General features: G+C 44.6%; 2 protein-coding genes across 3 annotated transcripts; both read left to right on the forward strand.

The window, feature by feature from the left end:
- The first annotated feature begins 45837 nt into the window (after positions 1–45837).
- PIP5K1B (phosphatidylinositol-4-phosphate 5-kinase type 1 beta) lies at positions 45838–458324 on the forward strand. 2 transcript variants are annotated; one of them, XM_086961234.1, is made up of 15 exons: positions 45838–46281; positions 202178–202252; positions 222841–222909; positions 258301–258431; positions 296476–296593; positions 306179–306331; positions 308957–309256; positions 346025–346230; positions 351196–351279; positions 373442–373490; positions 388781–388865; positions 400314–400469; positions 407288–407426; positions 439371–439488; positions 457549–458324. In XM_086961234.1, exons 3-15 carry the CDS (start codon positions 222841–222843, stop codon positions 457549–457551), a joined length of 1611 nt encoding a protein of 536 aa, XP_086817360.1. In that variant the 5' UTR covers positions 45838–46281; positions 202178–202252; the 3' UTR covers positions 457552–458324. The 2 variants fall into 2 exon arrangements, with proteins under 2 accessions (XP_086817360.1, XP_086817361.1); XM_086961235.1 differs by lacking the exon at positions 457549–458324 and adding an exon at positions 443427–443462.
- LOC147727189 (uncharacterized) lies at positions 134246–135091 on the forward strand. Its single transcript, XM_086963069.1, has one exon. The coding sequence runs from the start codon at positions 134246–134248 to the stop codon at positions 135089–135091; it is 846 nt and encodes a 281-aa protein (XP_086819195.1).
- Positions 458325–546474: the final 88150 nt, after the last annotated feature.

The following is a 546474-nucleotide window of genomic DNA, read 5'->3' on the forward strand; positions in this document are numbered from 1 at the left end:
GAAACGCAGGGAATAAGGTAACACACCAGGTGTGACAAAGACGATAGAAAACAATTAGAGAAGATAGACTCTTAGAGCAAAGACGTAGGGGACAGACAACAGATCTAGGTTAGAAGATAGAGACTGAGGCAGTGAGAGTGTTGAAAGTGGGGCTCACCGGAGGAAGAAGTGACCTGTGGCCTCTTTGGCAACATTTTCAGCACCTGCACTTCTTTTTTTTTACAAATGAAGAACTGCATGTAGTATAGCACAACACTCCCTCTTGGTGATAATAACAGGCATTACTATGTGCCAGTTATGGGGAATTACTCATTCTGACATTAGAAAGATTTGTGGCTTAGAGAACGTGCTCTGGTTGACCAAAGACCGCTAAAACAGGTATATTAGCCCAGTAGGCTATCAAATCAAGCTCCATCACGCTCCGCTGTCTGATATCCCAACTGCAGAGAAGGACCTCTCTCGTCATTTCACATATTTGTAAACAGGAACTTGCAAGAAAACCGCAAGAAAACCAAAAAGATTAACTGGCTACCACAAAACACTGCATTGTTCTCAAGTTCTGACTTTGAACCTAGAGACATCTTCAGAGTACCTGAAACTACACCCAGACAAGCATGTGAGGGTGCAGGGGGGGAAGACGAGCCAAGAGGCGCGTACAGTGCCGCCCATGGAGGGGTACTGCCGCCGCAGCAGGCTGCGGAGAAGGAAGATATGCCAGGAAGGAGACTGGCATCCCGGGAGATTGGCATGCCGCTGCAAGGACCACACAGAGATAGGAGGAGGCCGGGCACTAAATTGTTCTCGCGGGAGGTGGCACGTTCACAGTTGTTCTAAAATGAAGGCGTGACCAAGCTGCATGGAGACCTACATAAAAATCCTGAATAGAATTAAAAACAAGCATTTGTAATTTCAAACGGTCTGGTGATGGCTCTCAGCTCTTCAGCCCTATGACAAAGCTTGTTTTGTTGCGTCATTGGTTTGGTAAACCTTAATTGTAGAGGAAGCTGCTGGGCCCAAGCGAATAATAAAAAAAATATATATATATATATATTGCCAAGAAATGTAAAAAAAAATCAAAAATCTTTTTGGGAGTCCCAGAAGCACACATTGACATACTAGCCCACTACATTAATAGGACCACTTGCTCTGCTGATGTGCTTCTTGTGAAATGGCAGAATGCCTTCACTCACAAAGAAGTTAGCCAATAGTTGAGGTGAGCTAATCAATTGCCCTATGCTGTAGTGGACAAAGAAACATGGGAATGACACAACAACCATAACTTCTGCGGTAGTTCTGTTGTTTAATGTGACCATGGCACTGTTTCACACTATTTTAATGTAATACTGCCCTCTTCTGGCTAGACCCAGCGTGATAACACGTTTGTTACTAGAACAAGTCTATCTCACTTTGCAGGTCATAGACGGTGCTACGTACACGCTACAGTAATTGTAAGCAGCATATATGTGTGCGTGCATGGTGGCGCAAGCGTGGGCATATATCAAGCTGGCAGGATTTTTTGGGGGTAGATTTTTTTGCCAATGTTGTCCATATAGGTACACATTCTTTTATTTTTTGCATTATTTGCTAACGGCATTTATAGGTCTCGCCTATGCAGCGTGCATGCGCTGCATGGGAGAGACCTAATGCCATCGGCACAGCTTTTTCATCAAAGACGTGCACATGTTGCATTGCTTGCAATGCCACGCGTGCACATCTGGAGATTTCCTTGCGGGAGCGCACAGCGCCATCTGGTGACACCATATGGTCTCACACTCCCGCGAGGACATCGCACATGCTCCCTCCCCTGCTGCCGGGCTGGTGCTTGAACACGCATCCATGTGTGTTTACATTTTGACAATTATTGGATTAAAGGCAAAGCTGCAAACCCGGACTGATGTTTCTTTCCATGTCCAATCACTTAATCTCGCCGTGCCTAAAAACATGAATGTCGCGTACTGGTTTTACTGTCGTTCACGTAAGTGGCTCCAGTAGCTTCGGGTAGAGTTTGCGCTATATAAAACTGCATAGATAGATGTTTGTGCATGGGAGCACGACTTTGATGTTTCAACTAACAAAGAGCGTTAATATGTTTTCGTTTGGGTACGCGAGTGTGCATGGCAATATGTGAATTTATGGAAGTGTATTTACATACATAATCTCCCACTTTCACCCTCAAAGCACTATACCAGCAAACTGAGGCGGCGATGGGCTCCACCCCCTCCCCTGCACCCAGTTTTATTATTCTAATGCTTTAAGACTCTTCTCTGCTGGGAGGTGTAGGGCGACAGATTACAATCTTGAGCAAATACAGTCACATTTGCAAATGTCGCATCACTGAGGGCACAAGTGTGTCAACTTTTACATGGGGTTCAATGAACTGCGTTTTAACCCACGGGGAGCACTGAGGGCAGTGCCTTGGTGCACTGATGGTCTGTGCGCTGCGTGTTTAACCACGAGGTGCACTGAGCGCAAACACTGGGTGTATTCTAGTGAGGTGTGAGTGACAAATGGGGTGCACTGAGCACTGCCTGTTGGACACAGGGAATGCACTGAACGCAGCGTATTTAACACACGGCGTGCACCGAGCGCTGTGTGTTTGACACAGGGAGCTCTGGGCGCTGTGTCTTGAACTCACGAGGTGCACTGAAAGCAAGAGTTTAACACACTGAATGGTGCATGGTTAACACAAGGGTGCACGGAGCGTGGCTTGTTAAAAATACGGGTGCACTGCGTGGTTAACACACAGCGTGCACCAACCTCTGCGTGTTTGACAAGGGGATCTCTGGGTGCTATGTGTTGAACGTCACAAACTACATTGAGGGGAATGTGCTTATGTATCCAGAAATGCATGTCTCAAGACAAAAAGTGGGGGTTGTGGGTAACTGCATTTTTTATCTAGCGGTAATGCAAGTGATATAGAACGTATACATCTATTTTAGAGATTGGTGTAATTGACAGGGTGTTTATTATGGTAGATGTATTTTAATGCCCATTGACGGTACTGCTTTGGTAAAAGCGCAGTAAAACATACTAGAATAATTATAATAACTGGTATTTATTCCAACGAACCCGCTCCTACAAAGAATAAATATGGGCACACAACGATAACTACTATTAGACACACGTTAAACGGGGCTTCTGGGTACAGGCCAGCTTCTTTCTTCTGAGGTAAAGTGAGCGTAACCAGAAAACTGAAAGGCAGCAAGGAGCGATTTCTCAAATGAACCTGTACTATGATGAGATATGGAATTCGTGTTTTGTGCCGCAGTCTCAAATTGGGTAACGTCAAATTGCACTGGCTTTGCTAGGCACGCACAGATGTGAATTGTGTTGATATCGCAAACACAAGGACACACAGTTGTGTGTGTAGAACCTTACTGGTTCAGCATGTTATTGTTCTAATGCTATATTTCGCCTACACAAGTTTAGGATATATGTACACACACACGTACTAACACATTCCTCATGACAGATGCAGCATCCGCCAATGCAGGAGGCCCCGGTTCAGCACTGCCTTTCTTCCTATGTCTTAGCCCCCCGCCATTCTCCCATGGGAACCTTTCTCATGTTTTCGGACACACAGATAAGGTCTGGGAGAGCGTCAGATGGGGGGTGGTCTTTGATGGCAATGTGGACACAGGGCAGGCCTTCCTCTGTCTGGCAAACACTTCCATGCATAGGGCCCGGGGGATGCCTGTGCCTGCACCCCTGCAGCCAACGAGACCCCCACTAGGGCCCCTCACAGCAGGCATCTCAGATGTCAGGGTTACGGCACCGTCGGACCCTCCGGGGCCACACCGGTCCTCAAACACCAGGATCCATCTTAAAATACCCATGGGGCGCAGACTCATTTCACCCAATGGCCTGTTAGCAACCCCACTGTGCACTCAAGGCGGCCGCCTTACAGCACTCAGCTTGGTCTCAGGACTGGCATCGGACCTAAATACACACTTATTCATTCATTACATAATGAAGTGCGCCATCCACAGGGCGGATGACACCTCTAGGGGTACGCAAACTTGGAACTTTGGACAACTCCGAACGTCACTTGACTTCTTTAAAGTTGAGTAATAAACAGCTAACCCGTAAACCTTACTACCCCGCCGGCACGACCTCCAGTCCTTGCCTCTCACCCCCAGTGAAAGGCCCCCTGCCCAGCTCCCCTCACACACAGCAACCCCCTGGTGGCCGTTTCCTGTAGCCTGGTATTGCACAAGACCGTCTAGGTAGACTGGCCCCCTTCCAACTGTGGTTTGAGCACAGCGTGCATTGTCGGTGTTTAGTCACCCCTTCACGGTTATGGGACACAGGTGCTCCTGCACCTGATGCACTAATAGTTTCTAGGATGATGCTATGCTTGGCAGACATTCCTTACCTTTTGTAACGGCAAGGACAGTATATATTTAGCAAATGTTTTGTGGCAGCGGCAGCCATTTTTAGATTGCAGTTAGTCCCTTAACATTAGCACGTTTAATGGTGTCAAGTGTACAAACCTTCTAACACAACCATATAATTGCTTAACACATATTAATACAACAATAAATAACACAAACACAAGACTTAATACAACTCACTACGCACAAAAACATTAAAAAAAACCTTACATCCAAAAAAGCGAGACCTTGCTATGCCAATGCTTGCTTTTTTTGCCAAAGCTAGAAATTCGGGTAACACCATCGAAAGGTGAGATTTACTGGCTTTTCCAGTGTTTGTCCAGGGGGCCTGAAAATTCTCGAACCAACCGAAATGCAAGTAACACACTCGCCCCTCCTTTGTTTGAAAGTTTGTAGTGGTCTGCATCACAATATGCAGCTTCAGGAAAAAGAAAATACAGCAACATGCATCACATATTTTTACAGCAATTTTGTCTGATTAAAACAAATCGAAAGTTGATATAAATACAGAACTGCATTGCTGTTGCTTTCGCTGTGAGATAATGATGAAAAACGCGTTCTCACCAAGTATTTTACCTGGGTGCAATGGGTGACCATTCTTGGCTTTTTAAAATGCCAGCGTTTTGCATCTTACAAACTGTAGGCCCACAATACTAATGGAAAATCCTAAAGTGTAAGTCCAAAAACGTACAGCGCAGCTAGCTGAGAGGCAGGATTGTCTGAAAGTGTGACAGGGCTGTGCTGTGGGGACAAGTGCCAGTTATGGAGCTGTAGAAACTGAATGTGCCATAAGGACACTGTCTGGTGCTGCGGTGATGTCATCAAAGATCCAATGTTGTCACTGGTATGTCCTTCAGACTCAACAAAAACTAGGGAGAGCAGAGGAGAAGCACACAAGGGAAACAAGGACTGGGCGAGAAGGGAGGGGGAATGCCAGCAGGGAAAGTGATGGGGGGGAGCACGCGAGTGGTGCGCGCGCAAATGATGATCACTTTTGTGGCTGCTTGGATGTTCTCAGTGGCCGTGCGGCTCACTGAGAACATCAAAGCGGCCGCGAAAGTGATCATGCAGGCTGACAATTGGTGCGCGCGCCCGGCGCACATGCACTGTTCCCGATCCGCCTGCAGCCTTTGGGAGCACTTTTAAAAGCCCCTTACTTAATATCTCGCATAGCATCGCTTACGCAATAGCTAGGCGAGACCTAAAAGTAAACACGTGATTCACTCAGCCTTTGGGGGCGGGGGGCACAGAGACGTTTTAAGGCATTGGCAAAGCAGGCCTTGGCCCAGGGCCACAACATTTTAAGGGGCCCCCTGATAAAGCCAGCTCTGTTCTGCAGAGTCTGCCCTAATGACCTCGATCGAATATGTCTTAAACTGATTTTTTAAAATACTATTTTCCTTTATTTCACTTTTAATGTGGGTGATGTACGAGTCCAGTACAGACATTTTGCAGAGAATTACTGTGTTTATGTTTCATGCAACATCCATAAAAAAAGTTTCTTTTACAACAAAACAGGGCCTCACATATGAGAAATGGGAGGGCGTTGCATAGATTATTTGCAGTAAGATTAGAGAGCTATTCCTGTGCTACAATATTGGAAACACATGTCACTATTCCTGAAAATGACTTGTAAACACATTTAGAATTTGAAAAAGTGTTCTGTCAGGGACCTAGTCAAAGAAGGCATGAAAGAGCTGAAATTGGACCATGAACTCAAAAATGTCCTGAACTGGGTCCCCCAAAATACGCTCGGCCCAGGGCCCCCAAAATCCTTAAGATGTCCCTGAGGGTAGGGGGGGGGGGGGGGGGCATCGCCATTACTGACTCATAAACTCTAAACTTAACGGAGCCGTGCTCTGAGAATCCAGATCCACACATGCAGGAATGGACAAAAGAAATGCGTGCGGAAGCAATACTTAGATGAGGCTGGGACGGCTGCCGCAAGGACTATAATTAAAATGTTACCTACAGGCATGGGGCCTCCTGAAGCGAACACCATGGTTAAAGTTGAAATAAGGTGCAGCGAAGAGCTGGTCAAAACAAGGAAACAGAAAAAGAAGTGCAAGGACGTGATCAAAGAAAACAGAAGGGCAAATAACAGGGCCAGTCTCTAGGGACGGGAACCAACCACCTTAAGGTCGGGCAAAGGTGACAAACAGCCATTAAAATGAAGGGAAGGTCTATAAGCACACAAAGGAGCCAACAGGAAGACAGGGGCATTATTAAAGCCCCTAGAGGAGATACTCCATGTCTTGCAGAGCAGGGCATGCATGCTGACTCTAGGCTCGACCTAAAAAGCAGCAGAGTAGCCACCTGGGCCTGGAGCCTTAAGAGGCTTTAGTTTCATGATGGCCGAGGTAACGTCTTCTACCACCATTGGTTCATCTAAAGATTGCTGCCACGAATGAGGAATGGTGTCTCTGCAGTGAGTCATCAAGTAGAGTGCAATCCATTCTGGGCATGTTGGTTGCTTAGTGTATAGATGTTGGTAGAAAAGCCTAAAGAAGTCTGCAATCGCCGTCTCATCCCATATCCCCAGTCCCTCAGAAGACGTTACTGTTTGAACCCCGTCATAATGAGTGCAAGAGAGCAACTGGGACATCAGTAGTTTACTTGCCATGGTAGAGGCAGAGTAATACTTTTGTTTAGTGTGAAGGAAAGCGTACTTCGTCTTGTCCCAATTTAATGCCCAAAGTTGGGCCCTAGTTGCGGTCACTTCACACCAATTATTCTGTGGGATTGATGGTGGTATTCCACTGTCTGCAAGGTCTGTTCTCTGTTTCACTCTTTTTTTTATGTATTTATTGGCATTTCAAAACATACAATCAAGGGTCAAAGAGCTGGCACGCACAGTAAAATAGCAACACAATTACTTTTAAGCATGGACATATTGATCAAAGAATAGGACTTTGTCCCCCACACAGTCAACATTACTGACAGGTAAAAAGTACCCCCCCCGCAGACCCCCACCGCCCTCACAGCACCAGCCCTATACATGGAGTTAGGAACCCCAGCTAGTGCCCCCCTAAACAAGTGTCTCCTTGTCAGTGTGCTGTGATGTGTCCTCCCGTAGCCCCCCATCTCCAGAGCTAAGTGTGACTCGCTCAGGTCAGGAGTCTCCTGTGCAGCCCTCTTCTCCAAATACAGTGCCCAGTTGTTCTTGGGTCGGCTGCAGGGTGGAAGCAGGTCACTATACAGCTCCGTTTGCGTGCTGCAGTATAGCATGTCACTAGACCATTTAGCCAGCGTCGGGGTCGGCCCGCGAATCCAGGTGAGCGCAACACATCTCTTGGCGATCAAAAAGGACATGTCGACAAGCCTTCTATTTTCAGGCAAGATATCTTTAGAAAACCCCAGGAGGGCCAATAGAGGAGTCGGGGTTAGCGCCATCCCAGTAACTCTGTTCACTTCACCGTAGATTGCGCACCAAAAATCTGAGATTTTCGGGCATAACCAGGTTGGATGCAAAAAGTCAGCAGTCTGCTCCCTGCATCTCTCACAGCTGAAACTCTCCCTCAGCCCGTATCGGAACAACCGCTCGGGGGTGTGATATACCCTATTCAGGAATTTAAAGTGCATCAACCGATGGCGACCGTTCAGAGACACTCTCTTAACATTAGGGCAGCAATATCTCCACTTTTCCTCAGGGCGGTCAACTGCCAGGTCAGCCTGCCATGCCATGCGAGGCTTAGTATAGTTCGCTGTCCGCTCTGTAAGTGTAAAGTGGTAGAAGTTTGTAATTAATTTAGCCGGCGCCTTAGCGCTTACAATAAAATCATATGTCAAAACCGCCTGGGGCTCAGCCATATCCTCACCTAGGAGTTCCTTCAAAGCGTGACGAACTCTGTGGAACTGGAATCGTGGAAGAAGTAGAGCACCAGGAGCGCCCTCCGGGTCTATCTCCTCCCAGGTGCGAGCCCTACCTTCCGCGAATAGGTCGCCCATGTGGGCAATATCCATTTTGGCTAGGGCAGACACCACTCCTCTATCTTTGCAAGGGTCGAGCCACGAACACCAGGCCAGTAGTGCCCCTGGAGCATATAGCAGCGAGCAGGCCTGAGCATCCATCAGGTGGTGCCATGCATGCGTCACGGCATTCAAAGAATCTAGGATGCCCGTCCGTCGGTCCCTAGGGCGGGACATCAGCGCCGGTAGTGGGGTCGGGTCAGCGACAATCGCTTCTATGCGCAAGTGCGGTGCATCAGCTGGGCCATGGATCCAGCCATACGCATGTGCGCTCTGTGCTGCGCAATAGTATAGCTCCAAGTGCGGAGCGTTCAGGCCTCCCTCCTCAAAGGAACAGATAAGTAGGTCTCACGCCACTCTAGGCTGCTTCCCAGCCCATGTCAGCCGCAGCACCAGGGAGTGGAGCTGCCAAAAGAATGCCCCCGATAAGATCATGGGTATATTACTGAATAAGAATAAGAAGCGAGGAAGTACGGTCCTTTTCAGTAAGGATATGCGGCCCATTAATGACAAGGGAAGATTTATCCATTTGTTCACATCATCTTCCAACTTAGAAATTGCCACCCCGTAGTTCTCCCTGAGGACCACCTCCGAGTCCGTGTGCAGCCTAATTCTTAAGTAGCGAACCGAATCTGTTGTCCACTGAATAGGATAGTCCGAGTCGAATCTCTTGGTGGCAGGCGTAAGCGGAAACATTAGTGTCTTGTTCCAGTTCACGGGTACCCCCGATAGCGAACTAAACAGTACCACCTCACGCAGCACTGTCGAGAGGTTGTCCTCTGGGTTTCGCACATATAGATGTGTCGTCCACGTACGTAGACACTATCAAGTTGTACGTGGGGAATTGTATACCATGGTGGCCATGATATTCGCGCAAAGCGCAAGCTAGGGGCTCCGCGACTATGGCGTACAGGATGGGGAAAGGGGGCAACCCTGCCTGGTGCCGCGGCCTATGTTGAAAGGCTCAGTCGTAAGCGAGCCTATGCAGACCCGGGCCGAGGGGAAAGCATAGAGCGTATTCAGCAGTTAGAGGAAAAGGTCGCCCACCCCCATGCGAGTCAGTACCAGTCTAAGGAAAGGCCACTCGACAGAATCAAAGGCCTTTTCCATATCCAGGAAAAACGCTACTTGCAGGGACATCTTGGCGTGTGTGCTGAAATGCCGCAAACACAGTCCTCAAGTTGTAGGTGAGGTTGCGGTTAGGGACAAAGCCCGCCTGTTCAGGGGCAACAAGCTTGGGGACTACCGGACTAAGACGGTTGGCAATAATTTTCGCAAAAATCTACGCATCGACATTAAGCATCGATAGCGGTCGATACGAAGCGCAGTCCTCTGGGGGCTTCCCGGGCTTAAGAATAGCAACTATAATTGCTTCCCACATCGTGGGGGGCATTTTGCCTGCCTCTGCCATCTGCTCAACGAGTGTCAGTAATCTAGGGATCAGCAAATCAGAGTACATTTTGTAGAATGATACCGTTAAGCCGTCACAGCCCAGTGCACTCCCAGCCCTCATTGACGACAGCGCCCAAACTACTTCCTCCCTTTCAAATGGTGGTACCAAGAACTCGCGATGTGTGTTGGTCAGCCATGGTAGCTGGATATGTGTCACATAATCTAGTATACGTTCCTCTGGGGTCGGCCCCCTGGAGGCGTACAGTGAAGCGTAAAAGTCCCGAAAACGGGCAGCCACCTGCTCGTCAGATAACTGTTCCCCAGTCTGAGGGGATCTCAGCTCAGGTGTCGTCGCGCAGTGCCTGCGCTGCTTCGCCATCCGCGCTAGTACCGCTCCCGGGCGCTCTCCTTCGCCATATGATCTCGCAATGGCATACTTCCCCAAATGTTTCACCTCGGAGTCTGCCTCCTCGTGATATTCACGGATCATTTGAGCCAAGTCACGGAGCAGCTCTGCACTAGAGTCATGTAGGCGTCGCGCCTCAATGTCCCTGAGCTTGTTTTCTAGCAGTGACAGACGGCCCCTAATTGATTTGAGAACACCCGCATGCTTAGATATGGCCACTCCGCGTATATAGGCCTTGAAGGCCTCCCAGACTGTCAAGAAGGAGTCCACCGAGCCAACGTTCTTGTCAAAGAATTCCTCTATGGCAGCAGCTAACTCTTCCCAGAAGACGTCGTCCAACAACGAGTAAGGAGGGAGACGCCAGGAAAAAAGAGGGGGTCGTCTCGCCGGAGCTCTAAGGGCAATCAGGACTGGGGAGTGGTCAGAATAGGTACGTGGCAGCGTTGTACACGACTGTACCAAAGAGAGGAGGTGCGAGGTGGCCAACCAATAATCGATGCGGGTATGGATATCATGCGGAGCTGAATAATGCGTGTATCCCCCCTGAGTCTGGTGCCTAGCTCGCCACATGTCCTGCAATCCCAGGCGCGTCATCTCAGCCTCCAGAACTCTGGCAGAGGTCGAAGGGCGTCGGTCAGGGCCATCCGACCTATCAAGCGCAGGCTGTCGGGCCATGTTAAAATCGCCCCCCCAAAAAAATATGTTCTCCTCAGAGGTCGCGCACCCTAGAAGTCAACATCAAATAGAAGGTAGGGCAGTCAAAGTTAGGGCCATAAGTGTTTACTATGTGTAAAGTAATTCCCTTTCCAACGCATTTCGTGACGACTTAACGTCCCTCCCCGTCAGTGTCCACCGGGGTCAATGTCAATGAGGCCTTAGGGTTCACCCAGGTCAGAACGCCCCTGGCATGAGAGGTAAAACCAGCAGCATGTATGTTGTTAGACAAACCCCTGTGGCTTAGTGTCGGGCTATCGGGCGCAAGTGGGTCTCCTGACGTAGTGCTATATCTATTGCATGTCTAGAGAGGTATTGAAGCACTCGCCTGACCTTTCGGTGGTTGTTCAGGCCTCTAACGTTCCAAGTCAGCAATGTAATCGTGTCAGTGTCGTGTTTCTGCTGTGTCATAACAGGGGAAATGATGTATGTGAATGACCAGGTTTCGCTGTCCAGGCCTGTGTCCAGTGTATCTGCTGTTTCATGCCCGCGCCAGCAAGACTCCCATCCGAACTAAAAACTAACAAACAATCCCCCCTCCCACACTCAGCTCTAGAAGAAAACCATGTAGATCTCCCCCTTGTCCCTCCCACGCCTGCCTAACCCCAACTCGGCAGCGACCCTCCTTCCCACCCGCCTAGAACCCCGCAACAACCCCCTTCATAGCTCCAAATCCCCCCTCCCTCTCCCCTCCCCCACCAACCTAGGGACCAAAACAAAGGGAAAAGTGAAAAAGAGAGAGGATCCCCAAGTAGAGGAGCCTCACTTAGAAAGGTGTGCAACACGCTGGGGTGTAGGTAGTCCGCTAACAGCAAATCTAAAACAATTCCTCACTGAATGGCTCGCTACAGCGTCCCGCTCCCCCGCCTCTGAAATAAAAGAAAAGGTGATAGCAAGTGGTCACAGACAACATAGAAATGCTCCTTAAACAATAGAGAATGCCAATACACTATATCTAACTATGCCGCCCCCCTCTCAATCAACTGTCCAGCGCCCAAATCAAGCCCCATGCAACCAGTCTCAAGTAAGGATCCTGTTGCTCTACATGTCGTCTGGAGCGGGCGCGTCGTCGCAGGGCCTGTAGTCTCTCTTAAGCACTTTGTTTACATCATCTCTGAGGTCTTAAAGGTGAATAATGCAACTCTAGTGACATACCCATCGTCAAAATCATCCCCCCGCCTCCCCGCCCGTCCCGCAAGGCCACAAGCCCAAAGCGCCATAGCGGCACAGAGGGAAAAGGGCCATCAGAAACAGCAGTCGAGACCAAGAATACCAACATCAGGTTCTATAGACTATGCATCACTCATTCACAGCGTCATAGGACGAATTGGGTACCCCTTCTAGTCGCAGTCCATAACCTCAGTCCTGTTCGTCCAGGGAGCCATCTACAGAGTCTTCAGGACGTCCGCTCTCCGATGAATGCCGCACTACCCTGCGCCATTCCTTCGGGGCCTTCTGAAGCGCCCTCGGGTCCGTGAATATCATGGACTTCCCCTGTCGATTGACTCGTAACTTGGCAGGGTACAGCATAGCATAATCGGCACCCAGTTCGCGAAGTTGGCGTTTCATTGGCACAAACTGTCGCCTCGACTCCTGCACCCTGGCAGTGAAGTCAGGAAAGAGAGAGAGCATGGAGCCCACATAGGTCAGCGGCTGCTTCTCTCTGGCAAGCTTCAGCGCCATGTCGCAGTTCCTGTAGTTAAGTAGTTTGGCTATAATGGGATGCGGGGGGATGCTCCCGGTTTAGGTCTCGGGCCCAGGGTACGGTGTGCCCTCTTGAGAACGAACATCTCCGAGAAGGCCGTCTCCCCCAGCAATTTTTTCAAAAGGGCTTAGACAAACAGTTCAATGTTTCCTGTCTGCGTGCTTTCCGGCAAACCTGTAATGCGTATATTGCATCTGCGAGACCGCGCCTCTAAATCTTTGGCCTTGTCCTGCAGGAGTTGGATCACTCTGCCGAGCTGCTTATGTTCGGAGTCCAGAGCGGTCTGCGCCTCACCTATGCGGCGCTCTGACATATCGAGGCATTCAGCGTGTTTGTCCAGCCGCTCCGCCATCCGATCCATGCGGTACGTGAGGGCGTCCATCTTTGTACCTAATGAGGTGATCCCGCCCTGCAGGTTCTTCTCCATGGCCAGTAAGATACTGCAAATGTCTGGTTCCGTCGGGTCTCTCTCGGCAGCTGACTCAGCTCTGCTTTTCTCCATTCCCGAGGGGGGGGGGGTCGCTGGATTTGGACCTTTTGTTGTCAAAGTTCGGTTTAGGCTGGGTCCTGTCCGGGCGTCCCATGGCGGCACGATGGCTCTCGACCCCCACCAAGCGAGAGTCACAGAAAGCTCAGAGGCCTCCCGTGACCAGGTACGATGTACTCCACACGCCAGCCGGCGGTGCAGCCCAGGCAACAAAGTGAGGCCCTGTCGCAGCCGGGGACCGGGGCTAGTCTGTCGAGACGGCACCGTAGCTCTCTCGTTCAGGGAAGCAGAGGGGTCCTACTCCGCCTCCAGTCACCTCCCTCTTCAGTCCGTAGCAAGGCAGCAGCACAGGATGGCAATGTTCGCAATGTCAAGAGTTCGCAAGCCTCGGAGAAGCTCAGAAGCGAGAGATCAGGCCCCACTCCACGACCAGGGCGCAGTGAGCAGGCAGTCAAGCCAGAGTCTCAGGTACCCGCGATGTTTTTTTCGCGCTTCATCAGCGTTCACGTTGTGCCCACAGGATCTGGCACCTCACCGTACCATTGTCAACGACGCCTTCAGGCCCAATCGTGCTCCTCAAGGCTCGTAGGTTCACCCGCGACCTGGCGCGTTTTAGCAGAGCTGTAGCGCTCCAGGGCAGGGAGGGCCCAGTCGGTCTCAATAAGCGGTTTCTCTCCTCGCAGCGTCCCAGCAGCAAGACACTGCCAGCCCCGGGCCCCCTCCTCTCCGCCAGCAGGGGGCTCCCCTGCGTCTGAGGGCCAACAGATCAATCCGCCTGGCCGAATCTGCAGGAAGCAGCCGTCAGCCTCCCGGGTGCCCAGGGGATGGGAGATAGCTGCCGGGGGGCCCACGCCGCACACCAGAACCAGCTGTGCCGGCTGCAGAACTCCTCTCCAAATCAGTAGACTCGCAGGCCCAATCGAAGCCGGGAGCTTGCGTAGAGTATCGTGGCCACAGTCAGAGGCTCCGAGCAGCACGCCTCACTCCCCCAGTCTTCCCGCTCACCTCTGTATTCAGCCCAGGTGTTGCCTGGCCCATACGGCAGTCGCGGTCTTTCGTCTCTTCACTCCGGGAGATCTAGGTCTTGGCGGAGGCGCAGCGCCGCCCAGGGGGTCAGCAGATCGTCTCACAGCTCACAGCAGGCCCCACCACCCGCAACGCGTCCAGGCCCAGCAGACCGCCGCATCGCTTCCAGGCGGAGTAAGAGGCTGAAAATCGCCTGTCAGCAGCCCCAGGCATTCTGGAGCACGGATCCAGGTAAACAGATCTCGCAGACCACTGCTACAAAGAGGATAAGTTACAGGATGGTAATGGAAGCGAGGGAGCTCTCGGCTCAAGCAGCCATCTTGGTTGCGAGCTAGCTCCGCCCCTCCTCTGTTTCACTCTTTATCGTTTATATCTAGCCGCAAAGGAACTGAAAATGCCTCTAAGAAAAGCCTTTAGTGAGTTCCACAGTACTGTAGGGGCCACATCAGTAGATTATTGTTTTGCGGGTACAAATGGATTTCCTTATGCTCTGTTGGCTGGACTGTAAGAGATATTCGTTCATTTGACAACTGGGGGCCTGGGGCTATGCTTTGTGAAGCCATGAGTGGCATAATAGGCGCATGATGGGTAAGACTATTTGTCCTATTTCCGTGTGTACAAGGGATATTGTCAATCTGTCACCTAGCAGGAAGTGGTTGAGGAGGGGCGTAAGATTTATGTATAGCTGATTAAAAGCATATTATTTGAAACCCTTGTGTATATCTCTCCACTCATGTCTTAAACCTATATCTTGTAACCAATCTTTAAGGGGATTAGTAGCTCTGCCCAGAGTGTTATACGGCATTGTGTTCCTATGAATGAATGAATGAATGATTGTTGGATTTATAGAGCGTGTGGTTACCCGTAAGCGTCCCAGCGCTGTACCACTGGGGAACCCGTCCTGGCTTTCCCTGTGAGATGGTCCCTTTACAGGACATCCCCAAGGTGCAGCCAGGCATCCCCGGCGGTGATGGGGCCGGAGTGGAGATTAAGCAAGCTATTGCCCAGAGTTGCAGCGTGGGACCCCATGGTTAGAGTGGCACTGAGGCGAGATTTATGGGCCCGCTGACATTGGTCCTGCATCCGGCCGCGTCGGGAATTGAACCCTGGTCCCGGCCGACCTCTGCCTCCGGGTCTGCTGCCTCTAACCATTGAGCCACACTTCTCTATCGACTGAGGTATTTATAACTATGTGTAAATCGCCACTCAACAAAACAGATGAGATAGTTGTTTTGATGAAGGATTCCTGCTGTGTGTTAGGTGCATAGACCTTTAAGATTGTGCACAAGTGATTTCCCAAACGGATCTCGATGCCTAGCAATCATCTAATTTTGCTGGTGTCACCTCTAAGCTTTCCCCGGGAAAGTTCTACTGCAATGGATCACCACCCCTGTTCACTTTTGCTGGGAAAAGCGAAGAATTTTTGGGGGAGGAAATTAGAGTGGAGCCTGTGTGTATCAGTTGATAAAAAGTGAATTTCTTGGAGGAGACAGATGTCTGTCCCGGAGTGTTTCAGTAGGTTAAGAAGGCTAATATCGTACCAGGAGTGTTGGCAACTCTTACATTCAAGCTTATGATTTTGACCATGAGTGCCCAATTCTATGATTATTAGCTGAGACTCCGTAGGTGATAAGTGTCCCTGTGTGTACCCCCTCTTCCCTCACCAACCAGGGTGGTTTTGGCCCCAGCAACCTCATCTTTAATAATATTGCAAAATATATGAGTAACAACATAAAACAACAAAGCATGGTAACAACCCATCGCCATTGTGGGTGATCATCTTCAATCAGGAATCTGGATCCTTGTTCCCCACTGAAACCCAAACTGCTATTGCACTACAGCTTTCTCATTGTAATGGCAACCTGGACCTTGGGAGGTGGTCGATCAGCACAAGGTACTAGGTGATTGGGACTGCGCGGAGTCGTTAAGGTGTCCATTTCCTCCGTCACTGTTATGGCAGCTTGTGTTGCGTGAGCTATTTCTGCCAGAGGAGATGGAGTATGTTTGGGGTATTTTTTGGCCAATTGCCAGGAGCGGTCTGTGTCTCTTGGAGGTTTAAGTCAGGAACCATCTGGTACTATCTGGTACAGGTGGGTCATCCATGGGAAGTTTTAGGATCTCCAAGGCTTCAGCTGTGGTTTTAATCATATGTTTTTGACTCTATCAGACAAAAATTAAATGGAAAGTGTGGCCACATTGGTAGGCAGCATCATGAAGGTGAAGGAGATCTGTGACTGTCTTCACAGTTCTAGATCTTTGCAGTGTGGCAGGTGCAATGTCGTTAAATAAGAATAATGTTTGACATTTAAAAGAGACATGAGGCAAACAACATACAGAGGCCATGATGCTCTCCTTTTCATCAAAGAAAAAAACCCTTGTTAGAATGTCAGGAGGAGCATCTCTGTGCGAGCCGTAGGGTTTAGTCCTGTGCATGTGGTCTAACCAATTGGAGGGTCGTGTGGGAGATTGAGTACATGGTGGAGAAGAGTTTGAATAAAGGCATGAAAGGCCTGCACTCTGCACCCCACAGAAAGCCCCGGATACTAATGTTATTATGATTGGATCTGTTTTCCTAGTCCTCCTGCTTGAGGGTGATGTACTTGTAGTGTTCTTCGAGGGCAAAAAGTCATTATCATGAAGTTCTTCTACGCATTTGTCCACTGTGTGTTCCAAGTCATCCATCCTAGATCCAAGTGTGACCAGGTCCTGCTGTATTTATTTCAAATAGTATTTCAGATGTGTGAGGAGTATCCCCCCCCCCGGCCCCCAAAAAACAAATCAAGAGTTTGGGAGTCTGGCTTGACCCCTCTCTTGGATTTCAAGTGCAGGCAAGGAAGGTTGCCGCAACTTGTTTTGGTCTCATTAAGGTACTAAGGAAGGTTTTGAACCTCCTCCCACCGGATACCAGATGGCTCTTGGTCCAGTCCTTGATCATCTCTCGACTGGACTACTCCAATGCACTCTATCTTGGAGCTCCCATGGGCACTATCAAAATTCTGCAGTCAGTTCAGATCTGCGCTGCCCGACTATTAGTTAAAGTACCTAGACACAGCTCGACTAAGCCTGTTCTGCGTGCTCTACACTGGCTTCCGATCCAGGAGAGGATAGGATTCAAGGCCATGTGCTTGGCCAACAAATCTATCACAAACAACGGTCCTGCTATTTTGCGCCCACTCTTCTGCCCTTATCGACCTTCTAGAACCCTTAGGTCAAGTGAACTTAATCTTTTGACAGTTCCAAGGATCAAAAGATCCCGAATGGGGGGACGGTTGTTTTCCCTGCAATCTGCTAAACTCTGGAACAATCTACCTGAGAGTATCCGACTTCAACCAAACCATCTTATGTTTCGGAAACAACTCAAGACCTTCCTTTTCCGATGAGTGGTGGTGACGTGCCCTGGGTCAAAGCGCTGGGATGCCTTAGGGTAGCCATGCGCTATACCAAGTGTATTATTCATTCATTCATTATTCATTCTTTGATTTCTTTCCCCAAAGTGTGGTAGAAATGGTTCCGAGATTGGTACACCTGAATCCGTAACAAAACCCTTGCTGCACGATTGGGTGAGGCTCATGCGATTTTTGTCTTCCTTGTCGACTTCAAAGCCCTGCTGAGATAACATATCTTTGATGAAGGCATCCAATCACTGTCTGTTGGAGGTCATATTGCCACGTAGAAGCCGCCCCAGTAATTGAGATGAAGACGAGGTGTGCTGCTTTAGTGGAGATTGAGCAACTCTCAAGATGAGTATCCCTTACCTTCCTGAAGATCGCTTTCTGCACCTTCGGCAGAGGCAGAAATAGCGGAGTGGGAGCCACCAGGTACAGTCCCGTCTCCATCTCCAGACCGTCTAGGCAAATTATTATGAATGCAACATAAGAAGCTGTTCCTGTGTGGGATATCTGGGTCATAAATTGCCTGTTCATATAATTAACCTCCCATGAGGTGGTTTCCTGTTCCGGCGTAAGAGGAGGACGGATGTTTCCTGCTCTATGACCTGACACTGAGGTGAGAGAGGGGGGTGATGGCATAACGCAGCTACCAGAGCGGCCAGCGAATTGTAGCAGAGCCACAACAGCCACCAAAGGCTACTTCACCCTCGTCCTCTCCAGGGGTTGGCCATAAGATAGCACGAGTGCTTCAGCCATAGTCGGCTGTAGAGCCCTGTGACCCCCACGGAGGCAGCTTGGTCAGTACCGGGCGCTGCTTGTGGGGGTGTATCAGTGTGCCCTGCTCATGCCCCTACCTGGAGACACCGCCATCCCTGTGGCACATCTGAGGTAGCGTGGTGCGTTGTGTTGAGACTGAAGCTGCCAGAGCTTCATTGGCGGACGAAGCCACCAGCCCTCCGGACCACCATGGGCCTGCCCAATACTCAATTGAAGGCGAGGTGAGTTGCACCCCACTCCTGCTTTTCACTTTGACCTCCTGCTTGCCTATCTGTTAATCTGGAGGACGCTCCCGCTAATCAAATTGCTTTCACTATTAAAAAGGCCTTACAAAATTGGAATTTACTTGAGGTTCCCCAAGATGGTGGTGGGAGATACTAGACTAGAGGCAGAAGTTTGTCTGAAGCCAGTAAAACCTGAAACAAACACAAGGCTGTGTTCTGAACATTGCACGGAGGTGGTTGGCATTTGGCCGGCACAACTTTGCAAGCATTAGAGCCTATTTTGACAAATCATCCCTATATCATTATGAGCCATCTGATTCAATTTTATAATAGTATTTTAAAGTCTCTTCATCAGGGCGGTCGTTATGGCTTTCAAAAAATTAAGAAATCGTACAATTTTTATGAAAAGACTGGGTACAGCACAATCACTAAGAAAGACTAACATGGGATCCGCACATATTGGTGCTCTGCCAGGGATACCCACAATGACTGAGTTCTTCCTGGCCTCCCCACCATCTGCAAACAGAAGACTAAGATACCAACCCAAAAGGAACATCCGAGCAACTCAGGAGAAAAATTAATAACATTGAGAAAATAGATGTTTTTAGTCAAGAGCGCCATGATGAAGTAAACACAGGACACAATCCGTTAGATCTTTCAACAATAATGGATCCGCAACAGCCTTCCCTCAAGTAGCTTCTACCTATATCCCTATAAAGGATTTTACACTTCCGGACAGGTTTCTCACTCATTAGCTCCCAAACTACTGAAGGAGACTCTTCAATTATTCAACAGTACCATGAGTAATCCAGTATGTCTCAAATAGAAACTTATCTCAATCCCCAGATTTCCTATTACTCTTATCTCCTCACTCCATAAACAAGCAAGCAATGCACTCAGAATCGCTCATTTCCATATAGAGGGTATTGGAATCTATAACTGGATTTCTTGAAAAATTCACATTAAACTCAGATAGCACACTGGAAATACAAACTCTTGTATCGCAAAATCTGGTGGACCAGGAAAATAAGCAAACCATACCATGTCCATTGCCTAGAAAAGAAGAGAAAAATAGAGAGGAGGCTGACCAAATACAGGTCAAAAATGTATCGGACAGGAGCATACAATTACAGAAACAAAAACAACAAGAGCTACCCAACCTATCAGAACAAGCAAGAGAGAAGCAGAAAAGATAAGAAGAAAAGGCGACACAATCTACTCACTTCGAAAAATCTTTATGGATTCAGCGGTAGACTGTGAGTCAAACACAACCCCTCCTTGTTATCCATTATTCATCCAAAGAGAAGCATCTGGGTCCTTACAGCAACCCACCATCTACTACAGCACTAAATATTACAGGAATAAAGTCAACTAACAAAACAACATTTAAAAAAAATTCCTAGCTCAAAAAAGAGAACACAAATAAAAACAACAATGAAGAAAAGGAATAGAAAGAACTGCAAAATTTAAAAACGGAAAACCAGCAAAATAAAGCTTGCACAACATGCCTTCTTGCGAATCGAAAAAAAGGTAGGTGCCTGAAAAACAATTAAATCTTGACCGCACACAAGACAAAGGAATATTTACTACATCACCCAGGAGGGAAGTATACTCACAACTGAATCATCAAGTTCTAAATTTTATAAGTCAAAATCCTCTACAGGTCTACAACTCTCCCACACAATTCACACCGGTAACCAATTATGTTGTTCCAAACAGAGTAAAGAGGCATTTTCAGAACCAATTCTGCACTTTAGAGATAGACGACCTTTTCGCTACAGGAAATGATCTTCCAAATCATCAAAGGCTCCTAAATCTCTTACATAATCGTCATCCTCTTCAGTCACTGACATCTCCTGAAATAAAATTTGTATCTTTACCAGCAAAGCTCGATATAGCTATGGCAAGAGTGGAATTCTGGTCATGTGTGATCCCATCAATAGTATTAAATGAAAGCGAAACTGCATAAAAACGGATGAGATGTAATTGGAGTCAAACCAAAAGCAACTTCCACGGTCTCTGCATTACTCATGGACCTTACTAGGTAAAAGGAACCACACTCTCTAATTAATCATCATAAAGACTATCCACGTCATGTACCAGTAGATACACTTTAAATCTGTATTGGAGTCAGAGACAGAGAGACAGATCTGGAACCATACTCTACCTAATTCAGTAAAAACACCAAAAGACAACACTTGGTCCTGGCTCTCTGGCAATCTAACTGGCATTAGACAGGAAAGAGGATCTAAACTCCCTTTTTAGCAAGAACATTGATGTTGTCTCTTGGAACACAGCAGGGCTGGAACCTATAAAATTATCTCGCTTATTAGAAACTTCTCTTGAAATTGCCTGTATCCAAGAGACTTGGACTCAAAATAAATTCAACCAAAAGGATTAATTTGTTTTCAAAATTACTGCTATAAAGGTTAGGCAAGGCCATGCAAAGTGCAGATTAGCAATTCTCCTATCGGAAGAAATTAAGTGGGACTTTGAAATAATCCACTTACCCTGGGAAAATGTCCAATGCATTAAGTTAAACACTACACATGAAAGATTCTCCTCTGTAGATTCATTATTCCTGTTTATTATCTACGTTAGACCTGGCTCCTAATTTAACATGCTGCTGGCAAAAAAATTCGACCTGCTAGAATCAACTCCTGCAACACGTAGAAACTCGTAATCTCTATTTATGGGAGATTTAAACGCAGAAATCTCCAAGGCTCTTATAACAGTGGAGTTGGTCTTTACCAACTCCACTAGACCCTGATTCCATAAAAGCTAACAAACGCGGAAAGATGTTACTAGAACTATCTAACAGAATCAATGGAGTGATCTCGAGTGGTAGAACAGAAGGTGATGTTCCAGCAGCTTTTACAAGAATGGGAGTTTACTTTCTTTCTATACTAGATTATATTATTGGCAGTTACGATTTCAGAAATTTCTGTATGTTAGCACTCAGTTCACACAAGGCAGCGACCATGCAATATTGCACCTAAAAATAGCATTAAATCTTTAGCCACCATCTTCCTGGTCCCTATGTGAGAGGTGATACTTTTATAGCACATAAACAGGGTAGAATCATATGGAATATCAACATTATGAACAATATGAACGCAGCAATAATTTTACAGCAGTTGTCTCAACCCAATAAAGAAACTAATCCAGGCTCAAACTGTGAACAAACTTTCTCTTCAGTACTTCATACACTTCATAAGCTGGAAGTCCCCAATAATAATTCTTCAATACCAAGAAAATTGAATAGCCCAGCGGACGTCCTCTCAGGAAGGCTGAACAAGCTAATTAGACAGCAGTTTATAGGCTTTTCAGCCTTCAGGAAGAAAGAAATGTCTATCTTACAAAAAAGCAGAAGAGAATCAAGAAGATCAGAAACAGAGAAACAATGGACAAAAAATGGGTTATTTTCTGCAGATGGCAGTCTTGCAAAATAATAATCAGCTATTCTGGCGCCTAATTGCTAAAGTAATCGTAAGCAAAAAATCCCTAAATGCCTCTATGGTTCCCCAAAACGAATGAGAAAAGTATATTCTTGAGCTGTACAAAGCAAATCTGGTTGAATCTTGCTACAGAGAACATTTCAATCTAAATTCTTTGAATGAAAATGATAAACAGATAGCTGCACCTACTGAGGAACAAATAGAATTATATATAAGGAGGGCTAGAGCCTCAGTAGCGAAGGGTCCAGATACGATTCCTGTAAAAGTACTCCAAAGTAGTCCAGTGTTTCTAGCTCCTCTTTTTATCTAGAGCTATGCTACTGGCCATATTCCAAAATCATAGACAGGAAGCATTATTATTCCACTTTTAAAGAAAGGCTCCCGTCTCTACCCCAACAATTTTAGACAAATTGCTCTCCTGGATGCAACTTGCTGCAATTATTTTAGACCATCTGAAAGACTGGGCTTTCTCCAGGGGAGAGATTCAGACGTATCAAGCAGGCTTTCATCCTAAGTATTCCATTACCGACAATACTGGACTTTTACAACAATAATTGATATGTATGTAACAACTTAGTCGCAGGTAGAATGTAGTCTTTTTGTAGACTTTTTCAACATCTTTTGATAGGGTTGATAGATATAAACTATTGAGGAAATTAAGGAAAATGGGCATTCAGGAAGCTCTCTTAAGGTTAATTGTTGCCCTACACTCGTCAACGTGGTGCAGAGTCTCGATGAGGGGAGGGGGGTCAAGGGCTTTGGCCCATAAGATCCCTACCTCAAATGGACAGAAGCAGTGCTGTTTAATAGCCCCTCCATTCCTCAAATCCATAGGTTTACAATGTAACTTAGACTCTCTCCTCAGGTACACCGAAGCAAAACATTTTAAAGTAAATATCTCCAAAACAAAAGTGGTACCATTCAGGGGGAGGAAACATCATATCCACTTTGACTGTAAATTGGTTGGAAAAGCTGTAGAGGTAGTAAAAGCGTATACCTACCTGAGGAGAGTATTTGCACAGACATTCGAAAACAATTCCCATCTCCAGCACTTGGAACAAAAGGCTGCAGCCCACATAAGTGCCTTAAACAGATGTTATTCCTCACTCCAGCCAAAATCTACCATTGCTGTGAAAGATTGCCCAGAGAGATTTCAGAGAGTGCCCTTTCTTCTGCAGTTTGTTGCCTAGTTATGGAGTAGGACTGTCTACCTATGAAATTCAACAGCTTGATAAACTACTGCAGAAAATAGCAAACTCTACTACAATTGCCCGTAGGTTGATCTTTGACTAATCAAAAGCACAACGAACTGTAATTTTACATAATAGAATGGCGCTTGATTTAGTCTTGGCTGCCAAAGTTAGTGTCTGTGCATATGTAAGTTCAGAATGATGCACTTTATACTAAATGGAATACATGATCAGATTGTTCAAATATGTGAAACTGTAAAGAATGGATGAGTGAGTAAGTGGGTGTGTAAGTGGTAAATGAGGGACAGATGAGTGGGCATATAAACTAATGGTGATTGAGTATATTTGTTTATTTATTTAGTTATATGTTAAGCACAACATTCATCCCAAGGGATATCACGGCGCTTTGAGTGTGTTATCCTGAAGAAAGGAATGGCGGATGCTTGAACATCTGAAGACAAACAGATTGGAGTTGGAAGGCTGCACGTGCCACTACTTATATCCTGGGGAACAACCATGCTTTCAGCTTTTTTCTAAAGGACCGATAGTCACTTGTAAGGCAAAGATCTAAGGGACGTTCATTCCAGTGATAAGCTGCCAAGTTGGAGAAAGAGTGGCCCCCTGCTCTAACTTTGTTAATATGTTTAGTTTTGGCAAGGGCTTGGTTGTCATGTGGGGATGTAAAATTCAAGTTTGTCCTGCAAACTTTTGGGGCCGTAACTTATGTAGTGCTCTGTGTGCATAACACAGTAGCTTGAATTTGGCCCTTTGGTGCACCGGTAGCCAGTGGAGATCACTCAGGCATTCCGATGCTGAGCTGTATTTTCTTTTGTTACGGATCAGTTTGGTGGCAGCATTCAGGATCACCTGCAGTCGGGAAAAAATATGCTCAGGCATGCCCACATAGAGAGCATTTCCATAATCCAGCTTTCATGAGAGTAGTGCATGTGTAAATAGTCTTTCTGCAATTCAAGGGGATCCATGAAAAGAGTTTTCTTAGTAGTTTTAGTGTGGCAAAGCTCTTTCCGCACAGGGCTCGGACTTGGTCTTGCATAGTTAAATCACTGTCAATTAGTATGCCGAGTTTTTTTTTAACTCGTTTGGGTTCTGGGGCAGTTACTAGTGACTGGTGCCACCAGGTGTCATCCCAGATTAGGTGAGCCCCTCCGAAGAGCAGAATTTTACGCTTCTTAGTGTTTTGCTTCAGACAGTGGTCTGTCATCCAGGCTGCCATTGAGAAACAGTTGACTATGTTGACTATGTTTTTTTCTGGTATCCTAATGATTTTCTTCGAAGGCAACAAATAACTGTGTATTGTCTGCATAGGAGCAGATGTTAAAGCCCCATTTAATGACGATGTTGTCCAAGGAGGAGACATAAGCATTAAAAATGGTTGGATTTGAGGATTCTCCCTGTGGAAAACCATAGTTGATGTTTTTTTAACTGGAGGGAAGGGGCCCATTAGGATTTTTTGCGATCTGTTGCATAGAAAGGAATTGAGCCTTTGAAGGGCTTTTGAATGTAATCCCTTTTCATGCAGAGGTCTTGAGATACAGTATAAAATGCTGCTGTCAAGTCCAAGAGGATCAAGGCGGCGGCTTTGTCCTGATCAACTAGGGACTAGATGTTATCTGTTACTGCAAATAGGCAGCCTCTGTTTTGTTGGAGGCTCTGAAACCAGTTTGGGACGGATCCAAAAGTTCACTGGTTTCCAAAATATTAACCAGTTGTTTGTTGACTAGTTTCTCCAAAACCTTAGATAGGTATGGTAGTTGGGAGATTGGTCGGTAGATAGTGGGATTATGTATTTCCAAGCCGGCTTTTTTTAACAATGAGAATACAGTGGTTTCCTTCCAAATGTCCAGGGAAACTGCAGAATCAAGGTATTTTTTAAAAATATGAGTGACTTGCGGGCTGAGGACTGATGCGAGCTGAGAGAAAAATAAAAAGTTAGGGCAAGGATCAAGCGGGGATCCTGCCTTGACCTCCGGTCCAGGCAGCACTCTCCCTGGCAGCTCCGCCAATGGTTGCACTCCCACAGTACTTCTCCAGCAGAGTTTGAGCCTCACGCCCGACTCTGCTTCAGGTGTTTTTTGGTGATTTTCAGTTGTGATATTTTGCACTATCTGCATTACCATGTTATTAGGGCTCCTAACGCTCCTGCCATTGTGAGCCTTATCTGTGTTTTTGGTCAATCTGTGTTACTGTGTTAAGCGCTCTTAGTGCTTCTGCCTTGGAATCCCTTTCCTGCCACCGCTCCTGTTCAGTTCACCACCCCCGCCCCCTGACCCAGCCTCACTCTCGCCTCCAGCTCTACTCCCGCCCCCCTCCCCTACTTAATGGCGACCGCAGCGCGATCAACGCATAACACAAGCCTGTCTGCGTCCGTCCTCGACCCAACCGCGACCAGTGCCTGGAACCCTGGTTCTCCTGGTCCCCACCGCTACTACTCAGCCACCCTCCACGATCACAACCCCGGGGGCCACGCGTCGCCCAACACGACCCAGGGGCAGTTCTCGTACGGACACTGTCGAAGAACTTTCACTGCCAACAAGATGCTCGCTGACGCCAGAGGGCCACCGACTGAACAAGCCACTGACCCAGACTCCTTCTCAACGAGCGCTCCCTACACCAACACTCCATGGAGATCTGGGACCAGATTGACACACCCTCTTGCCCGACGTTGCATTCTTCAAGGAAACGTGGACCAAAGCCACCCCTGCCCCCGACATCACCACAGCAATACCCGACGGCTACAAAATACAGAGAAAGGACCGCCCACACCGCCCGGGAGGAGGACTCGCCATCGCGCACAAGACCTCCTCCGACTCTCCACATCCAGCACGAGCGACCCCCACTCCAACACAAAACACCTCCACTTCCAGATACAGACCAACCCCAGAACCACACTACGCAGCACCCTCAACTGCAGACCGCCTGGTCCCTGCGCCCATCCCGCAACTATAATCGCCGAGCTCGCCGCACCCTACGCCATCGCCTCCACTCACTACATCCTGCTTGGGAACCTGAACTTCCACCTTGAAAACAGCCAGGAACCCAACTCCACCACACTCCTCAAGAATCTTGCCATCCTAGGACTGAAACAGCTCGTCAGTACCCCCACCCACAGAGCGGGCCACCCCCTCGAACCCATCTTTGCGGGAGGATCCAACATCTGCTTCAGCCACACCACCCAGCCACCCTGGACGGACCACCACTGCATTAATTTCACTTTCAACACCACCACCACACCAAAGACCCCCTCACGCCCGGTGCGACGGAACTGGAGTAAGGTCACCGAGGAGCACCTGAACTCCGCCCTCCTCCTAGACCCCCCAAAGGCCACGACCGACACCAACTCCACAGCCAGGGAATTCCACCGCTGTGTCTCCTGCTACGCCGACAAGTTGGCACCACTCCACCCCACAGCCAATCAACTCCTGCTGAGGGCCGCCTGGTTCACCACCGAACTCCAAGAAGCCAGACGCTCCTGCAGGCGCTTGGAGAAAACCTGGAGAAACCAAAAGACCACGGAAGCGTGGAACAACCACAAGAGTGCCCTCACTACCAGCGTATAAGAGACACCAAAAGGACCTTCATCAGAGACAAAGTCAGGACCAACGCATCCAACGTCAAGGAACTGTTCAACGTCATTCAGCAGTTCGCAAAGCCAACCTACGAATCATCCGACATCACACCCTGCCAGGAACTCTGCAACAAACTCAGCTCCTACTTCCACCTGAAGATCAAAGACCTCAACTGCAACTTCAGCAAGCCAGCAGAAAACAGCACCACACCTCCCACCACCGCCGAGAAGCCGACCCTCACCTCCAGGGCCCCTGCCTCCGTCAAACTCATCTCCTCCACCATGAAGAAGACGCACTCAGGAGCCCCAACCGACCCCTGCTCCCCTCACATCTTCCATAGGGCCGCCACTGTCATCGCACCCGAACTAGGATGAACAATCAACTCCTCCTTCCGCCCAGATGACTGGAAGCGCGCAGAGGTGAAAACCCTCCTCAAGAAGCCAACGGCCGACCAAACCGAACTGAAGAACTACTGGCCCATCTCTCTCCTCCCCTTCGCAGCCAAAGTCACTGAAAAACTCATGAACGCCCAGCTGACCTCCTTCATCAAAGAAAACTGCATCCTAATCGCTTCCCAGTCTGGCTCCCGCAGAAACCACAGCACCGAGACCGCCCTCCTCGCAGCCACCAACGACATCCGAATGCTGCTAGACCAGGGACACACCGCGGCCCTCATCCTCCTAGACCTCTCCGCAGCCTTCAACACCGTCTCACATCGCACGCTAGCCGCCAGACTCCACAACGCAGGAATACAGGGATCTGCCCTCGACTGGATCCAATCCTTCCTCTCCGGCAGAACCCCAAGGATCAGACTCCCCCCTTCCTCTCCGACCCCACGGACATCATCTGTGGAGTACCCCAAGGCTTTTCACTAAGCCCAACGCTCTTCAACATCTACATGGCCCCGATCGCTGCCATCATCAGACAGCATGGGCTTAGAATCGTATCTTACGCCGCCGACACCCAACTCATGCTCTCCCTCACCAAGAACCCAGAAATCACCAGACTCAGCTTCCAAGATGGAATGAGAAACATAGCAACCTGGATGAAGGACAGCTGTCTGAAGCTCAACTCAGAGAAAACCGAGGTCCTCATCCTCAGGCCCTGCCCCTCTGCCTGGGACAACATCTGGTGGCCCTCCGCCCTCGGGAGCCTGCCCACCCCAGCTGACCATGCTCGGAACCTCGGCAAAATCCTCGACTCCTCCCTCTCCGTGAACCGCCAGATCAACGCCATTGCCTCCACCAGTTTCAACTGCCTCCGCATCCACCATAAAACCTTCAAAAGGATCCCCCACGACTGCAGAAAGATTGTCACCCACACACTCATTACCAGCAGATTCGACTATGGCAACACCCTCTATGCTGTAATCAACAAGACTCTTCGACGCAAGCTCCAAACCATCCAGAAAGCCGCAGCCAGGCTCGTCCTTGGGACACCGCACCACGAACATATGACCCAACACCTACGAAGCCTCCACTGGCTCCCCGTCGAGAAGAGGGTCACCTTCAAACTCCTCACCCACGCCTAGAAATCCCTCAACAACATCGGACCCAAATTCCTCAACGACCGAGTTTGTCTCCACGTACCCACGAAAAACCTCCGCTCCGTTGACCTCGCCCTGGCAGAGGTACCCCGCATCCGCAGAAGTAGAGCTGGCGGGAGAGCTTTCTCCTACATCGCAGCGAAAACCTAGAACAAGCTCCTGATTATCATCAGACGCTCCCCAACTCTCCACACGTTCAGGAAGGACCTCAAGACCTACCTCTTCGACTGACCTGGAGCTGTTTCACCCCCCCCACCCCCAGAACCTTGAGACCCTGCTCACGCTACTCACCAAGGGTGAGTAGCGTGCGCTACAAGTCACTAAATGATTGATTGATTAACTTGACCTCGATCATAGCTTTTCTAACCTGCTCATCAGTGAGAGGGGCCAAGTTGATTAGGTGAGCCTGTGCTTCGTGTGTGGTGCTAGGTTTTCCCAGTCTGGCTTGTCAGAAGAGGGTTGGCTTTTAAAAGAGGAGTAAATTTTAAAGATTTTGTCAGTGAAGAAGTTATTATCTCACAATTGTCATGTGAAGGGGTCATAGTGTGGATAACAACAAAAATGGTTCTGTCGGGTGGTAGCAAGAATTACTTTAAAGGAAGGCTGTAACAGCTCAGAACACAAAAGCAAACCTCTCTGAGAACAAAGTTTTTTATAATAAAAACAAATAACACAATACACAGGAATTACTTCATTCCGTTTTGGTTATGATAGCTGCTTAAAACATGTGATTAGTGACTGTGGTGAACAAAGTGACTAGGGAGGCGCAGCGTGAGCACAGAGAAGTGCACAGAGAAGCCCGGACATACCTGGAGGCTGCGGGAGGACTCGGGAGGTGGCGGTCACACCCCCTTGCTACCGGGGGATTGAAATCAGACCTCGCGTCTCCCGCTTCACGGGAGGCGCAGTGAGCACAGAGAAGTGCACAGAGAAGCCCGGACATACCTGGAGGCTGCGGGAGGACTCAGGAGGCGGCGGCCACACCCACTTGCTACCGGAGCCTATTTCAGTCAACCTTCACTTCCGGCCCCGCAGGACACGCGCGCGGGCGGGCGCCGGGCTAAGCCCGGGCAAAGGGCGGGCCCTCTGTGGCTCTCAGAGGCCGCAAGAGGCAGGGCAGGGCCACCCCATTTGCATCTCGCCTGATTTCCACTGGATAAAGGAGGTAACACTTTTAGACTCATAAAAGTGACTGCCTTGACTCACACTTGGGCTAACAGAAAAGGACTATTGACATTATACATTGGCCCAGCACTGGTGTTTGTTGTTGCTTCCATATTTCTCTCATATTTAAAAGCAACCCACATAATGGTTGGTAAAGGGGCCACAAATAATACTAACTCCCATGGGGGGCCTGGGAAGGGGACTTTGGACAATTTAAAACCAGTCGTGAATCCCCTTTGGTGACAGCTAACTACTGCCAATCACTATCCTTATTGGAAGAACTTAACGCGCTTTGTAAAACTAATCACACCTGGATTGAAGAGGGAAATAAACAAACAGGTGCCCCAATAATTATAAGTCCTAAGCAAAACACACCACCCAATCCGGAAATAATCTACCTGGGAACCCCCTCTTTAACCTCAGTTAAAGATAGCACTCTTTTAATAACTAACCCTCAGACTCCCCCTACTAAAAGAAAGCGGTATGCAAGTTCCCCCTCAGCCACTAGCAATACCCCGAAATCATTCAGGGCATGCTCAACTTCAGATTCTCCCCTATCTATCATACCAACTGACCCATTGGCCTTGATTGAACTTATTGTCAAATCTTTAATATCCCCATTGGTTAAAAGAATTATGGTAATAGGGGAAAAAGTAACATCTATAGAAGAGTCAATGAAGGCAAACGCAATCCTTTTAGAAAATCTGGTAGGAGCTAACAAGGTAGAACCCCCAGCCACTGCCGATCTCCCAATAACTTTGACACAAAGCAGTACCCCCCCAACCCAGTCAACTGCCCCTAAAAAACCTAAAAAGCCACTAATATCCAATACTCGGCAGACAACACCAAAAATTGTGATACCACAGAGCTCTGATAACAGAGTAGGGTCGACCAATGATCCAACGCCCTTAGCGGGGACTCTCTCCAACATTGGCTATAGGCAAAGAAAAATCCACCAAATTGATCTACCGCCGGAGGCCGCTCCATTTGTATGCATTCTTTCAGGTGTGCCTGAATTAAGTAATGGTAAGATCGAGGGACAAGTGGAATTGGCAAATAAGGTATCTTTCTGGCTAACAAAGAACAGGCCCCTCCCACCAAACATCGTCGGGAAAATTTTGAACGTCAGAAGGGTGAAATGGTTGGGTCCTCTAACTAAAGATATAGCGGGTGATCTGATCCTCGTAAATTTTAGGGATCCCCGTGTCGTCCCTTATCTGCAAGGCTGGCAGCCTCAAAGGGGTGACGGCCCAATAGTTACAAGGGAATTGAGAGACTTTTACCCCAGAACTGCATACATGCCCCCAGTAAGATTAAAGACAGAAAAGAATCACTGTAGGGGCAATAAAGGCCATACACCCAGCAATTATAATTTACCCACTCTGAATCGTTTTTCTGCACTCTCCGATACAGATTGGGTGTATTGACCTGATAAACTGATCCTTGAATGGTCTGATAATAAAATCCTGATGCCTAGGGTTGTCTATTACCATAGTTAGTGCTACACCGGAGAACTGCAGGGGAGGCGGTATTAAGTGTGGGAATGTTGCTACGATTAGACTGTTTACATCTAGATTGAGCGAGGGTTGTATCCCCCTTTTTTTAAACGAATGAAATTTCTTGCTAATGCACTTTGCACTTTTGCATAATTTAAAACCCTTTTGTAATACTGTGGTGAATTTATTGTATGTATGAACTCATCTATCCTTTGGTATGGTATCTCTTTTTATCATGTATTGTTATGAATGTATTTTAAAAATTGTATTGTGCTTTTATGGTTGCTTTGTTTCAACCGAATAAAGCTTATTGACTGACTGACTGACTGGTGCATTGCATATAGTGACACTTATATACAAATTTATACAGTTGAACCGGGGGGGGGCAGGGGTGTTTTCTTTTGTTGGAAGGCCAGTATTACAAAGTTAGTGTTCCAAGGAAATAGATGGTTAATGTCCAAGTTCCTGGAGGTATCTTGGCCAAGTATGAGCGTCGACGTTTCGACCCTGAAGCGCCCCAATTGGTGGTCGCGGCGGGTCTTTATCAAGACAAGGAGTGGGAAGGGCCTAGAAGGGAAGGGAAAGAGGTATCAGAGAGGTGTGGATAATCATCGTCACAAATGACAGGGGTAAGTAGAAGTTACTTAAGTGCCTAGGTGATTTACGCGGAGTGCTAAAAAGCAATTAAGGTTACGCGATGCTGGATGTGCCTAGGTGATTTACAAGGAGTGCCCAGCATTAACCTGTGGGGGCAGGCAATCTAAGTACTCAAAGTAGTTACGCTGGTGAGTAATCTGCGGAGCAGTGGGACCGGCAGGAGGCTAGCTTACCCTCGGTACTGCGAACTACGGTAGTAACGCTGGCGGTCAAAGCGATGTCAGAGTGCCATCCGAGCTGTTAGGGTAGTGCTCGAGCAGAAAGAATGAGCCCGGGAAACTCAGGGGCGTTAAGTATGCTCGTTGCTAGGCAACGCAGGTCGGTGGTTCTGACGCGCCACGGCTGGGCCAATCAAACTGGGGGCGTAGGACTGGGAGACGTGAGGCTCATCTCTTCGAGGACGCATGATACGTTGGTTGCCAAGCAACTCAGGAGCGTTAATATGATGCGCCATGACTGGCCCATGTTATGGACCGTGCCATACGTCACGGGGTAATGGTAGAGGGGACCAATTTAAAACACGATTTCAAGGTTAGCAATTGCCGCAATTCAAGGAATACAAATTTTCATTCGCAAGAACCAACATACAGGAATACATCGTTCAAGGGAGATTTGAAAGTTCGAAAAAGAGTTCATGTTAAATCCAAATGAACAGTTATGCAGGAGATTCATATACCAAGGTTACAGTAAGCCCATTTGTTTGGAAATCTCCTCGTGTTCATTCAATCCATGACTCACAGAGTTAAGGGTGTGGATCCATTTACACTCCTTTCGATTTAATGCAGTGGACAAAGAGCCCCCTCTTGGGTTTGCATTAATTTTCTCCAAGATGCGCCAGCGCATACTGTCAGGATCATGGTTTTGAGTGACAAAGTGGTCCACCATGGGTGCCCCTTGGACCTCGCAACGAATCCTACTCATATGCTGCAGTATGCGAGCCTTCACCTTCTGTGTCGTCTGTCCCACGTAGGGTTTATTACATGGACATAGAATGATGTATATGACATTGGAAGTGTTGCAGTTTGTCAGGGAAGGCAATGTATATGTCTTGGTATTGTGGGAGAAGGAGGGTCCAGCATTGCATTCTTTGACCTTTTGTTCAAAACAGAAGACGGACTTATATTATGTGATCTCTACAGGAAACCCATGGAGAGAAATACCTTACTGAAATACGACTCTCACCACCCACGTAATCTACATGACAATCTGCCATTCCGTCAATATCTACGGATGAGGCGTAACTGCACCAAAAAAACAGACTTCTTTAAGGAGTAAAACAGGGGTCATAGTGTGGGTCATGCTGGTGAATTTACATAGTTCCTTCACTATTTTGTATAGTTCTTTTGGCGAATTGCAGTTACCACCTAAACGTTTTGCATAGTACTGTTTCTTGGCACTTTTGAGGGCATTGTGATAGATCTTAAGCTCCCCTTTGAAATTCAGTCGTTCGTTGCTTTCTTTGGACAATCTCCATTTATGTTCTAAGAATTTGCATTTCCTTTTTATCAGTTTCAATTCTGATAAATACCATTTCTCCAATGGTGTTTTCCTATTAGGTTTTCTTTCTCACCTGGGAGGACACTGGTTCATTGTGTAGGTGATCTCAGAGTATAACAATTCGACCTCTGTCTGGACAGGGAGTGCCTTTGCAGTATTTGCCAAAGCCAACCTCCCCCAAGGAATGAAGGCCTTCGCCGAATGGATGAGGAACAGCCGACTGAAGTTGAACTTGGACAAGACGGAGGTACTCATCCACGGATCCACCCCCTCGGCCTGGGAAGACTCCTGGTGGCCAACCGCACTGGTAACAGCTCCAACACCCACCGACCACACACGCAACCTAGGGGGCATCCACAACTCCACCCTCTCCATGACAAACCAGGTCAATGCTGGCTCTTCCGCCTGCTTCAACACCATCCGCATGCTCCACAAGATCTAAAAGTGGACCCCCACCGAAACGAGAAGAACGGTCACCCAGGCCCTCGTCAGCAGCAGGTTGGACTACAGAAATGCCCTCTATGCTGGAGCCTCGGACAAACTCCTGAAACTGCTTCAACGCATCCAGAACGCCTCTGCACGCCTGATCCTGGACATCCCTCGCCGCAGCCACATCACACCCCACCTGAGAGACCAGCACTGGCTCCCCGTTAACAAGAGGATGCGCCGGACTCGAGAGTGTTGGTACATGGCCCGGCACACCTTCTCCCACCTCTTCCGGCGCTCCTGGATCCCGTACCCGTTAGCGATCTTGCCGCCTGCCATGATGGTCCTGGGGAGGCGGCGCCCACCCACGCACACAAGGCTCCCGACATTACCGGACTAGCATACCTCAAGAGACAACTCAGCTTTTACAACCCCACCCGCCAGCTCCGCTCTGCCAACTTCGCCCTCGCCACAGTCCCCCCCCATCTGAAGAGCGACATCCGGCAGCAGATTGTTCTCCAAACTCACCACCAAGACCTGGAACACCCTCCCCATCCACCTACGGCAGACCCAAGACCTGCTGACTTTCCGAAGACTCAAGACCTGGCTCTTCGGGCAGTAGCAGCAGTAGCAGCACTCCATCAGAAATACTAGTTTGAGAGAAGCATCTTTCTAAACCAGTAGTTCCCAAACTGTGCGTCGCGGCACCGCAGTGGGCAATCAGAAGTCACCAGGGGCGCCGGGCACTTCTTGGGAATGTGGGAAAGGTACTGCTTTAGTACCGTAACTTTAACCTAATGCATTTCTTTCATTGGTGATGCAGACTGCCTTGCGTTTGTTTTCCCTGCGATGAATTCTTTTTCATACTTTAGCCCCCTTATAGAGTCATGCACTTACCTTTTTTAGGTCTCGCCTGAGCCAATGCGCTTGCGCATTGCTCCGGCGAGATTATAGTAAGGGGAAAAGAGCATTCTACCAAAACGGCGGTTTAGACACAGTTCATGTGATCTATGCGCGTGCACAACGCCAGCCACGTCACACACCACCATTTGTCTGTGCCTCGCATCAGACTTCAAAGGCTGCTGCTCCCCCAATCAGATTTCAAAGGCTGCCGCTCCCCCGCCCCCGCATCAGACTTCAAAGAAATGTGCTCCCGCTCGCCCGCCACAGCAATGCCGAGAGCTTGTCTCCGCCTGCTGTCCCGTGTGCTTGCATCTTCCTTCCTTGGCCCTGGGTGTTTTCCGTGTTCTCCCATTCAGTGCCTTCTCCACCCCGTACTTGATTGCTGTCCAAGCCCCATCCGCCTGCTCTCCCATGTGCTTGCATCTTCCTTCCTTGGCCATGGGTGTTTTCTGCGTTCTCCCATTCAGTGCCTTCTCGGCCCCGTACTTGATTGCTGTCCAAGCCCAAGCCCTTGCTGCCTCTATCATTATACACTCTCCCTGTGTTTTCCTGTTTCCCCTTGCTTTTTCCCGGCTCCATCATTCTGTGATTTGATAAACTGAATGTGCTTTGTAGCACTCAACCCTGCGTGTTCTTAGCTTCAGTCTCTGTGCTGCTGCACCACATCACTCAGGGACACCACCACATCACTCAGGGGCACCACCACATCACTCAGGGACACCACCACATCACTCAGGGGCACCACTCAGGGGCACCATCACATCACTCAGGGACACCACCACATCACTCAGGGACACCACCACATCACTCGGGCACACCACCACATCACTCGGGCACACCACCACATCACTCGGGGACACCACCACATCACTCGGGGACACCACCACATCACTCGGGGACACCACCACATCACTCGGGACACCACCACATCACTAAGGAACATCACCACATTACTCAGGGGCACCACTCAGGGACACTACCACATCACTCAGGGACACCACCACATCACTCGGGGACACCACCACATCACTCGGGGACACCACCACATCACTCGGGGACACCACCACATCACTCGGGACACCACCACATCACTAAGGAACATCACCACATTACTCAGGGGCACCACTCAGGGACACTACCACATCACTCAGGGACACCACCACATCACTCGGGGACACCACCACATCACTCGGGGACACCACCACATCACTCTGGGACACCACCACATCACTCTGGGACACCACCACATCACTCTAATACATCACCAAATCACTCTAATACACCACCACATCACTCAGCCCAACCACATCATCACTCAGCACCAGGCAGCCAGACTTATCTGGAAACAACCAAAATGGCCATCTATTAGACCTGGCCTGGAAAAGCTACACTGGCTTCCGGTAGCTCAAAGAGTGGCCTTTAAAACCGGATGCATCACCTTCAAAGCTCTACAGAACAAAGGCCCCAATTTTATCAGGGAGCTAGTGTCAAAATATGTCCCCACACGGAACCTCCGTTCCGCTCACAAGGCACTAGTAACTGTATCTTGGTTTAAAAGGAAACGAGAGGGCGGCAGCTGCTTTCACCACCTAGTGGCTTCCCTCTGGAACTCCCTACCACTGTCAATCAGACAGAGCCAGGATCTCCTGATATTCAGACAGACCCTAAAGACCTGGCTTATCAAACAGGCCTACCATTAGAGTATTATGTTGTGTTTATTCTTCCCTCTTCGATAGCGCCATGAAGCCCACGGGCAAAGAGCGCTTTAAAAATATATATTAACATAACATAACAACAGCACTGCCCTTGCTTGCTATCAATAAGCATTGCCATAGCCAATAGGAGTTGCATTAGAAAAGTGTAAGCTATTGGCTTTGTGAATAACAATGCTCTTAATTTATATATTTTCAAAGCCAACACATATTTAAAAAAATTGCCATTTACAATACCAATAGCTCACACTTTCCTAATGCGAGACCTATTGCATTGCAAATGCTTGTTGTAAATGCATTTGCAGGCCCCGAGTAAACAATGTGTGAATGCCAGGTGGGGGAGTTACGGAAGCCGCACTGATCAGCGTGTGGATTGGTTTTGATGAGGTGTGAAGCAGGGGCGTAACACAGGCCCCTGCAGCCCTCTCGGTGCTGGGAGTCCCTAAGCTCCAGGGGGCCCTCTCGACACTAAACTCTGGACAGAGAGCTCCTGATAGAGCCTGGAGGGGGCCCTCTTCACACCGTGCAGGGAGGCCCCCTCAATCTTCGGTACGCCAGTGTTGTGAAGTGTGACAACAAGTGCGTGGGCTTAGGAGGGGCCAGGCACAATCAGGACAGTGATGCCGAGAAAGTTTATTTCTGCCGTCAGCCACTATTGTGATTCGAAAATTGGGTAAACATGATCATATGAAGCGAAGGCGTCAAATTATGATTAGCTGCAAGTGTTTCTGCAGTTTTGGACGGGTGTTTGAGATTCCTGGTTAACTGTGCTATGTACTTTGTATGCTTTCCTGCCACTGAAAATACCATGTTCTCAGTTGCCTTTCCTTATTTTTCAAAGTTAAAAATCCAAACTGCTTATGCTCTATTTGTTCAAAATGTTCACCATGCTGTGTGTAGTGTAAAACGAAGCACAGCAATGCAGTGGCACACTCACGTTAGAAAACACCCACACATTCATTAAAATGGACTTATCTAAACACATGTGTTTTTCAATGTGAGTTTGGAGTAGCTAAAAAACTATGAATTGTGTTTATTACAGTCCGGTTTCTCATTTATTACATCTCCTTATTAAGCACTGTACATTCCAGTGCCTGTGGCCAGGCTTACATCACCCCACCTAAAAAATAAATTGTCATGATGGGAGCCGCGGCCAATTATGTCAAGGGAGCCACAGGTTGAACAAGCACTGGCGTTGCCAATAGGTCTCGCAGTAGGAAAGTTGGAGCTATTGATTTTGTAAATGACAAAGCCCTTTATGTTTTTAAAATGAAAACAAAAAAAAAAAGGCATTGTTATTTGCAATTGTAATAGCTCCAACTTTCCTACTGCGAGACCTATTGGCAACGCCAGTGCTTGTTTAAATCCTCACTGCTCTCTCTCCTTCTTATTCAGGTCGAATAGCAGACCTACCTCCATAGTAAACAATGTACACATGAGCATCCTCATGAATCGCCATGGTGAAGTGGACACTGTGTCAAAGTATGCTTCACTTTGAGGAAGCGGATTAAAAGACTACCAGCCTTGGTATTCAGCTTGCCGACATTTAGTAGCACGGGCCGCCGTCTTTTCAGCAGAGCTGCGGGCACCGGTACACTATCTTTCACAAATTAAGGACTGGGGTCTACAAATGTTTTACTTGTTATGCCCCCATCCATGACTTTCTGAACCATGACAGCTGGTTTCAAATCAGCACGTCAAATATATGCTATTTCAGATACAAAATTGTATCATGGTCTTAACAGTGCTTCATTCTGACTTCGCTGGCCTTGCCTGTCTAATATGCTGCAGTTTATTTTACTTGCAAAAAACACAGTTGATGGACAGAATGTAGAACAATGTCATACATTCACCCCAGTACAAGGATTTGGGCCTAAATCCATCGTTTTTTTGCACTCCACACCACCCTGGGTTAGACACTGGCTATATGCAAATCAAGCTCTGACCCTGTGCCCCATGGGAACAGTCCAGTCCGAACTACCAAGCCATGTCTTTCCCAGACCGGAATCAAGCATCCAAGGACCGGTTTCTGGCTATCAGCCTTCATTCAGCCTGGATAGCTTGACTCCAGTGGTGTGGAGAGCCTGGGACTCACGTCTGAGTATACCCAGCACACTCGGGGTGAAAATTGCAAAAAACACAGTTGATGGACAGAATGTAGAACAATGTCATACATTCACCCCAGTACAAGGATCTGGGCCTAAATCCATCGTTTTTTTGCACTCCATACCACCCTGGGTTAGACACTGGCTATATGCAAATCAGCTCTGACCCTGTGCCCCATGGGAACAGTCCAGTCCGAACTACCAAGCCATGTCTTTCCCAGACTGGAATAAAGCATCCAAGGACCGGTTTCTGGCTATCAGCCTTCATTCAGCCTGGATAGCTTGACTCCAGTGGTGTGGAGAGCCTGGGACTCACGTCTGAGTATACCCAGCACACTCGGGTGAAAATTGCAAAAAACACAGTTGATGGACAGAATGTAGAACAATGTCATACATTCACCCCAGTACAAGGATCTGGGCCTAAATCCATCGTTTTTTTGCACTCCACACCACCCTGGGTTAGACACTGGCTATATGCAAATCAGCTCTGACCCTGTGCCCCATGGGAACAGTCCAGTCCGAACTACCAAGCCATGTCTTTCCCAGACCGGAATCAAGCATCCAAGGACTGGTTTCTCGCTATCAGCCTTCATTCAGCCTGGATAGCTTGACTCCAGTGGTGTGGAGAGCCTGGGACTCACGTCTGAGTATACCCAGCACACTCGGGGTGAAAATTGCAAAAAACACAGTTGATGGACAGAATGTAGAACAATGTCATACATTCACCCCAGTACAAGGATCTGGGCCTAAATCCATCGTTTTTTTGCACTCCACACCACCCTGGGTTAGACACCGGCTATATGCAAATCAGCTCTGACCCTGTGCCCCATGGGAACAGTCCAGTCCGAACTACCAAGCCATGTCTTTCCCAGACCGGAATCAAGCATCCAAGGACCGGTTTCTGGCTATCAGCCTTCATTCAGCCTGGATAGCTTGACTCCAGTGGTGTGGAGAGCCTGGGACTCACGTCTGAGTATACCCAGCACACTCGGGGTGAAAATTGCAAAAAATACAGTTGATGGACAGAATGTAGAACAATGTCATACATTCAACCCAGTACAAGGATCTGGGCCTAAAGCCATCGTTTTTTTGCACTCCACACCACCCTGGGTTAGACACTGGCTATATGCAAATCAGCTCTGACCCCGTGCCCCATGGGAACAGTACAGTCCGAACTACCAAGCCATGTCTTTCCCAGACCGGAATCAAGCATCCAAGGACCGGTTTCTGGCTATCAGCCTTCATTCAGCCTGGATAGCTTGACTCCAGTGGTGTGGAGAGCAGTTTATTTTACTGGCACTAAGGAAAACGTACTTGGACCATTGGAAAGAATGTGTAGTTTGAAACTGGATACAAACTGCATATGCATGTGTTAGCATTAGCTCAGAGTAGAACGCTAATTGACTGCCTTGGTTTACATGGTGTTTACCTTCACATCCTGGGAGAGGGCCTCCCCCACTCCTCAAGGAGAGATTACACTATCAGCAGCACCATGCCTCAAAGCCTTGGATGTCAGTGAGTCTTGGAATGGTAGCTGGCAAGGTCTGCATAGCGCCAACCGTGATGTCTGCAGGGAGGTGGCTCTTTTGGTGGATTTGTTAAGAGCCATGATCGGCCCTAAGGGCTTTGTGACGCTGAAACCGCATATGTTTATTGTTATCGACCTTGCGAGGATGGAGGCCTGAGTTGATTAGCTAGGATTTGATCCCATGATGGTGTCAAATACAGACGCTTGCTGTACGTGTTTTAAGCCATCACTCTTCTCTTCCCCCTCCCAACTCCGTGCTGAAAGGGTTGCGATGGTTTAATTTTAGGTACTAAACATGTGCACATTAAACCACCTGGTACGGCACTTACCCCAAGGCGTCTGTTCAAATTCATTCATCCGTTTCCTTGTTATGCGTAAGAACTCAATGAAAAAAAACACATTTTGATATGCCTTTCTATGTAAGGAAAAATATCACCGTCCGGCGTGAAAAATTAAATGAGTGTTTTCTATGGCGAGCTAAGCAAGAGGTCCCAGAAGAGAAAACGCGGCAGAAGCAACGGGATAAACAAGCATTGACAAGGTATAATGCCAATGGCATTATGCACACAGCATTGTGGCGGGATTTCAAAATGACATTTAATCCAGAATGTCAGTGATAAGAGTCAGGCAGAGACAAGTTAGACTGAACTGTCTGTTCAGAGAGTGGGTTGGTGGGTAGGTAAACAAGACGGAGGGAAGGCAGAGAAGGGGAGGGGGGAGGAGAAATGCTACACGGTATGAAGCAGCAGGGGCCTTTGAAGTGAAGCTAAGCTTCACTTCAAAGGTGTGGGAGGAGTGCTGCTACGGCCTGGGGGAAGCTGGCTGGGGAGGGGGAGGGGGAGGAGAAATGCAAGTTTATGGCCCAAAAGCGCGTGCCTGTGGCCACGTGAACTTAATGAAAACCGCAGCAAAAAGCCCGTGGTTTCACGAGGATTTTGAGCACTTGAATTCTCGCTGCCTCAATGCGCTTGCGCGCATTGTAGGTCACGAGACCTAAAAAGTTTGGGAACCACTGTTATAAACCCTTCTCTCTCCAGCAAATCACGTAGACCTCATTGTAGCATGACATCATTGATTTGATTAAAATAGGATCATTAAGCCATGTTAGCATGGACCGTATCTATTTAAACAACAAGGGGACCCCAATTAGTATCAGTGAGGGACCTCGGGGAGCTCAATTATAAGAAAACAACAGTGGTCCCTGGCAGGGAAGCACATGAGAGCAGAATAAATATAGACTCAGTCAGCTCTATATTGTAGAAGACATGCCCAGCCGGACAGTGGTCCTCTAAATTTATATTTAGATCAAGGTATATACAAAACAGTAAAACCTTCACCAAATCACACACGGGGGGCACAAGCCTGTACCCAGCCACACAAATATACAGACAAGGACATACATAAAGGGCTTTCAAGGCAAAAACAATCTCTGAAAATTTCAATTTTACACAGAGAATTTCTTATAGGTACCATCACACAGTATTGTATAAGCAATCATTTCCACAGGTATATGGTACACAGTAGGTCGACGACGTTTCGGACCCCCTTATTAAATGATGGGGTCCATCATCAGGACAAACAAATAATTGCCTTTAAAGATTATAAGCCTCTTTTAGCCTACAAGGAGAAGGGGGGGGGGGGGGGGGGGAAAGGGGAACAATTAAGTTTTTTACATATAAAAGATCGTGACTTTGTGCAGTAGTTACTAATAAGGTCAAACCTCTGACCAAGTGAGAGCGGCGAGTGAGGTTGCGTGCATGTGTCCAGGCACGTGTCATACATGTGATTTATGACTGAGCAATTGTGGTAGGTGGAACAGTGCTGGCTAGGGTAGAAAAATAGGCGATTGAGGAACGGCGCAATGGTGCGAGTGAACCCCACGTTTCACATTCCATCTCATGCTCCAAAGGTAGGTAAGTTTATCATGGAAGAACATCAATTTAAACGAAATTGTTGAGCAATAGTGACAAGATGAAATGAATTCCACACTGCATGCTGGCCTTGGTGGTGTATCAGCGCAAAAGTGACTGGTTGTCCATGAGATAAGGAGTAGTGCCACATACGGTACAGTGATTGCAGGGCATTTCAAAGAAAAAAAATACTCAAGTGAAAAAATTCGGCGCAATCGTGCAAAGTGGTTATCATGCACTGTACTGCAGCAGTGAAAGTGAGGCTTACCTATGGGCATATAGTTGCGTGCTTATATCAGATCGCGCAAGTAAGTAAATGAGACAGGACCGGGTTGGACCACGTTTCCCAATTGGTTTGGTCTAGAGGGGGCGGAATAACAATGAATAAGTAAATAGCCATGCAGGGAGTTGGTCAAGCGTGGCCAGTGGGTTGATATCAGGAAGCTTACCGGTTATTCAGAAAGTTTTGAATCCAAAGGCGAGGGGGAAATTAGTTTCCGTTTCCGCAGTACCTATATTTAGGGTACATGTTTTACGAGCGGAAAACAAGAGGGAATTAGCATAATTAGATAAACAATCCGCGTGGGGCTTACCTTGTTTTCCGGAAAATGCCGGAGGGCGCAGGGGCGCTTTGGGGTCCTGGAACCAGGATAGCCTGGGGGTGGAGGGAAAGATTTTCAGCCACGCAGTTTGTCTTACAGCATCGTAAGAACGGGGCCATTGCTGCGAGCGCGACTTACCGGGTCAGTCGGCACCACGCGATTTCCTGGTTAGTGGAAGTCGAATCAGCACGTACTATATGAAGTGCTCAGCTATTGGTTGAGCACGGGGCACAAAAATGGAGAAAGGACCAAAACTGGGCATCCATGTTGGGAGGAGCGCTTTTAAGCATTAAGAATGAGACGGCGCAGTGAGAGACAAATGAGTTACGTGAATAGTGATTGTGATACACTTAGTGACAAGTGATTATAAGTGAAGACCCTACCAGTGAATATACTAAAAGGTTAAAATGAACATACTTATAACCAGAAAATTAAAACTTAGAGTACATTGGTACTACATTGGTAGTACATGAAGGTTTTTTTGAAAACCCAATTGTCTTTGTGGGTCCACTTATAGTTTTTATAGAGGAAGTCCATAATCAAATTAGTGTGGTCCAGTCCTCCTGTTGGTTTAGGCCAGAGTTCAGGCTATCTGTCTTGATTATCCATTTCAACTCCTCCTTGTTAAGAAGTAGACTCAGGTCACCTCCTCTTGGTGGTATTATAACTTGGCTTATCACAGTCCAGCGGATGTCATTTTCAGAGTGTTCCATGGAAGTAAAATGTTCAACCAACGGAGCGTTGGGGGTCTTACACCGTATTCTGCTCCGGTGTTGTGAGATCCGTAATTTTGCTTTTTGCTTAGTTTGTCCAACATAAATGAGGTTACATGGGCAAAAAATTTGCATTGTCGTATATGCAACGCTCCGTTGGTTGAACATTTTACTTCCATGGAACACTCTGAAAATGACATCCGCTGGACTGTGATAAGCCAAGTTATAATACCACCAAGAGGAGGTGACCTGAGTCTACTTCTTAACAAGGAGGAGTTGAAATGGATAATCAAGACAGATAGCCTGAACTCTGGCCTAAACCAACAGGAGGACTGGACCACACTAATTTGATTATGGACTTCCTCTATAAAAACTATAAGTGGACCCACAAAGACAATTGGGTTTTCAAAAAAACCTTCATGTACTACCAATGTAGTACCAATGTACTCTAAGTTTTAATTTTCTGGTTATAAGTATGTTCATTTTAACCTTTTAGTATATTCACTGGTAGGGTCTTCACTTATAATCACTTGTCACTAAGTGTATCACAATCACTATTCACGTAACTCATTTGTCTCTCACTGCGCCGTCTCATTCTTAATGCTTAAAAGCGCTCCTCCCAACATGGATGCCCAGTTTTGGTCCTTTCTCCATTTTTGTGCCCCGTGCTCAACCAATAGCTGAGCACTTCATATAGTACGTGCTGATTCGACTTCCACTAACCAGGAAATCGCGTGGTGCCGACTGACCCGGTAAGTCGCGCTCGCAGCAATGGCCCCGTTCTTACGATGCTGTAAGACAAACTGCGTGGCTGAAAATCTTTCCCTCCACCCCCAGGCTATCCTGGTTCCAGGACCCCAAAGCGCCCCTGCGCCCTCCGGCATTTTCCGGAAAACAAAGTAAGCCCCACGCGGATTGTTTATCTAATTATGCTAATTCCCTCTTGTTTTCCGCTCGTAAAACATGTACCCTAAATACAGGTACTGCGGAAACGGAAACTAATTTCCCCCTCGCCTTTGGATTCAAAACTTTCTGAATAACCGGTAAGCTTCCTGATATCAACCCACTGGCCACGCTTGACCAACTCCCTGCATGGCTATTTACTTATTCATTGTTATTCCGCCCCCTCTAGACCAAACCAATTGGGAAACGTGGTCCAACCCGGTCCTGTCTCATTTACTTACTTGCGCGATCTGATATAAGCACGCAATCTATATGCCCATAGGTAAGCCTCACTTTCACTGCTGCAGTACAGTGCATGATAACCACTTTGCACGATTGCGCCGAATTTTTTCACTTGAGTATTTTTTTTCTTTGAAATGCCCTGCAATCACTGTACCGTATGTGGCACTACTCCTTATCTCATGGACAACCAGTCACTTTTGCGCTGATACACCACCAAGGCCAGCATGCAATGTGGAATTCATTTCATCTTGTCACTATTGCGCAACAATTTCGTTTAAATTGATGTTCTTCCATGATAAACTTACCTACCTTTGGAGCATGAGATGGAATGTGAAACGTGGGGTTCACTCGCACCATTGCGCCGTTCCTCAATCGCCTATTTTTCTACCCTAGCCAGCACTGTTCCACCTACCACAATTGCTCAGTCATAAATCACATGTATGACACGTGCCTGGACACATGCACGCAACCTCACTCGCCGCTCTCACTTGGTCAGAGGTTTGACCTTATTAGTAACTACTGCACAAAGTCACGATCTTTTATATGTAAAAAACGTAATTGTTCCCCTTTCCCCCCCCCCCCCCCCCCTTCTCCTTGTAGGCTAAAAGAGGCTTATAATCTTTAAAGGCAATTATTTGTTTGTCCTGATGATGGACCCCATCATTTAATAAGGGGGTCCGAAACGTCGTCGACCTACTGTGTACCATATACCTGTGGAAATGATTGCTTATACAATACTGTGTGATGGTACCTATAAGAAATTCTCTGTGTAAAATTGAAATTTTCAGAGATTGTTTTTGCCTTGAAAGCCCTTTATGTATGTCCTTGTCTGTATATTTGTGTGGCTGGGTACAGGCTTGTGCCCCCCGTGTGTGATTTGGTGAAGGTTTTACTGTTTTGTATATACCTTGATCTAAATATAAATTTAGAGGACCACTGTCCGGCTGGGCATGTCTTCTACAATATAGAGCTGACTGAGTCTATATTTATTCTGCTCTCATGTGCTTCCCTGCCAGGGACCACTGTTGTTTTCTTATAGCATGGACCGTATGGCATGATGCATAGAAAAGGAAGCATTCCATTGCGGTATACGAGATTCTGAACATTGGAGAGCATATGGTTAAAAATTAGAATTATACTGATTAAATACAAATACACCTAAAACCAATATATAGCATCAAACAACAACAAAAACAATTACTGCCATTACAACATTTTTCCCTATATGCAGCTTGTATTTGGAATTTTCTCCCAGAATTGCTTATAGAAAACCATGAAGTATGTTTTACGTTGCACAAACTATTTCTGACAAATAACTATTTACTAATTGCCCTATCTTCACTTAAACAATAAATGCATTACCTGCCACAAATGGAAATACGGAATTTATTTTCTTGTTACGTAGCTTTTGGGAGGGGGGGTCGATCCACAGAAGGGGGTGCACTAAATATACATACTGCAGATATCTCTCTCACATCAATGAATATACGCTTCAGTTGTATACATTTTACATAGATGTCTGTTAACTTTCTGGCACAGAGAATAATGACAGGTAAAAATTACAACTCCAGTTTGCTAAATTGCAATTCTTTCAAGGCAGATGTATGTTTACGAGCCTGTCGTGTACATGACGTGCATGAAAGGACAAATAGGGGCGTGGCCGATGCATCCTAACGCGTGCGTGGCGCTTGCCACAACATAGACGTGCCCTCCGTCTGCGTCGTGCGGTCCTAGGCAGGTAAGCGGCCTGCCGGAGCTGCTGCCTCTCCTGCCACGCAGCGTGTGAACGCACCGCACAGTATGTCTCTGTCGTCCGCGCATTGCCTCGGGGGTGGGAGCCTGGTGACGACAAATTACCATTCAGTTTAACCCCCGCCCCTCCCCGCAGGCCACGGGGAGGAGGCAGTGTGTGTACAGTAGGTGTTGCGTTGAGATACCGGCGCCCCTTGGCTCAAGGAGAACAGGAGGGAGGAATCTTCCGCAGCCGCCAGGGAGGGCGAAGCGCGAGACCGGGCGCGCGGTGGATGTGGTGGTGCCTGCGGTCAGGCTGCGTCGCTCCCAGCAGCAGGGCTCCAGACCGGCCCGGAAAGGACAGGAAGGATACATCCCCCGTGGACAGGTAAGATCCAACTTAGCTCCGCTGCGGCGACTCTCGCTGTGGTCCGAGATCACTGGCTCGGCACTCGGCAACCCCAGTCGAAGATGTGCTCTGATGTTGCACTGCAGGGTCATTCCTTGGTGCAGGTGGCGAGAGATGCCACGGGGCTTTGGGGGCTGACACCACTGGCCATCGACTACTGCATTGGATACTGCCAGCGCTGTTTGCAGCCCCATCCTCCCTGCAAGGGGGGGCTGCCACCACCACTGTCCATATGTCACCTCTACACTGAGTGGCAATGCCACCTACAGCCGGCAACCCTACTAACTCCCTTCCCTCGCCCTGAGTGATTACACTGCTCATTATGCCAAACGTGTTCCCTGGGTGCAGGCACCACTGCCCATCTTCTACCCCCTGCACTGAATGCCTTCACTGGTGCACACCTACCATGAACGCTGCGATCTTTACTTATCTTCTACCCCTCACCTGTACACTGTCACCACTGCCCAGATCCTGTCCAGCAACCCCCTGTGCATCACCTGCACCTTGCCTCGGGAGCTGCCACCCCTCCCCAACTCCCGTCCAGGCCCCATCCCTCACCCAGTGCACAGCCTCCGCTGTCCACCTCTTGACCCTACGTTCCCACTGATACCTTGACTGCTGACTTCTGTACTTGCCCCTGCTAGCCAGTCCTTACCCCCACCGTGGGGGCTGCCCCATTGCCCGTCGCCTACACCGACGCTGGGCAGTCACTTAAGCCCATTTTTATCCCCACGCCCCCGGGTCCAGCCGCCACCCTTGCTCACCCCTCCTCTCACCTCCCTGCCTTGAGTGCATCCACAGCGCCCGTCTTCTGACCCTGCTCTCAGTAACGTCCTTCTGCCCTGCTCCCCCCGCTGCGCGCGTCCTGCCGCCCCATATATCATCTGAAGGAGGAGTCACGTATTCACTGCAAGAGGGTCCTGCAGGTAGACGGCAGTGCTTGCCCCCCGCCAGGCCCATTCTTTCCCGGCTTCCGGGCATCCGTCAGATAATCAGTGGGGCAGCTGCGGGCAGGGTCCGGGCGTCGGGGTTATTAGATCACACATATGTATCGGATCATCTGTGCCAGTCGCAGAGCCGAAGCGGATTTATTTCTCAATGAGCAGAGTTTAAAACTGCGATGTTTCGCTTGGTAACTGTGGCCAGCGGTGGGAACGGACAGACCGGAAGCCCGTCAAGTCCCGCCTCTCTCGCTGGGTCCTTTTGACTTGCTCCATCCCTCGATTTGTGTTTCTCTGTGGTATGTTTCTGTTTCTCTGTGGTACGCTGTTTTGGGAATGGACTAGTGCCTGGTTAGTTCTCCACGTTAAATAGAGGAATATATGGGTAAAGAATTTTAACCGAGGAAGACCTAACTTCCACCTCTAAAGTTCCCATGTACCCACCTATAACCCCGGTGGATCCATGGGAAATTCCCCAAACGCCAGAAGACTCCTCATTCAAATTACGAAACACGCCCTTCTTCAGTATTCAGATGAAGCATGTTTTCACACTGGTTGTTTTGCTGTGTATCTATCTACTGCACGGCTGTTTGTGTCTATCTGTTTATTGCACTCCGTGCACCACCCACCTTCTTCCCCATCAATAATTCTGTCAGCCATGACAATCGTCTGAGTATGGGCAATAGTAATTTTTATTATCTCTAATGATTGGCGGGTGCAGGGTCCGAGGAAGCTCTCCCCAACTAAGGGAATCACTAGCTACCCTTGGGTGGTCTCTGAGAGGCCAGGGGCACGCGGACTAGACAAGACACGCCCAGCAGAAATAAGCTCCCCCAAAAGCACTGTCTCGTGGCATGTGGATTCGCACAGCGAGCATAGCAACGGCGTCCCCTTCTCGCCTGTTGGCTGAGAGAGAATGTGTGTATTGCTGTTGTCTCGGAGACCCAGCGCCAACAGCTGTCTTAATCGGCTCCCAGACCTTCTATTTCCCCTCCCACCCAGGAGAAGGACGTTCAAATGTACGTCTACTAAAAGGACTGGTTTAAAAGGGGGGTCAAAATACAGATTTCTTCAGCAATCACCCAAAATACACACCGTTTAGTTTGTGCCGGTGTTTTCAGGTGGTGGGCACCGATACTCACTTTTAAGGAGTGGCTGAGGCATATTTTTCATCATCGTACTTTGAGCAAGAGAAAGGCAGTAAATGTGGAAAGAAGGAGGGAGAGAAATATAGGAAAACAGTGGATGAGGATGGGAGCAGGGAAGAAAAAGAACACAGAGTGATATAAACAGACAAGAAGTGCAGGCTACTGCAAGAGAGCGACACAAGGTTAAGTTAAGACTACGCAGCCTTGGTATTTGTCAATCCTGGCAGTCGACAGTGCCAGTGGCGGGCACTTTAAACACTTTGTTCACATGCACTTCTATATTTTTTTGTCAAATTAAGCACTGGATGCACACTGGCTACCACTGATTTCATTCATATTCATTCCATATCAACTAGAAGGATGGGCAAGCTTAGTTGGACTAACTTCTCAGGGGCACAGCTATTGTTAGAGCTGCCAGTGCAGGGGCACCGGTGGCTAGGGCTTTATGGGAAGGGACAAGCTGCAACCCAATTTTGGCTGCCTCACACTATTCACACAGAGGAGAGCACCCACTTTCCTTGCATCCATTAGGACCCATGGCACCCTGTCTGCATGACTAGGAACACCTCCCGAGAATGGGAACATGAGTGAATCGTACCAGTGTATACGAGGCACAGGTACCAATAGCAGCAGATAGATAGATATATAATATATATGTGTCAGATGAACTGCCCCATCAGCTTCTACAGGGACAACTTTCAGATAATGGTATTCATACAGTGGTAGGAGCATCCTTTGTAGCGAAGTGAGCGCTCAGTGCCCCTGCTGTGTATGTCTTTGAGTTATTTGGAATAGTGATTGCCACTTAAGCACGAGTCTGACTCATATGTTTAGTATTTGTGACCACATATAGTTTTTTTAGGTCGAGCCTAAGCAGGGCATGCACGGTCTTTCCACATGCTGTATTCAGTCTAGGGCTTACAGCCTGCCTCCAGCTTCTGACTGGCTGTTGTCATTGTCCTTTAGAAAACATTGCTTCTAATTGTATATTGGTTCTTGCTTGTACCACATTTTTTCTAATTTTTTGACTCCCATGGATCTCTCCCAGGACTTGCCCTCTTCCACTTGTTTATTTTTTGAATGGTTCAGTCTCTCTTTCTCTTCATGTGCGGGACAATTTCCCACCAGTAAATAGGAATCGCTGCAAAGGTGGGACCAGCGAGGCATGCCCAGACTCACTTTATAAAGTCATCACGTGGTTTCTGGAGGTAGATGTATGTGAAATAAATGCAGAGACATCAGGGAATGATTCTGATTTAGGAGGAATGTGTGTTTTTAATATTTGTATGTTGCATTTAATTTACACCTTTGCTACACTGCCGTTGTTGTACCTCCATATGCCAACAATGACAAAACAGTTTTCGTACGACAACAGAAACAAAAATAACAGCAGCATCAGGTACCAAACATGCTCATGATACTGTGCTGCATATTTAGAAATACCGACAGAAAAGGGATTGCTCCACTCATGCTGCATTGGATGTAGAGCAACTGGTAGTGCTTAAATGCCTGTGCACCTTGTATACAGAGTAATCAATCCATTCTTATATGTTAAGCACCTTGGGGGCCTCCTGTTCACCTGGCCTTTCTCTCTGGGCGCCCGCTTCACCTGCACACTCACCCTGCACATATGAGCAGCCTGGCTCTAGCAGCACGCGGCCACCTCTTTTTTGGGTGATGTGTGGTTTTGATGCTACTGCACCATATAGCCTCGGCCCTCGCAGGTGTCCTCTGCCACAGTGACTCTTTGAAGTTGTCTTATTCTTGGCATCCCTGTCAAAATGCTTGAAATCATATAGTTAGCTGCAGATTTGGACTGAACACATCTGACCGCATGAAGCACATTTTTACTTGCTCTTATTATCTACTAGTCTGCGATGAGAACCTTTCAATGAATGAGCTTGTCAATTCTCTCTGGGACATGTTTTGATGTGATGTGCATGCTCAGAAAAACCTTTGATTGGATTCTCTTGCAAACCAGTAACACCCTGGTCCAGGCAGTGATAGTGAGTCACCTGGACTATGGGAACTCCCTCTTGGTCGCAATGAACAAAGGCCTTTTCTCCAGATGCCAGGTGGTGCAGAAAATGGCGGCCCACCTTCTCAGCAACCTTCGTCCTCTGTCTTCTTCTGAACCTTTATTACACTCCCTTCATTGGCTGCCTATAAAAAAGCCTGCTCTTTTTTTAAACTTCTTTGTTTGGTTTTCAAATCTTTCCATGGGAATGGTCCATGTTGTCTCAAAAACAAGCCGCAGCCATAAATCGTGGCTCGCCAATTTAGATCTAGCAAGCTACTCCCGTTATGTGCTAGTCGTGTTCGTACAGCTAGGTATGGGGGGGGGGGGGCGTTCCTTTTCTTTTTTTAACCCCCAAGCACTGTAACCAGTTACCCCTACAGCTACGTTATTGTTCAGACCTTCCTTCATTTACGAAATCTCTGAAAACATGGTTGTTTGTTCTTTATTAGAACATTGGAATGTTGGGAGCTCCATTGTAGACAATGGAGTGCTCCCTGCTTCTATGGACTGGTAAAGGCCCGCAGAGGAACATTCCAATGTTTTACGAAGGCCTCTCGGAGTTCGAGGGGATTTAAATCCCTTTGAGCTTCGAGAGGCATTGTTTTATTTGTTAGAACATTCTGCCCTCTAGTGGCAGAATGTTCTAATGGCCTTATAGCCCTTCGTGGCAGGGCTATACCAGCTATTAAAGTCCTAGTCCCTTGTTAAAGTCCCTCTCCTTCGGCTCGGGGCCTTTAACGCTGGAGAGGGCCTGCAATAGCTGGTATAGCCTGCTACGGCGGGCTATAAGGCTATAATATTATCATCAAACTCTGACCAGTGTGGACTGCTCAAGTATCGAGAGGTACCCTAGAGGATGATTCGTGCATTCAGCAAATCTATAAATAAATAAAAGGGTGAAGAGCAAAAACCTGTGTCTTCCATGACAGCACTCCTGTCCTTGAAGCAACTGTCTGCTGGCCCACAAACCAGACTCGCTGTCATTTCACTAACAAGGCTCATCCCTGTAGAACTTCCTCATTCTGGCCCTGCCCTTCAAGGCAGACTTTGGTCTGGATTATGAGTGCTCTGGTTGTTCACAATCCCTTCCCACATGCCTGTTTTTTATGAAGGGGTCGTAATGGCAAGTGAGTTACAGTTTACAGTAAGCAGTAATTACCAGGTGCAATAAAGTCCACACCCCATGCCCCTTAATAAATCTCAGCAGGTCAGACCCGCTGGAATTTAACAGAAGAAAATGTCTGGTAACACCGGGACCTGCTGAGTTTCTGGTGGAAAGCATCAAAATCCACGTTGGTCCCCTTGTGAACAAGCAAAAGTTGTAATAGGCAACATTTATGACACCCATTTCATCCATAGCCCTGGAACATTTGATTTTAGTAGTTGTGATAAATATTGCAGTCCCCACAAGGCCACTCCTAACCAAAGCCTTTATACAGTTTTAAAAAACTGAACACCCACCACTTCTACCAAGCAATAAGCACAATCAGTACATCATTTGCCTTTATATTCTGACTTTTGTCCTGCCCACCAGTCTGCATATCACCCTCCCATTGTAAGCTCTGAGATGGAGCCAATAGGGAGCGTGGGCACTATACAAATGCAGATAAACTAACACGGCAAGCATTAAATGAACAAATGTTATTCAACATTCTTTTAAAAAATACAATGCTGCTTGTCAGGTTGCTCTTAAAAGTTCCAATGAGAAATGATGTATGTAGTGTTAATCCTGCACAACACAATTTAGACTAATTTAATGTGCGGGCCACAAAACTGTATTTGTACCTCCAAAAGGCCCCCACACCTGTATGTCGTCACTCCTTCATAACAAGCAGTGACGCCTGAACAGACCGGATGTGCACTTAGCAAAACCTCCCAACAAAAGAACAAACCAATACATTGTTCCTTTTCACCATGCCAACCTCTATAAACACGACATTGCAAAAGTACAATCAGACTTAAATCAATAGCCACCAGCGGTGACCCACACAAACAGCATGTTCCAGCCAAGGTATATAAATTGTACAATATACAAAGCACATGTAAACATTGTGAACCGAAACCCCACTCCTGCTAATTGAACCTCCTTAGGTGCGATGCTATTAGGATATGAATATGAGCACTCTTTTTATTGCTAGTGTTCTTTTCCAGTTATTTTTCAGAGCATTGTTGACTTCTTTTTCTTTTGTTTTTATAATTCAGCATAACATAAGAGTGCTGCTTTGGTGCACCTGTTCTCGTGTTTGAGGTAGCAACATGTTCAATATCAAGCCAGACTTCGACCTGTTTTAAGGTTGAAGCCTTTGGGTAACTTCTGGAGCAAACACTGGTGGTGTGGCCGGCATGTAATATCCGTCTCCATCTATTTGTTAAAATCAAGAATTTATTTGCACTTCCTTCCATTGTTTTTTAAATAATATGTTGATTTTCTCTGCATAGGTTAGTACAATCTCCGTTATTGTATAGTGAATTAGTCAACTACACGTGGCTATTAATGTAGGCACCAACCTCAAATTCAAGCTCTTTAGGTTTTACGCCAAGAAACATGGTCCGGTCAAGAAAATTGAGGCAGAACATCGATCACTGGTCTCTTCTGTCAGGAGAGTTAATCTGACCTACCCTCCGATGTAGGCAAATTGATACTGTGAACCATGAAACCTCATCTCTATTTCTGGTTTCACCCCTGGAAATTTAAATTTCCTGGCAAAAATCACTTAGTTTCCCCAGCCTCGCTATGCTTAACTGCCAAACCAGATTGACAATCTCTTAGTTCCATCCCTTCTTTCTAACAAGCAATGCGTAAATCTGGGCATTGACCTTTCATATACTGAGGAGACTCTCAAAGGGAACTGAGCCATTGGTGACAAACGTGTGTACATTATCTAAATTAATTGCAGATATGTTTGCTTATTTACAGTCCACTGAGATAATATTCGCCACTGCCAACGATATTGAGAGTAAAACTTATCTCATAATGTCATGTTGAGGCATTGTAAATGTAACATACCACCAAGTGACTAGGTGGTACACAGTACCCGAACAACCTCAGGCTTTAAATAATACCCTGGCACCTGCTGCCGGTCTCTCTGGCCCTTCATCCATCGTACTGGAGCCGGAGGTTGCTCTTTTTCCCACCCCGCTGGCAAGGAATGGAACGACCTCCCCATCCCTCTACGAATCTCTACCTCCCTTGTCGAATTAAGGAGTGGCCCCAAGACCTGGCTGTTCATTTACCCTCTCCCCATCACTGCCTGGAGACCCCGCCAGGTGATTAGCGCGCTCTACAAATACGGATTGATTAATACCACCCGATTACTAACCTGCAAGAACCTCGACTGGCTGTTTCATTCAGGGAACTATAAAGCACCAGTGCAGCAGTACACATAACCAGACACTCCGAAACAAAGCTCAGATACACTGTTCAGTACACACAGTGTCACATGCTATTCATGCATGCATGCCCGCCCACTCTGATTGCATGCATGCTTCTAGCCCAACCCTGGGCTATCTGATTGAATGCGCATGCAACCCCCGAAGTCATCGCAATGCTGGCACGTTAAATAATTCCTATTTAGCACAGTAAAAGAACCATCTTAGTTTCTCTCACAAAACAAGCACAAGCTTCTCACTCTTCAGTGTAGTCCTGGTGTGTTAGTCATTTGTCTGTACAAAAATTGAACTACCTATGTGTTTACTAAACCATATAAGCACCTTTGCATGCAGACTGGCGGAAATCCGCTTGCACTGTTCCACACTTTCAGCACCTGCACTGGTGCATAAAAAGCGCTTCGAAACTGAGATTATTAAAGTCGGGCTTCCTCCTGATTTACTTAATTTCCCTCCACAGAGGACTGATGAATTAAACGTTTTGACTTTTCTTAAAAACTGGAGCCAGCCTTACGCGTGTCATTTTGCTTAGTTGTCTTGTTGCCCCCTAGCGCAGTGCCCTGCAGACATCTGTCGTTCAGCTCGGGCTCCCAGGGCAACCTGTACTCCCACACCCTGGCCTGCTGATAGAGATAAGACGAAGGCCTGTTTATCTTCCCTTTCTTGGAAAGCACGCCCAGGCCTCTGTGACTGAACCTTCTGTCTGCAGCTGCAGAGGGTTTTTCCCATGGGGTACAGAACTGGAACTGGAGATTGTGCCCCCCTCGTCCTCTTTTTTTTTTTTTTTTTTTTTTTTTTTAAAAATTTTTTTTTACAAGCAGAGCCATTTCGGTATGAACAGGGGTTTCTTGTTTCTCAGAATATTTCATGCAGAGTCCATGAGGGCTTGCCTCGAGGTAAAAGGACGGTCTGCTCCTAACAACGTCAGTTATTTTGTTACCCTGGATGAAACCCAAAATGTTCGTGCTTTAGACAAGCCCAAGTCGTGAAGGGGGGCCTTTATTCTTTAACATTGATTCATGTTTGCAAGATTTCTTTTTAATAAGCAGCATATTTTGAACGGTTTTAAAAACCACACTTTACTCGCGCAAAATGTCTGCTGATCCAATATATTAAGTTTGTTAAGCTATCATACATGTCTTGCACATCACAGTTTTAGCCAACTTCTGGCCTGGTCCCTTGGGGCTGGCTGCAGCCTCTCTGTGGATCACCTCATCTCCAGGTTGTTTGTATTTAACCATAATGGGGCTTCATTGGGTAAGCAAGATTTTTCCACTTCCTGATTCTTCTGTCAGTGTGATCAGTGTCCATTGAGTCCAGTAACAGTTGCCAGTCACTGTCTTTTAGGTCGTCGTAGGTATCCAGACTTTGTTTTGTTGGATTTTCCCAGGGGGGATCTACCGGGGACCGGATGAGCGTTATTGTGCTCTTCCTTTTCACCCTGATGCTTGTGATCAATTCATTTTGCAATCAGTGTTGTCGCTCTTTAATTCCGCCTACAGCATGCATGAGCTGTCAGTAAAAGCTATTTAAAAAAACTTAAAAGTGGGGTAAGAGCCGCCCTATTACTTACTAATGCTTATCATTGGTTGGCTTTCACATCACTCTTGTATCCTTGCTTCTTACTGGTCACACCTCCATCTCTCTGCTGACTGCTCACCTCCTCCTGCATTCTTCCTGGGGCTTGTCCCACGCCATGGAGCATGGACCTGTCACTGCTTCCTATTTCCAGCCAGTGCCCTTCCACTGGCCGCGTACTGTTCCAGGTACGTTTTTTTACATGATGCAATGCACTCTGTAAGAGTGCTTGGTACTATACAGTTTCCTACCCCCACCCTCTCCCATGACACACTTGTGTTGCTTCCCCATGCCTCCTCCCGCTATTTGTTTTGTTCCCCTGCCCCATTTGGCCCCCATGTTGCTTGAACCACCACCACCCCAACCCTTTTTTTACACATATTGCACAGCAGTGCGGGCTACTGTGCAACATGGCATAAAGGGGGAAAAACACTATTACATGGCCAATGCTGGCCCGGTCATAGCCTTTTTCTTTTCCAAAAAACATTGAAAAGACCAATAGATCTTGCATAGACCAAACCTAATGGCTTTGCCAGTGCTTGTTTAGAGCCTACCATGCCTTGTGACAGAGGATGTTCACCATCAATTGTCATCGGGCATCGTTTCTAGTGACCTTCCACTGTGAAGTTGATCAATAAGTCATTGGTTTCAGTGGAGATGTGACAGTGTCCCCCTGTCCAACATCACTGTACCTCCTGACTCAGTGCTGGCCTGGTAACCTGTTCCAAAACCTTCCAGTCTTGAGTATGCAGACCACTGTCTGGTAGATGTTGTATTTTTCTAGAAAAAGGGAATTTTGGGAGGGATTTTAGTCATTTTGTGGACCTTGCATCCAATTCAAATGCTTTTGAAGAGAGTCTTATATACTAGGTACTGTGTGCCAATCAACATCTTTTGATACTTGGTGTGCAAACTGCAGGTTGCAGCCTTTTTCCCAGTGGGTATTAAATATGATTCAGGAGGCCGGGTCTTGCAACTTCAAACCAAATACTGTGCGAAAGTAATTAGTGTGTCTTGTGTTTCAGAGCAGGCATAAGCATCCTTGTTGTGTATCTCGTGACTCATACCAGTTGGACTGTCACTTTAAATATTCTTGTGTGCTATTGCTACTGTGTTCTTTGTTCCCATATGTGTGCCTATTCTTTCTTGATTTTGGATTCTCCATGAAATGCACTCACTATTCCGAGCACGTGTGTTTCCCTTTACCAGTGTTTGTGTTTTCCTGTTCCAGGATTGGTGTCGCCTATTCCCAGTGTCAATATGGTTCCTGTCCCCATGTCACCTCCTGGATCCATTTTTAAGTCTCCTCTTTTCCACTATTTGTTACTGTTAAAATATTTTCTGTCCTGGCATCAGTCCCAGCATCCCACTGTGTGTGCCCCCTGTTACAGTATCTGTGTGTTTCCTTTCCTGGTCAACATGATTTTCTACCAGTGTGTGCTTTCCTGCTTTGTGGCATCTATCATCGAACAATTTGAAGGGATTCCAGTCAGTGTATGGATTCTCTAATATTGAGGTACAAATATTGTGTGAAGAATATTGAGGACACAAATATTGCAAAATTAATTTTCTATGGGTTACTATACTTAATGGCAAATATATGTACCATGGCGATATGTTTAAGGTGTGGAGTTAAGAATAGTAAATCTGGTGACCCCAGCCTGACTACAATGGCACATCTTCAAAGTCATTCCCTTGGCTCCAGGAGGTAACAGGAGTCCTGGGCCAAGGGACAAAGCAATGAGGCAGACTATGTGGGGACACATTCAACACAGGTGAGCAGTGGCATCCGTTGACAGGTCTCCATCTTCAGTATGACCCGTTCTTGACCACTGCCCTCCTGGCCAGGGCAAGTGATTTGGAAGGGGCTGCCCCGGGACATGGGGAAGTGTAGGAAGGTTCAAGGTAATTTGGCAAGTGGGAGAGATGAGTCGGATATCTGGCCATATTCAGATCTACACCTACACACCTTGCAGATGCTCGCTACTGATACCCATTATCTACAACCCTGGGGAGTGGCAATTGGCAACAAGCTAATAGTTTGGCATTCCTTTTGACGTGCAAGTGTAGTCAATGGAACATGAAGTGGGGAAGGATGTTTGAACATTGGGCAAGTAGGCAGTGGAATGACTGTTGCAATGCTGTACAATCAGATTTAATTTAGTCAATTCAGAGAACCCTTCATGCAGTGCTTCCTCTCACTCTGGAGAAGAGGCCTCTTGTGGTGCAATGATAAACAAGGCTACTTGAGAATTGGGGCATCTGTTTCACTCCAAATACACACCTGCCATAATCTCACCTTGTTTGAATCAGACAGCCACCTAAATGATTTCCAGTGAAGCTTTAGACCGTGCGGAAGTACCAAAAGCATCCTCATGATTAGGAGGGGAGGGGCTGCTTTCAATGAAGGACCATGATTGTTTATTGAACCTCTTTAACTTATTCTCAGTGGACCAGTGGACCATTGGACCGTGATCTCATGATCAACTAGCTATAGTTATTGATCGGAATGAATGAACCTGCACTTCAGTGGATTACCTTGTGCTACCAAATTGCATTCAATAACTGAAATCTGCATCAGAATAATGAGGTATATGAAAATTTACTGAAGACTGCCACACACTTGTACAACAATGTATGAACCAAAATGGACCTTCCCCGAAATGCTCCTGCCATCTTCAACTCAAATCTTTCATTCATTCAACAAATAAACAGTGTAACTAAAAACATATTTCATCACAATCAACTTTTCTGAGGAGTTCTCCTTCTACAGCCTCCCCTGGGACTGTAAACTCGCAGAAGTCAACTCCTTACTAAAGAACCCATCGGCAGACCCCAGCGACCTCAACAACAACTGACCGATCTCCCTGCTCCCATTTCCAGATAAAATATTAGAAAACGCCATCAACTCACAGCTCCCCTCACAACTGGAACAAAACCTCCTAATAGACTCCTCCCAAACCAGTTTCCGTAGCAAACACAGCACAGAGACAGCCCTCATCGCAGCTAATGGCGAAATCCGAGCCCTACTTGACTGAGGGCAAGACTGCAGCTCTGATCCTCCCAGGCCTCTCAGCAGCCTTTGATATTGTTCCCCACCACACACTCATCACAAGGCTGCACAACATAGGCCTCCCAGGAGCCGATCTCAGATGGATGGACTCTTTCCTCACCGAAGAACACAAGAAATGGGCCTTCCCCTATCATCTCCAAAGGAAATAATCTTAATATATTATCTTCCATAAACACGTATAGCCTTTCTATTCAGTCATGTATCTATATATTCTTTACTTTACTCCAACTGTAGAAGAAAGAGAGAAAACTTTCACTATCTCCAATGCACAACTCTGTCTCACCCTATACCTCTCTCAATATATCCTCTACCTCCTCTCTCTGACTCATCACAAACGTCATTCTACTACTGTGATCTCCAAAGTAAAATGTTCTTTGCTCTTCCCTCCTCTTTCCTCCCTGGTTCACCCCAAACCTCATTTTACTACTATGATCTCTCAAACAACCCTTTCTTTATTCTTCCCTCATGTATCCATCCCTTGACTCATCCCAAACCTCATTCACTACTTTGCAGAGACTCTTCCATCTCTCCTTTTTACTCATCCCAAACCTCATCTTACTACTATGATCTCCTAAATTACACTTTCTAGATTCTTCCCTCTTCTATCCCTCCATTATCTTATTCAATCCAACTAACAGACTCATTTGATGTCCACCACTCAAATTAACTCCTATTTCCCTCTACTAATCCTCCACTAATCCTTTTGGGTTCTGGAGTAGCATGCTATTCACAGAAAAGTGCTTTAACAGGTAAACATCCTTTACAAATACTGCGTTACAATGCAGTCCATTACCCCACATTTTTTACTCCACAAAAACCTTTTCACCGCAGGGCTTTACACAGCAAACCATTACAACGCGTTCCTCATTACAATGCCCCGGCGGAGTTAGAATAGTAAATTGCGGTGTAATGGACAATGCATTGTAACGAAATGTGTTTTAAAGCCCTGCGTTGTAAAAGATTTTGTGCAGTAAAAAATGCAGGGTAGTGGCACGCGTTATAAACATGTGCGGGTCAAGAGACATATTCAATTCAACACTTTATATGGGGTAGTAGGTGCTATATAAATACAATTACAATCTGTGGAGTACTACAAGGATCCTTGCTCAGCCCCATCCGCCTTCAACACTCATATGACACCTCTGGCCTGCATCACTAAAATCCACGGACTGAACATCATATCCTACGCTGATGACACACAAACCATCCTCTCCCTCTCAGAAGACGCCACCAACACCAACTTCAACAACTGCATGACAGATGTCTCCTACTCGATGAAGGACAACTGACTGAAGCACAACACAAACAAGACAAAGTTACGGATTTTCGGAAACAAAAGCTCCCTGTGGGACGCATTCTGGTGGCCCTCAGAACTCGGAGCTTTCCTATCCCTACTGACCAGCTAGGAACCTAGGCATCTTTCTGGAAAGCAAGCTAGCAATGACAACTCAGGTAAACTCCGCCTCCTCCTTCTGCTTCTTCATCCTTCGTAAGATATTCAAATGGCTACCCCAAAGCTCAAGATGCGCTATCACCCAGGCTCTCCATTCTAGCTGACTGGACTACAGCAACGCTCTCTATGCAGGGATCCCAGCTCACCTCCTCCGGTGACTAAATACCATATAGAACGCCGCAGACAGACTTGTTCTGGATCCCCCTAGACTAACCCACATCACCACCTACCTCTGGGACCTCTACTGTTTTCCTTTACAGAAAAGATGCAAGTTCAAGCTCCTGACTCATGCACACAAGGCCCTACACAGCTGCACACCTGCCTAATTGAACTATCGCCTGAACTTCCATCAGACACCTCTGCTCGACGTCCCTTCCTGTAACCCTTACCCCTGCATCTGACATAGCAGATGCAGAGGTCGCTCCTTCTCTTACCTAGCAGCGAAGACATGGAACGGGCTACCTTTTCATCTACTGACCTATCAGATCTCTTCCAAAGATCTGAAAGTCCATACAAGCCTGGCTATTCGGCTAATCAACTGGACCCTGCCAGTGTTTTAATACCCTCACCGATGACAAATAGCACTCTACAAATCTACTGATTGGTTGATTACAGCTCACACCACCAAATCTCGCCCATTTCTGCCTCACTCGCTTTGATTGAACTCTAGTAAACTTGGGGCACCACTCCAAAATGGTGGACAATTTCCAAAGAGTGCAAGGTTTGCTGTCCACCTTCTCTAATATTATGAAAGAATGACATCTTGCCTCCATTCTTGCTGTTTCACTAGTTTCTTGTTATAAACGGTGTGATCTCAGAATCGTTTTCCTTGCCCACAAGATTCTGCCCAATACTGCATTTCAACACCGACCTGAGCTGGTCCTCCCTTTGAAACCAGCAGAATGTGAAAGGTCAGCTTCCCTTCACTATCTTTTCCTGCTTTAAGCAAAATACACTCCGGGCCAGATTTATCATAGTGTTGAGTCGCGGAAGGTAATGCAACGGGAGCACAACACTACAGCCGGATTCACCAAGCAACGTAAGGCCACAAGTCATGGCCTTGCAGTGCTTGGGAAATCTGGAGTAATGCAGGGCAGTGCAAGTTGCTACCTTGCATTACTCTGCCCTAGGAACGAGTTCCATGGTTGTAGTGTGGGTGTTCCCACGTATCCATCCAAGGATTTTGGCGCATTTTCAGATTGGTGGTAGATCTACCATTGGTGGTAGATCTGGGAATGTGTCGGAATGCTATGCTTTCCCAGGGAGGCATAAACAAGGAGAAATATCTTTATTTCTCCTTGTTTTTTCTCGTTCTATGGGTGCAGCATTCTGCAGCATACGTAGAAAGAGGAAAAGGCTTCAGAGCATTGGAGGTGGCCCGCATTGGCTCAAGGCAGCGCATTGTGCGCCAGTGCAAAGAAAGGACCGGAATCTCACCAAATAATGATGATCATGGTGCATTCCTGCCCTCTCCCTTTCACGCAGCGCAACAAGGTGTCTCGTTGCGTTGCATGACATTTTGATAAATTGGGCACTGGGCAGTCTGGGGAAATGCCCTGCACTCTCAGGGCTCTCCTCTTTCGAATTTCACGCCCTTTCCTCTTCGCCGTTAGTCAAACTGTAGCAAACACCCGAGCACCCACCCATTTCATCAAACTTGTGGTCTGAGCTCAGTTTAATTACGACTGTACATTGTTTTCCTCCTAACCCTAATAAGGCAACTGTTTGCTAGTGTAAATGCTGAAAGCAGCTTAATAACATAATCTACAAAGTCTGTTGTTTCCTAGCAATGTTTTGGATCTAAAGGCAGCTATTTTGGCTTACAGATCTGTGTATGGTTTACGGTTATGCGAATTACAGAATCAAGTAGCCATTTATCTTTCAGGCCAGTATGCAAGGATGCATACAAAGTATCATAAGCTGTGGAACACCATGATATGTTTACCTCAGTCAATCATTCTCTTGAAATGGTCTCCATCCGAAAGATGCTTTGAGTCAGTTTTAAATCTGGTGAATATCATGAAATCCATATAACACTCGTTCAGAAAGTAGTTAAGTCCTTTATTCGTTGACAAAGTGCATAGTGCTCCTGAAAAGGGGTGCATAAAGTGCCTCCTGGCCCATTTGGGCAAGGTCCCTGGAATTTTTCAATGCAAATGACCAAATGGCTCACAGATGTGTGCATAGTCGAAGGTCATGGTAGTTACAGTATCAAGTAACCGTTTATCTTTTGGGCGACTAAATCAACAGTATTACATTGTGGCGTTCCTTACTCAGTTCTGGATTTGTAAGTGAAATGTTTTGAAAGGCTCATTCAGTCACTGGAATTTGTATTTTACAATGTGTTTTATTGGCCATTCATATACTTCTCCTACAACAAGCTGACATTTATTTCTCTTAGGAATTTGATAATAGGGACTATTTTGCATTATATTGGTATTTTATTCATTTATAAAGTGTTAACCGTGATAAAGGGTAGAACATCAAAGCAGCAAGAAGGCTAGACAAGAGTGAGCAAATGGGGGATGGTTGGGAGGGGTGAACAGAGTAATCATGCAAAAAGAGTGGGGGGAAACTGATTAGTTTATAAGGAGCTGAATTAAGATGAGGATAATTTAGCGAGGCTATGCTGGTTGAGTGAGAAGTTGTTTTTCAGTATTGTTCTGAAGTTTGGAGGTATCTATGCAAGACTTCCCTGATTCCATATTTAGAAAGCAGGAAGTCAGTAGTCGGGTATATTGGTGCTTGATGGTGTATTAATTGCTAAATGATTTTTAATTGTTGATATGAAGTTATGGTTGGATAACCAATTCAATGTGTGGAGCAAAAGTGCTAACAAAATATCACATTTTAAATATTGTCCTCCATAACTATCATATCAAAATGATCAGCAAGCACAGTATTACGAAGGTATGTATCTATAGCTAAAGTATATGTTGGAAAATGTAGATGTACTAACCTTAACGCCACATCTACGTACACTGAAAATATAATATTTTCAAGGAACATAGAAGTGGAATTGAATAGTAAATCTAAACTTACCTTTGAATTGTTACCTTAATTATGTTGTGGTTCTCATTATTCTGCATACAATATTTTCGCAGGATAATATTTTCATTGTCAGTATTCTGACATACAATAGTCGAGCGTGCTCTGGAGAGTTGCTCATGTTGTTTTTCAGTACGAAGACATTTCTGTTCTGTTTTGAACTACACCTTGTTTGGACATAAGCTGCTGTGGTGCATTGTGGTAAATTTTGGAACAGTATGAGTCTGAAGAGCATAGTAGCTAGAATGGGCAGGATTCTTTGATGGATTAAAACATGATTTAAAAGTGCATTACATATAAAGGTCTGTTGAATCCCCATAATGGTTGTGGCAGCAAATATCAAAGCCAGAATATCAACGGGTCACAATATCAAGACCAGAGTGTGGAGGAATAAAATATCGAAGAAGTAAATCCACATAGGAAAGTATGTATTTACTGTTCTTAGCTCCACATCTATGTACCATGAACTTTATATATCTATATATACACACATACACACACACACACGCTTGCCTGTCAATCCCCTTTCCGCTTGAAAAGGCACGTGCGGACCCGATTCTTTTCAAGTGATTTTTATTATGCTATCACCTTGTCGCCATGACGCGTTTTGGCCAGAAACAAATGGCCTTGTTCTTATTTATATATATATTCACTGAAAAAACCATAGGTTTCACACCAGTTATAGTTAGGAATTAGCATTTAAAAAACCTATGAAATTCACTGAAAAAAACATAGGTTTCACACCGGTTATAGTTAGGAATTAGCATTTAAAAAACCTATTAAATTCACTGAAAAAACCATAGGTTTCACACCAGTTATAGTTAGCTGGAAATTTTACTGGTATAAAACCATTGAAATTCCCACGTTATAGTTAGTCGGACTCACTATAACTTGCGCGTGCAATGCACTGCTGATGACATCACATATTACATCACTCATGACATGGTCAGTGACATCACTCATGACATCACTGATGACACCATCCAGTGAATATGTGTCTTTCTGAAAAATAAATATTAGTGAGTTATGTTTAAATATTTAAATACATATATTAGTGTTTCACTTTGTGTATAAGTGGCTACATGTGTTGATAAGTAGCTACATGCGTATGTATATGGGTTATTTGATATTTTTAGTAGTATCAGTATGAGTGTCTATATGGTTTGGTGGAGGTATTACTTAGCACATAGATGCATGAGTGACTGACTCTTTGTTTGTATGTGTTTTGAAGACAGCATATGTACAGGACTGTATGGGTGGATGAGTGTCTATATGTGTTTGTTAGTGAGTGAATGACTGTCTCACTAGTGTCTTTATCAGTAACTACATATGTTTTAATCTAGTATATATGAATATTGATGTATATAAGTGAGTATATGTGAGAGTAAGAGATTGTAAGATTTCCTGTTTAAATAAGTATGTGTTTCTATAAGTGATTGTTTAAGAGAATAAATATGTGTAATTTTCAGTAGAAGTAAGGTGGAAGTGTGTGTATAACTCTATATTCAAATAAATGGTTGTTCAATAGTTTATTTGCACGTGTGAATATGTGTGTGAGTAACTTTTGGATGAATCTCGGTGTGTAACAGGATGTATAGGTGTATCTCTTCATATGATGAGTGAGTATATGTATGAGTGACTATATAGAACTGTTGGTGAATGAGTGGATGTGTATATAGATAGTGGAAGTACAGAATTGCTTGTTGTAACTGATATAGGTATGTCCATTTTTTAAAAATTTCAGTTTCTATTTTTGAATATGTGTCTCAAGGGTTACTTTACACTGAGAGGAGGTCTGTGACTGTGTCACAAGGATGGTGTCATCAGTGATGTCATGAGTGATGTCACTGACCATGTCATGAGTGATGTAATATGTGATGTCATCAGCAGTGCATTGCACGCGCAAGTTATAGTGAGTCCGACTAACTATAACGTGGGAATTTCAATGGTTTTATATCAGTAAATTTTCCAGCTAACTATAACTGGTGTGAAACCTATGGTTTTTTCAGTGAATTTAATAGGTTTTTTAAATGCTAATTCCTAACTATAACCGGTGTGAAACCTATGGTTTTTTCAGTGAATTTCATAGGTTTTTTAAATGCTAATTCCTAACTATAACTGGTGTGAAACCTATGGTTTTTTCAGTGAATTTCATAGGTTTTTTTAATGCTAATTCCTAACTTTTTATACAGACTCATACCTATGTGTTTTTTAGTGAATTGCTAAAGTATGTTTTTGTAAAAATGAACACTATAATGTATATTGAGATAATATTTTTAATTTAAAATATTTTTTTTTTTATATTTCACTCTGGTGCGCTTCCGGTGCGCGCACCGGTGCGCGTACCGTCAGCGCACTAACAAAAAAAAAAGAAAAAAAAAATAATGAAGGAGGGACTGTGTAATAGATAGTAAGACAGATAAAAAGTGTAAAAGGAAGTAACTGAGAAAAGAAAAATGAATAAGGGAGCAAAAGAAAGAAGAAATAGGAAGAAGACTAAAGCAGAGGTTAAGGGAGAATGTAAATGGATGTTGAAAGTAAAAAGAAGGACAGTTAAGTATGAGAATGACAGGTAGTGACGGAATCAGAGGAAAAGAATAGCAGTGATTGAGGGAAAGTAAATATCAGTGAATATAAGTAAAGAGGGGTGAAAGAGGGTACATGTAAGTGAATAAGGGAAACACATGGGGAGTAATAGAGAGAAAGAAGAGAGAGAGTAAAAGAAAGACAAAAGGAAGAACTAACTGAACTACAGTACAATGAGTGTGAAAGAAAAAAAAATGGAGAAAGAGAAAGAGGGTTAGGAAACTAAAGCAGTGGTACTAAGAGAATATGAAAAAGATAAAGAGTGGTGGAAGGAACAGAGGAAATGCAGATAGTTCCTATTAGATTAAGAAGTTGTGAATGAAGTGCAGTAAAGAAACAGCGATGAAAAAAGAGTGTAAATTAGTAAAGAGAGGTAAATAAGGGTGAAAAAGAAAATGAGTGTATAACAATGTGAACACAATATAAATTACACAATGCAAACTACACAATAACTTCTACAATATGTTACATTATTTATTTTTGCTGTTCTCAGAATATATTGAATTCCACTTAAATTAGTGAGTTCAAAGTCTTCATCATATAACAGTGGGAAAAAAAAAACACAATCTAAAAGATTGTGTTTAAAAAAACCCATTCAAACATACATCTCATATATGTACACTAATCTTTGATTCACTTACTTTTCCATGAGGCCAAATAGAAGATAGTGAAGGTCCTTTTGGTGGAAAAAAAGTCTGCTGTTCCTTATAAGTTCCATTTCATCGACTTCCTATGAAAAAAGATCTAAAAACATCATACCATACACAATCCTCACGGCCAATTTGTGTCTGATATATCGGTATTTTTTACTTTGAGATCCACTTAAAGTATCTACATGAGATAAATAATTAAAAAAATTATATTAACTAACTAACTAACTAACTAACTTTTATTAACTAATCCCGTCTTCAAAGGCCAATTCCCTTTACTAAAACTTTGGTTTTAAAAACACTAGATAAGAATTTGTAGAGTCATAAGGCAAACGTTGTTTATAAGTTAAATGAGAATCATTGCAGTAACTCCATCCATTTTCAGATTTTAAGTAGCATGTATAATGTCCTGAGGTGGTCGAAGATCCATCATGATAAATAATAGCTTCAGTTGTAAAGGTCCTTCCAGAAATTGATAACTGAGAAGCCACAAAATTTTTGATAGAAGTTGTCAATTTAGTTCCATCAGGTCTACATCGTTGGAAAACTAAAATGATATACTGCCCATACCTTTGTATAAATAATGTGGACAGCATTGTACAGTTACATTGGGTACACACCATATTATGATCTGCTGCTTTAACTAGATTTTTAAAAGACACTGATTTACAGTCTGGTAAAGTCAAATATATAAATCTTTCAGTGTCTATTCTAGTAGTACTTGATAAACTACAATTGTGGCAGTCATGCTGCCATTGATAAGAAAGACTGAAAAGATTATCTACATCTACACCTTCATCTTCCAAAACACCAAACATATACATTAAAAATTCCTGACAATCCTGCTGAATGTTCTGTGAAAATTTATCTTGACCAGAACACAAATCTAAAACATTTCGAATTTCTGTTACACTTTCTATTTGTGGTGTACCACTGCTACATTTCTGAAACACAGAATTCAATAAACCACACAATCTTTGATCCCGATTTTCAACAATCTGTTCTTGTAAACTTTTAAGAAAAAAAACAACATTAACCACTACATTAGCATAGCAGTTGACACCAGAACTATTTTCAAACTGAAATCCAACAACATTTTCTCCACAATTCTTTTTCTTCCTGTTTTCAATTACAGTTTTCTCTACTTTTTGTCTTTTTGCAACTACCTCACTACAATTATCCTCATTTCTTCTTTTTCGGCCTACCACACGTTTTTCAAACAGAGGATATTGAGGCAAATGTGGAGCATACTCTCTTCTTAACCTATTGTATTCTTTAACACAATCTAGATCTGCACAAATCTTTGTCTCATCACACGCAATCAAGTACAATCCTGATAAAGTTCTGACTCGAGATAATGCCACATATGCCATACCCTCTTTAAACACAGATCTTCCAATGTTCACCAAAGCACTATCTACACTTAAACCTTGAGATTTATGAATTGTCACCGCATACGCCAAACAAACAGGAAACTGTTTTCGGCGAACATATAAGTCTTTTACAAGTAAAAATCTAGCAGAACAACGACTTATTTGTTGTACTTGTTCAATGCCATCAAATTTTATTTTTATAAATTCAATTCCATCTCTATTTCTGTAATTCACAAAATCAACAACATAACCCATTGCTCCATTTACCAGACCGCTTTCAACATTTAAATTCCTTCTCAAAATGATACGACAATTTAAACACACATTCAAAGTCTTTTCAAAACCAGCTGTTTTTGAAATACTTTTCTCCAATGAATGCAATTTAGTTTTCAAATTTTCTGACAAAACAATTGTTGCACCCATATGCTCTATTTTATCTATTGCTTCCAGTTTCACAATCTCTTCATTTTCTAAGTCTAACATTTTTTGGTTGAAGATGGAACATTCTTGCAGAGTTGGCATCAAACATATCCCAGATTTCTTCTCAGTCATTTTTTTAAAAATATTCTCTGGAAGAATGTTTTCATTTGGATACAAATTTGAAATTAATCGACTATGCAAAGCTTTTTTCCCTTTCTCAGTCATTTTTCCAATTCTTACATCTTGTAGAATATTTTTATAATCTTCATCCTTGGCCTGTCGCATATTTTGAAGCAGTTCGGCATATTTAAAATTTAGCCATATATTAACATTTCCAATGCTTCTAAGGGACTTCCTGGTATCTTCAGGTGTGAGCATTTTAAACACTGGTTGTCCTTTTACTGGAGTCAACTGCAATAGATCTCCAAAAACAATAATGTGTTTTCCTCCAAATAACACATCATAGTCTGTTTTAAGAATTTCTTGCATTCTCAAATGCACAAAAGCAAGCATTAGATTTGAGACCATGCTTACTTCATCTATGATAAGAAGTTTCATTTTCTTCAAGACTCTTGAAACTTCAGAACACGCATCTCCAGATAGCTTGTTGTAATGCAATTTATTATCATGTTCAACTGGCAGCATCAATAAACGATGTAGAGTAATCCCTTTAATGTTATGTGCTGCCAGACCAGTTGGAGCAGTTACAACACAAGACAGTGGTGAATCAGTCCTTTTCTGCAGATAACTTGCAACGGCTTTAATTAGAAAACTTTTTCCTGTCCCCGCTTCTCCACTTACGTACAATCGGACAGGGTCAAATAATATACATGAGCACTCTTTTTTCTCATGTCTGAATCCATGTTCAATCTGCTCTGTGACTTCATCATATATCTTTTTCTGCTCAATGTTTAGTTGCTTTACCAAATCTTCTAAGTTAACTCCATCCTCTTGAGCTTGTTCCATAGCTCTTTCCACCTCATCCATGGCAGTGGCAGCTTCATTTTGGATAATTGGTCCTCCTAGTGGATCCTGGCTCAATGAAGTAGAACTCTGACTATCTTGAGAACTGTTTCTAGCTATCTCTTCAGCAATTGTAGTTTCTTGCTCCATTTCTTCATTCAACATTTGCAGATAATTTAGAAAAATAGGACATTCTATGGTATCCTTAGTTGCATTAAAAGAGTCTTCATAACAGACAAAATCTCCAAGTAGTTCCTCTTCTGTACGCCATGGCTTAAAGAGTTGCAAAAGAGCTAAATAGTAAAATTCTCTTTTGTCTGGAACTTCACAACTCAATTTTCGATGATTAATCAAATGGCCTTTTTTCTGCTTCACTAGACATCCTTCATAGCCAATGAGTGCATATTTTCCATTATTGATATCTTCTGTGATGTTCCTCTTATAACTGTAGTTTTGAAGAACTTCATACAAACATGTGTTCTCAAGGTGAGTACTTCTATTTGGATAGTATGTATCCAACATATTAGTCTTCAAAATATCTGTACTGTTTGGTTCTTTTTCCGCCAAATATTCAATTTCTTGTACAGATTTCAAAACTCTGTTTCGTGTTTCAGCAAGACCAAGACTCACCCAAATGATTGTTCTTGATTTGGCATAGAGACTTTCTGATGATAACCGATCAGAACATTCATATGCTCCAATTTCTCGATGCGACAACATCTTCAGACTGAAACTGTATAATTTCTTGCTTAGACTCTTTTCATGTGAAATGTCCTCCCACATTTCCTTCAGTTCTGTCTTTTCTTTTTTGGTGATGTAAGATGTCACATATCGAGCCACAGCAATAGAGTTGTCAGCAACGAACTGAATATCCATGTTAGCATTCCACATGGACAAAATCACTGGGTTGTAATCGTTGATGTACTTAGATTCTTCATTTCTTTTCAAATTATATGTATTTTTGGGAGATTTCCTCGTCACAGTATGTCGTAGAGATGACATCAAATTATTTACTCTTCCCTTAGAAATCACTGGTCGAGGAAATGCAAAACGACATTTCGTGTAGTACTTTTCCTTGTTTTTAAATTTTCGACGACAGTACTTTCCACAACGATGAGATTGAAAACGTAAAACTTGTTGCCTTAAATTGTTTTCTTCAGTAGATTTTGGAACAGCACATGTTGAATACTCTTCAATGAAACTCATCACTGTTTCATCTGAATCTGATCCAAATTTGGGTGCATCTTTAATCCACAACAACATATGTATATGAGGAGCACCTCTCGCTTGATATTCCTTCCTCCAAAAGAAATCCAAAACCTCTCCAAGGGGAGGATTTTTTTTGTTGGTAATAAAAGACATCATAGCTTCAAATCTATGATTAAAATATCTGCAAACATTCACTGGATCTAAAGAACACAGTTCTCCTGGTGTTTTCAATTCTATATTTGGTATGTTTTCATTTGCCTCTCGTAGAAATTGAAGTAAATCGTCCCATGCATACTCAGCACAGCTAAGAGTGAGGAACCAGGTAGGAGTTCCTAAGTTTCTTAGCATACATTTCAATTCTCCATGACGACGAAACCAATACTCGTTGGTTCCACGTTGACATGCCATGAGATTGATTAGCTGAGATTCCAAAATACTGTCTTGCAGATTAACTTTCTCCATAAAGTCCCTTGCACAAACATTCTGCAAATGAGGTCCACTTTTTAATATATGATTAACTGCATAAGAAAGCCCAGACAAATCACTTTCAAATAGTAGATGAAATAAATATGGAATGCATTGACGAAACCTTGGATCTTCTGCATATAATCTTAGAGTCCGGTATTCAGCTGCAGGAATTTGAACTGGTCGATCATCATATCGTCCACCACAACCTGTTGGAAATAATTGTGGAAAACAACGAGCTTCCAAACTTTCTTCCCATACACTAATGGGACTTCCTTTTGCTGCTTTCATTTGAAACAAGTCAATTGCATTTCCCATTACTTCTTTGGAATGCAAAGGATGAACAGTATAATGTTCATATATTTCTTCAGTTCTAGACACATCAACTTTTTCAATTTGACCAACTGAAGAATCACTATCTTCTTCTATAGCTGTTTCCTCTGCTCCAACACTTACATCTTTGTAGTACTCATTGTTTTTGACCAAATACAACGTTGCCTTCTTGACTTTTTTAACATCCACTAAATCTTGCCAAATTTTCTTACTCTTTGTTGGAACCCCATTAACTAGAATAACTAAAGGATCTTCTTCTACTCTTTCTACACCAATTGTATTAATATTTTTCTTTACATCTAGAGGCAAATAAACAACTCTTCCCTTTAATCCTCTCAGTAAATCTGATGGAGGCAATTTCCCTGTCTTAGGCTCCATGCGTACAATAGCCTGAAAAGGATGGACACATTGAATCAAAATAGATTCATAAGTATTTAGATCCATCAATTCAGAAGGAATATCTATCAACTGAAGATTATTATAAACTGCTCTAGCAGGCATTCTATTTTCATTTAATTTTTTCAAACAATAATTACAAATACGCTGATCCAAACTCAAATCAAAAGAATTCTCCACCAACAAATAACTTACAAAATCCTCCCATTGACTATTATTTTCCAATTCACTTTTTGCATATAAATCAACTAACCTGGTCTGAATTTTATAATGAGTCCGTCGACAACACACACAAGTTAAATTAGGCCTCTCACTTGATTTCACCTTAAACTTGATAATTTCCTCATCAAACTTTTCAATACTTGAAATTTGTCCATTATCTTCTGCATTACCATCCATTACTATATCTATTTCTACACTGTCCTCTTTGTTCCCAAAATAACAAAACTCAATTTCTTCACAAATAGTCTTCACATCCACTTCAGATCCATGCAAAAGAGCACTATTTAACTGTTTAAGCTTAAGTGCAGGACTTTTTGCATAATACAACTTCCTCACTAATTTCCTTACGTTATATGATGCACTGCTAACATCCTAAAATGATGAAAAACACTCCGACAAACTTTTCTAGAAAGACAAGCTAGTGAATGCCCTTGCAAACCTGTGCTTTCTCTCACTCTGCAAGGATCTAACTCTTGCAGGATCTTCATTTTTTGTTTGAGACTTTTTTTACTATATGTACGTAAGAAATTTCGAAGCAAATCGATTGATTCCTGTCGCACACTACAAATACTACTGCATTTCCATGTGTACACTGGACCCTTAGTACGTCTCCCTAAAACTTCATCAGCTAACACCTCTTCTGCATCTCTAGATACAAGTTTCTCTTTTTCCATCACACAACTATCTTTCACCTCATATGCACGACCACTGGTGTCAACTGCATGCACCAAATCATTTTCCTGAAAGTAACTCTCCTCATTGAAAAAAGGCTCAGAACTTGAACTATGCATCCATTCACCAGAAAATACTTGACAAAAATTACTCCGATTAATAATTCTTTTCCATCTACTGTTCGATTTGAAAACATCAATTGCCTTATTAAGTATCCTAATTCTATTGATTATTAAAATAAATAATTTTTTCTTAACTTCAAAAGCCTCATCAACAATCTTTTCTACACTTTTCTTTTTCTTGTAAAAAGCAGCTTTTAGTTTACTTTTCTTATCATTTTTTAGCAAATTTAAAACTACCCTATTGCGAAACATTCGCCTACGAATGTCCCTAAAAACATTTACCCTTCTATTGCTATCCATTCTCTTCTCTCCTGCTCCAATGGAAACATTTTTTGTGGGCTTCTCTTTCCTTTTTAGATTTGTTGACTTTTTCTGTATATTCACATTAGCAATATCATTTTTTTTTCTACGACATATGTTGCGAAGAAAAGACTTAATTGGCTTACCAGAAGCGTTTCTGGTGTTTTTTGAAGTACTTGTTGAAGAGGATTCCATAAACTCTGTTGTTGATGTTCTCCTTTTCCGTATGTTATTATTGATATTTCTTTGCTTTGAAGGCATTTTTGCTTCCTTTTCAGAAGTTGATTTGAATCTGTTGCACTGTTAAAAAAACACATGAAAGACCACTATTAGCAAACAACAAAGTAATGTTAAAAAGCAAACAATATATACAATAAATTGCAACATATTTAAGTTTATACAATAGCAACTCATGGCTTTATTTTTAAAGGCCTTGCGACACCAGTGCGTCACTTTTTACCCATGTTTAAAGTCATGCATCAGCTGCACATGGCAATCATAAATAAGGGCCAAATGCAAATACCAATCATTTGCACCCACAAATCGATTTTTGAATAACATGTAAGAAACACTGCGCAGAACCTAAGTACAACCACTCAATATCATCAAACAAAGTCAGGGTCTGATTTATAAAGGCCTTGCGCCACCAGTGCGTCACTTATTACCCATGTTTAAAGTCATGCATCAGCTGCACATGGCAATCATAAATAAGGGCCAAATACATATACCAATCAATTGCACCCAAAAATCGATTTTTCAATAACATGTAAGAAACACTGCGCAGAACCTATGTACAACCACTCAATATCATCAAACAAAGTCAGGGCCTGATTTATAAAGGCCTTGCGACACCAGTGCATCACTTATTACCCATGTTTAACCCCTTAACTGCTGCCTCGGTGCATTGGCCGACGGCAGCACTACCTCCCCAGTGCTGCGCACGACCATTGAATGTCCATTCAGCACTAGTTCTAATGGACAGCGCAGCACTGGGGAGGAATGTGTAATAGCAGCTATGAGGTTAAAGTGATGCATCAGCTGCACATGGCATTCATAACTAAGGGCCAAATGCAAATACCAATCAATTACACCCTAAAATCGATTTTTGAATAACATGTAAGAAACACTGCGCAGAACCTATGTACAACCACTCAATATCATCAAACAAAGTCAGGGCCTTATTTATGAAAGCCTTGCGCCACCAGTGCGTCACTTATTACCCATGTTTAAAGTCATGCATCTGCTGCACATGGCAATCATAAATAAGGGCCAAATACATATACCAATCAATTGCACCCAAAAATCGATTTTTCAATAACATGTAAGAAACACTGCGCAGATCCTATGTACAACCACTCAATATCATCAAACCAAGTCAGTGCCTCATCTATAAAGGCCTTGCGCCACCAGTGCATCACTTATTACCCATGTTTAAAGTGATGCATCAGCTGCACATGGCATTCATAACTAAGGGCCAAATGCAAATACCAATCAATTGCACCCAAAAATCGATTTTTGAATAACATGTAAGGAACACTGCGCAGAACCTATGTACAACCACTCAATATCATCAAACAAAGTCAGGGCCTTATTTATGAAAGCCTTGCGCCACCAGTGCGTTACTTATTACCCATGTTTAAAGTCATGCATCAGCTGCACATGGCAATCATAAATAAGGGCCAAATACATATACCAATCAATTGCATCCAAAAATCGATTTTTGAATAACATGTAAGAAACACTGCGCAGAACCTAAGTACAACCCCTCAATATCATCAAACAAAGTCAGGGTCTCATTTATAAAGGCCTTGCGCCACCAGTGCATCACTTATTACCCATGTTTAAAGTGATGCATCAGCTGCACATGGCATTCATAAATAAGGGCCAAATGCAAATACCAATCAATTGCACCCAAAAATCGATTTTTGAATAACATGTAACAACCACTCAATATCATCAAACAAAGTCAGGGCCTTATTTATGAAAGCCTTGCGCCACCAGTGCGTCACTTATTACCCATGTTTAAAGTCATGCATCAGCTGCACATGGCATTCATAACTAAGGGCCAAATGCAAATACCAATCAATTACACCCAAAAATCGATTTTTGAATAACATGTAAGAAACACTGCGCAGAACCTATGTACAACCACTCAATATCATCAAACAAAGTCAGGGCCTTATTTATGAAAGCCTTGCGCCACCAGTGCGTTACTTATTACCCATGTTTAAAGTCATGCATCAGCTGCACATGGCAATCATAAATAAGGGCCAAATACATATACCAATCAATTGCATCCAAAAATCGATTTTTGAATAACATGTAAGAAACACTGCGCAGAACCTAAGTACAACCACTCAATATCATCAAACAAAGTCAGGGTCTCATTTATAAAGGCCTTGCGCCACCAGTGCATCACTTATTACCCATGTTTAAAGTGATGCATCAGCTGCACATGGCATTCATAAATAAGGGCCAAATGCAAATACCAATCAATTGCACCCAAAAATCGATTTTTGAATAACATGTAACAACCACTCAATATCATCAAACAAAGTCAGGGCCTTATTTATGAAAGCCTTGCGCCACCAGTGCGTCACTTATTACCCATGTTTAAAGTCATGCATCAGCTGCACATGGCATTCATAACTAAGGGCCAAATGCAAATACCAATCAATTACACCCAAAAATCGATTTTTGAATAACATGTAAGAAACACTGCGCAGAACCTATGTACAACCACTCAATATCATCAAACAAAGTCAGGGCCTTATTTATGAAAGCCTTGCGCCACCAGTGTGTCACTTATTACCCATGTTTAAAGTCATGCATCAGCTGCACAAGGCAATCATAAAAAAGGGCCAAATGAAAATACCAATCAATTGCACCCAAAAATCGATTTTTGAATAACATGTAAGAAACACTGCGCAGAACCTAAGTACAACCACTCAATATCATCAAACAAAGTCAGGGCCTTATTTATGAAAGCCTTGCGCCACCAGTGCGTCACTTATTACCCATGTTGAAAGTCATGCATCAGCTGCACATGGCAATCATAAATAAGGGCCAAATACATATACCAATCAATTGCACCCAAAAATCGATTTTTGAATAACATGTAAGAAACACTGCGCAGAACCTATGTACAACCACTCAATATCATAAAACAAAGTCAGAGCCTTATTTATGAAAGCCTTGCGCCACCACTCCATCACTTATTACCCATGTTTAAAGTGATGCATCAACTGCACATGGCAATCATAAAAAAAGGCCAAATAAAAATACCATTCATTTGCACCCAAAATCGATTTTTAAATAACATGTAAGAAACACTGCGCAGGACTTATATACTAACATACAATTTCACTTCTAAAACATAACTATCTGCTTCCAAATATTCTCCATAGAGCAAATAAATCTCTATCTAAATTAAATGAATCATTACTTACCTTTACAAATGCTTTTGGAGATTGAAAACAGTGTCAGACACACACACCAATTTTTCTTTAGCAGAGGAAAAGGTGTGCTCTCAATACACTGAAACCAAGACTGGCATAGAAAATCTCTATCTTTGTACACATATGCCTTAATTCAACCAATGAAAACTCTTCCCTCACTATTTTCAAACCAACACCCATCCCCCTCTCAAACCTTTCTATCTGTTACCATAGCAACTCCCTCCTAACTGAACTGTAAGGTTCAAAAGTTTATCTTACAATGTTGCAAATTAACTCAGCAAGGATGTTTGACCTCTCAATACAGCAGCCTATACAGGGTATTTTTGCTTTTGGTGACTTTTTTTAAACCATTCAAATTGCTTCTTTCACACAACATAACCATGCACCCTAACTTTCAGTTTTTAACTATCTGAATCCACCAATCATTGCTTGTGATTCAAGAGCAGAGAAACTCCACAATTATTTTTTTGTAAACTCCTACTGTTCCAACTGCCATTTCATTCCCACACTTCATCTGACTGGACCAGAACCTTCTCACATCATGTACTCTGTTTGGATTATTGGACATAGCTACATCCACTGGGCTCAAAGGTATGCAGCTAGCAGACATTTTCATAACCTTGATTTATCAAATGTGGAAATCAAGTGGATTGGCCACAGAGGATTAAAATGTCACCAATTGATACCATTGGTGAAAACCTTTTTGCATCTGCCAGAACCTGACCTTATAATTGTGCACTGTGGTGGAAACGATCTAGGCACATTAACTGGGGTAGGTCTGGAAATGCTTTTAAAGGACACCTTTCATCAATTGATGATACTTTTTCCCCACACTGCCTTGGTATATTCCAATATATGCCAAAGACAGAAATGGAACTGGTCCAACCAATTTGGTCCACAATTTGAGAAAGCACGGAAACATGTAAATAAATCTGTTTCTGCTTACATGAGAGACTATGGAATGGGTTCAATATACAATAATAACTTGCGTTACAACATTCAAGACATCTACAGAGGAGATGGAGTGCACTTCTCAGATGAGGGGAATAGAGTATTCCTCTTGAATTTAAGAATGTGTATTGGAACCTACTTGTAGGTACCTAAATCAACCACAGAACCCAAAAGCTCTTCTCAGAGCTACCCTACCTCTGATCATTCAAAGCGTTTATTTTTTTCTAACTTTTTTCACTATTTTTCACCAAAGTACGCTTTCGGGTACGCTTAAAGGTGCGCGCACCGGGCGCTCCCCCCGTGGAAAATTAATTTTTTTTTTTTTTTTTTTTACGTTTATGAGCCTCCTAAGCCCCCCTCAGAAAACCTAGAGGGTCAAGAAGTCTCTACAGTGCCCCCTTCTACCCATACCGAACATTGTTTACCCTCCATCTTGTGTCTCGATTGTACCGAAACACAAAATGGAGGACTCCCGTAACGCTGCCGGTGCGCGTAAAGGAGCGCGCACCAGTAAGCGCTCGATTAAAAAAAGGTGGGAAAGCAATTTACAAAAAAACCACTGGAGACACTTTCAACAAATATAGAATAGGCCCTACTACATAGCAGTCCCTACCATTTGCCCAAATTTGATGAAATTCCATTGAGACATTTAGGCTACAGGCCTGTCTAAATATCCTGAGGTAAATTACATGACAAAAACACACTTGTAATGTTAGAATTTACAACCAATTAAAAAGTATCTTTCATTTTCTACGATTATTTCCTGACGTTTGATTGGTTAAGTACAAGAATATATATAAAAGAAGAGAGGGAAACACAGCCATTTTGACTACTGCTTCCAGAAGTACATTTGAAAACAAATTTCACTGACAACTTCAACTGATTTCTCTAAGGTAAGTTCTAATTATGGAAGTATATTGTACACTTTAAGTTAATTTCTGAAAAAATATTCTGTTAGTGATATGCTATCCCTCTTTAATAGTTAGAGATAGAGATAGACTTCTCTGTAATAGTTATGGATTGAGTTAGGCTTCTCTGGTATACAGTACCCTAACTCTACTAATATAGTTAATTTGTATGCAATTTTCAGAAAGAAAATGGAAGGAGAAAATCAGGCAAATGATACTTCTATCAAAGTAAAGGTGGAAAAACCAGAAGATCAAAAAAAAGAAGTTGATTTCATGGATGACTCTTTGGATGAACAGTTTATAGAATGTTTGGAAGAAATGGAATCATGTACATATAATTATGAGGAAATTCCGGACAATATTATGTTAGAAATTTTATTAAATTATGAAAAAGAATCAGAGGAATAAATTAATCTTTAATAATTTCAAATTGTTTCAGACAATATTCTTTTTTATATGTAATTCATAAAGTATTACCAAAAATGTTTAAAATATAAAGTGAGACTTATAGTATACTGTTCAACTATTTTTCTGTTACATAGTAAGTTTACTCATAGTTACTACCTTTCTCCCACTATATTATCTCATATGAATATTTTACACCTCATTTTCATAAGTGAGCAGGATAGACTACTCATGATCCCCTAGAAATTCTCAGGGAGTGCTTAAAAGATCTGTTTCTCCTTTCCAGACAGACTATGTTATGAATTCCATATACCACAAAAACATACAATAACAACATGCAAGATATCTACAGAGGAGATGGTGTACATTAAATGAAAGTCTCTGCATTGGTACCTACATGTAGGTACTTACATAAAATAAAAAAAAACAATTAATAAACATACAATTTTTTAAAGTGATTATTTTTCCATAGTACCCTCCTTGGAGCGCTTCCCGGTGCGCGCACCGGGCGCTTCCCCCGCGAAAAACGCAAAAAAAAATTTTTTTTTTGAGGCCCCGCGGGGCCCTTTAATGGCCCCCATATCAAACCTAGGGGGTCAGGGGGGATCTACCCTGCCCCCTTATGGTCAATTCCACCCTTTGTTTTTGCCACCTCTTATGACTAGATTTTACCGATAGACAAGATGGCGGCCGCTCCGGACTGTTTAGAATGTTTACAGACAACTGAGAGCCAATCAGCTATCTGCGCGCAAGTCGCGTGTCGCGCCTGGAGCGCTCACTGGTGCGCGTACCGGAGCGCGGCTACAGATATATATATTTTTTTGAACGTTAATTTCTCAAAATCCACTGAAGCACATATCTTGAGACATAGCAAAGGCACATCGGGCTACCAGTCCCTACAATTTTGCCAAGTTTGGTGGAAATCCATTCAGCCGTTCGGGCTAAAAGTGAAATCGACCGCCCTATGGAAATTAACATGGGGAAAACGCGTTTTGGGACCCCCCTTTTATCTCGGCCCCCGCTTAACGTATCCCCCCCAAACTTTCAGGGAAGGACCGGAACCCCGCGAGGCCATTTTCAGGAAATTTTCAGGCAGATTCGTCAACCGGCGCCAAAGTTATTCCAAATAGAATTTTGAGATTTAACATTGAAAAAAATCCTAACTATAACTACCTACTGGCGACCGCCAGTAGGTAATATATATATATATATATATATATATATATATAATCAAGGTCCGTGTATGCAGAGTTAGGTATAGGAAATCTATAAAAACACCTTTACCTTTCGATATCCGGCTTCGATATTCTTGACCCACACCCGCCATTATTGTGCTTCTAAGCCCGCAGCCTGCACTGCATTTAGCATTTAACTTGCCGAGCATAAAACCTGTTTCATAAAATGACACTGCTACATGATTACCTTTTTCTGGAATAGCAGGTGTTTTTGGAGTGGGTCAGAGCTGTGGAAAATTTTCACTATTCCCTTTAGAATTTTTTTTAAACAATGAATATGAATGAGATAAAATGTGCCTATTTCGTAGTAGCTAGACATTTTGACAATTGCTCTGGTGTGGTAGACCATGGGCAAGACAGACTTAAAAATCAGCTTTGCTTTTTCTGAGAACTGACAACTCCAGTGCAGGCAACTTCTTAGTATTCGTTCACTTGATGATATGGGAAGCTGAGTCTTAGCCTCTACAATGTACAATGCATACAATTCGAGCTCTCGTTCTGTAATGCATTTTTCAGAGATAAATGGAATTCGTATCTGCCTGTAGATGCCCTAAAGTGACATATGGACTCTCAGTAAACTTGTTTTATTTATGTTTTTTTTGCATGAGCTGTACAGGAAATGAATATTATTTTAATGTGGCTGTGGTCTGCGCCTGCGAGGAGGGCCGATACTGTGGACAGAGGGTGTATCCTATAAACAAAGAGCAAAAGAAACAAAATAGGTACACTGCTCAGTCAAAGCTGATCGAGCTGGCAAGTGCTTCCAAGTAAATTATCTGCAAAACCACACTCTTGCTGTTCTTAGGTTTCCGGTGGGTGACAACTGCTTATTAACTTAATTACAGCAAAATCAGCTAGAACAACCGATCAAGTTACTGCAGTTTGTGCTTCATTAGCACCAGTTCATCTTAGGTTTCAGAAATGTCAGGTCCCTTGCTTTGAATGCCTGCCCCAGTTTCCGTTAGGCATTGGTAACACTAACACAACATTAGTGAAGATAAAAAAAACAATGGCTTCCCAAACAGAACACAATCGTTTGTAGTATAAAAGGATAAAGGTCAGCGTGGTGGAGTAGGCCCACGACGACTGCACAGGTGAGAGAGTCTGCAAATACCCACACCAGACACAGAAACAAGCATTGGCAAGGTCAGTATGCCTGCTGTTGTCTGTCTGCCTGCCTTTTGGCTGTGTCACTATTTGTTTTGTCGTGGTTTTTGAACAAACATAATTGCTAGGGGCGCTGCAGGACCCACGCCTATTCAAAAGACTTGCCAAAAAAAGTATTTTGGAGGTATCAAAAATTAGACATTGTAGTATGAGTTTCTGAAACTGAAGGGAACGGCTTTGAAAGAGCAGAGAGTGTCATGTATAGTGATGTTATCCAATGGCTGAAGTGGGTTGTCCTACAGCCCCAGGCTGTAGTAGATGGAAGAAATGTCTGAATGACAACAGACTAGTAGATGAATTCAGTGAAGAAAAAACGTTATACTTAGGTGAAAATGTCAGTCAAAACGTCACATTTTAAAGACAAAAAAATTACTGAAATTCACCAGTTTTAGTTTACTGAGCTAACTATAATGTGCGCCCCTGCTGTGTCCAGTATGACCTCGCATATCACAGGGCACAGATTGTCTGCAGCATGAGCTTTGTTAATTGTCACAAGAGTTTGGCTGTCTACAAACTGCTCGGTACAGGGGAACCTTGATTCACCTAATGGAGCCTGTGCGTGAACGTTAATCTACGGTTTACATGTTGCTGCACCATTTAGTATTTAATTTCATATCAGCAATCTTGTACTGTCATAAACAGGACATCACAGGGTGCATATGACTGATAATTGTAATGTCACTTTAATCTTTCTTTTTTATTTAATTTCAAGTTCTTTTTATGTAAAGTTAGATATTATTACCATACCTAACTATAACATCACTTTAACCTTTCTTTTAACAGTGAATCTCCTGGGGGTATTTTAATGAAAACTAAATCTTTATTACTTCACCTAACTAACCTCCATGGGTGGCCAACCTTCTGCTGCACAGTACCTTCAGCCCCAGCCCTTATTTTATTTTCCTTTTTTTCTAACATTCTTTTTTTTGGGACCCATGGAACTCCTGCAGGTCTATGACAAATCCCCTAATTTGGGTTGTGGGTAGTCCCTCAGGGACCACCCACACAAGGGGTCGGGGTTCAGGCTATATCTTCCCAGACCTTTTCTATAGGCTTTTCACAACATTTTCTGGGACTGTTGTTGCGGCCTTTAGGCACATCACGCAATCCTCCGGGACTCTTTCGAACAAATTCAGAATTCATTTTCTGTTGTCATTTTCTCACAGGAGTCCTACGAAAGCACTGCGGCCACAGATATCAGGACATTTTGAACTTTAATTTCTCTAAAACCGCTGAATAAAATAAGACCAAATCCCAAAAAATCATGTTTTCTGAGTAAGCATCTCTCTTTCTGCCAAATGCGGTATAATTCTGTTCAGCTGTGTTTTTTACATCGTTGTCTAATATGCCTGATGGAAATTGCATGGGAAAAAGCATTTTCGGATCCCTCTTTTTCTCGGCCCCCACTAGACGGATCACCCTGAAACTTTTTACAAAGGAGCTGAGAGGGAGAAACTTTTTTTTGTGCACAGTTTCATAAAGATTCGCCAAACAGTTCCAAAGTTATAAGCAAAACAAAAAAACTATTTTCCTACGGAAAGCTTGACCAAACTGTAAGTACACAGTGGTACAGCCACTGTGTTCGTATAAAAGTGTAACCAAGATGATGTTTTTCTTTTTACTTAAGGGCGTGCAAAATTTTTAAGCAGTTTTTCCTGCTCAGTAATAGTTTTAAAATCAAATTATTTTTCTAATTCCACCCATTGGTGTGAGAGAGAAACTCTTCTCAGGACCGTATTAAGTCTTTCGCACTTTTCTGCCCTTCGTTAAGTTTAAATCTTGCCAGGATTAATCTGAATATGCAACTTGTGATGCATATGTGTCTCTATCACTACCACTAATAGCTGGTGCTTGGATCGGCCTGATTGACAGTTCAAGTTGCATAGTGAAGGTGCGAGGGTGTCTGATGCAAGCATGGACAATAGGCTCCACACTTGCTGGGTAGTAAAATACAGCCTTAATTTGAGGTTATTGGGCCTCTTATAACATTTGGCTCCAGTGCCGTTGCACCTTATGCACGATTGATGGCTTTGCCCCACAATAGCACATTAACCACATGGCTGCTGCGGGGATTTTTGCGCTGTGCTGCAAATTGCTCTTTTGCTGCAGATATGATGAGCTCAGCTCGTCATCAGCACACGACACCCGTGGGTGATGACGAGCTGAGCTCGTCATCAGCATCGAAAGGGTTAAGGTCATAGCGGGCCAACCATCACACGGTCCTAGGCTAATTTTTTATCATATTTTCTACTAGTTTAAGGTGACAAGGGATGCTAACACAGATCTTCATGTGGGCTCACACACAGGTGATGTGAGCCAGTCCCTGATGAACGTTGTATGAGCAGCACTGAGCAGCAGGTCAGAAACTGAGAATATGCTGCTGGAAGGGAAACATGTTATTTTTAAAGCAATACTAGATTGTAAAATATTAACTGTAGTGTTAATGTTTTAGAGGAAATGTTTTGACCAGAATCATACTGTCCATCACATTGGGTAAGGGGTGACTTACATTTGTCTACGTAAGGAAGGATTACGCTGAAGAATGTGCTTGAATTTATTGACACCACCATTGCACGCACCCTTGCAACAAGTCACCTGTGAAATACTTGAAAGGGTGATCAACCAGGAAACTTGCTCTCCTATCCCTCCAAGAGGGTTCACATCTTGCAGGCGGAAGCTTAGATTTTGATCTCTGGCGTCTGCCACTAGTCTCTTGCTCAATGGCTGACCTGAAGAATATTAACTTTCTGATCTCACAGGAGGTGAAACTAATGTCACATCGTCTATGTCAGTGTGACTAGTCAAGTTACCACTGCACCTTTCCCTAACAGAGGCTTATCTTCAAACCAGGATGGTGGCAGGGTGCATTGCAAAAGCTCATTCCACTTCCTGCAGGCAGGTACGGGTTAGGGATGAGAGCCAAAATTGTCTTTAAAAAGCATTGGTAAATCCATTAGGTTTCACCTATGTGATTTAAAATAATTTTTTGGGGTACGTTTTAATTTGGTGAGCAGTTGTGCAATACAAGTTAAAAGAACTCCATAAAAGGGTTCTGACTTGATTTTTAAGAAAGGCAATAATATATTGTACAGTATCTCTTGGGACAGAGGGGGAGAGATGAGTGTTAGAATGAGAGGTGGTAAGGGACAGTTTAGAGATTGAGAGAGCTGGAAACAAGTGTATGGAAGTGGAAAAGAAGAGGCAATTGAGAGAGATATAGGTGAGTACAGCTCCGAGAGATGGGAAGGTAACTAAGTGATTTAGAGATGCAAAAGAAAGAGTTTATACCAGGTGAATGGCTCTTGACAGCAAATGGGCAGCAAGTACCACCTTATTTCTGGGAGAAGACCAGAAGATAGGAATTGAAGATTAACAGTAAGTAACTGAGCCAGTCCCAGGAGCATAACAAAGACTTACAATGAGTGAGATTTATAACTGAAGATGGCTAGCTTGCGAAACAACCCTTGCCACAGGTTTTAGATTAAGCAAATTCCATTTCTATACCAATTTATGGAAATACTTGAATGTTTTTTGTTTTCTTCATGTACTGTTACTGAACATATAATTCAGAATCTTTTGGCTTCACGAGAGTTTGAATGAGCGGGATTTTAATAATAAATTAAAAGTGTATAAAGTGTAAGGGAGGGGCAAAATATGTCTTGACAGAATTTTAAAATACCATAGGGGTCGGTGTGTCTGACCTGGTTGAGTGCTTCAAGGCGCTGCGATATACTGTCTCACTCGACTCTGAAAGTGGCGTTTGGCGAAACCCAAGCAACCGCCAGGGTAAACAGAGTAGTCATTATTGGAGACATGAATTTTCCCTCTGATTCGTCTCCGATGGAAAGGGAAAAGAACCGTTCAAGAAAAAGCTCTTAGCAACCCACGCCTCACTGCGAGGAGCGTCCTTGGATCACTTTCGTGTAGGCGCTATTGTTAAAATACCGGGCATTTGTGCATTTTTTGGGGTTCCCGAAGGGCCTGGCGATACTACTCGAATACGTTTTTCTTTAAAGCTATTTGCTTTAAGAGGTATTTAGGAATAGCCTAGACAGCACTAATATTCTTTTGACTTGTTTTCCTTACTTTTTCGGTTTACATGTTTTCAGGGATAAAAACGTATTTTAATGATTTTCCAGCTGTTTGAATCTGTCTTGGCTTGGAAATACAAGCCGGACCCTGTGACACCAACGTCACTCTTCCCGCTGGGTAAACAGTAACTTCTTGAAGTCACTTCCTGGTAGCTGGTCTGAGATCAAGGCTTATATCCAGAATGGCAAAAAAGTATGCAATACCTAATAACGTACAACAGAGCAAATCCAGGTGTAGTACTCAAGTAGGTATCTTTGTGCGAGCTGCTAAATTATAAATTTTCCTGCCAAATTTTCTTAATCTTGAATGGCCGATTTCCTACATGCATAGTGAAAAGATTTTTCAACGTTTGTACAGTCTGATACTGAAAAGGCAGAAGCTGTGGGTAAACTACAATTGACAGCATGCAGGCACTAGGGAGGAGGGCAAGCGTGTAAAATGAAGGCGGGATGTAAGTCTCTTTTAAGATATATTAAATACAATAGATTTCACAGGGAAAGCACAAGCCCTGTGCAGATGAAACCTAAATATCTTGTAACAAAGCCTCTAATTTCAGCATTAAAGCAGTGTGGCCGACACTAGCCAGCAATACATGGGTAATGGGATTCCTCCCACAAGGTATTTTGGTAAAATAGGGTCCAAAAGTTTATAATGAAAAGTGTGACTTTTTGCTCAGGAGCTTCATTCCTCTGTGTCGTTGCATCCGACTGGGAAATTCCCTGCTTTCCCAGAGCCTGACTTTTACTAACGCCCCAAAGGAGGAGAGGATGTAGCCTGACGGCTAGGGCAGTTGACCTCAAATCTGGGGAACCAGGTAAAGTCTCGGCTAGGAGGCACAGCATCCTGTGATTCTGGGCAAATAACGTAATCTCCCTGTGCCTAACCGAAAATGAATGCGTCCTCGTGTAACGCAACTGGTGCTCGTATAAAGCGCTCTGATACCCGATGCCTTCGGGTCACGTTCACTCTATATAAAACTCAGTGGGGAAAAAAACAACGTTGGAAGGGATGGATTAACTGGATATGCAGGAATGGTTGCAATTGATGTCACGGCTCAATCAAAGTTTCAAAAAATGTAATAACATAATAATCCAATTTCCCTGCAATTGCCAATGTTGACCAATGTTAATAATTGGCTAACTTTAGCCCTGGATCGCATTGCTCTTCTAAAAGCGGTATCCCAATAGAGATCAACTCCGTCTGACCCCTGGTTTTCTGCTGCGCTAAAAAACAAGAGATGCATCTGTAAATTCCTTGAACACAGGTGGAGGAAATCCTACCACCCGGATGCAAAATCAACCAACAAAAATCGCTAAATACTTTGAGGAATGCAGTGTACAAGGCACATAAAAAATAAATGTTATCTTTTATCAACAACGCCGCTAATTACCCTTGTCAACTTTTCAAAGTTTGTGCCACCTAGTGTATCGCAAAACACATTGATTCCATTGCCCACATTGTGTGAAGAACTCTGGGACTTGTTTTATAACAAAATCCAGATGATTTATGACGCTTTTCCCCCGCCACTGCCAGGTTTTTGCTAGACAATCTAGATACCCTCAAGCATATGCACTCTTCCACCCTATTGGCCAGCTGTAAGTCCGAGTCCTAGGGCTGGGCAGAGCTCGTGGAGTTGCAGAGAAACTTCGCCAAATTCTACGGAGTTCCGCAAGCAGGCGGAGTATTGCTCAGCCAGTGCTGTTTGGTTTATTTTACACATTTACTTTAATTTTTTAACAATATGCTGCTACTTTATTTGAGAATCATGTGTTCCTGTCGATCTTAGTAAGCGGTGTTTGCCAGTTTGGATTTTATTAATTAATGATGGTGGTTATTTATAAGAAGTGGTTCATATCGTGATTGAATTGTTTCTTTCTTTTCAAGATCTATGCAGATTATGTTTAGCACTTTACATCATCAGTTTGAAGAAGGAATGTTAATTGCAGAGTTATACGGATCTCAAAATCCGCACTGATTATGTGTAATACAATACAGCAGGAAGGGCAACTGCAGAATTAAATTGTTATTTTATGCAACAAAGTTCTTGAAAATATCAATGAGCATGACATGTTTTTTACACTTACTTTAATCACCCATCTCACTAATGCGTTTATATAATCTTTCTCTTGCTGGTTTGAGCCACACGCTGTATAATTTTGTTTTACATGAAAACTGGGACATTGCATTTTTTCTATGTATGTTAAGATACGATGTGCCACCCGTGGTTGGAAATTGGAATGCGGCAGGCTGCATGTAGGACACTGTAAAGTGCAGGACTGTGGAAGGAGGTACCAACGAGACTCACACACCGAACTTAGTGTTGGGGCAATGGGTGAAATGGCGTCTGCTGCCCACTTTACGTACAACGTCCTCCAGAGAGGGAGAGCGGGGCCAGGGCAGGACTGGCCATAGCGGGCACTGGGCATTTCCCCGGTGGGCCGGTAGGGTGAGGGCTGCTTTTGGAGCCCCTGGGAAGCCGATTTTGTTACTGGGGGTCGGCAATATCGGCCCTCTGTAACAGAATCGGCCAAAACAGGCCCTCGCAAACAGCTCGGCTGCACTCCTCCTCACCCTGGGGGGTGGGGTGGTAGGGGGGGGGGGCAGCTGAGCAGTTTGCCAGGGCTGGTTTCTGTTCCCAGTCCGGCCCTGAGTAGGGCATGCACAGTGCCCAACATTAGTTGCTGGAACATTTGGAGCATGCACGGTGCAGGGCAGGTGCCTCTCACTGGCTCGTGCCGGGGCACTCTTCGGAGTAGCTATGTGCTCTATAAGATTATATAACATAACGTAGTGCCACAGTCCACCACAGTGTGCATGAGGGGGCAGCATCTGGATAATGAGTGCGGTGGAGTGGCATTGCTGACCCACACCCCAGTCCATTGTCCCCTCCCAGACATACCTGCAATATGGTGATCACCCCCAGCGGCCAGCCTCCACATCTGCATTGAGAAGAGTAGAAAAAGACCAGAACTCAGCATCAGCGCTCCTATGCCACAGCAGCACCGCGACACCCCGCGCAGGCAGAGCAGCAGTGGGAACGCCTAGCCTAACCACGGCCCCCGGCCCATCATGTCTCCTACTGCTCCAAACTTTCCCGACACTTCCTAAGCCCTGCAGCGGTTGTTAGAAACCTTGGGGTCAAATTTGACTCCAATTTATCCTTTGAACCTCAGGAAGAGGATTAACCTGATCCCAGAGGAGAGCCGTAAATCTATCATTCATGGTCTGTTAACATCAAAACTAGACTTTGCGAATAGGGTTTACTTAGGATGGTTAACCTATCTGCTCCACCTCCTGCTGATCATTCAGAATGCAGCAGTCTGGCTGATATTGAAGTTACCCACTAGTGCCTCTGTCACGGCTTGCTTGCGGAGCCTTCATTGGCTGCCCATTGTTAGCCCCATCAAATTTAAAGCCCTAATGCTCGCCTATAGAGCATGCAAGAATAAAGGCTCCGGCTATCTGAGAATATGATTGCTCCCACACCATCAGGTGAGAGCACTATTCTTCTCCAATGGACACAAATTCCTATATTTCCCGAGGCTCAGTAAGGCTCTACCGCTGTTTGGCTTTTTCCTGTGGGACTTGGTGAACCTCTTGAAATGTGTCGACCATGGTATTGATGGGAATCTTCTGGAACAAGCATTGGCAAAGACAAAGATCTCATTTTTGAGTTTTTCCAATCCAAACCTGTTGGGCTTGTTAGTGTTTTTTGTTGATGCATGTTCAGCAATCGCAAAACCAGAAAAAGAAGCTTTTTTGCCGATGCTGTGCAGCATCATCAAAAAAGCACAGTGATGCATATACATGTGTGTCTCATCTTGGAACAGTAAATTAAACACTAAAAAAAAAAAGTGTGCCAAAACGCACTCTTTATAGAAAGAAACAGCTCAGTACAAGAAGGAAGTGGAGCAACGATGGGGCGGGAGGGTGTGGGAGTTTTTATAAAGTGCCAGTGTGCACAAATAAATTGTGGGGAGGGGTTTGAGCTTGTAAGCAGCATATGAGAGATAGAGCACGGAAACACATGCACACACCTAGAGTGCTCACAGGAAAAAGAAAAAAATACTTCCATGAATATAAACAGTGGAAGGATACAAATTACCCAATGAAAAGCATGGTATTGAAGTTTTGTTCTTGGAAAGGGACAAACGCAAGAAGAGGAGAAAGAACCACTAAATAAGAAGTAAGCAAATAAGATTGACAAGGATACCCAGCAAGTGGTAAGCAATGGTCTGTCCCAAAGCCCACTGTAAGTATTGTCCACAGTAGGTATTTAATAACCCACAGCTAAGAGCTGTCTGTAGGCCAGATCTAAAACTGTGCCCGGCAGCACCATCAAGTCTTGTGGTTCTTTATACATTCAACATATTGGGCATTTTTCCTGTTCTGGGGAAATGTCAGTGGTCCAGTGCATTTTCACCTCCATACACAGGTGTTGATGAGTTGAATCTTGGTAGGGCTTGACTGCCAGTCATTTTAATTCCTGTGATGTAAAGTGTAAATGTTTTCGTTTAAGAGATAGATCAGGATGGTATGGGTTTTTAGGGTGATTCATTAATCTCCAGATTGCACTGACAGTTTTGGCACAGAATTAACGTGGTGAAATCCAGACATACCTCATTTTATTTTAGAATGGGTTTGATTGTGAATTCGAGGCGATGGGAGGTACATGATCTCCACAAAAAATATATATTCTGCCCCCAGGGTGCCTTCAAGTGAGGGTCCGTCCTTCTACCCTCTAGGACAGCTGTTCTTAAACTTTTGATATCTGTGGACACCGACTGAATCATTACTGGATTTTGAAGACCCCTCCTCCCAATGGGTCGTTATTAGAAGCAGAGGACCCCTGGCCGAAGCCATTTTAACGATGTGGGCCTCAAAACAAAACACAAAAACAAGCACACACCAAACGCATGTTCAAATATTTTGTGTACTTCAAAATCAAATATAGATTATTTTTTTAATTCTCAATGTTGATTACCTATATGTATATCGTTTATTCATTTCAATTGATTACTTGTAATATGATTTAATTTGGTAAAACAGCCTCTCCTCTCCTCCCCCCTCCCCCCCCCCCACCCCCACCCGAGTAGGCCCTGTGGACCTGCAGGGGTCCTCGGACCACAGGTTGAGAACCACTTCTCTAGGTGACAGGGAGTGGTGCTGCCTTTTCTTAGACAAGGACAGATGTGTGGTGTGTCTGAACGAATTGCTGCCTGATGTTTCCTCAGTCTAAAGGCACCCGTTCCAGGAACAGGAGTTGGCTATAACAACTGCTGGGGAGTCAGCCCAACACCTGCATAAGGCACCAGAGAATCGTCAATACCAGAACAGCAGCTCAAAGCAATGCTACTGAGCCTTGAAGCTGACGTCGGTGATGCTGGATTTGCCAACATATTATTTACTCACGTGCACAATGCAGTGTATGGCTTTATGATGCCAGCCAGCAGCAATTGTGATTTATCACTGAGGTCATGAGCACAATTTAAACAGAACTGCAAATAAAAACAAGAAGGCTTGCTTAGGTGTATATTAGAGTTCCCTCTTCCTGTCCTGCACTTAGACTCGTGTGTGAAAGGTCAGGTACGTCGCTCGTTTTACAGGATATTTTTTTTTACTAGGAATAAACCAGTTTGGCAAGCTCACATGGTGGGGCAGACATTTCCTTTTCGACATATGCAAAACTGCCGTGCGTTGGGCGAACTTCTCTTTCCCCGAGGCATTTGCATGAGGAGAGTTGTCGCGTGAGCAGTTTGTCAACAACAGTTGGCTTGACATCACTGACAGTGCGGTGTCAATAAGCTCTCTATTCAGTAGAGCAGAATTATGCAATTGTTTTTTAGTTTTTTTGCAGTTTTATAGAGCGTGAACTCGACCCGAAGGCATCGGAGTGCTTTACATGAGCACCAGTTGCATTACAGACGGACACATTCATTTTTAGACACGGGGAGATTAGGGGATTTGTCCAGAATCACAGGATGTTTGAGCCTCCCACCAGGCTCGAACCTGGTTTACCAGCTTCAAAGTCGACCGCTCTAGCCGTTTAGCCACCTCCTCTCCGTTTGGGAACATTACATGAGCAAGCTGGGCTGCGCAAGAGCACCAGCCACATTCCACACTTAAAACACGACTTTATGAAAAGCAATTTGTATTCCCAAGTGTTTGAGTGAGAGGCAGAGATGTTTTAAGGCATGGCCAAAGTGGGCTCTGGCCCAGGGCCCCAGCCTTTCTGGGGGCCCTCTGATAGACCCATCTCGGTTATGCAAAGAGTCTTGTCCAGATGACCTTAAAACATTCTTAAACAGATTGTTTTGAAAGGATGTTCTGTTCATTCATTTTTCATGTGGATGGTGTGTGAGAGTCTATTGCAGACATTTTTCAGATATATTTTGTGTTTGTATCAAGCAACATCCATAAAAAAGTTTCTTTTACCTCAAAACAGGACCTGACATATGAGAAATGAGAGTGTGTCACAGAGATAATTTGCTGTAAGGAATTTATATGTGAGGTTAACAATAGTAAATCAATTTTTACTTATATACACATACCATTGTGTTTGATATTTTGGCAGCAGGGTCAGACTGGTCAACAAGGCAAGCAGGCAAAGCCCGAACAGTTGGTCTGACAGGTCAATTTGTGGGCTGGGTTTTTGGCTGCTTATGTCCAGTTTTATTGTCTACTCAGATGGCTTTTATTATTCATTTCCCTGATATTAAAACTAACATTTTTGAAGCAAGCTCAAAACCATGCAGCCTTCCATACCCTGAAAACACTTATACAGTGTGTCCATACAAGTTCAAGACTGCCCCAATTCTAGCTTTTTAGCTCTCTAATTCACCAATGGGGGGCACTTTTAATTTGGCGCCTAGGCTTATTTTCTGTCCCATTTCGACCCTGTTTGGCAGGAGTATATGATTTTTTCTCAGAATCCTGAGACAAAGTTCCTTCCCTTTATCTGTCACTTTTTCGACTGACAAGAGAATCTCATAATGTACTATGGGATCTAATAATTTGATAATACAGTGTTAACAATTACATTAAAGAATTTTATAGAGGTACTTAAAAGGGCCACTGAATTCATTTAAAGGAAATATGTTTTTTATAGGACTGGGTATTTTGATTTTGGTTGTTTTCTTTTGGTGGTATAATAATAATACTGACATATATAAAGTGCGAACAGCTACCTCCAACGGAGGTGTCCCAGCGCTGTAGCAACAGGTGGCCAACACAGATGGCACAGCAATATAACCCTCAAGAATTAGTAAAGACTGAAGATCCACATTTTTGCAGTTTTCCTGAATACTGGTTCAGAGTCAATGTGACGCATGTGGTTCGGCAGAGAGTTCCATAATTTGGCTACCTCTGCCGTGAAAGATTTGCTGCAGAGCTGAGTTTTCCTAACTCGAGGAATGCAAAGCAGGTTTTGAGTATTCTACCTCAGTAGGCGATTTTGCTTATAAGTCCGAAGCCGTTGTTTCAGGTAAGTAGGGCAGTTACAGCGGATTGTCCGGAAGGCTAGAGTGGGGGGCTTAAACTCAATTCTTTTTTTCACTGGCAGCCAGTGCAGTTCTTTAATGTGCGGAGAGATATGGTGACGAAATGGAACATGTCTAATTAATCTCGCAACCGCATTGTGTACCATCTGTAGTTTTCTGACAAGGTACGCTGGCAGGCCTAAATTAAGGCCATTGGCATAGTCCAGCCTATATGTCACAGTGGCATGGACTATGACCCGTCTGCATTTCTCCGGCAGAAGATTTCCGGCACATATTTGATGTACAAGAAGGAAAAGTGATTTGTATGCTTCAGTTTTATGAATTAAACTGTGCTTAATTTGAAAAAAAAATAATTAAGTGCCAGTGCCCTTTTTGGAAGGCTACTGCAGCCTGCACCTCCCATACCCTGCCAGTGCTGCCACTGACAATACCAACAAAAAACCTTAGCATCGACATCCTACTAGTTTGATAATTTCCTGCCACACAAAGCTATAATATTACCATAAGAGACTGACACTATTCGATTTCAGTGTATATTGACTTAATAAACACAGTTGCTGTGCTCATCTCAAAATAAAAAAAGACAACGCTACCATGTGGTAGGCTGTCACTAGAGCTGGTGCTTACAATTAAGTGCTGGTGCCAAGCACCAGAAACCACTGGCACAAATTAAGTCCTAGAATTAAAGTATTCTCAAGAAGCTTGTCCTCTACATCTGTAGAGGTTCTGTCATATGGACACAGTAGTCCCTAGCAATGCCTCCAATGCAAGAGGACCCTGTATTTTGGTTGTGCTTGCTGATTCGCCCAAGACCTTTCCATTTCTCTGAGTGGACCTCATAGTAGGCCAATTGTGAGACCCATCGATGAATTGTGCAGACGACCTCATAATTTTGTGTTGCGTTACTTTGTTTTGTATTTGAAAACAGTAAGGTTAGACATCTTCTTTCAAGTGAATACTGGTACCGAAAGACCCTATAATCATGCTTTATCTCTCTGAAATGCCTCAACCTCCACCCAGAATCGTCCCTCAAAGAGTATGGCACCTATAAAAACCTATTTCGTTGTCAGGTCCTTCCACTAAGCTATTGATAAAACACACTACAGTAAATAACCTCCAACTGAAGGTTAGTCTGATTAGGAAGTATGTGTTTTGGAAATTCTGTTCAGATCTGTATCGCTGGTCCAAGTCATTTTATAGTCTGTGTGAAGAAAAGTGGGATATCCATGGTAACGTTTAAGAAACTGTAGGCTATGCTGTGGCTAAATGTAACAAACAAGATGTTATACTATGACTCAACCAGTTGTCCTATTATTGGAAGCCGACATGCAGCACTTTAGATACATGGAGAGATGTAAGACTGAGTAAATAAGTAGTACTGCCTTTCCTTTCAATTAAGATGTTCTGCGGCCCCTAAGATATCCCTGTGTCGTCTTCAGATCACCATTAAATACACGGAGCGTTAAGGACATGAAACAGTGTTCAACTCAAAGAATCATAAAGAGTTATCGACCAATGGCAGAGCAAGTAGGCAAAAATAACCATGAAACTAATCTCCATTGAACAGTCTTGAGTGCACACTTACATAACCATCTTCAAGTAAAGAGGTGTCCTTGTCAGTGGAGCATAACAGGATCCATGTAAACTTAATCTCTGTGTGAAACCGTTTGAAACAGCAAGTGGTGCCCAAGTCAAACTCCTCATGTTGTTCTTATGTTGCTTGCGCAACTTGATCCATGTGCGTTTCATGGGAGGAGGTCTCCCATAAAGCATTGGTGTGGGTATGCCCAATGTCAAACAATTGTTTGTGTATAGTGGCACTTACGTACGTGGTCTTGAAAGAGCTAGAGGACATATTAAAAGGTATGGCCCCTTTATATAAGTATGTCTAATACAAGGACTGATCACATCGGTGCACCTACAGAGAGCTACAGAATCTCTTCTTAAGATCTCACCCTACCATTCCCAGAACTGATCTCCTGCATATCGACATCCCGGGTCCTGTTTGTATCAGGCACTGAACGCAGATGAGACAGTCAAATGTGGCTTGTCAAATCTAGAAATCGACATTTGGCAAAAATGTCGAAACGGGAGCCATTTTTCGAGGCAGGGTTATTTTCCTGATCACTCCATTAGAAAGAAGGGGTGTGTCTTTATCACATCACCATGTTACCATCAGCTGTGTAGCAAGGATGACACCGGACCTGGTGCAAGCAAGGAAATGACCACACTCCCCATACTCCTTTCGTTGGATAGTAAAAAACAGCTATTGTTAGGGTTCCTGAGACCCATGGGCCTCTTTGCCACTGCAACTGGCTCACTATTGATATCTACGCCCCTGATAAGCGTTGTTGTTTTCTTCATACAGAGATATTGCACAGATGGGTATAAAGAGCACAGCTGGCAGCAGTATGAATCAACTCCGCAACAGAAATACTCTGCTTCCCACCCACATCACTTAACAGAACCCTTATTCCATTTACATCAATGCATGAGTGTATTTCAATTATAGTGCATCATTCATCTGGGGAGTGTGATGTAAAGTTCATCCCTTGTATTCCCTCAAGAATGGTCTTAAAGGGAAACGTCAACCATTAAAATAGTAATTTCATAGCTTCACAAAGAGGGAGTCTGCTACCGACAAAAAGTGTGAGGGTGCTGGGAAGCTGTGCTCTCCGTTCCACGTTAGTCTGAATCAATTTGTTCTTGTACAATCTTTGTCTTCGTTTTGATTTGGAGCAATGTTCAAATGGTGATGGAGAACACACTCCTAACTTGGAGTGGTGAGTTATTTATTCATTTTGGAAATTGGGGCACATGAGAGTGCATTACGCATCGACAGATAGAGCAAAGGCAGAGCATGTAAATAATTTCGGAAAACGGATAGGATGGAGGAAACCAGATTATGCACTCAGTTGTAACCAGCAATAAATCACCAAAAATGTGTTATCTCTAAAACACTGTCAGAAAACAATCGGCTTTAAGGGGAAGAGGAGTTGACCTAACTGCAGAGGCTGTCGACCCCGAATCTGGGGATCCGGGTTCGAGTCTCAGCAATGACACTGAACATCCTGTGATTCTGGGAAAATCACTAAATCTTCCTGTGCCTAACAAAAATGAATGTGTCCTCATGCACCAAAACTTGGTGCTCATGTAAAGCCCTCTGATACCTGATACCGGGTCAAGTTCGCGCTATATATAGAACTGCGGGGGAAAAAAAGTTCCTGCATGAGATCATTATATGTGTTATGGGGATTCTCAGGCTATGTTTTAGAAAATACAGGCTGCGTCACCCACAGAGACCTGCTTGAAGAAGTCCCATCATACATCAAACCCAGGATTACCAAACACACTGTCCAGATCACTCAGTACCCCAGGATTCTGATGGCAGAGGAGGGGTGTTGGAAAATTCACATTCCAGGTTCATGTGCATGCTCACGCTGCTTAAATCCTTCTGAAATAAACATTATCCGGTCAGGTTCAGAGTCTCATGATTTTCGGTTCAATCCCCAGCTGCTTCTCTACATCTGTATCGCTGCCCCCTCTGCACCACGCTTTACAGCAGGCATCTTCAACTCGATCCTCAGACCCCCACCTTGTTCCGCCCACATACTCAAGACTGCAGCTTCTAACTAGACGAGTGTCCTATAAAAGACCGATAAACAAATGCATACCTAATAAAATGTCTGTTGTTGGGAAGGAATTCCTTTAGATTCTGTAGAAAGTGACTAAAAGGAAATTCAAGTGAAGATATCGGCTTCCAAAAGATAGTGACTGATCGTGTTACAGGAAAAGGGGTTACATGAAGCCTTGCTTGGGCAATCTTGTTTGCACATGTTAATGATCCTAAACTCCGAAGAAGGGCTAATCCGGAAAGACAGACTTCCTCTTCAAAGTCTTGCTGACATCTGAAAACAAAGGTGTCCTTGAAAGGACTCTTGGGAGATGCCGTCCTCAGCAGGGACGCACTAGGAGGAAAAAGAAACCCAGGCAACAAAATAAAAGTGGCCACCATTTGTGAAGCGGACAGCTGATAAATTGGTAATATCAGGGAAATCAACAGTAAAAACCGCCCCACAACTGCTAAAAAACAGGCCCACACTCTGATCTGTCAGACCAGCCCATCGGGCACTGCTTTATTGCCTATAGACTAGTCCAAACTTCCCTGCTCTCTTGAGGTCTCCTGTTATAGCTTGTGTACTTTTTAACAAAATCCAGTTCATTAGATATATTCCGTCTGTTTACAGAGCTTTGCAAGTACAGCACCTGTCACTCCAGGGCGGGGTGGGGCGATGGAGCCAAAAGTTCCAAAAGTGCACTGAGATCCTTTAACCATTTCTATTCTTTTTCAATTTCCCTTCAAAGAGACCCAGCCCTCGGGGGTGTGTGTGTGAGAGAAGAACTATGGGGCCGATTAGGATTGCGGTGATTCCGCATCCTCCGGGCCGGCGGAAGCCACCGCCGGCCCGGAGGATGCGGAATCACCGCAGCAGTGCCTCCAAAGACCCCCCCCGCCAGATTAGGATGGCTGGGGGGGTCATCGGCGGACGGGAAAACCGTCTGCCGCTTTTCCGCTGCGGGCGCCTTCTGACCGTGGCGGAAAAGCTCTAATATGGTGGCGGTGTCTATCAGACACCGCCAGCCATATTAGGATGGGGCAGGAAACATGCATTTCCACGGCAGGTTTTCCGCCGTGGAAAAGCATGTGGTCTTTTGAGTTTGGGGGCCTGTTGCTGGCCTCAGGGTGTCAGGGGGTGGGGGGTGCACATGGGGGTACCTATGGTACTCCCCTGCATTTACATGAACAAAGCGGCAGGCACCGCGTGGTGACTTCCGCTTTGTGCATGTAAATGCAATACATGCATTTTTAATCTTGCGGCGGGTGCTGCTTCAAGCAGCACCCGCCGCAAGGTTAAAGATACAGGATGTGACCGCCAGGGTGGCGGTCACATCCTAAATGCACCGGAGGGACCGCCGCTGCCCCTGCGGACGGTCCCTCCACCTCGGGGGTGGCAGACGGACGCAGGTCCGTCCGCCATCCTAATAGACCCCTATGTTAGGTTAGGTTGTATTACACATATTTAAAATGGCGTCATTCTGTAATGGGTTTTCTGCACTAATGGAGTCTGGTCAGTCATACTTTTGAGGATTCCATCACAGTCTGGTTTCTGCTTTTGAGTTCTAGATTGCAAGCATCAGTGTATACTGCGGTTCTGTTATTGTTCATCTTTGATTTATTTTATCATTGATAATTAGATGGGTTATAAAGTTTAGTGGGTGTGGCCGAAGTTCTTACCAAGGTGTTAGGTGTGTGAGTTATTTGGCCTGACGTTGCCCAGCATGTAGGCATGTGAGTGCTTAAACTGGAAGTAGAGGTTGAAGTTGACTAGTCGTGATCTCGGTCTTCTGACCTACCTAGACCGTGTTCGGTGGATATCATGTGTTCTGCTGAAAATCATATGTCCTTCCTTTTCCTGTAGGCCAGATAAAGCGATGCATGTGGAAGAGTGGCCATTTCCACATCATTAGTCAATGGTTAAGGGCAGACCATTTTTTACATGCCATAGTCTGATTCAAACACTTTCAAGCTTTGGTTGAGTGTGTGCAGTGGAATGCAGGAATAGAGGAAGAACAAACAGGCACTTGTACAGCACACTGAGGCCTTTCTAGAGCAGTTGCACTAAGCGCGCTATTTCTCATTCAATAGGGAAAAGACCTCAAAGAGTGTCAACTTCTCAGAGAAAAGAATGGCACAAAAAATATAAACAAATTCATCTTGTGATTTACACTAGAACATTCTCATTTTGCAAATTTCCTTCATACGCCTGCCGTTCTTTGAATATGTCTGTGTCTCGTTAGACAATTTGCAGGGCTGCTAGGCACTGCCATTTAAATGTGTCAATTTTCACTGTTCTTCATGCAGCTTCCACCATAAGGTATGCTTCTGCCTACAAAATCAGTGCCCTGTGGATAAGTTTACAGAAGAGTGTGTTGGGGATGTGTCTTTAAAGCAACAGCCATCTTGCTTTTTTGTGACCGTTATAGTGTGCAACATGGACGTGTTTAGGAGACAACACAGATCACAGTGAAATCCCTTTCATTCCTTACCAAAGACTGCTATGCTCGGGAGTCTCTCAGCTTTCAGATGGACTGCCGTTGGAGTCTCCACCACCGATACCTGTGAACCTCTCAGCTTAAAGATGAGAAGCCTCACAAGTCTCTTTCACCCATGCTCACAGACTTCTCAGGTTTCTGATGAGCTGCCTCCTGAGCCTCTTTCACACATGCTCTTGTTTTGAACACATTTTTTGCCATTTTATCAAGCCGGGGTGACAAGAAATTTTTCGCACCGGGTACCACCTGACCTTGCTACCCCACTGTGCTTGTGAACATTTCAGGTTTCAGATGAGCTGCTGCAACACACACAGAAGAGGAGAGAGGTACATCTCCTTTTCCATCCTCCCTATATATGAACACTTTTATTCAGAAGAAGAGGAAAAGGAGGAAATGTGAATGAATGTTCTCTAGAAACAGAATCATCACATAGGAAAATTGCAAGGTTTCTTAAAAATGCCCTCACCCACTGATAGTAGCATGCTTCATCAAAGGGCTGCTACAACATCCCTGCTCAGACCAACGTCTGGGATGGGGCAAAGGATTATGGGGAAGTAAATACAAACATGTATATTGGGATCTACTCAGCAGAACAAAAGACAACTAAGATATGGTATAAAACAAAACTATCTCCGGGATGGCATAAGCTGTCTTTATTCCTGAACTCACTGGATAGGTTAAAAAATATTCAAAATGGGGGATGACCCGATATTAATTAGTGCCCCTTCATCCCTTCTTATTGCTCATTTTGCCGACCTGTTTCGGCCATTACCAATCGCCCTCACAGGGTCATTCAGCCTTCATCAAGACTGGAGATCCCACCTACTTACGTACTCTTAAAGACTAAATGAAATTTAAGGGAATGGGGATATATTTATCTGTCTTAAATGACTTTACTTGTCACTTTCTATGTCCACACACACACGGATTTCCAAGATTCACCAAGCATGTCCCTGAACCGGGAGTGCAGCTGCCCCATGGGATGCCTCTTAATAGTGCCTCTCGGGGCAGTGATAGGCATTATTAAGTGGCGCCCTTCCCTTGAAGAAAGTGTGACTACAGGGAGACGCTCCCGCTTGCACTCTAGTTTCAGAGATACGCTTGATAAAACTTGGAAATCTGGATCTAAGCACTGCAGCTGAAGTGTGGAGTACCATAGAGGTTTATTCTACCTCGAACACGTTTTTTATGTATAGGTGGAGTGGGTGGGTTCCCCAATATTGGGTAATCGAGGAGTTACTAAACATCAGCATGCTGACAGATGGCAATGAGCCATACCTCAGAGTTTACTCAATTATATCAGACAGCTGCAAATCTTCTTTGACATCAAACAGAGGGAGGCAGCATTTGCTCTTAAACTGAACTCAAAGCAAAAATCAATTTATTCTCCTGCACCAATAGACTCCCAACCTGCACATCCTGACATGGCTGGAGTTAAAAAATGTTCTTGAAATCACAGCAAACCTCATCACGGCTGCGCAATCCTTGAAATTCTTCATTGTCAGCAACCTACAAAAGCAAACACATATCAGATAGCAGAATTTCACCTACTTTGAAAGATGAAACCATTCATCTTTAAAAACATTTCCAACACCTAGTTCAATCCTTTGTACTATCAAACCAGGGTGTAGGTAATACCTTGGATGTTGGTAGGCCCTCTAGAGAGGCAACACCTCTCAAGGAGACCCTATAGTAGGCAAGGAAAACTAGTCATTAGATAAAAAAACACCCATGATATTCCTATCATCTTTCTGATAAGCGTGGCTCAAATCCACCCGAGTGACTTACAGCACTCACCTATAATTACCTTATAGGAAGTCAGCCGGACAGTGGAGAAGTATAACAAAAGTCTTTTATTAGGCCAAATAACACTCATATGAGAGGGCCCTGTCCGACCTCACTCCTAAGAGTGCGAACGAGAGGACTGACTCTCTGCATCACAGCAATACATTATAATGCAACACAGTAAATAGGGTACGCCCCTTGTGGAAAACTACTGAGCCCCAGACCAGTGAACAATGCTCTCATACAGCAGGCATCTGCACCTGCGAGGGATACATTATTATCTCTGCTCAAGGCCATGGAGCTAGGCTTCAGCGCCTCTGGGCATGAGAACATTGCAGATAGCGGAACTTGTTACTTTCGGCCACAGTAAGCCGAGAAACGAAAACTGCTGTCTTAGTATATTTCTGTATTCCTGCGGGAGGGGCATGAGCGAGCAGAACCCGCAGGCACAGAGAGTTACACAAAATGGTGGCACACAGGCTAAGCTAAGAAACTAATATGGTCACGCATACATTTGGATATAAGCATAAGTGCGTTTACGTAAATGCCTTAGTTAGTCATATGATGCTAACTCACACGTCATCATAGGGTAATTAGAGCCTCGAAAACTGAATTCTATCAGACCCTCCTTTTAGCATCATTGGCTAACTATAGCCTCATTTATTTGCCAAAGGTAGTGCCGACATCCATTCTAGGGGCAGAACTGTACCACCTCAGTCGAGAACATCTTCTGCAATAAACATTAAAAAACTTGCATCAGCAGGAATTTCAGTAATCATAGAAGTGGCATATTGACCATGTAACTTCTTTTTCGGACGTATATTTGCAGCACACATTGAACAACATGGAGGAAGGCAATATATGCAAAGGCAACATGACAGAATTACACTCACTACTCCAACCAATCCCATCAGTATTTTCCAGCCCCAGGAAGAAAAGGCACCCCAGAGCCACCCTTGGAGAGACCATGTTCCATTATCTTGGTGTAGTTCAGTCGCTAATCTATGCAATTTTTGTACTGCCAAGTTAACAGTCGGGGCGGAGTCAGGGATATACACACAGCAAGAGGTCCCGATGACGCGGCAGGCCCCGCCCCTATCAGCTAGTATGACGTCAAGGACCATCCTATTCTGGATCGTAAATAATCTCATAGCCTGAACCTCAACAGAGATGTTAGTGGTAATGTCAGCCTCAACCAGAACCACCTTCTCCATTACCCTAGAGAGTCGTCTGATAGCTCTACTGTTGAATATAGGACCCCAGAAAGGAAGCAGACCCTTAGAAAAATCAGTCCACTGCTGATACGAGGTATCTGTCTGATCAACGTCCTCTACCTGAAGGTCCCTCCTTTTACGCTGCCTCTGCGGCTGCTCTGGAGTATTGGGGAATCGTCGATGAGTTCTGTGGTAATCAGAGGGAGCCACATATACGGGAGGAATCAGATAAGCCAGGTAGCACACCCCACCCCAACCCTCGGGCAACCATAAGTACCCATTTTCACCGCAAACAAAATAGACACTGGGTGGGGCAATCAAGGAAGGGCTAACGGGCAGGCGTATTGAAGCAGTCACGTTACAAGAGCTATTTCCAACCTTGATGGGACCCCTTCCCTCTATACAGAAAAATGGAGGAGGACCCACCACAGCCAAGGGTATCAAACTTTTGGAGCTGTCGTTACTCCTAGGGGGATGCCTATAAGACAAAGTGGCGTTCAATTTCATGAAACTATCCCTTAGTCGATCAGTATCATTAGGTGTCAGGAAGCGACCCAACTTTTTCTCACATGTCTGTATAAAAGTCTGGTCAAAACGTCCATCAGTGTATATTCGTCCAAGGGAAGCTGAAGGCAAGGGCCGCACTCGCATTGTCATTGTCCACCCCCTATTCTGCAGGAGTGGAGTCAAGGAATCTGGCTGCTGGAAATATTTAACAAGACCTATAAGAGTATACCACCCCACACAGCTATTCACTGGCGTTAAAGGGAGAGCGAGGAACCTATCTTTTTTATAGGCAGCAGAAGGCAAAAGCCCACATACCCAGCAATCTGTCATGTTGGTAGTGGCATGTGCATGATGCAAAGTTTTAATAAAAACATTATCCCTATAATTCTTACGTATCATTCTCTCACCATATTCAACAGTTAACATTTTATGTTCTGGAACAGCAGTAGGTGTGGGTGCAAATGTATGAACGGGATAATGTTTATCTACGAAAAACAGTATTCCAAGAGTCACCAGAAAGGCAATTAAAACAATTATTATTACAACAATCTTTCCCTTTCGGGGAAGGGCCAACCAGGGGGAATCGGGCTCACGTCTCGGGGGAGCTGCGAAAGGCTGCTCCTCATCAGGAATTGGCCGCCCAAAGGGATACATTTTTAATAATCGTTCAAAAATATCAAAAATCAAAGGAAAAAATAAAAATCACACTGCTACTAAAAAAATAGTCCCAGACAATCCTCCACCGGCCAGAGGGGTTCTTCAACCCTTAAAAAGGGATCTTCTCCCTGTGTCCTTCAAAGCCTCACAGGCAGGCTTTTACCGTCCATACCTATTCCCACGTCGCTTGGTCAATACTTAGAAATAAGGGAAGCACTTTATTTGGGCCCCGCACCACTCTATAGTCTCAAAGAACACAATCTTCGGCTAAACACCAGGGCTCTTACAAGTCCATCCCTACCACTAAATCTTCTTTTTCAGAATGTCCACTAAGCCCTTCTTCCAGTATTTAGTCCATCATATTCCAGCACTGCACTTATTTCTTTCGGGGCCTCAAATTGTAGCGAGTGCTCCCTGGCACTTCAGGGTCGGAGAACAAAGCAGGTGTCTCCGTGGCAGATGCTGAACTTTCCGGTATCTCTTTGCTAGCAACAAAGGGAGTTGTCGAGCTCACAGAATTTTCAATGCCGCTTCGCTCTTCTCCAATCAGTGAAGCATCCGAGAAAGGAACATACCTCGGAATATGTTCAAACTCCTGGTCAGCGATGCCATCTTGTACCCATTGATCATAGGGCAACGGGAGCGGGACCCTCTTCACATGAGAGGCATGGGTCCACGCCTTTCTGCCGTCAATTCGTAGTGCAGTGCGCGTTGTCAGGAGCACCTGACGAGGCTCCGACCACCTAGGCTCCAAACAGGACTTCCGCTGGTATCGTCGCACCACGACCCAGTCCCCTGGGTGGATGGTGTGTCCGGGCCCCTCCGGCAACGGCTTCAGAGTGTCTGCTACCTGCTGATGAATAGAACGAAGATCTTTAGTCAAAGCATACAGATAGTCTGTCAACAGAGGATAAGGAACTTCGGAAAAACATTTTGGTCGGGGCACTCCCCAGATATTGGCCGGGCGGCCAAATACCACCTCGTGCGGGGAGACGCCCATTTTTGCATTTACAGTGACTCTTGTGGATAGCAAGGCTAAGGGAAGTGCGTCTGGCCAACGGAGACCTGTACTCTCACATATTTTGGCCATTTTTAACTTGAGCGTCCCGTTAAAGCGTTCCACCAGTCCTGCTGCCTGAGGATGCAAGGCCGAGTGGAACTTCTGGGTGATGTGTAAACCTTTGCATATATTTTTCACTAATTCAGCATTAAAGGACGTGCCATTATCACTCCAGATCACCCTAGGTAATCCAAAGCGGGAGAAATACTCCTTTATCAACATTTTAGCAGTAGACATAGCCGTGCAGTCTTTCGTTGGGAACGCCTCCACCCACCTACTAAAGGCGCATACGACTACAAGGATGTACTTCAAGTTGTTGACTCTTTCCATTTCTATGTAATCCATCTGGATCACCTCAAAAGGGAAAGAGGGGGGTGCAAAATTTCCAGTTGGGACAGGGGTACCCTTTCCAGGATTGTGTCTCAAACACACCATACATTGACGAACCAAATTGGTGGCCATCTTAGAGATATTTTTATTGCTCCACACCGGGTCTAATAGTTTGCAGATACCCTTCGCACTCACATGGGCAGGCCCGTGTGCCATCGTCACTACTGGAAGGACATACGCATTCGGTAACATCCATCTTCTCTTGTCTGTTACATCTGTCCAACATTCATCCGCATCCAGTCGTCCCTGCCCATCCTTCCATGCTCTCAATTCCTCATCCGTCACCTTACTTTGTATGTTCTTGACACTCTGTACCGTGTCTGCGAACATATGAATATCTGGGACCCATTGTGCTGGCCCTGCCACAAACATTCGTGGTAATTTTTCTCTAGCAGTCTCTTTTGCTGTCTCGTCGGCAAAAGCATTGCCTCGCCCGACATCGTCCACTATTGTCTTGTGTGCGCTACATTTTATCACAGCCAATCGTTTGGGTAATGTCAATGCCGTTAACAGTCGTAATATCAGTGGACCATGTTGGATGCGCTGTCCATGGGAGGTCAAGAATCCCCGTTCTGCCCAAAGTCGCCCATAATTATGAACCACGCCAAAGGCGTATTGGCTATCAGTGTAAACGTTCACATCCAACCCCTCACTCAACTCACATGCCCTCAGTAAGGCAATAATCTCAGCAGCCTGAGCAGAATTGTAAGGTATTCTAGAAGTCTCTACCACCGTCTGTAATGTTGTTATTGCATATGCTGCTGTCGATGTCCCGTCTGGTAATTTAAAACAGGATCCATCAACATACAGTTCCCCGTCTGGTTCTTCCATGGGCCTGTCTGTCAGATCCACCCTCCCCTTTGTCTCCTCCTCAGTCCTATACACACAGTCATGTATGTCACCATTCGTGTCAGTGTCTGTGGGGATAGGTAACAAGGTGGCGGGGTTCAATGTGGCACACCTTTTTATTGTCACATGGGGTGCAAAAAGAGTCATCTCGTAACCCGTCAGACGAGCGCTTGTTAAATGCTGCGTCTGTGTCCTGTTTAGTAAGATATCCACAGCATGCGGTACCATTACTGTGAGATCTGTCCCCAGCACGAGCCCTGCCGATTGTCTTATAGAGACCGCAGCAGCCGCTGTGGCTCTCAGACAACTCGGCAGCGCTCTTGCCACATTATCGAGCATTGCAGAGAAATACGCACACGGTCTCTGCTTTCCCCCAAAACACTGAGTTAGGACAGACAACGCGCAACCTTCCGCCTCGTGCACGTAAAGGACAAAAGGCTTCTGGTAATCAGGTGTTCCAAGAACTGGCGCAGAACACAGAGACTCTTTTAGTAACTCAAACGCTTCCTGACATGCGGGGGTCCAGGGTAGGGGTTCGCGCACTTCTTTGGTAGTCAGATACAATAGGGGTTTTGTTAGTAACGCATAGTTAGGTATCCACTGACGACAATACGATGTTATGCCTAAGAACGCGCGCACCTCTCGCTGCGTGTTAGGTACTTGCATGTTAGTGATCGCTTTTATGCGCTCCGGCGTCAATCTCCTCCCCGCTTTCGAAAGGAGGTGACCGAGGTAGGTGACCTCCGTTCGACAGTATTGAAATTTCGGAAGGGACACTTTATGCCCCCTTTTAGCCAAATGGTGTAACAATTTCACAGTAGCATCCCGACAACCCTGTTCGTCATCCGATGCTATCAGGATATCATCCACGTACTGCAACATCACGTTGCCAGGTGGAAGTTCCAAATCATCCAATTGTGCCTTTAGAGCCTGACTATATATGCTAGGACTCTCAGTGTACCCCTGAGGAATTCTCTTGAAGCGGAAACTTCGGCCAGCCAATGAGAATCCGAAGAGATACCTGCTATCTTCATGTACTGGAATACTGAAGAAAGCGTTTTTCAAATCAAGGACAGAGAAATATTTTGCCGAAGGTGGAATCATTGTTAATATCGTAGTGATGTCCGAGACCACCGGATCCTGTGGCTCCACTACTCTATTCACCTGCCGCAAATCGATCACAAATCTATAGACATCAGGAGTATTATCTGTTGCATCAGGGGATCGTCTTTTAAGTACAGGCAAAATAGGACTGTTACATATATTCGAATCAGTCTCTTCTACAACTCCAGACTGTATCAATTCTTGAATTATCTGTAACAAGGCCTTCTCACCCTCTCTAGGTATTCTGTATTGTGGAATTCTGGGCAATTTGGCTCCCACCTTCACTCTAATTGACACCGGGGCAATGTCCATTCTTCCCACATCATTATCACTGACGGCCCACAAGCTGTCTGGTATGCCTCGAAACTCAGGTGGCAGCGGGTCGTCTTTTGAAAAGCACTGTAGTGGGCGGGCAACATTGGGGCCTAGAGTAAGGTACACGCCATCCGGGGAACAATAGATGGTAGCATGCAATCTCTTCAATAAGTCTAAACCCAACAAATTTTCACCACAATTTGATGTCAATAAAAACGGTGAATCAACAGTAAAAGGACCAATCGTTAACGTGAGAGGTTTAGAAATGGGGCTAATCACCGGAGTTCCTGCGAAACCCACGGATATGTTATTCTTGCCAGACAGAGCCGCCCCTGGGACCCGAGAACGAGCCACTGAACTTTTCATTGCACCCGTATCCACGAGAAATTTCTGTTGAGACCCTAGTAAGTCGGCTTCGACATAAGGTCCCCTCTGATCCACTTCCATAAGTACTGGTCCCATGCTCTGTCCTACGCTGTCCTAGTTGTGGGAAAACCCTGTCAAATCGTCCACTGAATAATCATCGTTATAATACTGGCCCCCGCTCCTCTGTGACTGTTGTCTATCTGTCCCGTTGTCAAAGTAATTGCCTCCCGGTCTCCCGCCTCCTTCAGATCGCGCAGCCTGTCTCCCAAAATCATCGCCACCTCTTCCTCGTCCGCGCCCTACACCAGCGCTTGCCTGCAGCAGCGGACAATCCCTCCACCAGTGCCCCTCCTGCTTGCACTTCGCGCACTGATTCGGTCCCAGCCTGTCCCTGCTCTCACCTCTTCCAAATCCACCTCCGCGGCTCAGCCCTGCACCCCTTCCTCTGCCTCTTGCCACCTGCTGCAACAAAACCCTCGTCTTCAAATCTTTAGCCTTCTTTTCCTGTTTGTCCTTATTTTCATTTTCCCTGTGCTCGTAATATTGCGCCATACTTAGTATTCCCGAAGGAGAGGACGTTGTCCACGTGCTCTCCGACGCTTGCAGTCTGGCCGATATCTCAGGCAATAAGTTTGTGACAAACCTGTTGACGAAGAGCCGTAACCCTCCATCCTGTGACACATCCTGCCCACTAAAATCCATATACGTTTCCTCAAACCTCGTAAAGAAATCAGAGACCGCCTCATCCTTTTTCTGCTTGCAAGCCGTCAATTTGTCCCAATCTACCTTTTTCGGGGGGATGAGGGAATGCATATATTTTATAATACGCCCTGGCAAAGCCAATATCTCAGCCTTCGGCTTCTCCCCTGGCTTACGCTCCTTGTCCCAATCTTGCAACTCCTGCCATGTACCTCCCAGCTCCTCCGTATGATCCGTACCTTTCACTTGTCGCCACACATCAACCGGGACCAAAAGCCCGAAAAACAATTCAACATCAGCCAACGTCATCACAGTAGAAGACGCCGCTTCCGTAAGCTCTTTGTAATAGGCGGTCGGATTCTTTCTAGAATCCGGCAGCTGAGCTTTCAATGACAACACCTCACTTCTCTTCCATGGCGTATACACCCATTGCTCCTGAAAATGCGCATCAATTCTGTTCCTTGTAACAGCCCTCGTCAGTGGGTCTAACAACTCGGGGACCTCAGGATGAAAAATAGGGTGCACCTCTCGCATCGGGTGGAGACCTGGAAAATGGGGTGTACCGGCAGAGGGCAATTCATTCCTGTATTGCAATAGCGCGCGCAGACTACTCATCACTTCCTTCACCCCTGTGTTCGTTCTGTACGCTCCAGCCTGTATATCCCGCAAAACCGCCGGAGCCACACCTCCATATCCCTGTTCCCATAGCGGTATCAATACACCAGCCATGTGCCACAAAGCGTGCTGCTGCATCAAGGGCTCAAAATCTTTCATGGTGGACCAAATGTCTTCGAACGAATAAATATTATTCCTGGCCCATTGACATGCCTGATTAGCCACCACACTTTTTTCATCTAAACCAACTGTAGAACGTGTAAGCAACTTCCGTACCTGTGAAAGCAATCCGCTACCTGCGCCGCGACTCGGTGTTAGCATCTCCTGACTGGGGGTGGTACTAGCTGAGACGGTAGGGAGTGCTAAGGAAAATGGTGAGGGGGCGGGTGAAGTGGGCTGAAGTAGAGAAACGAGGGGTGTCGAGGGCAGGGATTGTTGGGGGGCACTCGCTGAAGGACCTGGAATGGCGCTACTAGGGGCCGAAAGTGGCAAGGAGGGGTACAATGGCTGCGGGGCATAAGGGGGAGGGGGTCGGGCATTCAAAATGTCCTCCATCTCATCTGGGTCGTCCTCTCGTACTACGTAGCTTTTATTTTCTTTCAACCTACAAAGTCTATCAGCGCGCTCCATGCGTAATGCATTCTCATTCCCCACCTGTTCCCTCGCTTTCTGCGCCATAGTCTGGGTGGACTTTTTATACTCCTCTTTCTCCTCTCGCATCTTACGTTTCCTGACCTCTTTCTGCCATATTCGCAAAGAGTCAAACATACTCTGACGGCTACGCCTAGCAAACAGTTTATCTTGCAAATAATCCAACTTAGCTTCATCAAAAGAACCCGTCAAAGGCCATTGTAAATCCACATTATCAGCTGTGTATCGATGCCACAAAGTGCCGAACATAATCGGGACCAGTCCATGTTTAACATACATATCAAAACTCGGTGTCCCTTCAGGGGGTGCAGGTTGGCTCTCGGCCAGTCTAGTATCTGAGGGTCGACAACAACATCCAAAACATCGCAACTTGCTAAAACACGGCATCTTTACTTTATCTTGAATCTCAACTCGAGTTCATTCACACACAAACATATAGACGTACACCAAAGAACCACGTACACATATACAATATCTCCAAACACGTGTTACCAAATGGGACAAGGCCCGTCGACCAAGTCCTGGGGAACCTGGACTCCACCGCAGACCGAACAGTACACTAACTGTTCTGAGGAAGGGGAACGAATCCGCCACCCGTGCGGCACTGCGGATCACTGCGCACTTTACCGCGGGAAACCCAGATCACACCTCCACTGAATCACCACACTAGGAGTTCAGGGTAAGCGCACCAGAGTCTGCCCACAATGAGCCACGCCGTCACCACAGTACCATCCGGTCGGATCGCTACAAACAATTACCTCGAAATACGTCCCCCAACCCCGTCAAGTCTGTCAGAGCACCAACTCGTACTCTGAGTTCCCCGGAGCACACTAGCCCCAGGAGCACACCAGCTCCTCAAACCATCGGAGACACTCTAGTCTCCCGGAACACTCCTGTTCCTGCAGCAATCACAGGTGGACCACTCACCTTCCGTTGGCGGCACCGACCTCTACCGTTCTCCACCTCCGGCTGCCAGGACCAACACGGTCAGCTTCAAGTTCCGCCTTCTGGACCCCGGCGTAAGATCCGAACCGGGACCTCTCCCGATCAGCAGGGTGGGGCAGCGCTGCGAGAACCAAGCTCGGCATCAAATGGGATCCCGGACCCACCGTGCCGACCAGCGGGTCCCCGGTCTTCTGCTACCCACTTACGGGTGAGAAAGATCCTTATCGCGGGGTCCCTATTCGGGCGCCATCTGATAAGCGTGGCTCAAATCCACCCGAGTGACTTACAGCACTCACCTATAATTACCTTATAGGAAGTCAGCCGGACAGTGGAGAAGTATAACAAAAGTCTTTTATTAGGCCAAATAACACTCATATGAGAGGGCCCTGTCCGACCTCACTCCTAAGAGTGCGAACGAGAGGACTGACTCTCTGCATCACAGCAATACATTATAATGCAACACAGTAAATAGGGTACGCCCCTTGTGGAAAACTACTGAGCCCCAGACCAGTGAACAATGCTCTCATACAGCAGGCATCTGCACCTGCGAGGGATACATTATTATCTCTGCTCAAGGCCATGGAGCTAGGCTTCAGCGCCTCTGGGCATGAGAACATTGCAGATAGCGGAACTTGTTACTTTCGGCCACAGTAAGCCGAGAAACGAAAACTGCTGTCTTAGTATATTTCTGTATTCCTGCGGGAGGGGCATGAGCGAGCAGAACCCGCAGGCACAGAGAGTTACACAAAATGGTGGCACACAGGCTAAGCTAAGAAACTAATATGGTCACGCATACATTTGGATATAAGCATAAGTGCGTTTACGTAAATGCCTTAGTTAGTCATATGATGCTAACTCACACGTCATCATAGGGTAATTAGAGCCTCGAAAACTGAATTCTATCATTACGCTAGGCCCACAGAATCAATAATCTAACTTAAGGACCTCCACATCCAAGATGGATCAGTAAATAAAAAAATATGAAAATGAATAGCGCAAAAGCGTTTTTATTTATTAAGCCACAGTGCCTGCAGCAATTTGCTTCCTGGCCCTCCAAAAAACAACTAAGATAAAAAAAAGTTTTTAAAGTACCCCAAGTGGATGGAGAAGGGTCGAACAGACGAGTGGGTTGGGTGGCATGCAGGAAATGAAGGGAAAAGAAGTACATAAGGGAGGGAGCAAAAGAATGGTGGGGGAGATGCATGTGAAGGGGAAAACAACATGGAGAGAAAGAGAGAAGCAGTCGGGCGAGAGCAACTTTGACTGTTGGGGAGAAGCACTCTAGCGAAAGTGAGCAACATGAAGCATGAGGGGAAAGAACACAGGGACGAGAGAGAGCAACATGCAAGTCAAGGGAAGAAAAGCACACAAAGGAGACAACTGGAAAACAAATACTCTCTCACAGTCTGCTTAAGCAGAAGAAAGAAGTATATCCCTAAAGGTGAGTTCATGGCACAAGTAAAGAGGCTGTGCTCCAATGAAGGGACTAACGCAAGACGAACAAGGCAAGTCATTGGATAAGAAGCAAGCAAATAAGAGTGACAATACCGCAATGGGCAGGTTTAAGCCCACTCTAAATTCTTGGTAAGCTTACAGTAGGTATTTTGCAACCATACGGACTGGCGGCTTGGAGGCTTTGTCTAAGAAGCATCTGCAGTAAATTAGGTCTCACATATACGCAAGTTTGAGCTATTGGCTTTGTAAATGACATTACCTTTAATTTATGTTTGGTTTCTAAAGCATAAATAAAAGCCATTGTCGTTTACAATGCCAATAGCTTAAATTCTCGCGAATGCGAGACCTATTGCATTCCAAATGCTTGAAGGCATCGCTGAGTTGCCCCCTTCTGTCTCCTATGGCCCCTGAAGAGCTCCCCGTTTGCTATGAGTTAAATAAACAAGCTGGTGGTTACAACTGTGCACGAGAGATACTCATGCCTTCCTGCAGTAAGGGAAACTCATTCAAGAAAGTAGGAGTAGCAGCTATTATCCGCAACATCTATAAATTCTCATTATTACCATCTCTTGACCTTACAGGATCAGAGAACATTGTTCTTAAAATGGACACTGATAGTGGATCATTATTAATGATCCTCATCTACCGTCCCCCTCAAACCATGCCTACATTTGCTGTATCATTGGCAGAACAACTAGCTCCCCTCACTATCAACTATAAAAAAATTGTGCTGCTGGGCGACTTTAACCTTTGGTTGGATACCACCATGTTGGACACCCAGGCAGCCGCGCTGAAAGAGGCATTATTAGATTTGAACCTAACCCAACAGATTCACTCACCCACCCATGAAAAAGGGCATAGCCTTGATCAAATATGGTCTCAGAATATCCCCCTGGCTATTTGCTCCATTACTCCTTGTATTTGGACGGACCACTTTCTGATACACTTTACTCTCGCTATTGTGAAGAGTCGAAAGCAGCCTTTCCAGAAAGGTGGGAAAGTTAGAATATGGAAGAACACTGACATCCCAGCTTTTATGGAAACTTTGACGTCGTCTCCCCCCCCTCTGGCTCAGGACATTGATGGCATTGAAGAAGCCTATACCAACTGGCTACGTCAAGCAGCTGACATACATGCCCCTTGTTCTAATATTCCCCGCTCCCGCCCTAATGACGCTCATAAGTGATTTACACCTCACTTGAAGTCTCAAAACTTGAAGTTCGTCAAAAAGAGCGGAAGTGGCGAACTGATTATTCGGCACAAGATAAAGCCAACTACCGCAAGGCCCGTAAGGACTACCAGAAACTTGTCCTAAAACATAAAACTGATTATTTTTCGGAGAAAATTCTGAATTCCCACAATAAATCAAAAGAACTGTTTAATATTGTAGAAGGTCTTAGTGACAGTGACAGAATTACTCCATCTGTCGCTCCTACTCAGGACCTCTGCAACTCACTAAACTCTTTTTTCTTCGATAAAATCTGTATTATAAAACAAAGCATCTCCACTACTCTGCCCTCCCCTCTCCTGGTTGATGCATATTATAACTCTTTGACGTTGGAATCATTTCCCCTCATTGATGGTGATACCCTATCTAAGTTGTTCGCCAGGGTCAAATCGGGCTCACCCGATGATATCTGCCGCCCGTACATCTTGAGAGAGGTGGGAACAGCCATTCCCGAGGGCATCCTTTCTCTGTTGAACGGATCTCTTCTACAGGGTAAAGTCCCCAATAACCTCAAAAAGGCCCTACTCATCCCTTTGATAAAGAAGGTCGGAGCAAATCCGCTTGACCCGCTTAATTACAGGCCTATATCACTGTTGCCGTACTGTGCTAAGCTATTGGAGGCTCACGTTTGTGACAACATGTCCAAATTCATAGAAGAAACAGAATACCTAGAACCTAATCAAGCTGGTTTTCGCCCGTGTCACTCGACTGAGGCAGTCATCCTGGCGGTACAAAATGCCCTGAGGCGGAACGCGGACAACGGGATTCACCAGGCCCTGGTGTTATTGGACCTTTCGGCAGCGTTCGACACGGTTGAATATACCATCTTGGTCAACCGTGTCGAACAAGCTGGTCTTAGGGGACCTGCGTTGAGTTGGATCCGTTCATTCATCACTGGCCGCACTCAATCTGTAAGATTGGGCCCTTTTACAGCTCCCACTATTTCCACCACATGTGGAGTACCCCAGGGCTCATCCCTGTCACCTTTACTTTTTAATTTGTACCTACGCCCCCTATTGTACTCCCTAAGAAAAGCGAAAGTTACCATCTTCAATTACGCAGACGATCTGCAACTCATCTTCCCTTTGAACACCAAGGACTCAGTGGAGGAATTCCAAAACACCATGTCACACATTCAGGGTTGGATGAGTTGCAACCATCTGAAACTCAACCCAGGCAAGACTGAATTGGTCTTGCCTGGGCAGAGCGTACTAAGTTGGAGCCCATGCTTTTGGCCATCTGGCATGGGGACTCCACCTTCCAGGTCATCCTCAGTTAAAAGTCTGGGAGTACCAATTAGTGAGGATCTGTCCTTGAAAAGACAGGTAGGCGCGGTGGTGTCATCCAGCTTCTTTCAATTAAAGAAAATTTGGAAAATTGCTTGCTTTTTTTCACGGACTGCCCTCACCCAGATTGTAATTGCCTTGGTTTTGTCGCGACTAGACTTCTCCAACACTCTCTATTTGGGGCTCCAAATTGGAGAGTTAAAACGCCTTCAGCTAGTCCAAAACCAGGCTGCTAGACTTATTCTGAGCCTTCCTAAAAGGCAGTCTATTAGACCTGGGTTGAAACACTTACATTGGCTACCTGTTGCGCAACGAGTTGCATTTAAAACAGGGTGCATTTTATTTAAGTCCTTGCATGATTCTGGCCCAGAGTTCATAAGAGATCTGTTCCTCAGATACGATCCTTCCGGTAATCTTCGGTCCGCTCACAAATCCCTTTTGAGTGTCCCTTCTTACAAAAGGAAGCGTCTAGGCGGTTGCTGCTTTGATCTTCTTGCAACCACCTTCTGGAATTCCCTTCCTCTACAATTGAAACTGAGCGGTAACATTCTTAGCTTCAGACACTCCCTCAAAACCTGGCTATTCTCACTGGCTTACTGCTGAGTTGTAATATCACTATTTTTTTTAACTGTTGTGCTGTGTTCTCTCCTACAGCGCCATGAAGCCCTTGGGTGTACGAGCGCTTAATAAATACATATTAACATACATATTAACATTAACAGAAAATAGTGCTTACAGACTAAAGAAGACGTACTGTGTAACAATCGAAGTAAAAGGGCCATTCCTCATGGGAGGTTACAAATGAAGACAAGGCGGGACTAAGGAGGGACTAACAAGCTTATTAACAAATCAGAAGCCAGCATTTACAAAGGACAGAGACACAAGCCAATGACAAATATGGGCAGAGTGGGCGGGGCTTCAAGTGCATACCTCAATACAGCATGCCTTGCCGAGCAGCGCATACACTGCCCAGACTCGACCTAAAAACTATGGTGTAATTGTGTTTCAATGATGGGAAAGTGAAAGTAGGGTTGTAGGATACATAGATGCACCGTAGGGAGCACAATTTGCCCTATAGATCAAAACCAGAGAAAGATATCTCAGATCGAATGTACTCCATGTACTGGCACACCAGCGGCCATACATTTGTGAGTTTACATTACAGAACCCTAGGTTTTATATTTTACAGATGTGTTTGTTAAAGAAAAACATACAGAAATATGGAAGCGTAGAAAGGGGAGCGGCCGCGTGAGGTAGCCTTTAAATATAATCTTGGGATACAGGTTTCCCAGAATGACAACGGTACATTTCCATCAATGCCCAAAGAACACCATTTTTCAGAGTACCGATGCTTCGACCAGTTTTTTCCTTAAAACAAGGTCATTTGGCAGTCTAGTCGTTTCTCAGCTCCCCAATCGATGGTTCCGGCGCGCAGTTGGCAGAGTGTTTGTTGTTCTGCACTGAGATTCTACTGTGCGGAGAAAGACAAATTCAAATAAATGTTCCATGCCTCTTGTCTAGCAGCAAATGTAACAAAGACAAATGGTGCAACCACTGCCGACGGACAAGAGATTTCTTATTGAGTTTAGAAATGTTTCCAGTCAAGTCGTGCCTGAGGCCTGGACAATGATCATGTTGGTGGGATTTTTTTTTACCAGACTTTTTGTGTTTTTCTCTCACAAAGTAGGGCAGTCCAAGGCGGCGAATATGAACACAGCCCAATTGTGATCAAAACAAGCTTCTCACTAATTCTTTAATTGTAAATTAATACTACACTTCATTAGGTTTAACTGCACCCAGATAATGCTGTGAATTCTGTTTACACTCTGCGGGTACCCTCGCGCATCATTTCATTTTTTTATCAGAGGTAAAAATAGCTTTTAAAAAGGATTTTAAAAGCTTTACACACACTTGACTCCTTCAAGGGTGACAGGAAAACGGCCCCATCGAAATGGCTTTGGGAAGTGTTTCCGTGCAGTGCTGATCATGAGTTTTTGTGTGTCCTGGGAACTAAACATTTGTTTAAGAGTGTTCAACAGTGAGCAACCTTCAGAGTAAGAATTCCTCTAGAAAACCTTTGGTAACCTCGGGTGTACATGCATTATCATCCCATTCACTTCCGCCAGTGTCCACTGATCTCCTCTGCACCTGGGGATAATAATAATAACTATAGGGCAGATTTATTTCCCAAAAATTATTCCTCTATCAGGTTCTCTCTGACTATACTCATTGGTAAAGGATGCACACACAGTAAAAACAGAAAGCACTAGGATAGGAGAAGGATAAAGAGACCGGGATAATTTGTACATATACATGATGAGAAAATTTAGAGATCCCTCACACATAGTCAGTCGCTTGAAAACTGTGGATTGACAAGAACTGCCTTTACGTATTTGTATCCACACATATACATAAAGAGCCTCAGGCAAAGATCTCCCCTAAACACACACGCACGCACAGGGACACTCCAGAAAGCGAAAAAGCAAACAAAAATAGATCAACATCTATACATAGTCCTCAGCACACATGCATGTGCCCACACAAATACACACACAGACGCATAATAAATAAACACACAAAAATCAACATTGCAGCCCAGTGAAGGAAGTTAAAAAAATCATCTCAAATTCACATACATATATCATTAGAAAACACAACTATAGTGAACTCTCCTCTTATCCCCGGCATGTATGTTGTAGTAATTTATTTTTTCAGAAATACCTTTTCCTCACAGGCCCATGGTCTGTTTTGACTCGGATCACTGGGATGCCCCCAGGCACTTTGACTCGGGCATCAGTATCTAGTTCAGTCTCGTTTAAAAAATGGCACTGTTTTTGGATACTGTGTATCAGAAATTCCTATATACAGCGACAGCAGCACACATGATGCAGTTGCAGAGAAGTCTTTTCTTTTTTGTGTCCGGTTGAACAAAACAAATGTTTTTTTCTACATGTATAGGTATTATCATAAAACCGACACATGTTTTGTCCCCAAAACAATCAAGGAATCTTAAAGGCTTCCCTTACGGTTTACACAAACGTGATCTCGTTATACAACATCATCCACACACACTTCTCAAATTACAATTGGTTGTTACCAATACTAAAAGAAAGTGTTCCTTGGATGAAGGGACTCAAATAGTATAAAAACAAAAATGAAAGTAAAAATAAATTAAAAATATAAAGCGAAGACAACACAGTATGTGAGAAGTTCAGCTGATCACATATGGTAAAATAAGACTTTTAGAAACAAACATAGAAAGTTGTCTAACAAACGTGTGCACTGTGGAAAACATTGATAAGTGTGTAGCTTATGATATCCTGACACGTAGTTAAAGGATTATTTATAAACCCACCACCAATCTGGATAGCAGATCATGTTGTATACCCATAAGGTTTGGCTCCTATTTGCAGTTCACCCCTATAGTTTCCTTGTAGCAGGGAGTTCTGCTTTCAATAGGTTTGATCGATGTTTCAACCAAATTGATCACTTTTACATTTATATTTAATTAATGTGGTGTAAGAAATAATCTACCATAATTTTGTGCTTGATAAAGTTCAATTTATTATAAAAATAGTAAAATTGGTTGTTCCCAGAGGACCTCTACCAGATTTGGTAATATGGTTTGACCATAAACGTGAGATGGGGCCTGAATATACGACCCACATCCTGAGTCATTGTTTGGGTGGGGTGGGGAGGGAGGGAGTGTCCATGGGGGGTGGCCGGGCCTGAATACGAGTTGATGGCATTTGCATGACTATGTTCCTGCACTCTCTTACACACTTCAAACATTCGACCGTGATACTGGGTCAAAGACATTGATGTGGTACTAGGGCTGTGTGGAGGACTGGAGCAACTTTCTTTCGCCCTCACCGTTTAGGAATGGGAATGGGTATTAAGCACTCTGCTGTGTTGGGGTGGCGGGTAGTTCTCATACCGTCAAGCAGGGAGGCAGGGCGGGGGGAAAGGGGGAAAAGGGTATTTTGGAGTAATGTTCTAGGTTTTTTTGTTCCAACTTTAGGGCGCAAGCTGAAAACTAATGTACATGTTGCTTCGAGGTGGTACCACTGCTTTAGCTGTGGGTTACAAAGTTGTGTTGTCTATGGCAGTAGGGACGGTGTCGGCTAGTTCCCACAATGGTGCTGATGTTCCTACTATGACCCCAGTGCCCCCTTTCACGATACTTACCTGGAATGTACGCGGTCTGGGGATAAAATTAAGAGAGGCCTGGTGTTATAATATTTGAAGCGAACTGGGTCAGCAGTGGTACTGTTACAGGAAACACATCTGGTGGGTTCCGCATGCAAAGCTATGGACCGCTGGGGATTCAAAATGTTGGTGCACTCGGAGTTTATGTCAGGCTCCAGAGGGGTGGGCATTTTAATTCGGAAGCAATTCGCATTGATCATAACTCGCACCTGGTCTGATACTCATGGGCTGTTTGCAGCCATCTCTTGCCAGTGGGAGGGAAAAAAAATTCATTATAGTGTCTGTGTACATCCGCCCCGCCCTTCACTCTATTAGCTTTCCAGGGCTCAGCACCTTCCTATTAAACCTGGCTGAGGGAGAGCTACTTTTAGGGGGAGACTTTAATGCAGTAGTTGAAGGGACCAGGGACCGCTATCCTAGTAGACCCACGGGGACAGGTGGTACCCATATGGCTTGTTTTATTAACGCTTTAGGCCTCACAGACGTCTGGCGATACCGACACCCCACTGACCTCCACTACACGTATTAATCAGGGGCACATAACAGTCTCTCTCGTATTGACTACTTCCTCCTTTCTCCGGAGGGCCTTCCTCATGTCATCGACGTGGGGATACGCCCTCGCAGTATATCAGACCATTTGCACGTGTCTCTGACGTATACCGTACATGTCAAGACAAGGAAACTTATTTTCCCCATTTTCCCGGGTTATTTGCAAATCCCAAAGATCCGTAAAGACCTAGTGGGGGCTACCAAGAACTACTTTAGTGAAAACGAGACCTCCGTACAATCCCCATGTATTTTGTGGGAGGCATATAAGGCGGTGGTTCGAGGCCAGGCTATCGCTTCCATAACAGGTTACAAGCGACAGGCAAGGGGAGAGGTGGACACCTTAGAGGCTGAACTGGCACTCCTTCAGGAACGACATGAGCGAGATCCCTCCCCTGACACAGCGCAGGATTTGCGGCTTCAACAAAGTGCACTCAAAGAATATCAGAGGGAACAGGTTAAGCTACGCCTCCTAGCTACGAGACACAACATATATGAAACTGGGGACAAGACATACAGGCTCCTAGCATGGTTGGACAAGAGGGATAGAGCGCAAAGAACAATAGCACAACTTCACACGCTGACAGGTGCCGTCGTCACCACCCCAGAAGATATAGTAGGCACCCTGACTTACTATTTTGAGCAAGTCTACACCCCTAATTCCCCAATGACAATGAAAGAAGCTTATACATATATCCAAGATATTCAAATGCCGACTCTTACGGAGGAAGCAGCATCCTCTCTGGAGGCTGACCTCACGATTGATGAAGTGGCCATCCATTCTCTACAGTCCGGGAAAGCGGGGGGCCCAATGGCATCCCCATTGAACTGTACAAACGCATGTCTGATACCATTGCCCGATATCTCCTGAATATGTTCCTACATAGCTTGGAGAGCGGAGTCCTGCCGCGTGATTAATGTAGAGCCACTATAGTTGCAATGCCTGAACCAGGAAAGCCCCCAGATGAATGCTCATCTTACCGTCCGATATCTCTGCTTAATGCTGAAGCAAAGGTTTTAGCTAAGATAATTGCTGCCCGGCTTACCCCACACCCTGAGACACTCATCCACCCATATCAATCAGGGTTTATGCCCAACAGAAGCACTGCACTTAACCTGCGCAGAGTCCATGCGGCGGTGGCGCATATGCCCTGTCTTAGAGAGCCGGCAGTCATACTCTCCTTGGATGCTCGAATGGCATTTGACATGGTGGAGTGGGCTTATTTATTTGCATTTCTCGAGCATCTGGGCTTTGGTCCCAAGTTCTGTGCCTGGGTGCGCCTGTTGTATTCCCGTCCTCTGGCCCATGTGGTGGCCAACAGACATATGTCCAGGGACTTTGAGTTAGGTCGGGGCACGCTCCAGGGCTGCCCGTTGTCTCCTTTGCTTTTTGCTTTAGCGTTGGAACCATTGGCGGCCTGGATTCGATGGACGTGTGTGATTAGGGGGCTACATTGGACTGCAACGTGGGAAGACTGCATCTCCTTATATGCGGACGATATTCTTCTCTACTTAACTTCCCCTGGGCGGTCTATCTCGGAGCTATTAGACATTTGTGAAATTTTCGGAAGGGCATCTGGTTATATTATTAATTGGTCTAAGTCCACCCTATTTGTCCTCAAAGGCCCGCCTCCACAACTTCCTGAGGAATGCCCCGTTCGGGTTACAGAAGATTCCTTTTAAATACCTGGGGTGTGGATTACGCCAAATCTGAGTGTCTTACTACTTAAAAATTTAGAACCTCCCCTTGAGCTCTTCCGATCTGATGTAAAGCATTGGCATACTCTGCCCCTGACTCTTCTGGGTAAAGCAGCTCTTTACAAGATGATGACGCTCCCTCGGTTACTCTATATCTTGGAAAATACCCCGTTCCCTGTCCCGGTGAAGTATTTCAAGCAAATAGTGTTTATTTTGCTGCTACTTTATATTTTAAGAAATGATGAACGTCCTGACTTTCTACCATCCTTGCTCGAAATAACTACATTTAAAATGAAAAATGCATTTATCTTGACTTGATTGTAGCAGTGTTGGTACATTTTTTTTTAACTTATCTTTGTTGTTTAAAAGTGCAAACTTCTCAGTTTGCAGCCACGTGCCATACTTCTAGGAGAAAAATGGAAAATCTGTATCTGGATGTGCTGTGTAATTGGGTACCTGTAATTGGGTACCTTTAGGTATGGTTGGGATGAGGAGGGGATGGACGAACACCCATAAGAAGTTAATTGGATAGTTTAAGTCTTGCTTCAAGGTATTAGTAATCTCACCAAAAGGGCGTTTCGGATAACCTAAATAAAATAGGTTACCTATTGGGAATATATTGTTTGGGTGAACACAGGTGGTGCTCGGTGATCTTAGGTAACTGTTGCTGGCTTAAAGCATGGCTACAGACGAGATTTCATTGAACCTGTGTACAGTATGCCTTTCAGTCGCACAATGGTGACTTCTTTGCGCTGCAAAACTGAAAATTGCCATTTTGAAAAAAAGAGGCTTGCAATGGAGAGTAATTGAGATGAACTAATTCATGAAGTATACAACATGTTCTTTTTATTAAAAAAGGTCTTCAACTTGTATGTCAGAATAACACATTGTTGCTTCATGTTGTCACTGAATAGCTATAGTGACTGTGTATCACGAAGTATGGTGCAATTAACATTCTCTTACATGATGAGTTTAGAGCAGGCTCTCGGACTTTGGTCCAGTTAGAATGTCCTCTATGAACTGTCATACGTTCACATTTAAAGAAGGCAGAGTGGAACCTGTGAGGAATTATGCAAATTGAATATGATTTTATTCATATTGCATAGACAAGACTATGTGAGGATTCTCTGTCTCACATTCACATTTGCTTAAAAATGATTTTAAGACTATAATGAAAAGTTATTTTATAAAATGGAGAATGAGTGGTTAGTGTAGGCATTTGGATTAAGATATAATTGCTTTTAAATAAGTTACCATACATAAAAGTAATTTTAAATGAGTTAAATAGTTGGGGAAAAAAGTTTAATATAATTTTGACTTTTTGTCTATGACTTAAAAGTTTAGCATGTTTTAGATGTATGCGTTTCTCATTTCATCATTGTGTGCTATGTTCATTGCCACTGGGTCAGAAGTTAACTTGATACTCCGAGCGTATTTCGTACTAAATTCTTCTTGTCTGTACGTTTTAGAAATGTTTGCAAAAACAGTTTAAACAAAGCCAGCAGTCCTGTCAGGTAGTACCATAGAGAGTTGCCTTTATTTAAATGTGCAAGCGGCTAACGAATATTTGGTGGTGTGCCCATTCAGTGTGCAGTGTTCCCAGGGCCAATACATTTTGGAAGCATTTGCTTCCCAAATTTCAGGGTTTCCAACACAAGATATTTTGAGATGTGTGCATGCATAATTGCTGTAATTTAAGGGCTCTAATGATAGTAAATACCTTGGGGATATGCTTAAATCTAAGATGAGTAGAATTGTAAAGGTATTTATAGAGACATTTGCTGTGTGGCTAATAAACATTAAAATGGTGCAGGTATTAGCCATAGTGGTGTGTTTATTGACTATCTAGGTGAGGCACTGTGAGCACACTCATGGGGGCCGCATGTGGTGACCAAATTTCTATACTTTTGTTAACATATAAAGCACTAACATTGTAGGCACATTTGCAGAATAAGCTATTTCTGATGACTTCGCGGTGTCTATTTAGAGGGGTTTGAAACTTTAGAATCAAATCAAAGGGAGAAGGAGTTGCCGGAATCTATAATCATTAATCTTGAATCCGAGCAACTGAGCTATGCAAATGGCTTAGTTTACAAATCTGAATTTACATTAGGTAAACATGAAACGTGAATTGAAGCCTGCAAACTGTGTATGATATAATGTCATGCATAAACCAATCTCCGAGGGGGATAGGTAGGGAGGGTATGGATATTTACAACGCTTTGGTTGGAATATTCTCACTTGTAAGAGATCTGTCAAGGTTAAGGGTCATTCCCTATCCTGGGAGAGAATGTAGTACACTCAGAGTTGTCGAGGCAGAAGGGCAAGAGGTCTCGCCATGAGGAATACTATTTTTCCTGTTGAGAAAAAACAGGAAAAGTTCTAAATTAAAAATGCACTTTTTCTAATAATTTATGCATGTATAAATGCACACCTAATCCACTTAGTCATGCTTAAGTGCCTACACATGTGATTACTCCTGTTAAGTTGCCACAGGTGCTCATATCCATGAGTTCTAGATTAATTGAAGAATTTTAAAAAGCGTAAATCGACTTCAAACATAATAGTACACTGATGGAAGGAAAATGCAAATGTCATTTGTTTTTGAATGAGGTCGACCAGGATTTGTTGTTTGTATTTTGCTATTTTATCGGATATTTTTACTGCATGTCAAATTAACTCTTGATGGATATTGTGTCCTATACGTGTTTATGTTTTACAATTTATTATAACTGTAATTGTATTTATGTAGCTCTTTCTACCCCTGACGAGGCATCTAAACGCTTTTTGGCGAGTAGCACGCTACTCCGGAACCCAAAAGGATTAGTCGTAGATTAGTATTGAGAAATTTAAGTTGTTAATTTGAGCGGTGGACATGTGAGTCTGTTAGTTTGACTGAATAGGTTAATGGAGCGACAAAAGAGGGAAGAGTCTTGAAAGTGTTATTTGGGAAATCATAATAGTAAGAAAAGGTCTGAGATGAGACAAGGGGGAGAGGTGTGGCGCACCTACCAGAGGTGCTGACTCAGGAGCACGGTGCTTGCGGTTCGATCCCGGTGCCTGCGGCAGCTCAGCTCAGCACCATCTTACTCTGGACAATAGCTGACTTAATCTCCCCGACGGCCATCAGCGTCTTGAAACCTTCTGAAGGGTGATATGTTGGTACTTTACAAACACAGAATTATTTCGAAATTATTAATAATAGACATTTTGTTCCATTTTGCTACTGGATATTTATTTGCGGTTGGAAGACTCCGATAATTGCTTTGGGTCACTCTGCCACAGAGAAGGCTAAGGAAGATTCATAGTTATTAAACCAAAGAGCAAACGCTAATGACTTGAGGTCTCAAAAGCATGTTGGTCTTCTATCAAGACACGCCTCTCCCTGGAAAGCCATGTTAACTTTCCTCTAATAAAGGCAAGGTTTAGCTGTTGGATTCATCCTTTTGCTGGTGATACATTATGCTGTTACAAACAGTGCTCGAAGACTTCATTGGAAGTTAAACTAGAATATATCACTAATGTTTCTATATAAATGATATTTGTCTTAAGAGGGAGGTTTATTTTAGTTACGGATCAAGCATGTCATTTGATGTGTTCAGTACAGAGTATAATAAGAAGCACTTAATCATTTACCGCGTAGATTCCTGTATAGTAATAAGCAGCTGTGTGGTACATATTAAATATTACCTTTAATTATCTTCAATGTGAACTTATATCAGCCGCCAATCAGATGGTAACTGTAGCCTAAACATTTATGCCATGCAGAAGTGCAGCATGATGCGCCATCATACGGCTGGCAAGGCAGGCTGAATTGAACTCACTAGACCTCCCCATGTGAGATACAAGGCTGTTTGAAGGCCACTTAAGTCACTCAGTTCCTACCTTAGGCATTGCATCTTGCCCCTCTTTTCCTCTCTTCTGGTCCCCATTTCCATCTCTCATCTCCCTTACCACCACTTTGAGGAAACCCTAAGGGCCTCTTAAATGACTATACAAAAATCAACATGACATTGATCAACTTAACCTTGCACAGCTCAAGCCCTGATGGAAGATTAACTTGTTGCGCGTTGTACAAGATAAACCTTTTTAACAACACTATGCCATGAAAATAGTAACTACATCTTGGTGGTAAGGAATTGGCTTACTCGCCTGATCGTCACTATACATTGCTCAGGGTATCATTCTCTGTTTTTAATTGTGGATCAGTGAGTGGTAAAGAATGAGGTCACTTTGCCATAGCACCCCGTTTCCCATCTTTCAGAATATGTAGGACTGATATTGTAGCTTATGGGTCATATAGTTGCCTTAAAGGAAAGAAATGTGCTTAGATTCAAGTTTTGGTCAACTAGAGCAGAAAAAAGTTTTGCATAGCCTTATGCTTTGAAAGTCGATGTAAAGCATGTTTTCCTTGCAGCCTTTGTTAATTTCCAGTACAAACTTTGCAATGCAAATGAAGGTGCAAGGTTTGATGCTTTCACGTATCTATAGTAAAATGTGCATTTTTGCAACAACTAATGTACTAGGAGGTAAACTGTCCAGAAAAACAAAATCGGCATGCATTTTACACAATGGACAGAAAAACTCTGCAAAAGATAAAATTTGCAGAGTAATTGCCTGCATTTTTTTATCTGGCTGAGTTTTAGTACAATGGTAATTATCTGCAGTATTGTGAAAATTCTCATGCAATAAGCAGCACAAGTTTGCACAGGCAAAGAAAAACGAAAGTTGGGAAACTTCACAAACTTCAAAGAAACGGGCATTTGCAACCTTTGCTCAAAACAAATTTCCGCCCATCCCTATTTCGGTCTTGCTTTCGATTGAAGTATAAGATGCGTCATCTTTCATTCGCTCTGTCACTTTGGTTCTCGGCCTGACACGAGGGATAGGGAGCGGTGCGCGCGGAGGACTTTGAACCCAGAGCCCAGTTAGGCTGCCAGTCACCGCCTGGCACTGCACACCTTCTATGCCTTTGTTTCATTTCCTTCTGAAAGCGTTTTCTTGTGAAGTATGCACAGACACAGCTTAATCGGGTGAAGTATGCACATGTGCCCCAGATAATGTGTGGTTTGACCGCCCGGAGATTGGTACACCGCACTATCAACAAATTCTTATTAAAAGGGGAAATGCGTCCAAAAAGCAAAGTGTGTTATCTGCTGGAAGTAAATATCCTTGTAATGAAGTCGGGTTTAGAGCTGTACAAGAGAACAAAGCAAAGAGGCCGCTATATTCGGCCCCTGTCCCCACGGATTGTTTCTCTCACAGACAACACATACACCTTTGTTGTCTGTGTCTCTGCACGAGCAAGAGAAGGCAGGGGTGATTTCATAACCTGCACATAAGGCTTCAGTCTGACTGAGGAGGCTCCCATGATGGACGCCGTGACACAGACCCGGCAGCGTTCAAACCGCAGTTACTTCTTTTATGCCTCTACTTTGAATGTCATGTATGAGAGTTCTTTTCGGAGAATAGAAGAAATCTTGAAACTTGCAAGCAAGCCGAATGCCATCTTCTGGTGCAGCAGCAACGGTGAGGCCTACGTCTCGAGGCTAGTCAGTGCCCAGCAGGCGTATAGCAGCCACCCCTTTTCGGTCTTCTGAAGCATCAACAGCACTGAGGCCTACCACTTGCACCTTTATCAGTGACCGGTAGGCACTTGGAAAGTGCCTGTATATTTTATGTTACTCTTGTGTTTGTGTTGTGCATGAAGGTGGATGTTTTGACTTTGCGCTCATTGCTTCACTTATAGGTCCAGGAAATGCGTGAAATATGCCATGTTTTTTTGGGAAATTAATGTGATGAATGAGGTAGAAAAAGGAAATTGTCCAGGGATCGTCAAACTGATACTTTGCGAAGTGTGTTGGAATCACTGTCCAAGCCAATAAAAAGCAGATAAACATTGGTTACATGGCTCGAAAGCCCATATCCTGGGTCTGTGTAAACAAAATAACCAGAAAAGTAGGTCTGGGCATCACATTGGCAAGTTTTCTCCAAACCAGCATAGCCCATGCATGACCGCTTGGTCTGTTCACACAAACCTCTTCAATGTGAAGAACAAGCCCTCCTACCACATGGCGACCATTCCAGCTGCCAATTAAGCACATGGATTCACTAGTCATTTGGGTCATGCCATTAATGGCCTGCAAGACCACTGGCACTTCTGGCTCAGTAAACCAGCAGCAGTGTCATATATGGCACAGCAGACACGTCACTCACTAGAGCAACACCCAGGCTATCCTTGGTTCAACCAGTAGAATGGTTCATCCACTACCCAAACCCTATCTGCGCCGACAAAGTATGAAAAGTCAACAAAATAAAAGGGTTGGGCTGTTAGACCATATTTCAAAACAGGACAATCTCTACCACGCAAAAACCCAATTGATAGCTTCATCCCCCAGTCACCGTGCTCTTCCATAAACAACCATGCCACAGTTTGAAAAGGTAACTCCAGCCCTTGACTATGGGGTGCTCTAGCTAATTGCGCCATCACTATGGTGACAAAAAAATCTGCATTTTCATGGAGAACAGGTTAAGTCTCAAAGCACCACCTCAGTTTCCAGCATAGAACCAGAAATATAGGTCAACATTGCAAAGGTGTAAAAAACACAGCACAAAATCATCAGTATGGGTCGGCTACGAGCACCGCCTGGAGCCGGGGGGATCAAGCTGGCCTTGCAGTCATCAATTCAGTAAGGCATACCATAAATTAATAGCTGCCCCAATAATGCCAAGAAATACCCAAATGCTCAGAAAACTATTGGGTAGGTGGACTCTTTACATGATGTTCTCTTACAAATATAGGGGTATAGCAACTAATGGGTACATTGAAGGTAATGATGCAGGGTGCATACATGCATTCTGTGCATGTGCCCCGTGTTTCTTTGTGAATGTAATAAATATTTTATGATTCATTAATCAATTGTTTTTTAGTTAGCTTGATATGAATATTTTACATATACATTTTTACTACCTGTGATTTTTACATGTTTTTTTCTTTTCCATGATGTATAGTCTTCTAATGACCTTGACAGAATGATAACCACTCTGTTCTTTTCGTGTCTTATCTGGAACATATTAATGCTTCTTTATGGTAGCAATTCCTGGAATTCCCTATTCCCCATTCTTTCTTGAGCAAACAAGTGAACAAATGCAGTAGCTAGCAGGAAATCAAATGTAAGGTGAAACAGGTGCAGGAAGTCAGTTATGCATTTGCCCTCCCCTGGATCTCAGCGCTGTTCATTAACCCAACTGATCCGTTTCTGCCGCGTTGTACCACCAAAGGTGTGGCCAGTCTGTGTCAAAAGCGGAATGGAGTGCGTGCTTCGGCTGTGGATTTTATGTTTTAGTGCAGTTTTTATTAACCTTTTGACTTCTTTGGGCCCTCACCTAATCATTACTGGAGACGGAGACCACCACTGTATCATTATTAGAATCTGGGGACCCCAATGAGTCATTACTGGATGCCGGTGATACTGACCTAAGCATTTTCAATTATTTGAACCCTAAAATAATAAACAGAAAATACAGAAACAAGCAATCGTCAAACAAGTACACCAATGATTAAATATTTAATTCACAAACAAAAATTAAAAAATCAACATTTTAATTACCATAGGAAGGTTGGAGCTTCTTTGAATTCAATTGAGGCCTCTCATCACCCACACTATGTTATGTTTGATGCACTTGCACTGCTCCCACAAATCAATCTGAGGATTGTAACTTAAATGTTACCCTCTAGTTTCAAACTCCTTCATGTTTGCAGAACATTTTAAAAAGTTCACTTACAAATTTTGCTTCTTTATTTATATACACTTTATTCATTTGTTAATAGTATTCAATTTTCTAAGCAGTTACAAAACCCCCAAGTAGGATTTGCGAACCCCCAGTGTTTTTTTTCTTCAGTGAATGCAGTGGAAATGGATCAATATTGAAGTAATACATGAGGTGGTATCATCCTATGCCTACGTTAACAGCGAGTCTCTAATGAAACATGTGGATTCCCAACCCAACCCGTGGCAGTATATGTAACTAGGCAAACTTTTGTAAGGACCCAAATTTACCACGTACATCCCTCGTGGCACACCCATTTAGCCTCACCTGTTTGATAACTGTATCCAAATCCATAAGAGATTTTTCATAGATGCAGTATTTTCTGGGTATATGATAAGTGCACTTATTTCCATTGGATAACAGAAAGTACAAAGATGAATGAAATTTTAGATTTTGCAGAATTTTATTTTTTACATAGAACACATTGTTAATAACAAGGTCATACATAAGGAGACCCTTTTTATTTTGTCCCAGACCACTCTCCATTGGTTTTCGTTTTTTAGGATTTTGGGATTCAAAGTGTGGCAAATCAAGGTAACTAACTGTTGAAGGTAGAAATGATGGGATGGAAAATGTTATTTAAATTAGAGAATTTTTATACGAGGTTATGCTTTACTACTTCAGGAAATAGAACCATACAATTAAATTCTTGGTTCACGTAATGTGCCTGTTTCTGTTTTCTGCAGTAAAATGATTGTTGGACAAGAGCAGGGCAAACCAACTCTGAATCTAAATAGATACACTCGCAATATTGAAGCTTGATGTCGAAAGTATTTTTCTGGTTTAATGTTTACGATTGTGAGATTCAATATCTCAATCCCGAATCCTAAAATACCCACATGTTTCTCTCATATTCAACCTAGTGCTCTTTATCATAACATGAACTTTTGGGAAACTTCACTTGCTCTGGTGACCTCTCCAAACCTAGGCAGAGAACCATCCATTGGCACATAGTAGAAGTACTTACAAAACCTCAAGGTGTTGTAGCTGATCACAAAAGCTTTAGGCTTCTCCACTGAGGTTATGAAAATGCTGCTTCGTGTTCCTTGTTCTTGCTTCGGCCTTTCAAGGTGTCAGATGTGTGATGTTGTGAGATATTCTATCTATTTCATGAGTTTCGTCCTGATTTTAATGTAATATAGATTTTTGATAACGTTTGTGTGCTGTTGCGTGGCTAAATAGCTGCTGACCAATAGGCTCTGGAAATGGTATTTCTTTGCCGTTTGAGTATAAATTCTGTAACTCTAGGAGTGTCCTGGCTTATCATGGCACTAAGCTGAAACTGAGACATGATAACATAGTAATAACTTATTCCACATGCCACTAATATTAATACATTTCAGACTGACTTACTGCTGCTGATTCAGTGCAGGTGCAAGAGAATGTTTTTTTTTGGGTGCAATTTTATATAGTGCAAACTCGACCCAAAGGTATTGGATCGCTTTACCTGAACACGAGTTACATTACACAAGGACACAGTAATTTTTGGTGGGCATCGGTAGATTTCGTGATTTACCAAGAATCACAGGATGTTGAGCAGTGATATCCAAAGTTACTCCACTTTCGGTGAGCTTGTATCCTATACCAACCTTTGCAGTAATAGACCATGTTAAGCAACATAAACATGTTACTTCACTAATATTTCCCAGCTCCGGTTTGCTGAATGCAGATAACACCAAAAGTACATCTTGAGGGTAGTTTGGTCGCCAATACTAAATTCTGCATTCATTTTAGATCTAGGATATATAATGTTTAACCTAGCTATAGAGGCATAATGTAGATGGCTCTTAACAACTTGAGCAGCAGCAGCATCACCCGCATCTACCGAACAACCACAGCAAAAGAAACGCAACCACAAAACAACACAATAACAACATAACACAATCCAAATTAAGACAACTCAGTATAATACTGCCACCAAAAACACATGAACACACCACAAAAAATAAAGTCACATAGCACACCATTACAACCTAGCACACTACAATTGTGCTGATGAGCTGTGTCTACTCCTCTCATCCCCTTTCTGATTCGAGCGCCTGGCAGTCTAGAAAAGGCCTGGAAAAGATGTAACTCTTTAGGCATTATATTGCATAACATTTTTGTCAATGAGTGCAAAAGCATTAATTATGTTTTCTTTTGCTTATGTCTGGATCTCGAATGGTATAGAGAAAAATTTTTTTTGAAGCTATTGTGCTTTTCTTGTGCACAACATAGACGTCAAATCCCTTAAAATGGCGGCTACTACATTGGCTGGACTGACACCGAGAACATAGTTGAGTTTGAAACACATCTAAATGCCTAATCTAGTAACATGTTTTTTTACCATTGCGTGTTAAGAAAGCAACAGCTGTTTAGATCCAGCATTCATCACGTACTTCTCATCAGGGTTAAAACTAAGATTTATTTTAATCCATCCAAATAAAAACTTTTGGCAGACACAGCAGTGATTCTGAAGCAAAAAACATGTATATTTGTAATTCGCCACCTTGGTGATATTGGATAATAGTCCTAGCAGCTTAACAGGTAAATTGAATCGGATCGGAGACCACATAGTCTTGAAGCATCTTAAAAGAGGTTTGGTCCAGAGGTGACAAAGGGGGACCAGTGATTTCCATTGGATTCCCATTCTTGAGGCATGGTGGCATCCGGGGAAAGAGAGAGCCCCGATTTGACTTTGATCAACAGCACAACCCACTTATTCATTTTTGATCCCGATGTGTGTAATGTCGCACACCTAGAAAAGTTAGCCTTATCCAAGGCTAGAACGCTGCTGCACTCATAACAAGGATGGAACAACCAATGAACACCACAAATTAGTGTTTGTTAACAAAGCGGCTTACCATTCCCTCACAGCCAAATGCTGGTCGCGCTTTTCTTTTGGATTTTATCTCACCTGGTACAATTTCAGCATCGGCAAACAACGTGTTTACTGTTTCATTGATAAGATAAGTTACGCAGTTACAAAATGTAAACCATATATAGTTTGCAAAAAGTAAAAATTTAATGGATTAGAAAGAAATTATGTTGAAGTTATGTTGACAAAACGTGCTAAAATCACATTAAGTTTTTTTTAAATTGGTTGTAATTTAGGATTTTTTGTTTTTTAACTAATTGGAAAAAAGGGGGTACTGGGGAATCTTCCAGCTGGTGTACATTGCATGACTATTAAGAGCAACATTGATAAATCAACTGCAAAATAAAAGATGGGATGATCCCCACAGTTTACATTTTTTAAACGTTATTAATGACTTGGATCACATTTGTTATGATAAGTGTCATACGTAGGTATCAGACTTTAGAAATATGTGTATTTGCTGCAACTAGCCATTCAAAAGTGAAACAAACCTAATTGTAGCCCTCCCAGGGTGTCCAAGCAATACCTCTCCACTATAAGTAGTTTATTGGAACCCTGCAGGCACATAACGTAAGAGCACTCTGATATGATCTCTGAGTCAAACAGGAATGCCCTGCAAGGTGCCCATGTATTGGGTGGCCTGACCAAAAATGATGCTACCTGTAGGCCATTGGATTGAGCCAGATCTAAAAACCTTCAGTAACAGTTGGCTTTGCGGACCTCAACCTGGGTTGTTTTTTGTTACTTAATAATGCTATCTTTCCAATCGTCTATGCGCTTTGGTAATATTTTATGTCATGTCTTCCAACACCAGGAGATCTTTAGGAATGCGGGTATAATGTTAATGGGATTTCCAACTTCACACCAGTACTGGAGTATTTTTGAACCTCCTCAAGCATGGTGTATAAAATCCTCCCCAGCAACACTATATCTGATACTCCCCCATATTTTTGGTATACATCTGGTTCAGTCTCTTGGAGGTACTGTACCTAGTGTAGGAGTTTAATAGTAGCCTTTAACCTCTTTCGTAATAGGAGTTCAGCCTCATCTGATAGCATATGCATGGCCAATCTTCATATATGTCTACTGCGGTTTCTTTACATGAGGTCTACTGAAGTATCATCTACCCGGGGACGTCTATCGAGATTTTGCAGGCCCAAAGCAAAACTTCTCATAAAGACCCCATCATACTTCCCAATTCCAGGAACTACATTTTCAAACATATGGGATGTTACCATGGTGATCACACATGAAACCCACAACTTTCACTGTCACTGAGTAAAGAAATATACTTCTTGTTTGTTTTAATAAAAACTTAATGATTTTGTGAGTTAAACTTAAGGGACGGCTCAGAAAACCATTACCCTTAAAAGATATATAAGCATTGCATTTCATTCGCGCAATTACACCACATTGAAGGTTGTTGTCGGGACTCGTACATGAGTCTCATTTGCAGCCTTTACATCTTGGTAATATAAAGTGGTGATGAAATAGTTTCCTTGGGTGAGATTTTACTCCTGCCTATATCCTGCTCTCCAGATAAATGTCTATGTATGGCAGGTTATGGAGTCAGTCCTCCTTCCACTCGGCTCTAAAATCTGCCTTGGCTATACGATTAATGGCTTCAGTGTAAAGTGATTAGAACAACCCATCCTTCGGATTCACATACATAACAGTATCTAACATCGAGAACATTTCAGTGTGACATGGGAACCCCGGTCCTATGTTAGCCATTTCAAGACTAATCCAATAGCAGAGACTCAACTCCCCAACTTTCAGCTCCACCCCATTCTTGCACTCCTCCAGGGTCAAAACATTTTTTGTCCAAGAAAAAGCCACCTTAGATGCTAATTCTCAATTTATTCAGAAGCCACTTGTAGCCTTTTTCAAAGGTAACAGAGTGTTCGAGGCATATGGGCTGCAGATGGTACATTTATGAATAGATCGCCATCTGGTGTTGGGCTCGGATGATTGCACTTTGTTTTTCTCCTGGAGAAGTCTTTGTCGTCATAGATGACTCCTCCTCTTGGTGTTAGTGCGCATGGGCATCGGCTCCATCCTTAGATTGTTTTTTTCCGCCATCGGGTTCGGATGAGGATCGAAGCGCTCCGGACCGACTTCGGTAAAAAACGGTATATTCGGCGCGTAAAACTTTCCAATTCGACGGTATTGTTACCGAACGCGACTTCACTTCCATCTCGACGCGTTTCGAAGAACGAAGACTACGAGAAGACCAACGCGACGTAGTCCAGCCCGGAGTCCATGGAAAGGACTCCATTCAAAAAATGTCCAACGTGTGGTGCTAAGTTTCCACACAAGGACCTACACGAGGTGTGCAACCTCTGCTTGTCCCCTGAACACGAATCCAGGGACTGTGAAGCCTGTGCAGCATTTTCTTCAAAATCGACGATTAGAAACCGTCGAGCCCGAAGACACGAGGTATCGAGAATGCAGTCACAAGCAATCCCGGAGCTGCTCGAGGACCAGCACCCAGAAGAGGAGGAAGAGGAGGCTGACGAGGCGGGGTCAGAAGCGGACGAGTCCGACGTCGACGAAATCGGCGTCCAACAAACCGTGAGTGACGACGTCCCTTTACCAAAGAACAGACCCCGCACGGTGTCGACCCCGCCCTCGAGCCCGGTCAGACAACCGAAAAAAGTTTCCGACGCCCCGCCTTCGGGCCCGGCAACGAAACCGAAACCGAAACACTCGGCCTCCCATCATGGTGGTTCCGATAAACGGACCACATCGACACCGAAGCTCCATGGCAAGGAAAGCTCGAAGTCGAAACAGTCCATGTCGACACCGAAACACGTTTCGACGTCGAAAACACCCTCGACACCGGGGACATCCTCGACACCGAAAACATCGGATCCGAATAAAATCTCGGTGCCGAAAATACAAATGGACAGTAATAAGAAAAAACACCTTTCGGACCCGAAAACTGTGGTACCGACACAGGAATATAAAACAGATCCTAAACAAAAGACTCTGTTTATAGATCCAAAAACTGGCAAGGTAATCACAGAACTACCTAAAAAGAGGAAGAATGAACAGTCGGACGACAAGACTCATCCGAAGAAGAGAACAATGGGGACAAATACAACTCCTCCCCCTTCTCCAAGACCTAGAGACACACCCTCTTCCCCTCTCCCTCACAATAGGCCAAATATTCCTCCCACACGACCATCTACACCTACAACAGATGTAGAGAGTGACACAGGGGAGGGAGAACATCCTAGGGATGATGAAGACACAATCCCAGAGGAGGCAGACCCATGGGAGGAGTACAATGTAGGGTCAGATAACGATGACGACCCTGAATTGTACCCTTCAAAACCCTCACCTCCTGATGATAATACTGGTTTTGCACAACTCATTAATAGAGCAGCAATATATCACAAGGTAGAACTACATGCAGAACCTCAAATAGAGGATTTCTTATTAGAAACACTACCTACTGCACAAAGAACATCAGGAACACTACCAATGCTTAAGGGCCTTCTCAGTCATACATCAGAGATATTCAAAGACCCAGTGAGGGCTAGGATACTGAACCCAAGCTTCGATAAGAAATATAGGGCAGCTCCAAAAGACCCAATATTCATTAAAGGGCAAATTCCTCTAGACTCACTAGTGGTCACAAACGCTCGTAAGAGAGCAAACTCTTTATCCACAGGAGAAGCTCCACCTCCTGACAAAGAGTCTAAGCTAATAGATGCCTCTGGCAAGAGAGTAGCATCTCAAGCGGCAAACAGCTGGCGCATAGCTAATACACAGGCACTACTGGCAAGGTATGACAGAGCGCATTATGATGAACTAGAAAAACTCATCACACATCTCCCTAAAGAACATCAAAAGAGGGCAGATCAACTCATACAAGAAGGGAAGTTAATTACTAACACTTCAATCAAGTGCGCCCTAGACGCGGCAGACACTGCAGCAAGATCTACAAACACAAGCATCATGTTAAGGAGACATGCATGGCTCAGGGTATCAGGGTTCAAACAAGAGGTACAAACATCATTACTGAACCAACCTTTTGATGGGAAAACACTTTTCGGCACAGGGACAGATGAGGCCTTAGAAAAGATGAAAAAAGATACCGAAACGGCTAAATCAATGGGAGCATTGCAACAGCCGACACAAAGAGGTTCCTTTCGTAGATCCGCCTATAGAGGAGGATCCAAAAATACAAGTACAAGCCAGCAACAAACCTCTTTTACACCTACATCACCCAGAGGTAATTCAAGAGGTGGCTACAGAGGTAGCAACAACAAGGGTAGAGGTCGCGGGAACAACAACAACCGCAACTCTCCAACCCCAAAACAGTGACTTCATACAGCTCCCCCCAGACCATATAACACCGGTCGGGGGACGCCTATCACAGTTCCTACCTGTCTGGGAGAACATCACATCAGACAGGTGGGTGCGACAAATTATCCAACATGGTTATTGCCTGGAACTCACATCTACCCCGCCAAACATCCCCCCCAGGCAGCGTCCAATGAAACAAGATCACCTGACACTGTTAAAGCAGGAAGTACTATCCCTGCTAGAAAAGCATGCCATAGAGAAAGTTCCACAGCACCAACAAGGAACAGGAGTATACTCCCTATACTTCCTAATTCCCAAAAAGGACGGGTCTCTAAGGCCAATACTGGACCTAAGACCTCTCAACGCATACATAAACTCGGAACATTTCCACATGGTCACGCTACAACAGGTACTTCCTTTACTGAAGAAAGGGGACTTTCTTTCTACACTGGATCTAAAAGACGCTTACTTTCATATTCCGATTCACAAGGCCCACAGGAAATACCTCAGGTTTGTGGTAGAAGGACAACATTATCAGTTCAAAGTCCTTCCGTTTGGTGTCACAACAGCACCAAGGGTGTTCACAAAATGTCTGGCCGTGGTGGCAGCTCACCTAAGAAGACAACAAATACATGTCTTCCCATACTTGGACGACTGGCTAATAAAGGCCAAGTCACAAGAGGAATGTCTTCAAAACACACAAAAGACAATTCAACTACTACACCAGCTAGGGTTCACGGTGAACTACACAAAGTCACACCTACAACCAAGCAAGGTTCAACAATATCTGGGGGCTACTATAGACACAGGAAAAGCCAAGGTATACCCCAATCCAGTCAGGATTCAAACAATGCTTACAATCATTCAAAGATTCCAGCCACAACACTCACTACCAGCAAGAGTGTTTATGCAGCTATTAGGGATGATGTCATCCTGCATACTGCTAATACCATATGCCAAACTACAAATGCGTCCGCTACAAGAATGCTTAGCGACACAGTGGAATCAGGCTCAAGGACAGATTACAGATCTGGTGTTGGTAGACGACCGCACACACCGCTCTCTGAAGTGGTGGAACACAACAAACATTGCCAAGGGGCGGTCGTTCCTAGAACCAATTCCACAGGTGACAATAACAGCAGACGCATCGCTCACAGGATGGGGAGCACATATGGAGAAATACACAGTACAAGGAAGGTGGAGTGTGCAGGAAAAAAGACTGCACATCAATCATCTAGAACTACTAGCAGTATTTCTAGCATTGAAAGCCTTCCAAATACATGTTACCAACAAAGCAGTCCTGATCAGAACAGACAACATGACAGCAATGTATTATATTCAAAAACAGGGGGGGACGCACTCTCTCCAACTATCCAGACTAGCACAGGAAATCTGGAGATGGGCCATTCCTCAAAACATCTATCTGTTAGCCGAACACCTACCAGGAGTTCAAAATCAGATAGCAGACATCTTAAGCAGACAGTCGGAACAAATACACGAATGGGAACTGCACCAACAAATACTGCAGCCATTCTTCCAAAGATGGGGACAACCAGAGATAGACCTCTTTGCCACCCATCAGAACGCAAAATGCCAAAGCTTCGCGTCCAGGTACCCACACCACCTGTCGCAGGGCAATGCGTTATGGATAAATTGGTCCAACAAATTTGCATACGCTTTTCCCCCTCTCCCACTAATCCCATTAGTGGTCAGAAAGCTGCAACAACACTCAATGACCATGATACTAGTGGCACCCACGTGGGCAAGACAACCGTGGTTCACCACGCTCCTGCAACTCTCACAAGTGCCACATCAAAAACTAAGAATTCTACCCATGCATCTTACACAGAACCATGGAGAAATAATGCACCCAGATCCCACACAACTGAACCTAGCGATCTGGCTCCTGAAATCCTAGAATTTGGGTACTTAGATCTACCACCAAATTGCATGGAGATAATTAAACAAGCGAGACGTCCCACCACCAGAGCATGCTATGCAGCTAAGTGGAAGAGGTTTGCTATACACTGTACTACTAATAATATCAACCCTCTAGACGTATCAACAAGGGAGATTATTTGCTACTTACTACACTTACAGCAATGTAATCTCGCATACACATCTATCAGGGTACATCTAGCAGCTATAGCAGCGTACCTACAAAACAGGCAGCACATATCACTGTTTAGAGTGCCAGCGATAAAAGCCTTCATGGAAGGCCTTAAAAGAGTCATTCCACCAAGATTGCCACCTTCCCCGGTCTGGAACCTCAATGTAGTACTCACCAGACTAATGGGACCACCTTTCGAACCTATGCATAGGTGCGAAATACAATTCCTTACATGGAAGGTGGCTTTCCTGATAGCCATTACCTCACTCAGGAGAGTAAGTGAATTACAGGCATTGACAATACAAGAACCATTCCTGCAGTTACACCAGAATAAAGTGGTTCTTAGAACAAACCCAAAGTTCTTGCCTAAAGTAATTTCGGCATTTCACATCAACCAACCAGTGGAACTGCCAGTCTTTTTTCCAAAACCACAGACAGTAGCAGAAAGGGCTCTACATACACTAGATGTCAAAAGAGCCATTTTGTACTACATAGAAAGGACACAAAATTTCAGCAAAACTAAACAACTATTTGTGGCATTTTCCCCAACACATAAGGGCAATCCTATCTCTAAAGCAGGCATAGCTAGATGGATTGTAAGATGTATACAAGTATGTTACATTAAAGCAAAGAGAACATTAACTGTTCCTCCTAGAGCTCATTCTACACGAAAGCTAGGAGCATCTATGGCATTCTTAGGGAACATTCCCCTAGATGACATATGAAGAGCAGCAACTTGGTCTACACCACATACATTCACAAAACACTACTGTGTTGATGTACAGGCTACACAACAAGCCAGAGTGGGCCAAGCTGTATTAAAAACTCTATTTCAAACAGTTGCGACAGACACTGGTGACCACCGCTAGGGAGGTAACTGCTGTACAATCTATTCATAAATGTACCATCTGCAGCCCATATGCCTCGAACGGAATATGCTACTTACCAGTATGCATCTGTTCTTGGCATAGAGGGCTGCAGAGTGGTACATGCCCTCCCTGCCTCCCCGGAAACCTGTGTCTGTCCCAACATTATCTTAGTTAGATACACTTACATGGGCATATCTTTATGTATTCTACTACACTACTCCATCTAACCCTACTATGGCAAAACAATCTAAGGATGGAGCCGATGCCCATGCGCACTAACACCAAGAGGAGGAGTCATCTATGACGACAAAGACTTCTCCAGGAGAAAAACAAAGTGCAATCATCCGAGCCCAACACCAGATGGCGATCTATTCATAAATGTACCACTCTGCAGCCCTCTATGCCAAGAACAGATGCATACTGGTAAGTAGCATATTCCTTCCTGGAATGGCTACACTTCATTCAGTCGAGGAGAATAAGCCAATGCCAACTCTCTCCAGGCCCAGCCAACTATGCCCAAAACATTAATCTTTGGTTGAGGCATAACAACTTTGTTAAGAGTACTCTTTCAAAAGTAATAGGAAATGGTAGAGCCCATTCTTTTCTAACATGTAGGGGAGGCTGTTCTTCAGTGAACCAAACAAAGACGTATTTTTGCCTGTGAGACAAGGTAATATGTCTTAAAATCAGAATCGAAGAGAACAAAATGTGGTGGGGTATCAGTTGAATTAATCTCAGCCACTGGTATTTAGTCTGAGACACCATCCAGTTAATTGGTTTTTAGCCCACCATGCCCCCTCAGACAGGAATCAGACACGCAAATCAGCCTTGGTCTTGGGCCTTTAGAACAATCCAGGCTGAACTGACGGCCCACATCCCGATTGAATGGGAACACAAGCAACCCCAAACTGAATATGCTTTTTTGTTTTCCTTGCAGTCAGAAGCAGCCAACTCTCCTTTTATATGGCTGCATAATGATTTCCCTCTGCCAAGACTAGTCTAACACATGCTGCTCTAATTCAGGTTATGAGTTGGGTGGGCATTGCATCAGTATGTTCATGTAGTAGTATAAAATATGGGCACTACCACTCTATCCCTCTTCAGGAGGGATCATATTGAGACCAGAGGTTCCACCTTTTTCAGTTTCTCAAACTGGTCCATTCCCACTCCAACGCTACTCTTAAACTGCATATGCATGTCTCTACTAATAACTATTACAAGACACAGACTATTTTCACTACTCCACTGAAATCCCATTTATTGTAATATGGCATCAGCTTATATGTTTAATGAGGTGGTGAGTCCATAGGGTGTGATATACCTGAGTAAATGTTTCTCTCGCAGCATACATGCCCAGAGACTCTGTTTACAAGATGTTCTTTTGGGACAGTGGCAATCCCCATCTAGGCAGAAGGAACAGCTCAAACATATCTGAGACAACAGTATTGGTCCACACTCTGGCTTTGGGTTCAGAATATAACAGCAAGACAATCATGTAAGAGTACCATTCCATGTCAATTGCCTCCAGCACCTCTCATTTATAACCACTCATGAGAGTCCAAAACCTTATCATCTGTCTCAGGTTTGAGCTCTTGGTTTACCTGGTGAAATGTGGCAAACTCTCTTTTCAAACGATTTGAAGTAGGAAACCAGAGACATATCCTGATTTATTGGGTATTATGAGCTGCAACACCATTGGGAACAATCTGTTGGCAAGGATTTTGGCAAATACCTTACAATTTAAATCAATCAGAGTTTGAGGTTCATATGAACTGAAGAGGTCCGGGGCTTGCTGGGTTATCAAAGTCTCTGATACTCTTTGGCAGTCGGTATGTCCTTAGTAATTGAGTTGCCAGCATTTTGAAGGTTTTATTTTTTTATTTTTTTTTAAACTGAAAGTTCTTTTTATTATACACAAAGTGGAAACTGGGTCCTTAGTTTTTGTATCCTCTGCTAGCTCTGCAACCTCGGGCACGTTCAAATTTCCTGCCCTTAGACTGGATATAAGGCTTGGTGTGGCTGTGCGGTGTACCCGGTGCTCTGCCAAAGTGCCTGTACACCTCACGGCCCTTGCGAGGACCTGAGAGTAGCACAGTGTTCTCCCCCCTTAGGTGATTGCATGGCCAGCTGATCAAATGTCATAATTTGGCCTCCAGCCTTCAGGATGCGGTCTTGGGCACCATTAAACTCATATGTAAGGCCATCTGTCCCAGTGCTTTACACTCTGCACAATATGACATAACTATACTTATCTCATCAGGGAACAGTGGCATATTCAAGGGTTATCAGTATTCTCCCTCTATCTAGGGAAACAACACACACTGCAAATAGTCCTACAAATGGTCCTGGTTAGATGGAATATAGCTCTTTATAATACCTGGCCAAAAAAAGATTTGATATCTGCCTCTTGTTCAAGTGACCTTCCTTTTTCATCTTTAAATGCAGTGATGTCAGTCAGGTGATGTTCCTTGTTCAAGAGCCCCGCAAGAGTCTACCATTATGTTGGGCAAGAGCCTGATGATGTAGTTAATGACCTTCTGGGTAACTACCCCCTAAACTCTGGGAGCCTGACTTTATATTCTCTCAGGATCTATTTTTCACTAGATCCCTCAATTTGGCAGTTTACGTCTTTGAGGTAAATCTCAAGTGTTGCTAGCTTGCCTTAAAGGGATGTAAGTTTGCCTTTCCCCTGGGACATGCATATGACCCTGATGTAGGCCTTAAATGTATATTTTATCTTTGCCTGTTCTTGGACATATTCACTTGAGCTATAACTGAACACACACACCAGTTCCATGGTAGAAAACCAATTATGCTATGGTCTCATTCATAAATCACCCAAACCATGGTCAATTAAAGCATGACTTATGCTCTGTTCTCAATATTACCCCTGAGTGATCAGACAACGTTCTAGTCTCTGTTTTTGGATGGCATTATCAAATCAAATAACACCAGTACTCAAAAACTTCATGAGGAAGCATTGTGCAGCATAGAATGTAATGTATAGTCTTTCTCCAACCAATGCATCAGTCATCAAACTTTTCTTAAATTGAACAGATCCTGGTATTTTAACACGAGTTTAGCAGCCATTGACGTACAACTAACTATAGTCCTTGCTAAATCTGTGACGGTATTGAACACAATGGGAGCCAAGGAACGCAAAGTATTTTCACAAAACTTCTTGGTAAAAGCTGGGATCATCATAATAATAATAGTGAGATTTCTAAAGCACTTGGTTACACCATATGGTGTGTCTATACACTAGGACCTTACCTACCTAAGCTGCATAGCAGAAACAATCTAAATCAGATGATCACCATCTGAAGCTAAGGTGAACTAAACAGTCAAGTTTGAAGTTTGTTCCTGAACATCAGTTCAGAAGATCCCACTTTCAACTGGGCCAGTAAGGAGTTCCAGGCCTTGGCTGCCAGAAAGGAGGAAGAGCGTGTCCCTAATCTGGCCTTAAAAACCTGGGGTACTAACACTAGGTTGGCCTTAGAGGATCTCAGATTGTGCAAGGGAAGATATGGTTGTATCATAGTGCACAGATGTTTGGGACCCTTCTGGGAAAGAATTGTGTGGCAGAAAACATGGCTTTCAAACAAATTATTTTCTCCAGTGGGAGCCAATGGAGGGTGGCGAGGACTGCCGATGCCATTCTCGGGAGATTGAGAACCAAGCAAGCTGCCATGTTCTGAACTCTTTGGAGTATTTTTCAGACTCCATTTGGCTGCTCCAAGGTAAAGGACATTACAGTAATCTGACTGTGAGGCTATGAGTGTGTATACAGTAGTTTTTTGTGACTCTGTCAGGAGATGGTCCAGGTTCTTTCTTAAAATGTTGAGGGTTCCAAACCCTTTCCTGGCCACCTTGCGGATCTGGTTGTCCAAAGACAGTTTGGAGTCAAACCATTCCCCTAAATTCTTGACTTTGGACTTGGGATCTGGAATTTGGGCTAGAGCATCAGGACACCAGGCTGATGTCCAGATGGAAGGGAACTTACCCAGAATAAGGATCTCTGTTTTATTGGCATTAAGCTTCAAACAGCTATTAGCCATCCACAAGGCCAGTTCCACCAAACAGGATTTAAACTGCTTCGCTGGCTCGCCCCCTGCCTGGGAGAGTGTCACAATAAGTTGAGTGCCATCGGTATATGGCACTAGTTTTACCTTGTGTCATTCAATGATCTCTTCTAGGGGGCGAATGTAAATGTTGAACAAGATAGGGATCAAAATATAGCCCTGCTGTACTCCTTGTGTTAAAGACCGGGTCTCCGACACAAAAGGTCTCTGGGCGACTTGGAAGGGGCAGTCTAGTAAGAAGGAGGCTAGCCAGCGTCGCCCACTGCCTCCGACACTGCACTCCTCCAGCCTCTGTAAGGCCATGGAATACTGTGTTGAAGGCAGCACTAAGATCTAGCAGGCTCAAAGCTGCGGTTTGACCTTCATCTGCACTTTGCCTCTCTGTTTCATTCGCAAGTAGTAATGCTGACTCAGTGGAGTTTGCTGTCCTAAATCCCGATTGGGAGGGCTGAAGCAAATCATTCAGTTCAATGAAGCACATTAGTTGTTTATTAACGTGATTTTACGAATTTTAGTAAAGAAAGGCAGGAGTGAGATGGGTCCCAGGTTTTTCAGGAGCATGGGATCTAGCGTAAGTTTTTGGGCTTCCAATTCTATGGAAATCGTCCTGAGTAAATTGACACTGTAATCAGCTGCCTAAGGTGGGCTAGGATAGAGTTCATGCCTAGCTGCAGTATTCTGGGTGGGGCTGGATCAAGAGGAGATCCTGATTTGATTTGCAAAAAGAGTCTTTGTAACTCATTAGTCATTGGCCATCAGTGTTCAGACCATACATAGATCATTAGGCAATCGGCTTTACTGCCATGCACAATGATATACCGCTCTTCTAATATCCCTTAGGGTTCAGTCAACTCTGAATCCCGCCATGTGACTTATCAATGTGGTGATTCCACTAGAGCGTGTGCTATACTAGGAGTAATACCTGTGGCTAGCCATTTACTGTCAAAAGCAACTTAATCTTGATGTGTCCTAAAAGTTCTTGGATCAGGTCATGGTTCATGTCATGCCTGTCTAAATATATAAATACCCTGGTTGTCTTAGTAGAGCCATTCAGACCTATCACATTCCAGGAGTAGTTTGAGTTTGTACTTAATTTTAAGCTCCATTTTCTGCTGTACACTTCAAAAAGTAGAGGTCCACACAGCATTATTAGAAAGCATCATTGACGTCTAAAGTCAATGTTCAATCAATCAAACAGAATTTGTAAAGCACAACTCTGTCACCCCTAGGACTATCTGGGTGCTGTGTCTCCATCGAAGAGCCAAGACTTGAGTCTCTTTCTGAAGCCTGCCAGCAAGGGGGCTGTATGGAGCTGGAGGGGAAGGTCCTTCGAGGTCTTGGTAGGAATGTAGGTGAAAGAGCGGCCACCAATGTGGCTGCCACACATGCAGGGGTTGTGTGCGAGGGGGAGTAAAGAGGAGCGCAAGTATCTAGAGGGTTGTTGGAAGTTCGGTCGATAGTTGATGTACACAGGTCCTAGGTCGTTGAGGGCTCTGTAGGCGTGCATGAGGATATTTGAAAAAAAAATACTAAATATTTGTTAGAGCTAGGGCTACCTTGAAGGGCAACTTCAGGGTCCCTTATTCAATTGGAAATAATTTATAGTAACTTAAAACAATGTACTAAATCAAAAATAATGTTCTTATTTTCAAACAATACATAGGTGCAAAGTCAGAACAATAGGGTTAGGTTCATGTTATAGACAAAAATGAGTAACCAATTTGAAATGTATTTAAACAAATTAAATAGCACAGTGTTTGCCCATATAAAAAGAAAGTATATGGTTACATTAAGGGTTATTATTAAAGGTTAAGTTCACATGACATTCATTTATCGCAACAACAAAAAAATATCCATTAAGATAAAGTTTAAGCATAGATTATGTGGAAATAGCTACATTGAGCAGAAGGTTTGACATGTAAGTAGTTAAATAATGGTTATCCGTGCTCTGAGGAGAAAATGGCAGAGAAGAAAAAATCGAGGACATGTTAGTAGAAAAAAAGGCATGCAATCTACCAGTATTTGTTCGTTAATTGAGCTAGAATATGTTACTGCTGGGCTCCTTGCCAACAATTAGTAAAACTGTACTCATATTATCAAGATACGTATAAGGAGTATGCATCATGAAAATATAATACAAAATAATTTAATTGGAGAATATTTGCTTATAGTTTGTTAACTGAGAAAACGCAACTGGGTTTTGCAATTTCATAGGTCGACTAAATCAACCTACACATGCAAATGTTTCTTCATGCCAGGTAGAGAAGCTAGCGGAGAGAAAACAAGAGCAAGCAACATTTTGCTTGCGTGAGTTGCTTTTGTAAATGTTTGTGTGCAGGTGGTAACCTGTCCCTTCTGGCTGCAGTAACCCTCTACAGGTTAATTGAAATATCCTATGGTGCAGCGAACCCTCTGCCATCTGTTTCTTTAATTGAGATGGGCAGGTTGTCATCTTCCCAGGGTGCTTGGCTACTCAGACGTGTTTTATATCGTTAATTAGTAATCATGTTCTATTAATAAAAGAGCTGTAGATGAGTTGCAAACGCCTGTCACCACCAGACGGGCTGCCAACTCCTGTTACTGGGCATGAACGTTTGGCTAAAAGAGCTTTCTAACGCCAGCCTCCTGGTTGTTAGCTGTGATTCTATAAAGGCATGCCAAGCATACATTTGTTTTTGTCAAATTAGTTGTGATCATAGGGACTGACGTCCTTTGTTACACTTCATTGTTACAGAAAATAAGTTTCCCCTTAGAATTAACACAAATAAAAAGCGTAAAGACTTTACGTCTATGACGCATTGTGTCACATAACTGTTCTGTTTGCTCAGTGCTGCCCCACACAATCTTTGCATCCGACTTTTGGGATTTTTAACATTATAGGACATGGCTGTGAGATTCCCAGCCTGTAAAAAAGCATTCCGTATATGGAATGATTCAATCCAAGCAGCAAAGGCTTTACTTGTGCTTGTTTTCGCAGGGTTGCTTACCTAGGTTGGTTCGTATTGCTTCCCGGGGAGGTGATCTGGTTTGGAGTGCAGGGAGTACTTGTGTAAACGTGAAATACCTGAAGGGTTCAAGCACCCGCAACACTAGTTAGACGTGAGTACCGCGAACGCCATTTCATCCTGTACCAAGAGTATAGCAAAACATCCATCAAGAAACTCGCACCGCGGGTGGCATTGAAGGTTTGACCCCTTGCCCCATCCGTAGTCTGTCAACAACTTCCTTCCTCTTTGGTACTGAGGGGCTCGAGGAATGGCAAAGAGGTGAGCAGGGCTCCTGTTTATGTTCTACCAGAGGTAAGAACGTCAGTGTCAGATGTACCAAAGGTTAAGAGCAGGGTCTCCGCTACCCTTGACTGGTCTAATTTATGTTCATGATCAACAAGGTGTGTCTGTTGCTCACCCTCACCGCCTCCTTTCAGTGGTAGATATAAAGCGACAGAACAGTTTGGGCTTATACTTACAGCCCTGCCAGTTTTTGCCGGTCCGTAACTGATGTGCCGCTCCATTTCAAGTTTTTTTCTTTGAATTCTGGGACTTGTAGTTTTATGTATTCTATTATAAAATAGATCTAGAAGTACCAGAATTCAAAGAAAAAATCCTGGTGTGGAGCAACGCGTCACGCATGGACTTGCATTTGGCCACCATTGAGCGGTGGGATGTTACAGGAAGTGAAAGTGGTAAGATCATGGAGGTCAGATCTTTTTTAAACCAAGAGGGAAGAGCAGTGGATAGGCGTGTGTCATTTGCCACCACTGCAACCATCTCTGCAGACTTTTCATGCCAAAACGATGGGGAAACTGCAGAGCGGTGATACCGACCCTGACATCGCATAGCTCAGTTTCCATCCCTTAAACTCTTTCCTGTCGATTCATCACAGAAACGTGATTCTGCTGGGTTTCGGTGACAAGTCTGTTTCCCCTCGAGAACCACTCTCAGCTTGCGTACAACTTCACATGATTATGCCGAGGGATTGCTATTTAATTCAGCTAGCACGCAGGGCATAGCTTCAGGAGGGGTGTTAGGGGTCTTACACCCCCTTAAGAAATGTATTCTCGTATAACTAGTTCGGTGCAGGTGCTTAAAGTCGGGTATGGTGAGCTGTTTGTCAGATTTCACTTCGGATTTTTACATACACATACAGGCACACTTTTTTGTGTCTGTTTTGGAGGACTTAAAAATGGTTATTTTACAAAATATTAAGTTTGAAGTGCCGCTAACAATAAACAATCCTCTTCATTTCCACCGCTCCTTTTGTGTTTTAAGAAGATTGTGATTGTTGAAAAACCTACGTCTCACACCCCCACAGTCTTACTGACCAGTAAAACAAGGGTAAATTGCCTGCTTACGTCTTTTACAGTAGGAGAGACCTGGTGTGTTCTATGTTTAGAAAGATCATTGTTTGTTTTAGGGAACAACTAGGGGTGATTAGAGGAGAAGGGGGAGTGTCTGCCACCTCTTGCGTCATCCTGAGCACAATTTGCATACACAGGACCCGTTTCCCACCGGTTGCAGAGAACATTACAGATGCAAAGCTTTTCTCAACATGTGGGCCCATTAATACACAGCGCGTTCCCTAGGCCTGAGTGACTCATCAGCCAATCACCGCCATTGTATGGGCATTAGAAGCGTGGCTCGCGCGAGCTGTTAGTTGACTCACTTTATTGACATACGTGAAGCAGGAGAGCAATTATTAACGCAGAAACTACAATTACCTCGTCAAAGCTGCCTGTGTGTGTGGCCCAGTGCATGCAGGTGCAGCGCTTGCAATGCAGGCCTTGGCGCTACAAATTAATGGCAGTCTGTTACACAGTGTTTAAATATCGCACTGCATGGGCTGGTAAAGCATCGCTGGGAGCTCCAGGGTGATAGTGAAGTGTTGTCAGTTTTGTGTATACATTTTAAAATTCTTTCTCTACAGTATGTTGTAATCTTCTCTTGCAGCCTGTCAGTCTATCTCGCCATATGTCCTAATGTTTATCGACTCACTCACTCACCCATCATATCTTTCACAAATATTTTGTACACAACTAATTTGTGTCGATTTTTACCTGATTAAAAGTAAGCAGGATAGATGCTCATAGACACAATGGCTGCAAGATACTTATGTTATATGGGTTCAAAAAATGCATAAGAAACTGCTAAGCAGGGTATGAAGTTGCGTTCCAAAGGCTTGCCAGTTACTTGCCCCTACTTACACTTTCGAAAGACAACTGTGTTGTGAGTGTGTAGCAGTACGGAAATTGAGAAACTCCATTAAATATGTGTGGGCCACTAATCGAGAACTCCGCGAGACTACCTTCGGCTATTTAAAGCCATTTATGTATTTGTATCAATGGTCGCTCTTTATTCGAAATCTGAAATAAAACTGATACATTAATAATCTTCCTAACTTGAAGTCAGAAACATGAAAGAACATTAATTTCAGAGCTTGCAGGACAACCAGCAGATGGCCTGTCTTTGTATACAAATTTAAGTGCCTAGAATAATCCACACGATTGCAAATCCCACATGCTTGGTGGCAAGAACCAGTCTAACTCTGGATTAGTGCATGGTTTTGGAGAGTGGGAGGGATTAGGGGAGCCTGTGTGAACAGTGAGCAGCAGCCTGGGGACAAACTCCTGAACAAGCCTTGACATCTCTGCAACCGGAAGTCAGAGTTGACAGCTTTGAAAATGGCGTGTTTTGCCTCCAGTTGACAGGTGTATATTTATCACAATGAAACATTCAGGAAGCTCAATCTGAATTGTAGAGCTGATAATATACGTTGTCATCATCTACTATACATTTTTTTTTTTTTATTTTTTTTTTTTTGTAAATTTTTTATTTTGAATTGCATAGGAGAATAAACAAAGGGCTGCGGGGGACCCGCACAGTACTCACAATCAAGGCAAAATCCTTGTACGCACATCAGCAGTGACCCAAACCATATCATAAGCGTATCCAGTCCCGGCTCGAGACAACATGTCTATTAGGACCACTGTACACAGTGTGCTACCAGCTTATCATGAGGTCGGTCCAGCAAAGATGACCAGCGCTGCAATGTGCCGGACCCCAGACCTCTAAGTTCATACAAGCGGTGCAGATAAACATTTCGTAGATCCTCCACAGCCCAAAAAACCAAAACAACCAACATTCCCGACCCACCCCCTCCCTACCCCCCGGTGGTGACGCCATTCACTCAATACTCAATCATATCCACATTACACCTGAAAGAGGTGCATCGACCTCAAAGAAGCCGGACATACGGCCGAGGGTAACCCCTTAGAAAGAAACGCAACCAGAGGACCCCACTGATATCGGAAATTCTTATACTGGCCTAGGAAGATGTCCGCCACTCTCTCCAGACTGAGCAACCTCCACAGTCGCGCATGCCACAATGAGACTGCCGGGGCCTCCTTCTTCTTCCAGGCCGCCGCCAGTGTGAGCTTCGCTGCGCCGAGGCAAAGCCACAAAATCTTTTTATCTGCCCTGGTCTGATAAACAAGGCCAGGGTCACGCAGCCCCAGCAGGACACAGGCCATAGATTCATCAATGGGGTAAGTCAATATGTCCTTCATGTGGGAGAGTATTTCCTCCCAGTACGGACGGATCACCGGGCAGTCCCACCAGATATGGCGGAAGTCCCCCAGAAGTCCGCAACCCCTCCAGCACTTATCTGAGGTCCCCGGAAAAATGCGGTGAAGCCTAGTCGGGCACATATACCATTGCATGACCGTTTTGAGGTGGGCTTCCCTCAAGTGCAGGGAGTGGTTAAAGGTCGTCAAGTCGCGCCATAGCGCCGACCATTCCGCGTCCGAGACATCTCGCCCCAGCATTTCTTCCCATTGCCCCATATAACGAGGTCGAGGAGCTATCGCCGATTGAAGCAACAGTTGGTAAATGAAGGAAATGGCCCCCTTCATGGCAGACGTCCGCAATATAAAGGCTTCAAACGGCGTCGGCGGTCTCGTAGCCGCCTCCACTACTCCAGGTGACGTAGCCCAGTGAAGCAGCTGAACATGCCGGAATTGTTCAGTCTGGGGGACCCCATAATCTCTCATACAGTTAGCGAAGGTGAGGGTGTCCAGACCGTGGAACAAATGGGTCAACGCCCGACACCCCCCCTCCCTCCACACCGCAAACGGCCCATCATGTAGCGCCGGTGGGAAAGCTGGGTTGTAATGCAAGGGCGTAAACGGTGAAGGGAACGTGGTCCAACGGTCATCTCCCGCTAGCGAGTCCCACACCTTCAACACCGTGCTGGTGGGAGTGCTGATATATGCATTGAGAGGGCGGTCCTTCTTCGGTTTCCAGGCTAGGTCCCAGATTGACCTACCGGCAACGCATCGGTCCATATGGAGCCAGTGTTTCTCGGAGGTCTGTTGCGACCACTCTACCAAGACTCTCAGTTGCGCCGCTTTGTAATATAACTGCAGGTCCGGGAGCCCAACCCCACCCTCTGATCTCGGTCGACGGAGAACTGCATAGGAGACCCGTGCCTGACCCCCCTGCCACACGAAACGCAATAAATAAGTCTTGAGCCGCCGAAAGAAATCGCTGCCCATGGGGATAGGCAAGGCTTGGAACAAATATAAGAATTTAGGGAGGAGGACCATCTTTATGGCATGGATTCTGCCCAGCCATGACAGAAATTTTGGCTTCCACCTGTCCAATTCCGCCCGGGATTTAGCCAGCAAAGATGGGAAATTGGCCTGGAACAGCCCGCCCACCGTCGGAGTCAGATGGACCCCCAGATAGACAAGTGAGCCCGCGGCCCAGGCCAACGGAGTCAGCGGCCGCACCCGGTCCCTCTCGACCTGCGACAGGGTAAGATTCAGGATGTGCGACTTGCTATAGTTGACCTTAAAGCCTGCCACTCCCTCAAATTCCAACAAGACCTCCCTGATGCAGGGTAGCGAGCTCTCCGGATCAGTAATAGAGAACAAGACATCGTCCGCGAAGAGCGAAATCTTATGCTGTTCCCCCGCGAATGGTAAACCTCGGATCCCGCCATGCTCCCGCACCGCCACCGCCAGCGGCTCGATGCTCAGCGCGAATAGCAGGGGGGACAGAGGACAACCCTGTCTAGTGCCTCGAGTGTGAGCAAAGAACGCTGACATATGACCATTCACCGCAACCCGGGACCGGGGGCAGCAGTAATTAGCCCTCACCATAGTGATGAAGGTCTCCGAAAAACCAAAGGCAGTCATGGTATTGAATAGGAACCCCCAATCCACCCTATCGAAGGCCTTCTCGGCGTCCAGGCCCACTAGGACCGCCGGTATACGAAACCGTTCCGCTTTTTCTATTAGATGCACCACCCGACGTGTGTTATCATGCGTCTGGCGCCCCTTGATAAAGCCAGACTGGTCCGGATGGATTAGCGCCGGCATAAGGTCTTGTAGCCTACGCGCCAGGATCGCCGAATATAGTTTGGCGTCCAAATTAAGAAGCGCTATCGGGCGAAAGGAGGCGCATTGTGCCGGATCTTTCCCCGGCTTTGGCAAGACCATAATCATCGCCTCCGCCAGGGAGCCAGTGGAGGAACCAGAGGTGGCTACGTCATTAAAAAGGGTGACCAAGAATTCGCAGAGCTCGGAAGCGTAGGATTTATAAAACACAGCAGTGTAACCGTCCGGGCCAGGCGCCTTGTGGAGCTTCAAGTTCTTAATAGCAGCTAGCACTTCCTCCCTGGTAATCGGTGCCCCTAAGAGCTCGTTCCATTCCTTAGACACCTGCGGAAGGGGCAGACGTCCCAGGTATTCTTTCTGGGCAGCCGCTTCCAGCTGTTCCCCCTTGTATAGGTCCGAGTAAAAGCGACCGAAGATGGCCGCCTTCGTCTCGTCCCGATGCTGCAGCTGTCCAGCTGAGTCGCGGATCCCTCCAATGTACTCACGTTCCCGCCTGTCACGAAGCTGTCAGGCCAGGTGCCTCCCCACCTTGTTACCACAAGAGTAGGACTGTCGGCCCAACCGCAGTAGGGTGAACTCCGCCCTGTTACTGTAATGGGCCCTCAGTTTCCCCCGTACCGCCGTGAGAGGCCGAAGAGTCACCCTCGAGGGGTTGAGTTTATGCGCCTGCTCGAGAGAAGCCAATTCAGCCTCCAGGGCCTCCCTCTCCTTGCGTCGCATCCTATTGAGTTGTGCGTTAAGGCCCAAGCAAGTGCCCCTGACGGACGCCTTAAAGGCATCCCACGTGTTGGTTACTGAGGTGTCAGACGGAGGATTGAGGGCAAAGAACTCCCTAATGGCCACCCGCAGCGCCTTGTCAGAAGCCTCGTCCCGAAGCACCGAAGCCGGGAAATACCATTTCCGTTGCCCGGTGCCTGCCGACGACCAGCGCAGAGTAAGTACCAGCATGCTGTGGTCCGAGACCGAGAGGGGCAGTATGGTGGAGTCAAGGACATCTCCTCTAAGAGCCTGGCTAATGAATATATGGTCCAATCGCGAATATGAGCGGTGTACATGAGAAAAAAACGTGTAATCCCTGGACGTTGGATGTAGAAACCGCCACCCGTCAACCAACCCCATTTCCGCAACTTTTTGTCGTGACATCTCTGAGAACACACCAGTATCCGCCCTGCGAGTGCCAGAACAGTCCAGCGCCCCGTCCCACACCAAATTACAGTCTCCCATGAGGAACAACTGCCCTTCAACAAAATCACCCACTTTATGCAATAAGCCTTGCAAAAACTTATTCTGGCCAGTATTAGGAACATACAGCACAACAAAAGTACAGAGCCTCCCCTGAACCAGCCCCTTCACCATCAACCAGCGGCCCTCCCTGTCCGTGCGTATCGCCACAGGCTGAAATCGCAGCGAAGCATGAAAGAGGAGGGCCACCCCCTTGTGCTTTGTGGACGCAGAGGACCTGTATATTAGGGGATACGCCTTATGCTTAAGACGCAGCTCATCTGTGCGCGTAAGGTGAGTTTCCTGCAAAGCCACTATATCTAACTGGTGGTCCGTTATATATTTCCACACCTTTTGCCTTTTCTGGGGAGAGTTCAGTCCCTTAACATTCCAGGTCCCTAGGCTAACAGGCATCGTGAGACAAAAAACAAGAATCCTCTACATCTCGGGGGCATGCCCTCCACCCCTGACGTGTTAAGATCAGGCTCCCGCCAACCCTCCGCCCCACTGTCGCAACCTCTAGTCCCATGCCTACCCTCCTCGCATCTCCCATACCAACAGCACCTCCCATCCACCCTTCCACCACCACACAACACTATCCACAACACGACCGCGTCACCACCAACACCCCCCCACACCCCCAACCCCAACACCCCAAACAGCCCCTCCAAGACCCTCCCCCCCCCCCGGAAATCCCCTCACAAACCATCGAAAGTCCAAAAGAGTCCTCCACGGGATGGCGAGGAGACATCGGCCGATGTCCCCCACAAATCTCGTACCTGGGCGTCTTCTCACAAAGTACTTACGAACCCACGATACCTGCAGGGGTGCGCCCCTCCGGCGCCAGCCAGATCCTTCTACAGAAATCACGCCGCCCCGGAACCAAGCTGAGAGGCAGACAGCGTGGCGGTGGCAACCGAGGCCACTGCGTCGTCCCGTTCTTGCATGCTGGTGGTCCTGTCAGGCACCCTCCTCCCCCCCTCCCCGCCCACCCTGTGCCAGGAGGGGGACCGTCGCCGGCCCCTTGCGGAGGGACTCCTATCGCCAGGCGAAGCATCCGGTCCGTCGATCCCCAGTAGATCCATTGCCACTTGAAGGGACCTGATCTGTTCAAGCCTGTTGTTCCAACGGAATATGATGCGAAACGGGTGGCCCCAGGAGTAAGCAATGTTGCGGTCCCGCAGAAATGCAGTCACTGGTCTAAACTCACGCCGCTTCCGTAGAGTAGAAGCTGCCAAATCCTGGTACAGCTGGGGGTGGTGCCCACGAAACTGGATAGACGTAGCCTCCCGGGCCTTCTTCAGAATGCGCTCTTTCAACTGAAAATCGTGGACGCAGACGAGGATGTCCGGCGGAGGGCCCCCCCCGCGCCTAGGAAGACCAACTCTGTGGGCCCTGTCCATCTTGACATCAGTAATTTCTTCGTCGCCCAAGATCTGCTGGAACAGCGCCAGGACATAGCCTCTCAGATCGCCGGACTCCCCGTCCCATGGTACCGACTTAATACGGACGTTGTTCCGCCTGGAGCGATTCTCCAGGTCCTCCGCATGGGACTGCAGGTCCAGGTTCTGTTCCCTAAGACGCAGCACATCCTGTTGCAGCTGATGGACATCGTTGGCCAGATTAAGATCATGGTCCTCTAGGGTGGCTACCCTCTCGCCAACCCCATCCAGGTCTCTCCTCACCTCCCTAAGGTCCGACGCGAGCTGGGACCGCAGCTCTGAGATGTCATCCTTAATGGAAGCAAACAGCTCAGTCATAAATGCTTTGGTGACCGGCGCCTCACCATCCCCCGACGTGGAGGAGGAGCTCGCCCCAGGCGATGGCGGAAGTTGGGAGCCCCTGGTCAGGCCATCCTTGTTGGTCTTCCCCCTCCTCTGGTTGTTCGCCATCACAAGGCCGGTCGTGTGCGTCTCCCCAGGCCGATCACAACCTGCCGGCTACCACAACCCACTGCGTCAATCGCCGTCTGCGAGGTGAGGTGACCGAGGCTGGCCCCCCCCCCCCGCTCCACACCGCGGGCCTCCCTGTGCCCTTCTTCGAGGCGCTAGGGCCGCTGTAGCAGGTCCGCTCCACTTCACGGCCAGCCCTTCAGATCTTGCGACAGCCCCCACCAGGTCACAGTTCAGCGGTGCGCGTGCCCCCAAAGACCAGAGAGCGCCTCACGTGTCCGGGCCACTGCTCCCCGATTTTATGGCGCTCAGGTTCGCTGCTCAGCACAGGCCCTCCAAGCCGAGCCTCACTCCGGTTGTAGGCCGCAGCTGCGGCTCCAGGTGCCTCGCCTCCCCCTCCACTATAGGCCGCCGCCGTCCAGGGTGCCCTGCATGCGTAGGCTACTTGTGGCTGCAATCCTCAGTTGACCCACTCAGGGGGGGCCGCCCAACCTGCACCAGGCCGTCCTTGCACTCGGCCAAAGCTCAATGCCACCCCTTCGCAGAGTCGCTAGTCCTGCCCAGCAGCCCGGCTCAGTCGGCGCCCTCCGTGCGCCAGATCGCGGCCCTGAGCCCCCTCCGGCTGCCTCCAGGCGCTCACCTCCTTCCGCTCCGCAGGGCCTCTGCTCCTCCGATCCGCACTCAGCCCCTGGCGGCAGCTCCACACACCTGACACACGTGGAGGGGGCAGCGGGGCAGATGCTGACCTCCGGGGATCCCGCCGGCTACTGAGGTCCCGCTCCCGGCATCGGGCCGACCTCCATTCCTTTGCGGCGTCCGCTCTGCCTGCACTTCCGGTCGGCGTTCCCTCTTACGCCAGTCCGGCGTCGGACAGGCCCTCCACCTCTTCCGCTCCAAGAGCGCGCCTCTCCTCGCGGGACGCTCCGAGGGACCAGCTCCGCCACCAGAACGTAGCCACTATGCTCCGGTGCCCCTGGGCAACAGAGCCACCCGTCAAAGCACGGTCCCGGGGGTGCTATTCGGTGCTTTGTTGAAGTCGGCGCCGGAGGGTACGCAGAGAGCAACTCACTCCGTCGCCATCTTGGCCACGCCCCCTACTATACATTTTAATCAGGGTAGTAACACCGGAACAGGAGAGAAATATTGCCCATGTGGAAAATGTCAGCCAGTCTACAACAACAATTACTCAGAATGCAAAATGTTTTCTTGAGTAAGTGTGGCAGATTCAGTGCTATGTTAAAAATACATACGAAGCGAAAAAGAAAACAAAAACATATTTTAACATCCTCAAAGTTTGAACTTGGCCAGGTCTGCCTAGTGAATATATTTGATATCTGGCTGCTTTCTCACCATCACATGAGCATGGCCTGTGCTTTTCTAGAGTTCTAGGCCTCCGAGTACTGATGGCACTTATAAAAGAAGTATGCCTTCATTTGGCGCACACAATCTGAGTGTAAGAACAAGAAGCATACATTCTGACCTTTATTGCGTTCCTTTTTCAGTCGTTTCCCCACCACACGTGCCAGTGAAGTACTGTGTAAATGGAAGCCTATCATTCCCTCAACCACCATGTCTTCTCAACAGAAAACTTAAAACACACATACTGGATACACCTCATGGGCTGGGAACCAACTTCTGCCTCATATCCCAGATCTCCACATGTCTTAGCTGCATGACCCATGTTTGGCAACTCCAGTGGGCCAACATCAACAACCCAGAACTTGCTCTTTCTTCCAGCTCTCCTCGCCTGGGTAAACCAACATATCTTTCTGCCCAGAGAGTCTCTGGGTGAAAGAGCCTTTAGTATCAGCCAGAAAAAAAACACCCATGAAAGCCCACTCAACATGCTGCTCAATTCTACACAGCAGCAACATACCTCCTCTTACAATGTCTTGGCTGTGACTCTTCAACACACACCTAATCCTCCAAGCGAGGAAGAATTCCAGTGGAACATTCAGATAGCCTAATTCTCTGTTTTACAAATTGTTGATCCCTGCAGCTGGCCTTATTTGCAGCAGGCTGTTTTCTAAATGCCACAGACTTAGAATATGAAGCCTCACTTCTGGGACAGGATGAGCTACTCCTGAGCAGATTCAATGTTTGACATGTGTTTCCTGCGGACACAGGAACCACTCCTTCCTTGCACTCCTTTATCTTTCATTCAACTATTACTCCATTTCGAACCGCTGTTTGTAAATTTTATTTACATTTCCAAACTTTACTTTGTAGCGAGTTTTTCAATCATTATATTTCATTTTCCCTTTTTTTGTACATTTCTTTTCATATTTATGCTAAGTCCCAATGCATTTCAAGCAATCTGCTCTTCATCAGGGGATTACTTTCTCTGAAAATATAATACGTCATGTTGCGTACTTGGTCATTTACCATATGCGTACATGATTTGGGAACATCTGCAGTTGAAAGCTTGCTCATACACGAAGACAAAACCGAGGACCTCAAAATATTTATCATGGAACTGTTACACTTTACGCTGTTTCACAGCTATTTCAAATGGGGAGAAAAGTTCTATATACAAGCGTCTGGAACTTCTATGGGCAATTGTGCCGCGCCTACCTATGCAAATATATTCATGCACAGATTTGAGGCTGATCACATACTGGAAAATGAAACGTGGAAAAAGAATTTAATTGTGTATAAAAGATACATTGACGATATTTTCGTTCTTTGGAGAGGGAGTGAAGAAAGTCTAAAACAAGCATTACATGAGTTGAACTCAATAAACAAGAGAATCCAGTTCACGTTCACCATGAGCAATAAAGAATTATCATTCTTGGATGTGTTATTGACGAACAAAGATGGAAAAATTACAACAAGTGTATACACAAAGAGTACGGACAGAAACAATTTACTTCATTACAACAGCTTCCACCAAACTCCGTTGAAACACCATTTACCATTTTCCCAATTACTCAGAATAAAGAGAATAGCATCAACCAACGAACTATACTCCAAAAACATAAACATGCCACATTACAAAAATTCAAGAAGAGAGGATATCCTGAACCCATTTTGGAATCTGCAGCGAACAGAGCAGACAAATTACAGCGTCAACATTTACTAAAACCTGTAAACAAGCAAGAAGACCAAAGAAGTGTATTTGTATCCAAATTCTCAACTCGAAGTGCTAAAATTAAGGGTACAATCAGAAAGCATTGGCCATTATTGGCATTAGAAGAAGATTTCAAGGGAATTTTTTCTAAACCACCAATTTTCGCGTATGAAAGGACAAGAAATCTGAAAGAATTACTCAAACAACCTAAAACGCAAGAAGTGATCAAACACAATGGAACATTACCATGTTATAATTGCGGCAACTGTTCAGCTATCATTAAAGGAAATACCATTATTCACCCAACACCTATAAACTTGAAAGTATCAGGCACATGCAATACAAGCAATGTTGTTTACATGTTACGATGTCCATGTGGTTTATCCTATGTGGGCAAAACTCAAAGAAAAATAAAAACGCGTATAATAGAGCATAAAAGCAACATTAGACTGAAAAATCAGAAATCAACTGTGGCAGTCCATTTTAATCAAGCCCACCATAATGCAAGCCAGTTGAAATTTTGTACACTTGAAACGGTTGCAACTACTCCAGGAAGAGACAACAACAGTTACTTGTTAAGAAGAGAAGTGTTTTGGATCAACTTCTTATGCACCATGGAGCCAAAAGGACTCAATAAGCGGATTGATTTAAATTGTTTTTTCTAAAGACACTTCAATGAGACTATTGATTTGCGCTCCGATTTTGATATGTAAACATGTACTTATCTTAATATGCAAACACGTACTCTGTTCACTTATTTTACACAGTTTAACAGTATGCCCTTGTATACATATTATACCATATGAATCGCAAACATGAAGTACATAGCATTTATAGATTCCTCATACACACAAGTATAACACCAGCGTAGTAAGCACAGTGATTACATTTACCAAAGAGGGGGTCACTTTAAATTATAAGTAAACAATACACGCACACCCACGTAGTCACATGAGCGGGAGTAAGACATAGAGCTGCAACCGGCATGAAGGGATAGAGCGACGAACGCCGAGGTAGCGAGGAGAGAACAAGCTTATCACGCACCGGGTAAGAACAGGATTCTTGAACACCGCGTATTAGTATTACTTATAGAGAGTAAGTGATTTACCTAGGTTTTCTGTCCCCCTTATGGCTTGACAGTTTGAAAGTAAAAGCGAAGTCTTCAAGGTTCGTGTAAACACGCGCGTTATCAAGTTAAAAGGGCTATAGGGTATAACACGCATGAGGTTCACAAATAGCGGTTTACTTCGCGTTTTTGACATTTTCAAAAGGCATACACTGTGAAAAGAGTGCGGCATAATAGGTATATGCACAAATGTTTAATTTAGTTTCAGTATGTAGGCATATGGTAAATGACCAAGTACTCAACATGACGTATTATATTTTTAGAGAAAGTAATCACCTGATGAAGAGCAGATTGCTTGAAATGCATTGGGACTTAGCATAAATATGAAAAGAAATGTACAAAACAAGGGAAAATGAAATATATTGATTGGAAAACTTGCTACAAAGTAAAGTTTGGAAATGTAAATAAAATTTACAAACAGCGGTTCGAAATTGAGTAATAATTGAATGAAAGATAAAGGAGTGGTTCCTGTGTCAGCAGGAAACACATGTCAAACATTGAATCTGTATACCCTAAAGGCTCAGTAGGGTACCTACCTATGCACCAACGACGTATATGAAAAATATAATAAAAAGAACTAAGATACACAACGAATTGAACTGAGAGTGCATTACCACGCCCCCAAAAACCAGAGATCTACTCCTGAACAGAAACATGAGCCTGCTGGACGTTCTCGACTGGAGTTGTGAACTTCCTGTTCCCTCCAGGGAAAGACCAAGTGTGAAGGGCTTACAGTGGCCCTGCTCTTGTCTGCCTGGGAATTCTCACAAATTGGTACCCGGAGGCTGCTGGCTTACCTCACCTTATCAAAGCACCTACTCTGGATATAAATATGTAACAGCTTCAATTCGAAGATGGCCTGTTTATTGAGGACCCTCAATTTGTACAAATGCATGCAGAAACATACCGTTGTTGCATAAGGTACTTTTTGTCTCATTTCCATACAAGTGAGTGCATCATATTTTTTACGTTTAGAAATAGCCAATTCCTTTTGATTTAATTAAAATTATCTGTATTGAATACTTACTGGGGCTCTCAGTTAACCCATTTTATCCATCAGCCTGTTATTGTGTCATTCACATTTTTTGCTTAACTATGACAGCATACAGCAGGAGGAGGTGGGGAAGCCCACTTCAGCAATTGGCTAACTTCCCTGACAGTGATGACATTCTGCCCTTTCACGATTGGCACATCCACTCACAAAGTAGTGTGCTTTGGGAAACCAAAAAGGTTTTTACATTTAGCCAATGTTATTTTTGTTCTTAGGCTAATGAGGGTCCACACGCTTCACCAACAAAATTTTTTGACAAAGACATGAGAAAACAAAGCAAGCACTGACCAAGACAAACGGATGGTGGCCAACGCCAGTCCGACGTTCTTTGCCAATGCTTGTATATACTGTTATTTGTTTTTTTCTACCTTTTTGTCTTTTGATTTGAATATCTTATTGTAAACTTTCTCTATACACCAATTGCACATGATTTTGTGTGTGGCGTGAGTGGCTGAGAACCACTAGTGGATCCATGATTATTCTCTATTATAGTGAGAGTTTCCGGAGCACAACTTCTGCCTGTGCCCTATCTATAGAGTGAGCCCCATCTCCGGGGCAGCTCCTTCGCAATGACGGATGAGTGTCACCCCACAACCCGCCCCAGCCGGTGATAAATAAAATGACAATAACGCAGTGATGGACAATTTATTTAGTTCGAGCCCTGCAATACAACAACTATAGGGCATTTAAGGGAGGAGGAACAAAGTGCACTCATAAGTGCGCATACGTGCTTGGCCGGCCGTCCTCAGATTGCCAAACACACATGCCCACTTATGTTTCTCCAACCGGACTGGTACACTTCAGGTTTGAACAAAAGGCACAGGCTCCAATGCACTGTGGGAGCTGCAAACTAGAAAGCTTAGACCGATCCTGGTGCTGCTCTCATGTGAGAGCAGCATTTGCATTGGGTGTGGAGCCTGTGCCCTGAGGGCCCGTCCTCTTCTGGCCGGATGGCAATGAGAAAAGCAGCGAGGCGGCGTCAGCGGAGAGGCAGGTAAGTTTTTTAAAATATTATGTTCTGTTTGTTTTTACTACTGCACCCATTGTAAGACCAGCTTAGATTGTTAGGCATGAGACTCGAAGTGGGCATATTTGAGGTGAGTAGATTCAAAGTGTCACTGGTCTTGTAGGGTGCTCTATGCAAAAACAACAGTTGATGGACAGAATGCAGAACAATCTCATACATTCACCACAGTACAGAGATCTGGGCCTAAATCCATCGTTTTTTGCACTCCACACCACCCCAGTTCAGACATGACCATATGCAAATCAGCCTTGACCCTGTGCCTCATGGGAACAGTCCAGCCTGAACTGCCAAGCCATGTCTTCCCTGGACCGAAATCAAGCATCCTAGGACCGATTTCTGGCTATCAGCCGTCTTCAGCCAGGATAGCTTGACTCCAGTGGTGTGGGGAGCACGGACTCACGTCTGAGCATACCCATCCCACATGGGGTGACAAATGCAAAAACAACAGTTTATGGAAAAAATGCAGAACAATGTCATACATTCACCCCAGTTTAGAGATCTGGGCCTAAATCCATCGTTGGATCGATACAGGAACTGCTCACCAGTGAAACATGGGAAATACTCTGAGTTCTCTGCTTTTGTTTTGTGTATATATGCGTGTGTCTGTGTGTAAATAAATAAATATATTTATAATGGCTTCACTTGCTGGAATTCTTTTTTCGGAGGCCCACCAGAGGGTAATACTTGTTATTTAATCACACAGCTGCACGGAACCTACTAAGGAAATACTTTTTTAAATTCAGGGGCATTCTCGAAAATAGTAGAGACTTGGTACTACACATCCCAGAATGCAATGACACTTACCTATGTGAGGGGCCCGATGAAGGGCAAACGAAATAAGAAATAAAAAGCAGACTGGGACATATGCCTCCTGATTGATACTGTGCACCTGATGTAATGCCTGTGAACAAGGAGTTCAAAAACTCCGAAACGCGTAAGGCTGAGAAAATAAAGCTCCGAATTTTGAAAGCTGGTAGCCTGCACTGAGTTTGTTTTCGAGTGATATATATATATAATAGTGTGTATCTTTTGGGCCTAGAACTGGTCGATATGCAGCACAAGCACCCCGTAAATGTGTAAGTGCTTAGAATAAATGTAAGGGGTATTAGACCATGGTTCACAAGTATTGCCTGTTTTTCTCCACATGAGCACCAGAATATATTGCAATATTTTTGAGGCTCAGGGAGATAAACTAATTTGCCTAGACCCACAAGATGTTGAGTCATGGCTGGGATTTGAACCTGGTTTCCCAGGTACAAAGGCGGCAGTGCTATCCAAAAAGCCACAGCACCTCCACATGTTCTCCCTCCTGCTTGTGACTTGGCATTACCACTACTACACTCTTAAAAACAATAGCACATAATGTACAACCCACCCCACTGGGAAGACGCAGTTGTATCCATGAGGGGATGAAGGGTCGCTGCCTGTTTTCTTCAGAGAAGGTACAGGCTTGGCTTGATTTGGGCTTTAAGATGCCAGGAATACCCTGAGCTGAGCCAGAGCCAGGCACCGCCCACTTTTAAGTTGTACACATTTAAAAACATAAAAACCAGTTTGTGAATCGGGCCAATAATGAGGCTCATGGGCTTCCTATAATTATTTCCCGCTGTGCAGTGCGCATGTGCGCACACTCAGCGTGCAGTTACATGTATATGCCTTTAACTGGTCTGCAGAAATATAGCTGTGAGAGGAGAGGGCCCGCGGGAAGAGTGCTGAAAACCAGATCTATAAACAAGCATTTACAATGCAATGGTTTTGCCTTTGTTAAAGTTAGAGCTATTGGCATTGCTCTTGACATTATTTTTATTTATGTTTTTTTTAACATAAATAAATGGCATTGTCATTTACAATGCCACTAGCTTTATCTATCGCAAATGACACACAAACACACACAGAGCCCCCCCACACACACCCCCACACAGAGCCCCCCACACACAGCCACTTAGAGCCCCCCACACACACAGAGCCCCCCACACACACAGCTACACAGAGCCCCCCACACACACAGCCACACAAAGCTTCCTACACACACAGCCACACAGAGCCCTCCACACACACCCACACAGCACAAGCAGGCAACAGGGGCACACGGAGGCACAAGCAGGCAACAGGGGCACACAGAGGCACAAGCAGGCAACAGGGGCACACAGAGGCACAAGCAGGCAACAGGGGCACACAGAGGCACAAGCAGGCAACAGGAGCACACAGGGGCACACGGAGGCACAAGCAGGCAACAGGGGCACACAGAGGCACAAGCAGGCAACAGGGGCACACAGGGGCACACGGAGGCACAAGCAGGCAACAGGGGCACGAAAACGGAGGCACAAGCAGGCAACAGGGGCACGAAAACGGAGGCACAAGCAGGCAACAGGGGCACGAAAACGGAGGCACAAGCAGGCAACAGGGGCACACGGAGGCACAAGCAGGCAACAGGGGCACACGGAGGCACAAGCAGGCAACAGGGGCACACGGAGGCACAAGCAGGCAATAGGGGCACACGGAGGCACAAGCAAGCAATAGGGGCACACGAAGGCACAAGCAGGCAACAGGGGCACACGGAAGCACAAGCAGGCAACAGGGGCACACGGAAGCACAAGCAGGCAACAGGGGCACGAAAAAAGGCACAAGCAGGCAACAGGGGCACGAAAACTGAGGCACAAGCAGGCGACAGGGGCACAAGGAGGCACCAGCAGGCGACAGGGGCACACGGAGGCACAAGCAGGCAACAGGGGCACACGGAGGCACAAGCAGGCAACAGTTTGAAGGGGAGTGGGTAGTGGGTGTTGTGTTTTTCTGGGGCAGAAAAAATGTCCTTGGGGCAAAAAGAGAACGAAGAAAGCACCTAGTTACTTTCTAAATTGCTATACATAGAGTGGAGCCTCTGCAAGACAAAGGGGCTCTTCCAGCGTCAGGGTGCCGGTGCATAAAGGGTTAAGGCTTGTTCTCCTGTTTGTTCCTTCTATACCTTCTTGTTCTACTCTTGCTGAGTTGTTTCACAAGTCTAGCTAATGGATTCTGCAGCTGTTTCATTTTCTGCATATCATAACATATCACATGCTGCATAATTTGAATATTTTAACTTTGTTTCTAGCTGAAACAAATCAAACGTTACTTTAAAAATTGCATCAACTGGTGCTGTAAAGTAGTAAACCCTTTGCAAAGTTTACCTTGTCACCTTTGAGATGGGGATTGCTGTAAACAGTTCTAAAAAGAATATTAAAGGGGTGAAACGTTTGTCCATACAACATTATTTTGTGTGTTAAATAGCGCAACGCTATTGGCAGAGAATTATGTTGCCTATTTTTTTGGTCAGCTTTAGTTAGGGCCCCTGAAAGACAGCACATCAGTTAACAAAGAGGATACATGCACTTAATGTTCCTCACATTTCTGAAGTGAGTGCTGTGATTTGAGTTATTTTGTGCCTCAGCGTGGATGCTAATAATAATCCGACTTCTATGTCTGTGGAACGTGCTGGTCTTTGGTTTTCAAAGATGTGGTGGTCGCCCTGCTCATTTATGTTGCCATTTTCTCTCTCTCGTTATCCTTTACTTCTCTCTCGTTCTTGTTGTCTCTCTGTTCTCCCAGGTCTACTTAGAGAGGCCCACTTCCAAACTCGATTCTTGTTCTTTCTCCCTTTCTTCTCCACAGCAGTTTTCCTTTCACAATGTTTAAGTATACCTCCCAGTCGCTACCCCCTCTCGCTGCCTCTCTTCTCTTCGCCTGGCCCTCCTGCCTCCCTGTGCCAGTCTGCGCTGCGTGACATACAGTGGACTGAGGTCCACACATACACGATCCATGCCTAGGCGACCCCTCTCGGAGTCCATCATCCCGCCCCGAGTCCCTTCAGCCTCCTTGTCACTCGTCCAACACTCACCCCAGCTCTGCGCCTCCTATTCACCCTCCTCTCCGCCTGCAGCACCCAGCCTATTACTCCCGGCTCGCAGCAATTCTCTTGCCCATCCCCGAATTACCATAATCCTTCACCCTATACATTTTCCCAAATCTCCACTTTAGCCACTTAACTTGGACATTCACTCCCTGCCTGCTCTTCAGCACACTCACTCACCCCTGTACCGTTCAGCACTCAACCCCTTTCCGCTGCCCCCATCCTTTCAAACTTTCCCTTCCCAGCCCCCAAACGCGGCCTCTCATCACCTCCACAGATGCCATCCCATACACTCACTCCGCGGCCCCCGGTGTCGGACACTCACTCCGTGCTTGGCCTCCTCCTCCGCCTTCTTCCTCTGCAGGCCCCGGTCCGCCAGGGTCATCAGGTAGGCCCACACCTCGCTCCTCGGCGGGGGGGCACGAGCGGGCCCTGAGGGGCCTGGAGCGGCCCGGGAGAGGTCCAGGCGGAGCCGCTGTGTCCCGCCCGCCTCCATGGAGCTGTGTCCAGGCTCAGCCTCCAGGAAAGAAGCGGGAGGGGGCGGGAAAGGGGGAGGAGAGAGCTGACGACGGCCGGCCGGAGCAGAAGGCGGGCACCAGGAAACAAGCGGGAGGGGGCGGGAAAGGAGAGGCCGGAGCAGGAAGGCGGGCATCAGAGAGAAGCGGGAGGGGGCGGGAAAGGGGGAGGAGAGAGCTGACGACGGCCGGCCGGAGCAGAAGACTGGCACCAGGAAACAAGCGGGAGGGGGCGGGAAAGGAGAGGCCGGAGCAGGAAGGCGGGCATCAGAGAGAAGCGGGAGGGGGCGGGAAAGGAGAGGCCGGAGCAGGAAGGCGGGCATCAGAGAGAAGCGGGAGGGGGCGGGAAAGGGGGAGGAGAGAGCTGACGACGGCCGGCCGGAGCACGAAGGCGGGCACCAGGAAACAAGCGGGAGGGGGCGGGAAAGGGGGAGGAGAGGCCGGAGCAGGAAGGCAGGCATCAGGAAACAAGCGGGAGGGGGCGGGAAACGGGGAGGAGAGACGCTGACGACGGCCGGAGCAGGAAGGCGGGTGCCGGCAATGCCGGACCAGAATCGGGGGCGTTCCCGGCGTCGCGTGACGTCGGCAAAAGCCAAAGAATCTCGGGAACGCCCCCGAGTCTGCTCCGGCATTGACGGACAGGCCCCTCGTCCAATGGCTAGGCTCCATTTATGGAGCCAGCCAATGAATGACGAGGGCCGACCCAAACCCACACTACAGTTCTCATTAGGTTTTCGCCTGCGCGAAAAAGCTGCGCAGAGCGCAGCTTTCGCCAGGCAAAACCTAATAATCACAGTGCGCGCGGGCTTTCACAGGAACGGCGAACAATTGAGCCTAGCCCACTGCAGGCATCTGCAGCGGCACAGTATGTTTGTACTTTGTTGTTACTTACTATGAAACCTTAGAGGAAGACTTCACACCCCTTTTAATTTTCTTTTACGAAACTTCTGTTGCACTGACCAGGACTCAACGCCTTAAACCTTCCTGTCTGACACAGCTTCACATATGAGTTTTCTGAAATATGTGACACCCCTTGAAACATCATAGCAAAGGCACCTGTTCCAATAGATACTATGCAAACTTCACTGTGACTCTTCCCAGAATGGGGAAGCTCACATTCAGGTCAGCACGGTCCAACGAATACACAAGTCTTCCATGCTCTAAGTGAGGGCACAAGCCAAGCCTGAAATTGGGGTGATCTTCACTCCTGGAAAGGGCACAGCAGAAGCTTCAGGCATCATACAACACCAAATACTTGATACAGACAGCTATAACAGCTATGCAATCTGTTTAATCAACTTCTTTGGATAATTTCCTCAAATCAGACCCAGTAGAAAACAGACATGGCTCCTTCTCTTGGACCTATCTTTCTACTAGCTTGACCAGTGCCTCCACTTTTGATTCTTGAAAAATTTGTATTGTTCGTCTAGGCATATGTTTGTAAGATTAAAGAAAGGAAAACGCTTTTAATATCTTTGTAGAGACCTGGAATGCGGTGTTTTTTTTTTTTTTTTTTAGAACTTGTGCACACCGAGGAATGAGGAAGCACCTCCCCACTAAGTCAAAGTACGTTTGGGGCTGTCATTCCTAAGTCATAATTGTAAGATTCCTTCAATGATTGATGTTCCCCCCCCTGGTGACAGCACAAGCATTTTGTGACCATTAAGGAATTTTAGAAATGACCTGTGTGCTGCTAGATTGGTCTGAAAAATGTAGAATCAGAGTGGGTCGGATTCCAACCAATCTCATGGATTTAAATGAGGCGAGTCACGATTTGCAATTCCAATTGGAGACCATCACAGGGATGGTGGCCTGCTAGGGTCAACAGACCACCATGTCTGTGATTGCTTTTCAATACAGTAAACAATTTTTTAGTGCAGTCCATTTTCCCTTTATTAATTGTAAGTTTGTTTGAGAGTTGGCAGTGATCACCTGGACCAATTACCCCATAAACGTTTATTGCTAGTCACAAAGGGGAAGTGTTCCTAAATGGACACACCCCCTTTTGGGAGTGAGTTACCACTCCAACTCGGTCTGTAATTTTTCACTGTTTTGCTACCTATTTTCGGTCGCTAAGCACTGTTACACTGCATACCGCATCAGTATTTAGGTGGGACGCCTACAACAATCCCTTTCCAAGTAGTGATTTGGAATGAGATATAAATCCATTTTTTAAAGGTCAGTAACAATATACTGAGTCCTTGACTTAATTTGCACATTCTAGAGAGCACTTTTGCTGTCTCAAACTCCGGATTAAAACGTTTGTGACCATAAAAATGCATCATGCATCTGGCCATTAGTTCTGTCAGTCGAAATATTAAGGATGTTGGAAATGATTGACTATTCGGTGGCAGAATGTTAGATTCCTGTAAGTGATGACAACCGTTCAAGAGGCAGAAATTCACTATCCATAGGACTCAGGGGTGGCCCCTCCATGTGGGCTGAGGAGCGTCGCCCCACTGCTTTCTCGCAGTGCGAGAAGCAGAAACAAAAAAAGGTATTTTAAATACCAATTTGTGTTTCTGCTCCTCGCACTGAGAGAAAACAGAAGGGTTTGGTTGGGGGAGGGCAGGAGGGGAGGAGTGGCTAGCCCAATGTTGAAGGCCCTGACTGTTGAAACCAGTCATGGACACTCTCCCTTTTCTCCAATGCAGCCTACATTGAGAAAATGGCCTCCCTATATAGGTGCCTGTGTGGTCAGCACCCCAATCAATCACAACGCTGCCATTGCAGCGTTGTGATTGGCTTAGGGGAGGGAGGCTGCCTGTTCCTGCGTAGGCAGGAAAGCATGAGCAGCCCCAGCAGTGAAGTCGCTGGACCTGTTAAGGTAAATTGTAAAAATATATATATATTATTATTTAAACATCCCCCTTCCCAGGCGACCCCACCCGTGAGCCATGCCGGCTGCGACTGATAGGACTGGGAGGGAAAAGCAGAGAGTAATCAGGCCGGATGCAACATTTCTCTTATATCACAGAGCTCAGCCTTAGCGCATATAGTAGATAATAGATTTAGCGTTCACTCAAAGTGGAAGCTCCTTAACACATCAGGCCCTCGCTGTGGTAGCTTTGAATGTTCAATGAAGCACAAGTGATCAGAAAGGGTCCAGCTCAGAATTCTGTAGTGATAAATCGCCTTATTCGCTACTGATCTTTGTTCTGATTTCCTGATAGGACAAGGCCATTGCAATTTCCAGCTAGTGTCCCACTTGCTTTTTCTTTCGCTAGCCAATTGTTACTTAAATCTAACATTTTCTTGGAAATATGACATAGACTTATGTGTTCTTTGATCTCTCCCCTGCTCGTCTCCAAAAAGATTACAGTTCAGTCTCCGTAGTGAAAGGTGTTATCTTCTCTCTCAAAATATCTCATAATCGTCTCTGGTTTCAAACATTCCTGTTGTGTAACCTCAGCTTGTTTTCTTCACATAACAATGAAAGGAAAAACACCAAATGCAAAACACGCCAAGCCCGCATTCTTGTTAATGCTGCCGCGAAATGAGCCGCGAACACTGGTCTTTCGCCCACAGGAAGGGCCTACAGGTGAACTCAATTCTGCTGAAGGCCTACTTTCCATAATCACGAGCAAGCGTTCCACACTATTTCTCTGATGGCCATCTTTAAACCCATTCATCAACTTCCGGCTGGCCTTCGACTTGCCGCGTCCTGGTCTTTTATGGGATAAACTTAGGTCCAGAATATCCCTGTGCAACCTGCTGGCTGTAGTCCACCGAGAGCTAGTAGAGTTGGATAAAAAAGGTAAACTAATGCAAGAAATCCATTCAGCTGTTTAATGGCCTCAGGCAGGGCTGTGTACTGGCCCCTTATTAGGGCTGTTCTTGGCAGACCTACCGCAAAAGTTAGAAACGCATTGTTCTTTTTCTCCAAAAGTGGTCAGAGTTCATATTCATATTCGTAACCTGCTCAATGCTGGCCACAGTTTAATGATAGTTTAAGCACCTATTGGTCTGCAGCATAAAAGAGGCGCGCTTCAAAGCTGCTATGGTTGCAACAGACTGACAGTTCACGTCTACAAAACAAAGTTTGGGTTTTTAATAGTGAAAAGATGAATTCCTCGTGGTGGCTATCCGGTAAGAAACTGCAGGTTGTACAAAACTATAAATATTTATGAATGATAATCACAAGTACATTGGTTTAAAATGAACCTTGGGATTATACTAAAACTAGATAGATTTGTATCAGCTTTGGGTGGTGTTATGAGATTTGATGTCCTTTATGGTGTTTTTTTTTTGTTCAACGTCTATTTAAGGTTTACCAGGGGAAACAGTTCCATGGTTTGCTATCTTAGGAAGAGAGAAGGAATTGTATTATACTAGAGGTGGAATGTTAAAAAATGATATTCCATCTTCGAACTAGTGCCAGGGCACAAGCTGTAAGATTCTAACTAGTAATTACACAAATCCTAGTCTAAATCTAGGCTACCGAAATATTTTAAGGTATGAAAAATAATACATCTGAGACCATTTCTTTCTTATGTTGGTGGGAAGAGTTTGAAACGAAAAAGAAAAAAAAATAATCAAAGTATTAGTGGGGGAGGGGGAGGCCACTGGCAATTATTTTGATAGCTTCCATTCTGCTGAAGGACGCTTGCAACAAAGAAATATACGCACAACGCAGTTAGATTGAACCACAAGCCTTATGAAAGATCATGGTAACTTTCAAACCAAGATATCTGACATTTTGACTAGAAACTCATTGTGACATCAAAATGCAGAGAGTGCACCTTTTATGGCTCGGATACAGAATGAATTGTTGATGTTTCTTATTGGTATTAATACAGGTTGGCAGATTGTATGCCTTATGACATTTATAAACAAGCACTGACAAAGACAATAGGTCCTGCCTTACCTGCCAGCCTTTTGGCTGTGTCAGTACTTGTTTTCTCAATATTTTTTGTAACAACGTTTTTGTCGTGGGGGAGCTGCCGGGCTTTCCCCAATATACAAAAAAAAGTAAATTAGCTAAAGGAAAAAATATTGTTGGTACCACAATTATACATTGCCATAGCAGTGTCTGGCGCTGAAGGGAACTAATTTGAGTGTGCTTGTGCTGCACGTGAAAGAGTGGGATGCCATTACTCACAGTGAAGTTAAACAACAGTTTTGGTATAGGCATGTATTTTATATGAATTACATTTTCAATAAAAACAAAAGGTCTTGGCTAATGCCAGAACTAAAACCAATAATGGGGAATGTATTTGTTCTATCAATATTGCTGTGAGATAGGTGGATTTTTCTCAAAACTAGTTGTATGCATATTTGACAGTTTTTCTTTTTAAAGGATTGCAACCAAGATTTACCACGGTCTGATCAATGCTTTGAAACCTGAAGCTTTGTGTTGCATGAATGGGACAAATAATGTAATTTGTCACACAAGCAGCAAATATGTTATACCTGGCAATAGCAGACATTATTTAACGTTGAACCATTGCGCAAAGGTGAACAAGCGGCGTCTTATTTATGCATATTAACTAGCTTACCCATCGCGCGTTGCTGCGATCTCAGAAGAAAGGAAATTCAAGGAAACTCGTTATGATAACATTAAATTTACATTGTGTCATTGTTATTGAAACGTATTCATTTTATTTTTTAAAACCTTTCTAAGTGTGGCTTGAGCAGTGCGTCCTCGATTGGCTTCCAATCTTGATTCTGGTTGCTCTCCTGTTTCATTTGAGCGGGCTTGAGCTGTACGTAATTGATCGTTTTCCAATCTTGATTCTCGTTGCTCTCCTGTTTTATTCGAGCAGGCTTGAGCAGTGCGTAATCGATCTTCTTCCAATCTTGATTCTCATTGCTTGTTCGTTTGAGAAGAACGGGATGAGCAGTGCGTACTCTGTCGGCTTCCAATCTTGATTCTCGTTGCTCGTTCGTTTGAGAATTATGGACTTGGCAGTTTGTATTCAAACAGCTTCTAATCTTGCTTCCCGTTGCTCGTCTGTTTCTGAAGCTCGTAATGCCTTTTTCTTTCGCACTTCTGATGTAGATAGACCAATCGATTTCCGTTTGGGGGTCATAACTGTCGACAATGCTCGCAAATTCGCCCTCTATTTCAGTATTCGAAAGATTATGAGGGCCCTTAGGGGGTTCATTTAAAAAAAAAAATAATAATTTGGGTCAGAAACCTTCGCGGGAGTGTACTCAACAACTTCCCAAAGTTTCATGGCGATCAGATAAATGGTGTAGTAATGCATAAAGGACAAACAGACAGACAGTCATACTTTCGTTTTTATATATATATAGACTAGCTTACCCGTCGCGCGTTGCTGCGATCTCAGAAGAAAGGAAATTTAAGGAAACTTGTTATGATAACATTCAATTTACATTGTGTCATTTTTATTGAAACTTATTCATTTTAATATGGAAAACATTTTAAAGTGTTTTAATTCTGTTTATTTATTCGAGTGCTTGTGGATACACAGTATTTTTTGTTTTTCCGTCTGGTGTGTACATGAATAAATCAGAAGGTTTTCCGACGCGTGAGCTGGCCACAGACAGTTGTCCATGTGAGAAGCACGGATTCTCCAAATCTAGTACACACACTTGCAGCGATTGTCCTTGTGCTTTGTTGATGGTCATTGCAAAAGCGAGTCGCACTGTAAACTGTAAATGTTCAGTATTGGAAAGATTATGAGGGCCCTGGCGGGTCCGGGGGGCCGATATTTAACAAATTCTTCTTTTTGCCAGAAACCTACGCGGAAGTGTACTCAACAACTTCCCAAAGTTTCATGGCGATCGCATGAATGGTGTAGTAATGCATAAAGGACAAACAGACATACTTTCGTTTTTATATATAGATAGATAGATAAGGGAACCTTGAAGTGAGCATCAGGCTGTCTCTTTAAGGAGCACATAATGTACAACCCATCAAACTGGGAAGACACCGTTGTATCCGGGAGGGGATGAAGGGTCACACCAGCAGCCTCCTTCCTTTAACCCTCTGTTCAGCGTAGGATGTTGTCCCCCATTAGGGAGACAAAAAATTTTTTTTAAAAGGCTGATATATGTATATGTGTATATATATATATATATATATATATATATATATATATATATATATATATATACACACACACACACAGACATACATATACACATATATATTTCTCCAAATGCACTTTTTCACAAAAAGCATGTCGCACATAACTCCAAAATTCATATTTGCTTTATTCCGCTCCCTCGGCAGACAAACTCGTTTCGGCCATGCTGGACTTTGTCAATTTTGTTTTCTTCAGTAGGGGAGGGGTTAAGGTTAGAGCAAGAAATAGCTTACAATCTGGCCTTGTAGGGGTCTGGGGGCCCGGAGTCCGGTCTGCTATGCCTTTGTGGCTTTTCTAGTCGTCCTGATTTCAGTAAAAGTATTTAATTTGTTTATTTTTTAGTTCAGGAACTTAAATATATATATTGTGACTGGTTTACCAAAAAAAGTAGTACATTTGCACCCATGAAATTACTCCTTGAATGTATGCAAATATACTACTTTTTAGAATTCACAAACTTTGGCAGTATTAGGCTTGGAAAGCTGTGCCAGTCTCAAGTTCCCAGGCATACTACTGGCAATCAAACACCCAAACATAGATGGTAGGAATTCTTACAAATACTCTAATCACTGGCAATTACTCGAGGTCGCATTCCAACCCATCGTTTTCCACCCACAGGGCCACTCTAGAGAGGGCCTGATTTAGTGTTTGGCAGACAAAGTGAAGACAAAGTGATGAAGGACTTTACATCTGCTATCCGGCCTTTACTCTGCCTGCCAAATTTAGAGATGTCAGCCAGCCCCACTGACATATGAATACATTGGCAGAACCAGTCGTCATGACCGTTCCCGTCAATGTAGGAAAAGTCTGATGGACCGCTCGATCAGAGCTGGCCATCAAGCTTTTGCAATTTTTTTATTTTTGAAAAAGTAAATCCTAAAACAGAATTTGTTTTTGAAAAAAAAAATAATGACCCCCCACGTCTCAGGAGTTTTTTCCCACTGCTTGAGGATAATTTTTTTTTTTTGTCCCTCACCTGGAGGTAACGAAGGTAAAAAAAAAAGTAATTTGACCATCCACTCTAAGGGTGGACAGTTGGGTGGCGTACCTCCAATGGCACAAACTCTGTTGGACTGTCGGTGGAAGTTTTATTTTGGTGCGAAAAAAGATACGGTCCGCCCGCACTTGTCTTTCGCAGACAGGGTACTCCGTCGCCGTTGCAATGGAGTAACGTTGAGCGAGTACCCTGTCGGCAAAATTCTAATTCAGCCCTAGAGTCCTATCTAATAGAAATCAGAACTGACCCTGCTCCTCATGAGAACAATGGATGCCAAACCTTGGTCATCTCACCCATTCACCCTGCGGCCCACTGCTTGTTTAATTGGAAAATTTGAGATTCACACCTCCGGAATTTCACTAACTAAGCCAGGCCCCTGAATGCCCTATCCCCTCTGCCCGACTGGTCACCTCTGGCCATAGACTTGAATACCTTTGTGCTTTTGCCGACCTGAACTGGGAGCGAACTGTTGACCCACGCAGACAAGTAAGCCCGTATTGATTTACATGGCCGTCCCAATGCTCCCTCCTTGTATACACATTTCTAGAACTCACCCTCATGCACTGTTTTTGTTTTCCAGTTTCTATTCATCAGCATTGCTTTGCAGCTGTATAATCCTCCCTGCTCATGCAGTGATGTGTAAAGCGCACCATTGTTCCATTCTAAGCTGCTTTGGTATTCAAATGCCTTGTCGCCAGAGCTGTAAAACAGGCCTCTCAGCTGTTGTGTGTGTGTGTGTGTACTCTCTGCTGTACAGCACAAAAGCTGGCTCGTGCTTATCAGTTTATGCCACAACACAAGCAACAGAACCACATGCCCTCACTTCCTACTAAGTGTATGCTTTTTATAACATCCGATATCTTCTGAATTGGTGGATTATGCAGAAACAGCAAACACCGTATCAGTATTTATTTATACTGTTATTTTATATAGCACCCACCCATGTCACTTCATGGGGACTTCCAAGCGCTTCTCTGGAAAACCAAGACAACCAAAGCCAAAAAAGCTCTATAATCGACCATAATGAACAGGGTATTTTCAGAGGTATATTTTTCATAGATCAAGGGAAATAAGTGAGTTATCAGCACTTACCAGCATTTACAGGCTTCAAATTTCAAGTTTCTACTAACTGAATACCTAGGAAAAATCTGAAATGTTGTTAGAAGACTGGCGAGGCAGCTGAAAAGATTTGTGTCTATCAGTCTTAACACAGTGACCCTAAGGTACATAGGGAAATGATTCCGATGCCAGCTCTGACCGTTTCATTAGTAGGTTAAGGTTTCCTTCTGGCCATGTCTTGTGTTTGCTTTGCAGTGGCCTTGAGGACGCAAAAGCGTGACTGTATATTTCCAATATTTGATTATGATTACAGCAGGGACACCTCTGTCGGGACGTAAGAAACGTTACTAGCATTTTTTTTCAAGTTAATAGCATTTTTTTCCTACTGCAACAGTGAAGGTTGGAAATGAACTCCCTGTTGTGTTTTTGATCTGTGACAATACAGTGTCCCAATTTCAGATTTGTTGGTTCTTCAGCTCCTGAAAGAGGGTACATGACGATGGGATATCCCCGTTGGCCTCCTCTTCGGCTAGATGGCTCACCTCATTGCTCCTGGCGGCACGCCTGGTGGCAGCCCATCACTGGCACTCACCATCCCCAGTCACTTTAGATATGTGGTGGTCAAAGGTTTGGGCTATCCATGCAATGGAGAATCTGACGGCAGTGGTGCGGGACACATTGCTGTGATATGAGAGGACATGGACCTTCTTCCATACCTACCTATGGGGGCTTCCCCGTACCCCTGAGCTGGTACGCTTGGTGGGGGAGTGGGCCACAGGTGTCCAACAGGAGGGTCTCTAGACCGTGAGATGTATTTAGACTCTGCCTTTACTATGAAGATTCAGCGCACAAGGGGTGCGTGACTACCCAATGGACCGGGACTGCAGGGGGGAAAGGAATGGGAACGGTTATTCTGCAGGGATAACATTGTGTTTATTCTTTTGTAGTTTCTTTAAAGAACTCAGTACATGGAGATTCAAAATGTTAAATAAAGTTGTAAAAAAAAAGGGGGGGGAACATGTCAGAGTCCCACTATAATGGCATCTGTTGAGTGCAGGGGCAGTGGCATTCTGCATCACTGTGTTTCCCCTGCAACAAATGTAGCCTTGGCTGCTTCTTATGAACAGGTGGAAAAATCAGCAAATTATTAGGGAGAAATGAGCCAAGGGCAGTAGCGGCTGCTATGGGGCAGTGGTGGTGAGGCAGGCGGGGAAGAAGACGGTCAGCCTGGGTGTGGGGAGGTTTTTTTTTTTTGTTTAAGAAATTTTTATTAAGCATTAAAGAGTGATACAAGAAATATGTCATGAAAAATTAGGAAAAAGTACATATGAGTATAATAATAATGAAAGACATCAATCTACAGTAATTTATATAGAGAGGAAGAAAAAAGAAAAAGGTATGGACAGATAGAAAGGAGAGAGGAAAGGATCAGAAAGGAGAGAGGAAAAGGGAGAAAGCAGAAGACAGGAAAAGAGGAGAGAGGAGAAAGATGAAAGAAGAAAAAGGAAGAGAAATGGAGGGATCATGAGGGATGAGAAGCACGCAGTAAGGGGGGAGGATTGGAAGAGAGGTATGAAGTAAAGGGAAGCCATAATAAGTCAGATTTAATTTTCAAAGGAACAGAGGTAGAAGAGGCAATAGAAATTCTATGTTCGTCACAAATATAATTCCACCAAGTGTGAACCGAGAGTTTCGAATTATCTTTCCAACACGATAAAACAACTTTAAATGCAAGAGCAATAAAAAGATCTAACAGTTTAGCAGAAGAAGGTGTAATAATATCAATATCATCAGCTAAGGAACCTAAAAATATGTGTATAAAGGACAATTGTGAAGAAAAAGATAACATTTTCATGCATATATTCCAAACATTAGTCCAGAAAGACAAAACTGGGGAACAATAGTAAAGTTGGTGTTGTAGAGTACCAGGAACTGAGGAACAGGACCAACACAAAGGAGAAGATGTTGGAGAAAATTTATGAATAGTAACCGGGGTAATAACAACTCTGTGATAAATAAAAAGTAAGGATTGGGTAATGCGTGCAGCAACAGAAACTTTGAAGAGTCGAGACCATAAACGATCCCATAGCGCAGTGTCAAAGGAGACATCCAAATCATTTTCCCAAGCAGTCTCCACTGTAGACTTAGTTCGGACAGAACAATTAGATAATAAGAGCGAGTATACAAGAGCAGCTTTAGGTTGTTGGGAAGAGAAGAGAGGGTAAAGTGGAGTGAGAGGAGTGAAAGAAGAAAAAGAATCGGAAGAAGAGGATAATGAGGATAGATGAGACTGAATAGCAGAGTTTATAATAGAGTATTCAGCAAGAAAAGAAGAAGGTAAGTTAAACTTATTTTGTAGATGAGAGGAGATTAGAATCAAGAAAAAATTGATGTACAAACATTATATCCTTTTCTTTCCAGTGTTTAAAATAGAATGATTTACCTTTATATCTGAGAAATTTGTTGTACCATACTACAGATGATAAAAAACATTGAAGAGGGGAAAGGGAGGAGGAAAAAACGTTTTGCAATGTAGATTGGCAATATTTCAAAATAGGATATTTGGATATAAAGGTACAATTTGACATGAAAGGAACATGTTGAAATGAGAAATCTTTCAGAAAGGAGCGTTCCAAGAGCACCCATTTAGGAACAGGAGTATCAAGGAAATCATAAGCAAAGGAGAAGGATTGTTTGATAAGGAAGGCAGAGTGGTAAGAGCAAAAATCAGGGAAACGAACACCACCCTCATTTTTAGGACGCACTAACTTATGTAATCCTATGCGGGGATGTTTATTGTTCCACAAAAATTTTGTACACAGTGAATTGATACGGGAAATATAGGTTTTAGGAATTTTGAAAGGGAGCATAGATACTGTATATAAAACATGAGGGGTAATCATCATTTTGATGGTGTCCAATCTGCCCCACCAAGAAAGAAATAAGGGAGACCAAATCTGTAGAAGTGATTGAATTTTGTTAAGTAACGAATCAAATGTAAATTTAAGGGTATCTTTTAGAGAGGAAGAAAACCATATACCGAGGTATTTGAGTTTAGATGGGCACCATGCAAAATCAGTGTTACTGAACATATATTGAAAACACAAAGAATTAAGGGGAAGCACTTCAGTTTTGGAGAGGTTGAGCTTATATCCCGATATAGAGGAATATAACTGAACTTCATCTAAAAAGGGCGGAAGGGAAGATTCAGGGTTAGACATGTATATGAGGACATCATCAGCATACGCTGAGAGTTTAGCTTCAATAGAAGAAAATTTTAAACCAGTTATATGAGGATTGGAACGAATACGTTGCAAAAAGGGTTCAAGGCAAAGGATAAATAATAAAAGGGAAAGGGGACATCCTTGTCTTGTGCCTCTTGTTAAAGAAAAAAATCTGGAAAATTGATTATTAACAAAAATACTGGCACGAGGGGAAGAGTAAAGGAGTTTGACCAATGCTATAAACTTTGGACCGAAACCAAACCAAGTAAGGGTTTGAAACATGTATTGCCAATTAATACGATCAAAAGCTTTTTCAGCATCTAGGGATAGGGCCGCCAATGGGATTTTGACATTTTTACTATAAGAGAGGACATTGGAAAAAAGACGTGCGTTATCAGCAGCAAGTCTGCCCTTAACAAACCCCACCTGGTCTGTGTTGATTAAGCGAGGTATAACAGAATCAAGGCGAGAGGAAAGAATTTTAGCAAAAATTTTACAATCATAATTAATTAAGGAAATGGGGCGGAAATTTTTACATTGGGTATGATCCTTATCAGGTTTCGGGATGATGACAATGAGGGCGTCTAAAAAGGATCCAGAGGCCTTAGTTTCAGAGATAAAGGAGTTAAATAATTGAAGGAGCTTGGGAGCAAAAAAAGAATGAAAAGCGGAATAAAATTCAATCGGTAGGCCATCAGGACCGGGGGCTTTTGATTTTTTAAGGGAATGAATGGCTGAGGTAATCTCTTGGAGGGTAATTTCACGTTCTAGGTGCGAAAATTCATCAGGAAGGGCTGGGGGAGTGGGAAGACCGTCAAAAAAAGTTGTTAGGTTGGCATCTGTAGGATGAGTATCATCTGTATATAAGGCTTGGTAGTAGTTGTGGAAAACTTCAGCAATATCTTCATCAGAGGTGACCAGCTTATTGAGTGCGTCATTAAAAATTGGGCCAATAGCTTTACGTTCCGATTTGATTTTCAAGTAGTTGGCCAGCATTTTACCTGCCTTGTTCTGACCCCCATGATATTTAGATTTTATTTTAAGAAGAGTATGACAAGCTTCATTAGTTATAATTTTATTGAGTTCAGTTTTGGCCTGAATCAGATCCTGAAGGGCAGATGGGGATTTGGAGGAGAAATATGTATGTTCAAGGGTTTTAATATGTTTAAGTTGGTCTTCATACTTTTGCTTGTTAAGCTTCTTTTTGGCAGAAACATAGGAAATCGTAAAAGCACGAAAAGAAGCCTTAAAAGCATCCCAAGTGTTAGGAATGGAAGTGTCAACGGGGTTATTAAGGGAAAAATATTCATTAAAAAACTCAGTACATTTTTTCATAAAAGTGGCATCTGATAAAAGAAAAGAGTTAAATTTCCATCGACTAAAAGTGGAGGGAGTAATGGATAAATCCAGGGTAGTATAGACCGGTGCATGGTCAGAAATAAAGATAGAGCCAATAACAGATTTTTGAAGGGAGGGAAGGAGAGACTTACTAATCATAATATAATCAATCCTTGAGCGTGTGTGGTGAACATTTGAAAAAAAAGTATATTCAAGTAAATCAGGGTTACACACTTTCCAAAAGTCATGCAAAGGTCGAGAGGCAATGGCAGATTGAAAAGCCTTATGGGTTTTATCAGGTTGGAATTTACTTGAAGACAATCGGTCTGAAAAAGGATCTAGCCATTGGTTAAAGTCACCAGCAACCATGAAATTAGGGCAGTCAATGGATGAAATAAGTAATTTAATGTCTTTCCAAAATTTGGGATCTGGACGAACAGGACCATAAATATTTAATAAGACCATCGTCTTGTTCTGAATAACAACCTTTGCCATTACCCAACGACCATCATCATCATTGTGAGAGGAAATAATTTGAGCATTCAAAGACTTATGAAATAATATAGCAACCCCCCCTTTTTTGTTGACCGCAGGAGAAAATACGACCTGACCCACCCATTGTCTTTTCAATTTAAGGGAATGAATGTCTGAGCAATGAGTTTCTTGAAGAAAGGCAACCTGTGAATGAAATTTGGTTAAGTGAGACAATACCTTCTGACGCTTGACAGGATGACCAAGACCACGAACATTCCAAGAGACAAAATTACACATGTCGGATGAAGGGAGGAATGGGCGAAGAGTGGATGCAACACACAGCAAGGAGATCACTACATAGAAGAAGACAAAAAATAACGGTTAAACGTCGGGGTAGGGTAACGCTCATTTCAAGAGGGGAAAGAAAAGTCAAGTAGCATGGGAAAAAGATATACAGAGGTAAAGAAAACAGCAGAGGTAGCTTGAGAAGAAGGAAGCAAGAAGAAAGAGAGAAGAGAAAAAAAGAGGGAAGAGACAGAAAGATGGAAAGATAATGAAGAAACAGACCAAGGCACAAGGGCTTGATCTGAGAAGAAAACAGTAACCAAAACATGCGAGACGCGGGTACACCAGGGAGAGGACATGACCCACAAGCAAACCAGATACGGACATATGAGAAAAGGATATACACAAGGATGTGAGAGAGAGGTTAATAGCAAGGTAGGAAGGAGATACACGTTAAGAGTGGATATATGAATTGGAGGAGTGAGTTTAGAAAAGGAGAAACATTGAAAAACGAAAAGGCATTAGCTGGCAGTTTCCATGGTAGAAGGAGTGATGCTCATCAAATAGTCTCGAAGTTTCTGGGGATCATCATACGACTTGGTACGCCCATTGTGTGTGATCTTGCAGAAACAGGGATGAAGAATTCCATATTGAATATTGAGTTGACGCATCGTGGGACGAAGGTTCAGGAATTCCTTACGACGAGCGTTGGTAGCAGAAGAGAGGTCTTGAGAAATGAAGATGTTGTGACCAGACCACTGAAGGCGACGTTTGGCCCTGGCAGCTTTTAGAACATTCATGAGTTCTGTGAACTCCAAGAATAGCATGATGATTCCACGTGGTTTGGTTGCGTTGGAATTGATACGGCCAAGACGATGTGCTCTCTGGATGTTGAGAGGATGAGTCGATGGGGAGAGTTCCAAAAGTTCCTGAAGAAGTTTTCGAATAAAAGAGACCATGTCGGACCCCTCCAAATTTTCCGGAACACCATAAACGCGTAGGTTGTTGCGTCTATTTCTATTTTCCAAATCCTCAGTGTGCAATTTGAGTTTGTGGATTTCCTGTTCCAAAAGTGGAATCCGGGTTGAGAGGTCTTGGACATCACTAACACGTTGCTCCAAGTTCAAAACCTTATTCTCCATGACGACCCACCGTTCCTCGATTTGTTGAAGCTTAGCGTTGGTAGCAGACATAAAAGGTTGAAGACCTCGCCCCTCCTCAAGGATTGAGTCAAGAACAGGATTGTTCGAAGTGTTAATGGGGGAGGGAGGATCATTCTTTTGCCTTTTAGGTTTTGTTCCTGTTTGCGACAATTTCGGCGAAGTAGAGAGATTCGCCATAATGCAGGATGATGGAAGGAAGCTGTGACCAATGCTGCTGTCGACAATAAAATATAATGTGAACGCCCAAATGTAATAGGTGCACACCTTGTGGCAGAAAAAAGAGGGCACTGAAAGGCACTGCTTATCAGTGCGCAGTTGAAAAAACGGCCACACGAGGACAAACAATAGGCATTCACTGATTTAAATAGTTGATATTATGACACACCTTCATGGCGTTATGGAGTGTTAGAATAAAAGAAATGTAGCGCCAAGACATTCACCAGGCAGCACGAACAACGCATTGAGGCAGTGGAAACAAACCGATGGACGTTGGAGAACAAAGGAACAAGAAGCGTGTAGTAACGCTGAGGTAAATGTCAAGTGTATGAGCAAAACATACATAGCACGTCAAATACGGCATGTGAAAAATGGCGGCGCCTTTTCCTGACAGAGAGCACAGAGTTATTCAAGAGCATAATTAGGAGGCAACCAAAAAGGCCAGGAACAGCAAAAAAGACGTCATGGTAGTGGAGAATATGGGCAAAGCTGAAGAATAATGCCCAGTATAAGGAAAGGAGATGCAGCAGATATCAAAAACGGCAACACGGGCGCAGCGCACAAAATGGCGGCCGCCCGCGTCGCGTCTGAAGGAAAGATTACCGCTGTGCATTTAAAGTCCTCCTTGCACGAAAATCACCTCCGACGGCTGCATCTGGGTCACGTTGCCTTCCGCTGTCAATGGAGCCGCTTCCGATGTCAAAAGAGCAGGATACAACGCTCTCACGGCATCATTGAAGAAAGTCCGTCACGGAGCTCACGGGAAGAGCGTCTTCTCCGTCCGGCGCGCAAGCCACGCCCCCGTGTGGGGAGGTTTTAAAAAAAGAAAAATGGACTTACCTGGCTGCACAGCCTCTCCTCAGGTCTTACTTCGACGAGCAGGTGCAGGAAGGAAGCACCCAGGCTCCCTATTCAATCACAAGGCTGCTGATTGAGGTGTTGTGATTGGTCTGAGCACTGTGGTCCGGCGCTCAGAGGGGAATTGGGAGTCTGGGCATGTTCTCCACTCAGGCTGTAATGCATCCTGCGTTGAGAACATGGAAAGTGTGCATGATCGTTTGGCCCGCACAAATCGTCATACGCACTTAAGTGCACATACCACTCTTCCCCCTGCTGGCTGACAGCCCAGGCCAGCCCTGCTCCTTAATCAAAACTGTGCCAGCCCAGTACCTTAAAAATAAAATGATAATAACGTAATGTTATTATTTTATTTTTTATGTGGGGCAAAGCTACTCTGCCTTAGCGGAGGAGCCGCCACCAGCCAAGGGTGTGGCTTGGCTCGAAAAGCCTTAACGCAGTCAGAGCCATCAACATATCAGCCATATAAATCGTGCAACAAATATAGTGTAAACGTATGATAAAGACTTCAAAGTCCAAACGTATATTTCTTTCACTTGATTACATTAGGGTGAAGGTTTGCATTGAGTTGCATTCGTTAGAAGTAATACTACTAGCAATGCTTTTTAAATTGAACGTACAACCATTTATGCCACCCCGATGACGCGAGTAAATCAAGAGGCAAGTCGAGTACAGATTCCACACACGGTCGATTAGATATGTGTCCAGTACCGTATTTATCCTGGAGTTTCCGCCTTCTAAGTGTTCCTGCTTAGTCAGGTTCAAGAACAACCTCAAAAAAGATAACATTATTCACCCCGGATCACTCGAATATGGCGAAAATCTAAATCAAGTGGAGAATTGCTCTCCTTGTTTCATAGTAAGCGTTGAACACGTCACGTTAGAGCAGGTGTGTACAGAATACACTATGCTACTGGAGGAATCTAGAACAGTAAAATTAAAGAAAATGTGATGCGCGTCGAGTGGGCTTTTTTATCCACGTTCCTTGTGAAAGCCCAGATAATTGCCCCCACCCCTCCGGCTTGCACAGCTGGAGGCGCACAAAGCCTGGTGTCCCTTCAGTTACTGAAGCGCTTTGCGGGCGCAGGCCAAGGTCGGGCGCTCTTTGTGGTGAAGTGAGGCGGAGGCTGACGCAATATGCGGGGGTGAGCACGGCTCTCTTTTCTCACTGCTCCAAGGACACTCGCCCGTCCTCACTTCAGGGCATTATCATTACAGATGACAAAGCAAGTATGGTACGTCAGCAGCCAAATAAAGAGAGAATTAAAGGTGCCTCGATGTACGTCACGGCCCAAGAGGAAGGGAGAGGAAAAAGCAGTGCAAACATATGTACTGTTGGGAGGGTGTTGGCGTTATCACATTAGTTCGAAGACCTGTTGCGTGTCATCACACACCTATACTGGGACAAAGTGCACATATATTAGTTACTTTCAGCATGAGACTAATTCTTTCAGTTCCTCCTTCCAGGCTCTGAGAACAGCATTTTTGGTCCCATGAGTCATTTTTTAAAAATCTCTTAATTTTTTCCTATACTGTGAAGTAAAATCTTTTCTTCAAAAAATATAATAAAACTTTTCTAAAAAGTTCTATTGCTGTAATAATGTATAAATGCTTTATGTTTGCAAATCTCTGGAACTAGTGTGTAGTTTCTGTGGAGTGTGTATCTTCAATGTCAAGTGAAAGCTCCGTTGTGGTCAACTTTGCCTTTGCACCCCTGTAGACATAGGATTTTTGTCTGCACTTTGAATTCACTAGGCCTGCTCGATACTGTACGACCGTCCCTGATACAAAACAGGCCCAGCATGCAGAATTCCGTAGTTATTACCTACTTCCCCTACAGTGTGCGTTTATTGTCGGATGTTTATTGTGCCCTGTAATGAAAGATTGTATTGTAATTGCATGTATATAGCGCTAACTACGCCGACGAGGCATCAAAGCACTTTTATGGCTTTTATGGCTAGTAGCACGCTGCTCTGGAACCCAAAAAGGTTTAGTGGTGAATTACTATAGTGAAAAACGAAAGTAATTTGGAATGAGAACGATAGTGGAGGGATAGAAGAGCTAAAAAGGTCTGCATTTATATAGCGTTTGCTGCCCCATATGAGGTGTTAAAGCGCTTTTTCGGCAAGTAGCACTCTACTCCGGAACCCATAAACGGTTAGTAGTGAATTAGTATACTGAAATATGAAATTAATTAGAGCGGTGGACATCTAAGTCTGTTATTTAGATTGAAAAGGATAGTGGAGGGATATTTTGGAGCTCATAGCAGTAGGAGGAGACTTGGGCTGAGTAAAAGGGAGGGGGAGGGGGAAGAGTCAGAGAGAAGGGTTTAGAAAGGCTTGTTTTGGGGGATTAGAATAATAAGAGGTATGAGATGATGCAAGGAGGGGTAGAGTAGGGATGAGTCTAAAAAAGGTTATTGAGGGGCTCATAGTAGTGGTATGGGGTTTGGGGTGAATGAGAGAGCAGAGGCAGAGGATATATTGATGGAAGTATAGGGTGTGGAATAGGGTAGTGTATTGGAAAGAGTAGTAGAAAGAGGTTTGAGATGAGTCAAAGTTGAGGTAGAAAATATCTTGAGAGCAGTATAGGGTGAGAAAGAGGGTAGTGCATCGAATATGCTGAATTAGAACAAAAGTTATTCATCCATATATGCATGGAAGGTATTTAGATGCATAAAGGAAGGTAGTAGATTAAAGATGCATTAAAAAAAACTCTGGCTTTCAAGTGTTGTACTTTAAATTAATTTATATTTTTTTGTAATTCAATAGTGAAGCAATTGTAGATAAATAGTTATGAAAAGATTTACTTATTTATTCTTTCACTTATATACATGCTAACAACATAGAATAATGTAACTATCAGTAATATGTACATTTGTTAAGCAGAACTAATAAACAGCTATAGTTTTTACAAACATAATTATTCTTCATGTTTATACAAAGAAATACACATATATAGGTACATATCTATAGTACAAATACATGCTTCTATACAGAGGGATGTGCTGTAAATTTCTGTTTGCATATGGTTGTTAAGTGGGGAAGAGCCAATTCTTGAGGAGTTTTCTGAAGAAAAGGTGGTTATCTGTGGATCTTCTGTTGGGGAGTAAGGAGTTCCATTGTTTTGCTGCTTGAGCAGAGCAGGATGTGCCAACCTTGAATTTTTTCTTGTATGTTGGGATTTTGAGTCAAGGTGACACTCTAGAGCGGAGGTTCCTTTGTTGAATGTGTTTGGTGATTTTATTCCTGATAAAGAGCGGTCCTGTTCCATGTATCACTTTGTGGGTGGTACAAAGTAGCTTGAACGTGGATCTTCGGGCAACCAGTAATCAATGCAGAGCTTTCAAGGCAGGGTAGATGTAGTCTTGCGGTTTTATATGTAAGAGTAATCTGGCAGCTGAGTCCTCAATCCGTTGTAGTCTTTTCATAGTTTTTAACGGTGATCCATGGTAGAGGCTATAATCAAGTTTGGACAGAACAAGGGAGATGGCAGCCTGGACCTTGTGTGGAAATCCCAAATGGAAGAAGGTTCTTCACAGAGTTTTTATAGTAACAAAGCTTGATCTTGTTAATTTGTTCACTTGGGCATTCATTGATAGTTTGGAGTCCTTGGTCTTTCTGAGGTTTCTTTCTTCCTTCAATACTTCAGGCGGTGTTCCCAGATCACCAGGCCACGTGGCAAGCGGGTCATAATGTTTCCAATCACCACACATGAGTTTTTCCGTTTTGGAAGCATTAATTTTGAGATAGCTCCACTTCATCCATTGATCCACGGGTCTGAGACAAGTGAAAATTGGCGAGTTTCCAATGTCTTTGCGGCATTCCAGTTGAAGGAGTATTTGCATGTCATCTGCATAGTTCTAGCACGTGAGGTGAAATGGATTGATCAGTGCCAGTAATTACTTTATGTAGATGTTGAAAAGCATGGGTGAGATGATAGAGCCTTTGGGTGCCCCTGCTTTTGTGAAGTACAGTTTGGACAAGAAAGGGGGGTATGTATGGCATTAGTCCTGTTGCGAAGCTAGGATGTGATCCAGTCTAGAGCAGTACCCTCTGTGCCTGCTTCGTAGTGTTTTTGTATTAGCGTGCCATGGTCAACAGTGTCAAAGGCAGCCGAGAGGTTCAAGAGAAGTAGCACAGCAACCTTGTTGTGGTCAACTTTGTTCTTCAGGTCATCCCAGATAGCAAGGAGGGCAAATTCTGAGCCTCTTCCTTGACAGAATCCTGTTTGGGAGTCTGAAAGTATGGCTTTATCTTCAATGATTCGTGACATCTGGGCGAACGCTGCTCTTTTCTATCAGTTCGCCCAGTAAAGGTCCATTTGTAATCAGTCTGTAGTTGTCAGGGTTTAGCAGGACCAATTTTGTTTTCTTCAGTAATGGGCGTATGTCTGACTTTTTGGGTTCTCCTGGAAATATTCCAGTAGTTAAGGAATTGTTGATGATTTGTCTTACTGGAGTGGCAGCAAATATTGTTAGAAGAATTGTCTTGAAGGTTTACAGTGGACACAGGACCAAAGGGCTGCCAGCAGGCTTGCTCTCTCCAGGTTCATAAATTAATTGTGTGAAATGTGTTGGAAGGAACGGAGAGCCTGGGGTTAGAATTTTCTTGGATTCTTGTTTTGGAAAAGGGTACGCACTGGTGCTTAGTCTTTGTTTTAAGTATGAGTCCAACATGTCTGCTTTGCCGTGTAATGATTTACCAGTTTGTCTGTGAAATCTCGAGTAACGGGGTGAGCTCTTTCTAGGCAATTTGGTTTATGAAATTCATTGAGAATTTTTTAGAATTCTTTATTTGCACATATAGCGTTTTGAATTCTGTCTGGATAGTATTTGTTCTTAACTTTCTTGATAACTGACTTGTATAATCTGTTAATTTTCTGTAGGCGAAGTTTGTCTTGATTGGTGTTTGTCTTGAGCCAGGCATGTTGCACCTTTCTAATTTGCTGTTTTATCTCTGTATTTCTCCAAGGTGCCTGTTTAGCAAGACTATATTATGTAAATAATGCATGTGTCTATAAATCCTGTGCAAACTGGAGTAGTGTTGAATTGAGTAGTCAAAGGGGTTCTGAGATTATGCCCGGCCTCTTTCTTAAATGGGGATTTAAGGTTATGCCAAAGGCGTGTTTTCAAAATGAAAATAAAAGTAACCTAATGGGAATGAAGGGGGAAGAATGGAAAAGGCCGCTGTCCTCCATTCCAAAAGCTCATATTGAGATACTTGGAAGATAAGCAAACAAAACGTTTTTTTTAGATTACTCTGGACACCAGAGAAAATGAATAGATTGAACGTACTTGAATGTGACATATCTGGATGTGTAAGAAGGAAATTGGTACTTGCTTATATAAATTTGACAATTGGCAGCCTGAGCAATAAACACTAAAGTATGAGCACATATAAAGATTCAATTCTTAGTCCGTAATAGTTTCTTCTTGTTTTATTCCAAGGTCATACATCCAAATCCCAATCTTCTTAACATTTGTTGTCCAAGCCACAAACCATGCCAACACGTGTTTCGTCTATACGGCAGTAAGCCATAGACTTCATCAGGGCACTTGGGAAAATTTAACATAGAAACTATAGTCTTAAAATCAAGATAAAGTCGCTATAATCCAATATCCCTTATATTCAAATTCCAATGTAGAAAATGGTAATAATCATAAAATGTTGTCGTCTTCAGTGGCGTGCGATATTTCTCTTTACAGCTTAGCTGGAATAAGGATACTTGGTCTACTCTGACCGTCTTTTATCATATGGCTCAACTTACGACGAAATTTGATGCTTGATACCATTTTCTATGTTGGAAGCGATTTAACAACCAGTATAGCCCAAGGCAGAAGGAATATAAGAACATTCCGCCTATTAAAGGTAGAATGTTCTAAATTAAAAAGAAAGAAACATGAAGACAAACATTGGAATGTTGGAGTTCCGGGCTTATACCAGCCATTAGAAGCCTGGAGCTACTCCATTGTCTTCAATGGAGCTCTCAACATTCCAATGTTCTAATCTCATTTATAAAGCAAATTATATTATATGTTAACTATTTAAATTATGTTTAATCTCTAAACTATGGTCTAAGGTTATTTTGGGTGACTGAAATGCATTCAATATTTAAGTTCTTTAAGTAATGTTTTGATTCTGGATTGTATTACAGAAATTAATAACTTGAATTAAAACACAATCATTAAACTCATTCAGTAACAGTGCTTGTATTGTAGGTGGAGCAAAAATGCCACTGGTATGATCATTGACTGCTGGGCTAGTGTGTCAGGAAATTGGAGTTGTGCCTTTTTGTTTATGGGCTCCGGTGGGCTAAGAAAGAGGAATGCAGTTCCCAGCATTTTCCCTTCCTTATATGGGGCAGATTTTACACAAAAAAATTAGAACCTCGTAAAGGGTGATGGTAATCTTTCAATAGAAAATGACATACAATCTGGTAGGGTAAAGAAGGGCTGATGGTAAGAAGAGTATGGGTGAATGTAGGATGTTGGTTAGGACAAAAGCACAGGCAGTGTAGCCTTAATCAACCACCAGTCTTTCCCAGACCCTTTATCTCAGTCTTGCATTTTTTTCTGTCTTTCTCTTCCTCCTTCTTTCCCCTTGTGTGAAAATCTGGTGAAAAATAAATGTAGATCCCAAAAAATGAGTGTCAGTGGACCCCCTTCTGCAACCACCAGCTCGAATTATGCACTGAGAACAGAAGTAAAGGGATAGGGGAAAGATTTAAAGGAAATTATGTGGAGTAAGAGAAAACAATTGAAAGCAATGGAGTGAGATTTATATGGACTCCGAGCTGCAACCAAACATAGGGCTTTCTTTAGGAGTCTTTCAATGATGGCATTGATGAGCTACATTTGTAGGTGCATAGCACTGGATAACATTCGTGTTTATCCTCTTTTTCTTTGTGCTGACAGCTGCTGTGATAATTCTGGAACCGTGGGCCTCCCATCCAATCAGAGCTCTGTTGGCTGCTGGCATCAGAAACAGTGTTACTCCCTGAGTATTTAAGGCGTTCTCTTCCTTGTGTCTAGAATACAGTAGCATTCTTCCTGAACCCAGTCTTTTCTGTCTGATCTGTGTTCATGTGGTCTCGCTTATGCCAAGCAGGCCAAGGTTGTATTTTTAAATCTCTGCTGCCACTTGGACTATCTTGCCTGTCTCGTACATGGTCCCGATGGTGATGTTCTCGGTCAAAAGCAGGTAGATCGGCTTCGTGGCTTCCAGGATGCTCTGGCTTTCACCGCAAGGCATCCATGCTCTCCGTGAAGGAGATTCCTTTTCCCCAAGACCGGGGCTCCTTTTGATCGACGTTTCAGTAGCTAGGGTTTTTTTACATGGTGGGGTAGCCCCTCCTTTCTCTGTGGGGCTTGGGACCGGCCATGGCAGGGTTAAAACTCCACAACGCTGTACTGACTCTCAGTGCACACTGCAGAAAGGAATTTATTTAGTACAGAACAAAGCTCCACACATTATTTTAATGGACCATGTGCATTTTACTTTTAGTGAAATAGATTCATGCATTGATTGCTTAACATACAGAAGAGCCACCGCTCTGTCCTGCACTTGAAAATGACCTGCAAGCTTGTCGTGTTAGTGATTCCTGAAACCAAGGTGCCGAGGTAGGAATTCAAAGTAAAACTCATTTTTCCCTCTCGGTGAACCCAAGGGTCATGTGTTTCAATGTCTTTCCAATTGTGAAGGCTTTGTTTTAAGTGGCAAGGAACTGCTGAGAGAAGAACAGGAAGTTTTATTTTTCATATGGTATAGATGTTGTGTTATCTAGAGTGCAGGTGGTGGTGTAGTAGCGGCTGGGTCTGGGGGCTCAGTAGACTAAGGTATTCACGCAAGGATTCAGTTTTTCACCTAGTTACAGGTTCAGATTCCTGTGGGTCGACGCAGACTTTCATTCTTCTGGAGTCAATAAAATGAGTACAATTGGTTTGGATAAAATTAAACATCTGTTATTCAGTGGCAAGATGTCCAAAGGGCTAACAAATACAAATCGTGAATGAACGGTAGGTTCCATTGGTAGTGATTTAGGGTAGAGATGCTGTAAAAGTGTTGGAGAATGTAGTTGGTAAGCATGATTGTGGGGCGTGTTGCATAAGGTTTGTAGGATTTAGGCGGCGTAGCGTGTTTTTCTGCGTAAGTGATGTTATTTAGTAGTATAAAATGTAGTGTATATCAACACATGGGTGTATCTGGTAGCATAGGTGGTGCACAGTGCAGGTGATGGAATACAATGGTGTTGGAGGGCCTAGTTTGTGGACTAAAGTCTAGGGTGCAGGTGGTGGTATTCACAGCAGAGGGTGTATACTGTGGAATAGGGTTTAGTAGGTGGTGGTTTAGTTGGTGAGTTGTGGACAGTACAAGATGTAGGTTGTCGTGTATAAAACAATAGTGTAATGTGTAGATTGTTTGTGGTTTAAGGTGTGGTAGTGTAGATTGTTGGTGGTTTAAGGTGTGGTAGTAGTGTACAAAGTGTCTGCCTGATTGAGTAAAGGGGAGACAGCAACATGGGCTCGGGTAGTAACTGCACATAGCTCTGGAAGGACTGCTGCCTGTTCCTAATGGGTTACAGCATCCTTGGTAATGAAGAGAAGGAAGTGAGATGTGTTAGGTTGTAAGAGGTGTAGGCTATGGTGTAGGGTATGATTAGTGCAGAGGGTAGATGGTGTATTGTTCAGGATTTAAGTGATAGGTGGGAGATTAGTGTGTTGGGGATGCATGGTGTAGATGATACAATGTGGTTGGTGATGTGGGTGTTGACTTGTGGAAATGAAGGGAAAAAATAAATATGTTCTGCATATAGGGTTACCAGGTGACTCCATGTCACTGAAACACCTACATTCCAGTAGTGGGCTTTCATTTAGCAAGTCAGTATAGTCTTTCTTCCCCTTAGCTGTACCAAGTGGTCTACCAGACCTGAAAACAAGGATTTACAAAAGGACCGGAGTCTTTGTGCCCTGGTCACATGGAGCTTTCTTGTAACCCTAGCTGCAGAAGTAACAGCATAGATGGCGTAGAAGTGCTTCTGCCAGCTCTTTTCCTGAAGAAATCTAGTAGCTTGAAGGAATGAAGTGGAGAAAGCAAAATGTGAAATGACACCCAGCTTGTGTTGGCGGTACACAAAAACGGTCCAGTGGTAGCAGCGAAGTTTCAGGACTGGTTACTGGATGTACAATCATGGATGCACAGTAACTGCCTGAAACTTAATGCAGAGAAAACCGAAGTCATGACCTTCGGAAAAATCTCTCCAGAATGGTCTTCAACTTGGTGGCCCAGTCAGATGGGCACCCCCCTGGTTCCAGCTGCTAAGGTCAGGAATTTGGGAGTGATTTTTGATAACCGGTTATCTTTTGGTTATCACGTCAATAAGGTGGTCTCAGCTGCATTCTTTGTGCTGAAGAAAATAAAAAAACTCATGCCATACCTACCTGCTTCGGCAGGAAAAACACTGATCACCACCCTAGTGTTTTCAAAACTGGATTATGGAAACGCCCTTTTCCTTGGTACACACAAATACATCCTGAATAAACTCCAGTCAGTACAAAACATGGCAGCACGGATCCTGCTTAATATTCCCTGGCGACACTCCACTTCAGTAGCCATACGCCATCTACACTGGCTAAGGGTGGAGAGCAGAATCAAATTTAAGGCTCTCTGCATCGCCTATAAGGCCATCCATCAGACCGGGCCGAAGTTCTTAAAGGAAGCCTTTCAGGTGTACATACCTGGAAAGAATCTAAGATCAGCAGCAAGTTGTCTACTGCACGTTCCCCGTACAAGAACGGCTACATGGGGAGACAGACGCTTCCTGGTAGCAACCCCCATACTATGGAACTCACTCCCCTTGCATATTAAAACTGCACCAACACTCATTGCCTTTCGTAAGGCCTTGAAGACCTGGCTATTTAATCAATAAGTTCTTGCCCCGAATCCTGTGTATCCCAGAGTATCTCACTGCGCCTAGACACCCCAGGGTATTAGCTGCGCATTAAAAATCCCATAAATAAATAAACAGTAGACTCTGCCCTCATACTATCCCTGCCCACCAGTGGAAGGCACCTTTTGAGCCTGACAGCTGAAGAAGAATACACCTGCTTTATTCTACAGACACCACTGTGATATCCACACAGTCAGATTCAACTACTGAGTTTGTGTGGTGACATCCCCTCTGAGCCGGAGCTACGCAAAAGCTGAGCACTTCTTTGTAATGCTTTTGAAAATGGCCTTACCTTTCTGTAATTGACAGGACGAAGAGGTGGAAGAATGTGAGTTAAATGTTGAGGATGCAGGGAAGCTTAATGGGCTGTATTTAGGAGTGGTGGCATTGAAAAAGAGTACAGGCATTAAGAAAGAGATTGTGTAACTAGGAAATAATCTCAACAGCAGGTGCAAACTTTTCACAGACAATTAGCACATCAAGGATATCAAAGTAGCAGCATGGTGTGATTTTCCCTATTGGGGGTCCAGTGGTTGTTTGTAATTGATCATTGTAGGTCTCTCCTAGGCAGAGCATGGGCTGTTTCTTCGAGACATGCTGTATCTACAATGTGTGCTTCGAGCACCTCCAATCTTTTTCATTGGTTCCTGTTATTGCCCTTCGTAATGCCTGCTTTTGGTTAATGTGCCTAATAGTCCCTCCTTTTGGTCTTTAACCCCCAAGAGGACGTTCCCTGTTACATGTGCTCTTACTCTTACTGATATTTATGATACTCAATGAAAACTTTTTTTTTTTGGGTGGCACGGCGCTGCTCGTTTCACACGCTTCGCAATTATCTTGTGTAGTATTTACGGCTGTATCTTGTGCTCTCGGCAAACTTGCGCAGCTGATGTTTGCAACCCGTGTTTCTGCTTTCCCCTCCTGCCCACCATTTCTGCATGTGCTGTCCCCTTGGTACTACCCCTACCCCGTGCTTGTTATTAAATAATAAATTAATAAATTGTCTCTGTTTTGTTATCGTGGTTGGGCTTCTTTTAGTAGAATATGACTATTTGGGCTTGGATTGTTCTCTCATTGATGTTGATTATCTTTAGAAGGAAGGGAGAGGTAGTCGGCTATTTGAGGTCTACTGCCCAGGGACAGAAGTTAAGGCTCATGTTTGGAATTCTTATAAGTTTAATTCAGGAGGTTTTGTAGGTAATCGTCCAAGGTGACTATAGTAATAAAGTACTCACAAGAAGTTGCATGTATGGGGAGCGGGTACTTAATCACAAGAACAGTGGTGTAGACTTTTTGCCGCCCGTGGCAGTCCCTGAGTTTGCCGTCCACAGCCGCATGTAAGAGCGGGGGGGGGGGGGGGGATTTATGCGATTTGGGAACTTGTGGTGCCTGGGGCAGACCCACCCACCCCTTGCTACGCTACTGCACAAGAAGCAGTGTCAGCACCCCTACTAACTGCCGTTAAATATTCAGTATTTTAAAAAAATCTTCTCCTGAAGACTATGATATCAAGGAGAAGGGCCATATTAAAGGTGTGCTGTTTTTATTTGTAATCGTTCTGAACACACAAGACCGTTATTTAAGGGCGGTGTGGGGTTAATGCAGCAGCCTCTGATGTCATTTTGTATGCGTCAAAGATCATGCTATAATATTGTGAAGATAGCTAAACTGGTTAAATACTTGCTACGGATGTTTGTGGGTAAATTGCTCACAGCTTAAAATCATAATGACCCAGAGTGTTTAAGTGTTGTCTGCAGCACATCGCTTGTGATGTGCAAATCTGTGTAAGATGGTTCAGTGGATTAATGTATTTATTTCGTGAAGGGCACACAATCATATGCTTGTAAAATAGCACAGTGTGTTATGTTCACACTGTAACCATCTGCATGATATATGTAAGGCATACGTTTGAAACCTTCTATGCGCACACATTCACACACACATGCTAACTCGCCCTCTTTCTCCTTGATTTGTTAAATTGCAGATTTGCTTTGACACATGTATTGGTCTGCTTATTTCAAATAAAATAGAATTCTGTGGCTAAGAAAATAGGTAATCTCCTTTTCTGTCCTTGAAGGAAGGGAATTATTACCAGATTTCACTGTATTACAATGCAAAGGAATGACATCTTTATCCATTTAACAGGTGAGTTTATTTTCTAAGCTGGATTACTGTCTTCGCATCGTATACGGATCTTCAAGTTATTTGTTTGCCGTTTATGTAGGTTTACATTGTTTGGCAGCAAATATTCAGGAATAGAAATGGCGTACTTAAAAGAATCCTCTCCTGGGGAAGTTGCACTGATACCGAGGAATGACCTGCATAGTTTCTGTGTAGAAAGTGAAAGGCGCATTCCTCGTTCATTCCCTAGACTCCATTGTCATGCCTGCTGTCCTTGAATGGTAAACCTTCAAGTGCCGATGGACACTGGGAATTTCCTGTCGTGTTCCATCTTTAGACTGTAACAGTCGGTGAGCAGGTAGTTGTAGAGATAAGAGGGATGGTAGAGATAACAGGACCTATGGTAACCTATTTATGTAACAGTTTTTATTAGAAACAAACTGCAGCAATAATGACATTAAATTGACATCTTTGTCCATCTACATAAGATTACAGCATTTCATTACCAGACACCAAACCAGCAGGAGCCAAGTGGAATACACTGAGGAAACATCTTAACATTCTTTATGATGGTTGCTTCTACGTCCCCAGGTCAGGACACCTCATTGGTCTACCCTAATCATTTATTGCCCATGTTATTCGCCATTATCTCTTCATCTTCCCCCTCGAACACCAAAAGCCTCTCCCTCCTCAGTTCCACCGTAGGAGAAACACATATATCCCCCCTATATTTATTCCATCGCCTCCACTTATATTTATGTAACCTTGGGCAATATCAGGTTAGAAATAAGTGCACAAATATCTTTGTAGATTAGATGTCAGTCAGCTGACAATGCCACTGTATCTTTCAAATATTCTGGAGCCGATTGCAGTCCAGTTAGCACTAAGTCCTCCACGCCAGGCAGACCTAATATCTCTATGCTGATCCTAATATCTCTATGCTGATCCTAATATCTCTATGCTGATCCAGATGATAAACACAGCAATGATGTACTATCTGCTTAGAATATAGAGAACGATATTCAAAACTCATATTAGAGGCTCAAAACGTCCTGGTATTATCACACCAATTCATCTGATGGTCTTGCAGAAGAGCATGACAGATGTTAAAGTAGGCATCTCCTTGTAGAGCACGAAGAAGTGGATGCTCGGCATTCTTCCCACTGCGCGAGTGATAAATGCTGAGAATGTGTGTCCAGGGTGAAGAGCCAACATCAAGGAGAATGGGTTATTTCATTGGCTGGTCAGGATCATATCTCTGCTTTTTCTCCATTCCTTTTCCTTCCTAAACTAATCGTCAAGTAGTTATAACCTAAAACCAGGATGATCCTTATTGCTCCTCACTAGCCAAACTATTGGTATTGTCCAAGTCTTGCACATTTCATTTGAAAACAGTTCCAGATATGTGAGTTCAGACTATAGGCTGTACAAAAATAACACTCTAAAAAATAACTTCTCAATGTGTTGCTTTAATGTGCCTATTAGTGTCAAAGCTTCCACGTTAAAGAATAGTAGATGATGTCGCAACCAGGATAGTGTGCTGTATGGCTAAATACTTATACGGTCCCAAAGGCGAGACTTATTGGCTATGCCAATGCCTGTTCTTTATCACAAGCACTAAGGGTCTTTTTGCGAGTGGCCATGGTTCCAAATGCCTTACTGTTGTTCGGTCTGGCTTGATAGTGTAGCTGTCTGCTGACCAATTCTTTAAAAAGGTTCATAGAGCTGGCTTTGGCATCACCCATACAATTATTTCTCTCTCACCTCACTTGGCTCTTTGGTTTTATCATTTCACCTTCTGTGGTGTGCTGGCATTGCAATGCACAAAGGACTATTTAATATCTGAACTGTACATTGAATAGTCAGACAAGAAATTCTTTATCTCTTAAATACATTGGTTAAAGTAAATATTTTTTGTTTGTTTTGTGTTTTCACAACAGCACACGTTTTAAAATATTTTAGTCTGACTTAAAATGCTAGCCAGGCCTATTAGCCTTATCAATGCTTCTTGTATCTGTACGCAGTGATAGAAGACACTCCCAAGAATTGATGCTACGCGTGTTAAAAAATATTTAAATACTTTCACATTCCACTCGGAGAGACTTTGAGAGTATGCCACCGAGATTTCATGTCCCAATATCATGCTTTGGGAGTCTTTTATGTTTATTCAGACAAAGTTAAAAAAAAAAACATTGGCAATGCTAATATGTCGGACATTGGCTGCCAGCTTTTCGACTTTGGATGTGTTTATTTTTGTTTTGTCAATATTTTTGTAAAACTTTATTGTTAGTGGAGTTGTCGAGTACTAAATCCCAAAATATTATTTGGGGCCTCAAAAAGTACACCTTGCCAAAGGAGTGTCAGGCACTGAAGGGAACTGTTTTGAGGGCAGATGTGCTTCTTGTGAAAGAACTGAAGGCCTATCACTCATGTGAAGTTAACCAGTGACTGAAGTGGTCTGACCCATTGCCCCATGCTGTATACTTCAGTGGATGGGAAAAAAATGTGTACGATGCAACAACACCACAATGGATGAAGAGGATGACTGAAAGTCACTATAAGTAAGCTCGTTATAAATATACATTTAGTCACATGAAAGGTCTTGGCTAACACCAGACCTAAAAATCATTTGACTTTGAAAAACTGTCAGGACTTCAACAATCAGCAGGCAAAGTTCATTTGCCATGACTGACAAATTGGCAGCTCTGATTTTCTGACCAAATTGCCGCATTTGATATATGAAGGCTGCTACCTCATACTGCACATTTCTACATGGGCATTACTGCCTTAAGTGGCTTGAAAAAAGTGGTGGCCAAGAATATTATCTAAGAAACATCCACAAGAGGTGTCGCTTGTTTAGATAAGGACACAGCCGAATTAAAACATTTGAATTAGAATGCTGTGTAAATTCGTAAGAGTCTTTCTGGACAAAGAGTAACTAGAATCAACTGGTAATAAGCTATTTGTTCAACAGTTTATGTAGCACTATCACCTTGGTCCATACACAAGTAGAACACTTGACAGGGTAAATTTAAATGTAAGTAGCAATGACTTGGTTATTCAATTAGAATATAATAGCATCTTATGCCCAAGGACAGCAATCAGGGCCGGACTGGGAACAGACCCCGGCCCTGGCACACTGCTCAGCTGGCCCCCCAGGGGTGAGGGGGAGTGCAGCCAAGCAGCTTGCGAGGGCCGAGTATGGCCGATTTTGTTACAGGGGGCAGATATTGCCGACCCCCGGTAACAAAAACGGCCCCCTAGAGGCCCAAAACTGCCCCCTACACCGGAGAAACCCCGGTGCCCGCTATGGCCAGTCCGGCCCTGACAGCAATGGTGTCAAAACTCAAGAACCACAATCGTCGGTCTACCCGTTTGCTCAAATGGTCATTTTCCTGTGGGACTGGAGCCACTGCTGCTTGTCTTTTTTGTAAGGCATAGTGCTGCTGGCACCTCTGCTACATTCTCCATCTCTGCAGGTTAATTACAGTGGGGGAGATGGGTGATGGGGGATGGGGAGAGAGAGAGAGAGAGAGACAGAGACAGACAGACAGACTCTGCTATCCATCGTGTCTGTCACCAAGGGACTTCTGTTGACATTGCTTTGCAGCTCCAGCATGTGACAGGCAGACAGGTGTAGGTATGGGTTTCCTGTCTGGTGTAATTTCGCTTCCTATGGAATTCTGCTTGTAATGTATGAGGGACGAATTTGCATATCAAAAATGCATCCTTTATCGCATAATTGCATTGTATACCAAAAACTATATAGATATATATACCTTTGCCTGTCGGAGGAGTTTGCTGTCATAAATATATATACATATATATGTTTTTTTTACTGCAGCAAGCTTTTTTAAAATAGTTTATTTTAGACTCAAATGCAAGCAAGACCTATTGGCTTTGCCTAGGCTTGTTAACTTCAACCAGTAGTGTACAGATAAAGAGGGCTCCCTATGGCCCTCATTTAATGTCCGCTTTTTGCTTTGCCAGAGCTCGGTCCTGGCCCACTTGGAGCATTCCTACTAACCAAGAGCATGCTCGCAGCACTCAGTCTTCTCTTTATACGAGTCTCTCTGACCACAGTCGTCAGGTGAGCTCCAAGCCTGCCATTTAGTGGCCTTGCTGTGTTGCACACCAACCAGGACACGTTCCTGAATAGACAAGGCGAGCACGAAGGACATTGCCTGTAGTCACGATACAAAAGAATAAACAAGAAAATATATGAATGGCTTAAAAAAAAAGATCGATAAACCAAAGAAATTTATTTTCTGGTAAGTCCTATATTTTAGAACACAAAGCACATGTAGAAATTTTGCCTGAAAAAACTATACTAATCTTCAATTACTTTTCAGTTTCTAATCACAAGAGCAATCAGTTTATTGTAAATACTTATGTATTGCTTCTGCTTACTGCAAAAAAGGAAAATTAACTGTGGTACGTTAATTAATTTTGAATCTGGTTTAAAAAAAAACTTATCATAATCATAAAAGAGGTTTTATGTTGGTTTTATATCACAGTTTCTGTTAGTGGTGGGAAGTGAAAAGCTGTGTTTACCATACTTGGAAGGCAACTATACTACAAAAAATGATCAGTAGAAAAAGATAAGCTCACAGCTCAGTGTCTGTGCTGTTGCAGTGATCTGCCTGCACTGAATTGAGTTAGATCCCTCCACCGCTGCAGGATGATGAAAAACCGCCACCTCAGCAGAGGTGTAAGGTATATGCATGGCAAGGGCATAACAGAAAGCTATTCTAAACTCAGCAGGAGGAAGGAAGTCTCGAATGTTCCTTGTTTGCAGTTCCGTCACACAATACCTGCACTATTGTTTTTCTCCTATTTTTCTTGCCTTTTTGCAGTCTCTAAATGTGTCTGAGAAGGGTGCCAATCAACGGTGTAGATTATTTCTTTATAGATCTTGTACAGTTAACCCCAATATTCAAACATGTTAACAATAGCACTACATACATATGATTGAGAAATATGCTTGTTTTTTCTTGAATTTATTAGCATTCCATAATTTGTTCATTATTATATATATATATATATATATATATATATATATATATATATAATAAAATGTATGAAATGCCAGGGATCTGCACACTCACAGGATCCGCAACAAGCTAACTGTGTGAAATGGTATGTTATAGTGTGACCAGTGTCGTAGCTAGGGTGGTTAATAGGGTGAGCACAAGGTAAGCCTTCTTTTTTTTTATTCTGACTTGTCGTCTGTCGTTTCCCCCCCTGCTCGTCTTCGTCTGATGCCAGCACTCCCGCTCGTCATCGGCATCTGTTAATAGCAGTTGACTTACCTGATCTGGATGTCACTGGGCGGTAAACATAGGGACTGCCCTGGGCTGCAAAGCTCTAGCTACGCCTCTGAGTTACATCTTTTTGTTCACTGGATCACAGAAGCATGTGGCTTCAATCAAAAAACAGTAGAACCTGACCCTTCGCTGCTGGCTGTTTGCCTCACGCAGTAGTGTAGGGAGGACCCCATGAGATTCCACCTGCCTACGCCAGCCCTACTTCATGTATAAGTCTATGCCGGTGCATCATCAGCCAAGCTAGTTTATGATCGTACACTCTATCTTTGGGGTGACTTGGCCTACCTGAAGGATCAATCTTTGAGAGCATGACCTGCTTAATATATTATATAATCAAAAGACTAGTTGGTTCCAATTATGGCCTATTTACACATTCTGATAATATGCTATATAATTGCTTATAGTACATGTGGCTTTTTTTTCTTCAAAAAGATGCAGTTACTTTCCCAAACTGGTTAATATATACTTTCTTGTTGCTCATCTTTGAAATGATGCAACCCAATGGAAGGGCTGTTAATCAGAGTCCACTCCATAAGGTGCCCCCTTCCCTTCTGTGAAACCGACCCAGGTACCCTTTACAGGGGAGTAACGATAAGTTGCCGTTCCCTCCAATGTCACCCAACGAGTGATATGACCTTTAGTCAACTCTTGAGACACCATGCTTCGCGGCGGAGAAGTCACCTTGCGGAATAATGGAGGATACATATTGTGCTATTCTGTATTACAGTCCTATGATGACTTTGTGGGGTCCTTCGAGACATAACAAACCCCAGGCTAAAAGTCAAGTGATTTCGACCAGAACCCTAAGCTGTCATCATGGGGCCGTCCTTCGTGACTTCTGTTTTGTACCTTTTATCCATCAAGAGGAGTTTCAGTCCACAATACTGTCTGACGTCATTCTGTTGACCTACGTCCTTTGAAACCGTTGTGAAATCAAAAACAATGACTTATTAATATTATCTCGTAGACATATAATCTGCATTACATCATGGAAATCATATATTACAGCAAAACATGCTGCCATATTATCTCTGTTCAAAGGTGCACATGTATTAAAAAGAAGGTAGAAAGACGTGTCTCTACGCTTTGCAAGAGAGCTTTTGAAAGGCTAATCTATAAAACAATTCTAACGTTTACCCTTGCTGACCTGCTTTTTAGGTACAAATCGAAAAAGACTTTGATTTTCACGATGGGAGCTTTTTATGTGTTTTTCTTTTTGTTGTCAAAACGATATTCACGTATAATTATATTTCACGTATGCTAATTAGTTTTCTTTTTTAATACCTTTTTGAAATAGTATTTGTTTTATAAGTCGTGTGGATTTTGTGAATTTTATAAAAATATCACCACAGCACTTAACAAAAAGCTTATTCTTGACAGATATTTTAAAGACCTCATTTATAACACTCTAATGTGAGAATCCTACAGTGCACAAATTGAACCTGTAAGTGGTTGTCTTGCATATGGTGATAAATTATGCAGCAGAAACACTGAATTGTGACAGCTTTAGTTGTCATCTGAGGGAGTCTCAGGTTTCATAGCCTGTTACCTTAATCAGTGTGAATAATTTACGCCGGCAGCTGAGTAAAGCCATTGCGCCGCGTTCAGTTGTGATGTGCTCACAACAATGCAGCATTTGTTCACAAATCATTTACACAATATGCCAGGGATTTAGAGTCAGTTACACGTGTGCATCTGTACTTCATCCCTGTGTGCGGCATTTCTCGTATCCTCATAATATTTCCACAGCCGACGTAGTGCGCCTTTCCTTCCAGTCTGTCGATTGTTCTCCATTTAAGACCTCCCAAGGATACATTGACATCTATCACTGTGTATTGTTCCACACGTTCAAAGCAAAGAGTACACTATGGAGCATGTAGGAAAACCTACGCTGATATGTTGCAAGTCCACATCTTAGTTTGCTCAACCTCTGAGGCACTCAAAGGATCCCTCTTCCAGCTCAGACATCCACAGTCTTGCCGCAATGTCACTGCATCATCCACAGTCCACCGTAGGCTCCATTTCTTCCCTCTGATATGGCTGGCATACACATGATCATTGGCTCCGTCCTTTATGACCGTAGCCTACGTCACTCTTGCATCAGTCTAATCCACTTTCCCTTATTCCAGGTTCTTGTCTGTCAACTTAGTCTGCTCACACACTCTACTGCCTGCTCACCTGAAAATATCTGTGTCAATTGAGAAGATCCTTCCCATCACCCCATATCATTGTATCATTCAGCCTGAATTTTAAGAAGTGCTTCAATCTTCAAACAGAGCCCTGCTGAAAAGCCATACAGGAAATGTAACATCTGGCATAGTGTTTCCAAAAGCTCATTACCAGTTCTGGGTCTTTCAAGTGACTGCCTCAAACCCCTCAAGCCATCTGACTGTTTCTTCCACACCCATATATTAATCGCTAGCCACCTCACATACTTACATAGTCCCCACTAGCTACATACAGATTGTCCTCCCTGTCCGTGTTCTAGCATCCTATTCATTATCCTAGTGCCTCTTAACTCTGGAGTGCCTGAGACTATCCTGCCTTTAACCAAGTCCCGCCACTCACTACTGGTATGTCACAACAAACCCAACCACGTCAGCAAATCTTCCTGCTCCCAAAATGTCCACAGCCAACAGACAGCTGTCATTCACTATACATTTGCTATAAGAGGACTTCACTTTTAACAATTAACGTTTGGATTTGTTATTTTCTTCTACTGCCTTTAAATTCTGAAGTTAATACAGAGAATGATTGCAGATGTGTAAGGGATCAGATGTAGAGCTTCAATCCTCATCACCTTCTCTATTCTCCTGTAAAATTAAACCTACACCCAAGGTGTATACATATTCCATTGTACCCTCTGCAGATATTAAGGCTGTAAGTTTAATTCAGGAAGGACTAGTTCAGCTTTTCATACTTCTGAGATCAATACATTGCCTACCTTTAACTTATGGAATGATAATAGCTGTTATTTACAGTACTATGGAATTGCAATATAAAAAATTTACATTTTTGTAAATATTAAATGTTACGTAGGTTGTTTTTTTTAAATTTGGACATACCCTTGCTATTCTAAAACACACACAGCTAATGTCAAGGCTCAATAACTATTGAGCGAATGAGTGACCTGATCAAAATGTGCATATTAAAGGCTCTTGGCGGTCTTAATGTGCTTCGAAGTGTGTGTCGATATTTTAAGTGCCTAGAGTCTTGCCTCATGAAGCTGATTTCTTTCACAGATTCTTCAAAACAATTTTAATCAAATATCTGCATCTAGAAAATAAGGAATATTCAATTTATTGTAATTTTCAAATGCAATTGATCTTATTCCATATGTACTGTCACACTGTAGCAAAGAAACTCCAGAAATAAAAAATCCTAAGCAATATAAATAGTAATCTAGGTTATTTAATTAGATGACTATGGGAAATCTTTAAAATATCTTTGTGAATTATTTCATCTTGGATGTACCCCTGGCTTACCCTTGCTTATACACCCAGCAGCAGGTTAAGAAAGTAAGCAGGAAGCAGACATAAGGCAATTGAATGGCAAAGGAAGGTACAAGAGGTCAGCCTTGTGTGTCTTCAGGGTCAAACAATGCATTGTATCTTTTCCATCACCTCTGGAATTCCAGAGAATCCGGTTCCATGCACAAGATATCTGTCTGAAATCAAAATATTATTGCATGGCCTACAATTTGGCCATTCATTGTAGAGGGTTTGAGTGAAAATGTGTTAGGTCTTTCCAAAATTGTCAGGAAATCTATTAACTATTCGTGTCTCTTTGTTTTAGGTCCTGATACCAGACCGCATCAATGAATGAGTTAAGTGTCGTCATTGGCGCCAGATGATTTCTGATTGAAGAAAGGTAATATATCTTCATATTTATTATGAGCTGATCATAGCCATTGAAGTTAAAAAAGGCATAAATAATAAATATATCCACACTAGTGGAAAAGATTGATTTGTATACACTTGTTGTACAGTTATATATTATCTCACCATCCAGTAAGGCCAAAATTCCTTACGGGTACCCTTAATGGGATCAGACATTATCCCCAGCGGTGGCATTAAAGCAAATCAAAGATTTACGTACGATCAATGGCGTGCCAGAAGCAACAAGTGTCTCAGTATCATGTTATGTTATGTTTTATTATGTTGTATTATGTTAAGTTGGCTTTGCTAGAGCATTTTTTCACCCAAGTTAATTTCTTGCTACTAGCTTAGTAAGAGATCCACATTTAAAGTCCTGGAATACATCTGATGACAGTCATTGTTGTACCTGACACCTCTCCAAAGCATGTAGTTATTGTTTTGCTCTAAGATCTACAGAGGGAGTTTCCAAGTGCACTTACCTATGTAACCTATGTGAATAACTCTTCACTATATAAATGTCAAAATGGTTGTCCCTTTTGGGTAATGGTGCCAAACAAGTGTGGTATTCAGGGAGGAAAGAGTGGTGCTGCAATCAAGAGAGGGCTGGAGCAACACAGGGTCATGTGTGCAGCGAGGGTTAAGGGATAGTAGCTCAAGGAACTTCACAAACAGCAACAATGCAATGCATCTGTCAATGTGGGTGCATACCACGGTTGGGGTGCGGGGGCGGCACTACTTCCATTCCAATAGATCTCTGCCTCATCCACCTTAGGTGATGGTTAAGCTACCATTATGGGGGGGAAAAAGACACAAAAGTCTCTGCACTCTAATATAGAGAGGGCAGACGTCTCACCACGGACCAAGTGTCTATGTAGGTATACAGATGATCTAATATGAGAAATATATAACAAAAACTTTCATCTTTAAGAGGGCAGACACCTCACTGTGAGCCAAGTGTCTATGTAAACCTACAGCCAGTCTAGCATGAGAAATATACAGCAAGAATTGTTTTAAAAAAAGACTTCTGAACATACAAATTTCATCATCTCTTAAAAACAGTCTCTTTTTAAAGTTTTTACTTAACTTTGTGAAGAATTTTGATTGTAACCTCTTTTGGGAGGAGTGTTATCATATCCATTGGATGAATAGATGATTACATTTGTAGATCAGCTGTATACCTACATAGACACTTGGTCCGTGGTGAGGTGTCTGCCTCTCTATATTAGAGTGTAGGGACTTATGTGTCTTTTTTTCTCCCTGTGTATACACCCTCCCTCTGCTTAGCATTTTGGTAACTCCCTCCTCTCTCAACCAGCTACCATTATACCATGGCAAAGGAGCCATTTGATAACGGGTAACAAACAACACACCACTATTCTCACTTTCTCGACTCCCAACAGGCCGGGTTCAGACCAGCCCACTCTACAGAGATGGTCATACTCTCTCTTATGGAAGAACTGCGCAGGGGAGACGACTCCAACACCAGTCAGGCTCTGGTGCTCCTGGATCTGTCGGCTGCCTTTGACACGGTCGACCATGTCATCTTTGTCGACCGTGTCATGAAAATGTGGCTGGTTAACAAGCAGTTAACACAGACTCAGTAGCGCACAACTAAATTAAAATCTATTGATCAAACCTTTTAAACCTTTTTTAAAAGAAACATATTTTTTATTCATATGTTTTTACTCATCAGTTGAACTTGTTTCAGCACAACATTTTGTATTTATACATAAACACTTGAATTTCCATTTGCTAAATCAAAATCATACAACTATATACATTGAGAATACATTAAATTTTCTTGTATGCATCATAATCCGCCCGCCCAATGCATTTCGGGACAAGTGTAGAGTCCCTTCGTCAGGGGCAATGCTGCAAAATAACATATACAGGCATCTACATCTACATCTACATCTTTGTCGACCGTGTCAGGCAGGCCGGGATTGGGGGCACTGCCCTTGACTGGGTCCGCTCGTTCCTCACCAGCCGCCAACAAGCGGTCCGGCTATCCCAGTTCTCCGCGGACAGGGTAGGGTTGACTTGCGGCGTGCCACAGGGCTCCTCTCGGTCCCCACTCCTTTTTAACATATACCTCACCCCTCTGATCAGTTCCCTCCGAGATAAGAATGTCACTGCGTTTAATTAAGCGGATGACATCCAGCTAGTCTTTAACATCGACTCCTCGGACCAGTCAGTCTTCGACTTTCAAGCCACCCTTTGCCACATCAGCAACTGGATGGGGGCAAATCACTTGAAACTCAACCCCGACAAGACCGAATTGGTTCTTGTCGAAGGGCCTACCAATCCTTGGAACTCCAACTTCTGGCCCGCTAGCCTGGGCCTTCCCCCCCCGCCCAGCTGACTCGGCCAAAAGTCTGGGGGTTATCATCAGCAAGGACCTCTCGATGAAACCCCAGATAAATGCCACTGTCTCTTCTTGCTTCTTCCAACTGCGCAAAATCCGGAAAATCGCGCGTTTTCTCACCACCGAAGCTCTTACCCTGGCCCTCTTGGCGTTAGTCGTCTCCAGAATTGACTACGCCAACTCCTTGTACGTAGGCATCCCTGACTACCAACTCAAACGTTTGCAGCTTATTCAGAACCAGGCGGCCTGCCTCATTTTCCACCAACCGAGGCACCATCACATCTGCCCTTTGCTAAAATCCCTGGACTGGCTCCCTGTCTCTGAACGCTGCAAATTCAAGCTAGGCTGCCTTGTCTTTAAATCTCTGGCCGGCCTAGGCCTTACGTTCATCTCCTCCCACATTCATCCCTATGTCCCCTCCCGCAATCTGCACTCAGCTCACCTGGCTCTACTCAAAGTCCCTAGAGTCAAGCGTAAGAAATGGGGAGGCTTAAGATTCTCGTTTCTAGCTCCATCTCTCTGGAACGCCCTTCCCTTGGACATAAGGTCGGCTTCAGATCCCTCCTTAAGACTCACCTATTTCGCTCCGCGTACAATTAAAAATAAAATTATTCTCCCCTCCCCAGCCCCTTTTACTCCTCTTCGTTTTCACCCTTACTATTGCTTTTCTCCCTCGCACTGCCCAGGAAGCTACCTACTGTCCTTTTGCCTTAGCGCCAAGAAACTGTATAGTGTATGCTGCACTTTATAAATGCCTTTCACATCACATCACATCACTATTTCCCCAACTGAACATTTTACCATCCATATATTGCAATTTGTTTGGCAGTGTAAGGAAATGTGAGGGAATAAATGTAAGGAAATGTGATGGAATCAATGTAAGGCATGTGATAGAATGAAGTGAGGGATGTGATGGAATGAATGTAAGGCATGTGATAGAATGAAGTAAGGGATGTGATGGAATGAATGTAAGGCATGTGGTAGAATGAAGTAAGGGATGTGATGGAATGAATGAAAGGCATGTGATAGAATGAAGTAAGGGATGAGATGGAATGAATGTAAGGCATGTGATAGAATGAAGTGAGGGATGTGATGAAATGAAGTGAGGGATGTGATGGAATGAATGTAAGGCATGTGATAGAATGAAGTAAGGGATGTGATAGAATGAATGTAGGGCATGTGATAGAATGAAGTAAGGGATGTGATAGAATGAAGTAAGGGATGTGATGGGATGAATGTGAGGCATGTTATGGAATGAAGTAAGGCATCTGATAGACTGAATTTAAGGTATGCGTTTTGAATACAACCACTACTGCCTGTCTGCCAGTGCATTTCTTAAAACAAACACTCCCAATAGTTAATACCACATGGCCCTTTGCTCCCATCTTTGTTGGCCACCCAGAGCAAACATGACTTTGGAACGCTGCAATGTTTTGATCTGTCTGCACTCAACAGCAACGATCATGCATACATCAGCTAGACATAGTAATGAATTATCACCCCTTGAGTGTTTTGATGCGGCCTGGGCTACCAAGCCCCTAATTTTGTTACCTGGTCGTCAAGGCTGAGAGATCCACCTTTGATAAAAGACAGAGTAACTTGCCCCCAGTAGCTACCACTCTTACAATGGAAAACCACATAGTGCTTGTTCACTTGTCCTTTTTCATTAAGATCCTGATCTGTAGTGTCAGTTTGCTCACTAGAGAAAGCGAATTTCCACCAAGGCCCCATACCTTTTTGCATCACTGCCAGCAGTATCCCGAAGTTCCTAGAGACACCGGACACAACATCAAGTGATCTCTGAGGCAGCAGAGATACCGATCTATTTAAGATAGCGGCAGCGAGTACCACCCATGAAGCCTGCCTCAACCAGGACTCCGTGCCCTCACCACATGGCGTTTCTTTGAGGGCCGGCCCAGCACCCTTTATTTTAACGGTCAAAGCAGTTTACATGTGACCCTGCCAAAGAAATACACGAATAGAAGTTTGAATAGACGTTATCCTTGTTAAAGCAGGAGTCTGAAAATTTCTCTGTAAAGCTGTTATGTTTTTCTTCTGAGCTGAATTTGTCCAAATAAATAGGCTAGATAGACAATAGGATACTTAACTACCTTCCGCAACACTCCTAGTTATAAGGTCGCCCCTACTCAACTATTGCACCATATGGTAGGTTCAGGTGCTCTTTGGTAAAAATACTCTTTGCATTCTGCTTGGTTTGGCCGGCCTCTTAAACCTTATCAAGGGGAATTCATTTGGAAGCAACAAACCTAGACCACTTCATTTCTGTAGGTTAAACCCACTTTAAATATTTGAGCGATAGTGCCCTCCGTGATAACCATCCATGGAGCTATTGGTAATGAACAACAATTCTACCCCAGTCCAGTCATGGACAAATTAGTCAACCTGTCTTGTCAAAAGGGGGGCCCGCTCAGCTGTTATCTATTCAGTGTCCGAGTCCTACAAGTAGTGGCCAACATGTCCCACATGCCCTTAACTAATACTTCAAGGGTATTCAAGATACTTCCTCAAAGGTCACCCTCCAAGAAGTAAGTCCAATGAAGTTTGTGAAATCTTACCTCACCTGCTATGCTGCATGGCCTAGTTGCGACTACATTTCCGGCAATACCTTGGCCATTTATTATGATTATTATTATTATTATTATTACTTTTGTATTACATGCTTTCCATTCCTTTAACACCATGCGCGCTAGCGGAATTCCGTCCTGTGCTGAGTTTTTTAAAACCGCACTTTACGTGACGAGCTGGGCTCGTCATCAGCGTGCGAGGAGGCAACGCCATGACGAGCCCAGCTCGTCATCAGCGTGGAAGGCGTTAAGTAATAAACATGTTGCCTGCTAACCAGCTCAGGTGACACATGGGTGTGCATGACCTTTAAACCTTTTTTTTTTTTTTAGGCACCTTGGTTAGCCACCACCCTGAAGATCACCTGACCACGTTCTAGCAGCTTTGTCACTATGTGAATATTCTTTTGTTTTGAAATGAATCTACCTTTTGGGATGAACAGTGCCATGCATCCTAAGCAAAAGTTGTAGGAGGAAAAGGAGGGGAGGATGGGTTCAGCCGTATAACTATCCTACCGGTCCTTGACATGACTTGTGCATCCTACAAGCCCCATCACCTCTATCTGCAAGTAGCCCGTAAAATTTGAATACAATTGGAGCAAACAAAGCTCAACCACCACATTTGTGAGTAAGCCTTACAATGTGGAGCATGGCTCTTTACAGAGATATTCTATTACAGGAAGCGTCTAAGAGTCTAACTTGCAAGGGCATGCCTATCTGTTCCTGTTGAAGTTTGCTTCCATACTGTGGACTCTCACCTCATTATTGCTAGTCAAGCATTTATTTTGAAAGTTTTATATAGCGCGGACAAGATCCTTGCAGATATCAGAGCGCTTTACAAAGAGAAGTTCATGAGGGAGCATGGTTAACAGATAAATCAATAGGTCAATTAGTACAAATAGGTGGCAACTAAGCCCAATAGCCCATAACATTAAAGCCCCATGCAAATGGTTGTTTGGCAGTGAACCCAGGGTTGTTTTTCATTGGCATGGTAAACCACCGCTAAGGTGCCGCCCAAACACTTGAGACGGTCAGCATTATTTGGTCAAATTACCACCTTATGCACCGATACGTTCCTGCAAATGATGCACCAACACTGGTTAGATACCACACCAGTGTAGTCTTTGTAATCCTTTGCCTGGACTATTGATTTGTCAGTAGATTGATAACACACAACACCTCAAAGCTTAGAGAAATAGCATAAACTATATGCATTTTCCTTTCGCAAGAGGCAATGGCAATGATCACAAATGAGAACTGGCCACGTTTTGGTGCAGAACTAGCAGAATTGATGGTGACCAGTTTCCACTTGAAATCTAGACCCACAAGTAAATGTCCTATAACTCCTTCTGTGCACTCAACCTTCCACTTTTTAGTACCCTTTTATCACGTCCTTGGCTGTGGGTGTCTCGTCACCGTCGCATACAATAAAGATTTGCGGACTCTGTAAGCTCTGCTTTAGTCCTTCCTTACTACATGGCCTCTATTCCGTGTCCACCATGTTTGAGTTTGTGAGATCAAATTTGTTCTCACACTAGGCCCGTTTGCCAGGGCAGCTCCTTTGAGTGTCTGTGGCGTGCAGACAGGGCAGGACGTTGCTATACCTTTCGAAGGGTTTCAGGAGCAGAGACAATATACCATCCGTCAAGCTATAGCATTTTAATCCACTCTCTAATAAAAGCAGCAGCTCTCAAAGTGGTTTACTAGGCGGTCTTGTTGCTTTGTTCTTGAAGAGGACACAGTGTACTCTATGTTCTCTTTAAAATGTACCCTGTATGATCCCATTGAGCCGCCCGCGCATTATCTCTTCCCAGAGACGTTGGCGCACTGCGGCGGGGGGATGTTTTCAATAGTCTCTCGTTCCACTTTATCTGTCCTGTGACTGAGCCACCAGGGTGAGATAAGGGTGAGTTTTACAGGCCTGCTTTTAGGGATTAGTTACTGCATGGAAGCCAAGTCCTGCACTATCGGGGAGACATGACTCTTCTCGCCTTTAAATGCACAGCTATTGAGTGTTTTTTATTCTACCCTTCACAGTATCATGCAGTCACTCCTATTGTAATTTAATGCGTTTTAATACTTGTTATTTGTCAATGTTATAATCCTCAGATACAAATGTACGACCATTGTGCTGAAAAACAAATTGGATACCATTTAGTGATAGGTCTCCCCATACGCAGGGCCCTTCACAAACCCACTCCTGAATGCGGCCCTCCAGGGCAGTATGCCCACACCATCTCATGCATGGTACTAATCATATAAAATGACGGACATCTCAAAGACAAGGCACCTTTGTCAGGTTGGACCTGTGTTGGGCACCTGCTTTTACTTTAGGGGAGAGGGAATAATTTTTCACCGTCATTCAGGGCTTTGAGTGGGATGAAAAAACTGGGGGGTCTCTCAAGGGGGCATGACCAATGTAATTAAGAACGTGGCTTAAAAACGTTAAAAATCTGTGCTTAGCATAGTGTGTCCCCTGACTGGTATTTTGCTGTTCCTGTCATTGCATCCAGATATGATACAACAAGTAACATCATATCTACAAGTCAGGACTATTGGCTTTGCCAATGGTTGTTAGTTGCATAAGATAAATAAGCAGCAATTATGGCTTGTATAGAATATTGAAAAAGCTTCCACTTACAGCCCTGGTGACATCAATACAATGTCGTTGCGCCTGAGTTTCAAAAAGAGAAGGGAAATCAGAGTGAAAATGACTCTTTAAAGGATTCCCCTTTCCCCTACAATGCTTACCTGGCATGACGTCATGCCGTAACTTCTCCACTTGTGAGTAGTGTGAGCAGGTTACATCGAAGTGCCTGCTGTCTCGAAATGGGTCTCTATCGTGCTCTGTTTTGTGCCCTGGCACTTTTTTTGGGACTGCAGTGACAGCAAACTGCTGTCACTGCAGTCCGGAAAAAAACGGACCGTCTGTTCCAGGGCACAAAACAGAGCCCGATAGAGACCCATTTTGAGGCCCCCTTAAACAAGCATTCGCATAGCCAATAGGTCTCGCTTTTGGGACCCTATTAGTGTTAAGTTATCCAGCACAATATCCTTAGTGCACAACATCAACTGTTGAAGGGCTAAACACTTATAAGGTCCCAAAGGCGAGACCTATTGGCTATGCCAATGCTTGTTCAAATAACGGTTGTTTGTTTTTTGCTTTATCCCACCCACAGAATCACTGAAATTATTGTTCTTTACTTTTGCAGCCCTCTACAGATCACATGCCTGTTTTCAACATTTCTGTCTAGAAGTAGTTTATACCATAGTTCATGCAATGCAAGTCAGCCAACAACACAGTCACTTTACTATAGAACGGAGATGTACACCATACTACTAGCCAAATAAGCCTACAGTCTGCAATAGAATCCTCAGAAACAATTGTGGAAGGCATGCAAATCCCTGATGGCAGTCAAGTCTCACTCCATAGCAATTCGGACAATAGTTCTAGCCCTATGCCCTCAGGTGACAATCTCAAACATGGTGGAGGTTGTAGTCTTGGTATGATGAGGGGGGCCTGCGTGTCCCTTATCTCTCAGGCAGTAATTGGTCTTGGACTCAATGGGGGGTCCGAAGGGATGGGGCCCCCTGCACAGCAAGGGCTTGCATTGTAATTTTGGGTGTCATTTCATTTACCACTGACCCAGAAGGCAGATTTTTTAAAGGTAAGAAATTGCCCGGAAGGGAGGGGAGGACGTCATTTCATGTACTCCATGGATTTACTTTTGCAGCAGGTGTCTGAGCTGTCATGCCGGAAGTGCTATGGATTGTTTATATGTTTGTATACCTGCTGGAGGGGTTTAAAGAGAAGGGATTATAAAGAGAGAGCTGGCAGAACTCCTTTCTATGCCTGCCTGAAGAAGATGGCGGCTGGCAGATAATCGGGAATAAACCAGGACATGAAGTAATTACAGCCAGCGAGAGACATAAATCAAGCAGGGTTCAGTGCGGGGAGCAAGGAGGTTGCAGGCCCTGGGAGCCGAACAGACTTGGGGAACAGGCTTCTTTCCAGGAAGGATTGGGGGGGAGACGCTCGCCCCCTGGCTCTCGGAAGGCTTTTGATGTCAGAAATGGTTTTAATTAGTGTTCACTTTGAGCTGCCGTGTTGAACCTGCATTTTGGGAAACAAAAACGGCATAGCAAGAAAATGTGTGGGAGTCAAGGGGAGGTTTAACAGAGGAGACCGGGATACGCTGCAGCCCGAGTTCATGGCCGGGGTCACAGGGAAGGACGAGTGCGCGAGCCGGGGGAGAATGAACAATCAGAGCTAGAGGAGGGGGGAGGAGACAGGCTTGTCAGTAGGTAAAGCTGGCTGAGAGGATCAAAGGCAGGCTCACGTGCAAAACGTTTGCAGTATTAGTACATCTGTTGAATACGCCAATTACCCATTACCTCCATCTTGTTACTGCGAGGCCTTGTGGTGATGTTTACTGTTGAGCTGCCGCGTTGAACCTGCATTTTGGGAAACAAAAATGTATAGCAGGAAAATGTGTGGGAGGTGAGGGGAGGTTTAACAGAGGACACTGGGATACGCGGCAGTGGGAGCTCAAGGACAGGGTGACAGGGAAAGATGAGAGCGAGAGCCGGGTGAGAATGAACAATCAGAGCTAGAGGAGGGGGGAGGAGACAGGCCTGTCAGTCGTGAAAGAAAGAGAAAAGTGAAAGTGATCGCAGGAAATGCTGCAGCGCGAGCTCATGGACGGGGTCACTGGGAAGGACGAGTGCGCGAGCCGGGGCAAGAATGAACAATTAGAGCTAGAGGAGGGGGGAGGAGACAGGCCTGTCAGTCGTGAAAGAAGGAGAAAAGTGAAAGTGATCGGGCATTGAAGCCCGAGCAAGACAGAGAGGCAGAGCACGCTTGGGAGAGCGAGAGGAAAGACAGATGGCGCCTCTGCTCGGACCTGTACGCGTAACCACATGCTTTTGTGCCACCCAAAAAGCTGTGGTCGGCTTTTTAAAGCCCACCAACTAAATGTCTCGTCAGAGCAGCGAATGCGCTGGCTCAGGCTTGAACTAAAAAACTGGTGGTGCTCAGACCTGGTGAGACCCGGCCCACTTAAAGCCATGCCGTCATACTTTGACCGTGAACAAGAGAGAGAAAAGCAGGAAAGTGAGACAGAAGGAGGTAAAGAAAGACATGAATTCAGTGAGAAAGGGACAAGATCCTGCAAATCTAAGGTGAAAAGGCGGAGGTTAAATCAACATTTGCCCGCCTTGGTATTCTGCACCCTCTGCATTACAAAGAACTGGAGCAGGATCCTAAGAAACTCAGTGGAGCCTTTCACTTATGTTTTTCAAATTAACCACTGTTTGGGGTGGGTAATTCGGATGTGTCAACTGAACATATAACTAACTCATGAACATAACTAGTGAAACAAGGTAAGTAACCGATTGATATGTGTTGAGTTGCTCTCTATGAACATTTTAAATAGTTTTCCATGCAGTACACACATCAAGATGGGTTATCTAGGAAAAACTACTTGCTGATAAATGAGGTTCTGAGTAGTTGCATGACCAAATGGGAATTATTAGCCTTGGGAACAAATGCCATGTAGTGGCATTGCCAACACCAAAGCACCTACAAAGAGATTTTTAAACCTAAGCAGGACTCTGGCGAGTTCTTGGAATTAGAGACTTTGTTTATGTAAAATCAAAACTCCAACTTGATTTATTATTTTAAAACAAAACTCCTACCTACTCTCTCGCCAAGGTTTCTGAATTCCTGTGGCATTGTGTGTCCCATGATTCCTGCTGAGGCCAGGAAGTCAGACTGCATCACAGGAAAGTACATGCAGAGCCAGGATTGGAACATTTTGACATTGCTTCGTTAAAAAAATAATTGAGGATGAGTCTACACTTTGATGAGGCCGAACAGGCAGGTACTTGCTTTTTAAAACAATATTGAATTGGTTACAGAGCGCTTTGAGTGTCAAGGTAATGATGTTAATAGAAAGTGTAAACCGAGGACTATAGGAATTATTTTGAGTTTGACAGACAAGATACTCCACCACAAATGTGGCACAATACCATCTCCGCCAAACTGAAGGCCCGTCCTACATATATGAAGTCGGGTGATCCAACATGGAGTAAAGGTTTCTGCCAGTGGTGCCCCTGCCGGTTCTGCCATCAAACCATGGACCAACGCCTGACAGAATTTGGGGCCAGATGTACGACCATTACATTTTGCGACTCGCAAAATTCAGTGTACAAGTGTGACTCGGACACTGTTTGTGATTCCCAATGGGGTCGCAAAATGATGCCTCATTAATATTAATGAGGCTGTCGCAATTTGCGACCCCTTCCAGATTGGCTAGCACTCCCAGGGAGGGTGTCCTACTGAGGTCAGCAGACCACCATGCCTGGGACTGCTTTGTCAATAAAGCTGTTTTAAAAAAAAAAGCAGCATGTTTCCCTTTAAGGAAAACGGAATGCATTAAAAAAAGAGAAATTAAACTTTTCAGTTTCATTTTTTAAGGGCAGGCAGTAGTCCCTGGGACCACTGCCTGCTCTTGAAAAATATTTGCGCACCCATTCACAAAGGGGAAGGGGCCCCCTGGGGACCCCCTTCACGTTTGCAAATGGTTTACCACCTGCTTGAAGTAGGTGGTAAACTGCGAGTATTTTCCCACTGCAAATACGGTTGCAAAACACTCATACATCTCATTTGCACTCGCTATTAGGAAGGGATGCCTTTGGGACACCCCGTCTTAATAGGGAGTCGCTAACCTTATTTTGGGAGTCCCTAAAAGATTAGTGATTCGCAAAATAGGGTTAGTACATTGTGCATCCGTTTTTTGCTGTCGCAAACCAACCAAATGCTCCTTTGCAACCGCAAAAAACGGTTGTACATCTGGCCCTTGGACTATCGGTCTAAGAATCTCAGCCCATCTTCCCTATTTAAAGCAGACAGTCTGATGCAATGTTTTACCTGCTTGGGACCATTGGAAAAAGCCTGGGGTAATGGCCAGACAAAAATAAAAAAATAACCGGGCAGAAAATTCCTGAGGATTCAGTCATTAGACTTTTATTTTTCAAAAACAAACTCCAGCTTTGGGAGTGTTTTTTTCTTTTTTAAATATATATATATATATTTTTTTTTTAAATACAAAAACCATGCAGCGAACTTACAATACCTTGAGGTCATCCACCTGATGGTGACTCCCCTGAAGGCATGTAGATCTCATCTAGGCAGTCAGGCGCAGGTGGGGAACTCTAAATATTGCAGACTGTAGTTCCCACTTTCCCTTGCGAAATTAAGTACACCCAACCGAGCTCTAAGCGAGGCCTCATGTTTCGTCTCTCCAGTGGGTCATATGCATCATAAATGCTACAGGAACAGCCGTGCTTCGAATAGGCTAAGTCCTTAGATAGGCTTTCTTGCCACATCATAACACCCGAGGTAGAGGCTTATAGCTCTGTGTCTGATTAACCCAGGCCACAAACCATGATTAAGTCCCCCTGAGAATTTCATTCTGATGTACAGTGTTAAAACCCTCTTGACATACAGCATTCACCTTAGTTTTGTAAGGGTTTGCACAATGCTTATGTAATTGGGCATGTGATACTAATTATAAGTACAAGCTTCAGGAGATGGAGATGATGTAGGAGTGATACAGTCCCAGGGACCGCCAATTTGTATAGCGCAATAGAGATTGGAACACATTTTTGCAGTTTGGCCCTCACCCTGAGTTCCACTTCAAGGAAGTAGAAATTGACAAAATCAAGTAATTACTAAAACGAATAAATCAACATGCTATGAGTATGACACTTTCCCTGGACTAGTAGCCAGTAAAATGGCGTCTTTTATAGCACCCTGCATCACAAAGATAGTGAATCGCTCATTACAGGTTGGTGAGTGTGTAGATAGCTTAAAGAACTCTGTATTGACTCCACTGCTATAAAAATGTTTATCCAGACATCCTGCAGGATTATCACCCTATCACAGCCTCGCTTTGGCTGTAGAAAAGTAGAGTGAGGATAGTTCCATCAACGTCAAGATTTTTTAAGTCCCCATCTGTGGCTAGATATCTATCAGTCTGGGACAGAGAAAGACAGTACCGGCAGCACAGCTCAGTGATGTACCTGCAACTGCAGATGAGGCTGGAATGTCCCTGCCCATTTAGTTCGATCTGTCAGCGGTGTTCAACTCATTAGACTTTGTCCCTATGCATCCAATGCAGGGATCCTAGGCTGCCTTGTCCAATGTGAAACTAAGATGGTTTAAATCACTTTTGTTTGGAAGCACACAGAGTCAAACTTTTCAGTTATCAGCATTATTCGGTGAAATGTAGTGTGCCTCAAGGTTCCAGAGTCATTATCGACATATTTTTCAATTTTATGTTTTTGACCATCAGGCTAAAGGGATGCTTCAAGACTACTGTGCAGATGATGTGCATCAACAGCGCTGATTTTGCTACATTATGTGGACAAAATACTGGCAGACATAGCCTTATGAAGTAAAAATAGGAGGATGACAAGTAAAGGGGCAAAAGCAGAGGTTCCGCTCATGGGCCGAAGTCATAATACGAAGGTTACAAGTAATGTTCCCCAACATCCGGAAGTATTTGGTCTTTCAACTATAAACAGGTGTTACTTCTGGATAATATACATCCATCATAGACTCCCTACAAACTCAAAACTGGACTAATACAATGCTATATTAGGAGGTCTACCCAAAAAAACAGATTGAATGATTACTATTAATTTATAACATGGCAGGCATGTTAATCCATATCATGGGCAAGTTTGATAGCATTAGGGATTGCCGTTCTCTTCATTGGCTACCAGTAGCCGAATGTATCCAGATTAAAACTAGCATGCATGATAGAAAAACACAGCACTCTGGACAGTCTATGAAGTCTAACATGCTTTAAATGCAAATTAGCCAGTAAGAAAGCACACATAAAGCAAGGGATTTGCTGTTTTAATGAACCAGAGCTTCACCCTTAATCAGTTGGAGCATTTAAACCTAAAATCTATATTTTGTTGTTGTTACATTCATACCGTTTTCTCCATACAAAAGAATGGAAGAAGAAACGTGTGACCTATATCAAACTAACTGATTCCTGCTAAGGACCAGTTGCCAGGATCTTTCTTGTTGGATGGACTATGGCAACCCGAGAAACACCGACAGGAGCTGTCTTGACCATTTTTTTAAATCCTAACTTTGTTCTACCAAACTTAGAGGGAAGGTACACTTTACTGCATATACAGTAAATGTCTAATTATACAGCTTAAAATTAAATACATTTAAAATGTGTGTAACTGAGCATGAATACTAAGATTTTAGTGGTCTTTCAGCTAGTATAAAAATCAAATAGTAATTCAGTAATAACATATAAAGATGCACAGATATAGGTAAATCCACTTTCTCAGGCTCGCTTTTTTGCTAGGAGGAATAACCTCTACAGCTCTTCATTTACAGTCTAACTATTTCAGTTTTCATTTCTTCATTGTCACTGTGTTCACCATTCTCAAGTGTATGAAGAAGATGGTTTGAGACTGAGCCTTTTATTAATGTTAGCATGTTGGATGATGCTCATCATTAGTTTAATCAGCACATGTAAGGACAGCACAATCAAAATAATTGCAATCGCGAGTTCAAAGATGTTCATTCCCCCATTCCTGAATATCCCTGACAACCAAGACAATGTCACTCAAGCTGAAATCAAGACCATTTTGGATTCCATGTAGTTTTTTACTATTATCCTAAATATAGTCTATCTGTCCTAAATATAGTCTATCTGTCCATGTCTGGCAAATGAGATGTTGGGGTGATCTGTCCAACACTCAGAACCTAGTATTACACAGACCACCCCTTTTGGTTGTCAGGAGATAATCGAAAGCCATTCTGTTCTATACGAGCATGGTTTTTAGGGTGTCTAACTGACCTGTAATCACCCTTAAAGATATGGCAGTCACGTTTTCTACTTCTTGAAATACTTCAGCATTTTGTCTCTTGAATAGCCTGCCCTACACAATACATGAGCAATAACACTGAAAAGATTCTGTTAGTTTCCAAGATCTCACAGCAGCCCCACCATCTTTGCAGAGGTTCAACAGCAGAATGTCTAGTAGCAGTGACAATTTAACTAGAGTGACAAACCTCAGCATAATCTTGTGGCAGCCAGCGACAGGTTTCTAGCTCTGCAGATAAAATGAGCATATCCTTCTTAATGATGATGTTTGTCAAATGCCAAAGCAGTGGGTAGGGTTGATTCAGAGCTTATAGTCTTAACAGCAGTGTCAAGTTTACTTGGGCCCACATATACACTTCGGTTGCCCGCTTTGTAAGGCCTGCAAACCTACTCCCTCTCTGAGTTGGTAAGTTGAGTACCATCGGGTCTGTAACAGCCAAAAGGGTGTTTACACTTTTTGAGTCCTTGGAAAAGCTGAGGGGCCGGAGGAAAATGGCACATTCCAATTGTCTGTGCCTGTTAAAGAACACATCAGGACAAGTTTCATTTTTTTTGCGGGGCACTCGGATGTCCACATTATTTACTGCTCATAAATCCTGTACGAACCTGTCCACGTTGGCGTAACCCAACTCTGTATCTGCAGGATCATGCTATACTTGCGCACAATAGGCACCAAGACCCCCTGCTTAAGCAAATCAGCTGTTATGAATGATTCCCTTCCTGTGATTTGAGAGCATTTTAGGTTGTTTCTTATTTGGGGCGACATTGATTTTAACAGGTTTGATTGAAGTTATGATTTTTCACATTATGTTGTAGTTTCTTAGGTGCACATTTTACTGTCACTAAAAGCAGATTGTTCCCAGAACCAACTGTTCTTTGAATGATAAACTTATATTGTATCATGAAGTAGACTTATACATCAACGGGACCAGTTGGGACCTGTCAATAGTTTAACGAGTTTGGGAGGACAGACATATTGGCTACCCTTTACAACCCGGCTTATGTAATTCTGCATTCCTGTAAGGGAAGCTTAATTATTAGAGAATTTAAAACCAGTATTTCTAAAACAATGGTTCTCTACTTTGAAAGGTGGCAACTGAACTTTTGGCTTTGCCACTGCTTGTTGAAGCAATTGCACAGCATCAGCAAAAAAACTTTAAAAGCTTCTTGCCAAAAGCTTCTTGCCAATGCTGGGAAAATACTAGTTGTTGATGCTGAACAATATCATCTGAAGAAAAGGCAAAAGTCAAGCCTCAACTTGATGTGTGCTTGCATATTCTTTAATACACGTGCCTGCCCATATGTCATGTCGTTCAGAACGGTAGTTGCTCATGATTGTCTTCTGGACGTAACACATGTGTTGTATGTGTTTTTCACATTTATATTACAAGACAGTAATAAAGAATATCACTCTGACTACGCAAGAGTACGTGTTAATTTGGAGTATTGACTAATTGTCTTGGACTTACTATATATGAAATATTTGATTTAATCTTGAACAGTTTGAGGGTTGAAAAGCCCTTTCTCTATTTATTCAGCTTGTGGTACAATGATGGACTCTAGTGCAAGGGCCACCTGGGTAACATTGTGGTCTCAAAGATTACTAATCAAGCAGTTAATCATATAAAACAAGCTATTATTGCTTTCATTAGCATAAGGGGATGCATCCACTCTCCTCTCTGTTGATAAAATTAGTAGCGGGTGACTATTCTTGGGATAAAAATCCTTTAGTCTTGGCACACATCACATGGGTCCGTTCACACTGTGCCACTGGAATCAAGCTAACCCTGGCTGATGAGCCCTAAGAAGGGCAAACCCAGTTCTGGGTTGCTCATGTTTCTTTTCAGGGAGGACCTGGCCTAGCAGTTCGGGCTGCACTGTTCCCATTGGAGCAGGGTCAGAGCTGATTTGCATATGGCTGGGTCCAAACTGAGGTGGTATGGTGTGCAAACCAACAATGAATGGACTGGGATGCAGCCCGACTAATTACGATTGGCTGAGGTTAATTCAAGTATTCCATCCGTCACTTTTTTGGATAATTCAACCTCCAAGTAAGTCACCCCAAAAGGAAGACTGAAATTGGGCATTTCTCAACATGTTGAGTGTAGGAGAGTAGGGTCTGCTATCCTATGGTCACCCCAAATTTTTGCTTTTTGCTTCACTGGTTTCTGACTTAATGTGGCTGTGGGCCTGCTAACCAGACCCACAGCCTGCTGTTCTCTCTCTAAATTACTGCCAATGCACTTTAGGTGCATTACGAATTGGAACTGGCTCACCTTATTGGCCCCTGTAACAGTGTACCCTAGGTACCCAGGGCATAGTTGTTTCCAAGGCCTACCAGGGGCTGCAGCATGTATTGTGCCACCCCTGGCCTGGCCTCCATATTTGACACAACTGGCTGATCACTCAGCTGGGGTAAGTTGGTGTAATCACCTCTTACTTAGGTATAGTATCCCTATATCTACCCTTAAACTGGACACATATGTTCCTATCAGCCACTCCTATGGAAGGCCTCATCAATCCTGGAGGCAGAGTGCTTGGAAATATGTGAGATGGTGCTCTAGCATGAGCTGAGCCTGTCTGCAGCTGTCGGGAACCACTCCCTAAGCTGTTCCGGGATATTGCCATACCATATACTCTTAAGTGCATTATAATCCTCGCAGTTAAATGCTATCTTTGGTTTGGCTTTATCAAAACATGTCGAGTAAGGTGTCATACGAATTGGAATACTATCCCCTCGACAGTTCTGTCGACGGGGATAGCATTCCACCCTTCTAGAGGGACACGACATGTGTGTAGCCTTAACCCCGGTTAAAGTTAACCAGAGCCTCAGCATCACAAAATGGATGCTGCCACCACAGACACGAGTCTGGCCTCCTGCTGCTGACCGAAACTTGGCAGATGGTGGCCCGGACAAAGGGTTTCGTGCCTTGGGAGGTGCGAGCACCACCCCAGACAGGGTTTTGTGTATTGGGTAGGACAGGGCTGAATAGAATCAGACATGCCCGGGGCACACAAGGTGTCCCCGTGCATAGGCCAGTCCAAACCGGTCCTGGGACTTTCCAGACCCAGGCCTGGCGAGGAGCTGGACAAAGGAAAGGGGGTGTAACCGCCCCCCTTCCTGGTTCCTCCCAGAGGAGGGACCTAGTAGGTGATCCACCCCTCAGATTGGGAATAAGAGTGGGAGCAGTGCCATTGCACAGCAGATCATCCTGAATCAACTTTAAACAAAGAAGAAGACTGGACTTCGACATTCTGCCGCTCAGAAGACTGAAGAGAATCTCCCTTGTGGTCTAGGAGTGGCCACCCTGTGAATACAGGCACCAACCAGCAACTCGACGTCTGCTTTGCCGCCGCCTCCCGCCGGAGCCCGAGCCCAGAGCCCGACAAGAACCAGACTCCCAGACCTCTCAGAGCCCGATCCACAGTCCCTGTAAAGAAGGGACCCGTGTTGGCACCGAGTGACGTGGGACCGGACCTCTTGGAAGACACTCGAAAAGCTGACTGCGCAGCATCTGAGGCATCCTCGACGTTGTGCTTTGGGGACTGAGAACCCCCACCACCGAGCAGCCCTTGCACCGAAGAAGAGCCCTCCAGCATCTCCACGATCTGCGTGGGGCCCTTTTGCATTGTGCCACTCGACGCGCCATCCCGGCCACTAGCCACGTGGTCAGCAGCCATCTTGGCGACGAAACCGACGAACTACACAGCGGGTCTGGTTGCTCCAGACTCACCCAAGCTCCTGTAAAAAGGAGCACTCGCTCTGACCTTGCTGGTCCGAGTGTTAAGCATCTTTCGATTCCTGCGTGGCTTGCATTTGCCAAGGCCTGTTTGCTCCGATCAGGTCGCCGACACAGCCAACAGCGAGAAGCCTGCGTGGGACAGCTCGTGTACCCAACAACGCCTGTTTGCACCCGACATCGCCTGGTTCCAATCTGGTTCCACGGTAGTCACTGGCTAGTGACTTTGAACATTGTCCCCTCTGCTTTCAGGTCTTCACAACTTCAGATCCACCCTGGGATCCACCGGAACTCTTCACATCGAGCCGCCTGCAGCATCTTCAGCTCCAAGCACCATCGACCAGCGTGACGAAACCCGACACTACTTCGACCCTGTGCACCCGCTTCCTGTGGGTGAGGTAACTCAGCTCCGCCGGTGTTCCTACACTGGTACACATCTCAAGGGCCTGTGTCTTAGGTTTCAGCTTTATAGGTCACTCGGAAGGTTCCTAACTTTCTAACTTTGTACTTTTTACGCACCATAGACTTTGCATTGGAAAGTGCGTGCACTTTGAACACTGCACCCGAGTCCCGCGGGCCTTTCCCGACTTAGTCACTGCTAGTCTCGAATAGCTCCAGCGATTCCCAAGGCCCTAGGCCTGTTCCCTTTCTATTTGGTACCTCTTATACCACTTTCTTAGTATATGGTTTAGGTGGCCCCTAGGGCTCATCCATATTGTGCAACTTTTGTGTATTTTAAACTGTCTTGTGATTTAACGCTTGTGCTTCTGTGCTCATAAAGAGTCCAGGGGATTTTATAGTTAATAAATCAATATATATTTTCAATATATATCTGTGTGGTGTCCTTTCATTTGGTATTCAAGGGGGTTGTGTATGGTAATACAGCTGGCTTCACATGCCTTTCAGAGTTTAGCCTAAGACTGCTTTGTCCACGTTACCACTAGGTTAACTGGTCTATAAGGTTGAATTACAACCAATCATCATAAGGGTTGCTTGGCATGGTACAAAGTGATCACTAAGAATTAGTGAGCATTATATACCAGGCCAACTTCTCACATTGAGTGTAGCGGACATTAAGAAAATCAAATCACTTTCAACTTCATTTAAAACATTTGCCTTCACTGAAGGCGCTGATGTCCAAGAAGTCTGTCTTGTGCCTCTATTTGTCGAATAGGGTTTCGTATAATATCAAAGAAAAAACACCCACATTTTGTCATTTCTTTGTAGCGAGGAGACAACTCATGATCGTAAAATACTTGTGCTTGCTTGATTACCTCAGTCTTTTAATGACATTACTTTGTACTGTATGTCAGGTGTAATGAAGTTTGCGCCTTAAAACTAGATCGAACGCCCTTACCTTAAAGCGTCATCGCTTTTATGACGCTCCAATTAAACTACAGACGAGGACTTGCTGTAAGTTTAATCAGCCCTCCATTAGCTTAAAATGTCTAGGGGATATCTCAGGCACCTTCCAGCACTGATCGTGGGTGGTTTACGGTAGTACGGATGCTGAGTGGCATCAAAAATCTTGGCGCATTCCCCATGGTTAAATATAATATGTACATGACACATGCACAAATGAATTTGTTTTCAATTAAAATGCCCTGCTATTTTTTTGGAATGCTTTTTACTAATTCTCCAGGCGTTCTCGCATAGATTGCAGCATCTCCGAGAGGTAAACAGAGTACATGATCATCTCTTCCCAAGAACAGGAAGTCTTTTTGTACAATAACATTAATTAAAACAATTACTCGCGCCAAGAACACGGGACCTGAGGGTCCAATAATCTCTTTAGGGCAATTTAATAAAACTATCGTAAACATGTCTAGTTCGAAACGTAAAAAAACACAAGCGCCTCACAGGGATTGCTTTAATTTCTTTCATTCTCGAGTACATGTGTTTGTTTCAAGTATCATGTCATGGAAAGCGAGCTAAAGACATGCTTTGTGTACCCTCCATGTCTCTTTCTGTAGATGTCTTCCTCGACTGAAAATGGAGATGCAACAGCTGTGAAACCAAATGGAGAGAAAACGTATAAAAAGGTAAGCCTAACCTGTTCTACTCCAGTTGGAGGCATTACTGTCTTAAACCATGACGTTAATGTTTCTAAACTAGTTCAGGTCTGAAACACAAAGTTGCACAAGGTGGAGCAAATCAAGATAGAAGATATCACCTCCTACTTACCCTGGGAACTGAAGCTAGTGAGAGGAGCAATAGGTTTGGTACCAGATAAATAACCTGTTCAGCAGCCTGTCGCATCCAGGCACCAGTCTAAGGAGTATATTATGTCAAAGGCATAGAAAGACAGCTGCTGATCCTTCTCCTGCACATCACCTACAGTTTCATTCTTCCAGTGCCACTTGTGGTCCTCCTGTGCTCACATCATCAAGCATCTTGCCTCTTTTTCGTCTCTCGTATATCTATTCACCCTCTCTTGTTTCCAGGATGTTACCACATTGCTTCATTTGAGCTTTTGTACTATTACTACTGACCTAAACAAAAGCTCCTTCATCCTCGCCATCTGCCAGCCCTTCTCTTTTCTTCTTAAAAGTTCTTGCAGGCCCTAACGAGTGTTTTTAAAACAAGTATATATCAAATTTAATATTCACTCTGCTCAGGACGCACGTTCCGTTCTCTGGTTTTGTCACCCCTGAATGAAATGGTTTGTTTTAAGATATACCAATTTTTTAGAACATTTTTGCCTATTTATTAGAATCTTGTCTAACAGTAGTACTCTGGTTTCGATTTAATATCAACTGGTTGGCTATTTAATTGTTCCATGTATTCATTGCATCGTTTGCACATTACTTAGTATGTATATAAAAAAATTTATTGGCCGGTTATGTGATTGTTTTACGTATTATAGCACTATTTGCACATTTCCATTACGTTTGATATCATGTTATAGTAATGTATAATGAAGGAATTTTGTACTGTATGCAATGTTTTTTTTGTTGTTTTTTCTAATTTGTTAGTGTGTTTTTGTGGACCCCTGTAGGAGTTCCAAAAAAAAAAAAAAAATTGTGAATTGCAGGCCCTAACGAGCTTGCCCATTACTTCTCCAACAACAACCTACTCGATGGCTTGGGTCTGGCTTCCAGATGCTCCACTCCGTGGTTCCTGACCTACTCCGAGTCTCTAGCCTTGTAACTCAGCTAAAACCTATTACCAGTCATCCATGTTTATTCTGCTAGATAAATCAGCTGAGTTTGATACTGTTTGCTACTCGAATCTGATGATTAACCGGCTTCTCTGAGTATTGCTAACACAAACCACTAAACTAAAAACTTGAATCCTACTCATTGTCCATCTATTTGTGTTCATTCCTGTGCTCAGCCACCCCACTCCAGGTTGATGTTCTCCAAGCATCAGTCCTGTGTGCCCTATTTTTCTCGAGTACTAATATTTCCTAGATGGCACTTTCATCCTACACTTCCAGAAGAGAAATAATCTAAATCCCTGCGTTGTCCTTGTTTACTTCCCTGCTGATCTTTTTTCCCACCCCTTTAGTTTAAGAAACCTCAGCACGCTCTTCCGATTGGACATGCAGCTATCACTAGAATGGCCTCAGTGATCAGATACCTTCTAATGAACATCAGTGGCTCCCCTCACGCGCCTTGCCCAATTCTTGTAAGTCCTTCATTGTTTCTGAGGCATGAGCAGACTCTTCCAGCAACTCTCTTCCAGTAGGACTTCAAAGGAACTGTTTTTCACCCACAGAAAAATGAATCCATTTTGCAGCTTTCATACTTTTCTGTCCCCTCCACTGGCAGAATGTCCCTTCTCCCTGTGCAGGCTGTCTGGCTAAATCTCCTATCAGCGGAGCATAGTTTGTTCTCCTCGCGTGCATTAGCGGCCGAGCCCTGTACATGGCCGTGATCTTACTGAGAGACACCTCCAAATGATCTCTAGGGTCTGCTCACCCTTTTCTAGTACATAAAGTCTAATTTCCCCAATGTCTGTAGATGAGCGCTTTGCTTATAGTATCTATGCTATTTGCGTTACCTGTGCTACCTCTGGGCGTTTGAATTTGTGCCATGGCACTTCTGGCAATAGACTCATATTTAAAGGTATATTGGTGGATAAGAGTGTTGTGCCTTGCCATGTGCAACTGTTCCTTGGCATGTCTGACTGTGACTTTAATGCTGGGCACAGTGATTTAAAGCTGTAAGTGGGCATTACATGGGTCTTTGAGCATGTGAGGAGTTAAATGAGCTGGCAATTTGGCATTTTAAGTAGTATTAGGACTTTTGAAGGTACACTTTGCCATTTGAAGATATTCTGTTTGTACTGTACTGGGTATTACATACATTACTTTGACATGTGGTTCTTGTGCTGGAGTATGACGTGATTGCTGCACCTGGGTATGGGGTCCTGTGGACCTAGCATATAATGGGTTCACCACGGTCATATCTGGCAGCGCACTAGCTATTATATGGTTGAGAATCCATATAGTTGTTTAGCACCTGCCGCAACAGTGATGTTATTTTGTGGTGCCACTTACTATCAACCCTTCTGAGTCAAAGGCCCTACTTTGTCTATCTCTCTAACCCTGTCCCTCTGAAGTATCGACGTCCTTGAATGACGAAAATGTGTGTTAACATTTTATGACTAGAGGAAATTTTATTTTAAATGCAAACCCCAACATACAAACTTTTTTTGTCTTCTTCCAGAGGGGGCTGAGGGCATTTTCCCCAGGGCCTAGACAATGGCTCAGTCCCTGTTGGCAACATATTAAATGAATAAAAAAAATCTCCTTAAGGTCTTTTCACTTAGCTGCTCTGTGTGGTAGAGAATCATCTGTGGAACTAATGTGGTGGGTGGAAAAGGGGCTGACTGCCTGTGCAATCAAGGGTCATCTTTCACAAGAATGATCTTTGCTACTAACTCCAAAGCAAGTCAATGCCCCCTGCACCCGCTCTCACCCCTGTAACGTGTATGCATTACAGACATGCACACTCCTTTTCGACGGGACCGGATTCCATGTCAGAAAAATATCAACGCTGGTAGAGAACAGTAGTTAAACTGGAAACCTCAGTTTGTACAATTAGCTTCTTAACGTCAAGGAAACGTGAGGTGTTGCAACAAAGAGCTTACAAAACATTAACCAAGACCTTTGACAAGCGAGTTTGACAGGACGATGGTGTCGTGTACGGCTGGTTTTAGATTTCTGAGATTTGTTCAGTTTTGTTTTTGTTTGCTGCTGGGGATGGGCGTCTTGGTTTTCTCAGCCTTCGGGTTCAGCAGATTGGAACTGATCCAAGTTGAAATGTCAGTGAGTCTGACATGAGTCAGGTTGAACAAGAACAGTAAGCGGGCGCTGTAAGCACAGTCAGCAGGCAGAGCTTGTAAGAAAGTGGAGCAGGTTCATGTGCTCACCGCAGTGAATTGCGCGCTGCCGGCAGGGCACAGACTGGAGTTCCGGCAGTCCTGCTTGGGCCTTCCATCTATGATAGTGGGAGTGCTGCAGTTTGGTAACAGTATTGATCAACTTTACACGAAACAGACGTTTCAAGGCTAAGGGCCTGATTTAGATCTTGGCGGACGGGTTACTCCATCAGCAACGGGGCCCGTCCGCCGAAATATGAATCCCATAGGATATAATGGGATGTATATTTCGGTGGACGGGGTATTCTTCACCGTTGTGATGGAGTAACCCGTCCGCCAAGATCCAAATCAGGCCGTAAGACAATTGATTAAAAAATTGGTCACTATTTTAACTGTAACTTCTGCCATCAGACATCAGTCTTCGTGAGGTTTGTAGCAGCAGACGACAGTAACATCAGTTTGTCAATGCATATAGTTAGATTAAGTAATTTGCCCAGAGTCACAACATCTTGAGCACACGTAAGGACTCTTAGCTGGTTCCCCAGTTCCAAAGCTGGCAGCGTGGCCAATAGGCCACCTCCCCTCCCCCCGCCTCCTTATTCATGGAATGTACCAAAACACTTCAAATCAATCCATTTCTCTGCTTCAAATTGAAGCAGAGCAACCTTTGCTTCAGGGACAAGGTCAGATTTCTTTAAACCTTTAACAATCCTGACTACAACATTCTGAGACATCTGAAGCGTGCAGAGCAGCTCCTTAGCAGTACCTTAGTGTAGGGAATTGCTGTTGTCTAAAAATGAGTTATGCTGTTTTGAATAACAAAAGTGTGTGCTCAATCCATGAATATGCTAGAAGACGTTTCACGTGACCCTGCCCATTGGAGCCCAGGTTCTTGGCTTATATTTTGTCTGATCTAAGTGGCACCTGGCTTTTTTGCCTGACCTAAGTGGCCCTATTAGATGAGGAGTGGATAGTTGCTCTTTTGTTGCTAATGGCATCACCTCTGTCGTATTGCCAATAGGCAGCAGCAAACTGTAATGCATACAAGCCTGAATCACCAACAAGCAAGCGTACACGCTTCCAAGGTGAGCAGTCGTTCCATCAATCCCTACAATAGGCTGAGCATCCGCAGTGCAGGTCTGCAAAGACACATCCCACCCTTGTATGATGGCGAGGAAAGGATGCAAATCGATATTTAAAAGATGGCAACCGAGATGGGCAATTCGAAGTTTAGATCATTGGATTCTGAAATAAGACTCCAATGCAACAGTAATGGAGGGTTGACACCTTCTCAGAGGGGCACCAATAACTGTTACGATAGTAAACCTCTGAAGCACAAGTTGTTGGTCCTCCAATTTGAGTGCTACTTATTGCACCAAAAATTAACATTATCTGATATATGGCAAAGCTAGCAGCCTATGTCTCATGACATGGATGGAAGATTGTCTTGCATGCAGGAGATTGTCATTGACCAAAGGTGACTGCAGTTGCTTGGAAGCCTCTTTTCTAGGAACTTGCTCAAATTGAGATGCCTGTGATTCAGTGGTTACAGATCATGGTCATCCGAATCAATACTGGGTTCAGGTAGCAATCGTGTCCAGGTGTTACAGTGAAACATGAGCATACATTTCTTCCAATACCACACTTATGATAGTTTGAATTGTCCCAGAGAATTTTTTTAAAAAAAGAGGAACACACCATCCTGGGGATCAAATCATTCATGCAATCAGTGAGTTTTAACTTCCTAAGGAGCTCTTGCTCTTCATCACTGGAGAGGAGTACATTTGTATTGTGGCAGAGTAGGATTATTCGAAAATGGCTCTGTATAACATCTTGTTTAGTAGTCACAGTTATGTTATCTTGAACAGCAGCAACTGGAGCATTATGAAGTTCTGTGATTTTAGATACCTTTAGGTTCCTAGTTTGGGGGATCAGTCGAGTTCTTAGAAAGCGAGGCCACAGCACATTGTTTCTGATTGCCCAAGCTGTGTATGAATGTTATCTAAAGTTGTGATGCGGCCCATTATTGATTTTGTTTATTTGTTTCTTTATTTTCCTGAATTGAGATGGAATATACTGATGATAGTAAACCTGCCATGTACATTAAAACAAAGTGGGTAGAAAAATAGAACAAACCATGATTTACCTGTTTGCCTACCTTGGGAAATCCCAAATATGAAGTTGTTTATTTAACATCTTGTGGAGGACTTTAGCTACTGTGTCTGTCTGTATTTCAATTAGGAATAAAAGTGGCGTTTGCATTACAGAAGAAGTTTTATATGTAATTGATGGTGGATGGTTCAGGACCCTGCAAATGTGGGAGGAGCTACAAAATCTGATTTGAAGATGTGATCTTTTTGTCAACGTAGCAATTCGAATTCTGCAAAGCAAATTATTTTTGCAAATCATTTAGTTTTGTCACAGTTCTTGATGCAAAACTTTTTTGCAAAACTGTAGTTGTGGTGTGGATTGTGAAATATGCCCAAATTTAACTATGTAGCTTTTGCCCACTCATTTTTGCATCTGTATAGTAAGGATTCGGCAGTTTTTCTGAGGATCATAAATGTATTTTGAGTTATCATTGGAATTCTTCTCTAGAACTCTCGGGAGCAGTCTACATCTGGTGGCTGGGTTGAGGAAAATTGCATTCCTTAAGAAATTGCAGAGTCTTAAGCAGAGTTTAAGGAAGGAAGGACAATCTTGTGCCTTGTGTGTAGTTGGTGTTAACTGTGATCATCTCAGAAGTTCATGTCTCTCTTCTGATTTTTTTTATTTGTATCGTCCTTTTTTACTCACAAAAACAAGGGGCCACAAAAAAGGTGTGTTTTTCATAGAAATAGGTGCTTGTATGTTTTCTACCGACTAGAGTGGGACGGTAAACCAAAGGCACAATTTAAAAAGACCTCGGACAGACCAAGGGATCAGAGGCCAGATGCACACTAGACCGAGATGAGGGTGTCAGTCAGGAGGCGGTAAAGTCAAAGAGCAAGACACAATTTATGGATAGTCAGCTCTTTTCTCCTCTGCTCAATGCACCTTCTGATACCTTAATGATAAAGTATCTATCCAGTTTGCAGAGGCTAGAATCCGGTAATATTAGGCCAGAGAGGGTGGACGAGCCACTGCCACCTCTGACCACTCCTGATATCATATCCAGATATTTACACTTTATACACTTTTTGCTGATGACTCTTGCTTCATAAACAATTTTTTCGGCACCAATGCTCAAACTCCATTCTTCACTGGTTTGAGCCTCAGTGCTCCCCCACCACTTCGCCACATCCTGGCGCACAACCCAGAGGCCAAAGTCAAAAACATCTTAGTTTATTTTGAGGGGGTCAGTTCACCTCAACTGCCCAGTAACAAGACTTGCAATCTACCATCGAAAGGTATCTCTTTAATTGCAGACACAGCACAGTCAGTCCTCTACCAGAATAGGAGTATCTCTGGGCCATGTCCCAAGCGTGTGGCAAATGTCTTCTACCTGCCCACATCCCCTCAAACACAACTCGCTGCCAGCCCAGATAAATCTAAAAAGGGCATGCCCAATTGATAATAATTGGAATAAACAAGGAGATACTTTGGGGACATTTATCAAGAGACTGGTAATTTTCACACAGGGACAACCTAAAAGTGGGCAGCAACTTGCAAGATCCGTTAAAAAGCACGGGGCATTGTAAAATATGATGTTAGCCTTGTATTACTTGCAAGGTGAATTAAAAGCAACCCCACCCCAAATATTTTATTTTAATGTTAAATTATAAATACTTGGTACCAAGAGCAGAGCAGTGAATGACATAATTGGAAAGCAGCCTGGCGCAAGAATGGCATGGTTACTTAACGTGTCAGTAGTCAGTATATACATTTGAGGGTAAAAAGACGACGGACATTAACGTAAATGAAAGTGTTTCATTCTGTGAGGTGTATTCACATACAGTTTACTTTGGACGCGGTCCCACTGCAGCTTCGAACCCTCGTCCCTCTGCTTCCCGTCCCAAGTAGGGCTGAGCAGAACCCTGCTGTCCGCTATGTTTACCGAAGATAAATTGCATTTCTGGAGTGCGGGCAAATTTGGAATTGGACGTATGGAAAATGTTCACCTACCATGTACGTTTCAAGATGCCCAGGAGGCAAAATCTAAACGGAAAAGGTGACAGGGCAGGTATTTTCCATTTACCGTGACGAAAGCATGAGTCAGTTAAAAGAGGAAAAAACTAAAATGTCAACACCTTTGCTGTACGTGCGAGTGAGAAAAAATCCAATTTACTCCGGAATCTTCGAATATTCTGCATGGTTAGAAAATCCATATATGAATAAATAATGGCGCTGCTGCGAGGTTCCTTGGTGGCCCCCGTTGCTGATTTCACCCTAAAAAGAGGCCTTTCAGACCCAACTTTCTTTAATCGTTTAAATGTTCAATACACCATTGTTTCAATTTAGTTTGCTGACATTTGTGCCTGCTTCGTGAAGCGCTGCGTTCAAAAGTCGGAAAAGTATTGCTCTAGGTATCACTCTATGCCTGTAGTTGATTTCTGGCTTGTTGGTGATTTACAGATCGTGTCAGGAGGACAGCATAAATGCTACAAGAGTGTTTCACATTTTACCGTCAGTGGAAAGGTGCATTTGCACATTTCAGACCAGTTTCAAAAAGGTAGTTTACACCTTTTGAGTAATTTACACTTTTGAATAAGATTACTACTTTTGGCTTTTAACAAAATCTGAGTATAAATCAGTGGTAGCCGGCATTACTTGCGGGTGGCGGGGCAAGGGTGGTTCGGAGGGAGGGGGGGCGGGGGGGGGGGGGACAGCGAGGGCTGCGCAATGAAAAAAAATATATGTATACATACACACATACACACACTTACCTTGCTGCCGGGTCCGTTTCTCTGCTCCTGCTCTCCTCGTAGGACATGAAGCCAGGAAGAGCAGCCAGTCTTCCCTGACCGATCACAGTGTTGCAATTCAGCGTTGTGATTGGTTTTAAGCGTCCTGGTTTGACGCTCAACAAGGGAATGGGGGCCTGGGCACGTTATCCATGCAGGCTGTAATGCAGCCTGCCTGGAAAATAGGGAAACTGCGCATGACTGTTTTGGGCAGCCCGAGAGAGCCGAACAAACTGTCATTGCGCACTTAGGAGTGGGCAACCCACTCCTCCCCTGCCCTGCTCCGAGAGCAGAGCAGCCCCGCCCACCCGCAAAGGGAACATAAAATGATAATAACTCAAATTTATTATAATTTTAGATTTCCTTTATTTTGCACTGCTCAAAAGCAGTGGGCGACGATTATACGCTATAGCGGAGGAACCGCCACCGGTGTAAATTACTACAAAAAAAAGATTAGTATGTCCAGCACCACTCATGGCCAACTACTGGTACTGCAGTACACTCTCGTAGAAAATAAAGGAGGTAGGGGATTAAAATAAAACCCCGTAGGAGATCATGCTAATTAAAGTTAATTTATTTAAAATAGTGAAAATGTAAATAATTATAATTTAACGCTAAAAATATATAAAAAATATTACATATTTATCACTTTTAAAAAATATTTTAAAAACCTATTTTCAATTTAAAAATGAATGTAACAATAAGTTTTATTATAACATAAGTAAATTAATTTGAATTATTTCTGTACATGACTTTTAATAATAATGCATAGTAAAATATTTTGTTTCTTTAAATGGGAATTTATTTTTAATGTAAAATTCTGAAAAATGTTGATCTACATTTAAAAAACATATATAACATGCATTTACATTAATGGTGAAGCACCGACAAATGTAAATATATTATTTAACTTGAAAATTAATATTGAAAGCATTTTATATTAAATATTAATATTAACTCACACTCAGATTTTGTGAATAGCTAAAAGTAGCAAAGTTAGTCAAAAAATGGAAGTCCCCTTTGTGAATTAGGCCCTCTAATTTTTTTCTCCACAAAGAAAATATTCTTTTGTAATGGGAAACCCCTTGGCCTACACTACCATGAAAAGTGAGATGTACCTTTTAATTTCCAATCCTGGAAAATCACTTAATCCTCCCTTCAACAAGAATAGTTTTGTGTGCATTTGCTAGGTGACAATATTAGAAATGACAACCTAAATGCATGTCACTCAAGTACTCCAGGATGTTACCGCAAAAAACAACTTGAAAGGTTTTGACAAATCTAACTCCCTTTGGAGCGAACTTTTAATTTTAATATTTCCACCATTTTACAAGAATTGGCAAAAACAATAGGTTTGGTGTATGTATACTGTGCCACTGGTTTTGACAATGCTTGTTACCATACTGGTGAGCGAGCCCCGCATCTGAAAAACGTATTCTAAAGAAAACAAGCATTGGCATAGCAAGTAGGTCTAGCCTTTGGGACCTTATAAGTGTTTAGTTATCCAGCACAATATCCTCCTTGGTGCAACAACATCAAGTGTTGTATAGCTAAACACTTATAAGGTCCCAAAGGCGAAACCTATTGGCTATGCCAATGCTTGTTTTCAATTGAAACTACCTGGTACGTGCTGAAGACTACAGTGATTGTTTGAGGGACATAATAGCACCAGCTCTTGCTAGATAAACATTTTGTTACGCCACTAACCTTTAGCCTTCCTGAACAGCCGCCACCCTGGTGTACAACACGTATAAAGCAAATTGGCAAAATCAATAGCTCTCGCATGATAGGCGAGATCTATTGGCTTTGCAAGTGCTTGTTTCCAACTGTTATTGCTGCCCGATCAAAAGATTCTCTCAGTAGTGCCATTTAGTGGTCATACAAGGGTTTCAACACTGTGAACAGAACAATATAAACATAGTCTAAGTTGTGTCACACCAATTCATTGAAAGCATTATTGATTTGGATAATGAGAACTAGCTATAATGACATCACCATTTTAGAAAAAAACCTATAGCTGTATCAGTTATTCCCAAGCAAAATAAAAACAGGACTAACAATTTCGGCGAGGGACTACAGAAATGAATCGACATAGAAAAGGAGACAACTCGGAAGTCGGCACTCCTAGAGGAACTAGACAATCTTGTGTCATTATACCGAGTGCACGATTGCCATCCTGGAGTGGAGGTACTCTCCCCAAACTCACCAGCAAATACCTGTTGTATTTCCTTAAATGGATACACATTTCTATAGATTACTGACAATGGAATCAATCTAATTATCTTTATTGATTCACTCCACCATCATGTGGCCCCAAGGTTGTACACAGGTTCAGGGGCTCTCTCGTGGTTAATTTCCTTTTGACTGGAATGAACAGTGGGTGTACCTAATTTGTATTGTATGGTATTGGTATTACAATACCTAATTTGGTCTATTTTGTTTAAACAACTTGTTGGCATTTCCTGTTTCTTATTGTCCAAGAAGAGCTTTTGAAACAAACGCAGAGATTGTGAATTCACAACCGGGAACTCCACCTCCTATGATGCACTCTTGTTTTGACGAAGAAACTCTCATCCACAGCATTGGGCTCTTTACACTGAAACTGACATGGAGTTGACCTGGGAAAGGCACATCAGAGCCAAGCTGCAGAGGAGGGACAGGAACCAGGAGGAGGGCTACGAGGGGCTGCTGGGGACATGTAACTAAAACCCACCTGCTGCGCCACGAGGGTTACTGGAAGTATTGTGGGAAAGTTAGTTGTTACTGGAGATATGTAAACATTGGCTTCCGATCCAGCTGTGTTTTGGCAGCTACTAAGGCATGTTTGGAAATCGGGTGCCCACGGCAGGCTGCGGAAATGTGTACCCCCTGTCCAGCTTGGTTAAGTAAATCATGCTAGAAAGCAAAACCAGGGGATGTTTGAGACTACTAACCCCCTCCACGCTGTAATGTGGGATGTCTGAGGCATGCTGGGAATTTGAGAATGAGCGTTATTGGTATGTTTGTAGACAGTATAAACATTTTCACAGTGTGATCCTTTAGCAAAGGGTGTGTATTGGGGGGAGTGGTGCTAATGGCAGTCTTAGCAGGGGGAGGCGCGCGTTGCCATTGAAGGCAATGGAACGCGTGCACGTGCTGGGCTAAAAAAAGCCAAAGCGATCCCAAAAGGTATTTTTGCCTTTGTAGCGCATGCTCGCTGCATAGGTGAGACCTAAATAGGATTGTCTTATTTTCAGTAGCATCCATTTCTCATATGTTTCTGTCAGCGTTTGCTCCTACAGTGTTGCTGCACTGCTGTCTGTCTGATTATATACATGGTTTCAATCTTGGAATGGTAAACCAATAATAGTGTATGTAGAATATGAATATCATTCCTACTTAGTCAACATGTTTATTATTGATCAGTCAGAGGGTTCCGCAGCAAAGGGGAGTGAGCCCTGATAAAAGCATCTTTTAAATTGATCCTACAGAAGGTAAAGCAACCCTTTTTAGGTCGAGCTTGGGCAGAGCTGGCGCTGCTCTGCTAGGCGTGCTGTACTGAGGTAGGGACTTTAAGCTCCTCCCATGTCCCCCCCATCTTTTCAATTTGTTCCTGTTACCATCCTTATGGAATCGTTGGTTTTCATTACTGAATAGGCTTGTTAGTCCCTCCTTGGTACTGCCTTATCTGCATTTGTAACCTCCCATAACGACTGGACCTTTTACTTGCCTTGTTACATGGTCTGCTTTATCTTGGCTGTGAGTGCTATTTTGTTCAATGATTTTCCCCTATACCACCCACTACGTTGCAGCACACCGCTCGCTTTTATTTTAATTACTAATGGGGTTACGCTTTAACTATAGCGGCCAAATTTCTTTCTTTTTTTATTTAAGCAGCGCCGTCCCCTTTAAATATAGTGGCCGCGCTCATTTGTTTTTGTTTACTAGCGCCCATGCAGTGCTTTCACATTAATGGATATTCAAATACAATGGTCTTCAACCAATATTTTCACAAGAATTGATTAAATCAAAACATACTACAGAGGTCCTTAAATGATGGGATATGTCTCACAGATCAACCCTGTACATTCAATGTATTAATTCATGTGGAATAAAGGAAAGCAACAGCAATCATTACAAATTCAGGAGCAATTTTAATTCATTGCATATATCACTATCTCTATATAAGAGAATATGTAGGTTGCCCAAAGCGAGCGTGCATAAGATAAAGAATGTAAAGTGCTTAGTAAAAGAGATAGAAAATAGAGAAACATACAAATATATTTACAAATTTATATGCAAAATACATCAGTTGTCACAATATAATATTGTTTGTGTAACCTGGTCTGTGTAATAAGTTCTATACACAATTTTCATTAAGTGGAGACATTGCTTCCAAAAGTTATATTGCACCAGAAAATTGTGTGACACAATCCAGGTAATCAAAAAAGAGCGTCGACGTTTCGACTCGTCTTAGAGCCTAGAGGTAAGTTGGACCGTGCCTTGCGAGTCTTCATCAGGACTAAAACATTGGGCAACCAAGGGAGTAGTGTGAGCCCTGAAATGAAGTAAATATATACATCAGGCTGTTGCAATAGACTTGCGACCAATAATGATGTCGCAATCTGCTAGGGCAAGAACAAATTTGGCTTACCCAGTAGAAATGGAGAACCAAGTGGAATTCTTCACTCGGAGTCCCAAGGTAACTGAGTGATACCTAAAAACATAATAGGGTGGTCAATTGACTCACTCTCTATTGAATCATAACTGATGCTTAGCTTTAATGAAATCTGGACTTGTCATTATCTTTGTCCAGGGGACGAAGATGTAGAGCTATGTTATCTTCATGTGGCAGGCTTACAGTCTCTGCATAGACAATTTCAATATTTGACAGCTTGCCCTATAATCAAATAGAGGACGCTTTAGTGATGGCGTTAGTCTTCCAATTGCACATAGAACTGTCATTGCACAACACATGGGCTAGTAAATGACCCCTATTTTCATTACCTTTGTCCAGGGGACGAAGATGTAGAACTATGTTATCTTCATGAGGTAGGCTTACAGTCTCTGCATAGACATAGTCATTTACTAGCCCATGTGTTGTGCAATGACAGTTCTATGTGCAATTGGAAGACTAACGCCATCACTAAAGCGTCCTCTATTTGATTATAGGACAAGCTGTCAAATATTGAAATTGTCTATGCAGAGACTGTAAGCCTGCCACATGAAGATAACATAGTTCTACATCTTCGTCCCCTGGACAAAGGTAATGACAAGTCCAGATTTCATTAAAGCTAAGCATCATTTATGATTCAATAGAGAGTGAGTCAATTGACCACCCTATTATGTTTTTAGGTATCACTCAGTTACCTTGGGACTCCGAGTGAAGAATTCCACTTGGTTCTCCCTTTCTACTGGGTAAGCCAAATTTGTTCTTGCCCTAGCAGATTGCGACATCACTATTGGTCGCAAGTCTATTGCAACAGCCTGATGTATATATTTACTTCATTTCAGGGCTCACACTACTCCCTTGGTTGCCCAATGTTTTAGTCCTGATGAAGACTCGCATGGCCACGGTCCAACTTACCTCTAGGCTCTAAGACGAGTCGAAACGTCGACGCTCTTTTTTGATTACCTGGATTGTGTCACACAATTTTCTGGTGCAATATAACTTTTGGAAGCAATGTCTCCACTTAATGAAAATTGTGTATAGAACTTATTACACAGACCAGGTTACACAAACAATATTATATTGTGACAACTGATGTATTTTGCATATAAATTTGTAAATATATTTGTATGTTTCTCTATTTTCTATCTCTTTTACTAAGCACTTTACATTCTTTATCTTATGCACGCTCGCTTTTGGCAACCTACATATTCTCTTATATAGAGATAGTGATATATGCAATGAATTAAAATTGCTCCTGAATTTGTAATGATTGCTGTTGCTTTCCTTTATTCCATATGAATTAATACATTGATTGTACAGGGCTGATCTGTGAGACATATCCCATAATTTAAGGACCTCTGTAGTATGTTTTGATTTAATCGATTCTTGTGAAAATATTGGTTGAAGACCATTGTATTTGAATATTGTTGAAAACCCAGGTCTTTTGACTCTTTGGGTCACCCCATTTTTGATAATGGTTCACATTAATGGAGGCTGTGCCCCTTTCTTTAGACTAGCCGCGTTTAAAGAAAAGTGTGCGACCACTATTAAAGTGAAAGGGCGGCATGGGGTACTTTTACAAAAGAAAGCATTTGTCAGCTTGACAAACAGATGCTTTTCTTTGTCAAAGCCCCCAGGCTGCAGTTTCACTTTAATGTCGGCCAAACCCCTTTCTTTAGATGGGTCTTGTCTAAAGAAAGGGGCGCAGTCTCTATTAACGTAAAAGCGCAGCATGGGGCACTTTGACACAAACAATATTTGCAATGCAATAGGTCTCGCATTTGCAAGAGTTTAAGCTATTGGCTTTGTAAATGCCAATAGCTCAAACTCTCGTAAATACAATACCTGTTGCATTGCAAATGCTTGTTAGGGTTTGGCTACAGGTGGCTCGAGCTGTCTCTAGGGAGATCTACTGTTTTCAATACATAACATTCATTTACTGTGGACTTTAGGGTAGCCAATTTCTCATGACTGGATGACTTTGCTGTCTATCTCAGTTATTTCTTCTTGACACAATAGCTTTCCTCCCTATTTGTTGGTTTGTGGTGCCCAGGAGCATTCCAGTCTCACAGTATTCTGATTGGATGAGTTCTATCCTTCCACTGCATCCTTGAGGGGACACTTTTTATTTTATTTTCAGCATTCCAATGGTGTGCATGTGTTATCTTGCTTCCCTCCCCCATTTTCCTGTCATTTCCCTTTCAATCCCACCTACCCTTCTCTCCAATGTTCCCTCCCACGCTCCCTAACCCACTTCCATGTAAATGTATTTATTTATAAGGGTCCAGCAGCTGCAAATTGCTGCCATGCTGCTCGCATGCTTTTTGTGCATGAAGCCACTTATTTTTTTATCTTTTTGACATTTATAATTTACCATTCTTACATTGTAATTCGTGTCCATCAGTGACCTGTAAATTAATCCCTCTGTAGGACACGCATAACAGTCCATACACAAACAGTGATGCCAAAATTCTCCTGTGGGCTTCATCTAAGCGGTGATTGCCAGTGTTGCAAGCCAATCTCTGAAGGATTCTAGACAAAAGAAGGCAGTGGCCGAAGTAGGTCGATATAAAGCCCCTTACAGTAATTATAGAATACAATATATTTGACATGAATGAATTGCACAAGCTTCATTCCAGGTCAAACCTTAACAGGCATGAATATCTCCTAATTTATACCCCATTGGTTCACTAATTATTACAGCCACGTTAATATTGGCATCTATGAAAATTGTATGTCTTTTCTCGCAAAAGGTTTCTCCAGCTTTATTGTAACAATACTGATTCTAAAACGTTTTTAATATCTGCGGATTGTAGGTGTAAATGCCTACTCATTTAACAAATATAAAATCATTTAGAATACCTGAGAGTATTGCTCTTATCTAGTAGGAAACCTTTCTGCAATAACTGCTGCATTGAAATTACTTCACTGTGAATTGATTTCATGTCAATGATATTTGACTAATAGAATGTCTGTGGTCATTCAGTTTTTGGCTAATTGATGCCCTTGTTTTGGCATCGTTTTATATGCTATGTTTATATTATGTAGAGTATTAATGCCACAAAATGACCTCTTACAAGACCTAAATTGGCCGAATGTTAAGGCCACTTGAATATAACTTGACTGTCTTGTTGCTCTTATGCAGTGGCTAATCCATTGTTCAGGATCTTCTTGAACTGAAGATGGTCAGTCATAGAACAAAAGGATCCAGTTCACAAATGTTTGTTAATCGTAACCTAAGCGTATGTTTTAAGACCGACCTCAATAGCACACAGGTTTGATACAATGACCAAGTTAGTCCTGGTCAGAAGTTTTACCTTCTGACTTGGGGCCTGATTACGACTTTTGGTGGAGCGGGAGCAGGTGGCATGCCACCGCCTTGCTCCCTCACCACCAACAGTCGCTGCTGCATGCCTGCCAGATTACAAGTAGTTTTGTAGTCTGACGGACGGGCAGCATGGCCGTCCCTCAGCAGTGCTGTGTAAAGGCTCTTTGTTAAACAGCACTGCTGCGGGATCGTCGGTGCACATTCCTGCATGTGAAGGAATGCACCATGTTGTGCATTCCTTCTCGTGCAGGAACTCGGGGGCAAAACTACAGGGGGCACAGCATGTGCCCCCCTGCATGCACAGTGCACAGGGGCGAGAGCTAGCCCTGTAGGGCCACCTTTCTTTTTTCACCGCCAGCAGTTACAGGGAAGAAGTACTTCCATGTAACTGCTGGCTGTGAGAAAAGTTGTAATATGCTTGCCTTGCCTCAGGGCACCGCCAAGCATATTGCAGCCCTCAGACCACTACGGGACTACCAGGAAATGCGCATCCCTGGCAGTTGTGGCAGTGCAATGGCAGTCTGACCACCAAAGTCGTAATAGGGCAGTTGTACTGCTGGTGCGGTGGTAGCTGGACACCAAAGAACTAAAGACCCTGTTGTGTGGTGACCTATAGGAATGCTGCCACTCCTAAAGCTCACAAGCAATATGCCTAACAATGTTGTCAGTCTCACAGTGCACTACAAATCACGTCTAGAATAAAGTATAAAACACTTTTATTTAAATAAACAACCTCCCGTTGGGTTACAATCTAAAACATTCTCTTATTTATAATCATTTAAAAACTTGAATTTGTAAAAAACAGTCGACGCGGCGTTTCGGTGTACAATCTAAAACATTCTCTTATTTATAATCATTTAAAAACTTGAATTTGTAAAAAACAGTCGACGCGGCGTTTCGGTGTACAATTTGGCTTTTTCCACCTTCATCAGGACGAAAACATTTTAAAATGTAGACCAAAGAATAAAAATATAACATTTTAGATACCTAGTACAATCTGTGGACCCTATTTTTAATCTGTACAGCATTAAAATATAGGTAGTACCTACTATCCTATTTATGCCTCTTTATAATTTCATAGATGGCATCCACGTTAATCATGAACATTTATTTACCAAACTTATATAGATTTATGTAGATTTGTTACACTTCATTCATCTAATGAAGGGTTAATTCCTCATATTTCTCAATTTACCTCCCATGAGAGTAAAATTATATTCCCTCCTATGATCTTGATAGTTATGTATCTATAAGCAAGGCAGTAAAATTATTACGGAATCTGATTCTTCAATTTCATAATTCCATGAATGCTCAGTATGACTTCTGGCTATTTTGATAAAGCCTTGAAAATAAATATAGATCATATTATTCACTATATATTAAACCCAACATGGGGCTATGCGGATATAACCATGCTCCCATTTTTTAGTGAATATATTTACCTAATTTTTTTATTCACTTTAGGGTAAGGTTGATTACCGCTATACGTTTGGAGCCACACTCTTGTGTGTTTAGGTACTGATGGAGGCGGGCTCTCTGTCTGTGGTCGGTTTGCTGGAAAAAGTATGAACCATTCTTATAGAAGGGCTTCATTATTTACGTTTATCTTACAGCAAATCAATTAAATAATTTTTTGACTTACCCCTAGATCCTCATATTGCCAGTGCACCTTGTTTATAAGTGTATTGTTGTTTGGTAATCCTCTTTGTTTGAAGAATATTTGGGGGATCTAGGGTATAAAGCGTGGACGATTGTCAATATATTGTACCAGCGTTTATACTGTTAAGTTCACTCGCGGTATTCTACTGCCACTCGGTGAAACATAATGCACGCAGTTTGTTTTACGCTGCTTAGTTGCCACTCTATATTGCTTATGCTATAAGCCATAGCGTACGATACTATGGCGTTTATGTTTAAACCAAACGCGCAGGCATTTGCTGAAGTCCATACATACACATTAGTACTGGATGGAGGTCTTCTTCAATAAAAGGCACCCTATATATTAATTCTGCCCTTTCTTCGAATCGTACCTGTTTGTTTCAATGTGGCCTCCCTGCTCCAAGCGTTCCATTCCGGAAGTAACTCGAAAAGAACTACTTTCGGAATGGTTCCTTATTTATCTTCCCTTGAGGCGTAATGACCCGGAACTAAAAGGATGGCTCTACTCCATCAAACTTTTAATTTCTTACGTATTTCACAGGACAGAATATCACATTTGCGTTACGATATTGTATTCCTTATGATATACAGAGTGCTTAGTATTAACAATCGGACACCATTTCAACATTTTCACGATTGTTAGAGGCGTGGTCGCGTTCTATGGCGGCCATCTTAAGATGGACTTGAAGTCACTTTTTGGGGCTAAGTATCAGTAATATTTGTTTCCTTTTAGTCATTCATATAACCTCATTGGAAATTTTATCTATGCCCATGTATATAATAATATTATGTAAGTCTATCTTGGATGTTCTAATTGTTACATCTTGTCATAACAATAATCACAATTATCTATATTCGACTATACATTACATACTGTCGTAGTGTTCAAATATATCAACATTTCCATATTGCATTTTCACCTTATTCAGATATTTAGCTTTTTTCAGGGTTCAGGTTATGACAATTTGTGTCTTTATTATTAACATGATAGTTATCTACGGGCACAAAAATCATTGGCAAAAAAATATTAATCAGCGTTATCTTTTCAACCAATCACAGTTCTATAGGTACAATATCAAATGTTTACAAAAATAGACAAAAGGATACATAATTTGTCTTCTTGGTCCCTGATAGTAATCATTGTATGTACATCTTTAGAGGACTAACCCATTTTAATGCCAAAAATTAATACATTTTATTTCTATAGTCAATCATATATGTCAACGTCTTCAATGTCCTGCTGCTATTTTGGTCTCTGCAGATATACTCTCTGTTCGTTACTCTCTAGTGGATTTTTCATGCATATAAGGAATTCTCCATTTATTAAAGAATTAATCTTTCCCACTCTTTGTTGTTCAATCCAGTTCTGTACGTATTGAAATGAGACATACAAAATTGTTCTCGCTTTTTCCTTTTCACGAAATTATTGCCTCCTCTTACACTATGTTGCATGACTTCGATCCCACACCACTTAAAATCATCTATTGTGTGGCTGTGGGTGATCCAATGCTCCACAAGCGGAGCTGTCCACTTTTTTGTTCTTATAGCAGATTTGTGTTCTGTAATCCGGACTTTAAGTTCCCTTGATGTCTCCCCTATATACCCTTTGTTACAGGGGCAGATTGTCAGGTAAATCAAATCCTTAGTCCTGCAGTTGATAACATTTTTAATCTTATGTGTAATGTTGTTATATACTACTTTCTCTCCTTTCATCATGCTGTTGCAGTTTTTGCCCATACAGCATGCAAAGTTCCCTACAGGCAGTGGGGCATTGTTGATAGCAGTTTGTCTCTGCATGCTGTCCTCTCTATATGTATTGTACAATTCCTTCGGAAGCTAAACATTGGTTTAGGGAGTTTAGCCATTCCTGGTTCGTTGAGTAATTGCCAGTTTCTATTTATGATGTTTTTCACTTTATTGCTGGCACAGCTATAGTTAGTCACAAAAATCAAGCGTTGTTCTGCTTTATCATTTTTAACTGTTTTTTCAGAGAAAAGAGAGTCTCGATCATAGTATTTTGCCCTTTTATAGGCTTTTCTCACAAGATTTTTAGGATAACCTCTAGTTAGAAGTTTATCAGTAAGCACATCTGCATGTCTATTAAAATCTCTTATATTTGTACAGTTACGACGTATTCTTAAATACTGCCCAAATGGAATATTGTCTTTCTGACAATTAGGGTGGTTGCTCCTATAGTGGAGCATTGTTTTCCGGTCAGTGGGCTTAGTATATAGCTCTACATTTAATTTCCCACTCACATGTTTGATTTTAATGTCAAGAAAGTCAACGCTTTCTTTAGCACAATTTGAGGTAAATTGCAAGTTAGCATCACCCAAGTTAAGCCAGTTAATAAAATCATCAAGTTCTTCCAACGGTCCTGTCCATAGGAAAAAGAAGTTGTTAATAAATCGTGACCAACATGTCATGTTCTCGTAGAAGGGTGCTGCTCTATTGAAGATGTGTTTATTTTCAAAGTCTGCCACATACAGGCAGGCCAGGCTGGAAGCACAGGTGGCTCCCATGCTGGTACCCTTGACCTGCCTGTAAAAATCATTTTTAAACAAGAATATATTATTTTTAAGTATTATCTCGACACATTCTACAATGAATGTTGAATGTGGGGACAGATCACCCTCATCAATGCTTAAGAGGCCCTCCAACATGGTGATGGTACCATCTTGTGGTATGTTTGTGTAGAGGGCCTCTATATCTAGCGTAACCAGCCACTGGGAATTGACATTATAGGGTTGATGTTCTTTTTTCTCTATCATGTCAGTAGTATCTTTTATATACGACTTTTGACCTATTACTAATGGTTGGAGAAATTTGTCCACATACTTGCTTAGTTGTTCTGTTACAGAGTCAATGCTCGAGACGATAGATCTCATAGGTGGATCATCCAAGCTCTTATGGACTTTTGGAAGGCCATAAACAGCCGGCATTCGGGGATTTAAATTTTTAAGGAACTTGTATTCATCTGGGCATAGGATTTTGTCGTCTTTTGCAAAATCAAGCAGTCTACCTACTTTTTGTTTTAATTCATTCTATTCTGACCTACTTGATTTGCAGTAATGTAAGGTGTTATTCAACAATGTCAACATCCTATTGTCATAGTCCGCAGTGTCCATTATGATAATGCTCCTCCTTTTTGAGTGGTAGCTGGACAGCCATGGCCACGCCATCACAAGTCAGGGGGTCCTCGGTCTGACAGACTTGTAACCAGTCCCTTAATGTTTGAATTGGAAGTTGAATAGCCTCTGCGGGTCAAGGCATTAGATTGTGGCCAAGCTGGATAGCCGTGGGAACATGTCCAGGTGAAGCTGTTGACTTTTGGTGGGAAAGCTCTGACCTGTAGAAATTCAGAACTTGTGCCCAATAAACTCCTTCACTGGCAGGGTATTTCTGGCGCCTTTACCCGGTGAAGAGTTCTACCTTTAGACTTAGTCACTTCTTCAGAGCTCGGATTCCTCCAGCGGGGTATGGCTGCAAGGTGTATACAAACAGGACTCCACAAGGCTGGATGCCTTCACTGCGGAGTCCCCCTGAAATAGATTTCTGCAGTGGAAAAGCACTGAGCAATCTGAATCTTTGGCACAGCAGCAACATACCTTAGTTGGATTGACTTGTTGGATTGGTCCTGGTCTTCTGTTGGTTCTCCAGGCAGAAATCCTTTAAAAATGTTCTATGTCCCAGGTTTTCGGGTTACCCAGGAGGAGTACACTCTAACACTTATCAAATGTCCCAGGGCTATAGGGTCACCACTCTGGGGTCAGAGCTAACTCCAGTAGATGTCACTAGGGTCCAGGACAAGTCCAGTTGTAACTCTTCAGCAGGGCACTCTCTGAAAAGTGGGCTTCTGGTAGCTTTTGTGTCCCAGAAGCTTAACAGGAGGTCAGAAAACTGACCCTTGCAGTCCTCTTGTCAGTCCAGTGTACAAGTGGGAGCAGGTCAAGCTCTTAGAGTTCCCTTTACATGTCACAACAGCAAGCACAGTCCTTCTGTCTAACACAGGTTTAAATGTAAATGTATAGGCATTTATATAGCGCACTACTTACCCGTAGGGTCCCAAGGCGCTTCGACCGCTGCGAAACCCTTCCTGGCTTCCCTGAGAGATGGTCCCTTAATGGGTATCTCCAGGGTGAGACCAGGCATCCCCGGCGGTCTGGTGGGGCCGTTAGTGAAGATGAGGCAAGCTAATGCCCAGAGTTGCCGAGTGTGATCGCTGATCAGAGTGGGCACCGAGGCGAGAGAATTATCGAGTCCGCTGACCCTGGTCCAGAAACCTGCCGCGCCGGGAATCGAACCCTGGTCCCGGGCCGTCCTCTGCTCTCGGGTCTGCCGCCTCTAACCAGTGAGCCACACTACTTCTTTAGAGGTGTTATGTAGAGGGTACAAGTGGTGCAACATTTATGGCCAGCGACAGCCTGTGTGTGGGAGGGGGAAACTCCTGGTCACTCCCTAACCAATGGGGTAAAAGTTCCCAGGGTTTATCATGCCCACTGTTGCAGCACGTTATGTGTTTTACTGTGAACTATCCCACAGTGCCTCTCTCTACCTAAACCCAACACAACAGAACTTTTCTTCCCCCACACAGAGTTCCCTGTGCCCACCCAGAGATGTGGCTATGGTAATGGACAACCCCTCCCTTAAGGTCACTCCAAACCAAATCTGGGGTAGCTCTCCCTCCCACTGGTATTGTATCTGGCTATAAAGACAAAACAGAGCCAGACCCAGGTGTGAGCTGCATCTGCCAGTGACAGTAGACATTCTCTGAATTTAATTAAGTTCATGGGCACAGCCCAGATGGCCATCTGTCAGGGGAAGGTTAACCCCTCTCTCTTTATCTCACTTCTAGGAGTCACTTCACATTGAATCAAGGAGCCAGTCAGTTCCCGAGTGATAGTGAACACTGGCAGAAAGGCATCATTGCCTCAAGCAGAAAAATACCAACTTTGTAAAAGTGAATTTTCAAAATAGTAATATAAAATCTGGTCTGGTCATGAAGTGGAATTTTAAATTACTGATAAAAGAGCCCTTGAACCATTTTTTAGCTGCTCCCAATTTGAAGTTAAGCAGTATACGGTGTTATAATGTAACCCTGTGCTTTCCTATGGGAGAGGCAACCTTCCCATACTGAGAAATGACTTCAGAGGTCTTCCACTGCCAGGTTATGTATAACATAAAAAATACATGTCTTATGTTTTCTTAATACCATGCACCATGCTCTATGGGCTTTTAGGGCCTACCAAATGAAGGTTTAATCCTGTAAAAATGGTTATATGTGGGGGCAAATTGGCAGTTTTAAAGCTGCATACCCAGGCTGATGGAGGAGGCTTCATGAGATGCTTTGCATTGTCAGTTTAGTGGTGGCCCAAAATTGCTGCAGTCCACTGGTGACATTTAGTTTACTGGCCCAGGGTACACTTTTGTTCATATGCTAAGGACTTACAGGCTAGTTAAATATGCTAATCAGGACTATCGCCAATTCAACATTGTTGTTGCAGGAAAGCAATCCCAATTCAGTTGTGTCAGCTGCGACTTTTGTGGTAAGCTCTGGATGTGCTCTGCCCTTGGAGTTCTGCATTCGGTAGATCTCATGAATGAGTGTTGGCCACCTTCTTTTGCTTACAGTTCTTTGTGGGTGAGCTAGCTTCTCATTCGCTAAAACATCCTGACGATGGCAACTTCTTTAGCAAAGCTCTACAAATCATGTTGTTTGTTTGGGCTTATAGCACAGACTTCCATCCGAGAAGCAGCAGTAAAGGGAACACGGTAGGCCTCACTTGACAGTGCAGCACTCTGTGGATTTAAACTTGCCAATTCTTTAAACTATACATCAAGTGGGCTTTTGCTCCACCCTAAGGAATAGTCCTCTCTCACCTCATTCCATTGGGTGTTTGGTGTATTAGTGCCCTTTCCAGGAAGTGCATGTGGAACTACTTTGCATCTGAAAAGTACACTCAATCTCTCACGCTGGTTGTCGCATTCAATTCTTTATTTCTTTTATGCATTCTATACAAAAAAACTGTCTTTTTTGTACTTTTTCCAGAGCATTTCCAATTCCAGTCAGGCTGGCTACAATGTGATGAACAGCATTCATGCATGAAATGCATATAAATAGCATTTGTGAATGCCTGTGTTTTCATGCATCAACACATTAAAACAAGGCCTCTTGGCTTTGCCAATACTTGGTGGGGCTTCTTGAGCATGAGTTGCTGTACGTAGAACTGTATGGTATCCAAGGCCATGCTGATGCAGAGATGGAATCCAACGGGGATGGTATATGAGGCTGGGGTAGTGTAACTAGCACAGTGCCTGACGCTACATTGTTGGTTTTTACATTAACTATATCCACCGTTCAAGACACAGGCGGATAAAGTAATTTGACAACAGTCGCATATATTTTTTTGTTCTCACCGGGATTAGAACCCAGGTCCCCCTGGTTCCACAATCGGCACCTTTGTCGCTAGACCACATCCCCTCCCAGAAGCTTAAGAAATGTGTAGACTTGAGCAAGTTACATAATGGTGAGTGGGCCATGGAATACAATGGACAAAGCCTTAGCATGTGCAGACATCCTTAGCCAATTGAAATCATATGACGTCCTTGGCATCAAAAACATACCTGCCCTCCACTGAGAGCATTAACATTCCTTCAGCTTTCTGAGAAAAGAGTCGGTGTTCTACTGTCTAAATCCATTGGATTGTTTTCCCTTTGGCTAATGGGAACTTTGCGTTCCCGTTAGGCATTTGCTCCCTCGCTATGAAATACTTTCTAAGGAAAAGTAGTGTAAAAACTACTCCGTTAATGTTAGAGGCATTATTTATCCAAATCCAAAGACCCATGACAAGTCCTAGCTCTTGCTAAATCCTTTAAGCCAGAGCAACTGAGTGTATGCTGCATTGCTTAAGGGTGTTTATTGAGGAATGGCCGTAGCGCCGTTCCCCTTTCTAGTAATCGGCATTGGTATAGCATCAGTAGAGGACTAATGCTATATATTAGTACAATTAGTACAAACAGTCGCGGCTGGTGTCGGGGCAAAGTGGTGAGGAAGGGGAAACAAAACAAAAAAAGCAACAACAAAAAAAAACTTACCTGAATGCCCACCACATTGCCACTCTTCTGGCTCCACTGCAGGCCCAGGCTCCTAGACAGTCCTACGGCCAATCCTAACGTCACTCTCATGCATGAGAGCAGCATCAGGATTTGCATGAGCAGCCTCGATTTGCCCTCCCAGAGAAACTGGGACCCTGTGCCTGCTGTCTCCAACCCGGCAACACAACTCTGGTGGACACGACTCCAGTGCGCATGGCAGTCCTGAGACAGCTGGCCAAACCCACATGCGCACTAATAGCAATGCACCTACCACTCCCACTATTGCCTGTCATCTCCATGGTCCACTCCCTAGACTTGACGATATGGAGGAAAATAAACCTATAATAAATCTGCTTTATTATTGGTTTTTTTTCAAGTTTTTTAGCTGCAGCTGATGGCGGTGGGTGTGGGGGGCGGGGGGCGCGACGCCGCTGAGTACAAATAGAAAAGGCTGTGCTGTCATTGCTTTGTTCCCAATAGACAATTTGAGGTTTCAGGCCAATTCACAAACACATGGAAGAGTTCGTAAAAGAGTACTCCTGTAGCACATCCCAGACTTATAAATGAGTTTATGAATCAGCCAAATTATCTCCTATAAAGTTGATTTTTGCTTTTAGTGGCAGGCAGTTCTCACATCTCATATATAAGTAGTGTGGATTTAGTGTCCGAACCTGAGTTTAAGGAATACTTTTCAATTTCTCCTACATCCATTGATCATGCAGATGAATTGCTTGCTTTCTCTTCAGGCATGATGGACGGTTGGCATCTTTGACCTTCACAACGATCTTCAAGGGCAGCACCAGGCAGGGGAAGACTGGGACACCATCAACTGCCCTTGCAAGCTGCAGCCAAATTAAAAAAAATATGCCTCACGATCCATAGCCAAATCTAACCAAGTACATGCCAATATATTCCATTCCTAAACCATGCATAAATTCCCACCAACTCTGCTGGCCACTATCGACTGTAACTCACATGGAAACAGTAAATACAACCAAACACAATGTCCACAGACCATCTTGATTCTGGTCCATGGGAATCCTACAACTGTAGAAGGCAACCAGAGTTTGGAAGTGCCGTGGTACCGTACAAATGAAGGTAATGCGCTATACAAATGGACTTAACATAACATACACCACCATGATATGGCAGTACCAGGGTTGGTGCAGAAAGTAGATCTATTTAGCCCCTTTTCTAACGAGCACAGGCCAATCCAACAGGTGTTCTCTGTGGGAACTAATGGCTTTGCCAGTGCCTTTTGGTGAAGCTCTACAGCGCTTGGCTATTTCCAGACGCAATGTAAATGTGTAAATGCAATGCAATATATTAAATAATAAATAAAGGCATGATGGCGCGAACGCTGCTGGCATATGCCGTATTCCACTGGCTCACCCATGCGTGATGACAAATGCGTGAGCATGAGTCAGAACGCATGCCTATGCCAAAAGTGTGATGCAGGTTCCATTTTTTATTTACTGATCCAAAATGGCAAGATGGCACTTGAATTGTTAAATAAAAAAATTAACATTGTCTTAACATGAAAGTGCAATTATAAATAAAAAGGCCTGTGGGTGTGGGTAACTGAACAGCAATTGAGATAAGCGGGTGGGAGCAACAGGGGAAACTCCTCAAACGAGGGAGAAAGCAACATGAGGGCAGAAGGAGAAGCGCATATGGAGAGATCAGCAGAGCTTGAAGACAGGGGACAGAAGAACACAAGGAGGGGTGAGGGAGAGAATAACACAGACCACATGGATAGGGGGGAAAGCACACAAGAGAGCAAGAAGCACAGAAAAGTGGCAGCAACTCGGAGTGGGGGAGAACACATGAGGGTGAGACCAACACAGAGGGCGGGGCCTAGGCAGAAGCCCACAAGAGAGAAACCGAGATCCGGGAGTGGGGGATATTTTAGGTAAACTCACAGGGGAGAGCATGAGAGAGCTGCAAAACACATGCACTCTCATGGAGTGCTTAACCAAAAAGAATACATGTCCCTAATATTTAGCAGTGGATTGGCAGAAACAAACCAATCAGAGGGATGGTAAAGAAGTTAGCTCCAGGATAGGAACAAACACAAGATGTACACACTGGGAAAAGGAAAGCCATTGAGGAAGAAGCAAGCAGATGAGAATGACCAAAAAAAAGCCAAATACTGGTAAGCCCTGTATGTTCTTTGTAAGCCCACAATAGGCCTTATGCAAGCAGACATCTTGGATCGACCAAAAAAGTCTAGCATCTCCATTAGACGAATCCATGCGTCTGTCTGCATATTTAGTTGTGTTAATCATAATGATTTCAGTTTTGGAGTTCGCCTCGTGCCCCTTACCCAGCGGTGCTCACTGGGAACACGACGTGCCTAAAGGCGCCCGTGAACAGTCGGCAGTTGTTGCCGTGTTTGTGGGTGCGAGGCGCTGCAGTTCACCCACAGCTCCGCTTCAGCAGCAGTTTATTTTTAGGGCTCGCCTGCTGATGCGCTTCTGCGCATCGCTGGCGAAGCTCTATTACGGCTTATCCAGTGTTGATCCACCACTGGCGATTCCAGTGGCGATTTCTTCAAGTGCATGTGCTTTTTAGGTCATTGCGCAAGCGCAAGCCCTAAAAAGCGCGTGCACAATGCCACCAGCCGCCTGCCTGCCTGCCTCGCATTACCAGATCAAAGGCAGCCCAGCCCCCCTCCCACAAGCTTCTCAGCGTGTGCTCTGCCTCAGGCCGGCATTTCTCCTCCCCTCGGGCAAACAGATAGCCACAATAACACCCTCCCTGCTCTGCTTTTTTTCTCAATTTCTCCCCGTCTACACTTCCCATTAGGAGCCCTTCCTCCCCCCAGATAAGCTATCTCCATAAGAGATAAGCAGCTCTTCCACCATCTCAAACCCGTATTAGTGCTCCTCACTATGCATGTTTTTACTTAAAAAATCAGCACAATGCAGCAGTGTGACATCAAGCCAGGTTCATCGACATCACTGCAAAAGTAAAGTTTTTATTCCCCATTTCCTCTTCAAGAAAGTGACTGCGCATCAGCCTCTACGGATCAGAAAGCGGAGCCCCCCCACTGACCGGGCTGCGAGTCAAATTGCCATGTTTCACAAATTATGGTTTTCGTGGTCTTATTCTGGAGTAGCCCTGTTGGCAAGAGAGGAAAGAGCAAGGCTCTGACAGTCAATCCTCCTCTGCTTCATAGTATGCCGCGCCACTATAGTAAGTTGAACAAGGGATATTATTTGACAGAAAGAGGCAACCTGCATCTATTCACGGAAATACATTGAGCAGTCTACATTTTTATTTTTTAAAGCTACATACAATGCACCATAACTATTCTAGGTCTACAAATGGAAATACATAACAAGCAATATTTTTATTTATTTTTTAAGAGGTGCATACTTAAAAAAATGATTACAAAAATTAAACATCAACTAGTAATTAAAAAACCTAGCAATTAAGATATGCCACGTCAAATAATAACTTTTGTCGCCAATTAATTATCAGTGTCTGGAATGGATATGGTCACACCCTCACTCACCCTCAACCCCTCACCCTCACTCACCCTCAACCCCTCACCCACACCCTCACTCACCCTCAACACCTCACCCTCAACCCCTCCCTCACGCTCACCCACCCTCACCCTCACTCACCCTCAACCCCTCACCCTCACTCACCCTCAACCCCTCACCCTCAACCCCTCACCCTCACTCACCCTCAACCCCTCACCCTCACTCACCCTCAACCCCTCACCCTCAACACCTCACTCACCCTCACGCTCACCCTCACGCTCACCCACCCTCATCCTCAACCCCTCACCCTCAATCACCCTCAACCCCTCACCCTCACTCACCCTCAACCCCTCACCCTCAACCCCTCACTCACCCTCACTCTCACTCATCCTCTATCACCCTCAACCCCTCACTCACCCTCAACCTCTCACCCTCACTCACCCTCAACCCCTCACCCTCACTCACCCTCAACCCCTCACCCTCACTCACCCTCAGCCCCTCACCCTCAACCCCTCACCCTCACCCTCACCCTCACTCACCCTCAACCCCTCACCCTCACTCACCCTCACCCACCCTCACTCACCCTCAACACCTCACCCTCACCCTCACTCACCCTCACTCACCCTCAGTCACCCTCAACCCCTCACCCTCACATTCACTCACCCTCACTCACCCTCACTCACCCTCACTCACCCTCAACCCCTCACCCTCAACCCCTCACCCTCACTCACCCTCACTCACCCTCACTCACCCTCAACCCCTCACCCTCACTCACCCTCAACCCCTCACCCTCAACACCTCACCCTCACTCACCCTCAAACTCAACATACATACATACATACCCTCACTCACCCTCACTCACCCTCAACCACTCACCCTCACTCACCCTCAACCCCTCACCCTCACTCACCCTCACTCACCCTCAACACCTCACCCTCACCCTCACTCACCCTCACCCTCACTCACCCGCACTCACCCTCACTCACCCTCACCCTCACTCACCCTCACTCACCCTCAACCACTCACCCTCACTCACCCTCACCCTCACTCACCCTCACTCACCCTCAACCCCTCACCCTCACTCACCCTCAACCCCTCACCCTCACTCACCCTCAACCCCTCACTCACCCTCACTCTCACTCATCCTCACTCACCCTCAACCCCTCACCCTCACTCACCCTCACCCACCCTCAACCCCTCACCCTAACTCTCACTCACCCTCAACCCCTCACCCTCACTCACCCTCACTCACCCTCACTCACCCTCAACCCCTCACCCTCACTCACCCTCACCCACCCTCACTCACCCTCACCCACCCTCACCCTCACTCACCCTCACTCACCCTCAACCTCACTCACCCTCACCCACCCTCAACCCCTCATCCTCACTCACCCTCACCCTCACTCACCCTCAACCCCTCACCCTCACCCTCACCCTCACCCTCACTCAACTCACCCTCACCCTCAATACCTCACCCTCACTCACCCTCACCCTCACCCAACCCCTCACCCTCAATACCTCACCCTCACTCACCCTCACTCACCCTCAACCCCTCACCCTCACTCACCCTCAACCCCTCACCCACACCATCACTCGCCCTCACTCGCCCTCACACGCCTCACCACTCACCCTCACTCACCCCTCCACTCACCCTCAACACTCACCCTCACCCAGCCTCAACCCTCATCCTCACTCCCCCTCACCCTCACTCACCCTCAACCCCTCACCCTCACTCACCCTCAACCCCTCACCCTCACCCTCACTCCCTCACCCTCACTCACCCTCACCCTCACTCACCCTCAACCCCTCACCCTCAATCCCTCACCCTCAATCCCTCACCCTCAGTCACCCTCACCCTCAATCCCTCACCCTCAATCCCTCACCCTCAGTCACCCTCACCCTCACCCTCACTCACCCTCAACCCCTCACCCTCACTCACCCTCAACCCCCTCACCCTCACTCACCCTCAACCCCTCACCCACACCATCACTCACCCTCACTCACCCTCACTCACCCTCACTCGCCCTCACTCGCCCTCACTCGCCCTCACTCGCCCTCACTCGCCCTCACTCGCCCTCACTCGCCCTCACTCGCCCTCACTCGCCCTCACTCGCCCTCACTCCCCTCCTCCCCCTCCCCCCTCGCCCTCACTCGCCCTCACTCACCCTCAATGCCTCACCCTCACTCACCCTCAACACCTCACCCTCAACCCCCTAACTCACCCTCACTCTAACTCACCCTCACTCACCCTCAACACCTCCCTCACCCTCACTCACCCTCACCCACCCTCAACCCCTCCCTCACTCACCCTCAACCCCTCACGCCTCACTCACCCTCACCCCTCACCCTCACTCACCCTCAACCCCTCACTCACCCTCAACCCCTCATCCTCACCCTCACTCACCCTCACTCACCCTCAACCCCTCATCCTCACCCTCACTCACCCTCACTCACCCTCAACCCCTCAACCTCACCCTCACTCACCCTCACTCACCCCTCACTCACCTCACTCACCCTCACTCACCTCACTCACCCTCCCCTCACCCTCACTCACCCTCACCCTCACTCACCCTCAACCTCACCCACCCTCCCACCCTCAACCCCTCATCCTCACTCACTCTCACTCACTCCTCACTCACCCTCAACCCCTCACCCTCACTCACCCTCAACCCTCACCCTCACTCACCCTCAACCCCTCATCCTCACCCTCACTCACCCACACTCACCCTCAACCCCTCATCCTCACCCTCACTCACCCTCACTCACCCTCACTCACATTCACCCTCACCTCACTCACCCTCACCCTCACTCACCCTCACTCACATTCACCCTCACCCTCACTCACCCTCACTCACCCTCACTCTCACTCACCCTCACCCTCCCTCACCCTCACCCACCCCTCACTCACCCTCACCCACCCTCAACCCCTCATCCTCACTCACCCTCACCCTCAACCCCTCACCCTCACTCACCCTCAACACCTCACCCTCACTCACCCTCACCCTCACTCACCCTCAACCCCTCACCCTCAATCCCTCACCCCTCTCTCATCCTCACTCACAACCCCTCACCCTCACTCACCCTCAACCCTCTCACCATCACCTCACCCTCAACTCACCCTCACTCACCCTCACTCACCCTCACTCACCCTCACTCACCCTCTCTCACCCTCAACACCTCACCCTCACTCACCCTCAACCCCTCACCCTCACTCACCCTCACCCTCTCTCACCCTCAACACCTCACCCTCACTCACCCTCACTCACTCTCACCCCTCACCCACCCTCACCCTCACTCACCCTCAACACCTCACCCTCACTCACCCTCAACCCCTCACCCTCCCTCACCCTCAACCCCTCACCCTCCCTCACCCTCAACCCCTCACTCACCCTCACTCACCCTCACTCACCCTCAACCCCTCAGCCTCACCCTCACTCACCCTCAACACCTCACCCTCACTCACCCTCACTCACTCTCAACCCCTCACCCACCCTCACCCTCACTCACCCTCAACACCTCACCCTCACTCACCCTCAACCCCTCACCCTCCCTCACCCTCAACCCCTCACCCTCCCTCACCCTCAACCCCTCACCCTCAACCCCTCCCCCTCGACCCCTCCCCCTCAACCCCTCACCCTCACTCAGCCTCACTCAGCCTCACTCACCCTCAACACCTCACCCTCACTCACCCTCAACACCTCACCCTCACTCACCCTCAACACCTCACCCTCACTCACCCTCAACACCTCACCCTCAACCCCCTCACCCTCACCCTCACTCACCCTCACAACACATATTGTGTTACAATAGGTGTCACATTTGCAAAAGATAAAACTATTGGCATTGTAAATAACAAAGCTATTAATTCGCTATTTTCAAAACAAGCACATAAATAAAAAATGTGTCCTTTACAATACCAATAGCTCAAACTTTCCTAATGCAAGACCTATTGCATTGCTGTGCTTCTCTCCCCTGCTGCACTCTCCTGCTCTCTAGAGATGTGGCCTAACGACAAGAGCTGCCATCTAAGTCACGTAAATACAAAATATGTTGCATTCCAAATGCTATAGGTGTCACATTCGCAAAAGTTATAACTATTGGCATTGTAAATGACAAAGCCATCAATTTAGCAATTTTAAAAACCAACAAATAAATAACATATGTCATTTACAATACCAATAACTCCAACTTTTCTAATGCGAGACCTATTGCATTTCCAATGCTTGTTTGACTTGCAAGGGGGGGGGAGCGCATGCAACGAGGCGGCTCTAAACCAGCAGGGATCTTAGGGAAGGTAGGTGAGGTGGCCTGAAGACCTTACCATGCAGTCTGGTCACTACCAGGACACGCTCACGATAAGTGAATGTCAAAATAAAGCCAGATTCAGGTGCTTTGTGTGTGCATCCCTTTTAATATCCTGTGTAAAAAAAAAAAAAGAGCACTGCCGACCTGGGTTGGCGCCTTGAGCGCGAGCGAGTACACCCCCACACGCAGTGGACTAACGAAACGTTTTGGGGCTCACTGCAAAGTGCATGGAGGGTCCCCACTTCGGACTCACCCAGGAACTCTCGGGCCGGGGTACTGTGCACCCCTTCCTGCGGGGGCTTTAGTTACTCCACTGCCATCACGAGTAAAGACTGCCCGAGTGTCCGCTGCCGTGGTCGCGGTGTTTGGTGTGTTTCTTTTGGTTGTGCAGGTCTCGCTTTTGAAGTGGTTTTCATTTTTTTTGTTCTGTGTAATTATTTTCTCTTTAGCTCCTTGTTGGTTTCTGTTGACTGAAGTCAGAGCATACAGTAGGAGCAGTTTATGAATATGTGTTGACTAACCAGTCAGTCAGTCAGTGTGCTGCTGCGCCTGGGCAGAGGCGTTTTAAGGCACGCACAGTGGGCTCTGGACCAGGGCCCCAGCCTTTCAGTGCCCCTTCCCCCTCATAGAGTCAGCTATGTTCTGCAGAGAGTCTTGACCTGATGACCTTGAATAATTTATAAACAGAATGCTGCAAATTGCGTTTGTTTCCTTATCATTTATTTTTATTGTGAGAGTCTATTACAGACATTTTGCAGACAAAATGTGTTAATGTTTCATGCAGCATCCATATACAAAGTTTATTTTACATCAATACACGACCTCACATATGAGAAATGGGAGGGTGTGACAGAGATTATTTGCAGTAACATTAGCGAGCTGCTGCTGGGTTACAATATTGAAAACACACATCACTATCCCTGAATATCAGATGTACTCACATTTAGAATTTGACCAGAGAGGGCATGAAAGAGCTGAAACTGGATCATCAAATCAAATCTGTTCCGAATACTGGCCCCCAAAATACATTTGGCCCAGGGCCCCAAAATCCTTAAAATGTCCCTGCGTTGAAGGTGGCGCAGTAAAATAACCAAAATGTTAACAAAGTCACAAAAACTATACATGCGCAGAGACCGGGGCTGGTGGTTTGTCGACTAGTGCATCTATTAAAAGGGTTTGCTTTCACCCCATGGCCACAGGTTCTGAGTCTGGTTGGTCCACTCAGCCTTTCATCCCTGTGAGGTCGATAAAATGAATACCGCTGGGTTGGGTAAAAGTAAACGTGTTATTCAGTTCCAGATCACGCAAGGTGAACGTGTGCGTTACAAATGCACATCATATGTTCTGGCATAAGCAAAAGATGTGATACATTGGTAAATGTGTCTATGAAGTGTAGTGTGGTACGATCCACGGGATGCCTCTGTCCATGTGGCAGGTAAGAAGAGCTTTAATAGCAGAAACACATTCCTGCTACCCAACTTAATGGTTCCCTTGTTTATCGATCCTAGAAGGATGAAGGGCTCTCTTAAGGATGTCAATAGTGAGTGCTTAAGTAAGAGTTATGTAAAAGGTACACGAACAACCCCTCTATCTAGAATATAAAAGTTCAAGCAATATTTGTCCCTAACCATATGTCACTGTGACACATGGAATGGAAAATAATGCAGGAAAATGAAGAGAAATCGAGAGCAAAGGAGTCTTTTTAGTCGGGCGCCATTAGTCTCACAGCTACACCACTATTTGGAAAAGCTCCACAGTTACTAAATGAGAACCTTGTGTGCTACACCCCTGACTAGACCCTGTACCTACTAGTGCCACTGCACTGACTGACTGTCACACATATCTTAAGAAGTGACTTTTTAAACCATTTCCTTTTGCTCTTCACTTAGTGTTCAGCAGCCAGCCACTCTTAGCTCCGAGAAACCCGCTGGTGTGCACATAAACGTCACAAATGTAAATGTAAATGTATATGTATGTGTCTTGTAAAGCGCACTGCTGCCCTGAGGCGTCGTGGCGCTGTAGACCGCTGGGGAACCCGTCTTGGCTATCCCTGTGAGATGGTCCCTACTGGGTATCTCCAAGGTTAAACCAGGCTATCTTAAATAACATTTACGATAACATAACAGCCCTCATAGCTAAGCCTCTGCTCCCCCTGCCTGAAGCACAGAGGGACCCACCCATTCACAAAGGAAGAAATACTACCAGGGTAGGGTACTCTTTAGCTCTTTTGCGCTGCAGCCCCTGCATGTGAGAGCAGGGGGATGGGTGGGGGGGGGGGGGGGGGGCGCGAAGAGAACATTGGCCATCCTTTTTGTGCAGACTATATATGAATATTCCCATTTTAGATGTTTGAGGGTCAATTCACAAATGCAGTAAATCTACGTAAAAGAGTATTACGTGAGTGCTTACATACTCCAAAATATCTTTGTGAATATGCCCCAGAGCCTTTATTATCGCTGCCCTTGAGCTTCGAAGCTCATTCCTATGCGCACATTAATTTTAGATGGTCTGTGTGTCTGCACTAAACCACGCAAAGCAGAGCTTGTCAGGTCTAATCAACTTAACATCTGAAACGTGGAGCTGGCTGAAGCCACTAAAGAAAATTGCTCTGCATAAAGCTGCCTTGTAGTTAGAACAAGCACTGCCTGTGTGGAGGCCTGCCCTGGAAGTAATCCTCTCTTCCCTCCTTTCAGACAGCATCCTCGGCCATTAGAGGGACCATTCAGCTGGGTATAGGATACACAGTGGGAAACATCACCTCCAAGCCAGACAGAGACGTCCTTATGCAAGATTTCTATGTTGTGGAAAGTGTCTTTTTACCCAGGTAAGTCCAGTTTCTGTGAAGAGTGATGTGATCTGAGAATTTGTTTTAGGGAGATTTTTCCTGTGTGTGCTTTGAATTTATATTGTTATGTTATGTGTAAGAATGCATAAGTGGTATATGGTGTTAGGGGTTGTTATGAATGTATATTTTTGTGCATCATTAACAACATGCAGAATGTAGTTTTACACTCGATTACACATTGATATTGTGCTATTATTTTTTAAACACATGTCCTATGACATGTAGAGGTGTATTTACCAGACCCTGCTGAACAAGGCCTCAATTTAGGCCTAGCAGCCATGTTTCCATAAATGGATGTCTTTCGGTCTTCCCCTGCACATTTCACTGTTTGTTATTTCTGCTGCACACAGTAAAGCAGAGTGATTTTTTGATTATTTCCTCTGGCATTGTTCTTGCTGTTCCTGTAGCAATCGTCCTAACTTGGTCTTTAAATTGTATCTTGTGTCAAGATTTTTTGTTAGCTCACTGTACCCTGTTAATTCAAAATAGTTTGCTTTTGTATATGAATCTACTTTGTTCAGCCATCTCCAGATGGCATTGGCACAGAGTGGTTAGAATGAATATTAATGTAGTGATGTAGTGCTTAGGTGCTAAGGCAATATGACGTTTAATCAAACTGTGGTAACGTGGCAATGTTATACCACAATGATTTAGCAATTTATACTAAAATAGTGTACATAAACTATCGATTTTAGGGGGAACCAGAAGATTTTCCCAATGTATTAGGGATGCTGTTTTTCTTTATTGATTTTGCTGCCCACTTGGTACTTAGAATGTTTTTGATTTTTCACTTTTCTGCAATGCTCTATTTGCTGAATGCCTTCATGCCAGTTTTTCTATACTGCATATTTTGAATTTTGTAATGAAACCCTTACGCTTATTTCACAGATGTAGCACACACATTTTGAATGGGCCCTTAACTGACTGTATTTCTGATATTTTGATGTGTTTGGGGGGTGTTATACCTCGGGAACACCTTGCCTTGTGAAATTTAGGTTCAACACTGTCTCAATTCATCAGTCCGTGGGTGTTCTGTTGAGGTAAAGTTTTGGGGTCAAGAATTGCTGGGGACTCCATGCCCACATAGCAAGGATTTAAAAGTTTCCTGAATAGGATCCATTTGTAAACCACCCACTGCTTCACTCAGTAGGACTTGGCACCAATTTCAGTAGTACTGTTGCTTGTGTATTTCTTTCAGAGTAATGTCACTAACAACATTATCAGATACTGCCTTAATTAGGACTGCGGACATCTAGTAGACGTTGCCCCACTAGAGTGGTATTGCAACTTGAGGGTATGCGAGGTATCGGATAGCCGAGAGTTGAATTGCGATGGGAATCTTGGAAGGAAACTCGGAGAGTAAGTGTTGGAATATGGTGGTACAGTAAGTGTTTACTCCAGCTCCTAATTGGAAGGTAATGAAACAGGAAGAATTTACACCAGGCCTGGGTGGGGACGTGAAGACGGAGGAAGTATATACCAAAGTCTTATTTACACCAGGCCTGCTTCAGAAAGTAATGGCACACAAGATATTTACACCTGGTCTGGGTAGAGCCCGGGTTGGTACATGATGCCACAGGAGATTTTTAGACCAGGTCCGGGTTGGAAAGTGATGTCACAGGAAGTATTTACCGGGCCCAGTTCGGAAGGTAATGGAATGGGAGGTATTTACACCAGGTCTGAGTAGGAAAGTGGTGGCAAAGGAAGTATAAACACTATGGGCGTATTATTATCTCAATCTTTGTGCTGTGCCGAAGCAAACTTCTTTTTCCATCTACAGTACATACATTATTTCTTTACAAATCTCAAGTGTTACTGCAAGTGTTTCGGAGCTCTGTTGCCTGCATTCCTTACACTAACTCTGAACATTTCACCATTAGTGTGTTCACTAAAGACAGGAAAAAGAAATGTTTTCGAGTAGTGCAAAAAACAGGACCATAATAAGCCCTTGATCCTTTTTTTTTTTTTTTTTTTTTTTTTAGGCCAAAGCTGGACCTGACCCTCTCCGCAGGGGGCTCCAAACCTTTTGCCTTCCATCTCCTATTTTTCTAAAATTTGTTTTTGTTGGTTTTTAGACCCTGTACACGTTACCACTGCTACCCAGTACTAAAGTGCTTTTGCTCACTCCCTAAAACATCGTAATGTTGGCTTACACCAGATTGGTAGATTTAATTTATTTATAAGTGTCTAGTAAACTGGTATATAATATACCTAGGGCTGGGAAATGAAATGCTACTAGTGAGCCTGCTGCACTAATTGTGCCAACCACTTAAGTAGTCACTAACCCCTGTCTCAGGTCAGCCATTGCAGCCTGTATGCAGCTTTAAACTTCAAATTCGTCTTGGCAAAATAACCCCCTTGGCAAGCCTAAAACTCCCTTTTTATTACATCTAAGCAGTGGCGTAGCAAGGCGGGAGCGGTCTGCCCTTGCTGCACAAGTTTTAGGGGCGGCAGCGCCTCCCCTTACTTGTGGCCATCACAGGAATCGCCAGCACCCCCAAACCCCCTCTTATCTTTGGTCGACACAGGAATCTCCAGCACACATCCCATGCTGCTGCGGGCAGCAAAAGCTTGCGCCACAGCATCTAATGCAAAAAAAACAATTGATGGACGGAACGCTGAACAATGCAAACATTCAACTCCAGTCACAAGGATCTGAGAATAATCCATCGATCTTTTGCTCACCACACTACCCCTAGTTTGGACCCAGCGATATGTAAATCAGTCTTGATCCTGTTCCTTATGGATCTAAGTCACCCCTGAGGTAGGCCCTAAACAACCCATATGGTTGGGTGCATTGTTATTAAAAAGTTGGGCATGTACTTTCAAGTTTGACTGTTCCTGTTAGTGAAAAACTCCCAAATTAGTTTTTCACTGCTGTGAAGACTGCCTCTCCCATATGATAACATTAGGTTATTACATTTAATTAGTGTTTCTGTGTGATTGGGAGCAGGTAGTAAAGTTATGTTTGCTATCTGAGAAATTGTAGTTTACCCCATTAATGGTAAAGTCGGATTTGAAGTCATAGTTCTGAAAATGCCACTTTTAGAAAGTTGGCATTTTTTTGTCCCAACCATTTGGTGTTGGCAGCCTGTTCCTGGAACACACAACCAGGTGTGAGTGGCAGTTGGCCTTTGTATATTCCTCTCAGACAGCAGCACACTAGGTGTGCCTGAATGGGCCATCACTGGCAGCATGGGGGGGCAGAGCTGTCCACAGCCCACTCACACATCAATAGGCTGGATCCTGCTCACACACAAATAATTTTACACTAGCTTGTTGTACCTTTAGCCAGACTTGAGGCAGGAAATTCCAGGCACATCTGTGGTGGGGGAGACTCCAGAAGTTTCTCCCACTTCATAGAAGGCACCAGGGATAAAAAAGGTACCCTCCTAACCACTCTTCAGTTCACCCATGGACCTGCAGAAGGACTATCAAAGGACTGCATACTCCTGTGGCTTGCTGTGTACTTCAGAGGGACTGCTTTGCTGCACCAAGAAGGACTGTTCTGCTTTCTGAAGCCTGTTCTGAGCCCCAGAGGTCTACCCTGATTCTTGAACTCTGCTCTTCTCCTTGAACCCATTGCTCCCAAAAGTCACTCCAAGGTAACATTGACCTCCTGATCAGAGCCTCAGGCACAGTTATTTGCCCTTGAAAGTGGTGTTAAGGGTGACCAGATAGCCCAAATCCAAAACTTTTGAGTTAGAAATAGTTTAGCTGAGAAGTGCTCTGAGAACCGAGAGTAGACCGGGACCATCCTGCTCATCGATCTGCCCAAAGTGCATTGGTGGTCAGCTTGACATTGCGGCAGCTCCTGCTTCATTCTTCTCCGCAAGAGCAAATCCTGTTCACCCGCTCTAAACTGATTTAGATCACCGGCAAGTAGTGGCACCAAATGACCTAAAAACAGGGCTGAAAGTTGCTGTTCTTTAGTGTGTTGATGACTCTTCGGCAGGGCAAAATGTATGGAGTACAGAAATCTGACACTGTTCTGGTAGTGTGGATAGAAGGGAAGATACAACTGAGGATCTGATCACACTAAAAGGTTACTGCAAAGTCACTTCACGGTCATGGGTCAGGGCTTTACAAAACTAGAAAGTTAAAAATAAGAAATAATTATATAGTTACAGTATGATACATTGAAGGAGACTGATTGGCGAGTGGCTCAGTAAAAGGAAAAAAAACATTATTATCTAGGGAACACTTTGAGAGGGGAAGTGAGGAATGATGTGGAAAGAGGCACTGGATCTGGTCCTCTGGGCCAGGGCTTGTCCAGCAGCACTGCTGGTGTGCCTTGCACTTCCCGGGCCGGACTGGTAACCCATAGCAGCCTTGGTAATATTCTCACAGCAGCACCCGGGGAAGTAATGCCTGGCCCTTGGAGGATAGAAATGCTTGCCTGCTTCTTTTGTTACTGGGGGCTGATATTGCAGCACCTCTGCAAAACCGAGCCCCAGCCTCCCAGGGAAACGCCTGATGCCCCGTACGGCCAGTCCGGTCCTGTGCCCCTCACACTACCACCGATCCGCTGACTACTACACTGCTGCAACATGGCGCTTGCGTATCACTGTACCGTTGCAGTAAGATCTGTAGCCTAGCTGCCATTTCCATTAACCCTGTCTTTTCTTCACCTCCAGTGCTTTGTCATGTTCATTCAGCCCCCACTGTGGATTTATCCGGGAGCTGATCTCACAGGCCATCTAATATGAATAAACAGCAATCATGTCTCTGCTCAGCCATAAGTTACATTGTATTTTCTCGATCTTGTCGCTTTTCATTGCTGTGTCAAAAGCTTCAACACAGACTGCCATGTGCACGTTCATCAGCACAGAGATATGTAAATGCAAGTATTACTTCTCCCGCTGAATGTTTAGGTCTGGCATTAGTCAGCCTTTTGATTTCATTAAAATCATGTGTCTAATATACTTACTTATAGAGGCTTGCAGTCAGCCCTCTTAATCCATTGTTATGTTAATGTGTCATTCACATTTTCTTCTGCCCACTGAAGCATACAGCATGGGGCAACTGTTTTGCCCACTCCAGCCACTGGCTAACTTCGCTGTGGGTAATGGCGTTCTACTGTTTCACAAGGTGCACATCCACACAGAAAGTAGCTCCTGCAGCGGGACTACCGTGGCAAAATGTGCTTTTTGGACCAAAATATATTTTTGCTTATAGCCGTTGTTTTTTTTGTTATTTTTATGAGACGGCTCTGGCTGCTTTTTCAACAATAAAAGTTTGCTTAAACCATGAAAAAAGCAATCCTTGACAAAGTAAAAAGGTTTTCCGTCAATGTAGACCTATTGACTTTACCAGTGCTTGTTTGAGCATTGCATTCAAGACGCCACAGTGGGCTGGAGACTCAGTAGTGGGGCTCTGCAGCTGCAGGATCTTTGGAAAGTGAGAACAAATAGCTTACATGTTTGCAACCGATACTGAAAGCCCCAGGCCTGAAGTTGACGATGTTTTGCCTTCCTTTCTGTTGTACCATGCCATTGCTTGCTGCCATTGGGACCTGCCTGTCTCTGAAGAGGATGGCAAACTAGGTCATTAGGACCCATCTGAGCTTAGCGATGCAGTTTTGTTTGATATGGGCAGCTACTGTGTTTTCTAACTGTACTTAAATTAGTTAATCATTATAATTTGTTGGCCCTTCAGCGGCTCTATGCCTGATAGTCAGCAGAAACAACCATTTCATTTAACCTTCTTTCTGTCTTTCAATCTGATTTCAGTGCTTAATTTGAGCCAGAGGTTACTGGTGCTTGGCACCCTCACTTCTATGTCAACACAGCGCTTGTGACAGCCTGCCACAAGGCGGCACTGTCTGCCTAATTTAGAGATGACCAAACAACAGTTAATTATTAATTCAATATAAATGAAAAAGGACTATTACCTGCCACCCAAGCATTCTTATAGTTTTGGGGGCCTGAAAAAGTACAAATTGTCACACTTGTAGGAGTCTGATGGTTAGTAGTTGTGTTGTTACGTTCAATGGCAGCATGGCAAGGGCAATGTGCTTGGCAAACTGCATTGGCCTCATGAGGAAAGTCCTGGTTTTTTTTGTTTTGTTTTTACAAACTAAGCCCTGCTTTATCCCTTCCTCATGTTTTTTCCTGATTTCTCGTCCTTCTTTCTCCCTTGTGTGTTTTTCACTCTTTTGTCAAAGTCTGATGAGGAAAATTAAGTGCCCATCACCAAAAAGGAGTGCCGGTGGGCACCATCTCTAACCACCGGCTCATAATAAGGATTGGCTATCCTGCCTCCATTCTGCTCATTACAATCTCCCCTTCATCCATTGGCGATCCACCAATGAACTCCTGCATCTGGCTCCTATCTCTGCACTCAGCATCCGCTGCTTAGTCCATGCTTCGCGACTGACCATTAGCAACCCCAGGCTGGCTCTTGCATATCACTTGTATTGTGAGGACTCCAAGGTTGTGTCAGTATAGAAAGTGAATAGGACTCTGAGAGCATATAGTTTTATGGAGTCCACACCATCCCCCCCCCCCCCCCCCCGAAGCTGGTCATCAACAAATAGGAAGCTATAAACGGACTAAAGCAGAGCTCTCCAGTTTACAAGATCCATGCATGAGTGGTTTATCCAGTCCAGGCTTTTGCTTTTCATTCTAAGACTTGTAGTCCTGATTTTATAATGGGGTAATCAGGGCTGCAAGTCTCAGAATGCATAATTAAAACCTGGACTGGGTGAAGTACTCAGGCATAGTCATGAGACACGTCCTAGCGCTGCTAAAGGTGACCCTGGAGCAAATGGTGTATGGTGCATGATGCCACTTCTGCTGCCCTCAGCATTTTGTTGAACTGATGTCGATGTTTAAGGTTTCCTTTACTTGAGTGGTCTGCGGTAGTGTTACATTCCAGTTTGCTGGACAAGTTTTATTATATTTTTGCAGATCCATTAAAATTTGTCTGCATTTTATGTTGCAATGCATTTATTACATTTTAATGAAGATTGTAAAGTTATGATGTAACAAATAGGAAATTGATACTAAAGGTGAAATTAAAAAATACATGCAGTCCAAAGATTCTGCCTGTGTCTTGGAGTCCTGTATACATATGTATCATTTCATTCATTAAGGTGAATTACATTGTTGCTTGGTACCTTGCTTTAGTATAAATGTGAGTTATTTTTTTTTCTTGCATCCCAACACTGCCCCTTCCATATTTCACCTCCTTGGTAATGCTGAGGTCCAAGCAGGGCTTTAAGTGGAATGAAAAAACAGGGGGTTGTCTCTAAAAATTGATGGCACCTGTGCAGATAAGGGCGTGGCTTAAACATCTAAACTAAAAAGTTGCATAGTGTGTTGCCAAACTGGTATTTTTCTGCTTCTCTGTGTTTTTTGTTATTGCATCCAGATACATAACACAACACATGACATGCCTAAAACAAGCCAGGACTATTGGCTTTGTCAATGGTTGTTAGCCGTAGATGAATAAATGAGTGACAACGATTTTGTTGTAAATAATATTGAAAATGTTTCAATTTTGAAATTGTGAAATTGAATTAAACGTTACTGCGGTCTGTTGAAGGAATGATGCTCTTCAGACTGTCTTGTTCACTCCTGTTCTTCCCTTCACACCACATGCCTTTGCAGTCCACGTTTGACCCTCATGCCCTTTACTCTTCACATTTTCAAAAAAATCCTCCATCTGCATATCTCACACCTCATCTCTTTCCTCTTCAACACCATCCTTTTTCTCTCCCCTGCATGGACGTCCTCATGTCTTCCACTTCATCACCCCCCAAACACTCAATACACCCATTCACATGTAAGCAGTGCATTTTGTTTTACTTGAGCTTTGCCAATATTTTGGCCACTGTTTATCTCCTTTACGCACATTTGCATAATTCACAGTTGCAACTGGCATGCATGACAATTTCTCTGCGGCCAAGGATTGGGTGACCATGTATTCAGAACACATGTTTGACCCGGTGACAGCCACTGTGAGAAACTCTCACTGCCGTCAGCCTTAACTACAAAAGGCTCAAACGTATCCAGTATAAACACATGGGGCCCGATTCACAAAGGGCCTCCGTCACAAGTGCGGGATGAGATGCTGATGATGAAGCATGCCACATTGCTTGGGTGAGACCACCTCATGCAGTATGTTAAAACACTGAGTTAGAGTGATCACCTAGGGTAGCTACACTGGAGCAAAGGGAAAGTACAAGTGACCCTCCTCCCTCTCTAAATAGGTCACCGTGTTTCTTTGTGGTGTTGTATTTTCTAAAGAAGGGAATATAGGGTCTGAATGCCTCCTCTACTCCCTGCATTGAGCCCACACATTCATTCTGTGCGCCCTGCTGAGTACTGTAGCCTTTCTGTATTGTGCCATGGTGTGGTATTTCCAAACACATATACTGCCAGTTCACACATTCATCATGTGTGCACCGTTTAAGACTTCACCCTTCATGTATTGTACTTCTTGCAAGCACACATATGCGCAGCACATGCTCCTGCTGCACAACCACCACTGCACAGCACTACATCTATTATATAATGTATCCCTTTCGGGTATACATCTACCCAGAACACACACTCACAATGCATGCTCTATCCTTGTGCTGTACCCTTCCCAGGTACACACACAAATACATCCAGCGCAGAATCACAATTCCTGAGCTGCGCAGCACTTTACATCTAACTGATGTAGGCTAAGGGTGAGTTAAGCACACAGCGGAGGAACTTTAAAAAAGGTGAGTGAGCCTGTAGGCCTCACTCTAGTGACACTGGGTAGAAAGGACCTGCTCACTCCTGCTGATTTCTACACATTATGCTGCGACCACTGTGTTTGTGCTGCATAACTTCTTGTGAAAGTGGTAGCCTTCCCCAGTATGAGGGCACTGCTTTGGGTGCACCTCCTTGTCTAATAAGACCGCAATCCGTGAGACAGGCCAATGTCATGGCATACACGCATGATCCGTGCTTGCCTATGACAACACAAATCAGCATTAAGGATCAAGACAACAGTTCAGTGGGGCACTCAAGGCAGGGGTACACGTCCCTTACCATGCAGAGGACATTTCCGTCCCCACATCCACTTCATGACTTGATTACAGCAGGAAGATGGGTCTTGCATGGTAACAGGTAGGGAAATAGGGAGTTCAGAGACAGAGAAATTGACTGGATGGTGTGTGTTACAGTTATCATCTATTGGATTGTGATGATGGGCTGTTTAATGCTTGATCACAATTTTGGATTATCATGACCTGCAGTAATCTATCTCATGGTGATAGATGCAAGATGGAGATATGTGTGGTCTTTGTACTGTTTTTGTGTCTAGTCCGTCTCTATTGCGGGTTCATTCTGAATGATGGCTCCACTCAGAAGTCTGAGCTTGACATTCTTTGCTGATGGAGTCAGTGTCTTCAGTTGGAGTACGAGGCTCAGAAGAGCAACCTTGCTACTAGTAAGTCATTCATTTACTACATATAATATCAACGTTTATTACCTAGCCCAATATAGAATATGCCTACCTGATACTCGGAGTTGAGCACTTGGTTATTGAACTTTGCACCCTCACGATAAGCTGCTACAGTGAGCCTGGTATCGCGAGTATGTGCTAGGATCTCAAGTTAAAAACAGAAAACAATGAAGACCTAGGACCTACAAGAGGGAGATAAAACGTGCCCTGGTACAGTTTTATTCCTCGCAAAAATGGGACTTTCCTCTCCACAGATGTTTAAAAATATTGTGAGTTCTCATATTTCTAGAGTGTACTAACTTTCCTGACACACTGTGAATCTTTGCCTACCTTTTTAAGGGTAAACTTTACTCTTTTTATGGCGCTTTAGAGTCAAGTGGCCTTTATAGTTCATGTGTCCAGTTGCTGGGTGGTTCTGATAGCATCTCACTACCAGAGATTCTGTTAACTGAATGTAAGCCTTTGTCTTTTGACTGTATCACTCATCCAGTTAAGTCCGTTAAATCTGGCCCTCTGCACAACCCTTAGCCACTCGAATATGTCATGTGGTGGCTACTGTTATGGCACCAGTGTAATGGGCACTGATTAACTCCTCTTTAGAAGAAGCTATTGCTTCCCAAGACTGGGGAAAAGCTTCTGCTAAAGAATTCTGCCTTGGTTTCTGCTATCTTAAGCAATTATTGACCCACCCATTAGTGCCTGCTTCCTTTATGTGCCCAGAGAGAAGAAAGATAAATCAATGTCCAAATCTTTTTGTTCACGTCACAAATTTCATTCACTGTTGGACATTGTTCATGTGGGTTCTCAACCATTTCTCAGAACTGAAGTTGTGACACAGATTATATTTAAAATCCATGACGCAATCAAATGCAGAGGGCATTTATTTTTGCATGATTGCCTCAAAACGGTAAATAAGTGGATGTGTAGGAACAAACTAAAGATGAAGGGGAGCAAAGCTGAAATGTTGTCTTACCCTTAAGCCCTGAGCAGTTTGGGATCTGCCTTCCTGGCAATCCTTTATTGGAGAAAAACCAGCCCCAAAGAACCTTCAACTCAGATTCGATGTAGATCTAACCCTCCAAAACCAGATCAAATCTGTAGTCGGCTACTGTATGTATCAGTTACGCACACCGAAACGTATTCTCCATTTGTTCACATTTTAAAATAAAGTCCAATTTTGGAATGCTTTTACTGCAGTCTGTTTGGAATTTTGTAAAGCCATCTATTTGGATTCCCCTGACAAGGTTTTGCATTTTTTAAATTTGCGTGGAATGCATCACCAAGGCTGGCTTTAAATCTCAAGAGAACTGAATCATCTCCCCAGTTTTGGTTTTGCATTATTGACTTCCAATCAACCAGACAATTTTGTTTAGATCTCTCTGTTTAGTTTATAAGGCCTTATTTGGTCCTCAGCAAAATCCTTTTTCACAGACATTTGTGCATTATATGCCCAGCCAAAAGCTTAGATCTTAGAGAGCTTTTCTTCAAAGTTTTGGCGTTACGCCCTCCAGGGAAGTACATTCACTGTGACAGCATTTCAGCAATCAAATTCATTGAAGTTCTTCCTTTACTCGCTGGAATTTTTGTTACTGTTTAGGAAATCATTGAAAACGTGGCTTTTCCAAATTGACCAGTAATTTTGCTTGATTATTGCACCTCCATTTAAACATCAAAGTATCTGCGAATGAACTTTAAATTGCTAAAAAAAATATATATAGATAAAAATACCACATAAAAAAGTGCTTGATCCTATAATGTGAATCAGAAACTGTTGGAACTGGCACATTCTGGTTGGCTGAGGGGAAGCCCTAGTCATCAGAACCTACTACTCCCATCAGGGGTGGGTGATTACACTCACTGTATAACCTGAGCTCATCCTTAGGTATCTTGGCACTGAGCATTCAGGCTTATCGCAGAGGCAATGTGTAAAATTGTCACGCACCCACTCACAATAAGTACTCTGAGAATCACAAAAGAGACTTCACACATGATGAATGTAAATAATGTTTGTATTCAACACACACAATAATCAACACAACATTAACATCAGGTATTTCTGGGTATAACTCATACTTGGAAATATTACTAGCAGTACTAGGCCCAACCGTATTGAAATTACACTAGTAATATGCACACATCCTATTCTAACCCCCTCGATCACCCTTATGCGGTGAAACACGTTGTCAACCCCAGGCCCACCCTAGCAATTCTTACAATTCAACACCCCAGGTCACAACGATATTAGAAATATGTACATACAAAGAATGATAACACTTTTTAGCAGCACCGCAGGCCGAGGTTGCATGGGTAAAACCAGTGTCATACGTAGTGTTTTTCTGGCAAGAAATTACCATAACATGTAAGGCAGTGCCACCGGACAGCATTGTGAATCACAGGCGTTCCGCAGACTGTCACTCTCTCACACACAATCACTATGCACCAATATTCGGTGCAATGAATATCCGGCAGATCCATATGGAATGTGCTCACATACATAAATACACAGCACCGTAATGGGGTGCAACTGATACCAAGAAGGTTAATTGAAGGCACTCTGCAGACCCAGTGGCCCAAGCCTCACCCCCTCCCCCAGTTCACCCTGACTATCCTACAGCAACAGATTGGAGATAACCAGTCCTACCTCCGGATACTAGGCCACACGTGGCTGAAGTCGCACTTAGTCAGGGTTCCAGGGTTAGCAGGTGGGGGTTGGTAGCAAGACTAATGAGGAGGCAGTCATTAAATGGAGGTTTAGCCGCCACTCAGGAGGTTCTCCCACAGGATGCGCAGCAGAAGCGGGCTGAGGGCAATAGTCAGTCACTCAAAAAGGGCTTCTGTCACCAGCCCAGTTTTGCAAAGCACAGGGAAATCACGCAGTCTCGTGACCCGCTTCCGATCGCTCTCGGAAGTGTTACTTCAGCCCAGGTAGTCACTCTCACTACCCAAGCTGGCAATACTATCTGGCAACACAATTTAATCGGGGCTGGTTGAGGAGAGGGTAGTTGGTCCACCACACTGAGGGCCAAGAAGGGAACAATCGATGAATGGGGAACAAAGCAGGGGAACCTCTCGAAAAAAGAGGCATCCCGTCAGGTACACGTAGTTCAGAGTCGCACCCAGGCACAATGTCTGGTGCACTGTGATATTAGATGCACCAGACAATTCCCGCTACCCACAATGAGGAGTCAGTCTCAATACCTCCCTGGAAAGGAGGCACAATGCCTGGTTTGCGTTGATATGAGAAACACCAGACCATTTCGGGCTCGCACAACAAAGAGTTGCAAATTCCATACCTCCCTGGAAATGAGGCACAACATTCGGTGCGAGTTGATATGGGTTGCACCAGACAATCCCTGTCGCACACAGCGGAGAGTCGCAAAGTCTGTACCTCCCTGGAGATTGAGACACAATGCCTGGTGCCTATTGATACTGGTCCCACCAGGCAATTCCAGTCACACCTACAGGCACAAGTTTAGCAATGCCACACAAGGTAGAATGAGGCATCACTAAGGTTATGCCCCCACCTCCAGGGGTCGCCACCTGTGAATCGGACACCACACACAATGAGCATGCAGTTGGCGTGTCACAAGAGAGAGATGCAGCACAATCAATTAAGCGGGCCATTCTGAATCCCAAAACCAGTGAATATGCTTACCACCAAGACGCTTATGTGTGTTGAGGTGCCCATGATAAAGGGGCCACACGACTCAGATGCGGGCAAGATTTCTGGGCCTCTGCACAAGGTAATCCGGGCTCCAGGCACAATTCTTAGTTCCACACTACCAGTTGTGATCTAAAGAGGCCAACTTGAGCTCAAGTGTAATTGCGCACACACAAGCCTGCAATGGCAGGCTTGTGACTTGTTTAAAAACATCAGGTAAGCACCACTTCTAATGTGTGTAGAAATGGTCCACACACTTTCAGTCGGCATTAACATTGGGAAAGTGCACAGAGCCCTAAGGCCACAAGAGAATCAGCAAATCCCAGGAGGAAAAAGTAAAATGTTTAGGGAAACACCACCTGTAGAGTATCAGATCTGCAGAAACAGAAAAAAATAAGTGCATTAAAAAAACCTTTACAAAGTCCGGTAACCATGGCAAGTGTGAAGTGTATTAGAAGCAGCTTGAAAAACAGGGACGGGAACAACTTGACCGCAATTTTGAAAAAAACAGAAAGCTGAACAATCACATGTATTGTGTAAGGCATAATAGCGCCACTCGTTAGTTCCCAAAATGTACTGCAAGATTAACATGCCTAGTAAATATAATTCATCTGAAAGAGCAAAGGGACCTCGATATTTGAAAGAAGGTACACAGAAGCTGAAGTATCTAGCAAGTTTCAGCTGCACGGTGCAAGAGAGGACCAATGGAAGGAGTACACTCTTCATTTAAATGTTCTAAATAGGTTTGCAGTTAAAGGTGCTATGAAAAATAATTAATTTGGAGTTGACAATCCATTAGTAGGTCTAAATTGGAGAGAACCTGTCAGATTTCATCTTGGAATCTATTTGATCTGATCTTAAATCAATATTTGCAAAATTACTAGTGTTTTCTATGGATCCTGGAAGTGTTGGACTGCTCACTAAGTGGCATTCGGTCCAAGTGCAGAAGGAAGCATTCTCCTCGTCTACTTTGCATGATTCTACTTTTGCCCTGCCTCAGCCTGAGGAAGGGAAGCACAGAAGAATAGCTAGGGGAACACCTCTCACTGAAGGCTGGTGGTATTACGAAGTGGACCAGTCAATTTACATGGCCCCTCTTTCATGATAAATTTCGAGGAAAGATCCTGGGATCATAGAACTCAACTTGCACGGGCAACTCACACACAATCCAACATGCTGTAATTTAAGCAGCTAAAACAGTAAAAGGCGTTCTACTGGAGGAGGAAATGCAAAGAAATTGTTTATATTTCTTTTTGTGAATCCAGGAAGCATAGTATGAATAATGTCAAAATCTAAAGAAAATAAAGTATTATAAGTTGGCAAAAGTAAGCATTAAGACGCCATACCGAAATATTCATAATATAAATGAAGTCAGAATAAGGCATATTATCACATAATCAGCTTGGAATAAGAATGTGATTGAACGTATCAAGTTCAATGATGCAGTCCAGCCTACATCACACATTAAAAGTTTCAGTCAAATAGAGCAAGTGAAATATGGCACATACTATTTATCTGGTTTCTAACAGGGTGCATTGTGGATCATGTTTTGGCTGAAGACAATTTTCATATTGTGCAGAGTCAGTACTAAAGTCTCAGGTGGTTACAGTCTAGCAGTGCTCTGAAGGTTGGCAAGCCACTTGGGTCATTTCAACCTGAAACCAGCATTTACAATGCAATAGGTCTCGCAGCATTAAAGTTTGAGTTATTGGCATTGTGTATGACAATGCGTTGCATAAATTTTTTAGAAAACTTTGAATTGGTGAGCAGTGAGAGTGTGTTAAAGAGTATGCTGTTGCTCACAGCTGTTATTATTCACACAGCTCTGATGATGCACCTCACGCACGGGGCTGACGCAGTTATTATTCACACAGCTCTGATGATGCACCTCAGCACGTGGCTGACGCAGTTATTATTCACACAGCTCTGATGATGCACCTCAGCACGGCGCTCACAATGTTATTATTCACACAGCTCTTATGATGCACCTCAGGCACGGGGCTGACGCAGTTATTATTCACACAGCTCTGATGATGCACCTCAGGCACGGGGCTGACGCAGTTATTATTCACACAGCTCTGATGATGCACCTCAGCACGGGGCTCACAGCTGTTATTATTCACACAGCTCTGATGATGCACCTCAGGCATGGGCTCACAGCTGTTATTATTCACACAGCTCTGATGATGCACCTCACGCACGGGGCTGACGCAGTTATTATTCACACAGCTCTGATGATGCACCTCGGGCACGGGCTCACAGCTGTTATTATTCGCACAGCTCTGATGATGCACCTCAGGCACGGGCTCACAGCTGGTATTATTCACACAGCTCTGATGATGCACCTCACGCACGGGGCTGACTCAGTTATTATTCACACAGCTCTGATGATGTCCCTCAGGCACGGGCTCACAGCTGTTATTATTCACACAGCTCTGATGATACACCTCACGCACGGGCTCACAGCTGTTATTATTCACACAGCTCTGATGATGCACCTCACGCACGGGGCTGACGCAGTTATTATTCACACAGCTCTGATAATGCACCTCAGCACGGGGCTCACAGCTGTTATTATTCACACAGCTTTGATGATGCACCTCACGCACGGGGCGGACGCAGTTATTATTCACACAGCTCTGATGATGCACCTCACGCACGGGGCTGACGCCTCCTGAAAGTGCCTGTATTTCTGAGCCTCCCTTGAAACTCGAAAGAGAGGCAAATAAGTGGTGCACCTCACGCACAGGCTCACAGCTGTAATTATTCACACAGCTCTGATGATGCACCTCACGCACGGGGCCGACACAGTTATTATTCACACAGCTCTGATGATGCACCTCACGCACGGGGCTGACGCCTCCTGAAAGTACCTGTATTTCTGAGCCTCCCTTGAAACTCGAAAGAGAGGCAAATAAGTTCCCTAAATATTATAGGAGAGGATAAATTACTATTCTACCATTATTCTTCGTTTGCTTCAACAAAGTGTTTGTGGGTCTTGAAGTACTTTGGCCAAATAGGGACTAAAAATACCAGCATGCAAGTGCTTTTTTCCCTTCAGATGACGACCGCGTCGTACGTCACGGACGCTCTGACCTTCCTGCGCGTAGTGTGATCGTATTGCACTGTCCTGCCCTCCCACTGCAGCGGCGCGAGGCAGGGCTTGGGCTCAGTGGTCCGGGAAGGGTGGGCTCCCTCAAGGCTCAGCCAACAGCAGGACACTCATGGTGCCCGTATCGCCCCCGTGATGCCCCTCCCCTGGGTAGGAAATGCCAGTGTGATCAGCAGTCTCCACGGAAGAAGCCGGACTAAAGCTGGTGGGGCGCCGGGAACTAGTCGATGTGGCTGGTAGGTCGGAAGCCGATGCCCCACCTGGGCCCGGAGGAGTGGCGCCGATGCGGTGAGTGGGGCTTAGTTGGAGGGGGTTGCGGGGGGGTCTCTGTGCGCTCGTGTGTGTGTGCGGCGGCAGGTGGGGGTGTCTCTGTATGTGTGCGTGCGTGTATGTGCGCTCGTGTGTGTGTGTGTGTGTCACTGTGTGCGCATGTGTGGTTGAAAGCAGGGGGAGGTGTAGCTGTGTGTGTTTGCGCTTCCTAGGAGACAGGAGATGGCCACAGCGGGCGTGTTGGCGCGCGCGCCGCCCGCTCCGATCCGATCCGATTTTTCAAGATGCGTGTGGCCATCTCTTGTCTCCTGGGAAGCTGAGCCGTGACAATAAGTCTCTGGCGAGACCGCGCTTTCGCGCGGTAAACGCCACAAGACCTAAAAAGGTGGTGTCTTCTATTTGGGGAACTAGGATTATTTAACTTTCTAAGTAGGCAGGTCATAGATTGGGCATGCTCTACATGGTACTTTGGTTGGAAGCAATCTCTTGTTTGATAGGGAGAGAGTTTGGAAAGATACTAGAGGCCTTCACCTACACCAGTTAAAAGTGATAGGGAGAGAGTTTGGAAAGATACTAGAGGCCTTCACCTACACCAGTTAAATGTACGTTCTAGGACTCTCATAGACTGATTATGCGTAGTAACAGAATGGGTTGAACGTGGCAGGGAAGAGAGGACCTCTACTGTTTTAGTGTCCAGTAGAACTAGGACATTTTGAAAATTAACCTACACTCATCTGAATTTTAATCCAAGATGCCATGGTTTTCCTACACCCATTTGTTCAGCCTTGCATCTGGTTCTGAAAAGTGATGGAGAACAGAGGGCATATTATGGAAAAAGAATGAGTGTCATAGCAAACAGCCAACATGAGCCCTGGTTAGATATGACTGTTATGCACATAGGTAAGATGGCGACAAGCCAAGCATCCAAATGTGGTACTCATGGGTGAGCATCTCATGGGTGAGCATTGGTGTGGTGTAGTTAGGCGTAGCAGGTACATAGAGGTGAAAGGAAGTAATAAGATTGGACTTGAATGTAGTACATGTTGACACAAGGTTGGCAGGGGTTCTCAGAACTCTACATGCAGAGTAGGGCGTTTGATATTATTAGACTGGAACCTAACCTGTAAGACCCTTCTTGGACTTTTGTAAGAACGTGATGGAAAACCCGCCTGATTTCTGGTGAGAGAATTCCACACTCCTGAAGCATTGCTTGAGAGTTTGAAGGCCACTTAAGAGAAGGATTTCCTCATTGTTTGGTAGGGCACAGGATCCTGTAGAGATAGAAACCTTGAAAGCCAAGGGCAATTTCTGGAGGAAACTATAAATATGGATTAGAATCCCCTTAATGAATTCCAACAACTATAATGATACCTTTGGGGAAGAAGTTATGGTGGCGATTTCTTCTCTGTGATGTGAGATTCGTTCAGACATTGGAGGATTTTCAATTAATACTTTACTCTAAATTGGGTTCTATGTATCTGGGAGTTTGTATGCTGCTTTCGCTGTTCGGATCATGTAACAGTCTTTATTTGGGAGCCATTGCATTCACATTAGAAACTGGAGGATATGGTCAAAGCAGCCTGTCCCTAAGATCACCCTGGGTATTGCATAATGCCTTGCTTTCAACAATTAAATACAGTTGTCTGGAGGGTTCTCAATAAGGTGCTGCCTTACTTCAATATGGAAACTACTGATGCATGCACAACAAAAGCAATGGGCTTGCTAGGGTGCTACTTTTCTAAGCCCCTCAATATTCGCAGCAGTTTGTGGTCTCCTCTAAAAAGTTTAGTAAGTAGGTTGACAAGCATTGATATTTGGGATGATGCCCAGACGTTTTCCATAGATTATAAACTTAGAACTTTTGTATGAACAACATGTGGACTTTATTCAACATGTTGTATGTTTTGTTATTTCAAAGACACATTAGTCACATTTCACTTAAAATGTGCCAGGCTTACAGGCTCAGACATTACAAAACAAGTGGTCAATACCTTGACAAACAAAGTATGCATGTGTCAATTGCATGTATGAACAGTGAACAACATCTATATAATGTTATACAAAATGTCCCTCCGCCCCCAAAAACACACCAGTATAATCCTGACATGTAAAATTCAACATAAACAATTCTTAAAAAGGAAGGGTTTCATGAGCTTTATATTACATGTCATTGAATGTTCTGCCGTCTCAGGGTATTCTGTAGTTTCAAGAATTACTCCATTTCTGTTGGAAAGAGGAGAAGCATTTGAGCACTTGACAGTGATGTTCATACATGGATTTCACTGACCTTTGCTGCCTGTTTTAAGCATGCTTTTATGCCACAAGGAGAGGTAGGAGATACATAACCCAAATGGAGAACCAGGAGAATTTACCACTATTGCATCAAAAGAATTTGTCAGGTGGAACTATTCACTCGAAGAAGAAATAGGAGGAAGCTGGAGATTTTCAGCCTGCTGCAGTGCTTAATTTGTAAAAAGAAGTGCCAGAGCCCTCCTCAGGAGGCCACTGCAGCTTGCATCCTGCCACCCATGCCAATGACAGTACCAACACAACTAATAACCATCACACTAAAGTGACAATTCAGACCATTCCATGCCCCCAAAGCTATGAGAATGGCTTGGGCAGCAGCTATTAGTCCTTTTAAAGGTGTATTTAATTAATAAACTACTGTTGTGTGCTCATCTTTAACTTAGACAAACAGCACCACCATGTGGCAGACTGTCATAAGTACCAGTGTAGGCAATTAAGCGATAGTGCCGAGCACCGGAAACCATTGGCTCAAATTAAGCACTGATCTGAGGATTACTTTTGGAGGAAGTGAAATGAGATGCTTTGAAAATTCTAACCTGTAGTCACAAGGAGCACTTGCTGTCAGTGCTCACGTTTCTTTTCACCAGCGCATGGTCCATATAGGCACAATACTGTATCAGAAAGCATCCTTTATTTATAACCTCTTCAGAAAGGTACACCATTTGAATTTGTTGGATTTGGGTAGGCAATGTTGGTTGCTTTACTACTACAGAAACATCCAACACAAACACAAACGGAAAACATCTTTTACTCTGCAGTGCCTTTACCCCTCAGTTTTGACACTGCAAAATCTTTTACAACACAGGGCTTTACACTGCAAACTATTACAACGCATACCCCATTACATCGCCACAGTGGAGTTAGAATAGTACATTGTGTTGTAAATGGGAATGTGTTGTAATAGTTTGCGGTGTAAAAACAGCGAGGTAATGGCATGCGGAGTAAAAGTGTGCGGGGTAAAGTGTCCTATTCCTCTTATACATATTGCTTCATTTTTTTTTGTCTGATATCAAAATTACTGCTCCTTATATCATCAGAAAAGAAGCAGCTTAGTGGTAGGCATAGTTTTTGAGACTTTAACCATGTAAAGAAGACATTGTAGGTATTCTTCTATGAGATGACTAAAGCATTATCTGAGTGGGTGGGTCAGATTAAGAAGACGTGAAACATGAATTGGTGTTTGGTCTCTACCCTCCCTCCCCCAAATAAAGACCGTGCAATAGACATCAGAGCATAAATGTAGCAAGCTCACTTTCTGGGTCATAAGAATGAGAGTTTGGCAAAAAACCCTATCAATTAATACTATGGAAAGCCACTCTTCGAGAATGTAGAAATATTGATATCCAACTTCATCCTACCTTAGTATAGTTGCTTGGTCCGTAGCATTGCCTCCCAGGATAATGCTGGTTTCGAGAGAGTGAGGGAGTATGTTTACAACATTCTGAAAAGGCTGTTTCCAAATGGTTGGGAATCTGTAGCTGTAGGAGGGAATGTGGCAGAAACAGACAAAGTATGTTTTGGAGTCTGTGAGATAGCTACAATTTTCATCTATCTCTGCTTGTCGTCCAAGAGACCTGCTATTCCTTACATGTCAAGAGCCTAGTCACTACATGCCTAATTTACCCAGCAGCACGGACCTTGTCTCCAAGGTGTTGTTTTACAAAGAACAATATGTTGTGGAATACTAAATGTACTAAGTTTGACTTTTTTTAAAGTGATTAAATTAATTTGCCAACTTTATGTGAAATAATTCCTTTTTGGCGTAGTCATTATGGGATTGATCTATAATTATACTAAGAATACACATTTTAGTCTCAAGGACTGTGAACATTTGTGCTGAACTCTTTCAGCGCATTCAAAAGATTACTTTTTCATTTTTCGTTTAACAGAAGAAAATACACACTGTTGCAAACAGGATACATTATTGTTGGCAAATTTAAAACATGAATACATGTGTTCAAAAAGAAATGTTGATGAATACAGAGTGTTCTCCTTTTTAATAGTCGGAACAGTTTAAGTTCAATTAACAAGAGAAGTCAGACATAAAGAAAAAAGAATAAAAAGGGTTTGTGGAAAGAACGAGCAAGCCAGTACAGTCCTGCAGAGGGCAAAGAAATGCGTTAGAAAAAAAATGCCCATACTTCAAAACTAAAAGGAAAGACTGTAGTGCACATTTACCATAGAATTTAGTTAACTCTTCTTCATCAAAATAAATAATGTTCTCTGTGGTTCAGCACACTTTTTTTCAGTATTTAAATTGTCCATTCCAGTAAGGCATAATACATAACTCTTACCACCACACTTCATAATTTGGCGCTCTGTACTTTCCCAGTATCCAAAATTAGCATTTTACTAGCAAAATTGCTCTACGCACTTTGTTTTCCAGTTCATTAATTGAAGAGCTTAATCTTATAAAGATTTAAGGTATATGAATGTGAACATCAATAGTAAAATTAATTGGACCAAAAAGCTTGCCAAATATCTTTTGCTTATCCCTTCATCTAAGTTGCAAAGCCAACCTGAAGCTATCTATAAAATGACTTTCCTCCATAGGATGTAGTGCACTTGTAATAAGTGGGACGGGATATCCGTCACATCCGTCCTGGTTGGGATGAAGTAAACCATCTGCCAAATTCAAATCAGGCCTTCAGTCTTTAGTGTAAATACACTTAACTACTGTCATATTGTAGACCCAAAAAGAGTTTAATAGTGAAGCTCAGCATCCTGTTTTATTTATGAAGACACGCAACGATGCCAGAAAAGGGTTAAGTCACAATAAATTAGTGTTGAGTTCCAAAGACAAAGCCTGAAATTCAAACATATCTCAGCAAAATTATTACTTTTAGTAAATAAATTATGGAAATGAGGTTATGGTATTCACTTCACAAGTGAAATCTTGCTTTACGTTTTTTCTATAATTTTACAAAATAACTGTCAACAGGCCCTTAAAATAAAGGGACATTTCCACCACTGTATACATAATTTGTTCTCATTTGTTCTGTTGAACCATTTTTACCAAATGTTTGTTAGTCTTCTCAATACTCACTTTTAGGTCAGATCTTTGACCATTGCCTATGTAATGTCGAGAAATGATCATTCTGCATTGCATGCAATTTTCACATTCAATTTATGATAGCTAAAAAAACAACTAACAAAAGAAGGCAGTCAGCACAAACCTGTTGTCAATTGTAGAATCAAGCATGGTCGCAAATATTTATAATTCAAACTATTTGGTAACTTAGGCAATTCCCCTCCATACAAAGCAATTTGAGAGTTCACAGCTAGGACTGACTTACGTTCCTAAACGATACAGAATTCATGAAGACAAGTAAACAGCCTATTTTCCTTTTTCAGCCTCGTAAATGCTTAACCATTGTTTGTCAATTACATTTGGTGAATGGTTTAATATTCAAACAGATGGTGCTTTCCCCAGGGTCATTTAAGTTTACAATTAACGTAGGATAGACTGCTAGTTGTGTACCAGCCATAACCTCGAGGCAAGGTAATATCAATAACAGACCTAAAAGTGTGATTGCAACTGGTCAGTCATTCCTCCACTAATTCACTAATTGGTTGGCACTGAGGGTAGACTGTTCAAAATTCAGTTTATACTGGCATTTTTCCTGGCTATTGTAGCTGTACGAGTAAAACTCCATACCCAACATAGAAAAAGGTACTGCAAAACTGTCCCACCAGCAGCGAAAACACAAACGGCTAAAGAGATTTATTTTTATTTATTTATTTATTTATAAAGTTTTATACAGCGCAAATATGACCAGTGAGGGTATCAGACCGCTTTACAGAAGATTGGGACAAAGGAAAAGTGAACAAATAAGAAAGCAAGCATCAACATAATCGTAAATTCACAAACGGGTAATATCACCAGGACAAGTCGATTAGATAATGGATAAGTTCCAAAAGTCCAGTAATAATCATAGGTGCAGGTCATGAGTCAAGTTGTGAGACCTATGGCAGAAATTTGCTCATAATTAGTGAATAAAACTGTTTGTGGATCAGGGAAGCAAATAGTGTTTAACCCCTTAAGTGCTGCCAACGGTCGTCGCGAGCACTACCTTGCCAGTGCTGCGCAAGTCCGTTGGCCGACGAGGCCGCACCCGTTTCTTCGAACGTTCAGCACTGGCGCAGAACGTTCGAAGCAACAAACGGGTTAAAAGTAAAATTGATCAACAATGTTAAAAAATAGGTTAGTGAGGGTGGAAGTCTATCAGCCTGGCCAAGAACAGCACAATGTTAAAAAAAAAAGGACAAGGGGCTGGTAGTTACTTCACTCCTACTTTCTTTCTGCAAATGCCTCCAATTACCCTAACCGAAACTGCAATAAGGAGCTGCCTGTGGCTCCCTAGAAACCCACACATGCTGCAGCTTATTCATAACCCCCACAACAGATTGTCATTAGTCTTCGGGTTTCTTTTGTCAAATTTACTTTAATCATTTAATTTCATTAATTTGTAATGCACTGGTTGGTGGCAAGAAGTCACTTTGTAGCACTGAAACATTTAAAAGTGAATATTGAACCTCATTCAGAATTTAAAGATAATTAGGCAAAAACTTTACATTCCAGGTAGGTAGTCTGATTATTGGTTTCAAAGCATCACTAGGTGCAAAAGAGATCATCCAAACACTCATTCATTCTTTCAAGACATGGCCTAGCCAAATTCGATTTGTGGGAAGCTACACTAGTTGCTAGCTGCACTTGGGTAGCTTCTGGCACCAAAATATCTCGATTTCAGTCCATGTTTCCTGCAACTCCATTTGTCCACTGGTCAATGTTAGAGAAGAGAGTGTGCCATAGGAAATCTGCATTTTGCACTCTCTAGCAGCAAATGTATAGCGCAGTTGCAGGGAAGATTGTCTTGGAGGCAATCGTTACCCTGACATCTAGGCTGAATACTGATCTACAGGCCACAACAGCTCCACTTCACAACCGTTATTTAAGGGAAACCCAGTGGAAATGAATTCTGGATAAATATATCAAACAAGATTTCCCAGATCTGAGCAGCTACTTGAGAGGGTATGTAAAAACAGAGAAAGGACAAAGGCACAGTGGCTCGGGATTCTGGAGTGGGGACGCAGGATGCCACACATGTAGGAGCTACATTGCAAGTAGCCCATATATTTACCTTCCCGCCTTTATAATAAGAGCAGAAGCACATTTTTCTTGTGAAAGAATGAAATTAATATAGTTACACTGATTGCGTAGCCAGTTTGAAAAGTCAGCCTCGCCTCTGGTCATGAAGAAACATTACTGAACTACTATTGGACTCCCACCTTAATCTAAGAAAGCAACTAGCCTGTGCATATTGTAAATAACATGTATTCATCTTTCCCATCTCAACAGTACTTAATTTTTCGATCTCCATGAAAAAGAATGACAGGCTGAGTTAGCCCTGGAACTTGCAGGATGCATGAAGCTCTCTTCTCTGACCTCTTAAGCATTAGTAAACCTTTGTTATTTTAGTTTACAGGAGAATGGATATAGTTGTTTATACGGATTTGTGTGTCTTCTTGTCCTGCGTATTTATTTTTATTTCAAGATGCTTTTATGTCTCGAGATTTCCCGCAAGTATGATGGCACATCAATAACACTTACAGAATAGTAAAAGCAGCCATGGGGGTCTTTGAGAGCTTGCTGAATGTTCTGATGTTATCATTTGTCTGCTAATCCTAGCAAGTCCAAGAATACAACCCCTCAACCTCTGCTGGTGATGTAAATGTGTGTTTCACATTCTCTCCTGAGAGTACGGATCTGGCAAAGCCTGATTAAATAGCTTTATTAAAAGGCATTGCCTAATTTGCTCACGCTGAGCGATGGGAAAACACTTCATAAACCAATAAACATAATTAGTATAAAATGAGCACATGTATTGTTCATGGCCCTTGTCCATGTTCTTCGTTTTCTTACTGACGGATTTGCAACATCCATACTTTTTCATACGTTTGCCCCAGTAGTCAAACATCTGTTTTCTCTCACGGTTTTCATGCATTAACTATGAAGGGTGTGTGTGTGTGTGTGGGGGGGGGGGGTTAACAACAGTGGGAATAGTGAACTATGCTCTTGCTATTACAAACAAGTAAGTTTAGTGTGATCATATACATGTCTGATCAATCCTGTCTTGCTGATCTTAGTGTGTAAAAATTCAATAATAATAAATGAATGTAATTGCAGATGATGTAACTTTGAGCCTACTGCTGGTGCTGTCAAATGGTGGAGTTGCCCAATACCAAACCTGCCTCACATTTATTCCACCACCCTGCACGTACTGTGCCATCATCTCACTCTTATAGGTTCATATAATCTCTGTTTTTTTGCTTTTGTCACCGATTTCTTGTCATTTTCTTTCTTTCTCCCTGTCTCTGTCTTGCTTCGGGTCAAAGTATGAACAAAGGTTCTGGTATCCAAAAAGAAGGGCAGTGCCCACCACCTTCCCAAAATAAGTGCTGTCTGGAAAAATATCAATGATTAAATGGTCATACAGAAGACAAAACGAAAAGCACTGCCCGGCACAAACATTGCTACAGACAATCTCTTTGTTTCGTATTTTTTTAATACATTCTGTCCAACTGAACTCTTTAATTGAAAGGTTGGTGTGGCATAGAATTAATACTCCAAACTTGGTCTTTGCATGGTGTGGACCCTTTTGGTTTGTTGTATATCCTTTTTGATATCTCCAAAACGAGGGATCACTGTTTCTAAAAAAAAAAAAAAGAGGAGGAGAGAAACGATCTAGGGTGTAGATAGGAGAGTCAGCGAGACTTGTTGATCTCACACATCCCAAGCGGGGCCGGATTTAGTGCTGGTGGCGCCCGGTGTGGCAATAATTTTTGGTGCCCCCCACACCCCATGACTGCTTCCTCTGATTCTTTCACTACCACAGGGCAAAAGTGCCCCTCATCTCTCCAATAATAAGCTATTGCTAAACACAGCGCCTCCCCCGCCCTCCCTGAGGTCACGCCCCCTCCACAGGTCAGCGCCCAGTGAGGCCGCACTGGTCGCACTGCCCTAAAGCCGGCCCTGAATTCCAAATGGATGTCATGCTTCCTCATAGAGCGGTTGCTCCTCGTCGGGACTGCGCTGCAATGCACTACGGGTCCCCGTAAGGGTCACTTTTGTGGAGATCTTTTGGAGAACTCTCACCGTTTGATGAACGTGAGGAAGTGTTCACAAGAATGTGAGTGAGTATAAAATTGACTAGAGGATATCGCTGCTATGTTAATTCCATGGGTGGATTCCTCCTGTCAAAAGTAAAAAACCAGAAGGTTGTGGATACTAGATGGTTGTAATGGCCCTAGGTAGTCAGGTGTAGATATGAGTGATGATAGTTTTATATTTATTGGGTCAACCTGTTTCGCACCCCTATTGGTCTCCGACAAAGATCCATAGAGCTTCTACAGGACCGGAAAAATTAGTAACTAAGTGAGTGGAAGTACACAGGGGCCCTCCCTCTAGTAGGGTGGGGCCAGAGAGAGAGCGAGAGAGAGATATTTAAATGTGGATTGTTAGATGTGTTCCACTGGCAAAAAACAGACTGTACAATTGTGTAGGCTAGTGAATTTAAATGCATAAATAATGACCTTTGTCTTCACCCAGAGGAGTATTACTCTCTCACCTTTTTAGTGTGTCCTTCTACCTTCTGTGGAATACTTAGATTGAAATGCAGGAAGGATATTTTGCATCTGAAACGTCCTTTGAATCATCACACACTAAAACTCTATGCTACAGATGCACTATATATAGAAAGTAAATAGGTATGTGGTATACATACATAGCAAAAAAAGTATGTGGCACAGACATAGCCAAAAAGGCTCCGGAGCGCTGTGGAAGGTCAAAGGCAAGCATACAGTCGGAGTCTAATTTGAACCTGTGGTTGGAGGTGGGGCCCACCTGCAGCATTTTTGGCAACCAGCACTTATTAGGTCGAGCTTAGCGCAGCACGCATGCGCTGCTCTATGGGGAGGCTTCTTGTAAGCACTCCAAACTTTCTCGAGACTTCTCCGTGTGGGTCTGGCAACTCCCACACATTCCATTGGCCTTTGCGTATGACTTTCAATAGTAAAAGCACTCAATTGGCCAAAGACGGGGGAATGCCCCACCTTGTCTCTAAGCATTCACTCCCTGGCGTTTGGGTCTCAGGAGCGAGCAGCGGCATTCCCAGATCGTGTTACTAATGAACATAGCTCCGTCACTTTCGTGGCCGCGCTTGAGCTCCACTGCTGCTGGAGCCCTGTGGCCTGCAAGCCTGTTCTCGCGCTGGCTGGGGTTTGGTACGCTCATGCGTGGGCAAATTTTCTCAAAAGCGGGCTTGAGATGTGACATCCAGGATGTGTGCACGGGATCTTGACCTGGTCTTCCTATTGTTCTACTGGTGCGGGCTGAAGATGACATTGCTCCGTTTAGCTGGCTGCTCCTGGTGTCCGTTTAGCCTCCCACGCTAGCACAAGCCCCCTTCTAAGTGCTGGAGCAACCCTTATACTGCCCAACACTTACCTCTCTGTGACTTCCTTACCCCCGGCTTCGCCACCGCCCCCTGCACGGAGACCTATTTCCAGAGCCTCTCGTGAAGGTTTGGACTCTGGTGATGACAGAATGTAGGGCTGAACCTCACCGCAATGTTCGACCCAGGAACAGTCAGTTTTTCTTTTCGCGTGATAAACGCCTCACAAAGTACACAGGGCCCTTCCTGAGGGATATGTTAGCTTCCAAGCCAATGCAATGCATCTGTAACTGTGGTCATTAATGTATAGTTAAGGGCTCGTTTTGTACATATGGCTTGCTTTTTATAATAACAATGCACATCTAGATTGTAGAAATGCTGAAGAGGCACTCTGCGCCACTTTGTCCATTTCCCTGCGTCGTTTGCGTTATTCGCCACCCATATACTTTCTTTGTTGACCTTTTCTGTGTTTATTTGCACCAGAGCAGCCCCTTTTTCTCGGGCATTCCACCACTGGGACTCCCGTCCACTCCTGACATGGCCACCTGTTTCTGTCTTGCAGGCACTGTCCTGTGATGTGCACTTCTGTGGCCCTCTTCCTTCGCGGGCTGCACAGCTATGGCCACACTCCTTGGGCCGTGCACCACTGCATCTCTGTGGGCTTCTTCCCCGCACACTGTGATGCAATCCCTTTCTCACACATTCCTGCGGGGTTTCCCCTCATCCTCGGAAGCTCTGCTGCCCTTTCTGTTTTTCCTTTGAGCCCCTGCAGCCTTCTCCCCTGTCCAATACTTCAGCGGGCCACTTTTCTCTGGCCTTGCACTTAATTGTGTTTATTTGTTTTCTCATAGCTTTTCATACCCCATATCTGATGCCTCTATGAGCTATAACCAAGACCATTCCCTAGCCCCCCTTTTGTTTCACCAGACAGAGCCCCCTTGCCCGCCCATTACACCAGAGGGTGGCCCTGACCTTGGCACATTAGGGGCAATGCTTCGCAGTGTGTTTGAGGTGTGAGCGACGGCCATCACACCCAATTCCAGTACAACAGTCACTCACACAAGCAGATCATTTGAGGCCAGCAGGAGGTGTCACTCAATACGAGTTCTGCTGACACTGCACCATCCCGAGGGCCGAACTCTTAATTAAGTGGGAACTCTGGTGCCCAGAGCCTTCCCGTGGGGTGAAGGTAACTCCTGAAGTTCACTCGTACTCCCTGTTGAACAGAATAGGACAATCCAATGATGCCATCAGATCCTTTGTTATCTGCTATATAGAAGGATACGGGCCATAGACGGCAGCCAACACACCGCACATCTTGAAATACGCATTTACTTCGGTTCCAGTTTAGTACTCGCAGGTCCCCTCTTACCATAACCAGTGATGGGTTCCATGACCGTCCCCCCCCAAGACCAATACATCCCACCTGTCAGCAGCACAACATACCCCGGCCGAGAAACCTGAGATACGTACAGAGGCAGAGCACATACTTAGATGTGCAGAGACCACAAAACAACACACGCCGCCCTCTTTAAATAACAAACCGATGTGAAATATCAGAGCACAGTAAACAATGGCATCATAAGGTCAGGTAAGGTGATGTGACTGAAAGGACTAAAAATAACAACATAGCATGACATAAGATAACAATTCTCCTTATCCCACTCGTGTCACTGTCCCGGTCACTCCTAACCCAAGCAAAACTCAAGCAATGAAGACGAGGGAAACATATACCTATTGGTGATTACACCAATTTGAGCAATGAGAAACTCTAAGAAAGCTTTAAAACTGAGGCAAACGCCTGTGGCAGTGGACTCAGAATTGCAACAAAATTATGAAAATATCACACAAAGCAATATGAAACCTTGGCAGCTATGCACTTAAAGGCTTCTCTTTACCAACTAACGTTGAAACAATTCAAAACAACAATGTATAGTAGGACGCTGCTTACTGTGTATCATCCATGACTTGGCCATAGCCAATAGGTCTCACTTTTGGAACCTTCTAAGTATTTAGTTATGCAGCACAATATCCTTGGTACAACAACACCAACCATTGCATGGCTAAACACTTAAAGGTCCCAAAGGCGAGACCTATTGGCTATGTCAATGCTTGTTTTGATTTGTCAGCCTTTGACCTAGAGCGAGGGATAGAAAAGGAGGAAGAAGAGAAAGCTGGAAAAACTGTGACAAAGAAAGAAGGTACCTGCAAGAGTGACACACAGATTCAGGGAGTGTCTGGTGGCGGATTAAAGAGGCATGAGGTGGAATTAAGACTGCGCAGGCTTGGTATTCTGCACGCTGATATTCAGCAGCGCCAGCTGCAGGCCTCTTAGCGAAATTTCTTACAGAGGCAGATCTTCTTTTACAAATGAAGCACTGCATACAGTCAACAGGTGATAGGAGAGGTAGCTGGTTATTGGATTGTTAATGCACTACTGGATTGTTACTGCAAACCTTTTTGTTTTTTTCTCACTTCATCAGACGTTTGATATTTTATTTAGGATGCAAAATGTGAGCCAGGCATATTGACTTTGCCAATGCTTGTATTTGCTTAGGATCCTACTCGATTGGTGCTGCAGTAGGACCACCTGTCAAGCCGCAGTCTCTCTAAACGAGCAAAGAGTAAATATTTTTGCAGGCTGATGAAGCAGCAGGCAGCCAGTAACATAGTTTACTTCTTGGTTTTATTCCCTGCTCATGAAGTTTATTGCTCTGTGCCAGAACAGAGACCACTAATAACAATGTAACTGCCAAGCTGCATTGAAAACACTATAAAAGATGGCTGGTGGCAGGCGCAGGCCATTTTAAATTGAATTTATGACCGTGTGCTGATGTGCAGGTGGAATCTCGGGCGCTCGCATGTATTCTTTCTGTTTGGCCTCCCCTCTCCCCAACGTGCGTAACAAAACTTGGGGGGGCCCCCCTGCAAGGTACATGGAGGGGCCCCTGCTCCGGATTTAATACGGAGCTCTCAGGCCAGAGTACTGTGCTGAAGGGGGCCCCTGCAACCTGGGGGCCCCCAGCACCGCTGGAGCTGCGGGGACCTGTGTTACGCCACTACCCCACCCCCACCACTTTTGCAGTGTAAGCTGCCTTAAAAGTGAAAACATGCTATACCCCCCCCCACCCCACACCACTGAGACTCCTATCCCATGCTCCTACAACAGAGTCCTCCATTGGTCTCTATGTTCTCGCTCACCTGCTTCTGAAGCGACATAGGTGACACACACGACCGCCAGTATTTCCTGTTTTTGTTATTAGTTTTTCATATGTCAGCATCTGTGATTCCCTTTTTTCCCACTACTGGGACTCAGTCTTCCCGCATATGAGACTTGGAAGGACGGGGCAATAACTCTCAGCACGATGTATAGTTTGAGTTTTAAGCCCCACATGTGATGAGAAAAGACAGGGGGAACGAGGTGGACGTCATCTCACGGTATTGATTTCTACACTGAGCCTTTGTACTGTATTCCATCTCTACCACCCAGAACTGTAAGATGTTTGTGTTTATATCCTCTAAATGTATACTTGAAGGGATGCGTATAAAACAAGTTCTTTGAAGTGTTCTCTTATAAACAGAGATGTCTAGGCATGAGTGTAATAACTGTCTTAAAAATGCCAATAAAAGAAAAAGCTGATGACATGGTGGCAATGGAAATGCCACTCTTGTTTGGCTCTCATAGACATGCTCGGAGCCAGTGTGCTAAGACTGGAATCTTGGTGCAAAGACTTCAGAAAACAAGCATTTTCAATGCAATAGGTGTCGCTTTTGTGAACGTTTTTTGCCGCCTGCTCAAAAAAACAAATAGATTTACGCTACTATGATCACCTGTCACTTTGACCTCAGGAATCCCTACAATCTTTCTCTACGCACATGCTTATTCTTGAGCCACAGGTTTACTCAACACACTGCTCCAGGATGTCTCATCCAACCCCAAAACTGAATGTATTTCCTCATATTGCTTCCCTTATGAACCCAAGCATCTCTGCCACTGAACGGGAGCTAGGGGGCGGCAGCCACAACCTGACCAGAGAAAATAGGCAACTGTGACGCTGAAAAAAGATTTCATATTCTTATACCAAATTGCTAAAAGCTTGGAAAATCAGTACTACCAGTCTGCAGTCATTGAAACACAACAAACACTAGCATGCCATGACTACGTCAGAAGGACGAGTCTGATGGGCTAAGAAGAACTCCATCTCAGTAGTGTGTGGCTAAGTGCAGTGTCCCATGCGGAGTAAAGGACAACTGCACCCGCACATCACTAACTCTTGGAAACTCTTGGGTATAGAGTATTCATGTGGGGACCTTAGAGTATTATAAGTGGAGTGGAGAAGTGTGGCTCAATGGTTAGAGCGGCAGACCCTGATGCAGAGGTCTAGCCCGGGACCAGGGTTCAATTCCCCGCCTCGGCGGGCCTTGGGCTCAAAAATTCCACGGACCTGATAGTTCTCGACTCAGTGCCTATTCCAAACATGGAGTCCCACTCTGCAACTCTGGGCAATAGCTTGCTTAATCTCCACAACGGCCTCAACAACGCTACGGATGCCTGGCCTCCACCTTGGCGGTGTCCAGGAGTGGAGGGAAAGCCAGGATGGGTTCCACAGGGGTATTCGTACAAGCGCCTTGAGACCCTTGCGGGTGAGTAGTGCGCTATACAAGTATCAATTTACAATTTACATTAAAAGGTGCTGAGCTACTTTGCAAACCTGACACCATATTCTATGTACAGCAATTTACAAGTAGGTGCTAATATGTGAAAAACCGAGCTAAACACCAGGTCTAACAATGACTGAAGTAAGATCCTTTCCCTAGTAAATAATCATTCAAACAGTTTAATAACAGAACTGCAGTGGCATCAATCACCAAGTCCACCAACTTGGCTTTACGCGTGCTTTGAGAAAATAAATTGATTTAACGATTTGTTACCCTCTCGAGATTAAATCGTCAGGGACACTTTTCCCAGGGACTAAGATATGCCTGAAGGCTTTATCAATTAGCCCATGGTGATTTGTATTTCTATTGTGTGAGTCACAGAGCTTTTAAAAGGACACTTGATGTGTTTTATTATTCCGTACATCTCTTTTTTATTCACTCACGTTCCCCCACACACATTTCACAAAACACACATTACAAATAGGTAGGCGATACACAGTTTGCATTTTCTGGTGTATGCTACGAGGCAGCTTGCTGCGTCACGAGGTTTTGATTGAGTTGAGACTGAAGGCACATGTTCATGTCTTGTGATCACCGAAGATGACAGTGGCAGCCATCACTGTGTACTTAGCAGCAGCATGCTGCTCGCCTGTTTCGTATAATGTTTGCAAAACTATGCGAGAACCACTGACCCTCCCAAAAATTGTGTGCCTCGGTTGCTTCTTTTTTCTAAGGGCAAACTTGTTGACAGTAGTGGCTGGCATGAATTTAGAGTGGTGAGCCGAGTGGTAAGAAAATACAAAAATGACACTTACCTTCTAGAACTGCTGCACAATGTCCTCCTCTCCTCGAACCGCCAACGCGGGACTCAGGAAGCTGTACTACCCAATCCTAGTGCTGCTCACTGCCTGAGGCAAGCGTCAGGATTGGTGGGAGCGGCCTCAATCAGTGCTCACATGAGCACTGGAGGTCTGCGCTTTCTCTAACCCAGCTGTCTTAGACAGTTAGACAGCTGGGTTAGAGAAGTTTAAAATGTGCATGTCTGGCTGGCGTCACAAGACGGCCGACCAGCGGGACAGGCGGACTTTAAACATGAGTGCACTCCACATATTTTCAAACAAATCCGTCCTATTGTGCTAGAGCCTCACGTCAGGAACAGTTTCAATTCACACAAAACATAATAATACCCAGAGTCCTCCATCATAAAAAAAGGGTGACTCATCTCATTGAACTATCATATTTTCGCTCTACTTCCTGCTATAGCCAAAATCTTGGGAAGCCATGTGGTAGCCCAATTATTTCTATTCCTCAAACTCTGGAACTGATGGTTCGACCCCTACGCTTGCTTCCACTCTGGGCATAGCATATAGCGGATCATTTCAATGGTCCTGAAATACTTGTATATGGTAAATGACGCTTGAGCTGTTAATGCCCTGATCTTACAAAATCTGCTGTGGCATTTGAGACATGCAATCACCAGATCTTCATCAGGGCATAAAATATTGGTATTAATGAAACAGGTGTTGTCGAATATGGTCCCATTGATGGTGAGGGGACACCAAAATCTTGTATTACCTTGCACACAAGAAAGTCCTGCACAACCACTTCCTAAATCTGAGATAGCTAGGAGGACAAAGTAGGCTTGTGACAGAATTTTAAACCAGGGTGAGCATTAAGGCACACAAGTCATTGCTACAATGTCTTAAATCCTCAGGCACTGCTGGATAATCCTCGTGACCAGAGCAGTAATTCCACCCTGAGCAATGTAGTTCCCAATTCACTTGTAAACAATACACACCACTGATTCAGCAGCCACGTCTGCTCATGTCTGTTGGACCGAACAACCCCGCTGCACGTCAAGAAAAGAACTTTCTATTGGTTGATATTAAGTGTCCGAATTTTTGCATTATCAGAAGAACCTTTATCAAAACTTCACTACAGAAGACTTATCTGCAAATATTTTTTGACGAAAATAAGATAGAACCAAATAAAAGGCAGATAGGTCAATATTCTCTGACAAAACAGAGGGAGGGATCACTGAAAATGTCATCATGTGCACCAGCCCCTGATTACCATGACAAGAAGTAGCATCTCTTGGTGTGTAGCTTGAGAAGGTGATTTTTTTTCTACCAAGTAGGGTGGTGTTTCGGTTTTCACTGTCTTTTATGTGACACAGCAGAGTCTATAGCAGTCACTTCAGCTCTGTATGGATGGCAGTGAAGTGTTGTGGTCATGTCGAATTTTTTGTCCTTTGATTCGATGAGCAGCAGCATATACAATACTCTTTAAGGGAGACAGCTGAGGGTCAAGACAAAGGTGCAAGACACAGGTGCGGACCATATTCACATGGTAAAAAGACCCAGATACTAAATCCTTTATTGAACACGTGGTAGGAAATTAGAATATGGTAAACAAAAATATCAGATTTATTAAACCTTATGAACATACAATTTTTAAAAATAGAGAAAGACCTGAGACTCGAACCAAATGCACCAACACAGTAACATTAATTAAATATAAATTGCTTTTCAAAAAGGAGCTTGGCAATACAAATTACAGTGGAACCCTGTGGGACAATGCTATGTCTGCTTTGCATTACTTGCTACTTAACGTATTACAATTCAGATAATGAACACTAAAATTGTCTTACTTTAAGAAGCTACTTCATTTATTAGAAAGCCATATGGCCTGGTGATAGTCTTAACATGTCTCCAGCCAAAAAAAGGCAAATGCCATTACTTTTTTTCCCCAAATGCCATTACTTCGGAGGACGCCACCCAAGTCTTGCTTTTAAGCCACTGAAACAAATTTTAAACCCAGAATATGCGTATACCTCACCATATAGGAAACCACCAAGCTGGAAATTGAAGCCAATTTAAGATATATCAATAGGTAGAATAGAATATCCAAAGTTCTGTTTGAGGAAAGCAACCAGTAAAATGGTGACAAATCTGTAAAAGCAACCAAAAACATCCTTCATTTCAGCCCCGCCTCTTGAATATTTCAAGTCTACCTGCATGCAAAAGTTCCTAAAAAATGATTTAAAATCATATTGTATTGTGATTTAGTTTCTAATTAGCCTAAAACCTTTTTATACTACCTTATTGCATGTCACCATAGCGGTTGGCGTGTTGTCAGTGTCCAGGTGGAACTGTGTCTATGGCTTGGGCTGTGTTTCTAATATTGTCTCAGCAAAGTATTGTTATGCGCACCAGGGAGCGCTTGTATCAGGCAGTTAGGCAGTTTTGTTGAGGTGTGGGAGCTGAAAGAGAGGTTGCGGCTGATTCTTAATGCAAGGAATTCTGTCATTTGAGCGCATTGGATCAGTCCACCTTTATAAAAGAACCAGTCCCGATTCTGAACATGTTAGGTGCTTATACTCAAGAGATGAAATTCAATGTCTATTTGGTTCAGTTTGAGGTGCGCACTTGACATTTACTGTATTTTCTTTGGCCTGGGGAGGTGTGCAGGTTTAGTCTTTGAGCTAGTGGCTGAACTGAATTGTTGAGGCTTTCAGTTAAAGCAGTGCACCATCACCGTACTGGTAAATCTTGATTTTGAGGTTGGACTGGAAACCTTTGAAATGCTCCACGGTTAGGTTCAAGACAGCAAATTAGAGAATTGACCCTGAGGGAATCCTGCATGTCAACATGCCTCTGGTTGAGTAATTTGGATGAGCTGACGTGGGCGGCAGAGTTAGGATGATAACCAGTGCAGTGTGGTGTTTTGAAATCCCAGATATGTTGTCAGGGTGTTGCCCTGGGCTTCATGGTCAGTGGTGTTGTAGACACCTGAGAGATCAAAGGGGGAAAGGGGGAGGGATTGCAAATGTTTGTATAAAAATGGCAAAAACCACAGTTGATGGACAGAATGCAGAACAATGTCATACATTTACCCCAGTACAGAGATCTGGGCCTAAATCCATCGTGTTTTTGCACTCCACACCACCCCAGTTCAGACATGACCATATGCAAATCAGCCTTGACCCTGTGCCCCATGGGAACAGTCCATCCCGAACTGCCAAGCCATGTCTTTCCTGGACTGGAATCAAGCATCCTAGGACCGGTTTCTGGCTATCAGCCGTCTTCAGCCAGGATAGCTTGACACCAGTGGTGTGGAGAGCATGGGACTCACGTCTGAGCATACCCATCCCACTCGGGGTGACAAATGCAAAAACCACAGTTGATGGACAGAATGCAGAACAATGTCATACATTCACCCCAGTACAGAGATCTGGGCCTAAATCCATTGTTTTTTTGCACTCCACACCACCCCAGTTCAGACATGGCCATATGCAAATCAGCCTTGACCCTGTGCCTCATGGGAGCAGTCCAGCCCGAACTACCAAGCCATGTCTTTCCTGGACTGGAATCAAGCATCCTAGGACAGGTTTCTGGCTGTCAGCCATCTTCAGCCAGAATAGTTTGACTCCAGTTTCTCAACAACCAGCCAGATCGGCGATAAGATCACAAAACATGCGATAAGGCACATTAGCTGCATGAAATTAACACCTGCTCTGACCTGGTGTAAAGTCAGACCACAGCCTGCAACGGAAAAGGGAGCCAAGGCCAGAGCCACACCTGAAGGGCAACCGATGCCATGGAGCCACTGAGCATGCAGGCAGGACACCCAAGAGGGCAACAACACCCACCGCCACCACCCCTAGGACTACACCCCACCCCCCGGCCCCCACTGCTCCCCCCCGGACCAACACTGAGGCAGTGGAGGCAAAGACAGCGATCCTCAGAAAATGCACCAACCTCACAGACCCAACACCAGAGAATGCCATTGCCCACTACTGGATCAAAGGGACAACATCCTCTGCATCCTGACCACCATTGCCCACAGGCTGACGGCACCAACACAGCGAAACAAACAAGATGATGGACGGAATGTTGCACAATGACAAAACATTCACCCCCAGTCACTGGGGGTGAATGTTTTGCCATTGCGCAACATTCCGTCCATCATCTTGTTTGTTTTGCTATTCACTCTATGTGGGAAGGGTATGCCCAGACGTGGGTCCCTTGCTCACTACGCCACTGGAATCAAGCTATTCTGGCTGAAGACGGCCGATAGCCAGAAACCGGTCATAGGATGCTTGATTCCGGTCCAGGAAGACATGGCTTGGCAGTTCGGGCTGGACTGTTCCCATGAGGCACAGGACCCAGACTGATTTGCATATGGCCATGTCTGAACTGGGGTGGCTTGGTGAGCAAAATAACGATGGATTAAACCCAGATCTGTGACTGGGGGGGTGAATGTTTTGCCATTGTGCAACATTCCGTCCATCATCTTGTGTGTTTTGCTGTATAAAAATGGCTCCATCCATGAGCCAGAAAATGTCTGCCTCCGAGGCGCTCCAGGTAATGATAGGACTTAACAGGTGTTTGCACTGTGAGGATTCCTGAGGGACTTTCAGATAAGGGGAAAGTGGCGAATTGCATGACTCGACTAGCAAAGATGACTCAACATTTTCTTTAATCACTTACTAACACCTGGACCACTAAAAGTTCTACATTATTACAATAACGTGCCCATCATAATGGCCCCACAGACCCTTGGACTGAAATGCATGTACTCAGAGATAGGAGAAGACATATGTCAGCACAGGCTGACAGGACACTACAGAAAACAATAGTATAGATTTTTAAAACTGGTTGTCCCTTGAAACCAATTGTTTAGAGCTATTGTTTGCAGAACTGACAAAAAGTGATAGTCTACCAGGTGGGGTTCAAAGACATGTCAAGGTTAGTTGCTGACTCTTCAATCATTTGAGGCCTGGTTAACATGCTGTTCTGCATGAGTAGATGTAACGTAGGACTGGAAACTCTGGAATAATTCAAGTGTAACTCATAACAACTCACAGGCTGTAAGCCATGCCTACTCATCTTAAACATTTAGCAGCAGCGTCAGTCCCAGTGTATGAAAATGTACGGATGTATACAGATGGTTGTGTTTTTAGCAATGCTGGTCTCTTCTTGACTTTGGTGCTTCTGGTTATGTTGTACTCTGGAGGAATGTATGAATGAGCTTCATTGACAATCGTTTTTTGTTGACCGATAAAATTAACATTCTCACTTGTTTTTTGTCTCCTGTTTTTTGTTTTTTTAGTGAAGGCAGCAATCTAACTCCTGCTCATCACTTTCCAGACTTTAGGTTTAAGACCTACGCACCACTAGCATTCCGCTATTTCAGAGAACTCTTTGGGATCAAGCCGGACGATTACTTGGTAAGGAGTTGTGTTCGTCTGGCAAAGACTGCTTTCACAGAACCTACAGGGGAATCGAAGATGTTGTCCTTTGAGAAAATCAGGGCTAAAAATAGGGTTCAGTTTTTAAGTTTCACTGAAGTTTCAGAAACCTACTCTTCCTGGGTTCAGTCAACTACAATTTGAGTATATTTCTAACTTTTTTCGTATTCACAAAATCCCAAGAAGAAATCATGAAAATCAACACAAGTTAAACATTCCTGGGAGTAAATAACCTACTTTATGCTTACCCATACAAATTGCCTACAGTGCAGACGGTGAACAGAAGTAACAAGCATTTGCAATGCAATAGGTCTCGCATTTTGAGAGTTCTAGCTATGGCGTAGTAAATAACAATGTGTTTTACCTTGCATTTTCCCCAGAATTGGCAATGCCAGTAGGTTTGGCTCTCATGTAACAAACACATGAAAACAGCATTTTTAATGCTTGTGTTCATATGCTCTGGCACAAAGATAGACCAGTTGGGTTTCCCAATACTTGTTCGAGTCTGTCTGAGGGATAGGTGATCTAGGGTTGGGGAGCAGTGGTGGCGACCAGTGGATGGGGTTCTATAGGTCCGCATCGAGGGCATGGAAGAGGGAGCCTCGAGTGAGGCGTTGGTATGATGGTACAGAGTATGCGTTTGGGCTTGTGCTTCATCTTTAGTGCCTCAGAGCGCATATACCATGAATGAGAGCACATAGTGAGTCTGTGCTGCAGATTACTTCGATAATGAGAGTGCTTTAACATGGTCACCCAAAAACAAAGAACACCACAGATCCAACTGCAGTGTTAAAAATATATTTTACTGTCACGCTGATAATCTGCAAAAGCATCCCCAAAAACAGTCTGCTGGTACAGGAGTGTACAGCTAAGGCCTCTGACCTAGAGCGCTCTGGACACTAGCAGAGGTGACGAATTAATGAAAAGAACCGCCTCAGCCCATGTGTGTGGTCAAGTTGCTGCTGCACTCCAGAGTGCCCAATTTGAGAGCCTTGGTATAGAGGAGGCATCTGCAGTAGGCGCAGTGAAACAGCTTGGAGTTAGCAGCTAGCTCACATCAGCCTAGTTCTGACAAGAAGGAGCAGAGGAGAACAGCAAGAGAGAGAGCAAGAGAGAACCATGAGCGAGTCCGCTGCCTCTGGTCGTCCCGTTGTGTATGGCTCATGCTCTATAACACTGGAGTGTGAGGTGTTGAAGGCACTGCGGGTTGCGAGCAGTGCCTGTTGAACACGCCTCAGAAGTCCCATACAAGGTGATCAATAAGTGAGCGAGGTAGTTTCTCATGACTGTCTCCAAAGCGAATGAAAATACAGGCTTTCGGAGTAAAGTTCACGACGGGCGGAAAGCAATAATTTTAACAAGACCTCGAGCTGAGCCAGCGAATTAACGTGCATACATACTACTTCAAGTTGCGAGCAGTGCCTGTTGAACACGCCTCAGAAGTCCCAGACAAGGTGATCAATAAGTGAGCGAGGTAGATTCTCATGACTGTCTCCAAAGCGTATAAAAATACAGGCTTTCGGAGTAAAGTTCACGACGGGCGGAAAGCAATAATTTTAACAAAACCTCGAGTTGAGCCATTGAATTAACGTGCATACATACTAAATAAAGGGTGCTACAATTTCTTGAATTATTTCATGCCCCTAAACAACTGGTATAAGAGGACTTCAGCACTCACCGTCTGATGATACGTACTGTCCTACAGGGCTGAGGAGCCACTCCCAGTCTCCAAGACGGGGGGAGGGATGGAAAGTGAAATCACGCCATGAGCTCGTTGTGCTGAAAGGCCGCGACCCGTAACCGTACGCATGCACATCTCCTGTCCGTTCGCGTGCACATCTCTTGTCCCCCTTAGGAAGAAAAATCGACTAAAATAGATCTTGTCAAGCGATCAGAGCATGCACTCCATCGCTAGGCAAGACTTAAAAATGGTGGATTGGTGCTTTGGAAAAAAAATGCAGTTGTCTTATTTTTTTCTTCATGTGGAAAATATGATTTCCTGTGAAGAAACCCTTTTCCCGCTACCTGTTGAAATGTTGGCAGCGGGATTCCCGGCTTTTCTATACAGAAGAAACACTTAATTCTCGATTTTTTTAACCAGGGCATATATGCTTGTATCCTCTTTAGGGGTGGAGATGCAAATTATTTGTGAATGCCCACAAAAGTATGGGGTTGACCACCTCTCTGGCGCACCCCTCTTTTTTGGCTTCTTACTCCAAATTTCTGACAAGGATTACATGCATACTTGTGGATTTTCCAAATACTAAAGTTCCATGCACTCGAGTAAATCACTGCAAAGCCTAGCGTTGCGAGTCAGGGTCTGCTGAATTACGCCAACAAATGTTTCCGCTTTGTGCACCAGGGGAAACCTTATGTCTGCTATTCGTGAATCTGGCCCGACATTTGTAAAGCGGCATAAACTTGGTCTTGTCAGCCCTTTTATTTCATTAGATTTTAAGTGACGGCTGCTGGGATAATTGATATTTTAGTAACCATAATATCACTGCTGGTTATGGCAATTATTTCTGCAGAGTGTGATAATTAGATTTCAAAGCCCATGTGAATCCCACTGATTGCGATTCAAATGAGAGCTCTTGTGTGGTAATTGACCAATTTATGGACTGTGGGGAGAACGTGTTATTTCGAGCAAACCTTCTACCAACCTTGACCTGGAAATACAGTAGTGGAACAATAACAAGAAGGGATCAGAACATTTATAAATGTGATGCTGAAGGCCTGTAAGGAGTGCATCTGGCCAGGCAGTGGACACCTATCTCAGCTGGACGTTCTTCCAGTCTGGCTCTTGTTTGTCCTGGTCGCTGCCAGAGAGCAGCGGTGAGAGATAGCTTGGGAAAGAGCAGGTCACCATTTCAGGACGCCCCATTCTGCATCTGAAAGTCCACATAAGCACTTCTATTTTTACAAAACAGATAAAAAAACATTTGATTTTCTGCAGCTTCCGCTAGCTTAACAGCATCCTCTTAACTGTGCCGGTGCAGCTCTTACTTCAAAACAGATTACGATGGGAGAGTGTTATGTAAATACTTAAGTTACCTGCGTACAATTGCCACGGAGACCTAATGGTGGCATTTCTGTGGCGCCACTCAACACTTGCAGAGGGCAGGGCTGGGCAGCAGCAGTACACGGTTGGATTGGGCTGAATAACAAGGAAGGTGATTGAGCCCTAACACCTCTTCTGGATAGTAAAAGACATAATAGGGTGCAATAGGCCCTCAAGTCTCTGAACTGTGGTGATACTGCACCAGTTGCACTAATGATACATAACTAGGACCCTGATGTTTCTCCTCCTCTCATAGGTTTCCCATTTCCTCTTAGCAGACATCAGAATGAGGGGGGTTCATTGGGGATCTGGGCTTTGCAATACTACCCTGTATGTGCAAGAGACTGAACACATCAGGGGCCTCATTTATGAAAAGTGACGCATCGCTGCGTGAAAACAGCGATGCGTCACTTTTCACTGCGCACTCCTTGCGACACCAATGATGCGTCATATTTAATGTATGACGCATCATGTCGCAAGGACTTACAGATACGTCAGTATTTCTGACGCATCTGTAAGCGCAAAAGTAACGCATTGCTGGAGTGTGTCACAAAAGTGACGCATCTCCAGCAATGCGTCCTTTCACATGGGGAAAGCCCCATGTGAAAGGGCTTGCGTCAGTCTTACGCCTGCTGTGAGGCAGGCACAAGATTTTGACGCAACCGCATCCTAAAAGTGACGCAGTGAAATCTCATAGATTTCACTGCGTCACTATTACGAGGCTTTTTGCGGGGGAACGCCCCCTCTGCATACATTATACCTGACGCAGGTATAATGTGGCGCAGGGGTTTAAAAAGTGACGCATCTACCTAGATGCGTCACTTTTTAAATATGGCGCAACAAGGCGCATGTTTTACGCCGCAGATGCGTCACAAAAAGTGACGCATCCGCAGCGCAAAACTGACGCACGGCCTCATAAATGAGGCCCCAGGTTTTTAATCCGGTGCAAATCTCTCTCTCTAACTTTGTCACTCTGCTGATTTACAAAGCTTATGCTTCTCCAAATGTACCTACAATGCACACATGTGCATCCAGGTCTGTATTACAGAAGTGTCCCGGGGATGCAACGGGCTTTTGTGCCCACTTTGTGCACCCATGGGGCACTTAAGTATCACAAAATGGGGACACAGATGCTTGTTTTGCCGCTTGTGTAATACAGATAGCGCAGACGCTACATATGCACCAGTGCTATCTCAAGAGGGTGTTCCCTCAGTGCACCACCTGATGGCAGCCCACTGGAGGGGTCCAAGGATGACACCCATGGGCCACCCCCCCCATCACATTGCAGGTGGGTGCAGTCACTCACTGCCCCCCCCGCCTGCAAGGGGATCTCTCTCCCCTCTTAAAAGAGCAGGCGAGTTGCCTCTTGCACAGTGAAACATGGAGCAGCTACTTCAAAGCTGCTCCGTATTTCACTTGAATGTGCTGCCCTGGGGGCAGCACAAGTTCGCTGCTGCCCTGGGTCATCTCATTCATTCTGATGAGACACACTTTCCATGTGCACCGTGGCGCAACCAAAGAAAGAGCGCTGTTTTTAAAATACGGCCCCTGATAGGTCCAGAGTAGGGCAGATTTCCTTCTTTTATTTCTGTGAATAAAGAGGGCATTTATGAAATGGATTGGTGATGCAAATTATTTGTGTGCTTTACTTTTTTGAAATACACTAAATCTTTTTTTAAATAATACCAATGGTTTTTTAAATCTCATTTGCACATCTACAATGAGAAGCAAACATTCCTGGATTCAGCATGCGTATATGTAAAACGTTTACTAGCTGCTGTATTTTCAGAGTCTGTAGGTGAAAGGAATTTGCCACCGACAAAATAAATCTATTTGAGAAAAGATAAAAGATAATTTTGGTATTTTTACACAGGCAGAAATTCAGTCAGATTGGTGTTAAGCTTATACACTGAAAACTACATAGACACAAACTTCAGTGTACAGCCTTGAGGACTCTGACTCCCAAAAAGACTGTATGTCACAATAATATTAGCAAAAATATCACCTGACGGTAATAATGTGTCTTACATATCTCGTACAAAAATATCGCCCTATTGGTTGTAGATTTTATGTCATTAAATCCAATTAGGTTTGTAATTGGTATTTACAACTCACAATTTCTGTAAGAAAAAATATTTTGGTCACAACTTTTTGGTACCCAGAGCCCCCAAAAGCTAGTAACTCTAAAAAACTTTTTAAATCTTTACTCTTTATCTTTTTTAGTAGACAGGGAAAGGTAGGATATAGAGTGAAGATTGTATTTCACTTGCCACGTCTGTAAAGAGAATGAACACTGTTATCTTAAAAATTGAGGTCCAAACTACTTGATAACTTATCTATACCATGCTATTCCCCTATGAATCCCATGCAGGGGGTCAATGACCAACATGGTCTTGGGGCACGTCATCTCGCAGTTCCTCGGTTCCTCATTGTGGGTGAAACTCGGATGTCTTGGCTAGAAAAATAGAAATGTATACTCATAGGTTCATGCCACAATTTGTGCAACTTTCTCTCTCTCCTGTGGGGATTCGTGCAAAGCCTCTACTGTTGTGGCTCCACAGGAGTACTTTCAATCATATTTTTTTCTCTTACATGGAAATGCATATGTATTTTTTCTAATGCAGCAATGTAAAGCATACGTTCGTTCATTCGTACTTACATTTTGTACATTTTTTCCTCTAGGGTAATATTTGTCCCGATCGATAACCCCTTTCCTCTACACCAATCACAGTTGGGGATACTACTCGCTCATACACACCTTGACAATATTAACCCCTTCGCTGCGGCCGCGATTTTACCACTGTGCGGTAAACAAAAGAACAGGGCGGGGCCGTGACGAACCCCAGCCGTCATCAGTACACGCCCACCGCGGGGCGTGGCGGCTGGGGTTCGTCACCAGCATGGGAGGGGTTAAATAACCAACTGTATGCATAGTGAGAATGTGCCTGCCAAATGACGAGGAATACCCACATACTTATAGTTTGTAGTTGTTCACCTACAAACTGACAGGTGATATAGACTCAAATGCCCAATATCCAACACTGTGAGCTGATTTACCGGTAAGGAAGCTTCTGCTTCTGAAACTATGGCACTTGCGCACCACAGTGTCACCTCGGTATGTAATACCTTTGTGAATTCGGCCTTCTTGTTACTGTACCTCTTCTGTGCGGGAAGGAAGCTGCAAGGGAAACTTACGCACAGACTTTGTGTATCCGCACTGCCACTGAACCACACCAAGCATTGCAGATGGTTCTGGATGTGTTTTGTTAGCTAAGCTAACAACAAATACATGAGAAAATATTGGACTAGAAATATGCATGAATAATGTAATTATGCAAAAAAGGAATCCATGCAACCTATCAAATTCCTATGTAAGGTCTCTTATTTTTTCTCATGCTGGTACACTTTCCATTTTTTTAAACACTGCAAAGATAATAACCTCATTTCTCCCCCCCAGTTTGACTCCTCTAGGCTCCCACAAAGAAGGTTATTACATTTTCTTAATGCCTGGGCAATGATTCCCTCTTCCTCTATCCTCAAGTGTCTCATCACCATTCAAACTCTAATTGTGATCACAGCTACACCAGAAACACACCTGCGTACCACTTACCTCTGATATAATAATACTCAGCACTGGTCTTATAGAGGCGATCGAGAAGGAAAAAGGGATTAAATAAATCAGCAGCAGCTTGGAAGTGAAAATCAGTCTTTCCCTGCCAATTTGCGTTGAAGGGGCACAGCTGTGGTGCGGCATAGCGTGGACATTGGCCTTGGGCCCTGAGGGAAAAATCTAAAAGACAGAGGATGGACGGCATTTTCAAAGTTCAACAACTTGACACAGATAGATTGAAGAAAGAAATGATGGATACATTTAGAAATAGTGGTTTACAGATAATACCTTTAAAAGGTTTTTAATGTTGAACAAACAAAACAAAGCAGATCACCTACCCATGAAGCGGACATATGTGATACCATTAAAAGTATGGCAATAAATGTATTTTGCATACAAAATGTATGTCACTGGACAATGTGTGAGGTCCAATTTAAGCCTTCATTATTCTCAAACAATGCATGAAACCCTTCAATCAACGTTAAGAGCAGTTGATTCCTAGCAGTTCATGTCCTTCTGACTTGAGAAGGGCAGGTGTGTAGAAAACTGTTCTCTCAAGAGACAAAAAATAAATGTTTCTGTTTTTAATTGGAGAGGGAAGAAAATTGGTTCTAAGAGTGTTGCAGCTATCATGAAACTTGACAGCCTCTGTCTTTGGAGAGATGCTCACTACTCTTTCTCTTCATGATGCCTCAGGTCACATTCTGGACAAATCAAGTCACAGGAGAGCTGTAGACCTTCTGTTGACAGTGAGCATTTGTCCAGACCCTTAAGCTTCCCTTTCATAGTCCACATTGCAGGAGTAAATATTGTGAAGTCCGACGGGCTCTGTAGGCACCTATTTGCACCATAAAAAAAGGTAATAGAAAATACAATGACTGCAGTGAATCATCTTCAACAAGACTACTCTCGTTGTCGGTGGCAACCAGTTCTGATGTAGCCATTACTGTTCCTTCATAGACAAGGTCTGGTGGCTCCCAATGGAACCCGTTTATCAGGAACCGCCCAGAGGAGTGCCTGTATGTGTTGCATCGCCTACCAGAGATCCACAGAGTGCCTGATTATCCCAATCCTTACTTGTGCAAGCCAATACAGGCTCCCAGATCTCCACTTTTTACCCAGACATGGTATCATTTCTTGTGTTTGCAGGAGAAGAATCTACTCCTGTATGTCAATTCCGAACGTACTTGTGTAGTTCTTGAAGAATTACATTTCTGCCATGTTCATCAATGATTCTTTAGTATCAAGATTCTAGTGGTCCCCGGTAAGGATTCTTACCTGTATTGTTACTGAAGTAAACATATAATACATTCTTACTGTTCCATAGTGAAAAAGAATTATTCTCACATTCATTGTCCATGATTTGATAGTTGTGATAATTGTATTGCATAAAATGAAGGTCTGCATGAGAAGCTCAGACAATAGTTTTGCTCTACATTATATATCTGAAAGGGCATTCAAATAGACCAATGCTCATGTGTGGCTACTCAATACACATTGGAATCAATTGGGTCTGAATGTAATTCTGAGGAGTTATCGCTTTCAATCTATGGATCACATTCAACTAAGGTTTATAATGTGGAGGAAATCTTTGAATGTTACTGTTACTCAGCCAGAAAAGTAAGTAAACAAACAGGTTAGATCCGGATGCCGTTTTTTCATTGAAAGATTGTAACCCTGCATGCTCATCTATACTTTTATGCAAACCAAAATAAAACCAAGAAATCATTTTCCTGGAATGCACTGTGATACTCTTCACATCTTAGCCTGTGGGGCAAGCTCTAAATTACAAGACACTTATACTTCACATATTCATCACATATGGTGGAAATGTTCCGTCTAGTCAAGCCATCTGTCTCTCATAAAAGATGGATCATGTTTTACAACTCTCACTGATCTGAAACATCAGTGAAGTTCCTTATCCATCTTGCTGGATCTAAAATGGCAGTGTTGAACCTACTGAGAAAGGTCCCTCGTTGGAAGGCATGTAAGACGACACTTCTTTCCATGTATTTTGTGAGTGTTACGTTTTGGCCATCACTTCAAAGTGATAGGCTGTCATTTACTACCTGTTAGTCAAAGCTTCTTCTACTCTTAAAACATTCTGTAGGTTTATGCTGTAACTACTGCCTACTCTTAGCGTGAGACCAACCTCCCTACATTCCTTTAGATTTGTTATTATTGGTCTTGGGATGAAAGGAAGAGGGGGGCAGGGCGAGATCTAAGCCAAACGGATACTAAGCAGGTGCCTTTTCCAGCAATGTAGTAGGGTGCCAGACTTCAATTACAGGCAGCAATTGTGGGATCAAAATGTCTTCTTGTCTAAGGCGGTAGAAACACTGGACCAGCCCTGGCAGACCATTCAGTACCGCTCCACTAAAGCAGAGCTCTCCCCCGCAGAACGAAACTGTTGCTCACGGCTCAAAGAAATGTGACAGGTAGAAAAAGATTACACTCTTGTGCACTTCCACATTTTATATTCAGTCTAGGTTATGGAACACAGCATCACAAATGACCGGCAAAGAACAATAAAAATTATCTGAGGGCAATTTTAGTTTGTTCCCTTCAATAGTGCATAGAAGACAATCTTAATCTTAAGTATCTGTCGATAAACATTGTACAGGACCTGACGGTCCACCCGGAAAACAGCGTATCAGATGACATGAGACTAATTCACTGATAGATTTACACACCCAAGAGCACCTCCAAAGTGTAGCTTACAAGCTGGCTGAAAACTGACACTTTCCTTTAAATCTCAAATGCCAGTGAATCTTCTATTGTTCAGTACATATTTTAGGACAGGAGGGAAGCTTGGGCACCCACATAAAATGTGTGCTTAATTTACAGCCGACTCCCAACTACACTTAAATGTTGTCTTCTGTCCTTATTTCAGTACTCCATCTGCAACGAGCCTCTCATAGAACTATCCAACCCTGGTGCCAGCGGATCCATATTTTTTGTAACCAGTGACGATGAGTTCATCATCAAGACGGTTCAGCACAAAGAGGCCGAATTCCTTCAGAAGCTGCTCCCAGGCTACTACATGGTGAGTACCCACCCACGATGTTGAGCTCTGCCCAAACTAGATGGGAAGGTATTTTAAGCATTTCTATGATTTCGTACAGTAGTACTCTGGGTATAGTTGGGGAAACAGTTTTTTTTGTTTTATATAGCGCTAACTCGACCCGAAGATATCAAGTATCAGAGTGTTTTAAATGAGCACCAGTTTCGTTACAGATGGACACATTCATTTTTTGTTAGGCATAGGGAGATTAAGTGATTTTCCCAGAATCAGAAGATGTTGAGCATCATTGCTGAGACTCGAACCAGGTTCCCCAGCTTCGAAGTCGACCGCTCTAGCCATAAGGCCACATCCTCTCCCCAAACAATGTGATGCCTTCATGTATTCACCCATCACTTAAATGCTCCTACAGGCAAGGGAAACAATAGAAACAGCAGACAATACCCCAGATGAGTAGAGTGCACCCAACAAAGGGAAGACAACCGTTAACTCCCTAAAACGGAGAAAAGAAAAGGGAATAACCAATTAAGATGCAAACGTTGTGATTTTATTTGGTAACTGCATATTGCAGCTGTCAACTCTGCCTTCTTTTGTTGTATGGAGCAGGCACTGTCACCACAGCAACATTCGTTCCTACTGATTAGAAGCAAGTGTTTAATACAGGCCAATGATGTAATGCCAGGGTATATTCAGCAGCCGAGTTCATGAGAAATAAAAAAATATCTTAATTCAGGAGTCTTGCTTGTCTGTATGTGAAATGGTATCCCAGATGTACAACGAGGCATATTTAAAGGCATCTGCCAATTTTACATGCACACTGCGCAAGTTTAGACTGCAATACTAAGCAGGTCTGAAGTACTGGATGCATGAACAGAAAATCACAGTGGACAGGGACAAAAGTAAAAAGCAGAGCTGTGATTTACAGCAATATAATATACTCGTGCAGTTGGCTGTACCTGCAGAATAACACAGTGAAAGAGGCTTGTCTTACGAGGTCACCCAGTGGAATCTTACCTCGGTTGGATGTGTGGTAGTGTGGTACAGTCAATTCTTTGTTAGATGATATTTGTCATGTTAAGGGAGTCGGAGCTTTCAGTGCAGGCTCTGATTGACTGTGTTGATACATATAGAACCATTCATATGTATAGTGTATGGAATGTACTGATCTTTGGCAACAGCAGCAATACGTGGATTGATTCCTGGTGGCCATCAGACCTAGGACCCACGCCCTCCAACCACACCAGAAACCTTGAAATCATCAGTGACAACACGCTCACAATGAAATCACAGATAAACGCTGTGTCCTCCACCTGCTTCCTCACTCTGTCCATGCTGCTTAAGATCTTCAAATGGCTACCCCTACACACGAGACGCACCATAACTCAAGCTCTCATCACCAGCTGGCTGGACTACGGCAATACCCTCTACATGGGAATCGCTGCACACCTTCAACAGAGACTTCAGGCCATACAGAATGCTGCAGCCAGACTCAGCCTCAGCCTTCCCTGATGAATCCACATCACACCCCACCTCCGGAAACTCCACTGGTTCTCTGGACAGAAGAGATGCCAGTTCAAACTGCTGACCCACGCACACAAGGCTCTACACAACCAAGGACCTGCCAACATTAACCACTGCCTGAACTCCCACCAATAATCAAGAAGACTATGTTCTGCCTCCCTTTTACTTGCACATACTCTCTGCATCTAAGCAAAAGTGGAGGATGCTCCTTCTCCCACATTGCAGCAAAGACCGGGATCAGCCTCCCCATGTACCACTGGGCCATCACCTCACTTCCGGAATTCCAAGTGGCCCTCAAGACTTGGCTGTTCAAATAAGGCTCAGGGGCCTGCAAGCGCCTGGATACCCTATCGGGTGATTAGCCACACTGTATACATCCTAAATGATTGAATGATAGTGCCATGTACAGCAGAAAACTGACGCTTGAAAGAGTGGCAACCTCTTCCACCCCTTGAAACTCTAAGGTGGGTTTTTCAATATACCTTTCAGACAGATGACCTGGAATTGTGCCTCTTCCTTTCAAAGCCCACCCTGTTCACTTGAGGAATTCTCCAGGGCCCACCCTGTTCATTTTACTCTTAAACCTCCTGTTCATTGTACTCTTAAACCTCCTCACTTACTACCAGGGACTACCCCTTTTGCCCTCCTCTTTATGGTTCACCTGCTCCCCCTATCGAGACAGTATTACGGACAGGGATTCACATACATACATACATACATACATGTATGTGTGTGTGTGTGTGTGTGTGTACACATTTACTGCAAAGGAATACAAAGAAAATACTAATAGGCAACATGTGGAATAGAAACAAAAACATACGCATATAGGACATGAAATTACATTATGGAACGCCTTGTGAGTTGATCTTAATTTGTAGGTAAATACTTTTGCTGCTAAAGTTAAATGAAGAGATATTTAAATAAACAGTTGAAAAAAAGTATTTGAGCACTTTATCTTGTCACCACATTTTCAAAATTGTGTAAGGTTTTCAATTTCACAAAGTATATTTGTATAGACCCTGCAGCAGATGTGATACAGTTCTTAATTATTAGGTTATCCATATGGCATAGCATGCTGGGTCCTCATCGTAGAAGACAGCTGATTGGATGTCACTTTTTCTCTTTCAGAATCTGAACCAGAACCCCAGGACCCTCTTGCCAAAGTTCTATGGACTGTACTGTCTCCACTCTGGGGGCATAAACATTCGGCTTGTGGTGATGAACAATGTCTTGCCACGCGCCATGCGGATGCACTACAAATACGACCTGAAAGGGTCAACATATAAGCGCAGAGCCTCGAGGAAAGAGCGGGAAAAGTCATGCCCGACATTTAAGGACCTGGATTTCTTGCAAGACATGCATGAAGGATTGTACTTTGATTCGGAAACCTACAGTGCCCTGGTGAAAACGTTGCAGAGAGATTGTCGGGTAAGTACACTTGAGGAATGCACCCAAACAGGAAGTGATGTTGGGCCACCAGGCTCATTTCGCCATGTCTCATTGAACTCTCGGGCGAAACGATGATCGTTTTGACTGCAAGCACTTTTGTTGGCAAAAGAACAGTTGGTGAATTTTCTGCAAATACCCAGCTTCTTAACAAAAATAAACCAACCTCTCAAAGCATGTTATGTAAAAAGAAAGCATTTGTTTGAGGTAATCTGGTCATATTGTAATACCATCTATAGTAACAAGTAGCAGGCAAGTCCTATGAAGCAGAACAATGAATACAATTTTAAGTGACTTGGAAGGTGCTTCAGCCTGATGAAATCACACCCTTACCGCCTGCAGGACTTGTTTGAAAGGGTGCAGAACCAGGCAAAGGGAGTGGGCGAAGGTCTCTGCCCAGTACTACAGCCTTGGTTGCTCTTCAGACCTGAGGCCATGCATGAGCTGTGGGTACTGCCAGCAACTGATATATCTATACACATTTGATGATACAACTGGAGTAGGCTTATGCATCCTTACATCTAAGGCATGTGCATAAAACAGTTCTAAACCACTTTCTGCTGTAATTTTGTTTGGCTGTAGCTTGCCTTCCAACTACGGTCACGGGACACAGAAATGTATTTAAAATAGCTGAAAACAGTTTAAGGCACTTGTTATTATTAATTGTGTCGCGTTTCTGACAGAATTGTCGGCCTCCACTATTATTATGCATCAAGTCATGTGCCACTTTGAAACAGTGCATTCTGTGTGCCACAGTCTGACCACCCAAACACTTCCAGTGTGCCATGTGTGAGTGTTACTGTATAGGAAGTATTGTTAAAGAACACAGATTGTATAGAAAGGAGACTACAACAGATTAGCATTTTGTGCTGCTTGGTGCTGCCTCTGAGGCTCGTGGACACTAAATGGGTCCCATTGTCCGGCACAGGGCGAATGGCTTGAGTTAGGCTTGTTGCGCCGCTGATCTCATGTGCAGCTGCACTGAGAGGAAGATAGGGGTCGTGTTGAAGACATTGTCTGCTTTCCAGTTCTTTTGCATGTTTTTAAGCAAAAAAGAGAAACCTATACCACTCGCGACTTACCAGTGGCAACTTTACGTTACCAGAATCAAAGCTTATGAGGACAATGGAGCAAGCAAAAGATAGAGAAAGGACAGAAGAAGAAATGAAGGCAATCACAAACAGCAAAGCAATGAGAAATTACACAAATAGCAAGACCACAAAAATGCATTTGGCACGTGGGTATACGGTCTCCTGCTAGCCATCCCTTTATGAGAACATAATTGTTTGTACTGTTCTATAATTTAGTTTTTTAATAATATTTAACCGTTCTTGTCCTGTGAGTTCTTTTTTGATATGTGATTTTGTCTGGACTCCCATTTTGACACATGCACTGCAACTGTATCCCCACAACTGTAAAGCGCTCTGATATCCCTCGGGATCATAGTCGCGCTATATAAATAAATAATTGGGTTTAACATGACCAAGTTAGATCATGCTAAGCTTAAATCCACCCACGCGTATAGTCACGCCACAGTATAAATAAATATTAGTACAGACATGTTCCATTACCTTATTTTGAAATACAGTGTGTAGCTAATGGAATTGTCTCTCAACAGTTCTTAACGCTGTGGGAAACAGAACAAACACATCAGGAAGCTGCAGTATGTTTGTGTTGGGATATTGATCTTCTTTCATCGTCCATTTCCCACCGCACTAGTGCATTCTGTTCCTCGGTTTCAATATCTGGAATATGCACTGTGCCTGTGAATTGAACAGACAGCAGGCTGCTTGCTTGCTTTTTGGCAACTTAACATTGATCCATTGCATGTTATGGGAAATGAGTGTTTTGGAGTAGTTGTGTGTGTGTGTGTGTGTGTGTGTGTGTGTGTGTATGTGTGTGTCAGGGCAGACTAGCATCCCTAAGCCATGGATGCTTAAACTATCCAATGTTTATTCCTGGCATCCTTGAGCCACCCCATGTCAAACGTGAGTCATTCCGGACCTATATCAAGTCATGGGTTAATTATAGCACCTTTTGGGTATCCAAAGCCCTGAATGAGCCAAGGTCTTCTTGATTTATCCCACGAACGAGCGATACAGCTAGTTCTTGGACTACCTGAGTGAGTTTGGTCACCATGGAGCCATTACATGTCACGGGTTAGTGAGGGCACTCTTCAGGTATACTAAGGTATAGGCAAGCCTGGTTATTCATGAACTATTGCAAGTCATGTGTGAATTATAGCACCTTTCATGTTTCCCCAGCCCCGTATATAGCATTCTTGATTTATCACATGCCATGAGCGATACAGGCCTTAACTGAGCAACCTGAGGGGGGTCTGGTCACCACAGGGCCATTACAAGTCAAGGGTTTGGGAGGGCACTCTTCAGGTATACTAAGGTATAGTTGAGGCTGGTTATTCATGAGATATCACAAATCAGGGCACTGTTGAGCTTCATATGGCTGAGATACCCGCCACCCCCTCTCAACACAATCCCCAAGGATGGGAAACCGGAAACAGTTCTGAACTTTTGGAAGACGGGAGGGAGTGACCCTCCCGGCCGTATTTATTAAAATATGAAACAAAATTAAAACATTAAAATAACAGTTTCATATTATGTACAATTTCATTACCACATTGCGATGTTTGACTAACCTTAACATATTCTCTAATACAAAGGTTCTCCTAGCCGAACTAACATCCTACAAAACATTTAACTTGAAATTTTGAAATTGTACATCCTAACGTTTAAGGGCCAACGGCAAGGTCGTAACCGGTGTCAAGATCCCTAACCAGAAATATCCCCCTCACTTGTGAGGGGCGACCGCACAGAGGTGTACCTCGAGTGCAACTACCAATTTCCCTTGACTTGACGGGGGCCCCAATAAACTCGACGCCACTTAAAGGTCGTCCGAGGACTCGTGTGAGGAATCTAGAAGGTAGCGTAGACCCCCCCCCAAACCCCACACAACTTACCACATCTGCCGTCGCAGATGACCTGGCCCCGGGAAATTCTCCAGGAGGGGGCTGTAGCCCCTCCGACCCAGGAAGGGGCCTTGACCGCCTTTCCTTTCCTTTCGGCGGCCCATCCTTAGAAGGGACCGCCTTCCCCGTTGAGGGGCCGATGGCCACCTCCCTCGAGCGCTCCCATCCGTAATGGGTGACGCCCACTCATAGGGATCTTCCAATTAGTGCTCACCGATCATGACCTTACCGCCACAGGCCGGATAGTTACCGGCTATCCGGACCCCCCACAACACTCCTACCTAAAGGTCATGTCTTAAAGTCTTTAGCCAAGCTATACAGTCTCCTATGAGTAAGTCGTTCCCCACCCGGGACAAATGAACACCATCCCCCAAATACATACTGTCACCAGTAATACAACCATGCGAAATAGAATGCAGTGTACTGGAACGGAACAATCTACTCACTTTGTTATTAATTTTTCTTACTGAATGATTCAGAGCAGAAACAGAAATAGCCCCCCGCCATACTTTTCGTGGGATCATTTGTGACCATGCAATCGTGCACCCTGGAACTCTCCTCGCCAACCAACTTACAGTGGAAAGCATCGCCTCAAGAAGAAGTCGTCTACCAGTGGTGACCAAATCATTGCCCCCAAGATGTACTATGACTATAGACGGCGGTGACCTCGTCCGCCCTAGCAAACCCTCAAAATATGATTGAAACTGGTCAATACAGAGTCCGCCCTTTCCGTAGAAGGACACACTGTACCCGTATTCCCCAGCCACGTGAATCATGTCACCTGCTTTGAATACGTCCGCGGCACGCCTCACGTATGAGTGGCCCACGACCCACACCTCCTTTCTCACAGCCGGTGAAGTCTGACCGCTGGCCCGGTGTTGGGTCGACTGCATAGTCCGCCCCGCCTCGTAGGCTTGCGCAACTGAAACCAAACAAAAACAAGAAGCGTGAGTACATCATTACAGCTTCACAACATGTGCAACCGCACATACCTCTTATAACAATTGGAGGACCAACGCCCCACACGTTTAACTTGTTCAACATTCAGACCCCTGGCTGTAGCCTCTGTAGCAGCCCCTATCCGAAAGGAATGGGTCCCAAACTCGCCCGGGTTCAAGCCCGCAGCAGTAATCGACATCGCAAGCACCCGCTGAAACTGAAACCTCGTCAGTGGGGTGGCGTCAGCGTGTCTCAACAAGGTCCCCCCCCATGATGCCACCCTTTGTGCTAAATATTCCTCTACACAACTCACCGGGCACATGGAGGACCCGGGGATCCTTTGTATGATTATGCAATCACCCATCGCACCCTGATCGGTCTTGGACCTGACGAACGAGACAGTCATTGTCTCCCCTCTGATCTGAACGTGCTCTTGGCACAGTCCCCCCATCACGTCCTGCTTGTTCCTCGCCACTAGTTCGCTTACCCGCATAGCCCCATGGAATGCCAGCGTAAAAGCGGCTCGGAATAACACTGTTTCATACTGGGATGAACATGTTGCAGGGAGTCTAGATAATAACAGGGCCAACCTATCCAAACCTATCGGGCGCCTTTCATCTACTCTGCGACCCTCAAGGCGTTGCCACCCACGTAGCGCTTTTTGCACAACGAAAGACGCTGTCGGGTCCTGGATCCCATGAGCCCTAGCCACAAAGGAAATGGCGGCCCGGTGCCTCTGGGCCGTAGCCACTGATTTGCCTGCCTGACGTAAAGACAGCAAGAATTTTACTACCAACTCCTCCTGGCCCCAAAGCTCCCCTCTAGCCGCCCCCAAAAAGGCCCAATAGGAACGGAACGCCCCTTCATATGCCTTCCTCGTCCTGGGTGCTAAACTCTCTCCCACGAGGTTCTGTAATTCGGGGCACCGAGAGACCAGAGAGCTTCAGGAAAGGGTGCTGCCACCGGGTCCGCTGTGGGCAGAAAACCCCAGAAGGCCTGCATACGAAAACGAGAAAGCGCATCAGCCGCCTGGTTCATCACACCCGGGACATGTCTCGCCTTAAATAGTACATTCAATTGCATACACAATAACACAATTTCCTTGAGCAATCTCAGAATCCATTTGCATCGTGCTGCCTGGCTATTGATACACTCAACAACGGTCATGTTATCAGACCAGAATACCACAGAGTGATCTCTGAACCCCTCGGGCCAAGTTCTCAGGGCCACCAGAATGGGAAAAAGTTCTAGGAAAGCAATGTTACTTGTCAGACCACTATCATGCCACCATGACGGCCATTTTTGTGCTGACCACTGAGTGCCGAATATGGCACCAAAACCAATGCTCCCTGCCGAATCTGTCCACAGCCCCAGCTCCTCAGAGGACACGGCCGGTTTGTTCCAGACAACTCGACCATTGAAATCCGCCAGAAATGCCAACCAAATGCGCATGTCCTGGCGAACCTCTGCCGAGAGCCTTGTGCGATGATGACCCTCCTTCAGGCCGACCATGGCTTGAGCGATCGAGCGAGAAAAGGGGCGGGCCATCGGTATAACTCTCAGGGCAAAATTCAACTGTCCCACCAATTGCTGTAATTGATGTAGCTTAACCTTAGACTCATTTATACACATTTGCAGGGATGCCCTGAATCTTAACACTTTGTCGCCTGGTAAACGAAAACAACCTTCTTCGGAATCGAGCTCGATCCCCAGAAACTCGAGGCAAGTCGAGGGACCCACAGTCTTACCTGGTGCCAATGGCACGCCAAACTGATTCATCAAGACACAAAATGCAGTCAAAGCCTGTCCACATTCCGGATCCCCGGCTGCCCCCAGAAACAAAAAGTCATCGAGATAATGCATAACATGTTGAAACCCCGTCTTCTTTGTGAAGACCCATTGCAGGAAGCAACTGAACTTTTCGAAATATGCACACGATATAGAGCACCCCATCGGCATACACCTATCCATGTAATAGTGACCCTGAAACATGAAACCAAGGAGACGCTGATCGTCTGGATGTACCGGGAGCAACCGGAACGCTGACTCGATATCAGATTTTGCCATCAGCGCACCGGGCCCCAGGCGATTCAATATGGCTACGGCCTCATCGAAGGATGCGTACCGCACTGAACACACTTCCGGGTCTATCGCATCGTTTACTGAAAGACCACGTGGGGCTGATAAATTATGTATCAGCCGAAACTCACCCGGGTCCTTCTTGGGGACCACCCCTAAAGGGGAACAAACAAAGTTAGCAACTGGTGGCACATTAAATGGACCGGCGACTCGACCTCGAGCCGCCTCCTTCCCGATCTTTTCCTGTACCACGGTCGTATGCTGTAAGACCGATATCTGGTTTTTACATTTTGCTATACCCTGAAACTCCCCCACTGGGATGCGGAAACCATATGAAAATCCGTTCCGTAACACCCCAGCGGAAGCGTGATCCGGGTATTCGCTGAGCCAGGGAATCATTGCCATGGTATCAATCGGAGTAGGTAAAGGCGCCCCTCGGACTATGTCAGACCTGTTTGGCGCCTCCTCTACCCCCGTTATCACCCGTTTTGGCTCTGCACATGGACTCAGGATGGGATGATTGCCCACACCCCCCACATTTGTGCCTAAATTTGCATGACCCCTGAGGCCTAGTACATTTCCCCCTGTTAAAGTTCCAACAAACCCCCCTTTTTCCTGTGTTGCCGGTTGGCCTCGAGTGATTGTCGTTACTCGTACCTGATCGAAAGGGCGTCCCCGCATATTGGCGGGAGGATTCACCAACGTTACTCCCTACCAATGGCACCTTCAACATACCCGAATCCTCCATTTTGGACCAGGACACAGAATCATAACAATCCCAAGTTAAGTTTTTATCATGCTCCTTCGCTTTTCTGAAAATATTATCGTAACAAAACCAATGATTGCCCTCGTGAGATACTGAATACCCCATGATCCGTGACTGATAAATCGGCAATTCGGGCAGCAACTCGGGCCTACGTTCACCCAAGATGGATGTAAAAACCCCCCATGCTTTGCCCCAATTACCAATGTTTTCATTTACCTTAAAGGCGGCCATCTTTGCGCGCCAAACACTCGGATGCATGAGCTCCTTCTGGCTCTTAACATGCTCCATCTCATAATGATCGGTAAGCAACGAGAAGATGTTTATATACTCCCCTGCCCATATCTTCTCCTTGATAGCCAGAGGGACATGTTGACCCAACTTTTCCCTTCGAGAGGGAGCCGACTCATCCCTTGCTATCGGCAATGGCCGCTTACCTGAACCGGAAGCTGTATCTGCGACTGGACCTGACCCAGGTGGTTTCTCTACTGCCGCAGCCGGCGATGGTGCCTTCGTCGCTTCCCTTGTTTCCCGCAGCTGCTTCATCAACACCTGCACGTCGTCAGCCGTGGCGCCCTTGCTACCTTTTCCCAACCACGCTGCTAATTGTGCTGCCAGCTCGGGCGGCATATCCTCCCCGGACACGGGGGTGACCACCACGGGAATCGGATTCCCTTCCTCCGGCACAGGAGTGGGTGCTTCGAGTGGGGTACAGGGAACTGGGACGTCTCCCCCAGCTGCTCCCCTTCTGGGCCTCTTGCCTTTTCCTCCTGGAGCTGCTCCTGCCAGAGGACGTTTCGGCCCCCCTTCCTCGTCTTTCTCCGCCATTCGCTTCTTTAGGTCGGTCACCTCCTTCATGAGAACACGCAGCATCTGGTCGGTAGTCATTCGCTTTCCCGCCTTCTTAGGCATTCTCCGACAGAGTATCTGCAAAACAAACAAGAAAGATTACAACGCTCAAAATTGGCTCTTCGTTCCGTCTCGAGCTCACGTGCAGCGAGGTGGTGCAGCTTCAGAGCACAGGAACAAGAGGATGCTTCCTTGGCTTGTTGCTCCTTTTATCCGTCTTCAGGGCGGGCGTAAACCCGCCCCGGCCTGCCCCGGGGGCGTGGCCCGGCCGCGTCAGTGTCTAGGCCAGCCCACTCCAGGGCGGGAAAAAGGTGCGCCCCGGCTACGCCGCTTCGGGCATACCAGCCGAGACTCGCCTCCCGCCCAAGATGGCTTCCCGGGGGGATCGTGGTACTCTGCCATACGTTCGGGGGGACCGAATGGTCGCCCCTTTCCACAAGTAATGGGTAAGTCAGGGCGCCCTGCTAGTACTCTACCTGCAGTGAGTGTTATTCCAACAAGGAAAAGATATGGGGGTTCTGAGAATGTGATGTGTAGCAACTTTTAGATTCAAGGGGATGATGGCAGTAATTGTGCAAGTGTAATTGGATTTCCACATTTGCAAATGTAAGCTGTCTGAAAGCACCAAATATGTGAATTAATCGAAAGCTTTCCGTGCAGAATGATTATGGCGGAAGCCATTGCCACATTTCAGGGACAGCCGGGCTTAATGCAATATGTACCTTCACTGCACAAGCACTGCACAAGGTTTCTATTACATTTTCACAGAAAGCCAGATTATCACTTACTGTGATTTATGTTGAGCCCTTTGTGTTGTGCCCATGCTATTATGTTTATTTACCTTTTTGTGATTTGCTTACACGGAGAACAGGAAACGTAGTGTGACCCTTGAAGGCTGGTCCCGATTGTATTGCAATAGAGGGCACATATGAAATTCTGTTCTCTCTTGGAGATCTGTTTTTTGGCTATCAAGTATACATAAGTCAAACAAAAGAAAAGAAACAAAGTATTATCTGCATAGATGAACTCCCCTAAGAAATCACTGTGCTCACCAAACCACAGAACAACTTATGAACCCCTTTAAAGGGTCCTCCTCCTTGACCAGAGCCCCTGCTCTGACACTAAGTCGAAGAGCTGAGATGGGGTGTTGTATTCTGCCCGCAGTGCATCTTCCATGTCAATGCAGATGTCAAAAAGATACATTTGCAACTATCAAAGCTCTGAGAAATTTCTACCACTCTGTTCACACTGATACGTAGCTTTATTTAACCACAGTAGCACCGGAGGCCCAAGAATAAATCTGATGTGAGCTGAAAAGAGTGCAAAGCATATAACCTAAAAAACACACAAAATCAAGTATGTCCTAAAAACACTTCAATGGCTCTACTGCCATCTAGGATCAAGATCAAGGCCCTCCGTGCCATTCACAGAACATTCTGGAGCAGGACCCATGCATCCTGCAGAAGTTAAGCCCTTGCTATTTGCTGAACAGGACAGCGTCCCCCAACCAGGACACTGATTTTAGCTGAGAAAATCCACCAACAAACATTACACCGCTACGATATGGTATCAGGGTACTGGGTGCATGAGGCCCAGAGCTATGGATCACCATTATCCGTCCCTGACAGCCTTACCCATCTACCTCGTTTTTTAGGTCGAGCCTGGGCAGTGTATGCGCTGTTCTGCGAGGCAGGGTGTTTTCGAGTATGGGCTTGAATCTCTGCCCATATTTTTCATTGGCTTGTGTCATTGTCCTTCATTAATAGGTTTGTTAGTCCCTCCTTAGTACCGCCTTGTCTTCATTTGTAACCTCCCATGAGGACTGGCCCTTTTACTTCAGTTGTTAAACAGTATGTCTTATTTAGTCTGTAAGCACTAGTTTCTATAATGTGTTTCCCCTACTGCAGTCATGACATACTTTCCTGCAACTTTTAGCGCCTAATATGCGCATTCACTTTCCAAGCAGCCAGGGACAGTGGCGGCTGAGGTCTCGCATTTACAAGAGTTTGAGCTATTGGCATTGTAAATGACAATGCCTTTTATTTATGTGTTAATTATCAAAACAGATATATGAAAGACATTGTCATTTACAATGCCAAAAGCTTAAACTCTCGCAAATGTGAGACCTGTTGCATTGCAAATGCTTGTATGAAGATGCTGAAAAGCGAACTTGCCCTCCTTCATTTCTAAAACCTCATCCTATTACTAACCTGGAGTACTCTCCCCAAATACTTCACTCCCCCAGAAAAACTGAACCTGCAAGACCTTAGTTAATTTCATTAACAGCTCATTAAAGTCATTTTGGGGCACATATTCACTTCTGTTTTCTTTTCCTCCGCGTATGTACCCATTAAAGAAATTCCTGGAAGCATCTGCATGGCTACCAGTAAATTTGGTGCTGTGGAACACACCACATATTAATAAAGTACTAATGAATTCAAGTGCGAGCCTTATCTGTTACTTGAACTTTTTGCTGGAAACCCTAAAATATGTGCTGTGCAAATGTTCACAGGGCGCAGATCTAACTAAATGTGCCTCTGCGTGTGGTACATTAAAGAACAATGAGGTGTCAATCTTGAAAAGCGGTGACATTACCAGCTGTTTGCAGACATATGCAACGAGACTGGGCAGATATCAGACAACTGCAGTGTTTTTCAGTTTCGGCCTCCACTGCAAACCATTCAGTGGTCTGCAGACGGATATCTGGCCCAAGGAAATTGGACACCAAGAGTGAGGAGTCTTTCTTTCGCTCTGACAACATTAAGGAACTTTGGGCCAGATGTATCAAAGGGTTTTTCCCATTCTGTGCCTATGGGGAAATGTGTTGATACAAATGGCCCAGGGACGCAAACACAGATGCGCTGTCAAGGAGGGTACTTAATTAAATGTGAAGGTTGGCAAATCTGGAAACGACTCTACAACCTCTCTCAAAGTAGCTGGTATTCAGTGCTGTAGCAGCAGTGTCATGAACCTTACTGCAAGCAAGGAAAATAGGCCTGCTGCCAAAGCTGGGTAGTTAAATGCAACCATAACTTGGGTGCAGAGGGCCCCTCGCCACTGGGCCCCTGTGCCTGCTGTGCTACTGACACTTACACTTTTGCTGGTATTGCTTGCCAGCCTCCTTAAATTCTTGGACTTGGAACTTTGCAAAGAGACGTACAGAAAAGTATAGTGTTCACCACTCTTTGCGAAACCAACTGGGAGTGGCCCCAGCTCCTGGCTAATGGGACAAGTGCAAGCTTCCGGCCCTGCTTGCCCTGCCGCAGGTTTACAAAAGAGATCTGTTTCATTTGCCTTCGCCCCAGGACTTTTCCCGGAGGACTTGAGGCCCCTCCCAGACCGTTCCCTGCTTGTTAGCGGCACAGTAGGTCTAGTTCACTGCTGGGTCGATCTTGTCACACTCTCAGATGAGATCAGCGTCCAGCCCCTGCCTGCCCACTGAAAGCGAACATGTGACATGTGCAGTTTTCTGGTGAGATAAGGGTAGCCTGCTGTTTGTGTTTTCACGGGCTCCATAGCAGTTGCAGGGAGCGTGTCTGTATGGGGGAGTGCTGATTTGTTACCATGGATTTCTTTGTAGCACGCTCTTGCTTTGTTGTGGAATTCCATTTGGGTGTTGCTGTTGGCAGTGTGTTCAGGGATCTTGAACTGTGAAGCACAGTAAAGCAGATTCCTGTTGGTAAAACTCTGATATGTCTTCCATTTTTTCCTTCGACCCAGCCCACTTCAGGCATTTAATTCTTTAGTATCAAGGCCTCTGAGAGTACCGTTTAATCTATAATAACAACTTTTTCCCAGCAGTAATAACTACAGATAGCAAAATTGCAGTGGGATAGTTGACGTGGCATGCTGTCCACCAAATGTTTAAAGCCCGTGAGGAGTAGCAAGAAAGTATAGACAAATAAAATGAAAAATCACATCAGCCATTGTGAGTTAGAATTTGGCTCCTTCTAACTGAGTGCACAAATGTCACTTTTCATGACTCGCATCCTGTTTATGCAAGATTTAAATAAGAAGAAAATTGCTGACATCCGAAAATATAATAAATAGACCTGATAAGTGGTTAGCTTAAGGTACAATTCTTTGATGCAAGGGTTGTTACTACGGGTCAAGGGGACTGGTGTTCAGCTAGTGCTTAATTTGAGCCAGTGGTTTCAAGTGTTCGGCGTCATCACTTAATTCTTAGCACCGGCGCTCTTTACAGTCTTCTACCTGGTGATGCTTTCTACCAAATGTGGGTATGAGCACAACAACAGCTGTTTATTAATCTTATATACATTAGCCTTCCCTAATACGTGCCACCCAAGCCATTCTTTGGGGGCCTTGAATAGCATATGAATTGTCGCACTTGTAGGAGTGCGATGGTTAGCAGTTGTGTTGGTACTGTAATTGGCAGAGTTTGTAGGTGCAATGGATGGTGCAAGCTGCGGAGTCCTCCTGACGAGGATCCTGGCACTTATTGTTTTACAAGTTAACCACTGTTCAGTGAAGCAGTTACTATGGAAAGTAGCTAGGACGCTGCTTGTGCCTCCATGGTACCATGTGTGGCCTCCAAAGAGATACACTTCTTTTGAACCAACAACCTGTGCTAGATGAAACCACAGTAGCCTTCCCATGGCTTACAGTAGTCATCATATGGCTTACAGTAGTCTTCATATGGCTTACAGTAGCCTTCATATGGCTTCCAGTAGCCTTCATATGGCTTACAGTAGCCTTCATATGGCTTACAGTAGCCTTCCCATGGCTTACAGTAGCCTTCATTTGGCTTACAGTAGCCTTCCCATGGCTTACAGTAGCCTTCATATGGCTTACAGTAGCCTTCATTTGGTTTACAGTAGCCTTCCCATGGCTTACAGTAGCCTTCATATGGCGTATGGTATTAACATTTGGACCAGGATCTGCATTTGCTCAACTGTTGCAAAAAAGCTAATTTCCTTTAAATTCAAAACGGGATTTAGGCAGCAAGAGCATAGAGACTTGTCATGGCCTGTGCAACCTTTCAAATTATGGCTGATACTAGCGAAGATTCCCCCCCCTTTCCTGAACTGGCCGACTAATGGCAGCCTGCACAAGGTGCCTACGTGGGTACCTCTCCTGTTAGAGAGGTAGAGCCGGCCACATTTCAAGCATCCCATTGTGCCCACATCTGGAAGATTCGTCATCCTACTTTGCCAGGTGTCATCATTGTGTTGGTCAATGAAGAGGAGATAGGTTTTGTTGTTTGGTTTAGTGGTGTGAACTATGCATAAGGTTGCATGAGCTATAGTGCTTTGCTATTTGATGGAAATATACTTTGCCTAGGGCTTTGCTATTTGCTGTTTGAGGATGGTTGCCCCTTGTCTGGCCGGAAGTAGCAGTAGTGTTAAACAGACCTGTTCGCTAGCCATCTAGCCGCAGAATTGGGCTGCTTGTTGGTGTTCCATCAGTGCGATCCATCAGCCGCCATGTTGCTATCCGCGTTCCCCACTCATGACTACTTCACACTCTTACCAGTAGTGCTGTCTCATCACGTGAAAACTTTAGAGAAACTTTTCTCGCACTGTGGTTGACAAATGACACATGAGCATCTTAAAAGCAATCTCAATTTATTCACGCGCAGACCCTATTTTGTAATCTGCTGTGGTGTGGGTGTACACATGGGAGAGAGGGTGGTAAACTTGACACATACATAGCAATTTGGGAGAGAGAATTGCTTCTATGAACAGGCAGCTAGCCCTGCTGAAAAGAAATACGCGGCCGGGGCGTAATTACACCTATTGACTCGTTGTTGCTGTTCAAATGCTAATACAATTCCAGTAGCATTTTAACACAGATTAGAAGCTATTGCTTTGGCACAGCGACAGTAGGCACGGAGCAATTACCCCATGCTGCGCTGCCCGCTGCAGTGCCCACCACGGGCTGCATCTGACTGCTATTGCATTAGCAAAGAACATTGTGAGCTTGCTGGAGGAAACACCGCGATAACCTTTTGAGCAGGCCCATTTTCCCACAAATATGATAGAGTGGTTTCCAGCCAGGCCTAGCAGCTCTCTAGATAAATAGGTTTTCAGTAATAAAAGAGAAAGCCTTTTCAATCTCGGCGAGCTGACTCACGGCCGCGTCATCGCACAGCGAGGGGCGCCGGGCTGTTATTTAAAGGGCCCGTGGCTTTACACGTGCTTGTTGTGTGCTTTCAGTGTTCCTTGTGTGTGTGTGTAATGTTACAATTCTTCCCTGCGGCTTTAAAGTGGGCAGTCGCTCTGAAGAAAAGCCTGTCAGCGCTTTGGCATTCTGGGATGCGGGGTCAATGGCATAAGACGGAGTTTAGTTGCATCGGTGCACCTTATCGATTGGCGCGTTGTATAATAAAGATCAGATTACGCCCCAAGATTAATTCTGCAGTTTAATTAAAACGCGCAGTGATTCAGCATCCTGTAGAAACCAGGGATGCTAAAAGAGCCTCAGTGGCTGAGCTCCAAAAAGAAACTTACAGAGCAATCAGCAGACTGATTTCTCTTTCTCAAAGCCTTCGATTCAGCGCTCCCACCGCCGAGCTTCAAATACTATGATTGTTCTTGGCCTTCGAGACCTTCTGACTGCACATGGCTGCATGTTATGTTATCAGAGTATTTATTGTGTGCTATTCACCAGTGAGGGTATCCAGGCTCTATGTAGCAGGTGTGTGAGACCAGCCCTGGGGGTTTACTTTTAAAGCCAAGTCTTCTGCTTCTTGCTCAAGTTTTAAAAAAAAAGCGCATGAGGATGTGATGGTGTGTGCCAGGTTGTTCCAGGCTTCAGGTATGAGAAGGCGCAGCTTCGCTCCTTCTGAAGTCTCACCCCTAGCCGAGGTCATTGGAACCAGAGGGACAATGAGGGTAGAAACTGTTAAACTTTCTATCCCGATGGTTGGACACAGCCTTCTGGTCGCCTTGCGCCACAGCCATGAAAATAAGGGCACCAGGAAAGATAGAGCAGTGCGGTTGACTTTTTGTGGGAGAGGGGGGGATCGCCAAATTCTTGAACTAGTATCACCCTCACCCCCCAAAACAGTGAATGAATTTTCGGCATCTAAAGCCAAAAGTTACGTATGCAATTTCATACCCATTCAACCCTGCAACACAGCTGTTGATGCAGGTCCAACTATAGCTGATGCCATTACTGGTAGTGACAGAAGACCTTACCTGACCTTTGGGACTTAGAAGCCCTGGACACCCCTTTTAAAGGCAGAGCAGCAAGAGAAGATAACAAGCATTGGCATAGCCAATAGGTCTCGCTTTTGTGACCTTCTAAGTATTTAGTTATGCAGCACAATATCCTTGGTGCAACCACATCAACTGTTGCATGGCTAAACACTTCAAGGTCCCAAAGGCGAGACCTATTGGCTATGCCAATGCTTGGTGTGGTTGTGTGTGTGGTTGTGTGTGTGTGTGTGTGTGTGGTTGTTTGTGTGTGTTTGTGGGTGTGGTGGGTGTGGCTGCAGTTGTGTGTGGATGTGTGGTTGTGTGTGTGTGGTTTTGGTTGTGAGTGTAGTTGGGGTTGTGTGTGTGGTTATGTGTGTGGTTGTGTGGGTTGTGGGTGTGTGTTGTGGTTGTGTGTTTGTGTGTGTGTGTTGTGTGGGTTTGTGGTTATGTGTGGTTGTGTGTGGTTGTGTGTGTGGTTGTATGTGTGGTTGTGTGTGTGGTTGTTTGTGTGATTGTGGGTGTGTTTGTGGGTGTGGTGGTTGTGTGTGTGATTGTGTGGTTGTGTGTGTGGTTGGGTGTGCTTGTGTGTGGGAATGTGTGGTTGTGTGTGTGGTTGTGTGTTTGTGTGTGTGGTTGGGTGTGCTTGTGTGTGTGAGGATGTGTGGTTGTGGGTGTGGTTGTGTGTATGTGTGATTGTGTGGTTGTGTGTGTGGTTGTGTGTGTGGTTGTGGTTGTTTGTGTGGTTGTGTGGGGTTGTGTGTGTGGTTGTGTGGTGGTGGTGTGTGTGGGTGTGGTTGTGTGTGGGGGTTGTGTGTGTGGTTGTGTGGTCTGTGTGTGTGGGGTTGGGTGTGGTTGTGTGTGGGGGGGTGTGTGGTTGCGTTTGTTTGTGGAGCTGTGTGTGGTTGTGTGTGGTTGTGTGTGGCTGTGGTTGTGTGTGGTTGTGGTTGTGTGTGGTTGTCTGTGTGTGTGGTTGTGTGTGTGTGTGTTGTGGGTGTGTGACAGTAATACTAAAAGTATCTCAAAAGAAAGGAACACAAACATCGAGTTTGTGTAAAGAGAAAGCAGGTTGTAAGTCAAACGGGCAGCAGAAAAGCATTAACACAACAACATGTTCTTTGATGTTTGATGTTCTTTTAATGAAAACATCAGAGGGGCGCCGCAAAAGTGATTGTGGGCGAAATTGAGCGCAGGCGCTTAATGAGCATGACGAGGTTTGCTCTTCTCCTAAGCGCGCCCATGCACTGCAAGCTTTAGCCGGCGGTAGCATTTTTTGAAGCCCTCTTTACTTAAGGTCTGGCCAGATCAGCGCAAGCGCTGGGTCAGGCGAGACCTAAAAAGGAACCGGGCAGTGATACACTGCAGGAGGCAGGAGCCCAGGTTTTAGTGTGATAGAGACTTGGCTAGGCATTGAATTTGGACAAAGTAAAGAGTGGAAATTGGAGGAGAAAATGACATGTTAGTGGATACATTTATATAGTGCTCTTAACATTTCTTTAGGTGCTTGGAACCCCATTGATAGGCAATAGCCCAGCAGGTAAGATTGTATGTGAACAAATGAGTATTCAGGGCTGATTTGGACCTGAATAGGATTCTGTGCAATCTGAAATGGGTGGATTAGTTTCGTTGGCACATCGAAGTAAAATGAGCTGGTGCAATCCTGGTAGAAATTGACCAAATTGAGAAGGTGCCACACATTCACCAGACAAGAAAGCAGTGGGGGCTGGTAGGGAACCGGGGTAAGGGAGTGGGGGTATGTAAAACAAAAAAAAGTATCTTTTGCACATCTCTCATCGGAAGCTAAGAAGCTGCAGGAAGCACCCAGGACACAGGCTCCCCTGAGCCAATCACAACGCTGCAATGCAGCCTTGTGATTGGCCTGAGCGCCCTAAATCGGCACTCAGATGGTGACCGGGAGCCTGTGCATATTGCCCCCTAGACTGTCCATTGAAGCCTGGTGGGGAATATGCAAAGTGTGCATGGCTGCTTGGCTGGCCGAAAACAGCCGGCCAAGCAATCATGCGCACTTAGTGTGCAAAGTCCTCTCCTCCTCCCACCCAGAGCCCCCAGCACTGCCCTGCCGTAACCCAGGCCACAGCCACCAAAAATAAAATTATAATAACCTTGTTATTATCGTTTTATTCCCTTTTCACTACTCTATGAGCAGTGGAGCGATGCACCCCCTCCTTAGCTGAGGATCCGCCACTGCAAGAAGGATGACATATGTTTTGGCAACAAGCTCAAAATTAGATTTTCATCAAGAGATTGTAATTTTGGAAAAAATTTAAAGTTTTATAGTCAACGTGAGTCCAGTAAACCGGCCAAATATGCATGGAAACCAAACTCATCCAGTGTAAGTTCCCAAGGTGCCCCTTTGATTCAAAGAAGTTGCACTCCGTTATATTCAGGCTAGCTGGAACTTGCTGTTGTGCAAGCAGGCCTTCATATCCTTGAGGTAAGACAGCAGAGGATGTACATTTATTGGGATTTTATCTAAATTGATGATGATATGGGTAGTATCGTCTGTATAGAATTGTACATATGAATTCGAGCCCTTAATGAGAGGAAGAGGACCTTCAACCTGTCAACCATAGACCACTCCCGAACTACTGCTGGAAAAAGAAGGGACTCAAAAGTGCCTCCTTGTACATAAGCAAAGAAGCACTTTAGGAGGTGACTATCAGGTTGGTGGCAGGGTGATTCATACTGTGGGTACAGCCTTTTGTTCTATCTCATCGGTGGATTCAACTGACCTTCCCGATGTTAATGCATTGCAATTCCTAGTAATGCGAGGCCTTTTACTGCTAAAAGAGTTGTATGCTAATTAAATGGTATGGAGATGTTGCCCCAGATCTTGGGTGTGAAATGGAGAAGGTTATCGATTTTTTTCCTTCTACGCTTCTCCACACTCCTGGTGTCCTCACTGTGGGTCTCCTAAGAACCACTGGCAAATTTTTCAGATAGATAGGGTGCCAATGATGATGGCTTTGTGGATAATGCAGCTTGCCTTGAAGGTGCTGCAGGGTGTTGAGGACAGCCGGGGTGGTGATGTGGTCATAAAGAAAATTGGATATTGTCTACAAATTCGACATCTCTTTTGTAAACTTCTATTTTGGGGTAGTGCACAGAGCTTTGAGACAACCTTGTAAAAAAAAAATCCCACCATCCGATCATTTTCTGAATAAATATTGGCTAATAAGCAGGTGGCTTCCATCGACTACCAGGCTATCCCTTGTTCATAATCTAGAAGTAAACTGCCCATTCAGTTCTTGAATTGACACTCAAGGCACTCACCTTGTACTGAATGCAGACCAAAACCGATCGGAAGAATAGGGAGAGGATGTTAACGATGTGTACCTGTTTTCAAGGCAATAAGTGGTACATTTCATGGGCATTTCAATACTTGCTAATCTGTTGCTCGTCTTCAAGCAAGAACACACGTGCCTTCCTTCATGTATTCTGAGCAAGAACTTGCTGCGAAAAATCAAACAAAATGACATTTGTGATTCTCCTTGTCCATCCATCTTTTGAAACTGACTCTATACACTTATTTTATTTATTAATTTGAAACTTTTATAGAGCGCGAAAAAGACCCTTGCAGGTATCAGAGTGCTTTACAGTCAAAGAGTATAATTAAATCATACATTAAAGATATACCAGGATCATAGTGCATAGCAACAGAAAGCAAACGAAAACAAATCAAAAAGATGTGGAACAGGAGCGGCCTGATGATTCATGGTATTACAATATTGATAAGCATGTCAAATAAAAACATCACTGAGCATATAAAAAGAGAGGAAGTAAGGTTGACCAAATCCAGTTTAATAGCCAAACATTTGTGCGTGTTTTTTAGGTCTCGCCTACGCAGCGCACATGCGCTGTTTAGGAAGAGACCTCTTGGAATGGAGTCGCTTTTTCGGGCAAAAACGTGCACGTGTTGCATTACTTTCAATCGCAACGCGTGCACGTTTGGCGCTTCCCTTGCGGGAGCGAGCTTTAGCGACATATGTTTGTAATTATCTGGTGCCCCTTCTCACTCCCGCAAGGAAAACGCTGTGTGTGTGTGCGTGCGCGCACCACTACGCGCCTGCGCCCAGTCTTATCTTGTTAGGTATGTTTTTGTAGCGATGCATGTCGGCCGCGCTTCTAAGCACCTCGTGGGTGGTACATTATGATCTGGAAAATGAGCTCCGTGATAAAAACAGTAAGTAACCTACTGACCAAGCCACATAAAATGCAGTATGGTGACTTTCACTGTACACGTTCTTTGCAGCGGGCACATAACCCTCTGTGCCACTTAGTCATAAGTGGAAAGAAACTGCCACCAGCCAAAACTCGTTCTGTCTCCAGCAGGAACATTAGTCACAAGTTATCTTGGCATTTTTATTGTTGCCTCGAAAACTTCAGGACGGATTAGGAACTCCGAAGCAGGTGCTTTATTTTTTTTAATCCGTGTCAGTTCTAAACACGGCTCCCGCTCCCCATAACCCCAAGCTGAGCAGGGGCTGATGATGCACAGAATTTAGACTGCACTTGTGGGTGCGGTTTGGTCTCCGTTGTAGGGAATTGGAAGCCTTAAGTGCTGTGGGGGCTGAAGCAGCAACGGAGATGTGTTATAAACACCGGATTTGCTCAACTCTGCCTTTCCTGACAACCTCTCGAGATCTCGGAAGCATCAAGCAACTCGATAGAGAAAGGTACCGTTTCTAGATTTCGTTGCAAGCACTTTCCAGGGGTCTCATTAGTGTTAAGCATTGCTGGGGCGGTCTGTCTTTACGCCGAGCAGACACACAGCCAGTGACGCGCTTTGCCCGCATTGCGTGCTCTGTGGATCCCGTGCCCAGTTTACACTCGGCCCGGTTCTTGCACCTCACTCCCTTCCGGCCCTCACGTGAAATTATCAGGCACCCCAAGATATTCACAGAGTCTCCAAATCTCTTGAGTTCACCCGTGCCAAATTTGAGCAGCTCACCCAGGCCATGTGTTTTTTTTTTTTATTAATGTTTTTGATCTCTGGTTTGTTTAGTTGTGGTGTTGAATGCTAAAAAATCACTGCTGTGTAGATTTTTATTAGTAAAAGCAGCGGTCGCAGTGTGTTACAAAAAGTATGGGAACTGTGTTGCTGCATGCAAGGGTGCGGGGTCAGTAACCGTGGGGAAAGAGTCGCAGGTGTGGCTAAAAAACCTAAATTATTCTGTAAGTGTTTTTGGTCTTTCACGGTCCGGTAGCTACATATATAATGACGCGCAGCTTAAATAAACAAACATTGTCATAGCCAATAGGTCTCGCTTTTGGGACCTTATCAGTATTTAGTTATGCAGCACAATATCCTTGGTGCAACAACATCAACTGTTGCATGGCTAAACACTTATAAGGTCCCAAAGACGAGACCTATTGGCTATGCCAAAGCTTGTTTTAAATACGAGGTATGCACCTTTTTGTTCATGGCACAGTTCCTCTCTGATATGCTGGTATCTCAAGGTCATTATTCTGGTGCTTAGTTTTGTCCATATTTGGTATGATTTAGTTTGATGCACCGCTTTCCAGGTGGACACCATTGAGAAGCTTTGTATATGGCCCTTACCAGTAGTACAATACATTTGTCTGAGTACAGGTCACTCTTACTTATTTAATGCCTGTTTATTAGTTGCGGGTGTTGGTGAATGAACTAGCTGGCCCGGAGCTAGTTATTCTGAGTCGTAGAACACCTTCTTTTAGACACTGCTTTAAATAAACTATTCTTAGATTTATTTTGGGGTGATGTAGCTGATCTGTAAACAATGTGAGCAGCTTGTGATCAGGTGTATTCGATTTGCTGAGCATCATATTCTATAGCATGGCTTTTATTCCTCTTTTATTTATACCATTGTTTGGCCAGCATGGCTCACCAGCTCTTCACGGTGTCATCTGTTATTCCTTCCATTTGCACAGTCCTGCATTGTCCAGTGTATTTTCATTCCTGGCACTACCATTTGCATGATCAAGCATATTATATTGTGAACTACCATTTTTTTGGGGAGTCTTTAGTATGCTTGATCCAATATGTTTCGCCATCTATGGTCATTTTGTGATTCCTCGTTACACTTTTTAGTTTCTTTTCTCTTCCATTTGATGGTCCTTGGTGGTTCACTTTTCTATCTTCTCTTTGATGGTTCAAGGTGACTGGCTCTTGTTTCTTTCTTATTTCTTCCATTTGCATATTTTTTTTGTGGGCCTGATTTAGTATAGGTGAAGTCTTTTTGCCCTTATTGCTTCTATTTCCTTGGTCTACAATTGTTTTTTATCTTTTTGAGCATTGCTCTTTGATTTACATTGTCCCGTATGATATACTGTTTTTTCCTTATTTCTTCCATTTGGCCTCTTCTGCCAGTTAGCTTGGCATTGTCTCTTGTTTAATTATTCCTTCCATCTGCTTGGCCCAGAGTGTTTAGTTGTTGCTTTCTCTTCTGCCATTCTAGCAGTGCTGAAATATTGATAGGTTGTGGAGTCAGTTTCAATTTGTGAATGCGCATGTATGTCCCTAAAGACACAGGGTGTGATTCACAGAGAATATGTCGTGGCTTACTCATGAATACCCAGGAATAAGTCACCCTTACTGTTGGAAAAAAGCTTTGGTAATCGGGGTTTGACGCATTGGTATGATTCATCACCGTCTTTGCTTCTAACTGTTTCACTGTTTACAGATGGGTAGTGTATCTGACGCGGGCATTTCTGTACATACATAAAGGGACTGACCCTTATTTTTGACACAGGGCATGTTGGATTCATGTTCTGTCCTGACCGATAGGGCTGAGGTGCAGCAAGGACACTGAGACCAGACGGTGCTGGTGCACACAGGGCACCGCTTGCCATGCAACTACCTTAGGTTTACCCTTTTGTTAGAGTGCCATCCAAAACTGCTCTCTTAAGTTCTGTTAGGGGTTTGTCATAGGATATTTTTATTTGTGGAGGTGCGAACTGAACGGGCAGAACAACTAACACCATTTCTCTTTTTATCGGGTGCGTTTGTTGAGTCAGACCCGCATAGTGCGGTGGTAGTTTGGTTCAGTTTGGTAGTTCATGCTGTTTGCTGCTGTTTAAACTGGTAAACCAAGTTTATTTGCTCTAGTGAGTACATGTGGCTACAAGAGTGGTAGGACGGGGAAGGTTACTTGAAGATTTTAGGATAATTTATCTGGTATTGGCAGGAATGATACATTGGCCTCATCCCCATGTTGCCTGACCCACTGAAGAGATAAAATTCAGAACTAAGGCGATAAAAAGTCAGTGCCATGAAGGCTCTCAGTAAGCGGAGAAATACAAAAAGAAAAATTAGGTAGCACAAGTACACAGCTAGTTAGAGAACCAGTACTAATGAGGGGGCTGCGAGACATAGAAAGTGGGAGGTCAAAAAGGACTGAAGACAGGACAGACAAGTAATGGGAATGGTGGAGCACCAGTAGGTACGATAAGTGAATGTCTCCATAAGAAAGCCTTATAAAACTGGTAGGTTGTGTTCTGTGAACAGGCAGTACAGGGGGCCGCATGGCGAGCCCTGCAAGGAGAAAGTTCTGTCCTGTCCAAGTAGGTGAGGCAAACAGTGGATGGGGAATAGTTGATTTGTCATCCTGTTTTGGTTAGCTTCAGTCTATTAGGCATTGGATTTTTGTTGTAATGCACAGACCTCCCTCAAAGCGGCTTTTCGCACGATATATGTGTTGTGGTGTGGAGTAGACTGCTCAACACACCCTGAACGTGTGAACCTTTTGTCTAAGAACTCTTTCCATCATGCCTCCATGCTTCTTAGATATGTTGGCTGTTATTCTAAGGCAAGGCTGCCACGGACTGACCTTTCATTGGTCTCGGTCGAGCACCGTACCTGGCTGTGTGTGCGTGACTAATGAAAGGTGCGGCCTGGTCCCCATTGCATGGAAGGCGGAAAATAAACCAAGTGCTGGGATGGGCTGTGAAGGCCTCATTGGGCTGGCATGCACTTCATTAGCTGCCGACAAAACATAATAAAACAATAATGCGTTTTCGCCTGAATTTCTGAGCGCAGGAAAGAGTGTTTATTTAACTTCGGACTTTTGTTTCATTTTTTGCGATTCTTACTGATGTTTAAAAATAGTGTATTTCAAGATGAAAGCGAAGTGGCTTATTTTTCTGGCCCTCCGCTGAGACCGCTGGCGAGCTGGCTGTTTTTTTAAATTATTTTACTCGTAGTGTTTTATTTGGCTGAGGAATGGAAAAGCAGCTGGAGGTGCGTGTAGCCCCAAACTCTGCTTTCTCTTTGCATAGGCCGCACCGTTTTGAATGGCAAATGCTCCACAAAGACGCAGGTGTCCTTTCCCTTTCACGCATAGTTTACTTTGGGTCTCTCTGGCTCACCTGACAGTCAAATTCTTACAAGGATGAACTCTTGATGTTCCAGTAAGGTCCAACATTCTATTTCTGTGCACTAGTTGGCATAAGAAGGTCGTTGTATTAGGGTGTGCCGCACTCTAACCTTTCACTAAGAGCTGTACACAACTCTTTTAGCAAATGTTATCAATGTGGGCAACATTGTTTTTTAAGCTAGCCAATTAGTTGTAAAATCTCGTCGCCACTTTAAGCAAACCTTGTTCCATCTTAAAAAAGAGCTAATATTATTTTCAACAAATCGTGTGCTGTTTGACCATAGTGCAAACAAATATTGTGTGATATGGAGTGGAAAACCAGTTTATCGGAGTACCAGTTGTGAAAGCAGTGTACGTAATGTAACCTGGATTTGCACCTTTTTTGCACGCAGGCACACTATGATATGGCCCAGGTCTTTGACACGCAGAGTTCACGCCAGACATCATTCATAGCACTGAAGATTAATGGGAATCCACTCTCAGTATAAGACATTTTCTTTCATAATAATCTAACGTCATGCACAAAGGGAATGCCACATCTGACCGAGCCTTTATCTAGGACAAATACAGTTCTTGTAAATCCGAGCCGTTTGTAAACATCAGTATTTTCCTTAATCTTGCAGCGGTTTCATTTAAGGCTGTGCTTTGTTCTAATGTGGTTTAAACAGCTTTGTGCTTGTGCCCCAGGCTTTGCAATTCAGTATATAACAAAGCTATATTACATTATGCAACATTGGCAGTGACGTTGAATTACAAATTCAGGTGAATACAGTAGCGTCTGCCCTAGCCCGTTAGCAGGTAACAGACCATGCCACACATGGAGCTCTGGTTTGCACTTATTTATTCTTCAGCATGCAACCATTAACTGAACTAACTGCATCACCAACTTTATTAACCACACTCGGTCACACCCAACCGACATGACATTTCCCCTTTGTTAAATAAAAAGTACAAACATATATACAAAATATATATCATAACTCCACGATAAGTGGTCGAGGTGCTCGCACCAGTCCTAGATCTAGTTGTTCGGGGTAGAGGAGGGGCACCTTATTCTGGCATCTCTGAAGAATCGAATGCTTGACTCATGTGGACTTACCTCACTCGTGAGGACATTGAGACAAATGCTTGAAGTGTGACTATTCTCTGGTTATGGACTTGCCAGGTCTTTGGGCAGTTACCATATGTCCTTTGCTCGCCGTAACTCTTAGCAGTTTAGCATCAAACAGATTAGCAGTTTAGCATCAGCACATCTGCCTTTGCTTGACATGAACTTCGTCTCCTTCCTCAAGAACCGTATCTCGAGCACCTTGGCACTTATCAGCGTATGCCTTCATTTTGCATTTCTGAGAGGTGCCAATGGCACGAATCTGATCGAGATCTATTGACCACCTGATGATCCATTGTTTTATCTTCATTGCTGGGGATGAGGATTGGAGCGGTAGGCCGAGAGGGCTGGGCGTAAAGCTGGTTTGAGGTCAATTCCTTCCAGCGCAGCATACTGAACCCACCCCAGGCTACAAAAATGTAATCCAACCTCTTGATAACGTTGTCATGTGTGGTTGATGACAAGTCTTCCACTAGAGGAAAACGTGGGTACTCATTGACAACTACCATGAGATGATGTCCATTACTGAGGGGTCTGAAGAAGTCAACCGCAATTCTCTCCTAGGCCTGTTTAGACAAACCAGACATATTCAGTGGGTGCCGAGTCACTTTGGGAGACAGACAGTTGCACAGATGGCATTTTCAGTTACCTTTAAACTCGTTCATCAAGGCGCCGGAACCACACTCGATCCCTGATGGCTCTTATAGTGGCCGCAATGCCCCAATGTGCTTCATGTGCCAGCTCGAAAACGTGGTGCCTCAGGCTTTCCGGGATAACTATTCTTGCTCCTCTCAAGATGACTCCATCATGGGTAACAGAAAGTTCTTCCTGAACATTCTTGAATTTCTGATACTCAACATCAGTAAGAGGTCAAGTCTGTTTCCTCCATGACTGCTTTGCAATGATTTCTTTAAGTTTGAGCATGTCTTTGTCAGTACTAGTAGCTTCCAAAATCTGTTCAATAGAACAGGTCTTTGTTGCAGATCTCCTGAGGCACAGCCGGGAGAAGGGACCACTTTCCTCATTTTAAGTTTTGTGTTTAAATTGCTGATTTTAAAGCTATTATTGTACCCATCTCCTCGCACAGCGAAGGAAACGCTGACGAGGGCGGGGGGTTTGTTTATGTTGCTAAGGCACAATTGGCCGGATCAGAACGGCACGCCTCCACCCGTAGCCACGCCCCTTTTTCAATTTAGCGTGCGCTGAACACGAGCGCCGCGTCTTTGTTGCAGATCTCCTGAGGCACAGCCGGGAGAAGGGACCACTTTCCTCATTTTAAGTCTTGTGTTTAAATTGCTGATTTTAAAGCTATTATTGTACCCATCTCCTCGCACAGCGAAGGAAACGCTGACGAGGGCGGGGGGTTTGCTTATGTTGCTAAGGCACAATTGGCCGGATCAGAACGGCACGCCTCCACCCGTAGCCACGCCCCTTTTTCAATTTAGCGCGCGCTGAACACGAGCGCCGCGTCTTTGTTGCAGATCTCCTGAGGCACAGCCGGGAGAAGGGACCACTTTCCTCATTTTAAGCCTTGTGTTTAAATTGCTGATTTTAAAGCTATTATTGTACCCATCTCCTCGCACAGCGAAGGAAACGCTGACGAGGGCGGGGGGTTTGTTTATGTTGCTAAGGCACAATTGGCCGGATCAGAACGGCACGCCTGCACCCGTAGCCACGCCCCTTTTTCAATTTAGCGCGCGCTGAACACGAGCGCCGCGTCTTTGTTGCAGATCTCCTGAGGCACAGCCGGGAGAAGGGACCACTTTCCTCATTTTAAGTCTTGTGTTTAAATTGCTGATTTTAAAGCTATTATTGTACCCATCTCCTCGCACAGCAAAGGAAACGCTGACGAGGGCGGGGGGTTTGTTTATGTTGCTAAGGCACAATTGGCCGGATCAGAACGGCACGCCTCCACCCGTAGCCACGCCCCTTTTTTCAATTTAGCGCGCGCTGAACACGAGCGCCGCGTCTTTGTTGCAGATCTCCTGAGGCACAGCCGGGAGAAGGGACCACTTTCCTCATTTTAAGTCTTGTGTTTAAATTGCTGATTTTAAAGCTATTATTGTACCCATCTCCTCGCACAGCGAAGGAAACGCTGACGAGGGCGGGGGGTTTGTTTATGTTGCTAAGGCACAATTGGCCGGATCAGAACGGCACGCCTCCACCCGTAGCCACGCCCCACTCCACCCCCCATCTCATCCCTATGTAAGATGTGCCCCTACAGGAAGCGCAGCGGACGAGCGCAGCGGGCGCGACGATTGCGCGCCGAAGGCGCGCATAAGGCAAGCTCGTCTGCGCTCATCCGCGCCGAGGCCGGGCCTAGGGCCACCCCCTATGTTCCACCTCGCACCCGGCCCATCACAAAGTCATCGCCTCTATCCTACTCTTTCGCTGAACTCCTCAGTTTTAAACCTAATGCTGAGAAAGCCCACGCTATACCCCTCTTTAAATATAACAACCCTTGCATAGGACCTCTCAAATGTCCCACTTGCACTGAGACTCTGCCTGCACCTCCCATTATCCCCCCTTGTTCAGTGTCAGCAGCACTCATAAACGTACGTTCCCTACCAGAACACAAATTTGAAATCGCCGATTTCATTGATTCACATAATTTAGACATACTATTCATTACCGAGACATGGGGAGACGAATCCTCAGGCCCAGACTTCAGAGACGCTATGCCTAATAACTATTGTGTAAATAAGTTAGACAGACCATTAAGAAAAGGCGGAGGAATAGCGATTATCCATAAAGACCACCTTAAACTAACCACAACAGAGACAAATTTCTCCGAGTGCGAAGCCCTCCTTTTTGCCATATGCCTCTCCAGTAAAACAACTTTTAAAGGCATGTTAATCTACCGCCCCCCAGGTTCCAGATCGAAATTTCTCTCACTTCTAGATAAAATCATTGAGATGTCAATTGGATCCCCACACTTTACCATCTTGGGTGATCTCAATTTTCATCTAGAAACTCTTGATGACCCCGACACTGCAACTATACTCAGTGACCTAGAGGCAGATGGCCTTCTACAAATCGTTAAACTACCCACCCATTCAGCAGGACATACTTTAGACGGTCTCTTCACTAACAATAGTGAGATATCTATCACTAAGGTTATCCCTTTAATTTGGACAGATCACTCTGCAATATGCTTCTCCGTTCCCATTAATTCCGGTTCCCCTCCCCAAATAAATTCTAGGTCTACGAACTTCAGAGACTGGAAGAACATTAACCTTGACCAGCTCACCCAGATGATACAGGACAGCCCGTTGCCAAACAAACAGGACCCCACAGCAGCTTCGGCCACTTACCTGGAAAACCTGAATGAAGCATGTAACAAGCTAGCACCCACAAAAACCTCTCACCGGAACAGAAAATTCCCATCAGCCCCTTGGTTCTCTGAATCGCTCAGATTACAGCGTCAATACTGCAGAAACTTAGAAAGGCAGTGGCGTCGCCACTTCAATAACACTGACAAGAGCACATACAAAAACGCCCTTTCTAACTACAAAAAACTCATAATATCCGAAAAAACCACCTATTATACCAACCAAATCAATAAGGCCAAAAACTCATCAGGGAAACTATTCCAGGTGGTAACATATCTGTCTAATCCTCTGCCACCCCGTTCAGAAGGATCCCAGGCCCTTTCAGATGCACTGGCCAAATTTTTTGAAGACCAGGTCAGAGCCATTTTTACCACTTTTTCGCCTGACCCTTCTTTAACCGCTATCGGACAATCCGTTGCCGATAACGCCCCAAAATTCGCAGCCTTTGAAAACACCACGGAAGAAATCATACAGCCCTTGATTGCCCGAACCAGATCTGGTTCACCTTTAGACCCGTGCCCTCCAGGCGTTCTCAATCTCATCCCAGAGGCTATTGCTCCGTCGCTAACCACCATCTGTAACGCAATGTTTACATCCGGCACTTACCCTTCGGTATGGAAGGAAGCCATTATCAAACCTTTACTCAAAAAGCCCAGTCTAGACCCTTCCCTGCCGGCCAGTTACAGGCCCATTGCATGTCTCCCATTCCCGGCAAAGATTTTTGAACCAGCAGTTGTCAACCTATATTCACAACAACAACCTTTTGGACGACACCCAGTTCGGATTCCGTCAGGGACACGGCACGGAGACTGCGCTCATAAAAGCTGCGGACGAGATACGATCCACTATGGATAATGGAGGAGCCGCAATTCTAATACTTTTAGATCTGTCCGCAGCCTTCGACACGGTCGATCATGCCACCCTGATCGACCGTGTCGCGGCCATAGGAATAAAAGACAAAGCTAAGGAGCTTATCGCTTCATTCCTGTCCAAGCGCCCACAAACGGTGAAGCTAGGCCAATACACTTCCCAGACCTTCTCCTTGCCTTGCGGTATACCACAGGGATCCTCGCTAAGCCCGACACTGTTTAATATATACGTGTCCGACTTAGCGAGGGTCATCAAATCCCACGGAATCTCCCTCACCACTTACGCAGACGACACACAACTGGTGTTGTCTGTATACGACGACGGCACAGCTGTTGCCGCGAATTTCCAAACTGGAATGAAGGCAATAAGCTCCTGGATGTCATCAAATTGTCTTAGGCTAAATTCTGATAAAACAGAAGTGATGACATTCGGGAGACTGCAACCAACCTGGTCTCCACAATGGTGGCCCCAACAGATGGGACAACCTCCAGAACCAGTAACTAAGGTACGAAACCTAGGGGTTATCTTTGATAACAAAATGTCCTTCCAGCAGCATGCAAATTCGGCGGTTTCATCCTCCTTCCACATTCTGAAAAGGATCAAAAAACTCCTCCCCTACCTACCATCTCCTGCAGGCAAAACATTAGTCAGTACACTAGTTTTCTCCAAAACTGACTATTGCAATGCCTTGCTTCTAAACGCACAACAAAAGGTCCTTAACAAATTACAGACAGTACAGAACGCAGCAGCCAGGACCCTGCTATCCATTCCAAAATTTGCTTCTGTCTCCCCCTACATCCGACAGCTTCACTGGCTGCCGGTGAGGAGCCGTATCAAATTTAAAGCTCTATGCATAGCTTACAAAGCTATCCACAACCACGGCCCACTATTCCTAAGACAAGCCTTCCGCCCGCTTGAACACCCAAGGACACTACGTTCATCCTCGGCTCACCTGCTAAGAGTCCCCCGCACAAGAAGGGCCAACTGGGGAGACAAACGTTTTACTGTTGCCACGGCCAAATTGTGGAACACACTCCCTCTCCACATCAAATGTGCACCAACCCTGTTCAACTTCAGAAAGAAACTGAAAACCTGGTTGTTCCCAGCCTAACTCCTCCCATATCCGCCAGAGAGTTCTGCAACAATAGCGCCGAGACACCCTCGGGTATTTGCGCGCTCTAAAAATCGATAAAATAAATAAATAAATAAAGAACTGTAGGCACACTTGACTTCACTATCAAGATATAGACTTCAGCCACTGTGGATGCACTATGAAGTGGCAGCGGCATTTAAGAGCAGTCTGCAGGTTTTTGATCCTTCCATAGGTTGTGCACAATAGTACAATCATATTCCTGAAAACGCAACCCCCCCTCGATGCAAGGGTGCATCTTGGCTTTCAGATTTCCAAAAATGGTGAGCAACGCCTGATGATCTGTGACAAGGGTAAAAGGTTTTCTGTACAGAAACACATGGAAGTGTTAACACACCCCTACTACAGCTAAGCTTTCTTTCTCAGACTGTGAATAAGCATGCTCAGTCTGAGATAGACTCCAACTAGCATAGGCCACAATGTGTCTCTGAGCATCGAACTGTCCATTGTGTTGGGCAAGGATTGCACCCACCCTACCAGGTTTGCATCTGCCACAATTTCTGTGTGCAATTTCGGATCAAAGTAAGCCATTTCAGTTGCATTTTCAATTGCGTGCTTTATTTGCTTGAAACTTCTTTCACATACAAATGACCATTCAAACAGAACAATTTGCTTTGTTAGTTCTCTTAGAGGGGGGCTCACAGTAGCAAAATCACAAATGTACCTGGAGAAGTAGCGTGCATTGCCAAGAAAGATCGCAGCATGGTCACATCTTCTGGAGGGCAAGTAGACGACAATGCTTGTACCTTTTCTCGGTCAGGAGTCCTCCCCTTTTCAGAGAAAATATGCCAAAAAATGGTAAATCCGTTTTTGTGAAACTCACACTTCTCTGCATTTAGTGTGAGGCCTGCATCAGCAAGCAGGTGACATACTTGTGTGAGTGATTTATCATGTTCTTTTCGTGTAGCCCCAAACACCAATATATCATCACCATAGTTAAAAGCATGTGTGACAGGCTGAACTATTTGTTGAATGACATCTTGAAGGATTTCTGCTGCTGATGACACACCAAAACTAAGTCTTTTATATCGGAACAAACCAACATGAGTTGAAAAAGTAGTACTGTACCTACAGTTTTTCCCAGTTCAAGTTGATGGTAGCCTTTGTTCAAGTCAAGGCAAGAAAAGCTTGGCGCCTTTCAGCTACCTAATCATATCTGCAATGTGCGGGCCTAGATGTATTTCAGTTTTGATTGCTTTGTTGACCTGTCGCATATCAACACAAATGTGCACTGAACCTCCACTGTCCTTTTTTGGTACCACCACAATGGGTGAAACCCATGGTGTCAGACCAGTAGGGCACTTGATGATGTCATGCATTAGCAGTGTCTCTAGTTCTTTCTCAACAGCTTCCTGTAAGTGAAAAGCAATTCAAAGGAGTCTCTGGGCAACAGGGTGAATTTCTTCATTAATGTGAAGCTGCACCTTCATGGTCTTAAGTTTCCCAAGTCCATGAAACAATGTCCGAAATTGACTCACTATTTCAGAATGAGCATTCAATTTGTAGTTGATAATGATCAGTTCCATGTGAGGGGCAATATCGAAACTTAACAAACATGTACTCGATGACCAGCCGCGGGCCATGGAGGGAGTTGCGGTGGGGCAGGGAGGCGGGGAGGGGGAGGGGCAGGGTGGAGAGGGCTAAAAACCGGCATATGGATAATTACAGGTAAGTAAACAATTTAAATAATAAAACGAATTTCGTAGCGCGCACTACATAACATTTTGCGATGCAGTGCGCGCTACGAAATTCGTTTTATTATTTAAATTGTTTACTTACCTGTAATTATCCATATGCCGGTTTTTAGCCCTCTCCACCCTGCCCCTCCCCCTCCCCGCCTCCCTGCCCCACCGCAACTCCCTCCACGGCCCGCGGCTGTCGATGACGTACCCTGGAGGACATAAATTGGTGGTTGCACTGTCATTATATTGTGCTGCATAGTCTCTACAAAGGATTCATAACTCTGCAAAGGCATGAAGGGTGCCTAGGTGTACACCTTGGTTCTCGGTATGAGACATGGTACCGGAGACAGGTTGTTTTACTTTTCTGCCGGCATGATGTTTATCGATGCACCACTGTCTATAATAAAAGTTATAGGGCAACCATTCACCTTCAGCATAATTTTAGGACAATGTCCAAATGACCTTTGTTGCTTCGTGTGGCAATTTCTTTTTATATTTGGGTTCTTCTTTGCAAGAGGCCAATCCTACATGTACACGTCAGTCTGTTGCTGCCACCATCACCGCACATCCATCTTCCTTACTGTCACTCAATGATGCAGTTAACAAACCTTTGGAAGATGAATTTGAGAACGATCAACTTCATTTTGTTCCCACCTGCCTCAGTCGATGTTGCCTTTTGGCCTTGTGGGAGTAGCCAGAGTGCTTCTGGAACTTTCTGGCTTCCATCTTATCATCCCTCTGTGACTTATTTACTTTCTCTTTAAAAACCATTTTGAAATGGTTTTCTTTCCTGCTGCCTTTTTATACCTGTCCGATGGCGGAACATTTACCTACTTGAGAATCCATAGTGAAAAAGCAGTTTGTTTTTCTTCAGAGACATCACTCTGCGGGCCTTCACCTTCTGTTTCTGCTTACTTTTCATATTCAATGCTGATTTATTTTGGGTTGTTCTAGTTTCCATATCAGCAACCTGTCGATCAGCACATCCCTCCGCTCTTGCAGCCATGAGCACTTTCTCCAAACTGAGCGTTTCCCGCGGCATCAGAACGAATCAGAGAGGCAACCATCAATAACTCTAAGACTCATGGCTTCTTCATCATTGAATTCACTGAATGGGCAGTGCTTTATGAGCGTATCAAATCTCTCAATAAACTCATCCATCATCTCACCAGGTTGACTTGCTTGATTGAAGGTTACCTTTCATAGTCGACAGCCAACATTGGATTAAACTTGGCATCCAACGTCTTCTTGATTTGACGGTATGATACTTCATCAGGTTGTGATATTTTCTTTATCACTTCTTTTACTCCGCCACCTGCTAGGTTCTTTAAGTATTTGATTGATTTGATTGATTTGATTTGAGGATTTATAAAGCGCAACAAATGCCCATGGGCGGCTTGGCGCTGAGTGAAGTACGGAACCGAGCTGCTGAACAATTGGTATATTTGTCATCTGATTCTTCTTTAGCTTCTATGAAGTCATCAAACTTTTTTATCCAGGCAGTCCATCTTGCGTCAGTATTCTTTTTGGCGGCATCAAAGGAGGTGGTGGTTTCACGAACACAGCAGCATCGCGTTTTGTGCTTTTTTCTACCACCTTCGAGAGTATATGCTGTTCGGCCAGCGTTTGATCTTCAGCTTCTCATGGCTTGATGGCACCTCTGCAAGCATCAACCAGCTCACTAGTGCTTGGGTCATCGCACCCGAGCTGAGTTCAGCAGGTGCCATCTTCCTTCTTCACTGTGAGTAATGGTTTCACATGCTCTTCATCGCCCTCGACTTTATGCATTATACTTGGCTTTCACTGTCTTCAGTGTTTCTGCTTTGTACCAATGTTGACTCTGATATGATGTGGCACAGTATATCTCTTTTTGGCCTCACCAGTTGACTTCTTGCAGGCTTAGTGACTGTGCTCCTCCGTAGGACCTTCACCTTCTTCAAGAGCTTCTCAAAAGCTGGAGTTACGCTTTGACTCCACATACGCAAACTGTAGACTGCTTCTTGGGGCGCATATGGTACGCATTAGCAGTTTGCTGGACCATGGCAAACTCTCTGGGAGTGCACTCTCTATTCTTCGGGTTACAGATCCCCTATCTCGTCACCAGTTGTAGCATCCTCCCCAGTCCAGGAGCAGGTAACCGACCACGCCACACACAGAGCTCTGGTTTGCACATCTTTATTCTTCAGCATGCAACCATTCACTGAAAGCACTGCAACTCCACCTTTATTAACCACACCCAGTCACACTCATCCAATTACATAATACTTGTAAGGAGTCCGTCTAGGACCACTAGTGGCCTCATATATACAAACACAAGACACGACAAATACCACCAGTGGTAAATATTCTGTTGGTAAAATCACCCCCAATCCAACAAATTTCCTGCAGCTAAACCAATGCTCCCAGGATTAGAAATACACCACCAGCAAAAAAATACAGCTCTTACTAATCTATTCATGGATATGATATAGTACCCGGCTGCACAAACCACTCCTCTAGCATCACGAGACACACATAACCCACACTTAACATGAAAGGGCTCCTCCTTTTGTTAGACCCCCGCAGACCTTTTCTTATCTTAAGATCTGTTTTACAGGATGTTCAGGTTGTCTTTTATTTTGTAATGGGAATTATTGGCGGTAATGTTCTTACCAACGGCAGTAACAAAAGTAGTGAATGGATATAATGTCAGACTTTCCTTGTGATGGAGGGGCAGGGCCACTCTGTGATGAGGCACTGCCCATGACACAACATAAAGCTAACCAAATAAATACATCTTTTGTGGCTATTTGAAGCCAATAGCAAAGCAGTACATGTTCCGGAGCTCTTTCTTCAGATGTGAACACGTGCAATCAAGGTATGGCTAAGCATCTCTACAGGCCCCTGAGAATGGGAGCCTGTTCTGCGCCTGTACTGGCAGAAAGTCTCAGCGGCCTTCAGTTCACGTGCACTTTTTATCACTATCATCTCTCTTCTATGTGAACGCTGACTGTCGTGCCACGCCGTGTGACGTCGACAAGCCGCGCCATGCCAAGAGCGACTGCGGTGAAACATTCTGTGCTAAATAATAGGCCCACAGGTACTTGCTTCTAAGAAAAATGCCACTGTTTATCGAGGCGTTCCTGTTCTGAGTCCAAGAAAAAGTGAATAAACAGCTTTTATTTTTGGAAATGCTTCAGGGTGTTATGCGCCTGCCGTCAGCTGAATAGAATCTCAACAAATGTGAGGGAGCAGCTTGAACTCTCAGTCATCTCATTGAATGCATCATTATGCAAGGCGTATGTGTCGCAGCCGTAAGGGGGCAAATATATCACCTCCCATGAACCCACCTGTAAAAAAACAGTAATGTCTGGGTTGGCAATAAATAGCATTATTGACGGCCGTAAGCACCATGGCCACCTTTCATTGAAGCGCTGCCCAGTTTCTCCCATATTCTGTTCATGAGCCCACTCTTGAATCATACAGACATCAGAGCCGTCGCAGTTTTGTTTTGCTTTTTTCGTTTTCACCTTGAACATTTGCAGTCATCCTATTGCAATATGTGGTTCCATGGGCACCTGATTGATGCAATGCCAAGCTGTTTTTCTCTAAACCAGTGACTCTTGTTCAAATCCAGTGCCTCTTGTTCAATTGCCGCTTCATGCTACATGTCACATTGCTGCCTGAACATCTTACAAATCCTGAAATATGTCTATGGAAGACTTTATTATGAAGTGAAATCCTTTTGCTAGATGCTAGTATAGGTGTGTATTTATTTAGTTATTTTTGGGTCTCAGCTGCAGATAGCTTGCAGATAGTTTGTTTCCAATACATAAAATACATTTAGAATGGGCTTTGGACAGCCCCATCCTCCTGATTGGATGGTACTGTTGTCTGTCTCAGGTGTTTGCTTTTGGTTCGATAGCTTGCTTCACCACTCAGTATCACAGTGTTCTGATTGGATGAGCTGTATCCTTCCACTACTGGCTTGAGGGGACTCTTTTTTGTTCATGATTCAACACTAAGTCTGAGTGTACTGGTTTCCCTGCGCGTGCTTCTCCCCCTCCATACGCTTTGCACCCTCTACCTGTTGCTCTCCAACCCTCTCCCGTTTTATTTATTTATTTAGTTGTTTCTTTTTACGATGGCCCACCAGATGCAAAGTGCTTTCTTCCTGGTGTTTGTGGTGGTGTGTTCTTAGTTTTTCACTTTTTAACCCCTTGGGCGCGGCCGCGATTCTGCGTCTGTGCGGCGCTTTTAATCAGTGGGCGGGTTCATGACGGCCCCCAGCCGTCATCAGCACACGCCCACCGCGGTGCATGACGGACGGGGGCCGTCATCAGCATAGAAGGGGTTAAGATTTTAATTTACTTTTCTAAGAAGGCTATCCACAGTTTTAGAAAGGCAAAGAAAAAATGACAAAATGGTTAAAGTGCATCCAAATGCATACACATGATGGTATGAATGCCGGCTATGCATGCGCACGTCATGACACCTTTTGTTCATATGCAATTGGCCAACACTAAAAGGCAAATTGAATAGGTTGCCCTTTTAAAGCTGAGCCTTGATGGGGTGCCAAAGCCTTTTTAAAATTTGTGGTAAGCAAGAGAATTTAGAAGTAAATATTTTTACTAAATAATGATTTGTGTTGAGTACAAATGCGGCTATCGCTGTTTGGGACCACAAAACTATTTTGTACAACAGTCCCTAAATGATGTAAACAGCAACTCTTGAGTTATTACTGTATGTGGCCAATCTGTTCTTTATAACTTGTTCATTTGAAGTCAGATTTAAATTGATGCCTCTTAACTTAGTTATGTCTGCTTGGGAATCCCTTCCCACCAATTAGGCGTTTGAGGACACCAGACGCAAGTGAAAGAAGTAGTTAGTAAATGTTCTTAGCTCTTAATGGTCTTGAGGTTATTAAGGGCACTATGACATACACAGACCATTACTGTTAACTTTCGTCATATCAAATATAGTCTGACAAAAATATTGTTTACAAAAATATCACACCTTTCGATGTAGATTTTCCCTTATTTTTTTTTCTCTAACTCCAATGGGGCAATATTTTTGTAAATTATATTCAGGACACAATACCGATGTCCGATTATATTTATTCAACAATATTCTGGTACCACATGCCAGGACCTCCACTGTCCTTTTCCATCACTGCCCTGTGGTAGAGACATACAGGCTGGGATGGGACAGATAAGCCTAGCACACATGCGCTGAAGTGTGTCATGTGACTCATTTTTTATAATCAATTAGGCAAATTAGTCACTCTGCTGTCCTGGAGGATCTAAATGTCATGTTTATTGGTATCCTGAAAGTATCTTAGACGGAGAGTACCCATGTCACTATGCTAAGTAATACGTTCTTTTCTGTAGTAGCCTTTCACCTTCCAGTGTTGCTTCTTTATAATTCTAGAATTTGTTTCAATACGTTTCTGACATGCTTTTTTAAACATTTATTTAATAGGTTTTGGAAAGTTTTAAAATAATGGACTATAGTCTTTTGTTGGGAGTACACGTATTGGACCCTTCCGCAAGAGAAAATAACGGCGAGAGCTCCCAAAATGCAACTGACAGACGCCCTGCAGGGCAGAGAGTATTGTACTCTACAGCCTTGGAATCCATACAGGGTCCTGGGAAGTCTGTGGACGCTGCTGTCATCACCGAGAGCACGTAAGTGGTCATCAGTCACTTGGCAATCTTTTATTCGTATTCTCTCCGTATGTAGGTTCTGAACCTTCTATCTCTCCACTCATGTGCTATGTTTGTCTAGGGGCTCGGGCGAGGGACCCTGCAATTTTTGGCACGCTAATATTTAACTGATCAGGACGTCCACCGTTTTGATGAATCGGAGATGGTGTTGAATTTCAAACAATGCACCTCCCTACACATCGAAAATAAGAGAATACAGTGAATTAAGTAAAATCACTCAGTCAATAGCTTAGTTCTAGATTAGCAAAATAGTAAAATGCTTTTTATTAAACATTTTACAAATAAGGTGATAAAAAGTCAGTGCTCTCAGTAAGCAGGACAATACTACAGACATGCAAAAACTGAAATTAGTCTAAATCCCAAATGGTTTGCAAAATCAGGAAAAAAAACATATAGCTTCCCAAGTAGAACAGGAACGTTTCTGGCTCACCCAACAAATCGAGGGGTTTTATACATTATCTTCACATATGAAATGAACAAAACTGCATAATCATAGTGATTTGAGCAAATGCATAATTTAATTAGCAAATCTGAGCACAGAAATATTTAACAATATATTGCCTTAGCATCTAAGCACTATCCCATTCCATGAATAATTATTTTGCCCCCTCTGTTTGTCATCCGGAGATGCTAGAATAAACTAGACACACCAACAACAACGTTTTATATGAATGAATAGAGCACAGTGATATAGTGGAAAGAGCTTGGAGGAATAGTTGCAGTTTTGTGGATAAGCCAGGGAAAGTTCATCAAAGATCTCCAGACAAATGGCAACGGAAAAAATCAAATAACTTCTACTTGACTATGTGCTGCAGAAACGACAGGCAGTGAGATGTGCAGGGGGGAGAACAGGAGTGATAAAGGGGACATCAATTTTAATAATCATGCCCATGAGGCCTAAATTGAGGCCTAGTTACAAGAATCCGCAAAACACACTTTAGCATATTATAGGAATATGTTTCAAAATCAATAGTTCTAGATTAGTGTGTAGATGTGTACTCGAGTGTGAAAATATATTAATGAAGCACAAAAATAGAAGAGCACAAAAAAATCCTTAAGAGGGCGATGCTCTTAGAGTGCTTTCTTCCATTTTCAGCTGCACAAACATGTTTTTGGTATATTGAGCACCACTAAGTCAATTAATTAACTGCTCGTTGACAAAAGACAGTAGTTTCAAGCTTGGCATTGAAAGGCCTCCTTTAGTTCACACTGACACTTCCCCAGTACATTTTGGTGGAAACTGTATTGTCCATGTGACAGAAACACACAGGGTGTACACCCACTAATAAAGTAATTTTGTCCTGTGTCAAACTTAACTGCCAGTGTTCCACAAGGCAAAGATATTAGAGTGTTATGATTGAAATTAAGTATGCAGGCAATCCTCTATTTTGGCAACTCTTTCAGAGAACACTTCATGTCTCAATTAATTATACCTACATTTTTACTTTGGGCACATTTAAAGCAAATCAGGTGGATAAGCTGCATTCCACACTCATAAAGAGAGAGTTGATATATGTGGGTTTTCAAATAGAAAGCAGACTCCCCAAAAAGGGTCTCCTAAAACAAAACCTCCATATGCAGAATGACATTTATGTACCACCAAGAGCAGCAAGACACTGTCTTATGCACCTGCTTTAACAAGGCTGCTAAATGGATCAATGTAGCAAGGCTTGCAAGTCAAAAACACAATTGGTTGCTTTTAATTGTTCAGTGGACTCCTACAATAGATAAAGGTCGACTGGCTTAGTGAGCCTAATTTAAGACATCATTCCTGTATACTTTAAAAAATACCATTGCACAATGTGTATGTTTCCAGCAGCTCACTGCTACGGATGTGCAATGCAAGTCGGCTCTGTAATGGCTGCAAGGTAGTAATTAGTGTCGCCTTAATGACCCGCTGAGTTCTCTCCTCTGAGACGTAATGGTGGTGTTTTTTCCACTCTTCATTGTGTTTGTGCAGCAACATTTTGAAATGTGACATAAACAATTTTCCTTTGAAATCGCGTGACCTGTGGAGAATTCCCATGACTGCCTTAGGGTAAAGCGTGGCCTATCTACGTCATGCCGTTGGTACAAAGTTTAAAAAATCAGACGTCTTAGCAGTTTTTGTCAATCGCTGTACTTATATACACACTTTTGAAACAAGCAGTAGAACATCACTGATATACACCGGACACACGACTCGGAATCTGCTGCATTATAGCAATATGTTTAGGAATTATTAATGTATGTGTGTGTGTGTATATATATATATATATATATATATATATATATATATATATATATATATATATATATATATATATATATATATATATGAATGTGCGACCTGGGCACAATAAAGACAGTCTAATTTTGCACCAGTAATTTTGGGTCTGCTCTTCGTCATTTTTGCTGTACGAGGAAAGCAAGTGGTGGTGGCGATTTTCTATATGTTTGAATGTTATATATATATGTATATGTGTGTATATATATATATATATATATATATATATATCTATATATATATATATATCAATGTATGTATATATAAATGTATGTATATCTATGTATATAAGTATGTATATGTGTGTGTGTGTGTGTGTGTGTATATATATATATATATATATATATATATATATATCACGCACTTGCCTCACAGAAATGTACCTTTCCAGGGTTCAAGATGGAGGCAAAAAAACAGAAAGGAAGACCGGTCACTAAAGTTCTCTCTCACACTGTAGTTCAAAACTCTCTTATTACTTTGTGGAGACAAGCGGCAGACAGGATTCTAATTCCCAGCTCAGATGGCCATGGCCAGACTTACTACTATTTCATTCGGGAATGGAAGGAGATACACAACTGACCATAAGCCTAGGGCCTTATTCATTTATTGTTGGGCAATTGTGAATCAATCCACCATTGCATAGAATTTACATCTATCAACAAATGGGGGAACAGTGGAGGACTTTGTTTAACGGGGTCCAGTGTACAAGTCCGAACAACTAGTGACACAAGGAGGGTACAAAGTTCCCCGATAGGAATGTGAAAAACAATGTGTGTGTAGCGTAGAGGACAGAAAAGGGGGGGAAATTCCCTTTTTGGAACTAAAACCCTCACACACCCAGCAAGCTAGGTGTCATGCTTCATCATATGGGTTCTGCTCCTCGTCAGACTGGCGCTGCAATGTCTGACCAGGTGCTGTACGTGGCGGTAGGTTTAGGCGGCCTGGACCGCGCGCCGCCAAGGTACCATACCTGATTGTGCCGGTTCCACGGGAGCAGTCTGCGGGGCACCTTAGGGAACCTCCTATGGTAGCATCACTAGAGTAGGACCATTCGGCCTGCCCATTTACTGACCAACAGGATGAGGTTGTAATTTATAATACTTGTATATATTTTTTCACTGTGTAGTACTGAGCACTTAGGTCCTGAGGAGTTGCCATGACGGCAAGAAACATGTGGACCTGACCTGAGGGTTGTAGATATTTTGCTGTGAATCTTCATCGGTATATATCTCACCTCCCACCCTTTTTAACCAAGGGAGTCAACCACGCCAATAAAGTTCATTGTGGACTGACCCACCTTTTTTAACCCACCTTCACTTCATGACTACACTTCCTCCTGCCCTCTCGCACGCATGCACCATATGGCTGGAACAAAAGATCTCTGATAAAGAGCCCCTTTAAGGGAGCCCGTCAGACATTGCAGCGCCAGTCTGACGAGGAGCAGAACCCATATGATGAAGCATGACACCTAGCTTGTCGGGTGTGTGAGGGTTTTAGTTCCAAAAAGGGAATTTCCCCCCCTTTTCTGTCCTCTACGCTACACACACTGTTCTTCACATTCCTATCGGGGAACTTTGTACCCTCCATGGAATTTACATCTGTCAAGGCACCAGAGGAATATTCACCTTATTCTGAGTTTGCACCATTTTGGTCGCGGTTTCTCCACCAAAGTGCGCTTTGGCAGAAAAAACTCTGATGGAAAATCTATAATTTCCTGTATTTGATGGTGGAGCGAGGGGGTACTGGAAATGTACCCCGTCAGTGGCATCATATCCAGTCTTCTTGAAACACAGCATGTAAAAGGCACTGTACTTACCTTTCTGCGGTGGTCTTTCTTGTAGGTAACTGCACCAGACATGGTGGTGGATCAGTCAATCTTAATCAGATGCCTGATCCACTAGCATGTTTTGGCGAGTTAGCTCCTAACCATAGCGGGTTGGTTGGGAGTTACCTCCAGTGGAATATTTGCCATTTACTTAACCTGAAATCAGTGGTCCTACTGCCTCAGGAGGTAATTGTAAATATGCCATATTTCAACAGACTCAAACCTACAATCCTCTTGTGAATCGAGGTGTTAAATGTTATTTCACTTGCCCAGACTTTGAAAATGTGCATAGGAACAGGTCTGGAAACGTCCCCAGGCCTTACAGATGCTTGTGTGCAAATAGAGTGCAGCAAACTTCATAGTAGCAGGGACGTAGCACGAGCCCCTGTGGCCCCTGTGGCGCAGGGAGGCGCCCAGCCCTCCAGGGGACCCCAACCCTTCAAGGAGGCCCCCCATTCAGTCCAAGGGCAAGAATTATGTGTAAGATATGAGAGACTCTGGTGCCCACTTCACATTCTGTAGGGAGACCCCAGCATTTTGCGTTATGCACCTGCTTTGAATCATATGCTTACATAATAGCACCTGCTTCGGATAGCTCTGGATAGGATGCAGTATGACCGCCTATTAGTAAAGAGTAGGAGACTGGACGTACCTGGAGGGACTGAGAATCACCCCAGAGATTCCAGAGAAAACCGCAGTAAATAATGTCCAGATAATTTAATTCCATTCACTGCATTACTTTCTTCTTTCTGACTAATGCGTAACATTGTGTAATCCCGCTCAGACCATTGACTTTTAATGACGTTGTTTCTGTTTGTGTTTTTTTATTCACTAGAATGGGAGGCATTCCAGCTAAAAGCCATAGAGGAGAAAACCTGCTTCTGTTCATGGGCATTATCGATATTCTTCAGTCTTACAGGTACGTTTATTGTCTCTTCGTCAGTCCCAATTTAATATCTGCATGGTTGGAAGAACATGTCTAGGTAAGTTGAGCACACCTGCTTGACTGTCTCTAGGGCATACCTGACCAATACAAGACCTGCTCTTGAACCAGTGATAGACAGCAGGCCGGCACTACACGTGACACAGTGTCCGCTATGGTAGAACTGCTCTTGAATGAAGCAAAGTTGAGCTTATGGCAAGAACCATCTAGAAGTCTGCAGTGATTTCAGAGTCCCATAGAGAGACAGGAGAGAATCCGCTAAGAGCTGAATACACAATCAGTCCGTGTGGCATATCTGGTGGCATTTTCTGATACAATCAGGAATTATGCAGGCCCTCATTGTTTATTAGTTGTATCAAAAGAATTTCTACAAAAATCTTGTACGTGAAACAGGAACAAAATACCAAAGGCCAATTAAAACTTGTCATTCTTCACAAAGCTTTCTTCGGTGGGTAGGTGACTTACTCATGGATATTAAGAAGTAAGTCAAGAGAGAAAAAAGAGTAAGTCACCTACTGTTCATAGTCCTGTTTGTGTTAATTGAGCCAAAAGAATATGCAATATTTTACAAGGAGTATGAAGGCTGAGTGGCAGTACACAAATGATATATATCATTACATTATAGCCCACTGCTGAGGGTTAAACAAGTAAATAAAAGTCCCTTACTAGAGCTATATGCTCAAGCTGCAGTCTGGGCCTATGATGAGAACGAGCGCATCTAAGATCTGGTTTAGCATGGGACAGAAGGGCTATAATAACTATTAGAACAACCCACCCAGTGAGGGTTTAATGTTTTAAATTGAGTAGGGAGTAACAGAAAGACACATTGGAATGTTAAAGCAGTTGGTACCAGCCATTTTTGGTCCTCTGATACTTTGTTGTCTTTAGTGGAGCTCACAGTGTGCTGAATATATACATACTTACTTCAACAGAGGCTAAGGGAAGAATATGGGGTGAGAGAGTTGATTAAGAATGTTACTTCCTTCTGCTCTCTAAATTGAAAAGGTGGGTCTTAAAGCAGTTCTGGGGAGTGAGGAGAGAGAGAACAATTCTGCTGGAACCAAGTTCTAGTGTTGTGCTCCTAATTGGGTGAATAAGAGAAACTATAAGGCTGTGCAGGGAAGGAGGAACTGGAAGATATGCGTTTGTCAACTGAAGGTTGAGTTGGGACCATATCTAGTATAGTTGGGAAGGAACAGCAATAGTCTGCCACTGAGGTAAACCTGGCCAGACATAAATGCTAGAGATACAATTTTAAAGCTATGGCATACTATTAAGGGTTAATTCTCCATGGGAGTGCTGTTGAACCAGAAATCCATCTAGAGATGTGACCTGAAGTTCTGAGGTTGGTTCATATTAAATCAAGACTTTCAACAAAAGTGAGAAAGAAATCATATTGGACAGCAGGTCGGCAATATGGATATGGGCTGCCTGAAACCGCACTCCCAAATGGATAATGATGTTCTCTGTTGGCCCAAATCACAAAGGAGCTTTGATGACCTAAGTTCAATTTAACGTGAGGTATATTCACAAACCTGATTAGGATTAGAAGATGTTTAACATCCAAATCTGCCTTGGCAAATGCAGACATTCCACCAGCAGGGTGCTTTTTCCACAACTGAAATTTAGGCCACATTGTATGTATGTACTTATGTTTAATTTTATTTTATTTTGAAAGTTTTATATAGCGCGGACAAGATCTTTGCAGATATCAGAGCGCTTTACAAAAACAGGGGGTAAAGAAACAAGGGGGTGATTAACAGACTTATGAGCAAAGAGTAGTTGTAGGTACAAGATGGGTAGCAATATAGGGAAGGTACATGGGGGGCATAATAATCACAAAACCGATGATACAAATCGACAATTAGACAAAAACAATAGTGCCGATAGGTGCAGAGTCTCAAATAGATCCAAAGTACAAGTTCAGGTGAATTTAGTCATGAGGATAGCTTTTACATCTTTCTTAAAGAATGTAGTGGAGGAGATAAGTCTGGTTTCTGGAGGGAGTGAGTTCCAGATCCTGGGTGCCATTTCTGAAACGGAACGTTTATATGTTTTTTTCCTTACGGAATCTACGAGGTTTCAGAAGAAGATTCTTTGTGCTTCTAGTGGGTCTAGTGCCACCAGATATTGTCAGCTTCTGAGTGAGGTAGCTGGGTGAGTTGTTGTGTACAGCTCTGTGCGTCATGCAGGCAATTTTCAGATGTATTCTGGCTTCAAGAGGTAGCCAGTTCAAGGATTTTAGGTCAGGGGAAATATGTGAGTGTTTTTTTGATCCAGTGATGAGTCTTGCTGCAGCGTTCAAAGAGGCTCTCAGGGGTGCAGTTGTAGATAGAGGGAGTCCACAAAGGGCGACGCTACCGTAGTCTATGCGAGGAATGACTAGGGCTTGAACTGCAGTTTGGAAGTCCTTGGCTGGTAGGAAGGGTTTAAGTTTCCTCAGGGTATTGATTTGGAAGTTTGCTCCCTTCGTTGCCTTGCTGATATGCTGCTTCATGTTGAGGTTGGCGTCCAGTGTAATGCCTAGGGATTTCGCTGAGTCCACGATGGTAGGTTGGACATTGAGTGCAGTTAGGTGCTTAAGCCAGGTTTGAGTGGTGGAGATTTTCGAGGGAGGTGAGATCAGAAGGAAATCAGTTTTTAGAGCATTGAGTTTGAGGTGATTATCGGCAAGCCATGATTGGGTGTTTCTGAGCGTTGAGTTCAGAAGTTTGATGTCTTTGGGGGATTGTACTTTGAGATATAGTTGGGTGTCGTCGGCGTACATGTGAAAGTGTACATTAGATGCTTGTAACAAGGTGGTGAGAGGTTCCATGACCAGATTGAACAGAGTTGGGGATAGAGAAGATCCTTGTGGGACGCCTAATGTGACAGGCACTGGTGAGGACATCACGTAGTTGCTCTTGAATTTCTGGGATCTGTTGTGCAGAAAGGAGGTGAACCATTTGAGAACAGTCCCAGATAGACCCATTCTGGTGTTTAACAGCTCAAGTAAGTTCTCATGTTTGACAGTGTCAAATGCTGAGGAGAGGTCAAGAAGGATGAGGAGGCAGGTATCGTTTTGATCTAGGATTTGGAGTGCATCATCAATTATGTGTGTCATGGCAGTTTCAGTACTGTGCCCTGCTCGGAAGCCTGATTGATGAGGGTTGAAGAGGTCAAATTGATCGATATGTTTTGTCAATTGGAGTTGTACGCATTTTTGCAAGGGTGGGAATGTTGGTAATAGGACGGTAATTGTTAAGGTCACTAGGGTCAGCTGTTGGTTTCTTGAGTATAGGTGTAACTTGTCCAATTTTTTTTTTTTTTGCAAAACCTTTATTGCACATTTGCATAGTACACAGCGGAACGCCTACAACCCTGCGGGCCGGCTGCTATCAAGGATCAGTGCATAGCGCGTTTCCAGTAAAACAAGTTGCGAGGTTATAAAGACATTAAGGTCGTGATAAGACATACTGGAGCAGTAAAAGTGCATGTAGATCAAATATTCAATGCAGGAATTGAGGTTTTGGTTGAGTTTTTTTCATTTTTTGGAAAACAACAAACACAGAACATTAACAAGTAGGAATGGTCATTTGGTCTGGCATGAATCAGAGCAACATAGATAACAAACGTCCCTCGGGAACACGGGGATTCGGGGTCCCCGGACAGTACCTGCGTGTCTCCTAGTCCCATGAACCCCCCTCCCCTCTCACAGTTCCACAGTGTAGGTGCCCATAGGTTGCCTCCCGCCACTAGTAGGGCCGCCATCTCACTTCTGCAACCCGTCTAAGTTACCCTCCTTCACCCTCGTCATCAGAATCCAGGTCCTCCTCCCGCAAGGGCTCACAAATGTCCCCTCTATATTCGTTCCACTTCAGCCAAATCTTATTCCATTTCACTGGGCAGGCTCGGTTGGAGTAGACTGCTCGTTCGGTCAACATCACACGATCCATGTTAAGGCACCATTGGGATTTAGTTGGGAGATCCGCTGCCCCCCAGCGTTGCGCTATGTCCCTCTTTGCCACCATTATCCCTGCCGTGACCCAAAGCTGCTCATAACGGGACAGATCGGTGGGTTCCCAGATGTTCAGTAGGCTTCGTCTCGGGTTAGGCAGTATAGAGTGATTAAGTGTCTGTGAGAGAGTGCGGTGTATTTGTTTCCAATATTCCTGTATCTTGGGGCAGTCCCATATGGTGTGGAAGAACGTGCCCTCCTCCCCGCACCCTCGCAGACAGTAGGGGTGTGGCGCTCTGTGTATGCGGTGCAGCATTGTCCGCGTGTAATAAACCCGGTGTAGGATCTTAAATTGTACCAGGCGCATGCGTGCTGAGATGCCAACCTCCTTGGGGGACCCAAGTGCCTCGTTCCACTCTTGTTCGTCCATGTCATCAATTTCCCCTTCCCATTTCTCTTTCAGGTGGGACGTGGGATCGGTGGTGTTATTAAGTAATTTGCGATAAGTGAGGGACGTCGCACGTTCCAACATGTAGTCTGTGAGTAAGCGGTCCTCTAAGGGTGAAGATTCTGGCAGTGGTGTGTTGGCTGGGATAGCCGCAAGCATAGCGTGGCGTATCTGAATGTATCTATATAGTTCCCTATCACTGAGCTCATAGAGTTCCTGGAGGCGGGCAAAAGGTACCACCTCATTTCTCTCCCACAGATCGCCCACCGTAGATATACCTATTGTGTCCCATTGTGTAAACCCCTTGGTGTTCCTGAGGTTGCCCAGCGCGCGGGAGTCCCACAGTGGTGTCATCTTCGTAATTTTCCCTTTCCAGCCCAGAGCTGTCGTCGCCGCATGCCAAATTTGTACAGTTAATTTGGTGGGGCCGACCAAGGTCCGTACCTTGCGGTGGTCGTACAGCGGACCCAACATGCCCTCCGCGCCCAGCTGCACCCTGTCAGAATGGTATGCCTGCTCGGTGTGTGGTGCGTGGAGCCATTGGTTAATAGGTTTGAGGTGGGCCGCCCAGTAATATAGTTTTAGGTCTGGAAGCGCAATTCCTCCGCTGTACCAGTCCCTGCGCAGTTTGGGTTGTGCCACTCTTGCCGGGAGAGCGCCCCATAGGAGGTTGGAGACCAGTGCTGCCACCTTCTGAAAAAATTTTGGGGGTACCGGGTATGGTGAATTTTCGAGGACGTAGAGGAAGCGCGGTAGCGCCATCATCTTATATAGGGCCGCCCGACCCAGAAGTGTCAGCGGTAGGCCCGACCAGAACTCGACATCTCGCTTGAGCCTAACCATGGGCGGTTGCAGGTTTTTATCCATGAATTCCGACGCATCTTTGGTAACGTGTATGCCTAGGTATTTGAAGGACGATCCCGCCAGTCGCAATGGACACGTATCGTCTAGAGTCGGAGCCGGACCTCGCAAAACATATAATTCCGACTTGGACCAGTTCAGCGTGTAGCCGGAGATCCTGCCGTATGTGTCGCAGATGCGCAAGAGGGCCGGTATGCTCTCCTCAGGTTCTGTGAGATATACGAGCATGTCATCTGCGTAGAGAGACAGGCGGTCTTCCCAACCCCCGGTCCCCGGTATCCCCTTGAGGAGGGGAGAGGCCCGTATGAGAGTCGCCAGGGGCTCTAATGAGAGAGCAAACAGCAGTGGTGACAGTGGGCAGCCCTGCCGTGTGCCTCTTCCCAACGGGAAAGTGCGCGATATATGGCCATTTGCCACTACGTGGGCCACTGGGGCCGTGTAGAGCAATCTGACCCATGCCAGGAAGCGAGGTCCAAACCCCATCCGCTTCAACGTTTCGAAGAGGTACTCCCACTCCACCAGGTCAAACGCCATTTTGGCATCCAGCGCCAGAATAACCGCCGGGTCTGTGATGGCGTCAGATCGAGCCAGGAGACCATGTAGCCGCCGCAGATTCTGAGCAGTGTTCCTGTGTGGCATAAACCCGGACTGATCCGGGTGTATAATCGAGGACAGATGAGGCAGGAGTCTTTGCGCCAGGAGTTTGGCCAGGATTTTCACCTCCGCGTTTAAGAGGGAAATAGGTCGATACGAGGAGCATTCCTCCGGCGGCTTGCCCGGTTTTGGGATTGTCACAATAGTCGCCACACGCTGATCTAGCGGACGGGAGCCCCCCTCCAGGCAACCCTTGAACATCCCCAGCAGGTATGTGCTAAGGGTGTCCGGCATCACCTGATACCACTCTACCGGTATCCCGTTCGGACCTGAGGCCTTGCCCGGGTTCAGTGCCGCAATGGCCATCCGGACCTCGTCGGTTGTAATGTCAGCTTCCAAGTCGCTCGATGCCTCTGGGGATAGGGTCTGGACTGCAATCGGCGCGAGGAGTGCCCTGGCTTCCTCCGAAGTAACCTGACGTGTTAGGGTGTATACTTGCTCAAAGTGGGTCGCTAGCAACTCCGTTATATGTCTCGGGTCGGTGTGTGTTACCCCCTGTGCATCTTTTAGGCTCTGGATCCCCCTGGAGCTGCCCTCACGTTTATCGAGCCACGCCAGCATCTTCCCTGCCTTGTCCCCCACTTCGTAGACCCTATTCTGAGTGTCCGTGATGTGACCCTTAACTACTGTCCGTAAGTGGTCAGTGTAGAGCTGCTGCTGGAGTGTAAGTGCGTGTAGGGTGGAGGGAGAAGGGTGGGACTCATGGGCCCTGGTCCGTTCCTGCATTGTGATTTCTAGGTCCGCCAGTTCTTGTGTTTGCTGCCTCTTATGTCCGGTTATAGTGTTAATGGCTTGACCCCGCAGAACAGTTTTGTATGCCTCCCAGAGCGTCGCCTGGGAACGCACCGATTGTGAGTTTTTGAGGAAATAGTGCTTCGTGGCTTGTTTAAGTGCCTTGCGAACCTGTGGGATCCTGAGATACGAAGCGTGCAGGGGATAAATGCGCCTACGCGATTTCGTCTGTAGAGAAAGCGTCAGTGTGAGCGGAGAGTGATCTGAAATACCTCGGGGGTGAATCACCGAAGTGTCTACGTGGCTAAGGGCCTCCCCCAGGGATAGGAAGTAGTCTATGCGTGACAGGCTACCGTGCACCGCGGAGTGAAAGGTGTATTGCTGCGTGCCTGGGTGTAGGTGTCGCCAAATGTCGGTCAGGCCCATGGCCGTGGTGAAGCGCCGGAAGTATGTCTCCCCCCCAGTCTGGTTTGGAGTGGGGTATTTATCTAGTTGTGGATCCTGGACAGCATTGAAGTCTCCCCCTAGAATGATCGCACCCTCAGGGAGAGTCAGGAGTAAATCCCCTAGTCTCGGGAGGTGAACTGAGTGCAAGGCAGGCGGGACATACACCGACACCAGATTCAGGAGTTTCCCTTCCCTCTGCCCCTGCACGGCCACGAAGCAGCCCTGGTCGTCAGTTTTAATGGATAGGGGCAGGAATCGTGAGTTCTTTTGCACGAGTACGCCGGTTCCCCTGGAGCCGGACGTGAAGGCAGAATGGGCCCACATTTTGTAACCTCGCCTATCTAAGGCCTTAGTAGCTCCCCCCATCAGGTGTGTTTCTTGTAATAGGGCCACCGTAGGACGCAGGCGCTTCACAGCAGTTAAAACCAATCCCCGCTTTACCCTATCACCCACGCCCCTCACATTCCAGGACAGCACGGTTAATGGCGGAGACTGTGTCTCTGTAGGGTTCAGAGTCCCCGTCTGTACAGTATTACTAGCCATCGGGGAGTATGGGATAGACGTTGCGGCGCCCCGGAGATGGGACTGCTCTGTTGGCTGCGCCACCGCGCAGCAAGGCGATCAGAGTCCTCATGGGGGCATAGTGTCACAGTTTATTCTCAACAGTGTCCCCCGAATTCCAGCGATCCCGAAACAATGTCCTCGACCCCTTGTACCCATTCCTAACAAGAACCATTCAAAACAATCCCCCCTCCCTGCCCCCCTGCTTAACGGACCTCCAACTGCCCGCCACCCCAACTTAGCAGAGTGCAATACCCTTCCCAATGAACACAGTACTTGCTTGTAAGGGGGAGAGCGCCTCCCCGGGTTGGCGGCTCCCCTGTAGGCTCTCGGGGTTGCCACGCCAGAGTCAACGTGCTGCTGTGAAAGATTAGTTAGTGCCGGTGGTCGGCGAGGTAATGCAGTTCAGTGGCCGTCGCCGGAGTCAATCAGTTTCGCCACCCCCTTCAAAGCCATGGGAAGGCGAGCGTTCTGCGCCCTCCACGCGCCCTGATGCCTGCGAGCCATTCCTGCTGCCTCCTCTGCGGTCCGATTCTTGTCTGTTCGTCCTGCGCTGTCTCCCAACGGTGTGCCAGCCCTCCAGCCAGTCCCGGGCTGTGTCAGGGGAGTCAAAGAACAATACTTTCTTGTCCGCCACCACACGTAGTCTGGCTGGAAATATCATGGAGTAGGGTAGTTCTTTCTCCGTAGAGTCTTCTTTACCTCCAGGAACGTTCTCCTCTTCCTCGATACTTCCGCTGTGTAATCCGGGAAGAAAGCGATTTTGGAGTTTTGGCTCTGGATGGTCGGCGCCACTCTAGCAGCCTGCAAAATGGCGCCTCTGTCCCGGAAATGAAACAACCTTGCCAGTATTGGTCGCGGCGGGCCTCCGGTCTTGGGCTTCCCTCCCGGAACCCGATGGGCTCTTTCGACCGAGAAGAAGTTCGATAGGCCTTTAGGCTGGAGCCGAGTCTTCACCAGATCTTCCACGTACAGGTCTAGGGCCCCCGTGTCTTCCGATTCCGGAACGCCCAGGATACGAACATTATTGCGCCTTGAGCGACCTTCCTGGTCGTCCAGTTTGTCTCTAAGGAGTTTGTTGTCCGTTTGCAGGCGCTCCATCGCAATTTGCAGTTCAGACACGTCCTCAATCAAAGATTTCGTGACCACTTCGACTTGCTTGACCCGTTCGTTCATCTTTTGCAAATCCGCCCTGATCAAGGTGACTTCGGTCGCCGTGGCCCCCACAGTTTCTTGTACCTGCGCCAGCGCCGCCAGGACATCGTCTAGTGTGGCTTTCTTCCCCGCCTCCGCCTCTGCCATTTTCCCTCCAACGGTTTTGCGTTGGTCTTGTGGTGGCGAGCGTCGGTCATATGCAAATTTGTCCAGCTTTGCCTGGGTCGTAGTGTTCTTGGGGCCTCTGTGCGACATGGCGTGGTTCTTGTCGGGGCGGCACAGTGACTTCCCCGGTCGCCTGCGCCGAGTAATGGCGGCGATGAACCTGGGGGATCCGTCGTCTTCCAAGTCTCCTGTAGCGCTGAATGTGCCCGGAGAGGGTCAGCAGGTGGTCGGAGGGTGGGCACTCGGGCTCCGGTCTCTTTGCAGAGAGTTAGTGGGTCCTCGGAAGGAGGCGATCGTTGAGCCGGCACTTCCGGTCTTTCGGACCCGACTGTCGGCTGCTTCCGGCTGGGCTCAACCCGGCTGTGGCTCCGAGGTTCTGTGGCCGCGTGTAGGCCCGGCTCCTCCTCCGCCTTCGGCCCGCGGCAACGTGCTGTTTCGGGCTTTCGCCGCACCGGAAAGTTCCGAGGATGGTCGCTGCACGGTCTCTGGGTCCGGTTCCCCTTCTGGAGCCGGAGTGGATCAGGATATTTGTGCGGATTGATGCGGAAAGCCGCCTTTACCCGGGAGCCTCCCTAAGCTGCGGCCGCCATCGTTGGCTGCTAGCCACGCCCCCCAACTTGTCCAATTTTGAGGGAGTCGGGGATGAGTCCTTGTTGCAGAGAACTGCGAAAAGATAGCGTAGCACTTTATGCGTATTGTTTGATGGTCCTACATGAAAAAGTATACACATATACACAAACCATTAGGTATGAATCGGGAGAGGTCAATTCCATATTTAATTTCATGCGAGTATAGCGTGAGGCCTTTCTCAATGAGAAAAAATATGTTCGAGGCATGTGAGCTGTAGATCACATGCTTATGCATAGATCACCATCTAGTGTTGGGCCCGGATGTTTGCACTTTGTTTTTCTTCGAAGAAGTCTTCCTAGGCACAAGATAGGTGACTCCTCTTTTCGGTGATAGTGCGCATGGTCGACTCTATCTTCAGATTGTTTTTTTCCGCCATCAGGTTCAGATGTTACTTTCTGCGCTCCGGTTCGACACCGATCCTTCGGGTTTCCTTCGGTGCGTAGAACACTCACCCTCAACTGTATTGTTTCCGATCTCGTATTCCATTCTTTATGTATCGTGTTATTTCGACAAAAACCCTTTTTCGATCGGAGAGCTCGTGGTAGGCCATCGGGCTTAACCACCTCAATTCGACTCACAGTTAATGGAACGAACTCCCTTGAATTCTGCCCTCGGTGCCACGCGAAATACCCGCACACCGACTCACACGTAGTGTGCAACCTGTGTTTGTCACCAGAAGGCAGAGAACAGGACTGTGACACGTGCAAGGCTTTCCACTCCAAAAAGACACTTTGGGACCGTCGCTCTCGTGACGTGACATGCAGAGCCAACATACAAGCTCCATTCTGGACCTTTTCGGACCTGAATCAGAAGAAGAAGCCGGCAATGCTATCGGGGTAACAGAGGAACAGGATCCGATCTCACTTTCAGAGGACGACTCTGACCAGGATGATGGCATCCCACGTGGACAATGTACTGTAAGTACAGTCCCTACCTCACTGCGAATCCCAAGTCAACAAAAAAGAAGGCTCCGGGCCAACCCGCGCCCACGGTCGGCCCGATACCATGTCTTCCGAAGCCCCGCCTTCTGGCTCGGCACCGAAGCCTATCAAAAAGCCTTCCGGTTCTGAAAAGCCCCATGCCAAGTTGGGTACTGAGCCAAAGCCTTCGGGATCAAAGCCAAAGTTCGGCTCCGAACCTCACCACTCGGCGCCGAAAAACGCCTCGGATCCAAAGACACCAACCCTGAAGCCATCAGCACCGAAACCTTTGGCGCCAAAACAGACTGATGCACCAAAGTCACCTAAAAAGCATAGTTTTGGCGATCTGCTAGAAAAGCCAGACCGAAACAGAAAATATTGTACATATATCGAAATCTGAACACATTACCACTAAAGTGACTTTGAAGAGAAGGACTAAAACTGAAGAGGAATATCATATTCCATTGAAGAAGAGAAATATTGGAACAAACCCTTCCCCTTCTCCTCCTCCCCCTCCTCCCCCTCCTCCTCTTCCCCCTCCTCTTCCATCACCACCACCTCCTCAGTCTCTACATGTGCCAACTTCACCTGAGCACTCACCACCACATACACCTGACAATCATTGTGATGGGATGATTAATGATGATGGTCAGCCAGGACCTACAGATGAGTGGGATGACTACAACACTGACTCGCCCACAGACAATGATCCTAACCTACTTCCTACCGGGCCCTCTCCACCAGACGACAGTGAAGGCTATATTGAATTGCTAGGCAGGGCTGCCAATTACCGTGGGGTGCAGCTCCATAAAGAATCCTGTGAAGAAGATTTCCTTTGTGAAACACTGAACAGCACACAACATTTAACACATATGTTACCCATGCTGAAAGGAATGACCACATATGTAGACAACATATTTAAGGATCCTGTCAGGGCAAGTATCCTTAATCCCTAGGGTGGATAAAAAAATACAAGCCTCCACCATCTAATCCAGTTTACATGAGAGGACAATTATCCTTTGACTCGCTGGTAGTTTCCGATTTTTTGTTTGTTCTGTTTATTAAAGATTTTGTTGTTATGTACAGAAATACAAATGCAGTATGCCATTAAAAGAGACGTCTTAGAGAGCCAGTAGGTAAATAACAAGTCTAGATCATACATCAACAGCCCAACTTCATGATTAAATCAGCAAACTTGAGCATGCCTAGTAAGGACAAGTGGCACATGCTGTCAACCAAAGAATCACCTCCCTCCATCTAAAACTGCCATACAAACACGTTATGGTACATTATAGCCTCAATTATGCAATACTTGACAGGTACACAAGTACGTTTCTTATGGCTTCACTCCGCCATAGCACAGCAATCTGATTATGAAGTCAAACAGTTGTTTATGAAAAACACCCAACGTGGGACAAGCTAACATGAATAGGGAAAGGAAGGGGAACCAGGGCCGCATAGGAGTGGTGAATTAAAACACAGATCTCAGTTGGCACAATACAAGAGCCTATCAATAATCTTATGGATGCATAGCCCGACTGCCAGGGAAAACGACCATTTAATGTGGGATACAAGGGATTCCGTCCACATATTAGTACGAAGCTCGAGCCATAGGTCCACCCGTGTATAACTCACTATTAATTTGAAGCAGGAACCTCCAACATGTCATCTGGTACCATTAACCCCCGCAGCACGCACAACATAGCATTCCATGCGGCGGAGATGGGGAATTTACGCAAACCCAGTGTATCTTCTCTTATCAGGGAAACTGCTTTGGCTTTCACCCAGTTGTGCATGGATAGGAACCAAGCCTTCGCCAGCGGGGGCTATTCCGTCTTCCACCTGCGGGTGACCAACCGCCTCGTTGGTAGTTTCCAATGCAGGCAAAAGGGTAAACTCCCAAACTACTGGAGATGCTCCACCCCCAGATAAGGAGTCAAAGCTTCTCGATGCTTCAGGGAAAAGGGTAGCCTCCCAGGCAGCTAACTTCTGGCGCATATCTAATACACAAGTGTTGCTAGCCAGATACAACCATACGCATTGGGATAAAAAGGAACAACTTATCCAATTTCTATCCCAAGAACATAAATCTAAAGTGCAAGACCTGGTACGTGAGGGACAATTAATTTCAAACAACCAAATTTGGTGCTCTCTAGATGCTGCTGACACATCTGCCAGAGCGGTAAACACTGGTGTCCTTTTAAGAAGACATGCCTGGCTACGCATATCAGGGTTCAAACCTGAGGTACAGACCTCCATATTGAACACACCTTTTGATAAGGAACACCTTTTTGGGCCAGTGGTAGATTCTTCACTTGAGAAGATGAAAAAAGATACTGAAGTGGCCAAATCCAAGGGAGCCCTTCAGTCTACACAAGGCTGTGGTTCCTTTCGGCACTCGTTCTATCGGGCAGGGTCCAAAAATACTTCCTCTGAAACTGCACCCACCTATAAAAGCAATAACCAACCCTCAGGTTCTAAAAATTACTTCAGAGGGGGTTACAGAGCGAACAACGGCAGAGGTAGAGGTTCTAACACACGTACCTCCCCTCCATAACAAAGCATTGACTTGCCCATAGTTCCCCTTAACCACTTAACACCTGTCCGGGGAAGACTGTCACATTTCCTACAAAAGTGGCAGTCAATAACAACAGACAAGTGGGTTCTACAAATTATCCATTATGGTTACTGCCTGGAGTTCATCAACACTCCTCCAAACATTCCCCCAAAGTCACACAAACTTTCAACCAATCACCTACACCTCCTCAAACAAGAGGTACAGTACCTACTACTAAAAAGAGCTATAGAACTCGTACCACCACAACATTAAGGGTCGGCGTGTATTCCTTTTACTTCCTAATTCCCCAAAAAGACGGCTCTCTCAGACCAATATTAGATCTCAGAGAACTACATTTTTACATAGTCACCATTTCCACATGGTAACACTTCAACAAGTACTACCTCTCTTGCAAAAGGGCGACTTTCTGTCTACTCTAGACTTAAAGGACGCCTACTTTCATATTCCAATCCACCCGGCTCTCTGCTAATTTCTCAGGTTTGTGGTAGCAGGTCCACATCACCAATTCAAGGTACTCCCATTCGGAGTCACCACTGCCTCCAGAGTCTTCACAAAGTGTCTGGCGGTAGTAGCTTCTCATCTGAGAAGACAAAGCATCCATGTATTCACATACCTGGACGATTGGCTCATCAAAGCCGGCACGTATCAACAGTTCCTTCCCCAACTGGGGTTTACAGTCAATATGTTAAAATCACATCTTCAGCCAGCCACAACTCAGAACTACCTAGGAGCCACTTCAGATACTCAAAGGGCTATGGCATTTCCCAACGCAGCCAGAATTTGAAACTTTCAGGAGTTAATTTTCCAGTATCAAGCCAATCAGTTGCTTCCAGCTCAAGTTTTTATGCAGCTGCTGGGAATGATGGTGTCTTGTATCATGATTATTCCCCATGCCAGGCTGCACATGCGTCCACTTCAAGAATGTTTAGCCAGTCAGTGGAACCACTCTCACGGTCTATTAACCAATCTAGTTTTGGTAAGTGGCCGTACTCATCGCTCTCTGCAGTGGTGGAACACAGAAAATTTGTTAAAAGGACAGCCGATCATAGACCTGGTTCCACAGACCGTATTAACAGCAGAGTCGTCCCTTACTGGCTGGGTCTCATCTTCAGCAGCACACAGTGCAAAGTCTCTGGAGCCACCAACAAAAATTGCTGCACATCAATCATTTAGAGCTCATGGCAATCTTTCTAGCTCTCAAAGCCTTTCAAGATCACCTGTCTGGCAAAGCTGTCTTGGTTCGAACTGATAACATGACAAATATGTATTACATACAGAAACAGAAGGGACACACTCTCTCCAGCTGTCCCACTTAGCCCAAGACATCTGGAGGTGTGCTATTCACCACAATATCTATCTACTAGCGGAACACTTCCCTGGAGTCAACAACCAGATTGCAGACCTCCTCAGCAGGCAGAGGTATCAAATACACCAATGGGAACTTCACCCTCAAGTTCTCCACGCATACTTCCAAGCTTGGGGAGTCCCTCACATAGATCTGTTTGCAACACCCCAAAATGCAAAATGACAAAACACCTCAAAACGCCAAAGCTTTGCCTCCAGGTATCCACACCAGTTATCCAAAGGCAATGCTCTAGGGATGAACTGGTCAGGGATATTTGCTTACGCTTTTCCGCCTCTCCCACTCATTTCATCAGTTGTTTGGAAACTCAGGCAAACATCTCTTACACTAATCCTAGTAGCTCCAACATGGGCATGTCTACCCTGGTTCACAACCCTGTTGAAACTCTCTCTCATAATGCATGAAAAATTACATTTAACTCCCAGTCTCCTCACACAGAGCCATGGAGAAATCAAACACCTAGATCCCTAACAATTGAACCTCGTGATCTGGCTCCTGAAGTCATAAATTTTGATTATCTGAAACTTCCACCAGAATGTATGAACATTATTAAGGAGGCCAGAAGGCCTACCAGAAGAGCTTGCTATGCAGCTAAATGGAAGCAATTTGTTATCTATTGCAATAACAATAAAATCAACCCTCTTGATGCTTCCATACAAAACATTCTACCTGTTACATTTGCAGCAGTCCTCATTAGCCTATACATCCATCAGACTGCATCTCGCTGCAGTTGCAGCCTATTTTCAAAATAGGCAACATTTATCGCTCTTTAGAGTGCCTGTAATCAAAGCATTTATGGAGGACTAAAAAGAGTTATACCACCAAGACTTTCACCTGCCCCAGTGTGGAATCTTGATCTAGTCCTCACAAGGTTAATGGGTCTACCATTTGAACCCATGCACAAATATGAACTACAGTTCCTCACTTGGAAAACAGCTTTCCTCATTGCAATCACTTCAATTCAATTCAAAATATCTTTATTTCGGTAAAGTTTTACCATAAAAGATGTTCATAGCATACATTTTAAAACTGGTTTTGATAAAATAATTTGTGCAATAAATTGTAAAATTAATAAAAAATCAACTTTTACAAAATCCCAAGTAGTACACTATTGACCTGTGTGCGGAAAAGTCAGATAACAGCCCTAAGGCATTTCCTTCTGATGGACCAGAGAGCGCCCAGGTACTTAGCCACAACAAACACGATATGGTCGGACAGGTCAGTTTTTCTAGAACTCTAAAAGCGGCCATGCACTTTACAAATCCCAAATTCCTACATAAAGGAACAATCCATTTACTGCGGATCTCTCGATAGACGGGGCAAAGAAAGAGGATGTGAAGTTCGGTTTCATCCGAGATTCTACATGCTGGGCAGATACTGCTTACGTCGTCACTCCATTTAGATGTAAATATTCTGATAGGAAGGGAGCCGTGTCTCCACTGTAGGTATAATTTCCTAAGTAGGGAAGGGTATACTTTGTCCAGAATCGGTTCCAAGTTATAATTGGCCTTGAAGGACATGAAGGAGACTGTCAAAGTCCCAAGGTTTTGTTGATTGAATAGCATGGTTAATTTGCTATCACGGTATAACTTGGCTAGCTCCTTTTTAGAAATGAGTTGACACGTACTCATAGGATCGGACCACATTTTAGAAAGACTCAAACCCTCCAGTTCCAATTTGATGAAATTAAGCCATTTGATTTTTCCAGCGCCCGGGATTGCAAGCACCTCCTGAAGTCTTTGTCTGTAGCTGGCCAATTCTGGGGTTGTCCATAATCTGCGCCAGAAGGCCAGCGGGCGGAGGGCCAGATCTTCATCGAGCGGGCATAAGCCTAGATCCATCCTGAGGGGAACAAGGGGAGTGCTCGGTGGTAGTCCAACAAGATTTCGGATAAATTTGTTTTCCACTTTCAAGAGGGCTGATGTTCCAGCATGGCCCCAAAGTTCAGACCCATAAATAGCAGCACCTTTGGCCTGGGATTTGTAGATCTGCATTGGGGGCCGATGGGCCTGATTGTGGATTTATTGTTTGCCATGAGCTTCATAATGCCCCCCGAGTGTTGGGTCAGTTTGAGTGCTGCCTTCTCCAAGTGCGTAGTCCAGGTAAGTTTGTCATTTAACACGATGCCCAGATATTCGAAGGTTTTCACTCTCTCAAGCCTGGTGTGTGCAATACTGGGGCTAAAATGGAATTTCTGTGGGGGATTGAGGACCATGAATTTTGTTTTGATGGCATTAATTTCCAGTCCATGGGCCACACAGAAGTCCACGAAGCCATCGAGGATGCGCTGGATGCCCGTTGCCGACTTTGATAACAACAGAGTGTCGTCGGCAAACATGATGGCTGGCACCCTTTCAGCGGCTAATTTCGGGGCATCATTTGACATAGAGGCAAAACAGGGTCGGTGCGAGCACACAACCCTGTCTTACCCCCCTGCCAACGGGGAACCTCTCGGACAATGTACCCATTCTGCCACATCTCACCTGGGCGAAATTAGTGCTATGGAGGCGGATTAGGATTTTCAGCAGGCCTTCAGGAACCCCCAATTTGGCAAGGACCTCCCACAGCTTGTTCCGGGGGACCAGGTCGAACGCTGCCCTCAGGTCCACGAATACAGTGTAGAGGCTGCCACCCTCCAACTGCACCGTTTTCCAATAGATGAGGACAAGTCGAAAGACCTGGTCAATGGTGGAGACCTTCTCCCTGAAACCCGCCTGAAAGGGGCTCAGGATATTAAAATCCCTGATCCACTCGTGGAGGCGATTTAGCAGCAGCTTTGCAAAAAGTTTTTGGGACACGTCAATCAGACTTATTGGCCTGTAATTGGCCGGGAGCAGAGGGGACCCCTTCCTAAGGATTGGGACTATCTCAGCCCCCGGCCAAGTCGGAGGGATTGGCATGCCGTTCAGAATAGAATTAAATAACACCCTGAGATAGGGAGCCCATATCTTAGGTTCGTGTTTGTAAAGGTCGCCTGGAAGCCTGTCCAGGCCCGGCGCCTTACCAGCAGCTAGGGACGTGATTGCCATGGTGATTTCCTCTACACTAAATCCATCCATGTCAATTACACTGTTGTTAGGAGAGTGAGACACCTCAACGGGGTCGTTCGTCACCTGATCACTGCTATGTGGTTCATACAGATTTTTGAAATGTTCCTCCCAGACAGAGGGTGCTATATTGGCCTCTACCGCTACAAGTGGTTCAGCTGAACCATGCCTGACGATCTGCCAGAAAGTCCGTGCACCTCGACATGCAAGGGCAGCTGTCATTTTGGACCAATTCACCTCGTCCCAATCTATTTTGGCAACACGAAGGGCTGATTTGTAGGCTGATCGTTTCTCCCTAATTACGCTTGAAGTGTCTCGCGCTTTAAGTGATTTCAATAGTGCAGCTTTTGCTGCCCCGCAGGAGGCATTGTACCAGGTGGCTCTTTTCTGCTTGAACTTATGAGGCCTGGCCACTGGGTTCAGCACCTCTGCGAGGTTAGTGCATAACTCGGAGTGAATGTTTCCAAGTTTGGTCATTTGTGCCAGCTTATATGAGGGGGGATTGGGTACCCCAGGATTACCTGTAAGGTCAAATTCAGAGTCGCTAACTGAGTGGTACATGCAGTGCTCTACCTTTTCCAAGGCGGGAACGACTAATGCATAAAGTCTCCCGATGTTACTTTGGTTTTCCAGCAGTTTGGCCCATTTAATTCTGCGCCTGTTGCTGGATAGTGCAAGGTCTGTCTGAGGTGCAGGATTACCATCAACCTTATCTATTTGTCGGCCATGGATCTCAAATTTTAGTGAGAGCAAGTTGTGATCGCTATCAGATCTGGGAATTACACCAAAATCTTTCACTTTCCCCCAGTCCCTAGTTGAAACCATTATGTAGTCAATTCGTGCCTCATAACCCAGTCTGTTAAAGGTATTTTTAGGCGGGATGTCACCTTTAATCCGGCCATTGCAAGCCCTCAGCGAGTGACTAAGCGTGAGGGACATTATTTGGGTAGCAAGTGGGGAGCAAACCCTGATCGGTGAGTCTGTCAGGGTAGGGATGTTCCACAATTCATCCTCCTCAGTAGATATACCCACCAGGTGGTCAGGGAGCGGTTCGTACTGCTGATTAAAGTCTCCACCTACAATTCCTTCCTCGACTGGTCCCGAAGTCGCTGCAACCCCAACTGGTCTTGAATATATATTGATCAGTGTGACTTTTCCTCCGCCTGGCCAGTCGAGGGAGACACACTGGAAGTCCAAAGAATTGGTTTCCAGGTGTGTGGCCCTACATCCCAAGTGGGACCCAACCCAGGTCGAGAGTCCTCCTGATGGTCGACCCTTTCCTCCCCATTTAGCTTCGATGTCAAAGGTAGCAAAACCCGGCCGAGAATATTTTTCTCTTGCCCATGTCTCTTGGAAGAGACATACATCGTACCCTTCAATGAGATCCCCCCAATCAGGCGTATCTACTTTATTGGCTAGCCCTGCGACGTTTCAGGAGAGAATGGAAATTACTCCCGGAACCTCTGACCTGCTTTTGGTGGCTGGTGACTGAGAACGATCATGTACGGAGAGTTTACCATATTGTTCAGGTGAGGGGACGTCCAGTAGAACGCTGTTCAGTTTAGGGCTATGCAATGTGGGGGGACTATCTTTGTCAATCATATGGGTTTCAGTTTTTAATGGCTTTGGTGGACTGGTGACACGCCTACCTGGCCCTACTCTAGGTTTGTGAGCCTTCGCCTGGTTTGGTGTTGGAGGAAGAGTTAGACCACCTATGTGAACATTTAATGCAGTGGGAGTTAATGATTGGGCCATTGAATGTGACTGAGAGCTTGGTGGAATGGGTATTGAGGGAGCAATGATTGGCAAGTTTGGACGTCAATCCACCTCATCAAGGCACCCGTATCTATTGGAAATCGGTGCTCCATTCCAGCCGCCCGGTGCATCAGCCCAGTAGTTACTTTGCACTTCCCATGTACAATTCCTGTCCGGGATCCTTCTCCAGTTCCCCCCATGGGTTGAGTGGGACCGGGGTGGGTAAAAGAAAGTAAGGGGTCTGGCTACTATAGTTGAATTTGAACTATGGTTGGTCCAGGAGTAAATGGCGTGTGCGGTATTTGGATCCTCAAAGGAGACAATCACGCAATCGCCACTGCTGGACTTTTGCGTGGTGCCTACCCAAGGTACCCTACGCACCATGAGGATTTTGCTCCTTAGGTGGTCGGGTATTGGCTTATTGACGTCGAACCAGTGGATCACCTTGTTCTTTAGGGAGGCAAAGTTTTCCTGCTGGTTATACGTCAATTCTGTAACCCCTGTCAGCACTACAACATAGGAACTAACCTCAGGGGGAAGATCTACATAACCCCTTGAGCGTATGTAACTAGTGCTAGCTCTCTGAGATGTAAGATGGTTAGGGTTCTGGCCATATTCCCTCGGATTTTGCTGACCTGTCGAAGATGGTACCCTTTGGCCAGGCGTAACTGATGGGGTTGGCGGAGGATTTGCAACCGCTGGTTGAGTGGTGGTCATCGTTACCCTATTTGCAGAAATGTTAGTGTTAACCTTGCTCCTAGGTTTTGGAATTGGTTTTGCCTTAAAAGTAGCAGTGGAACTGGAAGATGAAGGTACAGAAGGGGAGGGAAGTAAGGTGGCATTGGAGGGTCCCAGGGACTTAACCTTCGTAGGCGCCAGCGAGTTAACAGCAGCTGGGGATACAGAGACAGGTGGTGCTATGAGAGACGGAGTTCCCCGCGGGCAGGTTATTTTGTTGTTCTGCGCGGTTATGGTTGCCAAATTTAAAATACTTTTTTCAATTTCCAGGAGCTGTGTTTCTATATGGGTAAATCTCACTTCCAGGGGGGAAAGAAGTTTTTTAAGCGTTTCCCAAACGATGGTCAGAAACTCAACATCCTTTCCTTTGATAGTGCAGAGCGGAGCTCCGGTGATGTCACTTTCTATTGTAAGATCGTTATTTTCTTGAATGACTACTGAATGTGGGGAAATATTTCCTGGGCTCGTTTCCGAGGGAAAGATGGTGGTTATTGGGGAGGGAGCTGAGGGAACCTGTGATGGTGCCTTGGTTAGTAGCTGGGCCTTAGCTATTTTGGCCTTTTTCCTAGAGTATGCCGAGGTGTTTTTACACTTCCTTTTGTTATGTAGTCCATTTTGTGGCGTGGGGAAATTACCACCTTTTGGTAGCGTGGCATAATTGATTACCGCTTTTGGGGATAGACCCCCCTCTGCTTCCTTCTTTTGCTCGTCAATTTTGCCCGGAAGGACTTGTGGAGAAAGGGTGGATTTTGGTGTGCTTCCCTTCTGTAATAAGGGTATACTAGCCGTTTGCGGTTGGTGGATGTCGACTTGTGTAACGATCAAGGTAGGAGCAGTGCCTTGTGGGCGCTCAGGTGTTTTGGCCCATGCAATGGGCCCAAGGGAGGATTTTTTGGCAGCAGTTAGCTCTACAGACAGTCTTCTAGCGGCTTCTAGTTCTATGGAGACCCTATGTTGCATTTTAGTTATCTCATTGTCAATTGCAGTGTGGGTCCTAGTAATAAAATCGTCCAAAGTGCCATTTTTCAATTTGGATTTGGCCGCTCTGTCTCTGAACTCGCGGGTTGCCATGGTGGACATAGAAGGGAATCCTCACAGGGGGTAAATGTAGGGGAGAGCGGTAAAATCAAATGGGCCGGCCCAGTCCAGTCTCTACCTGCCTCTAACGGCCTAAAACGGCCCGCTCTTTGCCCCGGCCTTAGTCCCGCGCGCGTCCCGCGTGCGCGTGGCTGACACAAATTATCAAGGGGAAGAACCGGAAGGGGCGGGAAGAGGACCAGCTGCGGCCGATCAGCGCCGCTCAGCAGGCTGGTCCTCGCAGTCCCGCCTCTGGCCGTGTGTGTGGGGTAGAGGTTCTAGCAGCAAGGGCGTAGGTGCTCCAATGCACAGCAGGGACCAACAGTGCAAATCCCTTCCAAGGACTTCAACCCTCGAGCGGCTCCCGCGGAGCGGGGGCCGCCAGGCGTGGCGTAAAGGTCAGCACGAGGCAGGCAAACCGGGACAGCACTCCAAAGTCTGGCAGAAAGGTGAGGAGGGTGGGTGAACCATAGAAGAACCCTTTTACCAGCGACACAAAAATAAAGTGGTTCTTTGTACCAATCTAAAATTCCTACCTAAGGTAGTATCTAGATGGCGATCTATGCATAAGCATGAGATTCTACAGCTCTACATGCCAAGTACAGATGCATACTGGGTAAGTAGCAGTTTTCTTTCCCTAAGGAGAAAAAAAACAATTAACTACGCAAATACACATTTTTTAAATATTTCGGCATGAAAAGGTAGACTAATAGGAATTACGCTTGCAGATGTTGTATGCTTATCCGTATTCCTCGAAATGTATAGCTGGCATAGACTGCTCGGAATATTCTTTGATAATCCCAAATAAATCCGAAATTTGTTCTAAGACATAGATGTGACTTTGCTAAAGCAAATTTCCAACTTTTAAGCAGTGACCTTTTTGCATAGAGCGATGTGTTTTGTCTGTACTTCTGCACATTTGGCTAAATAGTAGATGAATGCTATGTGGGCCACCTGCATAGTAGTGCTGACATCCATGTTGATATTCATAAAAACTAAAACACATACTTTTGTGCAGGGATTTTCATTTTTTGGCACATTAATTATATTGTTTGTTACTCTCTCGTTAGGTTAATGAAGAAAATAGAACATTCCTGGAAAGCACTTGTGTATGATGGGGTAAGTCACCTCTATATGTTGTTTATATAAAATTCCCATAAGAAATCCGCATAAAACAGATGCGCATAGTGCTATCCACAGCACACACTAATAATCCAGGTAATAAAATACAGCACATGCAATACACCCAGACGTCTTATGGTGTATCTTTGAAGTGATGAAGGTCTAAGCTCCCAAGCACTACTCTCATTCCCGAATATATACTGAGTGTCCTTCAATCACCGTGTGACTTTTTACCAGCCTCATACAACCACTGTTTCTAGGACACATTTGTATATGTCATCCGAGGAGCCCATGCAATATTCCACATTTCCAGCATGAATCTTTCTTTCTCAATCTATCTGTTCTCCAAAAACGAATATCGACAACTACAGAACCTAATCCAGAGCTCATGCAGTAGGGGAGAATTCTGTATTGTGTTAAAGTAATCCCCTTTGTGGCCATACTCTGTAAGACAAGTGCCTGGTTCACCTTTAAATGTTAACACTCTATCTCTGCAAGCATACATATCTTTACATCTAGAGTCACAGATACTGCTCAAAAACTCTTACCTGTAGTAAATCCTCCCTTCTCGGGTGCTGAACACCATAAAGACATCTGGACTATTTTAATGGAGTATACGCAGGACTTCCTATTGTCTTGCTTTCCACTCTGCACTAGAATTGTCTGTAAACTCTTCAAAGCAATAGGACCCATGCTGGGTTTTTCGTAATTCAATTCTTAGTGTAGCCAAACCTGCTCATGCTATCATGGGCTAACATATAGGTGGGCACCATGATTCTAAACTTCCTAAAAGTGTTAACACATATAAATGACCCATTACAAATTCATTTGGTAACTATGCATACACTAACCTGCTTTGACAATCAACTGATCAAATATGTATTTCTAATGGTGTACAACCACTCTGTTTTATATCCTTATAACTGTACGTGTGAGCTGGAAACTTGCATAGGTACTAAGTGCTGATGTTTCAATGTCTGTTGTGATGCTAATCCACTATATGTTATGCTTACAACATGTTTTTAATGGCCAGAATACAACACTTTAAATAAAAATATTAGAATCCTTTGAACAGGGAGAAAATAGTATATTATCAAGTGTCACCAAATTCAAAGCAGGCATCAGAGCCTGCCAAATACACTAAAAGTAAGATTCTTGAAATTTACATTTTAGGAACATCATAGGACGTAAATGCTGAATTGCTGGCTGGAAGCATAACAGACTTTGCCCATTTGTATAAGACATTTGATGGTTGTGAATGATCTTGTCTCAATGAAATACACAATTCTAAAAGCTGTGATAGTCAGAGAATGAAAGTCAATATTCTTTGAAAAGCTAGTCTTTACTGATTCCAAACTCTATAGAGCCTTACCATAATCAGCTCCAACCACTGCAGAGCCTTATGAACTGTCGGTGAGATTTTCCCAAAACCCCTGCTATGGTCTGTTCATCTGACGAGTCAACTTCGGATTAGATAGAGAGGATACCGAGGATACATTGTGGTCACTGCATGCTCTAACAAGCATTTGCAATGCAATAGCTCTCGCATTAGGAAAGTTTGAGCTATTGGTATTGTAAATTACAATTTTTTTAATAATGTGTTGGTTTTGAAAATAGCGAAATTAATAGCTTTGTCATTTACAATGCCAATAGTTATAACTTTCGCAAATTTATTTATTTATTTATTTATTTTATTTTTACAATTTGTTAAGCGCGACGAATACCCGTAGGCGTCTCGGCGCTGAATAATTCCCTAGTTTTCCCTGGAGGCTCATAATGAAAATTGTCTTAAATTACTGATCAAAAAGCCAAGTCTTCAATCCCTTGCGAAACTGCAGAAGTGACGGGGACATCTTGATGTACTGTGGCAAAGTGTTCCATAATTTAGATGCCGCGACTAAGAAGCGACGATCTCCACACGAAACTGTTTTAGATCGAGGGACCACTAGTTGGTTCAGAGCAGCCGATCGAAGCTGTCTAGCCGGTTTGTAAGGTATCAGCTGATCCTTAATAAAGTATGGGCCTTGGTCATGCAGTGCTTTGTATACTATGCAAAGTGATTTAAAATTTGATCCGATTACGGATCGTTAGCCAATGGTATTTCTTGATGGTATCTGATATAGGCGAAAACGTGGGTATTCCAGAAGCTGCCGTGCTGCTGCATTCTGTACTGTCTGAAGCTTATTCGTGACCCTGGCCTGGGCATTTAAAAACAGACCATTGCAATAATCAAGAGATGATAACACTAAGGAGCTAATCAGTGTTTTGGCGGCAGTGTCAGGCAAAAACGGGATGATTTTCCTGATCAGCCTTAATTTGTGATGGGCTGTTGTCGCTACCTTATTCGCATGTGCCACAAAATTTAAATCCACATCGAAAGTTACTCCCAAGTTCCTAACCTTGAGAGCTGGCCTGGGGGGATCTCCCATGGCTGATGGCCACCAGGTTGTTGACCACTCTGGTCGAAGGGGTCCAAAGATAAGCACCTCCGTCTTATCGGAATTAAGCTTAAGGCAATTAGATGCCATCCACTCTCCAATTGCGAGCATTCCGTGTTGGAAACGGTCTGCCACCTCAAGTCAATTGTCTTTAATGGCCAGAACCAGTTGAGTGTCATCAGCGTAAGAGGTTACGCTAATCCCATATGCTTTGATGACATTAGCTAGGTCCGACACATAGCTGTTAAAAAGTGTCGGACTTAGGGATGAGCCTTGAGGAACCCCACACGGTAATGACAGCTTGGCAGATTGATATGGGCCCAGGGTGACTGCCTGTGATCTATCGGCCAAGAAAGATGCAATCCGGTTTCTCGCTAAATGGTGAATGCCTATCTTTTCGACACGGTCGACCAAGATCTTATGGTCGACCGCGTCGAAGGCCGCTGATAGGTCTAACAGTACAAGTACTGCTGTCCCTCCTTGGTCTCGAATTGCCCTGATGTCATCTGCAGCCTTGATTAAGGCGGTTTCGGTGCCATGATATCTTCGAAAGCCAAATAGTGATTCATCCAGTAGATGATGTTTCTCTACGTACTCGACCAACTGTTGATTCATGGCCTTTTCGATCACCTTGGCTAAGAATGGCAGGCTCGCGATAGGCCTATAGTTCTTTAATTCGGCCTTATCTAGACTTGATTTCTTCAACAAGGGCTTCACCAGCGTATTCTTTAAGGAATCAGGAAAAAGTCCGGAGCCTAATATAGAGTTACAGACTAAGGTAATAACCGGGATGAGTGTATCCATCACCGGTGGGAGGACTGAGAATGGGCAGGGGTCTAATGTTGATCCAGTTTTAATAGAAGAGACGATAACTTTAGTCTGATCTACAGTAATCGCCTTGAAGCTAGTCAAGGCCTTGTCCAAGGCCAGATCAGGAGGAGCTGAAATTGTAGGATGCGGAGAAAAAGCCTGATAGATATCATTAACTTTGGAAAAAAAGAAATTAGCCAATGCATCACAAAATGATTGAGAAGCTGGCGGGGTAAGATCAGGAGCATTACCTGACAGTGTTCTGGTGATATCATATAATTGTCTGATTGAATTTTTGGCTTTTTCTATTTTATCCGAAAAGAATGTTTTTTTAGCTTCTGTAATCATCGCTTTATAAACATATTATAACTTATATTTGGCCTTATCCTCAGGAGCATAATTTTTTCGCCTCTGCCTTTCCCTGTTTCTATTCAACTGTTTTTGCCTCCTTAGTTCCTCTGTATACCATGGAGCAGAAGGTGTAGTTCTGTTCCTAGATAAAGTTTTAGTTGGTACTAACGTATTAGTGGCGTAGCCTAGCCAATTATGAAATTGTTGGGTAGCAGTATTAGGATCAGAGGACAGCAAAGGACAAGTGTGATCCAAATGTGTGATCCAAATATCCAAATGTGATCCCTATAGCATTTGTAATGCAATATGTGTTGTATTTACGTGACTTAAATGTATTGTTGCTTAAACTTTTGTAAATAACTTTTGTGAAGATTATGTTCTGTGTATTTTATTGTGACGAAAATCCAAGAACAGAAGTGAAATATTAACATCTTTTTGTGACATTTGTAATAAAGCTTGAAACATTGAGAGAATATATTTGAACCAGTTGTTGTTGAATGGTTGCACAGATTGATGCTGTGGTGGCACTGAGTGATGTTGTGGTGGCGACGAGTGATGCTGTGGCGTTCAGTGATGCTGTGGTAGCACATAGTGATGTTGTGGTGCCCCAGAGTGATGGTGTGGTGGTGCTTAGTGATGCTGTGGTGATGCCATAGATTGAGTGAGGGCGATAGATAGAGAGATAGATAGAGTGAGTGCGATAGATAGATATATAGATGGATAGATAGATAGATAGATGGATAGATGATAGATGGATAGATAGATGGTTGTGTGTGTTGTGTTTGGGGTTGTGTGTGTTGTGTTTGGGGTTGTGTGTGTGGTTGTGGGGTTGTGTGTGTGGTTGAGTGGTTGTGTGAGTGCTTGTGGTTGTGTGCTTGTGGTTGTGTGGTTGTGTGGTTGTGTGCGGGTGGTTGTGTGCATGTGGTTGTGTGCATGTGGTTGTGTGCATGTGGTTGTGTGTGTGTGGTTGTGTGTGTGTGGGGTTGTGTGTGTGTGGTTGTGTGTAGTTTTGTGTGTGGGGGGTTGTGTGTGTGGGGGGTTGTGTTGTGTGCGGAGGGTTGTGTGTGTGTGTGGAGGGTTGTGTGTGTGTGGGTGTGTGTGTGGGGGGGGTTGTGTGTGTGGGGGGTGTTGTATGTGTGTGGGGTTGTATGTGGGGGGTTGTGTGTGTGTGAGGTTGTGTGTGGGTGGGGTTGTGTGTGTTGGTGTGGGGTTGTGTGTGTGTGTGGGGTTGTGTGTGTGTGTGGGGTTGTGTGTCCATCCGAGTGAATCTGGACATAGAAATGATTTTCAGTAAAGCGAGAGCTTTTGGTTCATAGACCCACTCGCCAGCAGAGAGAGCCAAGTGAAGACCTCAGAGAAAAGATGTTCATATTCAGGTCAAAGAGCACAAATTGCAATGTATTTATATGGTTTGGTTTTGGTATTTTTGCAGTTTGTGTGCGATCTAATGAAATATTGTTCCTTATCTGTGTTACCGATACTAGATTACAATCAGTGCTTTATTCGAGGGTTTGCATACAGCAATAAGGAATGATTAATGCTGAAACCGACGGAGATGGTCTTTGGTAAAGACTCTCTAATTCGTAAATTTATGATCAATTGGGAAGAAAATTATACTTTGGAGTCACAGTTTAAAGGTTGTCCAATATGCTGCCTGTCCATCTGAGAGAAAACATAAGCTTGCATCTTTCCGTAAACTTCTATACACCAGATATGTTCAGAAAAACTGTTATGGCAGTATTATATTTCACTAAGTCCCACCTAGCTCTTTTTCATGGCACCGAGAAACCCTGTGTGCATTTCGTTATATACATAACAGTTTCGCTGGCTTTAAATCACAGGGTCACAGCAACCTGGAATGATGCCAGGAATCTAAGCAACTGGTAGGGTGGTTGTGCAGGGAGAGCAAATTAAATAAACAGTTTTAGCCTTCTTTTACTTGAGAAAGCTAAACGTTTACCCTGCTGCAACCAAACAACTAATGGTGATGCATTTTACTATTAACTCCAAAGTAAAATCAATCTTACTTTTGCCCAGCAGGTAGCGCTTGTGCCTTATCAATTGCACGCAAACTCTAAAAGCTGCTATAACACGGTAATCTTCGCTGATTAAACAGGACAGATCACCGTATTATCTGAAGCCAATAAAAGCATAGGGGTTTGGCTACAAAAATAAACTCTTAGGAGCTGCAGTCACCTAAATTAATGAAAAAATGCCATTGGCTTTTATCTGAGTGACGAGAACCCTAGTTGGGCCTGCGGCACTGCAAAGCGTCATTGATATGTTACAGAGCCTGTAAACAATAAGTAACAAGCAGGAAGTGGGATAAGGGAGGGGGGGTCAAATGGTGAGCATTTCGCTGCCGCTTTGATGTTCTCAGTGGCCACGCGGCTCACTGAGAACATCAACAATCATGTTTAGGTCTCGCTGAACCAACGCGCATGCGTTGTTCTGCGAGAGTATAGTAAGGGGGCTTTCCAAAATGCTCCCAAAGGCTTTAGGCGGACAAATGTGCGCGCGCCCGGCGCACATGCACTGTGCCCGATCCGCCTGCAGACTTTGGAAGCATTTTGGAAAGCACCCTTACTATACTCTCGCAGAACAGCGCATGCGCGTTGGTTCAGCGAGACCTAAAAATGATTGTTGATGTTCTCAGTGAGCCGCGTGGCCACTGAGAACATCAAAGCGGCAGCGAAATGCTCACCATTTGACCCCCCCTCCCTTATCCCACTTCCTGCTTGTTACTTGTTGTTTACAGGCTCGGTAACATATCAATGACGCTTTGCAGTGCCGCAGGCCCAACACTACTGTTGCTCTTCAAACGTGACTCTCGGGGTAGTGAATTCAAGGAGTGTAAGGAGTTTCAACGAGGTTGTGTTGGGGCAACAGCTCACAGCTCAAAAGTCCACTTAGAGACACAATCGAGTTTTATTCAAACCTTTGCTTATCTTTTAGTTTAAAGAAAGCATTTACTCACACTGCAAAATTACATGGTATGCAATGCAACAAGGGTTCTCAGTTTGCGATCTTCTGTGAGGAGCTACATCCCTTTGGTTCCCTCCCACTGTTATCAGAGTTTCTATGTTTCTACATCCCCAGTTAACCGCATGGATCTAGGCATAGGTTAAGAACACATGCAGTTCAGTCAAAAAGTACCCATGCGCACAGCAGTTCAGTTTGCTTTCACCAATTCAAGTTCACCCAGTAAAAGTATTAAGTTTGTACTACTCAAATCTTCTGCATCCTCCATCCCTCATTTTTTAAACCATTTTTAAATATCTCCAGGCTGTTGTGTAGAGGTTACTAATTCAGCCAACATCTGACCAACTATACAACCGATAGAAAGAGACAAAGTTTTTTATCCAGTCGTGATCAAGACATACCTGGTGAAAGGTTTTGGGAATTGCTGTCCTCCATTCTGAAACTTAAATGTTTCATACCGTGCTGGAATGATGACCTCCATTTCAAAATTGAGAAAGGAGTATTCTCTAAATTGCTTAAACGTATGAAATGAAAAAAAATATCTCTTAGGAGTGAAGTGTTAGGAGATAAGAGAGGCCTTTTCAGCCAACAACCTTTAGAATAAGAGCAGGCTACTACAGAAGGAAGGTAATTATTTTCCCTGAGGGAATATCGGCAGAAAGTGCACAGAGCATCTCGAACACAGAACGCATAACTCCGTAGTTTCTTTTGTGAGCCAGAGCTGCCTCTGTAGTGTCTGATGGCTGCTCAAAAAGAGGACAAACCGGTCACCAAAGGAGCCAGCCTGTTTGGGTTCCCTGGTTTGGACAGCTAGTTACATTCCTATCATAAAAATCCCCTGCAGGCGAAATGGTTGTTGTTGTATCAGGATCTACTGTTCTGTGAACACGTGGCGTATTGCTGTAATTGGTGGGATTATGAGTGTCCTCTAGGCAGAGCAGTGGTAGGAAATGATTCAGTAGGCCCTTTAAGACAGCCCTTCTTAGCCAAGGGCACAGGTGCTTACTGAGGGGGAGGTTCTCTAATCCACTGATGAAGACAGCAGGAATGGCCATTTTTGAACTATTAACATTCCTCTTTAAGTTGCCGCCTCCATTGGCTCTCGCATTCACCTCATGAGCAGACCTGCACGCCACACAGAGCTTGTCTTTTTGCTCTTTGGGTTTGCTCCAACTGTGCTTTGCAGCAGGCAAAGGATCAACTGCAGTCTTTGCACCAACAAACTTCCCCAATTTGGCAGCTTAATATGAAGAACTATAAACCAGTCTGTATTTTTCTACACAGCAGTTAGATTAATTAATTTTCTAAGAAAAACACATACAGCTGTAGGAATACCGAAAATATAGGTTATATATTTTATATTTGTTCTTCTTATATCAGGGCGATATGACACACACACATTTTGTACCTTAGTCAAAGTCAAAGTCAAAGAATTTATATAGCGCACTACATACCCAGAGGGTCTCAAGGCGCTTAGGAGGGGGAGGAGGATTATTTGTCAAATATCCACGTTTTAAGTTGCTTTCTGAATGCTAGGTGGTTCTGGGTAAGGCGAAGGTAAGTAGGGAGTGAGTTCCATGTTTTAGCAGCCAGGTATGAGAAGGATCTGCCTCCCATGGTGGTCTTGCTGATGCGAGGTACAGTGGCGAGGGCTTGGCTGGAAGAACGTAGTTGGCGGGAGGGGGTGTAGAAGGACAGTCGTGAGTTGAGGCATTCTGGTCCGATGTCGTAGAGTGATTTGTGTGCGTGGGTTAGCAGTCGGAAAGTGATTCTCTTATTGACGGGTAGCCAGTGGAGGTCTTTCAGGTGGCCAGAGATGTGTTCGTTGCGCGGGATGTCTAATATGATCCTGGCTGAGGCGTTTTGGATTCGTTGGAGTTTCTTCTGGAGTTTAGCGGTAGTGCCCGCGTAGAGGGTGTTTCCGTAGTCCAGTCGGCTCGTTACCAGAGCATGGGTGACTGTTTTCCTGGTTTCGGTGGGGATCCAGCGAAATGTTTTTTTAAGCATGCGAAGAATGTTGAAGCAGGATGAGGATACGGCGCTGACTTGTCTGTTCATTGAGAGTGAAGAATCCAGGATGACGCCTAGGTTCCGTGCGTGGTCTGTCGGGATGGGTGCTTTTCCAAGGGCTTCCGGCCACCAAGAGTCGTCCCATGCAGAGGGGGATGTACCTAATATGAGGACTTCTGTTTTATCTGAGTTCAGTTTCAGACGGCTGTGTTTCATCCATTCGGCAACTTCTTTCATTCCTTCGTGTAGGTTAGTTTTGGCGGTGCTGGGGTCATTGGTGAGAGAAAGGATTAGTTGAGTGTCATCCACGTAAGAGATGATGTTGAGGTTGTGTTGGCGGGCGATGGTCGCGAGGGGGCTCATGTATACGTTGAAGAGGGTGGGGCTGAGTGAGGATCCTTGTGGTCCGCCACAGATGACTTTAGTGGCCTCGGACTTGAATGGTGGAAGGCGGACTCTCTGGGTTCTTCCGGTGAGGAACGAGGTGATCCATTCAAGTGCTTTTCCTTGTATTCCGATGTTACTGAGGCGTTGTAAAAGGGTGCTGTGGCAGACTGTGTCGAAGGCAGCAGAGAGGTCGAGGAGGATGAGGGCGACTGTGTCTCCATTGTCCAGTAGAGTTCGAATGTCGTCTGTTGCTGCGATGAGGGCGGTCTCAGTGCTGTGTTTAGCTCGGAAGCCAGATTGTGAGGAGTCGAGGGATTTGTTGGCTTCGAGGAAAGCGGCGAGCTGGTTGTTGACAGCTTTCTCGATGACTTTGGCCGGGAATGGAAGGAGCGAGATGGGGCGGTAATTTTTGAGTTCGGTGGGGTCCGCTGTGGGTTTTTTCAGAAGGGCGGTGAGTTCAGCGTGTTTCCAGCTCTCCGGGAAGGTTGCGGAGTTGAAGGAGCAGTTGATGACGTCTCGGAGGTGCGGTGCTATGACGGAGTCTGCTTTGTTGAAGATGTGGTGAGGACATGGGTCTGTGGGGGATCCTGAGTGAATGGAGTTCATCAGGCGGATGGTGTCCTCAGTGGAGATTGGGTTCCAGTCGTTAAGGGTGTTCACGGGGGGAGAATGTTCAGCATATGGTTGGGCGGGTTGGTCTCCGGGTTGGTTGTCGAAGCTGTTTGTTGTGGAAGAATGAGGCTAGGGAGTCGCAGAGGGCTTGAGAGGGGGTGATGTCGTTGGAGTTGGCCGAGGGATTGGAAAATTCCTTGATGATGTTGAAAAGTTCCTTGCTGTTGTGGGCGTTGTTGTCAAGTCGATCCTTGAATGCTGTTTTCTTGGCCTTTCGGATTAGTTGGTGGTGTGTGCGGGTGGCGTTTTTGAAGGCGTCCTTGGTGCTAGTGGTTGGGTCTTTTTTCCAGGCCTTTTCAAGGGAGCGGCAGAGTTTCTTGGACTTCTTAAGATCATCGTTGAACCATGAGGCCTTCTTGTTGCCAGGTTTGCTTTGATGTTTTTTCAGTGGTGCTAAGGTGTCGGCGGTGTTGGATAACCATAGGGTGAAGTTAGCGGCGGCTTGGTCTGGGTTAGAGGAGTGGGCTGGGGTGTTTAGAAGGAGCGATGAGGAGATCTGGTCGATGGTGATTTTGTTCCAGTTTCTTTGCAGAGTTGGTTGGAGGTGGTTGATGGGTTTTGGCTTGTAGTAGGTGAAGTGAACGCAGCTGTGGTCAGTCCAGAGGAGCTCCGTAGTGTGGCTGAAGGAGACATGATTGCTGGAGGTGAAGATGGGGTCGAGTGTGTGACCTGCGATGTGGGTGGGGGAAGTGACCAGTTGTTTAAGTCCGAGGTTGGCGAGGTTGTCCAAGAGGGTGGTGGTGTTGCGGTCGTTGATCTTTTCAAGGTGAAAGTTGAGGTCTCCCAGGAGGATGTAGTCTTTGGAGGGGAGCGCGTGTGGAGTGATGAAGTCCGTGATGTCTTCACTGAATTTTGCGCGGGGTCCTGGTGGTCTGTAGAGGAGGGTGCCTCTGAGTGTGGTCTTGGGGTCGATGTGGATCTGGAAGTGAAGGTGTTCGGAGTTGGTGAGGTTGGCGTCAGAGCTGGTTGAGATGCGGATTGATTTCTTATGGACGATAGCGATTCCTCCTCCTGTGTGGCCGGTACGGTCCTTGCGAGTGATCTTATAGTCTTCGGGGATGGCAATGGTGATGTCAGGGGCGGAGGAGGCGTTCATCCAAGTTTCCGTTAGGAAGGCGACGTCTGGAGAGATGGTGTCTAGTAGATTCCATAGGTCAATGGCGTGTCTGTGGACCGAGCGGGTGTTGAGGAGGATGCATTGTAGGTGGTTGGGGTCGGGAGTCTGTGGTGTGGTCGTAGCGGAGATGTTGTCGGTGCCGCTGAATTTGCAGGAGTAGCAGGAGAAAGGTCCATGGGTGTGTCTGGGAGCGGCTTGGACGCAGTTGGGGGCGCGACCGGGGTTAAGGGCTAGGAGGGTGGCGGCATCGTAGGTAATGCGGGCGGGATGGGAGGGACGGGGGCCAGGGGATTTGGCGCTGGGCGCGGTCCAGGCGCGGACGGGCGTAGACGGGCTTACCTTTGGCGCACCTTCGGCGCGGATTGGGCGCGGTCGCTGCGCGTGAACGCTGCGCGCATGGGCTACTGTCATATATGGATGGTGGGAAGGGGGAGGGGCGAGGGCTGTTCAGCTGGGAGGCGGGGCGGGCTCACGAGGACGCAGACCTCGGACCACAACAAAATCAACAAGAGGTCTATTGGATTTACTCTAAAGAGACCCAGAAGGTATGTGTCTTGTTGCCACTTTGCCCTTGAGTTATTTCTTTCTTTCTTTATTTCACCATGCTGTTTTGCGAGGAGAAAACCACCCCTGCACTTTAGGCTTTTTTATGACTTGCTGACTCTACACTAATATCATGTGAATGTAAAATTCCGACTTTATATAACTTGGCTTTCCTTTTTATGGTGCAATATGCCTGCAAGCACCTCCATGTAGTGAACCAAAAGCCGAAGCTCACCACATAGTATGTGTGTAGAGGCATTGCGACATAACTTGAGTGTATTTACCCCATGAGCGGGTTGTATAATGGTGCCTGTTTCAACACCAGTGCCTTTACGAATTTAGCACAAATTATTGCAAATTGTTGTCATGGGCACTTAACACTTGACTGTACCAAGTAGTCATTTTTCATGTAAAACTTTGCATAAGTGGTATTAATGAGAATTTTGTTTGGGTAAAATCAGATACTACAAAATATTTCTCATCATTTAGTTCACAAGTAGAAAATAATGCAAAGAGATGTCCAGTACCAGCACACGTTATTTGTGCTCCAGTGTTTTTGCACCGACTGATACTGCACAGGTCTAAATACTGGCATTATTGTTTATCTTGACAGCTCCAAATTGTAGGTAAGTCTGTATGGCAATCGGCTATATTAAAATGTTTTGTTTAGCCAATCACTCAAAATAGCTCCTAGTTTGCACAGTTTTTTTTATTTTATTTTTAGGAAAGTTGCTCTTTTGGCCAAACAGTGTGGGCCGTGTTTTAATTTTCCATAAGGACTAGTGTGCACCTCCTAGCAGCACTTGATTTTCTCACTGCTGAGGTTGAGCCTACCGTAATCTATCCAGTTTGCTCCCAACTCAACACCAGGCTGGTGTCTGGCGGGGTGGCGGGTGGGAGGGGGTGGGAGGGACGTTGAGAAAACAGACAATAAACATAACATTAAAAAAAAATACAGAGAACTTACCTGCCGCCCAAAGCTGATTTCCTTGTCCTGGCAGGCTCTGGATGTGGTCTTCCACTCCTTCCTCCCAGCGCTTTCCTGGGCAGGCTTAGCGGAAAGGGAAGGGCGTTCGGCCGTTCGCCTTAAGACAAAGTGAAAACAGCCAATCCTGGAGCTGTGGTGCAGCTCCAGGATTGGCTGGAGCAGGCTAACCCAGCACTCGTTCTGAGGCTGGGGACCTCAGCTGTTTCTCAGCTTGGCATTGCAGGCTCTGAAGTACGCAGGTCAGTTTGGTGAATCCGAAGCCCTGAGCTATCCTTGATTTTAAAAAGATATTAAAAATAAGCTAGGACAATGGAAGCCTTTGGGGGAACCCTGCAGTCTCAAGATGTAAAAGATGGTGCAAAGACTGTGGGCAGTTCAAGATGGTACAAAGACTGTGGGCAGGCCAAGATTGACAAGAAAGGTTATTGCCCGCCTCATCTGCTTTGGCTAGGATGCTGTACATTATTACTAATAATACAGTCTCATTCCAGTGTGTCGGGCAAATACCTTACTGGTAGTCATCCAAGCCACTTCTCCATAAGGCCCTGCAGCTGATCCATAGCAACCTTATCTGACTGACTGGGGCCTCAACCCTCACAACTGGGTGGGCAGCGGGGGGGGGATGGGGGCAGAGGGTGAGGCCCCAGTTGTGTGGGGCGTCAACACCAAACATGGCTTTTTAGGAGTCAGGTTTGGGGTTGAGGCCCCACATGATTGAACAGATAAATCATACGCAAAGGTAATTTTGAGGCACTGCCCAGTTCCTCAACAGATTCTTCTAAGATTGTCCATTTCTAGTCTTTCTTCTGTGAAGTAAGTGACTGACCATATGAACGTTTTTAAAGACTTCACAAATACGACGCGGTGGTGTAAGTTTTGGTGTCAGGTAATTAGATTCAGAAAAAGAATGTATGATCTGAAACAGTTTATTTAACTGCTTTGGTAACCTATTTGATATTGTCATTTAGAAAGTCTTTCCTGGCCATTAAAATTTACATTTTAAACATCCACAGGGTAACTTTTGAACCTGGGATAATCAGCAAGGCTACGTACGGCCTTATGTGTAAATACACCATGGTATAACTCTATGATTCAGTCACAGTTCCAGATGGTTTGGCATACTCTTAGTGCTGAGTGCCACTGCTGTCAGTATTCTTATTATATGCCCTTTGATGGGCAGTATATTTTAATGCTCGTTTTGTTAAATTGAACTGCAATGACATATCAAGACATGTTCAGGAGCTTTAAAACTTAAACTTCCGAAGCGGACAATAGTGGTGGTCTCATTCTGCTGCCAAATTGTATGGGGAGTCTAGATTCTAAGACCTAAAATTCTTAATTTTGAATAGATTTTCCTCTATTCTTATTTAAAATCTCTTCTGCTCAGTGCACAATGTTAAGAAACCGAAGATGAAAAATTATCCGCAGGGCTCTTTCTCTCTTGACCTGGCTATCTTTTCTGATCTAATGTTGAATAGTGTGGTGCCCAAGGTGAGCTTGACCTGACTCTCCTCTTGCAAAAATAAAATGATGCATTGTCAAAGGATTTTTCTTCTATGTTATCACCTAAGCACTCGGCCACCAATCAGAAGCTTCCATCCACTGTGAGCAGGAACCATTACAACTTGTCCTCCACTTAGCTATAACTCCCCTTTCTTGCTAACTACTGTTTCAGCAAAGCCAACCCCTCTGTTCAGTGCCCACATGTTTTAACGTGTGACACTAGAATTCTGACCTAGTTCCATTTGCCCATCAAGCATACTTCTTTCACACATTTATTGTCCAGCTCTTAAAGTAGACACTTTTAACAAATTAACAAATGGAGGAACCTGTCAAATAACTTATACTATCACCTCAACCTAAATGTGCATCTTCCTCATATGAAACAGTTAGTTTGCAGCACTTTTACCTTTTGTGCGGCAAACCCTTCCTCGTATAACCCAAGACGTCTAGAATGACTAAAATAAGGTTAAATATGTATTCTAACACTCATAAGTGTGAGTGTTGTTTTACCTTAAGATGCCCTTTAACCGTCGTGTTTCCAGTGAGAGCCAGACACCTACGTTCACAACTACCTGTCTCATATTCACATGCGAGGCATGAAGCAATCAAGGTGCAGGGCAAAATGGCTAGACACCTTTGTCTTATAACTATGGGAAGTAACGGATATACCACAGATTCACAGTGGCAGCAGGGCCTCCCCTTTGAAACATTGAGAAAAGCGCTTCCATCGAGAATGAGGCCTATCACAATTCCATTTGGCACAAAGGCGTTTGATTAAAGGTTGGTATGATGACTAGTAGACATCATGACCTTTTCTCTACATGACCTTCAAACAAGACCAGCCGCTAAGTAGAAGCAGTGGCAAAGTTGTCCATGCCAACACAGATCCATGTTGACTAATGGGTGGGACAGTATGTAGTTTCAAGTCCGCAGTACCCCTTCTGACTTTCCTGGGCCTTGCAGGGACCACTAACCACCTGTTGTTTGCAACTCCAGTGTCTTTCAGAAGTGTCCAGGGTGCCCAAAGCACAAGAAACATTTCCAACGCAATAGGTTGACAGATCATGCACTGTGCAAAAGTGAATCCCGGTCACTCTGTAAGAGTATGTTGCACTCTTACCAGCTCCAGCAAACCCTCACAGCTAAAAAACACTGTCCTAAGGCATCCTTATGAAGTGTACTACCCCTAATACGATAAATTGCCCTCCTGAGACTTTTGAAGGATTTGCGCAGCTTCAGGAAGAAACTTAAAACATGGCTCTTTCCTTGATTGCCCCGCCACACCGTTGCTTCACCCTCTCTGCTGCGCTGGGAAGCCCTTGGGCAGCTAGGCGCTCTACAAATCACATAAACATAAACAACAGAAATACCGAATTCTATATTTGTGTGCTAACTTCTTAAAAGTATGTGTTTTTAAAGTATCCCTGGAATTCGACTAGACCACTTTTTTGGATGATTTTAACCACTAGTTTTTTGTGCATTTCAGGACACTGTCTCCGTTCACAGACCGAGCTTCTATGCAGACAGATTTCTAAAGTTCATGAACACCAGAGTCTTCAAAAGAGTGCAAGGTACAATTACTGTGTTTTTTGATCAATTGACTAGAGGACAATGAAACCCTATTAAGTTTGACCTTAAATGATTGGGCATCATGCTATCAAAAACATGATTTTAATTTCCACAGAAATTTCAATTAAATGCTCACCCGATGGAAATAATAATATATTTAATTTTAGGATTTAAGGGGGAAGAAATTGATCAATTTTATTGTAGGTGACTATATATAGATTGTACATAGTATGCACATTATAGATTTTGAATCTATGCCAACATAGTGAATTTGATTGTTGGAGTGTAGCCATGATTTGTGTGCTAAGACCAACACTGTGAACTTGACAATGGATGGCACTGTATATCCAGAAGTGATTTGGCATTGTGTACTAAATTCGAATTAGCACCTCAGGTCTTCTTGTTACTTTTGATTGAGCATTGGCATTTTCCTCTGTTCCTTTATCAACGCTGCTTTCATATCATTCTGTCTTTTTGTCTTTCCTTATGTTCCTTATAGTACAGTTTGCTTGTTGCCCAGCTGATGTTTGTTCTTATCGCCATAAGTATCATACATGGAGTTTAACTGTGTATTTCTCCTTCTTCCTATACCCTCTTCCCCATGGCCTCCTCTCCCCGATTTCTCCTCTTCGTCCCCTTTTCTGCCCCACACCCTCAGTTTCATCACTATGCCGTTATATGTATTTTTCTATTGGCAACTGGTAAACTCACATATGACCTGTTGCACTCTTCTATTTGTATCTCTGATTGTTCTCTGTAAAGCGCCTTAATGTCAATTTGGTGGAAAGAACACTATTTAAAATCATTAAATAAAAAACTAAATGAATACCAATGCATTGCTGCAACATTTACCAATAATGTGCCCACTTATAATTTTGACTCCACATACAGTAGAACTTTAACTTCTACTGAGATTGGTGCCGTCATTTTGAAGAACTACAATGTGGAATGCGTGGGCCTGGATAACTAGAAGTGTATATTTTTGTGATAATAATTGAGATGCAGGCGCTTAGCCATGGACCTGTCAAAGAAAAAAAAAGAGTATGAGGGAAAGAGTCCCAGGATCACCCTCAAGTTAAATTAACCAAAGCAAAGCTCATATGGTGGGACGACACAAGCCAGCAATAGTTGCCAGTTTGAAAGCCATAGCCTATCATAAGGAGTGGATGGTACCAGTGGCCTAACATACGCCCGAGCTCTAGGAGTTAAACGCTGCAAAAGTGCCTGGTGGTGGGCAAGGGATGGGGACCCCCCTTCGTGTACTTTGCAGGGGGTCCTCCTCAAGTTTTGTTATGCCACTGGATGGTAAAAACCACAAAAGATTATCAATTGAACTACAAACTGAGGTGTCAAAACCATGGAGACAAACTCAATAAAGTACGGATCGATCAACCCTATAGAAGTGTAAAATTGAGAGAGACACTTAAGGTGAACTTCAGTGGGGGGGTCTATGTTGCAGTTCTGAACACCACCCAGGCTTCTCATATACGGTGTGTACAATGAGCTAGCAAGATGGAGAGGGGAAGGAAAACTTTACTTATCGCTAAGTCTTACTGCTCACCCTGCCTAGTAAAAGGCTGGTGCACCTCAATACTGACCCTATAGGATATGCAATTGCCAGTGGGGACTCTGAGGGAAGGGAAGTTAAAAATAATTAAGCTTGTGGGAGAATATACCATATAATATATTGTCAGCACAGGTTAAAAGTCAATGAAATTACATCACTAAACTATTCATTGAAAATGGATATGTTTCACTGCTATGTATTTGTAAAAAGTTCGCACAGACTCATATTTAGATTAAAACCAGCAAAGGGTCAAAAGTCTGGATCTTAATAGATTAACGGCCCCATGGTGCGTTATGGCGCCTCTGGAGACAGAATATTTCTCAAAGGAGCCAAAACAGGATTAAACAATATCAAAAGGGAAATCTAATCTTGCTTTTGTTTACTATGTCACTGGAAAGTAGCCCGAGAAAACACAAATAAAGTATTCAGTTTGTGTTTCATCAAACTATTTAACACAAAAGACTTACAGACGAGTTCCGCTGAAATTCACTAAGTGACAGGACACTGCGTTTGATGCATTTGGTGTTCACTGTGGGAAGGAGGATGGCCAGTAGTCAGAGACAGTGATAAGTATATATGGCCATCCTGTGTAATGTGTTTAACAATGAATTTCAAGAGGAATAGGCAGGCCTCTGCAAATGCACCAGAAACATTTGTATGAAAAAAACGTAGAAAAAGTTAAAGGAGTAAATGAAAATATTTAGAGTGGTCATACAAGTCTCCTTTAAGATTTTGTGTGCCTTGGTGTATGATCTTGCTGTTAGAGCTGACTAATTAAAGGAACTAAGGAGATAAGGAGGTTAATAGCATCTCACATAAACTGAGTGGACATGTTGCGAGTGCCCTACCAATACCTAAATTGTGTGGCACTGTATCACGAAGAGCCAGGAACATTTTGAGAATCAGAGGGAGAGATGTTACTACGAAGAAAAAAAGCAAGTTCTGTTATCGCTGTATGCCTTGTTGCTCTCTCCTCATCGAACACTCGACTATCTAAGCCCATACCAATTCTGGAAGCTATAACGTCAAATGGATAACCACAGATTTTATTCGTTTCAAGGGAGAGAAACAGTGATGCTGAAATCTTATCATGGAAAATGTTATGAAGATTCTAGTAAGGAGTTAAACCAGTATAGGCTGGTGAAGGGGTGGCCTGTGCACACTCCAGCATGTGCAAACCCTATACATTGCAAGCTGAGAGTCTCCCACTAGACCGGATAGGTAGTTGTCTGTGCAGATGATTGATTTGCATTGTCTTCTTGGGGAGACCTCGGTGCAAGAGAACATACAAGAATTAATAAATACTCTCCTACGTGACTGCCCTTTTGCACCCAAATCCGACATTTCCATAAGACCGTACCTGGCGAGTTACTTGTGGCATAAGTCTTTTCCCATAATTTCAGATTTGCAGCAGTCGACATTGACCAGCATTATCAGCCTAAATAAAGTTGCCTGAACCTGTCCACGGAAAGCGTTGTTTAAATCCCTAAACCCTCCACGAACATGGCACATCAGCAGATGAGATGGAATGTTGTTGTAAAGCTTCCCTGTAAATTCAAGATTGATATATTCGACCATCCAAGAGAGACCCCAAAAGTGTCATTGCAGTCAGCGAGCAGGGTTCACTCTGCATTAAGCCTGGTGCAAGGTTCAACCAGCTCACTACCGTTCCACTACACCCCATCATTCTCACGCTTCTAGTTTTGTCCTCGAGCGGCATTCAAAGGATTTTCTGTAGCCTCCTCTGCAGTATCTCTCCTTGACAGCTTCATGGTACTAAGCCTCTTGGGTCTTATGAGACAGAAAGAGTGATGATGCTTGCATAATTTTGGCCGGTCTCCTAACAGCAGAGATGAGTTTAATGGAGGCATTTAAATACCTCTAGTGCTTAAATACACTCAGCGAAGTGAAAAGATTTTTATTAGAAACGCGCCTGTAAAACAACAAGTCTCAACACGGGAGGCTCAGTTTGACATAAGGAGTATCTTCATTTTAGAAAGGGTAGTAAATTCATGAACATGATTTCACATATAAATGAGAACACGAAATAAACATGGCCATTTCTATAGGTGTACTGAAGTAGGAGAGGAATAATTGTAATGGAAGTGCAGAGACAATGCTGGCAACAAAGTAGTGTCCTCAGCAGTAAAAAAACGCAGGATAAAAGATACTTGTGGTTCTTATCTGTGCTAATATTTATATGTTTAAAGCTTTATCTGAGATGAGGTTAGCACATATTCTTTTTCATCTGCTTTCTTGCTTCCTAGTATGTTTTTCCTTCATGTCATTAAATTAATTTGAGAAAGTCAGAAATGTATTGCCTGGTTGTTTCAAACGCACTTCTTTATTCGATTTGCATCCAGACCATTCAGACTCGTGTTGCTGCTCTGCTCAAACAATCAAACAAATGACTAAACAAACATCTAGTTGCTAAACGCGCATGCGGTTCCACTGGACCGCTTTACAGTATGAATGAGATTCCAACACTAAAATGTCTGCTGTGATTCATGCTTTAATGGTCACCAACACTTCAAGTGTTAAGATAACATTTTCACTGAGGCACAGGACTGCTGGCATTTCGGTATCTAAGTAAACTAGCAAAATCTTTCTCATGTCTAGGACAATTTTTTCGACCAAGATTCTTATGTTTTATTTGCTTCCTTAAATCTCATCTTCAAGGTTGAGGTGGTATTTCTCCATTAGGAACCTTCTCTGTTCTCTTTGGGGTCTGGTTGGTATCTTTCATCTGTATTCTTCGGCAACTACATCTTTATTTTATTTTTATTTTATTTTGAAAGTTTTATATAGCGCGAACAAGATCTTTGCAGATATCAGAGCGCTTTACACAGAAGGGGTGCGAACAGGAGAGTGAGTAGCAGGCCAATTAGTCTTAGCGCAATTGAGGTAATAAGTGGGGTAGGTACATGAGGGAGCATAGTCAAACGGGTAAGTCAATAAGGCTAATAGTACTAATAGGTGGAAGCAAAAACAATCATGTAAATCGATAATACAGATAATAAAAATAGCAAAGGGATCAAAATAAGTAGTGCAGTTCGGTGCATAGACTTAAAGAGTCAGAGATAATAGTTCAAGTGTATTTAGCCATGAGGATAGCTTTTACTTCTTTCTTAAAAAGTGTGGTGGAGGAGATGAGCCTGATTTCGGGAGGGAGAGAGTTCCAGATCTTGGGTGCCATTCCTGAGAAGGAGCGTTTATAGCAGAAGATTATTTGCGCTTCTAGTGTTTCTGGTGCCACCAGAAATTGTCAATTTCTGAGATAGGTAACCGGGTGAGCTCAGGTGTACCACTTTGTGTGTCATGCAAGCGATTTTCAGATGTATTCTGGCTTCAAGAGGTAGCTTTTCCGGGGGAACCTGCGGGGATACAAGAGGACAAGGTGCCTTCGCAGCATCTCTCGATTGCCGCAACTGCTTCATTATTAACCTGGCCTCCTCGGCCGTGTCTCCTGGTGCCACAGCACTCTCGTTGTTCTTGCCTAACCACGCCGCCAACTGGGCGGCCAGTTCGGGAGGCATATCCCCCTCGTTAACAGGTGTAACTACTACCGGGATCGGCTGTCCCGCGTCCGGGATCGGAACTGGGGCCTCCACCGGACTGACCGGGCTCGCCGGAGGTGACTCGGGAACCGGGGCCTCCCCTCCTGCCGCCCTATTCCTGGCCCTTTTACCTCTCCCGGCAGGGACTATTCCCGGCAATGCTGGTCCGATGACTTTCTTCGGTCTACCCGTGCCATTCATTGCCGCCATCTGATTTTTCATGTTCGCCATGTCCTTCACCAGCATGCGAAGCATTTGTTCGGTCCCAACCTTCTTTCCGACCTTCTTGCCAGGCATCGTTCACGGATATTCGATTCGAGGTCCTGGATCCAAAGCTTCGGATTCACTGAAAGAGAAACACAAAAATTACAAGTTCTCAAAATTGGCTCCTTGTTCCGTCTCGGGCTCACGTGCAACGAGGATGTGCAGCTTCCAAGCACAGGAACAAGAGGATGCTTCCTTGGATTGTTGCTCCTTTTATTCTTCCTCGGGAGGGCGTGGACCCTCCTCCAGCCGCCTACGGGGCGTGTCCAACGGTGTAGGTGTCTAGGACAACCCCTCTTGGGCGGGAAAAGGCGCGCCCCGGCTACGCCACTTCGGGCATACCAGCCGAGACACGCCTCCCGCCCAAAATGGTTTCCCGGGGCGATCGGGGCGCCCAACCATACGTTCGGGGGGGACCGAGTGGTCGCCCCTTTACATTCTGGCTTCAAGAGGTAGCCAGTTCAGGGATTTCAAGTCAGTGGTAATATGTGAATTCTTTTTTGAACCAGTGATGAGTCTAGCCGCAGCGTTTAGAGAAGCTCTTAGAGGTGCGGTAGTAGTTAGGGGGAGTCCGCAGAGGGCGATGCTGCCATATTCTATTCGAGGGATGACTAGTGATTGTACTGCAGTTCGGAAGTCTTTGGCTGGGAGGAAGGGTTTAAGTTTCTTTAAGGTATTGATTTGGAAGTTCTCTCCCTTAGTTGCCTTGCTGATATGTTGCTGCATGTTGAGATTGGTGTCAAGTGTTATGCCTAAGGATTTTGCTGAGTCCACGATAGTGGGTTGGACATTGAGTGCGGTTAGGTGTTTAAGCCAGATTTGCGTGGTAGAGATCTTCGCTGGGGGTGAGATCAGAAGGAACTCTGTTTTCAGAGCATTGAGTTTGAGATGGTTATCAGCAAGCCAGGATTGGGTGCTTCTGATCATTGAGTTCAGGAGCAAAATGTCTTTGGGGGATTGTAATTTGAGATAAAGTTGGGTGTCATCGGCGTACATGTGAAAGTGTACATGAGATGCTTGTAGCAAGGTGGTGAGAGGTTCCATGACTAGGTTGAACAGTGTTGGGGATAGTGAAGAGCCTTGGGGGACGCCTAGCGATACAGGTATTGGCGATGACATCAGGTTGTTGCTCTTGAATTTCTGCGTCCTGTTGTGTAGAAAGGAAGCGAACCACTTGAGAACAGTTCCAGATATACCCATTCTTGTGTTTAATAGTTTGAGTAAGTTCTCATGTTTCACGGTGTCGAATGCTGAAGAGAGATCAAGAAGGATGAGGAGGCAGGTGTCGTTTTGATCTAGGATTTGAAGTGCATCGTCAATTATGTGAGTCCTAGCAGATTCTGTACTGTGTCCTGCTCGGAAGCCTGATTGGTGAGGGTTAAGGAGATCAAAATGATCAATGTGTTTAGCCAATTGTATTTGTGCGCATTTTCCCAATAGTTTGGCGAGAGTGGGAATATTGGTAATGGGGCGGTAATTGTTCAGATCAGAGGGGACGGCTGTAGGTTTCTTTAGTATAGGTGTGACTTGTCCAATTTTGTGGGAGTCAGGTATGGTACCTTGTTGAAGTGAACTGTTGATAATTTTAGTCCAGAGTGGGAGAAGCAGAGGGGTAAAGTCTTTTACAGCGTTAGCAGGAAGGGGGTCCATGGGGTGATTGGATGGTTTCAAGGTGCTGAGCAGTTTGCCAATTTCTTCTTCAGAGTAGGTGCCAAAGGAAGACCATGTGGCATTGTTTTATGGTTCAGTGGGTGCTATGCAATGGGGCTTGGAGTAGAAGCTTGCGTCAATTAGGAGATCACTCTTTATCTTGTTAGTTTTTTGGATAAAGAATGCGGAGAAGTCTTCACAGGAAGGTGCTTCGCGCACAGTGCTGAGTGGTTGGGGTTGTTCCTTGGATTGTGTTCTGATAAGCTCAAACAGTTTTCTCGGGCGGTTTTTTGCTTGGTCGAGCTGTAGGCTGAAGAAATCTGATTTTGAGCGTTTTATTTTCCTGAAGTAGGCGTTTCTCTTTTTCTTCAGAGTTTTTAGGTGTAGTGCAGAGGGAGCTGATCTCCAGGTGCGCTCTGCCATTCGCATGTCTCGTCTGTCCTCATTGAGACTCCCGTCGTACCATGGATTGGAGGTTTTAGTGGGAACTCTTTTTAGCTTCATAGGTGCAGCCTCATTCATTATTGAGGTCATAGAGTTGAGATAGTGGTCAGTCAAGGATTGAACATCCGTAGCTCCGGTAGGTGGAAGTAGGAGATTGCAGCTGTTAGGAGGCAAAGAGCTCGGGTTGAGTTTTTTCAGGTCCCTTTTCCAGACTTTGGGCTTGAAGGATTGAACCGGGTGAAATTTAACTTTTTCATTGATGGAGAATGTGATAATATGATGATCTGACCAGTCACAGTGTTGGATGGACTCGAGTTGGATAGCGTCCTCTTTGGAAATGATAAGGTCCAGGATAATCTTTGGTTATGGTTTGAGGCTCTGTCTCACAACAGTGTTTCTACTTGGCATTGCATCAACCTTTCCCTTCACCACCCCTTTAGATGAAGCAACTGAGCGTTTGTCTCATCCTAACCTTCTTTAATTTTATCGAGGTTCTCTCCTACATAGGTGTCTTGTCAGGCTTTTCCCATCTTACATTGTCATGCCACGTTCTGCTCCTTTTTTTCATAGTTAATGTTGGATCCTGCAGTCTCTTGTTCCTTCAGCTAAACTTTTTTTTTCCTTCTTCGGAATAAAACTCTATATAGGCTTTCTCAATTTTCGTATAACAAACTCCCCAGATATACAATAGAAGTATTTATCTTTTATTAACTACTTTAAAGATGGGGGGGGATCATGTGGTGTTTGCTACCTCTTTCTTGCGCCAATGTGATTTTCAAATGACCCTCGCTTTCGTGTCCCTTTCTCTTCCTCTGTCCTTCCACTTTAACATAGAGCGGATTCCAGTGATAAGATTTTTCCTTGCAGTTGCATTGGTGGGTCGCACATAGGTCAAGGATATGCAACTTTCACAGGTTTGTTGCTCCATAGAATCCTCTATTTGTTTGCAATCGAGTTGTATTATTCGTCTATCGAAATAGCCACAATATCCCTCTACCTTCATCAAGAAAGTAAAGTATTATTCTTTCATGTGGCGTTGCTATGACACCTTGATGTCACTGACTTTTACATCAAGAAACCGAGTGAAAGGGGTATTCTAGTTGCAGAGTAATGGGGGTGGGAGGAATGAACTGTTCAGTCAAAATAGACCACATGGTAATAATTTCAAGTATTTGACCCATTTAAGGCTAGTAGGTTGGCCTTTGCCCAAGTCTGAATCGGCTGAATGCATTGATAGATGGATTTGTGGAACCTGCTCTTTCGAGTTTCATGAACAGTTAGTTATATATCATCAGCATACACTTGAAAGTTGTGGTTGACTTTCTTGATCAGAGAGGAATTAAAGGTTGAAAAAGAGAGTGGTAGGAAGGGAGCCCCGAAAAGTGCCAGAGTGGATGTCGGATGAATAAGACCCAAAACAATGAACACTTACTTCCTGTGATTGGCCTGAGAGGACGTTTGCAAGATCTTTTCTGATGACTCTTGTGTAGCCTCTTTGTATATCCAAAGGGAGCTACAATGATCTCGTCAGCTGCTGACCCATGGTTGAGTCGGCTGAGACCTTGAGGTGAGAGATGACCTTGGTGTCTATGATACAGTGTAGTCTGAAAGAGCAAATGCACATTTTGTGGCACAATTTGAGTAAGTTAAGGAAGAGGAACATTGGAGGTAGAGGGGACAAATTCTCGCAGTCTTGTTCGGTTAGTAGAAAGCTCATCAGAGGTCCCTCATCATTCCACCATTTGGATATTGATATTGACAAAAAATATTTTGTCTTCTACATTGTATGGAAAAGTCAGCTTTCTAAAAGATGTTCAGAGTTCAAGGTGATTTAAAATGGAAAGTGCTCAACAAAATTTCCTTTGTTCTGAAAAGTAATTCAGAATATCCTGCTAAACTTTTGGTTTGTGTCTCTACTGTCTCCCAACATTCTTCATGAGCAAGACAGACCGTAGACCTCTTGCTTCTTAGGAATAGTAGTTTATTCTATTTTGATTGCCAACATGGATTTAATCAGGATCTTTCTGTGAGATCATTATCTGTACCTGTACAAATTTATACAGGTATTTTATTGGCCATATGGCGATTTTCAACCAAGGATTCCTAGTGTTCCTACTGGGATCCTGGTGGTTCTGGACCTATGAGGTGCGTCGACGTTTCGACCCTGATGCGCCCCAGTGGGTGGTCACGGCGGGTCTTTCTCAAGACAAGGTAACGGGTGAGTATGATGACAGTATGAATTTCAGACCGGTGGGTCTCAGCCTGAATCACAGCGGCGTTGTGGGCAGTCGTATCAGTTGTTTGTCAAATGGAACTGCTCAGTAACGGAGGTGCTTCGTCCCTCCTGTCAGCGGCAAAACTCCCAGCCAAAGGTCCAGAACCACCAGGATCCCACTAGGAACATTAGGAATCCTTGGTTGAAAATCGCCATCTGGCCAATAAAACACCTTTATATATTTGTACATAGGAAATCTCTTTTCACTGTAAAAATTGTCTCACCCATTGAGCACTACTCACCAAAAAGTCACATTATTTCACTTTTGCTGACGGTCATACCATGCATTGTATGTTATCCTTGAATGAAGCAATTTGGATACAAAAATGAATGAATTCTGTTACGATTTGTACAATACAATCCATTGATCGCACAACTTTATATTTTGAGCATTTATTTCTCAATCTAGCTGTGTACCAGAGAGCACATATTGTTGTTTGCATTAATAAACATTGTCAAAGTAATGTGCCTTACCCAACAGAACCACCTTTTTGCTTAACTTTTAAATACCCAGGTTCTGAGGGACACAGGGTTACCCCTTTTTTTCTTTAACATTATAGACTACAGCCGTACTCCTGAAAAGGAACCGTATAAATTAACAACGTCTGCTAATTAGAGAACATGGGTGTGCCCCATAGAAAGCAATTCTGCTCTTGGCACGAATAGGCTGTGCCACAATATAAAAACAATGCAAATATACTGTATTCCAGAAGAGAGGTATACGTTTGTGACTTTAAAGGTGGCATGAAGAATATTGCGTTGAACATATATGCTGGGTTCTTTAGCTACCTTTTGGCATGCAGTGACTTCTGGAAGAGGGATTGCAAAGCCCTATTGAGAGAGATTGCTATGAAAGGTGCTCTTAGTGCTGTTAAGAGCAGCTACACTTTTTTCCCTGATATGCCTCAGAGATGCCCGAGTAGCCTCCATTCTGCTTCCCACCACTGCCATCTTTGACCCGGAGGACGGGAAGTCACCCCATGTGCCAGACACTTATGCATTATTCAATGTGGAAAGAAAAATTTATCCTAGAGCACCACCATGGCTCCATGGCTCCATTGTTCTGTAGGCACTCTGTATGCCTGTTTTCGCAGCGTATCATAAGCAGTGTAATGCTGGATGGATTTCTCCAATTGTGGGGGAACTGGCGTTCTATCCGCTCACACAGCAATAATCCCCACCACGTCATCCACTGGTAGCCATTCCATGTTGTACGCTGGTACAGTTCCTTTGAGCCTATGGCTGGTACGTGTACTTCACTTACATCCATGTACTACAAATACCTACTGATCTACTGTCAACACACGTATACTTGTGTCTATCACACACTGCTCTGAAATGACCAAAAGACCGCATTTTGGCCTCCTATAATCCACGAAAATAAATAAAACACTACTTGAGGACTATTCTTGGCTCAATCTGTAGAGCTTTTCATGCTCGGGTGAAGACTAAGGACCTGCTGTGAGGTCACATTCCTATCAGTGGAGCTCCCTATCATTTGTTATGATGTTCTGAGGTTTTGCTCATGAGATGTGAAACATGGTGCGTCTCAGGTGTGCAACTCATTTACCGTTTTCTGCTCTGAACTGGGTTTGGGGAAGGGGGATGGTTGTGGCCTTTGCTTTTAAAAATGCACATAAAGTAACCAATCACAGACCAAAACTAATATTTCCAGCTGGATTTGTTTCCACAGCTTTAAAATCCTCTCCCTCCAAGAGAAGATGCAACTCCATTCCCGCCCTAAGGTTCACGTCGCAGGAAAAACTTGCTGCAAGCAACCAGGAGTGGAGAGACGAGAAGAACGAGAGGTTAATCGAAGGACAGAGCTTTGCCAGCCTCGACGAAGAAGGTAATTCTGAACTAGTTGTCTAAAATACGCAATTTATGTGTAGGAAACAAGATACTTTGAATATCACCAATAACTAGTCCCACATACAACTGTATTTTAGCCCCCCTTTACCATATTTATTTATTAGTTTTGGGGTCTTGTAATGGTAGTATCAGCCACTGAGGAGATCCTTGCCTACTAAGAGTGGAAAAGGGTGAATAATATATTTAGTTTACAGTGTGCTACATATTGGTGTTAGTGTTGTCCAGTTAATTACTTGGGTTTGGTTGACAGTCAGTGACCGGTTTGAAGTCGATGTGCAAGGTACGTGATGGGGGTACAGGAGAAGCCACATATGTCCATGGTCACCTTTTTGTAATGCCATGAACAGCAGTGGTATTTATTTATTTATAAAGTTTTATAGAGCGCGAACTAGACCCAAGAGGGTATCGGAGCGCTTTACATTTAGAAACGTTGCGTTACGGGTTACATCAGATACAAGAGCATAGTAAGGTACAGAACATATAAACAATGTTTCGATAATACAATGGCAGAAGGTGCTGTTTGTTGCTAATTCAGCTGGTCTTGGATCTTAGTCACAAAAGAGCTCTGTTTACAAAGAACGGTTAGACCAAGTGGCATGAGAAGGCTTATATAACTGGATGCACAGCCCGGTGGCAAGCAGTGTCCCCTAGTTGTAAATGGCCACAAGCCATAAAGTAACTTTGTGGTGAATTGCTCTGCGGGGCGACCAACACTCCAGTGCGAAATGCGTTGACCTGTAAGTCTGATAACTTTTATATATTTCTAATTGGACTCCTCCAGCATGCTTAGAACAAATTTGTGTCATGGGCCCCACAAACTTTTTACAGGGTGGGTACTTGACAGACATTATAAGGCCTCTTTATGTTACTATCCTTATCTATCAAGAAAGCGTTGGCAATGTTTTGGTTCTGCTACAGTGGAAATCCTTTTGCCAAACTGGACTGCCCCTCTGCATACCCACCATGAGCAGCAGCAGTGCATCTTCACTGACTCAAAGCAGAGCAGGTGGCACCAACAGCAGTGCTTGACACACACACAAACACTCTTCCTCACATCACAATTTCAGAGGTGTCAGCCCTGCTTCCCTGGGAGATGAGTGGGATCATATGTGGCCCCCTTCTCCTTCTCTTCGCCTCCTCCTTCCTGGTACATTGACAAAGAATTAACAAAATGCAAACACAGGGTCAATGCTATGCCTATTTCTGATGCTTGCCGCTATCCTGTAAGTGTACCAGAGTACACTTTCAGGCAGCATAGCAGCATTAATGGGATAGGGATGGAGACCTGAATTGAGATAGAAAATAAAGGGTACACAGTTAAAGAACACAGGTCAAATAAATAAGGGTGTTTAGACGAATCACAGCACCAGCAAGCTCCATTTTGCCTGCCCTGTGCTGTCATTGTTGCAAATGTGGGTGATGATACTCGAGAGTTCTGAAATCAGTGGAAGTGCTACAACAATAACTACTTCAGCTCTCATTATGTCATTTGAGCAAATGCCTTTCAAAGATGTCTGACAGCCTTTAGAACAGAACGTATCACTGCATCTCCATTGCATCGAATATATGTTTTCCTCCTTGCATTACTTTTGATTAGTAACAATAATCAAAAAAGTGAACCATAATGTCTAGACACCAAGGGCCCATTGAGAATTGACTTGAAGACCCTCATCGACGTTTTCACCTCAAACAGTATGTACTATCTCTATTGGGGTGATGTCGTGGATAGCATCATCATATGGTCTTTTTCACTTGAGCGTCTCGTTCTCACAGTGAACCCATCCTCCTACCAGGAGAGGAACTGTCTAGGTGAAGACAATGGTGACATGTGCTTTTAACCCCTTGCGTGCTGATGACAGAACGGTTCCGTCATCAGCATCGGTTGAGCTGTGCTGATGACGGAACCGTTCCGTCATGACTCCTCCCGCGCAAGGCGGAGTCAGCACAGGCGGAAAATACGCCCCGCACGCAAGGGGTTAAAGTTATCTCCTATACTAGAGAAGTTGTATATCGAGAAAATCGATAAATAGGGATAAGTTTAAAAGCAAAACGATGTTGTGAGGATAAATGATTGGTCCTACACATCTGGTGATGAGGTCAACATGTTTCCGCCGTGAACAGACCTTGCATGTCTAAGGCTTTCATCAGGACCATGTGAAATGTATTATCTACTATTTTTAGGTGACCCCTCAAGTACGATAACTTACAAATCCTTGTCCAGGTTGCAGTGACCCTCTGGACGCACAATTTGTAGCCTTATTGTGAGATCGAATGATGCCTCATGGGGTTGGGCAGAACCTGGAACAGTCCATTTACAGTTCAGCTAACAGTATTTCCCAGCAGCAACAAAAACAGAATCTGCCACTCCAAACTAACAAGCATTATTGGTCAGAACACAGTGTGTGGGAAGGAACCCTCTTAGGATTGGACAAGCTGTTAGAGGACAACAGAGCAGCTGCAGGTCCGCCTGGTCTGTTCCCACTTCCACATGATGGCGAGATTCTCAGTGAGTTATATGCTTGCACTCACAACTGCTGTGATCTGCAGGGTGCAAGTGCGAATTTGGCAAGACCGTCTATCCTTTTCATTCTTCTACGGTGGGGGAAGTGAAAACTGTTAGAAGGAGTAATCGTACCACCTGTTATTTATAGTCCTTAGAACTGCTTAATGAAACGCTATATAACATCATGTTGTTGTTATCATTACAAAGGTGGCATGGTGCCTGGCTTGGTCCTTTCTTGGGACTAAAGTTATTTGCAGGGTCATAGAAGCTTGCTGTGCCTGTCAGGCCCTCACTTCCAGCATATGGGAATCCTTTCGCCACAAAATGTCCTAAGTGGCGAGCATGCTCTAGCTGCCTAAAACCTAACAATAAAAATGATATCACATAAAGCTTCTAGGATCTGCTTCAGGCAACTGAATCACACCATGGTTGTTAGACTGAGCAGGTACTAATGGCGGCCAGGTACTGCCTTTCCTGCTGACACGGCAGGCCTAGCTTGAATCGGTCACTGTACTGGCCAAAACATTACTAACATGACCAGTCGCGAATGGTACCAGAAAAATGACTTTCTTTACAAAAATCAAAGTAAAACGAGCTGTTGTGTATACAATATTTAGTTTTTCTGTACAAATGCATGCAAAACTTTGTAAATGCCAAAGATGGTATTCAAAGTTTACAGTTTTCAAACTTTTTGAAACGTTTTCACATGCACAACTTTCAAACCCAGAACTAAAAGTAAGTTGAGAACCTTCTGGATGGTAGACCTTTGGACTCTGGGTCTCCAGTGACGCATGAAACAGAATGGATCAACTGCGTTGAGAGACTGAATCTTGCGGCTCACAGCATGGCTACTTCTGAGACCCAAATGAAGTCCAAAATAAATAATACGCCATTCAGAGCAGCAGGCAGAATACCTCATGCCAAGTAAACAAACGTCTGTTCCCAGGCAAACTTGCATTTAGACTGTGCTTTTTAATAGTCTGCAAACATACATGAAAGAAAATTATGCAAGTTCGGGTCTTCACGTTCAAGGGATTTATGGCAAAAAATAGGAACGATCAGAGATAGCTCTGGCGCCCAGGTTTATTTTAACAAAACAGACTTGCTATTTGTTGAGGCTCAGAGTCAAGTGTAGACTGAAAGGAGAAAACTATTTGATAAAGCAGCCCACGGGGCCCATATGCACTGGATGCAAATTAATTCTTTGACATCTGGCAAGTTAAGTCAAGTGTGCCAATGCTTGCTAAAGACATTTGCATTGATGTGGATATCAGAAATGTGAATGTTTATAAGGTCGCCTCCACCTTCCATTCTTCTCAACTTGGTAGATTGAGTATCCCTAAACCGGCTAATAGTAAAAGCTGTTATTTCCAGTGCTTAGAAGTAGGTATTTGCAGCACGAGGTGCTGCAATAAAAGCAAGTTTTTTACTTTTTATGAGTGAACATGTTTTCAGGCTCTTCTCTTGGGATGAAAATGGCATCCTCTTGCTATTATAGCTTGAGAGGCTAAAAGATTTAAAACTCCAATGAAAGTTGTGTAAGGTGCCACTTGTGTGGGAGATATTCGCACTATGATTCCTTCACAGACCCACTTGCTACAGTCTAATGCTCTCACGGGTATTTGAACAAAATGGGGGCTTTGCCAGATACTTTTTATCAGCCGCGGCCGCTGCAGGTAAGAGTGGTGAGGCCGGGTGGGAGGGGATTTTGAGAGAAGACCACGAGGGAAAGTTAATTATTTATTTAATTTTCCCTTGTGGTCACCTCTCAAAATCTTCCCCCACCCGGCCCACCGCTCTTACCTGCAGCGGTCGCCGCTACTTTTTATGTTGGCCTCCTGCGTCAAGGTGAAAATAATAGCATGCCCTTGTGTTACCTTCTCCATCACAGAAGAACAGCAGAGCTTTGCTGGCACCTTGGTTCTTTCTGTTACCCTTTGCTTGTACATTTTAGACTGCATTTGTTTCAGGATGTGTTCGATAGGTCATCCAAAATTAATTCCAAGTCCGTGGTATTATTTTTCATAGTGGTACATATAAGCAGATATCCCTCTCAAAATGTTAAGCTATATGCAACTTTCAATGAAACTGGTGTATATGGTAATAATGTGGCGAGATTATATTCCTAAATGATACTGTAGTAGAGGTTAAATACTGTGTCCTTAAATTCTGTAAGTCTGCCAGCTGCAATGCACATAATGTAAGCTAAACTCACTTCAATAGAGACACGTGATAATTAATGAACCAGCTTAGAAGCTGTGTCTGGAATGTCACCCCTGGCTTAATCCTCAAGAAGAGGTGAAAATCCCAGACACTCATCAGCTTTATAATTTGTCAATGTGGTGGAGTTACAAAGGGAGCAGAGCAGAAAGGTGGATCAAAGCCAGGAGGCAGAAATTCTTCTGTGTTTCAGCAGTATCATTTCCTTTGCGGTAGAACCGGATCAATGGACATAGAGAGACCTTGCTAGCACTTGCTCCTGATAACAAATAACTGATCCCTGCAGGGAGGACAGATCACTGATGCTATTTTTTAAAAGAAGCCGTGACAAAAAAAAATAGGTCTCACTTTGCCCATTCTTTGCGGCTGCTGCCTTTGGCTCTGTCACACCGCATATGCTTTTTAAATGCTCCAGAATTGGCAAAGCCGATAGCTGCAATCATACATGCTGAAAGTATGTCAGCATGACAGAGAAGCATGGTGTCCATCTTCAAAGTGTAGAAATTATTGTTTTCTATACTTTCTATATTCTCAAGATGGACGCCGCATTGTGTCATGGGTGACGCAATTTGGTGGACATCTTGAAAGTTTTTTAAACAATATTTTCTATATTTTAGCACGGCAGGTGACTGCTGTTGGCTTTGCCAATGCTTGCGCACTATAAAAGCATCCAGGATTGGCAAACCGAATTGCAGTGGCCAGCATGGAGTAAGAGAGAGTAGCGGTGGAGCGAGTAAAGACTGTGAAAAGGGAGCACTTATCAGGGAGCAGCTGGGGAGCAACGGAGGAGCTGCAGGGGCGAACAGTAAATAAAAAGTGGAGCCCAGCGTGGAAGGAAGCAAAAGAGGTGCGGGTATGTGGGTAGTAACTAAACACAGACGATGAGCTGGAGCAGAAAGGGGGAGAAGAGCAGTGATGGGGGGGTTGTTAAAAAAAAAGCTAAGCAGGAGGAGAAGGGGTGGAGGAGTTACAGGTCACAATATTGTTCTGGTAGGTCAAGCTCTTATTTTAAGAATAAAACAATAATTAACTATTCTGAATTCCAATATTATTGGTTCTGTTTGTTGGTGATAGGGATGCTACTAAACATGTAAACAAAACTGCACAGAATGTTCCTTTAATTATATAACTTTTGGTCAAAAGCCTGAGTTCATAAATGGCCATCACATCATGTTTGATAGATCAAGGAATTCCAAGAAAATTAGTCAATCTGACCAAACGTCTGTTGATTAAAGTCTATTTTGTGACATACTATTAAGTTTTTGGTATCCAGGTTGTGTTTTTTACAAAACTATAAGGTGTATCATGTTAACTTATTGTTTGGCATTTTTCTGTTGGCTCTTACCTAATATCACTCTTAATAATATAACGTTTTGCTAAAACCTATTGAACCTGAAAGCAGTCTCCACAGCTCCAGTGTCACTATTGGCAAGGATATAACCAACACAAATAAATGAATGCCTGAAAGAATAGGTGAAATCTAGAGTTTGAGAAAACATAACATATAGTTGAAAATCAAAAGTATTTTTTTCTGACCAAAGCAAACGTTTGCAGATGAAACAGCCTTACACAGTGGGTACAATCACATGGGGGTGTTCAATTCTTTGTAACTTGTTTGTAATATATGTAATGTTTGCTTAAATTATTCTTTGCATGGTTTCTTTATGAACCAGTGAGCAAACCTAAACTTGAATTGGTTAAGATGATGCATTGTTGAACTGGTAGACAACTGAGAGTTTTTAATCCGACTGCTCCCTCCATTTTGGAATTAGTAGAATGAAATCATCCACATAGAATTGTGTTGTTTTCTTCATCATGTATTGTCTTTTTCATAACCACATCTGCTGGGTCTAGCTGATGACTATGCACATAAATGTTTTGTCCCGTCGATAAAGCAGAGACAATCTAAGTCTGAAGCTATATTACATTAATATTAATTATATTTAATTATGAATTCTAATTAATAATACTTAATGATGAATTCTATATACAACTAACTTGTGTACACTCTTCCTTTCACTTTTCGAAATTCAGTTTAAGAATTACTCTATTCATCTGCCTTTCCTATGCAGCATTAAACTTACGACACCGGCCCGATCTTGTGCCAAGCACTACGTCTTTGTTTGAAGCGGCTTCCTTAGCAACCACCATTTCTTCGTCCTCTCTGTATGGAGACGAGCAATATCACAATGATGGAACTTTGCCTTACAGGTAATCAATCCTTAACATTGTATTTTGAAGAAACCATCCCAGATCCGTAATTGACTATGTTATGTGTATCAACTTTAATGATCAAAGTGATTCTCCTCGTCCTGACAGAGTAATGTTAAGTCTTCATTAATTATGTTTTCTTTGTAATAATATGTACTTGCAAAACTATGTTATGGGTTTAAGTAAGTGTGAAAAATGAACTCTATTGGGCTGTTGCACTTTAGGACTGAGCAGGCACAATTCACACTAATAAGCATAGCTATATTCACCACAGTATTATACATAATTAATTTGCGTGTATGTGTACGGATCTTTGAATATTCAGAAAAAAGCCTCTGCTGCTGCAGACTTCCATGCATTTTCTTCTGAATAGCTAGTACTCCTGAAGATTGCCTGCAGTGCAGCTCAGTAATTCAGTTTGTAGTGTGTGTTTTATGAATAGTCCTAATAGGTTGCTAATTTAAAATAAAATCAAAAATCAATGCAATGTTCAAAGCCCAACAAATCAAAATCAACATTCTAAACTAGTATTTTGGTTGGTATTTGAAACCAACATTTGAACTTTCAAATATGTATAGGACTGTTTACTTATCATGTAGCTTTGTCTATAGTCTACATATGACAGACCAGGAAGTTTGCTTCAAGAAATGATTACAATGATTGTTCAAAAGACCTTTATTCGAATTTGATAAAATTCATAAAAGTACCGAACACAGCAAAACACACATATACATATAGTACAAAACAATTATATAAATAACATTCCATAATAACAGAGTAGTTCATACAGTGATTAAGCAGTAAATGTCATTATCTTATAAAGTTTTTGCAGTAGTATCATTATGACTGATTCTGATTTCAGGGACTTTCCATTGTCTTGCGTGCACGTATGGCTAGTCTTAAAAAAAGTGCTAGTGCGAAAGGTCAGTTCAACAGTGTCCAGGGTAAGCAGCAACATATAGGATGCCAATGATTCTTTCGCCCCTTGGCTTCACAAGGTGCTTTTTAATAACCTCCTCCCTTTTCCTTTCCGAGAAATAACTGGCATCTGGCCCCTTGTCAAGTGTGACACATACAGGCAGGCGTGGCTTTTTAGCCAAAATCATTTTCCATGCAGTGACTTTTAAACCCAAGTCTACAGTGTTAAACATGTAATTACAAATCCTCAAATAAATGTTCTCGTGGCTAAAATACCAGCACTTGCTGAAAATTTTGCAAGTGACTTGGGGACACTTAGCCACAGAACATATCTAACATTTCTAACAATGCATGTATGATCATGTATGATCAGTAATCCTCTGCAACATGCACTCCAATACATGATTGCCAACATGCCACAGCATACATTTTTACCTAAAGTCTCTATGCTTTGGCTCTTTATTAGAAATGAGACTGCAGGATTTAGCAGTAACATGGAGATCAACCAGGATAAGAATACCAAAAGAAGTCACTGACCGCCCGCTATGGAGGAACTGCTCATGGCCTCTCTTTCTTTTCCACAGTATCACAGCACTGAATTCTTTAAGGGCAGGCTGGTGCTTCTCCCTGCTAGAGATTGAGCATTGCTGTATTCAGAAAGAAAGATGTTACAATGTCTCTCCAGTGGGTTGAGATAGACCCTTTTAGGCTTTGACAGGAGCTGAAAACAATTCTAGGCGCAAGCAGATGCATTACACGTTCAATGACTCCTTCATTTATAAGAATGTTAAAGCGATTCTTATATAGCGTTTTAATCTAAAGCAATTTATATAACATGTGTACTATTTTGTATGCAATTAATATTACCCTGTCCCACCAGGGGTTCGCTTCATTGATACTGAAAGGCGAAAGGGCGTACTTAACCATGGCATGATCTGAAAGTTTGAGCTGCATGTCCTATTCAGATCTCAGCAACCAGTGTCTAATTAATTTATAAAAACATGCATGTGGGGTTATAATGCTAGGACCTTTGAAATAAGAAAAACACAGAAAACGGGATATTTGCTATATAAGCATATTTGTCTCTAGGTGACTAAACCGAGTGTTCCCTAGATAAGAACATAGAATAGGGAAGGCCCACTCCAGTTAAAGTTAGAGGTATGATATGGATGTGATGTCACTTCCTATGACAACTATTTCTGTGAGATCATTTGCTATGCTACTTAGCCTCACCATTTGTTATGTGGGCTGTACCTTCGATTAGAGCGATAACTTGGTTCATATGATACAAAAATTCCCATAAGGAACTTAAGAAGCTGAGGAAGAATATTCAGGGTCTTAATTGGTAACAAAAGAACATATAGTTCAATTCCAGAGCAAAACTACATGAAATGGAGTCCATGGTGGTATATTACATAAGCTGATTTCTGTGGATCTTTTTTGTGTGAGAGAATCAAAGAAGTCTTTGGAAATCCGACCTTATTGGTCTCTTGTTAAATTTGCGTGGTTTCGTCCTACTGCTTGGAACAACCAAAGTATCAAACCTGGCAGTGTTAAGAACAGGGTACTAGTACAATTTCAAATCATAAAGCCTCTATTCCGAGACCTGTAATACTCCCAGGGCTCGACTGTGAACCAAAACTAGCCCTGGCAAACTGCTCGCCTGGCCTTTCCCCCCTCCCCCAGACCGGGGGGTGGGGGCCGGTTTTCGGCCGATTTTGTTACAGGGCCGATATTGCAGCTATGCTACAAAAAACAGCCCTGTAACAAAAACGGCCCCCACCCTTGCGGCGTACCAGGGGATTGCCCAGTGCCCGCAACGGCCAGTCCCTGAATACTCCACCTTGTTTTGGAGACTCCATGAATAATTCTGTGATGTAACAATGCCAGATCACCACAGGCTGACCCTATAGGCCACATAGAGAAAGGGTAGTGTCATAGTAAATTGGTGTTACTGTGCCAATTTCTACGTTGTAGTGCACCTTTTTCCTGGGATAAACTCTTCAAGGTTTAATCTGGAGGATTTGTCCATAAAATCAAACCATATCTATTTCAGCAGAAACTCCTATTTCAATCCAAGTTGATATTATTATCACTCTAATTGGAACATAAGTGAAAATCATCACCTTAATGTTTAAACCCAAAACTGATATGAGCTAGTTAAACAAATGAATTTTGAGCTGAGAAAAGCATAGCTGAATAAGAAGAATCTACAAATCAAGGGGCCTGACCCGCCGCCCCAGCCACAAGCGTATAATTTGAAATCCTCCAGTATATTTCGTAAAATATCATACCATCATTAAACCATAACAATGCAGACAAAGCACTGTCTCTGGATGCCGTCTTCAGGTCCATCCTGTTTATATTCTGCCCAAACTTTAAAGATGTGGAACAAAGAAATATTGCTGGCCCACCTCATTATTTAGTCTCACTAAAAGTTTTAAGAGACAACAAACAAATAACAACGTCTCTTTGTTTGTATGGGGAATTTTATTTAACCCTTTTGTTCATTATTTTTGAAATGATTTGACAAATCAATAGGCGAGAAGAACACTCCATACACCTATGTACAAATACAACACATTAAGACATATTTCACAAGTGCTAACAAATATCACATAAAAAATAAATCAAACATTCATCAACAAACTCCTCGGATGAGAAATCAATGTGCGCAAATAATTATTCTTTGCGAGATAATCAACAACCGTTATTGAACCCAAAAGGTTGTAAAAGATTAGACAGACATCAGAAATTGATCCATAATTAGTCTTGACCATCAGAGCTGCACCCAAAAAGTGCAATTATTTAAAACTCTCTATCTGTCGTTTGCCTTGCCAACGCGTTTCGAATCTGTCAAGGATTACAGATTCTCCTCAGGGCTCTCTCAATGTTTTCAATCTCTATGGAGAATGCGGGGGACTCTTGTGGTGGAGGTGCTCCTGCGTTTTCATTTCCTGGTTCGCTCTGGTCGAAGGAAGCGCGAGAGAAAAGTTTCTTGATAGAACGGTGAGGAACACGACTCCGCGACTGACATAGCAAGTTTTAGACAATCAACACACAGAATGGCGGTCGTTGACGCCCCGTGTCTACTACCAATAAATCGGGTCGCAAAGAAAGTATAAAAGGAGCACACGGAGAATTCAATACCGCATTCAATACAGCATTTGAAGAAGAATACCTCCCACTATCATTGATTTCTGCGGCAACCCCTCGTGAACAAACACCACCACGAGAGTCCCCCGCATTCTCCAAAGAGATTGAAAACATTGAGAGAGCCCTGAGGAGAATCTGTAATCCTTGACAGATTCGAAACGCGTTGGCAAGGCAAACGACAGATAGAGAGTTTTAAATAATTGCACTTTTTGGGTGCAGCTCTGATGGTCAAGACTAATTATGGATCAATTTCTGATGTCTGTCTAATCTTTTACAACCTTTTGGGTTCAATAACGGTTGTTGATTATCTCGCAAAGAATAATTATTTGCGCACATTGATTTCTCATCCGAGGAGTTTGTTGATGAATGTTTGATTTATTTTTTATGTGATATTTGTTAGCACTTGTGAAATATGTCTTAATGTGTTGTATTTGTACATAGGTGTATGGAGTGTTCTTCTCGCCTATTGATTTGTCAAATCATTTCAAAAATAATGAACAAAAGGGTTAAATAAAATTCCCCATACAAACAAAGAGACGTTGTTATTTGTTTGTTGTCTCTTAAAACTTTTAGTGAGACTAAATAATGAGGTGGGCCAGCAATATTTCTTTGTTCCACTTGTAAATTGGGTCCAGCTGCCCCCTGTCCCAGGACCAAACTCCGTTGTTGTACAAACTTTAAAGATGAGCATAATAAAGCATCTGCTCTAACATTTGCAGAATCTCCTTCTCATGGTTAGCATTATTTACTTATAGATCTTCTCACATTGCTATGGTCATGTGGTTATTACTTCCTTTGAGTGCAGTCTGTACCTCAAAATATTTCCCTAAATATGCAGCCAGCCATCACGTTACACTTCTAACCTCTGACTAGGTCAGCTGTCCTGGCTGAAGTGGGGGCTTAGCAGTAACCTAGCAGCTGTCCGAGTTCAGAGGACACTGATTCTAGTGCTTACCGAAAGTACCAAATACACCAGTATCTCCATGAAAATGTTTCTTTATGCAGTTTTGCATGATATCTTCAAAAGACTCCACAATATTCCTTAAAAACCTGCAAATTGTTGACTGTCCTCTCTCTTATTAATGACTCTCATTCCTTACCATCCTCTGCATGCCTGTCCTCTATGAGCTCAGCATAATTTAAGCTGCATGCATGTTTGCCTTAATCCCTGTTCCTGTATCTCAAAAGCTCAGAACCCCTCCTTTAAAAGGCATACCACTACAGCCTAACAAGATTTAATCTCTTGTAGCTGATTGTTGAACCTAGCCCTCTTTGCAGGGTCACCCCCAAACTTTTTTGCATTCCTCCTCCTACTTTTTGCTGAATTTGTTTTTGTTAGCTTTTGAATTGTGTTCCCTTTACTACTACTAACCAGTGCTAAAGTGATCTTGCTCTGTCCCCAAAATATGGTTACATTGGTTTATACACAATTGACATATTTAATTTACTTTTAAGTCCATTGTAGAAGGGTATACCATATACCCAGAGCCTGTAAATTAAAAGCTACTAGTGGGCCTGCAATACGTATTATGCCACCCACTCAAGTAGTCCTTCGAAACATGTCCCAGGCCTGCCATTGCATCCTGAATGCTGTAGCCCACTACAGGTCGTCATGGCATTTAAATCCCCTTGCCAAGCCTTAAACTCCTCTTTTATTACATAAGTCACCCCTAAAGTTGGCCTTAGATAACCCACAGGGTAGGGTGCTTTGTAATTAAAAGGTTGGATATGTACTGTTACGTTTTACACGTCCTGGTAGTGAAAAGCTCCAAAATTTGTTTTTTAACTACAGTGAAGTCTATCTCTCAAATAAAATAACATTGGAGTTGCTTTATTATATGTTATAAGTGTAATTACCAAATGGGAGGAGCTGATCAGTTCATGTTGGTGTCTCTGGAATTGGAATTTAAAATCCTAACTTATGGTGAAGCTAGATTTTAAATTACAATTTTGAAAATGCCAATTTTAGAAACTTGGGCATTTCACTGCCCTTAGCTCTTTTGTGTCTGTAGCCTTTCGTGGGTCGCAAGACTGGGTGTAACTGACAATTAAATTTTGTGAATTCCTCACAGATAGTCAAACAATAGAGGGATTACAGGATGGGGCGGAGCTGAGCACAGCCCTACTTACAATTAAATAGCCTGTACTCTGCCTTCACACGAAGGGCCAAATGACCGTGCACTGTCACTTCAGCCAACTTGGAGTCAGGGCGAAGGAAGCAGGGAGTTCCATGCCCTTCAAAGCCCCTGTCTAGACGTTTCTCTCATCTTCTAGAACCAGGGCACCAGGGTTTAAAAAAAGGACCTCAGACACCAACTCTTCAGTACACTTCTAGACAGGAGGACACTGTACCTGGAAGAAGGACTGCTGTGCTGCTACAAAGACGGTCACTCTGCTGAACTGTTCTAAAGGCACTGCTGCTTTGCTCTTCTGACCTGCTGCCTTGTTACCTGGGGAAGACGAACTGGACCTACAACACCATCATGAACCCAGGACCCAAAAGTGACTCAAAGTACTAGTCTGCTGGCCTCCTGATTTGAGCCTCCAGGAACACAAACTGCTTCCCAACAGTTCCTGGACCCATCTTCAGCGAGTTCCTGACCCCCAAGTGGTCCCTCCCAGGTCCTGGGACCTTGGTGTGGCAGACAAGGTATTGAAATCAAGCTTTTGGGCTCTTCGCAACCGCAAACAGGCCCATTTGCACCAGAACTGGGTCTCTTGCAGCAAAAATGAGCCTGAGCCACTGTTCGCCCATCTCTGTGCACAGCAGCAACAACAACAGCCCATGGCGGACCACCAACTGGATGCTCGAGCCCACTCGTCCATGACGCCTGCCCTGCTCTCTGTGCCATGCTGACCACCACCTGCAACGCTCTCCTTGCTCCTGGTGACCCTTTTCAACGCAAACTGGACTCTTGGCACAAAACTTCAGAAGGTAAAACTTCAGCTGGACTAACCTTGGACTGCATTCGACCGCGCTCCCCCGCGGTCAGCCTGATCTTTTGACTGACCAGGTCCAGCGTGACCAGATAGCCACAGTTGACGCTTTCTGCTTGTAGGCATTATTTTTCAGTTTATTCTTCAAAAATGCATAACGCTGGTTCTAGTGATTGGATTTTTGTCGTTTTGCTGTCAATTATTTTATTAAAGTCAATTTAATTTCTTAATTGGTTTGGGATTTTTCTTGTGCTGTGTTTTCCCAATACTACTGTTTGTGTGCTGCAGAACTACCTTACACAATCCCTCTAAGTTAAGCCTTACTGCTTTTTGTGCTAAGCTACCCAGGGTTAAGCAGAGGTTAATTTTGTGACTTTTTTGTGCTCACACTGCAAGGTATTGTAGCTGTTGCTTGACCAGGGCTCACACCCCAATCAACCAACAACCCAATTTTTCACGGTCATATATTTATACCAACAACAATTGCCTGAATTCACACACCCCGTTGCCAAATAAAGATGACACTTAACTCTTATTAATGTAATCTACCACATAGAAACTTTTGTAAATACACGGAACGGTATCCTTATGAGCACAAGAATAATCTGAATAACCAGTAATAAACACAAAAAGAACACTAACCCTGGGTTCCGGAGCAGCATGCTGCCTGGCATTAAGCTCTACAAATCCTCTTCAGGGCTAGTAAATGCTATATAGATGAAATTACAATACAATATATAACCCTCTTGTCCCACACTATTACTAATACAATAACATTCAGATTCCGGGAAGTTGATTGTAGTTCATAGACTGCAAATTAAATCTCATTTACTGCTGGACAGTCTTATACTCAAATAAGACTAAACTGCTATGGGTCATGTCCATCACCCAGTATTGTACTAGTCCACAGCAAATATAGACCCATCACCAACTGACTAGGTATAGAATAACTGAAGAGATCTACCACATGCGCTGGCCAGTAGAGGACTTTAATTTAGTCCACCACTGCAGGTCCTAAAAAAGTACATACTACAGCAGCTTCTTGACATCTCACAATGACAATCAGATATGAGGTGATCTGTCAACCATTTCTCCCTCTAACCTATGCCTCCTCAGGATCACTCCCTTTAAATAAAATATCTCAAATTCAACAACCTAGTGCAGTAACCACCTAAGTGGACTATGATCATAATAAATACCACAAAGGACCTGCAGAACTCAAAGCTGCCACCTTACCGAAAACCATAAACTGTGCAGCTTTATCTCACACCTCTTCATCCACCACACTGCTAAGCTATGTCTTACATACACAATAACTGCACCTCGAAGGTCATCATGCACAACATGGAAATAACTTCCATACAGGATCAAAACAAAGATAACACAATTCTAACCACATACCCTGCACGGTGGAGGGTGCTGCCCATGTAGGCAAGCACTTCAGCTCCCTATAGTGGTGTAGTACACGCTATATAAATGTTGCAGTACAATACAATACAAAACCTACATAATGTTCTCTTGCTAGCAGCAGAGGGCCACAGTGTTTATAACTCAGCCTTGGGCAGATGCCACGGGTAGGGCAGAGATTGTGCTTAGGTGTAGGCTAAGAAGGCGTCTTTCAGGACAAACCTGTTATCGACTTTCTACACAAATTTGCTTTTCACTGCCTAAAGGCAGCCGTCAAACATCTAGATTAGTATGTTGTGTAAATGCTGCCACATACTATGATGATGTGCCCGAGCCCTAGCACAACTGTCTGCAAGAATTGAACTAGCGTTTTTACTTGCATTCGTCAAAATTGGAAGGTGGGTTTCACCACTGACGTTTACAGCATGTGGGTGTTAAATCCATATTTTCAAAAACTTGGGACAAGATCACACAGAATGCACTTGTATAGGGCAAGATTGCACCATCATTTACACTAACCAGCTGTTGCTGCCTGAAACAATATGTGCACCAACTAACCAGTGCAAAATTGACCTCTTCACCTATCGGTAAGTGCAAATATAATGTTTGCACGGATGTATGTCGTTACAACGCATACTTTTATAACGCATACCTTTACAACGCATTTTTTACACCGCAACATCCATTACAATGAATTCCATTACAACGCATGCCATTAAAACGAAATCTTTGAAACTACCTTTACAACGCATTCCACTACAATGCATGCTACATTTACAACGCATACCATTACAACGCATACCATTACATTGCATGTATGGTAAGTATTGGATAGTGTAGAGTTAAAAATTACTATTCTAACTCCAGGGGGTGCAACAGTAGGGGTAAAAATTACTATTCTAACTCCAGGGGGTGCAACAGTAGGGCAAGTGTTGGATAGCGTAGGTATGCGTTGTAATGGTATGCGTTGTAATGACTGCGTGGTAAAGGTATGCGTTGTATTGACATGTGTTGTAATGGTTGCATTGTAATGGCATGCGTTGTAATGGATTTTGCTTTGTAAAAGTTTCGTTGTAAAGGTAGTGCGTTGTAAAAGTTGCGTTGGAAGTGTTGTTTCCCTGTTTGCACTAATCATTCAGTGAAAATACAAACGCAAAATTGTACCGCACAAAATTTCGTGAGGGCGGTCCAATTCTTTTAATCAACCATCGGTGAAAAAAACAGCACTGCATCTGTGGACTTTGCATATTTTAAAATGTATTTTATCATTTGAAAGCAAATCTGGAAAAAAGCAACTGTAATTATATATTACGCCACCAATATTAAATTACTAGAAAGGAATTAAGGACTGTTTATTTCGCTTTCCCATACTTGAAACTAGGGATGTTTTTAGACACTCCTTAGTTCTGCCAATCATGTCACACGCAATGAGCTCCACTGACGTCAATGGCAGTGTATAAAATAGAAAGATAAATAAAAGCACGCTTGTTCCCATATTAACAATGTCCGTCAGCCATTCGAGTGTGACAGGCATGCTTGCAAGCAGTGGCTGCTGGGAAGGTGCTTTATGTCTCGGTGTGGCGCACTGGGCTGCCAGCCTTATCGGTTCTCTTAAAGTAAAGCAAACATACAGTAAGCCGTTTCCTTTTATAGCCTGGGAGCCGGGACAGCAGGCGCTTTATAACCGAGGGAACGGGCAGTGTGGAGATGCATTCTGCTCAGATTCCGTCCGTACGTCTGTCCCGCCAGGATGTCTGCATTGGATTTCTGCCTGGCCTCGCCTCGCTTTTCACTTCTCCAATTACTTCGTAAATGTGTTGAATTAGCGAATTTCGAGGAAAAGTCACAGGAGAGCTGGGTCTGTTTTCAGAATTCTATTCTGGGCCTAGTCTGTTTTAAAGCTGATTGCTACTGGCGCTGAGAGGGCCGGATTAGTGACATCACCACTGTTGAATTACATGGATATCAAACGCTTTACTTCAGGCGAAATTTCATCCGGAATATTACATAACAACAAAATGTACTTACCATTGTTCGGCAAGATGGCCGGCAGCTGCCACTGCTAAAAGCATATGAGGTGGGCGGGTTTTGGAACAAACTCGCGACCTTTAGACACAAGTTGTAAGTAAGAGGCTGGAACGGAGAGTCCAGCTTTTGAAAGAAGCCTTTTTGTGCCCACGCGGGAAAGGGAACGGGGCCAATGTAGAGGGAGTTGGTCAGATGTGTTGGTGCCAACACACTAGGTACAAGTTTACAGAATTCATCTATTGGTATGATTTGTGCTGCGCGTACTGCACAGCCCACGTTGGAGCTCTCGAAAAGTGTACAATTCTTGTATTACTGTGTGGCTTGAGGCAGTCTTCAGCGCACTCCCGCCACCCCTGGAGGGATATATAGGCTGGACGCCAGAGCCGGTGCTACCTTAAGTGAAATGTTGCCACGTAATCAAGTCTGCACAGCTCCTGGGTGGTGCAATACTGACAAAATCCCCTCTCCACAAAGTATAAAGATTTGCCACTGCCCCCAAGTAATGTGACTACACACCATAATAAGTGTATAAAAATGCATTAAGAAGTGTGCTTGGGAAAGGGGCTATGGAGAAGCATTCATAATAAGTTAGGCCCCTGTGACGTCGAAGTGAAATTAATGACCACGTTTGAGTTAAGTGCATAGGTCAGAACCCCCTACCCTGTAGCCATGATGCTGTTGCACAGTGAGGCAACAGCTGAGCTGCCTGTGCCACTGAGTCACAGGCCCTCTCTTTACATTTACATCGCACTAGGCACAGACTAAAGATGGCTACATTATACGAGATAAGCACCCCCAGAGGGCGAACAGAATGTGTGTTTTGAGGTAGTGTTTCATTTGTTTTCCAGGAATGAGCCAACAGCGAACACAATATCATTCGTTTTTGCAAACCCAGAGCCCTATTATAGATATGCATTGCTTTCCAAATTCGAGCACCTGTCTCTCCCTCGTTTTCCTTTTTAGGTCGAAGCCTACCAGACAGCGCAGCCGTCTGGTTTCCTAAAGACATCTTGGGTCATTCAGAAAGCTGCCCTGGGAATGCATTTGGCCCGTTGCTTACCATTGGCTTTGTGATTAGTAACTCTAATTTTCTGGTTTCTATTTGCAGGCTTTATTTGTTTTAGGCTGGGCAGGGCGAGTTTGTCCGTGCCAAGAAGCAAAGTCTTTTCAGACCTTCTCCCCTTGTTTTGTTCCAGGAGTTCTCCTTTCAGTAAACAGACCTGTAAATCTTGTTTTTATCTTGTCACATTTGCTGTACATTCAAAGACCAAGATCAAATGTCAGGCTGTGTCTTCATAGGGAGCTTGGTGTTTACTTTTCTTTCTCTGACTTCAAAGTGAGACGATTTATGTAGTAATCTTGCTGGATACTGAGGTTAGGAAAGGGTTTTAATGAACTGTGCAAGTATTTCAGAATATATCAGAAATAGGAACACAAAGTAAATTTGTTGTTAAATCTGAAGTGTGCTCGAAACAAATACATTAATATGATCAAAACAAATCAATACACCAGGTAATACCATTTTCGCAACATTATCACTTGTGCGCTGTATAGTTTTATTAGTAAAACTATATCTGCAAATGTTATGGTCATTTCAATTGAAAATGTGTTTTCTGTAATGGCAATGTCTTACTACATCGTGAACACTCCAGTCTACACCACTCCACTCTACTCTACTCTGCACCACTCCATGTCACTACATTCTTCTCCATTCTGCACCATTCCACTCTATACTACTTTACTCTATGTCTCTCTACTCTGTACCTCGCTACTATATGCCAATGCATCTATGCCACACTACTCTACAACACTGCATTCTTCCCCACTACACTCTACACCACTACACTCTACACCACTCCAGGCTAAGCCACTCCAATCTACTCTGCATACCTCGACTTTATGCCAATCTAATCTATGCCACTCTGTAACACTGTACACTACGCCCCTGCACTCTATGCCAGTACACTCTACGTCAATGCATATTACTCTGTAACTTTCAACTCTATGCCCCTGCACTCTATCTCAATCCATTCTACGCCAATGCACTTTACTCTGTTACACTCTGCTATATGTCCCTGCACTCTACGCCAATCCACTGTACACCACTTTTGTCTACTCTGCACCACTGAACTCTTTGCCATTGCACTCTACACCACTTTACTCTGCCATTACACTCTATGCCCCCCTACTCTTCGCCACTGCACTCTACCCTGCACCATTCCACGCCATTTCACTCTACTCTATGCCCCTCCACTCTACGCCACTCTACTCTAAACTATTGCACACAACACCAGAGCACTCTACACAACTGCACTTTGTGTCACTGCACTCTAAGCCACTGCTCTCTGACACTGCACTATCCACCACTGATCTCTACGCCACGCTACTCTCCCCTGCTGCGCTCTATGCCAATGTACTCTAAGCCACTCTACACCACTGCATTCCATGCCACTCTACTCTACGCCACTGCCCTCTACTCCACTACTGCACTCTGACATTCTATTCTGCAACACTGAACTCTCTGCCACTGAAATCTATGACACTTTGCTCTGCCTTACTGCACTCTAAGCTACTTTACTCTGTATCAATACACTCCATGCCACTGCACTCTGCATCACTCCTCAATGCCACTGCACTCCTTGCCTCTCCACTCTGCACCAGTCTATGCCACTGCACTCTTTGCGACTTTGTTCTACACCACCGCACTTTACTATGCATCACTCTGATCTACGCTACTGCAGTCTAAGACGCTGCATTGTATGCCGTTTAATTTCTTTGCCACTGTATTCTATGTCACTGCACTCTACTTCACTATACTGTGCAACAATGCAGTTTACACCAATCCACTCTACTCTGCAGCACTGTACTCTACACCACTGCACTGTTTCACTGTACTCTACACCACTGCATCTACGCCACTCATCTCACACCGCTCTACTCCACTGTACTCTACACTACTGCATTCCATGCCAATGCAATCTATGCCACTGCACCCTATGCTACTCTTCTCTGCATCACTCCACTCTAAGCCACTGCACTCTGTCATTGCACTCTACAGCTCTTTATTCTACTCTGCACCATTCTATGCCACTCTATTCGACACCACTGCACTTTGTGCCTCTCTACCATACTCAGCCCCACTGCACTCTACACCACTCCACTCTCCACTCTGCACCACTGCACTATACGCTGCTGCACTCTACTATGCAAGACTGTAATCTATGCCACTGCATTCTACAATGCTGCATTGTATCTTACTGAAGTCAAAGCCACTGCACTCTTCGCCACTATACTCTGCAAACTCTATGCCAATTTCCTCTACACCAGTCCACTCTACGTGACTCCAGTCTATGGCACTTCAATACACAACACTCTGCATCTCCACTCTACAACACTCTACTCCACTCTTCGCCATTCCACTCTACGACACTCCACACCACTCTCCTCTAAACCACTAACTTTTAGCAATGCTGAAGAGTAGCCGCGCTGATGTACAACATGACTAAAATATATTGGCAAAGCCAATAACTCTTGCATAGGCGAGACCTACTGGCTTTGCCAATGCTTGTTCTGCTATAGCCATCCTTCTAAATGCCGTTCAGGAGTGTGGTGTCTTGGGTGTTAACCCCTTCTATGCTGATGTCGGCCCCGTCCGTCATGCACTGCGGTGGGCGTGTGCTGACGACGGCTGGGGGCCGTCATGAACCCGCCCTCTTAATAAAAGCGCCGCACAGGCGCAGAATCGCGGCCGCGCCTAAGGGGTAAAAGCAAGTGTTTTCATTGCTTGTCTCGGAGTATTGTATGCTTTTGGAAGACAATGAGCGTCTAAAATTTCCGCACTTCCATCTAACATGGACAGGTTTAGCAGCTATCCTGCAGGATATCCATTCCCTGACTTGGAAAGTCCATGATTGACTTGTTGAATCCAGCATCAGGGCTTAGTCATGGCATACTTTTGCTTCTCCCCTTAATGGTTGTGACGTTAGGAGCTATGGTGTACACTACAGTAACTAGGAGTAGATGTGGCCTTGTGTTGCCTATCTTGGAACTGGGGAGCTAGGCTTTGATTTCCGTCCTCAGCTCAACATCCTGCGATTCTGGGAAAATCTCCCCGGTCCTAAAAGAAAATGTGTAACTTGTCATGAAACTCCTCAGCACAAAACAGAGGGAAACCAGAAAGGGCCCAGTAATCATTATGGCAACATGCATATGGAAGAGATGTTGTTGACTTAGAAGAAATTAAGTCAGATAGATACGAGTGGGGGTTAGTGGCATGGACAGTAGTCATGCAGGTTTTTTAAAGGCAAGAATACTGTCTAGAACTGTACAAATACACCTTAGTAGTGAGGATAGAAATGGAAGAGCAATCCAGGGTTGCAACCTGAGCAGAAACTACTCAATCTTTCAAAAGGATCATTCCATCTACTCTTGCAGGGTTGAAGTAGGCCAAAACGTAGAGCAGATGTTTCTGCTCCAAACCACATTCTTAGGCCTGAAGGCTTCCAAAGGTGGGTGAGCCCTAGTAGGTGTCTGACAGATTTCAGGCTGAAAAAAGAGACAATGTAGTGAAGGAAGTTTTACCCTGCTTTCCACTGTTATGGCCAGGGGCAGCTCTTCCGCTATGGAGGAGGAGCATCGCCCCATTAAAAAATAAAATGAAAATAAAACCATTTTATTATAATTTTCATTTTGTTACCTTATTGTCAGCCAAGCAGAGGTTAGGGCAGGGGTGGGACCGTGCTGACGAGCGTCACATCAGCAGTAGGGAGGAGTGGGAGGCACCTATAAGTGCGCATGCCAGTTTGGCTGGTTGCCTTAGGCCGGCCAAACAGACATGCGCAGTCAGTTTTCCCCAACCCAACTGTGTTGTACACCCGGGTTAGTGAAAAGCTGCAGGCGCCCTATGCTTGAGCGAGAATTATTCCAGCCCGCTCAGGCTAATCCAGGCACTGACCTCTTGCTAGGTCTAGGGGAGTCTGGATTGGGTGGGGAGCCCATGCAGTGAAGCCCATCCACTTTCAGGAAGAGAGAAGCAATGAGGGGGTGAGCAGAGCGGCAGGTAAGTCTTTTTATTTTATTTCTAAAATCGAAACCAAGCCCCCTCCTCCTCCCACCCTACTACTTCACTATAGTGGCAGCTGCTACTGGTTATGGCTTGTACAGCAGCATTATGTCACTCTTAGCTCTTTTCCTACCTGTGAACCCTGCTCTAAGCGGCTTTTATATATGTCTCCACCTGAAGCAACTCACCTCGATTCACTCACTGTGGACGTTCATACTGGCCTATCTAACACAGGTAAATTCAGTTTGGCATGATCCTGTGTATCACAAATGTGACTTTACCATCATTAGTGCAACTCAGGATCACAGAAATTGTAAAGAGGCTGGCCCTTAGTGGGTCCTGCGATGGATGTGGGAGGCCTAGCCGATGGGTCTGTTCTTACCATGGGCAAAAAACTAACAACAGAGTGAGATACAAAGCAAAGTCAATACAAAAGGAAGTGTTTAAACAGGTTACACTGGCGGCTGCCTCTAAAGGGATATCATTGTGTCCTAAATAAATAAGTTGGCCAAGGACTGCCTACACTGCTGTTTGTTATTTGACTGCTAGCAAACAGGCAGCAGCCAATAGCAGATCAGTTCACTGAGATACACAGAGGCAACCCAGGCTTTTCATGAGTGATGGATGGTTCAGGAAGGATCCATGCCCTGCTACTAGCCCCGCACATTAGCCTCTGGTGACTCTCTCTCACACGCCTACCGAGCACAGCATCCACCTCCTTCAGGGGTGAAGTATGCATCCACAAATGAGACAACATGGAGGGGGCAGTCTGGCATACCTTGCCCAAGGCTTTGGATTAGTCTGACGTTCCAAAACCAGGCTGCCAGGGAGGGGTCTCTTGCTGGTCTGAGGTCACATACATTCTAATCATTTTTGCAGACCGATCTGAGCCGGCTGGTATTTCTAAATCCTTTTGTGCCCTGTTTATTTAATTTCCTGTCTAACAAAAATGTATTTGTCAGCAACATTTTAAAGCTACTGGCAGTCCCCTTGACAGTGCGCCAATACTGAGCCTCCCCCATCCCTGGCAGCTGGCAATGTTTCACTGGGCTTTGTGACTTTACTCAGTTAATCTCCCACCCCTTCCCCTGCACCTGCATGCACAAGGTTAACTATCACATCCAAACTCCATATAGTGAGCGGACAGGTCTCTTTTTACAAACGTCTCCAGGTGGTTATTTTCAAAGTATTTGGCCTCACAAAGCCGGAGAGAGATTCTAAGATCTTGATCTGCTACCTAGAGAGAGTATAAAGTGAGCATTGGAAGTGCTGATTTAAAACAGGATTCTGTAGTCGTTTTGGGCTGACTGATGTCTTAAATAGTTGAAAAACTGGGGGGGAGGGCGCATTTTATCTCCTCAACCAGTGGTAAGTGGTTGCTTGTCACTGAAAACCTACATTGATGCGCTGCTCTTGTCTGAAGGTGTAGCAGACTTTATGAACATCCCCAAAGTAAACGGAACAAAAAAACACAACAACCTAACTCAATGCACCACAACACAACTAAAACAACAAGCATTTACAATGCAATGGTCTCTGCATTATTAAAGGTAGAGCTATTGGCATTGCTCATTACATTTTTTTTAAAAACATAAATAAATGGATTTGTCATTTACAATGGCAATAGGTGAGCATTAGAGAGTAGTAGAGAGTATTTGCGGACACAGAGCCACACACACAGACAGAGCCGTGCACACACACACACACACAGACAGAGCCCAACATACAAAGCCCCCCCACACACACAGAGCCCCCCACACACACAGAGCCCCCCCACACACACAGAGCCCCCCCACACACAGAGCCACACACACACAGAGCCCCCCCCCACACACAGAGCCCCCCCACACACGCAGAGCCCCCCCACACACGCAGAGCCCCCCACACACACAGAGCCCCCCCACACACACACAGAGCCCCCCCACACACACACACACACACAGAGCCCCACCACACACACAGAGCCCCCCCCCCACACACACACATAGAGCCCACACACACACACACACACACATAGAGCCCACACACACATAGAGCCCACACACACACACACACACACACATAGAGCCACACACACCCACACCCACAATGATATTGTCATTTACAATGGCAATAGGTGACCATTAGAGAGTAGTAGAGCATATTTGCGGACACAGAGCCACACACAGACACAGACAGAGCCCAACATACAAAGCCCCCCCCACACACACACACAGAGCCCACACACACACAGAGCCCCTCCCCCCACACACACAGAACCCCCCACACACACAGAGCCCCCCAACACACACAGAGCCCCCCACACACACAGAGCCCCCCCCACACACACAGAGCCCCCCCACACACAGAGCCACACACACACAGAGCCCCCCCACACACACAGAGCCCCCCCACACACGCAGAGCCCCCCCACACACGCAGAGCCCCCCACACACACAGAGCCCCCCCACACACACACAGAGCCCCCCCCCACACACACACACACAGAGCCCCACCACACACACAGAGCCCCCCCCCACACACACACACATAGAGCCCACACACACACACACACACACACACATAGAGCCCACACACACACACACACACATAGAGCCCACACACACACACACACACACACACATAGAGCCACACACACCCACACCCACAATGATATTGTCATTTACAATGGCAATAGGTGACCATTAGAGAGTAGTAGAGCATATTTGCGGACACAGAGCCACACACAGACACAGACAGAGCCCAACATACAAAGCCCCCCCCCACACACACACAGAGCCCACACACACACAGAGCCTTCCCCCCACACACACAGAACCCCCCCCACACACAGAGCCCCCCCACACACACAGAGCCCCACACACACACACCCCCCACACACAGAGCCCCACACGCACACAGAGCCCCACACACACACAGCCCCCCCCACACACACACAGAGCCCCCCCCCACACACACACAGAGCCCCCCCCACACACACAGAGCCCCCCACACACACAGAGCCCCCCCCCCACACACAGAGCCCACACACACACACACACACACATAGAGCCCACACACATAGAGCCCACACACACACACATAGAGCCCACACACACAGAGCCCACACACACACACACATAGAGCCCCCACGCACACACCCACACACATAGAGCCACACACACACCCACATAGAGCCACACACACACACACACCCACACCCACATAGAGCCCACACACACAGAGCCCACACACACACACATAGAGCCCCCACGCACACACCCACACACATAGAGCCACACACACACCTACATAGAGCCACACACACCCACACCCACATAGAGCCACACACACACACATAGAGCCACACACACACACACACACATAGAGCCACACACACACCCACATAGAGCCACACCCACACACCCACATAGAGCCACACACACAATCAGAGCCACACACACAGGAGAGCAAGCACAGCGAGGGGGCAGGGAAGCAAGCACAGCGAGGGGGCAGGGGAGCAAGCACAGAAGGGGGCAGGGGAGCAAGCACAGAAGGGGGCAGGGGAGCAAGCACAGCCAGGGGGCAGGAGAGCAAGCACAGCCAGGGAAGCAAGCACAGCCAGGGGGCAGGGAAGCAAGCACAGCCAGGGGGCAGGGAAGCAAGCACAGCTCGGCTCCCCGTGAGCACCATGAAAGAGTACATATATCTGTACATTGGCCCAAAGCAGCGTGCATGTACCTTGCCTTGTTATTGGTCTATATCTGGCTTTCACTGCCTGCCGTGTGCATTGGCTTAAGGTGGGTTGCATCTGCCTTGCTCTGTGTATTGGCCCGTGGAGGGGCAGCGCTACCTGCTGTTTGTGTCGGCCCAGGCTGGGGCTCCCAACTTCCTCGCTATGTGCATCGGCCTGGGTCAGGCTGCAGTTGCATTAGCTTGTGTCTTTGTTGGCTCGGAAGTGGGCTGCGACTCCTGAGCAAGCCAGCCTCGTAGCAGCAGAAGCCACTGAGTACCATGCTGACAGTCCAAGGCAGCTACGCTCAGTGAAGACACGAGCTTTGCATGACGTCCATGGTGTCCATTGCTAAGGCCACACATGAATACCACTGGCCACCATCTGCGGTCAGAAGCCTCTCCGAAAACACTGAGGTGAGTGCGAGGACTAAAGACTGTTTTTCTAATCAAGCGACGGGTAAGAACTAGAGAAGAAAACGAACTGACTGCACATTTTATTTGTGGGAAACGTAATTTGCACCTGAGCCTTATTCGTGCTCTACCAAAGCTGGCTTGGGACAATGTTAGAGAGGGTGACAGAAACATGAAGAGGAGGGACAGGTTTTAGCCCCCACAGTGAGTTGAGATCAGGGTCATCACTCTGTATTTGTCATTGATTTGTGTAGTGTTAAGTACACCTGTGTCCTTAAAAGTACTTTTTTCAAAAAACAAAAAAGGTAGGCTGGGATTTAAATTTAATGTTGGTCAACAGTTGAGTTGTGATCTTGTGTCCCCACGCTACCTTCCTGGGTAGCCTGTAGGGTCGGAAGGGGGGGGGGCACGAGCACAGCATGTTGCGGACAAGAGCTTGAGAGCAAGTCAAACATTTTGTAGCATATTTATGTAAATTCAGGACTTTGGTAGTCAGCCTTTTGGAGTCTATATTTTGCCAATCTTTTTTTTTTCAGTCAATATTTTCTCAGGCTTCTCCGGAATAGACACAACACTGGTGTAATCCAAAACCCACTAGCTACTTAGGAAAACAATCACTGGCAAAGCCTATAGGTGTGGCCTTGTCATACTGAGGCAATGCTTACATATTTTTATTTTTCATTACAAGCAATGGCTTCAAAAATAAAAAAAACATACTGCTGGTAAGTGTGGCAGCTATAGGATTGCAATAAAATAGTACTGTTTTTAAAAACCAGTAGCGTGGCTGTTTAACTGGTGATGATGTTTTTAATACAAAGCCTTTCAGTTGCGCCATGCATTGTATTATTATCATTATTTGAGAAGAAGTCAAGAATAAACCGCCCCCACCAAGACAAGGATTCAAATCACGGGCGTCTACGATGTTTTAATGTCACTTAATGACATTACAACAACAATAAAAAAAATAATAAATCACCATCTAACTGAACACACGAATTGCAGGCAAAATAAATAGCTGGTATTTAACGTTCAAATAAACTATAAAAGCACACTTTGAACCACCTATGCCACTGGAAAAATAGTTTTAGGCAGATGTGAACAATGTGCACTGGCTTTGTGCAGTCACTTTTACAGAATGGTGCCAGCAGGTAAAGCCCAATGCAGTGGTGGGGGAAAGCAAAATGTGAATGACAGTTCAACAGACCAATGGATAAGGCCTGCTGATCAAAAACTCCTCTATATGTTTTTTGGAGGGTTGGGGGTGATCAAAAGTCTGTATCTGTCTCAGTTTCACAGCCAGACTTTGAAAAAACGTGCTACTAGCTAGTAAGTTTGGGCGATCATTTCGAGGTGCACCCTAAGAGGAAAATACCAGGATTAAATGCCTGTGGTCAAACGAAAGTGGCCTACATTGTTTTCACAAGCGCTTACAGGGCTTCGGATCCGACAGCACAGTGGCATAATAGAGACCCCTCTGCAGCCCCCGGGGTACGAGGGTAGGGGGCCTAGTGTACCTTGTTTTGGAGAGGGCAGCCCTTCCTTGCCATTGCATGCCAGCAGAACGCGTACAATGGCATGCAATATGAAACAGTTTAGAGGTCAGGAAAGCCACTCTGCTTTCCCGAGCAATAACAAACAGAATTACAAATCTGGTAAGTAAATATTGCGGGCAGACAGAGGCCCGGCGAAAGTGCCTGGAAAGGGGGTAACACGGGCAGGGCGCATGGAGACCTCCAACCCTTTAGAGTGGACCTCACTCCTTCGGAGGGGGTGGGGGCTATTGAGCCCAAGACAAATGAATATCTGTTCAGTGTGAGAGACTCTGGAGAAAACATTTCATTCTGCATGGGGGAGCCGTCATCTTTCGTTAAACCACTGCGACAGCCTGGCAGACTGGGCCCTCGACAGCTCGCTGCCCACTGTGAGGGGGACGCGCCCTGAAGTACAGCAGAGGGGCAGGCGGTGTTTACATGACATCTTTCTCTCCACTACCCCCACCCAGCCCCCACCGCTCCCTGGCGTGGGCCCTGCGTCTCGACGGCTCCAACAGCGGGGTGGTTTATCTCCCGACAGCTCCTTAAGAAACAGGGCCCTTTCCCATAAAAGATGTTTAACTCGAAACTTAGACTAAGGACTGAGAAAGGACGGCGGAGATAAAGGAGAGAAGAAGAAAGAGGGGGGCGAAGAAGAATGAAGGGGAGAAGGGAAAGGGAAGAGGGGAAGAGAGAGAGAGAGCGCGGCAGAGAAAGGAGGAGCTATAGGGAAGGGGAAAGATAGAAGGGAAAGAAAGAAAGCCAAGTGATGATTCATAGAGAGATAATAGAGAGAAAACCGAAGAAAGAAAGTGGGCGGGCGAGAGAGAGAGACTAAACTAAGAGAGGGGCTAGAGAAAGAGAGGGTTAAGAGAAAGACTGGAAGAGGCACAGAGTTTATACAGAGGAGATGGGGAAAGTAAAATAGAGAGAAAGGAGAAAGTTAGAAAGGCAGAGACAGGGGTGGAGGAGTGAATGGGGGAAGAAGAGCGTAGCAGAGGGGTGTCGGCGAGTGAAAGGGATACAGAAACAATGAGAAAGAGGGTCTGACCAAGACAGACACAAGAGAGAAAAGGTTAGAAAGAGGGAGGTATAAAAGCAGTGCAGGTGGGAACGGGATACGGGGTGTGAGAGAGAAGGGAAGAAAGGCGGAGAGGGAGGATAATTAGCGAGACCTACGTACCGTGGCTGTAACTGGCGGATAGCTCCCTCTTTACTTTAGAGGTCGCTGGATGCTTCAATTCGCTCGTGCCCAGATCACCAGAATGTCCCTCGGCAGCATACTCGCCCTAAACACAACACGTGTACCGTGCGCCAACCACGTCCCTTGCCTCACACACAATACTCCATGACCCAGTCCTCTCAATATACTCCTTGTCCACAGAGCGCGGGTTGGAAGGCGGCACTTTCAACGCACCCGCACGCCGGTCGCCTATGGCCCAGGGTCGAGATCGGGGACGGATTGCCTCACTATGAAACAGGAAATTATAAAAAGCTCAGGGCTCTGGCAGGAGAGAGGGAAAGAGATCAGGGGCAGGGAATGGTAAAAGGAACAAAAAAAGGCACAATCGGGGGCAAAAGAAACTTACCAGCGAGGCTGATCCGGGCAACAAACTTACCAGCGAGGCTGATCCGGGCAACAATGGCGGCCGCAAACGTCTTCAAATTTCGGATTCGGGGGCTTGTTTAGGCATTCTGAGTGACGGGTGACGTCACAGGGCTAAAGAACACCAAAAATCACGCCCCCGAATCCGAAAGAGACGGGGCTAAATCGGAGTGACGGCTCTCTCCTCCAATGGCTGGCCTCCGTTTAGGAAGCCAGCCAATGGGAGAGAGGCAAAAACCGAGGCGGGACAAATAGTCCACACTAAGAAACATAAAATCTCGGACTTCCGGTCTGCCTTCGGCAGACCGGATATTACCTCGACCTAAAAAGGGCAAACCACAACAAAAAATTAAAAACAGAAAGCTAAGTAACAACCGCAATACAATAACACCATTAAAGAATGCAGCACAAAAATGCACAAACATAACATATCAGAACAAAATGGAACACAGCACATGCGTATAAAAATACTTGTGCTATATTCTCCACTACTGAAGTCTGTTTTTATAGTACAGTGGTAAATGTTTGCGCCAATTACTGCTTTACTTACCTCTAAAAACATGTACAGTGCCAGCCGAAAAGGTTATGTCGTCCATCCACATGACTTAAAAGAGATAGACCCTAAGGAAACAGTTATGTTAAATGTGAGGAGTACAAGAAATGCCCAATAATCAGGTTACCACAGCACCCAAGTATGAAAACATCCAAGCAGTGAGAATACCAGGAGCTAGGTCTGCAATACCTTCCACCACCTGGTAATTCATAGCAATGTCTCCAGCAGATTTTTGCTGCTGCAGAAAGCTCACAGAATTACATGGGGAAACAATGTCTTACCAAGTTATTTGCCAGTTACTGGATTGAGAAGTAGATTCCGTAGAAAGATCTGCTTGTAATAGTAGTGTTGGCGCAGTTGTTTACACGAAAAAGGCTACCTAGACCCGGTAGCAGCCACCCTATTGGGTGACCACAGCTGAGATACTGGCACACGCCTCCTAAAAGAAGCTGGAAAGAGAACACGAAAGCACAATTGAGCATTTAAAGCTAATACAAAAATGTGCCAAGTCAGAGTGGCATCAGCGTTATCACCACTTAAAGAATCTTAGTGATCTTAGTGAAAGATGGAACACTGTCTGGCAGTCAGAGGTTTTAAGGCTGTTCTATTCTCTCTTAGACTGCTTTGTTCTTAGACCTTGAAATCAGATGGGAATTCAAATGTACCATCCCTTGGTGCCTTTGTGAAATGCAGGCCTCTCTTCCAATAGATTCTGGGCCATTGCCAATGCTTTTTAAAGAATAACTTATTCTTCTTGTTACTGCAGCAGTATTACTTACCCTATTTCTCAGAGGGAAGGGAATTAGATATTGACTTCTTTGGAAATGGATATGACATTGGTGTGGCATTTCAAAGAAACTGCAACCATTATTGACTCTGCTCCCAAAAAAAAACAATAAACGGAAATATAAGTAAAACAAGCATTGGTAATGCATCGGTTTCACCTATGTAATGAATAAAGAGCTGTTTACATCAATCATCGTCCAGGAGAAGGAAAGAGCTCTCTCACAGATAACACAGGAGTGGAGAGGATGTGGTGCAGCAGCCAGAGCTGCTGACTCGGGAGCTGGGGATCCTGGTTCGAATCTTGACTTCGGCACAGGAACAGCCTGTGATTCTATGCAAATCACTTAATCCCTCTGGTTGATAAACATTTATATAAATCTGCTGCAAGAGTAAAATTCAAAACTTTATGAAAATATAGCTCCACCAAAGCAGATGTTAACAGTATTTCGGTGGCAGGAAACTGATAAGAGAAGCAGACAAGGAACAAGCATTGGTAAAGGCAGGAAAATATGCTACAGTCAATAGAAATGGAGAAAATTTAAGTGGCACACATGGAAACCAATGAGAAGCCAGGAAAGAGAGGAAGCGGGATGTAAGTTCCTTTTAAGTTTATATTAAAAACAATAGATTTCTCAAGCAAAGCGCAAGCGCTGTGCAGGCAAAACCTAAAAAGGAACCCCATTTGTAATTTTTATTGTATGCTAACTGTTTAGAAAACTAATATAGCAGTGCAGGTACAAAGTAGGAAGTGTACAAACCTGGTACTCCTAAAAAGGACATGCTGTCTGTTCTGAGGCATAATTATATACCAAATATCTCAAAAATTCCCCTTAGTAAAATCAAATCATACAATCCCTTTACTGCTCACCCATGAAAATCACATCTGAATAACTCTCACACACACATAATTGTGTAAATAACATAGCCGAATATTACAAAAAGTTCACAAAATAGATATGGCTTTAATCATATATTATATACTTTGAAAAATAATGTGTTAAAATACTCTTTGAAAGCAATAGCAGGAGTTAAATAATTCTAGAACAAAGAGACCTTCAAAGATTTGGAACAATTTAGTAATAATCCAATGGAGTAAACTATTCCAACTAAGGGGTTCAGGGCTGCTTCAGTTGATTAAAGAAAATCCATATTTTCCATGCAAGAAGGAACAGGTGATTAAAAGTGATTCATCCAAGTTCCTTTATTTTTTTAACTTCTTCGCCGCGGCGCGAATTCTGCTGCGGCGCCGAGCGGCTAGGGGGGGAGTGCAGCGCTTCGGTGCTCATGATGGCTCCACGCCGTCATGAGTCACGGGCTGCGTGTGCTCATGATGGCGTGGTTCCGTCATGATCCCGCCCGCTCATTAATTCGCCTGCACAGGTGGGGAATTAGTGCCACGTGGGCGGAGTGGCAGCGGCATGACGGAACCACGCCGTCATTGGCACACGCCGACCGTGACTTATGATGGCGTGGTTCCGTCATAAGCACTCAAGGGGTTAATATGCTTTCAGTAGTCTTAAATAAACATGTTTTAAACATGATACTTTGGTCATCAGAGTCTTTTCTTTTGGCAGCAAAGTGGTGGTGAAATGGTGCTAGATTAAGCAGAATACTGTAATGAATGAACTGGTAATATTGAATAGCGTTGAAAGTAAAGCTCCCGACATGCACCTATAGTATCAGGCCGCGTATCTCCTTGTTTTCAATGATAGGTGGTTTGAGGGGTTGGATGACCCAGCATACCCTGATGAGGGATGCGCCATGGACTGTGACACTCTTCTGCGCCTGCCATACGGAGGTGCTGCTGTTGGTGTGGTTGGCTGCTTTGAAATCCACCGGATGGGCAGGTAAATTAACTTTGGAGACCCCGTTTGGGAGGGAGGGTCGTGTCAGTGGTCCCGGCGCTTCAGGGTTTTTCTGCTTGGGACATGATAGGTGTCTCTGGGCTGGTAGACGTGATGCGCAGTGGGTCGGTGAGGTCACTTCATTCCTCCATGCCTGCTGTGTTTAATGACTTCTGCCAGGCTGTATTGATCAGGCCCATTTCAGAATCGGCAGCTGCGCTGATATATGACCTTCATGCACTTGCCTTAATTGAACTTTTGCAATTGATTGGCTTTGGGAGTGGACTTTTGAAGGGGTCTTCTTGGCAATTACTTCTCTTTTCTAGAACACTAATTAGGAAAACAACAAATAAACATAAATAAACTCGGGAAGTTCATTAGTGCTCAAAAGCATTAGGTTTTAGGGTTAACAGCGATACTCATGACAAAACAGCGAAAGCGGAAAGGCCCTTCTGTTTAGCCCCTCCTCGCCTAACAGGCTTAACTTGTGGGATCTCAGAGGTACAATATTGCCCCAGGCCACATGCTTTTGACACTAAGTACTAACATGATAGACATTCCTCAGGATGTAAAAATACAATGTTACATAAATATATCAAATACAGACAATACTGCAGTGAGAATGTACCAGATGCACTGTAATAGCAGAGTTATTTGTGTAGAGAAGAAATACAGGGGTATCCCAGCTGTTTATATTCAGTAAGTCAATGTTGCTAGAGGAGCTATTCTGTGGAGGGAAAATATGCGGTAATCCTGCCCTACTTCCATAGAAACCCTGTGCATAGCAATACTGCTTGTCCTGTCAGGAGCACCGTACAAGAAGTAATGATGTTGTGCCATAAACATAACCCTATATGCGAGAGCACCGCAGTATTATAAATGTAGCCATACGCATTGTAGTGCCTGGATGCTGCTATAAGAGCCCGGCCCTGGCTGCACCATCACCGTGTTATATATGATCTTGCATGCATTAAGACTGTAGTCTTATCCCCCGAGTGTGACAGATTGAAAAACTCAACTTGACTGGTGCTGTGTAGCTGAAAAGGTGGTGTATCAGAGTCTGGGATGTCCACGAAATGGGAAAAGGTTTGGGGTCTGTGGGAGGTCTACAGGGGTTTCTGAATATGTATTATGGGAGGAGCTTGTGACATTCGTGTCAGCCTTTTCGTATTGTGCATTATGTAAAAAGATAAACGTGTTGTGGAAAGAGGTATTGATTGCTTACCCGAAAGCTATGACCGCTGAACATGTGGTCTATTGTAATTGTAATTTATTGTACTTCCTGTCACCAATCTTCCAGTGTAAACGAGTAAGCTGAGCAGATGTTCAATAAAAAAAGAAGTTAAAAAAAAGACTGCAGTGTTATCACAATAATTCATTATAGAACGAGATTAGTCCTCTTGAAGAAGCTCCATCGAGGAGAATTGTAATGGCATTAGTTGAGTTACTGCATGTGCCTTTTCGAAGCATTCCTGGTTTCCGCGACACTAGGGCCAGTGAATGGCAACCTAGTTGACTTATTCTTGACAGCCATGAAAAAAGCCCCAGCCATGAGCCCCGCGCACAGGGCGAAACACATGTTGGTAAAAAAAAAAGAAAGAACTGCACAAAAAGTAATCTTCATGGAACGCGAATAAAAAAACTGTAATTTATTTTCTCATATCAATTGGACTCCTTTGTGTTATATGATTTCCTGTCAATTGAAGCTTGAATCCCAACTATCTGAATGTATATCAGTGACTTTTACAGCCCTTATTGCTTGGTGGTGTTTCCATCTTATCATTCAAAAAGATAATAGAAAGCAGGCCTGACCTATTCCTTCAGTTAACTCAGTAACCCATCTAGGTAATTGTAATTGCCTTTATATAGCGCTTACTACACAGGAGGAGGCGTTGAAGCACGACTCTGGAACCCAAAAAGGATTAGTGGTGAATTAGTATAGGGAGATATGAAATTAATTTGAGTGGTGGACATGTGAGCTTGTTATTTAGGTTGAAAAGGGATAGCAGAGGGATAGAAAAGGAAAGGTTTTGCATTTATATAGCGCTTGCTACCACTGATAAGGTGCTGACGCCCTTTTCGGCAGGTAGCACGCTACTCCAGGACCCAAACAGGATTAGTTGTGAATTAGTATAGGGAAATATAAAATTAATTTGAGCAGTGGGCATGTTAGTCTGTTAGTTGGATTGAAAAGGATAGTGGAGGGATAGAAGAGGGAAGAGTCTAGAAAGTATTTTTTGTTTGTTTGTTTTTTAAGCTCATAGCAGTAGAGGTGGTTTGAGCCTGGTTCTGCATTTTCCCTTTTCCCAGTGTACGTGTTTCCTAAATTCCTACCTACATGCTGGATCAGCAACTAAAGAGAGGGCTCGCAAAATGTTTGACATGCAAATCCACAGGCAGAAAAATGTGGATGTTAGTGGGGCAAGGGTTGCCATCGGCAAGATCAGTGGAGTGCATGGTTTATATATTTTTTGTTTTATTAAATTGTATATAGCGGTTAGCACTGTGTCAAGTTCCAAGGCGACGAAGACATTGCAAAGTACAATAAATATATAGGAGTCCGCATATTATTGATCAGCTAACACCAAAAAGTAAAGTTAGAGTTAAATGAATTCATCAGCAGATACTGCTTCAAGAATCGATTAAATCTATAGATCGATTGTTCCTTCCATGACTTTTTTGGAGCTGTCCACAATATGTCCCACTAAACTATCCGCTTCTTTCCATCAATTCGCTGCTCTCGGTATTCTGAGATGTTTGAGATCAGTGTTCGCACTAGGAGCGAGGCGGTTGTGAGGAGGACTAGGAGATATAATCCATGAGATATTTAGGTCAGTCATGGAGGACAAGTTTCCATACAAAACACCGGGCCCAGTTGGTACTTCTCTGGTAGCCATTTCTCTTTCTCACAGTCAAGGGGTGATCTCATTTCAGTAAGTCAAAAGTGACCGACTTCATTTTTTGATCGGACCGAGACGGAAAATACATTTGCTTGAACAACCCTCCCTAAATGTAGAAAATGACCTCACACAGTTCATTTTTGACACCAATGTGACTTGTACCACAATATGTTTTATTCGTTTGTGTGCATGAGTTGTAAGTAGCAAACTATTATTTCCCCAAACTTATCTTTAACGCACAAAAATATAGAAATTAAAAGCAACATTCAAATTGTAAAAGACGGGCTAACATTTGTAGACGGTTAATGAATGCCCCACAGCATACTGCATGTCACAACATGGGTGTCACCAATCCAGGTCATGAATGCACCCCTTCTATGCCCGACGAGACGTGTGCTTGGCAGTCATCTTCTGAGCTGCAAGCCTCTAAACATGTGCCAAGCATACAAACAAGAATAATCTACAAGGCCCTCCAAAGCGTCTACCTATCCAAAAACAACAGTCATGCATGCCCAGGCACCCTCGGCACTGCTGAGAAACACAATAACCAGACAGATATTATATCACAGCTTATCTATATAAACGTTAATAGCTCTGCTATTCGGCAGATGAAGGGGAAAATGCCATCTGGCGACCATGTCTCATTCCACTTTGTCTGCAGTTATCTCTTTAGTGTCTTGCGTACTTGCTGCATGATGTGCAGTGTCAGTTGAATTACAGTGTGTTTTGGAATGTGGCATAACGTACATTTTTGGCCATACTGGATCTGCTGATCCCTTGTGACTCAGAATTCCCACTCGTATTTTACTTGCTTATTGAAGTTAATTGAGGTCCATCTACGCTTTTTGACAGGTTTTAATTTGAACACAGTGGACCCCATTCACGAAAAAAGTAGGACATGTATGGATGGCGATCTCCGCGTCTTCAGGAAAATATGTGTCCTAGTTTTGGCCGTTGACCAACATTCGGAGTACCTCTAGAAAGCCACAGGAGCAGGTTTCTGTGTGTATTCCTGGGATGGTAAGGTGACTTTTCCTTCGTGCCGCCAGTCCCACTGTGCTGAATTCCCCATAACAGAGAACTCTGCATAGACGGGATAGGATGCCTTATGCAAACACAGGTTGCCCCACAAGAAAAAAAAATGTTCTGAATGGAAAAAGCCCTTCTCTTGCATCCCCAGCCAATTTGAGGGTGATACGTTCCCCTTTCCACCCCTGTGCTAGTGTAAGTTAAGTCTCCAACCATTTTTCCAGTGTGTGAAAGGGTCAGATGGTAGCTTCGGAATTCCTAATAACATGCTTGTTTATGGGTGTTCCCTAACTTTCAAGGCAGACAGCACCTTGGACTGCCCATATCCCACCCTCTGAGTGGCATTTATAAGTGCCACGTTCTCTGATTTTGTGGCGGAGATCTCATCCTCATAAACACCAGCCAGAGATCTCTTAGTAAATTCTTGGCAGACTTGAAAAATGTAAATTCAATTGTAAACCTACATTTATGCCCAACTTTTACTTTTGTGAATAGGACCCATCATTCTGAAACATCAAAACTAGTTGTTGCCCAAGGAAGGGACTGAGACATATGAAAAGTGTCGTCGAAAATGTCATGTACGTATTGTAACCGGATGTTTTCTACATGCGAAACGCTTCTTTGAAGTTTGCTGTAAAACCAATAAAAACATGTTTTTTAAAAAAACTAGTTGTTGCGTCCTAGGCTCTTGAAATGCCCTAAATCCTCACCTATTTCAATTTAAAGTGTAGGTAATCCGATTCTAGAGTGCCTAGTGTAAGTGAACAGATGCCAGAGTGTGATTGTCAGCCCTTCCACGTCACTCAAAATAAATCCAATAAATATAGTCTTGGCACCATTCTGCCTTTATTTCTTTCTTTGGCAATACTACTTAGCACTTTAACATTCCGAGGGACTGTTTTTTGAGTAATGCAGTCAGAGAATCCATCTCTGGTGTGGCGAAGTGAGTGGACCACTGCTTGCATAGATTTTCCCCGTGGCAGTGTGTTTTCACCTGAAGGCCTTTCTACCGGTATGTTAGGAGCTGCCAACATCACAGCAATTCTTCCAGGCCCACGTAATGTAACTGAATTGCCGTTACAAGTATCAGTGATGTTGCCCACAGTGGAAAACTTCTCTAGACAGTACAGCTCTCAGCTTTTGAACATGTATCCCCCAAATTGGTGGTATATTTATTCGTGAACAAGTCTGTGTGTAAGCCGAAACACGTTGATTGGTTGACTTTGGAGTGTAACATAAGCAGAATTCAAGGGCTTTGCGAGTGCGGTTATTATTGCAACACTAGCGAGAGGCTTTGTGGATATATTTATTTATGTATTTATTTATTTATTTGTCAGTTTTATATAGCGCAAACCAGGCTCATCAGGGTTTTCCACTTTTGTATTGTTTTGTTGAGGTATACCTAGACACATGAGGAACAAAATGTAATACGTGGGATAAGAATGGTCGAAGAGTAGTACATCCATGGTAGAGGCAAATGTATGGTGGCCCAGGAGACTCATTTTATCTCCCTAATCCTTGCTCCACTTCAACAGAGGACCTCGACTTCCTCCAACTTCCCTGGGGCATCTGATTCTCCAAATTATAAATGTTTTTCCGAGCATGCCAGGGACATTTGCTGGTCTCTCCTTACAAGACAAATATGTCTTACTTGATGGCCTTGCACTGAACTGATGCTGACAAACATTTGCCATTTTGGGCATGGTTATGACTGACCTGATGGAGCCCCCAGAGCCTGAGGTGGTGATGGCCTCGCCATTGGAAACACCGCCTTTACCCTCTCTAGTAGGTCAATGGGATTGCTGCTATTTGTTGGCAGATATTCCATAGCTATCTATGTCTAAATCAGACCATTACTGTGTTTGAGAGACCTTTTACTGTATATGTTCATAAGCTCACTTTTTCTGAAAGTATATAAATGTTTTCTGTTCTCCAATTACCAACCTAAACTTTGACAGCAGACATTAGCGGCAAATAATCAATATTCTGTCTTGGGAGTAATTCTATTCTATACCATTTTAAGCCTTCAGTTACTCATTCCTTTTGTATCTTCTCTTACAGCAAACGTTTACCTTCCAGTTCAACATTCACCTTAGAAGATAGCGCCATCTACTTGACGTCAGAGCAAAGCACACCAGAAATGGACAACGATAACGCCTCAGTTCTGGATGTCTACTTAGTAAGTCCTCCATTTTGTCTGCTCTTGGTCGCTGCTCAATCCAAGCATGGGTTCACTTTTGCTTACTCTACTTGGTCATGACTTAAATGTTAGGTCCTTAAAACATGACTATCTATGCAGGTGATGCCGTATAACATGACCATCTATGCCGGTGATGCCGTATAACATGACCATCTATGCCGATGATGCCGTTTCATGTCCAGGACGATGCGTCAAATCACAGAGGTTCCTGTGTATCTTCTACAACATTGTTTTCTAGTCAGTACTCTAGTGTTCTTTAACAATAAGGTCAATATATATGTTGACCCCTTAGAATATGCCTAAGAGAACCCTGCAGCTACAAATTAAATGTCTAATGTAAGCACCCTACAACCACAGAATACAAATTGGAAAGCTAAACTAGAGACAATAATACCGAGGATATCACAACTGTAGCCATTCAATTGTCTGTAATACAACTAATATTTGAATTTAGTTTTCCCTCTAACACACAAACGCTAATCTATCGTAAAACACGTTTGTTGTCTGAGAACACATGATTTGTCCTCTTTTTTTTCTACTTGACTTGATGGTGAACTTCATAGGCAAGCCTTTGTCGCTGTCAGTCATACAGTAAAATGAATGCAGGGCTCATTTTGACTGCCAAAGCAAATGCTAGAATTTATAATTCAAAGTCCTGAAGAGGGAACCCACTTATTTTGTTCCCAAAAGCCTCCCTTACTAATCTAGTAGGGGCATCCCTATTTAGTTAGGAGGACCCCCTTACACTAGAGTTAGTTTGTGGCATGCTTCATCATCGGGTCCTCACCCAGATTACCTTATGTGCCTCAGAGATCGGCCAGTGGCAATGGCAATTTTGAACACTGGATAAACTGAAATTGATGATAAAAAAATGTATTTGCATGTATAAAACATGGCCAGACGGTGAACCAAAATCAGCCCTGGGAAAAATTCCACGTCACCCATGTTGCATTTAGCAAGCTTATCTTCCTTAGGTTTTTCTAAGTGCACCCCGACCACTCCTAGAAATATTTCCGAAAGATAGCACTAACCAGTGCAATAGCACTAACAAGTACATTATATAACACAGTGTCTTACTATATTGACAAAAAATTGAGGCGCTTATTTACAAGCCCTGTGCACCGCTGCTGAGTCACTTTTTTTATGCAGGTGCGACGTAATCTGTGCACCACACTGCTCTATATCTACAAGCTGACACATTGGGTCCAATGGGTCAGTTTGTAGAGCCCTGCATCACATTATACCTGCGCCAGGTGTAATGTATGCAGGGTGGGTATTCCAACATAAAAAGCCATGTAGAAGTGATGCAGTGAAATTTTCAACATTTCACTGCGTCACGCTACAACTTGACTTTGTCAAAATGCCTACGCCTGCTCAGACCATGTGTAAGGATTGACGTAAGGCTTTTTTACATGGGACTCACCTATGTATTCTGATGCATTGCTGGAGTTGTGTCAGTTTTATGACCAACTGCAGTGATGGGCCACTTTTCGCCAGCAGATGCGTCTGAATTTCTGACGCATCTGTTACAGCCTTGCACTATGGAGGCCTTTATTGTAAATACAGTGCATCCATGGTGTTGCGAGAACAGTTGGCGCAGGTAAAAAAAAAAAAACACATCGCTACGTCAGTTTCTTGTAAATGATGCCCAAGGAGATGAATGACACATTACAACAGTTCAGTGTCCCCCAGTAGCCATAGACCACGTTTCCAAAATATTAAATCATACACTGTTTGAACATTGGGTGTTCTATAAAAAGATAAAGAACTGTATGCACGGCAGGCAGATATTTGTACCACATAAAGCAGTGCATGTTTCGTAATGTACCCATTTTGTATGCTCATTGAAATTTTTCTGTCGGAATAAATGACCCAGATACAATGTCCATCACTGTTCATCTGCCATTTAATAGTCTTTTAAAATTTCAGTCTGAGAAATGAATGGAATCAAATTTGATATGATTTGTGACGGTGCGGCCATCAAATGCTAGGATGCATGTAATCCACACTTGAGTTTTGCACAAATATTTCAGCATTCTGTATAAGTTATCAGCGTGTCACGTATGATTAAAATGGACAGGGCGCATCATTGTGTCAGATGGCTGCATTATGTGACTGCTCCGTATATTTTATAGATGTGCATAACTTGATTTTGCGTAATTATGCAAAACTTTAGAAACATTTGGCAAAAACCAGTATTTAGCTTTATGTTTTAGTGTGTAAGGTGTCCTTGCACCCATTTTGGATGCATTTTGTGTTAGAAACAGCACAAAAACACAAATGCCACAAACAGCAGACGCTAGCATTCTGGTCTTTTTCGCTGTTCCTGTGCACGCGAGCCAATATTTTGCTCCGAATGCTGCATAATTACGTGACTTGGTGTAACAGTGTAATTTCAGGAAATTCGTGTAGCAAGCATAATTCCAAATTATTAAAACGAGGCTAGATTACGCCTGCGTAATAGACGTTTTGCCTAGAACTAGTATTAGGAATGCTGCTGCAAGAGCTATGACTGGTGGAGTGTACATATTACCCCAGACTACTGATCCCTACATCTCATACCATAGACATTATCCATTAGGTTACTGACACTGCCAACATGCTAGTGTCCACATTTTCCCATTAAGAAACACAGGCACTGCAAAACCGGTTCCTATACTGCTTCCAGGTTGGTAAAGCACCACTGTCATAGCAGTTTCACACGGAAAACAGGAAGTCTGAACCACGCATGCCATAACAATGAAAGCTTAACAACTCATGCGTCTTTACCACGCATAATTTTATCACGCAGTTTTTTACCATGACCTGCCTTTCTACAACGCATGCCATTACCAAGCAAAATGTAACTATAAAGGTACTGGATTGTATGTTTACTCATGTGAGTGTGTGTGTATATATATTTTAGGGCAACAGCATTCTTAGGGTTTAGGGTGGATGTTTGTTTTTTGTTGAAATGGGAATTTTTGGGGTTTAGGGTGGGTATGGGTTTTTGTGTGGCAAGGGCATTTTTAGGGTTATGGGTGGGTATGTGTTTTTCAGTGGGAAGGGAAGTTTTAGGGCATAGGGCGGGTATATATGTTAGGAGAAGGACGTATTTAGTGTTTATGGTGGGGGTTTGTTTTCTGTTGAGATGGAATGTTTTGGGGTTTAGGGTGGGTATATGTTTTTGAGTGGTAGGGTATCTTTTAGGGTTTCAGTGGGTACGTGTTTTTGGTGGCAAGGGAATTTTTAGGGTTCAGGGTGGGTATGGGTTTTTTGGGTGGCAAGGGCATTTTGGCATTTAGTGTTGGTATGGTATTTTAGGTGCCAAGGGAATTTCTAGGGTTTAGGATGGGTATGGGTTTTTGGGTGGCAAGGGAATTTTTAATGTTTAGGGTGGGCATAGGTTTTGAGGTGTCCAGGCCATTTTTAGGGATTAGAGTGGGTATGGGTTTTTGGGTGGCAATGACATTTTTAGGGTAAGGGGCGGGTATGGATTTTTGGGTGGCAAGGGAATGTTTAGGGTGGGTATGGGTTTTGGGTGGTAAGGGATTTTTTTAGGAATTACTGTTGGTAGGTTTTTTGGGTGGCAATGGAATTTTTAAGGTTCAGGGTGGGTATGTGTTTTTGGGTGGCAGGGGAATATTTGGTGTTCAGGGTGGGTATGTGTTTTTGGGTGGCAAGGGCATTTTAGGGTTTAGGGTGGGTATTTGTTTTTGGGAGGCAAAGTCGTTTTTAAGGTTTAGGGTGGGTATGGGTATTTGGACAGCAATTGCATTTTTAGGGTTTATGGTGAGTATGTTGATCAAGGCTGCGTTCATCTTGCCTGGTTCTGAGAGTGCACATTATTCACATTTTGGTGACATTATATATGTATGTATATATTTAAAAATGAAAAGGCTTTATCCTTACCTGCTAACTTCTTTACTTTTTTGTAGTAAAAGCATATGCTTGGTAAAGGCATACGTGGTAAGTACACGATCATTGAAATGATCTCGTTGTTAAGTACGGACGGAACCATGCATAGTATTTTACTATGCATGGTTCCGTCAGACAACTGATTCAGCCCATCCAAGAATATATAAAGTACACTTGCTATGCCAGGTTTCACATTGCCTCAGTACGTAATGTAGCGTTGTACAACAGTAATATTTGTAGAGAGTATGTTCGACTCCAAGGATCCCTTGATCCTTCTGATAGGGATGTTTATTGTTATCCAACTCGATGGTACAAACACAGAAAGCCTGTGTAACTTGTATTGGTATTCGTGTGGAGGTGAAAAAACACCTGTGTTGAAAACAAAGGAGCAGTCTGTGCCTTTTTTCTCTGTGCTACTGTACCCGCATTTGTACTTTATTTTTGTTTCAGGTTTTACTTGTTTGTGATTTTGGTTCTCTGCCAAGCCTGCCAAGTGTAGGCCAGGCCCAGCCCCACATCAATCTGTCTGGTGTGGTCCTTCTGACCAAACCATATCGTGTCCCCTTTCATTTTCCCCCGACCGCTACCATAGCCCCCTCGACCAGGACATCCATCCCATCACTCCCACATAGACTCCACTTGTATTGATTGTGTAACTGTGCTTTTCAGGGCTGTACTCTAAAGCTCATCTCCAAACCTCGCCCTCCATCTTTACGCCTTGCATATGGGCCACACCTCTAAATGTAGGTTTGCATTTTATTTGCTGACATTTGACTGAACTCACCTGCGAAAGGGTCTGAACTGTTTGGATTTGAAACCCGAGTATAGGAACTTGGGGCCAGATGTACAAACGTTTTTTTTACATTTGCAAACGGCCCGTTTCGCGGAATCGGGCCGTTTGCAACTAAAAAGGCCTTTTTCAAGGTACAAAGGCCCAATTTGCAATTCGGTATCCTATTACTGAATTGCAAATCGGATTTGTGATTCGATATTGGGAAGGTGCATGTTCAGGGCGTGCCTTCCCAATACTGAATCGGAGTGGTATGTGTGAATGTTTTGCTACTGAATGCAATTGCAAAAACATTAGCATTTTACTACCTACTTCAAGTAGGTAGTAACCCATTTGCAAATGAGAAGGGGTCACCAAGGGACCCTTTCCCCTTTGTGAATGTTTGTGAAAAAAAAATCAAGAGCAGGCAGTGGTCCCACAGACAACTGCCTGCTCTTAAAAAATTAAATGAAAACGTTTATTTTTATTTTTGAAAGCATTCCGTTTTCCTTTAAGGAAAACAGGCTGCATTTCTTTTTTAAAGCATTGCTTTATTGAAAAGCAATCACAGACATGGTGCTTCTGACCCCAGCAGGTCACCATCCCTGTGATTTTTGCAGTTCCCAATGGGTCGCAAACCAAGACCTACCTCATGAATATTAATGAGGTAAGTCTATTTGCGACCCACTGGGAATCGCTAAATGTGCCAAAGATACATTTGTACATTGGTGTTTGGGATTACTAAATAGCGAATTGCAAAAATTTGATACTTGGTCATCGCAAACCATACATGGTGTTCATCTGGCCAATGGTACTATGTGTGGGGTTGCTTGATTGCGACGTGGGAGAGAAGGGGGCAATATCAGATGGAAGTGGTGGATCTATGCTATAAATTGCTGGCACAGAAAGAGAGTCCCAGTCTACTAGACGTGTCCCTCCTTATCGGGCAATGTTCTGAATCACCTAGTCCGTGCAGTGCATGAAACGGGTGGAGCCCTAAAGAGTGGGTCAATTCATATTTTGATGCTGTGCTCATACCTATGCTGACTGCTAATTGGGTAAGCAGCTAAATAGAGTACAGATTTAAATGGAGGAAAGTGTGCAGTCTAAGTAGTTAGAGGGTTTGGTGAACATTTACGGCAAATTCTGAAACAAATTAAATGTGCCTTTTTTCATTAGGACTGATTCACTGATCCGTGGGATGAAAGAAGGATTACTTTTAGAAGCACTGTGACTGGCTGAGCAATGCACTTACCTCAGTTTTTCCAGCACTGGGGTAAATAAAGTTCCCAGACACATGGCAGTGCACTTCAAAGCAACTTCTCCAGCATAGAAGTTTCTGTGTCACACCTGGCTGCAGGGTACTCTTTGCTCTCCATCATGCAGGTGTCCTACTCACGCTCCCCTGCAGAAAAAGTTACTCTGAAAAGCCCTGTACTTTGCAGGGCTGAACGGCCCAAGAATTCCTTGGTCCATGAGTTCCTCATAGTGAGGAATTCTTGTTCTTCAGGACATTTCACCTACAGTTCAGCTTTATTTTTTAATCTGGGTCAGGTGAGTGCATACGCTGCAGAATTACTTCTTGTTTTTATGCCCAGTTTTGTATTCAATTACCATGAATTGAAAAAAAAGTTTTTTTGCCACCCACTTCTCCCTGTGGTGAGTGCAGCATGCCCCTTCAGAGTACCCGAGGATTGGGGGTTGCATGTGAGAGACGAAGATGGAGACTTGATATTAAGCTGTTTTGAATTTCTTTGTGTGTTCCGGTAGTGAGTTAACAGGAGTAAGTGGTAACAGTCAGACGGAAAGCTCTTAAGTTTGCTGGAGGTAAGTCAGTCTGCAACGTCTGATTGAAGCTTGCCTTGTTTAAGCATACGTAGTAAGTTCTGGTTGGAATCAACTTCAAGTAGACTGAAGGCATCTAAGACTAAGTGGTACCCAGGAAGTGTCTTGGGTGCTAGATGCCAGCTGGCAATTACACCCTTAGGCATAGCTGTATATTTACTGCATACCGGTGTACTGGAGTGTCCTGCCCAGCCAAATAGGTTTCTTTGACACTCCATGTACGGCTTAAATGTGTTTGGCACAAGGAGGGAGCTTTGGAGGAACTTACATTTTCCTGAGAGGCAGAACATTTTATTATATTGCCATCTACTTGCATGCCAAGAAGTGACCAAATATGGGATTCTGTTGCAGCGGCCATGTGAGTGTAGAGGGTGTTAAGTGGAACTTTAGATCCAATGGTGTTAAATGCTGTTGAGTGTTCTAGTGAAGGTAAAGTTCACCTTTGCCTGTGATTTGCAGGGTGTTTCTATGATTTGCAGTGTTCTGGTACCACAACAAAAGCCAGAGCCATTACTGTAGATCTGTAAGAGGTTATGGCACTCTGTGATATTGGTGTTGATCCGTTACAGCTCTTGCCAGGAACTTGTTAATTTAGGGGGAAACTTTGGTGACTTGTATTTGATCAAGTCATCTGGGTCTAAAATAGGTTTCTTGATTTAGGGGAAATCAGGTTTTCATGAAGGATGGGAAGGTGCTGTTGGTGCATAATTGGGCACTGATGATCCCTAGGTAGGAGGTCATGGTAACTGAGAAGGGTCTTCCTTAAGGAGGGTGGAAATATGCCACTGCCATCTGGTGTAGTTTGAAGGATTGTGGAATATTATGTAACTCCATGGTGGTGAGGGGTTGGAAAGAGCGCAAGGTGGGTTGTTGTGTTGCAGAATGCAGAAAGTGTGCTGTGTTGGTTGGCGAGGATTATATTGTGCATGGTGTACATTTGATGATGGAGAACAGGATCCTGGCGGCTGATATTCCATTGGGGCGTGTGGTGTAATCTGTTCTTGATGTGTTTGTTTACTTTGCACAGTGTTTTACTTTAATTATCAGTTTCTGAGATACTTTTCTACAACACTCCTGGTCTGGTGGACTAATGCATGCACTTCACACATCTTTGTTTGGCCTCATGGTCAGAAGTTCGAATCCTGGAGGGTCCACTCATGCTTTCACCTTCGCGAGGGTCATCCAATGAATGAATGAGTTTGGTATCAATAAACATCTGCTATTTACACGCCAAGACAGGCAAGGGTCAACGTGTGCTCTACAAAACACGTTACGCTGCTTCTGCCTAGCAAATAGAGAATTTTCAGACCTTAGCTGCAGTTTTGAGGTTTGGATGGCTTTGGTAGACTTTGAGAAACACTAGGTCTTCTGTAATGATCTGATTGTGCATGTGGTGTTCTGAAGGTTTTGGGAGTAACGCATGGAGTTTGGTGGGGTCTCATGTCCTTGCGATGGCTGGGCGTGGGGTGTCTGTGTGGGTTCTGAGAGTAGAGGCACAACGCTCAGGTTATATGAGGGAGGTGTATGCATTCTTACTTGCCTCTTATCTCCATGCAGTCAATAATACTATAAGCCAGTCCTGCTGGTTAGTGGTTTGCATGCTGGCACTTCAATGGGAAAAGTAGAACTGCGGGTCCCAGCATGCAACATTCTGTTGCCTAAAAGGATTGGCTGTAGTGTCATATATGAACATTGGGCCTCTTCGAAACTATAATGGCGCCGCATACAAAATAGTGAGTCGTGGAGGGAAGGAAGGGAGAGGGGTAAACTTTTATTCAGTTGCACTTAGACCTCACTGAAAATCTGCATCTTGACTTTTTTTTTTACAATCTTCTTACTGGGAAATGTAATTCATATTGGATTTAAAATGAAGGGAGTGGCACAGCCAAGCCACAATGCAATGCACTAAAAGCTAATAAAGCCCGGTAGCCAGAGGAGCCGCCGCAGAACACAAGGTTAGTCGGAGAGCATCGACCGTTGTGTCCGGGGTGCTCCTTGCCTTGGTGAATCACATCCATTTTAAGAAGTGCAGTTTTAGTTAAGTTCAGTTGGACCAATCGGACTAAGGCTTCTGATTACAGTGGTTCGTGAAAGGAAAGTTCAAGATTGGACACCTTGTGCCCTGGTTGACATTGTGGTGGCCTGGAAACACCTACACGCTTCACCAGTGACACAGAATATCATCTTAAACAGTATGCATTCCGTGTTACACGATGTTACAGTAACAAGTGACACACTCTGCGCAGAGAAAGGGCGGCATTGGCCATTCCTATGTGCAATATGGCGCCCTTTGCCGCCCCCTGCTGGGGGGACTCGAGCCTCTGCTTTCCCTCCTCCGATGGGCCCCGAGAGCATGAATGTTCAGCGCCTGCCCTTCGCTTAACACTGCTCGATGCAATAACATGTTTTCGATATCCACAGCCTGGCACACACTGTTGTTTAGTTCCAGGTCAAGGTGAATGTGCACAACAGAAAACAATCTGTCCTGCTGAGCTGCGGAGCAGCAGACTCGGGCTCCGGGAAGCACGTGACTTCTCCCAGTCGGCGCCTCCTGCAGGAAAGTCAAGATAAGGAAAGCAGCCGTGCTGCCGCTTTTCAGCTGTACATTGGGCTGATAAAGCCTCTGCTGACCGTCAGCATCACCCGAGTTTGAAATGTGAGTCGGCTGCGGATACAGGATGCCTTTAAATCTAAAATCATCTCTTAAAAATGCTGCGACAGCGCAAGTTTCTTACTTGGACGAGGACCTCCTGGGTAGTTCACTTTTTTTGTGTGAAGTTTTATATAGCGCGAACTCCACCCGACGGTATTGGATCCCTTTACATGAGCACCACAGTTTCATTGTGCAGAATAAAACTCTTTGTTTTAGGCACTGGGAGAGTAACACGGGATGCGGCACTCAAGGTTGAATCCTGGCCGACTCTAAAAACCCGCCAGCGTTGGCAGTCATCCCTCCTACCTTGATGTGCTTTCATTGTAGAAGTGGGAGAGACAACACATCAACGGGGAGTGCCGAGCCAAGGGCCTGGCTCGGATCTCGGACACTGTGCACGAGCCGAGCCCTGTAAAAGTTTGAGATTAAACATCCCATAAAATATGTTACATTGCGCAAGACCACCTGTCCTTGTTTATAGGGATGGGGAGATGAATTAATTTGCCCAGGATCACAGGATGTTGAGCCGATGCTGAGACTTGAAGCTGGATCCCTAATTCCAAAGTCCACAGCGCTGGCCCTAAAGCCACATTCAAGGTGCAGGGAGGGAGGCCGGAGAAGCTCAATGAAAGCTTGGCTCCTTATGGGCTCGAGGTTCCAACAGGACCTCAAGCTGAGCCAGAGCCGGGCTTCAGGCTGGAGCTTGGCTCCAGCTCTCAGTGGCTAGCCCACCTCTACTTGATTTGCTGAACTTATAGCACCTGACCGCGTCACAGCACATTTAAAAAAAAACTTTTAGCCATGCTGCATTGCAGCCACGCTGCTGAATGACATTGCTAAAAACAGTTTTAAAGCCAATAGCTCTCGTAGACTATACGTGTTGGCTTTGCCAATGCTTTTTTAAGCCATGCTGCAGGACAGCCACTCTGCTGTACAAAGTGGCTAAACACTGACAAAGTCCATAGCTCTCGTCTCATAGGCGAGACCTATTGGCTTAGCCAATGATTGTTTTTCATCTGATGCCCTTTCGACGATAAGCCCCCTCCTCCATGGACATCAGCCCAAACTCCAACTTCTGTGCTCAAGGGTTTATTTATGCCAAGCCATTACCTGAAAAATGTCTATCCAGCATATTTTTTCAAACTGAAGAGTTATTTTTACCGTTCATCCATATTAATATGTATTATTTGAAGTTTTCAAAGTCTAATAATAGGGCTATTCGGCCCATCAAGCTTGCCTGGTACAAAACTGTAAACTCCCTCTCAAACTCCATTGTTTTCATACATGAGTACTATTTATTTTATTTTTATTTTATTAAACTTATAATGCGCACAGCTACCCACGATGGGTTTCCCGGCGCTAGGGACAGACTGAAGAAGAACTAGCAGAGTGACATTTCAATAAGAGGAACCTCCGACATTACTGCTGAAAGAGCCAGGTTTTAAGACCCTTACAAAAACGGAGAAGATGACATTCCGTTTTCAGGGTCACGGGTAGGGCATTCCACATCTTAGGACCCAAATGTGAGAAATACTATACTCTTGTGTTTGTCCAGGGCCTTTTTGAAGTATGTTACTCATCCCGCTCCCACACTACTTACTCCAGTAGGAAATTAAAGAGGAAAAGAATAAAAAAACAAGGTGCTCAAATCCTGAAAGGAGTCCTTTATTTTACGTCTCACATAAAGTTATTTATTTATAGGTCCCTTTTCAGTAGTAAAATGTAAACACTGGGGATGAAAGGGCAAGAAGAGTACACGCATTAGAATATTTTCCAAGTGTACTATAGAATATCCTCTAAAGCAAGAAAACAATAACAAGCCAAATTGTCAACATCATAGGTATTTTAATATTGAACATACATGAAACTTGCTAAAGTGAGCTTTTGTAGAACCTATTCATACATTTAGACCGGAGAAAGAGAAAAATGGATGGATGGATGGACCACAGTTACTAAAAGGCCAGATTGGACCCTTTGGTCCACATAATAGCCAAGGCATTGCTGTGTGCAGAGAAGAAGAGCTCAGGGTAATTAAGTTCAGACCTTCATCAAGATCGCCTCCTTCCTTGGATTTTCTTGAAGGAATGCAGAATAACAACAGTATACAAATTGCAAAGACTAGAACTTTTAAACTGTGAGGACTTGTCAAATAATAATTCAAGTTTTTTAAATTCTGTGCCAAAAACAATCTACGGCAGAGGCAAAAAATATATACTTTCATGCTTTGGTGTGTATCTTTTTTTTCCCCAATGCAAGTTTTTCTATATCTGATGGGCTGTCACTCGCCCAGGCCTTTATTGGATATTCTGTCCTTGGCTTGCACCGCAGCTGCTTTTCTTTAGGAACACGTTTGCCAAGAACGACGTCAGGAGCCTTTGTTACTGCTGTCTTACCTTTGTATGGAGGCAAACAATATGTTATATGAATCCTAAACAAACAGGGCGCTGACGTCTTTGTCGCATCGCTGACATATTTCCCCACCTTCTTTTGTTCTCTTAATAGGAACGAGACGATTGTAGCTTGATTTAAAATAAATATCACAGTGATACGAATCTGCTGGTTCCCTCCTGCTGTTAATTCTCCCATACACGAACTGTGTGGCACATAAGCAAAGACAGGCGCATTAGTGGCTGAATTGCTGCCAGCACAGAGAAAGTTAAAAATGAATAAACACCAGACAAGTTCTCCAGTGCACCAATATTGCTGGTCTAAAAGAGTATTATGGTAAAGTGCCATTATTTCTTAACTGTGCCGAGCACTTGCACACAGAAAATGTTTCATTTAGACAGTGAATGTGCACAACACTGCCACCTAGTGTCTCATATTGAAAATGTTAGTCCTCGTGGAGCCGATTCACCAACAAATATTGGAAAGTTCGTGTGTTTGGTGTTTGCATAGTTCAGTATGTACATAAAGAGGCCTATGCACAAGGGCAGACCGCGCAAAAGAGAAGCACGCAACTGCAGACGCACAAACAGACACGTGGCACAAGCACAACCCACATGCTGGCACCCATGCTAATAATACATTACTGCCCCCACAACACTATTTATATACACGAGCACACACATACCTGCAAAGCTCTGAAGTGTGACACTTTCACAACAGTCGACTTACTAGGACTTTTAAGCCAATCTTAATCGGTGCTTGAAATGGAAAAAAATAAGTGCAGGTACTCTGAACCAGAGTACCTGTTTGTTTCTGAGAACCGGTAATCTCCAATTAAACTTATTACGTCACTCTTTTGAAAGTGTCGGTACTCAGTAGCGACCCATTTAAAGCACTGACCCTAATGGTGATCTAATCAAAACTGTTCACCCCAAACCACAAGGGCCGATCTGCAACTGAGTTCTTGGATAAAGAAGCACATCTATGGATGGATGAAAAAGTAGAAAAACATACCGTTTGTGTTACCGACGGTGCTTCGTTTTGTAATGCATTACACTCTGAAAAAATACCACAGATGCTCCAACTCATACCATTTACTAAATGAATGCTGCTTTGGCCATCTAACTGCAGTTCAGTTGTATTCATATTTAAATCTTTGTAAATAAGCACAGAGATATAGGAGTTCTTACAGTGGTCAAGCAAGTTCATTTATACACCTAACAGCATTTGTTTTCAACTAGCACCAGAACAATGAAAACAGCAGCAGCTGCTAAAGAATGTGGCGCAAAGCAAAGAGCTGTTTCTGAAGCTGACCCTGGTAGCTCAAACAGTTGCGAATGTAGTCCTACTTATAATACTGGCGTTTACATCTCCAAATAGATTTGGAATGTAAACACAGTGGAGTTCATAAAGACAAACCTAAACATACATTGGCGAAGCTAATAGTTCTCCCTTTGGGACCTTTTGTCTTCACCAGTGCTTTTTGCTGATGCTGTACAACATCAACAAAAAGCATTTCTTGCCGATGCTGTGCAGCATAGTCAAAAGGAAAAATAAAAGGCATGATGATGAGGCTTCCAGTGACCATGTCATCTTGTAGACGTATGCATGTGTGATGATGTATGCGTGCATGCAACATCGAGCGTGCGTCACCATGCTTGCGCATGCCTACGACGGGACATGGACACCATTTTATTTCATATACGGATCAAAGATGGACGTTCTTGGCTCTTATAATGCAGTAACCAGCAAATAGGCATGAAGTGCTTTGTAATAAAGTTACATACACATGTCGGAACTCATCTTTCCACAGTACTGTAAATCTTTTCTGCTCTTCCAATGTTCCAGCTGGATGTATGACGGTACCACGCGTACTTTTACAACGCGTACCGTTACCACACTACTTTTACCACGCAAGTCGTTACAACGACTTGCGTGGAGGGGCGCTGGATAGTAAATTATTTAATTTACTATTCCAACTCCAGTCCCCGTGGACTCTAGGGAAAGGAGTTGGATAGTAAATTAAAGTATTTACTATCCTGGAGCGCCCCCCAGCGCATTTCGTTGTAACGACCTGCGTGGTAAAAGTAGCGTGCTAACGGTACCGCGTTGTAAAAAATGCGTGGTAACCGTTGCATACCGTTCCAGCTACAACTTAATAGATTATTCATCCATAAGGTACAATTTTACAGAAGGCAAAAGGACTCAGTTAGGTGTGTTTCACTCTGGTATATTATGTGGATGTATGATTAAACAACGGCCCGTGCAGGGCGTTACACTGGGCGGTGATGTCAGGCGGGGGAGGGGCAGGGTGGGGGGTTGTAAAATGCGGGATATGGACCATTTCAGGTAAGTACCTAAAGAAATAAATAAAACGAATTTCGTTGCCCGCGCTGCATCGCCAAATGTGATGCAGCGCGGGCAACATTTTTTATTTTTTTTATTTTTTAGTTACTTACCTGAAATGGTCCATATCCCGCATTTTACAACCCCCCACCCTGCCCCACCCCCGCCTGACGTCACCGCCCGGTATAACGCCCCAGCACGGGCCGTGCCTGACAACGACTGCCTTAACAACAAATTCCTTAATGACGAAGGCTAAACACGAGCTATCCCAAACCACTACTTATTTGACAAGTTCCTAAGCCACGAAAAATCTATAAATTGCTCATTACCGTTTTTTACCACTATGTTCTTTGAAATCCACAACTTTTTTACTTTTATAAAAACCGTAATATTACATTTATCTTTTTTTAAACAATTGTTAGTGAAAGAATCCTTAAAATAACCTATTTTCCAATATAAACTTTTGGCCACAAGATGGTATCTCCTGACCCTCTTTCGAACATCTGCAGGCATTCAATAGCAAATCAAAGCATGAGAACTATCTTTATGTAACTTCTACGTGTTGGTTTCTATGCAACCTGTGTGGAACCTAACTGACCAGCTAGAATTATTGTGATGCAACACTACCATCTTGTGGCTAAAAGTTTATATTGGAAAATATGTTAATTTAAGGATTTTTCCACTAACAATTGTTTAAAAAAAGATAAATGTAATATTACGGTTTTTATAAAAGTAAAAAAGATGTGGATTTCAAAGAACATAGTGGCGCAAAATGGTAATGAGCAATTTATAGATTTTTAGTGGTTTAGGAACTCGTTGTTAAATAAGTAGTGGTTTGGGATAGCTCGTTGTTTAGCCTTCGTCATTAAGGAATTCGTTGTTAAGGCAGTCGTTGTTTAATCATACATCCATGTCCCACTATAGCCAGACAATGAATCCAGTAGGCTTTGTGCTTCACAAAAGGTTGAGGCTTTGTGCTTCACAAAAGGTTGATAAGGACCTGCCTTAAGTCTCTTATTTTTCAGAACTTCTTTTGTCTATATAAACTGTATTGTATTTTGGATTTATGTAAACATTTTATATTGTATGATTTTTGTCAAATAATAGATTTGTAAATATGATTATGCCGCGGATAATATGACAGGACCCTTCCTTAATACAAAGATGAGGTATGCTGGTCATTAATCAGCATTTTGATTAGGTACCCATAGTAATAAAGTCATGACGTAACTACTGCCACTTCCAATGCATTCTGATGTGATGCCAATAACCATGAGAGGGTGCTGCACAGCAGTATTAAATGTTAAACAGTAGGCTTGGTTGTTGCAATCACTCACAGCATTAGGAAAAGTTTGGTTTTGAAAGTGACACACAGGCTGTAGATTTGGGGCGTATTATACATGCAGCGCATTTTCTAGGCGCACCTTTTAAAAATTGCCCCTGGCGCAATCAAGGAAAATGCGCTGTATTATGATGAACGATTCAGAAAAGGGGGTGGTGATGAACAGAGTGTCTGAATTAAGCAGACCACTCTTACCCAGTCCAAAGATCAGGGCTTGATCCATCACCGTTATTTATCTCACTGCCCCATCCCAGCTCAGAACCTGGCTATATGCAAATCAGTCTGTCTCTGGCCCAGTGCATCATGGGAACAGGGCAGACTAAACTACCAAGCCAATTCTTCACCAGAAAGGAGACAAGCTACCGGGGACCGGTTTCTGGCATTTCATCCGTCTTCGGCCCGTCTTGCTTGAATCCTGATGGAGCAGTGAGAAAGGGACTCATGTCTGAGTATACCCTGCCACACCTATAGTGGCCAAAAACGATTCAGAAAAGGGGGTGGTGATGTACAGATGTGAGCCCCTTGCTCATTGCACCATCAGGATTCAAGCAAACCGGGCCGAAGACGGCTGTAATGCCAGAAACCGGTCCCCGGGAGCTTGTTTCCTTCCCAGTGTAAGAATTGGCTTTTGTAGTTTGGTTTGCCCTGTTCCCATCATGCACTGGGACAGGAACAGACTAATTTGCATACAGCCAGGTTCTGAAACTGGGATGGTGCAGTGAGCTAAAAAACGGTGTTGGATCTAGCCCTGATCTCTTGACTGGGTGAGAGCTTTCTGCTTAATTCAGAGACTTTGTCCCTCACCACCCCTTGTTGTAAGTATTATGATGAATGCATCGCACCTACGACAGCCGCAAACTCAGCACATTCATGTGAAAAACAGAGTGGCTGCTTTGAAGCCGCTCCATGTTTTCACAGTGCAGGGGGCAACCCACCTCCACTTTGCAGGGGCAATGGAGATCCCTTGCAGGTGGGTGCAGTGAGTGACAGCACCCGCATGCAAGGGGATGTATGGGTGTCCATAGGACCCCCTTTCCCCCTCCAGAGGGTTGCCATCAAGGAGGCACACTAACAGTGCGCCACCTGATAGCTTCTTGGCCTCTGCGCACGCATCTGTATTACGGCACAGAGGCAAAGGAATTCCTTCATTTGCATGGGGCTTGCCCACATTTAAATGATGGAACACCCTCTGAAGATAGTGCTGGTGCTTTATGTGCGCCAGCGCTACCAGTATTACAGAAGAGACCGCACAGGCATCTGCTTCCTCTTCTGTAATACCAAAGTGCCCAGAGGGTGCGCAAAGCGAGCTCAAACCCTTGTTGCGCCTCCGGGGTACTTGTATCATATGGCCCCTGATGCTTTGGACACGAGGACGAGCCCAGTAATAATTGTTGTTTAAATGGGAATAGAGCTGTGTCTTGCTGTTCCAAAAACAATATCTCAATCTTAGAGGTAGTTTTACTCTTCAAGTAATGAGGTGCATGCAGCAGTCAGGATCTGTTGGCAGCCACCAACTCTTTCATTCATTCAAGGAGCGAAGCATGAAGTTGTGGTCAATTGTGTAGAAGCTGCCAATAAATGAAGCATATTGCACAGACACACACACACACACACACACGTAAAGCAATTTCCTCTAGCCAATAGTAACTCCTTTCCGATGTCCATAAATAAGTTTTCACTGATAGAATTAAGTCAGAAGACAGATTGGTAATCACTTAGTCCACCATTTCTTTAAACGTAGAAATGTTTTATAAGGATAACCAGGCGGCATTAAAAAAAACTGTTTACTTAATTTAAATTTGATGAGAGACATGGTGGTCTACGGAAGCAAGCAAGCCACCATCCCTGTGATGGTATCAAGTTGAAGAAATTTGCAATTTATGATCACCTTGTAATGATATATGAGGTGAGGCTGATGGCAACCCACGGCGAATGGTGATTTTGCAAAACCACCTAATAGTACTTAAGTTGATTCAGAAAATCTCACTTGAATTGCAAAACGCCAGTAAGCAATTTTCAACCACTTTTTGTGAATTTCATGTTAGTACATCTGGACCAAGGTTGCTTAGCTGTGAATGTAAAAAGGAAAGCTGACTTTTATGATTTTCGGAATTCATATAAATATCAAGGCTTTGTGTAGCGAATCAAGATCATGTTTTCTAACATATATAACAGCAGGTTAACAAGAGCAAGGATATATTAATACTAACCCGAGGCCAGCTCAAAACCATCGTCATTGTCATTAAATCATAAGATAGGGAAACTGACAAAAAAGTGAATCAGATGTCACCTGCTACATTGCACCATCATTAATTTCGGAGAGTAAGTCAGGCCATAGTCATGGTTCATTTATCTCATAGTCTGAGATACAACTTTGAAATCAGCTTGTTTATAGCACAATCAGTTAAGAAGCAAATGTAGTAATGGTGGCTGCTGTATGGCTTGAGAACAGATGTCCATTTGGGACACTGTTCTCGAGTAGAAGAGAGTCAGAGCAACAGTCAGTCACCTATATTCACTGAATGATCTTTAGGCGGAGTATATGAAGAATTGTCCAAAGTTGAGGACACGCTAGAATTGATTCTTCAAAGGTTAAAGTTGTGAATAATTAGAATTGATACTTCAAAGGATAATATTAATAATAATGTATAAGAAACATATTCAGTACTCTGTAAATTGTGTTCCTTACAGTTTAAGAAAGAGAAGCATATGTAAAATCACTACATTGTATGAAGTAACAAAAAAATGTGAATGCCGGTTTATGAAAACTGATCTAACGGGCACTATTTTCTGTTTTAGTGAAGGAAAGAAGAAACAAGTCAATGGTGGGCATGAATGAACCATGGTGGAAGGAGCCCCTTAGGAACAAGGGGAGTTCTCTGAGCCTTATATACAAAGAGTAATAATGGAGAGACCTTAATCTTGCCTTCGAAAATATTGCAAGCTCCTCTGATCATGGACAGGAGATGGAGTTAGAAGATGTTACTGGATAACCTTGCAGACTTCACTGTTGTTTGCTGCTGCTTGCTGGACTATGAAGAACTGCAGAGATTGTTATTTATGCTGCTTTCTATGCTTCAGCCAATCACTTTTTTTCAGGGACAAAGGGGACTTGAAAGTGATATTTTCCAATAGAGTCTTTAGCTATTTCCTGCGCATGTCTTACTGATCGTGCCACACGCGACACCAGTCATCGGCTTGCCTTTGAATGAAGAGGAGGACATACACTGAAACAGTTGTGAATGAAATTCCCACTCACTCATCCGTTTTGAGAATAATAATCACTTGAAGTCATGCTCTTGGAGGTGCACACTGATTTCATGCAAAGATTCGCATACTATGTCTGCACATCCATTATGGGTGGGACCTTCTGTGAAAATATTTTCTAACTGTTTACCAGTGAAATGAAGAAAAAAGCTATTTATAACAAGGCCTTATGTTGTGTACATACATTGTCTGAAATATTTGTGATTTAGTTTATTGCTTGTAAAAGAGAAATTATATAATTTATTTAGTAAAGACTACTGTACACTATAGATTTATTGACAGCAGAAATAAACTATTTTGTTCCCAAACGTCTCTTTGCTTTTCTGTACTTGAAGTATTTGTGTGTATTAGTTGTAGTGATTTTGAGCTATACACCTATTTATCATTAGAACATGATGTGCTTCTACAGAAAATTAATATCAAGTTTAGAATAATATTTTTAATCAACAGAGTTCTCCCAGATGGCTCACATTGCCGCAAATTCCCTAATATTAGACTCAATATAGGATGACAAGAATTGCAATTCTTTTACGTCACAGTTGGTTCTGTTTATAAATAGACCGAATGTCTCGTTGCCGGAGATGTTGAACCTTGTTGAATAGTTACCATTGTCATCTGTATATTTTTTAAATGGGAATAAATCAAAATTATTTCTAATTTTCTAAAACATGTAATATGGATCAGATACCTGATGCTGACTGAAATGACATAGTAATGGAATACAATTTAAAGCTTTTGAATTAGATGCCACCATTGATGATACAATGACGGTGGCCACTGCAATATAATAAAATGAATTGAAAAGAAGTATGCGGCGGCAGTACTTCACTTAGTGAATCGGCGGAGAAGCCTAGCCACAATAAAACCATTTGCAGAAACAATCATCTTGTGCCAACTCTCACTGCTCCGTTCGCCATTTCTATCCATTTGAGGTTAAGTGACTATATGCTTACCTTATGTTATTCAATTCAAGAATCATGAAAAATTACTGAGCTATTTTATGTTTAGAAATATCAGGATGCAATCAGCTGATCATACGTGGTAAACTAAAGTCATTTGATCAGACATTTAGAATTGGACTTGCAGAATATTGGCCAAGGACATAATAAACATGTGGTGAAAGTTGTCTTTTCTCTCTCATGCGCAAGAAAGATGGTCATAGGTGGTATGGTAACTTAAAAACCTATGTGATTTGTAAATCATTAAATGAGGATGCTTTACATCTGAGCAAAGTCCTCTGTGATTTGGAATCAGAAAGATAAGTTCAAGGCGAATAGTGTAACAACATCCTTGTAATGTTTTATGACTATGTTTTTGTGGTTCCACAAAACTGTGAAAAGTGAGAATTGGGGAATTAATTTCGGCTGTGCAGTCTTGACTAATGTTTATACAAACATAGCACTTTGATTGTTTAAAGCTCAAGCTGGTGTAACACAAAACATGAAAGACAATTAAAATGATCTAGTTTATAATTCTATCTAAATTTGAAGATTGTGTTTTTTAGGAACTGGGACAAAGAACAAAACCCAGAGCAGCCTATAACTTTTTGAACAATAAATACAATTGGAACAAAAGGCCACTAGATATGGTATACATTAAACATTGCTTCTTGGGAGAGGTACAGCAAATGTTTGCTTCTCTGTCTTAACTCTCTGCTTACCAATCACCCCCTTCCCCATTCCCATGGAAGTCTCAAGGGAACTCGAGCTCAAAGTCTTTTCACCTCACTGGCCAGAGATCAGACCGCATCCTGAAGTAGAGAGACTCCCCACAATGTGTGGTTAAAGCAGAGTTAAATTATTGTATTTCAACACTGAGCTGAAAATTGACTACTGAGGATTACTAATCTGGCAGCAAGCAGTAATTCAAATACTTGAATCTATAAAATATCACTGCTAGAGGTCTTTGTCCAATTCTCATACAGACATACAAGCGCGGTCCAGTGGTATTATATGCATCGCAAAACATATTGTAGTCAGTAGTCTTATCCTCCAACGAGTCAAATTCACGACTGATTCATTTCAATGCTTTGCTTTCAGTATCAGAGAATTATGTGTATTCTCATCTGCATATCAATTTGAAGTAGTCTTCCTATGTAATATATTTACAAGTAAGCATGGGCGGAAAATCCGTTACGCTCGCGGATTTTGCGGATTTTCGGTAAATTCGCAATCCGCGAGATTCGCGAATTTTCCGCAAAATCCGCAAATCCGCAAGCAGCGGATTTTATGGCTTGCTCGCACTGTTCGCGTGAGTTCGCGGTTTCCCAGTTCAACTTCGCGCCCCGCGAATAAGCGCTAAATTGCAGATATACGATCTTAGCAAAACTGAAACTACTTACCAGGTTCAAAAGTTCAAGCTCATCATTAGTAGCCATTTCCTGTAGTGCTTCCTGAGGGGCCCCTCCAGAGTTCAGTTGCCTACTTGCAACTATTATGTGACCCTGCTCTGAACCTCAGAATAGTTACACAAAGGTCCTGAATTACAGCTAAGGCAGACAAGCAGGAGCCAGGCTGGAACTGGAAGTTCAAATCCAGTGACACATTAATCAGCCCCTAATTCATTATTGTCAGTTGGGGCAGGGCAGGTGTTGTAACTAATTTTGCAACAATGAAAGCACTTAGCAAGTGCAAAAGATCACTAATCAGGAAGCACTAAGGAAGCAGGTGCCAGCTAAAAAAATATTCTGTGACACATTAATCAGCCCCAAATTAATTCAGGTCACTTGAGGCAGGGAAGGTGTGCTTTGCTTTGCCACAATAATGTACACTGGACAACCAAAGGGTGCTGTGATGAAACAGAGGGTGGCATGGGTGGGCCAGAGGGTGGCATGAGTAGTCAGAGAGTGGCAGTGGTGACAGAGAGTGGCAGTGATGAAGAAGAGTGTCCCAAACAGGCTGGACACGTAGAAACAACAAGTTCGCAAAACTTGCGACCCAACAGGTAAGTTCGCGTTTGCAAAATTGTACAAAACCCTCGCGAACTGGCAGAAACCCGCGCGAACACAAAAAAAAAAATCGCGAGAATTCGCGGATTTTGCGGATTGCGAGTTTGCAAATCCGCAAAATTCGCGAACGCGAGATTCGCAAAATTCGCCCATGCTTATTTACAAGTTACTTTAATATAGTGTTTGTAATTTACATAATTTAATAATGTTACTTCCCTTCCTACAACATTGTCTATGCAGATTTATGTCCTTTATAAATTCTGTCTCATAAATAAAATTGATTGTTTAACATATATATATATTACAATGATTAAATATAACATAGATATATTGTGGGGGAGGGTTTAAAAGGTGCTACCTGGAACACTACTACACCCTATATTAGAGTGCTTATATAGCAGACAAGGTAAGCCAAAACTTTGTTAAATGACAGAATGACTGTTCATTTATTTTAGGGTAAGGCGGTTCACATGGTGAGTCTAGCAAGAGGCTATACTACAAGCACACTTTATAAATTTGTCAAGGTTGGAGGGACCCATGCTAAAGCCCTTTCTGTGAAATATGCATTATGTGGTAAATTAACTCTTTTGCATCTGACTGACTGAAATGGTGCTGTTGATGCAATAGTTAATATCACACAATAGTTGAATAGTTGAATATCCTGAAGAGCGCAGGCAGGCACTCTGGGAGAGGACTACGTGTAACCTGGGGTGAGGGCTGTAGTGTTCAGCCATACACCCATCAACGTCGCCCTGCTGCCTGTGAAAGAAAATATGTCACACTTCATACAGGCTTATGTCTTATGTACATTATGTACATTGGCTGTGCAACGCAAAAAGACACAGAAGGGGGGTTTTTGTGTCAGGTCCTCATAGCACCATACAAGAAAAATCATTTCAGTCATTGCACTAATTAATAAACTTTGCACAAATAAAAAAACGGATTTTCTGAGTTTACTTTAGTGTGTCTTTTGTATTGCAAACCTTCAGGCCTTACTGCTCCTTGGGGTGTTTTCCGCATGATTTCCTAACTCAGTAACTAAAGTAAGGATAATTAGAAAAGAAAGCCAGCACTGTCTTGTACTGCTTCTTGCACCTAGGTTTAGTATTATGTTCTGCTGTTTTCACTGCAACTTAGCTTTGAAACTCCACAGAAAAGGCTCCGTATACACAGAAGGATGATTGAGGGGCATGTTGGCAAATTACAATATGAGAAAAGATGGAAATAATGTTACACGTAAATGGTTGTTTCAGAAATTTAACAACAGAGATAGTGCATTTGCCATTTCAGAAATGCTACCTAAAACAGGCACTGCGCCTATTGTAATGACATTTTCAGCTTGGTGATTTTTAAATTGGTAGATATTGTAGTGACCTTCTGGTCACTGTTCTAGTCTTTCCTTGTACCAGCCACTCCGAGGGCTGGCTCATACTCCACCCCACACCCATTCAACACGGGCGTTACAGGATAAGTGACCATGCTAATAAAAGAGGCCAGGTGCACGTGCCCTGGGCCAGTTCCTCTAAGTATATTCAGTGTCTGTGTCATCTTTGTAAATGCATGAGGGCCTAGGGCCCCACCATATTACACTGGCAACGAGCGGGTTGGACGCGCATGTGCTGCTGCCTTGTGTGTGGAAATGGGGGAAAGCATTGCCTGTGTCAAGGGCCCCCTTGTCAACACCGAGACAGAAGGTGAGCCGGTGTCGGTGCACTGAGTTTGCCCCCAGAAACACGTAGGGGCAAGCTGGCCATGTGGTCCGCGCGTCGCAACCTCTTCGGCGAACAGGTGACTCGAGGGCATGAGGGGAGCCCGAGAGCTCGAGGAGCTGAAACCGGCCATCTGCAGAGCCCGTGTGAGGAGAAAGGAGATGGCACAAGATGCCTGCAGTGCGGCGGAACCCCACTCGGAACCGATGAAGGTCTGGAAGGAAAGTGCAGGGGGAGATAAGAGGCTGACGATGCCCGAGAAATAAAGGCCCTGCAGCCTCTGTTTTGACGACCGACCAAGCAGGAGAACGCCGTGTAGAGTAAGCTGGTGCCCCATGGTGAGTGGCATGGCTGGTGCCGCTGTGACATGCAAGCTAGGGGAACGAGAGCGGGACACCTGAAGCGTGAGCCATGGTGCCCCAACCCAGAATAAGTGAAGAAGAATGCCGGCGAGAAGAGGTGGTGTCGGTCTGGGCCTCAGACCACTTCCTGACTAGAAGCAAGGCAGCAGACTGTTCGTCAGCAGCTCCGGCCCCCGCGCAGCCCGTGAGGTGAGAGAGGCTGCTGCGGAGGTGAGGAGTAATCCAGGGACAGTGTGCGCCCGGCAGCCACTCAGAAATAAACAAAAAAGAAGCAAGAGCTGGAAGTAGTACCCGCCTTAAGTCACAGCAGATGCAGGGTGTGCCCTGCTGCACAGCCAGAGTGAAAATAAAGTTACAGTGCTGGGGAGGAAGTAGAGCTGTCCTGCAGGAGGCATCCCGCCGGTTGGAGTCAAGTTGCGGCTGTTGGCAATGGTGCCCTGACAGAGGCTTCAGTGGGCGCCTGGCCGGCAGGACTGAGGAAGCAGCCCTAGTTGGGGAATATGGGGAGCGACACAGACACTGACACCGAAATAGTGTGAAAAAAGGCCGCTTTTTTTGAAACAGGTGCACATCACAATTACAAGGCCCTTGGCCTAATGCCTAACAAAACTACAACCTCACTATACAAGCGGTTACCTATGTTACGCTACCCCCACCCCTAAGGTTCTCCCACACAACATTAGAAACCTGACATTTAGTACCACCTACTGTGACCTTTCAGTTTAGACCTTTGAACGTTACCCTTGGTGTGACCTTTCAGCCTTTGAACTTTGACTTTTGAACCCTTGGTGTGACCTTTTAACCTTTCCCTTTGAACTTCACCATTTTACCTTTGACCTTTCAACCTTAACCTTTACGACTATCACCGTAAAGATCCTACCTCGTGAACTTGTCTGCCCGTACCCTTTCAGCCTGGATTGCCTCTGTCAATAACAAATAAACTTGGCAAAAACATGTCAACTTGAGTGCCAACCGCCCTTGCACCTGCTTCAAGCGACAACCCTAACACCAACACATATATACCCTGCACACCTGTTCCAATACAAAGCCAACCAAAAAACGAGATTGCTAGCCGAGAAATAAAATGTGAAACAGAGAAACAGACCAAAATGGAAGGGGGGGAGGGCGGAAAAGAAAAAATTCTAGAAAGCTGGGTACCAGCTACCGGAAATACTCAAAGTTGTGACAGGAACATACAAAATGGAGGAATAAATATCCCTTGGGCTAAAAAATAGCCCAAAAAGCCCAACCAGCCCAAAAGGGGGGGTGGGGGGGCAGCAGAGTCCCGTGCCGCTCCCATTCCCCAAACATCCCGGGGGGCAGACCTCCCTACGCTCGGTGCCCCCCAAAACCCCCTTGGGGAACATGGGGAGCGACACAGACACTGACACCGAAATAGTGTGAAAAAGGCCGCTTTTTTTTTAAACAGGTGCACATCACAATTACAAGGCCCTTGGCCTAATGCCTAACAAAACTACAACCTCACTATACAAGCGGTTACCTATGTTACGCTACCCCCACCCCTAAGGTTCTCCCACACAACATTTGAAACCTGACATTTAGTACCACCTACTGTGACCTTTCAGTTTTGAACTTTGAACTTTACCCTTGGTGTGACCTTTCAGCCTTTGACCTTTGACTTTTGAACCCTTGGTGTGACCTTTTAACCTTTCCCTTTGAACTTTTCCATTTTACCTTTGACCTTTCAACCTTAACCTTTACGACTATTAACCTGTCACTAACCTAATTTTCTAAAGCACCTTAAAGATCCTACCTCGTGAACTTGTCTGCCCGTACCCTTTCAGCCTGGATTGCCTCTGTCAATAACAAATAAACTTGGCAAAAACATGTCAACTTGAGTGCCAACCCCCACCCAGAAAAAAGGGGGGGTAGACTCCCCTTTTTTCTGCCCCCCAGAAACGGGGAACCAAGCGAGACTCTGCAAAAGAAACCTGCACCTAACACTCCGATCCGACGAGAAAGGGGGAACCACTAAAAACCTTAAAAACCATCCTACCATTAAGGGATAATGCCAGCCACATGAGCGTCGAAAAAAGAAGTCCTGGCAGCACAAACTCCTTCCAAGTCTTCCAATTGCCGTGTGTACAGACCCAACCGATGCCCCAAATGGCCAGTCCACAACCCACCTGGCCATCGCTCAACCGATGGAATGACTCACCTGTACGTAAAATCCTAAAAACGTTTCTTAAGAGGGTAGCAGCTAGCTCCCCCCAAGGTCCCCCTCTCCTACACAATGCCATGTGGCAAAAAATATGTAGAGAGTCACAATAAACACAAAAAACGCCCCTCTTTCCTGCAAGACTCCCAATACCAAGGACTCCTCCAGTAACAAAACAGGCACCCAGGAGCCTCCAACTATGGCCGAACCTGAAAACTAAAATTGTTCAGAAAATGAAGTATCTAGAAACACTACCCCCCCACCCCCTGACCAGAACACATTGCTAAAATCAGTAAATGCCCGACTCCCTAATACCTAATGCCTGCTATGCTCCGAACCCATGGGCAGACTTCCAATACCCTAAGTGCCAGCAAACCTCACAGCAACGGGGTTAACCTAGGACCAATTCACCCCTTTGCCACCCTAATGTGCCAGAACAAACCCCTGCCCAGAGAAATCTTTCACACAGGGAAGAGCCACACGTCCCAGAGCCCAAGCCAACAAAAAACCACATACCTGCGCACTGCAGCCCCACCTAACCCTCTCCAGACATATGAAACAGGTCTAAGAAAAACCTCCTGCCAGGAGACACCTAGGTGAAACATATAACCTAAGAGCTCGGATAGCCAAAAGGCCCCAGAAGAAAACAAGTCTGTTCATAAAACAAGCGTACTTCAAAAACCCTCCCTGCAAAATACAGGCAACGCCCCTAAACTGGAAAACATCCCCTGATCACCCCCTTGACTCCTCCCGCTGACAAGCACCAGATGCCATAAATTGTCTCCAGGCCAGAGAAAGAACTGCGCAGGTAGGACCTACCACCAGCTGAAAGACCCTGCATTGTATACATACCACAGCTGTTCCGGTATTGCGATCGGAATCCTATCCACCTACATGGCCAGTCCACAGAATCCCCTCCTCTGCGAATGAGACCAAGCAGCAGCAATTTTCCCAGTTCACACCAGCAATAAAAAGTGCCCAGAATGCCAAGTCAAGCCTAAAGCAGCCAAGAACAAACCTGCAACCAATTCACAAACTGCACAACCCTAGCCGACTGCTTGTTGATAATTTCCACCACTGCCAAGATGTAAATCCTGAACCAAACTTTCTAATGTGCCGCTTCCTCACCCCACTGCGACAATGCCACCAGCACAGGAAAAGGCTCAAAAACGTCGATGCCCCTCCCACCAAAATACCACCGCTCAGACACGACACCGAAAACCAACTGCCTTGTCAGAATATGCCACACCCATCGCCACCTGCCGGTCCTGAAAATATTTGAACATCCAACTGAAAGTCATTGTTTCGAACCCATAGTAATCTGTCAAAGGAATGCAAAATTGACCTCCGCATGCGCAGATCCACCTACACACCAGCCAACAAGCGGATATGGTGGAGAGGCAGCTAATGACCTGACATCGCCCTACCCAATCTCCTGCAAAAAAGTCCTACCAGCCCTGACTACCTTACAGGCAACATTGATATAGCCCCACAAAAACTGGATGTCCTTCGGTGTCAATTTATGCTTGCCCACCTTCCTTCCAACAACACCAACATTTTCGGTTTCTTATCAACCGACCCCTGTACCTGCATTCCTACTAAGTCAATTTCCATGCCTAAGAATGACATGGTCGACATGGCCCCATTGTTCCTCTGGTGCTTAGGGCCAACCCCAGCTCCCCCAAGAGCTTGTGGAAAGTGTCTAGTGCTACATGGCCCTCAGTGGAGCCCGGGGAACCTACAAAAGAAGACATCTAAGTAGTGTGTTACCAGCCTCGGACCAGTGTGCTGTGTAAAATACCCCTGAAAAAGGTGCTAAAACACTTAAACAAAGCACAAGACATTGAACAACCCATCGGAAATGCCCTATCCACATACCACCGTCCTTCAAACTGGAATCTAAGAAGACCTCAATCATCCGGATGTACGGGAAGCAAGTGAAATGAAGATTTTATGACGCCTGTCGCCATATCTGTAAGTGCACCCCGGTCACAACCAATGGCATAGCAACTTAAACTGGGAAATATGACACTGGGGCTGCCTCCTCATCCATGAAAATATTTACTGAAAACTCCTCAAGCCACGATAGGTGTCGTCTTAGTCCATACTGACCCCATTCTTCTTTGGGAACACCCCTCCGAATCGAAGAAACAAATCAAATCATTCACTGGGCAGCCATCAAAAGGACCTGCCAACCCTCCTTCACGGATTTCTTTGTCCAACTTGTGTTGCAACCCTGCCATATGTTAAAATGCTGACTTCGAAATTGTTTGGACACCGCCTCTGCTGAGGCCCCTTTTAATCCCAACGAAACCCCTCTTCAAAACTCTCCAACAGGACCTGCTCTGCTTCCAAACCCTCATCTTCCCCAGACTCTGACGCCAAAGCTGTTAGTCTGACTGGTGTAAAAGCTTTTGGGCCCATGACCCTGAAATTCCTTACCGCCCCTACCACCCGGGGATTGTTGTGGAGGCCCAGATGTGCAAGCACCTGTCCGGTGCCCCTGCTGGTTTCCTTGCGCCCTGCCTCCCCAACACCTAACCAAGCGGTGTTTCCTTCCGCATTGAGAGAACCCGGGTATGAACTTACCATACTCCCTTGTGCCCAAGCCTTCATAAAAACTCCCCTCACGCTCCTGATCCTGACTGTGTAGCTATTGTCCTACCCACACCTCCCCGGGTAGGCCTTCCCTGAAGGGGCCGGCACCTACAGGTAACCACTTACGGTAAGTATAGGCCTTCCAGTTTACATTTGTCAACGGCACCGTTAGCCGCTCGGCCAGCTCATACCTCTCTTCCTTAGACCCTTCCTTGGACCGTATCTCCTTGTGAAGTAGCTTCAACATTTCAATGTATTCCCCCCCTTCAAACGTGCTCTTTCGTGGCCAACATCAAATGTGTACCTGGGGGCTTTTTGCTACACCCATGTACAGGAGGTTTTTATTAAACTTTAGCTCTTTACTCTGCAAGGCTCTTTACCTGGCCACTCTGTCCAGTAGTCATGCCACTCTCCACTTTAGTGCCTGATGCCACCACTTCACCAGTCCCCACACCTCGGACTCTAATATATTTACCCATGTAGAGCTTACCACCCGGCTCCTCCCATACATCGTCACCCTTTGTCTCCACCGACACCATTTTTGGTTTGGCCCATGGAACAACCTTCTCACTCCGCTCGGTCTCCAATATATTTACCCATATGGAGCTTACCACCCGGCTCCTCCCAAACAACGTCACCCTTTGCCCATTGGTGGGTTGGCCCGTAGTACAAATTTCTCACCTGGCTCTAACAAGGCTGCTCGACCAGGCGCCGATCTCTATGCCATTTGTTCAAACAAGTGCACCGTCTGAGGAACCCTCACCGAGGGCCGCGCTCTCATCCGGGCCCCAACACCACTGCCCTCCTGGGCTGCACTGCCTCTGGTGCCTGTAAAAATCTAGGAGACACATGAGAAAGTAACCCCCTTCCTCATTGTCCCTCCACTCCCCTTCCTCAGGGAAGTCATCATAATACAGTACAAACGATTCCTCTATCTGTATAGGATCCATCATAAAACCCACACTGCGGGCCTCAGCCAACCCCACATTGCCTACACCAGCCCTAGCGGCCTGTGAAAATACTCCTGGCGGGGGAGCCGCTTTACACGCCGGTACTCCCCCCTGCGGTGACTGCAGCGTCTGTTTTACGTTGGGGTCAGCAAGGTCGTGCCTGACCTTCGTTTGCTGACCATGCCGCCGTCGGTACGGAATGTGCCGCGCAAGGCTCCACCCCCCCTTCTCCTCATTGCATTGGGGCCGCACTTCGCCCTGCTGACTGAGTACTGTTTTTCGCTGGGGCCAGCAAGGTCGCGCCTGACCTTCGTATACTGGCCGTGCCGGGTTCCCCCGCCGGTACGGAATGTGCCGCGCAAGGCTCCACCCTCCCATCTCCTCAGTGCATTGGGGCCGCACTTCGCTCTGCTGACTGAGTCCTGTTTTACGTTGGGGCCCGCGAGGTCGCGCCTGACCTTCGTGTGTTGGCGGCGCAGGGCTCCCCCGCCGGTACGGAATGTGCTGCGCAAGGCTCCACCCTCCTTTCTCCTCGATGCATTGGGGCCGCACTTCACCATACCGAGTCTACCGACCTACGACGCTCCTCAACCTATGAAAAATAAATTTGGACTGGAGTGCTGGGAGTGCCCAAAAACTAACTGGCCTGCAATCTTCCCTGACCCAAGGACCACCCGCGAAAAAACCAATCAGCACCCTGCCCCCCAGAGCCATAACTCACCGTACTTACCCGGGAGGGCGGCGGAGGGGGAGGGGTCCCCCTCCGTCACATCCCCACTCTACACAAACATCCTGAAAAAAACAGGCATGGGGGGCCCCCACGTGACAAACTCCCCTCTCCACTCTCACCCTAACCAACCCAAAAGACCCCAACCTCACTTCCTCATCACAATGACTGAAATGCTGAACTGAGCCCTTAAGGGGGGCTCACTCTGGTGGAGGGTAACTAAGGTACCTGTAGCCCCCCAAACCCAGAGCCCCTAAACCCCTTTCATCTAAGAATAAAAGAGGATCAATGCTCTCCCAAGCGTGCACCCCTGCCACCGGAACCAAATCCCCCTCTGAAAATCCAAAAGGCCTCACCTCACCCTCTCCCCCTTTCAGGACCTGCTAAGGAGAAACCCCTGAGGCTGAAACTCCCCCGACCCCCCAAACTGGGCCCATTCCCCCTCCCCTACAAAACTGCCACCCAATGACACCACCCCACCCCCGCTTACCTCGCCCCCGCTGCCTTCGCCACCGGACATGATATGCCAAACTGGGGCCGCTTTTCTAGACGGCAGGCGGTCCTGCTCCAAAACCGGGTTCATTGTTAGGCGTTTACGACGTGCAAGCAGCCACCGCCGCTGTTATGTCGCCAATTAATAAATCCCCTGTGACCTGCTCCGTCCAGAAGCCGAAGCGCTTAGAGCCCCTAAAATCTCCTGATGCCATAGAAGACACTTGAAAACTCTACCATAACAAGCCAAAAATAACTAAACTTCAGCGCAAAAATTTCCCTGACTAAAATAAAACATTTCCTGACTAAATGCTCCCAGCCACCAGGTCACCAAAGAAAAAATTCTAGAAAGCTGGAGACCAGCTACCGGAAATACTCAAAATTGTGACAGGGACACACTAAACGGAGGAATAAATATCCCTTGGGGTGTGTGAGCGTTTTAGTTCCAATAAATGAATTTCCCCTTCTTTTTCTTTTTTCTTCATCCTCCACGCTCCACGCTCCACACTCTTGCTCTTCCTTTGTCACCTCCACTGAGGAACTTTGTACCTTCTTGTGCTACCAGTCTCTCGGACACGTACACTGGACCCCGTTAAATATCGTCTACTAAGGTTCCCCCCCTGTTGTTGATATATCTAAAAAATAGCCCAACCAGCCCAAAAAGCCCAACCAGCCCAAAAAGCCCAATCAGCCCAAAAGGGGGGGAGCAGAGTCCCGTGCCGCTCCCATTCCCCAAACATCCCGGGGGCAGACCTCCCAACGCTCGGCTGCCCCCAAGACCCCCATGAGCCCCACTCTTGGCCACTAATGGACGCAACCAGCGAGGGAGAGGCCTGGTGGTGCCCATGCTGCAATATGTCGGCAGCAGCAGGCCTAGATCCCAGTGATTGGTGAAGGCCCAACAAGGAGAGAGTACACGGAACCAGGGCAAGGCTGCACAGCCAATAAAAGGCAGCGCCTGTGTGTAGACAGTGACCAGCAGAATCAAAGGAAGCTGAATCAATGAAAAGTGAGGCCGCGGACCACAATGCAAAGAGCGGCTGTGCCATCTAGTTGCCATTATGCGGTACCACACCACTGGAAAACAAAAGGACAATCGGTGCCCATAGGAATGGCCCACAGCGCAGGGAAGGCTGCTGGTGGGCCACTACGCCCCGCAGAGGCCCGGCGAGGTGGGTGAGCTGTGGTGGGAAATGCTTCCCTCACCACCAGGTCCATCCTCCCAGCCTCCTTCAAAAGGCTCTGCCACCATCTTGTTCCTATCGGCCCTGGTAAGTACTAAATGTACATCAATCGCCGCTAGACAAAGCTCGCCAATTAGTCAAAATATAACCTTTGACAGACAAAGATTACCACTGACAAAAGCTACTAGCCACTAGGTCACCTGAACCTAAAATAGTGGCTGGTAGCCCAAACTATACCCCTAAATATAAGTTGGGCTACTTTTGGTCTAATATAGAGACCAACACAAAATGGCAGTTGTTGGACTGCATCACCCTCTCAATCTTCCTGGGGGTCAGCCTTCCCTTTGGTCAGATGCCCCTAAAACCCTCTTTGGATGCTATTGCCACAACTCCGCATCATCCGAAGGAGAAGCACACTCTTGGATGGAGTTATGCCACACCAATAAGTGCTATTCAGTGTGCATCCATACATCGATGAAAAAGGAAGGGAGGCCTCCTCTATAGTTAAATAGGGGACAAGGAGTCTAATTAGGAGGAACAAGAAAAGGTCCCACAGCAAATCAGCTCAAAAAGGAAAAAACCCAAGTGTAATTCACATATTCCTCTAAGTACCAGGTCTAGCTTAAACTGTATACCATGTAAACATAAACAAATGTTGAAAAAAATGTAAACCATAAAGGATGTGTCTCTTATAAAAATATACAATTTATTACAATTCAGATATAAAAACAAGTAGTTTATACAATAAATGTGCCCAAATACACAATTTCTTATTCGTTAAAAGCAGTTAAAAATCACAATTTATTTAAAAAAACATTTTATCACGAATGTCACAGTTGTTCTTGTAGTCGACGCAGCGTTTCGGTGAATCGGTGATAACACCTTCTTCAGGACAAACAATTCTATAAAACAATTCTATAAAAGAACATTGCAATTAGAGACATGCCATGTTATGAAAGGCTGGCATATTCTGCCTTTTTATTTCTAACAATTTTCTTGATATCTAGGCGCACATTACGACACACAATGAGGGGAGGTTTTTTTTAAAGAGCTGATTTGCTGTGGGACCTTTTCTTGTTCATCCATACATCGATACATTTATTTTGTAATTTAGGTGCCATTTCTCCAGAGAGGAAGGATCTCTGAGCTACCAGACATTTAGGTTGTTTCCTACCTCCTTGTACATTTATATTGCCACTTGGAAGTTAGTTATTTTAAGATTTATGGAAGAGGGTCCTCTATATCTATAGTTGGATGAGGAAGGATGTCTGAGCTACATGACATTTAGGTTGTTTCTTACCTCCTTGTACATTTATATTGCCACTTGGAAGTTAGTTATTTTAAGATTCATGGAAGAGGGTCCCCCTATATCTATATTTGGATGCGCACCGGAGAAGGAGTGAAAACTGAACTTTGTCTCTGCCTATATCAAGACTGATAGCCTAGATATGCTTCTGATGTGAGTACTGAATGTGCGGGAATAACTGCTTTTAGTTTTACAGGGAGTTTAGTGAAGAGTGTTTGGATATTAATCTCTCTCCTGCCCCTGTCCCTTTCACTACAGGTCGCACCATTCAGGGTTGGTCCTTCCAGATGCTAAGCGTCCCTTTACTTACCAAATATACAGAAGGCGAGTGCCACGTCCAAGTGTAGATAGCGGTTGGGGACACATTAGGCATGAGTGTGTGTGTGAGTGATTGCTTCTTTCCCCTAGAACTACATTTCCCATAAACCTGTGGGACCCATCACATGGCTTATGACCAGGAAGCCTACATAAGCACCGCCCATAGGCTGCCCGGTGCTTGTCAATCACACATTTCCCTGGAATCCTGACCTGCATTCTTTGTCATCGCTATGGAGTTTCCTCTCTTGTCCTTCACCTAGATGGAAATCCGCCCGGAGTCAAGTACACACGCACGCATTGTGCACAACTGCAGCGTTTACCTGAGAGCGTCATCGTTCTGAACGCGCTGGAGCGCGTCTAGGAGCCATTACTCAGCTCAACCCAGGTGTGTGGACTCGCCTTGCCCACTGGGCTTTTTCTAATTCTATTTTACGAGCGGACGCTCGTCAGCGAGCCGCTTGAAAGGCTCAGATCCCACCTTAGTTTTCCTTTTATCCGTTTCGAGTGCATCAAAGGAGATGCATTCAGTCAGAAGAACTGTGGGGCATATTATCAAGCAGGGCGATAGGCAATTATTGCCGGTTTAGCGGCCGTTTTCGATCGCTAAGAAGCGATAATTCTATTGCCCTATTGGCAAGCTGTTGCTAACTGATGTTAGCGACAGCTTTTAGGCGATAGCTTGCGGTTTGGGGCCCGCTTTGCATGTCAACGATGTCTATCGCTAATGACATGCAAAGTGGGCGTACCCAACCAGTTAGCGACTGAAAGCAGTCGCTAACGTCGCTATCGCCTATTAACAGGGCAGGCGTAGCAATGGAAATATTTGCGCTAAGCGCGAAAATCTCCAAATGCTAACACCTGCCCAGACCAGTTCTTAGCCATGTTATCCAATGGGAGGTGGATAACATGGCTAAGAGCATTTCGTCGCTAATGCGTGAATATCGCTGTATTCTCAGCGATATTCACGCATTTTGCCGCTATCGCTAGATATTTGAGCACAATGGAGGAAAACGTTGCTAATAGCATGTTTTCTCCGCTAACATATCCAGCGATAGGCAGCGATAAAAAAAAATGCGCTAAGAGCATTTTGCGATAAATATCGCTATTCCTTGGTAATATGCCCCTGTATGCGTTACGGAGCCATTTTGAAAGGCTCGTCTTTCGTCTTTTGTGTGGGCAATTATTTCCTCCAGCTGGGGGGAAATATCGGACACCGCGCAGGAGCGCTTTCAATGCTGTGGCGAAGCCTGTACTAAACTACTCACCTTCCCTAACGAGCAGAACCTACCCTCAGCTAAGTACTCTGTTTTGTATTCTAATAGGAAGCTCTTGGAATTGCAGGACAAGGTGCAGACGCTAAACATTTACTTATGACAGCAAGTTGTTTCATTTTTGATTTATCTTTGGCTTTTGTGACCTTCTTTGGGCTGAGTGCAGCAAAACTGCAACGTAAGTGCTTCCTCAGGATTTATATAACAGTAACTTAACTCTTTCCCCTGTTATAGAGTCGTCTGTTGAGTGACAATCATATCCTCAAGGGCTGCTCCATATTGGGTGAACAGCAAAACACACAAGATGATGGACAGAATGTTGCACAATGGCAAAACATTCACCCCCAGTCACAGATCGGGGTTTAATCCATTGTTATTTTGCTCACCAAGCCACCCCAGTTCAGACATGGCCATATGCAAATCACTCTTGACCCTGTGCCTCATGGGAACAGTCCAGCCCGAACTGCCAAGCCATGTCTTTCCTGGACCGGAATCAAGCATCCTAGGACAGGTTTCTGGATATCAGCCGTCTTCAGCCAGGATAGCTTGACTCCAGCGGCTTAGTGAGCAAGTGACCCACATCTGGGCATACCTTTCCCACATAGGGTGAACAGCAAAACACACAAGATGATGAACGGAATGTTGTGCAATGGCAAAAAATTCACCCCCAGTCACAGATCTGGGTTTAATCCATCGTTATTTTGGTCACCAAGCCACCCCAGTTCAGACAAACCCACATGCAAATCAGTCTTGGCCCTGTGCCTCATGGGAACCAGCCCGAACTGCCAAGCCTTGTCTTTCCTGGACCAGAATCAAGCATCCTAGGACAGGTTTCTGGATATCAGCCGTCTTCAGCCAGGATAGCTTGACTCCAGCGGCTTAGTGAGCAAGTGACCCACGTCTGGGCATACCTTTCCCACATAGGGTGAACAGCAAAACACACAAGATGATGAACGGAATGTTGTGCAATGGCAAAAAATTCACCCCCAGTCACAGATCTGGGTTTAATCCATCGTTATTTTGGTCACCAAGCCACCCCAGTTCAGACATGGACATATGCAAATCAGTCTTGACCCTGTGTCTCATGGGAACAGTGCAGCCCGAACTGCCAAGCCTTGTCTTTCCTGGACCAGAATCAAGCATCCTAGGACCGGTTTCTGGCTATCAGCCGTCTTCAGCCAGGATAGCTTGACTCCAGCGACTTAGTGAGCAAGGGACCCACGTCTGGCAATACCCTTCCCACATAGGGTGAACAGCAAAACACACAAGATTTGGGGCAGGGTTACTTGACATCGTTCCTCACTCCTGCTGTATCCGGCTTGGCAGGTTAGTGGTTTCCTGCCAGGGGTCTGACAGAGATGTCATCCAGGATACATACGCTGCGTTTATGATTTTCTCCACTCCACCTTTCCCCTGGGTATTTCTTCCTGGTCGATAGATATTCATTTGCTCCTCAGAGGGAATGCAAAGGAGAGTGGTTGGATGGTCGGCTCTTTATTGCCGCTGCTGGCCGGATTGAGCATGTTAGTGGTTGCAATCTGACAGACCTGACACTTACGCTCTTGTGATAGTATATTTCCTGGGGGAGGGATTCATATCCATGTGCAAGAGCAAATGGTATAACCATGGATAACAGCCTACTCAGGGAACTCACTCAACAATTCGCTATTACACAGCACCTTTCTAGCAACTGTGGAACACATTAAATTTCAGTGGTAGTTCAGGAGACGGAAAGTTGAGCGCAATATTAGCACACTTAAAAATAAGATAGCAAAAATCTGGTCTGAGACCCAATTGAAATGGTCCTATGCCTTACGTTTAGTTCTATGGTCAATCAGGGTCATTCCAACCTAAAGGACTAAACTGAGCCCTTACTAGAGGTGAACAAACAGTCATCTGACATTGGATCACACTGTGGATCTGGCCTATTCTCTTTGCTACTGCTCTTGTTCTCAGGCTTCTTGTGCAGCAGCTCATAGAAACTGAGTGGAGCACTGGCGTAAAGCCCAACTGGATGGTGCCTGTCCTTGAGAGAAGCCACTTATATGTGTACAAGAACAACCTCTACCGAATTTTGCTAGACAAATAGCACCATACATTAAATCTTAAAGGTTTTGATGCATTGTTTTTGCATATCGTGGTTTTAATTCATATATTACAAACAAATAAAATAAACAAAATGTTATATTTGTCCAGGGAGGGGGTGAAAGAACTCCAGTATAGTAAGTTGGTAGTAAAAACGTTAATGGTGTCTTCTCTTTTGCCCTTCTAGGTCATCATGGACTTTCCACTGACATCCCTCAGGAAAAAAGAATTACCCCAGTAAGTTTTCTATATCTGTGGCATTCCTTGCTCCTAACTCGTCACCTCCTATTCTAAAGCCACTTATAACACCCTTCCTCGGATGACAGTGTTATGATCATTTGCAATATAGATAGAAAAGACAAGTACTACCCTGATATTACATTGTGTGTCGATTGGTCTCCCTTAACGTTGTTGGGTGGGTCATATTAGGCTTTGCTGTGGTTGCAGTGAAGGAAAAGGAAACAGAGACTCTAACCCTATACTATTGTCCAGTGCTCCGATCCACAATGTCAAAGATTTACATTGATTGTGTTAATTTTCTCTTTAAAACAGGAAGGCAAAAGAGTGTCATTTCGTTGAAAAAACGAAATCTCATACCAGTGCAAGAAGAAAGAAAAAAACTTGCATTTGATTGTCACACAAGATAAAATCTGAACTCAGTCCATGTTTTTTTCTTTTTTCTTTTTTAATAGATTGGCTGAAGCTTTTATTCGATATGCAAGATATCTTGTAAGCGTACACAGAATACAGCATTTACAAAACTAGAAAAAACATTTTTAAGAAGCAATATTAAATGTACATTTAAGAGAGATAAAAGGACATGTAATGCCAGAATAAATTAGCTAAAACGAATTAAACCGCTATTGACAATCTCTTGCATCGGATCAACCAAAAATGCTTTAAAAATTTGGCTACACCACAAACAATGGGGGGGGGGGGGAAGTGTCCGTCATTAGGATGCGAAGGGCTACCAGATAACTACGCGTACCCATATTGCGACAAAGGGGTTTGAGCCAAAAACTCCTGGGTTTAGCATAGTCCGGACATTCGAACAGGATATGCGGAATAAACTCTATCCTAGTGGAACAACGGGCACAAAAAGGGGACGTGTGGGCACCTGATTTCCACTTTGACACCAGGGCCCCAACTGGAAGGGAGCCCACTCTGAATTTAAAATACAGTGCTCGATCAGCTGGCAGGGTAATTAGGTCCAGGTAAGTTTCGTAAACTACTACATCTTTTATTGTTAAAAAGGCAGCTGTAGATTTACAATGTCCAGAATTTATAACTAGCTGATCCGCAACCCAATTCCAGTATAATCTTTTCAGAACCTCTTTTGGTGGAGCCGTTCTTGATGACCAACAGACCCCCAGCCCAAGTTCCTCCAAAAGTTTTTTGGTGTCTCTCAACCACTTAACCTTCGCCCAACCGCCCAAGCTCATTATCTCAGCCAACCCTTCGGCATAAGATTTTAGCTCATCACCCCTCCAAATACGTGTCCATAAGAGAAGTGGACGAAGCCGGGCTTGGTCTTTGATATTCTTACAGCCTGTGTCCAACAGCACAGGCACTGTTGGAGTGCTCGGAGGGATGGCGATTAAAGATTTCAAAAGCTTGCTCTCTGCTGTTGCCAGGGAATCCAGGCAGCAATGCCCCCACAGCTCTGCCCCATACAAGGCTGATGTTACTCCCTTAGCCTTGTAAATGCCAATTGCTGGGGCAAGCGACCTCCTCGGTGATGCCCGGAATTCCCTCAGAAGGGCACCTCCTACTCTCTTATGGTTCAAGACCATCTTGGCAATGTGAGGTGACCAGTTCATGCTATCCGTAATCCGTATTCCAAGGTAATCAAATTCGGATACTTTCTCCAAGGGAACAGAATTGAGAATTGGTGGGCGGCCCAGTTTCCTTGGAGGGTTTAGGATTAAAAACTTGGTTTTATCCACATTGATTACTAAGCCCCTTGAAACACAAAAGTTCTGGAAACGAGTTAGCAACTTCTGGAGGCCTTGCGGAGTCTTGGAAATCAAGAGCGTATCGTCCGCAAAAAGTAGGGTTGGGATCCGCACTCCCCCGAGACAGGGAGCGTCGGCTTGTTCTTGCTGGAGATATTCCACCACCCCATTCACATATAGTGAGAAGAGGGTGGGCGCTAGGACGTATCCCTGTCTCACACCCCTAGACACTGGGATTTTCTCTGTTAACTCTCCATTTCTCCCCCAGCGAACCTGGGCAAAGGTGTGGGCGTGAAGGCTAATAAGGAGGGACAAGATGTAAGGCGGCAATCCCAGCCCATAAAGCACCCTCCATAACTCCTTCCGGGGAACTAGGTCAAAGGCAGTCCTCAGATCTATAAAAGCCAGGTATAGACTGCCCTTGCCTAGCTCCACCACCTTCCAGCCAAGGAGTGCTAGCCTAAACACCTGCTCTATCGTCCCCATTCCTGCCCGAAACCCTGCCTGGAAGTCTGATAATATTTTATTTTCCTCAGCTCAATGGAGAATCCTACCAAGTATAGCTTTACCTGCTATCTTTTGGGTGGAGTCAATCAGGCTTATGGGGCGGTAGTTCCCCGGAATTTCTCTGCATCCTTTTTTATAAATCGGGACCACCACCGCCCCCTTCCAGGAATCGGGCACTGGCCCCCCCTTCATAATATCATTGAGGAGTGCTGCAATAACCCTTCCCCACGCCACTGGATATGCCCGTATGAGATCCCCCGGTAGGCCATCTGGACCTGCTGCCTTCCGGGGGGCTACCCATCCGATTACCTTTTCGATCTCTAAAGGTGTAAAGAGATTATAGCCATGGGGTTCAGATACTAGTGGGGGGATCACCCTGACATTTAGTTCCCCATCCGCCGGGAGGTATAGAGCCCCAAAGTGTTTTACCCAGCTTTGTGGGGGAATATTACAGGGTCTCATAGCTTCGTCGGGCCTGTTCCGGGAGCCTACAAGGTTCCAAAAACCCCTTGAGTCTTTGCTTTGGCTAGCAAGGAGTAGGTCCTCCCAAAATTTCTCTTCCCACTCCTTCTTAGCAAATTTAAGGGATCTATTATAAGCCTTCCTTGCTTCCAGTATATCACAGTGGGATTTGAGTTTCACTGCCTCTACAAGTCTTGATTTGTGTACCCTACATTTTTGTGTGTACCAACCGTTACCTTGCTTTACACCTCTTTTATTTCCTGCCTTACTCGAGGGGATGGTAAACACATTTGTCAGAGCCTCTGATAAGGAGACAAAGACCCCGCTAGCCCTACCCACCCCTTCCAGGAGGGACCCCAGATTTAACAGTGCTTAATCTAAAAGGGTTGATATTTCTCCAACCCTTTCCTCCGAGAGGACCAATTTAGCCCATTTTAGTCGCCTTCCACAGAGAGAGACTACCGACTCATCAGGGGGAGCTACTGTAGTGTTAATGGGACCCTTCTTAGGAAAACACCACCACTGGGCCATGGTCAAGGAAAGTGGGTTGTGATCGCTTTCAGTCGTCGGGACCACAACCATGTCCCTCACCTGGCTCCACAGACATATATCTAATAAGATATAGTCGATTCTAGAAGTGTGTCCTGGTCTATTATAGGTATGCCCCCCCCCTATCTGAATTTGTCCTCCCATTCACTGCCCTTAGATTTAGTTCAAGACTCAGGGTGTATAACTGTAACGCCACCTCTGACCATCTCCTAATGGGTGGAATCTCCAGGGCTGGGATCCCTATCTTAGCATCCTCCTCATCCTGGTCTAGGGCAACATCCGAGCCCAAGGGTGTGGAGTTGTGCTCAAAAGACTCTCCAGAAGAGATAATACAGTGGACTTCCTCCCGCCCTTAGTCCCTCTGGCGTACACGTTATAAATATTCAGTATTGTTCGGCCCCTGGGATCTCTTAGAATAAGATTTTGGATATCTGGACAGCCTGTCTGAGACTCCTCTATTCTGCAGTCTAGGGAAGCTGCTACCCATATGAGCAGGCCACCCGAGGGGCGTCCACTCCCTGATTCAGAGATTAGCGCAGGCACAAAGTAGGAGGAGAATCCCACCCTATGTACCGACTCCAAACTCCAGGTCTCCTGGAAGATGCATATGGCATGCTCATCAACCAAAGCATTCCAGTCTGGGAGGGCCAACTTTCTCGCGATCCCTGCGACATTCCAGCTGAAAACCTTGAAGACACGGTCCGTCACAGCTGGTGTGTCGCTGACCGCGAGAACACTACTGTCCGCAGACCTCACAGGAGGAACATGCAAGTTACATTCCAAAGGAATGGGCAGAGAGACTACCAACCCACTGTCGCTTGTAGTTAAGGGTGAAACTATTCGGGGTGGTGGTGCTGTCATTGAGCCTATTCTATTGCCAATTACCATATCTGTAACGGCAATTTCCCTCATATTGCCCCCCTCCAGTCAACAACTCCCTGGCCCCCACGGGGGGTTCAGCCCGTTGTACCCAAGACCCCCAGCCCAGCGTGGGTCCCAGTTTTGGCCTAAGCCAGATGTACTAGGGCCCGCCCAAGGCGACATAGCAATTGGCCTGGGGTAAAAAAAGGTTAAATCCACTAATTTAACCCCTACCGCATCCATGCTTTTTATAGGGCCACAGATAGTGCTCACTACTCTGGGATCTTGAAAGTTTATTATTACACAATCCCCCTCCTGTGTTTTTTTCCCTTGGCCTACCCACCCTACTCTGCGGACACTTAAAATTAGCCCATTCACACCAGTCGGGATTGGCTTATTTGACTTTAGCCAGTGGATACACTTATTCTTAAGAGACTGGTGATTCTCCAACTGGTCTTCCTTCAGTGGAGGCACGTTTACTAATACGGCAACAAAAGGGTGGCAATCTGGTGGGAGATTTATGGGGGGGATGCGCCGTGGGAATTTGCGAGGGGCCACTCTGGTAACAACTGGGACTACAGGTTGAGGGGCAGTTTTGGCGACCGTTTCTGTCGCTGCTCCCTTGCCTTTGTCTTGTGTACCAGGTCCTTGGCTAACTTTAACCATCCCTCTGCTTACCTGGGGCTGCAATTGTGGTGTTGGTTTAGGTGTAATTTTGGCAACCTCAGAAGATGTTACCGTTCCCTTATGTTGGGGCCCTACTTTTGGTGGGGGAGGAATTTTAGGTACTGGAGCTTGCACTCTGCTAGATTCAGCCTTATTTGTCCTTTTTGGAGGATTAGAGTCCGCCTGTAGTGGCAAGGAAGCTACTGGGGGCACACTCCCCTTTAGTCCCATGTCCTGGTTCTCACTCACTCTTTTATGCTGTTTGATTGTAGATTTAAGTGAGAAAAAGCCGTCGAGGGTAGATTGCTCTAGTTTATCTATTCTAGCCCCCAAACCCTTAACCTGGGTCAACAGGGGCATCAAGAGACTGTTTACCCTCTCCATAATGCTGTCAATAGTCTTGGGGTCAATAAATGTGGGGACATTAACAGCACTATTACTAGGGGACGGACAGTTATTATAACCCGTGGAAGTGTGTACAGAACCCCCCTCCACCCCAGCCTTATCCTCTTGGACCGGCACCTTTGCGTCTTTCCCGCCCTGCCCAAAAGACTTTCTTGGTCGCTTGTAGAGCACGGCCTGTCTCACCAGCCTACCCTTACTAGAGCTGGCTGTCTTTTTGTTTTTGGCCCTTTTACTCTGCCCACTTGAGTCATACACAGATGGCGCCCCAGCTAGGTTTACTGTGCTGGGAACGGGTGGAGTTGGCAATAATATCTGAGTTGTACCTTTATTTGGGGGTGCAGGTGGATGTGATATACTTGTGCCACCCTCTTCCACAATGCCACTCGGAAGAAGCGCAGCCAAATGTTCCAACCTATCTATATTTTTCCCTATTTCTACCATCTGAGGGGGGTCTACAGGGCCGTCTGGGACAACATGGGGAGCAGATTGGACCCGCTCACAAGCCGGTGACAAGGCCTGGGCTACAGCCCCCAGTGATGAGCGTCTAGAAGGGAGATAGACCTCGGAGAGACGGCGTTCGGACATGGCGATCTCCTTTTCAATGACCGCCGCCACTCTGGTTATAAAACGGTCCATAGTTCCAATCACAGGGCTCCCAACAGCAGCTCCCCTTTCGCCCTCACTCCTGAGTAATTTACCAGAACGGGTTGACATGGTAAGAGGTACACCTTAGGAAATCACACGCAACCCACCAGGGCCCAGGGCTGGATGAAAGAGACGTGGCCCAGCCCAGCCTCTGTCTGCCCCTGACTGCCACAGACTGCCCGCCCTTTGCTCGGGCTTCGCTCGGCGTCCCGCTGAGCGTCGTGCAGATCGTGAAGTAGGGACGTTGCAGGCGGGGGGCGTGTCTGGCAGTGGGCGCGTCCGTGCGCACCTGTGGAACGCAGGGACTCCTGGACTTCCGAGTCCCTGCTGCACGCGCCGTTGGTGTTTTCCTGCTCCTCCCGGTTTCTAGCGCCTCAGCAGCAGCGCCCCTCACTGAAGCCGCGAAGCGGCACTTGCGGAGCGGGTGCGGCGAGCTGCGGCGGCGACAGTAGGACCCAAGGGCGGAGGGCAAGATAAACGCTGCAACCTCCTCCGGAAATGCACCCAGGTAAATCGCTAGGTTTCTGGTGTGTTTTTTAATAGAACAAACACAACTTATTCTCACACCAAAACCTCTGCCCAAATGTAAGTCACAGTTTGTAATACTTGAATCTAGAGTTTGACCCTAAAAAGCCAGAACCTTTAACTAAACAAACAGAGTTATTCCCTGAATTAAAAGTCACAGCTAAGGTAAAATGTATGCTTCATTTTTTTAACTTCACCCCTTCCGTTCATAGTGCTTTTAAGGTTATACCGATTTATATTTTGATTTAAATTAATTCTTTCTGGTCTTTCCAGAAAATGTCTTGTCCAGTCTACAGCCCTGATGAGAATCCCATAAAGAAATAGGGGATTCAAAACGCGTTGGCGTTCTCCTTACTGCTGGGTTATTTAAGTAATAATTGTCCAGATAAAGCATTTTGTTGAATTTTATGCACATTGGATCTAAAAATGTTAACCTAGGAGTGCAACAACCCCTGTATTTTGTATGTACTTTGATACACTAGGAAAAGTGGTTGTTGCTAATGGTTTAAATCTTTGACTGGCTTTGCTGTTTCATAATGTTTTGTCCTAATACATGCACTTTATTTTGTTCACAATATATGTTATATATGTTATTTTGAAACTACGGAATTAGGTGGTGTGTGTCTTTCCACTGACACTTCTTGAAAAAATGTTGAATTTGTGAAAGTTTCTTCTTTTAAAAAAAACGGTGGTAATTAAATTACCCAGACCATGCAAAAAAAAAAAATGGTCTGAAGTCTGTTTATTCATTGAAACAGCCACGTGAATAGCAGGCCAGGCTTACTTTTCTTTATAAAGTATTTTGGGTCCTGCCTGGCCCTAGTTGGATCAAACCTCTCTTCCCACTAAACATGACATCTAGAGCATGAGCGAAGAATATTCTGGAAATTCGTACAGTATGATATGTGAATATATAGGTGAAACACACTTGGCCTTAGCAACACACTATACCATGTAAAATATGTGACCATATAAACAACAAGCATTGGCAAAGCAAATTGGTCTCACCTATGGTTATTTCAATGTGTTTTACCCATGTTATTCAGCTGTGCAGCATGGCTGAAAGATAGGAAAAATATGCTAGTAAATGGTAAATACTGGCCGCTGTGTCGTATTGCTTGTTTGTAGCAGTAGGGGCGAGGCTAGCAACACAACGCAGAAGGGGGATGTGGCAAGCAACACAGCACACCTCAGAATGGGGGAGAATGCAGTAATACAATGTTTTCCCCTGTTTTAATGTGCAAAACTCAAAATGATTGGGGTTTCCTTGCACCATGTCATCGGGTAGTCCCTCACAACAAAATGTGCAGGAAAAGACCGGCAAGTGCGTTAATTACCACACTAGTTTGAATCCCAATTTATCGCTGAATCTGGGTTTACGTGTGACTCTGAATAAGACTTTAAAAAACAAATACAGTGGTGAAGGCATGTTCTCTCAGTGGCAGTTAGAAGGCAGGAGCATATAGGTCCTCCGTTAAGCACTTTTACATCGCTCCGCAAACAGTTTTTATGAAGATTGCTATACACTTGGTGGACTGCTGCTTAATTAACCATGGTCTTGTTTATTGAAGCCCAAGTTACGATGCATTGCACGGAGTGGAACACAGGCCTATTATAAGAATGTTTTAATAATTTATTTTGAGCTTCCGTTTGCTCCCATCCTCAACGAAGCAAAGCTTAAAGTTATTTTTAGCCTTTCACAGCACCGTTTTTTTACAGTTAATATTTTCATATGGGAGAATGGTGGGAGGGAAAGGGAGAAGCAACACAATGCAGAAAGGGATGGGAGTAAAAGGGCATCAGCAACAGTGAACGAGGAAGAAACATCAATGGGGCAAGCAATGACAATGCACAATTAACAAGGACGGGGCACACAATTAAACTGGAAGGACACACACTGGAACTAGGGAGCAGTACTTGGGCCAAGCTCCAGGAGAAGGACAAACGCATGATGGGAGGTGAAGCTGGCACACCCTGACAAAACAGAAGTGAGGAAATGATGAACCCAACCAATGGTAAGCAATGGATGGGCTCTAAGCACCCATGTAAACTAACAAAATATCTTGCAAGTGACACAGCATGCGCTCTTTCAGGCGAGACCTATAAGCACGCTATCATAGCTTTTAAACCTTAACATAAGTAGTACAATATTAAATTGTTACATGCATAAAAATGTATTTGTATGCAGTAAAAGCAATCACTGCATTAGGCCATAGGCGAATAGTGGGCACAAATACAAAATAATGTGCACACATGACAGTGTAATCCACAGTCTTTGGGGGATAACATTTGCAATCCTAAACTATATGTTTTTTGTTCAAGAGTCATTTTTGCTGAAGGAGCACCAAATATTTTTAAATTCTTTTTTAGAGTTTGTATTGTAGGCTGCATCACAATGTGCTACAGCTGTTAACTACCAGCGGCAAACTGAACATCTGTATTAGTGTTCCATAGACTGACAATAACTGCATTATATTAAGGAATATATCTTAATTCCTGTTTGTGCTTAGTAGTGTATGTTTTTTTCTCGGAGCTACCATGACATATGTTACTACCGATAGGAGAATATTAGCATGTCCTTCTTTAAAATAATATAGTACATAATCTGTGTAGCAATATCTACAGCATGCAGTACATTTGTGTTGTCTACCTTTTCTTGCACATATTGATTGTGATCCAAAGAATGTCACTGGTGATATACCTCAGAATGAGGATTGAAATAGAAGACTCTGAATTGATTTCAAATTGCCATAGTTACATTTTCCACAATATTTTTTGTTTATGGAACACCTCTAATCTGATACTCTTTACACCAAAAGAAAGGAGTGTCTTCTAGTGATTGGCAGAGCTTACTGTCATTGATTGTGTTCTTTTAATAGTTGTAATGCTTCTTCATCTTACTTAAATCAACATGTCATTGTCATACTGTTTTTGGTTTTCATTGATTAGTGCGAACAGTTTTTAAGTGATATTTTATAGTCTCTTGGATGTTTTGTATTTTCTTTACAGTTTTGGGGTAGATATAAAAACGTCTAATGTAGTATATGTAAATATTCATTGAAGGTAATATTTACCTTTTGGTTTGCAGGCCAAAGAAATTTTGTAAGGTGTGTACATTCTCTATTATGTACTTAATACCACACACTTATAACAATTGCAGGAATAAACAATATACATATGAGATAAAGTATCTCTGGCGTACATTATATGTATATTGCAAGTCACCAAGGAGGTGAAAGCTGAGTTTCTTTAGAAGTTCATGGAACTCAGAAGTGACTTGCAATGTCCTTTTAATGTACAGCAGAGGGTATTTTATTCCTCGTAGTACATTCTCACAGCATTAACCTTCTCGCAAAGTATATAAAACCTTGGCTTTCATTGCAGACAGGAAGAATAAATGCAGAACGTGACTGCAAAATTAAAGACAATAAAAAACAGCTAATCTTTTTTGAAAAAAAGATATTAAAATCAGTTGAATGTTGTTAGACCTGGCATCTTTGGCATGGTTTCCCTTGTATTTTTGGCCTCTACCTCCTGTATTTTTGATGTTGTGCTGGATTTCGTTTTAGCTGGTTTAGATGCTTTGGACACTCTGCCACTGCTGATCAGTGCCAGAGTGTAAGTGCTCGCTGTGTAAATTGTTATGATGATTGGATATACATGATTAGCATATTTGTATCTCCAAGAAGTCCCTAGTAAAGTGCACTGGGTGTGCCAGGGCTGGCGATGAAAAATGCTACTACTGGGCCTGCTGCACTGATTGTGCCACCCACATGAGTAGCCCCAAAATGGTGTTTCAGGCCTGCCACGGCAGTGCCTGTGTGCAGTCTGTGAACTGCCATGTCCTCCTGGTCAGTGTCCCCACTGACCAGGCCAAACCCTTCCCGTTTTGTGAACATTGGTCACTCCAATGGTAGGCCCAAGGTACCCCCCCCACCCACCCCCCGGGCAGGGTGCAATGTATGTGAAAGGTAGAGCAGGCACTGGTGCAGGTGAGATGCTCTGGTAGTGAAACACAGCCAATTTCGTTTTTCACAATTGTAAGGCTATCTTGCTCCATAGCCAACATGGGGGTTGCTGGCTACAGTGGCTACCAGCATTTCTTCCCATAGGAACAAGATAGGACATAAGAGTCTACTATCCCTGAACTCAGAATTTAATAACACATCTTTTAGGAAAGGTTGTTTTGAATCCTGTGTTTGAGCACAGCACTTTTAGAAAGTTGCTGTTCTCTTGTCTGACCTTCCTGTGTGCCTTGGCCTGTTTGTGTATTGACTGTCTGGTTTGAGAGTGACAGGGGCTGGGGATTCCCCAGGAGGCTGGCTGAGTCAGCCCTAAGCTGAATGACTGCATTTGCAACTTGAGTGGAGGGAGGAGATAGCACCTGGGCCTGAATAGGGCTGTGCCTGCCTTCCACAATGCTGGCTCCACTTCCTGCTGGGCGGCTGACGACCCTGCCCCTCACTCTGAAAGGAAAGGAGAAGCCAGGAAAACAAAGTGCTCAAGAAACACCCAGAACTGGTTCAGACCGGGCTCAGGGCCCACTTGCACAAAGGGAACAAAGACTTTTAGGGGTATAAGTATAGGACCTCTGACAACAGAAAATTAGATCATCCTGGAATCAAGAAGGAACCTCTGCCAAGGATCAAGCTGGAAGACTGAAGAAGGAAGACTGCCCTGATGTGTTGCCAGGGAGAGGGGAAGGACTTTGCTTTGTGCTGTGTCCCCTTGCTTGAAGGAATATCCAAGGGCCAGAAGAAGAGCTGGCTCCCTGTTTTGAAGTCCCAGGAACAAAAGGACTTCACCCCCAGCTTCCCTGAACTCTACTGAGAGAGTTCTGTCCTTCCTGGAGTGTGTGGCCCATGTGTGGTGCATCTGGAAGTTGTACCTGTGCTGGGAAGCTGGAAGCCAAGATTTAAAGACTTTGCTACAGAAAAGTTATCGCTTTGCTCGCTGCGGAGCGCACCCCCGACAGTGCGAGGAAATTCCCGCCGCTACGAAGGTCGAGATCATCGCAGCGCCTGTTGCCGCTGTCAGAGCCGTTGCATCCTTCTTTTGCGCGACGCACTCGATCGGTGCGGGAAGTCTAACATCGCTGCGAGTGTCGTCGCAGAGCCTGTCGCCGCTGGGTGAGATCGCCGCACTGCCTCCTTGCGGACAGCATCACGTCGCTGCAAGAGTCATCGCTGAAGCCATCACATCGAGGAGCTGCGAGAGAGAAGATCACCGCTGGTTCGTGCATCGTCGCCCCGGAGATCGTCGCAACTCCAAAGATCGTCGCATCGTGCCTTTGCGAGAACAAACTTCCTACGGAACCTACGCACTGGAATCCAGACAAGTGGCCTTCCTCCCCATACAGACCGAATTCGTCGCAACACGCTTGCTGCTGTAGCGGGGCTGTCGCAAACGCCCCAGGGTCTCAGGAGCAACGCATCGCTTGTTTTCCACTGCACCAGCTTCTGCTTTTGGAACTTTGTCGCAACTAAAGGTACTGTGTCTGAAACGTGACGCAACTGTGAACTTTTCACGCAACTGTGGATTATTTTATCGCAACCTAAAGAACTTTTATTGCAACCATAAGAACTCTTTTGAAACCATATTCTTGAACTGTGTATGTTGGTTTTTTGTCGTTTTGGTCTTGTGTAGTTTAGATTAAATACCTTTATTTTTCTAAACTGTTGTGGAGTCAGTTTGTGGTGTTTTCACTGTGTTACTGTGAGTGTTGGTACAAATACTTTACACATTGCCTTTTGATTAGCCTTGACTGCTCGTGCCAAGCGACCTAGAGGGTGAGCAGGGGTTATCCCAGGGGGTTTCCTCCTTACCCTGACTAGAATCAAGGGTCCCTATTTAGAGAGTGGTACCTACCTCTGCCAACTTGAGACCCCCAGTTCTAACAAATGTAAATCAGGTAAAAATGCCATGTCTCTTGGCGTGTATAGCATGGCAAAAGGATAACATAAATATGTTGCCAGAAATATCTCCTTTGTACTGATCACAGATCAGAAGATGGAAAAGCCAGTTCCTGTTTTCCTTGTTTAAACCGCAGCTGTAATTATGCTCTGTGACCTGCCTTTCACCTTTGATGCTGGCGCTGGCAGCAGGCTTTGTGACCTCAGTACTCAGCGGTAATAATTATTACAGTTGAGCTGCTATTAAATTCATTATTGCAGGTGTCTAGAGATGTCGCAAATCAACTTTATTAAGGAAATTAGAGATGTGTATTTAAATATAATATAGGCTTCCATGTATTATAAACAGCATAACACATACATGCACCAGCAGTCAACAGATGAAACAGGCAACTGTAAAACTTACAAACTTAAATGAAAACTAACTCTAAATGTTTTTCAAGTAAAATGTAAAACTCTGGAATCTTGTAAAATGGCGTAAATATGCTGGAGCAATTTAACACTTTTCCACATTGGAATTAGTAACTTAGGATCAGCAGCAAACCTTAAGATTATTTTATGCTGCTGAAACTGGAAATACCTCCTCAGATATTGAGGGGTAATGCTAGGGGGACATTGTTTTCTAGACAATACTTAACATTCTGAAATGGATCTGATCCTTGAACTGAAGCCGCCCCAATTGCACATGATAACATGATATGGGCGTGTTTCTTCAGTCCAAAGGCAATTCATATGGCATGATTTAGATATATTGCAGAGCAAAAATAAAACTTGGATGCACAAGTAATTTAATCAGCAACAAAAAATAAGCCGTATTCACAAAAGGCTAATTTATTCTATATACAATGTTGAAGGTAATGGACTGCTTAGAGATTACATGTACTTGCAAATCAAAATACATCTTAAAGTCCTAGATGACCCCAAGATATTATACTAAAGGTATCACTGGAGGAGGGAAACGTATTGAAGGCGGCTTTTGGAAGCCAGTGGTGAAGAATAGCTGCTCCCAAAGAGTAGGACCTCCATCTTATCAGCATTGAGCCAGAGATGATTTAGAGACATCCATTCATATGCTGTAGGCACTCAGTGGTTAATGAACTACCCTGATAATACTCATGTAAGTCTTCAAGCAGCTGTGTATTGCCTATGTACAGTGAAGAAAATGGATGGTGATTAACTTACCTAGATGATCCATATATACATTAAATAGCTAGGGACAGAGGGCAAAGCCTTGACTATTTCATAATTCATGTGAGATAGACCTGAACTGGTCCAGGTGGGTGTCATGGGAACAATAAACAATAAGGGAGGGGATCTACCCATACCTCATTCCAGACGTCTAACCTCTCACCCTTTCGGTATTGCTCTAAAAAGGTGCACAGTCAAAATATCGAGTCAAAGATGTCGACTTGCAGTAATATCGACTCCTAAATATCGAAGGTAAGAAATTTCAATGTTTTGTATATCGAAGTATAAAATATCATTTTGTATTAGTGTGTATAATATCGAGGTAAGTAATGTTGACTTAAAAAATATCGAAATGTTAAAATATCAAAATGTGAAAATATTGTTGTATTATGTTTTATAAGTTGTAAATTTGTCATTTTTATGTATGTTATTTTTATTAGAATTATTTAATTAATTATATAGTTGTTTTAATTTTTTTTAGCAGTGGGATATTTGGTTTATAGGAGATAAGGGTTGGGAGTGTTTTAAAAAATATATTTTTTTAATATAATGGTAATTGAAATAGGAAATTTAAATTTAGATTTTCCGAATTATTTTAAAATTTTAGGAGCGGGATGTTGGGTTTATAGGAGATAAGGGTGTGGAGTGTTTGAAAAATATTATTTAATTTTTATTAAAAAAAATTTGAAATAGGAAATTTAAAATTTGAATTTGAAATAGGAAATTAAAATTTAGATTTTAAAAAGAACATTTTATTTAGGAGCGGGATGTTGGGTTTATAGGGGATAAGGGTGGGGAGTGTTTTAAAAAAATATTATTTAATTTTTATAAAACATTTTTTGCAATAGGAAATTTAAAATTTGAATTTGAAATAGGAAATTAAAATTTAGATTTTAAAAAGAAAACATTTTTTTAGGAGCGGGATGTTGTGTTTATAGGGGATAAGGGTGGGGAGGGTTATAAAATATTTTTTCAATTCAAATTTTTATTGCAATATGTATTTAAAATGTAGAATTTTTGAAATATTTTACAATTTTAGGAGTGGGATGTTGGGTTTCTGGGGAGTGTTTTAAAAAATCGTATTTTTAAAAAGCAAATTTTAATTTAAATTGGAGATTAAAATTTTGAATTTTAGAAAAAATTAAAATTTTAGGAGTGGGATGTTGGGTTTATAGGGGATAAAGGTGGGGTGTGTTAAAAAAAGTATACATTTTTTTTAAATTTTAATTCAAAATAGGAAATAAAAATTTCGAATTTGATATAGGAAATTAAAATTTAGAATTTAAATTTAAAAGAAATATGAGTGGGATGTTGTATTTATAGTACATAAGTGTTGGGATTTTATAAAATGTTTTTCTTTAATTATTAAAAATATTTTTTTGAAATAGCAAAATAGATTAAAAATTTAATAAATTATTTATAATTTTTACATTTGAGCGGGAATAGTAAATTAAATAGGTTCAGTGTCCAGCACCTACTACAATTAAATGTAGATTGGAGTGGGAATAGTAAATTAATTAGTTTCAGTGTCCAGCACCTACTCCAATTAAATGTATATTGGAGTGGGAATAGTAAATTAATTAGGTTTAGTGTCCAGCACCTACCCTAATTAAATGTAGATGGGAGTGGGAAAAGTAAATTAATTAGATTCAGTGTCCAGCACCTACTACAATTAAATGTAGATTGGAGTGGGAATAGTAAATTAATTAGTTTCAGTGTCCAGCACCTACTCCAATTAAATGTATTTTGGAGTGGGAATAGTAAATTAATTAGGTTTAGTGTCCAGCACCTACCCTAATTAAATGTAGATGGGAGTGGGAAAAGTAAATTAATTAGATTCAGTGTCCAGCACCTACCCTAATTACATTTGAATTGGAGTGGAAATAGTACATTAATTAGGTTTAATGTCCAGCACCTATACTAATTAAATGTAGATTGGAGTAAGAATAGTAAATTAATTAGGTTCAGTGTCCAGCACCTACTCCAATTAAATGTAGATTGGAGTGGGAGTAGTACATTAATTAAGTTCAGTGTCCAGCACCCACCCTGATTAAATGTAGGTTGGAGTGGGAATAGTAAATTAATTAGGTTTAGTGTCCAGCACCTACCCTAATTAAATGTAGATTGGAGTGGGAATAGTAAATTAATTAGGTTCAGTGTCCAGCACCTACCCTAATTAATTTTGAATTGGAGTGGGAATAGTAAATTAATTAGATTTAATGTCCAGCACCTACCCTAATTAAATGTAGATTGGAGTGGGAATAGTAAATTAATTAGGTTCAGTGTCCAGCACCTACCCTAATTAATTTTGAATTGGAGTGGGAATAGTAAATTAATTAGATTTAGTGTCCAGCACCTACCCTAATTAAATGTAGATTGGAGTGGGAATAGTAAATTAATTAGGTTCAGTGTCCAGCACCTACCTCAATTTAATTTAGATTGGAATGGGAATAGTAAATTAATTAGGTTCAGTGTCCAGCACCTACCCCAATTAAATTTGAATTGGAGTGGGAATAGTAAATTAATTAGGTTTAGTGTCCAGCACCTACCCTAATTAAATGTAGATTGGAGTGAGCATAGTAAATTAATTAGGTTCAGTGTCCAGCACCTACCCTAATTAATTTTGAATTGGAGTGGGAATAGTAAATTAATTAGATTTAGTGTCCAGCACCTACCCTAATTAAATGTAGATTGGAGTGGGAATAGTAAATTAATTAGGTTCAGTGTCCAGCACCTACCTCAATTTAATTTAGATTGGAGTGGGAATAGTAAATTAATTAGGTTCAGTGTCCAGCACCTACCCCAATTAAATTTGAATTGGAGTGGGAATAGTAAATTAATTAGGTTTAGTGTCCAGCACCTACCCTAATTAAATGTAGATTGGAGTGAGCATAGTAAATTAATTAGGTTCAGTGTCCAACACCTACTCCAATTAAACGTAGATTGGAGTGGGAGTAGTACATTAATTAAGTTCAGTGTCCAGCACCTACCCTAATTAAATGTAGGTTGGAGTGGGAATAGTACATTAATTAGGTTTAGTGTCAGCGCCTACCCTAATTAAATGTAGATTGAAGTGGGAATAGTAAATTAATTAGGTTCAGTGTCCAGCACCTACTCCAATAAAATGTAGATTGGAGAGGTAATAGTAAATTAATTAGGTTCAGTGTCCAGCAACCTACCCTAATTAAATTTGAATTGGAGTGGGAATAGTAAATTAATTAGGTTTAATGTCCAACACCTACCCTAATTAAATGTATATTGGAGTGGGAATAGTAAATTAATTAGGTTCAGTGTCCAGCATCTACCTCAATTTAATTTAAATTGGAGTGGGAATAGTAAATTAATTAGGTTCAGTGTCCAGCACCTACCCTAATTCAATTTGAATTGGAGTGGGAATAGTAAATTAATTGTGTTTAGTGTCCAGCACCTACCCTAATTAAATGTAGATTGGAGTGGGAATAGTACATTAATTAGGTTCAGTGTCCAGCACCTACCTCAATTTAATTTAGATTGGAGTGGGAATACTAAATTAATTAGGTTCAGTGTCCAGCACCTACCTCAATTTAATTTAGATTGGAGTGAGAATAGTAAATGTATTAGGTTTAGTGTCCAGCACCTACCCTAATTAAATGTATATTGGAGTGGGAATAGCAAATTAATTAGGTTCAGTGTCCAGCACCTACTCCAATTAAGTGTAGATTGGAGTGGGAATAGTAAATTAATTAGGTTCAGTGTCCGGTTTCTATCTTAATTGAATGTAGATTGGTGTGGGAATAGTTACTTAATTATTTTTATTGTTTAGAATTTATTGTAAAAATAAATTCATATTATAGTGGGAGTAATATTTTATTTATGTTTTTTTAAAATATTTGTTATAGTTAAGTGTCTAATGTTTAATTTAAAATATATTTAAAGTCATAATTAATATATTAGTTTTTAAATGTTATGTTATATGTGTTAAAATAATTATTATTGTAAATATACTTTTCATATGAAAAAAAGTATATTTTTTTATTTAAAATGTTATAATATGTATATATATATATAAATTAAAACAAAAAGTACATATTTTTGGACATTGGTAGTAATACTTAAAGGTAGTGAAAAGAAATTACACAGTTTTATTGAATTTATTTTATTATATTATTCAGAGAGTACATACATCAAAGAATATATTTATTATAAATAACAGTATAAATGTTTAACTAATATATCAGTATTTGTACTTTTTTATTTTATACAAATTATTTTTTATTTGTATAGTTGTTGAGTAAAGTACATTATAAGAACATAGAAACAGTATAGTGAATGCAAATATATAACATTTGAATATATTTGAATATATTTTGTACATACAGTTGGATGCATTTTGATTTTTAATTTTTCAATTTTTTATTACTATATATTTTTATATATGTTGTACATATTACTTTATTGTTGAAATCATGGTATACATGTTAATATACATTTAAAGAAAAAGATTTACATCATATACTGTTAATATTATACAATACAGCTTTTCCATAATAACATTTTAGTATTATAATATGAGTTACATTTATCTATATTATCAATATTAACATTGCATTGTTAATGTTAATAATTTTTTTAATGTTTGTAAATTTTAATTTTTCAAATAAATAAAATGTATATATTCATACATAAATTGAAAAAAAATGGATTTTTTTATACATTGTAAATACATTTGTAATGTTAAATAAATTATTTTGTCATTTATTTAACTATTTTTGTGTTGATAATATTATTTGGGTCTTTTATTTTGTAACCGCTCTTAGTCTTTTTGGGTCATTTGGGAAGATTCAAGCTCGCGGTTGGAAGCTCCTTCGCGTCTGAGAAGGTAAGAGTTATTTTCTTTCTATTTTAAGTATGTTTGGAAGGTAGTAGTTTTATTTTTAGGGTGTGTGGAGTTGTGTATTAGAAGTTTTGATGTTTGTAGTTGTTTATTTAGGTATTAAATTCTATCGGTGTTTTGGGGATTTTCGGCCTAGTTAGAGTCATTGTGTTTGTGTGTATTTAGTTACTTTTTGTGTTAAGTATGTATGTAATGGTAATTAAAAATGTATAGTTTTATGTTTTATGTGGGTGGGAATGTTTATTTTTCTATTCTAGGTTTTTGGATAAAGCGTTTTCGTTTCCGGACGTTTTGCGTTTTTTTACTAAAAGGAAGTGTATTTTAGTTGTTTCAACTAATATTTATTTGACACTTTCTTTAACATTCGGGTTTCCTGGAGCGTTTTTTATTCTTTTTTTTTACGTTTTCGGGTTTTTGATGGATTGTGGATTATCGATTTTTTTGGATGTTCGATGGATTTGGCACAGTTGTATTTTTGCATTTTGTTGGGCTCTATTTTTATTTAATAAGGATTTATAACTACCTGGATTATTTTGAACAATTTGGATTTTCGATTTACATTCCTGCAAAAGGTAAGTGGTTTTACATTAATTATATTGTGGGTGGGAAAATGTGTTATTTTTATATAAAGTTGTTGTTTTGTTATCTATTTATTTTGTCTATATATTAAATTTAAAAAAAATATATATTAGACAAAATAATTACTTGCTTTTTTTAAGGAAATGTGTAGGTTTATATTTTAGGGGTTTTGAGGCTCGTTTTTAGTTTATATAGTTTGTATTTTAAGATTAATGTTTTGGCAATCATTTTTAAGTATTCTAGTCCTTTTGTTGTAGGATAAAGTTGTAGTTGTTGTCGTAAATATTGGTACATTTGGGCAGTTTGTCGTGATAGTTTAGGTTTTAATTGTAAGACAGATTGCTCCATTCTTAATTCTTGAAAACTTTGTTCTTTTTGTATTGCCATTAGGAGTTTGTGTAGGGTAGGAGTTGTTCGGCCAGTTAAAGCTAGGAAGGCATTATGCCAACCCTCAACTGCGTTGTTTGTTTTGTCTTCTTGGGTTAGGGTTGGTAAATATACATTCCACCAAGGGATTTGGAATTTTGGTTGTCGTCTGTGGCCTGATCTGTGTAGTCTCCCCACCCAGGTGTCCTCGAAAAAATCTAGAAGGGGAGCTAGTTTTTGTTCATTTTTGGTATAGAATGGACTTTCTATTAAAATGTTATAGTGCTCAGCCACATCTGTGACTGGCACATATGCTAGGGCTATTAAGTGTTTTATTTGGTATGCAAATGTGATGTTAGTTGCATAATCAACACTTAGGGGCCCATTAGGATGTCGGGCGGATTGCCCCCGCCAGGCTGGCGGTAGCCACCGCTGGCCTGGCGGGGGCAATCCGCCATATTCCCCCCCGCCATATTAGAATGGCGAGTGGGACCGCGGCGGACGAAAAGACCGTCCGCCGCTTTTCCGCCCCGGTCGCAAGGCGACCGAAGCGGAAAAGGGTTTCTATGGTGGCGGTGTCTGTCAGACGCCGCCTGCCATATTAGGATGCCTTATTTCTAATGCCTTTCGGTGGCGACAATGCCGCCACGGAAAGGCATGCGGTCTTCACTCTGGGGGCCACTTGCGGGCCCCCAGAGTGAAGGAGGGGTGGGGGTTGCACACGGGGGGTACCTGTGGTACCCCCCTTCATTTGCATAAACAAAGCGGCAGGCACCGCGTGGTGCCTGCCACTTTGTTTATGCATATGCATTTATGCATTTATAACATTGTGGCGGGCGATGCAGAGAGCACCGCCCGCCACAATGCTATAAATGCAGGATGTGCCCAGCACTGTGGCGGGCACATCCTAATACCCCCCACGGGACCCCGCCCTAATGGCGGGCGGTCCCGAATTCCGACAGGATGGCGGGCGGACAAAGTCCGCCCGTCATCCTAATGAGCCCCTTAGTGTTGATTTTTGTAAATGTCTCCATGTATGGATGTGTGAGGGTATATTTTAAGGATGGAATTTATCATGGCTTGTTCAAAGTCAATTACTATTTTTAGGGGAAAGAAGTCTATTGTTTCTTCTTTTATTTTGTTCAACATTTCTGTGTATGTTGCAGTTTGTTTGTTTGGTAACAAACCATAGATAAATGGAATGCAAGTGTTATGGTATTGTCCATGTATGGTATATAATTGATAGAATGGTTTAGGGCATATGCTAAAAGTTCCATCCATCAACCATGTTTGGCATTCTTTTAATTTCTTAATTATCCTTTTATCTTTATTGTTGATATCATAGAAGATAAAAGGTTCCTCATTATGAGTTACGGTAAGGTCAGGGGGAATTATTACCTCTTCAAAAGTTTTAGGTGTTGGTATTGTTGGTCTTGTCGATTTTTTTAGTTCTAGCTATAGTTCTTTTTATAGAAGCTATTGTTGGTAATTGACCTCTTGCTTCTCTAGGTACTCTAGGTAGTACTTCTTTAAGTATTACACTTGTTGGTAGTTCTGAGGTGCTGCTTAATTCTTTAATATTTTCTAGAGTGGATCTAACCTCTATTTCTGAGATATTAGGTGGATGGTTGTATTCAGTTGTATTTATTACACTTGTTTCCCTGGTTGTTGCATGCCCATAACATTTGTTTGAGTAATACTTAGTACATTTCCAGTTTACTTTAAGGTGTTTTTGTTTTTCCTGAGTATAAATATACCCCAAATAGCACAACAAAATTTTCCTTTCTGATATGTAATACCTTTTGCCTCTTCAGTCATTGTGGACTTCTTAAATCTAGAAAAAACGTATAAAACATTATAAGAAAATGTATTTATATTTTAGGAATTTTTTATAATATATGTACTTTTGTTATATACTTACCAATTATAATTTAGTTGAGTTTGCATGTTGATTTTGTCTTGTTTGGTCGATGCTGTTCTATATTTTAGTAGTCTGTGGAGATAAAGTTAAGGGGCCCATTATGATGTCCGGCGGATTACCCCCGCCAGGCTGGTGGTAGCCACCGCCGGCCTGGCGGGGGCAATCCGCCCGACATCATATCCAGAATTCCCCACGCCATATTAGAATGGCGGGGGGACCGAGGCGGACGGAAAAGGATTAATATGGTGGTGGCGTATATGAGACAGTGCCAGCCATATTAGGATGCCCTTCCTGACATGCTTTTCTGTGGCGGGCCCCCTGGGAGTCCGGGGGTGGGGGGTGCACATGGGGGGTACCTATGGCTTGGATGCCGGAGGGAATAGCGGTGTGAGCTCGGAGCTCCGCGCCCGATCCCCACAGAAATCCTGAAAATCAGAGTGGAAAAACCCACGACGGCCCCGGAAAAACGGGGGCTCTGTCAGGTGAACTCGAGGGGCACACGGGGAACCGCCAACAGAGCCGATTGCCAGAGATTTGACGCCGGAGGAACGATCCGACTCAAAACGGCTTGGAACAAATAGGCTCCCAAAATGGCGGCCGAGGTGTGATAAAAGTCGATCAGCAGCGGGACCAGCTCACCCTCTGAGGGAGCCAGAGCCCCGACTCCGGATAACATCGCCAACCATGGTTCGGTGACCCAGCGGTGGACCCGGATGACAAATACCGAAAGGGTTACCTGTCCACTGAGCCGTCTAGCCCGAGGACAGCGACTAGACAAGATGGCGGAGTGACCCGGGCTGCTGAGTCATGTAGAGGAGCGGAGTCCAACGACGCACAGACCTGCGGCCCGTGAAGAACCGAGGAGTGGAGTAGATCAGCAAGGCCGAGACTCCCTGAAGGGGGGCTGACTTAAGACCCCCCCCCTGTAAGAGGCGAAAGGGTGGAAGAACGAACCTCGAGCTATTGGCGGTGGAGAAGACGACCGCCATCAGTCCTAGGGAAGAGCCCAAGCGCCCCTACAACAGTGAAGACGGTTGATCGGCGCATTGTGCCAAGTGGGGACCGGGGCAGCAGAGGCACGAGGACGCAGGTCCCGAATCCGCCCTACCGGTAGGCCGCAAGACAGGGCCAGCGGAGAGCACTCCTAGACTGCTACAGAGCCCTAGATCGGTCTTGACCCGAGTGACCTACGGAGGTCTGCAGAAGAACGCAAACGCGAAGCGGACAGACTGGCTGGGTGATGATCCAACGACGCTCCTGAGAAGTGAGTGGCTGAGAACGCGACGATCCCATAACTGGGATCCAACGCCCGAAAAAAGGTCCGGAGGTCAGTGGAAGATCTGATCGGTTACCGGACGTTGAGCACGTATTCGGAGTAGGTGGCTGGGCAACATGATTAAGCCAAAGAGAAAAACTGAGGGAGCGGCGGCCTCCGATGCAGTGGGAGGTGAGCCTGCAGGACCCTCTGAGCTGCAGCAGTTGCAGGATCGTATCCTGGAAGCCATAATGGTCACACGAGACACTTTGCAGCAAGATATTGCACAAGTGGTTTTGGGACTGGGCCTCCTACGAGCGGACCATGACAAACTCAAAGATAGGGTCAAAGAGGTTGAAGATACCCTACGGGACCTGGCTCCTGCTCATAAAACTCTAGAGGGTAGACTAACAGATGCCCTCGACCTGATCCAGGTCCTTGAAAGACGGGCTGAGGATGCAGAAAATAGAAGTCGACGTAGCAATGTCCGTATCGTAGGAGTGCCGGAAAAGGAGGAAGGGGAGAACATGGTGGAGTTCCTCGATAACTGGCTCAAGACTGTGGTGGCGCCAGAGGGCCTGTCGGCCTTCTTCACTCTAGAGCGTGCACACCGGGTCCCATCTGGACCGCCTAAACCAGGCCTGCCCCCGAGACCGATCATAGCTAAACTGCTGCATTATAAGGACAGGGACCTCCTACTTCAAAGGGCCCGGGACACTGGTCCGTTTCAAATAGCGAACAGCAGAGTAACATTGTACCCTGATTTCACCTTTGAGACACAGCGATTGTGGGCCTCCTTTTTATCGCTTAAAAGGGAGCTCCGGACTGAAGGCATCCCATACTCCTTGCTTTTCCCAGCTAAGCTCAGGGTGGTGGTCGATGAGAAAACACACTTCTTCGGCACGGCAGCGGATGCATGGGAGTGGTGGGACACATATAAGGCGGGCACCGACGGAGCCAAGGCCCGAGAGGAAAGAGAACAGGAACGAGAACGGGCACCAACGGGCCTACGGAAATCGCAGCGGCTGCGCAAGAGGCGACATGGAACACGGAAACCATCGGCATCACAAACCGAAGCAGGGCGAAAGGCCGCGCTTCAAGCTGTGGAAACGCTGGCGAGATCCGGAGACTCCCAATCCAAGCAGGTCACGGACACAGAGACACACGCCTCAGCCTCAGGCTCGGAATTGGACTTATCAGGGATACACAGTATCAAGGGCCCGCTGGTGACGCCACAGACATCGGAGACGATCCTGAATATTTGACTCGGAGCTGGCAGGTAATGGGCAGGATTGCCAACGAGAACTTCCCGAACTAAAGAGTATGATGACAGGGGACTGCGAACTGGGTTTCAAGCCTGCTGCTAATCATGGGGAACCTAAGGGAGGGTGCGGTGGAAGAGCCTGCGTGGCTGCCTTCTGGTCTTGGCCACGCTCCACTAGCCCTTAAGGCATCCACGGTTACGACCGTGTTGTAGCAACACTGTTTGGAAAGTTGCATTAGTTTGGATGGGATCTGATAGTCTAATATTGGGGCCTGTTCTGGGGGGGAGGAGGGGGCACACTGTTGGGGACTTTTTCCACGTTTGGCGACTGTTGTTCCCGGGAAGTCTGGGAGATGGAAAGTTCGGAATACCTAGTGGAATTTGGGGGGGGGACACCATCCGCGAGGGGCTGAGATCTGATGTGAGACAGCGACTTGACCTAAGGGACAATGGCTAATGCTAATGTATTGAAGTGTATAACCTGGAATGTGCGGGGGCTTCACACGATGCAATGAAGACATAAGGTACACGCCTACTTAATTCCAAGGGGGGTCCATATCGCGCTGCTGCAAGAAACACATCTCACGAAGCAGGAGGGGACGGCACTTCAGAGGAGATGGAGGGGTCAGGTCTTTCATACTTCTTACTCAGCGTACGCTAGGAGCGCACTGATATGGATTAGGGCGGGCACACCTTTTCAACCAACACAACATTTAATAGACCCGGAGGGGAGATATGTGGTGGTGGAAGGCAGGCTGAGAGGTAGGGACATAATCCTGTGCAGCGTATACGCCCCGAACACGGAGCAGCTGGCCTTCCTAGCAGGATTATCGGGGACACTGGCACACTTCCTGGCCGGCCCGATCCTGATGGGAGGGGACTGTAACTCCATAGCGGACACAACACTGGATAGGTCCCACCCACCACTGAGGGACTCCCCTGTTCACGACTCACAAAGGCCAGATTGGAATGGCAAGAGGGATGGGGGCTGACCGATGTATGGAGGGCGCACCACCCAACTGATCGCGATTACTCTCACTTCTCCAGCCTACATGGCCTTCACGTCCGGCTTGATGCGATATTATGCTCACAGGTCGTGTTGCCAGCCGTAACTTGGTCAGAGTACCTAACGAGGACGATCTCGGACCACAACCCGTTAATAATTAACTTGGCCAGGGCGACCGAGGTGCCTCGAGTGCCGACCTGGAAATTAAGATCAGAGACCCTGGAAGACCCGTTGTTCCATGCGGCACTGGAGGAGGGTATAACCCTATACTTTACCGATAATGAGGGGACGACGGCCACTAGGGCGGTGGAATGGGATGCTTTTAAAGTGGTGGTGAGGGGCCAGTGTATAACGAGATACGTGGGCGCGCGGAAGGTGTTGCTGGGGGATATTAGTAAGGCAGACTCCAAGTTGCGGGAAGTGGAGAAGATATGGCCTGGCCGCCCCGACCTCCAAGAGGAGGTTAGCTCAGCTAGAGAGGCGGTGGCGGTGGAGGTGGAGCGGCTTCGCGCCTTTGACCATCGAGCGTATATGCTTAGGACCCACGTAGAGGGGGACAAAGCCGGAACACTACTAGCGTGGCTGGCGAACCCCACGAAGCAATGCTCCCCTATACTAGCTATAGAGGATGAAGCGGGCTGCATCCACTACTCCCAAACGGAGATCTTAGATGGCTTCCAAAAGTATTACGAGGACCTCTACAAAAGCGAACCGGGGGACCGAGAGAATGAGACCGAGGTTTTTCTAGATGGCCTCCAAGTGCCCCAGCTGGACGAGGAACAGGCGAAGGATCTGGGGAGAGACATTGACCTAGGAGAGATCAGGGCAGCGGTTAAAAAAATGGCCCGCAACAAAACGCCAGGGTTAGATGGGCTACCCATTGAATTTTATAGCAAGTATCTAGACATTTTAGCACCACGACTCCAAACAATCTATAAGGAGGCCAGGGCAACAGGCCGCCTGCCCCATTCAATGCGGGAGGGGTTAGTGATACCGCTCCTGAAGCCAGGTAGGGAGAGTAGTAGCCCTGCGTCCTACAGGCCACTCTCCATGCTAACCGCTGATTATAAGATATTGAGCTCCATACTGGCAGCTAGACTTCTACAGCATATGCCCGGCTTGGTACACGAAGACCAAAATGGATTCATTCTCGCCCGGAACACGACGATTAACATCCGGAGACTCACACGCCTATTGGAGAGCTCGCAAGCTGCGGACCGAGCGCCCCTAGTCCTGTCAGTAGATATCGAAAAGGCCTTCGATAGTCTAGAATGGGACTATTTGTATAAGGTCATGGAACGTTTCGGACTAGGAGAAGGGTATATTAAGTGGACGCAAGTCCTGTACACGGCGGCAGTGGCAAGAGTGAGGATAGGGCCCCTGGTCTCACACCAATACCCGGTGGAGAGGGGCACCCGACAGGGCTGCTTCTTATCCCCCCTATTGTTCACACTAGCGATTGAACCACTAGCGGCCGAGGCCCGGACGGGAAGACATTTTGAGGGCATAGGTAGTAGAGACGAGCAGCAATTTATATCGCTGTATGCTGACGACTTGCTGTTATTCCTCGAAAATGACACAACAGCGCTGGAAGGAGCAGAGAGATTGCTAGGGCGATTCGACGAAATATTGGGCCTAAAGGTCAACTGGGCGAAGACATGCTTGTTTCCGTTACGGAGGGACACCGGTCGTTCTGACCACCGGCCCACGCTTAACTGGGAACCGACTTGTCTTAAATACTTAGGGGTATATATATATCATACGGCCGCGGACAGGTTAGAGGGTAACGTTGGTCGCTGCGTGCGAGCGTTGAAAGGCAGCATGGCCTTTTGGGCCCTGCTCCCGCTCTCTGTAGCTGGCCGTATATCCTTGTTGAAAATAGTTGCTCTGCCGCGATTGCTATATTACTTTCGAACACTCCCGCTCTGGATCCCTAGTTCCATTTTCCGCCAACTCAAATCCCAGCTGACTACGTTCCTGTGGGGGGCGGGCAGATGCAGAGTGGCGCTGACGACGCTCACCCGCCCAAAAGACGAGGGTGGGCTAGCGGTACCGGACTTTGAGCTTTACTATCTCGCCGCCCAACTGTAGATATACACGCAGGAGGTGGCGCGAGTGTACCGGGGCCCGAAAGGCGGAGAGACTAGAGGCACACCAAGGCATGTCTTGGCCTATATAGCCTTACAGCAGAAGATCGCTACCCGAGACCTAACACTTGAGCAGCAAACGTTCCGGCTTTGCTGGAACCGATCTCAACGGCGGGCGGGGATACGGCATCCGTATGCCCCGGAAATACCCCTGTTCATGCTGACGGCGCTGCCCCACGGGGGCGACTGGTCGCAGCTGCAGCAATGGGAAGAAGCGGGTGTACAGGTTGTAGGAGACCTCTATGAAAACGGGGCGCTCCTCCCATATCAGGACCTTCTGGAACGCTTTGACCTGCCACGAGGGGGCTACCTCCTGCACTCGAGTGTGGTTGGAGCGATGCAGGCGCATTGGGGAGGGGGTCTAACAGAGCCCGAGACGTCCATGGCCTGCCAGTATGCTATGATGGTGGCTGGGACGGTTAAGGCGGTGACGTGCCTGCATTCAAGAATGCTCCGCGAAAACCTGTTGCCCCTCACGGCGCTGAAGTCCAAATGGGAAGCTGACCTGGGTAAGGATATTCCTGAAACGACTTGGGCCCGGCTTGTGCGCCGAGCCCGAAATAGCACGAGAAATGCAAGATTTCAGCTTATCCATTACTACGTGCTACACAGGGCCTACATGACCCCTGGCAGAATTAAGAAATATTTTGGGGTAGCTGAGTCGGCGTGCCCCCGTTGTGCAACGGACGGTGCGGAGCTGGAACATATGTTGTGGTCTTGCCGGCCCTCCTGGAGTACTGGCAGGCCATAGGTGAGACCTTAAATGAAGTAACAGAAAGAGCCATTGACTTCGATTCGGCAGTATGCATTCTGCATTGGTTCCCTCACACGCCCAAAAATAAAACTTCAAGCAAGTTCGTGGATATGGGACTGATGTTAGCCAAAAGAGAAATAACAAGGCAGTGGAAGGCGAGAACAGGCCCGACTCACAGGAGATGGTATAACGAATTCCTCAAATGGGCGGCTTGCGATAGCACACACAGGTATCAGCTAGCACGTAGAAACCCTGACCCTAGAGCACTGGAGATGGCGACAGCCTGGGAGGCGTTAGTACAGGCCCTTAGAGATAGCATGTCAACGGAGGAAGAGGAGACCCTCAGCGCCGACAGGAATTGCACCCAAGACTTACCGAGCGCATCGCACACTTAGACATTGACAGACTTAAGATCACACCCTAGATTGTTCTAACAAGTGACCCTATGAGCGGATGGTGGGGAGGAGGGGTGGGTGGGAGTGTGGCACTGTTTAGGGACAGTTTGAGGGGGGGTTACATAGTTTAGTTAGGTTAGGAAAGAAAAGTAGACATGCACACTTTAATGCGGAAAAAAAATTATCCTAAAAATCGCAACCAGACAAAGAAGGTTCTATCGATTGCTGCCGCCCGACCTCCGGGTTGTGGGCCTGCAGGCTCTGTATAACATGACAAAGAAACATTATTGGTAAATGACCAGAGCAGTACTGTAACTGTATGAATCCTGGTCTGTGAACTGTATGTCTACAATAAAAATTACTTAAAATTTTTTTTTTTTTAAATGGGGGATACCTATGGTACCCCCCGCATTTCAAAGTGCAACATGTTGTGCTTTGAAATGCACAACGTGCATTTTTACCATTGCGGCGAGCGGCGCTTTCTGCACCGCCCGCCGCAATGGTAAAAATACAGGACGCGCCCGCCTGTGTGGCGGGTGCATCCTAATGCTGAAGGTGGGACCGCTGCTCCTATGGCGGGCGGTCCCGTTTTGCACGAGGATGGCGGGCGGGCAAAGTCCGCCCGCCATCCTAATGGGGGTCCAAGTATATTTTAATGAATGTTTACATGTGTATTTTGTTTTAGCATTTTGTAGGACACTATATTTTATTATTAATAAGTTAGATTTATTTTATAAACATTTTATAAAAGTATTAAAAAAATAGAATAGTTATTTAATGATGTGAAATTTTAACATTGTTATATAGTCACCAGGAACAATAGTACATGTGTATTTATTATATACTTACCAAGTGTTGTTTACTTGCTGTTCAATATTGATGTTTTCTTAATATTTTGTTGCTTTTCTTTTTTAAGTGGTCTGTGGAAAGAAAGCAAAGTATGTTCTTTGTTATGAATTTTATTTATATGTGAAGTTGGCCCTTTTTAGGTTTAAGTTTAGGTTATCTGTCTTTTAAATATGTATTTACATTTTTTGACAATTTTTAAAGTGAGATTGGAGTTTGTTTGGGTTGAACATTTTAGCAGTTTATTTTGCTTTTACTTAGTGTTTAAAAAAATAAATTAGTATACTTACTTTTTTGGTTTGTTGTTTTTGCAGGTAGAAAATGTTCTTCTTTTTTTATAGTTAGAACTGTTGTGGAAATATAAAGAGATAGAAATATAATTTAGTGATTATGTTTTGAGGATAAAATGTAGGTTACATTTAATTTGACAGTTTATTTAAAAAGTTTTATTTACTTACTTTTTGTTATCTGTAGTTTTTTGTTCTTCAGATTAGCCTTTAACGTTGTAGAGAATTTGGCAGAGTTTCTCCTTGCTGAATTTTCTTTGATGGTGTTAGAGTTTTTAGTTTAGTTCTTTATATAGTGAGTATTTAATTAGTTGTTGTATTTCATTGGTCAGTTATGTTTAAATGTGTTTCTATTGGTTGGCTTGAATTTTTTTAAGTTAGTTAATTATGTTAGTTGTATGTGAAATTCTAATGTCGAGATTTCCTGTGTTTTCCTCATATGCAGCCCCCACCGCGGTGGTGGGGGCTGTATATGTGAGGAAGGAGAAGGTAGCGGTAGGACAGCGTGCTTCGGTGGGGCCAGCCAGTGTGCTTCTGTAAGAGGCAGAAGGCGCAGCCGAGCCCGGGAGGGCGGGACAGAGACAGGCTCCCCTTTGTGCGTGATACGCGTTTACAGGGCTGCTGTCCAAGGCAAAAGCACGAAGCGGGCGGCGTCAGAGGAGCCACCTGTCTCAAGGTAGAGACTGAAGGGAGGGGCTCATGGAGGCAAACTGCTACTATGGATCCTTTTTTAGAAAGCTTTGCCGACAGGAGATGAGAGGAGGGAAGGCCGGTGGAAGGAAGGGCTGGGGGAGCTCCAGGCAGCCAGCCGATGGCAGAGGTGGGTAGGGTGGAGGGCTGTGGGGACTCATGGTGCTCCAGGAGTGGGAGGGGGTTTCCCAGAACTGGACAGGGAGGAGGGAAGTACATGGGCAGGATGGGACAGCTCAAATTCGGCTGGGTCCCTTGCTCACTAAGCCGCTGGAGTCAAGCTATCTTGGCTGAAGACTACTGATAGCCGGAAACCAGTCCTAGGATGCTTGATTCCGGTCCAGGAAAGACATGGCTTGGCAGTTTGGGCTGGACTGTTCCCATGAGGCACAGGGTCAATACTGTTTGCATATGGCCGTGTCTGAACTGGGGTGGCTTGGTGAGCAAAATAACAATGGATTAAACCCAGATCTGTGACTGGGGGTGAATGTTTTGCCATTGTGCAACATTCCGTCCATCATCTTGTGTGTTTTGCTGTTCACCCTATGTGGGAAGGGTATGCCCAGACGTGGGTCCCTTGCTCACTAAGCCGCTGGAGTCAAGCTATCCTGACTGAAGACGGCTGATAGCCAGAAACCGGTCCTAGGATGCTTGATTCTGGTCCAGGAAAGACAAGGCTTGGCAGTTCGGGCTGGACTGTTCCCATGAGGCACAGGGTCAAGACTGATTTGCATATGGTCATGTCTGAACTGGGGTGGCTTGGTGAGCAAAATAACGATGGATTAAACCCAGATCTGTGACTGGGGGTGAATGTTTTGCCATTGTGCAACATTCCGTCCATCATCTTGTGTGTTTTGCTGTTCACCCTATGTGGGAAGGGTATGCCCAGCTTGGGTCACTTGCTCACTAAGCCGCTGGAGTCAAGCTATCCTGGCTGAAGAAGGCTTATAGCTAGAAACCAGTCCTAGGATGCTTGATTCCGGTCCAGCAAAGCCATGGCTTGGCAGTTTAGGCTGGACTGCTTCCATGAGGCACAGAGTCAAGACTGATTTTCATATGGCCATGTCTGAACTGGGGTGGCTTGGTGAGCAAAATAACGATGGATTAAACCCTGATCTGTGACTAGGGGTGAATGTTTTGCCATTGTGCAACATTCCGTCCATTATCTTGTGTGTTTTGCTGTTCACCCATTGTGGAGCAGCCCTTGAGGATATGATTCTCACTCAACAGACGACTCTATAACAGAGGAAAGGGAAAAAAAGGATAATAGAAACAATAAAGGTGCAGCTGCGAAATCACACTCAGGGAGAAGGTACGGGGGGTGTAGACCTCAGTTCAATCCGGGTACTCCAGCTGTCTAACCCCGTGTTCCCTGCAGTGAAACATAAACACAACATACATCTATACCAAACAGCCAGTAGTTAAGTTACTGTTATATAAATCCTGAGGAAGCACTTACGTTGCAGTTTTGCTGCACTCAGCCCAAAGAAGGTCACAAAAGCCAAAGATAAATCAAAAAGGAAACAACTTGCTGTCATAAGTAAAAGTTTAGCGTCTGCACCTTGTCCTGCAATTCCAAGAGCTTCCTATTAGAACACAAAACAGAGTACTTAGCTGAGGGTAGGTTCTCCTCGTTAGGGAAGGTGAGTAGTTTAGTACAGGCTTCGCCACAGCATTGAAAGCGCTCCTGCGCGGTGTCCGATATTTCTCCCCAGCTGGAGGAAATAATTGCCAGCACAAAAGACGAAAGACGAGCCTTTCAAAACGGCTCCGTAACGCATATAGGGGCATATTACCAAGGAATAACGATATTTATCGCAAAATGCGCTTAGCACATTTTTTTTATCGCTGCCTATCGCTGGATATGTTAGCGGAGAAAACATGCTATTAGCAACGTTTTTCTCCATTGTGCTCAAATATCCAGCGATAGCGGCAAAATGCTTGAATATCGCTGAGAATACAGCGATATTCACGCATTAGCGACGAAATGCTCTTAGCCATGTTATCCACCTCCCATTGGATAACATGGCTAAGAACTGGTCTGGGCAGGGGTTAGCATTTGGAGATATTCGCGCTTAGCGCAAATATTTCCTTCACTACGCCTGCCTTGCTACTAGGCGATAGCGACGTTAGCGACTGCTTTCAGTCGCTAACTGGTTGGGTACGCCCACTTTGCATGTCATTAACGATGAACATCGCTGACATGCAAAGCGGGCCCCAAACCGCTCGCTATCGCCTAAAAGTTGTCGCTAACATCAGTTAGCGACAGCTTGCCAATAGGGCGATAAAATTATCGCCGCTTAGCGATCGAAAACGGCCGCTAAAGCGGCAATAGTTGCCTATCGCCCTGCTTGATAATATGCCCCACAGTTCTTCTGACTAAACGCGTCTCCTTTGATGCACTCGAAATGGATAAAAGGAAAACTAAGGCGGGATCTGAGCCTTTCAAGCGACTCGCTGATGAGCGTCCGCTCGTAAAATAGAATTAGAAAAAGCCCAGTGGGCAAGGCGAGACCACACACCTGGGTTGAGCAGAGCAATGGCTCCTAGACGCGCTCCAGCGCGTTCAGAACGATGACGCTCTAAGGGACACGCTGCAGTTGTGCACAATGCGTGCGTGTGTGCTTGACTCCGGGGGGATTTCCATCTAGGTGAAGGACAAAAGAGGAAACTCCGTCGCGATGATAAAGAATGCAGGTCAGGATTCCAGGGAAATGCGTGATTGACAAGCACCGGGCAGCCTATGGGCGGTGCTTATGTAGGCTTCCTGGTCACAAGCCATTTGATGGGTCCCACAGGTTTATGGGAAATGTAGTTCTAGGGGAAAGAAGCAATCACTCACACACACACTCATGCCTAATGTGTCCCCAACCGCTATCTTCACTTGGACGTGGCACTCGCCTTCTGTATATTTGGTAAGTAAAGGGACGCTTAGCATCTGGAAGGACCAACCCTGAATGGTGCGACCTGTAGTGAAAGGGGCAGGGGCAGGAGAGATATTAATATCCAAACACTCTTCACTAAACTCCCTGTAAAACTAAAAGCAGTCATTCCCGCACATTCAGTACTCACATCAGAAGCATATCTAGGCTATCAGTCTTGACATAGGCAGAGACAAAGTTCAGTTTTCACTCCTTCTCCGGTGCGCATCCAAATATAGATATAGGGGACCCTCTTCCATAAATCTTAAAATAACTAACTTCCAAGTGGCAATATAAATGTACAAGGAGGTAGGAAACAACCTAAATGTCATGTAGCTCAGACATCCTTCCTCATCCAAATATAGATATAGAGGACCCTCTTCCATAAATCTTAAAATAACTAACTTCCAAGTGGCAATATAAATGTACAAGGAGGTAGGAAACAACCTAAATGTTATGTAGCTCAGAGATCCTCTCTGGAGAAATGGCACCTAAATTACAAAATAAATGTATCGCTGTATGGATGCACATTGAAAAGCACTTATCGGTGTGGCACAACTCCTTCCAAGAGTGTGCTTCTCCTTCGGACGATGCTGAGTTATGGCAATAGCATCCAAAGAGGGTTTTAGGGGGCATCTGACCAAAGGGAAGGCTGACCCCCAGGAAGATTGAGAGGGTGATGCAGTCCAATGACTGCCATTTTGTGTTGGGCTCTATATTAGACCAAAAGTAGCCCAACCTATATTTAGGGGTATAGTTTGGGCTACCAGCCACTATTTTAGGTTCAGGTGACCTGGTGGCTAGTAGCTTTTGTCAGTGGTAATCTTTGTCTGTCAAAGGTTATCTTTTGACTAATTGGCGAGCTTTGTCTAGCGGCGATTGATGTACATTTAGCACTTACCAGGGCCGATAGCAACAAGATGGTGGCAGAGCCTTTTGAAGGAGGCTGGGAGGATGAACCTGGTGGTGAGGGAAGCATTTCCCACCACGGCTCACCCACCTCGCCGGGCCTCTGCGGGGCGTAGTGGCAGCGGTGTTTGCCTGTTCCCTGCCACGATCGGGTGGGCGTCGGTGGCAGTATGCCAGGAGGTGGGCAATTGCATCCAGTCCACACCCTGTGGAGAGGCCGCATTGGGGGCAGGGGCTGGGCATCATGTGGGTCGGTCTGCCGCGGTGGTGGGGGCTGTATATGCGAGGAAGGAGAAGGTAGCGGTAGGACAGCGTGCTTCGGTGGGGCCAGCCAGTGTGCTTCTGAAAGAGGCAGAAGGCGCAGCCGAGCCCAGGAGGGCGGGACAGAGACAGGCTCCCGCGTTTACAGGGCTGTAGTCCAAGGCAAAAGCAGGAAGCGGGCGGCGTCAGAGGAGCCACCTGTCTCAAGGTAGAGACTGAAGGGAGGGGCTCATGGAGGCAAACTGCCTCTATGGATACGTTTTTAGAGAGCTTTGCCGACAGTAGATGAGAGGAGGGAAGGCCGGTGGAAGGAAGGGCTGGGGGAGCTCCAGGCAGCCAGTGGATGGCAGAGGTGGGTTGGGTGGAGGGCTGAGGGGACTCATGGTGCTCCAGGAGTGGGAGGGGGTTTCCCAGAACTGGACAGGGAGGAGGGAAGTACATGGGCAGGATGGGACAGCTCAAATTGGGCTAGGTTAGATATATTTGCCCACTGGGAGGAGGCAGCAGCAGGGAGGGAAGGAGATTAGTTGTCATACCTGGACGATTATTTGGGTATGGGTGCGTCTCTGCAATGTGGGGGTCAAGACAGGTACTGAAGGGGGGTAGGTCCCTCAGGCAGGATAAGGGTGTCTAGGATGGGCCCAGACTCTGCTATAGTAGTGGCTATGCTGAAATGGAGTGACAGGGAGGAGGGCCTGGATGAGGATGTTCTGGTGGATGAGGAGTTTGGCATGGTCAGGGGACCCCTGCTCCAGTGATGGGCCCTTGTGGGTGGGGTGCCTCCTGGTAGCCTCATGCTGAAAGGACAGAGGGGGAGTACGCCGGGTGGTAGGCAACAGGGTGCAGGGTGCCAGAACCCCAGTCCTGATTTTTTTCTCCAGGGGCAGGAGAGGTGCACCAAACTGGACTCGGTAGAGCTGGGGGCGAGATTGGCTGTGGGACTCTGGAACTGTAGGGAACAGGGTGCCAGCACACCAGTCCTGCTTCTTTTTTCCAGGAGCAGGAAAGGTGCACCAAAACAGACTAGGTAGAGCTGTGGGCAGCTCCACAATACAGAGGAGAAGAGAGGGCTGGGCCCCACGCGGTTTGCCAATAATTAGCAGGGGGTCCCAAGGCACGAACTTTCAGGACGACCTCGTTGGCCCCAGCAGCTGGTCGGTCACTAAGAGCCTCTGGTACGGGAGATTCAGCGAGGGTGTATGGGGCAACGGTGATCCGGAGGGGCAGGGTCACTTCAGCCCCCCTTGCACTGGGTATCACAGAGCCACAGAAAAGTTTGGAGTGTGTAAGGCACCGAAGCCTATTACGAAGTTTCTAGTGTGTTACAGGTGCGTAAAGAATGGGCCAACACAGGAGGTGAAGAATAGACTAGACAGAAGGAAATTGAAAATTAAAAAATAGCCTTATATGGGTGTGACAAAACTGTTAGGTGCGCATTTGATGATGGCCACGAAGGAGCGCATTTGGAAAGGGGTGTACGTGGAGATGTATAGAGAGATGCAGTTGAAAGAAGGTTCTGAAGAGGTGGGATATGACCTGGCCAAGCAGTCGAAAGTTCCTCTTATGATAGAAAATTGGACAACTTCATTTTTTAGGTTTCGCCTGAGCCAGCGGGCATGTGCTGCTCTGCGAGACATTTAGTAAGGGCTTTGAACTTTGGAACACACGCTCATGCATGTGCTTTTGTTTTCTTCACCCGCTACTGGCCTTTGCATGCATCTTTCTAAGAAAATCAGCACGCAATTGGCCAAAGGCGGGTGCATGTTCCGCCTTCTCTCTGCCCTGGCCTAGGGTCCGTGGGAGCGAGCTCAGCTTTCCTCCCTCGTCATGGCTCATTAAGCACAGCGTGCACTTTCATCTCCAAACGCGGTTGCTTTCACTTTCGCGTACCGCGCTTGTTTTATTCATTTATTTACTAGAGTGCTGTAATACCTTTCTGCACAGAACACCCCTCCCATCTCCCAACATCAACCAGAGCAATGTATGGTTTGTTTCTAATATACGGCCTCTTTCTGCTCTCCCATGTACCCCCTTCGAGATACTCCTCTTCTTCCGCATTCTGCTAGCACCCTCCTACCCAATAGACGTCCACCACCACATCCACCATCACGGCCACCATCCCATTCATCACGTCCACCACTACCACGTCCACCACCACCACGTTCACCACCACGTTCACCACCACGTCAACCACCACCACATCCACCACCACCCGCACGTCCACCACCACCACCACCACCCTGTCCACCACCACATCCATCACCACCACCACCACGTCCACCACCACCACGTCCACCACCACCTGCATGTCCATCACCACCACCACCATGTCCACCACCACATCCACCACCACGTCCACCACCACCACGTCCACCACCACATCCACCACCACATCCACCACCACCATGTCCACCACCACTTCCACCACCACATCCACCACATCCACCACCACAACTTCCACCACCATGTCCACCACCACAACGTCCACCACCACCACATCTACCACCACAACGTCCACCACATCTACCACCACCCCCATGTCCACCCCATGTCCACCACCATGTCCACCACCACATCCACCACCAACATATCCACCACCACATCCACCACCACCATGTCAACCACCACTGCCACGTCCACCACCACATCCACCGCCACATCCACCACCATCACATCCACCACCACTATGTCCACCACCACCACGTCTACCACCACCACCACCACCACATCCACCACTACCACGTCCACCACCACATCCACCACGACAACGTCTGCCACCACCATGTCCACCACCACCACATCCACCACCACTATATCCACCACCACCACGTCTACCACCACCATATCCACCACTACCACGTCCACCACCAAATCCACCACGACAATGTCTGCCACCACCAGGTCCACCACCACCACATCCACCACCACATCCACCACCACCACATCCACCACCACATCCACCACTACCACATCCACCACAACCACATCCACCACCACCATGTCCACCACCACCACATCCACCACATCCACCACCACCATCACGCCCACCACCACCACATGCACCACATCCACCACCACCACATCCACCACCATCAGGACCACCACCCGTCCACCACCACCACCACATCCACCACCACCACATCAACCACCACCACCTCCACATCCACCACCACCACTTCCACCACCACCAGCATGTCCACCACCACCACAACATCCACCACCACCCCATGTCCACTACCATGTCCACCACCACCACCACATCCACCACCACATCTGCCACCACCACTACCACATCCACCACCACCACATCCACCACCACCACATCCACTACCACCATGTCCACCACCACCATGTCCACCACCACCACCATGTCCATCACCACGTCCACCACCACCAAAGCCACCACCACCACAGCCACCACCACCACATCCACCACCACCACATCCACTACCTCATCCACCACCACCACCCCCACCACGTCCACCACCACCATGTTCACCACCACCATGTCCACCACAATCACCATGTCCACCACCATGTCCACCACCATGTTCACCACCACCACCATGTCCACCACCACATCCACCACCACCTCCACCACCATCACGTTCATCACCATGTCTACAGCCACCACCACCACCACTACCACCACATCCAACACCATTGCGTCCACCACCACCACATCCACCACCATGTCCACCACCACCACATCCACCACCAACACCATGTCCACCACCACCACGTCCACCACCACCACGTCCACCACCACGTCCACCACCACCAACACGTCCACCACCACCACATCCACCACCATGTCCACAATCACCGCCACATCCACCACCATGTCCACCACCACCACGTCCACCACCACCATGTCCACCACCACCACATCCACCACCACCACATCCACCACCACCATGTCTACCACCACACCACGTCCACCACCACCACGTCCACCACCACCACGTCCACCACCACTAGGTCCACAACCACCACCACCCATGACGGGTCACTGGAGGGCAGGGGTAATAGGAGTGTCAACCCTGGCTGTACATGGACATTTAAGGATGCATTGGGTGCGAGAAGACGGGAATAGGGCCAAGAAGTATTACACCAGACCCAAGATACATTTTGAAGAGGCGCAATGTCACAGTGGCTCCTAAAAAACCAATCGCAGCATCTCTACCTCACAGTGGCATATCTGCACGAGCCACTCACTCAAAACAAGCATTGGCATAGCCAATAGGTCTCGCCTTTGGGGCCTTATAAATGTTTAGCCATGCAACACTTGATGTTGTTGCACCAAGTATATTGAGCTGGATAACTAAACACGTACAAGGTCCCAAAGACGAGACCTATTGGCTCTGCCAATGCTTGTTTATAATGTAGTGCCAGAGGCACTCCCATATATTGGGACCACATGATGTCTTTTGACTACCATTGTTTTAATTTACTTTAGGTGTTTTCTTGATTGTACAACATCATGTTTCCTGCATGTGCCTTTTTCCTTGAAGATTTTTTTCCTGTCTTCTTGTAGTTTCAGAGGGGGGGTGTTTGCTTCTTACTGCCTTGCCAGGAACAGAATGTGTGGGATGTGCATTCTAAAGCATGTGAGAGAGAGAGGTGTGAAATGTACTTCTCCATCTCAGAGTGTAGTGTCAAATGAAGAGGTACTCAAATGTGCATTATGCTGTACATTAGGAGATGAAGTGTATGATGCTATGGGCAGTGGTACACACATGTGCATTGTGTTGTACATTGGGAAGTATAATGAGGTTCCTACTATTGGCTTTGACATGCCTTCATGCCATCTTAAATTCCAACTCTGTCTAGCTTGAGCTTTGCACATACAGGCAGGCCCCTAGATCACTCAAGTTGTTTAGGCTATTCATGTTCAAGGTTGTTTTCTGTACTTTTGGAGACTTTTGTAAGCTTCACTAAGAGAATGTTCGGGATGCATGCTTTGTACCTTTCAAAGCAGAGATTGTTGTTGCCAGAAAAATTTCTGGAATGTACAGCTCCGTCTCGGAGTCAAAATTTAGTGGCCTAGCTATAGAAAAGCAGATTTTCTCTAGTTATCATCAATCACTGCTTGGCGTTAATCGCCTCTAATCCACTCGATTATCAGCTAATCAAATAAAGAGGCAGGTGCTGGAAAAACTGGAAAGCGATGATCAGGTTTATTCCTCCGGAGGAGAACACGTCAATTCGGACAAACAAAATGTCTTCTCGAGGTGCTCTAACTGTACCTCTGTGGCATAGCCTTTTATACACAACCTCGACTTTTTATTGCAGGGTAACACATTCCTGACAGTAGTTTATTACATCCTCAGAATCCCCACTTCCAACTTGTTCCCACACATACCCAACAGCAAATGTCCCCCACCCCGGTCTCAGCAGGTGATTGTTATCGCACAGCTGGGCATTCCGGCAGGGTCTGAAGTATGCGGAATCGGTTAGATCTAAGAGGGCTGTGTCATTGAATAATTCTGACCCCTTTGATGGGGAACGAGTTCCTACTGTACGGGGGTAATAAACTGTATCCGCAGGGGCTGGTTATTGCCTGGGACCGGATCGAACAGCCAGGTGCAGGGGTGGAGGTTATCGATGGGCCTGTTTGTGCGAAGGGGATGAAAGGGCATGGGCGTTAGGCACGGGAAGTGGCTCCGGGGCTGGGTCGCGCTGAGGCTGCTTTATGACTCTAGCATGTGTACTTGGGGGTTGTCAGAGCCCGGGGGATGACCGCGAGGTCAGGGTGAAGCGCTGGTGATCAGCAACATTCAAAATGGCAGCGGTATCTAAAATGGGTGCTGCTTACGAGCATACAGTGGCTCTTGTTAGGCAAGATGGCGCTGGCGATGTTCACGTCTGTCGATTATATTTTAACATAGCCAGCTTCTGTCTTGACCTTGACAGAGACCAGTACGGTCTGCTCGGTTTTTCATAACAGAAGAAAGGGGGTGAGGTTTCTAGAACCTTCTCCTCAGGTTGAGTAAAAGGTATTAAATGCGGGAAATCTTGGTGCCCAGACGAGAGCTCGTTGTGGAATAGAGATGTTGCCGCAGGTAACTTTAAGTGTCTTGAGACTTCTACCTGGCTGTGAAGGGCTTCTACAGCTGAGTTAGCGAGAATGTTGGATACTTGATTAGTGATGTATTTCTTTTATTAGCATTTTGATGTGTGACTGTGTCTGTATGCACATTCAAGTCTCCAGTGGTTATATTCATCGGATGTATTTAGTGTATATAATTTTCTGATTTCTTGCAGTGGACATCCAGTATTATTATCTGCTTGTATTTTATTTCATGTTTTTTATTCCATGCATTTAACAGTTGTGTTTGCCTACTTATTAGTGGGATATTATTGCTTACACATGTATATATATTTATGAATTTTTACCCAACCCATCCACTAAGCTGGGTCAGAGTTTGGAATGCACATTATGTGTACTGTACCTTGAATGTTGGAATTCATGGAATCATGTCTCCCACAATAGTTGATGGCCGTCTATTTTGACATGTGATAAAATGTATTGCCAGGTGAGACATGGCACAGTGGTATATTTCAAAAAATGTCATGCACTTTAATACAGCACTCTTCACTTTATTATGTATTTTATATTATTCTATTTTTTAATCATTGTTTTTGTAAGTATTTCTTCAGTGTTTACACTGAGTTGTGATGACCTAAGAGGTATTTAAATGAAAAGAAAATGGTGGCTGCACTATGTGAACAAGGTTGGAGCCACCACCGAAACACGTCAACGTGTTGTCCTGTGTTATTGTCTGCTGTAAATCAATAAATATACTTCATCATCCCATGGTGCCGGTGCCTCCTTTCAGAGAAGAGATGGGCAGGAATGCCATTCACTTTCCCATCATTTGACATCTGGAAAGCCTTTCTGTTAGAGAGTGTTGCACAAATAAAACTACATGCTTTATTTTGAAAGCTGTCTTTTGATGTGAATCATTTTATGAGAGTGAAATCCATTTTCTGGTGTTTTTATTGTTTTGCATTGTGTATGCCTCCATGTGGGGGTGCGGTATTGTCTATTATTTGGAGGGCAAAGCATACATATATATACCTGCGTTTATTGCAAGAAATATCAGGACCGCTGCGTGAGTATGTTTAAGTACATGCACATGACTTGGAAGGCCCAGATCACAGAAGGGTTACTCATGGGCACAGTATGACGAGGAGTTTTGGGCACCTTTGGTGTGGAACTCGGAAGCAAAATTGGGCAAATTTAATTCAGATTTATGGCTGCATACTATGGGGGCTGCGAAGGAGGGAAAACTATATTTACGGCAAGTGATTTGTCGATTGTGTATCGTCCCTTTCTAGGGTGTCCCACCGGCGGAGATGTGGGTGGACTCTCAAAATCTTTGCCGGGGTCTGGAGGGATGTGTCGTGATTTTAACAAGGGGATGTGCCTGCCGGAGTATTGCAAATTCCACCACAAATTGTCAAAATGTGCAGGCACACACCCCCATATCACCTGCTACAGGAACCTGGGTCTGTATAACAATCAGGGCAGGAGTCAGTGGCAGCAGAAAGGGGGGGCCTAGGGCAAACATCAGCAGTAATTCACAGGCCTAAGAGGGGGTAGAGGGGGCCAAGGACCTGGTGCAAAGAGCTCATACTCCGGTTTACCCCAAGAGGTTGGAGTTCTGGTTGGGATTTCACGGGTGAACAGAAGATGCAGAGTTGTTGGGGGACGAGTTTTGCTGGGGTTTTCAGTTGGGATGCAAGGGTTCGAGGATCTGTTGTTGGGCTGACAATTTGCGTTCGGCAGCAGAGCACAAGCAGGTGGTAAGGGAAAAATTGGTAAAGGCGGTTCAGGAGGGCAGAATGGCGGAACTCTTCTTTGATTGGCCTATGGAGAACCTCATGATGTCTCAAAACGGGGTAGTTCCTTAGAAGGAGATAGGGCAATTTCAGTTGATCCAGCATTTGTCGTGGCCGGCGGGTCAGTCGGTGAATGATTTTATTATGGACGAGGTGATGTCGGTGTCCTATTCTTCAGTAGATGAGGCCATGGTAGTGACGGCAGGCTCAGGAGCATTGTTGTTAAACTGTGATGTGAAGTTAGCTTTCCGGGTGCTTTTCGTACACCCAGAGGGTTTTCAGCTACTTGGTATGTATTTCAAAGGCAAATGGCATGTGGTGTTCTATGTAGTACTGTATATGCTCTTTTTGTGCTCTCCTATTGCATTACTTGTCGTATGGAATGTTGGGATTGTTCTGTCCCTCTGCTTAGTATTATACTGTATTAGAATGTGTGGGTACAGTGGCTTAGAACTTCAACTTCAGTTGATGCTGATTCCCTTGGCCCATCTGACCTGTACTCTTACTGCTGGAATAAAGATTCCTGTTTTTCTTCAAACCCTTGGATTGCGTCTTTACATGACATATGGGCAAAGTGCTGCCGATGGGCTGCGCAATATCCTTCACATTGTTTGAGTGCTTCAGCACTTTCTTGCAATGGGTGTTCACATGGCAGATGAGTCATCCGCTGGTAACACACTATTTAGATGATTTATTTCTGGTGGGGCATCCAGTTCAGCAGACTGTCAAAGGCTATTTGCTAGGTTCCAAGACCTCACGGGGACATAGGGGCGCAGTTGGCACCAGAACAAAACTGTGCTGTTGTTTTTGGGCACTGAAATTGATTAGGTGCCAAAGGACGAGAGGCAGAAAATGCTGGCCTTGATAATGTGCATGCTGGGGAAGGAGAAGGTCAAAATGAGAGAAATTCAGGTGTCGCGCGCAGGGTCGTACGGGCAGGGATGTCTGTAGGCGGTTGGGGAGGTCATTGTCGGCGAATGCTCTTCATCATCATCATGCACCGATCTCAGCGGGGTTAAAGAGGATTTGAGGATGTGGAGCTTTTTCTTGCAGGATTATAACGGGATTCTTTTGGCGAGAAGGGGGTATCTTGATTGCGATGTGCAGATTTTTTCTGATGCAGCGGAAGGCCTGGGTTTCAATGTGTATTGGCAGGGCAGATGGTGCGCGGAGCAATGGCCGAAGGCATGGGCTCATGGAGGGAGGAGCATTGCTTTCCTGGAACTCTTACTTTTGGTGGTAGCGTTGACCCTCTGATTGCACACAGACAGGATCTATTTTGGGTGGACAACATGGCTGTGTTCGAAGTGGTGAACAGACAATTGGCCAGGTACTGAAGTTACTGCGGGTTTTCGTGCTGGGGTGCTTGAGCTATGACATAACTTTCAGAGCGCGCTCCATTCCAGGTGTGGACAATGACATTGCGGATGCCTTGTCATTAGCAGAATCAACGTGCAGGTCATATGTACAGGCTTGGAAGGAGTTATTGGCGTCAAGGCATGGTGCAGGGACGGGCACTCAGTGAAGACATGGTACAATATATCTTGCGGCTGATCAAAAAAGACTTGTCGCGAGTTACTATTGCTGGGAAGTTGGCAGGTTTAGCTTTCACGGGTAAATTGCAGTGTATATATCCTCCATCGGCAGGGAAATTGGGGTGTGGGATACTGGAGGGTTGGGCAAAGGAGTAGGGCCAGCGGGGGTGGGTTAGGAAACCTCTGTCCTGGTAAATGTTGCTAAGGGTATTGGAACAATAACCTGCAGTTTGCCAAGACCCAGGGGAAACCTGTCTGTTCTCAACGATAATGGTCTGAATGTTCTACGGGGCTTTCAGAGTATCAGAGGTCCTGGAGGACAGAGATAGGAGAGGAATATTTTGGGAGGAAGTGATTCAAGCACCAAGGAGATGGGAGGTGTGGATTCGGCAAACCAAGACATATCAGACGGCCCAAGGGAAGCAGGTCAGTTTGAATGCTATGGGTACTCCTGGAGTATTCCAGGTGGCATGGTGCAGGCACTGGGCGGAGTGTTGCGGGAGAGATATTGGGGTGGTTTTCCTCTATATGCAGGGAGGTAAGGTGACAGCATACTAGTTACTGGCGATGCTCTGTTCCCCACTGGCTTGGCTCAGGGTGCAGGATGCGGATTACGATATACACTCTTTTTGTATCGGAGCGGCATCATAGACAGCATTCCGGGGTGAGGCACGGGAAGATGTCATGCATTTGGGGCGTTGGTCATCGGGATGCTATAGGTGCTAAGTGCGGGGGTTAGGGGAGAAGGCTAGCGGGTCAGAGGTGATCTTGTGAAATGCTTACTCTTTCTTTGTTTTTTTCCATGTGCTGTACAGAGCCCTGCGTTTGAGGAGGTGGTGATTTAGTTAGTGGGCCAGTCGTTCATAAAATGGGCAGCGGTTCAAGTAGGACAGAGGGGGGTGAGGGCTAATGTAGATTTTAATGAACGTCTGTTTCAAGTTACCTGGAAAGGAAAAGGGGTTACGCTCTGGAGGGACTTGTTGCACATATTAAACGGGATGATGGTCGGGTCTCAGTGCCCGGATGTATTGCTCATTCATTTGGGTTAGAATGATTTGGTCAGGGAAAAAGAAGTTGTATTGACGAGAACCATGAAGGGAGATTTGTTGGTGATTAAGGCCCAGTTGTCTGGCGTGTTTGTTTTATGGACCAAATTTGTGCTGCAGCGTTATTGGAGAGGGGCTTCTAAACGGGCAGCAATAGACAGGACAAGAAGGGAAATCAACAGGGAGATGGCTTGCTTTTTCAGGGAGATCGGAGTTGGCAGGATATGTCACTCTGACATTAAATTTGAGGCTATGGAGTTTTTTAGAGGAGACAGAGTACATTGGTCTTGCATAGGCATGGATTTATATTTATTGGAGATCATGGAGGTGTTAGGTAAAGTTTTGAAAGTGAAACGTTAGAGAGTTGACCAGACAGGGGAGTTGACACCTGGGGGGGGCAAAAAAGGGGGGTAGTTTCTCAACCCCCCTGGTATGGGTGGCAGGGGCACTAAAGGTTTGACAGGAGTTTGCAGAAGTTGCTTGGCATTGCCATTGGAGAGTAGGCAGGTAGCTTAAGGTTCACTTTAGGACATTTGGGGCCAGATGTGTGACAGCTTTTTACATGCGCAAACGGGTTTAAGACCTGTTTGTGCATGCAAATATCCTGTGGGCCATGTAGTATCCCTATTTTGCGAGTCGAAAATAATTTGCAACTCACAAAATAGCGTTTAGTGACTCGCTATTAGAAAAAGGCGTTCCCTTCCTAAATAGCGACCCCAACAGCTATTAAAGAAAGTTTTGCAACCGCAATTGCGGTCACAAGACACTCACAGGTTTCTGCCCTTCTCAGAAGGGTGGTAAAGCACTCGCAAACGGGAAGTCGCTCCCCAGGGGACTCCTTCCCCTTTAGGAATGCATGCACAAACATTTTGTAAGGGCAGGCAGTGGTCCAAGAGACAACTGCCTGCCCTTAAAAAATGAAAATGAAACGTTATTTTTTTTTAATGCATTCCAAAACGGGCTGCATCAAAAAAAAACTGATTTATTTAAAAGCAGTCCCAGACATGGAGGTCTGCTGACACCAGCAGGCCACCATCCCTGGGAGTGCCCGCCATTCCCAATGGGGTCGCAAATTGCAACTCCCTCATTAATATTCATGAGGCAAGCAATTTGCGGCCCCATTGGGAATTACAAACAGTGTCTCAGACACTGTTGTACATTGGAAATATCGACTCGCAATTTGGCACAATTTGTGACTCGCAATTTTCAATGGCCGTACAACTGGCCCCTGGTCACTCATATGGATACTCATAGGATGTAGGGGGAACTGAATGTTGGAAATGTTGAAATGCAATACAGTTAATGAGTTAGCTGCCGGGTGGCCATGTTTGGGGGAATAATTGGGGTGGGGTAGGGGCTAATTCTCTGGATGTAGAGCGAGGTTTTTGATTTGTAAGGCATTTGGCCAGGAAATCTTGGGATGTGCACCTGTTTCAATAAAGCAGCCTTTTTCACACACAAAAGTGATCAGTGTTTGCCTGTACCTCTTCCCCCCCCAATGCCACAGAAGCTGGAACATCCAAAGGGTCATATAGGAATGCGCTCTTAATCCAAACGTGCCTCCATCCAAGCATAGCATACGTCTGTGACGGTATTCGGACAATTGTTAAAACCCTGTCGGCAAGGACAAGGCCCTGCGCAGCACAGTCAACTAGGCAAGAAAGATGCCAACAGCCTAGAAGGAGCCGTCGTGGAATGACTCTATGGGCCACTATGGGCGTCACAGTTACACCTCCTTCCAGGAAGTAACAGGAGGCAAATAGGAAATAGCCCTACAAAACTGAGTACAGGCAATGAAACACATCGAATGGTGATACAAACATCGATCTTCAGAGTCCTCCTGTGGGTGTAGCCTTCATACCACCGTCCGTAATACATCATGGCCACTGGCGGAAATATTGAGGTCTGTAGGTTCTCCCCTGCCCAAAGGGATTCTGTGACATTGAGAACTGAGCTGTGTTGGCCCCATATATGCACCCGTTTTTCATTCTCGGACGACTCCGGCGGTGATAATATCAGTGTTGGGGCATTGCACTCCTGTGGGTGTAACCCCACAAAGGACCCAGACAGCTGTACAGGGTCAAAACAATATGAACAGCAAGCACATTTTGATATTCGCATGAGGTCCATCTATTGGTGGATGAAGGTGCCCCAAGGAGGTAGACGGGCATTGTCGGGTGGTCTTGATTCCCTTACCAATGTTCTGACACTGGAAGATGACTCAGGAGTGACAATAGCTTAGAGTGATAGAAGAAAATGATTGGCACATACCATTGGTTTGATGCAGCATACATCATACCATTCCATCAACATGGACAACTCAGTGACACGATTGTGTGAGGTTGAGGAGCAGAACGTTCGGCGCAACCATATGCCCTGAGCTGTCTCTACCTACTCATTATGGGTCGCTTTTATAATTCTACTTTGTCCTGTATTTTGTTTTACCTTCTGAGGCTTGCTCTTGTAACAATGACAGAGCCTTTAGAGAGAACAGGAAACAACTTGATCTTCACAGCAGCTTCATTATGCAAGGATAAAGTCCATTCCTTCAACTGCAGACTCAGCAAAGGCATTTCCCTGAAAAATGTCATATTGAGAATTTTGGTGGACAGTTCATTTGATGATTACAAACGTAAGGAGCAAAAGCAAAGTGCGCAGCAGTTCTTTTTATACAAAGATGCCTTGTTTAATTATGGTTCAGTCAAAAGTTCGGAAACCATTTGCTTTCAGAGGAGCCCAAAGTCATGTGTGACTCTGAATGCATACTTTGAGTCCGTGAATATAGTTACAATCTTTTTCTCTGCAACAACATAAGCTCTGGTAAGAGCAAAAACCTTAGCAACCTGGGCAGACATCAAATTGGGTGAATGGTAGCTCTTTACAACTTGTACCCTACATACAGCGTATTTGGCTATGGTGACATGACCAATCCACAAAATAGACTAATTTGGTATTAGAGTGTCTGTAAAATCAATGCGGGGCATGTCACATATTTGAATGTCATATGACTACCTTGGGCTTCTCCCTCCTCGCTAGTAGGAATTAGAGATGCAGGGTTTTGGGTAGATGCAAAAACAACAGTTGATGGACAGAATGCAGAACAATGTCTTACATTCACCCCAGTACAGAGATCCGGGCCTAAATCCATCGTTTTTTTGCACTCCACACCACCCCAGTTCAGACATGGCCATATGCAAATCAGCCTTGACCCTGTGCCTCATGGGAACAGTCCAGCCCGAACTGCCAAGCCATGTCTTTCCTGGACTGGAATCAAGCATCCTAGGACCGGTTTCTGGCTATCAGCCGTCTTCAGCCAAGATAGCTTGACTCCAGTAGTGTGGAGAGCATGAGACTCATGTCTGATCATACCCATCCCACTCGGGGTGACAAATGCAAAAACAACAGTTGATGGACTGAATGCAGAACAATGTCATACATTCACCCCAGTACAGAGATCCGGGCCTAAATCCATCGTTTTTTTATACTCCACACCACGCTCCTATTCACACAAGGCTCCTCACAACTGTCTCTGCCAGCCGCCGGGCCTCTCGGGTCCCCCCGCAGCACCAGAGCAGTATTCACTGGGCGTCAGGGCTCAGAGCAACACCCGATGCCCCGCGACAGCATTCAGCGTCACCAACGGCCGCCCGGCCTTTTGCGCGCCACTCCACTTTGGGCAGTCTCCACGGCCTCAGCCACCACCGCAGCTCCAAGGCAGGATGTGCTTCGCTCCACAGGCTCCCTGCAGTGTCTTGGCACCAGCCCCCTTAAACACGGGCTGTGGAAGCATCTCCGCATGGTGAGTTTCAGGATAATTAGGGGCTAAACATCGGAGCCTCACTCTGACACGTCCGCAATATTGGCTGGCTAGCCACACCCCTACCTTTGCTGTTCACCCTATGTGGGAAGGGTATGCCCAGACGTGGGTCCCTTGCTCACTAAGCCGCTGGAGTCAAGCTATCCTGGCTGAAGACGGCTGGTAGCCAGAAACCGGTCCTAGGATGCTTGATTCTTGTCCAGGAAAGTCATGGCTTGGCAGTTCGGGCTGGACTGTTCCCATGAGGCACAGGGTCAGACTGATTTGCATATGGCCATGTCTGAACTGGGGTGGCAGAGTGGGCTAAAGAATGGTGATGGACTAAACCCAGATCTGTTGACTAGGTGTGAGTGTTTGATTGGTTCAGATGCTCCGTCCATCACCACCCCCTTTTGTACTGCTTTGTTCGCCATAAGTTGGCAGGGTATGCTCAGATGTGAGACCCTTGCTCACTTTGCCACTGGATTCAAGCAAGCCTGGCTGAAGACGGCTGTAATGCCAGAAACCGGTCCTAGGAAGCTTGTTTCCGGTCCAGGGAAGGCATGGCTTGGCAGTTCGGGCTGGACTGTTCCCATGAGGCACAGGGTCAGACTGATTTGCATATGGCCATGTCTGAACTGGGGCGGCAGAGTGGGCTAAAGAACGGTGATGGACTAAACCCAGATCTGTTGACTGGGTGTGAGTGTTTGATTGGTTCAAATGCTCCGTCCATCACCACCCCCTTTTGTACGGGTTTAGGGTAGGGCAGCGAATCAAGGTAACAGGAAAGTTGGATACCAATAGGATCTCAAATCAAGACATTCTGTCAGTGGAAAGATGTTGAATATTGGTTGTGAAGATGGGTGGAACAACAGAATAAACAAGCATTGGAAATGCAATAGGTCTCGGATTTATTTGAGTTAGAGCAAAGGGCATTGTAAATGGTAATGTCGTTTAGCCATGTGTTATGGATTGTAGGCATGTGGTGTGTAGTGGAATTATGTGGGTTGGATTGGCATTGTGAGTTGTGGAATTGTGTGGTGTGGAGTGTATTTGTGTAGTGAAATGATGTGGCATGGTAGAATGTTGTGGGTAGTAATTATGTGGTATTGAGTTTACTGGAATTGTGTGGAGTGGGATTGTGTGTTATTGAGTGTAATTAGGAGTAATGGTATTTTGTGTTGTGGAATGGTATGTGGTGGAGTTTAATTATGTGGTGTGCTGTAGAAATTTGTGGCATGATGTGGAATTCTGTAGTGTGGATTAGATGTATGTGGGGTGTTGTGTTATTGTGTTTTTGAGTTGAGTTATGTGGATTGATGTCAAATTATGTGGAGTGGATTTGAAATGTGTGGAGTTGAATTGTGTAGCAATGGAGCTGTGTCGAAAGCTTTGCCTTTTTGGTGACGAAAAAACATTAGGTAGGAGCTCATCTCAAAATCTGTGTTTTTTTAGGTTAAAAAAAGAAAAACAGATGTCAGGACACATAACTGGAGCTCTTATAAGGCTTCTTGTCATCATGTTCATGGCCAGGTTGGAGTAGCGATGGAGGGAAAAGGTGCCACCAACCAGAGGAGAGAAAGTATTGCAAGAGTTAGCACTGAAAGAAGAGGCAGATGGTCCCACCTACCAGAGAGAAGCTATTTCAAGAAGGCTGCCACAGAAAGGCTGGTGCCTGCGGAAATCAACAAGCAAAATCGCAAAAGCCAGAATTAAAGACTGCAGCAAAATAGTATCATGTGAAAATCAAATCGCATCTACATGGCAGCCCTCTGCATAGCAAATTACACACTAAAGGCTTGTGAGATTCTTGTAACATTTGAAAACCTTTGGTCTCCTTATCATGCAACTACAACCACCACTCCTTGCATATAAAACTAGAAATAGATATGGCATTCCTTCAAATGTCTATGGAGAGATCCCAGAGAAACCCCCAAAAGGGGTTCAGTTGTTTTACTATTTTGCTTGTTTATTTGACTGGTCTTAGCACCTGATGACGTCACACGCCTTCCTCCCTCCATCACCATGTCACCCATGGGGGAACATTGACGGTCACCTGCTGTGAAGCTCCAACAAAAGTCTATAAATTGTAGGCCAAAAAAATGATTATTTATTTTTGTAGCAATGGTGGCATGCTGCGCTTTAGATGAATATTTTTAAAAGTAAAGTGCAAAGGAGAATACCAGATAAGGATCTGGTTGTCCCGGTGCACTACAGCCAGTCACTCTATTAGAGTGTACTAAATTAGACAGTGGTGTCAATCATAATACAAGGGTGTTATCATCATCATTCAAGTTTTATCAAAATAACAGTTTCAAACAGTAAGGCAGAGGTGATCCTTTTGGTTTTGAATCAAAAAGTCTTTATATGAGTTCAAATAATTCAAATAGTTCAAATTTCAAATCCACAGGGATGAGATCCAAGGAAGTTCATGTTGAGTTTCAAATTATAAATCCCAATGCATTTCGGGCCAAAACAAAGCGCCCTCATCTGGCAAGAACTAATTGAATTATTTGAACTCATATAAAGACTTTTTGATTCAAAACCGAAAGGATAACCTCTGCCTTACTGTTTGAAACTGTTATTTTGATAAAACTTGAATGATGATGATAACGCCCTTGTATTATGATTGACAACACTGTCTAATTTAGTACACTCTAATAGAGTGACTGGCTGTAGTGCACCGGGACAACCAGACCCTTATCTGGTATTCTCCTTTATATTCTCAATAGGCCTGCAGAGCCTAATTCCCCGCTGCACGCATTGTTTATTTTTTGTATCAACAAAGTTGAATTGTTAACTATTTTCTAATTTGTTTACTGAGTGCAAGACGGTTGCCACTTCCTCACTTTTGTTAAAAGTAAAGTGCGCCGTACTGCGATTGCTACAATAGGTAATTGTGGATGCGTTAACAATTGATGTGTTCACTGATGGCTGGTGGTGTGTGTGCCTGTAGAAATTGTGCACTGGTGCGTTGTGGTTGTGTGTGGTTGTGTTTGTGTGTGTGGTTGTGTGTGTGTCGGTGCGGTGTGTGTCGGTGCAGTGTGTGTGGGTGCGGTGTGTGTGGGTGTGGTATGTGAGGGTGCAGTGTGTGAGGGTGCAGTGTGTGTGAGGGTGCGGTGTTCACCCTGTACACTCACACAATGCTCACCCTGCACACTCACACACTGCTCACCCTGCACGCTCACACACTGCTCACCCTACAAACTCACACACTGCTCACCATGCACACTCGCACACTGTTCACCCTACAAACTCACACACTGCTCACCCTACACACTCACACACTGCTCATCCTACACACTCACACACTGCTCACCCTACACACTCACACACTGCTCACCCTACACACTCACACACTGCTCACCCTGCACACTCACACACTGTTCACCCTGCATACTGACACACTGCTCACCCTGCACACTCACACACTGCTCACCCTGCACACTCGCACACTGCTCACCCTACACACTTGCACACTGCTCACCCTGCACACTCACACACTGCTCACCCTGCACGCTCACACACTGCTCACCCTACAAACTCACACACTGCTCACCCTGCACACTGGCACACTGCTCACCCTACACACACACACTGCTCACCCTACACACTTGCACACTGCTCACCCTGCACACTCTCACACTGCTCACCCTGCACGCTCACACACTGCTCACCCTACAAACTCACACACTGCTCACCCTGCACACTGGCACACTGCTCACCCTACACACACACACTGCTCACCCTACACACTCGCACACTGCTCACCCTGCACACTGACAAACTGCACACTCACACACTGCTCACCTTTCACGCTCACACACTGCTCACCCTGCACACTCTGATCACCCTACACATGCACACCCTGCACACTCACACACTGCTCACCCTGCACGCTCAAACACTGTTCACCCTGCATACTGACACACTGCTCACCCTGCACACTCACTGTTGGACCCGGCCTCGTGGCGTGGTCCTCGCTGATCTCCGCAGCCCCGGATCTACGGGTGGAACTGGTTCCCGTCCACTCATGACTGTACATAATCCTCCTACACTGGACCTGAGACGATCCCCAGACCGCGTGCCTGCACCCGTGCACGTGACCATCAGACTCCATGTTTGGCCACCCCGGCCGGCCGGCCGCCTTCTTTCCTTTCGGCAGCCCTTACCGCTCCTGATGGCTGCTGAGCCTGCGCGTCCGACGCGCCCAGATCCACCCGGGGGGTGAACGACTCATCAAGTACCCGAAACCAAGACTTCCATCACACCTCCGGCCCCCTTCCGAGGAACTGGTTTCCCTCACACCTCTGAACTATCCCTGGGGGCTGGTTTCGATAGCACCTTGGGCCTCCTAGTGAGCTGGCTCCAGGTCCTGATGAGCGTCTGGGATTCCATGGGCGCATGGTCCAAAGCATCAAAGAACTACCCGCCCAGACAATCAGGCGCCTGGCCCTCGGACCTCCGGCCTCCTGCCTATGAGAGTCCGGACATCAAAGAGCTTGACGACTATAAGACAGCCTGCCTTCCACCTAGTCGGCAGTTGTATCTTGGACAAGAAGGCCCTGCTGATCTGATTGCGGCTGACTTCGAGGAGAACCGACTCTGATCCACCGAGCCCTGCTGACGACGTCGCGGCTCATCCTAGAACCTACGGAACTGAACCATCGGGGCCCTGCTGACGCTGTCGCGGCTCCCTCTTGAAGCACAAGATCTGAACATCGGAGCCCTGCTGACGCCGTCGCGGCCCCATCCACTTCCGAGTACGACGGAGTACTCCTACCCAAGCCCTGCTGACGTCGTCGCGGCTTGACAAACTCTCTGGTCCGGCTGGACCATCGACGCTACCTTCACGAACAGCTTGAACCCGAAGTGAGTAGGACAGCAAGTCCCATTGCCAACCCCGTACCCCCCAGTTCGAGGATTGAGAACTGTGCGCCGGGTACGTGGCGTGCCCTCGGGCCCTCTAAGACTGTCCCGCTCCCCCGTCCCCCAGTTACGAGACTTTCGCGATCCCTCGATCGCTGTGTATTGCTCTTTAATTAATCTCGATAAAGTCTTTCTTGATAAAGAATCACGGTGTGGTGTCTGCTCATAAGTGTGGTGTGTCGACAGTGTGTACGATCAGTCCTCCCCGGTGGGGACTCCCCCCTCGATAAGACTCGGCAGTAATTGTGGGAGAGGAGGTCCCGGGTGGTTGGGAGAATCATCTTGACCCCTGGGGTCACTGACTTCCAACACTCACACACTGCTCACCCTGCGCACTCGCACACTGCTCACCCTGCGCACTCGCACACTGCTCACCCTGCAACCTCACACACTGCTTACCCTGCACGCTCACATAGTGCTCACCCTACAAACTCACACACTGCTCACCCTGCACACTGCTCACCCTACACTCACACACTGCTCACCCTACACACTGCTCACCCTGCACACTGACACACTGCTCACACTGCACACACTGCTCACCCTGCACACTCACACACTGCTCTCCCTTCACGCTCACACACTGCTCACCCTGCACACTCACACACTGCTCTCCCTTCACGCTCACACACTGCTCACCCTGCACACTCACACACTGCTCACGCTACACACACTGCTCACGCTGCACGCTCAAACACTGTTCACCCTGCATACTGATACACTGCTCACCCTGCACACTCGCACACTGTTCACCCTGCATACTCGCACACTGCTCACCCTGCATACTCGCACACTGCTCACCCTGCACACTCACACACTGCTCACCCTACAAAGTCACACACTGCTCACCCTGCACACTCGCACACTGCTCACCCTACACACACACTCTGCTCATCCTACAAACTTGCACACTGCTCACCCTGCACACTGCTCACCCTGCACACTGACACACTGCACACACTGCTCACCCTTCATGCTCACACACTGCTCACCCTTCACGCTCACACACAGCTCACCCTGCACACACTGCCACACTGCACACCCACACACTGCTCACCCTTCATGCTCATACACTGCTCACCCTTCACGCTCACACACTGCTCACCCTACACACTCGCACACTGCTCACCCTGCACACTGACACACTTGCACACTCTGCACACTGACACACTGCTCACACTGCTCACACTGCACACTGACACACTGCTCACACTGCACACTGACACACTGTTCACCTTTCACGCTCACACACTGCTCACCCTGCACACTCTGCTCACCCTACACATGCACACCCTGCTCACCCTACACATGCACACCCAAACACTGTTCACCCTGCATACTGCCACACTGCTCACCCTGCACACTCACACACTACTCACCCTGCGCATTCTCACACTGCATACTCTCACACTGCTCACCATGCACACTGACACCGCAACATCGCTCAGCCTGCACTCACACTGCTCATAATAGCCGCTTGCACTGCACTGCACACCAGTAACCCTGCTCAACCCAGTAACCCTGCTCACCCTGGACTCACAAGTCTCTCATCCTGCACTGTATGTATGTATGTATGTGTGTTCTTATATAGCGCTCGACTTACCCTAGGGCATCTTGGCGCTTGCCTTCGGAACCCATCCTGGCTTTTCCCTGTGAGATAACCCGTACTGGACATCCCCAAGGTGAAAGCCAGGCATCCCGGAGCGGGGGGGGCCGTAGTGGAGATTAAGCAAGCTTAATGCCCAGAGTTGCAGAGTGTGAACCCGTGATCAGAGTGGGCACAGAAGCAAGGATTATCGAGTCCGTGGACAATTGGGCTCAGGACCCTGCCGCGTCGGGAATTGAACCCTGGTCCCGGGTCTGACCTCTGCTTCAGGGTATGCCTCCTCTAACCAGTGAGCCACACTCCTCTCACATTGTACTCATACGCACGCACTCCTCATCCTGCACTCATCCACCACTCACCCCGCACTTTCTCAGACCACTCACTCTGCACTTACACACCACTCATACACCTCTCACCAACAAATCACTCAACGTTCGCACTGCAGTCACCCTCCACCCATGAGTGTGAGGGCATTGTGCTAATAATTATCAAAGCATGCTACTCTTCAAGATACAGACACCACAGCATATCACTTTTATCGCCAGCAATCAAAGAAATGCAGAAGAATAAGAAAGCAATAATAAAGAAAAAAAACACCATTCTTTCAAGGACTGCCAAGTTAAAGTACCTAAAATGCATGTAGATTAACGTAGCCCCGGGCATACCCTGCCGATCTCTAATACACACCTTCACTCTTCTGATTGTAAGGGAAGGGGGTTGGGGGGCTCAGATTATAAAAACTGTTATTTAATAGTATCACAGAAGCATATATTTGACCTAGAGGGAGAGACAGCTTCATCTCCTGCGTGCTACTGAGCCTTCTCTGGCTGGCAAAAGAGACGGCTGCTCAAGCAGCTTTATAGAAGAAAAACAAGCCGCTTGAGAATCGCTTCGCACAGGGTAGTAATCCCCTTGTGCGATCTCAGTCACCAATGCCTCATAAAATGAAAAGCGGTACATAAAAACACAATAATCTGAAAATGTTTTTCTCCAGGCAGAATACCTTCACTTTGAAAGTGAATGCCAATTAGCAGAATTACTGGTGCATGAAATCGGGGATACTGTATCTGCCGGCCGACCTTAAGATGGGAGTCACGTTCAAAGCGGGACTTCTACTTTGCTCGAGATATCTTTTGATACCAAGTACACTCTTGCAGCCTGAAGAGAAAAGTCATCATTGGTCTCCTTGGAAAAAAGACTGTGTGGCTGTGGCAGCTGTGCGGTGTCAGAGCAGGTCGAATGTTTTTAATTCAAATACTTTGGAAAAGACAGGCAGCGGTAATCACAACTCAACGACCTCCGCTACCCCCAAGTCTTTTTCTCAAGTCCAATTAAATCCCCCAGACGCTTTCAGCCTCTCCTAGCCGCTTGAGAATCATTCCGCATATGGTAGTGGTCACCTTGTATCCTCTTACAGTCACGTCAGCCACCTGATATCAAGGCAGTATACAGATCAAAACAATCGGGAAGAGATTGTCTCCAAGCGGATTATTTTCACAGTGAGAGTCAATGTTGTTATACCACAGAGTAATCAGCGTGATGGTTCAGGGAACCTGGGACACAGTACCTGCCGTCCGGCATGTGAATTCAAGTCATGTTCAGCGCGAGACCTCTGCCTTGTTTAGGATTCCTTTTGATGCCGGGTACACTGTTGCAGACTGCCAGAATGCCGTCACTCATCTCCTTCAGGATGGACTGTGTGGCCATGGCAGCCGTGCGGTATCACTGAAAAACAAAAACAAGCAATCGCAAAAGCGATTCTATTGTAAAAAAAAAAGCGGCACTTCAAGCGATCGCGAAAGCGATCCAATTGTAAAAAAAAAAATGTCCGCGAGTCGTGCGCGCGCGCGACACTGCGAAGCATATATCTTCAATTATCGCTGCCGCGTCTGGCCACGATAATTGAAGACATATGGCCTTTGGTGTGCGTAACAGACACCAATAGGCCATGGGTGGAGCTACGCAACGGCCCATGGCCTATTGCGTGTTCTGTTTTAAAAGTACACGCATGTAAAGGACAATGAAAATGGACCTAGGAAATAACACGAGCTGCGTGGAATTTCCAGGTCCATTTTCAAAAACCCGAAAAAAGGACACTGGCTGCGCAACACTGCTGCGCAGTGTACGCTAGGCTGAGAGATAAAAACAGCTACAATCAAAGTAGAACTCAGTACAATATTTTAAGAGACTTTGACAAGATGGGCAGTAGAGGCTAAGAAGCCCTGCTGCTGCTAGGTCTGAAGTAGAGGAATGATACGCTGTGGGCTTCTTCGGATCCCTTTGACCTTGCACCAGTGCTCCAAGGGTAAATCCATCTCGTTCATGACAATACAAATTAAATGGTTTTGGGTGATCAGGTTGCCTCCTAGGCAGTTTCCAAGGTAAGAGCTTGTTTAATTTGTACAAATGCATGTTCAACTTCTTCAGACCATTGCAAGGGTTCAGGGGTGTTATTTTAGCATACATTTGTAAAGGGTTTGCCATAGCAGGATACAGAATGATCTACTGTCTACAAACCCAGTCTTACCCACGAAAGTTCATTCCTGGGTGAGATTTACTGGATGCAGTAACTTACAGATAGTTGCATTCCGTTCTGTTGATAGATAACACTTTCTTGCAGTGATCTCTTTATCTAGATACCGTACACAGGAAGGCAAATTGCAATTTTTCTTTCTAAGCCTTATGCCCTTTCTTAGCCAAATTGGTGAGGAGCAAAATAGATCCACTTTTGCATTGGTCTAAAGTAACAGAGGCAAGAATATGATCAACATATTAAACCAAAGTGACGTTTTCAAGAAAAACGAATGTGGTTATATCCTTCTTTAAAGCTTGGAAAAAGACTGAAGGAGATTCTCTAAAGCCTTGAGAAGTCATTCTCCATCCAAGTTAGGATAGGTCGAATAGAAAACAAATCAAAAAGTGACTGTCATCATAAATAGATTAGGAAAAGAAAAATTCAATAAGACAGGTATAGGGTTTTCTATTTATCATACTCTCAAAAGACCCAATTTGATCAATACGAATCAAGGTGTTCAAGGTACAGTCAGCAACTCTTGGGATACCGTAGTATTCAGGGTATGGATTTTTTTTTAATCTTTGGAAATTCCTGTGGGTCAAGAGAAGGAGGTAGATTGGAAATACTGTTAGTACAATTCTTTTCCAATTTCCCAGTTGCCCACAAGGGAAACATGACCCTCCCATCCCTGTAGCTCTTCCTCTGCCTCTCTCAGTCCCCTTCCCGGCTCACCCTCGCAGTTGTCCTCTTCCTTGTTCCCCTCATGAAGGAGCTCCTTGCTTCCACTTCAAGTTCTGTTGCATATTTTGTCATTTTAAAGACACCAGCTTATGTTGTTTCTTGCAATCCTGTGATGCTACACAAAGATTTGCCCTAGGCGCTAGTTCAGACAACTTTTTAGTTTGTCATCCAATACAGATATTCATCAATTGGCTTTGCACATTTAGTGACAATTCCTCCACAAAAGCAGCACCTACAACTTCCTGACCCATCTCCAATGGGCGGGCAATACCCAAATACATTTCAAACACATGCTTAAGACTGTTTAATTATTCTTCTTGTGACTCTCCTTTGTTATGCCTACAATTCAAGATCTTTATCCAATCTGTTTTCACTGGGCACACCTCTGCAACTGCATTCAATAAAACATTCTTCATGGTACTCAGGGCCCTGTTGTTCATAGGGTTCTGTCTCAGCCAGCATCCCTTCCAATTCACCTGACCTCTTACTTCATTTGTCACAACCAAACGCAACAATTTATTCACATCCACAGAGTTAGGTTTCTGCACTTCGGACACACTTTGCAATTCCTCAGGAAATTGGTTAGGTTTTTCTCGCATATTTGGGAATTGCTTCTGGATGCTTATCAAGTAAGAAGTGACCCAAGAAACACGAACAGCAAATCTACTCCCAACACAGTGTAGTGTCTCAATAGTAGGTGAGTGACAGGGCAGCCAAAGAGGGATTTTCATCATCTGTGCCACCATCGTCTCTCTTATTTAGGACCCTACACCTAACCAGTCTCTAGCCTCTCAGTCTGAAACTATCTTGGATTATAGTAGGGTTGAGCTCACAGGGATCACTTAGCCCATCTTGGACAAAATGATATTTCTGTTTGGATTGGTCAACAATCGTGGAGCCTGTGTCTCTTCTTACTATTCGCCTCTCCCACTAGCATTCATTAGCCATTTGCTCACATCCCATCACAGTGTTTGCTTGCGCGTTAACTCCACGGGCTCTTTCTGCCAGTGGCCCCAATGGTGTAGCTTCATTTACGGATGCATCCATTTGTGCACCCCCAGCAACATCTGCCGGCATGAGTAACTTTAAAACTTCCAGTAAATCCTCCCTTGTTATCCTCGTTCTCCTTCTTCCTTTCTTGTTGTTCAGTGATCTGGGGAAATAGATAGAGAGGAGGCATGGCAGTTGGAGCAAAAGACTTAACTCTGTCCCTAAGATGGCTTATTTGGCATTCCACTCACTCCTGAAATTTCTTTTTCAAATCATTCATCTGATGTAGGCCAAAGTTACTGCTATCAGGAAAGGATTTCTTCTCATTCTTGTTAATGCATTACACCTACTGTTTCAGAAATCTGCATGTGCCTTTACTGTACTGGTGTTACATTGCAGGGGCAGGAGTCCTTTTTGTTAGGGGATTCATTATGGTTAGATTTCTCTGCGCCCATTACAACTTCTCCATGCATACATTGAAAACAAGATGTGTCTGCCGGCCTTATGCAGCAGCTCATCCCATTGAGAGGGCCAGGAAGGTAATGAAAAATAGGATAAGGGGATCTCTTGGATAACTTTATGTAATCTCGTAGAGGGAGGGAGGAAAGGTACTGTTCAACTACATTCAAAGATACTCTTGCCTTCATCCAGTCCTCATTTGCGAGGTTGGATGAGCAGGCAAAGGAGCCAGTGTGGTTGGTTCAAGGAGCCTTTTGCTAACAAACATTCATTCATCATGGATCCATGCTTCAGATACCAGCACCCCTGCCTACCTTCCCCACACCTGCTCTATTATCTAGAACCTTCTCACTTTATACTACAGATTGCATATACATCAACTGTCTTCTGTGGCACTCCTCCCTTTCCTACCTACCCAACCAGATTATTATCCCACCGTTTCCTACTTAGATGACACTCTGCCCCTTCAACAAATCACATACAAAGAATCAAAGCAAATGAGATCAGTCTTCTTCGTAATTTAATTCAGCATGCTTACACTGTCCAGCTAGATTACCGGGTCCAGAGCTTCAACGTGCTCTATCCCAGTCTCCCTGGATACATCTGTCCCTTAACTTGGCACCTGGGGTTGTCCTGTGGAGTCCCCTAGGTATCCAAGTTAAGACACTTCCTAGCACACAATGCACCAGGTCTGAGTATGAACAGCTGCTCCCTGACAAACGCACTGATTTCAAACATGTTTATAGCGAAAGGATATCAAGCAGCCTAAGTCTTCTAAGTGAAAATACCCTATTTCAACAGACCAGCTTCCCTCTCTGAGCCATTTTACCATACAATGCTAAATGCACTTCAATATTGAATTTCTTTTATCTATTTTCTGTAATACAGCAAGTGGAGGATAGAACATGTGCTACAATGTGAAACTCTAGATCGCTGCTAATGAGCAAGCATCTAGCTCTTCTTGTGGGAAGAATTTAAGGAGACCTGGGTACATAGATACCGTGGGGTCTGGCAGAAAGCAGACTTCACTAAACTTACAGTTTCTTGCTTCTTGATTCCAGTATGAAAATGAGGATATGCTTACTCAAGCAGTCAGGCTAAATGTGCAATGTACAACACTGAAGTACAAGAAGGCAGTACATTTAACATACATGTTAATGTGCAGTAATGCAAGGCTTTGGTAGTACTTTAAACAGTTATAAAAAGCAACTTCAAAATACTACATGCGGAGTAGTATAGTGAATATTCCAGATTACTTATAGTTAAAATAATCTAAGTCTGCTATGAATTTCGAGATAGTAGACAACTCACTAACATAATGTAATTATAATCGCATGTTATAGCTCCCAAACCTGGGAGAGACTTGAAGGATTTTAAAATCCTGTTGTCCATTGTTAGTGACTATAAAGACGCACACTTTGACTGAAGCCCTTGTAGGGTGCATATTCAAGGGAGACTTGGTGTTTGTGCTCTCCAATTATGCAGGATTCATCCTGACATGACATACGATAAACAATATTTGCCTTCTCGTTCTTGTGTAGTAGTACTTAGAGAAAAGCATTGGCAATTATGCTGTGGTTTCCGTAGATTTTGAGAAAGCCTTTGATACAGTGGGTCGAGCCTTGATGTTTCAGGACTTTGAGACCTAAAATGATGGCTATAATTTCTTTAACTGGATTAAGCTGTCAAATTCAATCTCCCAATCCCATGCAAAAACTGGAAAAGAGTTTTCAGAAAAACGGACAATTGAGTGTGGCAGCCATCTGGAAGCTGCTTTTCACCTTATTGGATGAGTAAGTGCAAGATAAGAATTGGGGACAAGATACATACAGTTTCAATTTACAACTACATTGTATGTTAGAGAGATGTTGAACTGTAGGCTCCATGTGTGTTGGACTACGTGGATGAATGCAGAACCCTATCAGGGCTCTTTATAAACTAGTGAAAGTTCTGGGTGTTTTGTAGCACTACACTGGTGTGGCCTTCCAAAATTTAACTAAAGAGTTGTTTATTGACTTGAAGCACCTAGGAATTATATTTATACATAGCAAAGTTACCTAAATATTAATTTGAAGAGTATACTTGAGGGACTGTGTCAATCTATATAATGCTACCCTTTGTGTTTATACATGCTGCCCTGGTTGAAAATAAGACAGATTAGGTAACTTATAACAATGGCATAGAAGAATATAGCGGTAATGGATGTGTGACATTGACCCCCCCCCCCCCCCCCACACTAGATAAAAAGTGTAATGGAATAATGGAAATGAGTAAAAGAAACGAAGGCGAGGTGATATTTCATATATTATTATTAGAGGTAAGGTAAAAACTAAGGACATGGGTACATTACTGTATACTACAATGATATTTGTTTGTTTTTCGAAACAGTTCTTTAAAATGTAAAATACTAGGATACATATGCCCTGAAGAAAGTGGGGTTAACCAGCGAGCCCACCAACACACTTTCTGTAACATTTTCTATGACCAAGATGTTTAATGTGATTTTTAGGCTATATTATTACTAATTCTATTTCTTTATGTTGCTATGTTTGTCTAACTTGTTTTAAATATTATTGGTATGACTTTGATGAGTTTTTTATACAATTTCAGTGTGTAACAAATTGTAAGAAAAACTCTAAAACTATGATGATGTAAGGACACCTTAATAATAATAAACTCATGAGAAATGTTATGAATGTGTACTATAAATCAGGATTTTGATAAAGGAATAACAATATATATATTTTTTTTAAATAACAGAATTGTTGGTAGTTGTATACAGCATTGATGACTGGTATGTTGATTGAGACATGTGTGCATAATAACAATGTTTCTGTCGGGAATACACTATTCCTTTGCAAACAAGAAGTCTGTCAGACAAACATTTCTTTTATATGTAATGATTTAAGTCATGCCTTAAATGCAAACATGGAAGCAATGGAACACAAGACAAGAGAACAAAGTTAAGATTGCTTGCAATAGTTGATATTTAGCATTCATATACATTAGCAAATTTGTCAACACGGCTGTCAAAAACAATGTGCAGTGTAGCAAGGTGTGTTTTTCAAGGTGACATTTGGGTGCTTAGTGATAGACGTGCAGTGCATATATATTTAGTGACAATATGTACAATTTATACAGAGAACGGAGTATGAATGAAAGTGGTCAGAGTTACCTTGCGCAAAATAGGGAATCACAATTTTTGCGATTCCTTATTTTGCGAGTAGGTTTTTGCCTACCTACATTGCACATAGCTAAATTGTGATTGCAAACACTGAATTTCAGCGTTTGGGATCACGATTTAGCTTGATACATCTGGCCCTATGTGTATAAATTGTACATAGTAACATGTGAATTTTTAGGAGTCACATGTAGGTTCACTCTGCACATTGTTTTTATTTTTGTAGATTGGCCCCTGATGAAGGGACACCAGTCCCGAAATGCATTCGGACTGACTATGGAAAAATGACTATAATATTGTATTATGCTGTTATGTAATCTGTGATTGAAACAGATCGAAGGATTGTATTTAACCCATATGTTATGTATGAAGTAACAATTAATACTGTGTATGTTGTTTGAAGATTTGTGTAGAAAACTTTATTCAAATACAAAACTTTGAAAAAAACAAACGAATTTTCAGCATTTGCTTTTTGCTATAGTGCACATTGGCACTGGTTCATGTACCTGATTGTATGATTTACTTGTTATTCAGGCATGCTGGATATCATGCCTTCCGATGTAGCACACTAAGGATTAAAAGGATTATTATTGGACAAGTTTGATATTATTTTTGAGTGCTCCACTGATTCACATAAAGAACTCACTCTCCCTTCATATTTAGATGGCGACTATCGGTCTCACCTCTGCTTTTTGACTAATATAACTTGAGCTGAATGACTGACTCCTTGCCACTTATCTTGCTTTCTGTAATGCTTCCAACTTTTAATAGACCTTCATGGTTTTCACTGTAATACTAGTCAATCTTTACGGTGAAGCTACTGTGCTTTACATTTAATTCTGAAATGTTTCTTGATATTGAATTTATATTAATGACCAGATCCAGAGAGGAGCAAACACATCCTAAAGAAATTAAAACCGTGGCCAGTCCGTCACAAGCGTTTTACTTTCACAAGAGGAAAAGTGCTAGATAATTTATCAATGTGGCAAATCCACTGTGGACTTTCTGTATTCAGAAGTGCAATTTAGGAGAAGAATATGCTACTTTTAAAGGGGCTGGTTTCTATACGGTCTTGGCCTGCTCAAAGCGCTTTACACAAAACATGCACACTCGGGGTTGTGCTGAGGCTGAAGTTCATGTGCGACCTCGAGCCCGTTTATTATTGCCCTCGGACCGAGCACGTTCACGAGAGATGAGGTGCGGATACAATGTCGTGTAGAGGCCGAGTGGCCCTCTACATCCCTCATTTCCTTTAGATTTAGAATAACAGAAAATGTAAAAAGAAAGTAGATAGGAACATTAGAACAAAAGTGTTAGCTCAGTACATTTTCGACAACACGGTCGTGGCCAAATTCGCCACCACCCAGTGGTTCAGCATACATATTCCCTTAGCTTTTGGCTGGGTGGTGGGTTGGGTCTTTGCAGATATCGTTGGCTGAGAAAGGACATTTTGCCCGAGTCCGTTGCAACACTCCCCTGGGACCTCTCGGTGTCTCCACTCCCGGGTGAGTCCTGAGGACCTTGCCGTGGGGTGCTCATCGTATCCTGGCCAGGGGACGGTGACAGTGCCGGAGTTGCCCTCGGACTTGCAGTAGGTCTAATGGACACGTTCATGGGGTCCTCTTCTTCCTCCGATGATGCCCTGTTGGGGTGTGAGACACCGACGACTTCCTTGAACCAGGTTACATTTTGCACCACTGTGTGTTGGCCTCGTCGAGCAGTTATCATCGTGCCATCCACCCTGATGACCGTCCACCCCTCAGGTTTTTAAGGTGTGTGAAACTTCCAGCTGGGGTGACGATCTTTGAGGAACACTTGGGATACTACACGCACGGATGAAGCCTTGGCCCCTCTGCTGGTGGTGGTCTTTTTATTAGTGACTTTATGTTTCTGTTGGGCCCGATCTATTTCCAGACTTGGCGGTGCTCAGTTGGTGTCTTCCAGGATGAAATCCCTTGGGGAACGTTTCAAAAGGAGCGTAGCACCCCATGGTAGAAAGAGGTGTCTGCCAGTAGGCGAGCAGGAATTGGTGGAGACATGTCTCTGAGTCTTGTTGCTGGTTACTCCTACTGGCAGTGCCCGGTTCAGGGTCCTTATAAAACACTCGACCTTGCCGTTGGCTTGAGGCCACTGGGGTGTGATCCGGTGGTGCCGGATGGCTCGCCTTTCCAAGAAGACGTAGAAGTCCAGACCCTGGAAGGGCAGTACGTTGTCAGTTTTTACTTCTTCTGGCAGTCCGAAGGTGGTAAAGATCTTTTCTAGGGCTGGTTGAACCCGCGTGAACGCCGTGGAGGTTACCAACTCAACTTCCGGAATATTGGAGAGGGTATCCATGATGACCATGGTATGCCGCCCATCCGGGAAGCTTCCAAAGTTGACGCTGACTCTGACCCAAGGCATGTCACAGGGTTCTTCGGTGATCACAGGCGCAGAGTCAGTGCCAGTGATGGTGCAGGGAAGGCATTTCCTTACTTCTTCGTCCACCAAACTGTCCATGCCGGGTAACCACACTTTTGCTCAGAGCCGGGCCTTTGTCTTGCCCATACCTTGGTGACCCGGGTGGGCTAGGATGACCATCCATCGGTGTAGGCCTTTGGGGACTACAATTCTCTGTCCTCTGAGGACCAGCCCAGACCCGCCGATGCTGAGCTCGTGCCTTATCCTCCATATTTACAGCCAGGAGTTCTGCTCTTCCACCGTGAGTGTGGCGAGACCATCCAGAAATCAATGCCACCGCCCGCACTCCAGGGCTTCCTTAACCCTTGTCAGGTGTCATCTTCTTCCATGGCGTTGCTCAAGTCGTCCTTGGTGATGGCCAGAGGGCAGGCATTGTTTTTGATCATGCCTATGAATGCCTTGCTTTTTGCACTGTCATCAGGGGCCTGGTCCCCCTCCCTTGGCGTGGGGTGTCTCGAGAGAAAATCGGCTAGGTTGTCCGCAACCGGTCGATACAGCAACTGGAATGAGTATGCTTGCAGTTGACTGCCTACCTTTCAATCCTCAGGCGTGCCAGTCTGGGGGACCCACTGAACAGTGGTATGAGGGGTTTATTATGGTTCATTATTACTCTGAAGGGGTGGCCACATAAGTATAGATGAAAGGGCTGGCAGGCCCATCTTATGGCAAGAGCCTCGTGCTTTATTTATAAGTACCTTGTCTCCATCAGAGATAGTGCACGACTGGCATAGGCTACGGGGACGTAGGTCCCTTTGGTGTCTTCTTGCAGTAGTACTGCCCCTAGCCCCACCAGGCATGCGTCGACAACCAGCTCCGTCTTCCTTTTGGGGTGGAAGTAGGCCATTGTTGTTTGATCCAAGAGTGCCTTTTTGATGCCTTGGAAGCCGCTTCCTCTCGAGAAGTCCATTCCCAGGGTGTCCCGGTCTTGGTCAGTTGTCGTAGCGGTTCAGATATCGTGGCAAGATTCGGGAGGAACCGTCCACAATATGTCGCCATCCCCAGGAAGCTTCTTATTTCTGTGGAGTTCTGTGGCACTGGGGCATTACGGATAGCTTCTGCCTTGCGAGGATCGACCCGAAGCTCATCTCTCAAGAACACATAGCCGAAAAAGTCTATCGACCCTTGACAGGAGGCGCATTTTTTTTGTGAAGGGTGAGTCCGCAGTCGGCTAATCTCTGTAATGGCCCTCAGCCTGGGTGTTGTTCCTCCAAGCTCTGTGAGTAGACCAGAATATCATCACTCAGCTTTATCACCCCATCAAGGTCGGAGAGGGCTTCCTTGATGGCGTTCTAGACGACCTCCGCCGCGGATGACACTCCAAAGCTGAGTCGGGTGTACCATCGGAGTCCCACATGCGTGGAGAAGGCAGTGATGTAGAGGCTCTCTGGCGCCAACTCGAGCTGATGGTAGCCGGAGTTCAGATCGAGTACTGAGAACCACTAGGCACCATTCAAGTCCGCTACGATGTCATCCATCATCTGGGTCACGGGCTGCTCCCTGCAAATGGCTTGGTTAGGCAGCCTCATATCTACACATAACCTGATCGCTCCTGGTTGCTTTAGCTTAGGTGCTACCACCAGCGGGGATACGCAAGGAGTGGGTCTCAACACATTTTCTTTTACGCCTAGGTCCTCTAAGTTCTGCAGTTGTCGCTCCACCAGGGGGCGAAGATGGAATGGAATACGCTGGTGTCGGAGTGCACCTGGCTGGACGCCCTGGTCAATGTGAAGTTTCACTTGGCGCCCCCGGAGCTTGCCCAGCCGTTTAAAGATGTATGGGAACTCTTTCATCATGTCTTCAGCATGGTGTTCATGGACCTGTTTGGCAAAGAATACCAGCTCCAAGTCTTCCACCGTGTGGCAGCTCAGCAACGTGCCTTTCTTTTTTTCCGTGATGTGAAAGGTGGTTGTCACTGCATATTTGTCGTTGGAGATCTCGACCTCCATCATCCCCCTCAATGGTACGGGCTTGGTGCCGCCATACGTGTGTCTCAGAAAGGTTTCAAGGGAGGTTTATTTTAAATATTCGCAATTAATCTGAGACCACTAATTCTGAGGTTTTTGAGCATTTATTCTGCTTAGTTTTGATACTTCAAAAAGACATTCATAAATCAATTGAACATGTGTCTTGAATGAGAAATTGTTCGCCTTGTGTTTTCAGTGCAAATGCAGGACTGGTTTAATTTCAGGCTGGCATAATTTATCGATGTTTGTCTTGTGATCATTGGTTTGCTGTATATATTTTTGTCATAAATAAGTTTTCGTATTATCTATTTGTTGCATACATTGTCTCACAAAAGATATGGTTCTAAATCATGCATACAAATGTGTTGCAATTGTGTGATTTACTAATGTGGTGTTTCCTTTTAAAATACATGTTCAATTGATTTATGAATGTCTTTTTGAAGTATCAAAACTAAGCAGAATAAATGCTAACAAACCTCAGAATTACTGGTCTCAGGTTTATCGCGAATATTTAAAATAAACCTTCCTTGACACCTTTCTGTGATTTCAATATTTGGGTGGTCCAGTCGGGGGAGTACAGGGCCCAAGCCTTCCCTGTTTTCAATATCCGTAGATTTTAGCAGCAGTGGGTGTTTATTTTGAGTATTTGTAAAGCGCGACTGATACCTTGCAGGCTTCCTGGCGCTGGAGAATACTCTGCTGACGGATAACCGGGAAAACTGTCAGACGGGCATTTATTGGGGGAAAAGCCAGGTCTTGATGCGTTTCCTGAATGGAAGAAGTTGTGAAATCTGACGTATGTCAGTGGGCAAGCTGTTCCATAACTTGGCCGCTGCAACCCTGAAGGATCTGCCCCCGGTTCTGGCTTTATTGAATCTGGGTACCTTTACCAGACAGGCCGAGGATGAGCGTAGGTCTCTGGTGGGAGTGTACCACAGAAACAGGGCTTGCAGAGGTTTGGGTCCGAGTCCGTGCAGAGCCTTAAAGACAATGCAGAGGGACTTGAATGCCACACGTTGTTTTAAGGGTAGCCAATGTAGCTCGGCCAGAGCTGCTGTGGCCGAAGCCCTCCTCGTCCAGCCAAGAGCCAGCTTGGCGGCGGCAGATTGAATTCGCTGTAGTCGATCCATCAGCGTGACTGGAGACTCCAGGAGCAGGGCGTTACAATAGTCGAGGCGACTTAGTATCGTACACCTGACTATCGACGCCCGGGCTTGTGCAGGGAGAAAAGGCATGATTTTCCGCAGAGAGTGAAGCAGGGCTGTGCAGATCCCCACAGTTTTTGTTACCTGGGTTTCCATACTTAATTTGTTGTCGAGCATGGCTCCCAGGTTGCGAACCGAGGCAACTGGCAGAGATTTGTCTCTAGTCTCTGGGGGCCAGAATTCACTCGGAAACTGGCGGGGTATGTTGGTGCCTGAACAAAACAGGACCTCTGTTTTAGAGGAATTAAATTGGAGGGAGTTTCTGTGTAGCCATCCAGCCGTCTCTCTTAAGCAGTCGTGGAAGGTGGAAAAAGGAATGGCATCTTCACCTTCCCAAGAGAGAATGAGCTGCGTGTCATCAGCGTAATTTATTGTTTTGATCTTGATTAGCGGGATGAGATACACGTTAAAAAGGATGGGGCTGATGGAGGAGCCCTGAGGAACTCCCTGGGGCACTGGTGCAAAGGTGGATTGGAATGGGGGGAGGGAGACAGCCTGTCTTCTGTCCCGAAGGTAAGAGTGAAACCAGAGCAGTGCGGTGCCCTCCACTCCCACTTCACCGAGTCTCTGCAGCAGCGTACCATGGTTGACCGTGTCGAATGCGGCAGACAGGTCCAGTTTCAGTTTGGGCAACAGCTTGATATACTGGTCAGAGTACATTACATTGACGGACGCCCCAGTGTCGATGAGGGCTTGAACTGAAATCCCGTTGACTTTGACGTGGCACAGTGGGGGAGGGTGTCCTTTGCGATCCGGTCTGCTAGCGAATGAGATGACAAACGTGTCATTGTTATCCTCATAGTAGGCAGTAGCTCCTTGTTCGGGTGTGGCCTCTGTACTCTCCCAATCTTCAAGCGTGGGATTCCTGAGGTTCGCCTGTCGCCCTCTGGTCGCTCCTATGCGGGACCTCCCTCCACCACTGCTGCAGACGCTGGCGTAGTGGTTAGCTTTGCCACACTTTGAGCAAGTCCGTCCTCTGGCAGGACACCTGTCCTGTTCTCTGTGATCGAACCCATAATGTCCGCATTTGCCTCTAGGCTGGCTTCCTGTGACTCGCCTTTGGTTTGGTGCAGGTCGCCTCTGTACGGCTTCTAGGGTCTCTTCCTTCACATGCGCCGATCTTGGCGCCAATGTGGTTGGTGTGTTCCTCACTCGAACCGCCTCCATCTCATCTGCCCGCTTGTCTGACAGCTCCTGAGAGCAGGCGAGTATTAGAATCTCGTCCAGCGAAATCCCTGGTTGTCGAAGCATTTGGCGCAGCAGGACACCGGACTTGCACCCCTGTATGATCTGAGCCCTGATCTCCTCATTCTGATCGATTCCAGTGCACGTCATGGCGAGTTTCCAGAGAATCGGGCGTAGAACATATCTACTGTTTCCGCTTCTGTCTGTCGAGCCTGGCACGACTTGAACCGCTCACAGTCCAGGTTCATTTGTGGGTCAAAGTACCTATTCAGGGCCGCAATCGCTGAGTCATACTCATGAGCGGCCCCTGTGTCTGGCAATGTCTCAAAGAGCTCGTATAGCTGGTCTCCCCCAAAATGCATGAGTAGGGAGCATTTCACTGTTCTATCCATCTCGCGTGTCCCTGTGAAGTAGTGATTGAGGCGGCCTACCCAGACCCTCCACCTGGGCGCCGTGGTGGCCGGATCCGGCAGTTGGCTGAACTGTAGTATCGGTGTCAAGGACGCGTCAAATTACGGCACTAGTGGTGCTTGAGCTTGCTGCTGGGCTGGTGATGGATCTCCAATGGTGATCCCTCTGTGATGTCTTACTTATCAATACGGTGCAGTTGCACGCATCTGCTGTTGCTGGCCGGGCCTTGCTAGTCCTCCGTGCAGCCCTGCGCTTCGTTGTCAGGGCCCTCTCGCGCTTGGGAGCCACCTCGTGCTCGATCTGGGGAGGCCCT

This window comes from Lissotriton vulgaris, chromosome 3_1 (assembly GCF_964263255.1).
Source record: "Lissotriton vulgaris chromosome 3_1, aLisVul1.2, whole genome shotgun sequence".
In the NCBI taxonomy this organism is placed as follows: Eukaryota; Metazoa; Chordata; class Amphibia; order Caudata; family Salamandridae; genus Lissotriton; species Lissotriton vulgaris.

What these genes read in the sequence shown, in the direction of transcription:
- LOC147727189 (XM_086963069.1), top strand. Translation starts at nt 134,246, where the DNA reads ATGCTTAAGGGCCTTCTCAGTCATACATCAGAGATATTCAAAGACCCA.
- PIP5K1B (XM_086961234.1), top strand. Translation starts at nt 222,841, where the DNA reads ATGTCTTCCTCGACTGAAAATGGAGATGCAACAGCTGTGAAACCAAAT. An exon ending in TCAAGCCGGACGATTACTTG is followed by an intron (nt 296,594 to 306,178) that starts GTAAGGAGTTGT and finishes TCCTTATTTCAG; the next exon opens with TACTCCATCTGCAACGAGCC. An exon ending in AGTCTTCAAAAGAGTGCAAG is followed by an intron (nt 388,866 to 400,313) that starts GTACAATTACTG and finishes TTGTTTCCACAG; the next exon opens with CTTTAAAATCCTCTCCCTCC.